At 41.3% G+C, this 412,272-nt stretch overlaps 4 protein-coding genes, 2 long non-coding RNA genes and 1 other non-coding gene across 12 annotated transcripts; 4 read left to right on the top strand and 3 right to left on the bottom strand.

Annotated features, from left to right (window-relative positions):
- The first annotated feature begins 24,773 nt into the window (after positions 1–24,773).
- MAPRE2 (microtubule associated protein RP/EB family member 2) lies at positions 24,774–127,360 on the top strand. Of its 5 annotated transcripts, none has more exons than XM_076329745.1 (8): positions 24,774–24,824; positions 51,464–51,525; positions 87,428–87,555; positions 99,433–99,578; positions 101,603–101,816; positions 113,621–113,760; positions 118,298–118,456; positions 124,388–127,360. In XM_076329745.1, exons 3-8 carry the CDS (start codon positions 87,435–87,437, stop codon positions 124,457–124,459), a joined length of 852 nt encoding a protein of 283 aa, XP_076185860.1. In that variant the 5' UTR covers positions 24,774–24,824; positions 51,464–51,525; positions 87,428–87,434; the 3' UTR covers positions 124,460–127,360. The 5 variants fall into 5 exon arrangements, with proteins under 5 accessions (XP_076185860.1, XP_076185859.1, XP_076185857.1 ...); XM_076329744.1 differs by lacking the exon at positions 24,774–24,824 and adding an exon at positions 32,949–33,044; XM_076329742.1 differs by lacking the exon at positions 24,774–24,824 and adding an exon at positions 34,741–34,880.
- Positions 31,620–31,693, bottom strand: TRNAN-GUU (transfer RNA asparagine (anticodon GUU)). The gene has a single exon. It is a non-coding gene; the product is annotated as a tRNA-Asn (tRNA).
- On the top strand, positions 106,079–107,542 carry LOC143156382 (uncharacterized). Its single transcript, XR_012994617.1, has 2 exons — positions 106,079–106,298; positions 106,976–107,542. It is a non-coding gene; the product is annotated as an uncharacterized LOC143156382 (long non-coding RNA).
- A 1,018-nt stretch (positions 127,361–128,378) lies between the features above and the next one.
- On the bottom strand, positions 128,379–187,037 carry LOC143156380 (ethanolaminephosphotransferase 1-like). 2 transcript variants are annotated; one of them, XM_076329740.1, is made up of 10 exons: positions 186,972–187,037; positions 170,501–170,569; positions 164,276–164,384; positions 162,106–162,180; positions 157,243–157,511; positions 149,030–149,138; positions 138,618–138,666; positions 136,251–136,431; positions 132,213–132,395; positions 128,379–131,034 (listed from the first exon to the last, which is right to left on the bottom strand). In XM_076329740.1, the coding sequence occupies exons 1-10, from the start codon at positions 187,020–187,022 to the stop codon at positions 130,969–130,971; spliced, it is 1,161 nt and encodes a 386-aa protein (XP_076185855.1). In that variant the 5' UTR covers positions 187,023–187,037; the 3' UTR covers positions 128,379–130,968. The 2 variants fall into 2 exon arrangements, with proteins under 2 accessions (XP_076185855.1, XP_076185856.1); XM_076329741.1 differs by lacking the exon at positions 186,972–187,037 and adding an exon at positions 168,628–168,727 and having other exon boundaries at positions 170,501–170,560.
- A 9,280-nt stretch (positions 187,038–196,317) lies between these two features.
- SPIDR (scaffold protein involved in DNA repair) lies at positions 196,318–402,700 on the top strand. Its single transcript, XM_076329738.1, has 20 exons — positions 196,318–196,410; positions 204,858–205,013; positions 206,056–206,134; positions 207,645–207,830; positions 210,576–210,733; positions 251,834–252,090; positions 263,848–263,948; positions 276,417–276,636; positions 330,364–330,574; positions 332,439–332,689; positions 374,774–374,932; positions 384,676–384,763; positions 387,108–387,251; positions 387,346–387,405; positions 390,985–391,183; positions 392,249–392,401; positions 397,206–397,299; positions 398,794–398,908; positions 399,413–399,466; positions 402,064–402,700. Exons 1-20 carry the CDS (start codon positions 196,396–196,398, stop codon positions 402,193–402,195), a joined length of 2,832 nt encoding a protein of 943 aa, XP_076185853.1. The 5' UTR covers positions 196,318–196,395; the 3' UTR covers positions 402,196–402,700.
- LOC143156379 (uncharacterized) lies at positions 229,857–232,468 on the top strand. Its single transcript, XR_012994616.1, has 2 exons — positions 229,857–230,309; positions 230,418–232,468. It is a non-coding gene; the product is annotated as an uncharacterized LOC143156379 (long non-coding RNA).
- A 1,397-nt stretch (positions 402,701–404,097) lies between the features above and the next one.
- Positions 404,098–406,024, bottom strand: CEBPD (CCAAT enhancer binding protein delta). Its single transcript, XM_076329737.1, has one exon. The coding sequence runs from the start codon at positions 405,640–405,642 to the stop codon at positions 404,602–404,604; it is 1,041 nt and encodes a 346-aa protein (XP_076185852.1). The 5' UTR covers positions 405,643–406,024; the 3' UTR covers positions 404,098–404,601.
- Positions 406,025–412,272: the final 6,248 nt, after the last annotated feature.

Here is a 412,272-nt window from a genome sequence, read left to right as displayed (position 1 = left end):
TATGCTCCCACAGCCCCAAAACTGACAGCTGAATTACTGTTCCAGAATACTTGCAGAGCAAAACTTAACCAGAAGCGTTGCAGCTTGATTTGTTGGACCAGCAGTCTGAAAAGAAAGATTGTTATGTAAATTTCATTTGGAAATTATTAGCAAGAGCGATGCCATAGAACAGAACAGAAGCCTTTTATTTTTTAAAGGCATTCCACCTTATTATAACCACATTCTGTTTCTGGTTACATTAGCATAAATAAATTGCAGGTATATGAAGTATTTTTGGTAGAGTAGACAGGTTTTTGAAGATGAAGTCTTTCTCATACAATGCAGTCCTAAAAGAGGTCTTAAGTGTTCTGAAAAATCCAGCATTGATTGAAAGTGTGATTTCTTTCCCCTGTAAAGCTGCAAAATTGTTGTTCTGGAAGCACTTGTTCTCAGCAGAAAGTTGGCAGTGTTCATAAATGAAGTCACACTGCGAAACTTAAAAAAGATACCCACCCCGGCCAGTCCTAGTCGCTACCTTGCTCCCTCCAATGCCTTTCCTTCTATATTTGCTGCCTGAAGTCAAAGTCGGGCAAGGTCTGAAATCTCATAAAACCTACAGTCCATGAAAATCTGTTGCTAAATAGGGGTGATACAACATAATCATGCAAGAAGTAATCTCTGTCATAGTTGAAACTTCATTTGTATGCCTATTTTCACAGTTACAAGAACCGATATACCTTCAAACTATAGAAGGATAGATAAAGAACACTTAAGACCTCTTTTAGGACTGCATTGTATGAGAAAGACTTCATCTTCAACACCTGTCTGTTGGGCCGTAGAGTATGAAGAATTTTTCAGCTTTTCCTTACATTTCTAAAGAATCTAAAAAGTAACATCCAACAGATGTGAAACAGGGAAAAAAATAGTTGATTTTTAAAAAGTACAAACCTACAGCCATGGTAGTTTTAGAGAGCAAATGCAAAACCCATTCAAATAACTATAGAAAATGCAGAAAGACAGGAACGTGTATGTATTTCTTTACGGTAGTCCTCAGCACATCTGTCTTCTAAAAAAGTCTGCCGCATTTCCACCAACAGCTGTATCCTGGCTTTTTCTTGTAGTAAAGCAGAAATTAAGTAGCAAAGTTGTAAAACTAGAAGAATTCAAGAAAAATAAATATGCAGTGAAGTGAACTCAAAAGGCTGGGGTTTATTTATTGCAGATAAGGACTTTTCTGTAGAAAATAATTGCAGGAATGGAAGAGTCGTGTCACATTTTTCATGACAAACAAAAAAGCCAACAAGCACAGATTTTTGGCATGACATTAGGCTTGAGGTTTTGAACAGCCCTTTTCACTGCATGTAGAGACAATAATCCTGGCACGATGCGAGCCAAGTTGCTGGCATGGAGCACGATTTTCAGCCATCCTCTCCTTCCACCCTGCAGCCCCAGCTACTGTACGGCTTGGTGTGAAATCTTGGTCCCATGATTTGCTCTGTGTCCCTTCAGGTCCTCGCTGGAAACAGGGGAACTAATGAGCAGTGGTGAATGAGACCAGGAAAGAATAAAAATCACTTTGGAATGATTTTGAAGCATTTCCCTGAGTTTTTGTGGGCAAACAGTAAATTAAGACATCAGGGATATTTAAAACATTGTCCTTAAGCATAAAGTCATACCTAAAACCCCACTGTTGGCTTATATTTTCAACTTATAGCCAAAAACTATCATTCTTGCTGCCACTGCTGCATCTCCTCTCCTCCTTCATTCTCCTAACCTAACGAGTTTTTTCTTTTCCAACGTCTCCAAGCACGGGCCCATCCCTGCTCCATAGTGTCCTCCTCCAGGCCCCAGTCAATCCACATGACCTGCATTTTGGCCCGGCTCGTCTCACCAGTGAGACATGGTAGAGTCGGAGCTGCGTCCTCACACCCCAGGGACAGAAACCCCAGTCCTGTGTGGCGGGTCCCGCTTCCTCCCAGCAACAAGGAGGCTTGATGTGCTCATGTCTGTGTGCTGTCTTCGGCTTGAGGCTAAATATCTGCCTGAAGCGCACCCCGATGAGCTCTCCAGGAGGACATTCTCCACCCTGGTTCTAGGAAACCTGGTCCTGAGCCACAACTTTCCTCCCCACAGCAGGGTCTACTGCTTTCTCTGTCCCGCAGTTTAACTTAACGTTGAAGTTCAGCAAAGCTCACAAGACGTGGACTGTGACCTCCGAAAAAGAAAAGATTAATTGCTTTTTCCCATGCCTTTTGCTCTTCCTGTGGTTCAGCGAAGGCCTTGACTTCCATGGCTTTGAAGTATTTCTTCCTCAACAGTGTCTTTGTTTTCTGCATGAGAGATTTACCTCTTGCCTAGCCTTGAAAATTCAGGTGGCTGGAAAGTTGGAGAATTTACAACTTCAGAGGAGCCTCAAGACTAAGCAATGAAGAAAGAGAGGAACTTCCAGGCAGCCTGTAAATTCTTGGGGCTGAGAATGTAAACTTGTCCAAGCTTACAGTCCCTTCCAGCACAAAACTGGTGTAAAAGAGCATAGGTGCAAATGTGAAAAAGCCCTTTGTTCATTTGTTTATTTTCTCAAATACCTGCTTTAATGCAGTGATAAATTAACATTTTATGGTGCCTCTGTGTCAGTTTATAGACCGTGGCACTTATTATCACCTGTGACAGCTGAGGTTCCCAGCCCGATCAGCGCCTGCAAAAGCAGAGGAGAACAGATCTGGCTTCACCTCTGTTCTGAGGTCACAAGGAAAAAAATTTTGGAGACAGTTTTTTCTTTTCCAAAAAATTGCATTTGAGCTTTTAAAATGCACCAGACGGAATGATTACAAAGACCCACAACACCACTTTACAACATTTGTCATGGATGGTCACCATTAAAATCTGTTTCAATGGCATGTATAGTAACTCTGTCCAATTATGTACACAGTTTTAATATGAAAAAATCATGGCTTTTTTAAAAATTATTTTTAATTATTTATTTAATTTAATTTTTTATCTATTAAAAATTGGTTCAGATGAAAAACAGTTGTAAGAGAAAATTTCCTTTTCAGAGAGAGACTGGCATAGCTAAAAGGGAAAAAAGAACACACGCGCAATGTTGAAGGAAGTAGCATTAACTAGTTCTGAAGTGAGAGCTTTACAATTACATTATATATTACAGTTTTTTAATAAACTGCATTTAAATACATGCAATCAGTCCAAAACTCCACAGACATCGGACTCAGGCAGGGAAGGGGGAGAGGGCACGTGTGCACGTGCGCACATGGCTGGGGGGACGATGGGGGACACTCATGTGCCTTCTGCATTCCAGATTTATTTCGGCTTTACAGAGAAAACTCTAACTAACAAAATGGAGTTGCAGTCCAATGTGTTCTTATCTGTCGGTTTCTATTTATAATTACCACAGGACAGAAATTAAGCCAAAACATAAATTGTAGGATATAACAGTTGGAATACATTAATTCTAGCAGCTCTGGCTGCTCCACTGAAGAACCCGTGTGAGAGGGCAGGGGAGGCGCCTCCTCCCTCTGCACTTACATCCATCCTTCTCCTGGCTTTCGATTGCTTGGAAAGCAGGGTGTGGAGCTGTACATATGCTGTGCGCCACGGCCTGGAGCAATGTTGTTGCAAAGATTTTCTAATTCCTGGGGGACTGCCCAAGTCAAGCAAACGCCAAACTGTTCAGTGTTGTTCTACAAATATATTGCTGCTGGAGAGGGGGATTTCGGGAGACTGGGCAGTGCTGGAGGATGTTAACAGACACGAGGTAGCATGCTGACAGCATTATCCCAGTCTGTTAACAGCTGTATTAGCCCTGGTGAAGCTGTTGCAGTACACTTGCTAAACCTGCTTATTTTGTTTGGGCATCCATCAGGACTTTCAAAATTACTTTATCCACTGTTTCGGAATAACATACCAACTGGTGAGTAAGTGAGTAAAACTTTAAGCTATGCATAAGTAAATGGTTTCATTTCTGCCGCGGATCCTCTGCACAGGAGGTAATGTGTTGCCGTCACGCTTTGCGAAGCTCAGCCAAAGATCACAGTGCAACTCACTGGCCAGCTATGCCATCCTCTTACTTACTTGGCAAAATTGCTTTTATACATCTGCTCTGGTCATATTTCTCCTTGCTTAGCTCATAAAGAAACCCCATTAAATCTCCCTTGAATCCAAATTCACAATTTCCAGAAATTGGTTCAGTCAGCAACGTCTGTACTCTTCTCTGCTGAGGAGAACATGCCTGAATTATCCACGTGCCTCCCGGCTCTGCCTGTACAGTCAGGAGCCAGGATACTTCATAGCCCCAACAGCTAAATCCCCTTGCATTCTTCACTTAGTCCTTTGCCACAGACATTCCTCATCACTTCCCCTGTGCAGCGTCCTTGTGCAATGTTTCCTAGCAGAAATAGCCGTAAAGCGTGTTGATGAATTGAGGATTGTGGCCCCATTACCTCCAGGAGGCAATAAAGAAGCTTTTTAATAACAACAATTAATAACAACAAGCAAAACTTGATTAATGGGATGGGAAGGCAGTATTAAGAAAATTTCTTGTTCATTAGTTGATTAAGAGCTCCAGGAACCATAGATCATACTGCTCTCACTGAGGCTTAGCCAAAGAATGAGACAAAGATGGTGACATCTCTACTACAAATAATTGATTTCAGTAGTAGTTAGATCATGCTTTATACCAATGATGGAAACTGTTAAAATTGCTTAGTAATAGGTGTAAACGCATGGGCTATCCAGCGATACCAAAATTAATAAGAGTTATCACCATACCATGAAACCAGACTTGTGCCCCACTTTGCATGGTCCTTTCCTGGTGGTGTCATGATAGTCTTTCATAATACACAAAATAAAGTAAATTCATCCTTACTCTTTATCACAAAGATTAAGAGATTTTTCATTCATCCGTGGGGTTGAACGTCACTGCCGTAGGGTACCTGTGGCCAGGCATGCACCAGCCCTGCTGCGAGACGTCTCCCTTTGCCCCACAGACCTGGGGATCTCAGTGGATAAGGCGAGCAGAAAAGCCTTCAGGTCTCACATCAAATTGAATTTAGCCAAACAGCCCCAAAGCCTGATGTTTCTGTCCTCTCTACAGTCTCTTGAGACATGTTCCCAGTGTACTTTCAGCAAGGATAATGCGGTTGCCCTGCACCTACTAATAATTAGTGACGGCCTCAGATCCTGTTTCCCCAGAATAAGGAGTAACAGGCGAAGCCGTTGCAGCAAGGGCAACAAGGGCAACCTCTCCCTTTTGACTGGTTTAAGGGTTAGTCATTTTCTCAGCCAGACTACAATTTTAACTATTCAAAGCAGCGATTTCTGTATTTCTTGTGGAATTACAGTAGAAATGCTTTAGCTACTTGCATGCTTTGCACAGCAATTTTTATCGAATGAGAGCACCGTGCCACACCTTGCTGTATCAGCTGCTGTTAGGACTATTTTAAGGCTTCATTCCCCCGAGTGCTCACAAGGGACCCGAGTTACCACCTGCACCCCATCATTACGGGTCCTAGGAGGAGACGCCCTTGGCCCGAATCCCAGGCTCGGTGTGTACTCCCAGCTTCGCTCTCTTGACATGGCTCCATTTGTTTCGCCCTTTGCACTCAGTCGTCTCTCTGCTGTGGTGACTTGGAGGCAGAAAGGTCAGTTTTGTACAGCCAAAAGCTAATTAATTAGATCAATCTCTTGAGGCCTATTTGTAAGGGGAAAATACCTCCCAGTATTAATTTGCTTCAGTAATGTAAATGATGTATTTCTGGCTCGTGTTCTCAGACACTGTTTCCACTACTTTCACGCTTCTAAAAAGAGAGCGTACAGTGCAGCAAACAGTCCGGGTTTAGCCTAGGAGCCCCTGCTACATCATTGACCTCGGGGCTACAGCTCAGATCTAAACTCTTATCCTTTCCTATCTGCACTAAATACTACTTTAATTTTTATATAAAAGTCCACTAATGCCAGGTAAAATTCCACATCGTGGAGCTGTTCAGGCTAATAGATCGTAAAAATCCTGCCATATCCACCTCTTTTTAGATCCTCCTTCTCTGTGGATCTTCTTTCTGAGGCTACTTGTGCCGCAGTGGGATAATCAAGGCAGCAACCGCAGCCCTGTCTCACGTCCTCCCCCAGGACACTTCTTCTGCCTTGCGTAGCTCCTGGCCCTGTCCCATGCCAGCATCCCAGAGAGCAAGAGAGCTCCACCGTGGCCCCAGGAGCAAGAAGGACCTCCCAGGTGGAGGGAGCACTGGGGGAGATCTTTGCAGAGGCTCTGGGTAAAGGCACTTTTGGAGGCATCACCCAGACAGCCGCTGCCCCATGCACCCTGCTGCAGCAAGCGCCTGCCCGGCACCTCTCGGAGGAGGGACCGACCGGCACAGCTCCCTGCGACAGCACGTTGCCGTGGCTCCACTACCTACTAGGCAAACTAAGTTTAAGGCCACAGGTATCTCACCTTGTGAAAACTTACTTCAAGACAAGACTCTTGAGTAAAACTGAACTGGCAAAGAAGGAAAATGGGAAGGTATGATTTCTGTAGACTACAGATGGCTTTTCGACATCTGCCGGTTTCTGACATGAAAGAAAAGGTGTTTTTACATTCTGGTCATTCCCCTTTTTCTGCTTTCTGTCTCTTGGTCAGCAAATACACTCAGTTTTGAACAGTCTATTTGCAAACTAAAAATGGTATAGAATAGGGCAAGAGCCAAGAGATACTTTTTCTAGCTACTGACTTGTACCTAGTACACGGTCTATGTTGTTTTTAATAACATTAGTACATAAATTTAAAGACTAATGTAGTTCATAACTACAGGGAATAATTTCACTTAAAGGGAACACTTGGATTCTGGGAAAATGTTGGCTTTTTACTGCTTTTTAGCTGCTCTGATCTATCACAATGCAATGTCTGCTGAGAGTATTGAATGGTAAACCCTTACCTACGATTTACAGTTCATTAAGTTCAAAGTCCCACAGAAGGTGTGACGTACAATACTACATGGGACTTGTGCCATGCAGAGCTTTGGTGTCTGCCAATTACCAATGTGCCAAAAAAATTCAAATGCAGTTTTATATCTATAAGACAAGTGTCAAACAGCTGCGCTGCCTCATACACCCTGGTCTCTGGCTGACTGAGCCCCACAGAAAGTCCGTCTCCTGCATCAGTGAGAACAGAAGAGGTCAGTATCGGTACCTCAAACAACTGTTGATATATAGTAGGCGACATCCATCAGATAAAATGATTAAGAGATCAGCTTTCCAAACCATGAACCCGACTGGCCAACAAAGATGCAGAGTGCGAGCACTAGTATGACTGCATCCGTCAGGACGTATTAGCTCTGAGAAATCATTACCCACCCTAGGGAGGAAAATTAGCAAAGAAAACCATCCACTCCCTCCCCCAGCGTTACTCTGAACTGTGTGTAAATGGGACGTTCAGCAAGCAGGAGAAGGAAACAGAGCAGAGTTTTCCCTTACTGCTGGACTTTCCAGATCTATTCCTGGAGAAACAAAAGGCAGATCAGTTTGGGAATAGTGATTTTTTTTTTAAGAGAGCTCCTCCTGGCCTCCCTAGCCTGCCTTTTGTGAGAAATGGTTTTGGCAAGACCTGGGAGTTATTTCTTCCTTTTGGTTTTGAGGTCATGTTCCCTAAGCACTGACAGCTTTACATTCAAATGATACAGCAAAAGATTATTAGTTCATAAACTAAGAAGGGTTTTCCCTTTTTTGGGGTGTTTTTATTGTTGTTGTTTTCATTAATAGTTTAGATTCCTAGTAAAATCACTTATCGTACCAGAGGCTGCCTCTGGAAAGGCTAGCATGTTTTTAAATGAATGCATAGATTAATCTTTAGGAATTGTTATATCTGAGCTAATCCGTGGCACTTACTATTGCATGGTGTGCTCTACAGAGGTGAACCAGCAGCATTAGCTCTGTTTCACAGGTAAAGAAGTAGGGATGCAAAACTTTCACTAATTCTAGGTATTCAATTCAAGGAAATTATGGCCCTGATTTTCAGAGAAGATATCTCACTGAACCTCAACTTCTCATTTTTACCCATTTCAGCTTAAATTACTTTTTGTTCAGCTTACTATACCATAAATATACAGTCCTAACTGTTGCATATGATGCACAGAACAAAGTTGTCTGTGGTGGGGAGGATGGCTTCATTGTGCATTTCTAGGTCTGGTGACATTCCGAGCTCGTGGGAGGTGTAAAGTTTTTGGTAAAAAAGATGGAAGTTTTGGCACATAAAGTTCACAGACAAATATATATCCTCTTTTGAAAGATCGTGTTAATGTCATTTTCTTTTTCTATATTTTTTAAAAAAAATAGTGTGCTGGTTTTGGAATGCTTCTTTTTTTTTTTCAAGTACTACATTAGAATATAAGCAGTAAGGAAAAATCTATCCAGGTCATACAGTACAAAGGAGCATTCCTTCTGCTCGGTGACAGCCAGCCACTGGTGATGGAAATAGGTAAGAAAAGTCTTTGAAGCTAAAACTTTACTTTTCTACCCCAGTTGTGTACCAGACTGAAGGCAGAAGAAACATGTACCTGTGAAAGCAAAGCACTCAAGAAAAACCTTGAGAAAACACCCTGGGAAAAATCTTAGCTCTGCTGAATGAGTTTTGCTATCAACTTGAACAAGAGGAGGCGTTTGCCAGCTTGCCCCAAGCTGCTGTACTGGTCTTGCTGCTGGTTACAGGGTACCCTGGGACCTAACCGGTCAGGAGCGATGGCCAGGACATAAGGGGCTGCTCGCAGACATTTGATAAGGCAGAGAGAAATATTTACGCAGCCCCTTATGTCCTATTTCCTTTCAAACACTTAACACAAATATTAGCATAGCCAGTCCTCTTTGCTTGTTCTCCCTTCCACTACTAACTTAGCCAAGATGCTCAAAGATATTTATACTTTTTAATAGCTTTCAGAATCTTGGCCATACTGATGGACTCTACAGCCCTGGCACAGCCGATCCTGATCGACAGTCATATCCCCAGAGGACTGAGAAGATGTATTAAGCAAGTTAAAAGCATTTGAACAGTCAAGGTACTTACAGGCAAGGGTTATTCCTACATTTGCTGCAGGTTTCCTGGGTGGCTATGGGCATGTCACCAAATCTCCATGTGCACCAACTGCCCATCACTGGGATGGAGCATTTCACTTTGTTTTCTCTTTTTACAATGTAATTCAAGTATAATTAATGCAATGTAGTATCTAAAGGACCTCTGTCATCTTTCTTTTCGTCCTTTCCTCTTCTAATCTTGTTCCTTGTCCTTTTGTCAGCTGTCCTACACTTTAGTCTTTATGTCATGGTGCTCAAACTAGGTTTTAAAAACAAACTGAAAATTTTTGCACATTACCACTGTGTCCTCTGTTTGCAAACTTTTAGAAGTGGTTCTGGGTTCTGCAACAGAAATACAGCCAAATAAGTCCAGCAGGGATTATCAGGAAAGACACTCAGATCAAAAATGATGGGTAAAACAGAAGATCCCCACATGCACACTTGCAAGGTACCTGCTACAGTGGGAATCCAAGCCTTAATGAAAACTGGGGTTAAGTCACAATGTGAATTTGGGGGGATTTTGATGAGAAAGCCAGACTGTGACCAGTTGCCCTCCACACCCCGTTAGTGGCAAAGGAAAGCATATCACTGCACTTTGAATACGGCCATGTGCTAGGATGAGACCATCTTTCCTTCAGAAAGCGGGGATGCTTCTGCTGCTTTTATTTTTAGTTCATGCAGAGTTCCCAGACAATAGTTCTGTAAGTGGAAGAGAATCAATGGAAGCGTTTTGAATAAAAGCAAATCAGAAAATAGGGCTGGCATCGCTTCCTTTGGCCTCTGAGTGCTCTTCTAGTCATTCTTCTGCAAATGAGTAATGCTGGGTGTAGAAGCTCCCGTTTGCCAGTGAAGTTGCGTTGACTGTGAAAAATCAGAACTACAGGTTAATCCGAGGCACGCAGCAAACTGAATAAACACAGCAGTGGTGGTAGATTTCGTGAGAACATAAAGTGAAATTTCAAAGCAAGAGAGAAAAGTTCAGATCAAGGTGACTCAGTTGCTGAGTGTTTACCTTGGCCCAGAGTGCAAGTCTGTAAATAATACAGTGTATTAATACACTGGCATACTTTCAGCCTTCATTTTTTCAGCAAGAAACAATTACAACCTGCCAAACATCCATGTCTTTCCAAAGGCAAGATGCTGTGAGGTAATCTCAGACCTGGTGTCTCTCCAGGCCTGGTTCATAGATGACTGAAGACAGAGGAGGGTCCTCCACTGACTTCCACAAATGTTAGCTCAAGACCTATGGGCGTATGAAACACGGAACAAGCATCTGTCACCTCATAAGCATAGAGCTGACAGAAGCGTCAACCAGATTTCATTAGCTGTGTACAGGCAGGTGTTGGATTAACGCAAGTCTGTGCTTTGGTTTAAAAAATATTCCCTTGGATGCCTCTGCAGCATCCTGGGACTGAAAACGTGCACAATTTTACACCTGTTTTTCAGTGGATCTCTTCCACTGCAGCATTTTTAGCTCTTTACTGTCTCCCACCAAATTGCATATCGGGAGGAACTGACATCTCACTGGCAACAAACGTAAATCATGGGGAGTCTGGTCTTGTAGCTGCAGAGCGGCTGCGAGATCACACACGGGGCCATCCCAGCACAGGCGTGGCTATGGACAAGCCCGCTCGCCGTGTGTTGTTGGCAGGCGTTCCTGTTCTTTAGAGAGAGAAGGGGAAAAACACAACACAAAAATGAAGAGACTTAGGCTGCCTTTTAATCCTGTGGCTGCTAGCTGATTTTCATTGGACGGGAACATGAAAACAAAGGAAGCATCAGCCCAAGGCTGAGATCTTTGGACCAAATTCACCCTGACATGGAGCGGGAGCAGCTCCCTTCGGGAGCTATACCTGCCTACTTGTTGTCTGGAGCCTGCCCGTCCTGGAGGATTTGTTCACACATTCTGCTGTGTGCTGCTTTTCTGCTCTTTTGGCATGACTGTTGGGACTGGGGAGCAAGAAATCTTCTGACCTTCAGTACAAAGGAGCAAAATGAGCAAATGTATGCCTGCAAATCACAGAAAGGGGTGAAGACCGTACCGCCTTCCCCATCGCTGCCTGCCCTCTGGCCACTGTGTCTCACGCTCAGCAGCCTCCAGCGCTGAGGCTGGTGGGGCTGTGCCACGGGCAGTGCCACGGAGGAGCAGCCACGGTGTCCCGTGCTGCACAGCCCCTGCGGCACAGGCCACAGCCTCTGCGTGCGGCCGCGCTGCTGAGCCGGCTGTGGCAGAGACACCGCCGGCTGCTTCTCTGCAGCCTCCGCTTCTGATTTATGACTCTGCGGGGCACAGTTGTGGCTCAGGGACAGCACAAAAATAGGCTGTGCAGACAGACTGACTTTCTGCAGCAGCGATAGTGGATCTATGGAGATAGGGTTTCCTACAGTTTATCATGCTGCTTTCAATTAGAAGTCTGTCAGAAAAATACAGTCATAGAAACCAATCATAGCGAAAACTTGTAAGCATATGTAGATGCTGAAATAGGGGGTAGCGTGGAAAATGGAAATCCCTGGAGATGGCTTAGCAGACCCAAAGGGAACAACAAATATTTTCCTTGCAAAATAATGCATACAAATACCTTGAGCTAGTTGCAATGAAAAATTTATTCTAAACATTTAACCTCTTTTCTCTCCATGATTTCTCTACAACTAAGTTCAGTTGTTTATGATTTCCCTTCTTAAAGTAGTCCATAAATGTTCTATATGAACACGTTTCAGTCTATGCATGCTCTTGAATACTACATGGCTTTAGCCTTGAGTGTTTGCTTATCCTGATTTGCTCCCTGTTCTCTCATTGCTCATCTAAACAGCAGAAGTTATTTTTCTTCCGCACTATACGAGTGAGCCTGCACAGATGGGAAGATCATTTGTTATTACTTTGCTGAGAACATCCAAGTGACCACGTAGGAGATCCACGTATCAGACAAGAGGGAATTATTTATTTCCCCAACATATGTTTATGCTGTTATAAACCTGTTGCCCAAGGAAATCAAAGCACTCCTTGTATTAAATTAATTCTCACAGAATTCTAGTGTACTACTACCCACATTTTACAAATAAAAAACATGGAAGAAAGAGGACATCAGTGGTGTGCCTTGGCTTACACAGACAGAAGTTGAAGGAGAGACAAAGAACTGAAGACATATTTTGCTGCAACAAGGTCTTCTTTAGCAGTGAAGCCACTCGTCATTTTTCCAGAATGCCATCATCTGATAATTAGTGAAAGAACATGATCATAAACTGAGGAGTTTCATTTTTGCTTTTCTATTTCTACAGTTGAATCTCTATAGTGAGATTTAGAGGTAGGTGAAGCAATGAACTCTTTGCTTGGTGAAACCATCCAGTACTTACCCCATCTACTTTTCTGGAGGAAAAAATGATGCCTGTCTGTCTGCTGTCTATCTGTCTGCTTGTGCTGGTATACGCTCTTAATTTTCACTTTCTTCAGAAGTAATTTCTTTGCTCATGTTTCACTAATCGAATATGTTCTATAGATCAATTTTCATTACATTGCATTTCTGCCTCACTGGTTATGAGGAATGAGCCATGAACCGCAGACCATATCTCATCCTGGCCAGGGGAGATAATCAAAGAGATGGTTAAATCTGCTTCCTATACAGTCTGATAATTCTGAGCAATAATCGCTTTTTTTTCTCTCTCTCCCTTCTGACCCCTGTGAATATGACTTATTAATCAGAGCTTCAAATGAAAGAGGAGGGGAAAAATAAAACTACATACAGTATCATGCTGTGGCTCAAATTAACAACTTCATTCAGTGATTCTCTCTTGGATTCAGAACCGCAGTAGAACAAATCACATTCTTAATCTTTTAATTAGAATTTTTTAATTTCAGTCATGTGAAGTTACACTTGATAACATAAAATCACAAATGTGACACTTAGCAGAGTGAGGTCCTGAACAATTTGTAAAAAACTGCCAAGGAGCTTCAGCTGATTTTTGGTGTTTTTTAAGAAAAATACATGTGGAGAAAGAACTACTGTTTTATAATGCTGCCGGAGTCTTATCTGAAAATCAGACATTGCACCAAAACAATGGTGCAATCCATTGTACTTGAAGATTATCAGAGAACAGCTGTGAATATGTTTATTATCTATGCTCTATTTTGGACTCTTTCGGCGTATCAAAGTTCTGGTTTACTATGCAATATAGCTCAGGTATTCAGGAATCCCAAATCACTCGAAAAACATTATATTGATTTAATATCCATAAGATTTAAGTTCTTTTTACTCAACTCTGGGAACTGAACATAGAGGTTTCAAAGTTTAAAAGTCCTGAGTACTAAAATGTCCCCCCTTTTTTCTCTTACTGAAAGTTAATATAAGATGACAAGAACAGATACGTTGGATCAGATTCAAGGTCCAGCCAGCCCAGGATCCTGTCTCTGGTAGTAACAAATATTACCTACTTTGGGAAGAATATAAAAATAGGCAGCAATGCAGTGACATTCTCTTAATACAGTTCCCAACCTTCTGTGACTGCAGCTCAGGGAATGCCTGCACCAGAGATGGCATCTTTGTGTTCGCTCCTGAGGATTTTTCTTCCATTGATGTATTCAATTAATTTTAACCCTTTTAAGCCCTTTAGATGCATAACATCCTGTGGCAATGAGATCCACAGCTTAGGTACCTGTTGTGCGAAGAACACATTTGTTCTTGCGTCTGTTCTCAGTCTGCCACCTAGAACCTGGATGTTTTACCCCAAATTCCTTTGTTCTGGGAAAGAGCAAACAATCACTCCCAAATGACCTTTTCAGTGCCGCTCAGGACTTAATAGAGGTCTCTGTCATATCCTCTCATTGTCCTTTCTCCTGGCTGTAGAGCACTGGTCTATTTGTCAGTCCTTGAACAGAAGTGGTGCCACATCTTTGGTCTGCCTGGTTGCCTTTCTGTGTTACTCTTCCTCTGCTATCATATTCTTTTAGCAGCAACTGGGGGAGAGAAACCAGATCCAGATGCACCATGGATATATATATATAATGGCATAATGACAAATAGCATAATAATGTGAAACACAATAAAGTAGCAAGAGTTAGCAACACTGATAGTGAAAGCAGCACTGCTGACCCATTAGCAATAAAGGAGAACACACAAAATCTAGTTTAGATGGTGCTGTACAAGCATTGTAATCACATTTGCAACTTCACTTCCATGAATTAAAAAAGATGCACTTGGTATTGAATCATTACACCTGCTTTAGAAATTTCAAGTTGTATGGAAATGATGAAAATACTATAAACTCCAGTCTGACATGTCAATTTTAGGTCAACCTGTACTCATCGCCCAACTAGGGTTTCAGGCTCAATTTTTGCTTTCAACTCCTCAAACTTTGGTAATATTTTCAAGCTTCTAAATGAAATATTTCTGGTTCTACCTTGGCGTAGACAATGTCAATTCAAATGTAAGAACTAGGAAAAATGGAAAAATACAGATTCTTTTTTCTGTTTTTAATGACTTTTCAGCATACCTGTACAGCTGAAGTTCTTCCATGCCAAAAGCTGAAATTTATCATGGAATAGGTCCGGTTACTAAAAAGGGCTTTGAGTGCTTTGGTAGAACTGATTGTGTGACTGATTTAAATCAACCTAGAGACCTGTCACTGCATAGGAGTGTTCATTCTGTACAGACGGTGGCAAAGTCGGGGCTAATTTAGCACCACGGAAAGGAGTGCATTGAAGCTACACAGAAGAGAGCCTTGCGGAACCTTGATTGGGTGTCCACAGGTCAGATGCATGCAGGTGTTATCCAGAGCTGTTACCTGCTTTGTAACTCATGGCTGATGTGGGACACACGCTCCATGAGTTATGCTTCTCATATCCAGGAGTAGCGATCAGTCCTCAGGTCACTATGCCAGAGGTGCTCCCCGTGGAAAGCAAGCCACAAACCCCTGAAATTGCACACAATGTTTCCTTCTTCTTCCTCATGTTGGCATAGCTGCCAACTTCCCTTCAGTCGGTTTCCAGTTCTCCTGGGCGTTTGTGGGATGGGTGGAGAATGGCGTTGCATGCACCAGAAGAGAGAGACCCAGAGCTCAGCATTGCAGAGTGAGGTGTGCCTTGCAATATGTGCAAGCTCATGTTGCTCCCTTACATCCCCGTTGGACCACGGAGGCAGTGAGCCAGGGCACTGGCAGGGCTGGCAAGTGACTGTCCTTGGGACATGGGGCCATCTGAGCTGCAGAGGGGAGGACCCCAGCCCCACAATGCAATCCCAGCCCGCTTTTGCCTTCAGGGTCTTGCTGCTGTGTCAGCGACACTTCTTAATCGCGAGGTGCACTGAGCGGCCTGATGACGACGGACATATATGTGACCTATACTTCTCTCTTGGGTTGTTGTCTGTTTGAAACACATAGAGAGCTGGAGGACAAAGGGAGCATGATTGTGTGTGTGCAAAGGACAGATAGCCCGCTCCAGCCCAAATGCAGCGACTCAGGCCGGGACAAATTTTATCTTCCTTACAATATTTACTCTGCAACTCATGAAGCTGAAAGAAGCTTTTTTTTGTGGACAGCTAATTTTTAAAACATAATAGTGTTGGATGGGGAGGAGCATTTGAGAGGGTTTTATTTTATTTTTTTGATATTTACTTCCCCCAAAGCGTATGGAGCAGTAAAAAGCGATAGCTATCCTTATTGTGTATCTTTCCATGGAGCCTCATTAGTATCAGGGCATCTGCAGTGCAAAGAATGCGAGTACTATTTGTGTAACTAAATCATTACAAGCAGCCACTTTCTGGACAATTTGTAACAAAAATATCTGTGTACTTCTCTTCTTTCTTCCTCCTACCACTGCTACTCCTGGCTTTGCTCCCAGACAACTCTCCTCTTCCATGCAGAAAATGTCCTTTATTAGAAGTCAAAAGCAACACATCCCAATAATTAAAAAATGTTTCCTATAGTAATTTTTTTTGTTCCTGCCTAGTTTGAGTCTACGATGTATATTCTGCGTCTACTACAGCAATGCTTGCTTTCAAACTACCAGCCCAACAAGCAATCCCACAAAAGGAGTCATATTTCTTTGCCTGCAAATAAATAATTAAAACCAGAATGATGGTTCTAAGAGACAAGAATAATCTGACTTTCCTTATTATCAACATCAGAAATTGGAGGCTGTTTGAGAATACAGGCCAATACATTTATGTGTGCCAAATACTAACAAAATTCTGGAGTTATTTAGGTGTCTCCTTTGATTTCAGGATGTTAGACAACTAATTATTTCTGAAGTAAGCTTAAGCAAGACTTTGGGAATTAAGTTCTTGGTTCTGGGAACTTAGTTCTCATTGAAACTCTTCAGGTGTGAGGCATGGCGATTCTCCTCGGCTCATTTGAAAAGCTCTGCTCATCTTTTGCTGTCAATAGAAGTTGGGAACTCAGCCCCAGTCAGTAAAAGATGTGTTGCCATGAAGGTTTTAGTTCACATCAGAAGTGGTTTTTTTTCAGGGACTCACCTGATTGTCCCCACTGGGCTTTGTTTCACACTGTGCAGCAGGTGCAGAAGCCACAAACTGGATTCATTTTGGAAGAAACCAAACCAGATGATGCAATGCATTTACAAATACAAATGCATTTAACAAACATCAGGTGCTAAAGCCCTTCAGTCCACAGGACCAGCCCAGAGCGCTGGTCCAGCGTAACCCCTCCCCGGCACACACGTAGTGTGGCCCTCAGATTCACCACCACTTCCCTCTGCAAAGCCACTGCCTGCTCCTGTAAGCAGAGCCAAAGCCGTGCCAAGGATAATGCCCTTTGCTAAACTGCTGCCAAAATATTCAGCTCATTGCAAAATACAATTTAAATATGTTGTTGCCAGAGTTACTGAAGTGCTGTGCTACCCACAGCACTTACTCATAGTGAAGCGCACGCGGTGTGCAGAAGAGAAAGGAGGCAACGGGGCAGGGCAAGGATGCAGGATATATTTTCTTATCATGACTGATAGGGGAAACTGCTCTCTCAGCATCAGCAGGGCACTGCAAGGCCAGAACCACTGGAATCTGCCCTTTGTAACTCTCCAGACTTGTGCTTTTCTGCATTTGTGACAGCATTTCAAAAGAACTTCTTTACATCCCAGATAAACCGATCTGCATTTACCATCTCATACTAATCCATCTTTCTTCAAAGATCTCTACTACCTGTTTAAATACAATCACTTCCTCACTGAAATCACTTTAACTGCACTGGTATGTGTGTTGTCAGTACTTCTACACAAGTTTCTGCCCTATATAAACAGCATGCCTGGGTTTTCAGCCAAACTCTGAAGCTGTAACTCTGATCAGCAGTCATGATACAGACCTCTATTTCACTTCTTTCTTGTGCTATTAGGATGGTATGAATATTTGTATTTTTATGTAAATGACAACCAGGGAGCTTTTTAAGTTCAACAACGACTGCATTTGCTCAGGAGTCTGGTATTCCTCATTTTCTTTTATGAGTGTTCCTCACATATGACATTTAACTTAAAAATTTACTGTCTTTGTGGGAGAGAAAGTGGCTTGTGGAGGTAGGCATTGCTTATGCAAATTGTTCAGTCCTCTGGGAAAAGGTTTAGTCACTCGTCATTAGTTTCCTTATTACCCACTGTAACGGAGGATCAGTTACTGGTTTGAATATACATTTTCAAAAGTAATATTTAATAAAAACTCACCTTTTATATAGCAAAATCATTTGTGAACCACTCATAGAAAATCTACAGCCTGACAGGAAAAATGTGTTAATTTTTGTTCTCTTACTGTTAGTCACTATTACGAGACAAAGCCAAATGTGCGTACACGGGTAGTGCGCAGAATTAATTTCATCGAGAACAAAGAAACACATGGTGGCAGGGTGAACAATGTTAGGGGTTTTCAGTGCTCTGCTGACCGGGATATTCAGTCCCCTGGACTCTTCCACCATTGTTCATTTTATTCCTATAGATTCAATAAGACCTGATCCGGCTCTGTACACACAGTTCATGTACTTCTTACATAGCTTGTTTCTATGGTAATACTAAAACAGGAGATTTCTAATTACTCATGCTTCCTTATTTAGGAAAAACAATGTCAGATGCCATAAACTGAATCACTTTAATCCGTGATACTAGGTAAGTGCACTACTTTGCATCTGGGTATGGCAATGGATCTTGCTGCTATGAATTCCCAAAGTGATCTCGGCTTTACGGGAAGAAAAAAATGTGGTTTTTTTTCAGATGAGATGGTTCCTCACTTTACCCCTCATTTCATTGCTTCTGTTCCTGACAGTCATGGGAAGAATGGCATGGCTCTTTCCAGCATCTGTTGCAGAGAGATGTGCACAATGTTTTCAAAGAAAAATGACCGTCCAGGTTGCAAAGGAAAACTGTAAAGGGAAAGTGTGTTCAACACGGGTTTCAGCTCAGCTTCCTAATTATTCCCTCAGGGAACAGAATTTCTTCCAGTCGTAATCAGGATAGGTCTGGCCCTTCAAAGCAGATTTCCTGAATTTTACATGGTTTGGGGGCCACCTGTAGAGGGTGAGGAGACCTCATACAATGGCACATTGCCATCAGCAATCATTTTGTCAGACCTTTGCTGCTTTCCCTGAGGCTATTCAGGAACGGCACTTCCCACAGTGCCGTAGGGGTACAGGGACAAGCTTCACACTCGGTTAGGTACTATCCGTCTGCTCTGCTAGGTGCCACAGACGGTGTCTCATCAGCCATCTGCTTCTGTCCCACAGACATCACTACGATCCCACCTCCGTGTAGGTGAAGTTTCCAAGGAAAGGAAATCTTCAGCCTCGCTGCTCCTCGCTTTCTTGGTCTATTCCCTCTGATTATCATCTGGCAGGTCCCAGTAGCTGGGGACTGTCCCCATCCTCAGTGGGGCTACAGTCTCCTTTCACTCAAAAAGGAGACCTACCTCCTATAGCTACCTTCAAAACAACAGTCTGTTGCCAGCTCGTTTGGACTGCTAGCTAATATTTCTCTGCTGTTGATGGCAAAGATTAAATTAACCTTGAGGGGTTTGCTTCTTTCCCAACTTGTCCAATCTAGAAATCCCCCTGGCATTGGGAAAGCAGCCACTGGCCTCGCAAACAGCTCTCACGCTTCACAGACCCTGAAAGATTTAACATCACAATTTCAGCAGAAAAGCAACTTAATTAGCCAGGCTCTCACTGATGAAAACTTCTTCCATCTAATGAAAGAGAATACTCCCAAATCCTGAAACTTGAAGGTCAAAGGCAAATCAGAAGAGGTTGTCCAAGATGGACTTGGGCATCCCATTGGAAATTAGGGATTTGGCATACATTCAAGAAAGCATCCTAGTCATAAGAACATTTAGATGTGGGCCTGTTACGAGGTGCATACTTAGGAGATTTCCTGAAAAGGACCTCGGTTAACAGGTACCATTGCATAACCCCTGGTAAAGAACTTGGGTGTAGCATCTATTTTTCTCAAACGTTGCCAATTCCCTTTAAATGAATACATTTCTAACCACTATCTGACTATTTCAGAGTTAGAAAAACTCCCCCCTGGAGAGAACCATTTGAAAAGGCCATACTTGGGTCTAACCTCATAATAGTACCCCTTAAATTAAATGCACTCTTAAAACTCATTCATTCATTCCAGTGATAGGGTGTATCAGGGCCACAGCAAGGTTAGATAAGAGGGATTGCTCTCCAGGGATACTGGTAGAGTGGGCAAATATGTAAATACTGCTAAGAACCTAATTTTTAATGCTGGGACTGGGCTGAGGCAATTACCACTTAACGCTGTCCTTCCCTGAGGCAAGCAAGTTAGGTAAAATGAGCGAGGGGAGGACTGTGCCAAAAAGTCTTGCTTTGGTCTAACTAGAAATAATGTATTAGGACAGCAACAGAAGCAAATGATCGTATCTTGTATGAGCCAGGAATTGCTCTATTCAAGCCTGCCTTTGAGCAACAGAACACAGAAGGCGATGCCCTTGAGTAGGACTTTTCAGACTTACCCCCCTGACAATTTATATACCTCATTATAAAATATTAAGAATGACAGCTGATATATTATATCACTTCTGTTCCACAGACACCATGTAAAATAGGCTGCGTGTATCCAACCAAACAATTTAATAATCCACTAATGAATTTGGGGTTTGTTTTCTCAAGGCTTTGGCAGGGAAAAGACCTGCCGTAAAAATACCGTACAACGTATCTATCAGATTACCGTGTCGACACCACACAAAATACAGCTTTCTCAAGCCTCCTTCCATCCTCGTGCTCTGCTCTGCTCACCGCAGCTACTGTAAGAGAGAGGTAGCAGAGGCGCTGTGTACAAAAATGAGACCCCGTGGTCTTCAACGTACTGCGCCCTGTGGGACACCGCGGCGTGTAAGGCTGCGCACTCGTAACATGATGGTGGACTGTATGTTAAGCTGGAGCTGGTAATTTACCTTATTATTGGGTTCCAGAGTAACTTTTGTGGGTGCTGGGCATAGTCACCTCCTGTTGACTGCACAGTGCCTCCCGGGTGGGAAGGGGTCTGAGGTCAGAGTTCCAGGCACATTGGGGGCACTCGGGTTAAAAGGTAAAAAAAAAATAAATATATCAACAAAGCAAGTAGAGAAATTAGTAACAGTAAGAGATTACGGTTTTCTGAGGATTTCCTCCGATGTTTCTGGATATCAAATTGTAAGGTTTGACCAAATGCAATATTTTGTGGGAAGCCTGTGGTTTGGGAGGACGGTTGGTCAGGAAAGGAAAAAAAAAAAAGACTGAAAAGCTTTATTTCAGCTAAGATGGAAATTGTGTCTAGGGAAAATAAAACAAAACACTTTCTTCCCACAGGTTCTACAAAACAACAGTTTAACCTGTCTAGTTGTGACATTTAGGAAGTGCTATTTCTTATCCTGAGACAAATTCGGTTTTTATATGTTCCGTAAACAAAGGCTGCTGCTATATATTATAATAGGGTCTGTTAGTTTGAACTCTTTCCCTTTGTTTTAATGGGAAATATATTGCACATTTTTGGCTACTGTGAAAAACAGTCACTAGTCAGGAATCCCTTCCTGTAGTTAATGAAGTAGTAAATGAAGAAACAGAGAAGCATCTGCAAGCGGGAATGCTAAGTTTTCTCTTCAGATAGATGTATTTACATGGATGCTTTAGTGTATGTCTTCGCTAGAAGAATCAGCCACACATTTGCTTTTCCTATGGATTTGTGTGATGGACAAGATCCAAACGCTGACAGAAGAGCATCTAAATCAGTTATGCATTAGAGAGATTGATGTCCCTTTTGTTCCTCCTTTCTTTAACTGCACTCACTGATGAAGATGATGCAGATAATTAATTACAGCTATGAAGAATGAAAGTGAAAGGGCCATACTCCCTCCTCAGCCGTGACCCTGCACTGGATTAACATCAAGGAGGTTGCAGGGTCAAAGGAGTTCAGGGAAAAGCCTTTGGTAATAAATTATACTGAGATTATATCCTGTAACCTAACTGCAATTCTTCCATCAACGATTAAAAATCAAGCGTAAAGACCTCTTAAAAAACTAAAAGTCATCGTTTCTCCCTGCAAGGAAAGTGTGGCTGAAGATGGATGCGCTTCCCTAAGGCTCTGCAGGGCAGATTATTCGACAGCCTTTTCTGTGCCAGGGCAGCCCTGACCGGGTCACAGCTGTGTCTGTAGGTACCTCCCTTACTGTGTTTGAGGGAAAGCTAGGACACAACTGTGTTGCTTTGCCCTTTCCTTTGTCAACTCGGAGTCATCTTCTGGTTTTTCACTTGCTAAACAGGAATCCGTATGTGAGCTGCAGAGCAAGTTTTGTTAAGAAATAACCAGCAAGCATCCAGTTTTAGAGATGAGACAAATGTTCATGTTGAAACAGTTTTGGTAGGTAAAGCCAGTTTGCCAGCCCACCCCGCTGCCAGCTGCTACCTCCAGCATCATTGGTGGAACATGGCAAATGAGTCACACAAAACCAAACAGTTTAGTTTAACCGGCCATAAACGGATCATTAGCCTCATCCAGGCACCCTGTGATGCTAGGGACCGTGTGTGACCCAAACTCCTCTCCGTTGGGGGAAAACAAAATCCACTGCAGAGGGACTATAACAGAAAGTGGCTGTTTGCAGCAGTGGTCCTTACGCTGGTGCTGGTGTTGGAGTAGAATGGAAACATGGGAAGTGTCTGAGGGAAGGAAACACATGTCAGGATGTCTACAGAGAGGACAGGCTTCGCGTACTGTAGATGATCAATAGATCCCCAGCCCAGACCTTCCATGGACCTCAGCATGAGTCTCTCTAGTTTTAAAAGACCTCATTTGTGGGCATTCGATACCTGAAGGCTCTGGGAGATGATATCCATCAGATTGGGCTGTTTCAGCTTAGGAAATCACAGCCATGGTGTGCTGTGGTGTACAGGGCACAGGGTGAGCCACGCTTCCCACCACGACCAGTGGTGATGGACGTGGGAGCACCTGGCCATAGCTGAGACCCAACGCACCTCTCACCTACAATGCTGGGAGCCTCAAGCAGGAGAGAGCGACCAGCCAGCGGTGACCTGCAGCTAAATCTCCAGACCACAGGTCTCCTGAGACAGCAGATCGCCTCGTGGGCATTTAGACTGGACATGCTCGAACATGAGGGGATGTTTTTTAGCTGGACTCTGTCTCTCTGCTCTGCAGCCTCCCTTCTGCACAATGAAGATAACAATTCCTGCGCCGCTCAGGCACACACTGGTGGCAAAATCATCTACCAGCACCTCAAACACTGCTGTGCGGCGTTCCAGAGAAGACCATACAAAAATAGCATATCTTCTGATCTTCAAACTCTGTTAAATGCAGCCTGCAGATGCAGTAAAATCCTCAAATTGTTCTGTGGGCACAAAAACACATTCATTGTCACTATGACATGAAGTGACAGGATTAGGATGAATTTTAGGAGTTTTCAGACACTACCAAAAAAGCCAGAAAATTCCTTTGGCTTTGAGTGGCAGGTTTTTGAGGGGTTGGCCACTCTGCATTACATGAGAACACTCATATTTGGAACTTTTTCCCCTTCGAGAGGTGTCTGTGACCTGTGCAAAGCAGCAGGGCTCACGAGCATACTTGACCTCCAGGCCCAGTTTCACAGTTTTAGCACCATCTCATCGGCAGTGCAGCGCGGGGCCAGCAGCATGGCGCTGTCATTGCTCTTATACCATGAAATGTCCAACCGCCATGAGCCCTACTCTGCACCCTTCAGAGCAGCTGGTCCCAACCCACTTGGTGGTGGTGAACACCTCTGCACCTCATCTTCGGCCCTAACCCGCTCCCAAGGCGGGGGGTTGTCTCTCTTCCTAGCAGTGGGAAGGGTTGGAGACCCTATGGGTTTCCCCCATCTCTATCTTCAGGCCACCCTTTCCATCAGTTAATTGGGACAGCAGAGCTGCTGTGCCAGGTCTATATGGGGTCCGTGCATCCCTAGGGACATGGGATCCCATAATCTATGCAGCAGGAGAGGTCCCATAAACATTGGAGAAGAAGCTGGATCTCAGCCCTGCTCCTTCACACAGAGCTGCTCAGAAGGGAACAGCACTATTTCCTCTAACATGCATAATGCTTTCCCATGTCTAAAATAACGGGGTTACAGCAAATTCAAGTTATTTATTTCATAGCTTTGGGGATTTCCGCCCCCCATATTTAATTTGGTCTTCATTTAAACATGCCCTAACATAATGCCCGGGGGGAAATATTGGGTTGCATTAAAAGGGAGGGAAGGCTCTGCACCGTTTCTTTTTTTCTCCAAGCCCTAGTTGATGGTTACCATTACAAAAATAGGAAAAAAACATCCTACGCAGAGATCACCTCACCTCAGCATTTATGGCTACATGACACAGAGCTTAAAAACATAAAGCTCTAGACTCCACGTGGGCAGGACTTGACTAACAGTCCATCTGCGGAGCAAAGAACTAAAGATAGGGCCCCGACAGCTTCCTCGGCTAGCTCAGTTTTCAAGAGCAGGTGGGATGATTTTGATGCAGGGGATGATTTCTGAGAGCCTGTGGAAATCAGCATCTCCTCCTGCAGAGCGGCATCTTGCGCTGTGCCCCTCGGGCGGTTCCAACAGGGCTGCGGAGCCGAGGTGTGGGGATTCGGGGAGGAAGCCGGCCAAGAGGGGCGATGCTGGAGCCGCTTCCCAGCCCCAGCGCCATCCGACAGCCCTCGGGCGCCCGGGGACCGGCGGCTCGGGAGAAGGCGCGGGGGCTGCAGGCCCGCCAGGGGCCTCGCCGCGCCCGGGGCCACCTGCGCTCCCTTAGGGGCCGCCGGGGAAGGAGAAGGGAAGGGAAGGGAAAAGGGAAGGGAAAGGGAAGGGAAGGGAAGGGAAGGGAAGGGAAGGGAAGGGAAGGGAAGGGAAGGGAAGGGAAGGGAAGGGAAGGGAAGGGAAGGGAAGGGAAGGGAAGGGAAGGGAAGGGAAGGGAAGGGAAGGGAGAGGAGAAAAAATAATAAAAATAAAATTAAAAAGGAAAATATAGAAATAAAAAATAAATAAAAATAAAAATAACTTAACAATAACAGTAAATAATAATAAAAACGCAGCCAGGCGTGGGCTGGTGCAGTCGCTGCCCCGTGCGTGGAAGCGCCGCCGAGCAGGATGCTCCCGGCGGGGCAGGGAAGGACACTGCCGGGGCGCCAGCGCCGCGCCGCGCCGTGCCCGGGGCGGTTCACGTGGCGCCTCCCGCGTGGGGCGGAGCGGAGCGGAGCGGAGCGGAGCGGGGCGGGCGGACAAAGCCGGGCTGTCAGCGGGGCGGGCGGGAGAAAGGAAAAGCGGCGGCAGCGGAGAGCGGAGCAGGTGAGGCGGGCAGCGGGGGTTGTGCCACGCTGGCACCGGGAGCGGCCGGCTGGCTCCGGTGCCCGGGTGGCGGCACCCCGGGGGGAGGCCGTGCCGTGCCGTGCCGTGCCACGCGTGGGCAGCCTTGCGGGGCGTGGGCGGCTTTGTGCGCCGCGGGCGAACGGAGGGGGGTTGCCCCTGGGCGGCTCGGGGGGTTGCAGCCGGCGGGTGACGGACGGCGCCGTCTGATGCGGCCGTTGCCTCTGCCTGTGGGTCCGAAAGTAGTTTGGGAAGGGAGCGAAGCGGTTACTGCTCACTCTTCATAAAAAAGGAAGTGAAATTTTAGCGCTGTGACGGTGCTAAAACAACCTCTTGACTCGAACCGAGTCCGCTGTCCTGTGGCGATTGAGCCAGAAAAATCTCAGGAGTATTACAATGAGTAGCATCACCGGAGAGTAATTAGTATTTAGCGGGCTTAAGGACTGAGAAGCATGTTTATGTGTTTGTTTTGTCGACGTGAACAGTTGAGAAACAGAAGAGTTGTTGGCTGGCTCTGCAACGCGTTGTGTCAAAAGCAGGAAGGCGCTTGCTACCGCATGAATTTAAAATCCTTTGATATATAATCCGTTTGCCCATCGCCACTGAGTTGCGAGCATCCGAAACAGCTTCTGGTAACGGAGACTTGAAAGGAGCTTTCGCTGGGCATGCTGCGTGGTAGGGAAGCTGCGTGATGAATACATCCCATTCCAGAGAATGCACCTAAAAGCCTGATGAATCAGCATGCTGCATTCACTGACCGAGCATGCCAGCTCCTGCGAGGAAGGATGCAGCAGTACGGGGGGGGATATTAATGCTACCTGAAGCTGCGAGCTTCCTATGCAGTGGTGGCGCGTGTGAGGTTGGGGGGGGGGGGGGAAATTACCATTAGTTTTTCATTCTAAACAGCTGCTTCTGATAATCCAAACCACCCTCTGGTGCTTTCTATGGTGAGTGAGTTACAGTCCTTTTTGTACTTTACTTGCTTCCCAAAGGGGTATTTGCTTTTTATGTGTCGCCCCAAACTGTGTAGCAAATGAAATGAGGCTAACAGTATAAGCTCATAACTTAACATAGCAAGAAATCTAGAGCGGTAAAGAAGGTGAAAACTTTTTACAAGAAATACTGCAGCAATTTTGCTATGTTTTAAGAGGAGATAAACACTGAGACAGAGATGACGTTTTAGAAGTGGAATAGCAGAACAGTATTTCACACAAAGCATCGTACAGCTTAAAGGTTATTTTGCGAGATGCACTTGCTCTTTTAAATGATGCTGTCTTTTGAAGTCAAGTGAACTATGTAAAAACTTCTACAGGAACAGTGTCACAGGGTAAATCTTTTCGTCAGGGTTCTGATTGCTTCAACAAAGTGCTAAGTATTTAGAAGAACCATCTGAAGGGCATCTTGAGATATTTATTATTCAATGGCTGTACGAGCAACTGTACGCACTGTCATGTCAGGATGCCCAGGTCACGGGCCGAATGCTCTCCAAATCCTTGGTGTACGCACGCTCGCTCCGTCTCTTTTCCCTGAGATACAGGGACTCCTGCTTCAATCCTTGTTGATGTCTTTACTCACATTAACTGGATGTGTGGGGCGGGCCTTCACCCAACCAGTGAGAAGGTACAAAGAGCACAAAATGTCTTTGTCTCACACAGGGGTCGTCCTCTGAGATTCAGTGGCTGCTTGTTAGTAAAGCCCTTGCAGTGAAAATCATCCCCAAGGCGGAGGACAGGAGGGTTATGACCCCTTAACTCACCTACTGCCGTATCCTGTGTGTGCAGTGTTTGAGTTAGGGGAAGCTCCGTAGCTTCCTAAAACACTCAAGATTTATGGTACTGCTGCTGGGAGAGTGAAGTTTCATACTGTCCCTAGTAGAGAAAGCTGACTGAGATGCTATATAATCTATTTAAATACAACCAAGGACTTCAGAAATGACTAGCAGTTAATAAATTTGACTTTTCTTAAGGGCAAGTGTGGTTTCTTTCAGTTTGCCTCCAATTCAGCCTTACAGAATCCATGAGCCTCTTCAGCTTCATAAGGAGAAAAGGATCAGCTTAGTAGGAGAGGCAGGGAGTCGGGGACAGCAGCACACAGGGCAGTTAACGTCTTGGGGGCTTGGTGTCTATGAGATACCTATGCCTTTTGGAGATGTTTCAGAGACAGGAAAATACGGATATTTTTCTGTGACCTCACTTTGTGGGGTGTGCCATGGCAGGTTGGTGTAAGTTGGCCAGGTGCCCTAACAGACTATATCAGAACATCTGGTGCTGAATATGGTTTGGTCATTTGGGGTGTCTTCTGCTTATTTAAAACTTTTGGCAACTGGCCACTTACCAGGTACCTGTTCTTCAAGGTTAAGTCTTCCTGTAGCGTATCTCTTCCCCTGAGAAGGAGCGGGGACTCTCGTGCCGTCGCTTTTGCTCCTCAGGCAGGAGAAGCTTCCTCTCCACAAGGGAAGCTTACTTGGAAGGACATGGAGTCTTTCTAAAGTGCGTTGGAAATAACCTAGGCATTGACAATGCCGACTGGTAGTCTGGCGCTGGAGTAGTTATTTCAGCCCTGCGATTTCATTTGTAATGGCCTGATTTAGTTTTAGTCGTCTGATATTCTAAATCTAAGTCCTCTCTCTGACAATAAAAACCTCAAATCAAGTTTCTTTCAGCTCTTACAAGTACAAGTGTTTTCAACTATTTATTATTGTCTCTTCTGGCTAGTTTGTCATTTTTCTGTGTTATTTTTTGACCATTCATCCAAATGCCAGTGAGATATTTGGAGGAGTTAAAAAACAAACGACACCCCCTCCATCCACCCACCCCACCGCACCCCACCCCTAAATGGATAATCACAAGAATTCATCATTGGTTAATCTTTGAAAAAACATTTGGGGGCCTTCAAAACTACTAAAACTTTTGCTAAAACGTGTCATTCAAATTCACCTTAAAATAGCTTTTATGCTGGCCCTTCTTCTCTTAAACCTTGCAACGCTGAAACCTTAATACAGTCAAGTTTTTAAAAAATAGCTTAATTCCAGAAGAGGGAGAAACATCAGACTAACACAATTAGGTGAGTGGAATGCATTTTTCCCTCAGGCACCTCTGGAGAGTGATACTATATCATGTTAAAAACCGTAAGCTGTTGTCTCAGGCAGACTTGGGCTGGGCCGCTGTTTGCATGAGGCACAGGAGGGAGAACTGCCGCTGGTGCAGGAAGCCTCGGTGGGGAGCGTGTCGATAGCATTGCTCTGAGTCACCGGGGGCCCAAAGACCAACCGTTGCATGATGGCACATGTGTTGTTGTTGGGTGAGGTTTAAATGAGATCCTGAGCCTTTCAGCACCTTTACTTATATAATTTATTTATTTTTATGCATGTATATGTATGTGTCTATGTATATAAAAGTCAGTGTTTTGGCTTAGCTCCTTTGAGGATAGCTACAGCTGCCAATGCGAAATTCTTTCAGCTTCAGCAGGGCTTGATTTCTCACTGATGAAAAGGTGAGGTGATCTGGGGAAATCCACGTACGGCTTTTGCATCCTTTTTGTCATGGGGTGGCTGCGGATCCTCCCCACTGATGGTCTCTACGATGCCCATCCCTAGGAGCAGTGAACTTAAAGACTGAACTCTGACAGAGCAATGGGTGCTCTAAGGGCAGCAAGAGAAACGATGGGGTTTAGTCTGTCTGCAGGAAAGGTGGGTGAGGAAAGAGCCTCAAACAAGGTGTTTTTTTCAAGGGGTTTGAAAGGACATTTCATGGACTGTAAGGAAGCAGTGACTCATCTTCTGCATTTGGGAAAGTCAGGTGAGAGAAAAAGTGACTGGCAGCAGGGCTAAAGAGAGGGGAGAGGAGAATGCAAAACCTGAACTGCAGGGAAAGGATCCAGAAAACAAGAATGCTCTAGGAAAGCTGTCTGGACAAGGATTTATCATATTGTTATCTAAAGATACAGTTGGATCTCAGAACGGTTTCAGGTTGCATTTGTCCCTGATGAGCTGAACCGTAGCCCCGGCGCGCAGTCGCAGGACAGGCAGGATTAAGGCACAGGCCTGTTCTAGGAGCACTGCCCAGTGTCGGCAGCCAGCAGCAGGGCTGCCCTGCACTATTTTTATTATGGCCGTGTCCAAAAAGTGTTTTAAAAAGGCTGAAGGAAAGCAACGCTGCTGTCTAACAGAGTTCCTATGGCAAGAGCAGGGCTTCAGGTGGGGAAAGTATGCTCAAATCTGATCAGCAGCTGCTGCCCTAAAGAGGGGACAGTGCTCCACAGTGGCCTGATAAAGATGCCTGATGGTGGTGAAGAAGAGGAGGAGGGGTGGTAGAGAAGATGAAAACATGGCAAAGTTTGTGCGGAGAGCCTTGATGATCCTGGCTGAACGCCGCCTCAGTCCCAGAAGCTCCTGCTTCTTGTGCTGAGGAGAGTTTTCATTCATCCAGCTTCATTCCAGTGAACCTTGAATGACCCCAGATTCCAAATTTATCCTATTTAAAGTTTAGGAACAGTTCTAAGTCTTTACAGGAATCTAATCTTTAACCCGGTCTCTTCTGAGAATGGCTCACCATGTTACTTTTCCACCTTCTATGAAGAAGCCAGTAGTATTTCTTCAGCAAGGCAATTTCAGATATTGAGTATATCATTTACTCAGATTTACTCTTTTTTTCCTGAAGGGATAAAATTAGTAGGGTCCTAACACTGGGTAATCTACCGTACACATAAATGACAAACTTTCAGGTTGATCTAATTACCAATGCCAAACCACATAAAAATAACAAGTTGCCGGAAAATACAAATCCTGCATAGATTTGACAGGTGAGAAGGGAGGAAGGATATAACATGCAGGTCTATCAGCTGTAAGCTTTGGACACCTAAGTTGTTCTAATCTAGTAAATCTTAATAGAATTGTTGAAGCCAGCAAGGAAAAAATCCATCTCCCATTTCACCGCATGGTTTGGTTGTGCAACATCTAATGTGAAATGGCCAAATATGTTCTCAGGCTACTCCTTCCAGAGGAATTTTATTAAAATAGGCTTTGATCTGGTAACCATTTTATGTTCCAATTAATACTGGGTTGAATATATAGTAGTAACAATCTCTTCAGACATTTTGAATCACACTGCAAGCGAAGCATGTCAAGTTTTATCAAAGGAAAACAATACATTTTGTTTGGCTTTACAATATTCGGACTAAGTAGAAATGCAAGAATGAGTAAACTCATTCTTGAAGCTTCATTGCAATATGGCACTTGAAACTAACCTTGGATCTCATGACTCATCTCTGCTGGGAATGCGGCATCCCTTGACGAGCTTATGATTCTGAATCCAAGAATATTTGCAAGTCAGAGGCAAAGACCCAGAGTAAGAGGCAAAACCGAAGCAATAGATGAATAACTCTCAAGATTTCCATCAGTCTCTTGAGTTCTTCATGTCTGATATTAGCTCAGAAGACATTGTCTTGCAGGGGTACCTGCAAATGCAAATATTGTTTGGCAATGTTTTGGTCTTGTGGATTTGATGGCCAAATAAATACATTTCCAAACATCTGCAAATACTGTCTGCTTTGCTTTGTAAAATTGGAAATAGCTCATTGGCAGATGGCATGAGCACATTGTTAGTGTTAATAGACCTATACACACAAAAGGAGAACAGGTGACTTCTGTTTGTGATTAAGCTAATCACAGATGCAGGAGAGAGCTCCTATCTTATCAGGATTACTGCTTAAACTCAGCTAGTAGGCTACACCAACAGAGCAAATAACTTGCCTTGGCATTTGATGCTCATACAGCATCCTGTGCTTTGGGGTTTCCCTGGAGCGGTTAGTGGCCAGGGCAGGACGTCCCGCTCACGCAGCTCTCTTCCACTTTGTCAGGTTAGTCTGCAGGTCTGCTGTAAAGCTAAATAATTTAGTTATTACCAAACAATCGGATGTTTAAAAACCCTGACATAAATAAAGCGTGCAACATATACAGAATAAGCCTTACAGCTGTTCATTTATTTTTTTCTGCAAACTTCTACATCTTTTTCCTGCAGCTCAAGTTCTCAGCCATTAGTACTTGCAGTAACTGCTTATAGTCGGTTCTATTCTACTTCTTTCAACTCCATTAACCCTTTAACTCCCTCATGAGCTTTGGTGTCAATAATAATCATGAGAAATATTTACAAAAAAAGCAGGAAATTTAGAGATACAAGAGACTAGACATTGGCAATTGGTTGTGAACATCTTTACGCCTCATTAGGAAGCCGCAGGAAATTTGCTAGGAATATACATTTCTGTAGGGGAAGCAGGGGTTGCAAGGTGCAGCTGAAAACAGTCTGGGGAATGTCAGAAGAAAACTGCATTTGCTGAAGCTTTGAACAGCAGCTCTAGGTTGGCTGTCTCTTGGAAGACTTTCGAAGTGCAGATTGAATAATTCCAGATGACAAAAAACTCTGTTAAGAAAACAAAAGGTCTGGGCTTTCAGCCACTTTGGGGTGGTTGTTTTTGTGCCTGGAAAGAACCCTGCACCCATTCACTGCTGCCGCTCCTCTTTCTTTCTCATGCAGTCCCTCTTACGAGGACTTTTTCACATTCTTTATCTCTGGTGCGTGTCCCTTCCCCTTAGCTGCGTTCTGACTTCACCACAAAATTGGCAGCAATTTCATCAGTTTGCTTTTTTCCTTCCTCTGCCTTTGCTCAGGGGAGGATAGCTTCCTCTTTTTATGGAATGGTTTGGGTTGGAAGGGACCTCTTAAAGGTCATTTTCACTCCAACCTCCCTGTCGTAGGGAGGGGGGGAGGTGAGGGAGCAACTCGTCTCTGGGTGGGCTCGAACCACCAACCTTTCGGTTAACAGCCGAACGCGCTAACCGATTGCGCCACAGAGACCGCCTTTCAGCTGTCGCGTGTACCTTGCTGACGTGGGTTTCTGCTTGTGACTGGCCGTGACGCGTTGACACTGACTCTTTAAACCCGGCTTCTACCAGGCAGGGTTTTGGTTGCTGTTTGACAGCTAACTCTCGTTTTCCAGCCTGATCATGGGTTCAGTGGGAAAGGCAAGGCACTGGGGAAGGGGTACAGCGGAGATTTTCAGGTTAGCCTTACCCCAGCCGTGCAGCGGAGCCAGAAAATGCTGTGCCTTACCAAGAGGAGTGAGAAGCAGTTATGCGTTCAGGGGTTGAACACGCTGCTTTATCAAACCAAGAGCTTTTGATCCAGGCGGCCGTGAAGAGGGAGGGGACCGTGGAACAAAATGGGACTAAAACTCAGTCTAAATTTTCCCCTGGACCTGAAGTATCACCAGTCAGGTTAATTCTGCACTTTAAACAAGGATGCCTTGCTAAGTATGAGCGATTTTGAGAAGCTCTTGCACCCGTCCTTGCTCAGGAAAGCAAATGTGTTTTTACGGCTTGCCTTCGCATGGTAGCAGCTGGCAAAAGCAAGATGACATCAATAGAGATGGGTATGACTGAAGTGCCTTCTCAGTGAGGACTAACCTACTCGCCCCTTGCTTGCAGCTGTGCGCTCACCTCTCCTAGTTTTGGCTGCTAAAATATGACCTGGTCAACTAAGCTTTAGCAATTTCCTGTGGATATAATGGCAAAAAGTGTGATTGCTCTTACAGCTGCCTAATGCTGTGTTTGCCGGTAGGACAGTAATAAAGTAGTTCTGGCAGGCAGTGCAGGTGTGCCCTTATAGTTGTAAGAGGTGTTGGTGATATTCAGAAAATAAGATTTGTTTATTTATTTTCCATGTGCAGGGTTTATTAGGAGTGAATCCCAGGCGCTGAGCATTTTCTCTCCTGATTTTATTTGCTAGCTGCTACAGATGAGACCACACTCAGTTTCACCGTTTCATGCTTTAGTATTGGGGTACAGCTACTACCAGCTAAAACAGCAGATCCTTTAAAAGCTAAAGCATCGTCTCTGGTATCTTCCCAGTCCTGTATTTCTAAACAGAGCATGGTTTCAAGCCCCAGCCTAGGAAGTGCATCAGTACAGAGTTGGCTGCGCTGAGCACAACACGCTAGTACTCGTATCCTGATTTCTGGTCTTGCCCACCACCTGTGACATTCCTTCTCCTTTCACCCACACCTGTGGATTCCTAGGGGACATCAGTTCCAAAGAAGTGAGAACTCGGCCAAGGATGTCAGAGCTGGCCTGTTTTGTCAGTCGTCGCTGAAGCGGATAGAGAGGAAGCCTGCCCACGGTACACACCTCTGCTAGAGGACCTCACAGTGGTAGGAAAGAAAATGAGCTTGTCTCTATTTCTCCCAACTCTGCATTTAAATAGAACTGCTTTCTTTACTCTTGCATGCTATGTTTAATTTGTGAACTTGCCAAGATGTTATCTTTTTCCCAGAATCATCGGACTTTCTTTAAAGGGTGAAGTGATTTTATTGCCCTTGGAGAGCGTTGCAGAATTTTTGCATTCACGTACAGTAGAGCATGAGATTACAGACTTTCAGCCACAGAAAGGGACATGGGTATCTGCCCTTTAAATATGGATTTTAAAGTAAAAGATGCTTTATCTTGCCTCAGAGGTACAGAAGCAATGAAAAGTGAATGCTGTGGTTTATTAAGCAAAATTTCTTGTTGCAATGAAGGCGGCTTTTTTCCTCCATCTGACACTCTGAGAGGTGGGGGAAGAGGAGCACAGGCAGCACTAAGCTTATATTCTAATTTTATACTAAAAGTTCCACATGGATACATATATTTTAAAGACCAGTTAGCATTTTCAGACAGAAATGGCCTGGTACTGTGCAAAGGGATGAATGTTCTTCTTGTAATACTTTTTAAAGTTAAGATTTGGCCCAAATCACTAATTCTCAAGGAAATACCTCAACTCTTCATATCAAGATGGAACAATCACTTCAGCTTAAATACAGGAAATGTTGGGCATAATAGCCATTACTTGCACAGATCTTGTTAACAAGAACATAATTTCCTAATCACTCCCTTGAAAGCAAACCCAGATGATAGAAGCATAGTTGAGCTCCTGCCAAACACCTCAAGAACTCCGATTTCACACCCAAGCTCCTGCAGGAGTGCCAGGATAACCTCAACTATTCAGTGAAAAAAAAATCTTAAGCACTATGCTTATAGTTCCTCTTATACTTGCATTCTTAAACACAAAAACTATCAGTTGGGATACTACAAAAACTTGAGTAAGAAACAAGAGTGCGGACATCTAGATGTGTTTGTATTACACACCGAGGCAATACGTAACTCTGCAGGCAATATTGCCGTAGTGGCAACACCCTAGTCCATCTCCCCATCCTCTTGAATGGGACCTCGAGAAAAAAGAAAGTTTCTTTTTTTTTTTTTTTTTAATATGTAGAGTAGTTAGAGGACAAAAGAACAGATTCTAGTTTTTATTGGTGGCAGTCCCTCCACAGTGAGGGCATGTGTGTGATTTAATGAGGCATGCAAAGGGCTTTGATCTTGCATCATCTTCATGATGTAAGTGATGAAAACAGGAGCCTTCGCTGGTGGTGGAGGCTCATCAAGAGGTGATGCAAGTGGCAATTGCTGCAAGTCCATAGATGTGTTGGTTTTCAATATAATGCATCTCTCATACAAATAAACACTAAAGCTGTTAGACTTCCCTCAAGTTGTTACAGCAGCGCTTTTAAAAAGCGAACAACCAAGGAAGCTCACCCACTAAATGTTTGTAGACCATGTTGCAGGAACTGCAAATATTAGAGACAACTTTAATTTTATTTATCTACATATTTCCCATTAGCTTGTGAAACTATCAACTAGTTATCTACTCTTTTTTAAACAGAGCATACGACAAGTTGACAAAATTATTGTCTTGCTCCAGAGAAGTTTTTTGTAGGCTCTCTGGGTTTCTAAATGGCATGAAGGGTGGAGCTAGTCATTTAGCCACACCCATGGTGAGGTTTATAAAAGGAAGTTTTCTAGAGGAAGCTCTTTTCTACCAGTCTGTGACAACTGGTGGTTTTATTTAACAGGGTTTTATCTTTAAAAAAAAAAAAAAAAATCCTACTATGTCAAGGCCTCATAAAGGTGGGGATGCTCCTCTAAATGAATCTTTGAAACATCAAGGTAAGGTAAGTCATGGAGTCTGCTTTACTACTTTAGTTCATTTTTACACATAATATTTCTGTGGGGAGAGCTGAGTATTACTGTAGCTTCAAAGGTCTATATTTTCTCTGCCATGTATAATTGGAGTTCTGTTCTCTGTAGTTTTGTATTGCTGTAACACTAACTGAAATGGAGAAAAAAATCCCCAAACTTTATTAGAGTTTGGAGAGGTTGCCATTTGTCATAGGGTGGTCAGGCTTTCAAGACTGATGACTTTGAGGGCTAATTTGCACCACCTCTCCACAACACTAAGGTTAATGTGGTTGTTGTAATTGTGCTGCTCTTCGTAAGTCACACCAATATTAATTTCTCCAGCATACAAATAAAAGATATGCTATGCTTTATTGCACAATTGCTGTGACTTCGTCATGACTTTTTGATACACCCAGTAATCCTGCCATAATTTTTGGTTTATAGCGTATCACAGTTTCCTTATGTATACAGGCAAATAATTGCTTGTAAGTTAGTCTGTTCAGCAGAGGTCTCGTGAGTTACTGTGGATGTCCCTCAATGAGATTAGGTGCTGTAAAGGTTTGTTTGCTATTGAACACAGGTGTTCACGGTGGTACAATAATTCCGTAGACAGGTCTGTATCAGTTTACAAGATGACCGGGTGAAATCTTTCGTAATCATCAACTGAAGTCAAATGCGTTGTATCAAAAAGTGATCACAACAATGTAGGGTGTGTAGCATGGATGTGTCAAGAATGCTGGTCAGCATGAAAAATACCTATCTTATTACACTGGTTGCCTAGCTCTGGGCTTATTGCTGGTGTGATGGTGAAACAGAATTGTAAGGAATTGGAGAGAGGGGAATGAACCCCGAAAATACTTTTTAGGAGCTCCTTTCAGGCGTCTGGGAAAATGGACGAAAGTCCAGACTTCTTTGAAAACTTAATAAGCAACCAGAGACAAATGCCTTAAAAGTTAACTTTTTCCTCCAATTACATTATCTGTACATAACTAGATTGGAGGAGAGTAATAAGTTTTCCCTTGTGAGCCTTCAATTAAGAGGGAGTAGAAGTCACTAATATTTTTGTTATTCATTGCGCCCAAAATATGGGAAGTATTTGAGGGTCGCTACTCTACTAGTTGTTCTCCAGAGTATACTAGTATAACTACCATGTGCTACAAAAATAACCAAAGTAATGGTTTCCACAAAACTGGTGGTGTTGATGGGTTCTCTTTTTCAAGCTGTAAGCAAAACTGTGAATTAATGTAGCTGGCAAAAAGCTGGCTGATGGCCTCTTGGGCAAAATGGTATGATGTAAGTTGGAGAGGCTGTCAGAGCATTTTGACTTTGTGTGATTAGTAGACATGAGAAAATAAATGCATCTTGCATTTGAATAGACACGTTTTCCACCTTGATAATGCTGTGGTTTTTCTTTGGAGCTTTTCCTGTCAATATTAAACTTGTAGGATGCTTAACTTGAGCAGTGTGGTCATTTCTGCTTTTTACCATGTGTTTTTACTGATATGTAACAAATTGTGGCTGTGCTGGACTGCGGTGAGAGGAGTCTTGTCGGACAGCATAGCCATCTCCTGCAAGGGAGTCCCCTTGGCTTTATCTGCTGCCATTCTTCCGGGTGGTTGACATGCTGCAGTTAGATTGTTCATAAGTATTTTTAAGTGCATTGCATTTATTTTAAGTGCCTGGTGTAGATCAAACTGTGAAAAAACATTTGCTGTTATCTTTTTTTGTATTAGTACAGTAAATGGGAGAGATGAAGGAAGAGGAAAATACTGTCAATACTGGCAGAGAATCTTAGATGTCTCTGCTCTTGGATACTTTTGGATGGGTTTTCTGAATCAGGGAGAAAGTTTGAGCTTTTTCCAGTGGGTAATGTAGAGTTACTTACTTTTTGACATCGCTGCATAGCGTAATGTATTTGTAAATTTGGTCACCCCTCTAAGCAGGGACTGGAGTGACTTCTGTCATTTTGTGACTTGAAAAGCAATATTTATGGAATAAAATACTTATCCAGGGTAATTCTGACACTGACCTGCTATTCAACACAAACGAGTCAAGGGACACCGACTGTCCTATGGCTGATTACTTATTATATTTGATAAATTTAGATAAATCTTCAAAAGGCTACTTTTGAGTAGCCAAACTACAAGCCTTAGGGTGCCATCTTCCTCTCCTGATTTGATTTTTGGAGCCACGTATGTACTAAATGCAGAAAGTCCACAGAGATGACTTCTTGGTGGCGAGCTGAGTAATTAAGAGGCAGATGGCCAATGACAATCTCTTAGTAACTTATTTCTTTGAGGTGGTGTATGAAGACTGACACTGACAGCTGGGTTACTCTGACGTGGTATTCTGTTAGTCCCTTCACATTTCAGTACTTTTGCTATCAGAAGATTCAAGCACAAAACTTCAACTTATTTGGGTGGATGCTAAAATTAAGTCCTGCTCTGGATTCTCCCTCCCTAATTCATGCATGGCAACACAAGTGTGTTCAGAGCTGAGCTGGGGGAGGGACGTGGGGTGGCTTGCAGGTTCAGCTGGGGTGGGTGCAGGGGTGGTCGTGGAGAAGGGGCTGGCGTGGGTGGCCTGAGAGGGTCCAAGGGGAGGAGGGAGGTTCCCAGGAGGATGGGGAGGGCAGAGTGGGAGGAGAGAGGCCCCGTCACAACGGCAGCTTCTGAGTCTTGGCCCAGCCTTTAAACCTTGCTGGCCCTGCAGAGTCTTCGGTGTCTCTCCTTGTTTCCCATCATGTCTTCTGCTACCACCAAGAAGGTGAGTTTTCTGACTCCTGGATGAGGACAGAAATGCATTTTTCTCTACGTTCCTGGGTCAGCCAAAGTCGGTTTTACCTGTACCACTGAGAAGACCCAAGCTGACCCTGCTTAGCTGGATGCCTTACTGCTTTATGAATCAGCACACCACTATGGATTCTCCTGTTCAGCTGTCGTTTATTTAGATTGTGGAATCCTGAAATCAGAATGGTTTTACAGATCCTAAAATAACCGCAGTTTCTTTAACGTGACTGGATTTCCTTAAATAATATTTTTTCTCAGGGCAGTGCTGTCAGAGGAAAGGGTCAGCTGGCTTTTGCTGCCCTAGTTTAGTTTGACTCAAACCAAGTTGCTGAGTTTAAACAATGAGTCTTGTAGACTTGAGTTTTTTCAGTTTTTGTCCACCTGACAATCATGCGTATAGGCAACAATTTCCATCACAAGGAGGAAGCCTGTAGTTCAGCTCCTTTGTGCAACCTGGAAGGGGAGTCGCGAAGGATGCAGTATACAATGAAAACTCTCCTTAGATAACCGAGATCTAAATAACAAACTGAGAAAGAAATATAACTGCCAGTCAGATGTCACTTGGCCTGAGACAATGCTTTTGAGGTGTGTTTGTAAGATGCTTGAAGGCCACATCAGGTAAAGGATGTGATTAGCATCCCGCATATGACTTTAGGATGATGTATCGTCTCTGCTGCAGCAATAATCTTTCACTGGAATGCAGGGACTACAGGCAACGAGGTCATGTTAGAAAACCAGATAGAGAAATCCTACGATGGGCTTGTCAAATGACAGGGAACTTATTATGTAGCTGTGGAATGGACCAACAAGAAACGTTTGTCTGACCGATGGCAGTGATATCTCTTGTCTTCCTTTGAAAGGAACGCGTAGCTACTGGTACAGTTCTGTCCATTAAAACAATGTGGCACAGAGGAGTTGATGCTGCTTTGTTACTGCATTCACTGTGCACTACTGCAAGAAATTCCAAGTGCTGCCTTCTGCTCTTTGACCATGAAGATCTTATTCCAGGTTTTATTGAATTCAGTAATACACAATAAGACATAAATGAAATGTGTATGTTATGCAGTAGCCTAAATGCATCCATTTAAATCAACTAAGATTAGTGGTACGGGGTATAGGGCCTCTGAGTTACTTCCTGTATATGTCCTGCTGTGCAGTATGGTGTTTTTCCATGTATTTTTTTCATGATGACTGTTTACATTTGATAACTCGCTTCCAAAACTTGAAATTGCAGGAAAAAGTTTGCTCAGAGCGATGCCTGAGGTAAAACTGAATGGTATTCTGCCTTTCTCATAGCCCTAAGCATACAGGCTGGTCCTGGAAGGTGCTGGCGAGCCTGCTCAGAAGTAATTGATGGGAGCTGGATATCAGCCTGTGCGCTTGCAGAGTGCTGCAGCGGGGCCTGGAGCTGGCCTGAGCTTCATGGGGGAACCACCCGCTCTTTTCTGTTACAGAGTTAGAGGCTTCCAGCCCACAAAGCTCCTTTTATTAGAACATAAAAATACATGTTAGAAGAAAAAGCACTTACCAACAGGAGAGAGATCTGGTAGGTGAGATTAAAACTTTTTAATAATATATACCTTCTATGCCCGATGTATCCTGTGCAGTAGGGTCCTTCCCTCCTATCTCTTCTAGTTCTCTCATTTTTTGGCTTCTGAAGTTGAAGAAATTCTGTGCTGTCCCCAGGAGAGTTTATTTTCACTTCTTGCTGGGTTTGCCTTTTGGTTCGAGTCCCTGGCACGAGCCCAGTACTTTGCTCGGGCATCTCTTGTTGTCCGCTTGTGCGTCACATTGACCGCAGAGGGGTTTCACTCCCAGCTCGCTCCATGGCATGCACCCACAGCTAAGCCCCACAACAGTCAAATAAATAGCGCTCTGTGTGTGTATAAACATAAAAACTCTTTGAGTTGGATTCTCTCGCCGTGCTACCGGATGCCTTTCCATTGGTATCAAGCAGAGACAGGCCCACCTCTTCTGGGATGTGGACTGCCAAAATGTGTGGCTTTATTCCAAATTAACAAATCGACTCTAAAAGAAGCAGCAACTTGTGTTCCTGAATTTGAGTTCTTAGTGTCAGAAAACTGTTACGCTGGCTTGCATGTCCTGTTTTCCTGCGTGGAATAGTAGGGGAAAGAACACAGCACTTCAAACAAGAAAAGGTTGTAAGCATCTCTACTGACTAAGGAAAGCAGGAGTATTTCTGGGATTAAAAATAGTGCACTTTCCAGCGTAACATCGTGTCACTTGGTTAAAGTTGAGACAGCTTCAGTTGTATTATTCTTTACACATATTGTATGTCAAAATATATTATCTTGATCATTTTCATATTCTGGAAATTAAACTTCAACATCAATTTGTCATCAAAAAGGAGTAGGAAAGCTGAACCCTGACAGTCTTCTCTGGATATAGCAGTTTCTCAAAATGGACACATTGCACTGAGGGAGAACAAAATAACACTGAAGTAAAATGATGTGCTCGTGCTCTCGACAGGCAAAAGGCATTTAGTTTGATAAGGTGCCAAATGGTGTCATTTGAGAGCGTTGCAAAGACTTCCAGCTGTCTTGCGTACGCTAACTAAATATCTGTGTGAATTAGAATTTGTCCCTGTGAATATTTCACCAGAATTGACCTTGCCTGACCTGGTTAATTCAAGCTCAAGTGCAGCTTGTTGCAATCTCCTGATAATATTTTTGACCAAGACTGCATTTCTCTGAGCATCCTGCCCAATGCTGAAGTGAAGGACTGTGTTTGCAGAAGGATAGCAGGGCTCTCCCCTCAGCTGCTTCCCAGCTTGCTGCGGGAGATGCTGCCCTGCTCTGTTGACTCATGTGGAAGGTGTGGCATGTTTTGACCAGGAATGGAAGGGCGTAAGAGAGTCGCAGCGGAGTGCAGCAGAGTCTGAGACAAGCCCTGCAGGGAAATCAATCTTATGGGAAAGCGTAGGTTGAATCTTGCATTTTTGCTACGTGAGTTAACAAGCAAGCTGACTACCAAAAAGGGAGAAAAATTGGACTTACACCACGAGCATACATAAATTGCTCATTGGATTGTGAGAAAGAGACCTGCTTTCAGCTGATGTTGGATGCTTCAGCTGCGGATGCTATCTGGCTGCTCATTTGTTCCACAAGTTACTACCTTGATTCACCTTGGGCATGTTCAGTTCAGTAATATCTTGTCACGGGGACTTCCAATAGCTGACTAGTCTTGCTGAAAAGAGAAGGGCTTTGTTAAATGAGTGTATGCTTGGGAAATAAGAATTTCATTTTCAAAAGCTTTATTTAGAGCCCCAAAATGCATGTTCACCTTTTGCACATGTATTTTATATCTAGCACTGCTCATTAAAGCAGTTGTGCATGAAAATATCTGATAGTTGCCACTGTGGGAGCCCTGGATGCAAAGAGAGCAAGTGAGTTTATGCAAGACAGGAGGTGTGCCAAGCACTCTTTCAGGCTCAGCTGAAGGACACTCCGGTCACTCCAAAGAAAAACAGCTACTAGGAAGCTGCCACTACAGAAAGCACCACAGTTTGAAGAAAGCTTGTCTAGCAACGTTAACAGGGGCTAGGTTGTCTAAGGCAGATTGCACATGCCTGAGAAGAAACAGTAAGACTGGGTCTTCTGCACAGGATTTGCTGTACTGGCAGGTTTATGAAAGAGGGAAACAAAAACAAAAAAACAAACACCAAAATTGCCAGAGTTTTGCATCCCAATCTAAGCTAACAGACTTTGTCTTCTAGATGTGAAAAATTGGCCAGTATAAAAGTTTAGTCAACTATAAGGGAAATAGTGTGCATGTAAATGGCAAATCAATCCAAAGTATCCGTTTCTCCAGTTAAGTGGTGACTTTCCTTGCTTAGTTTGGACAGCAAACAGAAAATGTAAGTGTCTGGGAAAGGCAGTGAAAGAAGTATCTACACTTGAATTGTGTATACTACTGAAATTGGTTTAGTGCTCCTCCAAGTCAGTACTTACAGGCAGTGTGCTGAAGGAAAAACTTTCCAGAGCAGAATGTTGTGGAAGTTTGAATTCAATCTGATACTGTAGAATAACTTGGAAACTTCCCAGTTAGCTTTTTGCTAATGAGCAGCGGTGATGCATGTGCCTTCAAGTTAGTGGACTGGTCCGTTGTGTTCTGTGGCTCTTGTCTGCAGAACAACATAAAGAAACAATAGTTGAGAGAGCTTTGCACTGCAGCCTCTTGGAGGAAACACTGCAGCTCAAAAATGCAGCCCAGAAACTTCTGATTTGATAGACTTCAAATACAAGCTATCCTTTCAGAACAAAGCAATGTTAACTTGAGGGGTTGAAGTTTGACAGCTAACCTTTTGAACCCCCTCCCATATGACTTGCTTTAATTGTGTAGTATCATGGAGTACCTAAATGAGATAACAAGCTGTCACTCTTATCTCGCAGACTGGAATGTTTTCCTTCAACTTGAAGTTCACAAGCTGTGATCAGGTGGCAATGTTATTGTAACTGAAGGAGGAAAAGGTATTTATGCAGTTTTCAAATACAGTCCTGCTCTGACGAACCCTTCAATGACACTCTTCATTTCCCTTAATATAGAGACCCATTTCTAGTTTCCAGCTCTATAAAACCTCAAGATCCTAAAAGCTTAGTTGGCTCTGTGCTTCCTTTGTCAAATATACAGGTTTTGCAATTTTAGCACTAATTACTTGTGCGGGGTCAGTACCACAATGCCAGTGTCCTCAAGCTTCAGTGCATTTTAGCTTTCCAATTTTGCAGGCAGGATGCAAGGTTGCCCCCAGTTTCTGATAGACCTCTTACAAATGCAGGCTTCTGATCCTTACTGAGAATATAGGTAGCATTATATTTGTCAGTGAAGATCTGGTTCTTTTAGTGATCAGAGCTACTGCCACCTGGGTAGGGTAAGCAAATCAGCACTCACTGTTTTGAAACATGAATAAATACCAAATAGCATTTCTCTGCCTACTCTCCCAAGGGATCCAATCCTATCAGCATACCCAGATCACGTTGCCTGTGCCAAACGCAGCAATCGCTGACTGCTTTCAGTCAAAATACGTGCAGAAGAGTGTGAAGCAATTCCTCCACCTTGTAGATGAGGATAGTTGAAGGACTGACTCAAAACTTGAGACACTAAAGGGGATCTGCCCCTCAGCAGCTTGGAGAAGGCTTAAAACGTGCTCCTCCAGAGAGTTTCATGACCACCTGGCTGTGATTATGTCATTGAGACCACCTGACCACTTTTTTCCCACTGATTAAGTAATGTAAAAGATTAACATAGTCCTTTCAGCAGAGACTGGCACCCAGGGATGACTGTCACACTGTGGATCTATGGAAAAGTGACTCTTACATGCCACCTAGGAAAACTGGATGGTTGGGATTGATTAGGTGAAAATGAGGGAGGAAAACAAACTTTTTTGGCTTTTGGTTTATGACTCAGAGCACATGTGGTGATCTGTGCAGTACAAATGAAGTGATGCTACACCCTTCAATGTATCTTCAGCTGTCATGTGAGCACCTTAGCTAATCAGAGGTTCAGAGGACATTTCCACAAACTATATAGCCTTACAGCCTTCGTAGGTTTGTACATCTGTAATTGACTGCAAGTAATCCATTCTGCTAACATGAGAGGAGTCCAAGAACTCTCTATCTGTTTTACCAGTGCTGTAAAGAGCAAAACTTTGGTTTTTAGGTTTATATATTGGATGTTATGTATTATATTTAGGTATTATATATTTAGATTCTTAAGGACTGAAATAAAAATCAAGATACAAGACTTTAACTGTTTTTACCATTGCCATAGATAATGGAATCTATCTTTATATCCTTGAGTTAATCCCATTTTCCTGTTCAGGAACTTGAGGCAGAGAAAGACGTGCCAGAACTGTTAAAAGGGGTGAGATGGCAGTCCAATACCCTAACTAGGGCTCTCTTTCCTGGGTGAGGCAAGCAGGCAACAAGCAGCCTGCAGTTATGATACTTTTACACAGAATCATTGGATGATACAGGTTGAAAGAGATCATCTTGTCCAAACCCTGTTCAAAGCCATCCCAAACAGATCAGGTTGCTCAGGAATTTGTTGAGCTCTGAATGTCTCAAAGACATTCAGACTTCCCAGCCTCACTGAACCCAATGTTCAACCACCCTTATGATGAAAACACTTTTCCTAACATGTAATCAGGATTTGCCCTGTTGAAACTTGTCTGTTGCCTCTTGCAATGTCAATGTGTGCCTTTGAGAAGATCCTGGCTCCATCTTCTTTACACCCTCCCCTTAGGTGGCTGTGGGCTGCAACGATACATCCCCCCACACCCTAAACCTTCTCTTCTTCAGACTGGACAAACCCAACTCTCTCAGCCTCTCCTGCATCATCTGCTCCAGCTCCTTAACCATCTTGGTATAGTAGACTGAGCTCCAGTATGTTTATCACTGGTTTGTGGCTCCCCGGTACACAGGTACTTCACTTTCGCAAGCCCTGAATAAAGGGGAATAATTACTGCCCTCGATCTGCAAACCCAGCCCAGTGTAGGGTTGTCCTTCTCTACTGCAAGGGCGTACTGCTCAGTCTTTTCCAACTTCTTGTCCACCAAGACCCCCAGGTCTTTTTTCTCTGAAGTTGTTCTCCAGCTAGCTGGCACCCAGCAAGGTCATTCCCTCCCAGAGGCAAGAATTTGCCTACTTGCTTTCCAGGCCTGTCCTTGCCTCTTTCCTGGTCTGAAATCATAGAATCATAGGGTTGGAATTAGGACCTTTAAAGGTCATCTAGTCCAACCCCCCTGCTGTGGGCAGGGACATCTTCAAGTAGATCAGGTTGCTCAGAGCCCCGTCCAACCTGACCTTGAATAGGCATAGGTAGTGAATGTTGCACTGTTTCAGAGATTATTTTTACTTTTTAAAGAAAGCTACTGAATTCTGTAACTTGGCAAAGATCACCGGTCAGTAAACTAGACAACTTGCAGGCATGGCTGTATGCTCATAGCAGAGCAGTGTGTTAGAACATAGGGCTGGTAGGAGCATTTACCCCCTCTATGTGGCCACCTAACTGATTTTTGCTGAATACTCTCTGATATGCTTAATTTTCTTCACTCACTGTAAAGAGAGATCTGAAAAACTAATCCCACAATAGAGGGGGATTCAGCCCATCTAATCTCAGGCACCCTAACTGAGCTACCTGCATTTTTCTCAGGCATATCTAGAAGTGTAAGGGTTACAGTGAAGGGTGCCATTTAAATTTAAGTTACTTCTTGAGTTTAAACATCTGTCTTTTAAAGCTCTTAAACCAACTCATTCTTCTAAATATTTTGCTGGCCCTGAAGCTGGTACATTTTAGATCCCTGAAGCAGTTCTGAGTCCTGCAGTTGCTGTAGCTGCCTGTATAACACTTCTATGGAAGTTATCTTTGAGGTCTTCCTACCATGCTTGTTCAGCAGGCTTGTTTTCAAAGAATGTCAACCTGGGTAATTTATCATATTATTATGCCATCAGGGCTTCTCGTGTTAAACTTCAGGTTTTGCTGTCTTGAAAGAACTTCAGAAAATATGTCTCACATCAAAACACAGACACAGGTTTTGGGGTTTTAACATCTGAATGTATACCTTAATGCTTTTTCCTTGAATATTCTTTGTAATTGTAAGTTGCTGATTAGCCTATAAAAATTCAGCCACAAAATGAAGCCTAAAGCTGGGCACAGGAAATGATAAATGTACTGGAAACTTGTGGTGGGTTGACCTGGACTGAAGCAGTTGCTGCTAGCTGACCTCCATGTGCCTTTTACTCCTTTCATATTGAAGAGGGAAAAGCTGATATGTGTTCTCACATAGCTCTGTGTACCTACCAGTCTCCAGGCTATATTTGAAGAGCAGTTCATGTCTGCTTTTAAAGCTTAATATTCCAGCCCACTCAGTGGAGTTGTTCCCTGGACCTGTTTCTGGTCAGCAATACCAGTCAGTGAGTTCCTGCCCTCCCAGTTGTGCCAACCCAGCTGTTCACGGGGCCATGTTGTGTCCTGAAATAGGGAACTGCCCCAGGTTTATTTTTTTAAATCTGCAAAAAAAGGTAACTTTGAAATTAGATCCCTTTCTGCATCTGCTTCAGAGTGGATTGGATTCAGAATTGTTAACTGAGGGGCAGCCCAGAGATATAAATAAGGAGCGAACAGTTAAGGCTGGAATGCCTTAAGGCAATATTATTGCCAAATTCTTCATAATGTGAAACCTTAGTCAGTGCTGGCTTTTCTTGCCTCACTATAAAACATATGCATCACCGCAGCATAACTTCATGTTTATAAAGAGGAAAGTATTAAAAAGAAATGTGTTAAGTGATTCTCATGTATGAAACAAAGCAGACACCCGATCAACTCTAGTTATTCTTAAACCAAGTGCATTCTGTAAGATGGTATAATGCCTACCAGAAAAACACATCAAAATGCATAATACATTAGTACGTACAGAAGTACATCAATAGTAAACTGCAGTCAAATGTGCAAACCACAGACAGGTGCTGAACAAAATTGGTGAATGTATTAGATGTAGAAGCCAACAGATGTTGGCTTCTGACAATACAAGTAGAACAGATTTTTAGTTAGTGTGATAGAAATTGAAATGCAGACATCAGTGACTCTGAACTAAAGTTTAAACAAAAGGATGCCTCAAATAATTGAAGGAAGATTGTTTTCTCAAAAAGGAGCAGAGAGAAACTTTTTTTGATTGAAATGGAGCTAAATGTAATGTGGCAGCCTGCTGCTAAATACAAAGAATGATAAATACACATTCTCATCTGTTCATCCTATTAGGTCTGCCACCTAATGCCAAAAAAAAAGTTTGCCAAATCTGTCACAATAACTAACTAAAATCACATGAACTGAGCTCTGTTGTACCCTTTTCAAGTTGGAAGATAATTACTGCATCTCAAAGTTACTGGGCAGGAAGGCAGGGAAGGTATTCGTTAATAGGAGGAGGGCAGGTAGGCTGCCACACAAAGGTAGGTGTGACACTGCAGCTGGCTGGAGCTTTGAACCCAGCTTTATCTCCAAGGCACTTGCATCTTGGAAACTCCAGTTTACAAAAGGTTGAGGAGGGACAGGAGAGGACAACAGAAATGACAGAAGTTGGTTTGCTGCTCTATGGGGAGAAAAATCTCGTGGCTTCCCAAGCAGGGTTAGAAGAAGTCTTCCTGAGAAAGGATGCATGTTCTTTCCTACTGAGTTGTTAAGTAGGACATGCTTGGATTTACTTTATATGTAAATGACCAAAAAAAGATTGGTTGCTTTGTAAATGAGAGGGAGGGAACAGAGTTTTATAAGAAGTCTCTAGGACCTTTTTCATGCCAATAGATGACTTGAAATCAGAGCACTGGCAGAGAATCAGAAATCACAGGGACAAAGCCGTGTTTGAAATGGCAAGAGCAAAAGAGGTGGGAAGCTCTGTCGTGTGCTTGATAGCATCATAGCGTGTCTTCTGGGACTGCCTTCCTTGTGAAGCACTCTGGGTCAAACTAGGGCATTTCTCACAGGTTTGGAGTTGGAGATAGTATTAAACTCAGCTCTCTTACTTGATTTCTTTGCTTTGAGTCTGTGTCTTTGTGCCTTCCATATACAGCTGCACACACTCAGGGCCGGGCTCTGCATAGGACTTACCCAGGGACAGTGAGACAGCATAGGGTTGGGCTGTTAGTTAACAGTAAGTTGAGAAATCTGCCCAACTGTTAAGTGTATGGGGGTTTTTGTTTTGTTTTTTGTGATTCATGCACAGCTCATAAAAACAGCAGTTCTTTCCTTTGACGCTGGAAGCTTTAATCTTTCAGTTCATCTTTTCAACAGGAAAGCATATGTAAATAGTGATATACACTGTTTTCTGATTTACACTCTGAGTTTGTCCATTTCTGTAATTTTTCAAGCTATTCTCCACTCAGTAAATGCCTGGATAGCAGCCACGACGGGTTTGCTTGAATTCTTTCAGTTGCTAAAAATAAGTTGGTTTTGAAGTTGTTTTCTATAACTGCTGAGGATATTTCAAGCAATAATAGGTGACTGTCAGCCTATATTACAAATTGTTTTCATGCAACATCACGTTCCCAGCCCTTGGCGGGGCGGAGGAAAAAAGATCTGTGCAGTATGGTAGAAAGCATTCAGACCACTGAGACACAGTAGCAGAAGACAGGGCTCTGCGCCCACTCGGGACGTAGAGCTCCCTGCACAAAGTTTTGAAAATATGTTGTCAAATGTACTAGAAGGCATTTGATTTAAATCATCGTAATAACATTCTGTCCTAACTTTTCCTCCTTGGTCCTTCAAACTAACAGCTATGGGTACTACTTTTTGTAGTATGACTATACGATGTGCTTCTAGAAGCTGTTGTATCTTGTTTTCTGCAGATTGCCTTTGCTTTACTGTCTTTTTTCACTTAGTTGCTCGCCTTTCAGCTTGCTTTCTAATATCCCTCTTGCCCAATCTTTGTTTTGTTTGGGTTTTTTCTTTTTTCGGGCAGTATTCATTCAGAATTAAATCAATGTTTTACAGCATTTCAAGGGATATTGTCATAGAAGCCCCTTCTGTGTCACTTTGTGTGAATGGGTTCAACAGGTAACTAAGTTTGTGAATGTAGCAATAGCTACCAGAAAACAAGTTCACGGGGAGGAAAAGCATGCACTGAGAGGGACCAGGTGAAAGCCTCCCAAGACTAGATAAACCCTGAAGAACAGTGGTCCGCTGAACATCCCAAGATCCCATAAACTCCAAACAGCAAGAGTCTGCCAAACCCATCCAAGGCCATCACCAGCACACACTAGGTTCAATGGCAGGTTGTGTAACTCAACCGCATCTGAGAAAGTGGCAAGTGTAGGCTACAGGGCTGTAGCCTGGCGAAGCAAGGAACCCCCTGAGGGACTTTTTGAACACCAAACTGGAAACAGTGGCCCACTGGTCCGACCCCCCCGGCTGGGCTTGGCCTCCTGACTGTTGCTCCGGCAGGGTGACACGAGTTGTTGCAGGAGTGGACTGTAGGAGGGGGATAACTGAATGCACTGTGTGAATAGTCATTGGCTATTAGTAAAATCTGCCCAATCCTGTTAATAACATTTTCTAGTAAATACTGGTCTGCTTCCCCCAACACAATCGCCCCATCAGGGGAACAGATAGTATAATACAGGGAACTTGCAGCTATGTGTAACTTTAAAACATCAAACAAATCATAATTTCCTGTCTTGAAAAATGCATAATCCTTTTTTCTTACCTGTTTCGCTATGTGGGATTTTCTGAGATTCCTCTTTAAATTGTTGTTAAAGAAATATTTTTTTTTCCCTGTTTTAAGGTCTTTTCCATTTTCCAGATCCTCTAGATCCTCATCCTCTTGCTATTTACCCCTTGACCTTTTTCCTATGTTTACCAGCGTGGAAGGAGTGAGTTCTTTAGATGTCTGTGTAGGTGGCTCTTTAGGAGATGGGAACCTATTTTAAAATCAGTGCAGCCTCTGTGTGTTGGGGAATTCTGAGGAATTGAATTGCGCTCGCTGGTTTATGTAGAGCGGTGATATGATGCCGGTGTCTGCAGCTGAGAGCTGTGCATGGCCTGGCATGTAGTGGGAGGAAACATGGCATCCTTTCCTCCCCCTTGTTTTCCTTGCACAGTTTTATCCCTCCACCCTTCCAAAGAGGACTCCAGCTCCCCATTGTTACCTTCCTCACACCCACTAACTAGGACCTCTACTGCATTCCTGTGTCCACCAAAATTAAATTCCACCTTAATGATGCGGTGTTTCCTACCACTCCCTTGCCTAGGTGCTGCTCCAGCATCTCAAGCCAGAAGTACAGGTCGAGGTGTTGGCATGGCTTACGGAGCAGGTGGAGACCTGGCAGTGCTACTGCACACAGCAGCAAGCAAGTGCCAATTATCTCATCTGGCCATAGCCTCGCACTGCTCCCTGTAGCTCAGATAGTACCTGTTTGCAGGCAAAAAGTCAGGAGCTGTTGCTGAGATGTAAGTACAGGTCAAACCAAAGAGGTACATCATCATCATCAGTTTTCGAGTTTTAGGAACCTCTGCTATGAGGACTTCTGTGGTTTTTTTGTTTTGGTTTTTTTTAAGACTATAGGAATGAAGTTCAGTGTGGTGGTGGCTTTCAAATCACTCTCAAACTGAGGTCTACTTAGTGAAGACAATGAAATAGTTCTCTGTCTTCAAATATGCCATAAATATCAGTCTCTTCAGAAAGTATAGTGTAGAAAATGTTCCATGAGCAAATTAATTCTTGCATTTCTAAGGGAATCACTGTGTCTCTCCACTGCTGTTGCCTGTTAGAAGTTCTGGTCAACACCTTCTGATGCGAGATATTACTTCTTCTAACCATAGTCTTTGAGTCCCATCCTTACAAGTTACTGGAGTAGCACTGTTAGATCCCAGCTTAAGTTCAGGGGGGTCTACTTGAGCAAAAGCCAACATACCATGATGGATTTGCTGTTCCTTTGCCAATAGGATGCCTGAGGTTTGTCAGCTGTGCTGGAATCACTTTCCACATTAAACAAATGGAGGGGGGAAAAAAAAAGCACATTGAAAAGCAAAGCTTAAGAGGCTTGGAGAGATTCAAAGAAATGAAACAATAACATGTCTAATAGCTAATTCCCATTCTGGTTTGGCTTTAAGGTAGCTTCAGCCTTCCAGTCTGCTAGCAGCCTTCCTAAGTTCTCTGCCAGGATGAGTCACAGCTCCTGGAGCTGGGATCCAGTCCTTTAGGCAAGCCATCTTTAAAGGTCTGTTTACCTTTCCCAGATGATAATGAATTGGAGTGAGAATTTCTTTGTTTTCCTCCTCTTAAAACAGGGTTTATGATGAATATAAATTCACCTGTGAGAGCTTCTTGCACCCCTCAGTCCTGATTCAATCCAAGCCCCGCTGGGATCCTGTTTCGTGTAGTTTCGTACTGTTATGCAGAGATAGATGCCTTTGGAATACCTCTCCCTACTGGGCTGTCTCAACTATTTGACTAGGAATGCAAACCAAGCAATAATCAGAGCCCTGGTCTGACTGTAAACCATTATTTACCTGCTAGGAATTATATTTCCTGCTGACTGAGAAGGCAAATTAAGAAACTTAGCCACGTAACCCTAGTATGTAATTCATGGCACAAACTGAAACCCATATATGGCTGCTCCTGCTTGTATTTCTGTAGCCTGTAACGTAGCACTTGAGAGAATGGGTGTGAGGACAAATCTAGCAATTGTAGGCAATCACATCTAGGAACACAGAAGGGAACGGGCCTTAATGTGGCTGCTACAAGTGGGCAGCATCATGACTTCATTGCTAAAGTGAGACACTTCAAAGGATTGCCAGTGTTTTTGTGTTGTATTGGCAAAAATGTAGTTGCTGGATATCAGTTCACATGTTTCTCAATGGTAGATTTTTTTTTTTTTTCTCTGAAAAGCTGTTTCGGCAAGTGCAGCAAGGCCCCAGTTGCATGACACAACGGTCATAACTGATTGCCTGTGCTCTGAAGAAGCCTGGTCAGATGAAGAAACAGCCATGTGCCTGGCAATTATGAATAAACTCTGAATGTAGCACTGCATAAGGGACCTCATAGATTTGCTACTATATCAGAGGGACATCTGATTGTTGTGCAGATGTGTTAGACACTGAACCATTGTGAACGCAGCTGAATTAGGGTATTGTAATAAAGGACTTCTCCTCTTGTTTCATTTTTAGCATACGGCTATTGCATCACTGCCCAACCGATACAGACAAAGACCATTCAGTGAGTCTTTTTTTTTTTTTCTTGTTTGCTTGTTGAACTAAAGGTTTTCATGTTTTCTTTCCAGTACCAAATTGCTGCAAGGAATAGTTCAAGCCGGCAACCAGGGAAAGTGTTTGGATGCTCAAAGTAAGTATGTTTGTATGTGTTTGTTACAGTGCTAGCAACTGAGAAAGTACCCAAGAACTTGTGTTTGATGTCTGTAAGGCAGTAGCTGGATAAGTTTGGTATCAATAATAAGTGATATTCCTTTGCAACATCTTTGACTGTGTAATTAATAGATTCAAGTCATCAGGAATTATTCATTCATGAAACAACTGATGAAGCTAAACTAGGTGCCAGAGACTTTTTGGAAATAATTTCTTTTTTTGACTGGAGTAAGAAGGAAATGCTGGCAGAAGGGAATAAAAAAAAAAAAGGAAAACTAAAGGTGGACAATGAATATAACTTCTCTCTCCCCTTGTGTTTGGGAGCTTTGAGAAATTGTATTCTTGCTTTTGTTTTGTTAAATGTTAGCTCTTCTGCACATTATTAGTGCTGCCTTCATAACTTTAAGTGGAAAAAGAGCAAACTACATGAAACACCACTGTACAGGGTTAGTAATTAATGTCAGACAGAATTTGTAAGGTGCTGTCCCTTTTCTAATCCCCAATTACGGGAGTTTAAATCGCATCCCACCAGAGCTGGACGTTAAATTTAAGACATCCAGCCTCCTGCTTGGTATCTGTGAAATCCACGAGGCGAGTCACCTGGGAAGAGCGGAGAGATCAATGATACCAGGAGATAGGAGGCCCACAAGGTGGCAATGTTTAGAAAGCCTTCGGAAAGGATGCGCCTGGAACAGACCTGGTCTTCCTGCGGTTGCCATCGCTTGCTCCCCTTGTATCATTGCTGCTGCATCTGGGCTATTAAACAAGAAATCTTCACTGTTGCCAAAATGGAGCATAGGATACCCGGTAATAAACCTCCTATTTGAACAGATTCGCTATTGACAGTGCTGACCGTGCTGACCGTACTGTGCTGAATACCGTACGTGCCTTTTCCCTTGGCAAGGAATGTGCTGCAGCATTAGTGGTTTGCAATACAGTGTGGGGTTCCTTTCTTCATATCTAGTACTGAAAACGTGTGTAGCACTGAAGTGATGCTAGGGCTGTGTAATGAAGAACTTTCATTTTAAAACATACCACCGCATTTCTGCTAATGCTTGAAAAGCTGTTACAGTGTATACATGCTAACTTTGGATGTAGGAGGTATCTCAGTTTGCAGTGATACTTTTTGTGCTTTGTAGTTAAAAGTAAAAAGGTTTGAGCTATTTTGAAGACTTGTTTCACAGTGAAACTAGGGATTTGCTCAAGTTACTTAATGCCCTGAAAAAAACTTAAATATGTTTGCAGAAAGATTTCTCTAGATGCATGACGACAGGAGAACTTATTCAGAGTAAATTCTATGGGAAATACAAGAATTGCCTGTGTTCGCTGGCACAGGTGCAGGTAAGGAGAAGAGACTGACACTGGGAGAGGGAGAGTTAAACGAGGAGCCACAGAGTTCAGATTCATCAGGTTGCAAGAGAAGAGTTACTTTCACAGCAATTAGAAGATATGCAGGGCTCAAGTGTACCTGGAGATTCTCAGGAGAAGAACAGTCTATAATTTAGAGCTGAAAGAGGCTTGTATGCCTTGAGGATGAAGCAATAGCCCTAGCCTACAGGAGGCATCTGAGAGCAAAACCTAGGAAAATGTAGAGTCCTCCCTCTGCGGACGCGCTCCTTCCTGTGAAGGTGTTGCAGATGGAAGTGCAGCGGGGCCATGCCCTGTGCTGGGCCACGGGTGGGTTTCATCTATCGCTTTCTACTCTTGCACGGAGTAGGTGCCGCTGCTCAAAGTCAAGCTTTGTCACTGTGGTTATACCGGCATTGTCACAAGCACTTTGAAACAACAGGAAATCTGAAGAAGACTGCGAGTATTGAGATAGTGCGCAGCCACCAAATGGACATTTGTAAAAGCAGACTGCATCCTACCTGTCTAATAGAAACTTATCTGACACGTGCAGATTTCCTGCAATGAGTAACCCTCTCCGTGAAGCAACAGCCAGCCTTCCAGCATATTCCCCCCAGATTGCTGCTTACTGTGTAGCCTTTCCTCTCCAAATCCCTTAGTCCTTATGGCCTATTATATGTCAGAATAAAGATCTAGCTATCAGCCTTCTAATACCAGAGATTCATTATATTGCTAGAGAATTAGCTGAGCTATTACAATTGCAAAAGCCAAATCCATGTAACACACTAGTATATACTAGTTTTCGCTTGGGAAACCTTCCAGTCGGGTTTCAGTGCCTTTGAGCCTGACAAATGGGTGTATTTTTTCATGGAGTTAAGTTATATGGACAACAACGTGAGGAATGGATGTTGGAACATCCAAGGAATTTTACAGTTATCACATCAGGCGCTCTCGTGTGCGAGATGTAGATAAGGGGGCTTTTGGCAGTTACAATTCCTTGCTTGATGTATTATCACTAAAACATTTACAATACGCCCTAACGTTAGAAAGCAAGTCCGGTTTCTGCTGGAACATTAGCTCAGGAATTACCTGTTAGATTTCAGTAATTTTGAGATAGGGTAAGAGAAAGCAAATATATTAAAAATATGTATATACACGTATGTAAAGTATGTTTGCATGATGAACTACTAATTCATGACGTGTTCAGGGGAGATCTGAACAAAAAGGCCTGTATGAGCTTTTCTCTTCCCTGCACAGAAACAAATGTTCTCTGATCATTCATGCTAAAGTTACTTAAACCGGGCAGACTAAAGAAGGGTTTCCTCTCCTTTCTCCCTAGCTCCCGGCACCAGCACTGGTGCAGAATAAAATACTACTACTAGATAAGTGCGCTTTGTTTCCCACTCAGTTCCCCACTGCTTGTTTCCCCAAACTGGTCCCCATAATGTCCACCAAAGGAGACCTGACTTCCCTAAGGGCTGCATTGTACCTTCAGCCAAAAGACTGAAGAATTATGAAACAGGTGAACTTCTGGGCTGAGCGGAGTGCTTCGAAAGCATTTTCATTCTATGGAAACACCACGAGGTCCACCAAAATGCAGTGGAGGACATCTGCTTAGGAGTCAGTCCTGCACAGGACACAGCTGCTTTATAGCTGGTTTTGATCCAACATGAGAAAACTGGAGACCTAAATCCTGAACCTAAGAGAGCAAAGTTAACCGAAGTGGAATGTTTGTTTATGGCTGCGCGCTCATCAGCCCCGTTCCCTTCTTAATTTAGGAACTGGGTAGCTTGGATAGCCTTTTATGGTGCTGTCTGAAAATATTCTGAACTTTGGGGTGATATTTATTTTTTCAGTGCCCAATACCAAAAATTATCCCACAGGAGCACAGCAAAGCGGCTGACTCATCAGGAACGTAACTTCGCTTTTCAAAAAGATAGCGTGTGGTTTTGTTCAGAGTTAATAATGAGAGCCTTTCCAACACAGAAGCTGTCAACAGCACTGACATACATTCACAGTTACAAAAACACATAGCCTTGTGGTTGGAGGTTTTATTAAATAGAAACCTCATTTTCTACTGTAATGAGGAAAAGACACTGTTTTCATGCCACTTGTACCTTTTGTGCTCAAAATGTTACAGAAGCCTTTTTTTCATTTTATACACAATATGACTGTTTAGAGGTTACAAAATGTTGCTACTTTGTGCCATGACTGTTGAAGCCATGACAATATACAATAATATAAAAAAAGAATTATATCCTTATTTCTAATCGTCTTTTGTTGCCTTCTGCATTTTGCCTATCAATGGTGCTTCATTTAAAAGTTGGAGAATGTTTATTAAAGGATAATTCAAGTAATGATTTGAGTTTTGCTCCAGCAGCAAAAAAAAAATCCTTTTTTTTTTTTTAAGGACCTTAAAAAATATTAATCTTTGTCAGATATGTCAAGTATTTGTAGTGCATCCAGATGCTATAAAAATAACTCTGTCATTTTTCAAAGCAGTTTCTAGATTTTATAAATATGATCTTGCAAATGTGTGCAGGACCTACATTGATTCTGTGCAGTCATCTTGAGTCTGCTGTCAGGTTGGATCTGTTAGGAAAACAGGATCTTTTTCTAGTAGTCTGTGTCTTGCTAGTCTGTTTGCAATACTGACTGCAAGTGTGATCACTTGCTGATCACTTTAACGTCCAGAAGGTGCTAACAGCAAAGTAGTGAGTAGCTCTAGATTTCATCTAGGGAAGGAAAGGCAAAGGGAGGAGAGGTGGAGAAAGGAAGGCAGATGGAGGAGTGTAAAAGGAAGATGGGAAGAGAAGCTGGGGCTGGCACAGTGGTGACTGCACACAGTGGTGACCCCCAAGTGCTGCTGAGGAACGTGACAAAGAACTGAGCTGCAACCAAAATGCTGTTGTGGGTGTGGTGGGAGGCACGTGGAGCTCAGAGTGCCATGACCGTGTTCCCATCTGTACTTTCTTCTGTGAAGTACACATGTGCCCGTTCTGTGGTGTGGTCAGGCACTGCATGGCTTACCTGGCCTCCTCTCCGATGCTGCTGCTAAAGTCTGTACCTGCACATCAGGCGCTGGGATGCTGCGCTGTGGTGCTCAGGGCCTCTGGCAGCAAGGTAAAATCCAGGGGATGGACAGGCTCCCAGAAACCCACCATGCCTGCGAGGAGCCCAAGAGTAAAGAAAGGCTTAAAAGAGCTAATTCAAATATTGCACTTATTTTTAAGGAGGGTTTTTTGGTTGTTGCTGGCTTTTGTGGTTTTGGGTTTTTTGTTTCAGTTTTTCTTAATCCAAGTATCAGCATTTTCCAATATTTTTCTGCAGTCACTGGGGCTGGAAACTTTGGTTTTCGTTAGCTGACTGCTGAGATTCTTATATAATTAAGTTGCTCCATGATCTGCAGCTTCCAGAAAATCACCCTATATACTGAGTCACAGTAAAGTGTGAGTCGCTGGCAGTGCACAGCATGCTAATGAGGTCAGGTGGAAGCAACATGCATTTAATTTGTCCTTCCAGTAAAAATGTTGCTTATAATGTCTTCTTAGAGACTTGTTTAGCCTTAGGTAGAGTGTAGGAAGGCCACTGTTGTGTGCACTGCTGTTGCGTTACAATACAAGGTGGCAAAATTAGAGGTTTTTAGTGTCTTGGAACCTAGTAGTTTGTTGCCCTTGATACGCTTCCTGTTGTTAACTCAGGGCTTGCACTCAAGCCTAAATGGTGTAATTTGTTTGTTCCTGCCTGAGCCTGGAGTAGGCACAGAAACAGGCATGTGGTGGGAGGCGTTTACACACGGGCAAAGTCGATGGCAGCTGGCTCGAGCCTTAAGAGCCTCAGCTGGAGATCTGCCACCGAAGTGTGCACAGCTGCAGCCCCTGTTAAAAAGTCCTCTCTGAGTGATTAGATAGGCCAGGTACATGTCATGGTTACCGTTTAGTGTGGGGAGCGCCAGTTTTACTTCTCTATGAATACCTGTTCCTCATAGAAGAAAGCTGGCAGTGCCCCCACATTAAGGTTTATGCAGTGGCTTCCATTAGAGCTTCATCCTCTTATACGAGGCCTGGATTTGGCTCACCGCTAATGACGTGAGCAGGCTGCATAGGATAAACACCTTCTGAACAGCGATATAGGAAACACCCTTACGCTATATTGTATGTTTTAAAAAGAATAACTGGTCCTCGTCTTGTGTCTGTATAAAAACACAATATTGACTGCGCTCAAGTATTTTCAGACTCAGTCTGATTTCATAGCTAGGATTTTTTTTGTCTAATATAAGAGGCTTCGTGTAATCGCTCTTTTAAATCTACAGCTTATGTTTGACAAGTGGGTCATTGGTTAATGGAAGCAAGTAAATCCAGCTGTTTATCTTTTCAGTAAGATCATGCGCTTTCTGTATGTTCTTGTCTGCTCAGAATGGAGATGTGTACATTTTTAATGGCACTCCCTGTATTATAGAGTAGGGGCATGAACTTTATATTACATTTCATTTGTTCCCTACATTTAAATAAAATAAAGACACAGTAGTACTCCAGCTGGTACCGCATTTGATCCACAAATTTATGGCAGCAGTTGTGGTACTATAAATTTAATTACTAGATGTGATTTTAAAAAGTCATTAATATGACTTTATAAGGAAAATTTACTGTTGTACATTGCTTGCAAGTTTTCTTGCTTCTCCATTTCTCCTCCCCAAGCCCCAGTATTTGCGTGTGTTGCTGTTAGCAGATGTACCTTCCACTAAAGCAGGCCAGCAGTAGCTTTCTCCCAACTAGCTTTGCCTCTTAACAACCAGGCACGGACACTTTGGCTAATTTGAAATTTCAGGATTTCAGAAAGTGCTTGGTAAGCTTTCTGTAGGGTGCTAGTATCTAAATAAAGCACTTGCAGCACTAAGTTAATAAAGGGCTCAAAGCGTTCATAGAAACTTGGTCTAATATGTCAAGTTCCAAAAGCCCTCTTAGGGAATACCTGTCAGCGAGGTAAGTTTCCTGACACAGTTTGCAAATCTTTTTTTTTTTTATTATTATTTTTTTATTCAGAGTACTAACATAACTGTAACGTGGTTAAAGCTGTCTGTGAAATTTTTTTCCTCTTCATTTGAAGGCTATTTTATTAATAAAGACTTTGGATAAACGCTAAGATGATAATGAACATTGACTTGCCATTGGAAAAAGTCTGTTTTCCATCAATAAATGAGGAAACTAAAACTTTATGATTAGTAATGGTATTGTGTAAAGTAGCAATGAAATTGTACTTAGAAGAATTGTTTCTTGCTCCCAAATGTTCTAGCATTTGCAAATAGTAACTGTTACTTGCAAGCCTGTTAAAGATCTAAATACTTAACAGCAAGTTAAAAAGCATGTGTGTAAGGAATTGTCAGAAAGTAAAGAACAGAATGCCTCAGATGCTTGCATTTGGCCTGTAATGAGCATGAAATAACTAAGAGTAAGTCTATTTGAATGGTAAGACAAGTTTCTGTTAAAAAATTGTGTGTAATATATTTATTTGTTCTAGCCCAAATAGGAACTACTCCTTGATTTCTCTGAGCTACTGATTGCAAGCAAATCCTCTCAACCTAGTTTTTCAGAGGTGCCGAGGTGCCTCAAGGGGTTTCAGCTCTTTAGTATGTTAATGATGGCAATGTGTCACACGAGGTGTGTGCATTCTGGGTGTTATGCAGCCCTTAAATACAGGTGTCACTTCTTGGGTGTGAATGTGCGTGCACCTTAGCAGGCAAGGACTGTAGCCCATTCCTCTCAGCCTGGATGAAATGAGGCGTAATTAGCTAATGACAGTATGTTAGCTGGACAATAGGTATGCTGGGGACTTTGTCTGAGGGAAGGAAACCAGTTTCATCCAGGTTCTTTGCAGGTGGCTGATGAAGGAAAGTGGAAATTGCCAAAGGATTATGCCTGACAAAGGAAGGGTGGGAAAGAATGGGAGAAAGAACAATGGGGAAACCTCAGGTGTGGAAGAAATCCTGAGATAAAAGGGAGGAGCTCATGTAGTTGTAGCAATGGAGAAAAGGGATAGGATTTGCTTAGCTGCAGGGCTGGAAGTACTGCATGGATCAGGAAGCAAACCATGGAGGAAAGGATGGGGGCCCACCACAGTGGTGCTGAGGGTGAAGCAGAGGAAGCTTGCACAGACTTGTGACAGTAAGTGTTTTGAGGAAGCTGGTCATAACAGCGGGGCCTGTTTCTGTACTGATAAAATGTGGAAAGCTGACAGAAATTACTTTCTGTAAAATGCTATGAATGATAAAAAGCAGTTACCAAGAGAAGGGGCAGGCGGCATACAAACAAAAAAGCACACCGCTTTCTGTGTAACTTCTTGGCATTTGCTAATTTGATGGGCGTGTGAGAGACATTCGCTCTGTAAGAGGATGATTTGTAGTACGCTGTAAGGACATGAGGAAACTATTTGTAGAGTATTTTGCAGCAAGACACCGGATTCTTGGGCCAGGGTTTGCAATCACACAAACACTCATACACTACTGAATGATTTGGCAGTGTGATTTTGATCCTGGTCAGGCATGAATGCGCTCTGTATTTCTGTCACGTTAGCTTGAGTATGTAATAATGTTTATGTTGGCTTTTTGCTGGGTGTGGGAGGACAGACATTTAATTAACAGTTTCCTGGGACAAAGTAACCCCTTCAAATCTTGGTGTGTAATGATCCAGCCCTTTCTGTCAGCTGGTTGAAGCATTTTTGATTCAGTAATAGGTACCCAAAACCTCAATTGACCATCTTCTGGAACCATTACTTTCTTGTGCCAGCCTTCTCCCTTCCTCTTTAGCAGTGGTGAGTGTCTTGGACAGTTTGGTAAATGTTGACAAATGTAATGTTCCTTGTGATGGGTTATAAACCCCGTGCAAGCTTCATGTTTTCAGTATCTATAATGGTGATACTGGACAAGGTGCAACACAATGCTGAACAGATCTTAGCCAATAATCATTCCAAAGCTTTTAAACTTCTCCTTACGTTACATGCAAGTATTGGATAGTCATGTGGGGCATTAAATTACTTGGATAACATGCAAATCAAACGGCTATTGGCTTCACAACTCTTGTTGTGCAATGCTAACAGAGAATCATTGATCCCAAGAGCTGTTTTTAACTATTCTTGAATTCTTAGTACGTAATATCAATGCCAAGTCAAGTTTTCAGCACAGTAATGTAACAAGTAATGTTGAAAGTCATCATCTGCCAATAAGGTATCATTTTAGTGTGGGATACAACCGTATCAGATTTTCATGTTAGAAACCTTATCAAATGGTGCTGCAAAGCTTCTCATTTGTCCTCCCCTATGCCCCAATGTTGCTTTTATGAAATATATCATTAGACTGAAATGCCTTCAAAGTATATTGCTGATATTTTCAGTGTAGAATGTAAGAAGGAACATCAGAAAGGTAGATTGTCCACTCCTGCATGGTTTTTTTTTAACTCGTCTGCATTTTTCCAGATACCTCTTTTTAGCCCCAAGAAAGCCAGATTCCTCAATAGCTGACAATATACAAAGAAATGCCAGATTTTTCTTCTACTCTCTCATATTTCCAAACCCTTCCAGGCTCTTACCATTTATAACTTGTTTCATTGGTTTTGTTTAAGATATGGATGTCTGAAGCTCTGACTTTTTCCAGTGGTAACAGTCATAAGCTGTACTGTATGGAAACTTGAAAATCCCAAATCCCTTTCTTCTAGAACATGGATCTCACTTTCATTTAATTAAGGTTTTGTCATTCTCTGAAAAAGTTTAGGAATCCAGACTACCTGAACATTTTGAATGTTTTTGGTTTGGCCCTTCATAGTCTTTACATCTGAACTCTGACAAAACAAGCCTAGAAAAGTAGTTAACACCTCGCTGTAAATGGAAGTGGCAATGGTAAATCTAGGACAGCTCCAGCCAAACAATTCCATGTAAATGCATGTGAATAAGCCATGAGTCGGCCTCCTGCCTCAATTCCTTTCCATCAGTGTTAAAGGCAGAGTGAGAGAGGAGTTGTTTCTTCAAGCATTTATTGATCACAGCCTCTGTTTACAGGTTTTCAGATGAAAGCAGCTGCCCAAGGTGTGCCTGAAACTCTGCTATAGCCCAGTGGATATCACCGAACACAAATGTAACAAACACTAAAGAATTCAAAATTTTGGTTTGGTCTGGAGTTAACGGAAGTAAAAAATTTCTTCTCTCTGGAACCATCCTTCACTGAGTGTTTCCTGCTCTCACTGGAGCTTTTTGTTATGTAGGAAGTGTTGAACAAAAACATTTTGGGTATTCAGTGTGAACTTCTTGTGTTTTAAGTATGGAATCCTTTGATGTATACTGGAGAGTGTTTCCTTCTAAATAGGAATTTTTTTTTCTTTAAAACAGCTGGATTTAGCTAAACCCTGAAAGGGTTGGATTTAATAAATGTCCGCTAAACCTATTTATTAATTTTAATCTAACCATTAATATTAAAAGTATTTAACTAGTCTTAAAACATCTCTTCTATTCAAGGTTTTCTGAAATCCCGTTTCTGTGAACAAAAGAAATCCTGGTTTTGTAGACAGTATTTGAATCTTGAAATAATCCTCTGATTTCTATTTGATTTATACAGTAACTATAAAAGGTAGCTGCTGCCTTTTTAAAGAAAAATACCCACAGGCTGTGGCTCTTCAAGACCTCTCTCTTTAGCGAGGAATTCATACGCTAATGGTCAGATTGGATTTGCAGCTTATTAGGCAAAATTTTCAAGAATGCCTAGCTGACAAAGACCCCAGGTTTTATTTTACTCTTCCTCACAGGCACAGAACACTTCTTAAAATATTAAATGTGACCTCTGAAATATAAACATGTCTGTATATTTAAAAATAGACTTGAATTACCTCATAGGGATGTGGTCCATGCACATTGTGTAATTGGGACAGCCCTCTCTTTCGTTCTCTTTATCTGTCTCTCTCCAGGGAAGGCAAATAATCAAGACTTTGCTTAAAGTGGCAACACTATAATCCCCAAGGGTGGGAAGCTCATTCTTTATCTACAGGATGTCTGGAGTGATAAGTAGCTGTTTTATTAAAACTCATGCAGTGTTTCTTGGTCTTGACAAAATTACCATTTGCTGTTTGGTACGGTGAGTTTAAATGCAACGCACCCTGAAATTTAAGGCATAGAATGAAGTAATGGGATGGAGGTGGGAGAATTTATTCAGTGCTGTGTAAACAAAGAAAGTTATAGTTTTGAATTTTCACTTTTGAATTTTCGCTTGAAGTGATTTTACGCCACAGTGGGAGCTTTCCTTTGGGCTGATCGGTGTGGTTGACAGTATGTCAGTGAAGTGTGAGTTCTACATAACCCAGGTCAGCTTGAAACTTATCATACACCACATCATATCTGATACATGTTCACCGTGTCAGTAACGTTGCTGTTGCTAGTTCCTTTATGGACGTTTCTGTGTAATACATTATAATTACAGGTTAGAACTGTGCACTAATTTAGGCTGGCACAAGCCAGTGCTCTCTAATAGATGTGCAGTTGCAGATACCTCATTTGTACTGCCCACAGATAACATGCAAAAGATGTCCTAAATCTTCTGTTCTTAATTTACCGAATGAAACTTTTATTCATGGTGTATACTATCAGAAATGAGGCTGATTCTGATGCAGCCTAATTAAGTATGCTCATGGTTATATCCATCTTACTGAATCTACTCATGCTGGGAATAAAGTATGTCTATGTACCTTAATGAATGGGGGCTTCCTTGAACAAGCAAGATGTGCCCAAGGCTTAACAGAGTAACTTTTTTTTAGCTCTTCCCAAACTTTCTTCCTGGTTTGTTTTATTCACTTGTTTTCAAATCTAAACACTGTTGGCCAGCTCCTTCAGGGAGAGCCTGTTTGTGCACAGGTTTCTGATAAACACACACATTTGAGTGCTAGAAATAACTTTGATTTTGCTTTACAGTGTGTAGATCTGTTGCTTTGCAGAATTCTGTTAATCTTCATCCTGATAAAGGAAGACTATGAGAATAATTAAATTAGAAAAGCAGACTACATTAATCAGGACTGCTGCTTTACAAAAGCTGTTGCTACCTTCTAACTCTTTGTTTGCCTGAAATCGGTTTTTGTCATTCTCTTTCCCAGTAGAAAAACTACACTCGTGACAGGAGTGTTCATGAAACTCCTCTGAAAAGTGAAGTACATGGGCCAAACCTGTAGCATGGTGTTTGCTACAGTTTGAAGTTGTAGCTGAGGTGTATTCTGAGAGCTGTGCAGGGAATATCACACTGATTCCTTTACGAACTTGAACATGAACAGAGATGTCAGAGATGAGGGATGCTCGTTGGCCACTCTAGGGTTAAATGCGGTTTTCTCGATCTCACCCCCTCCCCCACCCCACCCCCCAAGTTATCCAAGCAGTGGGGAATTTCTGGAATCATTAATTGTATTTATACTTTGGCTATGTCACATACAAAGCTCCCTAAAACTGTGTGGGGTTTTTTTTATCTTCTGACAAATATATCAGCAGAAGTCTCTAGCACGGCCATCACCTCTGTTTTCAGAGGCTGTGCATCGGCCACTTCTTATCAGCGTTGAAATACTCATAACTTATTTCTACATTAGCTGCCTAGTATAAAATTCTGGCTCAAGCGTGCCTGAATTCTTTCTAACACTGCTTTTTGGGCTTTTAGGGGATTTCACTCTCAGGCGTTATAAATTATGCTGCATGGCCTTTTTACTGCAGTAAGTGAGGCCTAGAGCAAGTGAGGAGAGAGGAACTGAAAACGAAAGCTCTGAGGAGGAAGGAGCAACCAGATTTTGGAGAATGACGTTTAGGCCTGTTGCAGTGCTCACTAGTGTTTGCTCTGCCCAGTTCACCACAGCAGAAATCAAAGTACTGGAATGCATGTGCTGGGGTAGGGTGGTGCCTCTTTCATCTTCAGCACACCTGGGACTTGCTGTATGCTCCGGGGGAAGTGTGGGATCACCTTGTAGCCAAAGTCAGGTGGGAAATGGGGAACAGCAGGCTAACGTGGCACAGGAGTGGGTTGCCCTGAGAGGATGTGACATCTCCATCCTTGGAGACTTTCAAGATTTGGCTAGACTATGATCATGTCACCAAACATGACTTGATCTCGTGTTGGTGATGATCCTGCTCTGAGTGGGAGACTGGACTGGATGACCTCCATAGGACCCTTTCAGCCATTGCTTCTGTGGTTCTCAGTGCTTGAAGATCTATTACATCAGGTTTTGTAATTCCACCCTTCAGCATTAATTGCTTTCCTGGCTCTTTGCTTTGCTTAGTCTGCGTATTACTTGTGAGTACTAGATTTCGGTACTTTCAACATACCATAGGTGGGGTTCCTTTATCAACACCATGCTGACCTTTTATTTTTCAAGCTGCTTTTCTGTTTGTATGCCTACTGCATGTAAAATCTATAAAGGCAGCACAGATGCACAGGCACCTAGTAACAGCAACAGGTGCCTCCTTGTTCTGTGTTGCCTGATCCACGTCTGAGACCTCTTTGCTCGGAACGATGAAAGTGGGAAGAAGATGCTGGTGGCTTCCTGCACGTAAAGATAAGAGTCGTGTTTGTGGGCCACGCAGTGCTCAGAAACAGAGATGTAAGTGGAGGGAGTGCCATGCATATGGAATCCATATTGCACCCTGCGCCCCCCCCAGGCTGTGCTAGATCAGCTGAAGAAGCCTGTGCTTTCTGAAAACTAGCACCAAGCTGCTTTTGCCGAGGCCTGACTCAGTCTCTATAAAGGTAAGCTACTGCGTTGAGGCAGCGTGTTTTCTGACCTTGAATCCTAATGCAGAGGCAAGAAGGGGTCTGAAGCGAGGCTGCCATGCTGTCCTTACCTGCACTTCTCTCCTGTAGCTTTGCCAGTACGTTTTAAACAGTTTTGGAGACTTCAATAAAGAAGCTTCTGTTCTTTGCCACTGGTGAAGAAATAAAAATATTTTTACAAGTTAGGGTAGCAGAGTATTTTACTGCTTGCTGCCTAGCAGAGCAGGTAGGGTTATGTCTGGCAGCTAAAGACCCGCTATAGATTATTTTTATATTCTGTCACCATGTAGCATTTCTGGCTTCTCCATGCTCTTGAGTGTTACTAAGACACTTACTGGCCTTTTTAGCAACAAAAGATATTCTGCTTGTTTTCAAAAAGACTCAAAGGCAACTTTCTCCGGTGGGTTTACTGTTGCCAGGTGAATGGAACGTTTTTCAATAAAGTATGTCCACTGCAAATGTCCATAGGTTGCTTACTGAAAGCAAAATTTGAGTATATTTGAAAACCTGGCAGAAAGAATAAATAAAACCTCCTGTCTTGGTGATCAGAGGACCATGGCAAATTGGCAGGCTAATTTGAGTTTTGTTAGAGATTGCTCTGTGCGCGTGTGTGAATGTATACATCTGATTTAAATCCACATAGTTTCTCAGCAGCCCAAGTGCTGTGCAGTTGGTGTTTAGTTACTGATTGTATTCACCTTACAAGCTCTCTGTGAATCCAGAGTCTATATCATGAGCATAATCATGTAAACTAAGCTTTCAGCAGAGTGTCATTTCAGTCTGAAAGGTTAGATAAAGGTTAGTTAAAATCTCATAAAATCACTTTCTTCGTGCAGAAAAAATCTGAGGTATAAACCTGATCAAACTCATACTTCAGTACTTTTGAGTTTTATTAAAATATCAGCATGTGCCTCTGAGAACATATTAGAAATACTCATATTGCTTCCATTTGACCTGCCACCTTAAAACTCAATTTAAAAGAGAGCTGGATTTGGAGGCACACTTTTTTTTTTTTTTAAGATGTTGGTAGATGTGCCCAAATAGATGCAAAAGAGCAAAAAAATAACAGCCTTGAGGTCATACAGAGCTGTTTAGAGACTGTGCCCATAGTCACTCTTGCTGGTTTCTGTTTAGAGAAAACAATTTGTAAACACTTGGATAGTTTGTTTTTTCTAATGTGGTAAATGTGTGAGTTTCGATCCACTGCTGGGACATGAGGGTAGGTTTTACCACAGCAAAGTTCAGATCTGCTTCTGAGGATGACCAGCATTGCTCTGTGGTTAACGTCAAACTTTGAAGGACGTTGCTATTTAGGCAAGGGGAGATACGCAGGAAATCATAGAGAGATGGCAGAGGGAAACGGACTGGGGGGGATAAGAAACCCTTTTAAATGAAGGGGAGGAAGAGACGAGGGGTCGTGTGAATGGCGGTGCTAACAGAGCTAGCAGTGCCAGCAGTTCAGTGCTACTGCCTTGGCAGGTTTTTCCCTTCTTGTTTCTGACCCGAGCAAGATTTTAAAGGGCGTGCCATCAGATGGTTTCTCTGTGTAAGCCTGCGAGCAGGAGAAAGCTGGAAACGTGCAATGCAGCTTGACAGGTGTTTTCCTGTGCTCTTCAGTGAAACTGTAAGCAGGGATATAGAGCTGGGTAACTTGGGCACCCTGGTGCTTGGGGGTGGGAGGGGAGGGTGGGTGGAAATCCAGGCGGAGTAGCGGACACAGGAAAGGAGAAAAATAGCATCAATGAACTTAGACCTTCTTATGCTTTTTTTTATGATTAGGAGTCCATGATTTCTGACACCCTTGTATTCTCATACCATTTAATATTTACGCACATCTTGTTTAATACGGTAGCCACTTTATTAACAAGAAAACCCGTTCGTGTGAGCTGCGGCCAGTGGAGCTGGCAGACAAGGGCAAGCTTTGTGCAGTGGAGATGGCCATTACCCCCGGCACACCAAAGCAGAGGGCCGGTGTTAGGGAGAGCTGGGCGGCGTTTCCCTGTCTGAATTACGCTGCTGCCATCTGGGCATTGTAACAGAGCAGCGTGTCGTGGGGGGGGCTTGTTCCGTCCTCATTGCAAAAGCTTGAGCCCGAAATAGCTCCCTAGTGTCAGGGAAAGGCGGGTGATGTTGAGGTATGGGGGAAAGGAGGGTGACGGCGAGGTATCGGGCTTTAAGGTCTCGGTCGTTCTCATAAAACCAGGGCGAAATCGTAGCTGCCGTTGTCATAGGGAGAGGTGGGCAGAGGGACGGCATGGCTCCCCTCCCCGTTCCTGCGGGGGAGAAGGACGTGTTTCTGCGCCGCCCACGAGTGCAGGGACACGCGCGGAGACGGCGGTGCCGCCTGCGCGGCGGGATAACGGTGTGGCCGCCGGGGGGGCGCGGGGGTGTGCGTGGGGCTGCCCCTAGCGCTTTGTCTGCCTGCAGCCGAGAAGGGCCGCCTAACACCTCGGGCCGTCCCCGCCGATCCCCCCCGCACACGCGGGGCGAGCGGCTCTTTGTGTGGGGGAGCGGGCCCGGCGCGGCCCGGCCCGCCCCCCCCCCCCCCCCCCCCGCCCCTCCCCGCTCCTCTCCCCGGGCGCAGCGGGGCGGCCGCGGCGCGGAGGGAGGCGAGGCGCGGAGTCGGCCGGTTGCCATGGCGAGGGGCGGTCACGTGGGGCGGCGGCGGGGCTGACGTGCGGGGCGGGGCGGCGCGGCGCGGGCGGCGAGAGTCGGCTGCCGCCACCTTCCGCACACCAGCAGCGCGGGGCTCTGCGGAGCCGCGGGAGCGCCAATGCCCGGACCGACCCAAGCCCTGTCCCCAAATGGCGAGAACAATAACGACATCATCCAGGATAACGGGACCATCATCCCCTTCAGGAAGCACACGGTGCGGGGGGAGCGCTCCTACAGGTACTGCGGCGGCTAGCGGGGCGGCGGCGGCGGCCGGGGGCGGGGGGGGGGGGGAAGCTGCAGCGCGGGGGGCGGTTGCATAAGGCGGGCGGGCTGCAGTCCCCCCCCGGCCCCGCCGGGGCGGGCGGACGGGGGCTGCGGCGTGCGGCGGCGCTCGCATTGTCCGGCTGGAAAGCGTTTGGTGAATAGGCGGGATGTCTGCGGGGGGCTCGCCGCTCCCGGGCGGAAGAAAGGCGGTTAAAAATAATAAAATAAAAAAACAAAAGGAAAAAAGGAGGAGGGGGGGGAAAAAAAAAAAGGGGGGAAGGAAAGAAAGGACCCCGCGCAGGCAGCCAGCTCCCCCTGGAAAGAGCCGCAGCACCTCGCTGCGGATCTCGGAGGCGGCGCCGTGCGGGAGGCGGCGGCGGCCGGGGATGGCGGGGCGCGGGCAGCCCCTGCTCGGCCGGCAGCCGGGAGACCGCACCGGGCATCGGGCACTGCCCTGCGGGGCGGCCGGGGGGACGGGCGCCCCCTCCCCCAGCACACCGGTCCGGGGGTGACAGCGATCCCCCGCTCGTCGGGGCGGGGGTGACAGCCCGCCCCGGTGCTTGGGGGGGTGGGGGTGGGGGTGTCCATCCGCCACCCCCGCCCGCCGCGGCGGTCGGAGCCAGCCCCATCTTGTATTTATTTATCGTTTTTCATTTTGGGGGGGCACGTCCTTTGTCGCAGTTGTAGGCATTTTTGATGAATCGCTTGGCATGCGCTGCTGGCAGCGCCTCTGCATTAACATCTCTGACAATATGTTCCGGCAGATAAGCTCATTAAAATTGTTTGCATTGTTTGATAAGGGTCGCGGCGCAGCCCGGAACGCAACTGGTTTTATGTGCTCCTTGCTGCCGACTCGAAGGGTGATAATACGGCCGGTAGCTCCCCTTATGTTAATATACAGTTATTTTAAATACTGCCTGGATGACAGCGAGCAGTGCCTCTGCAGAGAACACGCCCCTTAAAGCTGATTTTCTAGCAGCAGGAAATGATGCTGCTTTCAAATATCTGACTAAAGTGGCGAGTTGTATGCTCGATTAGATGAAAACAAATGTGGATGACTTGGCTTGTTTGTCTGAAGAAAATCACAATATTTTTTTCTTCTGCTGAGGAATAACGGAGCTGCTACCGGCATAGCTGACCATTAATAACCTTAACAGTGAATCTCATTGTTGATCACACACTGACAGGTGATAAGGAAATGCGTTGGAGATCGTGGTTTGTTTGAATACCACAAAATGTAATCAGTCCCTCTCTTGGAATCTATTGGTACTTTGTGTAATGAAGCCCCCGATGCACACAGTTAGCACAAAGTAGCAAAATTGCTTTTGTAAAGACCTATTTCTGTTTGCAGAAAGATTGGCGCTTTCACTTCCTATATCTGAATTTCAGCTGAGTGGTACAAGATTCTGTTTTAGAAGAAGGCTGTATTTCCGTCATGCACCTAAGCAGAAATGTGGAATAGATTTGAAATGAATTATCATGCATCTATCTTTAGCTATTCTGACATGTGTCATAGGTGCTACTGATTGCTGTCTCACTGCTTTCCTTCAGAATGGTTCTTTGGAAAACCTCTGTTGAATAGGGTTCTCCATTTTCCTTTTGCAATATGTTTGTATGTAATTTTCTGCAGCCATCAACAAGTCAGTTTTCTTGTCCTTCTGCCTGTCATATCGTACATTGAACTATGCCTAGAAAAGACATTTTGCGAGGCTGCTGTGTTAAGCCCATGATGACAGAAAGAATTACATCACTTGCCAAATTTTCCAGAAACTGTGAAGTTATTCTGCACCTGAATAGCCTTTCATCCAGAGGAGTATCCTTAGTCTTGTACAGCTTTGTATCCATTTGCATCCATATCTAGAGCAATATAAAGGAATGCAGAGCTACTAATGCTAACGTTGCATGTTATTTTGGGGCAGTAAACAAATAAGCCAATTAATTTTTTTTTTCAGAAATAAACCTTTAATGCACAAATAAAAATCTCCACTGGGGAATCCTATTTAGGTTCTCTCTTCCTTGTGAAACCTCCCCTGATCTACAGAGTCATGGCACCCAAATCTGTTGATTCCCCCTTTCTCCAGTGGGGAGAATGATTTGTTTTAATCTGTAGCTCAGAGTACTTTGTGAAGTAAACGTCAACCATAACAGAAGGAAACCTTAAAGAAAATGTGAAAACTGGTGAAACTTCTCCTTGATACTGGAATATAACGTGCTTTGAACTTCCATAAAAATATTTAATAGCTGGGCTAGTTTGGTCCTTGTGAAGTTTGAGTTGAAGCAGATGACTAAATGTAACAGATTAATACCATCAGTAATATGCCTACTGCCACGCTGGACTGCTGGTTCCGTGCTGACTTTGAAGCAGACTTATGGAGCAGCCTGTACAGCTTCACCATACGACACATCAAGTTGCTATGCCTCTGATTGTCGGGCTGGTTTGTTCCATCTGCATCTAGAAATATGGAATAAATATGTCATTAAACACAGCCTGAAGCATGACATCAGATCAGCAGTTGTACAGTTCTAGAAGTACATACTTTTGCTCGCAATAGGCTTCTGCATACTGCAGCTTTGCTCTTAAGTTAAACTGCGCCTACCATATGTATAGTGGTTCAGTGTTTGCCTTTCACTTCTCTCTCCTGTAATATCAGAAATGTTTTCTCATTTTTACTTTTAATATACTGTGTTTCATAAAAATTAGTGTTTGATGAGAATAAATTTGTGTTTACCTGTTCAGCTGTTCAGACCTAAAAGAAAAAAAAAAAGCTTTACTGTTTCAAATACTAGCTCCTACCAAAGATTTGATATCCAACTCCCAAAGCAGATTTAAAAAGAGGTGAAGTTTATACCATTTTCCAGACTAGGAAGCTGACGTGAAAGGAGTTGCCCTGAGTTATCCACCAAGTTGAGGATGCAGCAGGGAGTTGAACCTGTATGACATGAGTCCCAACCGTGTGCTCCGTACGCAAAGCCACAAATAGTTTTCCCAAGTCTTCCAGAGGACATATTATATTTTGCAGACTGGGACATACAGGCCCGAGGTGTTAAGTTTCTCATCCAGCCTCACTTAGCTGGTAAATGGAAACCAGGCACTTTGGCATAAAATGTAGTCACAGGGAAATGTTACCTTTCAGAGTAAATAACTGTAATCGATCTGTATTTCTCTAGTGAAATGCTGTTTCAGGCGCTCCGGATCAGGAGACTGACTTTAAAATTTGGTTGGAACTGAGGTGTCATTTTGTTGGCCCAAAATAGATTTGGGCTCATTTCTGAGAACGGCATTACATTTAATTATAGTTTTACTTGTATGTTCAAAGATGACTGAAAAAATTCAATGAGAAACCAAATCAACAGCTGTGTAGAGAATTTTTTTTTAAGCAGGGGATGTCTGCAGTGCTTTTTTGCCAGACTCCAGGCATCTTGTGTGGTTGGTCAGCTCCGTTGTGTTTTTAAAAGCTAGCTGCACAAAGAGTTTGAATATTTCCGGGTTTGAATGGCATACCTAGCCTAAACCACTCCGGTCTAAAAGGGACAAACTGTTCTACCCTCCTTTGCAGGATACCACGGCTAACTTTCGGTTTATCTATGTGCTGCTGCAAAAATGGTTTTCTGGTCCTTCGTATACTGGCTACGTTTAGTTTTATAGCCAGAACTTTCAGGAAGAGGGGGGAAGTGGGCTGTTTTCCTGGTTATTTTTCTTCAAATCACTAAGCTAAAAAAATCACTAAGCTAAAAGAAACTAAAACAAAAAACCCCTTTCCTATCTATGAGTACGTACCTTTCTAATGGTATCTGGTTTAAATATTTGGTTTTCCTAAGTGTCACCTTCCTTTTTGGAATCATTAAGCCACCGATGTGCAATGGTGCAGTGCATAATAATGAAAGCTGGATGGAAGCGGTGATTTCCTCACCCGCCGCTGAAATAAACTGTGGGGTGTTACAGAGCGTATCTGGCCGTCTCAGTTTACTGCAGTGGGAGCTGGTAACCTCCACGCCGAAAGTCGAGATTTACGTTGTAGCAAAATCTGTTTCGGTCTTTGCCTTCCCAACTCCGGATGAATAGCCGGACACAGGCTGGCCCCGCGCGGCAGAGAGCATCCTTCCCTCTGCGGGACGCGCCCCTGCCACTGTCTCTGGTGACTCTGTGCCTTCCACATGTGTGCAGCTTTACTCAGGGTGCAAAGGGAGACTTACTGCTTCGCCTTACTCGGGCAGAAGGCGTTTCTTGCTCTAAAATTAGGTTCCGTCGAATATGGTAATCAGGTAATTCCACTGAAGATCATTTGTGTTGTTAAAATTAATAGATTAAGGCCCAGACTTTTCTTGCTGAGAACTGGGGAGAAGATATGGAGTAAAAGCAGTGCATTGTCTTCTCGCTTCATAGTACAGATGGGCATGACTGTCTTCATCCTCTGAAACTGTAAATGCTAGTCAAAGCCAATGCTACTAATTAGCAACTGAAACATTATTTCCAGAGGCATTTGCTCTTGGCCTCACTGCTTCTATTGCAGATTATGAGAATTTTTTCCTAGATTTCACTGCAAGCAGGAGAAAGGCAATAATAAATGTTTAAAAAAACCCAACATAAATCACCCCCCATAAATTTGGCTTGAGCTTTTCTAAAAGTGGTATTTGTGATAACCCCCTTTCCTGTCAAGCATCTGGATTGCAACAAGATAGTTACTAGCTATCCAAGAGAAGACCATCCTGATGACTTACAGCCAGCAGCTACTAGTCAGAATAAGAGATACGATACAGAAATCTTTCCTTGGTTCCTGTGAGCTTAGGTACCCTCTATTTTCTCTTCTTTCACTTTCATAAAGCTGGCTTCCTGCCGCTGCTGCTCTTCTTTAATCTTGTTTTCTGATTAGCGAGTACTCTGCCTAGGGAGAGCTGTTTTGGTGAGTATCTTCTGCTGGGCAGGTCCAGCTCTCAAAAGGTACAGGGTGAAACTGAAGATAACTGGGAATCACATGTGAGTGCATGTAAATGTCTCGGGGGGGTTATGAGGATGACTCTGCTCAATACTGCATCGGTAGTTTGAAGCCTAGATAGTCCATGCCTGCATTATTGGGCTACCTTTCTTGACCTAGATTTAGATCTTCCTTGAAGGAAATATCTTCACAATGTTCTGGGAGTTGAGGGTATTTGTTAAAATCAGGGGCTAAGAGAGAGGTAGCTTGGGGGGGGGGGAGAGGGGAGGGGAGAAAACAATGCTCCACAGACAACCCAGTTTTTGTGAGGAAATGAAAGTAACTTTCAGACAGCACCATCCTTCTCAGCTTGCACCCAAGTGCTCTCACCAAAAAGGTCTGAGTACAGCACCTAATTTGTACCCAGCCTCCGTAGGTTTCGGAAACATCCTGTAGGTGGGAGGCTGCGTTCTGGTTTTTGTTGCATGGTGTGGTTTTTTTTAAACTACCTTGTTGAGCTGCATAGCAACAGCACTGTGTTTCTGGCATACTAACAAAAAAAGGAGTGAGTTTAGGATATGCAAGAACTGAACCTGATGCTGTCACTTTTAGAAGTAGACATTTTGGCTTCTGCCTAGTTTCTTCAATCTAGCCTCCCTGGAAAACAGTCACTGAAAAATATGCTGCGTTGTGAAAGAAAGGTGACTTGGAGGTGGGGCTGTGGACCAAGAGAGCCTCATTAAAGCTATTTCTTTGAGTTTTTCCTTTGCTGCAGGAATGGCTAGTTTGAGGGAGATGCAGCTACCTCATGACAGGCAGGCTGGACTACAGGAATGTTCTCCCAGGTGACATACCTGGTCTAACCTTTTGAGTATAAAACTTGTTTTGGGAGGCAGTAAGAAAAACTAAGTGTAGTAGGTCTGTATTTCAAGCCTTGGCATTTGAATGAGTGACTTTTTAAAAAATATGTTCAGAGGTTTTGGCTTTGGGGCTTGTGGGGGGAGGCTAGTTTAATTTGACAGTCTTTTCTCTTTCCTCATGCCCAAAGCTAATTATAGCAAAGGCTTGGTAAGGAAGAAGATAAATTGTGTGCCAGCTTTTCATTTTGGAGATGCAACTTTCAGCCTTTGTTTGATAATTGAAAACGAGTGGTCTCGCCACATCTGTTCTCAATCACACAAACCACTGAGCGGGATGGCATGAAGGCCGTAGCGCGGTGTAAGCGTGGTGGCGGCGGCAGCAAGACTCACGCTGCACCGGGATGGCATTTGGATACTCGCGTCCTCCTGGCTCCCTGAATCCTGGCCTCCAGCTAGTGGCACGGATCGCTCGCTTCCAGTATCAGTGCGAGGGAATGTAAATGGAAAACATCCGTGTTTCTGCTGTGGATGGTGTTAGCTGAGCACTGCGTAGCTGTTTGGATCTTGCTCAGATCTCTGCTGCCTGACTCACCGATAAAGCATCTTCTTTATATTGTTTCATTATAATTAGGTGGGAGGGGAATATCAGCTATAAAAGTTTACTGAACACGGCATTTAACTGTTGGCGTTTTAAAAGTGGTGGCTTTTTTATTTTTAACACAATTCTCTTGTCTTCATGCTATCACATATTTAATTCAAAATTAAAATCCTGCCTGTGATAACTTTGACAGAAGTTTATCTAGTTTTCTGGTGGTATACTAAGTTATTAAATATTTGATAGAGAAGGCTCTGTATACTGAAAGCACACCATTAAATGGCTCAGCTTAACCACTCTGAAATGATTTCTTGTTTCCCATAGAGCCCCATGCTTAGTGAAGGGCGCTTTTGTGTTAAATCTGTTTTTTTGCTACGCTATCCAAACAGGAAATATAAACATTCATCAGTGAGTCGAGACTTAAGGATGTAGCTTCCGTAGGAAATCCTACAACTGTGCCAAATCGTTCTGCCTGGAGAGGAATATGCCATGCAGGTCGTGGTCTTGGTCTTCTGGCCTTGCATACGGCCGCCTTGCATTGCTTACTCATGTTGACTGGGGGAGGGAAGGGGTTTGAAATATGGGTGAGGTGATGGAAGATGGAGTCTGTGAATCTGGGTCCTGCACAGGTGGAGGGGCAAGGACAGAAACATTGGTGTGAGCTCGTGTGAATTTAAACAGAAACTTAGAGTGGTCTGGAACAATATTTAAACAAGCTATCCAAACTGAAAAATTCTTGGTTTGGAGTTTGGCATTTCTTCTGTGTAAAACGGGCCCTTCTCCAGTGTGGCAGTTGACAGAGTAAAGGAATAGCTTGTTTTGCTAAAATGGTATAGTGTAAAGCAATGCTGTATGTCCTGTTTTTCCATATGGTTGTGTGTATTGTTTCAGAGGTTTAATTTTCAATATTATGTTTCTTGGCAATTTGGAACCCTGAGAGCTAGTTAGCAAGATCCGTGGACTTCAGTTTTATCTTTTAGGAGTAACTCAAGTGAATATCCCCCCTACAGCAGGGTTCCTTAGTACCATACAGATTTCCTACCCAAGCAGCTGTAATTATTCAGAGGTGCACATGAATGCAAATTCTTGCCTGTCACTCTGGAATGCAGTGTTGATGCTCAGAAGGGCTTGCTGGCAATATGTATTAAACAATTTTGGGGGAATGAAAATTCATTTTAGGCAAATTTTACATGGTTGTTATGCTTTGCTTCTTAAGGTTAATCTCCATGAAGCTAGTCTAGTAATATCATGAATAGGAAGCACTGAAATATTTGAAGTAGAATATGCATTTGCTTTACTTATGGATTCAGTGTTATACAAATCATAGCTTATTAAAATAACTATAGAATCTGTGAGTAATTGTTTGTGTGGAAGTGGAGTACGTAACCCAGTAATATGAAAGTCCCGCGGGAGCTTTCGTATACAGAAAGTATGTAGGAGTGCTGAGAACATGGAGGCAGTGAAATGATAATTGGTTGAATAGAAGGGATGCTTTTTCCTAAAAGGACAGCGTTCACATGTAAATAGCCATTCTGTTGGAAACCTTGTTACGCAGAATGGCGTTAATTATATTTTACTGAATTATTGTTTGGGGTCCATATCACTCCGTGCCCATGTTATTGTTTCAAAGTTATGCAAGATGTAGATTCTGAATCAGGATCTGAAAACACTGTTTTCAGTCAACACATTTGTGTTGTGCCAGTTGTCAGACTCAAGGAGGCATGAGTATTTTTTTTTTTCTTTAATATGTATTTCTGCCTGCAGAAGTTTGGCTCTCCAATGTACATTTTTAATTTGTGGTCCCCAAGTGTGAAATGAGTTTCACAGCAACGGGGATGCTGTAGAACTGCCTTGTCTCTTAAGCAGCTCTATTTTTTAGTATGGTGAGGTATTTTTTTCCACTACCACCTTAGGCACCCCCTCTCTAATTGTTCCTGAAGTGCTATACAATATGGACCTGGTGGTGCTGGTGAACAAGATGAACATGAGTCAGCAGTGCGCTCTTGCAGGGAAGAAGGCCAAGCCCATGCTGGGCTGCATTAAGCAGGCGTGTAGCCAACAGCTCCGGGGAAGTGATTATTCCCCTCTGGTGCTTCTGAGACCACATCTCGCATGCTGTGTCCGAATTTGGCCTCTCCAATTTGAGAAAGACAGCGACATACTGAAGTGAGTGGGGCGAAGGGCCACCAGGATGGTCAGGGGGCTGGAGCATGTGAGCTGGGTTTGGTCAGCCTGGAGAAGAGGGAGCTTAGGAGAGGGGAAGATGTCATTGCAGTCTTTAACTGTCTAATGGGGGTGTGTGTAGAGAAGATGGAGCCAGGCTCTTCTCTGAGGTGCAAGGGGAGAGGATGAGAGGCAATGGCAGTCAGCAGCTGCAACAGCAGAAATGGCTTTAAATATTGGGAGAAAAAGTTTTCACAGTGGGGACGGTCAAACACTGGGAGAAGTTACCTGGAGAGGCTGTTCAATATCTGTCCTTGGAGAGACTCAAAACTCAGCTAGATGGGACCATCGGCAACCTTCTTGTGCTGGCTCTGCTGTCAACGGGAGGTTGGAGCAGATATCTCTGGAGTGCCCAACCTACCTGAGTCACTTTATTATCCTATTCTGTAACTCTAATAGGCATAAACAGCTCTTGAGTTCAAAATGCAGCACACAAAGTCATGAAATCAGGTGCTTTAAAAGTGAAAGGAATATCATATGGCAACAAATTTAGTACTGCCACCAAGGTGAAATCATCCTATCATCAAAGGTTTCAAATGGAAAAGAAAAATGTGTGTATGCAGTCTCAGTTCCACTGCATCAATTTCAACTGTTTTCTAGCTGAATTCTTGCAAAAACTATATATCTGCTGCTGCTGCAGTGTATTAATTACTTCATATTGCATTCTCTAAATCACTGAGAGCAACTTCTGTAATTTAGCACCCAGGGACGACCAAAAGGTCGTAGACACAGTACAGCAAAGGGATAGTTTTGCTATGTCATAAAATTAATTATGTACATTGCAATTAAAGATTACGTCTTGAAGTTAAAAGCTGATAAATTACTCCCTTTACTTTTAATGAATTGTGTATTTTTTCATGTAGAAAATATTAACATTAATGATACATATAATCTGCAGAAAATGTTTAACTATAAGCACAGCTCTTAAACTGTCAGACGTGTGCTTAGTTTGACGTGCTTTTGCAGGGAGTGGTGCAGAACTGTCTTGTCACATGACCTACAGCAACATTGAGAGGTTGAAGAAACTAAATATTCACATTGCTGCATGGGTTATTACCTTCTTAACTGCACTTAAATGTAGTCGAAGGTAATTCAAGCAATAAACTTTTTTTTTTTTTGCTTAGTTTATTGTGGGAGTTGAACTTGGTAATGTCACTGTTTGCCAGCTGGAAGCAATACACTTTAGGAATTGACCTCAAGATATTCCACGCAAAGGAGGCCAAATCCTATTAAACAGGACATCTACGCTTCTCTTAGCTTAAGGTACAAGGCTTTACTGGAGCTCGTAGATAAAGACTGTTGTAACTGCCAGTAATTCTGTTCTTACAATCACAGTTGCATCAAAGGACTAAGCACCAACTAAAGAACATTATTTGGGAAAACAAAGCTTTGGGGGTTTCCCCCTTTAGATAGGCAGAAGATTTTAAAAGCTAAAATCTGAAGGTCTGTGAAGTTGGCATTTTCTTTTAAAGACCAACATTGTTGAAAAAATCAGTTTTGGAGAAGCTTTACTTGATTCTGGTAGTCTCAGCAATTGCGTTGGTAGTGCAACAATGGTAAAATAAGTTGTGGTTACTGGCACACAGCAAGAATAATACATTACATAAATCACAGATGGTTGCGCTAGCATGTTTATAAAGGGCAATTTACTCCATAAAGGATTAGTGAATTCTAGTTTTAGTTACTCCAAAATTAATTTAGTAGTTAAGCAATTGCACTTAGAAGTTCAGCCCTATTCTAGATAGTCCTTGGTAGGATTCTTAAATGCAAGTCATTTACTGGTAATGTCTTGAGCATCAGAATAATTTCAGAGTGTCTCCTTGTCTGTTATAGTATTAACTCGTGAGAATGAGGGAAAAGGTCAAGTTATTTTGGTATCCAAACCCAAAATTAAGTGTTGTGGCTGGTAGTGTTAACACTTGAAATCTTTATAATATTAATAATGATCTGTAGGGAGTTTGTACAAGCCGAAGGCAGGTATTTATTTGGGCCTATTTCAGTAAACTTGGCAATGTCAAAACCCCGAGATTTTGTATTATTATTTTTGGTCTAGCTTTCACCAGCGGTGGAGGGAGAAGTGGAAGAGAGGTTGAATGCAGAGCCTAGTAGAAGGCTATATAGTGTGTTGGCCCAGTGGTCTGCAAAGGCAGTGCTGGCAGGGGATCTACACATGGTTCAGGTCGCAGCCGTCTGCTGGAGAGTTTGGTCCTAGAAATCTGCCCACCGAGTGCCCTGCACACCCAGCAGAAAGCCTGACACTTGCCCTTTGAACCCCAAATGGCAGCAGAGCTGTGGTAGCAGTGGGAACCCTGGACAACCATACTAGAGCTTAATATTTTGTGTTACAAAAATACACAACCATATTTTAGAGAGTGATGCACCAGTGAAAGCAGCTAGCACGGCTGCCTGTTGCTTCATCTGTTGTCACATGCTTGTTTACAACTGCAGGGTAAAGGTGGCTTAAAATAAGTGTCGTCTTATACCCCTGCTCAGTGTCGTCATCTTCTTGCCATGATGACCTGTTCAGGGATGGAGCGAGGCTGCCTGCCTGCCTGGCAGCTCGGCGGCTCTGTCATGCAGGCTGTGCTCTGGCACCTTTGCCCACGGGTCCTGGGATGGTTGCACTGGTTGTATGGGCAGTCACTGTACTGTTTCTTGTCCTTTCCCAAGTGTCACACCATGCACCCTCAAAGTGCCTGCTTAGAAGGCCACTTTCAAAGGGCTTTACTCTCTGCGGTAACAGGGGGTCAGACTTGATGATCCTCGTGGGTCCCTTCCGACTCAGGATATTCTGTGATTCTAACGTGTGTATATTAAGGTTAGAATAAATGTTGCAATGCATAAATCAGTGTGTATCAACATTTGTTTTTAATGTAAAAGAGAGAAAAGTTGATGCACGATGAAGTCCTTGTTCTTTGTATCATATTGCATCATTTGCGAGTAGAAAAGGTGTATCGTAGTCCCTCTTTAGCTAGTGCAAGACCTTTCCCATGAGAGTGCTCCCTGGGCTAACTTTGCATGCCTTGGACAACCAGGCTTTAAGTGTACTGTAAGTAACTCCTGTTAGGAAACGGCAGCTATGTGCTAGGAGAAAGGCATTGCATTTCCCCTTGTTTAATCCTCCCGTTTTTCCCTTCTTCCCAGACTTGTCCTCCTCTGAAACCTGTGGATGCTCAGTGCCCGTCTCCTGCTGAGTCACTGTCTCGCTCGCCTGGCTCTGGGCGGGGGGTGTGAGGCGCTTGGAGGTTGCTCAGGCCCCCCGTCAGGAGGGCTGTATAGTATTACAAAATCTCATTTGCCGTTACGTTATGCTTGGAGTAAATTGGCGTGTTACTTTAGCCTTTCACCTCTGAATGTATACATGTCAGGGGGGAGGGGAGGGGGGTGGCAAAACCCCGGATAGGTCAAAACTAAATTCATTTCGTGACTTCATCTGACTCTAGCTAGTTGGATCTCGTCCCTGCTGAAACTCCCAAGCCTGCCCACAGCGTTTTCTGGACTTAAAAGACGGAAATGGCAGGAGTCAGGAGCAGCAGGCTGCCTGCCCTGCCAGAGCTGCCGCCGGGCTGCAGCGTGGCTGCTGCGCCGGAGGGTTATGCCACTGACATAGTGCCTCGGGTGCCTGGCAGCGTTGGTTTTTCTTAATCAGGGTTTCTAATTATTTGTATCCCTTCCTAATTGGGGGCAGATGTTTCCAGGTGCAGGTGACTGCTCAGGTGTGTGGGTGTTTCCACGTCATTTTGCCTGGGAGTTCATGTGCTGCACTCAGGTGGGGCAGTGGCTTTGGGGACAGGCTCTCCTCAGCTGCTGTCTTCATTTTCCAGTAAATCTGCATTTGCTAAAGCACTTGGGAATGTACTGTCTGAAAATACGACTACTCATCCATAATCTAGTGGCAGCAAAAAGATAGGAGGTTCCCCTGTTATTTACAGAACCCAGGTCAGGAACTGAGGCTTGCTAAAACGTGCTGCCTCTCAAGGCATCCTTTCTCCATCATGATGAGTGTACTCAGCACTGCTGTTACCTTGCTTTACAGCATGTTTTTAACCTCTTAGAAATCCTTTAGCGATGTCTGCATGTATGCTTAGTAATCTGTTATTTTCCGTAAGAGAAAAAAAAAATTAATAAAAGGAGAATTAAAGCTCCCATGTTTGTCTTGGTGAATTGACACTTTATTTCACAGAAGATTAGGTGTTGGTTTATTCATCAGCTTTTTCAAGGTTTTCTAGTTACAAAATGGTCATAGATCCTCTTCTGTTTTCTAAAATGTAGGTGTTTCTAATTGACTTGGGTTTACTATATAACATAAACCTGAGAATTATTTTTCTGTGAATCAACCTTTTTTTTTTTTTTTTCTTTCCCCTCACAATCCCCTTGTCTGTTGTGAAAGGTCAGCTAGTTGCCAGTGTCTATTGTGAAAATTTTACAGGTTGAATGTCTTCCTTCAGGGCATCAGAGCAGCAATTCAAGCTTAAGATCTTGGAGTTGAAAGCCTGGGGGGGGGGGAGGGTAATAACTGTAAGTAAAAGCAGGGTTGTTTTTTTTTTTTTAACATTGCAGCCTTGCCACACTTGTGCTTCTCTCATTCAGCCTACTTCAAAGGTTTTTGTGGTTCTCCATTAATAAAATAATGCTTTCTTCATTTGTAGTAATGTTCATTTTATACTGAAATTTGTGCACCCTTTCCCCATGTTAACAAGTGCCTGTTCAGCACCAGGCACTGCTATTGCTTTGCTTGACTAAGGTGCAGTTTGAGGGTGCCGTGCACTGCTGTGGTTCGCTCCTAAGCAGTCAGAGTGAGTATACCTTTGTGGAAATGGTGGGGGCCAAAGAGTCTGAATTGCTTCCATTTTGTGTAAGCTGTTGATGTCTGCCTTTCTTGAACCTCTATCCTTTGTCAAGAGTGTATTTTTTAGTTGAGATTCGTTTACTCATAGAAATTGATGAGGAGCCTTTCAGGATATGCAAATACTTTCAGCTGCAATTAAGATATGCAGTTAAGTGTTATCGCACTGTAGTTTTGGAGGCAAAGGTGAACCCTGAAGAAAAAAGAAAAGTGTTAGTATTGCTGTGGAGACATGACATTATGTATTACTTTGCCATACAGTTTCAGTGGCAGCAGGAGGAATGAAGGAATGAGAAGGTAGCCGGAGAAAAAAAAAAATCTTAACTTATGCTATGCAAATATGACTGGCAGATCAAAAAAATCAAATTCAAGTGAGTCAGTGAATGTGGCTTGTCCTCCTCAGGTGCCCTAAAATATTCCAAGCACTAAATAATTTTCTTGGAATTTGTAACTGTTCTTCTGATTTCAGTGATCTACCCTAATTTCATAACTGGTTAGTGAATAAACTTAAAACTGTTTTGTAAAAAGTATGCAGTAGACAGTGTAATGCATTGCTAGTTATTGGGCCATCTCAGAGGTTTTGGCTCAAACTGTGTATATTGTTTGAATACTTTTGATTGTGTTTTTCAGATTTGGGGGAACTGAATGTCTGGAAAAGAACCAGTATTTTTCTGCCTCACAGATAATACATTTTTGGGTTTTTTAAATTTTTCTAAAGCCGTATGTACCACAAAACAGAATTACCACCAGTCTTTATAAGAATTACTCAGATTTGGGTCTAAACCATTCCTTGAGACCCATCATAAACATTTGTGTAGGTCAGAACATCCCAGCACTGGCAGGCAGCCTCTAATTTAAAAGAACAAAACTTAAAACATGCCCTAATCCAATCAAAGTAAATCTCTAGCACTCTAACCTCACTTGCATTTAAACAGGGAACTGCAATAAGAACAATAGAAAATATGCTGTTTGCTGTGTTAAATGGTAATCCTGCAACATTCAAGCAATCAAACTGTACATGGATTGCCTCAGTCTTGTCTAGACTCTGTAGCGTGCTTCACAAATCATTTTAGGTCTTCGAGTCAGATCCATGTTGTGAAGCTAAAATGGCATTCAGAAGTGAATGAGATACATGGATAATAAAAGATTTTTAACATTTTAGGGCCATTTAGTAACATGAGAACAATGGACAAGAGATTTGACATTCAGCATTTTAAAACGTGTGAATTTCTCCCAATATTACAACCAGAGGATTCTTTTCTCCTTTTCTTCCTTTTTTCCATGGCAATACCTCATTGTGATTAATCTTGAACTGTTTGAGTTTCTGACTAGATAGAGCCTTTATATTGCTTGCTGCAAATATCTGGCGATGGCCATTGAATTTGCTGTGGGAGTACAGCATAAGTCAAAAGGGAGAGTAAGAGCAGTGTTGTCAGAACTGTGCTGGAACGTTTTGTGTTGTTTTTCTGTCCTCGGGACTCCTTTTGGTAAAGACAGCCTCAAGTGTAACCAGCCTCTAATGGCTATGGCTAAGGCTGCATGCAGTGAATGTTCAAGAAGCAGGCAATGTGCAGCTACAAATCAGCTGCCATTTCAGGATGACATGAAAGGATGAATTTTCCTTCTACAGGGATGTGGCCACTGAGACTGGCAGGTTTCTTCCTTCAGGGATTTTTGTTTTGCAGTAGCTTTCATCTAGAAAGCCTTTCTAACAGGAGCTACAGCAGTCTCGCTCAGCTACATCTTAGCCTGTCTGCTGTATCTTCCGCTTCAGTAATTTTTGGTGAGAGATCTTTTGTTTTACTGGCAGTATCTATCCTGATGCTATCAGGTGCCAGCTTCCACAAAGCTCCTCTTTGTATTGTTGCACAGGCTTTCTACTGCGTTTAAAAACTTAACATCATACCGTTGTATAATTGTACAAAGCAGGAAGGCCTTGCAGGTTCAGAGGTGAGGGCATGTGTGATGCATTTTTACACTGCAGATAGATTCATTGCTGTAATCCTTCCAGTCTTGCCATTGTTACTGGTTTGGCATAATACAGCTTCTGCTGTCAACAGCTGTTAGTTTCTCCCCGGAAAAATAAATATGCCTCTTGCAAAACTGTCCTTAAACACAGCTGGATAACACCTTGTAACAGCTGCAGTTATCCATAGCAAGAGCAGTGGAAAATGCCTAATAGCTGAACGTTCAGTGCTGCATGTAATGCCTTAAAAAATTAATACTCCTTTGGGTGTAATGTTTACCATCGGACATGCTGAGCCAGTATATTTCTGGTTGGGGAAACTGCTTAAGCATATACATGATTTTCAGTACCTAACTAATCCTCTGAACTCAGGTCTGTGGTGCTTAGCCGTGCATGTGTGAAGCATTTTTCTGAAATGACCTGGACTAATATGTGAAGACTCTCCTATGGCTTGTTCGTGTTTATTGGGGATTTGAATTTCAGTTTCTTATAAGTAAAACAAGGCAGAGGCCTTTGTGGTTAGGCAGTACTGTAACAGCCAGAGGTTGTTAATCTCCACCTGCGTGCTCGGAAGTGGGGGATGTGATATGCTATCTTCAGTCTGCTCTTAGTTGCCGTAGAATTGCCAGGCATCTCTATGGAAGGTGGAAGCTTGAAGATCTCAGTGAGGTAGATGCTGATTTTCAGGCTTGTATAAGCCTCATTGCAGCCTTATGCTTGAGAGCCTTCAGCCTAAACAAGGGAAAGCCTAACAAGTCGAAAATGTAAATAATGTTATTGGGAAGAAGTAGTGTATTAGGACATACAAACAAGTTGTTAGCTACTTGGCCGTTCAGAGAGTACAGCCTCTGAGTCTCCACCTGTCCAGCTGTTCTCTTGCGTTGCCTTACAGATGTTTATTAATATGACTTTTGAATCTGGATCACGTTTTTCAAAGCAGTTCAGCACATGGGGAAATGAGTCCTGGAGAAAGCCCGGGCCCAGCTGTGGATGTTGAGCGCAGGGGTTCTTGTCTGTCGCCAAGGATGGCAGCTCCACTACCTCTGCCTGGCTGTTCTTTTTTTCTTCTCTTTTTTGTTGTGTTTTTTTTTCTTTTTCCCCAAGGTCTGTCCGTGTGGCAAACAGGATATGTGTGTATCTGAGCACCAAATTAGAACATGCTTACTGTAAAGGAAACCTTTCCCAGCTGAGTTTATTTAAAATGTAACCATTAGGAGGGTGGGGGACCGAGAAGCAAAGATACGGTGAACTCCTTCTAGAGATGCAAAGACATGGTGAACTCTTTTGAGAGAAGAGGCTGTGGAAGATTCAGACGTATGTTAACAAGTCACTGAGAATAAACGGTAATGGCATGTTGTTGATTTTTTTTAACATAGATTCTGATTAATTTTGCATAAATTTGTTTAAAATTGTATCGATACACCCTCATGCTTATCTGTGTGTACGAATGTGAAGCTATTGTCCCTAACAAATAGCTTGAACTTTCGTTTGACACATAGACCATGATTCATTTGCAGACACAGCGTAAGTTATATTACAGATATCCTTCAGGGTATCGTTGTAAAACTCAAGGTTATTCATTTACTCACTGTTTCCTGAAGTAGAGTTCTCCATCCCATGCACTGCAGCAAAGGAGGTTGTTTGCTCTCCTGTTGCTCGCAGAAGGATAGGTATTTGTCTTTGCAGTTGCTTTTGGAAGAGGATGATGAGGGAATTTCTGCTGCCTTCCTGCACGTGGATTTTCTTGATCTTTTTAACAGAGTAGACTTGCTGCTTTCACTACTGGTAGCTGATGGTTGTTCTGAGTTCTGCCTGGTCTCAAGAGGACAATTAAAATTTGGATGAAGTAGTGGCAGTTGCAAATCAGAGTACCTTCCTTTCAAATGTTAGCATCTAAATATCTTTAGCTTCTTTAGAAGTGAGTGGACTGTACTATATTGATCTCTTGGTTTAATATTAAACTCACTATTCTGAATCTTAAGCAAATATTTAAGTCACTACTAAGCTGTTACTTGAAGTGATCTTACAAACAATACTGAACATGTTAGTTTAATAGTGACAGTGGTAGTATCTTTCTGTTAGTTTCCTACCTATATAAAAAGGCTAGGAATAGTAGAGTAAAAACCATGCTAACAGTGACGGTTTAAACTTCAGATGCCATTAGTAACAAAGGTGCTGTTTGCCTTTGTGCTGTGCTCCGTCCCTTCCATCCTGATGTTGAAGCTAAGCTTTCATGGTTAGCCATTATGGTGTGGTTTCAAGAGTAAAAGGGCACTCCCTATTTCTAAAACTTTGTTCCTAGCGCTCGGTTCAATCCAAGTGCTTAGTGTGTGCCGAGAAAACAGCCTTTGCTAACTGTTACAGTGACTACAGTGCTATGTTCATACAGTTAGCTGTGCTGTCTGGGAGCCTGCAGGAAGAACTGAACAGACTGAGGACGGGCTGATTTCTTCCATACTTCGGAGGTGTACCTACAGAAGTGGGTAGAGGGGCAGCCTGGTTCTGAATGAATTGCTGGCAGTAGTAGCCTGACTATTGGAGCATGAATTTTTTGGGCCTGCTTTCTCTTACTGGTCTGTCTTTTCTTCTTCTTTAATTTTTTTCCTTCTCATCAGGCAAACTTGGGGATTTTATGTTTTGGCTCTTCATGTCAGTAGATGGGGACAATTTGAATGATCTTCTGTGTTTGTGAAATTTGTTTTGTAGAAGGTGACCTACATTATGAACTTTGTCATCATGTATTTAAAATACATTCCCTGCTGTATGTACTTACACACTTATATGTTACTGTGTCAAGTTTCATGCTGGTGGGTGTTTTACACTTTTTATCTGGGTTGCTCCAGCACACCTGAAAAATGGATGGAGTTAACCTGCAGTCTTTGGGTTCTCTGCAGAATTGTCTATCAAGCTTCAAACAGTTACATCTTTGCAAATTGTCAATGGAAATAGTCCTCGCAGACCTCGAATCCCACAGAGGAGATCCTGCTCTCTTTCACTGAGGGAGAAGGTTGCGGTCCAAGGCTGAGGTGGCAGGACTGGCACCAAAGCTAGCCAGTTAACTGTTAGCTACAAGGTGTCACTAGAGACAAAGGTGTGCAGTCCCCACCGAACCCTTTCTTTCCAAGAATAATAGTGCAACTTTGACTATTTGATGGTTTCTGAGACACCTCGTACTTGGATTGTTACTAGTGGACTTCCTGAAGTCCACTAGTCTTGGGAACATTTTTTAATCTTTTCATGAATGATCTTGACTCTGCTCTTTGAAACTATTGATGAGATAAACTTGAATGTGCTTGTCTTTTCTCTTGGTAATGTCACGCAACAGAAAGATGTGACTAGTGTAGAATAACAGGGAATAAAATCGAGTAGTATGTGTTTCTAGCCTATGTACCTGGGGACTGATGATAAAAGCTACTGTGAATTAGACCTACTTGCAGGAAAGGACCTTAGCTAACTAGAAGGATCTATTTAAGATGATGTGGCTATGAAAATTTTCAGCACAGAGTGCCATTTTCCAAGGTCTTGGTGAAGCATTATCTGAACACAATCTGAAACTGGCTGTGTTCAAGGAGGACTGCTGGCATGACCAGTAAGTGCAGGTCTGACTTTATAAGAGACTCAGAGGATTGATTTGTTTAATCTAGCCTACCTGGGCACTGGGACAGACTCTTGAGTGCTGTCCCTAATGCATTATGAAATCAGCTCTGGTGAAGAAAAAGCTGTTAGAGCTGGAGGATAATGTTGGTGGAAGATCAAATGGGTTTAAGCTGAGAAGAAGTGTTCCTAACAATTTAGAGGAATCGGGCTCCACAGCAGCTTTCCAACTAGACGGTTGGGAGTGCAAGTCTCAGTTACTTTCAGGATAGAGGTTGGTAAATTGATAAAAAATATTATCTGGTATTCACTTTGTGACTGTTAGGAACTGAATTAATGATCAAAAAGGCCCCTGTCCCAGTAAGAAAGTTGAGTAAGTAGAACAGCTACATCTTCTAGAAGTTATCTGCAAATTAAATACTGGTTTAGGCAGTCTGATCATCCTGCAGTGGCAAAAAACCTGATGGATAGATGTCAGATCACTATGTTTGTGCAGCACTATGTGACAAAATCCCAGGTCTCTGATCCTGTCTGCGTATCTTTGGGCTATGTCTGATTCTTTTTTTTCGTACCTTATTAGCATTAAGCATAGTGCTGTAGGTTTGTATGTTCTTTAAGTTCACAATGACAGCCAGAGAAATATGTTCATAGATTCCAAGAGGACACTGAGGAGGTCATGTATCATCAAAGAATAAAAATTAAGCCTCCCTTCTCAATAAATAAGAGAAGGTTGTGCAGTGATACAGCTTTTCCTTCTTTTTTTTTTTTTAAGAAGTGTAAATTCATTGTATCCAGAAAACAATTACCAAAATGTCAAAAAATTTTTTTTTGTCCTTTTTTTCCTAGTTGGGGAATGGCGGTCAACGTGTACTCTACCTCTATAACCCAAGAGACTATGAGCAGACATGACATCATCGCATGGGTTAATGATATATTAGCTTTAAACTACACAAAAGTTGAACAACTCTGTTCAGGTAAGAAAGTGTGTGGTATGCTCTACAAATGTTTATTTTAAAACCACTTTAAAAGTCTGATTTGTTGAAAATAGATAACTTTTAACTTTGACATAAAACAGTTACTCTGAGAAAAGAGACTAATGTGTGTGCAAAGAAAGCGTTTTTGCGTTCATGTTAATCATGGAAAGATAAAGTGCCTTGAGAAAGCATAAAACAAATGCAGAGGTGAATGGGACGAATGTAGCAGAAGATACACAGAAGTAATAAAAAGGTTGACTAAGCAAGAAAAGAATACAGTGATAAGCTTTTGTGTTGTAAAGCTACCGGGATGGTATCTTTTCAAATGGAGAGTGGACATAGCTGAAAAAGAGACAAATAGAGAACTGACACCCCGGTTGAACAAAATTCTCCAGCACCTTTTCCTTCCTGGTAAGGGTCCTCAAATCCCTGCTGATGTTTGTAGGAAAAGAGAACAAGTGTGACTGTGAAGAAAAACATGTATTTGAGGAAATGAGCCTTTAGCTGCTGTGAGGGCTTTAGAAGTTTGTCAAGAAAATCTGCCTGTTTCTCTTTAAATGTAACTGAACTCTTGCTGTAAGTAAATTTGGTAATGAGCCCTGAAAAAAAGGCTAATGGTTTGAATCTTTGGACATTTTGGTTAATCAGAGTGGCAACTACAAGATACATGTTAAACAACAGAGTCTGTAACTAGATAATGACTAGAAATGACAGACAAAAGCTGATGTTTCAGCCTGAGAATACAGATGCCCCTGGGGAGTGATTCTTTCTGACTTCCTACTGTGATTTTTAAATTTGAAGATGTTTGTGTTGGAGGAGATCTAACTTAGATTGCTACTTCCAGACAACTGACATGCTGGGAATATCTTACTTATGAAGACAATGCTCTTCAATTCGGCTATTTACTGGTCCAGCTGAAATGCATAAATGGGGTCTTATATTCATATACTTGAATTTACCTACCATTCTGGGTAAATTTTCTGTCTCAGAGATGTTCCTTGAAAGGTACGGAAAATCCTTTGAGGATGATAGCCTATTCTTCAAAATTTAAAAGACAAATCTCAGCTGCAGAAGCAGGCTTGCATGCTTGCAGGCTTGCACAATGACTATAAAATTGAGGTTGAAAAAAGTGCAGGTTAAAGTGCATGTAAGTAACTGATATAAACTAAATAACTAAAGAGAGAGAACATGGGGAAATAACCTTTTTAACAGTTATTAAACTTGAAATTGAAATGTTATATTTAGCTGTTGTTATATTTACATGTCTGGAAGTTAGCCTAAGTATTTTCTTTTGGTGAATTATACATAAAGAAAATAATCACATAATAAGGATGTGTGCACACGTGTGAAAATATGGGTGTAGCTATATAGAGAGATATAGATATAGGTATACACAAGCAAACACACTTATAAGGAGATAGAAAGATAGAATGGACATTTTCATCCCAAAATACCCAATGTTTGCCATTGTTTGAAACAGGAAGCAAACTAGACAAGTTATTGACTTGTTCCTGCATAGCTATTTATATGCTCATAAACAGTTGAAAGGAAGCTTTTGAAGTGAATTCTCCATCAAGTTAAATGTATGTGGGCTTACAAAAAAAAACAAAGAAAAAAAACCCCAAACCCCTTTCCCAAAATAAGGGAGAGGTGATCTAAGAAAATTTTAAGTATGCAGAATAAAATGAGTTAAAGATATTTAAGAAGATCAGATTGAGAGACTTCAGCTGGGTGGGGCAGGCAGGAGAAAAGCATGGAAATTGTCACAAACCCACTGTCCCATTTCATTACACAGCTTCTTCTACAACTTCTTCTGTGACCTCCAGTCAGGATTTTGGGCCACACCACAAGGGAAAAACTGAAAAAGGGTTGTCTCATTAGAGCTCTTACTCCATCCCATATAAAATTAAATCTTTTCTTCCTTTAGAACTTCCCGGATTGTATCGATTGCTATTGTTACCAGATGCTTTTACATTCATATCTTAACAGGTCAAAGCTGTAAACTTAAATTTCCCCATTTGGTTTGATAGTTAAGCTTGATACTTACACATTCTTATTTTTGTGCTAATGCTCATTACAATCCCAGAAGGGGCTTTAATAGTTCCTTATCTGAAGAAACACTCTAGTGCAGTCCTTCCTGTGGTCCGGAAGACTTCACTCTCTGAACTGATGAATCTAAACTCCTGCTAGCAGACACTAGAGCATAGTAGTCTTACGGACTAGGTCCTTTCCATTTGAGACTGCACAGTCCATCCTTAACGTGCAAGACATGCATGAGTAAGGACTGAAGATAGATGGACAAGAAGCCTTGGGTATCTTTCTGTATTTAATATAGTTTACCGTGTAAACCCCAAGTAGTTTATTTAATGTACATATAGTTTATTTAGTGTACTTCTAGTGTAGTTTACAGGATGGAAACTAGGGGAACAGTAGCACAAATGACCAGCCAACTAACAGGCAGAGCACCAGCAAGCGTGGTATGGACCGTAGTTTGAGAACGGCCGATCTAACACATTCATTCTGGCGTTCCTTTGGCTGATGTTCCTTGAAGCATTGGCAGCATTCATGCAGCTTAACGTTAGTTTCCATAAAATATGAGCATTTCTCCAGGACTTCAAAGAGAAGGAATATGTGGGAAACTCTTTACAACTATGAAGCATTTCACAGCATTAACAAGGAGCTGCAGAGCCACTGTAACTGAATTTTTATAACCTACTGTAAAATTGTATGGGCATTTTCTTTTTTAGAAAAAAGCATTAAGATTTGTTATGCTGTTATATGACTGTTCAGTTCTTGTTCATTTTTGTTAATAAGGAGCAATCGAAAGGCCAGAAAAAACTAAATGCAAGGCCAAAAAAAGTGTGTGTGTGTGGGATGCTAAGTCTAAATGAAAAGCTTGAAGGCATTACTTTTAGGAGGCATGAGCTACCTAGATGTGGCATACACTCGTGTTCAGTACCTGACTGTTGAGACCTCACAGGTGCCCATGTTTTGCAGCCAACCTAGCAGTAATTTTGGACATTCTGAGCTTAAGCAAGAAGGAATAATGTGACATTCTGCTTTTACTAAAGGCTTTATTCAGAGCATACCTAAAGCTTAATGTGACAGTTTGGAATAAAGACAGAAAAAGCAATCAGACCTTCTTTTTCTCATTGCCGTGGAGAAGTACCTTTGATAATACATATGCTGTAGCAATACCAGCCTATTCCCCAATTGCCAGTTAGAGGAACAGAGCTGCTAGGATGAGGAGCGGCAAAGGAAGAGGCTGGCTTAGTCATAAAGTATTTGTATTCTTTGGGAGTCTTAGATGTGTTTTTGTCTCTGCTAAGTAGGCCGAGCAAAGTGCAGTGTCCCCTGAGCTTTCTGAATGCCTGCTGTAGTAGTGATGTGCCAAAAAGGCCAGGTTATGGATGGATGCAGCCCTGGAGAGTCTAAATTTAGTCTGCAGCTCCTCTGGTAGTTTAGTTTTGACAACTCGAGAGAGAAAATCTCTTTGAGCATCTCAAAGCAATACAATTCTCTTCGCTTTAGGTGAGTGTCAGTTTTTGGTCTCTGGGTTTTACTTCCTGCAAGGTTGTTAACCTGAATGAAATTTATAATCCATGGTTTTAATTGAAGGCATAGTGCATTGCCTTTAGATGGGCATTAGACTTGAGAGCATTCAATTTGATACATGAATGAAAAATAATAGAGAACAACTGAGTGGATTTAATGTAGTAGGATCCCATGTGCAACACCCATAGGCTTGGGGAATAGGAGTTTCAAATGAATTATGACACTAGTTGTTTCTTAGGAGTCATGCTTTTTTGTAATGAATACACAGCGGCTTCTTAAAAAGAATTCTGACTAAACAGCTTATAACTGAATTTTCTTTACTAAGGCTGTTTTTCATCTATAGGGAATACCAAGTGAACGTGTTACAGGGCTTTTCATGAGTGTTTGGTTGCTACATGAGAGTATATTCAAAATAAGAGTCAGGCAGGAGACTATAGAGGGCTTGCATATGAATTAAAAAGAAAACACAGTGTACAAGCTATATAAATTATGAGCAAGGAAGATAGAAATGGTAAATGTATATAGAAAGGAAAATGCAGCCTGAAGTGAGGTATAATTTCTGGCTTAGGTATACTTGTGTGATCCTTTGAGGTTAAGGAGATACAGAATCTCTTCTCCACACACGCACATTTGAAAATTCTCAGTAGAATTATAAACTTGCAAATAGTCTGGCCTCCAGTGCATACAGACCTTCTGTCTTTCAGGATTTGTATGCAAGGATGAAGGACTAAATGCGGGGTGTTTTGTTTTTGTTTTTTTTCCTTGGTTTTAATAAATGACGGTATTATAAAGAGAGCGTGTGGTTTGGCATTTTCAAATTTTAGACTGTGATGCTTTCTCTGCAGATGCCCTGGGCGTTGCTGCAGGGAATTTTTCATGTGGTGACTGCTGTAGCTAGTACCGCATCTCTGCTGGCGTTCCTCCTGTGAAAATATATAGTCCCTTTATACATACATTTTGTTGGTACTCCACTGCCCTGATCTCGGAGGAAGGCAGGCAGTGTGATGATAGGGCAAATGTTGTTCTTTGACTTGTGTTGCCTCTCTGGCTCGGGACTTGGGGGAGAGCTCCGTCACAGCCTCTGCTGGCTGTTGTCCCTCGCGACCGGTGCTGTGCAGGGAGGAGGGTCATTCCTGGCTGGTGGAGGGTGTCCGAGGTGTTCTGCTTCCAGGGACTGCGCGCTGGGGCTCTGCGCCGTGGGGCTCATCACCCGCCCCTAGGCCCGGCAGCATTTGTTTGCAAGGTGGCCCGTCGTGCCTCCGGCACCACCCAGCCTCGCGCCCCTCGGTAGCAGCAGGGAGCGGCGTGCCAGGCACGCTGCCTCCCGAGCAGTGCTCTGTGAGAGCCAGCTCTTCTCTCCTGCACGCAGCAAAGATCTTTCCGAGCAGGGCTGAGGTGACTGGAGAAGAAGGGTACTGGCCAGACAGAGAGATGGTGAGAAGGGCTTTTTCTTCTGCATGTCGTGTATATATACATGCAAACGGGGCGTATTCTGTGGCTTAGCTGCATAGGATTTGTTTTTTCATGTCTCAGAAGGTGTATTTTGCGCAGTGCCTATATTAACCCATAACTTCCTACACGTGTATTACTAAAATCTGCATTATAGGACCCTGTTGGAGCATTTGGTGCCAGCATGATTTCTGTACAACCCGGTGTGCTAGTGCCTGTGAAGCTGAAGCGTGTTTCAACATCCGTGGTTTTGGTGTTTTTCCAGTTTGCAGCCTTGCAAAGGCTGGGTCTCTAGAGCAACTTGGAAACATGATTAAAACATGGCTTGATCCCATTTGCACTCTGTAACCAAGCCATGTTTCAAGGAACTGGCATGTTGTCCTGAGGTCATGCAGCACAGAGGATGCTTAGCGTCAATGACTCTCTAATGTCTTCCATATGATGTTTAGGATTAGAGGGATACAATGGATGTTAATGATTGGATTTAAGATCATTTCCAAAACTTTCTGAGGAAGCTTGCAAAGCAGTATCATGAGATCTTCAGCCAATAATATTTTTTTAAATGTAATTCATTACGAATTCAGGAGGAATAGAACTTAAACAAGGTTTTTACTTGTTTAAATTATTATTTAATTATTCATAGCACTCACTTGCAGTCAGTTGCTTGATCTCCCCCCTTTTGAAAGAGCTTGTTAGATTTTGTGTGCTACTTTTTTTAGGCATGATGAGTTATGCAGCTATTTTAAGTTAAATGGGAACTGTGCTTTCTGAAATTGTTCTGATCTTCCCATTAAAAAATTAATGAATTCCAAAATAAATTATTGCTAAAAATTAAGTATTAAAAATTCTGCTGTGTATAATTTATGAGCAGCTTAACAATTTACATATTTAAGAAAAAGAAAATACAAGTTAACACAGGGGGAACCTCCCTCCCACATGCATTATTTAAAATAAGTGGATATTCTGGATTATGTCATACAAATGCCCCACCTGTGTGGAATAGGACTTTCTGAAGCAGATGTCAATTAGACACCTGTATCTCAATGACCATCGGTAAGGTTGTAGGAGGTACATAGTGCTGTAGGCTGTTCTTTGTGGTGGCAGCATTGCTTTCAGAAGCTCCCATCTGTATGCAGGCACTCACTCTGTCCTCACTGAGGCAGCTGTGCTCATGCAACTATGTGCAGGAGTGCAGGGCTGCACTCTGATCTGCATCAATTTTATTTTTTTTTTTTAAGTGCCCTCCCAAGACTGTTGCTGGGAGGGGTGAAGCTCAGGACAGAAGGGCTTCATTGATGCACAGCCCCATGAACGCTTGCTTCTCTACAACCAAGCAGGCAGTAAATTGATGTGGGCTTGAACGTTCGCCAGGAAATGGGCTGAAACCTCTTAAATCGGGGTTGGTTTTTTTTAATTGGAGAAATAGAATTGTATTGACCTATATCCTAGGTCATATAGGTGCTGCTGGAAATGCAAATAGGAATTTGAAGACTGTGGTCTCCAATGGAGTGCTCAACATGAATTGTGCTATTTCTTAAACGTGTGGCTATATGTAACACAACTTTATGGTCACAGGCATGCCCAGTTTAAAAAAAACCTTGAGTGGCATAACAGAACACCCGTATTTGAAATCTAAATGAAAATCTATACTATGATATCTAAGTCAAAAACCTATCTTAACATCACTCCCACGGAAGCAATTCTAGGAAGCCTGCGGTAAAAGACAAGCCCCAAGTGCTGATGTACTGTAAACAATGATTGCTGGCCTTTGCAGTTTTTTTCCCCCGTTCTTATCAAAACTATTAGGTCACGCATGCTCCTTGCAAGTTGCTGCCTTTTTTTGTTGTTGTTGTCCCAGCAACAGAAATACCAGGTGTGTGCAGTTTCCCATCAGTGTTAGCAACCATCGCTCTAGTGAACTGAAGTGCTGATGACTAATATGCATACAAATCATCCCGTATTTTCCAAACGCGTGGTCAGGTTGCTGCAGCTGTGGAGGGAATGAATAATTTGAAGGAATTTGTATCTAATGTGACTGGACATATGTTTTTAGATTATCTGAAAAATATTTCCTTAAAGCAAACAAACAAAAAATTTGAATTACAGAAAAAGGTATGGTCAGACTTTTTTCCCAAACGGGTTTTTTCAAAAAGGAGTATGTGAAAATCAAACTGAGGCCTGGTTTAAAGGTTTAAACTTGAACTGCATGCCATTTTAGAACAAAATTCTTACTTGGCATTTATAAGAAATTTCTAGTGTAGCACTTAGCTCCTTTTGCTGTGGTTTGGACATCAGAACAAAAAATAAAGCAGCCCCACACACAGACAAGCCCTGTCTTTTCATGGGCCCTTTGTGTTCCCATGTTGGCTGGTGTGGTTTTATGTGACTTTCTGGGATCTTGCTCCCATACACTGCAGGGATGAACGGGGAGGGACGGAGTCTTCTGACATTTGATGTGAAGGATTGACCTGACTCCTCCTATAGGGGACGAATACTAACTTGGGCATACCTGAGCTTATATTATAGTATTTCTGCTAAATACTTTATTAGTATACGAGGTACTAAATACAGTATATTTAAAGAAGTTAGTTTGCAAATAATATTTACATTTTCCTTTATAAATATATATACATAAATGCCAAAAATACCAAGGATCCAATCTTGCTCTCCAGCTGAAGTCTAGGAGGTTTACCAAGCAGTAAAAACTTGCAGGAGAACACTATTCTCTTGTTTCCATTGTTATCTCCTTTAATTTCCTTGTGCTTTAAATAGTCAGAAGCAGAAGTACCTTTGATTATTAAGAAAATACTTGTTTGCTTTTTTGGATTCATCAACCTCCAGACGGAAGAGGAGAAAGGAGGAAAAAAACTGAAAATCTGTAATGACGCAGAGTGCATATGCTTCAGAGCAAACTGTAAGTCAGTATGGACAGTCTGGGAAGGAAACGTAGAAGCAGGGAAAGAAAAGTATAGGACAAAAGCTAGAATGAGTTCAGCGTTGTTTACTGCAGGGGGGGACTAGCGAAAGATTATCTACAACTCTGAAAACGCTGTGAAAATGTTGTGATTTTATAGATTGGGAAGAAGCTTCTAGCTTTACCGCTGCATGTGGCAAAACTCTTCAACTGTAATAGCTTTAAACAACCACCTTTTCAATTCTTGGTTTGTCCTTTTGTGTCTTGACTCTGCCCCCGCATCCCTTCCCCTCCTCTGGCAGCTGCCTGCCTGCCCAGCCCCGTGGGTGCAGCCCCCTCGCTGGCCTTTGCTTTGCTGCCTGCTCTGCCCTGAGCCTGGCGTGGGAAGCCCAGCAAACACCTGCAAGCTCTGCCGTGCTGCTGGGCTCTTTCCGCTCAGTCACTCATCGGGCCAAAAGTAGCGGCTGCTGGGGGTGTAATCCAGCACAGCCATGTTGGCGGGTTGGTTTTGGAGTCTGGCCTGTGAATATCTTCTGTAACTAATGGCTGCATCAATATTCTATATCAGATACACGGAAGGACTTTTAGCCGGTGGTTCTAAATTGCTTGTTAGCTGATAGAGGATAAGAGCTTTTTAACATTGATCCCTCTTCTGCAGTGCTACCAGCTGTAGTTTTCATCTTTCATTTCAGTAGATTTCAAATTATTTCTGTTTGTCTGTGTGTGTGTGTATGTGCATGTTTTCATGCATATAAAAGTTTTTTGGTCATCGAGACTGATTTATTGTGAGAGGCATTCTGGACAGGTAGTATGTTTTCAACTCCTGTGTATAGATTTGTTAGGTTTGGGGGTGGGGTGGCTGGGTGTTGGTATTCAGGGTTTTTTTGCAGAAAATGTAAGGAACTTTTAAAATCTTGAATAAAATATAATGGCATAAAAATTCTATTGTTCATGTAAATTATGCAAGAGGTATGTCACAAGTCATGATGTCATTATCTCTACTGCCATTTTCTTTATGTTCTGTTAAAAATATTCCTTTCCCATGCACCCGCATTGAAGCATCAGTTGTATAGTAAATTGAATAGGCCTAAAGTGCTGTCCAGTATGCAGAGGACCACGTGTCTATATGCTGTGGCTGTGAGGTAAAGGCATTGCAATCTTGCGTGACTCAAGTAGGGCTGCTCTTTCTGCTGCCTCCAGGAAATCTCAGCGATGGGCAGCATAGAAAGTAGTGTTCCCATTCTGCTGCACTGACGTTTGGCATTCGAATGCAATGTGACAGCTACAAGCTTTAGGCGGTAAAATTTTAAATTATAAATAAATACCTTTATAATATTAAATATGTACATAACCTCGATATCCAAAATCAGGTAGTCCCAGTTGACTGTAATGATATTTCTACTTTCTCCTGTTGCTGTGGTAGGCAGGTCTCTGCCTTTTGGGAGTCGAGAAGAGTTTTCTCTCTTTGTAGTTTGCAGTGTTTAGTTCAGTCCATGTTTGTATGTTGGCTCTGTACTTCAGGAAAGAGCATTTTAATGAATTATGTTTGCCGATGTAATAAAATCCTCCTGTTGGGGAAACGGCCTGGCAGCTGGCTTCGGTGTTGTATCAGAGACCAGGCTCGTGCTGTCATGTGGATGTAGTCCAGTGTTTTCTGCCCTCAAGTGTTGTGCAGACCCAGGACCACCTCCCGGCTGGCAAAAACACAGAAACAACTGCCAGCCTGGTGGGAAGGAAACACAAGGAAATACCGCACCTAGAGTCTTAAACGTAGTAAGACTCTATCTAAAGGCATGCAGAAGGAATTTGCATTACCAGCAGAAGGAGAAAATCTCATGTGAACACTTTGGGTTTCTAGTTTTCTAAAAGGATCTAGATGAAAGGTTGCGCGGTGCATTTTCAAGGCCTCCAGGCAATTACTTAGATATCAGAGTAAAGCTTATAACTGGGGTATGGGGAGGATGAAAGGACAGAATTAGGAACAAATCCAATTTATAACATGAAATGATTGCATAATAATCCTTTTGCATGAAATTAAACAGTAATAAATGTAGTCAAGCCATGCATTATCTGTGTATCCATGCTTTTAATTGTAATGTCATTTTTTCCTGTTGCCACGTATTTACCTCTTGCTGAGGATGAGTTTTGAATAACTAATTGTGTTTATATAGCTTTCTATAAGAAGATGCAAATTTGTCATCTGATGTTTGTAACTTGCCAGAAGGCTCCTTTTGCTTTAGGGAATATTTTACTTTGATTCCTAATCATATCAAAACCATTGCAAACAGCTAAGCACAAGGTGTCCTTGGAAAATCAGATACTTTTTTTTTTATAACACTTTTCCCCCACAAAGCTAGGCAACGTGAAGAGAATTTTTTAAAAAATGACAGTGGTTTTCAGTACTAAAGTTTGATCTTGGTAAGCCCCTTAGCAAAACTTGTATCAGTATTTTGGGAAATTTTTTTGGACTGCACTTTTAAACTCTGCTTCTCTTTTTGGGAAGTTATGAGCTGTGTAACCCTTCATGTGATGGTTGAGTGGATACAGAGAATGAGAACTATCTCATGCGTAACGATGGTCCTGTCAAAACACAGGCGTATACCCATGGAGAAAAATGTCTTAAACTTTAAGTTATTGTTGCCCCTCCTGTAAAACTGGGCAAGCCAGGTATGTGCTCTGTTAATTTGGTTTCTGTATGAGCACTCAGCAGAATTATTTTTTGATAAAAATCATTGTCGTTGATACTGCGTTGAACTGTTAGGTGAGATCTGGACACTTGTTTGTCAAAACTGATCTGCACTAAATGCACAAAAGTCCTTTTTGTGGAAGTTAAATTGAACTTGTCATGAGTAATCGGGCGATCGCTTCCCTGCCCTGTATGCTCAAGCGCAGGGGCTGCACACTACAGCTCTCTGCTCCAGAAATGGACTTCACTAAATCTTTGCTGAGTGTAAAGCATTTTGTAGAAAACTCTCTTCTAAAGAAGAACTGAAATTGGTTTTCCTCTGATTTCCTCATTTTCAGCCTTAATTTCCAAACACCTGAGTGTGTCAAGAGTAAAGACTTATTTTGCAAATGACAGTGACATGATGTTGTAGGAGGAAGATCCCTGCATACAAGAAAAGGCTATCCCTGTTAGGTGTACTCAGTACACTGCTTAGAAAATTTTCCATATACTTGCAGCTCTGTGCTGGATTAGTTATACACACACAGAGGCACACACACCCCTACCTACTAATACGTAAGTTCAGATAGCCCTCGAAGTTGAACTTAAACCTTATTGTTTTGAGTGAGAACTAAAGCTGGCAGCCCAGCTTCTGAAATCTATGGGTGGACTATGCTAACGTCTGCTTATTTAAATGCTTTTCTCAGGAGATGAAAATCAGTAAAGATGTTTGTTTTGGAGGGGTGGGAACTGGCTAGTATGTTTTAACAAGCTGGAGCTTTACAATTTATTTTTTTTTAAATCGTGGTTCGATATAATCTTAAATGATTGCCTTGGACTTGATCGGCATTCAGCTACAAGTGCCAGAAGAAAGAAGATCTTGACTTGGCTGAATTCAGGGGGCTGTGAGGATTGAGGGAGCTTATTAAGAGATTTCCATTTTGACTGTGATCTTCCCACTGTATGGACAGTCCTGCTGTGTATAGGGACTCTAAGAACATCAGTTTTAAACAGAAGAAAGATTTACTTGGCATTAGTCATGGTGGTTCTTCAGATGCTACACAGCAGTGCATCGTGCATCCAGACTGAACGGAAAAAACCCCACATTAATATGTCACACTCTTCAGTGTACATTAGACAAGTAGATCTTGGGTGCATAGCGTTACGTTGAATTACAGCAGGGACTTAGTCAGCACAGTTGCTTTCTGCTCATGCTTTCTGCTAATGACATTAAACGCCATTTGGTCTTAGCTGGGTGCATCTGGATTAATGTCAATGCATTCTCTTGTTATAGGAGCAGCTTACTGCCAGTTCATGGACATGTTGTTCCCAGGGTGCATTAGCTTGAAGAAAGTAAAGTTTCAAGCAAAGCTGGAACATGAATACATTCACAACTTCAAACTTCTGCAAGCATCATTTAAAAGAATGAATGTGGATAAGGTAGGCATTCTGTATTTGTATTTCAATCACTACAAGTTTCAAAAGTTGTATAAACTGGGTGAAGTCAAAAAAATAGGGGAAATAAACTTCAAAATACTTAAAGTCCCCTTCTTCAACTTTTGGACTGAGAACTGGAGTACGAGTTGTATGTGAAAACATTCTTCTTGACCTTTCATTATCTGAAAAGGGTATTTAGGCATGAATGAAGAAATTTGGCATGCTCCACTTAGGTACAAAGTGAAAATTGAGTCCATGTGTCCACTGAGGAATTGTGCAGCCTAACTCATTATATCTTAATATCAGAGATCCTTTTGATAAAATACCATGTGTTGGAAATTCCTTGCCATCAGTGAACCTTAATTTTAGATACAGTAAAATTACTGGTGACCTGAATTTCCAACCAAATAACTTGGAAATATGCTGTTCTTATAAGTATTCCATGCTTCTTGTCCAAAATGGGGTTTAAGGAATTTTAAGTATTCAAGAGCTGGAATAATTTATCCAATTATTTGATAGGCTGGCCAGCACATGTGATCTTGTAAAGTTAAGAATGGAGGGCTCTTAGAAAATGGCTTGCTCAGCCATAAGGTACTAGTTTATGCTTGAATGTGTGTTTGATGGGCTCACCAGTATAAACTACTGCGTTGATAAAAATGAATAATGAAAGTTATGTTGTCATACTTTTAGTTTTACACAGATGTACTACCAGTATATCCTTTTAAGGTTCTGCTCTGGCTTTTAGTGTTGTCTTATTCTGAAATTTAAACAGTCTTAATAGAGAGTCCTGTAAGACTTTTTTAAAGCAGTGGAAAACCCTCATTATTTCCTGAAATGCTGTGGATGCTTCTATTTACAGTGCAACTTGTTAGTGAAATGTTGGAAACCCTAATAAAGCTAACATTTGTCAATTTTTCTGTAGGGAGCAAACTTGCTATACTTTCTCAATGCAGAATTAAGATACAAAAGGAACAACCCGAAAGGACATGCAAAATGCTGCATTAATCCTTCTAGGAGTATCATAGACTTACAAAATGCTGCACAGTTGGCTTAATCTTGAAGAAATGAAAATTGCAATCGTTTTAGGTACCCTTTTTCCAGCTGAAAACTGAATGCATTCGGGAGGCATTAAGATCTATTTAACTTGGCTCTTTAATCAGCTGCACGAATTAAGTGAGGCAGGGCAGCCCTCCTTCTGCAGCATTCCCTTCGTAGTCCCTGTCTGCCCACAGCATCTGGGAAGGTTGAGCCTCCTGCAGAGCAATGCTGAACCACCTCCTTACACTAATATTGGCCCAAGGCACCTTTTGAAGGCTTCATTTCTGTGAAAATTTTTGCAGGATATGGATATGGAGACATCCTTATAGCCTTTCTTTTGTTTTCCTAAAACTTCATAGGCATTTTAGTCAACTTCTGCATGTCCATGAACTGTTCTATGTATAGCTATATATAGAATGGAAAAAAAATTACAAGGTTAAAACCTCAGGGTTAGTTCATATGATGAACGTGTACTACCAAAATGTAGGTTGGTTTGAACTTCAGCACGTCTTGGAAAAGCTGCTGGGTTTTTTGTAGTTCAAACAGTAGGACGGAGAGCAAGAAACTCCCCTCTGGACATTTTGAAGAACTGTTCATTTTTAGTATACCCAACTGTAGCACGTCCATTAAAAACAGAAATCCGTAGTTAGTTGAATATAGTGTTACTCCCAGAACAGCTTCATTCATCATGGCTGTCACTGCAATAAGAAAGGAGTAACTCTGTGGAAGAGCAGTTATAAAGGCTTACATACACCCACTGTATAGCCACTTCAAAGGCTGGGTCTTTGTTTTATTTTGGTTTTATTTCTTACTAAGAGCCCTTCCAGATCTACCATAATTTCCTTTCTTTTAGAAAGAAAACAATGGCAGAGGAATATAGGCTGATCCAGTTAGTAGATTTTTTCAAATAAGTGTGTATGTGTATATGTAAATGTTTTTATTTAAAAATGGCAGTGATATATTATTGGAACCTTTATTCTACCTTTCAGGTAATTCCTGTGGAAAAACTGGTCAAAGGGCGCTTCCAAGACAACTTAGATTTCATTCAGTGGTTTAAGAAGTTCTTTGATGCTAACTATGATGGGAAGGAGTATGATCCTGTGGAAGCTCGACAAGGCCAAGATGCTCTTCCCCCACCAGATCCCGGTGAACAAATCTTCAACCTGCCCAAAAAGTCTCACCATGCAAACTCTCCGACTGCAGGTATTTTGCATCTTCAAGAATTCCATTTCTGTCTCTGAAGACTATCATAAACTGTGATCCATTTTACATAAATACTAGTTAAAAATTATTTCCTTGTGTGGGTGGGCCATTCTTTTTGCCTTGTCATAGGCTTAGCATCTGAGACAGCAGAAGTTAACTTCTTGTGGTGCACTCTGGTTTGGCCCAGCCCTATCGGGCGTAGGGTCTCCCCCACTGAACCCTTGATGTAAATGATGTAGATTCTAGTGATGTCTGATGGTGGAGACAAAGGCAGTTAACCTTCTTGTCGATAAATGTGGTGTGTGTAAGTGCATTCAAGAACATTAGGTGAAGTGTGTTTCTCTCACACCTCTATCATTACGGGAAATTGCTAGCACACGCTGATGTCTTTTTTTTTTTTTTTTAAATTAATTTTTACGGTGAGTGAAATGCTTCCAAATCTTAAGGGCTCACCAGAAGGAAAAAATGAACTGATTTGTGGTTTTATATGTGCTTATTGTTCAGGTATGCTAGTCCTCTTAAGTGAGCAACATACAACTATTGCTCTTTCTCAGATACCTCTGTCTTCTAACTTTTTATTTTGTGTTTACACTGGGTTTTGCTAGGATAGAGTTAATTTTCTTCATAGGAGATTGTATGGTGCTATGTTTTGGGTTTGTGATGAAAACAGTGTTGATAACACAGGGATGTCTTAGTTAGCTATTGGTGAACAGTGCTTGCACAGTGTCAAGGCCTTTCTCAGGCTGCCTTGCTAGTGAGTAGGCTGGGGGTGCACAAGACGTTGGGAGGGGACACAGCTGGGACAGCTGACCCCAACTGACCAAAGGGATATTCCACACCATATGACGTCATGCTCAGCACATAAAGCTGGGGGAAGAAGAAGGAAGGGGGACATGTTTGGAGTGATGGCGTTTGTCTTCCCAAGTAACCGTTAGGCGTGACGGAGCCCTGCTTTCCTGGGGATGGCTGAACACCTGCCTGCCCATGGGAAGGAGTGAATGAAGTCCTTGTTTTGCTTTGCTTGCACGCACGGCTTTTGCTTCACATATTACACTGTCTTTATCTCAACCCATGAATTTTCTTACTTCTACTCTTCCAATTCTCTCCCCCATCCCACCGGGGGGGGGTAGGGGGCGGAGAATGAGTGAGCAGCTGCGTGGGGCTCAGCTGCCTGCTGGGGTTAAACCATGACAGTGTTTCTGGAACAGGCCAAAGGACTAAGCCTGATCTTTGGTGTTTATGTAATATGGGCATGACTGGTCACTAAGCGGATGCCATTTTTTGATAAGTGAGAGTTAAGTGAACAGGAGAGCAGCTAACATTTTAAAAAAAAAAAAAAAAAAAAAAATCACCAAACGAATGTTACTGGGGTTGGTTCTGTATGTATATAGGTTTGTGCGTGCAGAAACACACATGCACCCACACTTAATTCCTTTATTGTTCTGTCCTGGGTTTACTTTATTCATGCTAACCCCGTCCTGAAATAATGATTAATTTTCACTTGGCTTAATTCTGTGACCTGTCTTCTCATGGGCTCAGATATGTACCAGTGCTGGCAAAGGGAAGGGGTAGGTATGAGGCACTCTCTGTTTTAGGGTGGCTTATGCTCTGGAATCATATCCAGATTTCAGTGTGCTGCTCTAATCACTTCTGACGTCAAAGTGGGACATACTTGGCCAGCTGCCTTCAGCTCATTAGTGCTTCCAGGAAATTGAGCACCTAATAGCAGGCCAGTGCTGCTCTGGGCTTTTAAAGCTTGTTTACATCTTTGTTTTGCACCATCTTGTGTCTAAACTTTTGAATTTCAGGGCCTGGTATGCTATAATTTCCCATGTGATGTCTTGCACGCCCTTTAAAAACAAGAAAAACCAAGTGCTAATGTCATGGTGTTATCCAATTGAGAAATTAGAAAAGACACTTTTATTAAATACAGACTTTACCATGCTTGTTAATTCTTCTTGCAGATGGTCTGTTTGTACCAAAGTCACAAATGTGTCATCCAAATTAAAGTTGTGGAGGTGACAATCCTAGAGAAATAGAATAGCTACTGGAGTGGAACCAGCCAGCTGATATGGAGGATAATGCAGTGATCTCGTGTCGTGTTGCTGGTTGTATGAGGCACATGTTCCGTGCCTTCTCAGCCCTTGTATGGAATAGGACAACTGAGATATAGTGTAATGATCTTTGGTAAGATTCTGTGGCTGTGGAAATTAGCTTTTTTTGTGGAAAGCTTCCTTCGTTATTAACTTAAATATTGTCCAGAAGTATGACAGGCAGGACACTAGTTTAATTTTTGCTGAGCTGGGAGGGGGGTGTAGACATTACATGATGCTAGGTGAAATGAGAGGTGTCAGTCAATACAGAGCATGTATTGCTGCCTGCGTTTTAGAACAGGACTATTTCATTTAGGTGTCAGTCATTCTTAGGTTTATTCAATTTCTGGGTGAGCACGTTTTCATTTCACCCGTGTATTGTGCCTTTGTGCTTCACCTCACCGTATCATGTAGCCTGATTGCTTGAAAGGATGGGAGCCCTTACTGGGTGCCTGTTGATAGAGGACACTCTGGGAGGAGTGCCATATGCATCTGCAAGCTTGTGTGTGCCTCATCTCCTGCTGTTTGGGAGTAAATTGGGATGATGTGGAAGCAAGTCCTGGGTAGTTGGGAAATTACCATGAAAGATGTGCTTCTGTACCTCTGGGGGGTGTGTGTGTGTCTGTGCATGCTCATGCACACTTAACTGGAAATGAAGGAGTATTCACTACAGTTGTTACAGGAACCATAATGTGCCCACGTGAGTAGAACAAGCTTAGCCATTTATACTAAAAAGGCAAAAAAGATAAGGTCTCATGAATAACGTTATCTCAAGATAAGGTTAAGAATTCCCCACCCCATCTGGAGTTTTGTCTTCCTTGATGATACAAGCACAAAGACGGAATACATGCCCACGAGTAAGTGCAACATCAGGTGGCATAGTTTAAACTGCTATCTATAACTTTTATGTTGATTATTTTGTTATTTGACGTTCTTGGGTCTTCAGTGAAATGGCTGAGGTTTTGGGCACGGCTTATACTTCCACTGACTTTGTTGTGGGAGCAGTAAACAGTGTGGGCTGCTTGATGCAATAACCTTTACACCAGTGCAAGCAAGCAATGCCAGCATCTGTAGTAGTTTGCTACAGTAGCTTGCCTCTTTTTTGTACATTTTCTTTTTTTAATGTCACTTTTAATTTGTGTGATTTGTTGTATGTTAACACTGAAGCACTGAAATTTTAGGACTGTCTTGTTTCAGTTCATTAATGAAACAAAAAGAAGCAATAGTGAGAGAAAATAAAGAACCCAGAGGATCTTTCAACATAATCCAAAAGTTTTTAAACAGTGTGCAGCGGACATACACAAATGTATGCACTTATTGTTTAGTGTCAGGAGCAAGTAGACATATGGGTACTCATTCACACTAGATTTTTGGTTTTGACAGACCTTTAAATCTGCCTATTCTAAATTGATCAAATACATAAATTTCTAAAGTAATAATTTATTTAGCTACTAGTAATTTCGTATGTGTTTCAGATGATTCCTGTTGTTCCACGGAATAACTCTTCCAGTGCCCTTTGCCAGAGTTTTGTTTTTGAGTGATTTAGGAGGTGCCGAGCTCTTTAATTATTCATAACTACTTTATAACACTCTGTTCTAACTCTGTATTTTCAGAGGTAGACTAAGATATGTCTTTCAATTAACAAGAAAGGGGTCAAATCCCTAAAGCCTGCTCTGAAAGCTTACCCAAAAAGATAGTTGCCATGAGTTAGAATTATTTTTGGTATTTTAATCTGACACTAAAGCTTGACAAGACCCATGGTATCGGGTAGTTGCTTTCCATACCTATACGTGGGTATTCACCTATATCTCTGCAAATGCCGAGTGTGGTCTTTATTTCATTTTTAAAAATGCTTTTAAAACAAACCGAAACTCGAGAAATCTGAAAATGCAACAACTGGGGAGCAATCCAACAGCCACGGCCCTACCCCTCCCAAAGGCAATCCGACTGAGGAGTCGGCACAGGTCAAGGATAATGCATCTCAGAAATGGAAGCGTAAATAGGTCCCTACAACTGATCTGCTGTGCCACCCTCGCATTGCCTCGTCGCTTCCTTGAGAGACGGAGCCGATTTGTTGCCGCGCTGATGGCTGTATGGAGGGTGGATGGCTTCGGTAACCCATGTAAAAGGCTTCTTCTAGAAATAGTAGGAGCAGCAAGGATTTGCCAGGTAAATGCAGCTCCCTGCTGGGGGAACGAGTATGTTTTCATCCTTCGAGGAGTGGAGCCAGCAGCACAGACCACCGCTGCAGGCTCTCTGCCAACAGCACCACAGCTGCTTTTAGATACAACGCCATCTGCCAGCCCTGAGCCGCCTTTCGATCTCCTACAGCCTCGGCTCTTCTCTAATGCAGTGGTAAACAGCCTACCGATGTAGAGTCAAAATTATGGTAAGGGATTAAAATATTAGGGCACTGTTGTTTGTGCCAGTTCTAATGCTCCCTGTGGAAAATAGCAGAAAAATCTTCATCTGATCAAATTGAAAATGGTGATCAGGTTGTCAGGATTTTAGCTTAGTGCCCTGTGTAAGTATTCCTGTGTGTCAGAGCAAATCTCCATGGAGCACTGCTTTGTGTATGGGTGTGGGGTGTCAAAAATACACGAGTAAAAGCTTAATAAAATTATTTACATGTAACCTAAAAATGGGAGAGGTTCTTAGATCTGAAGGCTGTTAGACGTTTTAGTTTGAAATATTCAGTGAGAGCAGGATGACTAAAGCAGAGTTGGAAAATACTGGAGGATCACATGAGGGCTAAAAATACTCATGCTATGACAGGGAAAATAACAAGGGCAGAATGAACTGTTTGTGCACGAATGCTTTATATATAATGTGTGTGCCATCGAAGAGCCAATTGCACAATAAAAATACCGATTTTTCTTTAGGGAAATGGTATACCCTACTGTGGCAGATGTGCTGTAAATTAATTTTGAGGGATAAAAATACTCAGCAAAACCAGTCTTTAATTTAGCAGCTAGTGATACGATTAGGACTCCTGAGAGACTAGAGAACTCCTTCTAATGCTTTTTTTCTTTGCTTTCCACCAAAACATGCCACCTTTTTCCCCAGAGGGCGGGCAGTTGGTATTGGCGATGGCAGCCTCTGCTCACGGTAGTTCAGTGCTCCAGGACAATGTGGCAGAGCTGGAGATGGGAAGAGCCGCGGGGCCACAAAATAAAAATGCTTTTGTGCCTAGTTCATACGAGGCCAAGGAATTGTACTAGCCGACGGGAACAGCATGTGCAGTGACAGCGCTGGCCTGGGAGGTAGAGAAGAAAGTGGCTCAGCCTTAATACAGACACACCCTCTCTGCCAGCATGAGAAGAGTTTAATATTTAAACCCACTGAGCCCGAGAATTTAGACGACAAAGCGATGCTGCTTGCCGTGCAGGAGCCAAGGCCTTTTTTCTAAGAAGATTGTGTTTGAAAAAACAGCGGTGAAAATTGCTGTCTTAATTTTTCATGTATTACAGGTGTGGTTTGAATGCCTGCCTTGCTTAAATTTTTGCATGATCTTTTGTACTTCAATGTGCTTTTCTTTACATATTTTCTTTCACATTTAACTTTTGGGACTGCTTTTTCTGTATAGCTAAACAGATAGTTGAATTTTATAATAAAATGCAGTTTTTTAAGAGCATTTTAAATTGTATTCTTCTGTTAAGCCTATGTGGAGTGGTTTCATCCATTGAAGATGAATGCTTGCATGCTTGAAGATGTTTCTAGAGAAAATAGGGGTTTCAGCTGAGAAAAATGAATGGTTGCCATTAAAATGTTGGTTATTTCAAATCTAAAGAAAAGTCTTCATTTATTATGGGGGGGGGGAAACCTGTGGTTAGTTCCCATCTATCAAATCGCCTTCTATTAAAGAGGAACTGAGGGAGTAGTGCCATCAAGAAACCTTTTTCATCTGACAAGAAAACTCCTTTGAATGTTCCTGCTTGGATTGCTCTGTTGACATTTGTAAAAGATGCGTCAGTTTCAAGTATTTGTACTCACTTCACTGCCAGACAGCTGGCAAAGAGATGATCAAGGTAGAGCTCATCAGGCTGTACTGTAGCCAGCAGCAGTGGAGGTGTGGAGAGCTGAGGGGACAGAGGGGTCCTGCTGCCCCCAGGAAGTTAGTACCACAAAATAATTAGGCGGCTGCACCGCAGCATGTTGGGATGCTGGAAGTCGAGTCAGATTTTGTCTGAGGTCATTTCATTCCCATTAAGCATCATTTGTCATCACTTATGCCATTAAGCATCCCTAAATTGAGCAGTTTCCTGCATCCCAGTGTAGCTGCAACAATAAGCATGTGTGAATATTAATTCGTTTACTGTCCTCACTCATTTGTTTTAAGTGGGTGGAGAGTTTTTCTTTAGCTCATGAAGAAATTGCTAGCTCTGTGGCCTCTTGGTGGGTTTGTTTTTTTCTTCTGTGGCATGAGTCAGGAATATTCGCTTTATGCAGTTCTTTAATTTGACTAAAGATATACTGCGAGTGATTCCCAAATTCCACTTAAGCAATGGCTGTGACGGCTTAGCCAAGTCTTGTGCTTGCTCATGGCTTCCATTGCTCTCCACACTGTCCTCGCGCACGTCCACACTGTATTCATGCACGTGTTTTCTTGGAATTTTACATAAATATTTAACAGCATACTAAGTACTCCTATAGCTTCAAGGAAGATTTCTCTCCAAACGTTAAATAGGTCTCTTGTCTGCAAGACAGTACTTGTGATGTAAAGGGACCTGGAATTCGCAGCCTGGCTTTGTTGTATCTAAAACCTGCACAGTGCCAACATCCACTGTTTTAAATTTCGGAAGTGTACATCTGTTTGTAAAACTTATGTGTTTAGCAAAAAGAATAGTAAAGGTGAAACTGGGGGGGGATATATTTAATTACAATGGACTGACTAGTAATTGTTTCTAGAGCACCACAGATAGAAAACTGTAATGCATTTCAAAGCTGGTTCATCTAACTTCTTTCAGTACAAGAACAAAATAATTTGTCTTTCAACCATGAACTTATTTTTCCCATCTCTGCTAGTGTTATATGGGCAGGTACAAAAAAATTATCCAGGTGCTAATTGAAGCAGCTGTGATACTGTTAAAAAAAAAAAAATTCCAGTTGGACCCTGCATTGACCGAAAATCAGAACATGCTGTAATAGACATTCTTACAGAACGGTGGAGGTGGAAAGGCACCTCTGAGATCGTCCAGTCAAACCTCTCTCCTCCAAGCAGTATCACCTAGAGCTGGTTGCCCAGGACCATGTCCAGTCGGGTTTCGAGTATCTCCAAGGATGGATACACTGCAACCTCTCTGGGCAGCTTGTTCCAGTATTTGATCACCCTCACAGTGAAGAGGTTTTTTTCTTATGTTTAAATGGAATTTCCTGTATTTCAATTTGTGCCCATTGCCTCTTGTCCTTTGACTGGGTACCACTGAAAAGAGCCTGGCTCAGCCGTCTTTGCACCTTCCCTTTGGGTATGGATAAGGTCCCCCTGAAGCTTCTCTTCTCCAGGCTGAACAGTCCCAGCTCTCTCAGCATTTCCTCATATGGGAGGCGCTCCAGTCCCTCAGTCATCTTTGTGGCCCTTTGTTGGACTCTTTCCAGTATGCTCATGTCTCTCTTGTACTGGGGAGCCCCGAACTAGACCCAGCGTTCCAGATGTGCCTCACCAGTGCTGAGTAGAGGAGGAGGATCACCTCTGTTGACCTGTTAGCAATGCTTTTCCCAATGCAGCCCAGGAGGCTGCTGGACTTCCTTCCTGCGAGGGTGCGTTGCTGGCTTATGCCTAACTTGGTGTCCACCAGGACCCCCAAGTCCTTTTCTGCCACACTGCTTTCCAGACCGTTGGCCGCCAGCATGTACTGGGTCATGGGGCTGTTCCTCTCCAGGTGCAGGGCTCTGCACTTCTTTCTGAACATTGGCAGTAAGCTTGAAAAGGAGTTGGTAACGGGTAACGCTTATGGCACTGATTACAACGCAGTTCTCTCAGTAGTCAGTGAAAAGAGCTCGTTATCAGATATTTGGTATATGAAATATTTGTATAAAATTTTTGTGCTTTCTCAGAATATGTAAATGGATTACATATAAATATTTTCATAGAAGATATGATGTTGGACGGAATTTAAACTGCTCTGATTGTATAGCCCCTCTGAGCAATGCATCAGGAGTTATTCCACACTTGCACTAATTGACTGCAAAGCCATTGTGATGCTCAATAGCAAAGTCATTAAGTCTAACAAGATCTTCCATCTCCGTTTAGATATCTGGCTGTCTCAAGTACTTTGTACTACTCTACCAACCAGCATCCTTTAATTCTTTTATGAAATTAAGCTTCTGTTAGAAATGGGAGGCTTACCTCTGAGCTGATTCTGAAACTGATGTTTCAGAATAAATGTGCAGTAAAGCTTTTTTTTTTTCCCTTCAGGAAATTTTAAATTAGAAATCCCTAGGCATTATCTGTTGCAATTAAGTTTTATCCAGCTGTCGCTGATACTGTCTGAAATGCCTAGGTTATTTAGCTGGTTTTTATCTGTGTTACTGTAATTGGAATATCGTGTTCATTTAAGAGCAGATCCGGAGCAGCAGAGCAAAATTCGATTTCTTTTGATTTGTCTGGACTTTATAAAGCTTAGTAATACTTTGCTGTAGAAATTCAAAAGGCTTTGTTGTTTTCAAAGGAGGGCAGAATATAATGTGTTGTATTGGTGCTATCCAGCCCTCTGTCCGCAGACAGTGATGATGTGGGCTTGCTCAGCATGCTCTGGGAGGGCGCCTCAGCTGCAAATTAGAGAGAATACCTGGGGATTAAATGTTTGTGCCTGCTCTGTCCTTAACTCTCTCTGCAGGTTAAAAAGAGGTGTGCACTTAACGATTTGGCTTTCTGTGATCAGTAACCCAGTCTACAAAGAACTAGCTCGCTTCGCAGGGCTGTTGAGCATGAAAGGGAGCAATACGCCGTGGCTGCACAACATGCCTTGCTTAAGGTCTTGCACCATGACCCCCCAGGAGAAACGGTGAAGAGCTGACAGGCCAGGGGATGCTGCCCTAGAAAAGCTGAGCAGCTTCTCTTGTGCTTGCGTGCAGGTGCTTGCTGCCTAGAGAAAGTTCAGTGCTGCCCTCAAGTAGAAGAGTAGTTGGTAGAGGGGGGAGCTGCATCGACCGGCCACGGTTTCACATCTGAAGGTCCATAGCTTGTTTTATAGCATTTAATTCTCAGTTGATATCCTGAACTGCTTCTTGCAGGTGTACAATACAATAACAAATAAACATTGATACTTTGGTTTAGTATGTATCTATATCATTTTAAATTCTGTATGGGTAACTTTTGCAGTTGCATGTGATACAAGTATTCATTAAATAACTTCAGGCCCAATGAGAATGCTATAGGCAAAGCGGTTATTTCATGTGTGTTTATCTTGTATATTTTGACACCAGTTTTCTTCTATTTATCTGCTAATCCAAATGAAAATTATTTTCCTCGCTTTGAGAGCACCTTAACAATCCTCCTCTCAAGCAGCTGATTTTTAGTTAGTCGAAATGTGGGGACTGAACCTGGAAAATGTGTAATGAAGGCAGGGTGCTAAAGTTCATGAAAACGTGTAATGAAGGCAGGGTGGTAAAGTTTATGAAATTGCCTAAAGAAAGAAATAGCAGCAAAAGATCTTGGCCTTTTTAATGTTTTCCCACAAATGATTTATTCTTTGCTGATCTAAGTATGATGTGAAAAGAAGTATAATTTCAGTCATGTACGTACACAACATTGAATTTTCCCAGCTTTAGCGAGTCTGTGTACTGTATCTGAAAACTGCTAGAGGTGAGTTTCTGTATGTAATTATAAGGATTTAGACATGAAAGTTATTGGACTGGAGTCACCAATTTCTAAAAAAAAAAAATAAATTATCTGTCTCATTTTAAGGAGCATAGAAAAGGAGGGTGGACGTCTTGCACAGAAATGTTTACACAAGTCAAATGAATTATCAAGTTGTTTGTTTATGTTCTGTTGGCATTAGGTGACCCACTTAATACAGAGTTATCCTTAGAGGCGGGAGGAGATGCTTATTACAGAGGGAGGCCTGTGACTAAATCAGAAAAGCCTAAGCTAGCTTGATTAAATAACCCATTGCTGCTCTCCTTTCCCATCGCTCTTCAGCTCCTCCAAGGGACCACTATACCCAGTTCTAGGTCAGTGAGACCGTGTGAGCTCCATGGTTTGGTCATACGGGCAGCCTCACAAGTCATCTTTCTCCCCCTCCTGCCTTTCCCTGCCTCCTTGCGATTTCTTCCTATAAGACCTTTGTAAAACATGGGGTTTAAAATGAATTGCTTTGTTGAAGTGTTGTCTGATACTGGGGATATGTTGTGGAAATGACAACTTAGAACAATTTGTAGCGTGCCATAAATCAAATAATCTTATGGGAGGAGCGGCTGGGGAGGTGTGGGGTTGGAAGGTGGCTGCTGAGAAAGCTGGGGCAAATCCCTCCGGAATTGGTGAACTGCTAACTCAGAGCTCAGCTGGGATCTGGGTGCTTGCTGGATTCGGGCTTTCTCCTGCTCCCTGTGTGTCCCAGGCTTCAGAGCCAACAGCATTTGATGGTGGAGGATGGCCATGGAGCCCATCCGCATGTCCGGACAACTGTATTTTGCTCTTTTTGTAAGAAACAGTGATAAACATGGGTGCTGCAGAGCTGGACTTCTGATTCACATGCCTGCTTAATAAATCAAATAAAACAGGTCGGAGAGAGGGCTGGGTTTCTGTTCTGTCTTCTTAACCCAAGCAATTTTTGTACCAGGTGTATGCTCACTGCATCTGAAACGTATTCCTAGTCGGTGGGAATAAGGAAAAGGCTATGCGTCAGAGTCCGGTGCTGGTGGGAGCCGAGGCAGGGTGGACTGCCGTGAGCTGGGCACTCGTGTGATGGGGCTGAGCGACTGAATCAAACAGCCAGCGACAAGGAGAGGAAAGATGGGAGAGGCAGAGCAGGGTGTGAGGAGCTGGCTGTGAGGTTCGTATGAAGGCACTGCGAACCCTTTCACGCAAATGTTCCTCTGCTTGGGCATTTGTGTGCCACAGGCGCTGTGAAAAAGAGTACCTGTGTGCACTTGTTACTTACCGTTTTTGCTGGTAAAGATGTTGCTCCGTATTCTGGCAGATTTGCAGTGCAAGTAATGAAAAACAAATAACAAAACCTAAGCAGATCACAGCTCATCTCTTGGCATGATCACTATGGCAACTGTGAGTTCACCGATGGATTTAATTCTGCGTGCACTGTCTGAATTTCAATGCCCTTGTCTCAGGAATGGTTTACATTTGAAAATGAGGAAAGCAGAGTTTAGCTGAGTTTTTTCAAGTCTGTCTTTCTCCAGGGGAATTTAGGATAGATATCAACGCTAAATATTGGGCTGGGGGAATGGTCTGTTAACAGCTTTTTTTTTTAAAAAAGCTGAAAGCTGCTGACAACTAAGGGAACTTTATGCTCTTAGTTTGATGCTTATTTATTTTAGTTTCAGAGTTACTTCATTCTGAGTAGTAAACCCGAAGTAAAACTACTAGGAAATGTAGTTTTTTCCTTCCCAAGGTATAGCAGCACTGGAACTTCTTCCACTGTCATCTTGAAGTAACAGAGAGAATGGCTGTCTGTAAAACGAACACTTTTGTTTCAGTGTCAGGTTAATAGGAATGTATTTATCATGGGGATAAATCTTGATTATTGTACTTTTCAGGTGCTGCTAAATCCAGTCCAGCTTCTAAACCAGGATCAACACCTTCTCGCCCATCTTCAGCAAAAAAAGCTGCACCAAGCAGCTCAGCATCCAAATCAGATAAAGATTTGGAAACTCAAGTCATACAGCTCAGTGAACAGGTAAATTTGCTTTAGGCATAAAATTAGATGCATACATTGTCACAGGCAGGCATGAAATCTAATATTGCCCTCTGTTGAATGATGCTCTCCAGAATTATGAAGGGACCAAAGCTTGAAATAGCTCAGCTAGGAAGAAAAAAAAGTGACTTATTGTTTAAAATAACATCTGACAGAGATGACTACTGTTTGCCAGTATTTTTAAAAGGTGATCTTAGGAATGACAGGTAAGTCTTGCTGAAGTACGATAATTTTATTAGATTTTGAAATGTATCTTTTATTTCACTTGGTTAACAAAAATCCCAATAGTGTCTTTGCTCTTGTGTATTACAAATTTGAAATAAATCATTTTAATGTGTCATTGTGGAGAAAACAAGCCTATTTATAATACCAAGGTGTTAGAGATTTGCAGCTGAACCGAGACTAGATCATTGCACTCTGCTTTCTGGAAGAAAGGCGTTAAGAAGGTAATATGCCTTTTTTAATTTAAAATTGTGAGCTACCTTTGTGAGAATACTTAGTTATATTATAAATAATGTTCTGCAATATAATTAATAAAGCTTCAGAATTTCTTTAATGTTAGGAATGTAAGGGCTTAATTTGCATTTATGCTATGGAGCTTTACACCACTCTGTCATTCCTGGACATGCAAGAGCGTCTGCATTGGACATGAATAAATATCTGCATCTGGCTCAAGACTGTGCTGTCAGAATGGTGTAAATGCCACTAGTATAAAGGAGGCCTGATCCCTGTATTTGTCCTGGACGACGGAAAATGGCAAGGAAAAACCTCGTGTTTTAGAGTCTCAGCTGCCTGGCAGCTGCATTCAGGAAGAAGTCGTTATTCTGGATCAAGTATAATTTTCCACAATTAAGGGCATTTCGGTTTCAGACTTTCATTGACCTGAACAACAATGATTTCGGTTTGTTGGGGCACCGTTTGCAAATTCTTGGTTACTGTTATGCACTTAAAGGTGATGGATGGATAGCCACATCCCAAACACGGCATACTGCGGATTCAGGGTATAATTCTGAGCAGCAGAGAGCACAACAGGGTCCACCAGCCTTCTAAATGGGCTTTTGATTGTTGCTGTAACAGAAGAGTTTTTAAATGTTGCACAAGGAATGGATGTATATATTTTTCGTGGAATCTTTTTTTTTTTTTTTTTTTTTAAATCAATGTAAGAGTGGAGTTCAAATATCAGCTTAATGCAACTTGAACCGTGACATCTGTACTCAGAAGTCAGAATGTGTTCGCTTCAGGAGGAAGAGTTGGTTGGGATCTGAGCAACATAAAAATACTTGATCTTTATTAAAATAGGCAGTCACTATCACACGCACTGCTAATATATTCCTAGCACGTTCCATGTGTAAAAACCTTAAGCTTTATATACAAATAACCCTGAGAGAAAACTGGTGATTTCCCCCATCACCAAAGAAGAGAAGAAATTCTGAGGATTTGGAAAGTTGGTGTTTTAATAGCTAGCTTTTAAGAGACCTCTTCTAGCTAGAATGGTCTGGAAGGCTTTTTTTTTTTTTTAAATGCTGGCAGTGTTTGGTATCTCATTTCCCACTAATGGTTACTTGTGCACCCTGGGCGTATAACATGAGCCAAAAAAGCTACACTGCAAGCAGCTCTGAGCCAGGTTTTTCTGACTCCCAGGCTGAACATGCTGGAAGAGCCAAATTGCCCATTTTTTACCACTCTCCAGCAACCAGGGAGATGAGGGCAGCAGCCACTTTTACCCAGTTGCTGTCTTGATTATGAGTAAGAAATGTTGAATGGTGTCTGTGGATATCAAATTCCTATATGGCTGTAACAGACTTTTTTTCAGCCCTTTAATGGATGGCAGCTAAGGGAGATTGAAACATGTGAATTTCCATGCAATTTGTAGTGGAAAATTTTAAGTAGTGGGGCTTTCCGTACACTATATTTTACCATAGGGTAGCTTAATGAGCTATTTGCAATAATCGCAAGCCGTCCATAACATTTTCTAGTTTAAGATTGTTGAGAGCCGTTCAAGTTTCTCTTAAAATGGTCTTAGCTATTGCCTTGGTCTGTGCTAGTAAATTGAACACGTCCGAGGAATGTCACTGTGCACTGGAACTTGATTACCCATAACATTAAAATACTAAAGTGGTCCCTGCTGTGTTTTTGGTCTGTGCCTACTAGCACTCTCCCAAAGAGTTTCTGAGTGCAGCTGAGGAGACAACACAGACCAGGGACCATTACATATGGAGAAGGGACCTTTACATATGGAGAATGTTCCCAGGAACCATTAACTGTATGCTTGTATACACATAGTTTCTGAAAACAGCACCATCTTGGCTGCATGTCTACAGTACGTGCTTAATCTCCAGCCTGGTTCTGCAGTCCTGTGAGTATTCATACTACCAATAAGTGCCGTCAGAGAAAAGACCAGTTAGTAAGAACTGCTGCCTTTGCACCCGTTAGCTGGATTGCAGAGGGGTACTTCTGGTCCAGAAACAGAGCATGGGAGTTAACGTGCACTGTTCCTCATGCAGGATCAGCCTTTTGGCATGTTCATAAAAGGGAAAAGTAGGATGTTGGATGTGCTAAGTACCTGAAGAAAAACAAATTAATGTGTCACAGACAGGTAGTTGATATGTAACTGAAGAAAAGCGTATCTGGTTTGGTTATAACAACATTTCCTGTATACTATAGTTAATTAACTAAGCGCATATATGCATAGTTTAATGATTCTGTTTCTTAAAACGGAGTGAATGCGATCGAATGAAAAGAGGAGAATGCCTTCATAGTAAATAGGTCAGAAGGGGAGATGGTCTGAGCTATTAGCTGCCAATGTTTCGGCTGAAGTTCCTTGTTTTCCCAAGCTCTAGCAAGCACAGAGCAAGAGATCCGGAAGCAGTTACGTTCTTGTTCTGTCTGGATGCAGGTGTTCCTCTCAAGGAATACGCTGCTGCAGATCCAGAAGACATGTCGTAAGTGTGAGGCCTCTATCTATAGACCAAAATATTGTAAACTCTTGTTCCATTTTGCTATTCCTACTTTCATTAAGAAATAGTTAATTTTAAGGTGATCAGTCATTGTATCAATCGTAGATTCAAACTGTCAAGGGAAGACTTGGGTGTCACATTGAGGCAGCGGGTCAGAAATGGGTTAGTACGTGAATGAGATGCTCTGAGATCCTGCCCTGGTAACAGGTCAGTTCTGCTGTCTGACGCCTCTGAGAGTGCAATCAAAGGTCAGAAAAAGGCATCGCTAGTTCAGCAGTTATGGAAAAATGAACTGATAGGATTTAGTAGGCTGTCAAAGCATTGTTTGAACTTTGCTGGTATTTTTACTAGTGAAGGAAATAAATTAGCTTGCAGTAGAACTGGCAACACAGAACTTTCTGTTAAATTATATCAGTTCACTGAAATGTAGTCTGAAGCGATTTAATTTATTTAGCATGCTTTACTTAGAAAATCATTTGTATAATTGCAGGCCTTAAAACGTGGATGCTAATTTGGCTGTAATTTGGATGTGATTGGGGTCAGTGTGTTTACTGTAGACAGCTTCATCTGTGATTATTTCTGTTGGTTATCACACTGCTGTCCTCCGAATTTGAGAGCCACTTACATGTGTTATCCTGATTGTGTATACCCTGTTGGACAGTAGTTTATCTGTTATGCTCCCACAAAATTGTTCTTTTTTAAATATATATGTGTGTGTGTATATATGAATGTATAAAAATATATTGCAACATCTGTCGTGATTTATATGAAGCCTAATCATTAACAGCTATGTTGCCCATAAATGATTTGCAGCAGTCCTAGTGGTGAAATTGAGACTGACAGTATAGCTTGAAGACTCTTGTGAACAAGGTTGCAAAGAGAAAGATACTTGGCGTTTGAGAGAATTTGTTGATAGAAACAGCACGTCAATCAGAGCAGAAAGTCCATGGTGCAGCTGGTCACGGCATCAGAGTGCCGAAACACAGGTCTCTAACAGTATGGTAAGTGGGGAGGCAGAAAAGGAGAGGTGAAAAAACAATACAGCAGTTCTCACATTTGCAACTAGAGGACCTTTTAATTTCTTAACTAGACCATTTTCCTTTGTGAGCTGTTCTGCTAGATCTACGTATTTTTAGGCAAGGAGATATTGTAGGTTTCCCAACAACTACACATTAATTCAGGCAAAATAATGGAAGTACTGAGCTGAAAGTTTTATTAATTACCATTACATGACACTTCTGGCAGCTTTGTTAGGAGACAAGTCTTAAGTCGCCCTGATTCCTGAACTGCTGCTTTGGGTTTCAGTATAAAAGAGCACTGAGAAAATTGACCTTTAAGGATCAAGGTTAAGATGTATCCAAGAGGCGTAATGGGGGAGCCTGATTTACTATTCTCTATTGTGTAAGGTTCAATCTAGCACTTCAGAAAAAGAAGTGGACTTCATTTTAAGCTATAAAATTGAATATGTATTTAAGATTGTTTAGCATGTATGATTTGAGACTGAGTTGCTTTGTCTGTAGTGCACCTTACAACTGATGCATCACGTCTTGGTTTATATGCAGGTACATTCATTAAAACTTGCACTTGAAGGCGTGGAGAAGGAAAGGGATTTCTACTTTGGCAAATTAAGGGAGATTGAACTTCTCTGCCAAGAACACGGGGGAGAGAATAATGACCTTGTCAATCGGCTAATGGAAATCCTTTATGCTTCAGAAGAACACGTAAGTTCAAGCTTAATGTCTTTTACTTAGACAAAACAGCTTAATTTCGTAAAAAATTATTGGCAGGGTATTGGGTCATGTCCTATATTTAGGTCAGCAGAACTGTAGCAGCTAGGAGTTTCATGCCTCCTACCTCAGAAAGGAAGTTTGCGTTTGCAAACAACAGACTTTTCAGCTTGGGGAAGGGATTCAGGGGGCTGGTTGCTTTTCGCTGCTTCGGTGTAGGTTTTTTTATTCTAGGTTTGCTGAAGTTGATCTGAAAGGGGAAGGGTGTGTGTCACAATTTTAAATTGATTTCATATAGTCCTGAGCCTTAGTTGGGTGGTTTTTGTCTTCCGCCTTTCTGCATAAAGTCTTTTACTTATGTTCTTTAACATGTTGAAAATCACAGAAATGCTGACAGAGGTGCTGTTCAATGTCTATAGCTGTCAACCTTCTCTAGCCCACGTGGCAGTGTTGTAATATGTACGGTGCACGTTGCCAAATACATAATTATATCTGCAGAGATAATGCTCCTTAGTATTTTTTTTATCCTGTTGCTATAGGCAAAATTCCTCCTTGTGCAAACCCAATAATCCTCTACTACCAAAATTTCAGAAATGTATTGTATGCAAGATTAAGCAATCTCATTGCATCTTAGACTTAGCTCTGTAGACACTGAACAAAGCAAGAAGCTGCAAAGGGTGCTGGTTAAATTCCTCTGATATATTAAGGGATAATGATTCAGTGGAGATTTAGCTGAACTACTCCCATTCATGCTAACTAAATCCCTGTATGCACTGTACTGACGATTGACCCTTCAGTCTCCAGCAGATGATGGCTTTGGCTCCAGAGTGGATAAGCATCAACTTAATCTCTCGGCAGCACGGTGGTACCGTAGGCTGTCTTATAGCTGTTCCCAGAAAGCTGTCGCAGCAGTAGTCAGCTGACTTAAAATTTTATATCAAAAGTAGTGCCAAAGCGACTACATGCTTTTCTAAAAAAGATTAGTAGAGCATAAATGGAAGTTAGGTGTGAGAGAGACACAAGCTTGCCGCTGACAGGGGCCACTGCTCAGATGAGAAGTGACAGGGGAAAGAGGATTTGTTCAACAGTGCGGGGCGAGTGCTAGAGAGGAAAAGGAGGAGGAAACCATTATTTTCACAGGAATAAACAATAAGACAAATTTGCCAGGCACGTGATAACAGGCTAAAAGAATTACATGTATATAGCAGTCAGAGAAGATGTCTTCTGGATTCAGGAACAGTGATTTATTTATAAAGCAAAACCAGAAAAATCCCTCTTCTTCCCCATACCCCTACTACATCTGTCTGTCTGTTGGCTTAAGTAGCAAGTGATTTCCCCGCCAAGGAATGCATTCGTTGCTTTTCTTCCTGCAGTTTTCCTTACTGGCAGAACACATTACAAAATGTTCTACTTCAGCCCACATCCCAGTGTTTTATCTGCTTCCTCCCTCCAAGACTTTCTCTGTTGAAAGCATCATGCTGCGCATGAACTACATACGACGACAGTGCCTTTATCTAAAAGGTGTTTGCAGTTGGAGGCTGTGTATGTCACTTCAGTAGGAGCGTGCTGCTCCCCCCGAGAAGAATACAAAGGCCATTCCCCACGCAATTATTTTGTACCTTTCGGTGGGAGACTTGATCCTGACACCATCTTCCGGGGTGCATTTCCTCCTCAGCTTAGCAGGTGGACTGTAATTTGCTGAGGAAAGACCCCAATGCATTAGCACTAATCCAAAGACTGTGGTTCCCTTGCTGATGCAGATTCTGCCTGCTTTTTGTTTTCGGACTTTGCTGTCTCATAGAGTCATAGAATCATTAAGGTTGGAAGAGACCTCTAAGATCATCGAGTCCAACCGTCAGCCCAACACCACCATGCCCACTAAACCATGTCCCTAAGCGCCTTATCTACATGTCATTGCCCTGCTTTGCCCTTCAGTTCTGTTTTTTCTCTCTCTGTAATAAATTTGTCCCAAGTTAAATTCTGTATCTCGCAGCATTTTGCAGGTTAACCCCTCGGTAACAGCGGTTTGTCTTTCCCAATCCCCAGATGGGAAATAGCCTCAATTCCTGAACCACAGGCAACTCCAGCATTCCTAGTTTATTGGTAATGAGTTCATTGTAAATCCAGCTTAGGGTGGTTTTTTTTTTGTAATCTCTGTTTCAGAGTGTCTCAAGCATACAGAGGCAAAGTGGAAAAAACGGATTACATTAATTTTCAGGATTTATGACATTTACAAATGATACTGTGGCCATGAGGCTTTTCTTCAGGAAGAGGATGCGTGGTAATGCAGCACACATAATGCACAAGTGATCCCTGTCCAAAGCCTTGTGCTTGAATATTGTGACTAACTTAAATTTGTTTTCAGTTCATACCTCTAATAACTGTTTGATAGCGGTCTCGAACTCTTCCTTCCTAGTTGTAATTTGACAGGCATCTACTGTATTCGACATGGCATAGAGATCATGTCCTATTTTTCATACCAACTGTTCTTATTCAGAAGGGACAAGTCTCCCTTTAAACTTAATCTTCTGTTACGCTTAAATTAATCCTCCTAAAAGAAAAAATAAGAAAAAAAAAATCTGGACAGCACTTTAAGCGGTCACATCTCCCAGTAGCTCATAGGTCCCCTGTGAGCATTGTAGGCTGTCAGGTGAATTCTGTGTAGAATGATTCAGAATGCAAATAGAGAGTTTAGTCCCTATAAAAAGCATTCTCCAGAGGTTTGATTATCGTAGTATTGCATTGAAGAGGTTTTTATCAGGTTCATGTCGGGGGGGGGGGGGGGGGGTATTAATTATTTTTTCAGAATTCCAAGTCATAATGTGGTTTCAACCATGTCACTTCATAAGCTTCTGTTTTGTTTAATTCAATAAAGGCTAAATTTTTAAGACTGATTTTTTTTTTTTTTTTTTTGGTCTTGACTTTGGTGAGTTTTTGAGTCTTACAGCACAAATATCAATCCATTTGGGTTCCTTGTTTTTAGAGGCTCCCTTTTTTCTTCCTGTTATGGTTCTGTTTTAAACCTCATCGTTATGTCTCTGCTTATGCAAGAGGGATGTTGTATCTGCTAGTGTCACTTAACATTTGGCTGATCAGTCTGTAATCCTTTGTAATTTTTAATTACAAATTTCTCATTTGTAAACCTACTTCTTCATCAAAAACATCAAAGTTAACAGAGAACGGTGTTGTTAAAGGATACATTTGGGCGGTGAGGAGAAGTAGCCCCTAGCACTCATGCTATGACTGCTATGGACAGCATCGAGACCTCGGAGAGTATGTAAAGCATTTGGTCATATGGTCTTACAGCAGGAGGGCTTCAGACTGATGAACCAGAAGAGGCTATGTGTCTAGTTATGAAACCCAGAGCCATGTAGGTCTTGGCATAAAGCAAAAATGTAGGAAAGCTTTCGTTTTCCTACATAGGCTGTTCTGGTTCAGTTCACGCAGAAGTTGGGTGCATTGCTGCCGTTTGATCTATCAGTTGCTCAGCTCAAGTTTCCAAAGCAATTGCTCGAAATGCAGTTGGTTTTGTATCTTTCTGCTCTAGCAGCTACTATATCTGCTGCTGCTTTTGGAAAAGGCACCCACACCCCCAGCAGCTGGTTTTCATAAAGCCTAGCTCTTCAGTCTACAGGCACACCTGAATAGTTTGAGGCAGATGGATCGAAGGGTCAAAAGAGAGCACCTCTCATTGTGGGAGACAGAGATGACCACGGTCGTGTGATCCAAGCCAGAAATAGATGCTCTAAATAGATCTTCCACTACTTTCCTTATTAGGGGATGCTATTCAAGGGGATTCCACAGTCCCAAGGTAATTGGGCATAGTGACTCTTGTCTTTCCCATTTCATGTATTTATACAAGCTGTTCATACTGAGAAGCATGTGTCCAAGTCTCAGAACAACTTCTGAGGTAGTCACATAAGATTTACCATTTCCATCAAAGGTAAGCCTGGCAAGAGGGGAGCCACCACTCTTCTTCAGAGCTGCGGAGTAGGTTCCCAAGCCACTCCCTGTGGTTAGAGGCTTTTCCTATTATATGCATGAAAGGATAGCACGTACGTGACCTATAAAATCTGCATGAGTGGGCTTTCTAATAGGTGTCTCTCATAAATGCTGCATACATAGAGCCTCTGGAAGAGGTGCATTCCAGAGCAGGTCACCTCGACACATAAGGAGGGTCAGGATAGATGGAGTTAAGGGAACATAGCTCACTGCAGCTAAACAAGCTTCAGTTTTCTCACCCCCTAAGGCAGGGTCACGTTCTCACAGCTGTCAGCTTCTCTCTGTGAAACTCCTGTTCTCTGCAAGTCTTGCACCCTTGCAGCCCATCACAGAAGTTGCAATTTTTAGATACTATGCAAAAAGCTGTTTTGACGTGATGTACCTACTGTATGTAATAAGGGCATCGTTCCCCCAGGGGGCCATAAGGTGCTAAACTGCAGTTGTCCTGACTGACATGTGTGGCTTCTACCTGAAAATAGCACCTGAGCGATAGAAAGCTTGCTTCCGATTGGAATCTGGCTGTTTCTGTATGTGGTAAACAGCTGAATATTTCCATTGTATCAGCAAATGTTAGGAACCTTATTCTCCTGTTCTTGCCCTTTAGAAAAATGAATATTTTATTGCCAGAAGGGAATTTTCTTATTGCATAAGCTGCTCTGAACCATTCTGGGAAAACTCAAATTGTGGCCTCCCTTTTCTTTTAATTTTTGCCTCAAATTTGAAAACTTAGCAGTATCAATTTGTTAAAGTTCATTGTTCAAGCCGCTCACTTCTAACAAAAATTGCCGGGAGCCAGGCGAGTTCTGCAGAGGTACCGCATCAGGGATGCTGCGTTTTGAATGGCAGCTCAGGCTCTTGGGAAAAACGTTTTCCTTCGGAGCTGCCTACAGCGGAGCGCTACTGATGCAGGGCAGAGAGTAGATGTGTGGGATCTTTTCAGTGAACTGGGCTCCGGAAAGATGGAAGCCACTTGAGAGAAAAGCTGTAAATGCAGCTGTGCTTATTGGGAATACAGAAGTAATGCCCTAAGAGTCAGCCAGACTGTTTGAGCTCCGATACATCCAGGCCAGCTCAAATATACCAGGTGTGTTGTCTCTAAGTTGGAAGTTGTTTAAAACTGGTATCACCTGCAGTGAGGATCCAGCCTTCCTTTCAGTCAGGGATTCTTCTTGCAATGGCAACGTACATTCAGAGAGACAGCTCTGGAAAATACTGTGCATAGTAACTGTTTGCAAAAGGGAAGCATTTATTAGTAATTGGTGCTTTTAATGGTAGCTCTGTAAATCGGTGAATACTGGGCTCAATTTTTTTTCAGAAAAAGTGTATTTGCAAGTCTTTGGTTATATTTTCTGGATACCGCTAAAAATCACTGTTTTGGTAACCTTTGAACTCTGGTCTAGCATTGGTATATTATTTTGGAAAGTAGTATATCTGACCTCAAAAAGGAGGCTGAGTTTAATTTTTAAGGCAGGTGATAGCAAAAGTGTCTTGTCCATTTAGTGATCTAAACCTGGAGTGAAGATTGTGTGAAAACTATAGGAGACAGGTTCAGAAATCCTTGGACAAGCTGAAAATGGGGGAGTACATCAGGATGCTATGATACAGCATCTAACTGTTGAGCATCTCACTGTCTAGCTATTCAAAATGTTCACTTACCAGAACAGTTAACACTGTGATGTTGAAAACGGTCACTTTTTCTGGAGAAGCATCGGTACTGCATATGCGTGGATTAAAAGCAAAGTAAATACATTTTATTGTAATATTACAAGATGCTGCTTTTCTCGGGTTACAGCTCATTTTGTACTTAAGTGCATGAAAATCGGAAGTTAAGCTTTAGGCTACGGCAAGCACCGTGAGGCGGCAAGATTACATGAGAAATGCTTTCTGCTGAAGAATATTTTTGGGGTCTTTTTCTCCCTGCAGGAGAGCCACACAGAAGAGCATGAAGGTGAAGAGCAAGTCCATGAACAGCCCCAGCAGCAGGAGGAGTACTGACTCACCCAGCGTCTCTGACAATTTTCGTTTTGTGTGAGAACTTTCTTCTGGAGAACGGAACATGTGTGGCCTCAAACTTGAAATCAGTTCACTCCCAGTCTGCCATTAACATTTATGTACCATAGTGAGTGCCAGCCAACCACTGCATTCTGTACCCATACTTTGCCAAGATGCATTTGCAGACGTCTTCTTTCAGTGTATCTTCCCAAGAGGTTGTAGGGCTACATCACCTACTGTACATCACTGCAACTTCACCACTTGGCTGCTTGAGATTTGTTCTGCTCTTTAAAAAAAAAAAAAATATTTATTTTTTTTCTTTTTTGTCTTAAGTATGATACACTTGTAACTTGTTCTAACATATTTATATTGGCATTTTGTGTGGCAAGAAGTACCGTACCACTAGCTGTGTCTCTCACTTTGTGGTGCTTTCACGTTTTCTAGTACATCTGCCTTGGGGCATAAATTCGGTCAGACAATTGGAATAAAGGGATACAGTGGAAGTCATACTCAAGCCATAACGATGAGGTGTGCTGTGGAGGAAAACGCTCGTGTTGCTCACGTTTATTCCTTTCCTGCCTTCACAAAATGGAAGGCAGAGCATCTGTTTTACTAGAAGAGATTTAAACCCCTGTGTTAGAAAGCTTGTTAGAAAGCTGCATGGTATGTTTTTTGGCTTATTTCTGGAGGAACAGACATTCACTTAAGCTTTTTGAAAACCCTCCCAGTTTCCCAACTAGTCAATAGACATTTCCTAGCTTTTCTTCCTTCCTGAGGAATCCAGTCCCAGCCTCCAGCTTCAGCTCTGCCTCCACAGAGCTCAGTGCTCATGGAGGAGAGAAATCTCCTTGACACAAGTGTAGCTGCAGGACACGATCTCTGCCATCGTATTTGGCTTCCCATCCCTCAGAAGAGGACACACTAGGCCAGCCATTTCTTTTTGCTATCCTTCCCCCCTCTGCTGCCCCAGCCATACAAGTATGGAAGACAGAAAATTTCCTCATTAGTGCAAGGCACGGGGAAAAACCGGCAACAGGACTAGCCCTGACCCCCCCCAAACTCCCCTTAAGTGGGTGGTGGACACCTCGTGGGTGTTGAGGCTGCTTCCGAAGCACGGAGAGGCAGTGAGGAGTCCTTCTGGAGACGGAGCACATATCAGAGGGGGACCAGCTGACCGAGGGGCACAGAGCCGGTTCTGCGCTTGGCTGACCTTCCTCTGGCGAGGCTGGCACGGTGCAGAACCACGTCTGCCCTGGAGATGTCTGCAGTGAGAGTGTTCCTTCCAGTGCAGTCCCATCGCCCTGTTCTAAGTGATGGTATTTTATAAACAGAAGCATCTTGAAGTGTATAAAGCATTCCTTATTTTTCTCATAAAACTGTGCATTGTAGTCTCTCTGAATATTTAATGCTTGGTATTCTTGATCTCTCACTTGATTTTCTGAATTCTGGATTGTTATGCTGATTTAGCAGGTACATGGAAGTCCCATCCCAGTCAGCAATCACTGAAAAACTCCAAAGCCTATTGAACAGCTAAATCATCTTAGACCTTCACGTGCTCCTAAAGCGTAAGTTCCCAGCTTATGCTTCCATAGAAAGGTTTTCAATTAATCTACCCCCAGCACACACACACATGCACGCGCAGTTTTCTGTCCTAATCGATCTTTTACAGCTAAGTGGCTCTTAGTTAAATGTGAGATCCCTGCTGTTGTGTTGCACCACAGACAATATATAAAATACTGCTAAGCATTAGAACAGGCATTTCCAGTTCCTTGATTGCTCCCCCTGCTCAGCAGAAGAGTTTCTGGACCCTGCAGGCTGCAGGTTTCCCAGCCCTGCCTCCAGCATCGACCTCGCGTCCTACCCGGGGATGAAGTGAAAGTACTGCAGCCTGCAGGCCAGCGCTTTCCTCTCCCGTTTCGATTGGTTACGAATAAGGTCTGGTTTATAAAAATGTGTATATTCCAGAATGAGTATTTCCAAGAATCACCACAAATGGGGGAATTGTCATTTTCATTGTATTTGTGTTTAGAACATATGTACTTATTACAATTGTCATTGTAATAAACGGTAGTTCTTCATAATACTGTTGAACCGAAGAGCAGTTACTAATTTTTTTCCAGTCTCCAGAATGTCCTTTAACCTGTATGGGATTTCTGATGGGGCAAGGAGTTTGGGATCAGGCTATAAACTTAATTTCATCAGCGCGAGTCTCTGCTTACGGCAGTTCATCCTTCTGCTAATACTCGAGCAGATGCGTGGAGAGCACTTCAAGAGAAAATGTTTTTCTGAAGGTGCAAATGGTTGGGTTGCTGAGCTCCCCGGAGGGTTCATAGCCAGGCTGTTGTGCCTCTCTCCTTTTCTCTCTTTGAAGCACATTCAAAAAAAATGTTTAAAAAAAGCTGAACTTCATTTCCTGAAAATTCCTTATATCCTATTTCTGGTCTGAGGACCATAGCCCTCTCTGCTTGTACCAAGGGGGAAGTGACTGACGTAGGGAGCCGGGGCAGTGAAGTACCTCGTAGGCACTAGAAATTTGGCTGTGCTGAGGGGAGAGCAATGCTCTGAAAGGGGAAAGAGTTGTCCTTCTCCCCCACCCCCTGTGAGTAACCCATTATTCCGTTATGGTTTTAATATGCATTTGTAATTACCTTTACTAAATAGCACACCATAAAGCTTTGGTTATATATTAAATGTAAACTGAAAGGAATGTAAACATATGTATTGTTAATTATAAATAGATAAGTAATGGCATAATAGATACAAAAAGTCTTATTCAGATGTATCAGTCATTTTACATTATCCGCAAATTGTCGCATGGTAGAGTAGATTTTTGTCTGAATATGTGAATAACTTGACTTGCGTTTATCTTTTTACATATTTAATAAAAAAATATATGTTAAAATCTGTCTAGCTCTAGAGACTATTCAAAACATTCTAAAATAATACTTTTCTGGTTTAAATACATATTTTTGTTTCATTAGTGACCGCATATGGGAGCAGGAAGAAAAAGGCAGCTGCTTTAAAAAAAAAAGTTCACTTATTCTGTGTGTGTGGGTAGTATCTGCTTCCCCACGAGCTCAGCAACTGTATCCCCTTCTACAAATCAAAAAAGAAAATGCATGTATGTATGTGCATGTAAACAGAACATTCTTCTTTATGGTAAATGCTCTGCAATTTCAGAGTACCAAATCTCTTGTTGTATCTCAGTTTTGATACAGCAAAAGCAAAACTCGCAGCAGCCAGGAGGTGAAGAGAATACTATAGGAAGGGCACTGAAGCTCCCAGTGGTCTCTTCTTGCAATGGCCAAGTATTCAGGGATGAATCTTCAGTGCAGTACTTAAAAGCCACCTATATTTTACATTAAAATACTAGTTTTTTGGAAGAAAAGGGGGAAACTTCATTGTAATTCTCACAGCTCTGATCTTTTGCAGCATGACCAATGTTGCTGCAGTAGTTGCTGCTAAATCTCCAGGGATTTGAGCCTTGGGTCAGGACCTCTTTCTGCCGTGGGTTGAAGCTACCTGGTTGTGTCCCACCACCAACAGGTCAGCCTGAGCCCTCCCACTGCCTTCAGGTGTCCCCGGGGCTGGGGCTGAGCCGCTGCCCAGCCCCACTTCAGGAAGGCTTCTGATGGAGCAGGGAGGATGAAGCCAGGACCAGAGGAGCCCATTTCCAATCCTTGTGCTCAAACCTGGGAGAACAGTGCTAGTTTAGTTGATTTTCAGAAGGCTAGGGGGGAGGCATGCATTTGGGCTAGTGCGAATGCTCAACAGCATAAAAAAAAAGTAATATATTTTCCAGTTCAAATAGCTGAAAACTTTCTGCCACGATGTTGTGACCAAAAAAAATTGTTGTTAGACTGTTAGGTCATCTTCATGCTGTTATCTGACTTTGCAAAATAAATCTGTGACCACACCGCCCTATGAACAAAGCATTTTTATTCCCGTTCATCGAACCAGTTACCATCTAAGACGGCTAACAATTCAATATATACACTGTGCAATGCATGATCTGTTTTTATACTTGTCTTTATAGAGATTGTAGCGACAAGTTGCTTTAAAAAGGAAAAAGAAAGTTATTTGCCATGTCTTCATATAGAATGTGAAAAAGCTGTCCCGAGCTTAATTTCCTTTAAAAGTGACACTGTATTTCTCTTTAAAAAGTTACAAGTGCAGGCAGGTTGTGGCAGTTCAAGTTTTATAATTCCATTTAATGAAATATTTCAAAATACTCCATTACAGTGCATCAAATTGTGCTGCTTCTGTGACCCTTATTTCCAACTGTTTCATAAATAAGTGCAAGACAGAGAGAGAAGGGAAGCCTGTCCACAGAGTTCCTCCAGTACAACCACATTCAATCCAGAGGTATTTTTGTTTATTTTATTCTAATTCTTTTCTCGTCAGGACTTCCTCCAGATGCTTTTGATGGACGGGTTAAATATAAAGTGTTGAAATAGGTGAGGCTTTTGTGGCAGTGTATCTGGTATCGGATGTAATATTTAACTTCATCAAACAGTGAGATTGCTGGGTGCATGCCTACATCGAACTCATCGTTCCCCTTCAAACACCATCAGAACTGCCTGTTTAGCATCCTTCATTAAATAAACAGCCGTCAGCCTTACTCTAAGAAAAAGAGTCCTTGGGCAGTTAGGGAGCGCCTCGGTGGAGACCCCACGCTCACTGGGCATCGCGCAGGGTAGGGGCACGGCCACCCCACCAGCAGGGAGGAAGGCTGGAAGAAGACTCCTCTCGTTCCAGCTGCAGCCCCGGAGCTGGACCGCAGCGGTGCCGGAGGGCGCGGGAGCCTCCCTTCCCTGCCGGGCTCTCAGCAAAATCTCCAAACCAGCATTAACAGGATGACCTAACTCGAACCTTAAGCTGCTTGAACTGTGACTGTAGTATGATGTTTGTTTGGGGGGGCGGGACCCTCATCATGCTCACTTGGTAGGTGTAACGTGCATACTTTCAAACCGCAAGAAACTTTGCAAGTCGGTGTGGTGTTTCTGCTTTGTGAAGAGGGGAAGCTGACGTGCCATCTTGTCCCCTGGTACCCACGGTAAGGGCTGCCAGGGGAAATCAGCCCTACTGACGTTGTGGCAGGTCAACTACTGTAACAGGCAGTACAAACTTAACTTGAAGCTGTTCACAAAGACATGACTAGTCGGTGCTCAGCTGAAAATATTAATAGGAGCTACTGATGTAAGGGTATGTTAACTGGGGAAAAAATGATGAGGCTGGTGATAAAGCCAGAGAAGAAGGTGAACTTAAGGCTCAGCGTCTCAACAACTGCGCTTCTGCCCTGCTTCTGACAAGTGAGATAGTTAACTAGTTAATAAACATCCCTCTGTGCCAGAAATGTAATTTAATGCTTCCCTTGGGGAAAGTGGACAGATTGTTTCATTAGTGCTTCAAGGCCACAGAGTCCCCCTGGCTAGGGCAGCGTATCAAAAGAGATGAAACTCAAATTCCTACTCCTTCCTCCAAGGCACACAGAAAACCTACATATATTATAGATGAAGTGAGCAGTTTACATCTGCATGCAAATGTGTAATGTCTAAAAAAAGCTTTTCTTGTCTCAGTTCTTTTTCTTTTTTTTGTCATTATCTAAAACCACAAGAATTTGTTTCAAGCGCACAGGCAAATAATTATTTGCTTAGCATTTTGCACTCATAGATGAGGTTTGACTAACTGGTTTTGCAGTGATATATGAGAATCTTCAAAGGTTTGTTGGCCAAATTTATTCTCAGCTGGTTACCTTTGTAGGGTGTATTGCTTGTTGCTACCAAAATATCAACAATGCGCTTGTTACTGCCTAGAAAATAAGTATAAAGGCCAGCTGCTGCTGTACGGAGCCTGCATTTCTGACAGATACAGGTCAGCTGAGACTCATCTTAATGCTGGGGGGAAAAAAATCATACGTTTCAAAAACACTTTACTGTACCCATAGCTTTCTGAGCTTGTTCTCTTTTCTTCAAACACTCATTTGAGGTGAGGAAAAGACTGAACGTACGTAAGCCCTTCAGGAGGTTGTATGGAAGAAATGAGTTGTGAGAAAATAAATACGGAAAATGAAGCAGGCACAGATGTCTGAGTGGGAAGGACATACAGGGAGGGTTTGCGTTGCCGGGGTCCCACTGGTGACTAGGCTGGGCAAAACCAGTGCTGGTTATAAACCATCAAGGATCTCATGTAAACCAGCATGAGTTTATCCAGGACTTGGGACACAGTGGCAAGGAGGAGGAAGACAAAAGCTTCCGAGATGGTAGTAACACGGCATTAGTGAAGAGAATAAATATTAGCAGCAGAACAACTTGGTAAACACTTCTCTGCTGGACGGGAATCTTCCTCTGAGATGAAGCATCTTGCTGCATAGCTCATTGTCGCAGTGGTTCGGATATCTGGACTATTCTATTCTTTGGTTATTTTAATTAGATTAATTGCAACTATTTATCACATCAGAAGAGCTGCGAATCTCCACGTCAAGTGTTACAGTCTGATCATAGTGCAGGTGTTCACTCTTGGACACGTTTCTTCAGGGAAAAGATGTAAATGTTCAAGTGCTCACTCAGCTGCCTTCCCTAAAGAGAAATGATGGAGATTAGCAACCGGTTTTGTATGCGCTTCACAATTCACCGTCTCTCTTCTCCCAGTCGGAGAGGGGAGGACCCAGCCACGGTTCTCGTGTACTTGGGGACCTACGAGTACATGGGGACGTACAAGTATTCAAGCAAGAGAGCTGTGGTCTTTGCATTCTTCTTGCAGCGCACTGATGGGAAGTTAAATCACCACAGACCAGATTCACAGATGATATAAACTGTGCTGGAGGTGGGCCCCCTCGCTCAATAGTGAATTTTGACCAGGTATTTCCATTCTGACCTCCACCGACTGGCCCGTATCAGTGCTGGGGTAAAATCTACTATGATGCCAATGTCTGCTGACAAAAGGCTTCTTTCAAAGAAAAATCCTTACATCCCAATGGTGTATCTGAAATCAAAGAATGCTGACCAGCTCCCTGTGAAATGAGGTCTTTGCCATGCAAGGTGTTTTATCTGAAAGCAAACCCCCATTAAGACACTTTCCTAAGGATTATTTGACAATACTCTTTAGAAAAGAAGGCATTAACTGAGGAAAAATGAATTTAAGCAGAAATTCAGATGACAATAAATGACAAAACTGATATCTAGCAGACACAAAAATGCCCTGGTAAGGCTGGATGAACTGGAAAACCATTCATGTCTCCAGCTTGAGAGATGCTAACAGAGGGCCAAGAAAAGTTTAGAAATTAGAACAGCTATTTTGCTTGCAGATTCAAAGCAAAGTGAACCTTATTTTATGAATTCTATTCATGTCACTTTGCATTTTACCTTCCTATTTTTTCAGTCAAGTAACCCCAGGAAGAAGAAAGGGAAAAAAAGAGGTGGGAGCATTCATGCTACATGGGTCGACTGCTACATAAAACCAGTCCATAAATGTTCTGATTGTGATGGGTTTAAAGCCAAAACCAGTCGGCTACATTGGAATAATTCAAATCAATGAAGTTGCTGCACGTACAAAAAGGGCAGCGCCTGCAGTAAATGGACTTTTTTTTTAACTTTAGACTAAAAAAAACAATACACAGAAAAAAAAAAAACATAACTGAACATTCAGACTCCCAGACACTGCCCCAGCTAGACAGCATAGAAACCGATCCCAGACCCCATCTTCCTTCCCGCCCCAGTGCAGCTCTCCCGTGGCCGCTTTGGAGGCACCCACTCACCACGCAGACCCCGTAGTGCACATGGGCGGCCGTGACCAGGGCGGTGAACACGGCGAGCACCACTTCTTCCGTCCAGCCCAGCAGCCCAGAGATGGCTGCGTAGACCACCAGTGCCAGCGGGAAGAGGAACCAGTGGAAGAGCTCCGGCCGGGTGCTGCTCATCTGGCAGATGATCACCTTGCACTGTCGGAGCAAAAGGCACCAGGTGAGAAGCGCTGGGTCAGCCCGGGGGTCTAGGCAAAAGTACGTCCATTTTCTCTGCGGGTTGCTTTTGAGGAGGGGAAAACAAGGCTAGCGTTCCAAATGGGGCTTGTTTCTGGTGTGAAAACTACTACAGATACACCTTTGTGCCTTATTGTCTGTGAGTCTTAAAGGACTTTATTACAAGTAATTTAAAATACACACTTCTTTTCTGGGGACAGTGTTTTGACATGCTTTGCTTTATGAGCCAAAGCACATCTTTGCAAAAGGGGAGCTGTTTGACACCTCGTGCTTTCACACAGGCTCATGAAGTTGTGATCCCAAATGAAATGTGCAACCACTTAATCACTGGGAGAGCGTACTGGAGTTTTGATCACACGGCATGACAGAAATATATTCTGGTTCATTGTATAGAAGGGAGGGAAGGTAATATATGCCACTTTTCAATCCTGTTTGTCTTTTCTAGCACTCCTTCATGTACTGAAACACCATTTTCTTGGCTCGATCATGGCGGTGGACTCCCTGGAGATGTAGCTTGGGGCCCAGGGAAAGGGATCCCACTCAGAATGGCAGAAAAAATGAATACATGGTGCATGGTTTAACTGAAAGCAATTAGCTTAATTTTACTGAGTTCTTGAAATGTAATGAGTTGAAGTTCAGATTTTTAAAACCAGTTAAGCATGCCTAAGTGTCTTACCTGGTTTAGAGTCCTTAAGAAATGTGTCTCATATACACTATTCTCTTTTTAAAAATAAGGGTTGAAATATTTTTTCAATTTAAGTTTCTATCAAAATTTAAATGTGGTTAAAAATAGATTTTATGTATCCTGAAAACAGTAGAAGAATGAAAAATTCATTCCCTGCACAGTGCCTGAAATCCTATGACAGCAGCAGTATGAGTCTGACCATAGGGAAAGAATACTGGCTTTACTGTCTGTGCTGTGGAAGCTGAAGAATGCAAAAATAAACCGTGAAAAAATAATAAACTTTCAATAATGCAAGAAGTAAGCATTTGTACCTAATGTGAATATTTTTGCTTACAATGCATTATCAGTATTGATTATGAATTTTTTGAATAACACTAGTCTTATGAGTCCTTTGGGAATAATTCCAGAGGGTATCAGAAATTGCTAAAGCAATCTATAGGCTATAATTTTTCTGGCTGAATAATTGCACCTGTCCAGAGGTTGGATTTCACATTGTTTTAAACCGTTATTGCACCGTGTTAAGTATGGTACTCGATTTCTCATAAAGATTGCTTATTAATATTTGGAGCAATTCACCTTCAGTGTATCACAGGACTGCAAAATGGACTATGCTCTGCACTCCTCCCTCAATTCCTTATTCCCCCTGGTCCTGAAGCACTGACTCACACTACAAGCGAGGCAAAAACAACATCAGGAGATGAAAGCGCTGGAGTCTGGAGAGGCAGACTGGAGAGAAAAGTAAGGCTATGGGACTGTGCTTTTCCATCCCCCTCGGCCACACCTTGCAATGCTCTCTGGTCCTCCTGAATTTAAACCTCTAGCAGCTATGGTTTGTACCCCTGGGTAGGTCCTTAGCGTCTTCTCTCTTACCATCTCCCCTGGGAGGTTCCTCATGAAGCATCTCCTGAGTCTGAGCTGCCCCTGCTCGTCAGCCAGCCACCATGTCGGCCACTGCACTCCTGCTATGGTGATGGCTGAAGGTCCCCTCCGTGGGACTTACCCACTCTGTCCCCTCCTCCTGGACTCAAACACGTGCCTCTAAGGGCTTCCTAAGTGGGAGCTGTGACAGTTGTGCTCTGTGGTGATTTCCCCAGACCTGGATATTTCTGAAGAGTTGCCCTACGAGCAAATCTCAAAGCAAGCTCTGAGCCTCTCGGCAGGAGAGGTGGTCAACCCACAGGCAGTCCCACTGCCGGCCGTGGGGACTGGGGAAAGAACTCCTCCTCTCAGGGATAAGCAGCTTTCCTTTTTTAGGCCTCGGAGGCCTTTTTGCCTTAGTTTAGCCAAAAATGCTGGAAATGGCCCGTCTTTCTGCCTGCTCCCAGGAGACCGTCGCCTTCCCTACTCGTCCTGACATTGCACGGCTACGAGGCCAGGTCTGAGACCAGGCGTTTAGCCCAAGGGATCTGCTGGGCAACTAAATATGTTGTCAAAGGCATGAGGCGTTCAAGATACTGGCAGGTAGAGAAACGTGGGCTGCAGTTTGTGGTCTACAGAACAGATAATGGAAACCCAGCGTGTCAGAGTACCATGGAGAAGAAAAGCATTGCCATGTCAAGCCTTACTCTGATGCTGCAGGGAACGTGTTTGTATAAGGGACCAGAGGAGGTGAAAGGAAATACAGGCTTGTTTTTCACTTTTAAAATGTTATAAATTCCAACTAACACACATACATTTTTAATACTTGCTTTTAAAATGTTAATAATTTCCACTAACATGCATACATTTTTAATTCACGCGAACCTCTAACACTGCAGTAGATGTTTCAGTAAAATCAAAAACAAGGCCTGAAGAATATGCATTGCACTCAGTGTCTAATAAACTGTAGTCTACAAAGAAACTTCTGGATTGCCATACTATTTTTCTTCTGCAAGCATCCTGCCACAATTTCTCTCAGTTGGTCAAGACGTATGTGCAGAACCTGCCATCTGCCAAACTCTGAAAGCACTTTCCTCACTGGTATGAAATAACTGTGTTTCTCACTCAGGAATCTACACTGTTCTCTTAAGAAAAAGGGGTAGATTAGGTAATGACAAATGCATACAATAAAACTTATACTTCTGAAAATAACCTAACTGTTGTGAGATTAAGTCCTTAAGATGGAACCATGTGTAGGTTTATCCATTTATAGGATACATCTGACAAGCATCACAATTATGATTTCTTTTCCGTTCCTGAATACAAATTTCTAGAGAGGTTATGCTTTCTCTTTTAAAATCCTACATTTTCAAAGATCTCTCTCATAATGCAAGGCACTTCAAGCCTTTCACTTTTTAAATTGGATATAGTGTTGCTCAGTGACACGATTTTAGATGGTGTTGGAGACTATTTTCCTAAAATTACACTAGTCACTATCCTTTAGGGTATTTTAGCATTAAATGGAGGAACACCTTTCTACTTGGCTGCAGCTCCCTTGCCTCTCTCCTGGCAAGGAGAGAGGCAAAGGGCCTCCTCCAGCGAAGAAAGCCCCGGGTTAACTGCAGTGCTCAGCATTACTGTCTGCCTGCCCTTGTTATTACTTCACCGAGGTTTATGTTGCCTCACAGGCATTAAAAGCGGGAAATTGGTCACAATGATGTGGTATAGGAGAAACTAACCTGTGGGCAGAGAGCCATCGCAAGGCCCCTGCACCTCTTTATGTCTTTCCCTAAAAACAACTTATTCCAAACAGTGATGGGAAAATGCGGGATCAGCTGAGCTGTAGGATACAGGAATGTATGTACCACACTAATGGGCACAACAGCAGGTGAAGGCTACAACGCCCCTACTCTTGCTGGTAAATCGATGCTTGTGTTGAGCTTTCTTTTACGTTAGACAAGTCCCCAGTTCTGCCTATGTGTTGGGGAATATCTGTTATATTTCTGGAAGTAAGGCCTCCCCAGGGCTGTTCATAAACTCCCCAGAAAAAAAAGAACCCTCATAAAAATGTTATGCTGTGGTAGAGTAAGTATCGCAGTACTGTAAGTGTCCAGACAACTGCTGTGGTGTATTTTTATACGAGAGGATAACACAGAGGTAGAAGAGCGGTGTGATTCTGCTGAGTTTGAACTACAGTTTCTGTTCCCTTCTGCTCATTCACATAAACACAGAAAGCTGTCTCTAAATAATACTACCACCACAAACATACTTACAATAACGTTTGAGAAAGCAACCCCAACCATCCATAAAAACAATCTTGGTTGTTTTGCTAATATGTTGCCTGGAGACAAAACCACCCATACTGTAAGAAGAACGAACAGCAACAGAGGTGACACAAGAGGTAGGAGTCCTTCATACAAGGAATCATTCTTCAGTGTTTTCTTTAAATGTGCTCTGTAAATAAATACAATCATTTTATGGAGTAAGAACATTTATCCGTTCTATTTCCGCACGGTAACTTCAAACTCTAGCCTAAACTCAGCCCAAGAATTCATCTTGCAACAGAACTACCTGTGCAAATGTGCTAGATACCCAGACATTTTATGAGAAATTGTAGGATACCCAAGTAACATTTATTTCTGGGATAAAATTATATCGTTTTATTCGCATAGCTTCTGGTCAGCTTCACCAGCTCATCGTTACACATGAAGTGAGCTGCAGTAGCTCTGTTGTTGTAGCAGTCACCCAAATGCACAGCATGCAGGCTTGTGGTGAATTCAAAATATATATTTTTTAGAGGACGAAACTTCTGACATGAGGCATGAAATTACTTCAACCAATACGCCCCACGTTTTTGGTGGCAACACAGTCAAGCACATGGCTGGCAGGCGTTGCTGTTGTTTAGGTCTAGAGGTGATGCTGCTAGACAATCCTGCACCATTGCCAAAGTACAGCCTAAAGGGGAGGCTTTTTTTGCTAATTAGAGTACAGGAAAATTAATGATGCATTGTGTTTTCTCGGATATTTTAAGCTGTCTTTTAAAGGTAGTACTATTAAAGGTAGTAAATGATTCTATTTTCTGTCAGCTAGGAAAAAGGTAACTGTAAGATCAAGAGCTTTTGCGTCTATCTTGCATCTTTCTCACTCAGGCAAAACTCATTAAGAGGTTATAAAATGAGTAGGAGGTTTAATTTATTGAAGTTCACTATCATTAAACCATTTCTTCATACCATAGTTCAGAAGAGCAATTCTGTGTTTGAAGTGTACTGGGAAATGTCCTGTTTAAAATCTCTGAACATTTGTATTTAGAGAAACAGCAAGACAAAAATCCAGTAAATATCTTTCTCATTCCAAAAAAGAACATTCTTCTGACAAAATAACACCTGAGAACAGGTGGCAGGATGAAGAAAGAGAGGAGATGATTGGAAAACTCAAATTCCTCATCACCAAATAGCTTGTGTGTGCATCCTTCAAGCAACCCTGGCTGGATGTTTAGAATTACTGTGCTCTTCTGTTCAGAGGAGTGATAAACGCACCGGAAGGCTTGAGAGACACTATGTCAAACGATGACTTGAAAACGAAAACACTAAACAAAAGTCCTGACGTGAGAGGAAAGAAAGCAAAAATTAAATGTTCATGGGGGCAAATGCTGCTTCTGCCAGGGACTGACATGCCCGAGGTGCTGTCCTCCTTCTCCCAGTCTTCCCCGAACAGGAGTCCCTTGCTCCACTGGTCCCCAGTCCCCTCCTGCTGCTGCTCCCATCACCCTGCCCCAAAGCCCAGCCTTTCTGCGGGTCCTCAGCCTTTCCTGCCCCACATCTCCTGACTCTCCACTCTTCCTGCCCCAAACTCAGGGTTATTCATGCTTTTATTAACTGCACTGAGTAGTACGACAAGAAAAGGGCTGTGTAGGAGCGATGCGTTATTGTCTTACAGTCTCTCCAAAATTTAAATGTTAATATTAATTTCCCCTAATTCCTGAAGACAGGCAGTGACAGTCCCTCCTCCAGGACACTTAGGATCTGAGAGACCTGATGTGACAGATGAGTGAAATGAGCTAGCAAATACTAGAGGAAGGCAGGCAGCATTAATAAAAATAGGCCATCAGAGTATAAACTAACCGTGTATAAAATGCCTAGGTGCAGCAAGCCAACTCCTAGATGTAATCACAGCTTGCCACCTGCCTAGCCTGTACCTGATGGCAATTATCTGCAGACTTCGTACAGAGAAGAGTTTTACAGAAGGATCTGAAAGACAATAAAGTACTTCATGGAGTGCAGGATGATCAGCTACAGAATTTTACCTAGAGCATGTAGAAGTTACAAATCACATTTGACTGCAAATAAAATGCAGTGTTTATAACTACAGAGCTTTCATCAGTTTACTATGCAGGAACAGCGTGAGACTGCCTGGAGAATGGCAAGTGAAAGGAAGAGGAGAGGAGTCATAAACATGGAAAAGAAACCAGTCAGGTTCTCAAAATTGACCAGAAAAACCTTTTACTACATTATCAGGACAGCAGCTGGCTGAAAGAAGCTAGGCTACTTCAAGCATTACATTTATCTCTCAAGCGAGGAAACTGTTAAATATGCAGAATTAAATGGGAAGGGATAGAACTTATTTAATGTTAGTTAACTTACCTGTGAATGTTGTATAGTGTTTGTGGAAATGAAAGAAATAAACTGAAGCCTGGAAGAGAAAAAGATTCATATGTAATGATATACAGTCCTGCTACACTGATGACCTCAGAGTTTTCTCGTATGATAACAGAGCTAGTGTGCTATTTTGAAAATGACTCAGTATTCCTGTACTCATTACAGGATATGAGCTGAGTTTGGAGTCTTTAGGCAATAATAAAACCTTCCTCATCTTTCCAAAAGTTAGCTGCTAGAAATAGTTGCCGATACAGATTTTCTTGCATAATGAGTGACAAGACCAGAATGATTTTTAAAAATTCTGATGCAGTTAGTAGGTAGGATCAGTTATTTGTCATACAGGTTCCTCTGCTGGACCCAAGAAAGATCACGGCCCCATTTTGCATGAGCTGCTCTCTGTTTATGTAGAAAAAACCCAAGTCTGACACCAAAAGCTTTCCAATGGAATATATAAAGACAATTAACCTCAAACAGGGCTGCCCACATTACTGGGGAAATAACAGGTTTATAGTTCAATATACTAAGGTTCAACTAATGATCTGCTTTGCTGATACAATGGCTGAAAGGAATTAACTTTCATGATACGGCCATCATTGGAACGAGTGAGGGGGTTTACTTTTTTTTTTTAAATACAGCTGTGACCTTTCTGGAGCTCAGCTTTAACCCGCAAAGGACAAGGAATTCACCTTTGCTAACGCTGTGTCTACTTGCATCGCTGCCGGTATTACCAACACAGCTGCTAACAGCCCTGGAGCTGCCTGAAGACCCAGTTGTACCCCGTCTGACACCCACATCCCAAATACGTTGGTCCACCCAAGGGTCAAAGAAGACCTCCCAGCAAGAAGTGGAAGTTCAAGGTTTAAACAAAAAAGCAACAGTATTAGTCAGCCTAACTGGTGAAAATATATATAATCCTTTTTTAATCTGTGACACCCATTTTCTACGTGTTTCCCTGCAGAGCTTTTTGGGTTTGGTTAGGTTTTTTTCCCCACTTTCTGTGTATCAAGGGATTTTCCCTGGTCTGTTTGCTGCTCGGAGATTGCTCTGGGTAGCACATTTCTGCCCGGCTTTTATAAGGCATGAGGATTGGTTTTGATGCACTAAATTAATACATAATTCCTATTTTGTTATGGGCAAGAAAAGCACTCTGATGTTGTGAGCCTTCTGTTTTTACCTTAAAAAAAAATCTCATTTAAGAAACACAGTGAACTGTTCGTACAGAAAAGTGGCAAACTTTAATCTCATTATTAGAGATAAGGAAAAATAAGAATGAACAGAGGAAAGAACTGATTTCAGATGACTTTGTACTGGGGTTAATGTGGCATAGCAGGCTCTCAAGAAATGTCAGTGTTTACCATCCCGTCCTCGTCAAAGACGTACCCAAGTGTTTAGCATGCTCTGGCCAGAGTGGCAACTCAAGAGAAGGAAAACTAAAAGAAGCAGGAATAGTAGGGATCAGGAGTGTTGGAAAACAGAAGAAGTAAAAAGGGATGCAATAGATAATATATTTCTCCAGTCTTTCTGGTTATCTTTTAAAGAGGAGAAAACAAATAACTGGAAAAAAATATATTATCCAGCCTGTAAATAATTTCAGGTATTGCATTTTTACGTGTTTACTTCTTGGTTTTGCTTTTTAACACAAGTAAAATGAAGAGCTCTGCTTCTTTACCATGGCAGGAACTCTGTATCAAACAGCTGAAGGATGTGCAGTTGAAGTAATATCCCAAGTATTCTCTAAATATATTTCTAAAATTCGCAAGCTTAGTGCCTTCAAAATGATCTGTGTTTAATGTGCGCTCCGGTTAGCTATGTTTTCTATTAGGCAGGGAGGGCTAGTTCAATAAAATCTTGAATTACGTACAGCAGTTCCAACATCTGTATCACATTAGAGCAGACATGAGACAAAACATTGACTCTTGAGGTTAAATCTAAATTTCCTGCTGCAATCCTGAAATTTGATTTGTTAGGAGAAAAGCAACCGAGAGGAACAGAAATAGAGACTAGAACTAGAAATAGAATTCAAAGAGCAATGGTTGCCAACAATTTGTTATTTTTATGAAGTGCCATTTTAGTTAGAAATAACACACTGACCACAAACAATCCCCCAGCTAGCTAAAAGCCACTTTCCGAATGGGGCAGTTACACCAGTTACTCCTCTGTAGTTTTATACGGCTTCGCTTTTAGCAGAGCGAGAGCTGAGGATGCGGTAGGGAAAGCAAAGGGTGTTCCCCTGTTTCTTATGGGATTTTCAAAATTCCATCATTTCCTACAACGTGTTGCTTTCCCATCTTTTTTTAGCTAAGGAGGCCTGGCTTGGGGGCTGCTTTTGGTACTCATTAAGTCTGCTTTTTAATTGGCATTAAGGATCCCTTTGTGCCCAGGAGCTAAACTGCTGCTTCCGCATTGCTGCCATTCCCTGCTGGTCAGGGGAACAAAAGGTGCAGCCTGGAAAGCAAACCCACTGCTGTCTCTCTGGCGCTCAGCCACCCCGGCACTGGTCAAGTGATGATGATGGAGGTGTTTTTTTTTTTTTTAATGTCCTAAAAGCACATATTTTATTTTAAAATCGTTAAAAAATCAAGTTTAGTGCATTAGATGCTTTTAACACATTACAGAAAATATAACTCCCCAAGTGGTATTAGAAGTATTACTGTTCTTTCAGTATTTTTTAATTTCTCCTTTAATATTTTCCCCCGTTTTCCAGCTGATTTAAATGCTGAGACCCAACTGTAAGAACACAGGCCTGTATTAAAGGCAGAAATACTAAAGCACAGATGGGTGGCACAGATACACACAGGGAATTCTTGTGTTACGCTAAGCTGAAGGTATCAAGCCCAAATCCTCGGATTTAGGTACAATCCTATGGTCAGGCCTCTGCCTTGCACTATCTTGACTCCCTCTTCAGAGAAATAAGCATTTGCAAAGCTCTTTATCAGGAATTATTCTGTCCATATTAAAAAAAAAAACCCCAAACCCAAAACCAAAAAACAATGCATTCAGGAATTCAGGATTAGAGACGTCATAAATAAAGGCATTATCTTGTTTTCCAAATATACATATACGTAAACACAGATACATACACACATACACAGACATGCACATATATATATACACACACACATGTGTAAAAGAGATCAGAAAGATAATTCCCATCGATTTTAGTGACAACCTTAGATTTCATTTGGTGCTTTCAAATTCAATTCCGAAACAGTGAGATGTTGTGTGATATCGCTGAGTGAATTTAAAAAAAAAAAAAAGTGATGGATACTATGGTACATTTGTCCCCTATGTTAGTCTAAACTAACAGTAATGTATTTAAGTTTAGTTATGTGAGGGCATCTTAAACCCTCATGTAACTAAACTTACAGACTACTGAAGACCCGCAGACAGTCAGGTTGCTTCCATGACACACTGCAGTTACGTAGTGTGGCTGCCATACCTGAGTTAATTTAGGCATTTCCGCAAAATACAGACTTGCTTGTTGTAGAGGAAGAGAGGGTACGGCCAGAAACGAACTGCTGACACTACCGTCAGTTCTAGAAAACGCTATTTCAGTAACCAACAGAAGAGCCCCACACTGGCACTCAGACAAAGGTAGAAAGCCCACCGCAGGTAGCCAGGTTCCTGAATACACCAAACTTCACAGACTGTGAACACCACTAAATAAAGAAGCGACTCCAAGTAGGTAGCCAAGACACCTGAACCACTATTTTTAAACAAATTATACTGCTTCAAAGGAAGGACAATGTTTATCTTAGCTCTTTATCTTCTCCGCACCTTTGCTGTTGTAAATCGTGTTCATTGGTAAGTTCCTGACAAGTGAACCATCCTTAAACTGTCCTAAGAAAAGTGTTGAAACATTATTTGTTAAGAATTGGCTCTTCCTGATAGTTAAAAGTTCAAAATTGAGACAGTACAATACAGGGATGTAATTTTAGGTGAACACTGCAATGGAAACAGCAGGAAAGTACCCTTCCATCCGTGCTGTGCTCCCCCAAAAAAAGATTCCCTAGAGCATTCCTCCCATTTGGGAGGCAGTAAAGAGGTCTGTGCAGACCTTCTCCTGAGCGTATTGCAGAAGTGGAGCTCAGTGAAAATCAACTCTTTAACAGTAGGCAGTTGTAGTTGCATTTCAGCCTACAAATGAAATACTATCACCCTCCTCTCCTGTTCTTCCCGCCCATCCACATGGCCGCCTAGAGTATACTGCTTGGCCTTTCTATCTCTAGGTTAGTAATTCATCATGGTCAATACTTGCTTTAAAGAAATGGGATGTTGTTATTTACCTTTCTTAGCCACCAGACAAAAAATTAATTAAGACTAAAAATATTTAGGCCTCAGTATTAGCTTGGAAAAATCTTTAAATACTTTTTCCATGGTTTTTCCAAATTTCTTCCACATTTAGAGCAGCTAGATACATGAAAATATCTTAACACACTGAATGTTTAGCCCACTGATCGGAGCCCGGAAGCAAGCTTCATCAAAAGGTGAACATTTAGGAGCACTTGTAACTGGAACAGCAGCTTTTTATGGAACTGTGATTTTCTCAGGCATGTCTTGAGAAGACAGCTCTTTTAATTGGTTGTGCAAACAGATAATTGCATACTGAGCTGCCCACTAACTATAAAATTACATTTTATTATTATATAAAATGGCAAACTTAGAACCACTTAGTAATTGGGAAAAAAAAAAAGCTTAGAAAATGAGTATATAATTTTCAGACTTAATTGAGCCTGTAAAGTCTGAATACATTAAGCAATTTAAGGACAGATGGAAAATACACCCAAACAGATCTACACAGTATGAAATTATTTTACGGGGATTGAGAGCACGGTGTAAGCATGAGCACACTTTTCATGCACAAAGTTGATGTATGTTTTGGATGTTTAGCATCTAAGGTACTTCTTGAGTATAAAGATTGTAAAAGGATGCATTTACCGTGCTTGTTGATTTTATAGCTTATTTTCAGCATCTAAGGAAGTACACACTGCATTTATCTCTCTTGAACTGAGCTGCAAGCTAACAGTTAGCATTTGGAGGGATTTAGTACAGACTGAGAAATTAGTTTATGGATGTAGATGCTTCTTTGATGTAGTCCTGTTCACACAGCATGTACACATCGTTGTCTCTTTCTGGGCACAGCAAGAATCGAGCACCAGGGGAATGGTGCCTTTATTTGAAAAGATCAGGCTGGCTTCCAGAAGGACTCCGCCAGGTGAGCTCCCTTGTTTGACTTTCTTCTGGGGCTCCCACCGCCCGTGAAATGACTCCTCACAGCTAACACCACCGAACCCATTCCCACTTGTAATTAGCATCCCGTGACACCGCTCTGCCTCTGGCCTCCAGCGCTCTGGTTTTCTGGGTTATTGTTCTGACTGGTTCAGATGAGTTACTCCAAACATGAACTCAACTGCTTTTTATATACATCTTGAGTGACAGGTGAGTATTTCACACCCTTTACTTCAACAAAGTCTCGTACAATCTGTCACAGCAATGCTTTAATAAATGTTAAACAGGTGACAGACACGTAGAAGCCAACTCATGTTAACCACGCTTCTCAAACGAGGCTAGTCAAAGCCTGTCGGAGTGGTAACATTTTGAAAACATATCACTTAACGTTTAATCGTTCAACTATCCATCAGTAAGGCAGACCCATCAGCCACTTTGCAATGGGAACTATAGGAAATCACTACAGTATGACCTATTCATATGAGGCAGCAACAATTTATAATTTGACCGTGGCTTCCTAAACATTTTCTGACACTGAAAAAAGGGCAGGTTGCTGTGTGATTACCCACTGCAAGGGCTTCTGTGTCCTCCTTTCATACATAGGATATAGGACACAGTGTAAGGACAAGGCGCTGTTTTAGATGGCTAACTGCTTTCCCACTATGACAGAATTCAAATACTTGGCATGTTTCAATTGTGCTCATCATTAGTTTTTTGCTGCTATTATGTTTTCATTTATGTATTTACTCCTCGTTTTATATACTTAAGTAGCTCAGAGAAGGAGTGAACCTCAAGGAACACACACTGCAAAAGTCAGCACAGAACCCAATCCAATACACACGACAGGAAAAAATTCTGAATGCTTTGGCCCCATCTCTAAAAGAAAGTTCAAGTTTCAGATCTCTGACAGATGTTAGTACTCCTTTCACATTTCATGTTCAAACCTGTACTTTGAAAATTTGTCTCAGCTTTGCCACAGGCTTTAGTAGCCAGATCTGGGCACTGTTGACCAGATAGAGTGGACTCAGATGTGCCACCGCATCTGGATTACAGAGCTGTCTGCCCCATGTGCCAGACACTGATGAAGTACAACATATCCATGCTTTAGTGGTCCTTTAACCACAAAGCCTGTTCTTGTGATTGCAATTAATAGTGAAGAGGAGCAGGAATCTTTCTGTGCATCCAGGAGTCATTTTTCCAACCTGGCTTCCTAAGGAATGAAGCTGACGTGATAACACTTTGCTTGTTTGTGTGCATCCCACCATAACTTCTGAGCCCTCTGGTCAATTCTGAATAAACTTAACAGACTGAAAGAAATTTGCAGTAAGTAAGTTGCATGGACATGAACAGTCAGGTAGAGGAAAACAGATATATAAATGTCTCCAGTGAGGAGAGGATTGCAGCTTGAACTCAAATTTTGTTAGACAATATAAAATCTATCTCATAGAGAGCAAGTATGAACGTCTCAAGAATGGGAAATACTTCATTCGGAACATGCACCTATTACAGGTCATTTAATTGCAATGTGAGACAGAAACCATCATCAATTAGTAATGCTGCTCCCTGAACTACTGATGTTTACCTGTCAGTGAAAATCTTCTTATCAAGTCTATAGCATCATTTGTGGTACTAGACTTCATGTGGGGAACTGACTGTTTTAAATTGCTTATTGTAAATATTTTATATTGCTCTCAACCTGATAGCACAGTGACAGGGAATGCTAGGCATTCGGGATACCCCGGAGGGGCAAAAATAAATGATAGCTCTCACCCCAGTGCTGCCCTTTGAAGGGACCCTAGTTAGCCAGATAATGCTATGGGACAATTATGGTTAAATCCCGAGGGAGCTTTCGGAGTGTCATCCACAGGAGCCTTGCTGAGAGCAGAAGTAATTAGTTCCAGCTGAGCACACAGGCACATAACTTTAGAAAGGTCTGGCTCCTTTCACGCTAGGAGAGAAAAGGCATTTCTGTCTAGCAGCCAGGACAACACACTCTGGGAACAGGAGAATGGCCTTCTTTGTTTGTTTGGTGTCCAGCTAGGTGTGTGTTTGGGAGCTGCAGGATGGAATTGCATTCACTGCCTGTGAGAATTATGGGTTTCTGTTCACTGGGTAGCTGAAAAATTCTCATAAAATAGTATGCAGAAGTGTCCCTGCTTCACAGGGGAGTCCTCCGAGGTCACTGTTCAGCAGTCCGAGACTTGGCCTTCCTACAGGTCTTCACAGTGTGCTAGACAGTTCCCAGGGACATACGTAAAGCTCTCTCTTGGGAGGCTTTCCTAAAACATCTAATCTAAACACCGGTATTGCTGCACTTTTATGTATATCTTTGTGTGTTCTGGCACCTGATAAAAATTCCATTATTTTCAGCGAGTGAGTGTCACCTGGCGATACCACAGCTTCCTCTGAGGAAGTGCTTTTGCAGAGTTCATCCTTAGGTTATATGTGGGCTATTCTTCCCCCCCCCCAAAAAAAAAAACTCCAGGAAAGACATCTGAAAAACTCCACTCTTGTGCATGTCGTTTGGATTTCTTCCCACTACAGAAGGTACTAGCTAAAGCCCAGCTGTTCTCGGAGAAGTGATGGCTCAGCAGCTGAACTCCTGTTGTGTGGAGAACAGTAAAAGCACGAAACAAATGCCAAGTATTGATGGAGCAGCTACAGGTTCATTGTTAGAAGGACCACTAGTGACTACTAAATGCCATCAGATGGTTAAGGACAGCCAGTTACGGTTTAATGGCGCCTCTCGGGGTCCTGGGAAACTAACTCGTAAAAAGCATCAGAGGCCCACTATGTCGCTTTGTTTTTTAACTAGCCACAAAGGCATTTAACTGAGCATGCCAGAGAGTGGGCTTTCTGATACAAATGGATCTGGCTGAGCAAGACACACTTGCTGCAGCCTCTCTAAGGGAGAGAATAATTTAATCTTCCTGGCTGCTCAGCCCTTGGTGTAGATTAAGACCGATACTTTTTCTGCAGTCACAGTGGGGTCCTGCAATTTACTGCAAGCTTCTAAAAACTTTATATATCTACATTCACTGCACACGGGTTATCCAATGATAACCACCTTAATCACTAGTGCTGCGCTGAGGTTCAAACCTGTGGTGAAATGGCAGTGCTTTCTGGATCAGCGTGATCCTCAGTGGAAGGATTCCACTTTTTTAATATTTAAATTTAGTGTCTGTTCTTAAGAGATTTACTAAGCACTGTGACAATTTTGTAATATAGAGTCAACCAAGATCATTTCTTGCATACTTTAAACCCATATTTAACTATAATTAAGCTGCAAAAGTTGCCTTGTTAATAGCATTGTGGATAGTGTGTGAGAGACACTGTTTTTAAAGAGATCTTTTGGCTCTTACTTATGCCCATTCTGCTTGGGACAATGGTGGAAGAAATACTCAATTCTCTGCTCACGGATCCACTCATGCAAGCGTACCACATGAGACAGAAGTAGTACTTCTTTCTAACGCTAACGGAACAGTCCGTCAAACCTTGCTTTGCAGCTCTTTTTGGTAGAGTATGAAAAAGGCTGCTGGCTTCTGCAGATTTGATGACATTGACATGCTTCCCTACCACAAACCTTTCTAATATGTTGAACAGTTTGAACTAAACCTTCATCCATGGCTTCCCAAGCGCAAGGGAAGCCATCAGCATACTCACTGAGCGGGCTGCCACGTGCCTTAGTGACAGGAACAAAAGCAGCGATGTGCGTAGCACAGACCGAGCGTGTTCAATGGACTAGCCCATGCTAGCACCTAACGCCAGCGCAGGCCTCACCTGCCGCTTCTGGGAGAGCCAGCATCCATCTCTCCTGGACTTGGGGCGCTCCTTCGAGAGCACAAATCACTCCCTATCCCTCAGTGCCCTGCCAGCCACCAGAGGGCATTTTATAGCTACGTCTCTGTTAAGCTGAATAATTCGTTGACTACTGTAAAGGCAACCACTATTTTTTCCTCTTCCTTTCTTTCTTTTCCTCAGAGTGCCTAAAACAGGCCTGACAAAAAAAAAGGACTGTACAATCTTGGTCACAAACGGTCAGTTTTATGCTCTGGGTAAAGCACAAAGGACTCTCAAAACCTTGTCCTTGCACCCGCTGCTCATTAGAAAGCACAGCCTGAACGCAGGGTCCTTTCCAATCTGGGAATTCTGGGAAGCACTGCTGAGGCTGGAGGCAGTACCTGCTGAAGACCTCTCCATGGGAAAGGGTGGTGAGGGCACATGTCAATGCAGTCGACTCAAAAGTGCCCCCCAAAGTGGTCAGATGATAGCTCCTAGTTAGAGTCAGTGTTGGGTGAGCATCTATACCCAAGCTCTCCATTTGGCTCAAGGACTGAAGACGTTTCTTGGGATGTAAGTCTAGACTGTCTGTGTTAAACACTTTTTTGGTGCCCTCTTCTCATCACTTGTATGCTTATATAAAAATCCCTAAAATTTATGTGCTAATTTCTTCACCTTCCAAGCAACACATCAAAGCCATTTCGCATACACACATTTTTAGCTAAGATTACCATGTTTTTAACTCATTAAAATGTAACTGCTCTTGTCCTCAGTCTAGCTATAGCAGTTGAAAAATGTTCTATGCTTATTTCAAACTACACTGACGGTATCAAATAATGAGCAAATAGGCTATTGCTGTATGAAAAATGCATCACTTCTGTTCTTGAAGTAGCTCTAAAGAAGAGCTTAGAAACCACCTGGCTCTTTTTCAGATTTATAGTTGTGCCTCCTAAGATTATTTAAATAATGCCTTTATTCCTTCTATCCATAATGTTTTGGAGCATAGTGTGCTGCTGGCCAAAACGTTAAACTTCTAATATATGTAAATGTGAGCGACACTTTACCTGAGTGACAGGAGGAGTTCCTGAGACTTTGAGAGCCAGCCAGCCAGCCAGCACACTGCACTGCACTGCACGTGCAGATAAGGAACATTTTCTGTATTATTTGTGCGCAACAGATAGTAATTCAGTGAGGAAAATTGTTTCCAAAATTATCTACTTTTTTAAGGTTTTCCAGTATTAGTCCTTTTAATCAGCTCTATTCATGTGTTTTTCGGACTAGCCAACACTTACAAAAGGGAAAAAAAAAAAAAAGAAGGAAATATAAGACGTATCTAATAAAAATAATTAAAAAGCAGTAGCTTTGCATGGATCTGGACACTTACTTACCTATAAGCAAGATTACTAATGCGTCTGTAATGTAATAACCAAACAGGAAAGGCTTCTGCCAGACTTCCACCCCAACAGCACTGGTGAGCAGATATGCTGCTATTAATACCTATAGAAAAAGGATAACGTATTTTCAATCCTTTACTTCTAAAGGCACAGAATTTCGCTTATCGTCTTAATACAAATGCAAGAGTAAAAAAAAAAATCTGTTATTTTCCTCCTGTCTCCGCTTTACAGGACCTTATGCTGCCAAGGTTACTTTTGGAGTTAACTCCAAAACAGTTACTTCTAAGCAGTGAATCAGCTTCCAGGGTCACCAACAAATTATTTAAAACGTATGAAATACAGTAAGCAAGCAACTTCCCTGCTAATGCGTGCATCTGTTTGCATGTGGTAAGTACTACTGACTTACCTTTTTGAAGCACCTAATTTCTAAATCCCTTCTTAATGCCAGGTTTCCCCACTGCACATGCACTTTCTTTTATTTGCATACAGACTTCAGAATTAAGTGTGGTTATTTTTGCAGCTCAACCCCCTGAACTCATCATATCAGAATAACTGAGAGGGGAAAAAAATCTAAGCTCACCTGAAATAATAAAAAAATTCAATTGAATGTGAAGAAATAAAAAGAAGGGGAGGGAGCTGAAGTCTTCCCTGATTTTTAATTTGTTTGACAGATAACATCATTACAGGACACAAAAAGAAACACGTAGTCAAACGCCATTAAGAATGAAAGGACTGATACACGAGTCGCTTGCTGAAGTGCCACCAGTTTCAGTAGAGATGTAAATGTAGTTCCAACTCTCTCTTTAGAATTAATTTTGTGACCCAGCTGAGGTCAGAAATCTTAATGCAGTCAAAATCCTATAGCTCCTATAGCAATACCTTTCAAACCCATTGTATTACCTGTAACAGCACCGCCTACAACTTATGGTGCAAATGGATGAAGTTTTAGGTGTGTAACACGCAAATGCAGTACTGAACGTGATGCAGTGGTTCCCAAGCCCTGGTGCCCTCGATCCCACCTCCTCAAGGGACCCCGCTCTCCCTTGAAACCCGTTTCCTGGCTTAGCCCAGGCCACCCACCCCCTGCAGCCCCTTCTGCTGCCGGCACCCAGCTAGCGGGACCGCTGACCCTCTCTCTAGGCTATTTCGTTCTCAGCTGTTTAGTTTTGCTATAGGACTCATAAAGGGCTGTATGTTTCAGGCTACATGTCTCAACCTCCTGAACTATTCTAGACTTGGATTAAGAAGGAATTGCGAACATTTACTTTAGCTCTAAATTAAAACAACTCTGTTAATTATAATGCCATTTAGAAGACTGCGTATTCATCTATTTGTTTTCAGGTAACATTCAGTAACCCTTATATTTTCCATTCAATTCAGCTTCTCACTCTGGGATGACAAATATTTTCCAGCTTTACCTGTATGACAGATTTTACTTCTTTTTGTTTAGTTTTTTTAAATATAAATTTTTTACTATGTTATGTTTTTTCTTCATTTTTAACTTCAGTAAACACATTTCCAGTTTTCTATTAAATTAATTGCTTTAGTTTAAAGGTACAGTGAAAATCTCTTGTTTAGATAACAGGCTGTTTAAGATCACAGATTAGTAGCAGAACACTGATGTCACTTAAACTCCCTATTACACGTAGATATCACTATATTTGACTTCACTTACTTGTCTGTATCTAAATGCAAGATTCTTGCCCTATCAGTATGCAGCCCTTTAAGAGTTTTGCTTGAATGTGGCATTGCAGAATTGGATGTTTGAATTGCCTCTGCAAGAACAAGCAGCACAACAGATCTGCAACGGAGAAGAGCAGGCACTGGTATGAGAGTTACATCTTGGGCCATTGAAGACAGTGAGTCAAATTTTGGTCTAAATGAAGGACGCGTATAATGGGTTTTGCAACCGACTACAACAGAGCTAACATTTGGCTTTCTGAAGAAGTTGCGTTATGTTATCCGCAAGACATGATGGATGGACTCCTGGCCCCATCAAAGTTGATGGCAAAACTCCAGCTGGCTTTGATGGAGCCTGAATTTACCCTCACACGTTGAATTCTGAACAGACTTTTTTGGCAAGTGATAAAAGAGGAACTTCAGTATTATCCGTTATTACAGTCAGTACTTTTGGCAGTGCAGTCATGAGCATCGCTGTCAGATGTCAGCACACCTCCAGGAACAGGAGCGTCAATGCAACGGGCTCTCTCAGGGGAATCCCCTGCCCTGGGATTTGGTGATGCAGCACTCGCAGGTTGAGTTTGCCTCTTATTAACAAACAGATGTAGTGTATGAAAAAACACTCTTTGGCTTCAAATTTTTGGTGTGCTGTTTTTTAAGGACTTGTAACTTTGACTTCACTGAGGCAGTCTCAAAGACCTCCTTTAGAAAGCTGGAAGGATGAGAAAACGGCTGCGTCCCTTGATCTAAGCTATATTAGCAGAAACTGAAGATTGTCAAAATTATTAGACAAAAGCTAAGTACATTAATCAGCTGTATAAGCTGTTTTTAAATGCACTGCTGGTAAAAAAAAAAAATTAAAATGTAAAGCGGTGTTCCTAAGTGAATAATTCTACTTAAGAAAAGATGGCCAGGTTTTTTACTCATCTCTCTGGCATCAGTCGGCTTTATTACTTTTCAGATATAAATGTAGTCTTTAGCAAGTAAAAATAATTGCAACCTTTTGTAAAATGAGAAGTCCAAATTAAATAACACAAGTAAGGGCAATATAGCAAGTTAGTGTCAGACTCATCCAATCTTGGATTCCAACTCACTGCAGCATCTGACCAGGAAAATTTTTGGCTTGCCAAGGCCTTATCTATGAGGAGGAGGAGTACTTATGCAGACAAAGATCTGGAAATATATGGTGTTAATTTGTAGGCCCTTTGATATGGCTGAACAGCAGGACAGCTGGCTTCTGAGCAGTGGCTCCCTATCTTGTCACAATTTTATAAATCACAGCAACAGTCACCTTCGTCCCTCTGTAAAATCAGAATATTACTTCTTTAATGTGGCATTGAGAAAATTCTATGTAACCATGAGGCAGTGTAACTCCTCAAAACCTCCTAGCTTCTAGCATTTTAACTGTTCTCTAAAGTATTTGATTTTTTAAAATCACCATCTCTTTCATGTCTTTCCACTACTGCAGGTGTAAGTTTTGTGACCAAAATATTCTAGATTGTGTGTGTGTGCACATACATTTTTTTTCTCCCTAATGATTTACCATTTCTGTTTTACACACAGGCACATTGAGTATGCTGTATATGTACTACATGGGAAAAAAAAAATCAATCATTTTCTCATCTTTTTGAAAAAATATACTGGCTATGCTTTTAAATTCTTTATGATTCCACAAAAAAATGACATTATTTTTACTGTAATATTCAATTTCACTAGCATATTCCAATAGCATTAATTGTTCATGTGTTGAAATATTTTCCATTAACACAGTGCTCAAACTGAACATCTGGAGAGCAAAGTCATTTAAAATACAAGGTCACTTTTTTCCTCTGAAAAAAAATGTGACACTTGCCTAAAAAAGGAAGAACTAATGATTTCCTACAAGTGATTTCAATAGGAGGTAGCTTTAGCGTGATGTGTAATTTTTCCATTTTATTTTTTTTCTCAGTATTTTTTCTTTCAATAAATCGTTAAAGGTTGCAAATTTAGCCTATAAAAATAGGTTTTTACATGCCTTAAAAAGGTAATTTTGCATTTAGACATGCAGTATGTGATAGGTAAACAGCTAAAGGCACGTGGAAGATTAATTAACCAAGAAAGGTTTGAGTAGAATCATAATCGAGTGGTTAAGAATGAAGCAATCTGCTGCAGCGAGAGCCTGTGCACCGCAGGTCCTTAGCTGTTTAAATTTCACATGGCTACACCATGGGGTTTCCCTCAGATAACCGAGTACTGAGCTGGGTTTCCAGCTGTGTCAGGAGGCAGCTGGAAGCAGACACCATGGCCTGGCCAGCACTGCTTCCACACCGCTATCGGTTCTTTTACTTCAACAATTCCAGTGCGCTCCTACCTTTGGAACTAAATAATAATCAATATTATTCCTTCACAAGAAAGGCTATGCTTTCCACAGACGCTTCAAATTAGAAAAACTCTGAAAGTGAATATCTTTTTAATTAAATTTAAAAAGATTCTGAATCCTGAAAACGTGACCAAAGAACGACACATTTGCATCTTCATTTTTCTTTTTAATAGAGACTTTTTTTTTGCCCCTCAGAAGAGAGAGAAGTTTTTAAAAGATGTGATGTGCACTTGCATTGCTCGGGATTTCTCTTCCAGTTCCTGAAACACTGGCTGCCACAGTACTTCCCGGGAAAAGGTCATATGAAACATATTTCAGCATGCGTTTTGTAAACCGCTTGTCAAAAGAAATCTTGGTATATGGCATCCAAAAAACCCCTTCTCCTGTTTTGGCTGAAAGGAAGGAGAAAAGTAAGTTCTACAATGTTTCAGTTGCTACCTCCATCGTATAGTTCATTTACTCAGAGTTTCAAGGCAGGCAGAGTGTTCTCCCTGAGAGTCTAGGTGGGACCGTCCAAAGCCATCGGGCAGAACCAGCTGGGAAAGCATCTCAAACCAAAAACCTGGGGCTTATGCTCCAAGCATCCATGCCTTCAGGCATGACTGTATATAGGATTTCTGGTCATCCCCTCCTTACAGGGCTAGGGCAGGGCCAGAGGGAGCTGCCTGTTGCCTTTCACATTTGCTGCTTGTGCTTTTGTGCTTTTTTCCCGCTTGCCCTCTTGGCTGGGGAGAGTGAGGGGAAGGAGAATGGAATCGGCTGGGTCACTCCATCTCTCACGCAGCTCTTATTTTCACTTTTAAACTTTTATTTAAAAATATAAAGGGTACCTCCCTGTTACGCTTAAGGCAGCATCGATGTAAGCACTACATCATATTAAGGAAAAATGAACATTTTGTTCCCCTACTATGAACTCAACTGCAGTAGCTTATGAAAAGCAACAGCAGGACTAGGGGAGTACTTCATTAGGGGAATATTAAAATTTTCAGGAGAAAAATTGATTTTTAAACAATCCAGAGGACGTCTGTGAAAATTAACACATGGCAGGAAGCCTTCCTCAGGAAAGCTTTGTCTTTTTTTTTTCTCCAAGAAACTTAATTTGCAGGCATTAGCTTTCTTTGGTTGGGCTTGTGACAAGACGTATCCAAGAACATAGCAAGGGTTTCTTGTTCAGTCTTCTCTTCAGCCCATGACTTTTGGGGGTTTGTGCTTACTTGAAAGAGCATGAAAATTGTCTAGAAGGTATGGTGTGAAAAGGCTCCCCTCCCTGCATCTTTTTCTGCCCGCAGAGGACTCAGCAGAAGATAGCTCCTTGTGCTGGAGGGAGGATGGGGGAAGAGTTTTCACTGTTGCAGATGCCTCCTCCTTGACTCTGGATCCACAAACGTAACAGCCCTCTGACCACGCATCTCTCAGACACATTACAGCCATTTTTCAAGTTTACACACCACAGCTCCTATAAATGGCTGTCTGCTGTAATCAAAGCTAACTGGAGTGCCAATTACAGCCCAGCTAGTGCAATTAGGTTACCAGTTCTGACGAGTCATCAAGTCGCAGAAAAATGTGATCTGCACAAGTCCCAAAATTTCTCTATTTATAATGGGGTATTTTTTCATGAGGAACAGCAGCTCTTTTTATACCACAGTTAACACAGAGCCAGTGAGCGGGCTGTCTGTGTTTATACAGACACTGTTTATACAGTGGAGCTGACTCAGCAGTAGTGTCCTGGGAGCTACATGCCAGTTCAGCTTTCATTAAGGTCAACAGTTATCTGTTTGCACACTTATACTAATTACTGTATTTCCTGAGCTTTCTGGCGATAACAAAGCCCAAAGTTCCTGGCTACCATAAATTTTAAAAGCAGAAGCAGGGCACTAGACCACCTGAATGTCTGACATGCCAATGCAATAGCATCATGTTGTCGGTGAAATTACTGAAGACAGAGCAGAGAGGCGCATTCGCGCAGCAATTCAGCTAGGAACGCCACAGAGGAAACAGTGAACTAAATGCTGGGAATTAGTCTGAAAGCAGCCTGCGAGTGCTTCCGCCCTCTCTGCCGCTGAATGTGACTGCGGGAATATCTGGCAGAGAAGTGGGGGGGGAAAAACCAGCAAGGGAAACATTACCTTCCATACTCATCATCAGCCATTTGCTAATGTCCTCAGTATCCTCTCCTCCAAGTAGCTGGAGATGAAGAGCTACCTTTAATAGTGCACACATCATACAAAATTGTTGAATGGGTTTACAAAACAAGAGCAAGGCAATGTTTGTAGGGGAATTAAGACCTTTTACTAGACTAATTAGTACAACTAGAAAAAAATACGTTATGTACTTTCTGGTGTGCGTGAAATGTAGTTTGGACAAATGGAAAAAATATTACCTTGATCTACAAATCCTGTCTTATCTTTGTTCATAAGCAATCACAACTACAAAAGCAAATTTTTACAGATGGGAAAACTGACCTACAGACATTTCAAGAGCACAGTCTTCCACCACTGTTGATGATTGCGCTGTATAGCATCAAAAATACCTTTACATTTATATGTTTATCATTTTGACTGTAGGCAAATCATCACAGAAGTTACTAGAAAGAGAGCATGCAGGACAGCAATTCAGCATCAGAGGGGAACAGGAAATAGCACTTGTTAGCACCTTGCATCCAAGTTAATCAAAGCAGTTTACAGACTTTACTGAAATTCAGCCTCACCACAAATCTGTCAGGCAGGGAAATGTTATTACCATTATTTCCCAGATGGGAAAGCAGTGACAGAGGCATAGGTCACTAAAAGGCACTGACAGAGTTAACAGTACTGCTCCGCTAGTACGCTAACAGTACTACTACGCTAGTTGTACCCCACTCCCATATTTAACCACTAATACAGTTTGGATGCTGCAGCAACCCAAAAGAGCTTTCTAAACATTCACGTGTATATCTACAGTAATCATCTGAGCAACAAGTGAAATTGGTTTGAACATAGCTATTCCTCTCCTGCTGGAAGAACTTCACTAAGAAGCCTTACACAGACATGGCTGAAACTTGTAGACCAGCTGGCTGCCTAATGTCTTAGTCCTGAGCCAACTTCTTCTCCCAGACCTATTTTCTAGGGGACAAAACAGATGCACCACAGCTGGACCACCATCTCCGAGTTGTTCTCAAACCACTGGATTCTGATTATGTTTACAGCAATACATCTGCAGCCGTTAATTCAAATACTATATTTCCATTAAAACACATATTTGAATATTTGTAAAACTTCTTTCCAATTATGTATATTTGGCTGTACCTTTCATCTCATGCCTGTGACAGGAAGCTCAGAAGACTGGGACTGGTCTCTTCAGGCTGCAAGAGCCTGGCTGTCTAAGCAATAGATAAGCCAGCCCAGAAATCCCAGCACTGGGCCCTTGGCAGCGCAATGAGCTTGTTACTACTACTGCTGCTACTCATTTGTGCACTGAGGCCACCACTCCCCGTGGTGCCCTGGGCATGTTTCTGAAGAGGTCCACCTCAAGGTAGGGCTGTAAGCCGGTCAAGAACTCAGCTGGGGACTGGCTGTGGGCTGATACGGAATTCATGTTATTGAATGCCATTCCCGGAGAAGAAACCTTTAACGGTATGGCTTTGACTTTTTTTCAAGGGTAAAACTCACTTGACACTGACAACAGTTAATGCTCGCTGTATAGGTACAATGCTATTTCCATTACCACATTCGATGTCAGAGGTGGTAGAATTGGGAAGGTCTAGTATTGTATAACTGTATAATTACTGTTAATAAATACTACTTGGACTAGTTCACATTGTGCCTCAGAACCTAGTGTTGGTGGGAAAATTGCTTATGGCTTCAGATGGCATAATAATTTTTGTTAATACTACAAATCAAATGCAGTTAAATTACGTTCTCATGGGCACTATCTGACTGCTAGGCTTGCTGCAAGCCTTTTTTTTCCTGCAAGGCAATGAATCTCTGATACTGACAATTTGCTCGAGAGCGTCCCTTCTTTGCAAATGCAGGAAATATTTCTGAATTACTTTTAAAGTCATGCTATTTCACATTCAAAATCTTGGCCAAATACATTTGGCCTTGAGCTCTATTTTTCTATTTCTGTAATATTATGGAAACACTAACATAGTTAAAAAAATAAAACCAAAACACGAATGATAAATACTTACCACTTGGCTTATATCGTATCCCCAAGGAAGAAAAAGAACTCCTGTGTTATATTTCTCCCAGTGTGAACACATAAAGTTAAACAAGACAATGCTTAAATATATATACATTGTATATACAGAAACTCCAGTCTTCCCATTGTCACGGGAACAGACAGAAAAAAAAGAAAGCACAAAAATGGAGGTAGCCCAGCTATCCAGCCCATGGTCAAATAATTCTCCCAGAGGACTACTGGACTGAGTCCTTCGAGCGTGTTTCCCATCTATGGAGTCTAGAAGGATTGGGAAAGGAAAAGAAATAAAGAATTAGAGCACAACGAAAGGAGTCACTTTCTTCATATACACTTCACTACCGCCTATATAACATATGGGAAAAATACACCGATGACAGCAAACTGAAGCACAACAGTCCCTTCAATACCAACATGTTAGGATGGCTCATAAAATATTCGCTTCAGTTATCAAGTAATTTTTCTGTCCTTACCTCAGCTCTTAAACTAAATGCCACCTTCCTTTGAAGCTTCAGAAAGACATTCATAATTACTTGTCCTCAGTGGTCTTTAAACACTTTTATATCAGTCCCTGCAACCGGTTTCTCAATGAAAGTGCTGAAAAGTGTCCACAGGGCTTCTCACCCGTCCATTGGTGTTATGGACCCTTTGAGACTTCAGACCGCTTGAGGGGTAGATTCACTAAGGCATTTAGGTTGCCGGATGTTAAACGCTTCAATAACTAACAGTTATGTGGCAGCCTCAAGGAGCAAATTTCACAAAATTTATTTGTGTGTGCCTACATAAGATATTTTAAAGAGTCTTTCAGTTGAAATCTTAGGATACAAGAGTCAACAGTGTTCCCAGGTGGCCAAGAAGGCCAATGGCATCCTGGCTTGTATCAGAAACAGTGTGGCCAGCAGGAGTAGGGAAGTGATCGTGCCCCTGTACTCGGCACTGGTGAGGCCGCACCTCGACTACTGTGTTCAGTTTTGGGCCCCTCACTGCAAGAAGGACGTTGAGGTGCTGGAGCGTGTCCAGAGAAGGGCAACGAGGCTGGTGAAGGGTCTGGAGAACAAGTCTTATGAGGAGCGGCTGAGGGAACTGGGGTTGTTTAGCCTGGAGAAAAGGAGGCTGAAGGGAGACCTCATCGCTCTCTACAACTACCTGAAAGGAGGTTGTAGCGAGGTGGGTGTCGGTCTCTTCTTCCAAGTAACAAGCGATAGGACGAGAGGAAATGGCCTCAAGTTGTGCCAGGGGAGGTTTAGATTGGACATGAGGAAAAATTTCCTCACTGAAAGGGTTGTCGAGCATTGGACCAGGCTGCCCAGGGAAGTGGTTGAGTCCCCATCCCTGGAGGTATTTAAAAGACGTGTAGATGTGGTGCTTAGGGACATGGTTTAGTGGTGGACTTGGCAGTGTTAGGTTTATGGTTGGACTCGATCTTAAAGGTCTTTTCCAACCTAAATGATTCTATGATTCTAAGAATACCTTTCTGTTAAGGTGAGTTATGTGTTGATCACTTTTAATACTTAAGTGCTTGAAAGAAGACCGAACACTGTACTGGATCTCACTCTGAGGATGCAGTTGGACAATATGGTTTCAGTCGATCTGAGAGTTCACTGCTGTTGAACAGGGGAGGACCTGCATCCTGCTCAGCTGGTGGAAAGACAGCAAATATTACGTTTTCTTCCGGGTCACTGAACAGAATTGGCGCTGTGAACGGTACAAAAACCAAGGGAGATGGCACAAGGGAGGGGTGGTGAATGCAGGGCGAAGGAGGAAGGGGGTCTAGCAGCTGTAACCTTTCTTAGTTGTATTGTCAAACCATACCCTTAGTCTCTTTTCTGAGACTGTGCTGGTGAGAAATAGAAATATCTTCTTCTTAAGTGTAAATACGCAGGATGAGCCTCAGGAAAAAGTACACAGAAGAAACTTTACAGATTACTTATTGTTATCCTGAATCTCAAAATAACATGGATAATTTTTTTCTTTTTAATGTTACTTGGAAGGTACTACGGCTAACAATTATTAGCTATTGATAGCATTAGTAACCCAAAACTGACTAGAGATACAAGTCAGCAGAGTAAGACCAAAGACTCCACAGCTGCTATAGATCATATGCTACTTACTTCTCCAGATTATTTGGCAGTACTCTGAGTTTTGTTTAATGTAAATATACTTCAGGGATCTAAACCAGGAAAACATGCAATTTCATTTTGTACAGATTTTAGACAATCTCCCTATTGTAATACCTAAACAGCTGTGAGATATCCTCCGTTCAAATACAAATCTCTTGAGACAGTTCTCACAGCTCTAAAAATTAAAGATCTCATAGAGGATTTCAAACATGGCTTGCCCCCTTCTAGAGCCGCATTCTCTCTCCATTAACATTGCCATTGAATTGTCGGCATCTTACTGAAAAGTGCAGAAAGAAAACTGTGTGTATAAGCTTGAGGTTACTTGAATAGTGTTGTTATAAACGTAGAAATTCTTTAGTCTATTTTAGGGTGCTTCTGAAACTTAACTAGCAAATAGGTATGTAAACATCCCTAAACAGTATATGGTCTTTCCTATTTCAAGAACATCTATCCCAAATCGGAGAGAATTCAGTTACAGGGGTAATACTTTTTTAATGAGAATGATAGTAGATTGGTCTGTTCATAAATTATTTTACATTGTCACAAAATAGTATTCGCATTAGATACTAAAATATGTGTATCAGTGAAAGAGTGGGTTTCATTTTGTAGGAACATTTTACTAAAAAGAGTTAGGCTTATAACGGTGTCATGAAATACTGTACTTCTAATTATAATGGACATGGGGGAAAACACAGGAACTGTATAACACATACGTAGAATTGGATTTTCACAAATCTTTACCCACATTTTCCATGTGGTTTCACTAGCTTTTTAAGAGACTGAAAATATTTTCTGTTTTAGGTTTCAGTTTGACATCATTCATGCCAACAATGGTGTATGTTCAATAGTGGACATACGCTGTCCCACACTTCCACTGCTTTAGAATTATTATATTATGATTTTGTCTCATGAAGGTTCATAACCCTTCAGTTTTATTAAAGTTTATATAACTTTTAAATAGTGGAATTCAAAACAACAGCAAAGAGCATTCCATTTTACGGAAAGGGAAAAGATACCAAACCACCTTAACAAAGCGGAGGAAAAAGAGCAGCATGCTAGCGAATTTGGAGAGAGTAACTCTGTCATTAAGAAGAAGCTGAGAGAGATTAAAGCCGCATATTTGGTTAGTTATTATGGCTCTCTGCAGTCTTCCAAAGGGAAATCTTGGCCATGCAGAATTAAATCTGAGACTAAATATTTCATGAAGTGGCTTGGACAGCACACACAAAAATCTACATATACATCAGTTCATTACAGCTTTGACTGTCAACATCATATTCCTTGTCTTCCAAGTATTAGGAACTATAGGCCTCACTGGCAAATGACATCTACATTAAGAACCTCAGAAGCTGAATTTCCAATGAGCTTTCTGGGGTGTCATACACTAACAGCTCCAATATGTAATTCCTATTTATGAAACAATAGCCACTTCATTAAATTCCCTACAATTACATTGTAGGGAAGAATGGTTTTCACAAAAGAAACTGCTGCTTCTGCTAATGATTATAGAGAGCTGTTAGGGAAATCTGACTGGTAGTCAGCCTCAAGGGACGGTTGTCCCAATGATTTTTATGGTACAAATACAAAGAAATTCTGGACAAAATAATTTTGGCACAAACTCGCCACTTGAATAGAAATGGCAAGGCATTCACAATGCAGAGGGAGGTGTCTGCACAAGGGGATACACCCAGGTTAATCAAGATGGCTCTACATGCATGGGTCTGATACCAAAAGGGGCCAGCATCTTTGCCCAACGCTGCAGTGTACATCTAGAAACATTTATATCTAGCCTGGGTATCTTAGATATAGCACACAAATGTATGGCTACACTCTGCAATGCAGGGCTTTATAAGAACCAACTCCAAAAGAGAGGGTACGTTTACATAGCACAGTGCAGTCCATGTAAATATGCCACCTTGAGTCCCCCCAGAAAATGAGCTCTGTTGCACCACATTGTGGAGAGACTAGTTTGGAATGAGTTAGCTTTGGAAGAGAAAGCAAGAAAGCCATGCTAATGTGGATCTCACTCCCAGATCTGCATCAGTTCAGGTCTATGTCTTCACACCACTGCACAGCAAGATGCAATGTACCTAAAAATACAGTCATGGTATGATATAAAAAGTAAAAATGGAATATGAAACTGAAAATGAGGTATAGGTGTTATGGGAGAAAAACAGCAACAGGAAAGAAAAAAAATGATACTTCATCTCCATAAGAAGCCCAGGCCTGTCACCACATTCATACCATCTCTCCTGACACACACCATAAGCACTGAAGTGCCTAACAGGTTAAAACACAATGTTACATTCATTTTCCTTTTTCTCTGCTTAGCCCTTTGTTTTCCCCGTCCTTGAAAGCACCCTCTGCTAACACAAGTGTCAGGGAGCTTCTCAAAATGTCATCACTGGGGGACAAAGATTTTTATGAAACCCAACAGCAACGACTGCAGCTATATAATGATTTCCGTTGTTTCTCTAAAACAGTTTGAACTTTCAAAAGAGATAAGAGCAACAGTCACAGAACCTCTAATATATCATTAAAAATGGCCTTTTTTTTTTAAGCCTTATGGCTGTTTGTTGTTGTTGGTTTGGTTTTTTCCCCATCTCAGAGAACTCTTTTGGAGAGAGATCAATAATTTATCCACTACCCTCTTCATTTTTATAGTGCTGAGCACTAATGAACTAGTAGATAAAACTATATGAAGACGTCAGACATGTAATTTCATTGTACTTTACCTAAAGCGTAAGCACAAAAGGTGGTAAAAGCACTGAACAGCCACACCCAGGTGGGAACAAGTCCAGGACTGGTACCTGAAATAAATCAGGTAGTGAGTCAGTGTAGCAGTGGTTAACATCAAAGAAGTCCACCGAGATATGCATATACATATGAGCAAGCTGCCACTGATTAGCCCACTACGTCAAACAGATTGAAATATTTGTGTCTGACCTTAAGTCATCAGTGAGCTCTATCAAAGAAGCAATGAGCGGGCTTGAATGTGTTTATACCATAAAGAAGAGAAGATAAGGTAGAGTTTTTTTGGTCCTGAAATGACTCTAGTATTGCACAAAATAATGATAGTAACCAGGCAAAAATTTTAACAGATCATGGGAAGACTATCCATCCACAAATTAGCTAATGTTTATGTAATATCTAAAGACAAAAAGATGTCATTTTCAAGCATGATCTTTATTATTAGCGCCAACGTGGGGTTTGTATAGCACTTCCACCATACAGATCTGAACAGGAAATTTTTGTCCTTCGGCTAGGACAGGTATTAGCACCCTTCTTTTTTCCTTGAAAAAAAGGAAAAGCAAGCTGAATTGGGCAGAACCCAGGGTTCCGTTATTGCTCCGCTGATAGCAATAACCCATGGTTATTGTTGCTCTTTTAAAGAAATCACTCCTTTTTCCAAAGAGCGTTCTATTTAACTTAAACATAATCCAATAAAGACTACACCAGCACTAAACAACTGTAAGTGCAAAGCCCTCTCAGGTTTCTGGCATTCGGCACCGAACACAGGGAATACTTGCACACAGAGGTGTGTCCTTGCTGAACGGGGAGATGCCAGTACCTAAAGCAGTGCCCTGACCATCTTTCTCTCAATGCCTCGTCTTGCCGCTCTGAAAGAAAAGACAGCAATTCCTGACTCCGAGTTGCAAATTTTCAAACTGTAGAATGAAAACCAGCTGCCCAGGAAATTAAGTCTTTTATTTCTGATCCTAGGTATGGGATTGATATACGATACTCAAAAGGCTCATTAGGTTGCATGAACGTTTTCAATCAATTGAGAAATGAGGGGCACTGTTCTTGTGTGAAAGCAAGAATGGGCTTGCACATAGAAATCTCAGCTCTAACAGACTTAATTGCCATTTCAAACGTCTTCAAGTTCAATGTGTATCTACTGGGAATGTGTCAAGATAAAATTATCCCATTAAAAGATCTGTGCTGGATGCTCTTTTATTACAGAACTTAGTAAATATCAGCTGCATTGATAAAAACCCAAGCGTTTAAGGATGAGGCCAGATAACTACATAACATGCTGGTCCTGAAAACTTAATGCTCATGCAGGATTATTTTTGAACAAAAACTGCTTACAAGTACCCCTGCCTCTAGAATTGTTGTGATAACTGTACAAACAGCTCAAGCCAAAGGGTACCTCCTGAACCTAACCACAAGCATAAGAAATTAAAGGCAGCAAAAAAAACCCAAACATAATTGTTTCAGGAAATAAAAGTGTTAAGTCTTCACCAAATTGTCTAGTTTAAAGAAAGGCAAAGATTTTTATATATTAATCACCTGGGAGATGCTTACTACTTTCTGTAGGCTCCAACAGCTGGTCTGAGAAGCCCAGAACTGAACATGCCCTGCACTCAGGAGCAATCAGCTCCAAAAAGCTTTTGACTTGGTCTGCCATGAGGAGCAAATATGGACTTGGACTTTGAAAGTCAACATTTCAAGAGACATTTGTCTAGAAACTATTTCTTCTTTGTCTAGAAGCAGTCTTGAATGGGGGGTTGGAGTAATTAAAGGGAAATTAACTCATCCAGGCATGGATTTAGGTATTGGGAAATGTGAAACCAGTGAAAATTTTATGAAGAACATTAGGGTGTTTTTTGGCTGTCTATGTAAATCCTGGCGTACACTTTAAATGAAATGAGATATTACCATAGACTTCAAGCAGCACGTGCTGAAACCCATATTCAGGGATGAAATTAAATAAGGTTTTTCAATAAAATTATCTAAATTTATAATGCCATGTGTGAGGTCAGATCCTCCTATATGCACATGGAGCCTCATTAAGGGAATGAGTGGATGACTCAAGTATCTGATACGTCCCTGTATCATTCAGAAGTATGAGATAAGCAGCTCACTGATTCTGAAAAATTACAACATGAGGATATTTACCTGAGGCCGTGTAGTCCCAGTCATAAAAAGATATTAGAAAATAATTAACTAAAATCATGACAAATCCAGAGAATGTTAACAGGTTGGGAGCAATCCACAAAGGCACTATCTGTTAAAAAAGAAAGAAAAAAATCTAAGAAAAATTACATTTCAAATTGTAAGTTTTATTTTAATTAAATATTTTTTATTTTTTATCAGGAAAGGAGAAGCCTGTATATGACATCAGCAAGGTTCAGATTTGTGCATATTTTCCCATTTTCAAATTAAAATACAGTTTTCATTTCTGAAATTTATTTTCAGATGTAATCCTTTTGCCTGATATTTTTGACTGCAGTTAAAATATCATTTAAAAATGTCGTATTTCCTATGTTATACACCATCCTTATTTTCCCAGCCACCAAGGAAAGCTTCTCGCGGTTGTGTGTATCACAACTGAAAGAAGACTGCAGCACCCCAGTGGGGTAATTCAGCATCCACGTGGCAGGTTTTTTTAAGCATCCTATTCCCACACTATAACAAGGAAATTTCCTCTTCTAAAATATGTTAATAATTTCCAACTCAAAACATCAACAAAATCAGACACTGAGTGCATTACCCTTTTAGGTCCCCGTTACAAGCAGCTCCCTACTTCTCCAGATAGTAACTTTCTGCAGGGTCTCCCTCTTTAGTCATAAATTATAAACACTCCATCAATTCGTTTGACTTGTAGAGTGCTGAAAAGGAGTCTCCGTCTTCACCTAAGCCTCTAATTCTTTGTCCCATAAGCGTTCTCAGCTATTCATCCCCTGTGGCTTTAAGGTATTCCTTACACTGCAGCAGGGATCCTTTCTGGTAACACTCTCTCCAAGTAACACAGTTTCTCCAAAATACTTTCTGAAACAGCACACACAGCTTTCTACATGATTTTTAGACAGAATACATTTGCAGAAATACTAAGTATCAACCGCTACCGTCACTCAAACACAGTATCAATATATTCAAAATATAAAAATATTGGAGGCTTATAATCAAATTCTTTGGAGTGCCTAAGGACTGAAAATGTATGTAAAATACTTCAACATTATAAAGTATTACAAAACGATATTAAAGAAAAAGAAGCTAAATGATTTCAGATAATAATAATAGTTTTGAAATCAAATGTTTTGTTAATTTCTTTGAAGTAGCTAGATGGACAGACAGATGACTACATATTAATTTATATACATCTTTACATTTCCCCTATCCTATTACTACATGAAAAATTTTCATATAGAAGTTGAATGCTTGGACTGATTAATTATCCCAATTAGATCCTCTTTTTCTACTATAGAACAACTAATAATATTTAGGAGAAATTGTGCAACTGATAATGTACAGTGTAAACTTTCAAAAATCAGATGAAAATTCCTGAATTTTTCAGTTATATTTCTTAGATGTTTTCTTTAATAACGTTAGGAAAAATATTAAATCTGATAGTTGCTTTCCTTATAAGCAGGATTTTATCACTAAGTTTAAAATACTGTATGTCAGCTCTTACAGTCTTTAAAATACATCACAGAATGCATACAGCTACAATAAAAAATCTTAACGTGTCTATCATTCTGAGTCTTCAAAAGCCCAATTCTAAATCCCTAAGAACAAGTGGCAGCAAATGTTCCCTGAAGCTCCTTTGGGAGAACACCTGAGGAGGAACCCTTCACTGCACGGTCCCCTCTTCTTACGTTGCCTGCACGCTCAGCATGCAGCGACAGTGGCACATCTCCTAAATTTGCTACCTGGGGATGCAGAAACCTTGTAAGAGGGAGGCTTGGTATGAATCGCCTGCTGTGGAGTTTGTGTGGTGTCTATGACCTTACACGAAATAAGAAGGACAGATGCTGAAGAAATTCTAGATTGGTCTCTTTTAATCTAAAACATAGATCAAAATAGTGTGTTAAGACAACCTGTGGATGAACCGTGGATACATGGATACACAGGTGTCATACAACGTATTGTTTTAAAATGACTGATTTCTCCTGTATGATTCATAATTGTTGACTATTAAATAAAATGGGGCGCCGTAAATGTCTGCTTTCTGATTAGGCTCATCATTCTAAATAGTCACAATGTCATTATTAAGTTATTACAGGAAATAATTTATGCTTACACTGTGCAAACATGAAGACGTTACTTTAACCCACTTTCTTGCTAACATCATGTATTTTAAGAAGGAAACCATCAAAGCACGTTGCTGTACTTGCAATCCGTTTGGCTAGTAGACACACCATGAAAAACAGTTACAGGAGATCTGTCCTCAAGAAAACAGCCTCTCCTTCAGTTAAACCCCTAAGCATACTGTTTTGATCCTTACCGAACCTAATCTGCCTAGGTATTTGGAAAGTATTCCAGTTGCAAAATCCCTTTTGTTATATTTAATGTCCCTTATTCTTCTGGTTGGCATTACACTACCATCACCCTATTTCACAATTCAAAAATTACAAGGTGTTAAAGATTAACTTCTAACACATGTTGGAAAAATACAGCCTGAATTTACTAGTATCCTATAGAAGGATAGGTTGCAATCTTTATTATCTAATTAACAGACAGTAGAAGTCTCATACATCAATGTGCTACAGGATTAATACAACTGGAGGTGCCACTGGGGAGAATCACGTCTGCTCTCTGGCAGAACCATTGTATGCTTGAACCTTTTAAAAAACCTTCAGTTCCACAAACTACTAACTGATTTCTGTTTTAACGGGTTTACAGCCATTCATGCTAAAAGCCTTAATACAAACAGCAAATGTTTTAATACATCAACTGTCTATTTGGATAATAAATGGTAAAGTACACATATTTATAGAAAGCTCTGTTCAAACTTGAAATATTCCTTAACTAACTCACTTGAAACCACTAAAATTCTACTCATGCCCAATTCTAGTGGTAAAATCAAAGTTCATAAAGGCAACGGGGGTGGGGGGGGGTTAACTGACTTCAGTGAAGCTGGCATACACCTGTGTAACCCAGTGGGATTTCCTCCTTTTCCTCTCATTGTCCTGCACAAATGTGATTTTTCATGAATACAAATAGAGGAGGAATATTCAGTTCGTGTAGTAGCTAAGTAATACTATCAATTATCTGTCAGAGAGCACATGATTGTGCTTTATTATAAAATAAAAATCTTAATTAAAGGCAAAAGGACTGAGCATTGGATTAATTAAAGGTGAAATACCTAGAGTTGCATAATCAGAATAGTTTTAAATAACATGTAGAGAAAGTTAATTGTTACTCTGTAGTTTCATATAGGTGTTACTATAGTTTCATACAACGTGGAAAAGCTGCCACGAACAGGAGTATCTCAGAGTACTTCAAGCCCATTATAGAATTCAGGCATGAAACATTACCCTTCACTTTCTTCTTTAGCACCAGATTCAACAAGTTTCTGAAGCACATACATCCAAAAATCGCACTCAGACTGACACAGGCACATGATACAGTACATAAGAAAGATGTCCTTGGAAGAGGAAAGAGAGGAAGGTAACGCTCAGGATTTCCAGGTGAATTTCTAACTTAAGTGCACAAATTCTTTACTTTCCTAGCATCCCCACCACAGGTCAATGAGCTGGGTTATGACAACATAACGTTCTTACGTATGTCAACATCCCAGCTCATAAATTCCCACAACTTCTCTAACGTCAGGCTCTTCTTAATTTCTCATAAGATAGGAAATACATCTTACAATGAATGATAATGTCTCACAACATAGGAAACATCTTACAATGAATTCTGTGTTAGGGAATAGAGAGAAACTTGTGTTGCAATTAGGATTACATTGACATATGAAAGGCCAGACCCAAATCCCAAGCCTCTGTTCTCACAATTTTTTTCTGCTTGGCTCTGTGAATTTTAGGGGGTTTTTTAACTACTGTAGAATCTGGTAAAAATAGTCCCTGTGGAATGTTTATTTTCACCAGATTAGAAACTAAAACATAATTGATTCATATCTGCAAATGAATGTATTAGGATGTCTGAACTGAGAGAAATTACTTCTCCCAGTCATCAAGAAACACACTTGTACTGCCCAATTTTGAATGAACGTATTAGATGCAATGTTTCTTCTTCTTAAAAAATTATCCCAGCCTTACTATATCTCCCCATTGCAATGCACTGTTCTATTTAAATAGAAATAGGACGATATATTGTAAAATGTAAATTCAATATTATATTCTAGATCACAAAATATTATAGTCTAGAGCACAGTCATAGCGCAGTTATAATGCTTACAACAGGTACAAGCTACAAAAAAAAATCAATGACGAGTAAATGCATTCAAAGCTTCTCCTTCTAAAAATAAGACTTGATCACATTTATTACGATACCACTGTTATACTTACACTTCAAGAGAAGAAAAAGTATTTTTTGGTGAACAGATGAGCAGAATTTTCTTGGACTGAGTTTGGGACAACGGTTACTGCCACACCTTGGTTTCAGTATCTAGCCAGGAACAAAACCATTCTAGCAACTTCCATTCCTACTAATATTTTACAAACAGTTAAATTTTGGCCAATAAGTTTGGTGCTCCCCCGGTTCTCATTTTTATCTCTAGGAGCAACCAAGATGACTCTACTGCAATCTCCATTACATACTACTTTCCCCTCTGCAGCTGTGCATTCCCCAGCTCCTCTGCAGGACTCTGATTTTACCCGGCAGTATCTTTTAACGTTAGGATGACTACTTCTACAAAAGCTGAGAGCAATATCATTTCCCTTTAAATCTTTGTGATACATCGCTGAGAATTATCCTGTAACGCTCTTGCACCCGAAGGCAAAGCAGAACATTCATTGCTGTATCTTCAGGGTTCAAACCAAACCAAATGCCGAAGTACAGACAGCAGCCACTCCAGTCTTTGGTTCTGTACTCAGATCTCCCAGCTTTTGAAATAGGTTTGTGCTCTGGTTTGGGTTCTCCTCCAGCAAGAAGTGAACAAAATCATGCTCACCTAAAATTTAAGGAGGTTTAAAAAAATCTAAGGAGGTCACATTTTTTAGGATCTATCACCCTATGCTACATGGGCACAGTCAAGAATGTCGCTTTTCTTCTGGGAAAACCCTGCAACCATTAGAAGAACTTGTCTCCAAAGGAAGTTTTTCGCTGATAATACTCTCCCTTCAATTTGATAGCAGATGAATACCCAGGATCTCCTAAACCAAAGTGCAAGTGCACAGTAAAGCCTCTGCTCATCTCCCGTGCTGGACTCCAGAGTGCTGGGGAGGCTTTTCTGCCTCATTGTTTTCCTCAATATTACGATGGGAATGAAAACAGAGCCTCTGAACTGAATTATTGACTTCAGTTTCACATCTTTGAATTGTTTTTCTCTCATACCATGTTCGGTTTGCTTTTTAATTCTTAAGTTAGGTCATATAAACACTTTCATGAAATTACATTGAGGTTATGAACGAGAGATTATGATTTTCCTGCTATATCAAGCATAAGCAATACCTGAATTATAGAACCCAAAGATGGCAGATCCAACAGCACTCTGGCAACACACATCCTTTTTTGTTTGTGTAAAGGTTTGTTTTCAAGTCTGCTCCAATCTAAAGATTTCCCCTAAAGAGGCAGATGCAGAAGTCATTGCTTCCTTGGAGATCAATAAAGTTCATATTTATTTGAGATACAGCTTTTTTTCTGCCAACAGCAGCAAAACTAATTGTGAGCGGTTTTATTTTTAAAAACTGCAGATCATAATGCATTCAAGAGATGCCATCTTCCAATCGTTACGGTGATCATGGTAACCGCTCTCATTTTCAGCTTCTTAGAGAAATGCCTAGCTCCCTCGAGCAAGTACCCTTGGGAGAAAATGAGACAGCACTTGCATAAAATCATGTGCACAGCACAGAGATAAAGCCATGCTGTTGTTAGGCGGCATATGCTGCACAAAAATAATTTGTACTAAGTAAACCCTTCAATGTCTGCAAAGCTGTTTAATGAAAGATGTTATAATGAAAGATGTAAAAAAGAAGCAGATGCCTTTTGTATAGCCATCAGAAAAAAAAAACAAACTTGTTTTTCTAAAAAAAACCACCTCAAAATCCAAACATACTCATGTTAAATATAGCTATATATCCTGTAACATTTGGGGGTTTTATACAGATGTCTTAATTTCAGCTTTATTAATCAATATGTATTTTTAAATGAAAATACATGCTGTATTTAAAACAAATTCTTACATTATCATGTGCTATTTCTATTAAATAAAATTCTTACCTTAATAATTTCGTTCCAGATGGGCTGCATAATATACACAGATAAAGGATTTGTATCCACAGCACTGTACTGTGAGGAAAAAAGCAAACATGTTAAACAAAGCACTGAACAATGCATATTTTTCCATCACCGTATACCCTTCAGCATCTAAGAACAATCACTCTGAGTGTGACTGGTGTAAATTTATTTTATTCTGATGACCATTCATACAGTTTTAATTTAATTTAAAAGCACTGGCCTGGTTTACAATTACCTTGTTAGCAACTGTATGTACTAACACAAAGGTTTAGGCTGGTGAAAGGGCAAACAGTTCCGTAGTCACATTTTACTTCTAAATTCCTATTAATTTTACAAGTTATCCTATAAGACTCTGCATTTCTACCGTATTTTGGATTTAATACCTTTATTTGCCCTACTAGTAATGCATAGTCTGAGCAGCAGTTCATTGCTAGTACGTAGAAGAGATAGTGCATATGGAATATGGTTGTAAGTGGAATATCATCTCGCAGAGATACACAGCTTTTGACATAGTATAACAGTTGCTTTTGCACTACGCTAATTAATGTAAGGCAATGTTATTATAAAAATAAGCTCTACAATAGCACAGTTCATTACCACAATAAAATTTCTCTATTGGACAGACTTGTAAAAATATTGTAAGTGTTTTATAAATTCCAATAAGTACATATCTGTATCTTTTTCAAACAAAATATTTCAGAAATCCGAGCCCACCCCGAATTGCTGTTGTCTACCTTCTCCTCAGAGGACCGTATCAAGTTTTATCCTGCCTTGACACTGCAGAACACAGAACAATCTGCAGAAGAACGATCTTAACTGATAATACCACGCACTACGTTCTTGAGCCCTGGTGGGTCCACAGTGGAAGAAGTTAGTCATCACTGAGGTGGCACACGTAATTCTTTCAGAAATTCTTGGACTTTGAAAGTGCACGTATGTTATGTTGTTAGCACGATGCATATGACTCACATAAAGATTCAGATATATCTACATACAGCATTGTCCAAACATTGTGCACGGACACTGGGAATAAGATAGGGATGTGTTAGACCACAATTTGTCGAAGCTGTTCATATGCAGAAGAGCTGATGACAGAGAGGCTTTCACTTCACCTAACTTCAGCTAACAGCTAATTGTTCTCTCTATAGTTAGTAGGGTCGACCTCTCTTAGCCAACTACCCTTTGGATGAGATTGCGCTCTGGAAGTACCCGTTTCAAGTCATTAATTATCAAAGGAGCCTAGACACTTGTCTTAAACTTAGGCACCTTTTAGGTTACTGAAGTCTGGCAAGATTAATCTCAGTCTCAGTATGCCCATTCACCAAGCTTTTACACACACACTTAACCTGCACACGTCTGAGCTAAGAGCGTTCAGTGGACAAGTGCAAGCGGGACAAAAGACTAATGCAGCATGCCTCAGGTTTTGAACGCACAGTCTATGACTTTTCGTCTAACCTTTCTGAGGATATCAGGCTACGGAGTGCTTACGAACTCTTCCACACTTTTCCTTTTTCTATCTGCATACAAAGGATACGTTTTAATTACTTTCTGGACAAAACAAAGCATTTGCTTAGTTATTTTGTAATTTGTGGTTAAGTTTTAACCACAGATAATAAATGTAGTATACTTGTAAAATTATTATAACACAGCTACGTGTTGTGAATGCATATTGGCAAATATCCAAGAAACCACCTATCAGCTACTGGTCAGACCAGGCAGACTAACTTTCCACAGGGAATAAAATGTACAGTTTAGTGAAGTGCACATCACTGATTTTTTTTCTAAAAATATTGGAAGTGTCACTGAACTGTATCATTTTTCTCTGCTTCTGCCACCCAGATTACTTAAAACATGAGACAATTCTGTCATCAACAGCTTTTCTGCCAGAATATGTATTAGAATTCTTAAACGCATTACCTCAGAAAAAATGAATTTGCAGGTAAAACTAAAGTTTTCACTATTCTGTATGTATTTGCAGCTCCAGACGCTGTATTTTATACTGTATCTTTCAAACATTGATTATTACAACTGATTGATCTTTTGATGGTCCAGCTTGCATGCGAATTAACCCAGTCTGAACTGTCCATGGGCTTTGCTTATATTTATGCCAAATACAACAATAATACCAAGCCATACAATACCTATGCCAATAGAACAGTCAGCCAGTACTTAATTCACATGAGAATTATGGAAATCCTCTGAAAATGAAGAAAATTCAAAGTATCCATTAGCACTACTGAGGTTCCAGGTAATCAGGAATCTGCCCAAAGTTTCTCTGTAGCTATTGCCCATTTCCTTACCTCAACTGGTATTCAAAGACTATGTGAGGTACATGATAATTTTCTGACCAACAAATTCAATGAATTCAGCCATACCTGGATAAGAATGCACAAAGGTCAAAATATGTGACCTTCACTCCTGCTCCTGCTTTGGCTTTCTCCTTCTCCCCTCCACCCCAAACCTTCAAAGTCATGAATAAAATCACAAAATCCTAGTTAAATAACAACAGTAAAATGAGGCTTTCCACCCAATGTACTCACTGACTGTCCAGCACTACTTGCTTGCAGGAGAAAAAAAGGAAAACCAATCTGATTTCTTTAGAATTATTTTCTTACACAGAAAATATATATTTCTTAAATGGAAAATATAAGATATTAAGTAGTTTTCCAACATATCTCTATATAATAGACCCAAACGTAACACAGAGTCAGATTTTTGCTAGCTTGACAGTTTCCAAACTCAAGCACCAAAAATCAAAACAGTCCTTATTAAAAAAAAATTAGAATTACAGCCAGCTTCTGCCACCTAAAGACATTTCAAGACCCGTCACACTTCATCCTGTTCATTCCTATGTCTGTGGCTGAACCGTGGCCCTCCATGCGGGGAAGGAACATTCAGCAGATGTGCAGAAGAATGGAAATTTGCTCTTCCCTCGTCAGTAATCTGTTTTAGCCAGACCAAAGGAAACACCCGTGGAAAAAGCACCCTGCTAGTTTTCTGTCATGGCAAAAATAAAACTTGACAAATAAAATCTGCTATACAGTTTAACACTCTGCTTTGCTCTGCTCTCAAGAAGCTACTAACCTCAAGGCCATGAAATCCTCAGAAGTTTAATGTTCATGGCTGCTCAGAAAGGCAAATCACTGAGTAACATGCCGACATTACGATCAATGAACATGAATGCGAGAGTGCAATGAACCTGATGTAAAAAAAGTACTGCCATTTGCTATTGAATAATTCTGTCCTTTTCAGGGCATTTACATTAAAAGACAGAAGTGGAGGATAAACCTGTTGGAGGTTTTTAAGCGCAAGACTGATACAAGTGCTAAGCACTCCCCAGCAAACACTTTCTGCGCTAGAAAAGGGATCTTGATTGTCCTTATACAAAGAAGAAGGGCTTGGATTAATCAGAAAGCTTCTGCTAATTATTTTTTAAAGAAGTTGTAATAGTTGGGAGGGAATGGCAGTAGTGAGGAAATAGGAAAAATGGTATGAACCAACTCCATCTTACTCCCAAGTTCAAAAATGCTTCTGCTGTTTTTTTTTAAATAGCTGATATCTCCTTGAAAGCCATCTGCTTTCCCTCTCTGTGTTTATAACGGCTTCTAGCAGAGCTAGAAATGAGAATACAGACAGCAGACACGTGCACACATACATGTTGACTCAGGCAGCACATGTAAAATGTGCTTTTACTCTGTGTTCCTGCATCTTAATCTCCATCCAGGTGATCCAGCGCAGCATCAAGTCTGTACTGGTCAGCTGTGTTAGAGGGAAGAGGAAAGATGAGAGGATTAAGGTGAAGGGGGGAAAAGGTATAAACAGTAAGAAAAGTAAGAGTGAGGAAAGAAAAGTAATTGAGAAAAACAAGAGAAAGAAAAATGAGCCAAAGCAAAGGTTTGGCTACACAGCAGAGAGACAGCTGTTCTGGAGCGGCAGAGCACAGTCAACCCACCCATGGGTCAAAAGCACTCGCAGTGACCAAGGCCTGCACTGCTAAATACAAGACCAACGGTACCTTCTGGCTCACATCCACACAGCTTAGAAATACCTCCCCTTATTGCAAACTGGTCACACCCACACCTCACAGCGCTTGGTGGAGGGGTTTTGGGCCTCGTTATCTGACCCCGCGCACCCAATACATTATTAGCACTGAGTATGTTTCAGTTCAAAGTATCTAAAACAATCTGGAGATTACGTTGTAACCCAGCAACACTGCATTTTCAGAACATGGAAGTGAGAGTTGTGTGTTGTGCATGTTCAAAGATCCAAATGTCCATGCTGGGAGAGTGCTGTAGGACGGCGAAAGCCAAAAAACAGTGCGTACCGCCTCCAGAGTGGACTATCTCCAAAACAAAGCCTAGCTATTGTCTTGGAGAGACCTTCCGGGAAAGAAAAAAGAACCAGGGAGTGAGCTAACCGTTAATCAGAGCAGACAGCTGGATCTTCACTGGGCTCCCTGGCCTTCTCCAGCCTTGCACTGTGGAGGTGTCCCAAGAATAAAATTTTGGAATGGCTACAACGAAGAGAAGAATATAAAGCATGCCCACACAAACTTCAGAGTCAGGAGAGAAAGCAAGTTGCAAGAAACGTAGTTGCAATTACTGCTGGGAGGCAGTTATTTTAACTCAAGCTGGTCCTTACGCTAACAGACTATTCCTTTTCTGTACTTAAATTAGCTTATTCCAGGTAGCACCGAACTGTGCCATACAGTCATATCCATTCAGAGACACAAACTGTTGTGAATTGTTCACATTTGAATTGTTGGCATCAAAATGACTCCGTAGGTTTTAATTTCATATTAGTAGCAACAAATTTGCAACACTTCACTTTCCTGCCGAGAAATCAGCAAATTTTAATTTTTCATTAACTTCATGAATCAGCACAGCATTTATTATCTCCATTGTATACACTGGAAGACTGAAGCACAGATGGGCTGTGATTCACCCTAAGAGTATATAGCAAAGGGTACAGCCACAATATTTTTAGAGGTGTCATATTTATATACATAATTTAAGTATAAGCAATACCAGTTTATTCAAATAAAGTCTGCCCATATTAGCTCAACTTTATACTTGAGTTCACTTTTACAAAAGGATATAAAGAAGTCTATTAAAAATGTAAAGGCTAAAAAGCTTCTTTCCCAGACAAACTAAATGTTTAAAACAGCTATATATCAGGTAGTAATCATGGTTTAGGTTGCAGTATATTGAATATATGGTTCTGTGATCCCTCTAATATTTCATGTGAAGTTAGATGCCTGTTATGGAAGAATACACTAGCTGTTCCCACATGGAAAAGATGAGAACCATCTAATGATGATGTAAGGACGCAGACGAAGAACATAAATACTGTGATAACTGCCCTTTTCCTGCAAGCAAACTCAGCCAGGTCAGGCACAGGTATGGAAGAGCCCCAGCTGTACGTACGTGCCGATGTTCTAACAACTCAGTGGCCCTGCAGGCTTGGGGAACCTCCTCTTAAGTCAAGCGTTCATTGTATTTGTGTTACCCATGCGAAAAAAATCTCTATCTATTAGTGAACGATACCCGGCAAAAGAACAAATGATGGAAAAGGGTGAGAACACGTAAAGAAGTTACTACAAATAACCAAGTGTTTGCCTCGCGATGCACCACAGCAGATGTACCTGTGCATGTCATTATCTCATGATGTGTATTTGATGAATTGAGGTAACCTCTGCCTAAAGGTAAAAGGATAAGGTACTTCATATTTTCTGTGGGGGAAGCACCAAAATGAGAGCAGCTGAAATGCAGTAAGTTCCCCACACATCTTATTCCACATAAATTATCTTGTTCCCTCACTCTAAAGTTGGTTCAAAGTGTTATCAAACTTTTAAAGTGTTATCAAAGTTTTAAATGAGCTTTGAACCTGTAGTTGTTTACATCTGTTCAAAATGAATGAAAAGGGGAGGGAAGGAAACAATTTTCTCCTCCTCCTAAATTAACTTCTCATGAAGATAGTAGAAGACAGCCTAAACCAGCTGAGAATCAATCCATTAAATTCAAAACAGGCAAAATTATGGTCTTTAAACAGGTGATCTATTGAAAATAATAACTCCACAGAGAGTGGTTTTCCACAATATTTGCATGATGATACATTGCCACAGTGCCACCTGGACTGATCACTCCTCCAGCACGCATAAATGCAAGTTTGTTGTCATTTGGCCTATACTTATATGCAGGGACCTACCTCTAGGATGGAAAATTTTGAGGGATCTGCTGATGGAAAAGCTTTAAAAAATTGATGTTCCACAACTTATCTTTGAAATAAAATAAAAAAAGATTTAAGCAGGTGATGAGGTTTTACTGTCTACCATGTATGACCCAGCAATCCCTCCCAGGGCCAGCACAGTGCGTGTTCCCATGGGCAGAGGCTCCCAGGTGCTGAGGGCAGCGGCCAGGTCCCAGCCCTGGTCCCTGGGAGCTTTCGGCTGAGCCTCTGCCAGTGGGACAGGACGGGCTGCCAGGCCCTGCCCTACCACCCCAGGGCCCCCACCGCCCCCAGCCATCATGGCACCCTGACAGCTACCAGTACTTTCCTACGGCTTCTTTTATCACATCTCCTCTCTGATTACGCAATTTCATGATATGCGTGTTTTGCAGCTGACAGGAAAGAGGATAGGAGGAATGAGGATGGATTGAGCAAGGAATATTCTCTTTTGCATTAGACAAGTTTTTTGTGGTTTTGAAGGCTGCAAGATGACCCTCCCCATCCAGGGCATGAACCAGTCGCTATTTAAGAGAGCTTGGTGGGAACTCTCCCTTCTGGGCAAGTTGAACTTTCGACATGCAACATGTCCTGGTTTCGGCTGGCACAGAGTTAACTTTCTTCCTAGTAGCTGGCATAGTGCTGCGTTTTGCATTTACGATGTTGATAACGCACCGATGTTTTAGTTGTTGCTAGGTAATGCTTACACTAGTCAAGGACTTTTCAGCTTCCCATGCTCTACCGACTGAGAAGGCTGGAGGTGCACCAGAAGCTGGGAGGGGGCACAGCCAGGACAGCTGACCCAAACTGGCCAAAGGGACATTCCATACCATGTGACGTCATGCTCAGTATATAAACTGGGAGGAGTTGACCGGGGGGCAGTGACCGCTGCTCAGGAACTGGCTGGGCATCGGTCAGCGGGTGGTGAGCAATTGCATCGCGCATCACTTATTTTGTATATTTTTTTATCATTATAATTATTATTTTCCCTTCCTTTTCTGTCCTATTAAACTGTATTTATCTCAACCCATTAATTTTACTTTTTTTTCCAATTTTCTCCTCCATCCCACTGCGGGGGTTGGGGGAGGAGTGAGCGAATGGCTGTGTGGTGTTTAGCTGCCTGCTAGGTTAAACCACAACAAACGTGAACTTTCCTTCTGTGGTATCTTACACTTCCGGAACCACACAAAAATTAAAGAATATACCGAATATATAAATATATTATATATAATATATAAATATATATACAAATATATATAAATATATAATAAAAAATATATATATTTATATATAATATATATATACTGAATATATAAAGAATATACTGAAAATACTGAAATACTGACACGTTTGGTAACAATTTTCCATCCACCTTTCAGATTCCTAGAATACATTAAATACATGGGTTTTAATTCTACTTTATATACATTTTTACAGGTTTGTAGATGTTATGGGACACAGTCTTGGGTTTTAACAAAAGCTTCACAAAGGGAAAGAAGAGAAGTACACTATAAAAAAACAACAGAGCTATACAACATTGTGGATGCCAAATGACTTCCATATGTTCAGCAGTTTAAAAGTGTTGATGTATTGCAAAACATAGTCCTGCTATTTCTAATAATAAAACTACTTTACGTTATATCATCATTTAGTTAATTATTCATACATAATGGCTTGGATTTAGTATCTCCTATTGCTTAAATAGTTTGGACTACCCTGCCTTTTTCCCCCATCCATATATATTTTTTTTTTATTAGGTCACCAATACCTAAGTCGAGGAGTTATAAGCCCCTAAGACATCTAGGGCTGAAGCATATAACGTACGAGTAGAAACTAAAGAACAGGGTTTGTAATTTAGCCTGGAAAAAAGTAGGTGGTGGTGGGCATGTAATTGCATCTTCAGATGCAAATGCTTGCCTCTTTGGGGGTCTGAGGTTGTGGACTCTTTATTAGCCGATGGTTGCGCTGTCTGTACTAGGGCTGGATGTAGCTGCACTGTGAGGGAAGAGGCTGCCCGAGTTGGGCTCCTGAGCAGTTCTCTCCCCCCTGACTTTGCCCCCTTCAGTTCCATTAGCTTGTGCATACCTACGGCTAGGAAATAGGGTTAAATTTTCCTTCCATCTTAAACTATGCCTCGTAAAATACTCAAAACCCAATGTGATGGTTTGTGCAATTCAACAATTCTGGTTGATATTACTAAGTCATCAGGAAGTTGTTATTACGTAAACTACTGTCCTGGGGATGCTTCTCTGGAAATGTACACTCATCATTCAGACCTCCCCATTTTCAGGAATCTTGACACACGCATTGGGCCACATGCCACATCCTGTCACTTAATGGAGGTATGTATGAACCCATGTCCATGAGGTCATGGGGCACGTGGAGCAGTGGGTCAGGATAGGCTGCTCTTAGGGAGTCATGCCTGCTGGTGACACATCCCCTTGCCTGAAGAGCAATGTTGTCGCCTCAAGACCACAGAATCATGGGTTGGGATCACAGGATAATTCAGGTGAGAAGGGACCTCAGCAGGTCTCTAGTCCTACCTCCTTCTCAAAGTAGGCTCAGCCAGGAGCTCAAACCAGGTGCTTGGTGCTTTATCCAGCTGGGTCTTGAAAAGCTCCAAGGATGGGGTCTGCACAACCTCACTGGGAAACCTGTGCCACTGCCTCCCTGTGTTCTTGAGGAAAATTTTCTCCTTATATCCAGCGTGAAGATGTCTCGTCTCAGCTTGTGCCTGTGTCTGTTGTCTTCCCAACATGCACTGTTATAAAGAGCCTGGCTTCATCTTCTCGAGGACTTCCGCATAGGTACTGGGGTCTGCTGCTAGATGCCCCTGAAGATGTCTCATCTCCAGGCCAAACAAGCCCCAGTCCCTCAGCCTCTCCTCACAGGACAAGTGCTCCAGCCCCAACTACTCTGGTGGCCTCCACTGAACTTGCTCCAGTTTGTTGACATCTTTCTTGCATTGGGGACCTGAAACTGGACACAGTATTCTAGATGTGGCCTAGTAAAGGAGGAAAATTACTTCCCCCTTACTTAATGGGCTGTGCTCCTGTTAATACAACCCAGGATGCTGTTGATCTTCTTTGCTGCCAGGGCACACTGAGGGCTCATGTTCAGCTTCCTGCCTGCCACAATCCCATTTTGCCGGGAGTAAGGGGCTGACGGATCACAGGTCTGCAGAGTAGCTATGCTTGAAATGTGGGATCTATGAGAGACATCAGAGACACGCTACAGTTGAGAGAGAAGCACTTTTTGGGGCAAGAAGTCATAATGTGCTGGCCCCAAGAGTTAGGTTCTTGCTCACTATGTGAGACTAGATAGATCTGATTCTTTACTGACAGGACCGTAAGCACCCAGACCAGGGAGAGGTGGAGAGGGGATAACACTGGAAGCCAGCAACCATCTTTCAATTAACAGTACTTACATTAAAGCTGCTGACTAACTTGTCTTCAGGAAAAGGCTCTATTTAATGGGACACCTCCAAACACTTAACAGTGAAACCAAAATGATGTAAAAGATCACAGAAACACGATTAAATATTGAGCAAGGGATAACAGAAGGCTGATGCACATTTGTTGCTGTAAAGGGACAAAGCTAGAGGCTGGCCCAGATCGGCAAAAGTACAAATCCCGCTAAAAAGCAAGACCTGCACACCCCCAAGGAACTGCACAAAAAGATCCTTAACCATTCCTATTCAAAGATGCTCTAGCATGGTAAGGAAGTTGATTTCTATGTATTTTTTCTGTAGATTTGTCTTCTACAGTTGGTAAAGGAAAAGACAGTAAGATTCTGTGCCACATCTGTGTGTGCACGTACAAACACGTGTGTTTTCAGAGGTGCCAGCAGCCCTTTAAAGATCAAACAGTAGACTGAATTCCCCCACAGCTGGAGCTCTGCCAGAGTGTATACCTAAATCTCTGGGGAACCCAAAGAAACTGCTCTAGGCACAAAAGGGCAGACAGATTAAAAGTGGGTTGCAGTTTTCATGAGGGATGCTAAACAGGGGTTCTGTACCACATACGCTAAACAGTTGTGTGATCTAGTATCCTGATGCATGAGAGAGGAGATATTTCACAGAAAGATGCAAAAATCCAATTCCTCCCTTTACAAAACCACCCTTATAAGAATGGTTCCCCTAGATTTACAACAAATAATCTACATCCAAATCACAGATACATCTTTGCAATTAGTCTTCTATTAAAACACAGATGAATAAAAAAATAAAAAATATGTATGAGTACATAAACGTTTATATATGCAGATCCTACACATAAAAATCCAATAAGCATTTCAGAACACTAACAGCTCTTGATAAAGCAATAAAATGAAATTATGTGGTTGGTATTTGCACTTTTATGAGACTCAAAAAGGCATACAACTCTTGATATCCAGTGCATTTGTCCCAAAAGTGATCTAATGAACCTTTGTAAATTCATGGGTGTAATGTGGCACTCAAAACCATGTAGAATTACACCATCATTGGGAAAAAAGTCCTGCGGCAAGTAATATCAAATGCAGCATCTCTGTGATGTGATTTCATTATGTTGTTGGCTCATTAGCATATGATATGTAGAAGGAAAATAATGATTACAAAGCTCTTGAAATGCTACATTATGTCAGCTACCATTACAACAGGATGAGGAATAAGAAACGGTGTGGACACGAAGATGGTCTTTCAGAATTATGTAATGCCCATGACTCTTCTACACATGAATACAGTGACAGAAGATGTAAGGGTAATGAATGATTTGTTTTATTTCACATATTATTCAACAACTTTTAATTACACCCCCAGTCTTCCAATCCATCAAAGTAATAAGAAGACGACTGCAAGATTTTATTTGTAGAACAGCGGGCTGTTGACTCACTGGTTTTATGGAAGGTGGAAAATGTTAGTTTTCGCTGTCTCAAATATTCAAGGGCTTTATTAAACTGAGGTGGTTTGCAAAAACTAACTACAGCAGATAAAACTGATTATAACTGTTTTTAAGTAATATTTGGAATTAAATTTTAGGAAAAAAGCCTAAAAATACCATCTGCAAAAACACTATATAATAAACACTGTACTCAGCATGTACCAAATTGTCCATGCACAATCATGAACAGTATTAACTGTCTCCTAAGAAGTTCCAGATAAATACACAAATGAAAGTCTTCTGTCCTAAATTTTCAAAATCATGTAAAATCCTTGTGCTACCGGAGTTGAAAGCAAAACTCCTGTTCAGTCAATGTGAGCAGAACCCATTATGTTTCTAAATCTCATGGTTACACAGGTAGCCTTGGAAATGCATAAAGACTTAATAGAAATCCAGATTTGTATTTTTCCACACTGGACCGATCCTGAACTTCCAGAAAGTAATTCTCTAGATTATACTCAACACACTTTGCTCTTTTGGTATGAGTCAGTATGAGAGATACAATCAAGCCTTGAAACGTAATCATCATACGTCTGATCTTGTTTCTCTAACCTACCAAAACGAGGGCTGGGATGTAACTTGAGAGGTCTTCTAGTCCAGCGCATTCACCTAATGCAGGATCAAGTTTAGGAGACGTTCAGGAAGCAGATCAAGTTACCGTGAGGTAACGAGCCACTGGCTTCCAATTGCTTGCGATAAATGACCATGTCGGCAGATTAAAATAGAACACATTATCCAAAACCTTCAGGATAAAAAAAAGCAGGACACGTTATTCCAGCTGATACCTGATCAGTACATCAGCTACAGCAGTATATGTAACCCTTTGACATATCTGTGACACTTCACACTTGAGAGCCTTTTTCTCTTTATTATAACAGCCACAACATTGCTGACACACTGATCCCCAGGTATCTTTTTTGCAGTCTGTTGTCTCTTATTTTATGTTCGAAATGTTGATTTTCTTTCCCATTGTACCTTGTTTCCTGAATTCCTTCATATTGATTTCTGGCCATTATATCCCTTTTTCAAGAACATTTTAAATCATAAGCCTATTCTTCAGAGTGCTTTAGTATCACATGAAAATTTTACAAGAGTAATCTCCCTTCTGTTAATTAATGAGAGTATTGAACAGCAATGGAGCTGGGACAGAGAAACAGCTCTGTAGGTAGGATCCCATTTGATAGAACCTCCTACTTTGACAGAGAACTTAAAATTACTCTGTAATGTGTTTCCTTTTTACACTGATTTCATCTTACTTACCTCTACCTACTTTAATATGAGAATGTGGGACAGTATCAGAAGTCTCACTGAAATGAAACCGCATAGACCTCATTTACTGCCCCCCCTTCTCCGCACAGGCTTAGAGGATAAAAAATTTCTAAAAAAAATGGCTTGGAGGATAGAAACAGTGTGGACATACCAAGATGAAAATGTGGAACCTTAGACCTTAATTTTTAATGTTATCTCTGATATTTTATATCATATTTTCCAAGGCCTATTCTTTGAGTCAAGCCTCTGTAGTTTGTCCTTTGATCTCTTTTATTCTGAAAGAGGATAAGGTGTCAAAGTTTTCTGGCTTGGAAAAGCCAGAAGGTGGCTTTTCAGCGCATAGGCGCATAGGTGCTGTAGAAAAGCTGATTCAAGGCAGATTTGCAAGGGAAATCCTCAGATCGCAGTGATGAGAAGAGGCAATGGCAACAAGAGCTCATCATTAACATTATTGCATCCTGGTGAGAAGAGGAGGATAAAAGTAAAGAACCAAATTCTGCTTTTATTTGTACTCATCATCTGGCTGCCTCCGAACTGCTTGTTTCCAACAGAAACCCAAACAGGTGGAAAAAGGCAGCTCTGTAATTCCATGGGTGCTCCTCTAGAACTGCAAAGCGGTGGTAACAGAAATCTCAAAGTCAGAACGACATGACTGAAGTGCTACAATTGCAGTTGGTTGTAGCATTTTGGCTGGGTCACTCTATTTCCTAGGGAACAGCACAAAATCCAAGTATCAGCTTATTCAGCTCTACAGTTGCAGCAAATCACCTGAGCGTGCAACTATCCTGAAATCAGTACCTGCCCATCTGCCCCACAGGCAAGAAGGCGGCAGAATTATCACAGCAGCAAGACCCAGGGTCACATCTGAACTGTCTCATCAACACATCTCCACCTGCTCTTTATGTGCTTTTGAGTGGAAAAAGGAAAACTGAATCTCTGAATCCTCATTAACATGCAGAACAAACGGGAATACATTTGTAAAGTGAAATAGCTTGCCCTAAGGATCCGATGTCCATGCTATAAGGATTTCAGAAGGTTTTATATTGAACTGGTTCTCATATGATACCATGGACTGAATGTATTGGGTGTACTTGTGCATTCCTAGTATATTTGGTTTAGCTTCATCCAAAGGGGATGCATTTTGTGTGCTCTGTGGTCACTCTGTGATGTAAACCAAAGCTTGGTAATTGGGGAAAACGTGCTTCAAAAGCGTAATATACATGGACCTGACAATGCTAAAGGGTGCTGAAGTCTTTGCATTCATTAGGTCTGCCATTCCCTTTGCAAAGAACTGCACTGGTTTTGTTGCCAAGGCCCTCCTCCAACTGCGAACAGGAGACACAGTGGCTGAGACATACAATTGCAGCATTCATGGCAGAGAAATGAGTTCAGCTGTGTGAAAATTTTGAAAATTGAACAGTATTTTTTTCAGGCCAAATTTACCTTTATGAAACAGAGTTGATTACACAAATTCTTCTTTTAAGCTGCATTATGATCAGCTCCCGGATCAGCTCAGCGGATAAATTATGCAAAGTGCGGAGCATATTAAGCCACTGATACTAGTGCAAATATAATGCTGCAATGTGATGCACAATGGAGAGATGGATGCCTCTACCTAGTCTCCTAGGCATGCTTCAGGTCTGGAAGCAACACATTGTTTTAGCTCAATATTGAACATGTGCTAATAAATCCTTCCACGGATTACCTAGCTTTTCATAGGGCCAATCCATGTATCCCTCCACTGCACTCTAGAGCTGGGTCCAACAGAAAACACACTACAGAGATAGCCAGCTGGTTGTAAAAAGAGGTAACTCATGTCTGCTGGGCACAGTAATCTGAGTTTAGCGCCAGTCCTGTTGACTTGGCAGCAATCTCGGCAGCAATCTCCTCAGCGGGGCTGGGAAGATGGAAGAGCAGGATGAGGTGAGGCTGAAGGGGAGAACAGAGGAGATGGCAGCCAGAGAGCAATAAGAGGTTGAAGAGCATGTCTCAGGCCTGGGAGGTGGTGAGAACAAAGCTGTGGTTGTGGTAGCAGCCCTGGGCATGGGAGGCTGAGGTGAGGAGGCAGGGAGGAGATTGTGGCAGTGATTAGTGTCTCCTTGCCTCTCCTTACCGCACTCCTTTTGCATTTTTGGAGGACTTTAACCTATTGTGAGCAGCACTTCAGGAATGGGCAGACCTGCCATGTCCTCCTGCAACCTGGAGCACCAGGAAGATGGTGCAGATACCCCACCAGCTTGGCAGCACTGACCTCATGCAGTTGTATTTCTCTGGGTGTAACCTGTGTCATTTGGATTTATTTATTTACTTCCAGGATGTCCCAGTCCCAAGTCACCTCAGATAATAGATAACTGACTATTTGATTTCACCTTTCTAAAACCTGTACTTACCATATTTTTCCAGAACATAGTTGAACAAATACTTCTCAAGTGTGTTGGCTGATTCCTATAGTTAAAAAAACCAACCTACCTAAAATATTTTCTGGCCTTTGCAATGCTCCCAAGAAACCAAAGTAATATTAATATACTCAATTGAAATGTTTCGATATGTGATTCTGTCTTTGGGTAATCATTTGCCCTGTAATTCATAAATAGTACACAATGATTACAAGTTTTAAAAAAATTTTACTTTGATTCTTCCCCATATGCATTTGTTTGCAGCTACTTTCATTCAAGTGATAAGGAAGAACGTAATACAAGTGTTCCTTGTACTTGTACTACAAACTCAAATATTTCAGGAAAGTTACTTAAGTAATAATGTCTGTTTATGCTAAAAATAGCTTTTTCTTTTTCCTCCGGTGATCTCAGTCAAGACTGCGGCTCCACTCTTCAAGCACAGGCCTGTGCAACTTACGCCCAGGGGCCAGATGCAGCTTGCAGCATGTTTTATCCCACACTGGAGACACACAAACAGGTTGGTACATTTTAACAACCTGCTGTGCATAACAAGTGCCTGGTAAGTGACCTGGAGAAGGCTCTTGAAACCACAGTTCCTCCACCATCATTCACCCTGCAATGAGCAGGCAGAACTGCTGGCCCGGGGAAGGGAAGGGCTTGGTAGGAGCCAGGAGAAGCTGAGCGCCCTGGTTGGAGGCCAGGCTGGGAGGGCTCGTGGTAAAAGCAAGGAGGCAAGAAGCATGGGGAGCACGGGGTAGAGGCTGCTTTGGGAAACTGAACATAAAATAAAAGGTTGGGTGGTGTGCTGGTGGAAGCTGGCGTGTCCCCCACGCTCATAACAGGGAGCGGGGTGAGGGTGTGTGAAGAGGGTGGCATGGCCCATCTCAGACACCTGCACCTCAACTATAAAGCACATTTGGATGATCCCCTGCAACACACCTGCAATGTCCTGGGAACAAAACCCAGGTATCTCATAAGGCCGCAACATAATGTTGGTAAATCAAAATACCTAACGATCCACCCATTCCTTTGAATTCTGCTGGCCTGTTATTTGCAAACATGAGGTTTAGTTCAAGTCATTTAAAGTAAGCTTTTTCCCTGGCTTTCTTATTTATTTCTCAAAGCCCTAAAGCATTCCTGCGTATGAAGAATTTGCACAGAGCCAGCCAAGCACCATCAGTGCGCACTTTCTTACAGAAACACTGAACTACACCCAGCCTATGTTTCTTTAAAACGTGCAGGGCTTTTAAAGGTGTTGCTACTCACTTAAAACCCAGTTAACTTTGTTTCCACCGAGACCTGCCGCTTCGTAAACACCCAGTTCCTATCCTCGTACTCGCTTGATGTGAGCAAGACCCCGGCCAGGTAAAGGACACCCTGCGTGCGGGTGCACGCTGACCGAGCGGGCACAGGTAGGAGCCCGGCGGACCCTCCAGAGGCGGAGGGACGGCCGAGCCGGCCGGGGCCGCGGGCAGAGCAGAGCCGGGCGCTCAGCCGCGGCAGAGCGGAGCAAACAGCGCCCGGAGCCCTCAGGAGCCCAGACGCGCCAGACCGGCAGGACCAGCCGCAGCAGGGGCCGCCGCGCCCAGGCGGCCGCCCGCCGCTGCCCCCCGCCCACCCCGACCCCCCGGGTCTGGCCGTTACCTTGTACTGGCGGAAGCCGTCCAGCTGCCGGCCGCTGACATACCGCCACATCGCCCCGCCGTGCGCCGCGCCGCGCCGCGCCGGGAGGGAGGGAGGGAGGCGGCGGGGCCGGGGGCGGGCGGAGGGCGGCTCCCCGGCCGCGCCCCTCGGGCTGGGGCCTGCCCCCCGCTGCCGGGCATCCGCGGGGGCACTCGCGTCCCGGCGCGGCGGGGGTGCGAGGGGCTGGTGTGCCCAGCGGGGCTGGCTGCCCGCCGGCGGTGGCCTCTCCCCGGGCGGCTCCCGCCCGCCCACGCCCGTGGGACCGGGCGTTTCCCCGTGGCCCCAGTCCGTTGCTCCGGCCTCGGTGCCAGCCTGCCATCAGCGTCTTTTACAAACCTGTAATTTCCCCAGGGTGCGCGGTACCGGGGACAGGCTGCAGCAGCCTCCCGTGGTCGCAGCGAGCCGTAATCCAAGTAACCTTGCAGTATCAGGCCCCGAAACTATTTTTCTGGTTAAAGGTGTATTAAAGATGCCGTGTTTATAGTATGCGCGAAGATGTGCCTGTGAAGACAGTACACAAAACAATATTATTCAAGTAACGTGTTTTAGAAACAGGCGATACTGAGGATTAAAGATTTTATTGGCATTCCTTTCCAGCAATAATCTGCCTCTTGCATCTCTTTATTAAAACACCCACACCGGAGCCCTTCATACCACATCAGCCTGCAGTACGTTCTGCACCTTCTGATTTCCAGGGAAGCGAGGCACTGGTGTGGGCAGAAGGCTGGAAAACATCAGGAGTAATGTTTCAGCTGCAAATGCATTTAAGCATATGGCATGACGCCTTGTGTTACCTTCGCTGTGCACTATTAGAGGGAGAGTTGAAATCATGCACATCAGCGTCTGAGATCTTATTGACCAAATGGAATCTATCCAGAAAGGTAATCAATTAAAATCCATTACTTACACCCCACGAGCTCTTCCAGGCACCTAATGCATTGTGAGAGCTGCTGTTATTTTACAAACTGTGCAGGTTTGATTGGAATTATATACAAGTTAAAATCGCTAAGTGCAAACTGTATACAATGGTTCTTGTTCTCTATTACTAATTACACATTAATCACTTGAGATGTGCTTACACCTACATTCTGCTTCCAGCAGCAGCATCTGAACTTCTGCTCTTGAAAACAACCCAGAACTGTAGCACTCAGCTTCAGGTTACTGAGTTAAAGCTCGATTCCAGTTAAGACAACTAAAGTATTTGGAGCTCATATTTTCCAGGAGCCAACTCTAATTTTAATTAGTGTTCATACCCTGGGTTTTGCTTTGGGATCCCCTTCACCTCTCATTGTTACTATCGTGTGTTTAAGTTGTATTAGGCTATTGAATTAATCTACAAGGGTATCTATGAAAAGACTCGTGACTACTACTTGTACTCAGCACAATTTTTCTATGCAAGTAAGTTACTAAAACTGACCAAACCATTTTATAGTTACCACTTTAATTTCCTAACTCCAACACTCATAAGCCTCAAACACAAAAGCAGAAATTTTTCTGAACAACTATTAGCAGTGTGATGGACAGTGGTAGAAAAGGTGCTTGCTTTTCTGAAAGACAGAAGGTCGCAAAGTATTTTTTCTCTTTGCAAGCTTCTAAGCTTATGTTAAAAGAAGATGTGCTGTCACAAAGATATAGATATAGAAGATATATAGATATAGCAGATACAGAACACGAGTTTTATTTCCTGTTCTTCTCTCAAAACTGTCTTGGTGATAAATGAAACACTTTTAAAAAAACCTGTCATAAGTACTCCACTAAACAGAGAATGTAAAAGACTGCATATATGTAAAAATGCGATTTCATGAATTTGTACCTCAGCATGTTCCATGTCTGCTTAACGAGCACATCAGAGGAGGCAGCGTTAGATAAGCTATACTGAAGAGAGGGAAACAGACTGGTGACTGGGTTGATGGAACATCACAGAGCAAGCTATGACAACAAGTAACGCAACGTTTTGAGAATGCTGTGGGAACTATACTGGCATGTGCTAGCCTTTGATTTAAGAAACTTCCTTGATTTAGGCATCACGATTCATACGAATGGTTGGCCCTTAAGACCAAGCACGCAGGCTAGCCAAGCCCAGGTGCGAGCAAAACCCACAGCCATGTGGTTTACTGCCACACCTGATGTTCTCACCGTTTGCATGCGTACCCATGTATATGTTTAGAGGTTATTCTATGGTTATCTTTTTCAATCTGAGATGTTTTAGAGTTCTTCTCCGGACAATTGTTTGAGCTGTGATCCAAGCTGTCTGTCCTACGTGCAGGACTGTGGGAAGAGCAGTGAAAGCAGCCTCGGTGCTGTAGCACATTCTCGTGTCTTTTCTGGAAAACTAATGAGTTGTAACCTGAGCAAAGAGGAGCTCTAACTGGCACCAGCACATGAGTACTATAACCTGAACAAACCCATTTCATGAGCTTGAGTATGGATTAGAGGAGCATTAAGACAGAAGCCCAAATCAGGGCACAGTTAACTTTCACTATAGAAAAAGCTTAAGTTTTTTAACAACTGTGGCTGGGATGTTTGTGACAGTTCAGACTTTACTAAGTAAATGATCCAAACACGGCTTTCTGCAGCACAGGGGGGAATAATTCAAGGCCAGATTTGAATCCAGTGAAATCAGCCAGGGAATTCTCAGGTCTTCAGTGTTGTTTAGTAATTATGTGTAGTACTGAGAGGAAAGCAGCTATTTATTATTTTGAAAGAGCGGGCATATTATACCACTGGTACACGCAAGAAAAAGTTAAAAAGAATAGGTGTTCCACAGATATGAATGGTATTTAAAAAAAAAGAAACCAAACATCAAGACAAGTTATATTCTTAATCCATCAAAATGGTAGGCAAAGAGTTGAGGGCTCAGGATGGCTTAGAATAAATCCTTGGCTTTCAGTTTTCACTCTCTCTGTTACAAGTTATAGTAATAAATTAATAATGATGGCGCTTCTTGCTTAGGGAAAACTGCCTAGTATGGCAACTTTGGCTTTTAATAATTTATGACAGTGTCTTGTTTATTCTTCAACTTAAAGCTGCCTGCTATGCAATAGCCTTTATCTAGAAGGCATCTAATAGTACATTCCTGCCTACTTCAAGAAGTAAGAAAAAGCAGAGAGAAACCATGCAGAGAGCAAACCCAAAATGATTAGCTGCCAAAGCAGCTGAAGAAGGGACGAATGTACTGGGAGGAACAGGTGAAGGGGGAGCAATGTGGGACACCTCAGATTCACCTAGAATGGGTAACACGTAGGACTCAGGCAGTGCTTCCCTCCCCATCACTGCATGGGCTAGCATAAATCTGTTAATATTCAGGATGTCTATGCTGTAAAAGAAGAAAGCTTTTGTAAGGTGGCTAGAATCAGTTTAGAGGCTCAAATTACGTTTCGGGCTCTCTGTAAGCTTATCTTGGTCTGTTAACCTGGTTTATAACTCATGGCTATTTAACCTAGTATTAGTACTGAATGCTAGTAAATGATCACATCTATCCTCAAAAACTGGTGTATCAGTTCCAAAGCCAGTTGTCCATTTGCAGTCTCAGTTTGCCCATGGGCAGATAAGCTCCATGAAGGTGGGCTCCTATGGGGAGTTCACTAAAGGACCTTAAAAATGACCTCCAGTTTTGTTTGAATGAGAGCTACTTTTACTACGTAAAAATTCACAAAAACAGTTTGTGAATTTCAGAATATGGCTAGAATATGGCTAATGGTTAGAAAACAAACAAAACAACTTAAGTAGCGTAACCAGATTATGGCTTGTTAGCTATTACATGGCTTGCAAGCAATGCAAATGCAGTGAGCCACTGCTGCATACCACAGTCCTCTCTCTGTGAGAGAGCATGCCTAGTGCGCTGGGCCTTGGGCGGGGGAAACGGCCACCACGTCAGCGGGCACTTGTCAGTGAGACATGTAGGATTCTGCAGATATGTGACATGTGGCTTGGCCATAGCGGCAGGTCTGGTCCCCACAGTCTGTATTTAGAGTCTTTGCGATGCTGGAGTTAGTTACAAGCCATGGATATTATGGTGTGGAGAATCACACAGCCGAGGGACAAGGGGTGCCGAGTATCGTAGGGTACCGGTTGTGCTGGATGCGCCTGGGTGCCACCCTACAGCAAGGGGACAGGTGATTCTGGGCAGGTACAGGCTCCCGTGTTCCCAGCAGATTCAGTCCGTATGGGGATTCTCATGATGCCTATCCATTTCCTACCTGGAAAGGAAAAGTCGTTTGTTATGAAAAGATTATGTGTCAAAATAGTGTGAGCAGAAGCTGTTGCCTTGCGCAACAGCAGCAAGTGTTTCTGTACTGATGCATGGTAACTTGCTCCTTAGCAAGGCAGCTCTTCCCAGTTCTGGCCTGTTCATAGCACTGAACAGACCGTACAAGCTTACTCTCAGAGTAAAGCAGGCTCATACAGTAAGCATCATGTGTGAAGGGAAACGTTTAAAGAAGATGGAAGGAGTAATAGGAAAAAAGTAGGGTCTTGGTTTGGGGAAATGTAGGTAGTGGCAGGGGTGCACCTTTTGGTTCTTAGCTGCTTTACAGCAAATTTTGGAATTTGAAGGTAGCCACTTCTGAGATTAACCCGTGGGACTCATCATCACAGAGGACCCTTTAAACAGACAGCTTAATCCTTGTTCCCTCTGCTGCAGATCACAGCTCCTTAGAGGTTTGCTCCGTATTGTCATGGTGATGAAAGAAAAAGTCTTAAACAAAATACCACATAAGTGTCACTAGTGAATATACTATACTAATAAATAGCCCCATTCTCGGGCTCTGAGGGCGAGCGGCATGGTACGTCTTGTGACCGTATAATTAAACTCTCTTCTTCCGAGTCAGGGCAGCCTCGTCCATACTGCCTACTGAAAACAAGTCCTGGCTTGTGCCGTCTCCTAAACAGTGCCAGGGGCTGCCCCTGTGCACTGCTGCCAGGGGCGCTGCTTGGGAATACGCCAGCTGGCAGGGCCTGATCCAGGCCAGGGAGCCTGCTGACAACTCAGCAGCAAGGACAACCACAGGGCAGTACTCAAGCCTGTGCTCTGGCTCCCTCCAGTTTGCTAGTGGGAAAGCCTGCCGAGCACTGGTCCCAGCTGCCCACATCGCTTACGTGTTTACCTTCTTCCCAGCTCTGCTGTGGATAACTCCAGCTCCCTTCAGGCTGCGGTGGAGCAGCTAGCCTCGAACAGTATGGATGTGCGCGAATCCATGCCAGCCAGCCTTCTTTCCCTCCGCAGTATAGACATGCTGGGCTTAAGTGATGCTTAAGATGACCTTTTCAAACTGACAAGATCTTCTTGACTGTAGACAGTCAGCAGACCCCATCCACTTTTCAACATATTCTTCTTCCTTGGGCATGGCATTGCTTAAGGTTTTTCAAGAACAGTCTTTGTAAAGTCTTCAACACAAGGGTACACCGTAGTGGTGACAAAACCAATTATGCTAAAGTAGTATTAACACTGAACCTAAAAAAGGAAATTCAGTTTCTGAAGTTACTAAAATATATAAAGTGCAGTGTTATCAGTAGCTCAGTAATTTTAAAACCTTGTTGAATTAAACTAACAGGAAGAACTTTGGTGGCAGTAAACTGGTCTAATGATTGAAGTTTAAGAAGTGCCACTTTTTTCCAGCTCTGAATATGTACCTGCATTTTTTTATTCACCAGTTAGAGGAAAAACAGAGTACTTCGATGACAGGTGTTCAGTTTCAGCTTGGAAAATCTTATTTTATTTGCGTTTATCTCGGTAAACTACAGAGACATGTTATAAAAAGTAGGCAAATATGCTTCCCAAACGTTACCGTCTGTCAGAAAGTTATATACTCATATTTCTTTTATAGCACCGAACACAAAGAAATAGCAGGAGAAGACATAAAAAGGTCAGCCATCGTAAGATGCCATAGGCAGCGCTTGGTGGTGGGATGCTGAGACGACCGGGCTTGGGCCCAGCGCGCAGCCACCCTGTGCCGGTCGGCAGTTGGGAAGCCCCCGAGGCTGGAGCCCCTCGTGGCTTTACGGCCGGGGGCAAAACCTGCTAAAAAGCTGCTTCCTGGGTATATTGATTCATTTAAAACCTATTTTTGCTTTTGATTTTTAAACTATCAGCTATTAATTTTTAATTTGCATGAATTAAGAACCTGACTCCATTTGTTTCACTAAAATCTGGCATCCTCTAAGGGTTTTTTTTCTTTTTTTCCACAAGTCTACAGCTTGCCTCGTCATAGCCATGCATTGTACTATGAAATGGTGCAATCTAATTTATAGCGGAACTGACACTGCAGTTTTGGGATTAAAAAGTCTGAAGTGTTTCATGTTGTTTCCTAGGAAACCTTAGAAAGCTTCAAATTGTAGCAATTCATCAAATTGTAACACAGTCTGCTGAAGAAAATGTTATTTTGCATCTAGACTGGGAATCTGCCCGGGGATCTAGCCTAGGCTTTGGGATCACCTCTTGCTTGACAGATTCATAAAAATCCAGCTGACCCTGGAAGACAGACTCTGAAATACTTCATGAGTTTTTCCTCATCTATCTCACCCCAGTTAAGTGGCTGGGATGTTTGTGACTTTTAAAACTTTACTAAGGAACTGACTCAAACCAAAATCCTTTCTCTATGTTTGAATTTGACATTGTCCCTACCAGGCTTTATACACTGGAAAGCTTTTAGAGCTGTAACTTAATGCTCCGTTAAGAGGAAATGAATCCATAAAGCCATGTTAGAATGAAGGACAGGCACATTCAATCAATATAAACAAGTTCTCCAAACTTCAGTAATTGAAGCCTCCTTATCTTTTGATTCATTTGTATAAAACACATTTTGTTTCTTTGAGAGAGAAGTTCTTTCTACAAGTGGATTGAGAAACATCGGTGCAATCAACAGCACCACCGACAAAGAAATGCTTTTTTCTGGACTTCATTAAAGAAATTCAGTTTTATTGTTAACAGAAATTTTGTATTTTTCACAGAGTTTTTGTGCAATAAAAATACAAAAAGTATAAAATTTCTTAATGTTCCCTGAGCAGCAGCAACTTTGATCTTGAGCACAAACACAGTCAATCAGTATATCAGATAAAACAGCAGACTCAAACTATCATTTAAGCCTGCGAGAACACAATACGCTTGCATATGTACATGAAAAAAAAGTTCTTCAAAAATTACATAGCCAATTGCATTAATTATGACTTCCAAAAGTATAATGCACAGAATTTTTTAACAGACTTGAAGAGTATCATACTGGTATTATGAAACTTAAGCTTTTGTGAAGAAGCTCAGCATCTACTATTCTTTCTCCACAGAAACATTATTTTAAAAAACAATCACAGCTCTATTTTAATTCCTAATCCATAGGGTTGTTTTCTGACCCGTTTCTGCTATTTCCATGTCATTTCAGTACTTCTTTGTGAAGAACCTGAAAACAAATAAAGGAATGTATTGATTGGGTCACCTTCTTGGGATTCTACAGAAGTGTGTTCCTCCCAGGTGTGAGCATCTTGGAATCCTCGGAAGAAGCTTATGTATAAAAAAAAAAATACAGACTCACTAAGCAGACCAGACTTCTGTGGCCCACCAATTTCTCTGTGATTTAGCTCTAACATAGACTATTTAATTGAATGGTGCAATAACACACTTGAAGAAGTATCAAAGAAAACCACTTTGATGATATACAATAGAATTCATTTGTCAGTCTGGTAATTTCAGAAGAAATACTGCAAATTCTTGGAAGGATGAGAACACAGTGCTTTTAACTCTGCTTTGAACATAATCAAAGGCAGTATGGGGTTTGGATGATGATGTTTCTGGCTCTCCACTCTTTGCAAAATCCACTTTTAATTAGTGGCAGTTTTACAAAGGGAATGCGAGACGGGTATTGGCCACAGGGTGCCTTGGAAAAAATACAAACTGTAAACTATAGACATAGATATGTGTAATTGGGTTTTAATAATAAAAAATGCAGTCATACAGTACCTTCTATCAAAACGTAAGTGCTTTACAAATTCTAATTAAGCTATGAGATACAAAGTACAATTATCTCGTTTTACAAAGTTTATTATTCTTACTGTTTCATAACAGCAGCACTGACAGCTTAAGTGACCTTCTCAAGAACATACAAAAAGCAATAAAACAATAACCTAACTGTCCCTTTTCTGCCAGTGTTTCCACTTGCACCAGAAAAACATTGTCAAAGGTCATCAGCCTTTTTTTCCTTTAGCTGCGATTATAATTTTCTGGAAGAGAACGTCAGTTCAAAGCACGTGCAGTTCCAAGTCCCTGTATCTTGGCACTGACATTACCCTTTTTGCCTGCAAATTTATCTGCTTATTTGTTTAGGGAGCTAAAAATCTTAAGTTAATGGCTTAGCAGTGAACAAATTTTTCATAAAGTGTCTTGTCTTTAGACATTACTTGCTTAGGTATCTAGCCAGAATTTAGATCCTACTGCTTTGTTTCTCTCCTTGTGGTGTTAAACAGCATCATTCTTTTTGAGATTTACTGCCGAGTGAACTTGGATATCGTGAAGGATGCGGAGGCAAACACAGGCTGGACAACTTCTCCTTCCACAACAATACACTTCAGACATAGCTCTCCACACCGCCCCCTTAGAAATCAGGGCTGCCAACTCAGGCAGCGCCGGGGCAAGGGCAAAGAGGGTCCAGGCCGCAGGGGCCTCGTTCCCAGCGCCCCCAGCTCCGCCCGAGGCCGCAGGGGCAGCTCGGCGGGGGAAGGGGCCGCAGGCCAAACCCGCCCAGGCCGGAGGGACGCGGTGCCAGCAATGGAGTTTCCCGCCGAGAAAACCCCGACGGCTCCCGGTGCCTGCCACGCCACCCGGCCGAACCCAGCGGCGCCCCTCCACCGCCAGGGCTTCTCCGACGCTCCGGGAGGACCGGTAGGTGGGCGCGCGCGGAGCCCGTTAACGCCTCCTTTACAACTGCCACGCTGTGAGGAGGGCCTGCCCGACGCGGGGGTGCGGCAGCCTGCGACTCGGAGCTCCGCAGGGAGGAAGGGAGGGATGGAAGGGAGCGGCCGAGGCCCCGCACCACCGCGGCCGGGAAATGAGAGCGAGGAAGAGCAGCGCCCGTCCCCACACGGCCGCCAGCGCCGCCCCGCCCCACCCGGCCGCCCACAGCCCTCGGCCCCCGCAGAGCGCATGCGCACCCTGCATCCGTCGCCCCCTCGGGAACCTCCGCCTTCCCCGCGACGTCACCCGCGCTCCGCCACGCCCGCCCAATCAGGAGCCGCGGCTCTCGCGGCGCCAAAGCTGGAAGGAGGGGCGTGGCCTCCGGCTCGCGGGAGGGGAGTGTTCCGCCTTCCCGCGCGGGGAGCGGGCTGGGGGTTCCCCTTCGCCCCTCCCCTCTGGGGCTCCCCCGCCACGTGACGCGGGACGTGGCTGCCTTGTCAGGGGGCGATGCCCAGTAGGAAGGTACCTGCGTGCGCGCGGGAGGGGAGGGGGCTCCGGCGGGTCGGGCGCGGGCGGCCGAGGCGGGTAACGGCCGCCCTGACCTCCCCTCGGCGCCGAGCCGCGGCTCCCGCGGCCCCGCCGGCGGCGCTCCTTGCGCCCTTCGCGGCGGCCTCGCCGGGCGCCCCCCCGGCCGCCGGCCACCCGCCGCGGCTCGCTGTCCCGCTGCGAGGGGTGGGGGCGCGGCGGAGGAGCAGCAGCAGCCCCGCTGCCCCCTCAGACCCAAACCCGAGCCCGCGGCTCGGGCTGGCGCCTCCCCCCCGCCCGAGCCCGGGGAGGCGGTGTAAGAAAGACACCCAGCCAGCGCCCCGGGGGAGGGTGATCCCGGCGGCCGGTGTTGTTCCGCCCGCCCTGACCAGGCGAGCGGTGGCTGGGGCCCGCCGAACTCAGCCTGCGAGTGTCTCCCGGGAAGCGGCCCGGCGGCGCCCGTTGCTGGTCTCGGCCCGCGCCTCGGGCCCCGCGGGCGGCCGGAGAAGGGGGCCCAACTCCGGCCTCTTCCAAGGCGGGACTTGTGTATTGGCGGCTCGCGGCACTGGAGCGGGGGGGCGGGAAACCGGGTCGTTCGCGGTGGTCTCGATTGCGCCACACTGACCTTTTCGTCATGATTACCCAGTGGAAGCACAGCTGTACCGAGGGGAAAGTGCAATTCAGCCTTTTTCATTAGATGACAGCCAGGGAAAAAGTGCAGGGAAAGTAAAACTATGAGAAGAAAAGAGACTTAATCAAAATTGCCAGTCTTAATATTCTCTCGAGTAGCTTAGCTTCTTTGGGCATGAGTGAGAGTAGAGGGAGGAGAAGCGCCCCGTGCTTTTTTTTCGGTCTCCCTTACTTTGGTAATTTGCTTGGTGCATTTGATGGTACTTGCAGGATAGTAATTAGGATGCTGTCTCTGATTTGCAGTGCTCTTGCTAATACTGAGGTATTGCTGAAAGACAGACTACCAGTGTCATTGTTTGCTATATATATACACAAATAGAGTTCCAATGACAGATCTGGATTCTAAAGCATTTCATTTTCCATTTAGCATATGGATAAAATGGCGTGAATATTCTACACCAATTTTTAAATATAACCACATTCAAAATCAATTTTTATGGAAGAAAATGTCAACAACAAGCTTAAAATAACCTGCTATGCTTCATTTAAATTACCTTGTAATACAGATGCTATATGTATTTTCTTCTAAAAGTTTTGAAGTTCTTGACTAGTGAAAAACTGCACACTTCAGCTGCCAAGGTTTAACCAGCTCTTGTTGCAATGTGATGACAGCTTTTGATAATAGTAGGTTTTTTTGCAGACAAAGATGTCTGCAAAACAGACAATGTTCGTCATTACTATATCAATGAAAACTATACTGGTCAAGTGAAAAGACAGCAGTCCTCTCCACTTGCTGACTACTCCATTAATTAAGCCATTTTAAAAAATAAACCAACCTGATACATAACAAAAAGGTATGATACTGTTATTGTATCCTAAACATTGGATAATTTAATCTTGTGAAAGCTTTTTCTAGAATAATTCTGTTTTAACCATTTTGATAGAGTGCAGATTTCTGTCTAACTAACTGCTTGGCACTAGTTATTAATACAAAGTACATTTCAATAGTATTCTTATTCCATGAGGGGTTTTTTTTTGTCTCAATGTAAACATATAGTAATTTATACTCTTGCTTAAATAAGCATGTATAGGTTAAAAAAAATCCTGATGTTCAAATGGTAATATTATATACATATATATATGTCAGTCAATGAGAATAGCCTTTCATTAAGAGTAGTAAAAATCATGAATGCAAAGAAAGGTTTTAAAACAGTGTTGTAAAAATACTGGTTTCACACATCAATATCAATAGGAAAACTATTTTGAGATCGATTCCCCCCCCCCCCCCCCCCCAAATGCATGTTGGCAGCGTGGAAGGAGGTATGCCAGGTCATTGTGACCGTGGTCATACAGTTTAGATTTTTTCATGAATGATTACAACTTGATGAGGTTCTTTCTCAGGATCATATGTATTCTTGCGAATCATCTTTGGAAAATATGCATACTGGTTTTCATGCTGTCCTGTTTTCGGCAGGGATAGAGTTAATTTCCTTCCTAGTAGCTGGTACAGTGTTTTGGATTTAGGATGAGAACAAAGTTGATAACCCACCGATGTTTTAGTTGTTGCTAGGTAATGCTTACACTAGCCAAGGACTTTTCAGTTTTCCATGCTCTACTGACTGAGAAGGCTGGAGGTGCACCAGAAGCTGGGAGGGGGCACAGCCAAACTGGCCAAAGGGACATTCCATACCATGTGACGTCATGCTCAGTACATAAACTGGGGAAAGCTGGCCGGGGGGGTCGCTGCTCGGGGTCTGGCTGGGCATCGGTCGGTGGGTCGTGAGCAATTGTACTGTGCATCACTTGCTTTGTGTATTATTATTATTATCATATTATTATTATTATCATTTTGTTTCAATTATTAAACTGTTTTTATCTCAACCCACGAGTTTTTCTCACTTGTGCTCTTCCAATTCTCTCCCCCATCCCACCGGGGGGGGGGGGGGGGGGGGGGGGGAGTGAGCGAGCAGCTGCGTGGTGCTTAGTTGCTGACTGAGGTTAAACCACGACACATAGGAATAAAAAAAAAAATCTTGGCTTGAAAAAAAATTTGGACTATGGTTTTAATTCTACAACCTTTATTTAAGTCCTTACCTGAGTGTGTAAAATGCAAGGATGTTTTAATATTAAATTAAAACTTCACTTTCTATCCAGGCACTAAAACCAGTAATTACACTTTCAGGAGCTCAGTAGCATGAATACTGAGTTTTGCTGAAAATGAGATGCCTGTTGTCAAATTCAGTTTTGTGCTATCTTAAAATTGGGCTTTTGAAGCCCAAGACTCCTTTCTTTTAGTTTATGAGTACTTTTATGTGAAGTCTATGAGGAAAAGGCAAAAGATGAGGATGGCTGGTGGTCAGTGTTCGATATTTTTGTGTACTTTTATGTGATTGTTCCCTTCAAAAGTTTTTTTTTTTTTAAACAGGAAAAGGCTCTGGAAACTAGAGCTGTGATTTTCAGCACTTTATTGTTTGTTCTGCTCTGTGTTAGGGAAGAATGCAATAGTTGTATTTGAACACTTTCCAGTGATGCTTAAGTGACATGACTAACTTCTGGATTTGCCTGTCAGTAGCAGGAGGAGTTCATGTAGTGAAACATATTATTTTTGCCCTTCAGTTTATATTGCTTTTTGTGTTAGAGAAGGTGAAGTATCAAAGAAATGCCACTTGCATGTGAGCTGGGTAATATGCTGGGTCATGTTTTCCACGGTTTTTGGAGCAGCCCCAAGAAAGTGGGATTGCCTGGAGCGTAAAGGGCTGTGCAGTGACTAGTCTTTGCACATACAGTCTCAGTGACTTCATATAGGGTGCTTCTGGTTAACTAACATTGTTACTTATTTGGCATAAGTAACAGTATAGATTGGTTGAGTTGGAGGTGTTCTAGATAGAACCATCTATTTAAAAATCAAAACCAAACCCCTGGCCCCAGACTTTTAGTCGCCTGGTGCATAATTGTTATGCATATTTATTGAATTTTCAGAGTGTGTCTCCCTTTTCCTCACTGCACACCTGCACCTATGTGGGCTGACTTACCCTTTAACTAAAGGAGTAATGAGGGAAGGATTGCCTGCTGTGCCTTTTACGTGGAGGGCTTGATTCTAATTCCACTGATACCAGCAAGAGTAATTTAACTTTTTTCACTCCCTTAGAAAAAAATGCTCCAGAGACAAAATGCAGTGCTTTTGTGAACAGAGGTCAACAGACAATTTCTGCATGAGGTAGCCATCCTAGCCTCCTCTTTTTTAACTCAGTATTTCAGAGGTCATATTTTATCTACAGACACTCTACGCAATCCCCAAGATTCTTTGCCTGACTCTTTGTTTTCTAATAAATCTTGATTTTTATGAGTCTATATGATGTAGCTCTTTTGAGGCTGATTCAGTGATTTTTTTTTTTTAATACCAATATCTTGTTTCTAGACACTTCATGCATAACATTAATAAATTACACAAGATATTTTTCGTGTGCCCTATTTTTGTGCCAGAGGAAAAAGCTGATGATTAACCTTGTGACTCGAGATTAAGAGAACTCACTGTTGTTGCTGCATTTCTTTGGGAACAGCATGGCCTTCGGATTAGTTTCATTATAAATATTTATTCTTGAGAGAAACAAGTTTCTTGAAATATTAGTTTCTCTGTTGCCTTGAAGCAGGCTGGAGCGGAAGCAAAGAGCCTTTAGAACTTTCCATTTCTGCGTGCCAGCCGGTGTATTTCTGTGGCAGAGGTCCTTGGACACCAGACCTCTGTGCCAGGGTGTCGGGGAGAAGCAGCAGCCCCGCCGGCCCTGCAGGGGAAGGGTGACGGTGCCCTCCCCGGCACGGGCACTGTCCCACCGTGCCCAAAGGCAAAGGGCCGAACAGAGGCCCCGCAGGGCTGCTCCCAGCTCACTCGCACCTGCTCATGGGCCCGTGGCTGCGCCACCTTGCAGCTGGCCTCCCTGCCACTGTAGTGCATTTGTAATTTGAAGCGTGGCGACACTAGCCGCATGTGGAAAGTGTGGTCACTGTGTTTCCCTCCTATTCTTTAGGTTGTAGACTTTGTCCAGAGCGAACCCTCAGGTGTCATTTGTGTCCTTGAGAATTTTTCTTCTGAATTGCGTGTCTCGTAACTTCCTATCTATGTATCTGTAACTCTTTTCTATTGCACACAATGTTCATATTACAGATTTTTAATAAAAGTACATTTGTGTGCTCTACATTTATATTTGCATGTAAACATTACTTTATGCATGTTGAAATGATATACTTTTTACATGGCATATTTTTCTTCAAAACAAATGTTTGGTGTGTGTATGTATGTGTATACACGCACCCATACCTCTGTATGCATGCATGCATGCATGCAGTGCTACTAGGACAAACTCCCCCCTAGTAACTGTGGATTGAAGCTGTAGGTCCAATTTCCAGAGTTCACATCAGATATTTATATGGAGAGATTTAAATTGTCAAGGAGTTTGGGATGAGGGGAGTTGTCTTTAGGGTTTGTTTTTTCAATTTTTTTAAGGTAGTGTAGCATGTGGGTGAAATGGTGAAAAGGTGTCTGCATTAAAGGCACAGAGCTGTAAGTCATTGCTGTCAATATCAACAGTCAAGTTCTTCTCTTTCTCTTCCCTCCAAATGGTGTCTGCCAGAAATTTTCGGTAGCTGAAGAACATCTTATGTAGAGGGTGTATTTCTTTACTTTCTTGTCCTGGGACTTCAGGAGCTGTTTTCAGTTTTTCTCAGTGACTATAGTGGCTATACATTTCTGCATGGTGGTAGCAGAAACTCTCAGATTTTCCTCTATCTGGGGAGCAGGTCATGTGGTGAGACAAAGAGGTAATTAACTAGAGCTGTCAGCTATACTGACGGTTCTTCAGGTGATATGGTGTCAAGCAGCTGCTGGCGTGGTCCCACTGCTCCTTGTATCCTTTCTTCCGCCGCTGTGCCAGCTGTCTGTAGGTAACTAGTGCTTCTTCCCAAAGAAGTTTTCTGCTGGTCACTATGTCTGCACGGAGTCTGGCAAGTGCCGAGTGCTTGGGGAGAAGGAGGGGCAGAGGGGGCTTCGGTTGTTTCTGGTTTGTCATGAGACCACTGGTGCCGAGGCATGCCTGTAGTGCCATTCTGAAAATCTGAGTGGCCCTGCCCTTACCCAGGCTAGCGAAGTGGAGGATTAAATAACACTCTTCTGTCGTTAACAGTCATTAACTATTAAAACTCTCTTTTTGCCTGTCACAGCCATGATTGTCTAGTGCCTCTGAAGGAATATTCCCAGCTGTTTGAAAGTCACTCCCAGTGCCACTTCACATTGCACTCTAACAATCTAAATATAAGCATAACCATCTACACCATCTAAGCATCTATTTGTTCTATTCATATTAGCATTTTTTTAATCTTGTCAACTGTAAGCATACCCTTTCTATATGCACCCTAACCCTTCTTACCTAGGGAGAGGGAGTTAGCACGTAGCTTTTTTTCTGCCTATTTTTATATGGTGTTCCCTTCCCAAATCTTGACGGTTGTGCACCGCTGGCCATACCTCAGCTGCCACGTTCTTGCTGTTCGTCCCCTGCTTCTTATGCCGTGCTCTTTCTCTGCTCCGTTGGTATTGCACAGCATAGGGAAATAGAGGGATTCTGTCTGTCAGGGTATTTAATGATTTTAAGAATAACATGGATGAGAAACTTAATAGCGTAATTCTCTAGTTCTATGTTTATTTGGCTTCCTAACAATAGAAATATATTATGAAGCCTTGTTTTATGTAACACTCTATGTATGCATTTGTGTGGCTTTTTCAGTTGTTTCCAACTGTTTCTGCTTTTAATTGACCATCAAAAGTGGTGTATTGTAAACCCATGTGCAAGTCGTAGTGCTGTTATTGGCACAAATACACATTCTTCAAAACTGGAGTGTCCCATTTAAGAAATAAACTTAGATGAACTGCATTTTACACTGTAAATTTTTATCTGCAAAATGTATCTTGCAAAATCATCTTGAAGCTATGAAAGCATTTGTATAACCAAGACTTCCAGCACTGGCTAAGGTTTAAAAAAAAAAAACAAAAACAAAACCCAAATCAAAAAAGCAAACTAGAGCCATGGCATGGTTTTGAGCTTTGGTGCACTGCTGGTTGTACTGTTAACTCTGAGCCTGGCAGAAGTCATCCACTCTGGGGGATGTAGAGGTGTAGCGAACATCTCCAACTGGAGTGAAACCTTGCTGTGACATTTTGCTGCAGAACCAAAAAATGGGTCTTGACATGTTTCAGTTACTAGTATTTTCCCCGTCCATGCTTTCTTCTGTGCAGAGGCAGGAGTACTTACCAAGAGGATAGCACAATGTAGAGGTTAGTGTCTAAGCTCTCTGGAAATGGAGGCTTGGGCCAGCATCTTCACTGGGAGGAAAGCAGGATTTAAATTCTCTTTGTGTAATAACGTTAACCCTTCTTGTTTAAACTGCCATAGCCTCCTTACTTGACATCATCTGCTTATTAAAGTGCTTTTGATTCCTTATTTAATACCACATCAGGTTCAACGTTGTACTACTTCTCATTTATCGATCGGTGGGAGCAGTTATAGGGACAGTTTGACTTTGGTGATAATGACCTCTCGTAGTAGCTGCTTTGCGGTGTAAATACCCCCAGCGACTTGCGAAGAGGCTCTTAGCAAGGTCAGCTGCTGCCAGAGGAAACTGCAAAGCCCATTTGTTTTGCTTTGTCTTCTCACCATGCGACAATAGGACCAGCTGACCGGAGGGGTGAAGCAAGATGCTGCTCACTGTATGCTTTTGGAAAGTACTTGTTCTATTCTTGCGAACACTCAAAAAATCTAGAGGAAACAAATACACATTATCAGTTACAAAATGGACAAAAGTTGCCAAAGACACTTTTTTTTGCATATGTTTCTTAGTTCAAAGTGTATGTTACAGTCCTGATTGACCAGTTTGACTGAAAATGTATGTGCTGATTAACGTAACTTCGGAGTAATTCTTAAATGTAGGTAGGAATTGTAGTTGCTTGAAAGAAAGTATATGAAAAGAAGACACATATTTGGGCAGATAATATGGTCAACATTTTGTGAGATAAGTTTCAGTAGCAGTGCGCTGTTCATTGTGCTTAAGATCAATTTATATGTATAAACTGGTGTAGAATCTTAAAGATAACTTTGGATGTGATAACAGGCAATTCTCTCAGCTTCAACTACTCTCAGATGTTAAAATCTATTGCATGAAATTAGCACTGGATGCTAATCAGCATCCTGTTTCGTGACTTATCTAATAGTCCAAATGACTTCCAGCATCCCATGTAAGGGGAGTGCAACACTTCGTCTACCATTTTTTGGGAAATGGTTGTGAAAACAAATGTAATTCTTAAAGCTGAAAGAGTCTGGTGGTTTTTGTTTAATTGGTTTTTAATGGAGAGCTGGATAGTGACCAGTTTGACTAGTTTGACCTCCTTCATAACACAGAATTCAATCAAATTAAATGTGAGTTTGAAGGAATTGCTTAGTTAAAATGTATTTTACTGAGCTGTTCCTGTTTAGGATAATATTTTCAGCTTCACTGGGCAGCTAACAGATACTACAAATATAATTTAGATCAACAGAATGTAGTGTGCTTATCAAAAATTAAATTTACTCATGACATTGGGGTGGTTGTTATTACATGGTGTTGCATAAAAAATGGTTGCAAGTATTCAAGACTTTTTTTCCCCAGCTCATGAAAAATTGGAATTTATATTTCTAAGCCTTCAGAAAAAGGGGCGGTCTAGATTAAGTAAAGTTCCCTTGAAAAGAATTATGTGTACACGGTGTTTTTAATGGGTTTGGTTTTCCTCATAGCGGAAGCGATTTTGGAATGCAGAATTCATACCCTTCCCAGATGAGACACCTCTACATCTGAAAAAATCAAATGTCAGGACATCAGTGACTGCTACTTCGATTTCCAAGGCGTGGCTTAGATGCGGGGATGGTTTCCAGAGCACTTCAGTGCTGGAGGTAAAATGCTGGCTTACTTAATGGTGTAAGAAAGAGATGCAAACTGACAGTTAAACCAATTTCCATGCTTGACTGAATAATGAGATGTTGCCCTTTTTTGTGTTGTTTCCCAATTAACAGCATATTGGTATAACTGTCAAAGTAGACAAAAATGGAAAGCAAGGTTACGTAAGGGCATTGTCTTAACTTGTTAGTGTAAGTTTCTGAGCATACGTTAATGTGTTATGTTCTAGATAGTACTTACCATTTGGAAAATTTCAACAATACGCTGAAGGATATAAAAGTAATTTGACATTTGGGATGGAGTACTGCATTTCCTAAAAAATATGGAACAAAAAGACTCTAGTTTGCATCTGAAGATTTTTTGCTAGATCTGAAGGGTATGTTTGCAATAACGAATTCACTGTAGAAAATCCTGCTTTTTGATGACCCTGCAGATGTGGATCTTGGTGCAGATGCTCTTTTGGATGATATATCAAATTGTACTTAATTTTTTTTGTGCGTGTTGGTCTTGTTGGTCATGAACAGAGATGTTCAGCCAGTTCTGAGTGAGAAGTGCTTTGTGCTGAAGATCATCTTCAACCAAGTTGCTTTTCTGTTTCTTCTGGTACTGAGCAGTCACAGTGTCGCATAGCTTGTGGGATTCAATAAAATCAGAGGCGGGGCCACTGAGTGCTGCTTTCTGTAACCTTTGAATAGGGCACATGCTTTATCAGGCGTGCTCTTCCTGCCCACTTTTGACACTTTAATGCTGAAAATTTTGGCGGCTGTTCTTCGCATGGTCAGATGTGATTGCTCTCATTGTCACAGTAAGTTTATATTTTCCAAAACAATGAAAATTCAGCTTTTATATTGCTGTTCTCATGCTTTATTACCTCACTCATTATATTGCAGTCTAGTAGAAGATAGAAAAACTGATTTGAAACTGTGCTACTAAGTTGTGATGGGTGAATAACAACAGTTTTGAGTGTATTACTACATGTTAAAATTGTCTTTAATGCCTTGGTGATTAAATCTCTCTCTCTGTCTCTTTTTAATATAGTCTCTGAGACCTACTGGTAAGAAATCCAGGATTAAGAAGCATCTTGGACCACTGTTAATATCTGCTGAAAATGCAGCAGGTATATTATAACTATTTCATGTTAGTGTTGTCAGAAGATTGTCACTTTGTTTTGCCCTTTATCAAGGTAGAAGCTGGCTCAAAATACTGGTTGCTTTCTTCTTCTGTTACTGTAATCAGAAACTAATTTTGATATGAGACACAGTCGTGATGCTATTGTGATTGAGCTCCTCTATTCACCTAGCGTGCCAGAAATATATCCTGCAAAGCTGCAGGCCCTTCAGCTATTGCTCTGGAACAGATGAAAGAAGCATCACTAATGCTGTATATAGTGCATGTTCTAGTAGGGACAGGATATTTAAATTCTTCACACTTTTAAGAGGAGGGAATGAAAAACAACACTTAGCTGTCTAGATAGAGGGTGAAATAATTCTTCTGCTAGAGACAGACAAACAGGCATGAGAGAAAACATATTTTGTAAGAATGAGCAACAGATAGAAAAACAGAATTTTGTCAACCTCCTGGCTTTCAGAGTCTTCTATATGCACCCGAGTCTGTTTAATATTGTGATAAAAAAGGACTCTAGGCATAGTAAAGAGGAGGAGGAAGACTTATCGACTCCTTGCAGTTCTTTCCCTTTTTGAGTCCAGAGGAAGGGAAAGAAAGAGGGGGCAGTGGCTTCTTCAGTCTTTGTATTTCTACTTGCTCCAGCAGCTGTGCTGCCTCTGTTGGAGTTAAGTGACCTACTAAGCACCTTTTGTCTGCCTTTTGGGGTTCAAAATCATGCTTTTCCAGATTTCTGGAAAGAACCTGTGTGTTGCAGAAGGAGATATGGTTGTGTTTCTCTCTTCTGAGCCCTCCTGCCTAATTCCAAATCCCCAGTAATTGTCTAACTTCCCATTTCCCTAAAAAACTTTAGTAGTTGTAGGAAGTAGAAAATTCTGCCTTCCTATGATTGCTAATTCTGTATGCTCCACTGCTAAGCATTAATCCTTTTCTCCTTGCTTTTGTTATTAAAAATGATGGAGAGAGGTATTTTGAATTTAAATGTCTCACTTCAAAAACACAACAGCTATTCTTCGTTACTCCTGAAAAGTTTAAATTTTTTTTTCTCTCAGGACAAAACTGGAAAGTCATCTCTACTGATGGCATACTTTTATTCATTTGTTATTTATTGTATAAAGTCAGAGAAATCCCAAGCCCAGAATTCTAAGGACGGTCTTTATTTAAACCACTTACTATTTTGAAAGGGCACATGTGGGAGCATTAGGACTGTGTGTAGAGGACTATATGTCAGACAGTCATTACTTGTCCTCACTCTCCTGAGGAACTGATTGATAGCCTCATTGTATAAAATGAAGTGTTAGCATTTATTGTAGAGAACCAAAATGAAAATAATGTGTGTATGTATAAAAAATACGTGTGAGTTAATGCTCCAGTATTAATCTCTGATGACAGAATTGATAATTTTTTTCCAGTTCAAAAATAATGTAGTTTACTTTTTAAGAATTTTAAATTTAACAATATCACATTTATGTAACAATCTAACACTTTACAATTCTTCTTAATAGGACCTGCTGCTGCTGAAAGCTCTAAGGAGGCTGAGGACATAATATGGACCTCTAGTGGCAGTGATTTTTCAGATGATGAAAATAAAACATTGATTGCAAGGTTACACAGCGAAAAAAGTCACACTTCCAAAACAGGGAAATCACCTAGCAGACATGATTTATTGTTAGAGGACAGTAGTAGTGAAGGTAAGTTCAAACACAAGCAGATTTGTCAAGAAACCTTCTGTCAACTTCAAGTGCTGTAATGAAAATTCTTTGAGGTCATTCTGGCAAGATGACATGATCTAATCCTATTTCAGTTAAATCAGTTGGCCTTTTTTCATCAATTTCATCTGAGTACGGAATAAGCTCTTAGTATAAATTATGTAGAAAAATTTTAAAGTATTGGAGTAAAGGAAGGAGCATAGTTGGGCAGGCTATACATAGAGTAAAGCATGTCAGTTCATTTCAATATATTATAGTTTATTTGTACCATTTCCTTCTCTGTGCTGTGGTACAGATACTGGGGTTGTGAACAGCTTTCTCTGCCCACCCTGTTCTACTGGTAATATTGCTGTCTGCATCTACTGACTAGATGTGGCAGACTTTGCAGCTGCAGATAGCATCTTGTTCTGTGGCGTGACTTTTCATTTCGGTACGCAGTATTCCTTGTTTCCCGTTAGCTGTATTGTGGAGACGACCATGAGTTTTGTTCTTAGCACTTGCTTTCTAATTCACGGAGCAGGGGATGACAGAGGGGAGAGAAATTGATTAAAAAGTGCGGCTGAGGACAGAAAAATCTTTACTTGTGTGCTCCATTACATAAGCGTTAATTAGGATAATGTTTAATTTGCATTAGAACTTGTTAGGAAGTATTTTCAACGTGACTACTTCCAGGAAAATAAATCAGGTTAGCTCTGTAATACTTCAGCTAGGTCTGAAGTATTACAGCTAGACTTCACCTCCTGGATGTCTGGCAAAGTGTTCAAACACCACTGTGAGTTGATTCTTTCATCCTTATTTTTGTCATTGATTTAACACTGTCATTGACATATCTGATGGTCATCTTTTGTAATTCCTAGTAATTTTCTTTCCTTATTTTTGAAATGGAAGGACTGCCCATTTTCTAGACTGCAATCTAATACCAGGAATCTTTCTAACCTGCCATTAATATCATTCTGTTGCACTTGTCTCCTGCAAGTATATCCTGCAGGTCTTAATCTTTAATTCTCTTTTTTTAAGAGACAGTACACAGACTTATTGTTACTCTTGTAAGATAGCAAAATTTGGTTTCTCTGTGTAAATGAAGAAACCCTGATGCATTATGTATCTGCTCGAAGTTACTGAGGAAATCCAGTCATTTCCTGTTTTTCTTCTAAACCCAAAAATATATTGAAAGCAGTTATTGAAAGCAGCGGGGAGTAAAAGAACTGTAATTTCCATTGCTTTTTCAAGTAACCATCATATACACTAATTATAGTATTGTACACATGTATCTATGTGTGTGCATATATAGGTACAATTGTAAATACGGGGATAATAGCTGAGAAAGTATTTTTAAGTGACATGCCCTTTCACCTGAAGTTCATCTTCAGAGACAGAGTGTTAGTACTTGAGCGTGACAAGATAAAACTGATTGTCTCATATTTTATTAAGGAATTTATACTGCTGTCACAAGTTGCATGCAGCTTGCCACACAGCTTCGAGAGAGACCTCTTTGTGCTACCTGGTCACTGATGTCTGTGTTTAAAATTTCTGATGAAGCTTTCTCGTAGTTAGAAACAGAAATGCATTCACGCGTGTGAAAAAGCAGGCAACACCAGAGCTGTGTGTTTATTTGTCTGGGTGACTTCAGAGTTCGGAAGTTCCATGAAGAAACTAGTGATTTAGACTGTAGTAGCGCTGCCAAGTCCAGAAGGTGCTGCCACAGTTCCATGGACTGTACAGATGCCTGGAGCGTTCTGCAGGTGCCTCCTTTCTCTGCTGCCTCTCCCCTGTACGTGACTCTTTCAGTGTTAGAAATGTGACACTTGCAAAACCAAAAAAGCTTTCACCCCTCCTCCTCCAAACATGCTCATTTATACCAAATACAATGAGAATTCTTCCTCTCAGTACCTTGTGCCACTTGGACCTGAAGGGTGGTGGGGCTGCTACGGCAGCTGAGGCTTCCGCTGCCTTCAGGAGATCCTCGGAGGTATGGGTGGACTTTTGGAGTTGCATTAAACACCACCTGGTCATGAGGATGGTGGAAGGATTGTTCTGCATCTCCATCTTTGTTTATTGCCATTTTGTTGTAGTTTTTTTTGAAAAAAACCACGTCTTTTCTTGTGCCTGTTTCTATTAATTTATCCTAAACAATCCTCTGTCTGATGTGCTTAGAGGTTTGATTTGCAGACCTGTGTATTTAGCCATGGTGTTTTAGGAGGTGACCATTTCAACTAGCTTTTTCATTTCTCTGTGGGGGTTGCCACTTATAGCAGTATAGCAGATGTTAACTTACACCAAATTTTCAGCTGTTCCAGGTCACTGAGGTATTTGCTTAGAACAGTTAATTCTGAACAAGTGCAGTTGGAAAATCCAATGCAACTGGGCAAAAAAAACCCCCTAACTAAAGCCTAGGAAAACTAATAATAACTAAACTAAAAAACCCCTACCTGCTTAAGCAGTTAAATATACTGCCTCCTTATGGGCAGTACTTTGAAATCTTTTTTTTAATGTAATTTTTATATCTTTCTTCATAGAAGCTTCTATTGTCTGCTAGTAGGACTTAGCTTTTATGAGAGACAGGATCACAAAATAGTTAAATGTGAAGATCAGTTGAACATATGTAAAAAATAACTGCGCTTTTTCCCCAAGTGAGGGATAATTGTAGTATTACTCTGTTTGACTTCATGCTTATGAATAATATATGGTGATTAAGAAAAATTCTTTTTACAAATATTTTTATTTTAGATGAATCAGAGTTCATTGATTGGGAGAAGGATAGTGATTCTACCAATAGGTGTGATGGATCAGAAAAAGATGACAGCTCACTGGAGATATCAGACTCGGACTCCTGCACAAATTTTAAGTCTCTGCCTGTCAAAGAGGAGAATGATGAGCTTTGTAAGGTGAGAAACTGTTTCAGGTTAAAAAAAAAAAAGAAAAGCTTCTACTATAATTATGGAGTGTATTCATATTTGATTGCATTTAATTTGGAGGAACGTGAGGTTTTTGCTTACCTCATCTCTCCAGAAAGAATTCTGTACGCAAGAATTTCAAGGCATTTTCTCTGACTGCCAAACCTCAAAACCAAGCAGTGCCCCACACCTAGAGCTTGGTAGTGTGGTCACTGAATCACGCGATGACTGAGGGGGGAAGGCACCTCTGGAGATCATCTAGTTGAACCCCTCTGCTCAAAGCAGGGTCAGCTGGAGCCGGTTGCTCAGGGACGCGTCCGATTGGGGTTTGAGTATCTCCAAGGATGGAGGCTCCACAACCTCTCTGGGCAACCTGTGCCAGTGCTTGGTCACCCTCGCAGTACGGAAGTTTGTTCTTATATTTAAATGGAATTCCTTGTATTTCAATGTGCGTGCAAAAAGGTGATCAAGTGAGTAGGTTTCTCACCGGAGAGGTGATCTGGATTCTCTACAGCCCCTGGCTGCCTGTTGCAAGTTGACATCCAAATTTCCTGTAATGTGGTGGGTGAGTTAGTGTTAGATGATAGACAGTTACCTATTTCTTTTCAGTACTTTGAGACCTTGACTATATAAAAACCAGGTATCGTGACTCGAGCGTGTTCTGAGAGTGATGATGGGACTAATTACAGGACTCCCTACATCACTGAAAAGTGATGAGGATTGAAGAGCTCAGAAAGCTGGCAGCTACCAGCTAAGATCTGGTAGCATCTTTTTCTTTTTTTTTTTTTTTTTACTGTAGAAAATATAACATTATTTATAAAGAAGGCATACTATATCAAGTATAGAATAGATGGCAGAAATGTTGATCTTTATTTAGTGTCTTAACAGCGAAATGACTTGTATTAAAAGACTCGAGATTTGACACTACCCTAGGCAAAGTTAACATGTAACCTCTGGTGCCGGAGGCTGGCTGCATCCGCAAGCGCCTCACCAGCGAGCCCCCGCACCCGCAGTGTTTCCCAGGATGCGAGGGACAGGCTAACAGCCGGGCTGCCCAGCCGGCCGGGGCTGCTGCAGGCGGGCAGAGTGGAGGGACTGGGTTTGCCTGGCCTGGAGGAGGCCGAGGAGGGTCCGGGCCCTTATCAGAGGAGCCCAGCGAGAGGGCAAGGAGCGCAGCGGTCACCTGGCAGCAGGGGAAACTTCAGCTGGACGAGGGGCGGTGGCGGAGCGCTGGGAGGGGTCCGGGGAGCCAGCCCTGCCGCAGCGAGGTTTGGCTGCCGGCGCCGCCCGAGGCACCGAAGCCGCTGAGGACACACGCTCCCTCCCGCCGGCGGGCCGGGCCGTCCCGAGCCCGCTCCGTCGGGCGGCGCTGCGCTTCCGGGGCCGCGGCGGGGCGCGCCCGGCGGGGCGTCGGCAGAGGGCGCCGCAGGCTCGGGCTGCGCGGCGGCGGGCGCGGCCTCGGGCCCGGGCCCCGGCCCCGGCCCCGCCTGCCCGTCCGGCCGCCGCCTCCCGCGGGCGCGGCCCTCCGGCGGAGCGCCGGGGCCGGCTCTGGCACGCAGGCTGTAGCTGTGCCACCGCCTGCGGACAAGGGAGGGAAACGGGCTGGGCTTCGGCCGGCGGTAGAGATGGGGATGGGGAAGGCTGTTACCGAAGCGGATTAAAGCCTTACTGAAACACATTTAAATTTATGTATCGATTCTTTATTAAAATCACCGTGAGAGGGTATGGATGGAGTATGAAAGCGAATTCTGCTCGCAGAGGAAGAGCAGTCTCCAGTTCCCCCGTGAATCAGTCCCATAGCAGGGTCCTGCTGCCTTTCTGGGGATGCTGCCTTGCTGCGGCCGGAGGGTGAAAAAAGTGGGTCTGGACATAGCGCATGGCAGCATGCCGGCTGCTGTGGCGACACATGTGACCCGGCTTTCAGCTCGCTCACATGGGCGTCCATAGCAGTTTAGCATCGGTACCTCAGAGTTCAGCAAGGGTTAGTCAAGTATTTTTCAGGTTCTTGAAGAATTGATTTAAAATAGATCGAGTCCTGGGCAGCAGCATCGGAAGAGACCTCACCATCTGCATAAACCTGGGAAAACAGAACTGGGATTTGTGCAAGCAGTAAAAGTTGTTCTGCTTTTATTATACCAGCATGACTTACCCTAATGTAGATGGAGAGTTGGATAAATGTTACAAGACACATTCATATTAGTAAATGGTGCTCACGAGAGGGCTTTTTTGGATGCAACCGTAAAAAGTTTTTAACCCTAACCAGGATAGTCGTGCCACCACAAAAGATGTGGGTACACTGGGAATCTGAGGATGCCTCTGTAGATTTCCCCTTCTCCCTTCCCAGTTGGAGTGCCATGCGGTGGTAGTTTTCATGGGTGGTCAGCCTCACCAGTAAACTTTCTTCTGGGAATTTGGTGTATGCACGAGGGTAAATCTCCAGCGATCTCTGTGTCTGTTGCAGTCTTTGTTTTGCTTTACTTGGGGTATGCTGTTTTCCTAGAAAAAATTGCAGGCAAGCTGTTTGAGAGGTTTCCAAGGGAGAATAGAAAAGCAGTGTTCACTATAGGAGGTCATTTGCTGTACAAGTATTCTTTAAAAAGGCCTGTTAATTTTGTGGCCTAGTTCACGGTGGGGGAAGGAAAAAAAGCCAAATGTTGATATATCATTGTTTTTGTGGTATTTACTAAATCTCTGGAACCTAATGGAGTGTGTGGATAATCAAAAGACCATGAAATTTATTTTACCCCACTTCAAAATATGCCAAATACTAAGAGGTTCTGGAGGTTTAGAATTGCTGCCAAAATATCTTTATGGTAGTATTTACCCATGGTAGTAGTGTACTAGGTTTCTAATGTGAAATCTCAAAAGATGAATAATTTTATGGCTTTTTTCCTCTTACATACCAATAGGTCTAATTTGAAAATTAGTTCTATTCAGTGATAATTAACTATGTAGAAAGACTTCATGTATTGTTTTGGTATGAAGATGAAACTCTTGCTTATCTGTAGGGTGTAAAGCTTCAGTCCCGATTCAGTTCATATTCCAAGTCCCTGTGCTGTGTCTTTCCTATCAACTAGCCACCTCTGACGTGTAAAGCTGCTTGATAGAGGATAATGAGGAAGGCAAGCTGAAGCTGGTCTTGTGGTGAGCAGCTGTTAGCTAATATTTTGTTTCGGTTCAATTCAGAATTTTTGAAGAAAACGTGCAAGATATGACATGGTCATGCTTTACTTTCCTTTGTATATTTTTAGGGGATGGGAGAGTTATTTTTTTAATTGCTAACCTTCCTTTGACCTATAACTGGTTGAATTTTTGCTTAAGGTGATGCAGGACAAAGATCTGGCAAGGCCTGATCCCAGATGGTTTTAGTTTGAGAGTTCCTCTGCTTTTGGTTGCCTGTGCTGGATGCCTAGTTGACCTTTTTCTTGGAGACTATGGTGCTAAAATAAAGATTAACCATTAATGTTAATTTTTCAGCATACGTGTTTTTCAGAAGAACACCATGTAATCACCTCAAAATTGATCTGACGTATTTTTATGCATTAGCAATGACTACTTTTTGCCTGACTTGTGCAGAGACCTTTCTCATGAGCTGAAGTTCCATACTTTCTAAGAATTGTTCATCTCTGAATTATTTTCAACTTCTAAATATTTTAATGCTAGGGATTAAATGAAATCTAGTGCTCTTGTACATGAATTCATGTCTCCTGCCATACTGCCTCCTAAACTGGGAACTTTCTCTGGCCCTGTGCAGAGTGACATCATCTTCTACTCAGATCCCTCCTTAAAACACTTTCTGTAACTTAATCCCTTAAAGTAGGCCAGCGTTTTTATGGAGTATTTAATTTTGGTATCCTGCAGAGTATGGTCTTTTCCTTTTGTCCCACTTATTAAATCTACTTACTAGTTTCTGATGGGTAGCCAGATTTGCTTGCTTTATATGCAAGGCAAGTGAGATTTATCCCAGAGTGGTGTGAGGAGAATTTTTCGCCCTTCATATTGGTAATGTGTAGGAATTGGATAGTCTTCTGTACTTGCTATGCAGCATTAATAAAGCTTAACTGGTTATAGCAGACCCTCTTTATTGCAGAGCACACTAATAAGCTTGTCTGCTGATCTTAACTTCTAATTTGGCTGAAAATTCATCAAAAAGCCATATGGTTAAGAGCTTGTTTCCTTTAAATACATATAGAATGGTAATACCCCCGGAGTATCTTGCTGTATGATGATAGACAACTGAAAAAGAGAACTGTCATGTTTTATACGTTTCAAAACTCTGTTAAATGGATCACCACCGTGTGCTCAGCTCTCTACTGTGCTGCGGTCTGTGTATGCTGACAGTGGGCGATCTGATGTGATGTTGTTGAGTCTTGTGCAAAAATTGTTGTAATGTTGTGCAAAAGGTTAATTTTTGGGTTTTCCCTGAGGGAAGAACACATTATTTGAGAAGTCCTTCCTGCGCATGGACATATGTAGGTGTATGTCTTTTATCTGAGGCTTCTCATCTGTCAAAATAAGGTTCACTCAGTTGCTTAGTTCGTGGATTTATTACGTCTTAACTTTGCTTTTAAAAAAAACCCAAACTCTGTCATTCTGTGGTATTACATTGAGGGGGATTCAACATACCTAATGAAATTCTGAAGAGATCACTTAAAAGGTGAGTAGGCCAAGATTTTGCTGCTATTTCTTGGCCTGCTTTTATGTCCTTGCTCTCTTGATCCATTATAATGGTAATTATAACTATCATTGGCTTGGTAATTAGACTTGAGTCTAGAACTATTGTTGTGTAACAGAATTTGAAATAGGTTATCTTAAGGTAGGGAATCATTATTATGGCAAATGGAATTTGTGTCATCCTGTCAGACTGATGACTTAACACTGATAAAGGGTGATGGTACGACCATGTTATTGCAAGCAATTATTTTTGTCAGTCCATTACCAAAGAAAGCTTACTAGAATATATACAAGACTACCCACAAGCTTACTATATTTCTAAATGTGTACTTCATGGAATAATTCAGATTGGAAGGAACTTCAAAAAGTCTCCAGTTCAACCTGCACAAAGCAGGCTGACGTGCAAGGTCAGACAAGGTTGCTTAGGGCTTTATCCAGTTGGATCATGGACAACTCTAAGGATGGAGACAGCATAACCAGTCTGGGCAACATCCTTCTTCCTTCCCTGCCTCTCTCCTCCCCGTCTCCCCAAAAACTGGAACCTTACTTTTCTGGGTAGAACTGGTCTCTTCTAGCAGGGCTCTTCAGGTGGGCTTTTTAGGCAAGACCTGTTAATCAAAAGACTGCAAGTCAGTAGTGGTACAGAAACAGATGCCTTTTGCGTTCATATCAGCAAGGTGGAATGGTTTATACCTGAACTACTAGACAAAACTGAACTTGTGCACCAGCTGCTTTCTACTACATCCCATCTACAGGGATGTCTCTGCATCTTCTGATCCAGAAATGAAGCCTTGAAGCTTTTTTCCTTGGTCACAGACAATAGTTCCCCTCTCAGCTTTCTGTTTCCGTGATTTGCTCAGATTATCAGAATAGGAAACAGCATGTTTCTGGGTGAGCTGTGGCTACCTGTATTATAAATAGCTTCTCTTAAGTCTCCAGTTAAACAATGACCCCATTAATTTTAAATCAGGATCGAAGATATTAGTTCAGCAAATACCTAACTGGCTCAGATGTTCGTTGCTTTGATGGTTTCAAGTATCTTGGGAAGACTTTTCTTTGTAATTCCGAGAGACAGGAGTTCAAATCTCAGTGTAGCTGAATTGGCTCATTATCCTCCTCAAGAATGACGCAGTCAGTCATATGAGTGTCTTGACACTCATTAAGTGTCTTTTCAGTGGTGTAAAAATGTTGAAAGTCTATGGTGCGCATTTTGAAGGAAGTTTCTTTGATCGCAGTTGTCATACTTACAGGTGCTTGCATGCATGTGTGTACACTCTTGTAGGTGATCCAGAGTGTCACTGAGGTAGCTGTACTTCTTTGTGCCTAGTTTGTGAAATTCCCTGGATGTCTTATTAAGTGTAACAGAGACTCCTGTGTGCCACATTCTGGGTCTACAAACTCTGATGGATCGCAGGAGCTATCACAGTGACATAAACAGACTTTAGACCTTGCTGCCTTGTGCTGTCATTCCCAGACTGTATTTTTATGTTGTTTGAAGCACTGGGCTGTTTGTGCATGCTAATCCAGCCCCTCTGCTTTGTTTAATTTAAGGCTTCAGCTGAGCCCTGTAGTCTTTCTTGCACCGCTCTGGAGAGCAACAACTTTAAGTGCAGCTGACAGCATTGCTATCTCAGCATCCACGTATCGAATGCCCCCCGCTTTGCTGTCGTCCCCCCCCCTCTTCCCCACGTTTGCCTGGTGTTTTAAACAAGATTCAAGTGGCCTGTGTTAGTTTTCCTGCGACTGCATGCTGCAGGAGGCATCTGCGTTTCCTCAGGTCTGGCACCTGTCGGCAGCATGGCTCTCTTCACAGCACCGCAGAGGGTCTTCAGGAGTGCTAGGGAGAAGCAAAGCGGTGTATGTTCGCCCTGTCGGGGCCCTGACCTCCATTTCAAGAGGTGAAGCAAAGAAAGAGGTTCTCATCTGTCTCCTGTTGACAGCCTGCCTGGTGCTAGAGCAGAAGAGGCTACGGGAAAGAGCAGAGCATGCACTGCTGGGAGTGCAGTGCTCTCCTCTGAAAGGAGAGAAAGGATAAAGCCAGAGGAGTTAACAACACTAGTAGGAAGTTGAAGGCTTTTGTCTTACTTGTTTCCCCCCCTCTGATGAGGCGCTCTGTTGTTTGCCATTATGGATGATTTGCTAATAGTTTTGCGCTCTGCAAAGAGCCATGAGGACAGTGAGAAAGCTGCTGGGTTTTGATTTGTCTAACTTTGTCTTCCAAACTGTCTCAGGACTCCTCAGGCCAAATTGGAGGAGAGATTGGTTTGAATTTGTTTGAAATCCTTTTTGAAGGAAATGGTGGAAGAGAAGTTTTAGTGGAATACATCGGACCAGTCTTAATCATTTCTTGTTCCGATAAATGTGCTTTCTAAATAATGTGGTTCTGGAGGGAGACCTGAAAAGAGTAGATTGGCTAATGGCTTGAATTTTTGGTTCAATCTTTCTTGTGGGTTGTCACTTTGTTTTAAAAATAGTTTTATGATCTTTTAGTGGCTGGTTCTGTCACCCATCATGCCAGTTCATTGCATCAGGCGAAGGCCCGAATACATCAGGGAAAGTGAAGTGCTCTTTTACTACCAGGCATGTTTGTTGCATCCAGTGGTGAAGAAAACATTTCTTGTCCTTTTAAGGTACCTAGTGCAGTTGCAGCTTGCATCTTTTCACAAGTGAACCTTACTGGTCTAGGGGTTTGTGGCAGCAATACACGAATGACATACACACGGCTATCTTGAAAAAAATGCATGTGTAATACTACTTAGAGAAGGCTATTAAGTGAAAATAAGATATTTAAATGTCCAAGGTCATCCAAGTCCTGGTAGAACAAGTAAAGCATGAGGTGTACCAAAATCATCCAACTATCCTGTATTTAGGCTTCATCTTCCTATGAGTTTCGTGTCACTTTTCACCAAAACAGAACTGTTCCTTTGGTGGTAAAGGTTAGTGTATACCGGCTCTTTGTAGAATCTGTTGAATTGTGAAGATCTGGCAATAAATTTAGAATACTTTAGAAAACACAGGAAGACCAAAGTTTAGAAACTATTCTATACTAATCTTGGGGTTATTAAAAACCTCCGAGGTTTTTCCAGTGTGTTTCTCCCTCTCTTTAATGGATGAAGCTCTTGTATATCTGTGCTTGTTTTTATCTCGCATGGAAGAAGGCAGCTGTGTGGGGTTTTGTTTTGTGGGTTTTTTTAAGTCATGCCACTGTATCTTTTGCTTGGAAAGAATGCAGTTTGGTGGTATGGTATGGGGAACGGGACATTTGTTCCTGGCTCCCGTCGCAATGTGGAAGTGTATTGGATAAATAAGAGAGGAGTAAATGGGGGCAGAACAAATGGAATAAAACTGAGAATGTTTATAATAAAACTTAAGAAATTTGGAGGTGGGAACTTTTGTTGGGTGGAGGGGTTGGCTTACTTGGGGACAATGAGACGGGACTAGGGTGGGGTGAAATCCTAATGTCTCTCATATCCAGTTTGGCAGGGTCTGTGTCATGTTCTGTTGCTCTTGCTTTGTGATAAACAGTTTCTATACAAATGTTTGAATCATCTGTAGATGACAATTCAGATTTATAGTTCTTTTGTTATCGGGACACTTACATTCCAGACTAATAACCCTGGTGACTGATTAACCCTTTCTGTGGAGATGGTCTGTAGCGATGGGCTGTAACTCCATAACTGTAACATGTTAAAGAGGATTTTGCCTGCTCCGCAGGAATCTGTTAGCGCACTCTCATGTATATGCCAGCTGCATACAACCCTGCTCCCATGCTTTTTTTTTTTCCCTTTAGTGTATTGCTATTTGCCTTCAGACCAGGGCAGCAGCCTTGACTACTTGATGGTTTTGTCTTTGTCTGTCCTTGGTCTCTCTGGAAATATGCTCATAAATTGTTACTTCGTATGATCTCTCTCCCACTACTCACAACTTCAGCCCAGCTTTATTATTCCCACTTCCTGGACACATGAAGAAGCTGTTGCACCTGGCTGTTGATTCACTGCTCAGTCCCAGCACAGTGGCATACTTTTTGACTCAGTCCCAGTCATTCTCCTCCCACTCTGTCTCCTCTTCCCAGCACGGTCACTGTTTCACTCACTTGTCCCCATTCACCCTCACCTGGTCGTTGCTTGGTCTCAGTTCACCTGTTCTCTCTTGCCTAATACAACTATTTAGTTCTGTGCCACCAAATACTCCCATCTGGTTGCAACTCTTCAGAAACGGTGGCTGTGGCAGCTCCTCACATCAGGTGTCTCACCTGTGCAGTGCTGTTGTGGCAGCCTCCGGTGCTCTGCACACGATGACTGTTGTTTCTCTGTGTATTTTTCTTGTCGTTACACCGGTGGAGGAAAGCCCTGTTCTCCCTTTGTAGGAATCCCGATGGGGCTGCTGGGAAGTTTGATGCTTCTGAGAGGAAATGACTTGTTGGTATTTTGCAGACACCTTGATACCTTCCTGTGCATGGGAAAGGGACCACTGAAGCTAGGTGAGGAAAGCAGACTGGAACTGTCTGCTTGTGAAGGTAAACATGATGGGCAGAGCAGCTTCATCCTGACATAAAGTAGTCATGGACAAGAAGGGTTGAGGTTTGTGTTGGGGTTTAAATACTCTGAAAAGCTGCTAAAAACACTGCAACTTTAAAAATCCATTAAGGTTGCATATCAACTGTGCTTGTGGATAGTAGTTTTGGTCCTCCCATTCACAAAAAAAAAGGTGAAGTGGAACTAGAAAAGCTTCAGAGCAAGTTGGGAAGAGTGATCTGATATATGGGATGTTTTCGGCATGAGGAAAATTCTGTAGAATAGAAACCTTCAGCCTCAAAAAGAGATTGCTGTGGAGAGGACATGAAAGAAACACATGAATCACAAATAGATAGGAAGAAGTAAATGAAGTGACTAGGTACTGTATAGAGCTAGGAGACATCAAGTGAAACTAGCAGGTTGATTCAACATTAAAAAGGAGTTTATTCATCCGACCATATGAGCTGCAGAGGTCCTTGCCACTGAATGATATGGATGCTGAAAGATTACGTGGGTTCAAAACTAACTGGACAAACTCATGGAAGACAAATCCGTTAAGGATTAAATCAAAGATCTTGCCTCTACTTGAAGCCACAAACTGGAATCGGGGAGACTGTTCGGTGGCAGCATTGCCACATGCTTGTCCTGTTTTAAACTCTTCCCTAAACATCTGACATTAATCATTGCTGGAGACAAAAGTAAGGGGCTAGAATGATCCTTGGTAGATTCCCCTACAGCTATTCCCATGTTTGTGTGCTGTGGGCTTTTCAGCGTGTATGAATTTTGTCCTCTTTCTGTCGCCATCCTCGGTGCTTTCTCTGCAGAGCAATTGAGAAGTCACATACCAAAAGACAACGTTGCAAATGGATCTCCACTTGGTGCAATGCAGTGGTTACCCTTTGTAGCTCTGGTTCTCTACCACCTGCTGCTCTGTGTGGCTTCTGCAGGGTGTTTTTTCACGTAGTCTAGTTTATGCTTACCTCATGTTTTTAATAAAGCTTTCTGAACAGACATAGGGATGGAGAGGAGCCTTTGAGACAACACAGATTTTGTAAAGGGTGATGGCTGTAGCCAGACTTGCCTAGAGAAGCATTTAGCTTCCCTGGAGTGAGCTGGTGACAGGCTTCACAGACTAAGTTTCTTTAACTTGCTTGATTGGGTGAGGGAGACGTGCAAAGGTAAGTTTGGGGTTTTTTGTTTGATTGAAATGATTGAAATCTTTCATTTTTATGACTAATTGGAAAAGCACTATGGTTTTCTTTTTTAAAACATATGCATTTGTTGAAGTACGTTTAAGCATCATGAAATTAAAAAAAGATTGGCGTTGCTGAGTTTCATTGTGAATCTGATATGTTCCAGTAATAAAGTGATTTGTCTAGGATACGAAGCACTTCAGGATCTTTTGAAATGGGAGAACAGTATAACTAGCAGTGTAAAAAGAATAAATAGTATAAATCCACAATACTGAACTTTCTTTTTGGGGTAACAGGGTAATTGCACCTCCCTTTCGGAGCATGTATGTGAATGCATGAGTGTATAATGGTGTGGGCTAAAGTTGGAAATAGGTGCATAATGCTAAAGTAATAAATAATGTGTTATTCATAAACTGATGACACAGGATTATTATATTGAATGTTCATCTAGCTCGGGTCCTGAATTATAATAGTATTGGGAAAAAAGTGTAAGACTATGTTAAACATTGTGCAGTGGGAGAAGGAGGATCTCTATTGGAGTTCAGGTGCTTTCTGAGCCAGAAGTTGCATTGAGATTATTAAGTCTGAGAGACATTGTGAGTTTTATCCTTCAGTAGCTAGCTCAGTCCCTTTCTGAAGCAATTTCAGTTCATGGTCTCCAGACATTTGGCGGGGGTGGATACCCCAATCTAATAATGCATTATGTGTTTAAGACAGAATTAGAAAAAAGACCTTTTAGTTTTGGCAATTGTAGATAAAGCATCATATTTCCTTTCACTCTGTTCTTTGCAGACATGTACAGAGGAAAGAATTAACAATATTACAGACAGTAATGTAATAGCTTTACAGAGCTGCTTGTAAAACCAGATTATATAGTTGTATACCAGGAAACTTCACCAACGGTGAGCTTCGGCTAATGTGTTCCTCCTTTACAGGACTCAACAGGATCATCCTTATCATGTAAGATACTTGTGGTGTGTTGGGAGGATAGAAGAGTTTTTGTATGGAGTTTACTTACTGGTTTAGAAAGGAAGGGTCAAGGCAGCTCTTTGCACTAAGAAGCTTTGTCATTAGCCTCAGCCTGTAGTTACTGGAGGAGGAGTAAGGAGAGAAAGAGATGTATTGTTCGCTTACATAGTTTGTGGGGGAAGGTTGGATTAAAAAATATCAGGTTATGTAGACTTTTCAGAGGGTACAAATGTAGGATGAGGAAATAAAATAGGACATAATTGCTGCTCTCATATGCCTAAAAAGCAATGAGCCAGACAGCAGATAAGGTTGTCAGTTCAAACAACAACAAAATCTATGTTTTTACAAGAAACAAGTCCAAAAAAAATGCAGGAGGGTGATTATTCCTATCTACTTTTTAACCTTTAGATGCACTTGAGTCTCGTTTTCCATATTTTTTTTTTCCCCATGCAAACAGTAGAGCTAGTTTTTTCTTACATTATTTTTGACTTGTGGCTTACATTACTTATAATTTAAAGATTCTGTGATTGCTTTTCTTTTCTGTAAGAGCATTTCATTGTTAAAAACTTAGCACTAACCACAGTTGTGGAGGGGGAAGAAGTAGTTAAGTGGGCATCAGAACAGGGCAGAGAATTCTTTCCTTACATGGCTTTACAATTTTAGATAAATGGTTCCCATACATATTGATGGCTTAAATCTAATGAGCTCAAAGGAGAAACTAGGTCCGGGAAAATATCTGGTTTGGTTTCTTCAATGTTAAAAAAAAAACCCAAACAAAAAAACCAAACCAAAAAAGGTGAATGCATCACTTCTGTTGATAATGAAGATGCTGAGTTGATTCATCATTTTTGTATATGAGTCTAAGTGAAAAATGTTGCACTTATCTTCTCGGTTCCCATCGTGGACGCTGAGTGTAAATATTTAAGTTAGTTAACACCATCATAGTTCATTGTGTTGGGAGCTAAGTGGAAGAAATAATTGGGGAAATGATGGAAAGGAAAATTAGAACATGATTTTATGTAGTATTGGAAGGCAACATAACTTCTATGCCACACTTACGTGGTGCAGGTCACTTTTTGAAGACAAGAATGACAGTGAGATTTAAGAGGGGGGGAGTTGTACTCTATTATTATAAAGTACTCCACATAATTTTTTGTTGTATGTGTAACTTCGCAACTACCTTGAGCATTCTCAGGTTGGCATTTCTGCACGTTTAATGCAACAGTTGCTTGTGGATCATGACTTCAAAGATTTGGTTGTGAAGAAGCAAAACTTTTTAAATTCTCTGCATGCGAATTTCATGGTTTTTTAATGCTACTCAGCTGTTACTTAATTGCCATCAATTAATTGATAAGCATTTTGGAAAGTGGTGGTGGAAGTTTTCTATCTGCCTTGCATGCTCCAGACACTCCGAACAGTCAGAAGTAATAATGTAGACAATAATCATTCGGCTTTGACACAGTCATGATCCTTGTCGTCATCACAGAACTGAAAAAGTAAGACTACTGGTGATGCAACGTGTGGTGGTTTATTTTCACATTTTGAGCAGGGAGGGATGATTTAAGAGGTCACTGAACGCTAATTTCTGTTGCTTTGTTACCATGCATATTTTAAATGGAAGAACAGCAAATGGATTTAATTTTTATGAGATTTGCAGCCAGTAGATCGTAAAAATTCTCCATCTGCTTGTTAGCAGCACTGTGCTCCACTTTTTAAAAGAAGAAGATAATGTAGCTTATGTGTTTTCCTGAACTGGAATGAACTGGAATGAATGAATGAAATGTTCTGAAGGAGATCCCCAAGTGTTGGTAGTATTGTAGGGTTTAACTGCAAGAAAAATATCTTTCAATGTATTTTTTCCTCCACCACTATGACTTTTTTAAAATGCAGTTCATTGCTCAGGCTCTTTAGCTGGCACAAAGTCATTGAACAGAGGTTGCCACTTCTTTTTGCATTTTTTGGTACAGTTCTCAGCATAATACTCCTTAACTTTTCTGAGGCTTTTTTAGGTGTTGCAGCAATAATAAACCACAATGACTGGATCGGAAACCTATGGCTGGTGACCCACCTGTGGTCCCTTCCAGTTACTTTCTTTGCTGACATTAAAAATATTAAGAAGTTGTACAATATTACCAGACTTCTGCAGAGTTTGGTTTAAAAGTGATTGGACGTTTTTTTCTGGAGAAAAATCCATTAAGCTAATAAGTCAAATGATGCTCCCTCGGGAAGTTCTGGAGTTGCAAATCACTTCACTGGGGAGGAGTATATCAGGGAAGAAGTATTCACTTGCTTTGTACTTCTTTGCTTTATGCATCTTATATAGGCCACTGTCCCAGATAGGATGCCGAGTTCAACAAGTCTCTGGCCTGACTTGTTCTTGCTGTTCTTATTTTGTTTCCTTGATCTCCACAATTTTTTAATTGCTGCGTTATTGTGCATTTAAGTCCTCGGCTTCCAGAGTCTGGTTAGCATGTTATCTTATGTGGCATTATGCCAATGTTTATGGGATTAAAGCAGAAGGAAGTTCTGGTTTGCTGTTTACATCTAAAATGCAGAGTGAATCTGATAGGTTACTTGTATTTAGTGAAACTGAAACTTCATACCTGGTGCCTCAATCTCTCTGGCAGGCGTTAGTCCCAGTATGTTCAGCTTCTAAAAAGAATAATGCTTTGATTTTTGCTAGATAAAACTAGACTAATTGCATGCGTAGAAATATAAACAAAAAATGCTGGAAAAAGTTAGAAAGGAATTCTTTTGTTTGGTTTTATGAGCTTAACTATGTAGTGTTTTAAAGAGAGGAAATTGTACTGTGGAAAATCAATAGTTGCTAAAACTCTTAAAAACCACACAGAGGACAAACTAAGGCAAACTAGTGCATAATGAAATGGAAGCATAAAACTAAAGTGAAGAAGGTGATAGTTAACAGATATAAAGGAATTAACAAAAATTGAGAATGAAATTAAGACTGACGAAACCAACTTGAAATTTTATTTAAACAAGATGTGAGTACAAATCTGTTTTAATGTTGTGAAACTCCGTAGAATCCAGAAGCCTGATGGGTTGTATGACATTGTTATTGTGGTTAAAATGTGGTCAGTCCTACAAGTGTGTGCGTTTGTTTTTAGAAAAACGCGTCAACCTGCACTAGCTTTTGATAAAGAAAAAACACCCCCTTCCCCACCCTAAGCTGCAATTGGTAAAAATAAAAACAAATATCTAGAAATATGTTCCCATATGTAGCTGGCAATGAACATCATCTCCTTCACTGCAAACAGTTATAACTTATATTTAATAAATTGAAAAGTCTTGAGTTTTGTATGCACAGTCAGATAGGCGCAATTTGTCTGCCTCCGTCTGCATTTATTGTAACCACAGATCACGTAAATCCTGTTGTGTTGCCCCATAGGTAGCTAGACACTTTTTCCTTCACCTGTTTTCTGTGCTTTTTATCTGGTAATAAGTCATTTCCAGACCAAAGTGTTATGAGGGCTGACAGATCAGGTGTTATAAAACAGCAATAGACTTAAGATGCTTCGACTTTGAAAATTGCAGAAGCTCAAATGCAATGCTAACCTAATTCTGGCATTATCCTGGTTTTACTCACCTGTGGACGTGATTGTCTCTCTCATGCGCTATTGCACTTCCGGCTCCTCTGAAGTCATGTTTTTACATTGCTTCTGTACTTACGACTCACTCTTGTTATGGATCTGTCCTAGATCTTTTCTCTGACCCTCTAACCGGATATTTTAACTATGTTTAAAAATGGGGGAGAAGAAAGTAGGCAAACGTGTTAGATTGTCAGGTTCGGCAACATTACTGACATGTCCAGTAAGTGCTCTTCGCTTTATTAGCAAATGACCCAACTCTGAAATGAATAAATTACCACATTAACGGAGCTACAAGGTATTGCTGTTCTTCTTCAGTATCTGAGTCTTGTTTACACTTGTTTTTAAGGAGGGTGACCCATCTGGTACAATCTTCCTTCTTTTAAATTGACAAACGGTGTTGTATTTAAGAAAATAAAAGTATTCCTCTCACCTAGATTTTTTTCCCTACCTGGCAGGTATGTAACTAGCTGTAGTTGTGTGCTGTTGTGGTTGCTTTCATATGTATATAGTTGAAGATGGTTAGAGATGCATTCATGGCTCAGGATTCAACTGTGCTTTGAAAATGGGGCTTTACCATTAAAATTATTGGTGGATAGGTGGGGTTTTCTTTTGTGTGTTAAATAAAACCATAACGTGCTGCTGCAATTGCAAGTTTTTAATTCAAACAGTATGTACTAAAGCCAGAGAATGTGTTACTCTGGTTTTGGTCCTGGTGCAGCTAATTGCATCCAATCACTTGAGATTCCCTAAACTGCAAATGAAAATATTCCAGGCCTTAACAAACTGAAATACTTCATGTTCCAGAGAGATGAGGTGGTTTAGGAGAAGGGCAGTGGAGCACAGGCCTTGCTGGCTTTTGCGTTCAGCTACAAAAATATGAGGACTCGTTGCTTTATCTTTTAGTTGTAAGAGATCCCAACTCTTTTTTCTTTCTTTTTTTTTTTTTTAAACATCCCATTCACAGTCTTGAAGGGTGTAAGAACAATCTTACTGAATACATACTTTAACAATACAACAAAAAATTAATCTCAGCCTGTTAGAGCTAGTAGTCCTGTGCATTTGCTTAGAAGCTGTAAGCCATGCTATGTGTTAGGAAGACAAGCAGCCTGCAAAGACAAGTAGCCTGCATGATTGTGGTAAGTGTGTCACATCCTGCCCTCAACTTTGCCCTCCTTGGAGGCTCTGGCAGTCTCCCTGTGGTTTGCCCACTAGCCAGCTGGGAGTGGCTCGAGAAAACTTCTCTAACCGGTGGATCTGGTTCTCGAGCAAACTTTCAGACCTAACAGTATCTTGGTGCTCCTTGCCAAGCCCAATTAGGAGAGACGCGAGGGTACTGGGGCAGGCTTTCAAAGTTTGGCGGAGGACTCATATGTAATTTTGTGACAAATTTAATTGTGTGTATTCAAAGCATGTTGTATGGGGATCACTGATGGTTTGTTGGTTTTTTTTTTTTCTCCTTGACAACCCAGTAAACTCCTTTGTAAACATGAGACTACCGAAGAGTATGAAAATCTTCCCCCCATCTCTACTCTAGGAGTAGTGTTTCTGGCTGGGCTTGGAGGGAAATGGGTAGGTAACTGCTTTGGTGATGCATATGGTGTGAATGCCAGCGCATCTTTGTTAAATAAATATGAACTGCTCCTTCCATAGGGATTTTTAAAGATAACCTGTCAAGTCAAAGCATGTCGTTGGAAATTTACGTGTCTTGATATGAATTCCTTGTCATCTGTGTCATCAGCAATCTGTGTATTTGTTATTTGAATGCCTTTCCTTCCTATAACTTACCTAACTCTGAATTCACTTTATCTATGCTACTTATTTAGGTGCCCTCTTTGATCTGGAGCTTGACCTTAGAAAGAAGAGATTAAAAATTATTATCTCCACTGTTGTTTCTCTTGCTCTGTGAAAATTTTCACTTATACTTGGTTCTGCCAAATGATCGTTAATTGTTTATAGAGAGCTTTTAAATTGTTCGTTCTTCAAGTAGCCCCATTCTCTACGTTGTCCTGATCAACACTTGTGGGGTTTTTTCCATATGTGAATATGTCCTTGGTGTGTCCCACGGAGAGGCAAAAGAAACCAGTGTAAGAATTGGATTCTTCGTATCTCTCTAGATTTTTTTTTTTTTTTAACTTTAGGATGCAGTTACTCAGAAAATGGCATTTTGAGCATCAAAAAAATATATCCGCAAAACATCAAACACAGGACTTCTTTCTCATTATTTTTTTTTCATCCTTGGGGTGTTAAAGCAGACTTATTTTCCCCGCTGTTATAGTACTGGAGCTAATACTATTTTAATTTGAAAGGCATAAGCAGGGTTCTGGTTGGAAGAAAAGGACTTTTGAAAGGATTTTCTGTGATACTAAACAGGGGCTACTAAAAGGGCCTAATTGCTTCCTGTACAAGTTTTATTGTCTCTTTGGTTAGCAGATAGTTTATTTCTATAGTCGTAATAGTAGCTTGCAGTGTGTAATAGTCAAGGTGAAAAATAATCAGTGCAACTTTCACATATAACACAGGCTCCTGATGTTGGAACGACTGGCCAGAGACGTGGATCGTCTCCTAGATGCATGTGTTGCGTGTCTCATTAGAGAATCTGTAACTAGACAAAAATGTTTTCTTCTTTAAGCTGATGGTGAAGGGCAGTTGAGTGCTGGATCAGCTATTAACTGATGTAACTTTTCAGGTTTGCTCCCCCTCTACTCCGCTCAGGTAAGACCCCATCTGGAGTACTGTGTCTAGCAGTCCAGCACTGGGGTCCTCAGGACAAGAAAGACACGGGCCTGTGGAGCGGGTCCAGAGGAGGGCCACAAAAACAGTCAGAGGGCTGGAACCGCTCTCCTAAGAAGAAAGGCTGAGAGAGTTGGGGTTACGCAGCCTGGAGAAGAGAAGGCTCCGGGGAGACCTTATTGCAGCCTTTAAAAAGGCTGTCTAAAAAAGACAAGAAACTTTTCACCAGGGCCTGTAGTGACAGGACAAGGGGCAATGGTTTAAACTGAAAGAGGGTAGGTTTAGATTGGATGTAGGAAAGAAATTTTTTACCGTGAGGGTGGTGAGACACTGGCACAGGTTGCCCAGAGAAGTTGTGGATGCCCCATCATTGGAAGTGTTCAAGGTCAGGTCTGACAGGGCTTTGAGCAATCTGATCTAGTGAAAGATGTCCCTGCCCATGGCGGGGAGGTTGGACTGGATGATCTTTAAAGATCCCTTCCAACCCAAACCATTCTGTGATTCTGTGAAATGGTGGAAGCAGCTTCAGTGGGCTGTCCAGGCAGGGAGCACGTTTGCCTTACTGTCTCCTGTATATCCCTCTAGCCGCGTGGACTGCATGCTAGGCTGAGGATGTGTGTGCAGAAGGTAATGAGGATCAAACTGGATCCATCTGCCTGTTGTCGTGGCTGATGGCCTGGCTGGAAGGTGTTGCTGGAGGCTTGCGCCATCAGGACACTGGTGGGGTTGCAGGTGGCAGGTATGGGCCCTGAATAGGTGACTAGGGAAAGCCCTCTCAGCAGGTATCTGTGGGCGGGTTTTGATCCTGCACCTACAGGTGTCAAATGTCTTGATCAGTCACTGAAGAGCAGGATAGGACATCAGAGAGAGAAGGGGTGACAGACAGGAGGAAAAGGGACTTGAGGATAGGCTTTGGAGAGAAAGAGGGAGAGTCCTGGGGGAAGGAAATGCGGGAAAGGGAGATAATAGCCATATGGCATGTGGAGGAAGTACATCGAGTTCATGGTTCATTAAGTTCGTTTTGCCTGTCCTCCTTCTATTTGTTTGCTTTTCATCTCATGAGAGAGCGTTAGCATAATCCATTTGTGAATGACACAACTGTATAACTGATCATCCCCTATAGGAGTATTGCATGAGGTGCCCGCCGTGTCGCCTCTGCGTGAGGGCTGGGCGAGGAAGTGAGTCAGGGGCAGCCCTGGCGCAGCAGCCGGTGTCTGCCCTCGCTGCCTGGCTGAGTGCTGCGCTGGAATTTTCCAGGTAGGGCACGGGGAGAGGTGAGAGGGAGAGCGCGTGGGACGGGATTTGGACAGGGAAGGGCTTGTCCTGGGGAGAACTGCCACTGTGCCGAACTCCTGGTACATGAGGGAACACCAAACGATACGAATAAATTGGGGGGGGGGAAATGCAGCAGCTCCATTTTAAAATATCTAATGCTGCCTTTGCGTTTTATTACCTTTTCATTACCATTTTCCTTTATTAATTTGAAACATACACTGACTTTTTTCTCTCTCTCTCCAGCGTGGATTTCAACACATTTTTGTGCGGGTGCCAAGAACACTGTGTTCTGTTAAGTCACGGGGTGACGTAGGGCGCTGGCCGGCTGCCAACCTGGGTCAAGTTCATTCAAATAAGTTTCAGTGGTGGCTCTTGCTGCCTGAGCCCTGTCAGTCCTGCCTTCGCATGGTAGGTGGCTCTGTTGCATTAGTTTTCCAAAGAGCTTGGGATTTCAGGGCTTTAAATTTTACAGGTTTTTGAATTTTCTTTAATATTTGCGGAAGGATTAAAAAAAAAAAAGCCTGACCTCACATGAATCTGTGAGGAGAGAAAAGGAGATGGCCATGGGTTTACAGAGCAGAACAAGGTCCGCAAGTTGTAGTGTGTAAGTGTTTTCCTTTCTCTGCCCACTGATTTTTTTCTTTTTTTTTTTTTTCCACTCCTGTCCTTGTGATGGCTTTTAATCACGGTGTATACTTTTGTGTCTTTAAAGCAGGAGCTACTCCTGAGGTTCCAGTGACAAAATCCCACTCGTGACAAAAATGGATGAAATGGCACATAGTGCGTGAAAGCTGTGCTAGGTTAATCACTTCCCTTTCCTACAGGATTTTGTGTTTTGCTCTCTTAGCCCTGGAGCTTTGGACTGCTCTTTTAAAAATGCATTAAGTAAAGAAATCTCTTGTTCAGGGTGAGCTTCCCATGTACAGGATTGTCCCATGTCATGGTGTTGAAAAGTCAGACCACTTTTCTTGGTCTCTCTATTCCAGCTTCCCTTTCAGGGGACTGTGTTGTTCCTACTTTGCATAGTAGCATACTTTTCCTTCCTGTAACCCTACCACAAATCACACTAGATCCCCTCCCCTCTCCTTCACTTCCAGTAACTGCTCTGTGAGCAATAATTTTGGAACTACTGGCAAAATAAGAGTCTTTGACAAGCTCATAAAATCCTTACACAGGATAGCAGTTATAACGCCAGAGACATCACTAAGTGGTCTCTAAGACAACTGTTAATATTTTAGTATTTGATGAGAAACCCATTCTTCCCGTTTGCTTCTGGGATATATTTTTTTTAATTAAGAATGAGATCTCTGGGAAAACTTGATGTTTCTAGAGAGAGGTGATTAGTTTTAAAGAGAATGGAGAAGTGAATTTACAGGTCATGATTTAGATCTGGTTTAACCGTCTCTTATTTGGACAGATTAGCCATTTTTCTTTTTAGTTGTGCACCAAGTTTCTAGGTCTTGGCTCACTTGATGTTTGGCTTTTAAGGGAGAGAAACATAGTAGTGTCAGGTTCCCATGATTCAACACCCACTCCTGAGTTACCTGTCGGTGCTTGCTGGCTTATCTTCTCTGTGTGGGAGAGTGGAGGATGATCAGATTTGTGTTCATCACTAGGTGTCACTCACTTGCAATTACTTAAAGTATGTTTCAGGGCAAAATTAAAAGAAACAAAAAACTTCTTGCTTCCTACCTCACCCAAATTGGGTGTGTGTGGGGGAAGGAAATGGTGTGAAATCTGGAAAATAATTTTTTCCCATCCTTCTTTCCCATAAAACTGTTGTATGTGCTGTTTTGTAACTTTATTGCTTTATAGCATATCTTGATCTGTATTTTTGTTATTCTTGTATAGTTCTGTTGATGCAAGATAAAATTTTCTTGTATATTTTCAATGATGTTTTCTTTCTTCTGTTATGAAGTGTGTAAAAACTTAAAGAATAGCAGATAGCATTGTAAAAGATACAGAAATCTAGCTCAAGGGAGGTGCAGCAATGGAACTATGGGATCACTTGAGAGAATGCTTGGAAAAAACCAGAGATGACAGGACCCATAAAATTGTTCTCGGGACTTGACCACTGAGCTATGTTGGGCAAAGGATGGTGATTAAAAACTGTGCGCGTATAAAGATGATTTATACCTCTGTTATCTAACAAATTATGTGGTATGCGGTGCCTCGGCTGGGTCCTGGTCAGCATTCTCCCTTGTCAAGCGATTAGTATGGGGAATGTATGTGCAGTTGTTGAACTATAGAATATTTCAAAATTCTAACACCGATGCTGAAAAAATAAAAGGGGGAGGGGAGGAAGGTTAAGCAGTAAAACTCAATAGATTTGTTCAGAGCTGTTGAATGCACACCAAATGCTCTAAATATTTTATTCCAGAAGGAGAGTTTCCAGAGAGTGTACAAGTGTCCATGCGGATAACTGGAAACTTTATTGGCAAGGATGATGATTTTCTTCTCCTGTATCTCCCACCTTTCCCCTCTCTTTTTCCCTTGAAATGTGATGTGTCTTTTATCCAACCTGGTTCTGTCATTCAGTTTGGGGGCTGGGACTGCTGTGGATCAAGATGTTGCATAGACCCTGCCTTCCCTCCTTCAGGTTCAAGTGAACTGGGTCTGTGTTGTGTCTGAGTTTGTCTCCTCAGGAAACTGAACCTCCTGGAGGGTGTCCAGGCAGCGCTCGCTGGGGAAGGTTGTCTAAATGGCTTCAGCGGTGTTAAACGTGGACTTTGAGTGTCAGTAAAAAACTGGTGGAAAACTAAAGCTTGTCTATTGTGCGTTTTCTTTTTCACCTTCTCCCGTGTAACCAGAAGCGTTAGTTTAAAAAGTATAGCTACATACAGAAATTACCCTCCCTCATCTTTTCTTATACATCAATAGTAGAGGCTATTTGAGATCAACTACTTTTCTGTGAAAGGTGACCTAAGCCAAGGAAGCCCCTCCTAGACAAAAATCATTATTCCTGTGGACCTAGAGTGATGATGTGCTGAAGGTAACAATAATGGAGCAAATCTGTTGCAGGGTTGAAAATAGAGAAGGAAAAGACTTCTGTTTTGTTTATGCTGAATAAGATTCTTAGTGCCAGCCTCCCCCTCTGCGCAACATGTATGTGAATATCCACAGAAGTTATGCGCTAACCATAAACAAGTAAATCTCTTAAGCTCTGTGTCAGACCCTATGTGTTTGCAGTGTCTTTGCTCATATTTAGGTCTTAAAACGAGCATGAATTTCTTATGGCAGTTGAGAAGAAAACACACAGCCTCCACTGATACCTGTACAGATATGACAGAACTCTTAATCATAAGATTTAGTTTCCCTTTGCAAAGATTACAGGTTAAAAGATTCATCTCATGTTCTATCTTGGATTACTAAGTGTTTGTGGCTGTGTGTCACTGTATTTATCTAGTCCACATGTTGTATTTGAATTTAACTGAGAGTGTGTTTGGATGAATAAAGTAGCATAATTTCCTTCCCTTCCCCTGAAGGAGAGGTGGGTTTCTTTTTCAAGTATGGCAGCTATTATGACTAACTATATAATTACACCTTTAATCAGAGTAAAATATTTTAGATACACAGTAGCCCCATTTGGCCCCTCAGTGTTGAACTGAAAAGCCTCTAAAGATACATAGTATGGCCTGTAGTCATCCTTGTCACCTTTAATCACTCAGCATATTAAAGCCACTGTGCAGGAGTGTACATGGCTGCGTGATTTACTTTTGGGGGTGGTGGTGAGGGCAGGGAAGAGAGGGAGATCTTACTGTAAATTCCCTTTTCTGCCTCTAAATTTGCAAGGATGCTATGGTGTTTCTCTTACTGTCTCTGATCATAATTTTGCCAACATTCAGTAGACTTCTTCTACTGTTGTCTTGTGTTTGGAGGTAGATGTGGCTCTGAAGATGTGGGGAGAGGTTTTTAGTACATCTGGGCTGCTGAAGCTTTTGAGAGGCTGATGCACAGTTCAGAGGCATGGCCTCCAGAAAGCCTCTTCTCCTCTAAACAATGAGCTGGGTGAACTTGTCCTCACACCTCTTCAAAGACCCAGCTCAGCTACTGTCTATCCTATTTTATGCAAGCTAAATGTGGGTCTCTAATTTCTGGCATATTGGGATTCATCCTCAAAATAAGAAAAATGTACTGCTACAACTAACATATCGGTTTTGTAATGTATACACTCCACCCCTGGTGTTAATCCTATAATTTTAATAAAGCCTAGTAAGTGCTGTTTCTTGCAGACCTTAATTATGCTAGCAGCTATTTTTAAAATAAATCTTTTGCTCTAGTTGAAATACAGTTACTTCCAGTATTTACTTCTGGTCTGTTTCATGTTTTGCCCGATATGTTTGTTCTGCATCTTTTTTTGTGCAAAGAGGATGAATAGAGGAGGAAAGGAAGGGACAGATGTCACATAGTGAAGAAGAAGGGATGACACCAGAATGGCAGTTCTGTCAAATAGAGCCAGATGCATGGATTTCACAGGGTGGCAGGTATGGTTCATTTTTGTTGTCATCTCTGAAACTAATGTAGGTTAGTTTTGGGCTAAAAGGTTAAATGTTGTTGGGAGAAGAACTAAAAATGGCTGAGAATACTATTTGAGAAGGTTAGAAAGAGCTTAGGGTTGTGCCATAGCAACTGGTCTCACATGGAAAGGCCCAGAGTTCAGAAGTGAGCAGATCTGTGGTTCCAAGAGACATGCGCCTGACAGTTTTCAGGCTTAATTATGCATGGTCTATTTTACTCTAGCAGGAGTGAAACATTTTGAGCATCATGTTTGCAAAACGATCATGACAAGGCTAGAGTTTGTTGCCTGTTACTGTATGTTTTCTCACAACTTACTAGGTATACAAACATTGCATAGGGATGTTGGTACAGCACTAAGATAAGGGCAGGTAAATGAAAACAAACATAATAAATGGGAAAACCTTTGTAAAAATGTGCAGACAACTGCAGTCAGCACAACTGTTCATGGCTTGGCCTTGAGCTCAGTTGGTGGAGCTGCCGCTGCCTGACTGCCAAGATAATGTGTATGATGTAATCATGCCAAGCCCACACTATCATGGTATTACAGCAAAAGCTGTGTCTGTGAACTGGGCACATTCCCAGTTACATTCAGGTACAGTAACAAGGTAATTGGAAAGGTTTTACCAATACTGTACGTGTATAGTCACAGCTTGAAGTGGGTGTTTTGGGGCATGAAAGGCAAAGTCTCTTTTGCTGGCCAAGTACTAGAGAACATAGCCTTTAGTCGGTACCTTTTTTATCTAACTCTTGTATTAAAGGACCCTACAAGCATGCACCTCTTCCCCAGCTGCAGAGGAACATTTTCTGATAAGATATAAGAATGGCTATATAGGACAGACTGAAGATCTGTCTAGCCCATTGCCCTTATGTCTAGCCCTGTGACCAGATGCCCACAATTTGGACACTGGATATAAACGCCAGTTAAGCTAAGTGGATTAATTGGCCAAAAATCATAATACCACTTGCTTTGCTGCTGGCTGAATGTGCATTAAAATAATCCCTGATCTTCAAAGAAGACTAGATATTTGAATGCTAGAAAGTTGTGAGTGATAGGGAAAACTTCAACAAAATATAGCAAGTGTTCTGGTTTTAAATACATTTATTACGTGTTCCATAGCTGAGAAGGTGCATAATATAAATGTCTTTGTGTTGCACAGCCAGTTTTAAGATGTCTACATTTAGTCTGTCTAATCGGTAAATAGGTCCGAATGTAACAACTGCTAGGATATCTGTTACGTCCTTTCAGAAACATGTGCAACTTGATGGGAGATTTTGTTTGTTTGTTTTTGCTTGGGTTTTTTTGTGTTGGTTTTTTAATTTTATTTTAATTGGAGACATATTCTTAAGATATTTACATAGTCGTAAACTGAGCTTGTTTATGTAGTTGCATGCAGTTTCTTCATGCAACCTTCACAAACCCTTCCTGCTTTCTGAAGTTTTTGGAACAGTTAGTTAATTCTACCTCTCCATCTTCCTCTTTGAAATTTGCAATTTCCTTTGGAGAAACAACTTCCTATTGAGTACTAACTTATCTGACCGCTTTGATGTGTTTGAAATTTTTTTTTTGAAGTCCTGAATGCATTGCAAAATCCAGTGTTGTCTTCACAGCTTGAATTTCTGCACTGCCTGAATTGGGGAAGTATAGAAGTAGATAGGAACTCATGTAACTAACAAATGAAAATCCAGTTAAATTGTGCTTCATCATGCAGTGTCACTGTAAAATTCCAAACTGCAGTAATTGAAATCTGGTTAGGCAGCTGAAGAGGACTGAATTGTCGCATATTTGCTGTGATCAGCATTGACTTTGGGAGATTTGCCTTTTGGGAGTTGTGTGGATTTCCAAAAAGTGCTGCAGCGTATTTGGAGGCAGATACAGAAATGGGCTGATTTCTGCGGTGCAGCTGATTGTCGTGCCAGAACTACAGGAATCTAAGTCCTGGCCTGCAAAATAGCCATTAAACTTAGATTTAGATGCCTGTGTTCTGTATACAATGAACAGAAGAGCTTAAGTGCTAAATACCAGGATTCCCAGCTACTGTCTTTCTGACCAAGGAACACTTAAGCTCCCTGGTGTTCCTGTATTTTATCTAATGCCTGTTTGATGTGAAGCAGGGACTGGAGCTCTTAAAGACCCTTTGAATCTTGTGGGTTTTTTTCTGCAGTGGCCCAGTCTTTGAGGGAGAGGTAGAAATGACCTCCTCATTGCTTTGTTTGGCGGGTTGAGTGCTTTCCTGAGAGGGAGGGATTTAAACTCTCTTAAGCTAAAGATTGTCGTGCTAGAATTTGGGTTTCTCGCTGCTTAGGCTGAAACGTCTGGAGTGTTACAGAAGAGTTATGTGTTTACTGTTGTGGATGTGCTTTTCAATGCAAGCAATGCATACAGCATGCTGTGAGTGGAAATCTCTGCAGAGCATAAACCCACACCTACTGAATTAAGGCCCTAACAGGCTTAAGTCCAGAAGTACCAACTTTGTACTCACAGGCTTAAACGTGACATAAACCATGAGCCCGCAGAGTTGCGTTGCATCTGGGTATGTCCAGAAGCAGTGCTTTAAGAAACTCTTGAAATACTAGGTACTGAAAAACCTGGGTTCATCAGGAGACTTTGGGGACAGGAGTGGAAGATTTTGTGACTGACCTCTTGGACTTTGATGTCTAAATGCCATCAAAGTGCCTCTCGGAGTCTGAGTCTTAGCTTTTATAGCTGAAGATAACCTTATGTATTTACATGCATAGGACAATTTTAACAGTTTTTTCTTTTGCGGTCTCCTTGAAGTTATCAAAGCGATCAATAGTCTCCTATTTTGAAGAGTTAAACAATTAAGTGAGGACTTTCAGAAGTCTTTTAAATTTGAATGTCTACTTATGCTAAATTCAAATGTAGATGCTTTGCAGTTCTGCTTCCCTCACCTCTGGACGCTAAGCCTTAGTGGTTCTCAGTGCTTTTACGTGGGAGTCGGTCTCTAGCACCTGTGCAAAATAAGCTTGAGAGCCAAGTTGCCAAATACAGTTGAGAGTCACTTGTGAAAATTTTGTCCTAAACAGCGTCTCCCCAAACCACAGGAACTGGTGTTAGATCCAGTCTTAAATGTCAGGCTTTCTGACTCAGTCCTGTGCTTACACCACTGGATCACATTTTATTGTGAAGGTTCATGTGTTCAGGCAGTACTTCATAAACATCATGTGCTTTTTAAAGTAGATCCTTGTGTTCCTATTATAGCTAGGTTTCCTCTTCTGTAGCTGAAACAGGGAATTCCCCAGATTTCTCCCAAGAGCATTTTTTTGGTAAGTTCTGTGTTGTGCTCTCTCCCTAGAAATCTTCGGGTTCAATTTTACTTCATCAGTCATGAGCAAACGCTTTTGGTGGTGGTTGCCATCTACAGCAAATAACGTTCCTCTGCTTCCACCAAAGTGGTTTTATGTATTGTCTGTCAAACTACTTTAGACATCTTCTGTGCTTCTTTCTGCCAGGGTTGTATCCATAGAGAGGCCACATTTGTGCACCCAGTCTTCACAGTCTTGGCCATGATATGTGGTAATATTATAATATCTAGAAAACCCATGATCATAGATCCAGTGGTGTTGCTTTCATAGAAAACCCGATTTACATGCTTTCTGGATCCTCTCCCTACACTGTGCTTTTTAAATGGTTGTTGCATGAAATACAGGGGCTTTTCTGATTTGCCTCTGTTTTTCTTGGACTTCCATACTTGCTGTTCAGGACATGAATAAGGCATTGGTTTAATGTCGTCAAAGTCCTAGTTTATCAGTATAGCATCACTTGAAACTATAGAACCTCTTGGGATATTGGCCTTAAGTTTTGAGTTTTTGAGTATAAGAAAGCATTGCTGCTTTTGCTCCCTATTTTTGTGCAGTATGTTTCTGTAATCCTTCAAATGTAAAGTTAGCTGCCATGAAAGCCCTGCAAATATTTTTCTATATTTGAAACCAATTTCTAGAGTATGTATGCGTGTGTAGTGGGTTGTGGAGTGATGTGGAGTTCAGTTTTGGGGCGAGGAGGAGTGGATGTGTAGGTGCATGCATCTGCTTTCTATGTATGCTCTTCTTCCTTCTCTGTTTAGTAAAATTTATGTTGAATCATTACAGCCTTACATAGAAAAAGTTAGTGAAGATAACTGAAGTTGCTATTCTGCAAAAAGCAGAGTGAATTCAGGAACCCCTTTATAGCCAGAGTCTTCATGGTTTAGGCAGAACAAGCTAACAGGTTAACATCAGGTGTATAAAAATACACAGACAAACCTAAAACTGGGGAGGAAAGTACGTGATGTTTCCTAAATGGAAAATGACAGATTTGTTTAAATATAAATAAGTAAGTGTAAATGCTTGTGCTTGGGATGTAGTGGGGTGTGTGCATATATGCATGTGTTTTTTCACTGCAGTGTTTGAGAGTGTGGGTGACTTGTTAAATTGAATTTTCAATTTCTTAAGCTTTTTTTCCTTAAGAAGTGGTTGTCTCATCAGGTAGTCTAAATGTAATTGTACGCTTGTGCTACTTTGCATAGGGTAGGCTTTGCATTCCTTCTATAAGTGCATTCCAGGAATACTACTACTTATATTTGGCTGTAGTGGTGCAATTTTCCAGGACTTTTGTTAATAGTAAAATGGAAGAGGGGCAAAAAAAAAAAAAAAATCACTTGTTTGATGGTACTCCTGCAAATTGGCACAAATGGTCAACTTTTGATCTAGAAACTCAGCTCCTCCTCCCTCCTAAGTGATTAGTACGTAACGGAATCCGTTTGCTTTTGGCAATTTGGGGGGAAAATGCATTTAAAATGTCAAAGATTTCCAAGTGTAAATCTGGCTGTAGTAGATGTCAATAAACATGTCAAAAGGATTTTTATCCTGAAGTCTTGGTATGTGTTATATTAATGCTCTGAATTGTAGTAGCTCCAGTGGAAATCTTAAGTCAGCCTTTTGGAAACTAAGGGTTTAAATGATGCACTTGTGAGTGGATTTTTACATTATTTTGACAGAAGAGTTTAAAACTGAGAAACAGTCTTTTCTACAAGAATATTCAAATTCTTGTCTGAATCCTGAAGTTATATTCCCCTTTATGCCTAGACTAAATCATCTTGCACCATTATATGACACAGCTATGTTTGTTTTTATTCTGAATTTTCTTAACTGATGGAATTTTTTGCTTTATTTTGGTAACATTTATGATTAGGGTGTAGTTCTAGAGTTAATGGTTAAAAACATGGTACCTACCATTCTGCCGTTGTCTAAAAACTTGCTTTAACTTTGGCTCTCCTTATTTGAGAAGAGTTATAATACATTGATAATCTGTGTCATTACTGTCCTACGCACTGAATGGAAATACTGTATGAGTTGAAGTTTAAATAATTAAAGCAGCAATATAGATAAACTGATTGGGCTTTTGGCAAGTAGAAAGCAAGATCTTGCTCCACTGTAGTCCTGCCCTATATTGTACCCTGAAAAATGACGCTTGAAGCATGTGAAATTCTTTGGATTTTAAAAGACTAATTTTTTTGTTTGTTTGTTGTGGTTGGTTTTTGTTGTGTGTTTTTTTGTTTTTTTTTTTAAACCAACTCTGCTGCAATGTCTTGCCCATCTTTCTGACCAAAATGAAATTACTGTTGTTGTGAGCTGGGGAATGCAGATCATCCAGACGACAGTTTAGGTTACTATATGCACAGGTATCTCTTTGGTGATTTGGAGTGGGGAATGGAAAATGTTACAGTGTCTTAGGTAGTTATAATAGACTCTGGGGACCATTCATTGCTACTGAAGTAATATGACTGCATGCTACATTGCTGTCTAACCACTATGAAAAAAAATTCCGATTAAAAGTTGCCAATAAGACGAGCACAAAATTGATACAGTGGATGCCAACATTTGTACTTCTGCATTTAGGCAGTAAAGCTGCCTGTATCAGACACTTCCTAAAAATGGTGCATCCGGACACCCAGAACTGCTTGAGCACTTTCTTCAAAGCTGCTGCTACTGTCCCTCTCCTTTCTCAACTCGGCTTTTTCTGCTCCCCCCACGCCAACTTTTCAGTGCTGAGCACAGCTCCCAGAGCGACACCTCCAGCTGCTGGTGTTTGAGAGTTAACTGCTGTTTAATAAAAAATATTTTTCTTCCATTTACTTTTAGAACAAACTTTGGGCCCGGGTTTGTGGCCTCAAACTTTTCAGGAAATTGCAACTTGCACAGTATTTTTCGTTGCTTCATACGTAACATGTAATTTTGATCAGAATGCTAACAGGTCACTTACAAGTTCAAGAAAAAAAGATTTGCAACACTTTTTAAAGATCCTGCTAGCTGCAGAGTTCAGTGTGAAGGACAAATATCACATGAGTATTTTTACTTTGGGAAGGGGAAAATAAGCAGAGAATGTTTAATAGTATCTTGAAGGACACATTTTATTTTTAAATGCTCTTCCTAGAAGCTGAATTAACTTGTGTTATGTTAGCATTATCTTGCCAGCTTTGAGCTTCTCTTATATTTTTAAAAAAGAAAACGGGGGACACACACCACCCTCTGAATCTTGCAGAGGTTGCATTTTCCACATGTAAATACACATTGACATGTGCTAACCTAATAGAAAAGCAAATGACAGTTCTACATTATTTTTCTCCCCCCCTTCCTGAAGTAAAGCGAGCATTGATTTAAGAATGGAAGTGAAATTGAGCCATCACAATCTCTTGATCCGGTTTGAGATAGTGGAGGCATGAAGCCAAAAGACATTGGTGACTGCTGTGGAAACCAGTCAACTATTGCTTTTTAAAGTGTGTTAAAGTGTGCAGACATGCACTGAGGCTCTCTTTTTTCTCTTTGCCTGTAATTGAGAAGTATTATCTTAATTCTTTTTAATCTTCCTACTTTATGAAAGCTTTATAATCCTTATAAGGAATCGCTTAGTACAAATTACTGATGTTTGTATTTCAGGGCCCTTTTCTTTGCAAGTTCAGCATGCCAGTTATTAGCCAGTTCTTAAGATACTTGCAGTCCATTGAGTTTAATTGTTCAAGGATTGTATTTGACTACTGTCTTACTGGGCCATTTCAAGTGTGTTTCTCCCGGTATGTTTATGTGGTATGCTTATTCACTAATAAAAGTTTTAAGTATCTGTGATTGTCTCTGTGTGTCCTGTAATGTATGTTATACCCATATTATGGCAATCATGTCACTCTATGTAATGTAACACACATATATTACAGCACACGTGTTTTTATTCTAATCTAGATCTCAAAGGAGTTTTAATTGGTCTTCACTTTGAAATCTTTTCATGTACTGTGAACAATCAGCGCAACTGAATGTGTCAAACTTAAGACAGTATTGCAGCAGTTAGCACCTCTGAATCTCTCTATAAAATGTGTATTTATAACAACATTACAATTTTCAATTACGGTGCCTTACCCAATTGATGGTTACTTTATTTTCCTTCTGCTCCTCCAAAAAGGAGGCACATGATCTAAAAGAAAATCTGTAAACTTAGTGTTGGGCTCCTTTTTCTTTGTTCTTTCTCCAAACAGAATTAATTTTAGCAGAGTACATTTAATGTATTTTTGTAACCAGTTTTCTTGTTTGGTGTTCTTTGGCTTGCTTGGAAAAGCAATTAAACGGGTCTTCTGTTTCTTCGGTCTGCATGTAGGTGCTCTCATCATTGTTAAAAATCAGCTTAGGTGAAGGTGGTGCTTTTGTATGCGTACATGCACTGTCATCGCTAACACAGTATTTCAGACGTGGTAAGACATTTCCTGCCCTGAAATGTTTGCTGTTTAAAATAGTTTTAACAGTGCAAAAACATGAAACAATGTTCTAGAAAAGGTAGGCTGTGGAAGGACTTCTGGAGAGGAGGGAAAGGGTCGGAAGAAGTTAGAAATGAAGAGGAGAGAAGAAATGAAACGACTATTTTAGGCTTTGGGGGCAGTACCGCAGGCGCTGTGAAGCAATAAATGGGGCAAAGGGGAGAACAGTCAAGTGAGAAGAATGTGAAGTGAGTGGGAGTAGAAGAAAATGAATGTAATGCGCAGCGCTGCCCGGCAGCCCGGTGTCTCCTTAAGCTGCCAGTGCTGTAGCTGTGAATGCCGGCACTGCTGGAGCTGGAAGCTCAGAGTCTGAATTTCAAGACGTGTCTGTGTATCTCTGTGGAAATTATGAACAAAAAAATTTCCACTAAGTGCTGAGCATTATTGCAGAAATGATGCCTGTATTGCATTTGTGTGTTATAGAACACTGCCAGGTGTGTTTCCTCTCTCTCTCATTTTCTTCTTTTTTTCCTTTTTTGATAAGTGCTTTTCTAAGGGGTTTCACAGCAAACTGCAGGCACATCAACCAAAGATGAGAAGTCGGTGTGCATAATTGGTACTTCACTGGATATCTGTGTGCAATCTCTCATTTAGTTAGTTATTCTGGAGTTGCTTCCTTTCATCTCAAAAATAACATGCTTGCAGTTATCACCTACTTTTTGAAAGAGAATACATAATACGAAAGATGTTTTAAAGTCTTTTACTGTTCCCTGTTTGGTCTAAACAGTGACATTATTGTGAGAGGTATTTTCTCATGGTTTCTTTTTTAGAAATAATTTTTAAAAAGCTTGCAGGATCGTTATTCATAACTGTATAGGCTAAAGATATGAGAGAGAAGCAATTTTATAAAGAAAGATTTAATTTATTTAGACCAAATGATCTATTTGGAGTAAAAAAACTTGACAAACTTTTGGGACCTGTAGAGGGGTGTAGTGCTGAAAGCTTGTCTGTTTTCCCACAGTTATATCTGTTTGTCTAGTAAAAGATATTACCTCTCATTACAAGTATGTAACTTCAGTTCTCTCTGAAGACTTGGAACAAAACAAAAGAGTTGCTTGAAGATGGAAATGTATTTCCTCCCTTAACAGTTCCTACTGAATCCTGCAGGTGTTTAGTCTAGGTGCTTTAGGATTTACCTCATAAATAATAATTTGGCTTTTAATCATGCCTTTCAGTTGAGTCCTCTTGTTACAGCCAAGCTTTTTAACCTGGACCATTACCATAGCATCACCTAAAATAGAGACAATAAAACTGAGGTTTCATGGCCTGAATCCACTAACTTTAATAAATGAAACTGAGTGAATAACTATAAACAAAGAATGTGAAAGTAGGTTATCAAACCATGTGATAACATCTGTTCCTTGGAAACATGAAAGTACCTATTTCTGTGTCAAGAACTAAACCCTGTTTAAGTGGTATTATAAGCTGACTACAATTTTCTCGTGTGCCTAAACTTCAGTGCATAATGTTGAGGCTTCTATGCGAAACGATGTAATTATCTGCGTGCCCTATCAGAGTCAGGTATTTATATTTGAAAACCTGGGTCTCTATCATCTGGAGGATCCTTATCAAGATGAGAGCTCAAGTGCGTGGGATAATACACAGTTGCATGAGAGGAGACCTGGTTCTGTCCCTGAATAGTTTGCAAGATGCAACACGTGAAGTGGCGTCTTCCCCCCTCCCCCCCTTTTTTAAGGAAGGAATGGAGAGCAAGGGTTACAGTAATTCACTTGAATGTAATGTTGGCTAACAGTATGCAGAAATTGGTCCAAATTATCTTTAACAGCCAGTCATTTTCTCTGGGAGAAACTGAAGATGTTCTTGTGTGATGGAAAAAAGATTAGACAAGGCAGAAAAAGCACTTGTAGGTTGTCTGTATTGACATTTTTCAGCATTGTTGGGTCTCTCCATCTGATCACAGACTGATGGAGAGATCAGTAGTAATGCAGAAAATTAGGAATTGATAGATTGACTTCTTAATGCTAAAGCTTCATTGAACTACTAAAATGATGCTTTGAAGAGGTGCAGTTGCAGCACAAATGCTACAGATGCCAAGATTGCAGAAGCATTTTCCTTACACTCCATACGGTACAAATCAGTATCCCAATGGGTAAACTTCTGCTTCGTACCCATTTTGTACCTTAATAGCTCCCTGTCCCCTACTATTCTTTCCTGCCCTTGTGCCCAGCAGACAGCAGTTTTGTTCCGTCTTACCCTCAGAATCACTATTTAATTCCACATCTAAAGAGTACGCTTAGAAATAAACACGGTGCTTCTTGCTTTACTGACTTATTTTGTATAAAAATGCACTTGGGCTGAGAAGACAGCCTCACCTGTTTCGGTTGGCTGATCCATGCCTTAGAACAACCTGTTCTGGGAGGGGCAGGCTGGAACAGCTTGTAGATGTATCTCCAGAGGTATAGCCTGCTAAACCTGTTTGCCTTGTAAAAGCTGAGGTTTCTGCTCAGGATTAGAAGTTACAGCTTTGATTTCATCTTCCTTATTACTTGTGTATTCTTTACCTGGCTTTAAAAAAAAACCCAAACAAAAAAACAGTTGGTAAAATACCATCTTTTCATGAGGTCTATAAAAAGTCTGTTTTGTTGTGATTTAAATCACTCCCAAAGTTTTTCTTTCAAAGATCAGATATTCATGTTGATTTTTTGTTGTGTGTGCAAAATCTTATTCTATTATTTTTTCCATTCTTGTTTTCTAAAATGATTAGTGCTGCATGCAGGATACTGCCTGCCAATGGTGTATGTGTACAGGATTATGTGTGAGAGAGCTCAAACCAAACAAAAACATGCACCTCTTCCTTTACGAAAAAGAATGCACAGCCAAACATACTGCATGTAATCCTAATCGTCACCTCATTTTCCACTTCAAGGCAGTATGATCTACACAAGATATGGGAGCTGATAAATGATGATACAAGTTATTTATTTCGTTAATTGTTATTTCATGTGTGATATAAAACACCATTTTGTGGGCTTGTGTACTGTACTTCAACTTCCTCACTCTTTGAAGTGTAAAGAGGGAGTTTTCCTGTCTGTGTTGCCCTCCACACCTTTTCTTGGTTTCAGAAATCGTGCAGGAAGCCCAGTGCCAGCAGCCATATTGTTCCATTAATTTCTGCAGAGTTATATCAAAGTCCTTTCAACTCTTTCAGTCTATGAAAGCATCTCTGAAACTGTCCCATTTGCTTTTCTTTTGATAACAGCTATTGGTATTTTTCCTTTGAATTGAATCATACTTGGGGTAACCTTTTAAGACAGTAGCTAATGCAGCTGTAATTTTTGACAGAGCTTGCAGAATAAATGGGGTCAAACATGGGGAAGACTCCCCCGGGAGCTCTCCAAAGGGAAGCCCAGCAGTGTAAGCAGTGGTGCTTAAGGTTTAGTAGCTGGCCTCCTTCCTCCAGAGATAATCATGAATCCATTTCCTTTATGATAGGAAGCACTGGGCTCCTGGATGCAATGAATCCTTTTTAATTAGTCATAGAAGAGAAGTCTTAACCACTTGTTTAAATGTCTCAAAACACCATTAAGAGGAGATGAGGGTGCAGTCTGTGACCAAATTCTGCTTTGAATAATTACAGTGTTGCTGCCTACACTTCTCCTCCATATTCAAGTAGATACAGCATTCTTCTTTGCTACTTGGCATAAATGATTTTGTGTGCTAATAACTACTGCATTCCAGCCTAGGGGTGGTGGCATCTAGGAGATAGCAAAAATTCATTCTCACGTCCGTGTGAAGGGAGATGTTGCTGAAGTTTAGCGGTGGCCAAGCAGGGAGAAAGAAGCAAACCCTTTGTCAGCTCAGTGGTAGTTGCTCTTGGAGAGTCCCAGAGAGGTGCTCGAGGTGGCCGTTCTCGTGCCCTTGAAAAGCGTACAGCTCTGTTTCCTGTAATGGCAGCCACAAAATGCTAATGTGTGTGGAGCAGGACATGTCATTTCCTAGTGCGCTGAACCAACACCACTGGTAAATATTTAGGACAGATCAGATGGTCTGAGTGCATGTGCTGAGGAGGAATGCTGTGCTTGGCTAAACAACTAGGCATTATCTGAGATCCATTTTAAATATATGCTGTCTCTGTAATAACACTGGGTGGTTGTTCCAGATACAAAATTTCAGTTAATCTGCTGTGTAAGTTTGGGCTTGCAAGTCCAAAAATATCTCATTAGTGATTTATGTCTTTCATTGTTGTTCTTTTTTGTCATACGGTTATCTCTGCCCACGCACTGCTACCTGATCTTGTACGTTTCGCGTGCTGTTCCTGTGGTTATTCCGTGAGAAGAAAGCTTGGTGTCACCCACAGAGTGGCACACACCTAGCTCTGCACTTGATCATTAAGTTTCTTGCATGAAGGTATATCTGAATTTTATCTCTCTAGAGTGAAAGTAGCTAGCTTACCAAGAACCAAATTATTTCTCAAGATACTAGGAAAATATTTGGCGTAGACTTCAGTGCTTCAGTTAAAGCTTCAGAAAACACAAAGCTTTGAAGAGAACTGCGATCTTTAAGTCCTTTATATCTTTAATTATCTTTATAGACCTGAATAATACCCTGTACTATCTGTGCGCACAATGCTTGAATTAATTTTGTGTTGATTAATTAAGGGGCAACTTCTTGTCTTTTACCTTTACCCTACTCCCTATAATCCTGTAAACCAGCTTCTGGTGGAGTTAGCTTCAAGCATTCATTAGCATAGCCTGGGCCCTTGACATACTGCACTGGTGATTTATGCTTGTGAATATTCATTGTAGCAAATCCAGGGGCTTTTCTGCTCGCTCTGTTTTTTGGAGAGTACCATGCAAGATATAAAATCTCCTTGCAACCTGTAACTAACTCCCTGGGGTAGAAGTTTGCTGCATTTGAATCCCTTTGCATACACGACAACAAAGAGTACCAGTAGTGCAAATGTAGCATTGCTTATCGGAAAGGAAGACTGTATAAAAGGAGAGGTGGTAGGATAGTCACTTAAGTTCACTGTGTGTGTTTGTTAATACCAGTCAGCTTCCACCCATCTTGAGAGCTGTCATGAAAGGGCAGAAATGCAAATTAATTCTGAAAAGAGTAAGGGAACTGGAAAAGAGAAAAAGATAGTCCATGAGAGAACAGGCAGGGGATAATAGAAAACGCTTCCAGAGTTAGAGGCAAAGATATGTGAAAGAACAAGTAGGAAAGGAAATGCCACAAGATTAATTTTCCTCTGTATGTACAGCGATCGAAGTCTGAAACTCTCAAATACTATTTCCATTTCTGACATGACTTGGCTCTGTGACCTTGAGAAAGCCTGGTTCCCTAAGGGTGCCATCTGAGAAACCCTATTAATTCTTCTGCCATTTGAGCTAAGCTGTAGTAAGATAACAGGAGGGAAGAAATTTATTATTTTTAGGGAAGGAAATGACAGACTAAGTGGCCTCCATCTGCAAAAAGTTATTTCAGTGTCTATATAGAATTTGATAGTCGTTTTTTGTCAGTAAGAGGAGATTCGGACATACTGCAGCATACTGAAGCATCTTGGTTTCAGCTGATGAACTTGTTCAGAGCATCTGTGAACTTTTATTGAGCATGATATCTGCCAAGTATCTTCATACCAAGTGGAAAAGATTTGCAACATTTTCTGAATGTACGATGACTGAACAAGAGAAAGTGTTTAACCAATACAAAAGTAGGGTGTATATACTAACAGTTTTCCGCAGAAAAGTTTCACTGAGTGATGTATCTTGGGAGGAGAGCCAAGGGGGATGAGAAACTCTCCCAGCTGCTCATCTCCTTGCCTCTAATTAGCAATCACTGTATGAGAGCACCTTTTTTTTAAAAATACAGATTTTTTTTTTTTTAAATAGGATTGATATGTTAGCTTTCTTTTTGTACAGAAAGTTTTGTACAGTTCTGCTTTCTATGCTGATGCTGGAAACTTCAAATGGAAATGTAATACTTCTCATATTAACTCACTGCTATTTTATTGATAAGAAATATCAAGTGCTTATTAAAGTAATCAAATACAGATATTTCTTGCTTCCATCATTATTGAAGTGAAAAGGTAATTTTTTCAGACCTTCTAGAGGCAAATGCTGTGCAGATTGCAAAGGTACTCCCAAAGAACTCACAAGGTGTTCAAGGTGAAGCAACAGGCAGCTGAAGCAAATCTCTTGAGGGGGAGGGAGGGAGTACTTGGTCACAGAAGTAACAGCATGGTATCTTCTGTGCTGCCTGCGTGCAAAATCTACATGCTTATGGAATGCTATCTTCATTTCACTGAAGTCAAGAGTTTTGTCTTTGAACAATTTAGGCCAGGATTTTACCATTTCCGTGGTTAGTTTTTTGGTGATTTTTTTTTTTTTTTAATGACTTCAAATTGACACAGGTAATCATATATTCTTCAGCAATCTTAACTGTTTAGCCAGGGGGGGATATTTACTGTTTCTCATTCTGGTTTCTATTTTTACATTTGTACCATCCTCTACATTAGCTAGTACTGGTGAGTGCTGTCAAAAATACATCATAAATTAATTCATCTTGAGAGCTCTTTTTTGATGCATTTTGTTTTAAACATGCTTATCTTTAAAATATAGAGTCCTGGATGCTCAGCTACAGTACTCACTGACTTCCTTGTTTTCCTGTAGCCAAATCTTATCAGAAAAAATGGCACTATTCTGTGCATTTATACTAAAGTAATTTTTCTTTAAAAGAAAGAGCCATAAAAGAGGAGCATTTAGAACCTTTCAAATGAAACCAGTCACAGAGCAAATCAGTTTATTCTAAAAGTGAACAAAATGAGCCATGTTTGTCGTTTTAGTAAGAGAGAGATTGAAGTCAGCCCCTGCATTTTTTTTCCACTCAGCCCTTGGACATGGAAAAGTGGTTAGTGTGATATAAAAGAGGGTGTTGTGGCAAGGCCATTGCTGGAAATGATAGGTAAATCTTAGTGAACAGTCTACTACCAAGTATTTGGAGTGATTGGGATATATGGGAGACAGTCATGGAAAACCCCAGGATAGGGATGATTAGATTGGGCTCAGGGGTTGGAGGAAGGGATTGAGGTGGGGAAACTGATCCTGTGTGTAGTGGGGAGCATTGTACCTTCAGCCATCATAACCAAAAATGACTGCGTTTCGAAATAATAAGCAATGTGGAAAAGTCAACTACTTCTAATTTGACACTTCTCTGTGCTTAGCAATGACGCACTTCACAAACTCTTAGTGATATTACTGGGGATATTATTTTAAAAAAACCCCTCTTGAAAATTCAGCCTCATGACGTTTAAGATACTGATAATCGATAAACAATTTCTTCACTATTTATCAATGATTGTTTTAAAGTGAACCTAAGAAATTGAATGATTTTTATTTTTTTTTTTGCCAGCTGTCCACCACCATAATGTTGGTAGACATGCCAGCTCGTTTACTGGATACTTGAAAAATCATGTATGTGTGTTTTGAAAATATTTTTCTCCTCAGACTGTGTTTCTGACGGTGGCTACAGTTAAATAATGTACGGAATTGGAAGGCTGAGGTTTTGTTCTTTGTTTTTCTTCTCCGTTTTTATAGCTTCCTCTTTTAAGAAAAATTTCCAACAGACCAATTAAAAAAAACAACAACAACCTCTAACAAGCAAACAAACGAAAAACAAAAACCCCAAAGTACGGTTTCCTTGGGGAAGCTAAGTCTAAACAAGTATACAATAATAAATATTAGCAGAAGAATTAAATGATTTATTAGACAATTTTTACTTAGGAAAGCTTCTTAACTCTTACAACAGTCAGTGGGATTAAAACGTGCTTAACTTGAAGCACATCCCAAGGGCTTTCCTCAATTGCATTTTACTTGCTCAAAGAACTTCAGGTTTGCATCGTTTTTTTAGGTGCAGTGGATATCATAGCAACTTGAGCAAAATTAAAGCATTCCTAAAGCAAAAGAGTGCATCGGAATGGTGTTTTAAGAATGAAGTGCTTGCTTACTGCTTTCATACTGTTTGAAACCTTTTATTTCTGGCTCTTTTCCAATGTGGAAGGAGTTTGTTTTCAGAGAAATATTGTTGCCAAGGGACGAATGTTGACTGTGTTGTGTTTAAAACAGGCTGATATTAATTACATTCTTTTAGCTATTCTCCTTCTCTGGATAACTTTAAAAGGTCCTTCCAATTTCCAGAATACTTAGGTAAACTCTCGGAACATGAACGCAGTGTCTCGTCATTTACGTGAAGAATGTATTAAAGAACTGGCAAGAGCTGAACTCATTTTTGTTCACAGTCGAGAAATGTTGGTTTCAGATGATTACACTAATTAATAACATACAACAGCATTAGTGAATGCAGTGACTTCCCTTCCTTTCCTCTTTTATCTTTAAAGTCTTTATCTGAGCCAGTTTTCAAACAACCTGTATGGAGAGCTGCTTACTGCATTAGACTAGAGGAACAGGCTAATTTTTTTCAGGACCTGTTCTGTGATCGGGGCAGCATGATCTGGAGCGAAGTCAGTCTTTGGGGTTTTCCAGTTCCCCGTTGATAATGTGAACCTAATGTTTGCATTGGGTTTTGGTTCTTTCAAGGATCAGGCTGAGTTACTTAACTTGCCTCTTCTACAGAACGGTTTTGTGCAAGCCTCCTTGAGTTGGGCTAGTGCTGGTGGTCCCAGTGATGGGACTGTTACTATGCTCACCCCAGAACTTGCACAGAGTGTTGGGGTTTTTTTCCAACTAGCTCCTGAAGACTGAACCCAGCTCATGTTTCTTAGTCTCTGCCTATTTCAGAGTTTTAGACCATTTTGTTCTGTACTAGGTAAAATGACACTTTCCAAGTATTTTTGCTTAATACTCAGTACTTTAAGAAATACAGGGTCAAGAGAGCATAATGTATATAACAACTGTGCAGAGCTCACCTTAGGGTGCCAACCCCGCTGCCTTGCCCTGCTTGTGCGGGAGCCCTAGAGGAGAGTAAAACAAGCTGAGCCAAAGCAGGTGAATTTTCCCTGCCAGCCCTCTCCTCAGCCTTCCACGTCTCTTTGCAGACTTGTTTTTGGGCCTTCTCATCCTCTCCTCTCATCCCTCCTTCAGTGAGATGAGTTCAGCGTGTCCTGTGAGTTTCTGGGAGAAGAGCTCCACGGAGGTTTTATGAGTCTGAACTCCAGCCCTGCTTGCTCGTGGCCCTGGCTGCTGACCAGTGATTGATCCTCCCTGGAGCTACCTGGATGCGGCCCGATAGCTTATGCTCAACTTCTGAAACCTTCCTGGGAAGCTAGAGGCCTGCTGGACATGGGTGAAGGCCAGCTTTAGTGGTCAAAATCTTGTGTTAGCAAAAGGTTACATGCTTTTTGCCAGCTACAGTTTCTCAATAGAGGCATGTGTTTCTTCCCTCCATTCAGACTACGGAAGCCAGCCTTCCTACTTCTTGAATCCTGATGAGAAAGCTCCCTTTCTCTCAGCTGTCCTGCCAGTCACGATCCCTGTCACTCATTAGCCTCTTTCTGCTTTCCTGAAAACTCGATTTAATCCTGACACCTGTCTGGAAACTTCTCTTGATAGGGATAAGCATTGGCTTATCATTTTGATAAATTCTCCAGATCTAGTTGTTTGAAAAAATAAATGTTATGCATCCTGGTTGTCCCTCAAGAGATGGTCCTTATATTCAGGAGCTCATGTTGACTTACAAAAGATTAATGTGCATTTACAGTGAAGTTGTCCAAGTTATATTAATAAATAAATTGGCATTCAATTTATGGATTACTAGGGAACATAAATAACTGCCTACATAAACCTGTACTATCTCATAAGCATTCTGCTTAAATAGCTTTATATTTTTATTTGTTTAGACAACTTTGACAGAAATTTCTGAGTATTCATCCGATAACGACAGCGTGGGAGAAGCAGAGACGGGCCTGGTGACCACTACTCCAGGATCCACTAAGAGATTACGGTCGAGGTCAGGAGTGGACACGGGGGATGTTACAGCACGACCGGCCAGCGAGTGGCTGAGGTCTGCGCAGGCCCTTCTCCGCACCCCCGGGAAGCAGGCGGGCAAGGCCCCCCGAGCGCCCGCCGAGTCCGCGAAGAAGAGGAAGCTACTGAGGTAAATGCGCTGTCCGCCTTAAGGATTTTATTTTTTTAATTGTAAGTAAAAGAATACTTACAGAAGAGTAGGAATGCATTTCAAGGATAAACATTTTAGAGATGCAGATTCCAAAAACTTAAAGAATGTTATTTATCTGTAAACAATCAAACAAAGCAAGAAAGAACTCAGTTCAGCTTTAAAATCTGTGGTGAAAGCTCTCGATCTTGAACTCCTGTGTACAAATTGACACGGTTTTTGCACTTCTAATAATGCTTTACAGTGCCTTACAGATGTGTGAGTGGACATACTTCTGTTTTACCTTGTAACCATTTCATTGCTTTGTGCCTCTCCAGATAGTCTGCAAAAATGCTGTACCTCTGATTTTTTTTTCTGGTCCTCTCCAGATTTGTCAGGGTAAAATTATCCAAAATACTGTAGGAAAGGGGTGGATGAGCAATAGTGCTGAATAGTGCAGGACAGAGTGGTATTTAGGCAAAGGTGGGATGTATTTGTTAATCTGAAATTTAAATCTCTGTGACTAAATTAAATACATTAAAAAGATATCTAACTGCTGAAAGAAAACAGCCTGAGCAGTGGAAGCCTGATGTTCACAATTCGCTATTTCTCTAGCTAATTACAGTGCAGAAATGGTCACTCCCAATATTGAATTAATGAAAGTTGCTTTAACTTAAATGGTATATGTGAAGGTATGCCTCAAGCTATGGAGACTACAATTACAAATGGTGCTGCTATAGGTACCTATTGTATTTTTAACAATGTGGTTCTTTCTTACATTTTTGCAGCTGATTCTATGTACAGTAATCAATCAATCAATTACTTAAAAAGTAAATATTCATTTTGGTTAAATAGACATACCTTATTTTTCTCTAAAAGTGTTCTTGGCTCTTTCAAAATGCTGACTAAGGGAACAGATTTGAAAGTCCTAATTACTGAGGATTTCTATACTTAAAAGTGTTTTGCTTGTGCAATCAAGCTTTATTTCTTGTTACTTTAAAAACATAAAGACACAACCATACTAGGTCAGACCAAAGCTGTAACCCCCAAAAATGCCTGTTAGTGGCCAAAAGCAAGTATGTGTGAAGGTAATAGAATCATAGAATCATTAAGGTTGGAAAAGACCTCTAAGATCATCGAGTCCAACCATCAACCCAACACCACCATGCCCACTAAATCATGTCCCTAAGTGCCGCATCTACACGTCTTTTAAATACTTCCAGGGATGGTGACTCAACTACTTCCCTGGGCAGCCTGGTCCAATGTTTAACCACTCTTTCAGTAAAGACGTTTTTAATTTAAAAATTAATTAATTAAATTAATCTTAATTAAAATAAGAACAGGACAAGTGTATAGTGGTATTTTGCCCAGATGCACTTCCAGTTTTCAGCAGTTTACTGCTCAGGAGCTGTTTGTTACCCTCAGTGGGTTTGTCTTTCCATGAGTTTGCCCAGTAGTTTTCTGAAGCCATAAAAACTTCTGGCTGCTGCAATAACATCCCAGGGTTAGGAGTTCTGTAGCTTAAACATGACTTGAATCTGCACCTACCAGCTTCATTTGATGACCTCTATTATCAACAATCTTAGTGCAAAAATATATTTTACAGCAAAGATACTGTGAAACAAGTGTATAAGAGAATAAATAGCTTTAAAAACAAACCAAACCAAACAAACCACAACGATATAGAATGTAATCTGTCCGGAGTGGCCACAGGAGCAGAGCTTGCAGGGTTTTTCACTCTTCCATCCTGTGGTTCCACCTTGGGTTCCTTTTGGAACAGGGAAGCAGGCAGGAAATTCCTCAGTTATGAGTTTTGTTTATCTAGTTATTTTGCTTGTCCGGGTAATTGTCATCTTTTCACTCTTCCTGTTCAGGGCTTTAATTCCATGTGTGTCTCTTTCCCATCCTTCCTTTTGCTGTTGATGGAGAACATTTTCATTGGTGTGCTAACAGTGGATATAAGAGAGTGCATCCTTGATAGGAAAGCTCAGGTTTTCAGTGCTGTTGATTGAAGGCCAGTTTGGGGAAAGGTTTGTCAGCTTCTTGACTGATGAAGTGACAACTTCTTCTTTCTGGTTGTATAGCTAAAAGTTACATAGCAGTTGTTGGCTTGTCCTTTCTCCTTCCTTCCCACCTCTGCTGCAGATTGAGGCCACAGCAGAAAAAGCAACAAGCAGGGGAAATCATCCTGCAAGCTGGATCTGGCCCACGGGCTCCCGCTCCGACCATTTGGAACTGCGCAGTAGGTGGAAAAGAGCCTCTGCTTAGCCACGCTCTCTTTTTCCAGGCTGGTGGCTAGGGAAGCATGGATTGAGTGGAGATGGTGCAGGTGACAGAGCTGCTGTCTTCCTATGTGAATTCCTATGCGAGAGGTTCTACTCCAAATCCAGACCATATTAAGTATGCTTACTTCATAGAAGAGTCCTGATGTAGGTAGAATAGGCCTCCTATGGTTTTTTTTCCACTTTTAAGAAAATAGAAATTATTTCTATTTTCATCTCTCTTTGCTGTTTGAGATGACTAAAGCTATCTTCAGAAGTAGAGAGAATGTTTTCAAAAAATTTTAGCTTATATTTTCTGAAAAAATCTTATACCGCATGTAACAGTCTCTTCCAGATTCTTTAGGCACACTGCAATCTGCATTTGTATTTGCATTACCTGATTGCAGCTATGCTCCTATTACCTCAGTGGCTACATTTTTCTACGCAACCTCAAAGAAAATGCCTTAACATCTCCCCCCCCCCCAACCCCAACCAAAACCAAACAAAAAACCAAAGAAAAGAGCCCTAACGGTCTGTGGAAAAATTCAAATAAGTTACTTTCTACTGTCCTCTCCTCCTGGAATCCTCTTGGTGCTAAAATGGAAATGGGTAGTTGCCTGGATGGGAGGAAAGGGTATTGTTTGTTTGATCCTATTACAGATGTCATTATCATACACTACAAAAATCAAGATGTAACCGAACCAACAGAAATCTTCAGAATTTAGCTGATTATGGATGATTAAAATAAATTCTGCTGATCCTAGTGTTAGAAATTTGAGTGTAAATTCACCACCTTTGAGTGGAAATAAAATGAGAAACCCATCTATGTCCCCAAAAGAACATGCACAATATACGATGTTGCTTATGAGCGAAATTTGAAGGGGCATGTTGCAATCATCCTCTGTTAGGAGTTAAGTGTGGTTTTGAAAAGTGATTACCATCTGCAGACAAGAAAGGCGTGACAGAAGCAATTCCTTGCCCACCATGCCTACTGACTGGTCTATTCTGTGCCCTTTTGCCAAATTCTCGTATGTCTTCACGTATCCCCTGTAATGTTAGTTTTTGTTTTCAAAATTGTTCTAAGTAAAGATTGTTCTTCTTTCTACCACAGTCCACAGGGGAGAGCAGGTAGTCTGTATGGTGGTGGTTGTCTTTCAGGGGTGTTGATAGTCCTGGGCAGGTTCTGAAGCAACCTGAAAGGCAGTGCTGTAGGAGGTGCCAGTCTGTCATGCCAGTAGCAAAGTATCATCTCTTTCATTCACAGCCATCAACACCACTGCTCCCGGACATCCTCACCTTAAACATTGGTTTTATATGCCATCTTGTATAGCCGCCTTCCTTTATTTAAACAAAATTGGCGACGGATGGAGTGGGAGTAGTATAATTTCCCCAGGTACACTGAGAAATAAATGTCATGGTACTGCACTCATGAGCTAGTAAGAGAGTTGATAAGGAAGTGCTAGTAGTGAGGTGATACTGAGGTGAATTGTCTTGGTGGTCAGGTCAAGAGGTGTTGGGTTTAGATGTTCCTGCCCTTTTATTCCACCATAAAGTTTCAGTTTCTCAGCTTGAGTCAACGCTGCATGGGAAAATAATGCAAGTGATTTGCAAACCTGAGGGGAGAGAGTATATACTGCAAATAACAGTTTTCAGGAAGCTCTTCTTTTTAGATTTGGAATTCATGTTAATGCTACAGGGTAAAATGTCTAAACCGCACTAGTTCCAAGTCTCTCAACGTTCCCTTGTGAAAGAAGAGAGAAATGAAGAGTACTGAAAGTCTCAAAGTTTGTTGCATAGGTTAAACGAACAACTGGATTCATTCAGTATTCATAAAGAAGAAAACTCAAAATGCACGCACTCAGCTTTTCTCGTCTACAAGTAAACCTTTCTTAAAGGTTTTATGAATTGTTTGCTTTTTCTAGTAAGATTTTATTTCCATCAGAAAAAAAAAGAAAAGTCTGGGTTTCAGTGCAGGAAATAGATACCTTCTTAACCCTACCTCTAAATCTGTCACGTTGCAAGAGCTTTTAGTTGTGAAGAATAGCTGCTTCAGCTTTTTGTTTGGGTTTTTTAATACTTGAGTGGCCGTTTTTAGTTTAATAGTAAAATAAAATCTTGGGAAATTCTGTTTAATTATCTTATATCTATTTGTATGCAGACCCAGACCACTTACAGATCTGATCTGCTAAAATTAGCTTTTATTAGCAAAAGAGGAGAAAATTATAGAATGTCCTGGTACTACGTGCAGTAAAATGAAACCCGGTTGTCACATGAGGCCAACTGAGGTCCTGAAAATAAAGGAAATTGCCAAGGGAGGAAGAAGCTGGCACAAATGAAGCAGGCTTTTACTCTAAAATTGGGTCTGTTCTTTCTTACATGCATCCACAAGTAGCATGAGGGTGTTACAGCAACAGACTAGCCCTTTTGACCATCATGTTCTTATGGTGATTTTAACTATTCGTTTAAGTTTTCCTTGCTAGTGAATTTCTTGTTGGATTAGGAGAGTATAACTGAAGAATATCATGGCTGCACTACAGATGTACCACTTGTAATCACTGGCAATGTACACGGGCAAATTATTTTGCACTTACTGAAAGTTAAAATGTCTTTTCTTTTTTAGAAAGTGTGGATGGTTTCACTGGGCCAGATATTTGGTGTTAACAGGAAAAAAAGCCACATTTAGTAAAACTCCCCACCACTTTCCTTAAAATGACAGATTTCTCCAATTTCACATGTAATGTATTTTACTGATTGGAATGGTTTAGCAGGGTACAGTTGTTCCTCATCAGAGAGAAGTCATTTTGGTGCCTTTGGTTTGTTTAACCATGGAGCTTGCTTTTCCATGCAAGATCTCTGCTCAGGCAAGCCAAAATCTTCCCAACTGAAGGGAAGGCTCTTCCCTTATCTCATGGGGCATGGCTGTTTCCCCATCAAAACTGGTTCCTGCAGAGTCTTCCTCCTAACTTTGTTACTCTATTCTATGAAAAATTGTGCATGTGAGTCTGGCCCTTGATTTTTTTTTAACATTTTTTTTTATACCGGCCAAAAAAGGGATAACTTATTTCTGGGAAGACTCTTCTTATTAAATCATCTTACTTCTGCTGAGAGCCTCTGCTGTAAGAGAGGTAGGACAATCTGAAATAATTTTTTGCTGTTAAGGAGTCTGAAGAGCCAGAGAGCTGTGGTAAACTTTTCAACTGTGGGGTGGGTTTTTTTTTTTCAGTGGCTGGTAAGAAGGGGTGATCAATGTTTTGAAAACTATGAAAGGAGCAGGCCCCAAAAGCTTACTTATTTCCAAAGATGTTTCTAAATTATTTCAAATATTTTCTGTGAGATAACTTGGCTAAGTAGAGGCATGGGAAAATGAACTGCCTATAAAGTTTTACTTAAAATCTTTCACTGGAGGCCATATGGCATGTAGAAAGTGCTCACCCACCCTGTTCTCAGCAGTTACGACTGTAATTCCTCTTACATCTCTTCCTCTGTACTGTCCGAGGCAACTAGGACCTGGGAACCAAATCTCACTACACAAGAATGATGAAGCTTTGGTGTCTATGACAAAGAACTATTTTTGATTTGCAGGAGTAATTGTGGTATAGTGTCCAGACACTACTTGCAAAAGTTTAATTGTTAAAGGTGGTATTGAGGATGTCTCTAGTATACGCTGGTTGGAATTTACAGCTGAAGACACTGTAAATTCTCTAGAAGGTCACTTCTGTCTAATGCAGTTGCTGAAAGATACCTCTGGCTCTCACTGTGCTATGGGGGCTCACATAAATGGTATCTTTGTTCCACATATGTTTTATGGAGGTGACTTCCTTTGTAGGACGATTGAAAAAAGAGTGGTGAGAGACTACACGGACTCAAAAAGACTTTTGGCTTATTGAACTCTTAAAAGAGAGGCTCCAAATCCTTGAATCCTTAAGACTCTAGAAGAGGCTTTCAGTATGTCTGCCTTGTTGATTTGGCTAGTGTTAAAAAAAAACCTCTCTGGATGGGTACAATAGATCAGAGCATTGAAATGTGAGCAACTAGTGTGCAAGAAAATCCAGCATCCAGTGCAGTTTACTAAATCACTGCATTGCCTGTCTACTCAGCTTGTATTTTTTTCAAATAAATGTGGAAGGTCTTTTCTCTATATTTTTGTGTTGGCAGATGCAACTGTCCCTTGATAACTGTGTGTTAGAAATTATCATTTGTGTTACAGTACAGATCTTCCGTTTTCCTTTCATTTTAGGTGTGTACCTCAAATATGCTGTTGACTTGACATGGAAATTGTGGGTCGGGAGAAACACTGATTCCTTTCCGAGGGAAAGACCCCAGAACTTCTAGCAGAGTGTAATTACTTGGCAAGTTTTATAGGGACTTAAAATTATTGCTGCCTACTTTGGTCTTTGCTTGTTCTATCACATAGGAAAAGAAGCTGTGTTTATGATTTGATTCCAGAAAAGTAGCCCACATTTAACAAAAAGAATAATGCCAGCAGTCATGGTAATGGTGGGTCATCCAAGGTGAAAGTTTATAAATCTAGTTGTTGAGTCAGAGCTTGAGTAGGGCTGATCTGTAAAGCTAAAATTACTCTTTCTGATCCCTTGTTATGTCACAAAGTCAACAGCTTCTCTTCTGTGCTGGAGAGGAGGTGGGCCTCTGTAGAGGACACTTGCACTTGTGTGGCCAACATTCTTCAATCACGTCTTTCATATGTACCCATGCTATTTTGTATGCTAAAGGAGCACTTGGTAGTGACTGTCAGCGTTCAGTGTTGCTTATTATTTTGCAAGTTGTAAACTAGCTAATAATAGCTGATGGGTTTGCAGTGTTGACAAATTAAATGCCAGCATGCTTAGGGGTCCTTTTTAATTCTTTAGCAAGCACCCCATGGAGTGGAAATGGACAGCTGAGTGTTGCAGAAGTCAGTTACTTCACCAGTTAACTTGGAAATATGAGAGGAGTTCTGTCCTTGCTTTGAAAAGAGAGAAGCAAGGAAATTGCCCATTCCTGAGATGGGGATATATATTTGTATAACCTATAGTGTTTTGAAATACATGGAGTCCTGAGTATTGTGTATATGAGGAGACAACTCAATAATAAGATGCTTAAGTGTTCACTGTTCTTAAATTCAAATGAAGTCTAGAAAGGAGTAAACTTGGATGAATGTGGGGTTATTTTTGGTAAGTGCCCCGCTGAATGAAAACCTTAATAAATAAACACAGAGATCTCCAGCACTTGAGAAAGATTGAAAATTACTTTTCAAAACACAGCCTACTCACTAATGCTTGCTTTTTTTTTTCTCCCCCCCCCCCCCCCCATTAGCCTCATTGGAGTTGGAAACTAGGGACCAGCAGGTTGAGAGTCACAGATCAGGCTCAGTGTTACCTTTTGGTGATACTCGTCAGTCTTGCTGTTGAAGTTTGTGGAAAGGGGCAACCACCAGAAACTGAGCTTTTGTACTAGATGCTGAGCTTTCTTATGGTCATCAAAGCTGTCTTTCATTGTTGGACATGGACAGTAATGGCAATGTGTTGTTTTAAATACAGTGTTTCAACAAGCTCAGATTTAGTACAGAAATAGGACATGGATTTCTGCTTGTTAAATCTGTCTGCCTTCAGGGATTTAAAGGAACAAAATAGCTGTACTGAAAGTTTCATGATTAAAAACAAAAAGGTTGTGGGCAGTGGAGATTGTATCTGAGCAGTTTGGCTTCACTGAACAGCCTTTGCATTAACAATTTGCCAAATGTGTCCAATTTGCTCATATTAAAACATTTTGGGGGCAAGTTTGAAGTGCTGGTCAGTAAAGTATGCATCTCAAATTACAGTTTTGTTATTTAAATACAGTTTGTCAGTTCCCTTGATTACAGAAATTGTACATTAGTAATCAAAATATATTTGCCAATTTTATATATATATACATATACACACACACCCCAGATGTTGGGTTCGTCACGGAGGACAATTAAATGCATTGGGCTAGATTTGTGCAAAAGAGGGAACTGAATATCTTTTTCTAAACTTCTTGAAGCGGCTAGATGCGTAAATAAATACAGACTGCAGATTAACCAAGACCTGGTACTGTAGAATCCAGTCTCCACCCTTGATGCCAACAAACCTCTCATCTGGCAAAATTAAGCCAAACTGTTTCTGCAGCCTGAAAAGCCAGGAAAGCTAGCGGATTTTTCAGTGGCATAATGTGTGGACAGTGAAAAGTGAGTATTATTCATCTCTACCTTGTATTACCAAAATAAACAAAAAGTTACTTCCATATCATAGAATCTATGCCAAAAAAAAAAGATTGTTAGTCCCAGTAAACCCAGTTAACTACCAAAGACTGAATATAAAAGCTCATTAGGTATTTAACAATCCACAGATGTGAAATTAGGAATAAAATAATAGTAATTTTAATCATTTAGCTTTTTTCAAAACATGGAGTTAGTTCTTATACTGAAGCCGACATCTGCTTAATACCATGCTTTGCTTTGTGTAAGCTCTGTGTAACTCTGTCTTATCTCTCATCTGCACGGCCAGGAGTGACTCTGTATAGTCCACAGTATCTCACAGCACATACACAAGCGTTTTCAATAGCATGGGCACCTGTTGTATGAGAAGGAATTACTGGTTTTCAAATGCCATTGTCATCAAATCTGTTAGAATATGTAACAGAAAGCACCTTTTTCTTTATTTGTTTTACGTGTTTGAGCTAAAAAGGAGGTTGATTCTCCTGGTTTTGGGGTGGTGTTTAAATTTCTTTGTTTCTACCTTTTAAAAGAAACAAACCATAAACTATCAACTCTCTCGCCATAGAAATTCCTTTTGTGCATGGCATGTCCTTGAATTGTATTTTCCAATTTCACAATGTATGAAACAGACATTATAAAAAAAACATTTCCAATGACCAGCTGAGAACCTCTCATAAATGCATTCTTGGTTATATTTTATATTCTGTGACCAAGCAGATGCAAAATGCTTTATGATGTTTTCTGTTTAAACTATTTTTAACTGCATTTGGAATGTGAATGGAAGGATGATGATTAATAAATATCAGTGACTTTTATTAGCACAGAAGGCTGCTAAGGCAAGGCACAGTTTTACTTTTCATGGACCTTTGTGACAACTATTATCCTAATACAGACATGGTTAGCAAATGAGTAGTGAAGTTGTAAGTGTCAGTGAGACCCTCCCTGGTAGGCATATCAGGCCTGAAACAGGAATGGTGTATTACTGTTGTGTGCAATAGCCACGAAACCAGGAACTTGCTTTCCTTCATGCTACAGGGCATTCCTGCCATAGGTGAAACAGCAGTGGGCTTACAGAAGAGTAGGAACTGATTGATTGGACACAACCATAGCCCTGTTCAGGGAAAGGGGGGGAAATGAGGCTGTGAGCCAGTAATAGCTGCTCTCCTGTGCAGGTACCTTAAGCTTTCTAGCATTATTTGAACAAAGTAAATACATTTCTTTGACTGTTGTCTGTGGAGGGAATGGAGTAGGGTTTTAGAACACTCCTGTTGAAGAGTTTTCTTTCAGCAAAACACGTTTTTGAGTTACTAGCTGTGTATTGCTATAGTCCAACCACAGGGTTCAGTTGCAGACTCATGCATGCAAGATTTAAGCAAGCAAACTCAAAATGTGTTTAACTGCTGCATTTCTAAGCCTAGCTGAGCTGGCATCTACCTGACACAGCCAAGCTGAATTACAACTGCATCTGAGAATGGTTCCCTGGCAAGAAGAGAAACTGTGCGGACAGTTTGCTGGAGTTTGTAGAGTTGTCTTGCCCACAAGTGTTGTGGTGCAGTAATGCTTGAGTGCTCAAGTTTCAGGGGAAATGTGGCTGACCAGAGTGTTATCAGCAGAGTAAATTATCCTGTATGAAGTTCTGTGCTTGACTGTGCTGCTCTTGGTACCAAAGCTTCCATTGCACTTCTCTGTATTAGTTGCCCCTGTGTCTTAAAGTCCATGTTGAAAGCAGGATTAAACAAGGTTGTTAAGCTTACCTGGAAGTTCACTGGAGCCCAAGATTTCCTAAATATTTTTGTTTGTTTTCTTCCATAATATAGCAGGTTTTATAGCTTGTTAAGCGTGGGTTCTTTATTTTGGGGGTTTGGGGATTTTTTCCTCCTCTGAAAGAGTCTGAGTTTCTTTCTTCCGTGCCTGAACCACACCAACCGTAGAAGAGATCCAGTAATGTAAGCTGCAAAACTTTTATGGATCATTCTGGGTCAAATGTGGCTCTTGTTTTTCAGAGTATTCATTCTGTGATCTTTACTACTAAGATGTTTAGCCATGCCATCTAATAATTCTTGTGATAGTTATGATTTTGCAAAGTATGTAGTTGTTCATTAGAAATTCAGCTGAGGCCACTAACTACTTTTCATATAACCTGTTGACTTGTCTGCAAGTGAAATTGCTTAGTAATTGCTAACCAAAGAGAGATTTTTACAGCCTATAAAAAGTGCTGCTTAGCCTTTTTAGCTCCTTCTTGGTTTCCACAGGTTCCTCCCAGTTTCACATTTGCATTGTGAGCTTCACCAAGCTATTTGGCTTTTTTTTTAAACCAAAAAAATTCTATTCACGTGCACAAATAATCATAAGGTCGTTGTGTGTTATCTCTGTTGATTCCTAAACCAGTTTAACCCAAGGACACCTTTCACCTTAGTAGAAATCTTTATTGATATACTGGATAGTACTTGTTGTGGAAAAACTTACACTATAAGGAAAGAACGAAGTAGGTTTTTATGCAAATAATTTCTTTGAAGCCAAAGAAGAATGCTCAAATACTCCCATAGTAGTCCAAAGCTCTTTGTAGTAGCCCAAAGACAGCTTCCAAGACATTTGTCTTTTTGTTCTTAAAGTGAGAAATTACGTCTTCTGACTTTGAATCCAGGGGTAGGAATTGCTTTAGTGTTACCTTAAATGTATTTGTGCTAGATGCCACTCCTCTGCTCCTCACCTTGGGAATGCTAAATTAATTTCAGCTTGGAGAGTGTTCAGACCACTGAAACTGCACACTTGACCCAGCTTGTGAAATGAATCATAGGGTCAAGTATGGGTAAAAGAATATTTTTGTGATAGCTCCTTGCCAACAGACAAACAAATCTGTGAGGAAAAAAACCCCAACCTGTTATAACTGGTGGTTACACTGGTTTGTTTTGAATTCGCAGTTGTCTGTAGTATCTATCAGGATACGTGCATAAGTGCAAAGAAAATTTGGGAACCTTTCATTACAATCCTTGTGTTGGAGACAGGACTGAAAACATGAAGATTTTGGACACCCAGATAGTGAAAATGTTTTATTGTGTGTATTGACCCTAAGTGTATGATTTATTGGGAGTATATCCATTGGAAAATCAAAATTAGGAGAACTAATCTGCAAAATGTAATTTTACTCTATGTTTCTGTCTCTAAGGGTCAAAGCATACATATTCCATCTGTTCTATGGCTTGTCACTTGGCAAAACTGAATACTGATACCTGGCAAAATTGAGCATTCATTTATTCTCTGCAGGGGCGGGCTAGCTGAGAGGTTATGTCGACTGCAGAACAGAGAAAGATCTGCCATTAGCTTTTGGAGGCATCAGTGTATTTCAGATGCTAAAATCCCCTCAGGTAAGAAGCATTATACATATACTACTGTGTGAAAGGATATACTTACACGTGTGTGTATATGGCCCACACAGGGGTACAACTGAAGTTTATATTCTTTGTGGTTTTTTGCCTGACTTGGGTTTAATGGTCTTTTGATTGTCTTCTGAGCTAATACTGCATTTCAGCTAAATATGATGGTTTGTAACGTCTCAGTCATCAAAGTGTTTGAATGTAAGGGGTAAAGAACTTGTTTTAAATAGCCTCCATCTAGACTGTTTACAGCTCTTTGATTTTCACCATCACCGGGGGAAATGGTGTTTCCAGCAGGTTGTAGGACAATTCAGGGTTTAATTTATGGGTGTGCAGATGGATTTTTGTTTCTTGTTGTTTCTCTATAACCACCTTTTCCTCTTTCCTTCTTCATTTTTCTTTGGTTTGAAGTCAGCCATATTCATGGATAAGTGCTGAAATTGTGAATGACAGCAAATATGGACAAACAGAACACAACCATGAAATGAGTGTGAAGCACAACTACAATGGGCACTTCACTTAAAAAGAAATGGTGGGAGTTATGCGAATTAGTTACAAGTGACTGATAGTACCACCTTTCAGTAGTATTTCTTGAGAGATAATGGTTTCATAGAGTTTAAGTGTAAAGAAATGGTTAGGGGTTTTTTATCAACTTGTGTGTGTGTGACTGTAGGCTACAAAATTTCAAACATTTATTCTGTATTAAGCCGACAACTTGTTTCTCAGCACATAGTAACTTCCATTTATTTTTCAGAAAGGCCTCTGGTCTTAATTTGAAAACATGCAGATGAGGGCAAGTGCCTTGAGAGTTTGTCCTTAATTCCACTCCCAAATTTTTGAAAGTGCGTTTTCTTCCAAATCTGAGTTTGTCTGGCTTCAGTTCCCCTCTTTTGTTTCTTGTAAAGCCTTTCTCCATTAGATTAAAGAGCTCTTCAGTATGTGGCCTTTTGCCTCTCTGACACTTGCGTAGCAAAATCATGCTGCCTCACAATTTTCATAAACTAAACAGACTGAGCTCTTTAAGGCTCTCTAAAGCATTTTTACCAGTCTTCAAGAGATTTGCATGGCTTTTTACTGCACCTTCTCAAACTTTTCAGCATGGTCTTAAGAACAAGGACAGCTGCTTTCTATGTATTCTTCCAGTTCTAGTGTCATCAAAACCATTGGCCAGGTCCAGTTCACTACTCAGGCTCCTGTTTGTTCAAGGCCTGTAATAAGTGTTTGAGTCTGGTTTGGCTTTGGTCACAGCGTGATTCTGGGACTTCACGTTGAATTGATTGTCCAATATGATTTCATAACTTCTGTAGCTGTTGTTTTCTGAGATCCAGTTTCCCACTCTCCAGCTACCGTTTTTGTTTCTTCTACCTGAACACAGGGAAGTATTTGTGCTGTATCCAGGTCTGCTTCATTTGAGTATGCCTAGCTAACCATGCAGTTCAGATCATTGTGTATGTCAAGCCTGTCCTCTTTTAGTCACAAATTTGCTTGAATTTGTGATATCCAGGCAGTTTCTTATTTTTTTTAACTTGTTTTTATGTCATTGATGAAACCATTTAATAGCATGAGTGTTTACTTTCAAATCCTGCTGGAACTGCTCTTACGCAGTTATGATTCTCCACTGGTAAAAAGCTCTAACTGTAATTCACAAAGTTAGTTCTCTGAAATATTTTTTTTTTTGCATACCAATTAAAGGGTACATTACTGATAGTGAAAATGGTTGTTTTTTCATAAGAAGGTGATATGATTTTAAGTCACACCCAAACTGTTGGCTAAAGCTAGTCTCACAGTTTCTCACTGGAGCTTTAGAGGGCTTACATCCCATGGCCACTTGCATGCTGTGTGTTCAAAATGCCACCCCTGTGGAATGGCACGTTATATTTCTGACCTTAATTCCTTACTTATTTTTCCAGTCACTTTGCCTAGATCTGATGTCAAGCTAGCTGGTATCCAGTTATTGTAGGTCACTTTGTTTGCCCTTCCTGAATACTAGCACAATATCATCATCCTTTCAGTCTTCTGGAATTTCCCCAGTATTTGAAGACTCACTAGAAAGTAACATCAGGGAACCAGAAATGTCTTTAGCCAACTCTTTTCAGAACTGCTATGTTGAAAATTATACAGGCGTGCTGACTTAAAACCAATCAAGCCTTCTACATGTTGTTTATCCTCTACCTGAGTTACTAATGAATAGGAGGTTACTTTATCATTCTTATGTGGTATGAGGACATCCTCTTGCTTTTTCTGAAATATGGAACAGAAATTGATACTGAATAGGTCTGTCTTTTTAATAAAATGAAATTTTTTAGTTTTCTCTATAGTAATAGACCTGCAACATTGCTAATATTCTTTTTGTCCTAGCTTGACATGTCATTACAAAACCTTGTGTTTGGCTGCGCACCACTTTGCTAGACCTTAACTCCTAGGCTGAAATATTCCATGCTAAACATCTGCCTCTGGCTGAATTCCTTTCTTTGATTATTCTTCTTTCTTTCTTTCAGAAAATGAGTCAGAATTCGTTAGCATTTTATGAGAAAAAGGCTATGGAAAAATACCTTGCTCTATTCTAAAGTACATTTGAAAAATTCTGATGAGTGTCTTCAAGATAATTTAGTTTTGGCAGAAGATGAGCCATTTCTGGGATATGTCTTTTGTCATCATGGTGAAAATCTACAAGAACTTGGGCAAGTTAGAATTCTTTAGGACAAACTACTGTTCCATTTACCCTGTGAGCATTTGCTAAAATTTCTGAAAGATGCTCAACATGCCATAATTTAGGAATACACTTCAACTTCACAGCCTAAATTTCACTTCCAATTCCCAATCTTTATTCCAAAGCATGAGGATGACAAAATAATCATTAAAATAGCTGTGATAATATTTTGAGGATATTTTTTCATCTAGGGCAAAATTTGTTTTTGATAGTTCGGTTCTTAGAATGGCCATACTGTTTCATGTCACCAAAATAAAATTGGTGTTTGGTTTGGGAAATGTCAGTCAGAATGGTTGAAATTTTAGTAATGTAACTAGATAACCTGCTAATAGCTTCTAGTCTGGAAATGTGAAGTGTCAGCACAGCAATTGCATACCACTTTTAGCTTTCATCTTTTTAGGTTCGTACTAAGGGTGTCTCACTAATCTGAGATTCTTCTTGGATTTTGTTTCCCCTCTGTTTTGTCCAGTAATATTTCTAAACCACACTGTTTCCAGGCCTGTTTCTGACTTTAGCAACAGAAGTAGAGGAAAGAACTTCTCAAGTGACAAACTCAAACGAGTTATCAAAGGAGCCTGAAGATTAACGCAGAGGATTGAAGTAACTTAGTTGCTGGGAGAGCTGTCACTCTGTCTATGGATAACCCATAGACATGCAGACCACAAGTTCATTGCTAAAGGCAAAGGGGAGCAATTTCAAATGAGATCAGTTTGAAGTCCTCCTTCCATTTGAGATTTAAGGAAAAACATTTCCAAAAGTGTGGGCTGTTCCCCCCATTAGGCATTTCATGTTACAGAATTCTATGCCTTTGTTTTGCTGTTGTTTACTTTTCTGTTGTGTCAATGTCCATGTTATCCAAAAACCCCTTGTTTTGGGTTTATTTTTTAAAAATTCCTTTCTGTTTGCTCCCCTGATCCCTTTCTGTAAGTAACCATTGTGGTTTGGCTGCCTCTTGGTCACTGGGATGAATCACTACCCCAAAAAAGAGCGCCTCCTTTCAACACGGACTTTCTGGTTTTTATACAGTGCATGGGGGTCTCACTTTTGGCTGACTCACTCCGCAGGGTAGAAGAAACCTCTGTGCTTTTTCTATTTTGACAATTTTGGGTCAAAATTGCATTTGGCAGCCTGTCCCTGTGTTGGGATAGGCACTCGCTAAGGATGTGTGTTTTTGCAAGGTGATTGGCAATTCCACTTCTGTAATCAAGCTAACCATATCAGACAGAGGCCTGAAAGGAGAGAAGACCAAAGCTACATGAGAGAAACCCATGCTACACAGTGTTGGTTGGATGCTTGCTGTGGTTTAGTTCTAACGGAGATGGCTGTCAGGCTCTTCGCCACAAATCCAGAATTTTTTTCTTCACAAGATGTAAAAGGGAGGCTAAGAGGTGTGCGGTCCCCATAACAGCAAGTCTCCGATCAGTCAAGCTGATGGTTTGAGAGTACTATGTGCAAGGGCTTTTAGACCATTTGCAAGCTTTTTTCTGTATGCAGTGCTGCAACTTCCCCGTGAAGTTTCCTGTTTGGGCAAAGAGGAGATCTGGACAGTTGAGAGAGAGAGAAAAAAAAAAACCCAACAAAAAACCAAACCTTTTTCCTGTCAACATCTGCTGGTTATATGGGGATTGCATGATGCAGAAGAAAAAATAGTGCTTTTCTGAGTTACATTCAGACAACTTTCCTGTCTATAGGAGAGGAGACTAATGATATTTGAAGCAAACTCATGTAGATTCCTTCTGTAACTTCTGAAATTTTACTTTCTATACATTTTATTTTCTATTGATTTTCTTTTCCTTGCAGTTATCATCAAAGCAGTTCTTTACCTAAAATGCAGAAACATGTTATTCTCTAGCATTTATAATCTGATACAAGATAGTTGGTATTTGTTGGCCTGAGATTAAGATTTGGGATTGGATTACAATTGAATTTGAGTAATAAACTGATAATAAACCCAAACCATTGATGTTTCCTTCCAAACTGCTCCTTCCTGTCAGGGGGAAGTGACCTTCAAGGGGCAACAATTCTTCAGTTTGCTGAGGCAATTGGAACACACACATGAGGGGAGGAGGGTGAAGCCCTGGAGATGAGGACAGGGTTTCACACGTAACACCACATTTTCAGGAAGGTTGAAAGGCTTACAGAAGAGGACATAAACAATCACTCCCTGCCTTCCAGTTTCAGTGACTAGTTAAGGTGATGGGAAGAAAGGATTTTAGCAGCTTGAATGTCATGAGACTTGCACAAAAATTTATTTCTGTGCATGAAGAAAACAAGGGTAGTCCTTAACAGGGTTTCCTTTTACCATGCAAAATTCTGCTAAAAACACGAAGGTCTGAGCTTTGCCAGTTGTTGCTTATTTTCTTAGTTCTTGATAGTTTGTTTTATTACTTAGGAGTTAATACTATAAATTAGAGACGTGGCAAGTGGCCAAATTCATGTTTGTCTTTTTTTTTTTTTTTTTTTGCTAGCCAACTGTCTGAACTTGTTACAGCATTGGGAAGGAAAAAATCAAATGTAAACTTGTCTTTTTCAAACAAGAATTCTTTGTATTGTTTTTGTTTTCTTATGAGAAACAATAATGGCATGCACAGTCACTTTGAGTAGCTTGCATATGTTCTTATAAAGAATGTGTAATGTTTAAAGCACAGCCATATTCAGCAGCCTTTTTAAAATGAATATAGATGTGGCAAGAAGCCATCATGCCTGCAAGACTTGGTGTGTTTTTGAGAAAAATCTTTTTGAATGGCTTCAGAAGTTACCAGCCCAGGAAGCATAACAACGTGTATAGATCAGAATAGCAACCAGATGTTTTTGTACAGGCTGTAAAAAAGTTGGAATCTCCACCTGGTTTTCAATGCCGATGTTGGATTGCAAGGGTCTGCTTGGTATCTACCTGCTTGCCGAGTTTATGCCTGCACCTGCAACCTTTTACATGAGGGAGGAGGAAGAACAGTAATGGGATGCCAAGCAAAAGAATGTTTTTCTTGTGATTTATGCCTGTGATTTGACATTTTATACTTTTTACACTTGAGAATGAAAGTAAAACTTTGTGGCCTGAACCAGAAAATGTAGGCTTGGCTATTCTTCCACTGCAGACAGTAAGTGCTGTCCCAGGAGGGAGTCTAGCAACTGCAGTTTTGGAACCCACATTAGACAATTAAAAGTTAAATGATGTTGGGATGAAATAATGCCTTTGAAAAAAATAACCGAGGGAGACAAATTTGGAAGTGTGTTGCTAGTTTGCTTTATTAAACAAGGCATAAAATGGGGTTTTCTTTGTTTACTTCATACTTCCATAATGCGTATCTGATCCATCCATGAGAACCAAACGCAGAAATTGACTTTCATTCTTAGTGCAGTAAGCACTATTCCCAACATTAATTGCCCAAGATTCTTTGTACTTTCAGTGGGAAACATTATTTTATAAAAGCTTTTAGCTAGGTTCAGTAGAATTTTTACTTGAGTGTAACACCTGTATTTCTTGTAGTTCATATTTCTAACAAATTTGCCAGTTAAGTAAAATTATAATTTAACTTTTCAGCTATGCTTTAGAAATGTCAAGTATGTCAGGTACAGTACAGATTTGCTTCTAAACTGCAGTTCATATATATGATTTGTTTGATATCTCTTTGAGCAAAAGTAACAGTAATTTGTTTTTCTTAAAAGCATCTGTCCTTCTCCCATATCATTCAGATATCATTAAGATTAAGAATTGTGCATTGTGACTGTTTAGCTGGTAAGAACAAATACAGGTTGTCCTGACTGCCTTTGCACAAAACAAATATTTGTTAGCAGTTTTTCAAAGATTAAGACGACTTCAAGCAATCTCATCTTCCTCCCAATCCCTTGGGTTTTCTTATGAGTTTCTCTTGTTTTTTCAGAAAGCTCTACTTGCATGAGTATCATTTTTTTTTATTGATTTAAAAGGAAGGTGTTGAAGTACTCTTCCTTTTGCCCTTGCCCTGCTTGCTTGGTTTCTTTCATCCATGTGACTTATGGGGTAAGTCTTGTGGCTGAGGAGTTTCTCTGTTATTTTGTCATTCTTGCTTTGTATGATAGTCCACATGTATATTTACTGGTAGGTGTGTGTGTTCTTTATTAGTAGAGACTTTTTACTACCACAATAATAATAATTTCCACTCTGCTCTTCTTCATGCTTGCATATGAGTTTGTTGGGGTTTTTTTTCCCGGAATGCTCAGTAGAGCAGAGCTGTACACTGCTTGGCATTTTACTAAACTCCATTTTTTTTCTGTGTTTGTAAGATCTGTTCTGTGTGCTTGTAGTTCGCTGTTTTCTGCATTGGTACTGTGGCCTTCATCAAAATTTATTTCTACCTTGTGTCATGTATGATTGTTACATTCAGTTGCATTCAGATGGGCATATCGTCCTTCAGCCCTGTGGGTGAGATGCATTCCCTCAACATGGCAAGGTTTTAAAATTCTCATGGAAGAATGGAAAATTGAAAAATTCAGGAGTACCCACTGTCATAGAGCCAGCCTGCCTTTGGTTTGCTCTTGCTGATGTCGTGGTGGTGGTGTTACTGTTGTTACTTCTGCTGAGCTGATCTGCATGGAGGTGCACTGGCTATCCCAGCTAACACATCCAAATCACGCAGAACGTGGTAGATTACCCTCTGCCCCGGCTTCTTTTTCAGGACCTGGGACGTGTCGCATACCCCAGTTTGTTGTCCTGAAGCACTTTTCCTCACCTTGTAGGTCTCGTAGGGACCGCTTTGCTGCGGGAGTTCTATCAACTGATTCTAAAGAGAGTTTGTTCCCTTTGAGAGCTTTCTGTTCAAGGCTACAGGTGCTCTTTTAGAACGCTTGAACAGTAACATTTTAGCAAAATTCACCTGAGTGAGGTGAAACTGCGTGTAGTCTTACTGATGTCGGCATCTGATGCATTTTCATACATCAACTCCCATGGATCCTCTCCCTGCAGTGTGTTCAGCTTCCTGTCACTGTGTAGCAAGAGAAACATAAAATAAGCAGTCCCCAAGAGATCATCATTTCTATATTTTTCTCCTCATTTGTCTTCCTTATTGGTAGTTATGGAGTTATTAAAACAAACTTTAGAGTTGTATTTCAGGCACTGAAGCCAGAATGTCTGAACATTTTTTTTTTTTTTTTAAATTGTGCTCCTCGATGTTTTTCCTTTCCTTCTCTCCAAACTGCTTTTTGGTTGTTAAGAGTCAAAGCAGACTGGCTTTCTTCCTAGCCTCCCTCCTAGGCTGCCCTTGGCATGGCCAGTGCATCATCTGTGACCATGTACATTTGGTGTCGATGTGGGGGTCTGCTGTGAAGCCACTTTGTAAGGTCTGAAGACTAAGGGCCTTTACTCTGCCAGAGACTGTAGAGTCATGCTGAAGTTTTCAAAAGGCTCCAGATCTCAGAGTCCGTGATCTCCAAAGGAATGGGGAACATTTTTTTTCTTTTTTTTTTTTTTTTCTTTTTCTTTTAACCCTCCCGGAATTCAGAGTAATGCAAAACATCTGCAAAGTACTGCGTCAAAACATGTTTTGATGTCATGGTATATGACATGGTATATGACTGAAGGGCAGCATCACTCTGTGTACTGAAATAATAAACAGCAATGAAAGGAACTAACCAGGGAAACTGATGCATTCAGCATGAAATTTGTTTGCTCATCTCCCATGCGCTTGAAATATCTTTGTGGATTAACTGAGCTACTTCATGTCCGGGTTGCAAATTGGAGTGAGAGACCGACATCCCAGAGGTCACCTGGAATTAAATAATTAACTATGGACATAAGAGCAGATCTGCTAGGTGGTCAAACCAAAAGTTCCTCTAGCTTAGGATCCTATTTCTGGCAGTGACAAGAGCTACCAAAATGCCTAGGAACAATTTTAACAGGGCTAACACTTAATGATACTTCCCCAAAGTATTCTCTCAACAATCTCCCGAAGATCTCTGACTCTGGGACTTTCTGAACCAGAACTAGAGTCTGGGTTCTTAGTAGTTCTAAATAATTTTTTTTCTTCTATCAAGAAGTTAGTGGTTGTTTTTCTGAACCCATGCATACAATATAGACCTATTTTGATCACACAGTTGTGAAGCATCAGGCTTTTTTGGAAATTATGCCCAAGGTCTTTGCTAGGTTTGTTCCATTACTACTGTTGCCAAAAAGACCTTTCCCTGTGATTTCAAAGGTTCTGCTAACTGTAGCATTGAGAAGTTGTCCCATTTGCCTAGGTTTGGATCAGGATTTCTTCATCTATATCTGAGGAGCCTGAAGATGTGGCTCCTGTGTATGCTGGTGGGGTGGTGCTGAATCTGCCTGTCCAGCCCCCTCATGGCAGGGATGCTGGATGGCTTTTGTCAGAGGTTCTTGTTTCTTGGCTGGGAGGTGAGGGAGGTTCTTGTCAATCGTAGAGAGGCTTCACCAGAGATACTTCCCTGCTTAAATGGCTTGTTCCTCCCACCAGTCAGTCTCTCTTGCTGGTTTCACTCATTCTGGACAACTTGTGAGGTCTGGAGGAATTAATTTGTTTGATCATGGTCCATCTAGCAATGATTTCTGTCTGTTGCCTTCCCCTTGTCCCCCCTTTCCATCACTTGTTCCTTCGTTTCCTTCCTTTCCCTAGTATCTGCTCGTGTGCTTTGGTGGCTTTGCAATTAGCTGGATTAGCTCGTTGATTTTGTTAAAAACTAACCCTGAAGAAAGAAAATCATGAGTGCTCTAGACAGCAGAATGGGAAATGGAGGAATATGCAGTGTAGGAATGGGCAGGATTGCAGCACAGTTATTACTTGCACCTTTTTTAATACATATTATTGCAAGGTATTCTTCCTTGTTTAAGATTACTAGGTATTGCAGCAATTTCTTGGGCTGTAATTCTGCTTTGCAAGTGAAATTAAGTGAATGAGGACTTCAGCAAGCGAGAAATTCTGTGAATTATCCAAGGGTGAAAGAGAACATTGCAAAACCTTAAAGTAAGCTTTTCACACGGATGAACAAACAAGTAAACTTCTCTGGAAACTGTAGAAATTGCAGTGATCCAGCCCATCTCATCACCCACAAATTCTTCCTTCAATGTGCAGTCACATATGTTTGATTTTTTTTTGATTGACATAACAATACAAGAGCCAAATGAATTAAAAACGAAGCTACGTTCTGAACTTTGGTGTCTCATCACGTGCCAGGATTCTAAAGTGTTTTGCCATGTTGTTCGAGAGAGCATTCTATCATCAGCAGTAATAATAATTTCTGAGTAATTAAATTAAACTATCTCTGTGCATCTAAATAAACAAATAGATTGTGGTTCTGTAGAATGTGCGTGTGTGCCAAGTGTGAGACTTGGCTAGTTGTTGAAATTGTGCTGCTTTTAACGTAGAAGCGTTTGGCTTCATTTAGTATCAGCTCCCAGTGTTTGCACCAACTTTTAAGACTGCCTTGCAAGAGACTCTGGTACCTTGGTAGGGTTTTTTCCTCCAGTGTCTTTTAGAAGCTTTCATATAGGTATTGTTCTTGATTTACCTAGTATTTTTATAGTCAGAGGTATTTAAAAGAAAAGTGTTATTAGGTTGTCATTCATTGTCTTCAACCTGCTTTATCAGCTGAGTAACACATACGCTGCTGACCAGTAAGAATTGTGATAAAATTCTGCACGTAAGAAATGCGTAGTTTGGAAGTGATGAACAGTCTCTCTCACAAGCTGTCTTAATACTTTTTCTTTTTTTTAAATAAACTGTCGGTGTGTTTCAAAATTGAAGTTGATTTTTTTTGTGACTTGGTTTTTAAAGTGGATGAAAATGCAAATTGTGCAGTATGTCTGGAGGGGAGAGGTAAATGCTCAGTTAGTTTGAAGGCTGAGAATTTTTGTGGTTGGGAGAATTTGTTTATGCGTACCAGATGACTTGGGGTTGACAGAGGACCACAACTGCAGCTAGTCAGGCAAAACAGAATTCAAGTGTGAATATTCTAAGTCCTTGCCTTTAGGCATAGCAAACTAGTCCGTGCTCACACTTAGCAGAAGTTTGCACATAAGCAGACCTTAACACAGTGCAATGAGTATTTGGAGTGGCACTGCGATGTTACAGCTTTCCCTGAGAAGGTGACAGCGGTGAGGAGTAACAGCGGTGGCAATCATCTCTCTTCATCAACCAATCTCAAAGGACTTGGCAGAAAGGATCTGTTCTCCTACTCCTGCTTCTCGGATCTGGAAAAGGAGGTCGAGCTGTAATGGCTTGGGCAGAAATGGCTTATGTACATCACATGGGGGACTTTCTGGTGGAACCCTTTATCCTGCTGGAAAATACCAGTTCATGGGAAACAGAACACTTTGCAGAAGCATGTTGCATGTGATGAAAATTTGGTTCACATAAAAGTGGCTTTGAGAACATTTCAGTTTTATATTTCAAAATTACTTTATTTCAGTTTCAGTATAAAATGTAATAAAGACTGGGGAATACAAAACAGGAACAAAATATTTTCCTTTTTTTGTAGAATTTAACTTTATTTAATAAACCTGAAGGGTTTTAGGGCCCAGTTTCTTTGGTTTGGGTTTCTTGAGGGTTGGGTTAATTTTTTTTGAAGTTTCTCATAAACTGAAACTAAAATATTTTGATTTATTTTCCAAAGGAAAGGCATTCACAATTGTGAAATGGGCCTTAAAATAAACAAACAAATAACTAGTACAGCTCTGCCGTTAAATTCCAGTATCACGTTCACAGTTCCTCCCCTGCTTCTTCTTTGCTGTGGGAAGACAATAATTTATATCAGGTGTTTTTCTTGGGATGCTGTGTTTTTTCCCAACGCAACTTGTGAATCAAAATGGGTAGAATTGGGGCTCTGCCGCCCCTGTCCTCTGGCACCCTATCTTTCCCCACTAACTGCTCGTAGCATTTGGCAGGTCGATAACAACAATTCTCCCCTCGGTGACCAGAGTGCAAATCTGAGTGGGGCTAGGTGAGAAAGAGAAGAAATCTTACATAATCTTACAGTACGGACCCAGGTCTGTCTGAGTAGCTGTTGCCCTGTGCAGACTGCAAAGGGAGCTAGAAGTAATTTCATTTCAGTGCAAAGTTGTTTCTTGTTCAGCGTAGACAAAAGTGCTTAGAATCGAACTGTGGGGATGCTGGTATCTGTTCATATTGCTTTAAAACAAGAGCCTTCTGTATCCTGACTGCTTACTGATAAAATGGATGATCAGTTTTGCAATAATTATTTTTAGGCAGTGCATCTGTCTTGCTCCCTATTTCTCCACATTCATCTCTAAATGTGAATCATCAGCTTTTAGATGCTTTGTACCTAACAGGTACTCTTCTAACTTGGTCCCTGACAACTGTTGCTTTGAGAAAGGTCAAGGACGGCAAACACAGCTTCACTTTTAACACAGTGTGATTATTCTGTTTTTAAATAAATTTATTTTGTGCAGTATCTAATAAAAAAGACTGAACAAAGTGCATGAGTTGCAAGATTAAAAAGTTCAAACGTGATGGGAGAGGGCTTCTTGTAAGGAGTTTGTGATTTAATAGGTGTTTGGAGGAAGTGCAGGTAGGCTTTTGTCTCCACAGTTAATAGTATCTATAAAGAAAAGAAAAATGACCAGAAAACCTTAACCTTAAGTCTTTTGGTGGTGCAATGTATTCTACTTGTGGATTTTTTGCGGTCAGACAGATCTGCAGAGAGCAGAGTTGCATCTGCATGGCACATCTTCAGAGTGCCAGAATTTCTTTCTCTTCATCCAGACTTCGCATTTCTATTTTTAATTTTAATTTACTTTCCAGATAAATCTGGTGTCTTAATTGTGAAGATCTTAGAAATGTTTGAGGAGTGTACAATACAAGTTGCCATCTGCCAGCAGCTGGAACAGTCTTCTGCTATGCTTTCATCCGAGGATGCTGTCATCAGTGCAGGAGAACCAATACTCAAAGTCCTCTTTGCAAGAGAGACAGCAGCTCACCTGAAGAGCAGGCCACAGGATGTCATCCACATCTACCCTCCATGGTGAGTAGGGAGAGTTGGCCACGCTTGCTGTAGCACTGCAGAACAAAGTGGGGTTGGTAGAATGCTGTCTGCATTGTTGTAGGAAAGACCTTGGGGGGTAGGGGGGGGAGCAGGGCTCTCTTGTGGTCATCTGTCTCTGGCAGCTGGAGAGACTTTGACAGATATCTTAATGATAGCTCAGATAACAACTAAATGTGTATCAATGCCTCTAGTGTTGCTCAGGGCTTCAGTTTTGTTTTCACTTAATATTTTCATGTTTAGAGCGATAGAAAGGCCTGAGCAATGTCTTATCAATGATAAGGCCAATAAAGTGCATACTTTCTGGTAGCAAAGCAGTTCAGGAATGCTCATCTGTTTCTGTGAGTATGGGTATAATGTTTCAGTGGAAAAGTCTGTATTAACTGTATAGCATTCAGCAAGAACAACATGCAGCTAAAAAAATGGGGGGAAAAAAACAAGAAATGAGAGATTCACACTATTCTTAAGGAATCGGTAGACACCTTTTTGGTAGTTCCACATTGCTGCTGCTGTCACTGTTTTCAGTTCCCCAAATCCCTCTTCAGTGCAACCCTTTCTGGAATTCTTCAAAGTGTTTGGTCTACATTTGTGATTTTTTTCTGAATTGGATTTTTCTCCTGATTTTAAGGAGTAGCAAAAAGTGATGAGATTTCTAGTAAAGCAGCTGGTTGTTGGTGGCTGTAGGTTGGAAGGTCTACTCTTCATAAAAATTCAAGAGAACTTTGAAGTGGGAATACTCTTTTCACTCTTCTCCACCCAAGTTATAAAAGAGGAAATATTTTTTTTCTTATGTATTTCAGCATTCATTACCTGAGTTTTAGCCTCCAGCTGCAGTAGAATCCTGCCTCTAGTGTTTGACCATATCCTTTCGCAAAATACTTTTTCCTGTTTTGCAAAGGTCCATATCTGGTTTTTATCTTTATTGATAGCTGCAGATCTTTTTTGGGTTCCCCAGTTTGTAACCTTTCCCTTCTAAAATGTTGTTTAACTCTTTCTGGAGGCGATTCAAAAATTAAGGGAAGATACTTAATCTGTGTTTTATTATGGCTACAGATACTACTATTGATAGTTTAGATGTAAATAGATCGGTAGCTGAGGGAAATACAGTTGAATATTAATTAAGTCCTAGTCTGATATGACATAAGTCACTGCTTTTTTTTTTTTTTCTTCTACCCCTAAGGTACTAATGTTTGTTCTTGTTTACCTTCTCCTTCAGCAAGCTTCTTTTCATGCTTTACATTTGCTTTGTTTCCCCCTGTTTTCTTCTTGTTTCTCTCTCCTACAAACGTCCATCTTAGTTCCGTTTTTCTCTTCAGGTTTCCTCTGCTGTTTTTAAACCACGAGGCATTGCATTTATGCTGCTGTATCTTTCTGTATAGACCTTAACCTACACAAAGATTTTTGTACCAGCAAAACTGTTTTAGTTAGGGTATGATTCATCTTCTTTTTTTTTTCCCCTCCTTTTTTCTTTTCCTGAACGGTTACTGTCAGTATGCTTAGCATGCGTAAGTCCCAGACTGCTCCAGCTTGTTCCATGTCTGCTCTGGGAAGATGTAACTCTGCACTGATAACGATCCTTTCCAGACTACAAGCGGCTGTAACTGTACTAGTATGGTCTTCTCATTTGTTTAAATTCTAAGATGTTCTGGACATAAAACTCATTCCTATATATATGTGTAAACTGAGATTTCTTGAGAAAACTTCATAGGTGTCTGTCTTCCCAGAAATATCACTTTTTATTTGCTTTTGGCTTTTATTTTAGTAGGATGCACTTCTCATGTAAGCAAAAGGTTATTTCATAAAACCAGAATGTTTGGGCAGGGGATATATCTGCGTTGTCAGAGTTGCTCTCCTTACCTATGTGGCTCTCAAGGCACTTTATAAGGACATTAGTCAATAGTGGCAAAACTGCATTATATCTCCTCTCTAGTCCTGTTTTCTATCGTTTTGGAATTATGTTAATGTCAGTCGTCTCTTTGTTTACTCAACCAGAAGTCAAAAGAAGTTGGGCTGGTTACTGTTAAACTAAACCTACCGGAGGCGGGGAGGGGGGAGGATGAGGGATGGTTTTGTTTTAGATTATTATTTGGCACTTTCAGTTTACATTAATTGGAAATTGGGCTTGTACACTTAATGGAAGTTTCCTCTATCACGTTTCCAAGCTTCTATTCTGTTAAACTCTTACTTGAGAACTCTTGAATGCTGAAATGTAGTTTCTGTTACTCTGCATTGAATTTGTACTTCTGTCATTAAAAACAAATACTGTTTGTGTTAAAATGCTTTCCTGTTGATTCAAATCTAACCCTGACATGGTGAAATAAGCATATTTACCTATCTTATTGATATCACCAGTCAGAAGCAAAAGGGAACAAAAAAATAAGTAGATGCAAGGGGAGACAATCCTTGAATGACCTGCGTGCACTGGGACACACGGCATACTGTGCATCATCATCCTGTATTTTGAGATACTCATATGGTAAGGCGGAATGGGATGAGATGGGGTGATTTTTTAGTGGACTGCTTCTGCTGCTGTAAAGTAACGTCCTGAGAGCAGAATTTCCCGATATCTTTAAAATAACACCCCAGAATTATGTTCTGACTTTGCTTTTTGCTTTCTGACCAGGCAGCTGAGTGAGTAAGTAAGATGCAGACACACAGGCTGCTGGCTTCTGTATGTGACTATTCATGAGCAAAATTTGAATGCATCATCCTGGAGCCTTTGTAAAATTAAGACACTGCTTTTGTAACTGTATTTGTATGTGTTGTGAACTCAGTGCACAGCTTGGTATGCGAAATGTCTCTGGCAGTAGACTTGCATAAATACTTTGGGAAGCTGTGTTTAGAGATGTGTTTGTATTGTTGGTATTTGTTTGCATACAGAATCCCATGATACTTCAGCACTAGAATACAAGCAATTTAATTTAAAAAATAAAATATTGACAGGAGGCTGGTTATAAGAATCTTATCAACTGGACATTGCTCAGGAGAGTGGTCCCACCAACTTTCAGAGGAGCTCTGTGTCACAGTAAGAATTTGCAGGACTGAGCCCTGATTTCTTTATAACTGGATATGGATTTCTTCGGGTCTAGTGTCCTAAGGTACATATTTACAGTCTTGAATGAAAGGGATTTCATGTGAGAATTGTCACTTGCTATAGGGAAAGCAACCCCAATAGGCTGATTAACATTTTCAAACCAGCGTGTCTGGCCTCTGAGCCATCTGATGGGAGCCTGCTCTGATCTTGAGGCTATATAGAAGTATTATTGCAGTGTTGTATCTACATAAAGCCTATTAACTTGGACACATCACATGAAAATGGTTGCGTGTTTTGGGCTGGAGCTAGTTTGTGTGTGGCCAGCTGGGAACACAACAGGCAAAAGAACTCAGCCCTGCCTGCCCCTGCCTGCGTAGGCTTGCCTTTCGTTGTCTTTGCAGTACCTGCGCAATTTCTTGGATTAAGATTTTAAATGAACACCTCATAATTTTTACAAACTGAATCTGAATCATTAAGTGTTTTTAACAGCTGGAAAAGGAAAAGCTTATTACTGAGTGTAATTAAATCGATTACTAAGTCTTTATTCACTTTGCAGAAACACATATCCAGCAAAAAGTGAAGACTTCTTGATACTGCAAAAACGTGATAGAATGGGAACAGAGGCTTCCCAGTTCCACTGGTGGTGGTTTTATGGCTTCAACTTACCTGTTTTTTTGTTTGTTTGTTTAATTGTAAAAATGATAGAAATAATTTACCGTGCATAGCAGAAAGTGGTAAGAGTTGATATTTTTAGAGACTTCAGGATTCATTTTTCGGCTCACAGCAGGGCTTGAGGATAGACAGTTTCCTTCAGATACTCCTGTCTCCTGCTCATAGATATGCCTACTGTTGAATATTCAGGATAAATTAACCTGAAGAAAATGGTGCAGATTAGAATTCTTTTCCTTGCCATTAAATTTAACAACTTTGAAATGTTTTTCATGTATTTCTGAAGTTAAACTACTAGAAGTAAGTTGATATTAATACAGTTGTTGGCAATAGCAATATAAACCACAGATCACATTTGATTTGGACAGGCTCGGAGATCGATCCGTACCTATTGAATGTGATGGTCTGGTATGAAACCTCTAGTTCAGGAGGTTCGCATGCTGCTGGTAACTGGAGGGCTGGGACGGTATGAAAGGGACAGAACCACTTTGTGTTCCGTTCTTACATTGCTTGTAAGCACTGGCCGTTACGCACTGCAGAAGACAGGATCCTTGGCTGGATAGCCGCTATTCCCTATGCAACTTCTCTGTGCTTAAAAAAAAAAAAAAAAAAGAGTTTATTTTAGGAACTCAATATGGTAAGTGTATAAAACACTTAACTCTGTGACATCAACAAGCAACTTCAAAGTTGTTCTTTAGTTTCTCTTAACGTATGAAACCACGGGGAATCATAATTACTCAGCTTTGAAAGTGTTCCAGTGCCTGGTGAAAGTGTTTAATGTGGACTTTTCATTTCTACTTGCATTACACTAGATTCGGTCTCTCCTCAGTGAAAGAGGTTTAGAAGAGTTTGAATTATTTACTGCCAAGAAGAGCTCATACAAAACATTGCTACACATCAGCTGATGTACAGGATGAAACCTTGTATCTCAAGTCCTTTAAGGTGGGCCAGTGATGGAAGTTGCTGTAGAAATATGCAACCAAGCCCTGAACAAGTTTATGTACGGGAAGCAATCTAGCTTTGTGGACTTACGCATTCTTCTACCTTAGAATTATCCTGGATATGCCATAGGCTGTTTTGTTGGCTCAGCAACAAGGACTTACGATAAATGGATATGTTACTGTGATTTTTGCATTGTCTTACTTAATACACTGTCTTACATTGCATGGTCTTACATAATCTTGGTGAGCAATAAGAGTACCAACACAGGGAGCTAACATGAAATATGTGTTTTGAACTAGTGTGACTGGTGTTAAAGAGGGTTTGCCTTCCATTTGATGAAGATAGAGACTTTTTATCACTGTTGCTCTCACCAGTCAAGGGAAGCATTTAAGAACATTGTTACAGAATACCTCCCTATCACAAGAAAGATCATGTGAAGGAAGGATCTTGGGCTTCATATACTAATGAAGTGCAGAAACAACCTACTGCTGCTCTGTAAGAAGGAAAGCATCTGTATCCTTTAAAATTTTCTCGTTCCATAAACGTAAAATACAAATACAAATTAGACATGTATGGAACATCTTTTGCATAAATTCAGTTTCTCTACTTACTCCTCAGAGAGGCAGCTTCTTTGAATGATTGATTGATCAGTTGGACAAAACTGATCTATGTTCACCATCTTCCTTTGATGAAATCTAAGCATTTATAAATATACATATATATACATACACATACAAATATTCAAACGGATGGAAAAGAGGGGGAAAAAAGATCACCAGTCAGATCCCTCCCATCGGAAAGATGTTAGCTCTGCCTTTACATTCTTTCTTTGAAGATGATACAATAGCAGAGTGGGAGAACCCTGATAAGAGGGACGAGGCTCACTCGGAAGATAAAATTCTACAAAACTTCAGAGCTGTAAAGCCAGTGTGGGCACTATTTCTAAAGTACATATGGGAATGGTCTTGGAGCCAAAGATCAGATCATATCATCTGCTTGGAATTGCTTCTCAGAGATCATGCAGTTGTGAAAATTGAAACTCCTTTCAGAAGAAGCTGAAGCAGCTGCAGGTTTCTTGCAAGTGTTTGTATGTTTTTTGTTAGGATATACCTTTCCTAGTGCAATCACTTCAAAAGAGATGAGTTGTCTTTTGAGAATAGTTATATACTATTTGAATATACTTTTTGTGAACTGAAAGTTGTCTCTAACAAGCTTTTAATATAATTTCTTCAGTACTTCTGTTGCTTTATCCATTTTGACAGAGTAGTCCTTAGGATTTTACTCATTTTTCTAGTTTTAAAAGTCTGATTTTTTGTCCATCCCCTCATGTAAAGGGAGAAACTTGTATCTGTAGAGCTGCTCAGGTATATCCTATTTTATGTCCCTAGAACTAAAGAGATTAAGCCATTAGTATTATTTGTGTTTGTTCACCTTGCATGTAGAAAATGGAAATAACACCATTTCTTGGTAGTCAAATCAATAAATAATTATGTTCCTTCATAGGTGGATGACCTAATTGGAAAAATACAGAATTACAAAGCTTTGATTCCAAGAGGAGAGCAAGTTGTTTATGCCATTTCTGTGATTTGTCACAACCACCTGAAGCAACAGATACCTGGTATTTCGGATATGGGCTATGTCTAATAAACGTAGTAACATGATCACACTTTTACAGTGAGATAGACTTGTTTATTTTTATAACTATGGCATAGATAGATGTATTGTATGAATGTCATACATAAAATGTTACTACCCTGAAAAACAAAGATGAAAGAACTGCTCTCTATGAAAGGGGTTTTCCATGGAGAAAAGAATGGAAACACGTTTGGGGAAGATGGGAGCCTCAAGATAGTAAATCCAGGGTTCTGTAGAAGATTCAAACTGGATTTTTAAACATGACTGACTGTCTCTGGGCTAATAGCTGATGGTATCTTGACATGCTGAAAAGGGGGACTTTCCACTGTATTGTAGCAATGAAGTGCTGGGTTTTGTTGATATGTTTGTTTGCTTTCAGCCAAATCGGAGGGGTCAGAAGCAAGTGGTGTTTGCGAAGCAGCAGCTTGGTTTTTAGATCAAGGTTGAAATGCATTGTTGTTGGCACAAAAACCTCCAGCAGGGGTAGAATATGTCTCTGTCCAGATGGATGGCTGCATTGGGTACGTGCAGCCAGTTGCTATGCTCCTGGCTCACGCGAGCAGCGAGGGCTACCCAGGCAGCCTGCACAGAGCTCGCCTAGAAGGAGCACTGTGTGTTGTACTCGGGAGGTAATTCTGTGCTCCGGAGGGAGCCTCCACCAGGATGACTTTCTTCAATATGGGCTGTTTCACTTGTAAGAATAAAGGAAGTGTAGAAAAGAGGCAGTGAATGTAAATAGACTGGTTTATGTTGGGGGGTGGTTTTCTACATTTTTCTTAAATACTAGATACCATCCAACATTGATCCTACTGGAATGATTGTAGTGTCCAGTTAACGGGAAAAACCTTAATCACCTCACTGCGGTGCTTTCGTGTTGAGGAATCAGCATACATTTGAGTCCATGGTTTTTAGGAACAGAAGAGGAAAATTATGTTTTTAAACATCCATTCCTTACAGTCAGTGATGCTGTTTACGTTTGAATTCTTAAGTTACTGGAAAAAATACTCATTGAGAATGAAAATGTCCTATTCTAATAATCACAAAATATTCTCATCCTGAAAATCTAATAGTGTGTACTTTTTTTTTTTTTTAATGAAAGGTCTGTACTTGAAACTTTCCAGCTTTTATAAGTGAGGAAATTCCAAGCATTTTGTAGTGACAGATACTGTTAGTGGGTAGTTGTCCACTGACGTCAAAAACAGGGGATGGCGAACAGCTTTGTTCAAGTCAACGAAAAATGTACGGTCTTGGATAAACTCTGTGTTAGCAACGGAGCTATCAATGATATACGAGCAGCTTCACATGAGTTCCCATGTGCATTCAATCCAATGCTAAATTCCAGATCTTGTTTAATGAGCAACTGATGGAGCCAAGACCTGGCACTGCACAAAATCCTGCAGTCTGCTTTATCCAGTCATGAAGGAAAAACAAGCTAAATAAGTTCAGATGAACAAGTTCAGATTTACTGCAGGGTTATTAAAAAGTTGTGATTTGTATTCCTCTGCTAATGTTTATGACTAACACATTTGGGACGTGTAAAACAATACTTAATTTGTAAAAAGACTGTGTGCCAAAATTCCTGCAGTAGTTTAACCACTAAAGAGCAAGTTTTGACTGTGTGAATGGTTTGTTTAAATGTTTAAGATTATCAGTAATCAGCTAATTCTTTTTTAAAATTTACATTTTGAAAAATGATGATTTCTTCTTGTTGGATTGCTGTTCAGCACTTTCACTTTGTGAAATACAATGTATTTCCGTAGCTCATCACGGAGAAACAATTTTTAAGTCAAGTGCCACTCTCTTTAGCAGGTGTGATTTGCCACTGTAATGCTAGGTGTGTAGTTACATTAAGATGTTTACATGCAGTTCTGTATGCAGTTATGTTGGGCTTTGAATATGCTGGATATTTTATACCACAGTGGGTTTTCACGCTAAGCATGCTTGTGTCCTTACGCAATTTTATATGGGCAAAGAGATGGATAAAGTGTGAGTGTACCAAATTGTCATGTCTGGCGTTTCCCTTCAACATGAAGGTATGCTTTCTCAGACTCCTCCTCCTGAATGTCATATTTAAATGTAGGTAAGCAAAAGTTAATTACTATACTCCTAGCAGAAATAATAATTAAAACCCCAAGTATTTCAAGAGGGGAACATTGCTTTCAAATATTTGAAGAATTTGGAATGTTGCTACCCAAAATGCAGTATTTAAAACATCTCTGCTATCCTGGAGGGCAGGGGCATGGGGGGGAAGGGGAGGACGAATTTTGCTGTTACTTCTACCAGGCAGATTGCTTTCCTTTCAGTAAAAGCTCATGGAAAAAATGCCCATGGTTGTTTTATGTATTTTTGGCAGCAAGAACGTACTTTGGTATATAAAACAGTTCAGCTGTGAAACATTCAGTGCAGCCTTTTGTGTGTTTGATGAAGCTTCTCTTCCTACCAATCTTCTGAGTCAACATTAACCATGCAGATTGCAATGTATTACTTCTCCCTGAGTGGTAAGCTCCTTTGACAGCTTCCTGAGATGTCTTGAAAAAGTATTATTCTTGTTACTGTCCCAGTACGGCCTTCTGGCAGACCAAGTTTCTCCCAGCAGAAGTATAAGAACAGTATCCATGACGTTAGAAGTGGTGTACAACAATTAATTTTACCTTTGAGGGATTCACTGTGTGTTTTGAAAGCCAAATCACTGATGTGGCTCCAAAAAAATCATACTTGGCAGTATGTGGGAAGGGGGTTTTTGTGTATTTTTTTTGTTTTTGGTTTTTTTCCTCTCTTTAACCTCTTTGGACTCCTGAAATGATATCTGCTGTCTCTCTCCTTGATAAAAGAGTTAAGAAGCCTAGTGAACATTTCTGTGGATATTTCTGGTTTTGATGGTTCTTTATCTCCCCCTTTCTTAAGTCTTGGATTTTTATATTTTTAATAAGTGGTGCGAGTTTGTTGTAGAGCCGATCGTGATGATGGGCTTTGCATCGTCTTCCTGGGAATCATTGTCCACAGTCAGTCTCCATGGTCCTTGGCTGGTGTAAAAGAGAGGACTGCATGTCCACCTAGAAGCTGCTGCTGCTGTTCACAGCACATCTATTAGTGCAAACCCAAGTCTGTCAGCATCTTCAGCTAATACCTTGTAATTTGAACTGAGGCTGTGAAGAAATACCCCCTTTTGCTATCCCTGAAGTATTGTTGGGACAGACATTGTAGATCATAACTTAACTAGTCTGAAAAAACCTGGCAGAATATCTACTAGAATGCTGCGTGCTACAAGACACTGAAAGCACTGAACTTGAGAACACTTTAGATACAGTATAAAACCATAAATTGCATTGATTTGGCATGGTGGTGTTGGGTTGACGGTTGGACTCGATGATCTTAGAGGTCTTTTCCAACCTTAATGATTCTATGATTGTATTTGTGTTTTCATTTGTCTTCCCAGCATGGCACAGCACGTCTGCCTTTTGTGTTTCCCAGAAACAAATCACTTCTCTGAGTTGAGGTTCATTTTTGAGAAACGTGGGCAATGCAACTATGTGAGACTTGTACATTGCATTTGTGCCTTAGCAAGTACTGCTTGTCTTCTGGCTCCCTGAGCTTGTCATAAATATTAATTTAATAGGGCTGGTACTATTTTATGCATTGTGAATGTACAGATTGAGGAAGAGATAAATTTTATTGATATGGGCTGTTGCTGGAACTTACAGGGTTTGTAGGCCTAAAGGAGCCCAGATTTACAGTGTATGTATATCATAGTTGTTCTTCAAACTATTTGAAAACTTTTTATATAGAATAGGATAGTTCTTTATTACCTTCCCAAATATTTCTTACTTTCCATCTCTCTCACAAAAATAAACAAGCTGCCCAGTATTTTCTTTGTCTTTTGCAGCCTTCTTTGGCTGACACTCATAGCTTGCAGTTTGAGAAGTTGTGCATGAGGTGATTGTTTAATTTTGCTGGGAGGTATTTGACTCTAAGAGTTCACTTTCCAATCTTGCGGTATAGCAGGGAGCCGTTTGCTGGCTATACTCAAAACCAAACCCATTTTAAAAACAAACATCAACATACCACATTATCAACTTCTAGAACAGTCCACCTAAGCCTTGAGAATTGCCTTTGGTTGCTGGTCACTTCAGATATGGCTGTAATTTCCCAATTTTTGAGGACTGCTGCTCAGGAAGGAATGGAATCCCATTAGGTTTACTGGTTACCCTGAAACTGCCCTTAGCACCAGCTCAGCTTAGAGGAGAAAACAAGGGGGGGAAATTATTTCCACAACCTAAATATAAATGATACCTTTTCAGGGCAAAAAAAACCCCAAACAACTTTTATATCTATTTATTTTTTAGATTAGACTACATATAAAAGTATTGTCTTCATGTGTCTTTCAGTTGTTAATTGGTCAGGATCCTTACCTGTGATCATGAATCTTGTTCTAAGGCAAACCCTACACATTCAAGATTGCCTTCATGGAAGAGGTCTGAGATTTGGAAATGTGTGTAACTCTTACATGTAAAGCCCCTCTATGTCTATTTAGATTAAACTCTCAGCACCCATTTTCTAAATTAATATAGGTATTACTTGGTTGCAGTGTTGATTTTTCTGAAGCTTTTCTTGAAAAGTAATTTCCTATCCCACGCTGTCAGCTGTGTTGATGTACTTTGGCTATGGCTGGGTAGAGCCATTTTCCATCCAGAATGTGGACTAAATCTATTAGTTAATGTATTAATTTTATTATTAGTTGTAGTTTGTTTATTTAACTGCTATCATAATGCTACTGCTTTATTAACTCTACATGTATTGTGGACAATCCGGAGGAAAATGCTCCCTGCAAGCTAGCAAGACAAAATCCAGCCTTACTGTATAACCTCATCAGATGTTAAAACTTACATAAAATGCATATATTGACATGTGTAAATCCTACATTGTGAAAACGTAGAAGCCAGAGTAGCACGTGTGGTTTGTTATTGCTCTTGACTGAAACTGGGCATGATCGTAATCAAATGCGTTAGGGCTGGAGTCTGGAATGAGAGGTCCTCGAGTCTGGGCATCGAGAGAGCGGTACTCTCCTCCCCTTACCGTCTGCTTTGGCTTTCCTCAGCGTCCTAAGCTATTTTGGAAGTGACAGGAGCAGTCACGCTGGCAATGCATTCAATACTATCTTTATTTTACTGTGTGGTGAAGAATGCTTTCCCTTTATTGTATTTCCCTTCTGTGTGCTGCGCTCGTTGTCCCTCCCTTGTACCAGACCAGTTGTTCTTGGGACTGTGCTGTACACTGAATCAATGAAATCATTTGCTTTGAAAATGAAATATTTTAAGTTAGGGGTGTTGAGCAATATGGTTTACAGTGTGGTCTTGCAGTGGCACCGAAGACCCAACTGAACAGGCGTGCAGCGGGGCACGGGCCGGGGCTGAACCTCGCAGGGTGGGAGCGTTTCAGGTAGCGTTGTGAGCATTATATAAAGACATAGGTTTCTCTTCGAGAAATCCCTGCCAACAGGAATCATTTTACACAGCGCAGTGGTGGGAAAACACTTTTCTAAATATCGTTTCCACAGTAATTCCCAGGTGCGGTGGAAGGCTGGCAGAGTCCCTCGGTTGCAGGTACGCCAGCCGGGCTCGGTGCCTCCCGCCGCCGGCAGCGCCCGCGGCCCTGCCCTTCCCGCCGGCTGCGGAAGGTGGCAATGTTGTCAGCAGAAGCCCAGGTAAAACTGGTCTCGGGTGACTGATCTCTCTGAGGCAGCCTCAGCGCTTGTTTGTCCAGAACTTTTTCTGGCGTCAAAGTTTCGTATCTGTGAAGTGAGGGTCTGTAAAAGGGGGATTTGTTTAGTTCTGTGCGCCATTACTTTTGCACTACTTTTAACAACTCGGTACACGATCTGTTCTGAATGTAGCGATGTGCATGAGGCTGTCACCACGCTGTTTACACAACTTGCTCCATCATAATGCTGAAGAAGGCCGTGTGCCATTTAGTTTAACACTCTTAAAGACTTCTCCGTACTGGTTGTCATTGACCTTGTGTACTGGCGAACCATTCTCCACCCGGGGAACAAAACTGATCTCGTTAACTGAAGTTTCATTTCTGCAAAGCACTTGTAAATGTTTCTGAAACTCGCTGTAATTTTCTGGGCTCCCCCCCAAGGTGTTTACAAACTCTGCTTTGAAGTGAGCTTGCCAGGGGAGAAACTGAGAACTTCCCTGCATGCCATGGGTTTTGTTAAGAGCTACCTCCTGACTATGACAGGCTTTTAACCTGTTGAAAGCCTAACAGACCTGTTCGTAGGTTTGGTGGGGATGTTTTTCTTTTCTTTTCATATTTCACCTAACTCCTTGCATCTTTTTAACTACTTCAAATTGTCCCTAAGACTTTTGTGTCTTGTGATTTTTAACATTTTATTCTGTCTAATGCTAATTCTCAACCCTCGAGGGAAAGTACACAAGTTCTTGGTTTCTGTTATCCCATTCCTTTCCTCTTGACTCTCGTCTCTTGATTCTGCTGTGGTAAATCCATCATTGATTTTAACTTATCATAGAACCTTTCAACATATTTAATTACTGGGTTCACCTCTTATTCTGTGTTCCTTACCAAGCCTCTCTGACAAGATGTAATGTATTTCATCCATTTAGGAGGTCAAATGGGGCAAAAAATACAAATTCTTGATGTACGTTACGGTAAGCAGAGAGCAAATAGGATGACATTACCTTGTAATCCCCCACCCTCCCTACTTAACTTTATTTGCAACACAGATGACATTTTTTGTTGGACTTCTTATCTAGTTATTTGTTGTTTTTCATAAGGAAGGCAGGCAGAGTTTAGGTGCCTAATGCTGTCCAATTTCTAGGAGTTTAAATAATCAATCTGTAAAGTTGTGTGTGTGTGTCTCCTTCCTGACCAGTGCATTTCTTGGGGATGCTACTCACTGCATTAAATATACACCGAAGGCTTCTGGTACTGCTTCGGTCTCTGTTAAACAAAGATTGTTTGCTGAGTAGCAAAATCTGTTGCTGTATGGATACTCTGCCTACCACTCTGTTGTGCAAATGGTCCAGCAGTTGTCCACGGGAACCCTGGATAATGGCTTTTTAGTATTACAAAAGAGTAAAGACAGGCTTCAGAAACGGGTTGGGGTTTTGAGCAGTTTGTCTGGCAAAATCTGCTATAGTCTGTCTCTCCAAATCGAATGACAAGCCAGTGAAAGCTTTCTTTTGAGAAATCTGTTTTGCTGAGCTGCGTGGGAGACTTCCTTTTCAAAATTGAAACTGGAAAACCAATAATCTCCAGCTCCAAAGAGGAAACAGTTTAAGATACGGTGGGTTATTACCACCGTACTTTTTATAATTATTTCTTTTTGTAGTAATTGCAGTATCAGTCGTCTTATTGCTTTAAGAATAAAGTGAATATGAAGAAATACTTCGTCTTGAGAGTATCCATTGGACTTTTTTTTCTTTAAACACTGCTAAATAATGTCGTCTCATACTGTTATGATAATAATAATAATATGGCTGTCCAAGAAGTAAAGCTAAACAGATCGAGGCAAAAGCTTCCTGATCATAAAATTTCCACATTAAAGGAAGTAGATGCTACGTGCAAATACAAAATGTGGAAATAAAGACATTTAGAATTTTTGCTTTCTCTTTCCAAACCAAAGGGAAAGAGACTTCCCTGTGATTTCAGAGTATTGCTAACAAGCCCTCATAGCTATTTTGAGCCTGAAACAGTAAACAGCTTAGTAACGGCATAATTACATCAATAAACCTAACATTAAAATACCTCCCAAAATTTATGTACAGATGGTTCCATTTTACATTACAAAAGAAATTTTCTGAAGTCCGTTTGCCCGTTTGCCTAAAACAAAGTTTTTAATGGAACAGCTTAATGATTTGACCTCAGATCTGCATATCCTTTTTTTTGAATGTAAATATGAATACCAAGGCAATTAACTTGGTAATTTACCCAGTCAGGCTGAGTTGAAGTTCTGTAGGTAGGTATTGCTTTAAGCACAGTTGGCATGCTGTCTTCTGCACGCTGATGGGCTCTTGCTCAAGCGTGTATTGGCCCTCAAAGTGTCTTAGTGCTAGGGATAGTTCACCCTCAGGAAGTTTGGTTTAGATAAGTATCTGAATTTTTTTGGGTACCGAAATCTGGAATGCTGCAGCGAAATCTGATGAGCACAGGCTCTCAGATCTGAGTCAGCAACAGGGCTGGACCCACTCCTGTTGTTCAGCACTTCCACTGCCAGGTCCAGCCAGCAGCAGAAAACAGAGACGCATGAAAAGAAAAACCGGAGGGAAGAGGAGGGAGCGTAATTCACAAAAGTATGGACAGACTTGAAAACAGAGTTTGTGTAGGTTGTGCACAGAGGTGAGGAGCTGTGAAGAAATTGCCACCTTCTCCCAGTATGGCCTTCCAAAACCTCAGGGGGAGTTTTGGTTCCCAGGGGACTCTGCTCTTAGCCCTGTGTAAACAGGGCTGTGCATCATTAGCAGCTGCTGTCTGGGCTGTTTTGCTTACCAGATGTAAAAGTGAACCTATGAAATTAAGGGGTTTTTCTCCCTGCTTCTGATCCTTTGCAGTTAAAAGTATTTCAGGTGTTACAGGGCACACTGTTAGCAACTGAAATTTTAGTCTTGGAGAAAAAGAGTTATCCACTCAAACGGCAGTGTGAGCAAGAAAGTTATGGAAAAGTAACCAGGAGAAGAGAGTCGACATATTTTTCTTACTGATCTCTGGGTATTACTCAATTTTCTGATCTCTTCTTCTCTGTGCACCCATTGTTTTCGAAACCTTGTTACTCCTGAATGAATCCCTTTTCTATAAGTTCAAGAAAAGGAAGATGCTTCTCCCTCTAGAAGTCAAGTTAAGCTGCTGTGTTTCTGCCAATTGGTAGCAAATATGTATCACACTGTGTTACTCTTTTGGTGAAAAATAATCTTTTCATTAAAGTATCTGTAGTCTTCTGAGGCTGAATTTCCAATCTAGTGTTTACTTCATCTGTGGAGGTCAATGGATGGAGATCAAATCACTGCCAGGTTTTGCCAGGAGAAAGTTGGCCATAACTGTATGGCAGTGCGTGCTTGGTACAAGGCTCGTGAGCCACAGGTTCTTGAGGCGGCCTCCTGAAACACACCTGAAGCTTAATTCTGTGTACCATGCATAGACGGAAGTTCTCACTGTGACTTCATTCATGCTTTTGGCATTCCAACGTTATTCCTGGTGGTGAAAGAATAATAGAATGAATAAGCAGCTAAAACACAGGCGAGGAGAATGAATTTAAGCTTCGGAGAAGCTGAGAACACACCCAGGTTCTCATCACTTGTGTGCACTGTGCCCATTCTAATCCCCATCCAGACTTCAATACTAGGGATTAAATGGTCAAACATTTAAAAATGTTCATCTTTCAGAAATTCTAAAGTCTGCTTTTCAGAAGTGACCCAGTATGATTTGCACGTATTTACATTTTGATAAGGTGATGTTTATTTTAAAAAAAATAACTTCTGGAGAAAAAAGGGAGAACTTTTAAATCCCTAATATATAGCGGAAAAACCCCTGTGTATATCTCTCTCTGCATATAATATAAAATAGAAAATGGAGAAAAAATGTCAAGAACCAAAAAACGTTTAGTATTCTTCAGTGGCTGCAGGCCACCTTAGCTTGTGCTAACATTTTAGAAGGTACTGAGGACATATTTCAGTTTCTTTGCCTTTTAGCTTAGAAAATCGGCCAGTTCTACCGAGCCACTACTTTTATTTTATTTAGGTAATAGAATATTTGCCTTATTTTTCCTCCTACTTCTGTTTTTCAGTTATAGAAACTTCTTGCCTTTCCTTTTCTCTCATTTTGTTGCAAAACATGAAAAAAAAAAGGTACTATTTTTAATAGTCATGTATACTGATGGCTGTCTGTTGACATCTGTGAACTTCAGTTAAATTTATATATGTATGTATAAAAGCACAGGTCAGCTGTTTTTTTCAGTAGCCACTGGCTGCAGTGGCTGCAGGAAGCTGACTAGTGCTTTTCCGGGTCTCCATCAAGTTTTATAAAATAAAATTAATGAGTCTTCTTGTCACGTTTTCCAACAATGCCAATTTGTTTAGATGATATATCATTTGAATATTTGTGACCTCTAAAGAAGAGGGCAAAAAGGTGGTTTTGGGTTGTCTAGCTGGTCAGATGTGGCCAGCTGGTGTAGCCAACGCTTGCAGGCTTCTTACCAGGAAAGCAATGTGTTTCCTTACCATGCGGTTCTTAAGAGAGACAGTTTCCTTAAAAAAGTCATAGATAGCATGAGGTTGGTCAGAGGGTAGACATATTTGTTTGACCTTTTAGTAACAAGTCCATACATTAGGAGAAAACGCAAACATTTTTTATTTCTTAAATTGCCGTGAATGGAGTGAGAAGCTGGGGAACTGGGACTGACAGACCACCTGCAGGTTTTGGAGCCATCTGGATCTTGATGTGGAGGACTACAGCTGAACAGATAGAATAAACCTAACAGCACATAGCTGATTAATTACGAATAATATTGAAAATGATGCAGCCGTCTTGCATAGTGTTTCCAGATCTTTATTTTTTCATTGTGGTCAGTCAACATTGAGAAATTTGTATTTATTATGTAAATATTTGGGAGGAAAGTGATATATGCGAACACTTTACTATGACCAGTCATACTCCTTAGCTGTTCAAGATGAGTTTTGGCTTCCTTTGTATTCCCTGGAAAATAATGATTAATCTAACATCCACACATTAGGGTTTTGTTGGTTTTGGAGTGATGAAATTATGTATTTTAAACTTTTTGTTATATGATTAGAGACACATGAAATGGAAAAGCGTTTCCTGAAGAGCTCTTTCTTCACGTCCTCTAGAAATGAAGGGTTTTCTATATTCCCTTTTTTTCATATTCCCTAACCTCCCTCCCTGCTCCCTTGGTGTACTCTCCTTCAGCTTCATCATGGATCTGGTAACAACTACTGTTTCTTTTTACACTTCACTGTCTTTGATACAGTTGTTTATTAAAATATGAGGAGATATTTTTTTTCCAGGTAGGATGTTTCATAGAATTTTAAAAATTTATGTCCCAAAAATATCAGACTAACTGGACTAAACATATTGAAAGGAGTAAACTCACTGACTGCAACACAACCGAGAATCTCTCTTGTATAATTTTAGCTAACAGTTAAAGAGTAGAATGAAATAATGCCATTTATTGTTAATGTGTTCTGATAAATGAAATTAGAGAGATGTGCAGAGTTGGAATCCCACCCCATCTGTCTCATTTTGTCATGCGTTAGAAGGTAGATATTGTATGAAAAGAGAACTGAGAAGACCCGTGTTCCAGAGCTGTGTTTGATGGAGGCCGCCTGCCTAGGTATCCTTATCACATCATGATCTCTCGGTAATGTCTTAAAAGTTAAAAAACAAACTGCCCCGCAACAGCGTGTCACCGTTTTCCTTGGTACCCTTCTGCAGTGTGCCTTCGTGTGAAGAAATGAGAAGTAAAATGAAAGAATCATAGAAGTCAGTGTCTAAGCTGATTTAAACCTACCAGGGACCTGAAGTTTATCCAAAGCAGAAACTCCTATTTAAGGGCAAGAAGAAGGGGTACGTGGAGCAGCTCTGCAGTGGCTTGAGCCCACGTAAGGACACCTGGCTGGGGTATTTAAGCTCTGTATTTGTGGGGAAAGCAAGTAAACAGCAGGAACGATATGCAGTCTCTTAAATAAACGCTGTTTTTGCAGGCCCGAAAAGTCGGTGGCTGCCGTTGCCGCCTCTGACTTTAACAGCGAGGAGCTTGGGGGGTGACTCAGGGCAGGCAGCAGCTGCCGGCAGGCCCCGGGCGCTGGGCCGAGGCCTGGACTTTCCGGGCCGGGCGGTGGCGGCGGGCCACGGCGGCCGGGCGGGCCGTGGCAGCCGTGGCGGAGGGCCATGGTGGGGAGGAGGAGGAGGAGGAGGAGGAATGCTGCCGCCCTGACGTCAGGAGCTGCTCCTGGGAATGTTTTGCATTCCTCTTCCTGGCAGTGGTCAGGTGGCTTCCAGCAAGAAGGAAGGAACAGCCACTTCCAAAAAGAAAAAAACCTAAAATGAAAAAAAAGAGGGGGAGAGAGCGCGCGAAGAGGAAAAGAACACTTTATAATAAAAGTATTGTGGGGGAGGCACTTTTATTAAAAGCCAGATTGGGAATTGGAACCAGATGTTCTGCATTCGAAAGCTGCACGAATGTTAAACGCGTCTATTAATGACTGTGATGGCTGAGGTATTTGGCTATCTGCCTCACTTTAATCTCATTGCTCTGTATTTAAAAACAGTTGAGAAAAACAGATTTTTTTTTTTTTTTTTTTTTTTTTTGTACCCGACTTTAGGCAGCTTCCTTTATACAAATGTTAATTTAAAAAAAAAAAATACAAGATTTTTCTGGGAGAATAGCCACATGTATGAAAGCAAGAAACAAGCAGGAAAACAGTCAACATTTGTCTTGTAAGTTCTGTTAGTTTTAACATACGTTTTGTGCTGAAAATTAATGTCTTTAAATTCGGTTTGCTTCTTGATTTGTGGTTGTTGGATAATGCGTATGATGTAAGCTGGAGAGGTTAGAACATGCAATTACTCTTGTTCACAAAGTACTTCCTATTCCCTTAACTCTCTCTCTCTCTCTTTAATGTCCCTGTCACAGTGTGTGTTTAAAGCAAAACAAGAGTAGATGCTCAGTCTGAGCTGGGTAATGTAGGAACTGCGCTCACCACAGGCAGTACTTGTGAAATAACTGCTTTATATCTAAAGACAGACCCGAGTGCATGTTACATCTCAGTTTCAAGAGCAGCGTCTCCACCTCGGTGGTTATACACATTTGGGAGTATCGAGCACTGAGAGCTGCCGTGGGGACTTCTGGTTTGTGCTTCAGTGGGGGCAAGATACCTGACAACACTGTAGCCTGTACAGACGCAGGCAGATTTGGGGTGTCTCCCAGGCAGGCGTGCATCCTTCTCCCATCGTGAGGCTCCATTGTATGCACATTGTAAGATATTCTGTGTAAAGCAAGGACTGCTGGAAGGAGGGAGGGAGCTGCGGTCATGTCTCCCTTCAACTCACTCCCAACTTTAGGGCATGGCAATGCCCTAAACCCGCGGCTTCTTCGTCATCTTGAGAGGGGAAAGCAATTGCTTTCTCTGCACCCTATTGGGGAACCCCCTCTTTACCTGGTGGGGCACGGCTCTGGTTTTTAAGAATTCAGACTTACGCAGGCAGGGGACGTATCCTGCCTGGGGCTGATGGAGCGGAGCTGCCTCTGGGTTCAGGGTAGGAGAGCCCATACGTTTTAAATGGCACTGTAGAGCCTTGCCAGCGTCCTTGTCTGACATGATTTTTTTTTTTTTTTATTAAACTTGTATTTTCCTATTCATCAGCACTGCATGAAGTTGTATTTGTCTGCTGACCGAGGAGTGAGCTGAGCTTATTCCCCAGGCAGTGTATTCTGGGGGCAGGAAGCTGGGGGGACAGGGAGCGTGTGGTAGTTTCGGTGAAGTTTTCTTGAGCTGTGCCCCCAGCTCAGGTGAGGCCCGTGACGGCCCGCCTGTTTCCTGGTACCGGCTAAAGTGGACAGGCAGCTTCCTGCTAAGGGTGGATGCTCTGCTGAGGAATTTCCAGAAATGCTGAGAAGTGCTGACTCACAGCTTACGGCCCCGGCTGGGCTGAGGGGAGGTTTTCGAGTCCTTGGCTGAAGCCAGCAAAAAATGTTGCTGTAATGTACTGTTTTATTTTTAGCAAGGGGGGAGGCTGTGTTGCTTAGGATGAAATGCTTGCGAGTGGTTTCAAAATGACAGACACTTTTAATATTTTTTTTTCTTTTCTATTTTTAGAACTTGGAAGACAGGTTGTTTTGCTAAAATACAGACACTTCTCTGTTTCCCCAGTAAACGGGTTGTTGTAAAGGAGCCTTAAGGAGTTCATGCAAGGAAGGCTTTTACCACCACTGCAGTGCAAAATGTCCTTCAGGGTAGGAGATACTAAAGTATTTGAGACTGAAACTCAGTTGGCACCTACGTGCATGTATTTCTCACTTCTGCTGAGGTGGGACTGCAGCTTCAATTGTTGGACCTGAAGTGTAGCCAGGTATTTGATTGCTGCTATTACGCGATCATTGTAAAAGCTTGGTGCTTAGGTTTCGTCCTCCCTTGGTTTTAGCAGTCACTTCACATGTAATTGCCTGTGCATTTTCTTTCTTTCTTTCTGAACAGAAAGTGCCCTATACTGTTTTCTGCTAGTGTTAGCCAGAAACTAGAGTGAGCGGAGGAGTCATTTTGAGCAGTACCGCCTCTCAAAATATAATTTTGGTGATTAGATTGTAGGGACAAAGTTCAATTTTTTTTTTTTTATATTCAGTACATTTTTTTTGAACATACTCTTGTGTGTGCGTATTGTTTTTCTGTTGAACAAGCACTGAGTACTGTGGGATGATCTCCAATGTATGCACTGTCCCACAGAGTATCATAAATGGAATACAAATTTATAAAAACTCTTTTATACTTGCTTCTAATTTCTAAAATTTTATATCAGCTGTTCTTCATTCACAGCTCTGTACCTCTGCATATAGAATAGTTCGGACCCCTTTTTTACATCTTACTAGTGAACTATGTAACAATGAATGATCTGCAGACTGCTTCTAACCACAATGCCAGTAATTTTTTAATAGCATGAACCAGCACATTTTGCACACAAAAAAACCAAACCAAAATGAAACCCACACCTCTTACAGCAACCCTACAGCATCTGGCTTGAGAATAACTGATGTGCAGCTTCCCTGAGAAAGTACATTTCCCTCTTGTAGTTAACTGCTCTTCTCCGTTTTTGCCCTGGGACTGGGTGATGGTACGTGTCCAGCAGGGTCCTCATCCGACAACAACAAAGAGAAAAAGGATACTTCTATGAAGGAAGTACAGGAACATAAGACAAGGCTGTTTCCACGATGTGCAGCGAGCTCATTTATTAGCTCACCACTGTGAAAAAGTCCCAGTCTTAGTAATTTTAATGGAAATACAGTCCTTGCATGTGAGCTGATGATGATTTTTGCGGACAGAAATAACTGTAGGTTGCACGTATGTCACAATTTCCCAATCAAATCCACTTTTACTAATGACTCTAACCTTGCCAGCCACCCATCTCCAAGAGAAAGCTGTTCTCCTACCCGTATCTGCCAGTTCTCTCCAAGATTTTATAGCAGCTGCATAATCTCTTTTAAGAGTTGCACAAGCATCTTTTCTTTGGTTGTGTCCTGGCACCCACCACTGTACTGGGAAAAATAATATAGGCCTTACATTATTTCTAGCCACCTGTCAGTAAATTCAGGCCAAAAGCCATGAACTAATAGTCTTGCTTGTGCCCCCTTTAGATAGATGTGTCATCCGACCTGGGTCGACATGCCTCAACTAGATTGCCTGACTCCAGATAACCCCTTCTACAATCCGTTGCTGCTTTACCTTTTTCTAGTTTGGATGAGGCACAGAATGTACCTTTTTGCAAAGATTCTGTCCCCAAACTTTAAAAAAAAAAAATTATGCATGAATGTTGTCCAGCTTTCCAGGAAACATGTTGGTACGACATGTATCAGTAAGAACATCTACTCATTTTACGGTCAGCTTTTTGTAATTGAATCTGTCCTAGTAGAATCCAGGAGTCCTTTCTAGTAATATCATACTTCACAGTCTGGTTCCCGTCTTTAATACAGACATGCCCTGCAAAGAGATTTCTGCTTGTGGCAGTGTACGTTTGTGCATTCTCAGATATCTTGGTCTCCTCGTGCTACCTGTTCCTGCATAGCTTTCTGATCTCTCCACTATTTGATATGTTTTGCTACTAGTCTTGGTAGCTGTGTGAAATCTCAGCGATTCATGTCTACGCTTCAGTTGTCATACTACTTTTTGTTATTGTGTCATTGTCTTAAATCATTTTTACCTGAGGAATTTCCTACACCCTTCTTGTACCTTCACTTAGAGTCATCATGACAACCTATTTCTTTGTGATTATAGTGGGTTCCCAAAATGAGCCAGATTAACGGTAAACCTTGAGTATTCAGCTGCTTTATCATTATCATCACTTACGTGATAGCGTTACCATTAATTGTCTCTTGCTCTGTTTGTCCATAGTAGTCTCTGTTGGTGTTCAGAACAACTCATTTCAAGAACTGCATATTACTTTACTGTTTGCTGGGTAGGATGGATCATACATTGATTTCTATGTAAAGATGAGATTACGGTGGTAAAAAATAAGACACTTTAAAAATTAAGTCAGAATTTGAGACTCCTAAGTAGTGCAATTAAGCCAATCCAATTGTTTTAGTAAAGATTAGAGGAACCCTTTATGAGAAATTTTAAAGAATATGCACAGTAGAGACATGTATGTGTGAGTCTGGATATATGAATGATAAATTTCAAGAATGTAGACTGATACTTATAAGCAGTTTGAAGCAGTGACTAGAAATCAGTCACATTTTGTTTGTAGCAATAAATAATCTAAAGAGACTGAGGATAGAAAGATGGAATAGGTGGTTGAAGAAAAAATAGCTTACCTTTATTTCATGAGGGTCTCCAGCTCTCTCAGCCTCATCTCAACTCCTAGTAAGCCTCTTCAGTCATCTTTCCAGTTCTCCTCATTTTAAGTCTTCTCTTTGAGTAATAATTTTTTCCCTTTATTTTCTTTTGATTATCATCATGATTCCACGGTGTAATCAAAATTAGAAGTTGGGTCACAAACTATCATTTAAAACTGAAACTAAATCAAGGTTTGCTTCTTCCAAGGTAGCAGTGAGTCAAATGTGATGTCGGTCTGCTTTGGGATTCCCATATGTCTGTTGTGGCCCTGGTAATCAATATAGAATCATAGAATCATAGAATCATTGAGGTTGGAAAAGACCTCTAAGATCATCGAGTCCAACCGTCAACCCAACACCACCATGCCCACTAAACCATGTCCCTAAGCGCCTCATCTACACGTCTTTTAAATACGTCAAAAAATGAATACATTTGCAGCTGTCAAGAAGACTTTGGGCAACATTGCTGGTTGTAGGCTGATAAGGGCTTCATTATTAACACATATTCACATTGAGAGCCTTGTGAAGCATGCAGCTTCAGTGCATACCAAAATCTGATCATCTGTGTGCCTAGCACTGCTGGGTACCATGAACATCATAGTTTGGTGATTTCCTTCCTGTGCCATTGATTCCAGAGTCCATTTCAAAACGTCTGTGCTGCTGTGTAGCTGGGAAAATTTGTCTGTCTTTCTGTGTTCCTGGCCTTCCACAGTAATACATCCTTCGGAAATAATGAAGCTATCAAAGGATGCAGGTGGGATCGTGTGTATAGAAGACAAACTTGCCAAGGAACAGGAACGTGGTTTTGACACAAAAATGTATGTACTGGCAAGTAATGTGATGCGGTAGGAGCAGCTCTATGGAGTAAAAATTGGTATGGGAGATTCAGTCCTGCTATATGCATTGTGGGTTTTTACTCAAGACAGGCTGTAGGCTGGTCATGGTGGACCAAATGACTTTTAGCAATTGGAGCACATCTTCAGGTTTAGTTTCATCCAAAAAGAATCCGTTTTGTGAGCTCAGAAGGCTGCTCCACAATCCAAACCAAAGTACAGGGAAGATTGAGAGATTTGCTTCAAAAGCACACCACTGATCTGAATTTCAGGACTGGGGTGGACACACCCACGGATGACCAGACATCACACCAATCCATCTTTCTCAGTTTGGCTTGCTCTGAGAATTCCTATTGTCATACATATACACAGTTGCACATCGTAAACAGATAAAGCCCGGACAATAAGCTGCTTTTTTAACACTAAGAAGAAGACGGGGAAAAAAAAGTGGATGTTCAGCTTTTAAATATCTGGATGTTGGCTCAGTCTGGTGATGGTGACTGAGTAGCCATCGTTGCAGTTCACAAAGTTCTGGACCTTGTCCTACTGCATCCTTTCTCTTCTGGAGTCTCTCAACCTGTGCTAAAATACTAATATTGTCCCCTTGTAGCTGGTACATATTAACTTGAAAAGAGGTGAGTTTTCATTCCCATGGCTACCCTGGAAATCGCTGACCGTGTGCCGTACCATATACTTGATGGTACAGCAAACAGCAGTGGGGAAACCAGTCCTAAATGCTGTAACTTTTTATAGAGGAACAAGTTCAGAGCTTACCATGACATGGACACCTAGAAGAAACTTGTATATGTTAGCTAAGGAATACAAGATGGTGGTCCCTTACCCTGTAAATAAAGAATTTCTGGTTCTTTCAGGATTAATTTTGGTGAAGTGATAGGATAGAGGTATCACCTAGATAGAATAAAGTGCACTCACCCAGCAATTGCAGACTCCCCAGCATCCAGCTCAGGTGCCGAGGTTTCCTTCCAGCGGAAGTAAGCAGGCTCGTGCAGACTTCTACCTTGTTCCTTTACAGGGCCAGGTTAGAGCCGGGAGGTATAAGCAGGCCAGAGAAACAGGTCAGTCAGACCCAGTCAGGTTTGGGCATCTTTTAGCACACTGTTACAGCTTGCTCTTCTGAATAGAAGCTGCAAATAGCCAACTTGCAAGTAGCAGGTTTTTACAAACATTTATTGTACACAAATGAAAAACTGAGCGGTCAATATGTATGTCAATATATAAATGCCTGGAGACAGGGTTGCAGTAAGCTTAGGTAATAAAAACTGGGCTGAGAAAACAATTGGTGTACCATGCAGAACGGATGGTTGCTTTACGAATTTTTCCTTTTCCTGTTTTCCTCTTTCCATAGAGAATACGCATTGTGTTGAGGACAGAGATATAGAAAGTCTTGGCAACTTCTAGTATGCCAGAGACTTTGTTCTGCTAAGTGAGGAGGGGTGCAGTTCCCAAGAAAGATGTCAAATACAGTAATTAACGTTCTTCCTTCATGTGATGGATACTGTCTGTATTTGGAAACATCTGAGCTTGAATACAAGTCACGTAGCATTTTTATTGGTATAGTGAAGAACTTGAGTGTTTTTAATCATGATACTTGAGGCCTCGCTCCCAGACATAGTTTAGAAATGCGTGACATTCCTTTTACGTTTCGAAGTGAAAAGTGAGCCAGGGTGAGCAGGAAGGACATTCCGTAGCTCAGTGAATCTTTTAGCAGTTTTTCATTGTGTCATATTTGTTTTTATAGAAGCAACTTCAAACTAGGGCAATATGAGCAGCAAATTAGTTTTTGCCTCATGTAAAAACAAACACGATCAAAATCTGCTCATCTGTAAGGGGGTATTCATGGAGTCAATTATTATCAGGATATACAACTTTCCTCTTCTGACAGCCTTCCCTCAGACTGGTCAAAATATAGTATCTTCAAAACAAACAGTGTTTTTAGTTTTCCTTCCTTCTTCGCTTCCCCTATTTCCCCAACAGTGAAACGCTAGTAACCTCATTTGAAATAATCTCTGTGTTTGTATCCATGTTTCTTATGGCTGGGATGTGGCTCCAGTAATTCTGCTATGTAGCAAGTTACTTCCTATCTTAGTCATGTAATATATCTTCTTGTATTTTTATTTCCCTTTGTTTCAATATATAAACATCAGCAAATATTATCTTGATTAATCCTCTCCCTGTTTTGAGAAAGAGTAATAAAATGCAATTTTATTATTTTCCAACCAAGGACTACTAGTTTCTATCAGGAAGAATGTCCCTTTTGTCTTAAACATACTTGTTTTGTTTTGTTTTGTTTTAACCTGCATGGAAATAATTGCTATCTGAATCGATAACACCTTTTCTGTAACGTCTCTGAACTGGTAAGGAAGAGTTAGTGGCCTGGAACGAAGATTTTGGGCGATAACCTCAAATTTCTTAACAATATAACGTTGCAAATGGACAATTCCATGGTCTAGCAAATATATGTAAAAACTTTTAAGATACTATAAACCTGATTTTGAGGTCAAGAAAGGAGATGCCAGCTGGCCCAGATACCTAACTGTGACAGCATGGGGTCAGAGTTTTCTCTTTAGGCAAACCTAAATTTAAGACAGTGCGTGTAACCTCAAACTCTGCCAAAGCCTTCCTGGGTTCACAGTGCGTCCAGGGACAGAGGAGGATCATATGCCATGACCTCGTATGCTACCACCGTGTCATGGTAGTCTGTGTTGTACAGCTGGACATATGCCAGTCATGTGGTCAAAATCTCATCCCCTTCTCTGCTGGCTTTTGACCCGACACACACTTGAATGTCTTGTAATATAAGGAAGGAGCATAATCAAAGACTACTAGATGAGGAAAAACAGACTTTGTATTCAAAATACTCTTTACGTTCTGATTTCATTTGGCTTATGCCACAGGCTTCCCATAAAACCTCCAGCAAGTTATCTGTTGTGAGCCTTGATTTGACGTAAAAAAAATGAAAATAACGGTGCTTCGCAGTTTCACTGGATTAGTAGTATATAAAATTAATGTTAGTGAAACACTGACCTACTAGGTTTGAGGGAAGGCCAGAAACAGAGGCGGGGAGGAAATCCCCTTTTCTTAGGGAGTTTGGTTGAGCTATGTCAGAGGCTGCTGTAGGTCCCAAGAGCAGCAACACATTGAGAGAGACTTAAAGATGCTTCTGGCTACTTTTTTATGAGCTCTGAATCTTGTGCTTCTTCTTTCTAGAGGCATGTGCAGACTTGTCCTTAAGATGTATTTGTTCATATGGAATGTGAGAATATAGAACACATCTAAATTTATTTACTGCCAACTAGCCAGAGAAATTCGCTTTGGATTTGAGAGGAAAGAGAACTTCAGCTCAGACCAAGTAATTTGTGTTGTAAGCAGCTAAAGAGAGACTAATGAAGGACAGGGTAGGTAGAACATAAAGAAAACTGGAATTTAGCATGTACGGTCTGTGTCAAATGGGATACATTTTAAAGCAGAAAATGAATACACTGTGAACTTTGAGATATTTTCACATGTAAAAGTATGTTTTACTGGCTAATGCTGCATTCATTTTCTTTCTCTATTATTTTCTGAGCATCTGCCATTAACCATGTTTTTACCAAACTCTTCAATGTAAAAGCAAAATACTTAAGACCACATGTAATAATTCAGAATATTACTGCATGAAATCATCATAACAAACCAAAACAACTGGGTTTTTGCTCTTAAGCAATTTTTGAAGCTTCTCTAACAGGAAAGCCTTTCTTGTGGGAGAATAGGTTTAATAGCTAGGTGTGAAAAGTGAATGAGGGGATAGCCCACCCTTGGTTTTGAGCTAGGTTTCCTGTTAAAGTGGTGGTGGAAAGCGTTCTTCCCGGAGGAGGATGTATGCCGTTCTGCTGTGTTTGCCTGAAAAAGCTGAATCCAGTCATTGTGTCTGTATTTTGGCTTCTCTCCCACTGTGAAAGTACAGAGCAAACTCCTGCCTGCTACTCCCTGTGAGCTCGATATCCTCGTTAAAGATCAGGGAAAAGAAAGGGGAAAACCCAAGGAGGTGACTGAGTTCATTTACATACCATGCCAGGGACAGCACATGGTTCAACACGTGATACAATAGTGAACCTTCTTGGTGAACTTGCTAAAGCCATTGAGAAGCATTTCGAACTGCAGAGATCCTAGACTGAAATTTCTTATTCACAAGCAAGAGTGAAAGTGCTTTATAACTTAATTACATAACATAAATAACGTTTTGCGTTTAGTAAAACAGAGAGCTGTGACAGTATTTGATGTTTATTGTTTTGTTCCTGTTCTTGTTATTACTATTAATGCTTGAAGTATTTGATACTTGTTATCATTTCTGTCTTAAAGATCTGTTACGGTCTAACTGGTGACTTAACTAGGGCAACGAGAAGCACCTAAAATGAGCTACATTGATGTTCATCTTGTGCTGTGACATCTGCTTGGACACTTTTTTTTGTCTTTGAAACTGGATTCTTTTACGGTGCTGTTTAACTCCATTCCTGAGTAGAGCCCTGGCTGCTGCCCCGAGGTGGAGCATGTGCTCTTGCCATTTCACCTGTGCTGTCTCCAGCACACATCACACCCTTCTGGGAGCAGCTTCCATTCACGAGCTCTGCGCCAGTGTTCTCCTGGATTGGCGAACTGAACCAGCTCACAGACAAGTAGGGTGCAGGTCTGGGCCCTCCCTCCCCTTTTTAGGTTTAAGTAGCCCTTAGATACGCTTAGCTGAATCATCTAGCCTTATGCTTTTGTCTACACTAAGAAGTTTTTTCTGGATGCAGAAAGGGTTTCAAGAAAACATTTTGTATCTTCTTTTCTGAATTTGCTTGTGTCCTTTTGACTGGAAGTTGCCTGTAATCTGTTACAGCTGGATTACACACAGGTGGAGTAGTAACCTTTTAACATGGCTTAACATCAACCAAGCCAAAAAAGGCGGCCTTGTTATAAAATATGTTGTTTAGTAGTATAGCAGACTTACGCTTGTGAAGACTGTAGCTTGTAGTACACCCTCTTTAAGAATAAATTGCATTAGAATAATAAGCATACTTATACTGATGTAACTGTGTATCGTGAAATACAACGTTGGTAACTGAACTGGTAAAGACAAAGAAGTGCAAGTTCATGTTGACAAATAAGAGGTTGAAAGGCATGCATGAACACAGGCCCCTGTACAAGTATATTGAGCCTCAATATAGATACAGCACTTGTTCACGCACTCAGATCTTAGAAGGTTTGTAGTGGGTTTGAGGGACTTCTGGAGAAAGAGGTTAGTTTTGTTTGGGCTGAGGGAAGATGGAGCTGAGAGGAGAAAATCAGCAGTATGACACACAATGGGAAAAAGTTTCCATATGCAAGTTTGGTGAAGCAAGGTAGTTCCTAATTTCTCTGTCCTCATAATTTTTTTACGTTCAAGGATACCTTCAGGGCACATACATCACTAAAATGATTGGTTTGGGGTAAGAAATCTCCCTGGTTTCCCCGAACAAAAATTAAATTCCAGGTCTTGCATGGCTGCACATAACTATTGTACTGTCTGGTCTACCCTACTCTCAGGTTGTTTTGCATGGTTTTGGTGGTTCTCCATATGCATGGTTAATTTTCAGTATCAGTTCTTTTCTAATTTGGAGTATATATAAGAGCGGGGGGAAGAGTGAAAATTCTAAGTAAATTAAGTCTGTTCTCTTCTTCATGTGTTTTTGGTTACTTTGAATGCTAACTGATTTTATGCATGCTTTAAGAAACTGCATCTCCTGAGACTTTTCAAAGAGCTGTGGGGCTTCTTGCTGCTTGGACTCAACTGAAAATATGAGATGTGTTTATTATGATCTCAGTTGGTCCTTAAAGGTCAGAGCACCAGTTTAATTTATGACTCAGCACTCCGGTTACTAGAGTCTAGGTAAAATGGAGACTGTAAATAATTTTTACCACCGTTTCTTAATTTAGAAGCAACGTGTTCCTTGTGTACACAAAAAAATGCTTGTTTTCTGCCAAAATGTTAAAATTTCAGTGAAGAAATAAATTTCTCCACTTTGTAACAACTAAGTAAAGAAGAAAGGAATTCAATCACCGCTTGTTTTTCTTTGTGGCCATATACTTTTAAATAAGTGATTTAGGAGGTTGTATTCCAACAGACAGATTTTGTTTCTGGTTGTTGGAAAGCTGAATTTTTATCTTGTGTTTGGGAAACTGTATCTGAGTTTAAGTAGAAATAAAAGCACATCACAAAGATCAAGACTTAGAGGGAAAGGTTTAATCACAAAATAGTAAAATATAGTTAAAAAAAGAGTCTGCATAGGCTGATCACAGAATCTCGGAATTTTTGTTTGTTTGATGGTTACCATTAAAGCAAAACATCATCACATTTCTGGGAATCTTGCGTGAGCAAGGATTATAACACTGAATCCATGTTTAAATTAATTTTTCATTTAAATTTTTAAAAGCGAATACTTATCTGTTATACGATTAAAGTTCCTGTTGCCTGCTACCAGCCAAGCACATGCTTGGCAATTTTTGCTCTTGCTGGATTTTTCACTGTTACCGTGAAAGGAGCTCCCTTCCTTAACATCTTTGTTTTGAACAAAGAGGTTCAAAGCTGGTGGCTGGATGACAGTGAAATGAAGAAATAGCTTTAAACCATTGTAATTGACCCAATTCCAAGTAAAGATAAACCTTTCTGATTTACAAAATGTTGCATTTTAGCTTGGTCTGCTCTCTCAGGAGTTTTGTCTGAAAAAATAATACGTGAAGTACATGCTCAGCTTGGTTTTAAGTAGAAAAGCTCAGAAATGACAGTTGTCAAAGCTCGCTTTGGCTGTATGTGTTTTTTGCTGAGGGGAAAAAAAGAATCTGAAATCCTTACCAGCTTTAGCAAGCCCCAATATGGGGCTAATATGTGCCAACCTCAGCAGCATCGAGGGTGCTTGCTCAGAGAGAGGTCGGGGTTTGCCCAGTCCTGATGCTTCTGGCTGACGGTTTGGGGAAACCAGGCTCTTCGTTTCCAGAACAGAAATCCCTCTTGCAACATAGCACTTTCCTATTCTCCCCTGAAAACTTGGACTCTGTGATAGAGGCGTGCTATGTTGCTTGTGAGGTGTGCAGTGCCATGGTTTATTCCTTCACCTTGAAGGCAGCTTGAGAAAAATCTGTTCTTGTATCTTTTCTCCAAGGCTTAAAGCGTCTTTACATTTAGTAAGTCCTTCTGCTAGGAAGCTGATGGAAAGGTTTGTGTAATGAACTGTCAGTAGCCCAAACTGAAACATTTGCAATATGAAGCTACTTGAACGATTTCACTGTTCTGTCTTTTTTTCCCTCATACTAGTGAGAGAGGGATTTTACCTGCTCCCCCCCCCCCCCCCCCCAAACGTTTTGGAGTTTTTTCAGCACTTATTGAACACTTGGCTCCAAAAGGATACCAAACGCTACTGGAGGTGTAAGATCGATTCCAATGATAACTATGTGCTCTCAGACCATTAAAAAATAAAAAAAAGGCATTTTTTTTAATCCAAATATTTTGTAGGTGTCTCACTGCCTGATACTGGAGCTTGAGGCATCGCGTTATCATGAATTATTGTGTTAAACCTTTGAGTGAAAGCTTAGAAGGACAAATGACCATACCTGTATGTGGGGTAATTATCTTAGTGGAAATATATGTGATCACTATATATGGACTTAATGACAACAATGTAAGTTATACTATTGCAACTTTGAATATAAAGCAGAAGTATTTGTCTTGCACCCTTTACTCCCCTGTTTCCACTGGAGTTCACTGATTGCCTTTTGCCTGCCCTTGATTGTTGCTTTGAGGAGCAGTCTGAAGCTTGCTTTGTTTTCCTTGCAACTTCTCCCTTGGGCTGCTGCATCCCTTTGTGCTTTATTTATTGCCAACTTGTTTGATTAGATTAAGGAAGGATTAAGGCATCCAGTACCTTAACAAAAGGCAACCCACCATTTATAAATGTGTAAACATAATGTAATTACCTCTCAATTCCTTGTGTTAAATTAAAAAGGGGATTCTTCAGCAGATAAACCCTGACAGTTTTTTTGAAAATCAAATGAAGGCAATTTGCTGACTCAAAGATGTGTATGCCAAAGATGAATATCCCCCACAAAGCTCAGGTTTTAGCTGATATGAAGAACTCCAGCTACTTTGATCTCCTTACGATCCAGATAATACACCTTGTCAGTCCACACTAATTTCTAACCATTTCTGACTTCCCATAATGAAAGGAGGTTTTGTCTCCGCTTGGACAATTTAGGATTTACCATTAATTGGTAGTTCAGCTCTCTTTACATTAGCAGTGGTAAGGGATATAGTAAGGAGAGGATTCAGCTTTTATTAAAAAAAATAATGTTTAAAAGCCCTAGCACCCATTTTGCTTCTATCTCTACCATTACCAGAGCTGTACTAGTGGTAATTCCGGGTAAAGGACTGTCATAAAAGCTTGGGGGGGGGGGGCGGAAAGGTAACTTCTTGCCCGTAGGCTCAGTTGGCCTCCTTGCATTTGGGGATTTTTGGTTTCACAAATTAAAATATAAAACTTTCAAACAAAAGAGTAAATGGGATTCTGTTAGACATTGAGGTAACATACTGTGTACATCTGTGTGCAGTCTATTCTGTAGGTGATTTAAAGGAGCATCTCCATGATGAGCAGAACCATTTCTATGCAAGTCCTGTCAGTTTCAATTTTATAATATTTTACTATTTGAAACGTAGCATCTCGATTTCTAGATTTCTTGTAAGCAGTTTTTCCTGCCTCTCACGTGGAAGAGGAGTCGAGAAGCATTTCTCTGGACAGCACCATCCCCTTACACTTCTGTAACGCATTAGCAGTAGAATGCTTCACCTACTTCATTCTTTTGTGGTTTGACATGCATCATTTTTCTTCTTTCTTTCTCTGGCTTTGTTTTCTATACTCCGTATTATGATTGGGACTGTTTATTTTTATTATACCTCACAGGTCTGTAACTGGCTAATTCTGAGCTGGCTACCTGCAAGGAGCTGTCTGATGATTAGAGCAAACAGCAGGGATTTGCTTACACATCTCTGCCAGGCTGGTGTCAAAACACTGGTATCAGAAATGATGGCAGTTCTGTGGCAAAGGTTTCTGTTGCCTTTTTTTTTTTTTTTTGTTAACCAAAGACCCTGAACATGATCTGCTTTGAGGCCATCAAGCTCTTGCCATGATTACTCACATTTTACCATAGAATAAATATCTACAACTTCTCTGTCGGTCACAAGGCACTTGAAGGGAGTTGCTGAAAGGTTCGGAGCACTGCCTTGGGTGTAATGACAAGCTTCCTTATAACAAGCTCTATTTTAAAGAAGAGAGAGTGTAAATCCTTGCTGTAAAAAGACTGAAATTAACTCTAGATAAATTGTGAATGACTTACACTGACATGAGATAAGGCAGAACAGTTTGAGAAAAGTATTTAGATTGCAGTTTTAGTGTTTGTGCTACCTTACTTCTTTGACTTTTGCTAGCTTGGGATTGGGGCTGTTTGGTGCTTCATTTTTGACAGGAACTAGGTTACATTAGAAGAACAATGATGGAAGCAGCTATCGCACGCACGGGCAGTTCCTGGCTGTCTACCGCAACTGCAGAGGAACAAATCGCAATTAGCATAAGCCTTGAAGAGCATGTTTCCTTTGGAAGTTGGCTTTTGAATGTATTCATTGGTGTGGGGGTTTTTAAGGCAGTAAAGAGTATGAGGTAGAGGATGATACGTTAGAGGATTTCACTGGGAGCCAGGCGCTCTGACCCTGAGGCCGAGGCCTGTGGTACACCCTTGCCCTGGCTGTTCTGGCCTCCTCTGACTGTTCGGCTTGTTCCTGCTCCTGCACTGTGGCACACCTCACTTCTGCCAGCGTAACAATGACGGGGCTCTGCCGTGACCTGGATCTGACCAAGGGGACTGCTCCAGCTATACGATTTTCTTTTTTTTCTTTCTTTTTTTGAAGGCAGGGGTTTTCATTTACTTTGTTTTTCAAGTTGGATGAGTTCTTGATCTGATTTGCAGCACAACCCACAGACATGTCAGCCTAAATGAGGGGTGGGGGGTGGACCATGGGGTGAGGGTATTGTGAAGCCAGAGCTTCCTTTTCTGTGTTGCTTTAGACAAGTTACCATCCTCTCTACCTTCATTTCTCATTTCATGGGATAAAGGGAGAAATACTTTAATTAAAGCAGGAGTTATAAGACACTTGTTTATTAAAACTGTTGTGTGAGCTTTTTAATTTTTGTGCAATCCTCTAAAATCTTCGAGGAAAAGATACTGTTAAAGAACTAGGTATTGCTTTCAGCTGGCTTACCACCTGCATCTTTAGATGTTGATGCAGTAACAGTTTCAATTTTATAAAATGCCTTTTCAGTAGAGGAGACATCCTGCATTCTTAGACACAGAGCTACCCATGCTGGGTTTCCAGTCGTCATGCCAGTAGCTCATTCTTGTTCTGAGGACTGAAGCTACGTGCTTAGAAGAATGTTCAATTGGTTCAGCAAATCTGTCTGTTTAGCAGAGGCTCAGAGAAGTCACTGATGTTCTCCTTTCTGTTTTGAATCTACACTAAGCATGATTGCCCTCTTAAAATCTGCAGGACTAGCTTGAAACAACCTCTTGTTCCCTGATTTTCTGTGGGATATTAGCTACAGTGGAGCAGTAACACTGGTGAGCAAAAAAAACCAAATTGGTCCATTACCTTCTTAAAACATTGTTGCAAAGTGAATGGCTGCAATACAAGATTATTGCACTTTGGAAATGCAGTTCCTGAGCTGCACTGCAGCATTTTTTATTACAGTGAGTTAAGTGAAAGTGTTGGATCTAGTAAGTGTTTTCAGTCCTAAATGTGAAGGTCTTTATTTCAGTTTAGCTTCACCTCAATTTCCTTACGCACTTTCTTCGTCTGATAGAGGCCAATACACCCACATACATCTACAAACAACAAATCAATGAACTGATGAAGGCGTTTCTCTTGAAGGCTGGGTAGGGAGGGATTGATATCGCAAAGACACACCGATACTAACAGACTCATGGAGCCATATAACTGTGTAATTAGTGAAATGTGAAACTTTATGCTTAACATTTGGCAACTAATATCTCTAGTGTGCATTTCAGTAGACTTTTGTTGAAAATAGGCATTTTAAATTTGTGTGGTTGGTTTCAACGGGGAGGAAAGAGTTGGCATAATGTCTGGGCGATTAAGACTCTTGCTGTGTGACTAATACATAGCAGAGGTAATAGTTTGATAAAGGTGGAGTTAAGATTCTCCTTAAGCTGTATACTGGGCCCTTAAATACTAAAATATGACTTATGTTATACTCACGGTAACTTTCCCTTTGATGTGTCCGGCTGAAGACTTAGACTTAACCCTGTCTTTGTGACTTAGCTCCTTGCTAAGTTGAGCGGGCTCAAGAGCGAACACTGCCAACAGTGCAGGCAGGCCATGGGAAAAGCATTGTGTTTTGGTTTGTGCCTGCATATCTTTCTCAACATTTAATTCTGTGAAAGCTGCAATTTCAAAAATAAGATCGTCTGAACAAATACCGCCAATTACTTTTCTTCTTTGGTGCGTTGTAATGGCATGAACCTAAATAATTCCCCCTCAGTTCAAGAATCAGCCACCCTCGTGTTGAACAGTCAGTGAGAATGTGGAGCCAACCCCTTCGTGAAACAGGCAGCTGTTATTTTCTTCACGTCTTTACGTTTCAGTCATACAAATACAGTAAGATCTAAAATGAAGAGAAATTGCAGAAACAGTCATAATGCAAATCCTGATTTTTGTCAGACGAAAAAGTAAAGAAACCTCTAGTTCACGGTAGCATTCCCGAAAGCAGACAAGGAAAGACCCTGTTCTAGGCAACTAAATGAGGGCAAAAATGTAGTAAACCAAGCAGTCTTCTATTTGCCATCAGCCAGCACAGGGCTTATCTGTGTTAAAAATTTGGGTTTCTTTTCTGCATTGGAGCAGCTAAACTCTGATGCAGCCTCTCTGTTTGGCTTCCCGTGGTTGTAAAAAAGGCAGCGCAGTGGTGGAACCTGGGGCTGAATTAAGGCAAAGCACCCTTACCTGTAATGTGTATAGCCATACTAGTATAAAAATCCCTAGGGATAGCTATGCCTCTAAGACTTAGATTTTACTGCATTTTATTGATTTTGTTGTGTAAAGTAGTAATTTTGTGGCTGACTTACATTTTTTTATAAAGTAAAAATAAATTATTTTTATTTTGTTTCTTAGGCACCAAATAACTCAAACCTAAATCTTGCCAGCATAACTGATTAACCTTGTAATAGCATCTTTGAGATATTAATGTACGCAGTACCTTATCTTTTGCTTTCTCTGACCTTTATCTGTTGATTTTAATATCCTTTGTGGTTGCTAGTGACGTGTTTTTGTTGTAGACAGTGAGGGATTTTGGCTCCTGTTTATTTCTCTGGTTTATACCCATTCACTCTGTTCTGTCCTCTCAAAGAAATAACTGCATTAAGCAGAAAAAAACAAGATGATAAACCGTAGCCCAGAAGCACGACAGGAGTCGTGTCTGCTTGAAGTGTTCAGAAAGCATGCTGCAAGCTGCATGTACAGTTACCACTCTCATGTGGATTGACAGTGAAAAAAACTGACAAATGAATTGCTCATCCTGAACAAATACAGAAGTATCCTTTTTACCCTTTTCCAGTATAATTTATATCTCTATGACTTATGTAAAGTATTGATATAGGGTAAAGTTTAGCCATTGCAGATGCTTGCAGCATCGTATCCTCTTGCAAGGCTTGAGTGCTTGTGATTCATATCACTAAACCAGTGGAAAACTAATCAGAGAATTAAAAAAAAAAAAGATGGGGAGGGGAGAAGAGTATGAGTTTTTGTTGTTCTACTGCATTAAATTGGCTCAGCAGGATCAAGCATATCCTAGAGCAGCAGAGAGGCAGAAGGCAGAAAGAAAGCGAGGCGACCGGTTTCAGCTGCAGCAAGTCTGCACCTGCCGTCTTGCTGGAGATCATTGCCCCATGCCAGCAGATAGTGGAGATGAATGTCTGAAAGTCCTTCATGTTCAGTCGTGTGAGATCTGAGAGCTGAGTGGAAACTGATGATTTAAGGCAGTTTGTGCTAACGTGGCTGGCTTTGCGCTGAAAGGATTAGAGCTCTGCGATAGGGGTGGTAAAGTCCTGGCGGTACCCGGTGCTGAATAGCTGTGAGGGGTAGGTATCCTGGTCAGCCACTGCAGCTGCGTCTAGAAGAGAATGAACTGGTTACAGCACACCATATGTTCGTGGATGTATTACAGTTCTTGGCTGTATGGCCATGACTATAACCTCGCTGTATCTGCTGTGCTGTTAGCTTCTTCAGAGTCACTTGCGCTTTTTCTGCGCGGGGCTGTGCTAAGCACTAATGTTATTCCTGTTTGTGCAACCGTTTGTCAGTTTAGCTCCCACAGTTTGGAGATACGTAGGAGAACGTGGAGTGTAATTCTTCTGCGTGATACCATGCTAGTTTCTCAGTGGGTGTTTTCCTTGATGTGTGACATCTGATTTGGCTTTCAGGGACATGGAAAAACCTGTGTGGTTTCTCTGTGGGTGATTTAGTTCAATTTTCATACAATTCTACTACAGTGTTATCATGGTTAAAAAGTAAAAGAAAGCAGAAATAGGAATGGAGATCTCTTCTCTTAGCTGTATCTCTCTATTCACAGAAGTAGGTGGATGAGAAGACCTCCCTCTTCCCAGCATCAAGGAGACAGAGGTGTGGGAAGATCTCCCTCTTGGGCAAGAGGTCCATTTACTTACAGGAGGCAGGGAACAGTTTGTAGTAAGGTTTCATTATGATTTCTCACAACCGAGTGAAGCCTCCCGTGATATGATGATGGAGCTTGTGGTGCTGAGAGCAGCTGATGCTGTAAGAACCTCTGCAGACCTCACCTCTGCAGAACTCACCTCTCCTGCTTTGGCAAGGGAATTGCCAGGTTACAGATTGCCTCTACGCTGTGCGGGCCCTGTCTGAGCAGCAGGGCAGGCAGCATACAACTCAAGGCACCTGTGGTATGGCGGGGCAAGTATGGGCCCCTAATCCTTCTGTAGGAAACAGAGAGAAGGAAATTGGCGTTTCTGGAGTGCATCTCCTCTCCTCTTAAGGACATCAAATGAACGTCATTCTGAAGTTGTTTGTTTCTGCTCATCAACTGTAAAGAGAGGCTAGGGGACTGGTGCGTAAAGTTAGCTAGACAAATCCCAGTCTTAAATGTCTGATAAATGTTTTAGGCTTGGAACGTCTCCAGCTATTTACTGATATCTTAGTGTCTAATGTAATACTCTACATTTCCCTGCAGACTGTGCCGCTCTGCCCATTCATGTGACATAGTATATTTTAAAGGTTTAATTTTATGAGTATACTGTAGCTGAAGTGAGCAGCAAACATTCTTACCATATACCTAGTACACATGTTGTATTTTATTTTAGATATACAAATAAATTACTGTTTTTATAAGCAACCATTTATCTTTCTTGGCTCAAATTACTTGGGTGAGCAAGGCTTCTAAGGCTGTATTTGGAAAGACTGATGCTTTGTTTATATTACCTCTTTCTGTTTACAGATGCGCCCAGATTCCCAGATTTAAGGTATTATAGCTATAGAGAAAGAAAGGGCTAATTGTAATCCAAAAAACCCGACAGGACAACTGTCATCTTGTACTGCTGACATGTAGTAGATGTGCTGCAGATCACTTTATCATGTGAATGTGAGAAGTGAGATTCCTGTTAGCAAATTCTCCTTAGCACCCAGCCTGAAGAGTTGGCAAACTATAGAATAAACTTATTAACGTAAGCATTTTTTGTTCGGATGCGATGATTATAATTTGTTCTCTTGAAAAATTACATTCATGTTACATCCTGCTCTTAGCAGAGCTCATGGCAGTTGCAATTTGTCAAAATTTGCCTTCTTTATGACCTTGGTTTTGCTGACAAATTAAATTCAAAATTAAAACAAGAAATTGAGTTTACACTCTGCTGCTGCCAGGATCCTTCCCCAAAGATGGTTAGCCTAAGCATAAAGTTCTCAGGAGAGTCCCATATCCTCTTCTTTTATAGGAGGTGTTTTAATGAGCCACCTGAAGGCAGAGAGTAATCAAAATTACTTCCTTTTTTCCAGCAGGATTATCACTTAGGGCAAGTGTTTTCAAACAAACATTGGAAGTCTCTTGCTATGTTTACAGTTTGGGAGGAGGGCATCTGCAGGTACTGTTTTTTCCATGTGTAACTTTTATATCCAGTTTCTGTGAAAAGCATAGAGATATTTCCATAGCATAAAACAAACATGTATATGCCAGTAGATAGAATTGCTTTTATCAAATAATGTGTGCCCTGTAGCAACCGTAACCTGGCAGCAAGGAGCACTGAAAGTAAAACTAGCGGAATTGATTTTTCAAGGTAAATAGGTGACGCTAAGGGACATAGCAGGGGAATTTATTTATTTTATTTATTTACTTTATTTATTGTAAATTATACTGATCTAAATGGTAATAATTATTTCAAAAAACTATTTGAAGAATGTGCTGGCCTCTGGAATATTTTTCATATTGAGCAGGAGATACTGTGGCTACGCGTACCTGCGGTCCTTGTCCTGCAGGTCTCCGTCTGACCTGCATTTCCCGTGCACAGGTTTCCTGTGCATGTATCAGGATAGAGCTGAATTACATCCTTTGACTGGGGAACCGGGCAGTGCTCATAGGTCTCAATGTCGAAACCCTTTTTGTCATCCAAGGGTGACTCTGTGTTCTGTTCTTTCTGGAAGTGCCATCCCTTCCCCTGGCTCAGAGGGGAAGAATGGGAAGATTTCAGCGCTCAGGGGGATCCCGAGTGGGACCGTGAGTTCTCAGCCGCAGAGTTTGGTTTTGTGGCTGCGCCTGTTCAGCTGGTGCTTAATTGTAACGCTGTTAATCATGAATCTGCCTTTGAGATCTGGCACACAGGGTGATGTTCGCTCATTGTTGGAATACCGAGAGACAGCAAAACAGCTGGCAAGAGTCGTTCTGGGAAGAAAGGAAAAAAGCAAGAACAAAACAAAAAAAGAAAGCAGCTTTCAATACTGAGTCTGTGTTTAGATGGATGGGTTTTTTTTAATCTTCTCACCTGCATTGTTCTCTGTATGTCTGAGTCTGTTATGGTAGCGAAAAGATACTATTACCCTTTCTGAAAGTGTAGCATGCTTGATACAGCCCAAGCCTAGGTGAGATGGAAGCGTGGTGAAGGCTCAGCCTCAGAGATGATACAAGTGAGCACAGGGGCAAAGTGTTTATTTAAAATTTTACCAGCCATTCATTCTGCTGCATAAATTACTAATTTTCAATATTCTTTTGCTGTGTTTTCTGGTCTGGCACAGCCTTTTTTCCTGTCTATGCCTACTCAAAAAGTTGGAACTGTTTTTGCCCTTCATGTGGACCTCTTTACCATTACAATGTTATTAAAATGCAAGTGGTCTCTATGAGGCTACATTATATAAGCAGAAGTAACCCAACCTTGCACATATGCACATATTTTGTAATGGACGTGTAATTTTACCACATTTCAAAAATTGTTTGATGGCCTGTTAGACCTTTTGGTGATTTAAGAACCTGAAAAACATAGCTTGGAAAAGTCCGTACAAATGACTGCTAAGCTGCCACAGTTGTGTTTAGTGTGTGTCCTTAAGCCAGATACCCTCTCTGACAGCACGGAAGAGAAACTCCCTGGATGACTTCAAGAGGCTTTCTAAACTAGCCTGTGCTCTCCTGATAAGAAACAGCCAGACCTTCAGGGCACCCTGTAAAGGCCAGCTACCTTCGGAAGTAAAAGGGGGAGGGTTTGGGTTAGGAGGGTTTACATTTATGGAGAGCTATTGTGGGTGGTACGTATTTTGGTGGTCTCTATTGGGCAGAAACTCTTGGGTTTATTAGGGTCTTGAATTTTTTCAAAACTTTTTTTTTAACCTTTACAGAGTAGACTTAAATAAAAGTGGCAGTCCCAGAACAAGTTTAGAGTAAAATAAAGTGAAATCTGCTTGCATCTCAAGCCTTTCATGTGCTCTGTGATGAGTTTATAAAATTAGGGATTTGTGTACTCATATACGTAGCCATGCAGACATACGTGTATTACTGTCATTACGCGATCGGTTGTGGTCATGGTCTGTGGCGGCAAAAGGTATTATACTGAATACTGTCATGACAGGATGAGCTTGAGACATACTAAAAATGCACACAAAGCTTAACTGCTTTTCACGATCTGCTTTTCTGTTAGGCTATGCCTTTATTGGCATGGAGGCAAAATGTGGTGGGTGTGATGACCAGCCCTATCAGATGAGATAGTAGTTCTGCCTATCTAGGTACCCTATCTCCAGGAGTGCACATCGGTGGGAGAATAAAAGGTCTGGGCAAACACAGACAGATTCTTCCCCGGATTAACTTGCCAGCCTTCAGCAAACTTCAGTTCAAGGACTTCCAAGGCCAGAGGTTGCATTTCTGCACTTGGCAACATTTCTTTTAAAATGCACTTAGGCAAGTTTTTTGGGAAGGACAGTAAGTTAGATTCACTTTAAAATGAGTGCTCCTGTAGTTGAATCAGGCTTTGAAATGAGATTCTCTAATGCTGTTTGGTTCTGTATAGCTCGTTACCCAAACAATATCTGAACGATAAAGCTGTGTTTAAATGAGAGTCTTTAAAAGATTTTCAGCCCACATGTACATGTAACCCCAATGTAGAAAACAGATATGAATGTTTTGGCAGATACTTAAAGACAGTGGTGGTGCAGGAATTCAGAGGACAACAATGATAAAGAAGAAATGGAAAGACAAGTGATCTGGGGGTAAGGTTCTCTAAAGAAAAAAATAATCGTCTTCATCCTCTCCCCAAATTTAGGACACTGGTGTTTTTGCTGTGTACCTCAGTATCACAGATGTAAGGCTGTGGAAGGCAAGTCTCCTGTGCATGCCCTGCACCTTCTCAGCAGTTAGCCAGAGGGACTGCTAACAGCATTAGCCAAAGGCTGAGGGATCTGACCCTCTCCTCTGAGATGGCAGCGCTGTTCTCTGGCGGGCGTCCCAGGGGTGCTGGAAAGCAACGCAGTCTGCACAATCTCTGCCTCTTGACCAGAGACAGTCAGGGTCATAGACATGAATATTATCTTTGTGACGCTTCAAGCAAGCAAACAGATAATATTTTTTTTGAAAGGAATGTTGCATGCAGTCAGTTGAATGTAAAAATGCCGTATCAGATCTTTCAAGAGCTGTTCCCTTGAGGGGATGTTGCGCCAGCTCACCCGCCCCGCCGGGGCAGGGGCAAGGCAGGGAAAGGAAGGGAGCACGCACACATGTGCATGCACTTTTGTGTGTATGTGCACGCACATGCTAGAGTCACAGAATGGCCTCTTTTCCCTTGATGAGTCCCTTGTGTCTTCCCTCTGATGTTAACTAAGCCAGGGAACTCCTCTTTTTTCCTGTATCGTAGTCCGGGAATCGTGCCCTGGACATTTTTTCAGCTGAGCACATTTACATACAGGAAATCAGCCCAAAGACTCTTCTTTGAACAGTATTTGTGCTAGGCAGTTTTGCACTGGTTTCAGGTATGCTTTTTTTTTTTTTTAAGCAACTGATAAAGAGGAAAATACAGAACACAAGTAGCTTTGCTTAAAAAAAACCAGGTGTATAAATATGTGTTAAAATACAATATCCTAAATATATTTACTTGCACAACTTAAAGCAAGAATGCGCTAGTATTATTGCATTTATATATGTTTTTTCCACATCCTGTTTAGTGATGCAGTTGACCAAGAGAATAATTTGTATTTAGGTTCATCTTGAATTGCACATGAATACGAGTGTGAAGCGCTCTCCTCCCTTGCAGAGTGCCAGCATCAGGAGGAGCAATGCTAGGCCTAGCAGGGTGGCTGCAGACCAGGGTGTGCTCCTTGGGAAAGGAGACTAAGAGGAGCCAGCCTTTGGCCTGGCTGAACAAGAAGGAGACACTCTTTTAAATAAAAAATAAAATAAATAAGCAAACAGGGAGGGTCTTGCCACCAGAGTGGAAAAAAATGAAGAATTTCGGCTTACATAGGGATGAGAATTAGCTGGCACAAACATATTTCTGTTGGAGTTAGAAGGTGGTTTCTTACCAATAGTACTTCAGTTGTAGTGGGAGTAGTCAGGAAGAATGGCAGGTAGTTTTGCTGGAGCCTGATCGTTTTGTCAAAGATTTTTTTCTCCTGTTTTTGCCTGTGATAGCGTGTGACTCAACTCAAAAACAGGGGCCGGTTTGATCCTGTGTACGTAGTAACAGTGAGCCTGGCATATTGTACAGTGATATTGTATTTGCTGTTATTTTAGTGAAGGTACATATAGAGTGAAAAGTATAGAAAAGCAAAACAAAATGCATGAAGATTCCTTTATAAGAAGTCAGTCAGCAGTCCTCCTTTAGGTTCATATTTCTCAGGTTTTCAAATCTGGCTGCAAAATCCCTGCTTCTGAAACTTGGTATGCAGCTTCCAGGCCTGAGAATAGGGATGCCATCCTTTGTTAAACAGTACGGGATATGTTTAAGCCCCTGATTAGCTTACAGTTGTTTGCTTGGGAAATGTGTGTGTAGGGGAGTTGTTTCACCCTTTATTGTATAAACATTTCTCTGTACTGGCTAATTTTGCTATTGTTCTTGGAATGTCATTCTCACTTTAAACTTCAGGGTTTTTTGCTTTGCCAGGGCCAAGATTTCCATGATGGCACACCTTCCCCCTTCAGTCTCTCTCTGGTTTTCTCCAAAATCTGTGTTTTCACAGGTGTTTTCTCACAACGTCAAAGGCTTTGTTTCTGCTCTTTTTGGCAGGGGAGGGCTGAGTGCAATAGTGAGAGATACCCATACTCCAAAATGTTCCTTTCCCGTGGAAGTGTGTTGCTTCTGCAGAGCTCTTTAGCTGAGGTGGTTTGTCCAAGAACCGGCCCTTCATGCGTGACCATATGTCACAACCTCATTGCTGCCAGCACTCTTCCTGGTTTTTAAAGGTTATTGATGGCCTCCTGTTTTGGTGGGTGTGTTTGTATCAGGCTTGTAGGAGTTGTACTATGTTTATGATAGTGCTTCAAGCAATGAATCAGGTTGCAATTCTGTTTTCTTAGGTCCTCTAGGAAAATAGAGATCTCATTCCGAAAAAGTTGTTCTTAGGTTTTATTTCTGTAATGATTTGCCTGGTATTTTCCCCTTTCTTTCAACTTGGCTTATAATTAGTTTCAAGGAGCTGTATTCATATGACTGTGCAACACAGAGAATTGTGGTAAGTAAACTTGGCTTATTGGGTTGGTAAGTATTTTAAAGAAACATAGAAGCGGAACTGTGTGTACTTTTTTTTTTTAAATAGTAAGGGCTTTCATCTTTCCACTATACCTCTGTAATTTTTTTCTATCTGAAGCAGAAAAGACTGTTTCCTTCTAGAAATAAATATTCTTTGAAATGGAAAAGTAAACCTAGAACGTGCTGAAGCTATGTAGCCTCTGAAGGCTAATGGGATCACAAAAAAGCAATCCAGGGGTTCATCTATCTCATTGCATTATTGAGTCTGCTCTGCTGAGTCACCAGCTCTCTTACATGAATCTGAAAAAGAAATTCTGGCATGTAAGAATAGCGTGATATTCTTAGTATGAAAAGTATGAAAATTTCATTCTAGTATGAAAATTCTCCCAGATGTGATCTGTGGCTAATTGTCATTGCAAATGTTTAGTGAAATAAAGCAAACCAAAAGTTAAGCAATGACCTGGAGACCACCAGTTTAAGATTTCAATATTAGAATTAGAAGTTTTTGCTTGTTCTGTACAATTATGTCTTTAAAGTAATGCAGGAATATTAAGATTGCTCTTGATTCAAAAAAGAAAAAAAAGACAACGTTAAGGAGAATGTTGGATTTAAATGTTATTTCTCAGAGGGCTTTTCCTTGTTTCGACTGTGAGAGAGCAATGCCACAGAATCCATCTATTGCGATTTAATGGAGAAGATATGTACTATTACATAGAAGCAAAATGAAGCTCTGAAGGTAATTCCTGTGAGTGATAACTTTAAAGTACATACACTATTGAGGGCTGTTTTCCACCCTGAAAAGAAGAAAGGGGTTTTGTTTATCACAGAAGAGCAGTGTTTCCATGGCAGGCTGGAAGTTTCACTCAGGCTGTGTCTACACCAGGATGTTTCAGTAAAAAAGTTCCCACTCTGGCCGCTAGCGTTGCTGTCTTTTCACTGATGACTCTGGTGGGTGGATTACTGTAGGCAGGACTTTGCCTAAAACAGATTTCTGTGGTACATGGCTTATCCACACTGCCTTTACCTCTGTTAACACATTTATCAATGGTAGCAGCAAATACAGTGAAAAAATTGATTTTTCTCAGCTCAGTAAAGCTGAAACGGACCACAGTGCAGGTAAACTTGGTCTAAAACCTGCCTAAGGACCTCTGGAGCTCTGGATGGCAGCTCTCTGTGCCAGGGGTCCAGCCACTTCCCTTTGCCTGGCGCTGTTCATTGAGACCTCCAGGCTGCTGCCCACCTTCTTGCTGAAGCAGAGTTTGACCAGCTCACAGGGAGTCTTCTGCTTTGCTGTTGCGCTCTGTGGCACCGAGCAAGCTCTCGCTACCTTTTGTGATCCCCTTTGTGTTACCAGAGAACCCAGAAAGAACCACTGCTACTTTCAGCTACTCTCCCTGTACTAATGTGCCGATAGCACTGGATTTGTCTCTGTAAGAAGTGACCTCACCAGGCCAAACCAGAATTTGGTCTTGCTTCATGTCCTGGCCAAGAAACAATAGGAAATGCCCAGAGATGAGTACCAGAACAAGGAGAGGAGTACAAGAACAAGTCTGGTGGGAGTTTTTTGGTTGTTTTGTGGTTGTGTTGGGTTTTTTTTAATATTAAGTTTAATAATAAAATACTTAAATAAAATCAAGCATATGCATATATTAAGCTGTCTTTCTGAATACTAGGGTTTGCTCAGGGATAGGTATTTGTTCTTGCTACTGTGCATGTGGAGACACTTGTGAACATGTATGCAAGACTCATAAAGAGTCCTTGCCAATAGCAAATGCCAAACCTCTATGGGAGAAAAGGCTAGTGTTCTTAATAGTCTCTACAAAAGGTTGAGCAATGTGTTTTAAAATGGAATTTATTTGTTAAAGTTTCTCCAATAATCCTCCAAACTTGAACCAACCAACCAAATACCCTAACTCTCCATACCTTGGTCAGAAATTTCTGAGATCAAGTTCTTCACTGTAACACGTGGCCCTCAGCTGCTTGGATGGATATTGCAGAGCTCTTCTGGCCTGAGAAGCAGCTTCTCCTGATACCTCAGGAGTGGTGATGCTGTGTAACGGTGGCAGAGTGACCACACTCCTTGCCTTTCCACCACAGGCAGAGGAGTTGTTGGTGTAACCCGTTGCCTCAAATCTCCATTGTGTCAAGGTGCCTAGGAAGGAAATAAAGAATTGGACACCTTCTGTATAACAGAATACTGTGCAGGTTTCCTTCCTCTTCAATGGCAAACTGTGGTCCTCACAATCCTATGGACAGGGGAACATGTTCATCCTCCTATAGAGTGCTCTAGAATTGGGGCTGGAGGAAGGATTTGAACTCTCTTACTAGGAAATGGTAGGTAAATGCAAAGTGCACATATAAAATGATGGACTCTGGATTGTTACTATCCAGGAATGCGATTTTAGTGTTCTCATAGCTTCATTAATGTCTCAGCTTAGTTTTCATCTAATGATCAGAAAAACATATAGCATGGTAAGACTTATTAGAAATGGAGTTGGAAACATCATGATGTCACTGTAGAAACTCATGGTGCATTTTTAGGTTGGAATTTCAGTCCCCCAAATCAAAAATAGGTAGCAGAAGTAGAAAAATATCAGAGTGACAAGGAGAGGTATGGAGCAGCTTCCCTGTGAGAAATGACTACAGTGACTAGGGCTCTTCACCTTGAAAAAACAGTGGCTGGGAGAGGATGTGATGAGGTCTGTATTAGGAAGTGCATCGAGAAGGATGATTGTTCACTGCCTCTTAAAAGCAAGAACTGGGGGGCAGCAATGTAACCACTAGGTGACAGATCAGAACAAATAAAAGGAAGTGGTTTCTCACATGCATGTAGTTAAGACTATAGAGCACTGTGGATGCTGCAGGATGTTGTGGATGCTGTAAATGTACAAATGGTCAAAAAGCAGGCACATAAGTTCCTGGAAGAAAAGTCTACCAAGGACTGTTAACTACGAAGACACTACTTCTGCCTTAGGAAGTCCCTAAGCTGAAAGTTTTTAGAAGTTATTAGAGGAGAGTGTTCTGGAGAACTTTCACTAGATGCTTGCAGTTTTTTTCGTATTTTTCCTCAAACATCTGTTGTTTGCTGCTGTAACCTAGAGTATGGGGTAGGTGGGCCTCTGATCTCACATCAGTACAGCCATTTTTGTTATCTCTAACATTCACCACGAGTTTTAATATGATGTCACTTTGCAGTTTGCTTGCTTCCCTTTTTTCGCCTTTCAGAATCCCTCTGATACATCCCTAGACTTTCTGGTGGCTCCAGCCATCCTCCCTCAGCCACCTCAAACTCTACGTGCAGTTTAGCACTGGGAGCAGAGAGAAGAAATCATCTGAGTAATGAGCTCGTGGCTAGTCAGACACAAGTTGATATATGGGGTAAACACACAGATTGGAATTCTTTCATAACATCTTGATTATGAAAACATAACCACGATATTTATATCTCCCCAGTTACTTGTAACACCCTCATACTGTGTGTGGGGGAGTGTTTTTGTTTTGTTATTAAAGCAACTTTCTCATTTAATGCTTTATTGCATGCAGTTTTTTTACCAATAGAACTTTAAATCTTTTAAAAATTGCTTTGTGCCCAACTTATGCACTAGGTAGTAGAAAAATCCCAGCATCACAGTTGGAGTACATTTTTAGCAAATTCTCTCAAAAGTATTTGCCCAATGATCTCAAGAGATTGTTTTCCTGCCAGTTGGTGCGTAAGCGCAGCCTGTGAGTGGTATTTTGTGTTTGGTGGTGCCAAAGGTTAAGCTCTGTCATGATAAATTGTGGTCCAGAATGCTAGAAATTTCAGGTGCTTTCTTCGTCGCCAAAGCAAGTGGCTGGAGAGCTTTGAGAAACTTCCCTACTTTCCGGTCTTGGTAAAGCCTGGTATTACAGTAATTTCCTGGAGGTGGATGAGATTTGCTTTGATATCCATCTGTGCTTTCCTACATCAGAAGACCTGTACATCCTCTTCAGTTAGCACACGGTGCACCTCCCTGCAGAGGTGAGAGCACTGGGCGTGTGATAGAGTAGTGCATAATGTTAACCACAAACTTTTTATAGCAGAGCTCTTCTTAAATGTGAAAATTTCCATACAACTTTTTTTCATGCTACAGGGTGTCACATTTCAAAAGGCAGTACTGTGGCAAGCCAGTGGTTAGTTTATACGATTACTTTGAAATTAGTAAAGTGATATAGTGATAAAAATGTTGGCTTTGTGTGCAGTAATTTCTTGCTGGAGTGATTTCTCTAGGTTGACAAGTAATTTTGTTGAAAAGTACAATATTATTTTGCAGAAAGAACTTATGCTACAATAGAGAAGATTTTTTTTTTTCTCATTACTTTTGTTGTTTTACTAATTTCCTTAGAGTTTGCTTTTCACTTAAGGTTGAGTGACAAATGGTAACAGATTGGGTTATAACAATATATACATTTAATAGTTATGTATTCTTTTCTCTGTGTGTTATTCATGGAATAAGTCCTCAAACAAAATATTTTTCCAATAGGGAAACAAAACAAATGTCTAGCTGTTCACAAATAAAATGCATCAGATTCTAGAAGTAGACATTTTAGACATAGCTTGAGTAGCTTTTTATTGTTTTATCTTCTGCAGAGCTGCTATTCTGAGGTGCTGAAGCTACACTCCTTTGGAAACCTGCCACAGATGAGAGTTGTATATGTGACATATATGACTCTGGACATTGGTCTAGATGGTTAATACTATTTCTTCATGGAGAAAAGAGTACGGTCAGCCTTGAGAACTTGTCCCACAATAATCTGTTGCTTTGAATAAGATAATTTCAAAGAAAGAGATACCAGCTGATTTTTGTTTTCTATCTTTGAGGTTGAGGCAGGGGGAGAAATTTTGCATTATAGAAGTGTGAGCTCGCAAACACAGTATTCATACAGATCATTCAAGCGATGATAAATGAAGCTGATGGAGGCTCACATGTGAGTGGTGAGATTACTCACTCATGGATGAAAATTCTGTGTTTAGGCAATCTCTAGGCATGGCAGAAGGTAGGTCTGTTCCAAATGGCTTTTCGATTTGGGCTCCATATTGGGAAGATAGTTATTGTTCTTGGGTGGTACGTGGGCAGAGATCTGTCTGGACTTGGGAATTTTGTTTGTTTGTTTTTTAAATTATTATCGTTATTGTGGTGCTCAGGCATTTCTTGGACACGTTACAATTTTTCACGGGTAAAACACTGCAAATGGCACTCAACCCCAAGTAAGAGGCATCATGAGCAACTTCCTCCGCATTGGACAAAATAAGCAATTCCTAGGAAGTTAGGGATGGGCCCTGTATGGTGTTCCTGTGGGGAACGATTCCGTGCGCTCCCGGGCAGCAGAATAAGGCTCTGGCATGCTCTTATCCTGCATGTACTACTGCTGTTCCACTTGGGCATTAAACGTTCTTTATGCAGAAATCATTGTTGTGAGACTTGAAATTAGCCTGTTTCATAATTACAGTGCATGTTGTAGGTCGTTGAAATGTTAAGAGTGTTCAGTTAATGCAGTGTACTCTTCAAAAACCGCTCTAGGCGTTTTATACTTTGTGAAAGACAAGGAAAAAAAGCCCAATAAAATACCCAGGGAGAGCAAACAAAAAAATATGTTCTCTAATTTAAAGTGATCCAGAGTCATCTTGAGTTCATGAACCAGCACTGCCGTTTGATGTCAGCAGAACTGAGCGGAAGCGTGTGGTTTGTGAGCTAGCTGCTGCCATAGAGTCACAACTTGCTGGCTGAGCCTGTGGATGGGCTGCGTGGGGCAGACCACAGTGCAAAGCTGCTGACTATTCAGCAGCAGGATTAAGACCCTGCCTCAAGTTGAAACTTAGGCTACCTTATACCATGCCGTGCTGTAAGTTTCTGCAGCGTTTCGTATCTCGAATGGCGATAGACCACGATTAATGGAGAAATAGGCAAGGACATCTCCTGCTTCTACTCTGCCAGATAGCCATTTCATCATAGGAGGGAGGAAGAGAAGAAGCAAGCTACATCCTTTGAGAGAGAAGCAAGCTGCTGCTGGAAAAGAAAAAAAATAACATTATTGCCTCATGTTCCTTTAGCATGTGACCAGTTACGGCAATTGCTGATTGTCTACATACCAGGAAAAAAATGCCCTGTAGTATAAAAAGTTCACAGTCTCTACTTCAGGTCATTACAAACGACCTTTCCTCTAAAGGCAGTTATTAAGGAAGTCGACTACTAATCCATCATTTAAATATACTTTGCTGAGCAAGAAGAAATCAGAGAGTACAAGAGAGGGCTGGGTTTGTAGTGAACTCTATTTTCTTTCCATTGTCTCTGTGTGATTTGCTGAATGAGATGATGCCTCTCATTCTTTGAAAATAAGCTTTTAAATATAATGAAGCAGATAGAAAAGAATAAATTTAAGAGAGATCACAGAAGACTTGAAACGCCCATTTAACACTTTATCTGTTAAGAGGATGCTACAGAGTGTACTCTGTATCCTGCAGAGTAGGGCTACTCCTGGCTGTAGAGAATCCACAGCTGGAACAGATACAGAAGGTTGAGGTGATCAGTTATGGTGTCTCAGGGTCAATACATGCAGCTCAGGGCTGCAGGGATTGCTTGGGGAAGTGATTCCCCCCCCCTCCCCCCCATTTCAGCTTCATAGTCTCTCTTTGCCCTAGTCTGTATCTTTCAAGCAGACAAAAAGAATTAAGGCATGTGTGTGTTTCTAACATGGTTGCCTTTGTTGCAAAGAGAACAGTATAAGCAATATACAATGGCAGTGCAGAGTTTTCTGCCATGATGATGATCAAAACTGCCATCCTGCAGAGCTTGTTTGAGCTGAGCAATACCAGGAAGAATTTCTGGAAAAGGACAGAGTTTTCATGCAAATAATTAATTTTATATTAATATTCTGTTCTTCATACTGAAGAATATATATTAAAAAAACCTTGGAAATAATATATAAAATATATCTTTATTATATATTATATATAGAAAATATACATTATTTTTTATATTATATATATATTTATATGTATAGATAAATGTAAAATATTTCTATTTAGCCATCCACCTGTATACAAAATAGTGAGCTTACTACAAACTTGTTTCTTATTTCTTTCATTTCAATTTGTTATTATTTCTATTGACTGCTGGTCCTTTTCATTTCCTATTGGGAGGAATCCGTCCATTGAGAAATAGGGAAGATTTAAGTAGACTGCTGTGATTATTCCTCTGACCTAGCTGAAGAGTTACTGCTAAGTCTGTGGATACCTATGCAGTCTAAAATAAATGCTTTGTTAAGGAAAGTGGTTTTAGTGAACTAATTGCAGGTAAGAAATTGGGGGGCTTCTCCTGAAAGTGTATGTATGTCCCTTTTTTGCTCTGTGGAAGTGCCTAGTAGCCATTAATTTATGCATTACCCGTGTAAAGATATGATGAAAACTGAGCTGAGAAAGCTCTTGGTGGTTATAAAAGTACTCGAGGCATGGAATGCATAGGCATAGCAAAATCATGGTACATGTAATTTGGGTATCAGTAAAACCTACCTGCCTTTAGAAAAAAAAACCCAAACTGATCACATATCTGCACAGGAAAATAAAAATAAAACCATAAACCTCAGAGTTCCTGCGAATGATTTGCTACTAACGTCAGTATTTTTTTAGAGAATGAGATGATTTAGATCAAGCAAGCATTCTTCTGACATTAGTGACATAACAGTCTCGTGTTCAGAGAGATTTCCTGTTTACTTTGGGTCTGAACACAGACGTCTCAAGAAAGTAGGTGCTAAAATTTTCATTCCACATCTGCATATAAAGACAGCCCAAACTGTTCTGAGATCTGTAGCAAACTTTATATACATTTTTGTTCTTCAGGAAAAAGGAGGTAGTGACAGTTTAAAAATCTCATAAGATCAGAGATGTTTTGGTTTGCTGACCAAGCTAATTCCTCAGTTTTAATCCTGTAATGCAGAAAATTATCAGGCAATGTCAATTTGGCAGCCTTGTGAGCTACTGTCCTGCTCTTCTTAACTGGGACCTTCGTTAGCAAATTCACCTGCAGGCAAGGGACTGAGTGTCCCTTAGGGATGAACTCTACCGCTCACTTAGATCTGAAGAGTTTACAGATGGCAGTAAGGCATCATGGCGAAGTTCATTACTTAGTTTTATGCTGTAACTTATCACAAAGTTTCTATTTCACATCATAACTTCTGTGAGTGTTCACAGATAGAAGCAATACATCTTTTTTATAATTTATGTGTATGATTCATAGTTTTAAGTTGCAAGCTTAGCTTTAAATGTATACTTTTTTGTAAAAGGCAGAGATCATCTTCCTGTTGCATAATTTTCCTAATTATAAAAAACTGGGGATTATATTTAATAACTTGCTGCAACTCTTCCTATTCTTTTGAAAATATCTACGCATTAATTTCCATTTAGCTATCCACTCTGTAGAGAATGAAGGAATCTGTTATAAAACAAACCATGGTCAAGATCTTGTATCGACCGAGATCAGAAATAAGTATTATGGGCTGTGATCAGAAATAAGTATTTTTTGAGTGGGGTTTGTTTCGATTTGGTTTGTTTTTTTAACTTTGTATGGTAGCATTTTGAGAAATAATGTCATAGATGTGAAAACTTCCTTCATCTCCATAATGGGACTGTTGAGCAGCCTGGAGACTGAAGTCCTGAAGTTGCTTCTGAACTCAGGTCAGCTCAGCTTTGCTGCCAAGGCAGGAGGCCTTGTTTTACTCCCAAGCGATACAAATCTAATAGTAGAAAAACACAGCCTGCAATAAAGTCACTAAGTGAATTTTATTCCTGTTTTGATGGTCTCTAGAAAATGAGATTACTGATTGTTTTTGTTAGCTGACTTCATTAGATTTGTATCCTGTGCGTATAAAAAGCATATTTCTGAATGTATGATTGTGATACTAGCATATGAAAAAATCCCAACATTGAGACATGCTTTGGCATTAAATTACTGTGTGTTTAGAGATTCTGCAACCATTACCTTAATCTGCTGGGTGAGAAATTGTTGCATGTGAAGCTGTTTGGGAATTTACATTGTCACTAGAAACCAAAACCGGGTCTTGGAGAGCACGTTTATGACAGCAGCAAACACACAGGCAAAATAATATGTGGCATATTGTAGGAAAGCATAAGGTTTTGCTTTTGGAAAAAGAGAGGAGAAAGAGCGGAAGGAACAGCTGGCTGCAGTGAGAATGAATTCGAGTCGGTGGGAAGCACTCACCAGAGAGGGATGTCCTGGTCTGCAAGGGCCAGGCTGGGTCCAGCAGAGCCAGCGCTCTGAATTAACACAAAGCAGGATTAATAATCTTTCATTCATGGCTTTTAACTCAGTAACTGTATGCAGGGGTTCCTGGTGCTCTTGGTTCTGCGCTGACAACGTGGAGACACCAAATAGCGTTTGTGTGAAGCCAGATGGGGTTCATGGGGCTTGTCAGCTCAGCCAGCTTCCAGGTGTAAGTTGTCCCTGGATGCAGTGGAGCTCCACTCGCCCAGGGCTATGCCTGAGCTAATAGGGCTGATCCAAGCTGAAGGTATCTATGGGGTCATTTATTTGCAATTTGGGTAACACACCTTTGAGTATTTTAGTGGTAATTATAGAAAAAAGGGGAGAGAAATACAACACAACACACATTTTAAAATCGTGCTTATTGGTAGTTTAACTTGTAATGGATTTGATGCAACTTAAATTATTTTTTTCCAGGCAAAAACTGCTTCTCAAAAATGCAGATGTTCCTGTTATCATGAATACATATTTTAGTCAGAAGGTGCTACTCAGTGAACATTCAGAAACAAGAGAGAAGACATACGGTCTTACAAAGATGCTTATTAGGAAGAATATTATATCTTTGGCACAGATGTTCAGACTAGACGACCTTGATGATGAGTTACACCAGAAATCTTCAGATAATCAGGTAAGGTCTATTTGGTTCACAGTTTAGCACTTGGTAAGAAGTTGGTGAGCAGATGTTTGGAAATCATAACAAAACCAAAAATTCTAAATTACTGACCTGTTCAGTTTCCCCTTTCATTTAGCCAAGGCTGAATAATATGCAGTGTTTATTTTAATAATATTTTTTTAGCGGAGGCTTTTGGCCCATCCAGATGCTGAACTGCTGTGAGGTTATTTTGCTGAAGTCGCACTACTGTGCTAAGTAGTAATTGTAGCTTGGTTTTTCATTGATTTTTCTCTTACACTTTATAGCTGAATAGCTAAGCTTTATTTGGAATAAAATCTGTTTTCTGCTAACTCATTCAAGATACTATTTTAAATAAACATTCCCTTTTCCCACTCCTATTTCTTAACTCGTTTCCTAATCGATCCTACCCTTTCTTTAAAGCATCAATTGGTAACACCACCCCCCTTTCCCACCCCTGCAATTTGTTTGCTTTCCTATTTTGACTTTGTTTATATTAAAATGACTACTGACTGTGCATGTCTCTAGCTGTGGTTGTACAAGCTGAGGTATTTTAAGGGATCTGGTTTTCTGATAGTCTGTGCCAGCACTTTCTGAAAGTAAGGCTCTTGTAAAGGCTTTATATTGGCCACCCAAAATCATTCTTAATATTTGAGAATTTTGGTGCTACAAGTTTGATGAACAGCACTGAGAGTCAACATTTTGTATTTGCTTTATATATAATTCCCATTATAGGCCTGGGAATGAAAAAGTGCCATAAATCCTAATCTCCTTTCTTGCTTCAACTCTACCTTGTAAAAAGCTTCTACTGTGGTATTCAAAAAACCAGAACAATTTACTTGTTCCCCTCATGGTTCCTAACAAACAAAACCACTTCATTTAAAACTCAGTAGACAAGTTTTATTGCAACCACTTTGTAGACAAGGGGTAGTGTTGTACCACAATTTTCTTTTAAATACTGCAAATTCTCCTTCTCTACTGGTGGATGATACTTATGGCACAGTCTGTAATACTCTGAAAACCTTTCTTGGCACCCAGCTTTTTATAAAAACGGGTTTCATTGTGAAAACAGAAATTTGGCCTCGTGCTGGGAAGGAGCCTATATATAATATAGACCATGTTAGTCTATACTTGCATACAATTATTACTAAAAGAAATTTATTTTAAAATTAAAATTAATGAAATTGCTCATTTAGATTAAGGCAAAATGAAGCATAATTTTATTCATAAAATTTATTTTGAAAGTTTGGAAGGTTTTATTTATAAAATATGTTTTGGAAGTAGTGAAAGAATAAATTAAGGTTTGTACTTTTCAAGTTTTATACTTTTCATTAATCACCTAATTCTTTTACATTGAAACATTTTACATTGAAATGCGTAAGTCTGAGGACTAACTTACTGTTCTATAAAACTAGACATGTGTTCATTTTCAACTTAATCTGAAAGTCTGGAAGCATTCAAGATGGATTTTACCCCTTTTTTAGAAGAGGAAGGAAAAGAGGAAGGAAAGAACATCAAAGAAGTAAAAATGAAACTCTATTCAAAGGGAAGAATCATAAATACTAATATCAATTCTGTTTTCCTGCTGGTGTCACCCTCATCTCTCATGGATTGAGTTAGCTCAGCCCAGAGCACCAGTTAAATACAGGAGAGCACTGTGTGCTCAACTCTCTTGAGTGTTCATTAAAAATCCACAGTAAATACTGGCCATTAGTCTGTAAGTTAGTTTAGGTGCAGTAAGTATTTTGAAACTGATTTTGCACTTCTTGCAGTGATTTTTCACGCTAAAGTTTTAGTCTTTAGCATTACATTGTTTCAAGGTCCCATGAAATGCTTCTGTTATTGGGTTTTCCTTCACCAGGTTGCTTGCGCTCCACAAATCCGTAACAACTGTGATTCGAAACAGCATCCCTTAGCACAGAGTGCTGTTAATGATTCTCTCCTTGAAATGGTGGAAAGCCAGGGAGCAGTGGGATGGAGAGAAGCGCAGGTACGAGTCGTTATCCAAAGGGTGTACTGTTTGCCTGCAAGAGAAGGTTACAGAAGCCACGTTCAAGGAAACAAGCCTCTTTGTGCAACACCCATCATAAATTCAGATCCACCAAATGTTAGGTGAGTAGTAAGACGCATGGGAATTTTCCTGTTGAGGCTGTGATATATGAGAAACCGAAGAGGAGGGAGTTCGGAAACGTCAGTCTTAGTCATCAGCTCGCAGGGAATAAGCATGGTCAGCAAGGCGCAGGGCTCTTGATGGAAGTGGTGTAGTTTTTTAATAGGTATAGTGTGACACAGAAGTATTCCTGCCGAGGTTAAACCATGACACCAGAGGAGGGAAGGATCTGTCTATAGTTCATGCCATCAACAGATGACAGGAAGATTGAAAACGAATTAATGGGAAGTTAATTTAAAACCAGTGATGCTCATCGACATCTTATACTGTTCCTTAAGTTTCACAGAATAACTGTTACTTCCCATTTACCTATTTCAGTCTCCAGTATGCTCTGCTAGTAAGTTATGCTCATAGAGTGGTCTTTTCAAACAAGAGAGAAATACATAGAGAGATGGAGAAATGAAAGACTTTTCTAAAATGGGATTTTGCACAGATGCTATTAGACAAACGTAGGTGTACACATGCAAACTTCCATTGTGAAGCCACCAGAAAAAGCTCCTGTTGACTTCTGGAAATCTGGAGGTCACAGCAGTTCAGCTCCTCTGCAGTAAAAAGTGATCCGGTGTCAAAACATTAACACCAATGCAGAAATCTTATACGCAAACCCCATGGAGCATACAGCTTTAGACCAGTGGTTTTAACCTCTTCTGTTTCAGTCTTTGCATCCTAACACTGGTCTGTTTTCAGTGTAGGGAATCAAGATATGCCAGACACAGTTTTACCTTCTGACCAGTACTGAACTGTTGAGTCCTTCTCTTCTCCTTTTATGATCCTCAAGATTTGAGACCAAAGACTGATTTCAAAGTCTTTCTCAGCAACTCTGGGTCTGGGATCACTGTGTCTATTATTGAATTTCCTTCCTTTGGTTTTGCACTAACTTTTGGTTCATGCTGGCTTAAGATTTTAAAAGCTAAGATAAATTCGATTTTGTTTTCACTCAGGAAGCTTATTAAAGTGAGTTACAGTGGCAGAGCTTATATAAAGCTTCTAAGTTCAGCCTTTCGGGACATTAGGAGATCTATCTTCCTGCAGAGTTTAGGACCCGAATGGAGATGTGCAATTAGTTTAAAAGGTCCCATTGAGAACTCTCCAGATGTAATTTGCAGTAGGCTTTGAAGGCATTCTTCAAAGGTTTGAAGAATTTGAGTTCCTCTAAGCCACCCTGCTGGTGGCTAGTAGCATGCTCACAGGTCCTTCTTCCTGAGCTTTTGAAATACTGGAATTCTCCCAATTCTTGCTACTTTGTAAGCCACTGGATAATTTACAGCACTCATTGATCAACAAAATTCCTCCAGGAGGAATTGAAGAAGATCATTCTTTCCTAAAATGCAAGCTCGGTCATCACCCACAGGAAAGTAATTATCAACAGCCTTGTCCCCAGTATTTTTTAAAAGCTACTTTACATAGAATAGTTATATTGACCTTAACTTGCATCATTTTTTGAAAAGTAATTGGTACATCTTGTGTGAACACATTGCTTTATATTTAATTCATTCTTGCTATAATATCTATTTTTTTAAAAGTGAGAGGAAAAGTTCTTTATCAGCCCCCCATCAATATGTGATTTAGAGGACAGTATTCCTCCGTGTAGATTTTCTTCCAGAGGGCTACATTTGATCAAAAGTCAGGGCAGCTGACAGTCTATTATTCAAGCTGATTTTTAACAACATCAGTTCTAGCAGAGTTCAAATGATAACACCGTCTCCATAGTTCCTTTCCAACTTTTAACCAAAAGTATATGTAACTTGCAATCACACAATTTGAGGTAGCTAACCTGCCTGAGCCCACACCCTTCACAGGAATGGGGTGAAAGCAAACAGAAATCTCAGATTGCACTTCTTATGTCAAACTTGAAATAGAAATAAAATTAAAAATGAGAGTCCATTGCTTCTGAGTGCATGCTGTAGCTGGGTATTCTCACATGCAGTTGTTAAACTGGCCTCTTGGAAGTTCCTCAAATTTTATAGATGTCCTGGCTCAGAAAAGAGCTCAGTGATTGTCGTTCACAGCTATCAGACTGTCTTTTGCATCCTGAAGAGAAAAATCAAGCCACTTTCTCGTTTGCAAAGAAGAGAAGGAACACTTTTAAAGACTGAGGAACAGAAAACACCTCTTACTGCTTTATCGGCTGCTATTTCCACGGCTGATAAGCATCCACATGAGACTTTTCTCCTCTATCAAAAATGTTTGTGTCTGTCACCTGATAGTGAGCAAAAGGGTCCAACACCCTCTGGCAGTCCTTTGAACCAACTGATGGCTCATTCTTTTGTAATTAAAAAAAAACTCTTTTTTTCTTTGTAAACGTCTTTTTCTAAAGTAAAACTGCCATGGAAGCAACGTTTGTATTTTATGAGGCAAGATGAGTTAGATAATTCATTGTTTTGTAAACAAAAGTTTCTAATTAGATATCAAGGTAGATGAATAGTTAATTGATTTGTATTTTAGACAGGCTGTTTTATTGTGTGTCTTCCTTTGTAGCACTCCACAATAACCTACATGTTGTTGCCACAGGGAAGCATAAAAAACACAGTAAACTGAAAAGACGCATGAAATTAAATGTGGAGCAGGGGAAGTGATGGATTTTGTTCAAGGCATCCAGTTTCTAGAAAGAGACTGGCAAACTGTGGGAGAAACCTCTATTTTCATTGTAAGGAAATGGTTCATTTAATTGTTTAAAACTAACATGGGTAAAGCATAGAAATTACGGTAATGCATGTATGCACCTAGCTTTTATTGTTCATAAATACTCATATAGAATATGGCTTTTTACTGATAGAAAAATGGATATGTCTGATGGGTATAAGTCTGTTTAGCTGAAGTATCTAAAGCATTTTCTGAGGACGCCGAGAAATCATTACAGAGACTGAGAAGTTCTCCGGCTTCTGTCATACATAAACTGGTCCCACGTTCCCTGCATTATTGTTGAATCATTTGCCTTTCCCCCTGTAATTAACTGCTCTTGCAAATTGACTTTTCATGCTGAAGGAGTTTCGGGGGGGTATGGGGGGTGCGAGAAGAAAATATGACTCGCCGTGACTGTCTGCCCATTTCCAGCATTCGTGGCATACTTTTTGCTGCCTTTTCCCCTCTGATGAGAGAGATACTTTTGCTAAGACACAACACGTGTTTGTTTAAACCCAATTATTCTGACTCTTTTTGAAAAAGGCCTGCCTTACACGTACGAGGATCCCAAAGAGACTCCTGTCAACCTGAGGAGCTCACTGGCGCTGAGGTGTCTGACTCACTGTGTCGGCCTTGTACTTTGTGTTCCTGGGATGAAGCAGCGTATAATTTGGATTTTGCTCTTGCCAGTATCTGTTTGTTTTGAGCGGGCCACGTGAGTTCAGTAAAAAATAGAGCTGGTCAGTTTTATGTCTTAAAGGACAGGGCTGGTTGTGTCGTACTTGGTGAAACTAAAATAGACGCATTTTTAGGACTATTAGGCAGTTAAACTGGCCAGCGCGCTCAAAAGATTTGGGTGAGGAGGCTGGACAGAAAAGGGTGTTGTCTATTAAGAAGGAAAAGCTAACTAGTGCTAATATAAAACAATGCTAGCTATAGCTGTGAATCCGCATTTTTAAATCTTTGTGGGTGACTAGAGAAATTTTCCATTTGCTTCTCTTGGCATATGTTTTGATCTACTTCCTACCTGAACGTTAGCACTCTAGCCTGCTATAACTTTCTATTCCAAGAACAAAAGAAAGACAGTACATTTACTTTAAAAAATAATGTGATCTGCCTCTACACACTAGTCATCAATAGTTCTTGCGGTTTTGCTCTTTATTTTGTTTTCAGTTTGCCAGAGCTTAGAGAAGTGGAAAGGCTTGCTACGATGCAAGCAGGACCCTTGGGGAGCAAAATATTTAGAAGAGCCGAGGATTTGTTTGAGTGGCTGGAAGAAATAGAAGTGTGGGGAAAGTCACATTTCTCTTTCTGAGCAGGCCCCCAGAACCATGATAGTCAGTTGCTGAGATTCATTATGCTCTAGCAAGTTGTTGCAAGTTTCTGAGTAGTCTCTTCCTACGTAATTCTGTGTAAAACAGTGTTATTGGCAAGTGGTAATCCTGTAAAAGTAATTCATTTCAAAGTTGGATTTCCTTTTTTCCTCTTTTTCTTCGTCTAATGCTCTTTGCTGTTTATCTTAACACAAATCTAGTCAATGGGTTAACCTGTCTGGCAGCATGCACAACTAAAAGTTGAGTGTCAAGTGCTGCAACTAGTGTTCCAAGTAGGTGGACTAATATATTGAAAAGTCACCCTTCTGGTATGGAAAACCTAGCTTAAATTTTATAAAGCATATTGAAATAAACAACAACAAAAAAAACCTGGAGGTCTTCTTATTTGAAAAGAGCCCAGATTGGAAAGGACTGTCATGAAAGATCCATGTTCACAGATGCTAACATCTGTCAGAATGTTTTTTGTGGCTGACTTAAATCTGTTTACAGCATTCCATTTGTTTTTTGTGTTTTTTCAACAAAACATTTTAAATGGAATGGTCATAAATGCAAGTTTTTAAAAATTACATTATGTTTCTGGGATGTGATTTTTCAAGTGGGAAATAAACAGGAAATAGGTAACTGAAGTGCAGTAGAGAGTACTCCGTAAGCTAGAAATTTTCTCTGATTTCCCCTTTTCAGATCCTTCTCAGAAGTGAAGATACGTGCTTCTAATATTCTTGCAAAGTAGTCTAATTGCTACTTGACAGACTTGTAATAGTTCTCCTAACAGCTGTGGTTCAAGGTCTAGTAACCTGTTTCTGCTTTGAAGTCTCTCTTTTTTTTTTTCTCTTTTTTTATTCATGGTTAAGACTCCCTGACACTTGGATTATTCCCTTTTGCCTCCACCCTGCTCTATTTGTAATTCTCAAACTGGAGCCACCAAAACAGAGAATAAGGACAAAAGACTGTTAGAAAAACATTAGAAAAACAGTTTTGTTATCACATTGTCCAGTTGAGACATTAAATTGTATTATATATTTAACACTGTAGCTTCCTTGTGCTGTTGCCCAGATAGCCCTGAAAGTCTGTTTTCCCTGCTGCTGATGCTGCAGACGGATAGATGGAACTTGGGCTTCTTCCAGTGCCACTGTAGTACAAAAATTTGTTAATTTGACATTACCGTTTATTTTTCAGTGCTAAATATTTACATAATCTTATTCTGTCCAAGGGCAAGGTGAAAGCACTGTTATCTGATTTACTCTGTACAAAGAAAAAAAAGGACCCCTCGGCATACACCACTGTTCTTTGGCCCTGCACCAGGAATAAGCGATTAAACAATTTGCCATTGTTCTAAAATATGTCAGGGCAGTGGTAAAAGCTGCTGATACAGAAAGGAGTCTCAAGAATACAGTAGCCAGCATAGGCCACAAGTGTGACAGGGATTCAGTCTCTTTGGAAAGCAAACGGGCAGGAACAGAAACCAACTGTCAGATGGCCAACACTGTGTGTGCAGGCTCCTGTATGCGTCTAGCAAAAAGGAGACACTGGTTGCTAGCTTATATTTCCTCCATACTCAAGTGCTTAGACTGATCAGTAAAGTGCCCGTATGTTCACAGACGATAGTACCCCCCCCCCACCCCCCCCCCGCCCGAAGCCTTTTGTTGGTCAAGAAGGAGGAGCAGCTCTACTTACCGATGTATTCCCCATGACAGAGAAATTGCAGAGATACATAAACAACATAGAGAGACAGATAAATGGTATGGAAGCATCATTATGTACTGTTGTGTATTCACCACCACTTACCTTGTGACCATACCTTTTAACATCTCCCACATCTGATGATTGCATACAGGGCTTTAGTAAGCTGCAGAAGCTTTACTGCACCTGAACACCTCATTTCCCGCTACTGTCTGCTTTATGGCTGTATCCACCCAACTGATTGTTTTCAAGGGAATATGTAAATGGGGGGAATGGGAAGAGCGACGTAGTCCCCCATATGTTATCCTATAGTGGAGACCAGTCTAGGGAGTAGAAAGCAAACAATTTGAAAAGGTAATTTTCAGCCCTAGAGCCACAATCAAGGTATGTGCTGTTGTATGTTGTCTGGTTTAAACCAGGAATAGTATTTTTCCAGCACCTGTTATTTGTCAAGAATTATTCTAAGATGGCCTAAGTAAAAGGTATGGAATCTTTCCCTTGGTTTTGACCTCTCTTCCCCTTGAATTTTTGTATCTCTGAAAGCTATGTGGTTGACAGAACTGAGAGCAGAAATCCTCCATGTGTGTTTTACACCTCTACCTTTCACTGACCACATGACTTCAGTCCTGACCTAGAGGAAGTGTTAAAGTTGTGCTGGAGCTCTCCGAAACTTTTATGAAAGCCAGATTGTATCTCTGGGATTTGTTTTCCTGCTACCATGGTACAGAAGGCAAGGACCACGAGCAGTGATAAATGTTATCAATGTCTAGATGGACATATGCCGAGCTAACAGTTGGGAGAGAAATTTAACCACCCAAATGTTGCACGTAATTTCTGTGCAACTTGGGCAGGTAAACACTCTTTGTATGCACAGCCTTAAGAGTCTGCATAGATCAGCGGATGTGCAAAGTAACATCAGCATAGATTTAATACAATAGCAGGTTGCCGGAAAGGAAGATTCTTAGAAATAACTTCTTGTCATCAGCTTTGTAAAAGCTTCTGTTTAGATATAACAAATGAATACTCCTTGGAAAGGTGTTGAGAACATACTCTTACTCTTTTAGGAAGAAGGAGGTCTTTTGTCTCAAAAAGCATAGAGTCAGGAATACACTGCCCTGTGTGGTTTCAAAATTATGGGCACACTCTAGTAATTAAGACAAGACAGACTTTGAAAGGGACAATATTGCTGGGACATAGGCCTGTACGTCTCTATCTTCAGCTTTTATACACTTTCTTTTATAGAATACAAAAGATTAAGATACAGCAAACAATACGAATAAAATAAAGCTCCTCAGAGAAGATAATCTTAATTAGTTCTTTCAGTAAGCATTGTGGTTTAAAATTGGTATGTAACTTATAAATGCACTTAACGAAATTATCTCATGCTCATGTGCCAGTCCTGACTGGCTGCAGTGCCTGCTGGTTTTGTTCCATTTCTCGCAGCCAAAGGCAGTAAGCAACATCACACTGGGTAGGGATCCACTACAGGCTGTGCTGAAATCCTCAAACTCATTTCAGTTAATGCCTCAACCCCCTCTTTGGCTAAAGGCAGCTTCACGGGGTTTGGAGAAGAACATACTCCTCAAACGAGAAAAGTGATGAGTAAAGGCCTGGGATAAACTTACTGTGTATTACACTTCACAGTATAAGGACTCGAGTGGAATGGTAGTTAAGAGATTTAGTTATTTTTGTAATTTTAGTCCTACAGTAAGAAAAAAGGAAATGATTCACCTGATACATACTGCCTGATACATGTTCGAAATGGTTTTGTAACTCACTGAATTTAGATACTTGATTTGAGGCCTGTGTTTGGCTGCAGAGTGAGCTCCTCTGGACAACCTGCTTTAAAAGAGCTTAAGGCTAGGACTGAATGCAAAATGTATTTCAAAGAGTTTTCACATTTAAGTGGACCAAGAATGATGTCATGAAGTTGCAGAGTGTAATTTTTGGTCTTGTTTGTGTTGTGGGCTGTGTTTCATTCAATATCACATGATAACAGGATTTTATATACATATTTTTAAAATTATTTCTCTGTATCAGTGGCTTCCCAACTCCAGCACTCTTACTTTTGGTGGTATGCCAGTTATTGAGAAGGATCTCACAGAAGCAGCTCCAGATCCTGCCCTTCTGGAGGTGCTAACCTGAGCCATCAGGCAGTTACCACCAGCCAACGGTAGGTATCTGTGCAGCTGCTTACTCCAGCTCAGAGGCGCTTACTGGTCCATGCAACTAGAGGTGCAAGGACTACATCTGAAAGCTGACTCATACGGCCACCTGAACGTGGGGTGAGGGTATTGATTGCTCCCAGTAGCCTTCCTTCTGTCTGCAGCAGTGGAAGGAAGGAGGAAAAGATGGAAGTGAGCAGCAGGCAGGCTCTCCCTGACTTTGTGCTGGGTCCTCTGCCCAGGAAGTTGTTGTCCACTGTCTTTCACGTACACATGAATGTAGATAGCAGGTAGGAGCGAAGTTCCAGTGCAAGATGAAGTGAAGTCTCTACAGTGTTTCCACATTCCATGCATTTGTGCTGCAGTTCGACACTTGGAACTTGTGCTGCACTGCATGATCTCGTCTTGTCTTCTCCTGTACAGCACCATCATCCTTACCTAGGAAGATGGCTTTAAGGAAATTATTATAAAAGTATAAAATTATTTCGTGTTTCTCAGTAGTTTCCCAGCTATTCTAGACCAAGGGCAGCCACGTACTTAAAAGTGCCTGCCTGGCAGGTGGGGTACAGTCCCTTCCACAGCTGTGCAGTGGTCCCGAATCAGCACGTGCTGCAGGAACTTCACCAGCAAGGAGACATTCACTTCTGTTTCTGAGTGAGTGAACAGGGGAACTCCACCATTACCAGAGGTGGGATAAGAGATTGCACTGGAGTACCAGCTTCACAGAGGTGGGAAGTGTAGTTGGGATCATGGAAGTAGAGTTCCAGGCAAGGGAGTGCGTGGTAGGTCGTGGGAGAAGGAAGTAATGTGTGGAGCTGAGCTCCTCATATGAGGAATATGAGAGCGGTCATAAGGTCCTAAAATACCATTTTGTGTGAGTTACCTTTCTGTCTGCCCATTAATTTCCCTTGAGCCTGTGTAGTTCTTGCTATGGATTTCCTCTCCGAGGCAGCAACTTTCCCCATTGTTGAACTCAAATATGATCTAGTCGTGACAGCTGCAGATGTTCTTGTCTTTGTCTTGTAACGATGGGATTATGCATTTTCCCCTGCCTCTGAACAAATGCCAAAATTTGTAAATTCTGTTTGACATGAGGAAAAATGTGCAAGGAAATTAATTTGATTGGAACAACAAGTTATGTCACATCTTCAATATAGAGCTATAAATTAACTGACCGTAGCAACATAATGTAAATGGGAAGTGGAAGAGCTTGTCAGCAAAAACATTCAGTGCCTAATCTTTGCAGAAGTGTTTTTAATGTCTTTTTTTCTATTTAATTGTAAGTGCGTATTTCCTTCGCAAGGGAGCTGAAAACTGCCAAAACTTTCTTGCTGCAGCCTGGGCTGTTTAGTCATGATTAAAAATATCTGTGATAGGAGCTCATCTATACCTTGGTGCTTCGGTGTATCTGAGTCATCATCCATATTTGGACTGCCAGGGTTTGGGGGAGAATTGTAGCAATAACATCCTGAGAAAACAGGCATTTGAAGTGGATGCCTCAACAGTCGGGAAAATCAGTGGCTCTCAGACTGCACTTCAACAGTGTAAGTGGGGAGGGACTCTGCTAAGGTCATGGATTTGTAAGAAATGAGTTGGAAATGGGGTTATACGCACCAAGTAGAAGGGGGAGAACTCAAAGCACAAGAGGTGCCACCTCTAATTTGGAGGTTGTAACTTCAGAAAATCAACAAATTGGAATTGGCTAATTTATTTTTAAATGCTTGCAAAGGGTTGTGCCATGTTGGATAACATCTGTGTGTTAAGATTTAGGAAACGCCTGCATAGCCAAATAGATTATATTCTAACCTTCGTTTATTCCCGTTAAATAAATAGAAGCTGGATTTGGGGCTGACCAACATGGCTGCAGTTGCTGTTTGGGTAGTGCAAATCAGAGGAAATTAAAGAAATAATGCATTGGACAAAACCATGAGGATGAAGAATCATGATACTTGGAAATAAGATTTTTTTAAAAATGTACTTTTGAGTGTTTCTAAGCTTTTTGGGTGAAGAACCCAAAATTTCATCATCCTCGTGTAAAGGATTTCCTCTATAAAAATGGAAAAGAAAAAAAGCAGAGTATGATTCTTACTAACTGGTGGGACTTCAGAAGCTGAGGTTTTAAGGTACATGTCTAGTATTTTGAAATGGACAGTAAATCTGAAAACAGGCAGTACTGTTATACGCTTTATGTGCTTCTAAAAGAAGGCTGCCCTTTTTCCTGCAAGGTGGGCTAATGTTCAGAGAACGCTGGCTTGTGACAATTGTTAGGAACCAGCAAACACAGGACTGGAAGGAATTGTGTTTAGCCTAGCGGAGTGGATAGCAAGCCGGTGTGCCTGGCCTCCCAGCAAAGATCTGAAGGGTTTGTCTCTGTCTGAGGTCACCTGCTGAAGAAATGCATAGGAACCAACAGTGATAAAGTAACGGCTTTCAGGACAAAACTAACTATTTTAAAATAGCAGATAAACAGTCCAATAGTCAAAGAATAACGAAGAATGTGTGTGTGTGTGCAGCATGGTTGAATAGAAATCGCTGAGTGGTGTAGCACTTCAGTATCCTCATGTTTCTGTCTGAATTTGTAACCCTGGAGTTGCATGCATCCTCTTTTCCATTAAACAGATTTTTGTTTTCCTTTTCTGTATATGTACTGGATAAATCTGAGTCTCTTCCTTTTTTCTGCAAGTTTGTTTTATATTTGGCACAATGAAAATATAAATGCTGTAGTAAGTTTTGAGAGCGCGCAGAACTCTGAAGGGTGAAGTGTCGTTTCTCTGCTCCGTGTATGTCACTGCATGCATTATTTATTATAACGGAATTCATAACAGCAGTGTAGCAAGGCAAAGTAATATTACAGCAAAACACAGTAATATATTGTAAGAATCGGGCTGTGTTCAGCTTCAGCGCGGACTGACATTTTTATGCCCATAGGTCAGTCCCTTGGTTAATAGATATTTCCTTCCTTTATCCGAGCCGTCACTAAAAGCCCAGGGCTCCGGATTGCGGGAGGATTTGCTGGGCAAGCCGGGCGGCCACGTGGTTTGTCTCTCCCCCTGCGTCCCCCATGCTCAGTGTGTCTCTGCACACGCTGTTCGGTAAACAAACTTTGGAGAACCAGAGCGAGCTGGTTCAGAGCAGCCAGTTCATTCACACAGACCACTTGGAAAGTGATGCCTTTGCGCAGCCTTGACGTACAGGCTGAGGGAAGTGGAGAAGTTAGTATTTATGTTTTCATTAATGCTTTTTATAGCTACGAGCCAGCTGTAGCTAGTTAGCATTAGCCTAGGACATCTATTAGCATGCAGACCTCTTACGCAGGATAAAGGGCTTCTGATGGAAACAGAGTTGTTACTCATGGTACTCATGGCCGTGTGTTTACATGAAGGCTGTTTGTGCTGACATAGGATATATATTAGAACAGCATGCACCTTGTAGATGAACAAATTTCCCAGGATTCAAGAGGATTTTGTGTAAAGGCTTTTAGCATAGCAGATCATAAGATTTGCATCTTTAAATGGCTTGTTGCTTGTTTAAAAGCTATTCTTTTTAAATAATGCTTTGCAGCTACGCAGATACAAAAAGTATTTTCCTAGTTTAGCTCTTAGGATGAGTCGGGAATAAGCAGTGTTCCTGCAAGTCTAGAACACACCAGTTTGGACTGCTAAATTTTTTGCTATGAATGATGTAAGTGGCTGGCAGTAGCACAGGATGAATTGGACCTAAGGGTTTGGCCCAGAGGAATTGATGGCTCAGCTATCCTTCTCTGGTTTCTCCCAGTTCTTGCTTTTTCTTTTTTTTTCCCCTCTTCTTCTGGAAGATAGTTAGTCAGAAGGGTATTTAAAAATAAATAACAAAAGCAACTGCAAAACAGAGAATGAGGAAGGCACAAGAAGTGCTGTTTTTTAGAGCTCCAGTATGACAAGCAGCACGGTCTCTGGTATTTGTGTCAATACAACACTTTCCTTTCCTGGTCAGTCGGTGTTCCCCAAACAATTCTGACAGCTCCGCTCGTCCAGGCAACAACAGAGGCGCCTAAAGAAGTAGGAAATTTTGTCTATCCTCTGCTTTGCATTTCTGTAGAAGGTGTGGAATGAGCTTATTGCTTTCTCACACCTAATTTAGTCATTTTAATAGTTACAGCTTTGGAACGGAAAGTTTCAGGACTGACTTCCCTCTCAAGTTTTCTTCTCCTGAGGAAGGTAAATTGCACTGAAGACCATCATTGCTATTCCTCTTCTTCCCAGGTCTTTTGCCTCTACTTGCAGTGTGTTTTACAGAGACTAGAGAAGATTCCTGAGCCATTGTAAAACTGTCTCAGCATGAATTTCCATTCCTCTTATCTTTGTCACAGTTGCACTGATTGTCAGTGATGAACTCTTCAAGTCAAGGGGAATTCAAAAAGTTCATTGTAAAAAGCTTTAGTTTGCCTTGTTAAGCCTAGCATCCTCATGAAAATGTTGATTACATCAGCCATCATCACGTCAGAATTATACCTTTATGGTTCACAAAGAGAAGCTTTATAATGCTGTTCTTTTTCATCTGCACAACAGTATCTGTATGTGAAACTGCTGAGTAGCCCCAGATGCCAATGTCAACTCACATGGTTGAACTATAGTCTTACCAAGACAAAAAGTCAGGTTATCTCCCAAAATTGAATCGCTTCTAATCTGCTGTTCAGATAAATTTCCTCCACCCATCCATTTAGGTACACCACCCTTAATGATCCACTTGAAAAGAATGTGACAAGCTCTTGAAAGCCCTGTGAGGCTGTGGAAGCACAGCTCATGAATTATGCGTGTTCAGTGCCTACAGCTGTACCTTCGAAATACAGGTGGGAAAACTTGTATCAGCAATATCTAGACTTCCCTACAGAGCATGTTCTGTGATTTGGCTCCGTATTACCTTTACAAATGTGCGTCAAGGCTCAGTTCATTCCAATTTCGAAGTCAGCTAGTCTTCTGAGGGCCAGAAGAATCATTTCTTACTCAGGCAACGTCAAGCTTTGATGCGCTCACATTCTTCCTTTTAATGCAAACCAGCAAAATTGTGCTGGAATGTTTTGCACCATTCGGAAAATCTGCTGGAGACTTTTGTTCATTGTGATCTGATAGAAAACATTTTTGTTCATATTTACTATTCTCCTAAATGCTTCATAAGCGGTTTTTATTACGTACACGGAAATGACCTATGCAGTGTCATCACGTGCTGGCCCTTGGGCTTGTTTTGAGTTGACTGTTCTGCCATTCAGGGTCCTTTCTCATTTGTTCCTCATGCTCTTGTGACTGAAACTAAAACCTCTGTGCAAGAACTTAGCTGGAGGAATACGGAGAATTGGGAAAAGCAGTTTTATCCGACAGAGTTTTCCCAGAAAGATGGCTGGGACGATCAGCATCATGCTGCTAGCTTTGAATATTGTGGACATAGATTGGTGTATCAGATACTGTATTACAGGACTGTGTAGCCGAAAAAGCAATGTCTTTCTCCTCCAAACATTTGGCAAAGGTGGTTTTTGTGTTTTCTCGAAGTCCATCGTTCTGTGTCATCTAATTTAATGTAGCCAAATTTAACATAGCCAGATCTTGACTGACCAGTCCTTTCCCTGAGTCAGTTGTCTGTTCTCTTTAATTTATGGGTCTTGCTAGTTTTTCCAACACACAAAGAAAATGTGTTTGGAGGTAAGGAGGCATTTTTGACCTTCTCAGGGCACCTGGTAACAGCATGGATTTTCCCATTCCTCAAGTGCTGTGATAGTGTAGGATAGCACATAATTATGTCCTGCAACCAAGCAAAATCTATTTGACCAAATCTGGCAGGAGTTTTTCCCTGATTTTTTTGACATTTTTTTCTGATGGCTTGAGGATGGTCTTTTTCTTGTGTGTTCTGTCCATAGCATCCTAATGAGGCACATGATATGTGGGAGGCATGGATAGGAGAGAGATAAAGCTGCAATTTCTGTCATCAGGCAGTACTGGGTTGACAACTACTAATTTTATCTAATCTATTCGCCATATACCTTACTCCTTATGCTGAGTAACTGCCAGAAAACTCCCTTCTCTTGGCCCCTTTGCAAAATAGCTTACTGCATCTTTTCTCTCTTTGTATATGTATGTATTATGTTAGAATATTTCACATCTCAGAAATAATTGTATTGCCTGCTTAAAAAAAAGGAGACGGTTGTCTTGGGGTACAGAAATAGAAATGAAATGGATGCTGAAGAAGAGGGAGCTTTAAGGAGATATTGGAATCGGAGCCCTTGTTGGTGTGGTCGGGAAAGCCATCCATACACACTACAACATTAATAAAGATAAGACACAGGAGAAAAAATTAACACTGATTTCTGTAGATTATTTACGTGGCCTATTGTTCTCTCCCCCCTCCCTCCCTCCATTTGTTTTATCCATCTGTTAAAATTTGCTAAAGCATGTGAGCAGTCTAAGCAAACTGCTGCGTCTCATGTGCCTACTCTGATGGGGCCGGAACCTGATTAAGGTTTCTAGACATTTCTGTGATAATTGGCACGTGTACCTTATGGCAGAAGACTGAAAAAAAAAAAAAAAATCTCTATTCATATGGTGTCATTTACCAATAACAGTTTTTCATTTCTATTTCTATTTGGAAATGCTGAGCTGAGTTAAGCTTCCAGACTAATCTGAATTGATGGTCTCTGCTAAAATGTAAGTTACAGTGTCTATAAGCCAATTGTCACTTCATGTTGAGCACTGAAAACTATCAAATGGAAACAGTCTTTATATACTAGTGACTTTGACAATATCCTAATTACTCCTTTTTTCCCCCAGTTATCAGTGACCTTTAACTACGTTTCCTCCACCAGTCAAGTCCCATTTTCTCAATCCCCCACATTTAAAATCTAAAAAGCCAGATGTTTTGTTGTCAGCAGTACCTCTTCCAGTGTATTTGAGCGTGTTCTTGCAATTAGTCAAACTCACAGGTTTTCTTCATCCTGTTGGCTGACCAGGCTTTTCTAAGTGGGGAAGGAGAAGGGAAGGTAAGATTGGAGGAGTGTTCCCATACTAGGCACTTTAGGTCAAGGATGAATGTACAGAAAGGTGTTGAAATCTTGGGAGAAGCTGCAGGCAGTAAGTGAGAGTGATGGTCTTGTTGGGCAGCTTCCCATGGGAGTTGGCAGGATGGTGATATGTGAAAGATGTGGTAGGGTTAATTCTTTTAATGAGCAAGTGCTCAGCTACGCCTCCAGTCACCAGTTCTGGCTTGTGTCTGCTAAACTATCCAGTAGGGGAGTGGGAAAATAAAAAAAGAAATCCAAAGCAAGCTCTTTTTATTATGAAATTATGACAATGCTGGTTTTCAACATAATGAGTTGCTCTGAAAATTCAGAGCCCTCAACCCATGCCCCCCACTCCCTTCCTCCATTGCCCCAGCAATGCAGAAAAATGCAGATAATCATAGTTTCCCTCTTTGCTGAAGGCTTCCCTATATGCAGAATTCACAGGGAGATGAATGCAAATATCTGGGGTGCACATTTAAACTCTGTTAATTTCCCACAGTAAAATTATTTTGTTATGCACATCTGAAGGGATTTTAGTCTAGCTAAGTGTTAGTGCCAGAAAGTTGTTCAGCGATAGCTTGTCCAGTATTTTTCCCACTAAATGCTTCTTGAGTCACCTTCCATCTTCTGCTCTTGGTCTAGGGACTAAGAGTTCACTCTTCATCTCCATAGCAGCAGCACTCAAACTGGGTATCACAGACTTCCTGCCAGCCCCTCCACTTCTGAGAGGCAGGAGAGAGGAAAGACCACCGGAGCGTGTTTGCGGAGGAGGCAGGGATGCTCATGCCGTAGGGGAGTGGAATGGAGGGTATGTCTGGGCAGCGGAGGCCAGGGTGGCCACGGGGGAACGTGACCCCATGGGAGACTGCTGTGCTTGCAGGGCTGGGCGTACGCACAGGCAGAGAGCAGCAGCCCAGAAAACATGTGGCTCCTGCTGTTGCTGAATCCCATCCTGCCAATTCTCCATGGAGGCCTCTAGTATGGGTTCAGTAGCTCCTGGCAGCCAAGGGCTCTCTGCATTGCTCATTTGTCCTTTGGCTAGAGCTTGCGAAGCATAGCTCCATCAACAGCTTATCACATGCTCTGCTCTTCTCCCTGAAGCTCTCCAGTAGCACATGCCCTTTCTCCTTTCCCCTACTTTGTGCACTGCTGAAGTTGTGAGCTGCTATTTCAGAACACCCTACAGTTTGCCTGGCTTCTTATTGTATGTAAGTGCATTCCCTTCCCAAAGAACTAAAAATGTATTATTTTTAAGACCTGACAATTAAGGTGATTACAAAATGGCTAGAGGGAGGATGAGTTCAAGTTACATCACTGGGACCATGCAGGATCTCAGCAAAGACTAGTTCAGCTCAAAATGAAGTGTATTTGCAAGCCTGTGTAGTGTTGTTTGTGAGCTGGAAGCAACCCCTGCCTGTAGGTAGTCTGATATTTTCCATTATGAAAAATTCTTGTGACCTTTTATTTGCAAAGCTGTTTCAACTCCATTGTTTGCTATAGACTTTTGATGTTCAAAGGGGAATGCCCTCAAGGTAGGAAAATGCCTTGTTTTCTTTGGCAGCAGCTACAGCTGGCTCTACCATGGAAACAGTTGGGGTTGGAAAGGGAGAAGGGGGAGAGAGATAAGAGGTAGACTTTCCTCCTCCAGCCCAAGAGGTTCATGCCACCCGAGGCAGGAAATATTTCAAGATGAGAGACAGAGAGCTGAAGCAAAGCTGTTCACAAACCATCCTCCCAATGAGGGCATAGACCACACTGGTCCAGCTACCTCTGTAGGGGCATCACATGATACTTTACATGTGTGAAGCAGCAGCTTGGGTCGCACTTACCTATAGTCAGACCCAGGGCTGACAGCTTTCCTCTTATGTAGCAGTGGGACTCAAATGTCCCCTAATTCTGGTGCTTAGTTGCCGACTGGGGTTAGACCACGACAAATGGTAACAGGCTGTTCAAACTACAGACCCTGCTAATATAAATAGATATTCTTTAACCATATGTTGAGAAGCACAGGTGCAAAATACTCAAAAGAGATGTAATACCAGATTTCCTACAGTGCTGAATATATATACTAAAAACTGAATGTGTCATCTGTTGATTTCAGAGTACTTAACCTTGCCACCTTCAGATTCCTGAGGCAGGAAGGTTTAATAAATTTTATTTGTATTTGCCTCATGGATAAAAAAACCCAAAACAACGACTAAGAATGTGTGGGTTTTATATGTGGATTTATATGTATGAATGATACATATAAGCTGGGTGTTTATTCTTTCTAGACCCACGTTTTCTCCCAGAGCAGCACAGCCTCTTGCAGTTCTGATTTTTGGATCAGGCTGCTCTTTCCATTTTCTGCTGTTTTGTCAGCCATGGATTTCTGTTCTCACAGCACAAACTTGAGATTTCTATACTAGTTTGCAGTCAGTACACTATTTATCCATGGACTTTAAAGTCTTACCTTTCTCTCTCCCCAGTTCAGTATTATACAATAGAAAGAGATGAATATTGCTAAACAGTCACTATTTGTTTGCAGAATTGATGTGGCATGTAAAGCAAATAATTGCACATACAAATAGTACTGGTGCTTACAGCTATTTCTCTTGCATACGCAAATAAGGGATTTACACACTTGTAAGGTCGTCTTTTGCTTACATAAATGATCTTATCTTCTTGCACCCTGTGTAGTGTGGTATTCCAAACATTGTGGGGAACATAAAAAATGTCGACACCATATACAAATCATTTTGGCATATGGCATACAATATATACCACTTACAGAGCATGTGAAATAGGGCAGTACAGTGATTAGAATTTTATTCAGCAATTTGTATTTCTTTTGACTGTTTCATGTTTAAAGCAGTTTGTTCATTCAGGGTGAATAAAAGTTTTCTCTGAACAAATGAACTGAGCTGGGCTAAGGAGCTGCTTCTCTGAACGGAGCTGAGAGATTAAAAAGAACCCCAAAAAGTAGCATTGGAGGAGTAAGGAGAGTCAAGGGATGTTGGGCAATGTGGGACCACTTGTTGAGGAGTTCTGCTAGAACTGAAACGCTGCAGCAGTCACTGACACTCTTCCGAAGGTGAGAGCAGAATACTCTGTGCAGAGGGTAGACTTGGGACTAGCATCTTCTATTTGCCCTGTATCGAAAAGGTATAGAGGACTCTCTAGTTCTTGGATCTGATACAGGAGAATAAATCCCAGAATGTGTTAATCTGGGGGGAGTGGAAAAGGGAGGAGGGGAAGGAGAATGTGGGAAAAGAAGAGGAGGAGATGAACATTCATTTTTTTTATTGTGGCTTGAAAGCTGTGCCTAGGATTAATTGATGGGAATTGGATTAAGTGGTAATCGAGTAACAATTTATTAGTCAGGTAATCATTAATTCTGACCAGATAATGAGAGAGGGTAAGAGAAACTGTGTTTAAACAAGCGTGGTTTTGGTTGAGAGCAACTATCCTATCACTTAGGGGCCTGGAGGGAGTGGGCTACTGGACATTGCAGTTTTGCTTTGTTTGTCAAGGAATTCTTCAAACCCCGATTGAGCTGTTTTTCACGGTGGATTGACCCAAGATTTGATCTTGCTTCCTTTTTGTTCCCTCATCTACTCTCTCAGAGGTTGTGTGCACCTTTGTTGCTCGTGTCTGTGGGTTGCTGGGATTTCCCCACTTGAAAAACACATCTCTCTGTGTTATTCTCTTAAGTTGATACAAACCACTGGCCAAGTGTGAGTAATTCTTTATGAGTAACTGAAGAAACCCTCTTTAGAATAGAAGAACATTTTTAAGCTTATACAGGTGTGTTATGAGAGAAGGGGAAGGAAAGAAGATACTTTCCTCTTACTGAAAAAAAAACCCAAACCCCTTCATCATGTAGGGCTTTTTAAGTCTTGATTACATTGTCAGGGTCTTTTTACTTTCTTCATCTTCCCACTTCTTGTAATTCCGCTAACAATTCTTGGTGTTACTGATAAGAGTGACAAAATACAAGAATTGAGGTAATTGCATTAAGGGAATACTAAAAAAAATAAATCCTTATAATTCAGTTTTTCCTGTCGTAAAGACTTTATAGCTACCTTCTTGCTTTAAACTAGCATAATGATAGTAATATTAAGCATTTCTGATGGTATTTAAAACTGTCTGGTGAATGTTTTAAACAGGTTGAGAAAAATTTCAGCTTGCCATTAGCTTGTTGGTATAGTCTTAGGTCGGCTACTTAAAAGAGGTCAGGTAAGAAACTGAGGAAAGATCTTGCTATTTGAATACTTGAAGTAATGATTCATTTCACGCTTTAAATAAATAAGGAATTTTAAACTAGCATACATTTGTTTAGGTCCAGATTATCATTTATGACTTGCTTGACATTCCAAACACCAGGGAACAAAAGACTCCTTATACATAATTTTAAAAGGTGTGGCAATCAGGTAGGATTATCTGTTTCACTGTGTCATAATATCTTGATGTTTTGTTAGGGCATTTTACCCTTTTATTGTTTCCTAGAAGAAATATAGTAAGCCACATGCAAATAACCTTTTCATTTTTTTAAAAATACTTCATTTTGGCTATATTAGATATAGCCAAAATAACTGTTAACAACAGGTTTTTTTTAGATAACTGTTAACAACAGTTAACTGAGTTCTGAAACCTCCAATAAACTGAAGTGAAATGCAGCATTTTAACATTCATCAGTAAGAAGCTGCAATTATTGCACCAACTTTTTTGAACAAATATGATTAATGTTTGAAGTCATGTGACTAGTAATACCAGCTAATAAATACTCCCAGTTTCCCTGAGAAACAGGCAACAGTTTGACTAGTGGAATAGTCAAGCAAGTATGGTACTTGAGGCTCTTTGAGAAGGATCAGTCATAGTTCAGTTCCCAGGAAAAAGTAGTTTATTTTCCTCCTGTCAGTTCTGGTTTTGAATTATTTTGTGCTCTCCTCAAAGGCCAAGCTGTATGATATCTTTGCACATAGCTGTGGTGGCACACAGTGCTGTGAAACAAATTCTGCCATATATTTCTTGTCTATTCTTTGGGAAGGTTAAATCTTTGGCATATTATTCCACTGGACATCTGAGGAGCAAAATTTGCTTTATTGTTACTGGCTTTTCCTTTTCAGGTATGACACCATTATGGTGGTACCACAAAGAGAAATCTTCTACATGTTTGCCTAACATTTCAGAAAAACATACGCCTAAGGTTTTGCTATACTTACGGTGCCCCAGAATTACTTTTGAGCTACACTGGGGAGTTTATAGGAAATTGCATCAAATATTGGAAGTACTAATAAAACCTTGGCCCTACCACAATCATGATAAAATTCGGAAAAGCTGCCTTGTCTTTGCAGCCTGACTGGAAGGAGCTACGAGGTTGCTCTCGGAGATTTGACCATTTAGCGCAAACTCTTTTGACTTCAGTCTTGACAAGTGGAGAGGGATCAGGAGAGGAGCACCCTTCCTAAGGAGCCAGAGAAGAGCAGCTTTGGAAAGTATTTGCTGCTGGGGAAAGCAATGTACTCTGTGGTGTACCCATGCACTCTACATTCAGGAACTGCTCCTGGGTTAACTGCATGTTTGGAATAGGTCTGTTTCATGGAGGTCTTACCCTACAGTTTTTGAAGTTAGGAGGTGTAAATGGTGCAGGTTTAATCCTGGAAAAATAATGTGAAAGCCATTAATTTAGTGATAATGCAATCCACCCGCATGCCCAGGAAAGCAGGACATGGCATTCGGTCTCTCTTAGCTCAGGAGCCATTTGGCATGCATAATTTTGTAGATATAAGGAAGAGGAGGAGGGGATCTTCTATTTTTTAATGGTTAAAAATCACATATGGTTTAAAGTGCAGCAGGGGTGGTGTGCGTGCATTTGAATTTTCTGTAGAGAAAGTTTGTATCTTACTTTGGTCAGAAGAAGAAGAGAGCTTTGATATCCCTGATCCACATACAGTCAGGCCAACATGTTCCTGCTTGTAGAGTTAAGAGTAAGGTTCTGCTCTCTGTACACGCTGATCAAAACACATCTGATATATGTTCTTAGGTGTTCCTGTAGATTTCTCAAACTTAACTTAGACAAATAGCTGTAGTGCCGAGGGCTAAAGCTAGGAGAAAAACCTGTATTCTGCCTTTTGTTACAACCGTGCACACTGTCCTCTCGAGCCTCAGACCCATCTGCAGGATTACTTCTTTCACTGGGGTGAATAAACTGTGTTTTGTATTTGTTTAAAATTCTGAAATCTTCTGCAAGCAGAACACGTTTCGTATTTAGAGAGAAAATCTTCAGATGGACTTCATCTTTCGAGAGTCTTTTGGAGTAAGAACATTTAAAACGTTGTGTCATAAACTGAATTGCAACAAACAGTTCTCAAAGGCTACTGGAGTTCAGTGAGAGGTTTGGGAAGTGACCAGTAGTTATGTATTACATCAGGTGTTGTAATAAGTATCATTACCCTTGTAAGTATTTTCACTTCCTCTGTAATGCTAAATCTAAGTGCAAGTGTACATAGGACCCAAATAATTACTATTATCTCCATATGATGGAGCAGCCTATTTGGTATGCATATTCACGTACGGATAATGCTGTGCCTATCTGAAAATAAACATAGTATGAGTTTGTGAAGGATAAACGGTGGAGGGAAGATTAGTCTCCCAATAATAAAAGCTCCGAGTGCCTGTCAGAAAGGAGTATAGGTACCTCATTTGCCTTGCTGAATTTTGGTAGTTAAAGACCACCTTTAGCATTGTGTGGAGGGGTTGGTTTTGTTTTTATTTTGCCTGCTACCTTTGTGAAAGGAAATATTTAATAATTTTTTCCCATAAATGTTTACCCGAAGCTCTCCCGAATTAAGAATGTCTCACTCTACAGGAATGTGAACTAAAAACCAAATAAAGCTTGTAGGCTTCACAACACAGTCATTCGTGCCAATGCTCTGGCCTATGCTTAGTGATGACCCAGAGTCTGACAATTTATATCCATTTAGTTCTTTAAAAACAGCAAGCATGATTTCTTTTCTTTTTTTTCCCCTTTAAATCAGCAAGAAAGAGGTTGCTGGTTTTGTCACTACCTCCTGATTGTAAAATGTTCAAATAGGTAGTATTTTGCTTATTATGAAAAAATAAAATAAAAATTTAACTGTCCGTAATTCTTGCAAGTACGAAGTGATAAACTAAAGGAGACGGTGTTTGCAACAGTCTCATTTACCAGCTGATCTGCCTCAGTCTGAGAAAAGGAAATGCTAAAGTTAATATATTCATTTGAACACAATGATTTTTCACTCTAGCATATTTCAACAGTTGCAGATATCACTAGAGGATTTTTTAAACAAATTTTTTATAAAATTGATTTATAAATAAAACAGAAAGTCAGTAAAGCAGACCATTAAATAGCATCCACATTTGAAGTTTTAGGTAAGTTGAACAAATTCAGTAAACTATACAGAAGATACATCAGAAGAAATATGAGTCAGAAGTATAGTGGCTGGCACTTGGACACAAATTGAAATTTGAGTTTGAAAGCCTGGACTTCACTTTTGAAGACTGTGTTTTAAATATTCAGTGTTAGTGGACTAATTCTGCTAGGGGAAATTAGGTTATGTGTTTGTGTGTTTTTGTAGTGTATAGCTGTAAATGCACATTGGCACACTGAAAAGACTAAATGAACTTTAAAATATGCAAAAAAGGAAACTTTTTGTAGGGTTTTTAACATGTTTTCCATTAGACTGGCTTTCAGTGTTTTTGAAGTGTTTCTGCTGCTCCTTTTAGGTAGCTTACATTTTTAAATTGATCTGTGTCTTCTGCAGTTATAAAATTAAAACATGATATTGTTTCTAATGTTACATTGTATGCTATCATTTATGTAAATATTTTGTGTAAAAATTATTCTTACAAGAGTTATTCTTACAAGGTGGGGGGATTCAGACCAATGTTTCCATCAAAACCAAGCCAAAGGACAAACACTTGAGGCAGGAGGGTAATGATGGATGACCTACAAACAGTGGCAGAAGGCCCATTTGTTTTTCTGCTTCATCCTGGGTATCACCGAAGCTGTGATCTCTCGTTGAGGAAGTCCGTGATAAATTACTCTCTCTCTCTCTCTCTCTCTCAACTGGCTTAAAATTAGTCTCACTTCACATCCATCTCCCCACCTCTCCTCTCCCTGGTGAGCTGTCTTGTCACCACTATATGCCACTACATTCAGTTGAGCTGGAACAGCTGTCTGTGGTGCTAAGTCAGCAAACTGATGCAAAAGAAAAATAGAATCATAGAATGGTTTGGGTCGGAAGGGACCTTTAAAGGTCATCTAGTCCAACCCCCTGCCGTGGGCAGGGACATCTTCAACTAGAGCAGGTTGCTCAGAGCCCCGTCCAACCTGACCTTGAATGTTTCCAGGGATGGGGCATCCACCACCTCTCTGGGCAACCTGTGCCAGTGCTTCACCACCCTCAGCATAAAAAATTTCTTCCTTATAGCTAGTCTAAATGTACCCTCTTTTATTTTAAAACCATTACCCCTTGTCCTATCGCAACAGGCCCTATTACAAAGTTTGTCCCCATCTTTCTTATAAGCCCCCTTTAAGTACTGAAAGGCCATGATAAGGTCTCCCTGGAGCCTTCTCTTCTCCAGGCTCTCACTTCAGAGAGACCCCAACTCTCTCAGCCTGTCGTCATAGGAGAGGTGTTCCAGCCCTCTGATCATTTTTGTGGCCCTCTTCTGGACCCGCTCCAACAGGTCCATGTCTTTCTTGTACTGAGGACACCAGAGCTGGATGTAGTACTCCAGGTAAATAACTTTATTTTTGTGTCTGAGATTTGTTTGTTAAAGGCAGATCAGTTCCCTGTTCTGATTTCTCGTGCTGCCTCAACCTGTTTTGCCATCACAGTTATGAGGGAGGAGGGGGGACAGTGTAATACAGCTTAGGAGTGGGGAATCAGTTGTGTAGGGCAGATACACCTTGATCTGGTATCTCCACTGAATACTTCCTGACATGAAACTGGTTTTTAGTTTGTGGGTGCTAAATTTGTGGAATTTTTAGTTTGTGGATGCTAAATGTTGATACCACCTGACAAATAGTATTTTCAGTCTGCAGGTTTGATACGGAGAGAGAGAGAGACAGAGAGATGCGTGTGGATGTGTATATATATCTACATTTGCATGTGGAAAAAATGTTTAGCTTAAGATTTTGCTGTTCTTGCAGAGCATGAAAAATACAGAACTTTATGATTTGACAGAAAAATCCTTCAGTGGACATGATTTCAAGTCATAGTTAAGAAAACACACTACAGAAAACAAAAATGATCTTGAAATCTACAGTGCACTTAAGTGCATGGCATGAGAAGCTGGACATTTTCCTAGCTGAATCTGCTCATTAAAAAGTTTAGTTTGTGGGGAAGTGTAGGTGGAGATGTTAATATTTCTTTCATTACTCAACTAGAAATTTGAAAACAACGTAAAAAGTTTGCTGTGTCCTGAGATTGCCTATGTTAACATTTCAGTCCAGAACCACTTTTAATATCACAAATCTTATACAAAGCAAGTTGAACATGGAAGGTAATTGTGTCTGTTTCTAGGCAGACCAAGTATTCTGACCCTGAGCATTGCAAATTCTGACTTCTGTTTTCTTTGAGCAGTTTTACTTAGATTAATACAGCCTTACGCCATCAGAGATAGTAGGTGTCTTTATTTCTTTTCACATGGCATTCTTCTGTGTCTTACCCACATACTGCAAACTGGCCTCATCACAGATCGTTGTCTTTTGATTTGATTATACAGAGGTGTTGGAAAGGACTTGGAAAGACAATGGAAAGGCATTCCTTGCCTTCTCCTGCTGGCATGGTTGTATCTTGGGAAAACTTCTGGCTAAAACCCGGTGAAGTGTGAAGCTTGTGTGGAAGTTTCTTGTTGTACATTAAAATGCTGCTGCAGCGCTGAAAGATAATATTCTTGCTTTCTGGGAGCATCACTTTGTGAGCAGCCATGATAAGATTCTAAGTCATTTTTGTGTGATGTGTAACTGTGGTATTTTATCTCTGCCCGGTGTAGGCTTCAGATAAATTATTCTGAAATCTCCGTTTACATGATGTAAGTTACATGAGAGTTGGAACGGTAAGAGGTATTTCTGTAGTGGAACCATCTCTCTACCTGCATACCAACATACAAAGTAAGGAAAACATGAAGCTTGTTGTGATGAATTCTGGAGAAATTACTGATGCTCTGCTGGCAACGCACAGCTTTGTTGGCTACCCAGTAACCATTCTTGTATAATTTTTATAAATCACAATTTACCATTTCTAGTTTTTCCAGCTAGGTTGTACACTTGTAAAACTATGTGATGAGATACTTTAAATATATGCCAAATTATTTCTAGCAGATTTTACTTTGGGTATTCAAAGTATCAAAGGTAACCTTTAATGTCTTTGGAGATTTTATGGCCACTGAAGGAGAAGTACATAGGTAAAGAACATATCTTAAGATTCTAATGTAAATACAGTCTATTTTAATATTGATTATTCCTCCCAAATTGTGCAGTCTGGTCCCCTTTTGCACAGTGAACAGGATGAATGAAATATAGTCTATTGATGCTCTAATTGTTTTCCAATTCAAGTCAACCTGCAGGTAAGAAAACTAGAAAGTGCATAAAATCCAGATAATCCATTCCCCCTTACTCCATTTCACCCACTGTGATACTGAAATCGTGCAACCCATTCCACAACTGCAAATACCCAAAGTTTGAACCACTTCAGAACTCTTAACGCAGTGGTCAAGGTTAGGCAATCTTCTCTGGCAACTTTAATAAACTGAGCCAGTAGAACAAGAAGATCAGTGTGGTAATTATCATAATTTAACAGTTATAACAGTAGTTTCCATTTGTGTGTTTCTAAACCTGAATAAATAACACCTTATAAGCATTGCTGAAGTAGGTGAATTGTCTCTGTTGTTCTTCAGGTAGGCAAAAATACAGGTGGTGAGGACAGTGCTTTTCCCAAGCGTGTGTTCTTCCAGGCCAGCATCAACACCCTCCATCTAGGTGTTGAAGTAGTTGTTCAGCAGTGATAAGCTGTTCCTATGACCTCATTTTGGAATAACTGCAGACAGTGTTTCTCTCTGACACCTGACAGCTGCTCGCGTTCTTACCAAGGTTTATAAGCACTGACGCTATAGAAGTTAACCAGAGTCCCAAGACAAATCTGTATTGATGCTTTAAGATTTCTGTTACTCTGTTGCTGACTCATGCATGTAAAACAGAAATGAATTCTGTTCCCTTTCAGGTTCTTTTCCTACCTTGCTCACCATAATCTTTTGTTAACTGATGTATTTTAGCTAGAAAACAATACTGCCCACTAGGGAAATATAACTGACTTATACAAAACATTCTTGCCACTTAGTCAACTGGATGTTGTTCGTATAGCTGTATTTACAAGGTTGATTTGCCCCAGCTCCCTATCACTTAATAACTTAATAATAAATTATAATATAAAACATAAAAAGAATACACTTTTAAAAGTGCTGTAATACATTAACATCCCAGCTGTAGGATTAAAACTAGTGTTCACGCCGTGGAATGAAAAAATGAGGAATACTCGTGTTGTGGTTTAACCTCAGCTGGCAACTGAGCACCACACAGCCAAAACCAGGACAACCGGGAATGTTTCACTGATAGCTAATATTGAAATTTGGGGTCAGTATGTATACAGAGGTCAGTATGTGCAGCAGTGAAAAACACAGGTAGTATGGCAGATTGGGGAGAAAGGGGAAATGGATGGGGGAAGACAGGGAAAGTTATGAATTCAAATTAAACAACTGTAGCATGAAATTAAATGGTTTCTTGGTGTCTTATCCCAAATCAGATGATATCGCATTTGTTTGCCCTACGAGAACATAAATCTTTGTCTGTGCTGTAGATAAACAACTTTTTGGAGTCTAAAAAGTTAATTATTCAAAAAACATTGAATGTGCGGTATATGATTTTCAGCATTGATTTGGCTGGCAACTGGGAAAGCATTAGCCTTTCTGAAGAAAGTCAGTTCTTCCTACTGCCTTATTCTGCTACTTTTCAATGCTTTCTCAATCTTCAAGCTTTCCCTTGGGCATCCTGTCTTGTCATATCAGGTCAAGCTAAGCTGGGAATGTACCCCTGAAGCAGAATGCTTTTTTGTGCCTTTGCAATTACATATTTGTTTTAACACTATATGAAAAAAAACATATTTTTATACATGTATATTTGTTTACAACTAACTGTGCTTACAGAGATGTCTTTTAGTCAAGAAAGGAAAGTTTGTGGTGAATTAGAATTCTGTACAAATTTTTAAAAATCCAAAATCTAGTTCTATGTGTAGAACATTTTTATCATATTTTGTGGGACTGCCATTAAAATAACCTATTTAGGTAACTGGCTTAAAAAGAGCAGTGAAATACGGTTCATGCCTGTTGCCATTTCGGAATTAAAATTAGTGGTAATGACACATCCAAATGGGGTTAGGGACAGGCTGTAGCTATCACCTTTTCTCCAAGAAAATTCTCATGAGTGTTTCTCCCCCTTTTCATTGGAAATGCACATAAACCACCTTTGAAATCCACAGGTGCAGTTACACTGTAAAATCCGGATCGGATCCTGCAGTTGCTGTTGGGAGTCAGCACTGCTTCATGCCTGGCAGAGAGTCCAGGTAAGGTAAGGCAGCAGAGGAGGTTGGAATAAGCCCCTTTTCTCAGCGAGGTTCAGGATCCTCACTGGGCTTCTCCACTGGCTGTCCCCCAAATACCCAGTCGTTTTCAGGCAGGCTGCTGTTCCCACGTGCAGCCCAGTACCTTCGTTTCAGGTGCATGCGAAGGCAGCAGTCTGTTCTCGCGTTACCTTGTTCAGGATCAGGGCCTGGACCCCACCCCGGTAGCCCCCCAGGAGGACAGCCATAGCCATGTTGGACCTCCAGGGATGGCGCCGGCAGTCTCAACCTCTTGGTTTTCTGTAGAGGACCCAGGCTTTTTTATTTTTGCTTTCTAAATGTAAAAATTACCTTTTTTCCACTAGGTTTCTCCTTTTCCTGAGCTTTAATAGGCTGTTTTTAACAACCAGGAAGAGATGTAAACACAGAAATTCATTTTTATTTTGTGTAAGTTCTGTAACTTAAAATTTGCACACAAGAGTGGTTTTCTTACAGCTTTCCCTACAGGTTTGCTTCTGCTTAAAAAGAAGTTATATGTTCAAATATATTTCTACAGCTATTGTGAGAGAAGGAGAGGGGGAAAAATATATATATTACATTTCCATCTCTCACCGTTCAGCATTGGTTCTACTTACAGGCATACTGCGTAATTATTCTTCGGTATGCTGGATAATTATGTTTTGTCAAAACAAAGCCTTGAAAATTAATGAATAGTTACTGCATTACAGTTTTGAAAAATATTTCTAGGAAAAATGGTTGGGAATTTTTCAAAGAAATAATTTTCTGTGAGATCATCTTGTAAAAAAATGAAAACTTCTTATGAAAAGCTTGTACAAGCAATTGAAAAATTGTGAAATTGCTGAAGTGCTATGTTTTGAAACAATGCCATTTTCCTACTCTGAAACCACTTGTTTAGAAATTCCATTTCAGTTACGATTTTTTAACTTAGGGTTTTTTTTAAATTGGTAAAACCAAATGCTTAGATTGATCCAAGTGGGATTCACTTACTGTGTTTTCATTTATTGTATTTTTGTCTTGATGATATTTTCACACTTCTTGCAGTGGTGGGAGTTAGGAAACGTGTTTGAAAAATGGCTGGTCAGAAAGCACATTTATTAAAAATGTAGGCATTTTGTCTCCTATTCTTGAGAATATCGTTTGGAGGCTTTGTCTGTATTTATTTTAGCATATTCCCATGTTTTAAATTTAGGTTCTCTTTATGCTTCACCTTGGGAGTACGTGAGTTACATAGTGTCACATGATCCAAAATCAAGGGCGTCTGACATTACCTGGCAGTGGAGATAACACCATAAACCGTGTGTCCCATGGCAACAGACAATGCATGAAAACGTAGCCTATATTTATATAAAATATCATTTTTATATGCTGGTGGTTCTCTGCGTCTTATATCACAGGAAGCAGTCCCCTTGAAGCAACCTTCAAACATCCTTCTGATGGTTCCTGAATGCTTTGTCAAATGGGGATGGGGGTGAAGCCAGGCTGGAGGAGCAGTCTAGCAGCCTGGTTTGAGACCCTTCAACGCAAAGAGATCCTACTCAGTGGAGAGCTTGAGAGGGAAAAATGCAACTGCTAAGATGCTGACAGTACTCTGAAAATGCAAATACTAGCCCTATTGCCTGTGGTTAAGAAGGATAAGCAGCAGCAACTGGTGTTTAAATGGCTACGCCAAAGCTTTGATCTGGTTTTGTGACACAGATGCTCCAGTGAGGATCAGGGCTTGTACCCTGTATCAGATGCTCTACAGGCATGTAGAAGAAATTGTCCCTGTCCTAAAGCTTCCTCAGTGCAGTTCAGTGAAGCCTTAATTAGAGAAGGAATGTGTGACAGGAAAAAGAGGACGAGACAACAAGTATGACAATACAGAACACTATCAACAGGAAACTGCATGTTTTTAAAGGCAAAAGGTATTTTGTTATCTTGGCTGTGACGTTGTATCTCCTGCTGGCCTGCAGTGGGTGACAGCTCAGGAAAATCCAAACATGTAGCTGTGCCTCTCCCTTCGAGCCTGTGCTGAATCACATCAGAGGCTGTAACACCAGCATGGTGGTAGGAGAACAATGTGCTATTGTTGATATTCTTTTGGATAAGACACAAAACCAGAATCTTAACCACAGAATATTAAATCACCTCTTTTGGCATGAATAGATAGGTTTACTAAGGGCCCTAATCCAGTTCTAATTTGCATGATTATCTTTTGTCTCTCTAAACTCTTCCTGTAGTTTTGATTACATTTGGTCCTCTTTTTTTCTTTCCCTTGGAATATGAATAATGAGAACAAACTATGCTGTTCAAACTATTTTAACAGATTCTTACTTTCAGGACTGTTTTCTTTTTATAGGGGAAGGGAAAATCAGAATCAAGTATACCATGCATGTAGTTTCTCAGTATTTGACCAGGGTGGTTATATGAAATCCAGTGTAATGACTGATTATGTCATTACAATAAAATAGCATTCCACATGCATGTGGTATAAAATAAAGACTATCATCTGTACAGGGTAATTGTGATTAAGATGCTGTAGTAGAGATTTTTTCTTTTAGGACGCTTCCCAGTAGCACGCATAATATTTCAAATCTCCATATGCATACGAAGATAACCAAAGTGATGAAAGAAGTGAGAGATTCTCTATGCATGTTTTAAGATTACCCAATTAAATGCAAAAAATAAAAAAATCAGGATATGGCAGATTTAAGATGCTTTTTTGTGTACTGTGTGCTGTGCTCCAAGTTCTGATCCTGCTAAAAATGATTCCTTGAAATTATAGGAAATAGTAAGTGTGATGTTTATAAAATTACTTCAGTGTTTGATCCTTGATTGGTGTTCAGTTTAGATAGTTTTAAAAGAGAAATGTGGAATTTGCATGAATGATTGAATGAAATCAAGGTGGGGGAATGTTACTGGTGCTGCCCCAGGTATTTTCTCTGCCTGCTATACGGCAAGAAATGAAGCTCATTGAAATCAATGGAAAGATGTTAATTTGAGTGAGGTTTGGATAATGGCCCAAACCTGCTGCTTATTTAAAAGTAATTTATAAATTACAAGCTTAACTTGACCTGTAACGGAAAATGGGATTTCTCATTTTGAAACGTTCAAATGGAAGCTTAAAAGGGTAACAAAACTTTAATTTTTATTATCAAATTGGAAAACTGCTGCCAACTGCTGCCATCTGCACTTCCCTTTCAGCAGTGCTTCTTGTGTCCATAACTTCTGATGTGAAAAATCCAAACGTGTCCAGAGAAGGTGCTCCATCAGTAATGCTTGTAGGTCATCCAGAGGATTATACTAGTGTTGCCTCAAACCGGCCTTTTTCCCCCTAATCTCTTAACTACCAGAGATATGGAGAACAGTAAGGTATAAGAAAGGAAGTGGAAAAGAGGTAATATCAGAGAGCATTTCCTCCTGATCTTTGTTTTCTTCACCTTCCACATTTTCCTCCTGCTGTTGCTTCATCTCCTAATGATCTCCCATCCATTTACCTCTCATCCGCATTCCTCTCGGCTGATACATTCCCTCCTGATGTAGCACGTGATGGTGGCCAGCCACCATGGGGTCAACATGTGGGGAGCCAAAGGGAGTCCTCTTTTGTACATGGATTATAACTGCACCCTAAATGATTTAGGTTTATTGCTTTCATCTCCTGTGCCAAGGAGTTTCTCCAACAAGCAGAGACTGTAGCACCGCCACATTCTCCTCTGGCTTCCCGAGAGAGAGGTTTTACCAAAGTATGTTGCTGCAGTCCTACAGCTAATAACCGCTCTGCTCAGAGCTGCAGCACCTTGGCATAAGTTGTGTTCTTAACAGATAACGCTGTGGACCATCTGTCAATTTGGGGAGAAATTTGGCCAGCCAAACCCACAATCATGAGAGCAACCATGCTTTTACTGTGCAGGTGCAGCACTGGGAGGGAGGGGGTTAAATGACAGGGTTGCACTTGGAGCAAGATGAAGTGTTCAACAGCAGTCCTGGCCTACCAATACTGGCTCTTCCAGTCTTGGCTGGAGGCCATGGTGGGCGAAGGGGTGGACTTGGGGGGATGGTCCCAAGGCTGCTCCTCTGGGGTTCTGGCCCCGGCTCACTGATAGCTGCCGCCCCAGCCCAGTTTCTGCAGTGGGAAATAGCACTGCTTTGTCCTGCTCTGTCACTTTAGAGCTCATGCGAATGATGTAAATTCAGCAATTGCTGCAAAAGATTTAAAAATAAATGCAAAATAAATTAAGATCTCAAGGCAGAAAAAGCATTAAAAATATAAAAGTTTTATATGTAAAATACTTTTTTAAAAAATCTGAAAATCAGACTTTCATTCCCAGACCTGAATTTATGTTTTTGCACTTGATGACATCGGTTGCACAGAAAACCCAGAATCTTAGAACTTGCAAGATGAGTAAAAATAAAACAGGGAAATATTTTCCTTCTCCTCTTTCAGTTTTGCAAATGATGTATTTTTATGATTATAAATAGCTAAATCAACAAACTTTTACTGACTGGGGATGTTAAGCACACTTTCGCTGTTGACTTTCAGAACTATTTAAACTCCTGAGTGCTAAAAATTAGAATTCCCTTTGGAAAAGCTTGTAGCTTTCAGTGGACTGGGTTGGAGTCCCCAGTAAGAAGTAGTTAATAGGTAGACTGTGGTGACTCCAACAAAACAAGATAATCAATTCCATCTGCTTTTCTAATTAATCACCCTTAATACTGAAAGTCAGGGACATCATGAATTTACACAGTAAGCATATATTTTGAAAAAGAGAATAATAGTTTGTTCCCTCACTTGCAGTTGATTAGACTGACTCCTCTCTCTTCACCCTCCGGAGAAAACCTGGGAACGGCCGCCCCCCTGCTCAGTAGCTAACCTGTACTCCCCAGGCACCCTCTACTCAGGCTGCAAGGACACCACGCATCCTGATTTTTTTTGTTTTAACCAGTTTTGCTTGTTCTTGTCAGAAAAGGAATAGTTAAAAGGGATGAATAGAACGCTCTGTTTGGGACTTCAGTTTTCCAAAATAAAATATGTAAGTGAGGGAAAGGTTTCATTCAGTTTTGGCATCGCTTTGCTGAGTCAGTTTAAGCCAAGAAAGACTGTTATTCCACACTGTTTGCCGATAGTAGAAAGTTTACATATCGAATTGATTTTTTTTCTCTTGAAGGAAGAGAAAATCAGTACAACTTTAAGGGACGGATCTCTTATTTGCTTTGCAGAAGAGATTGTTCTGTTAACAACTCATCAAGAAAGGAGGGGGGGAAAAAAAAAGATAAACAGGATTAACTGTTTACTTTAAGTGAGCCGAAGTCTGGTTGTTTTTCCGAAGAAGAACACAATGTACTGTTGTATCTGGTTTCCAGAGTGGTGTTTATCATAATTCCTCGTGCGGTGGTTGGTAGAGTGCTGGGAAGGCTCTCCGCCCACTCGCAGCTCGCTCCCTTTCCCTCTCCCATTGAGGCCTCCAGCCAGGACTGCGAGATGGAGCGAGCTGTCCTGTGTGATCTTTACTGCCTGACATGAGCTGACATTGACCCAGAATAAAATAACAGGGGCCGTTTCCTAGAACTCTCGGTGGACTGCTGAGAACTGCTACCATAACTCTTGTAAACACACGACATGCACACACAAACACGCTCCCTCTCCCTCATTTAGAAACACACCTAGGAAAAGCAGCCACTACAGGACAGTAAAGACAAACAGCGTGAGTGGAAAACAGAAACAGCAGACCCTGTGAGAAAGAGTGGAACGTTGCCTTTCTGCTGGGGAAGGAACCCCAACGTGATTTCACTTCTGCTTTTCTTCTTTGCTTTTTCTTCTGCCTTTTATTTCAGTGAATACTATATTTTTGTGCTAGTTCGGTGGGATGATTGAAACGGCAGAATGTCTTATTGAATACAGATGCAGCTCTGTAAGAAATCCCACAGTGTTATTATATTTCATTTACCTTTCACATGCACTGAGGAAGCACATATGCAATGCTATACTACCAAGAATGCATTTTAGGATGTTCTGTGCCTGCTGAAATGGGCAGTTTTGTTTTTTTAATACTCACTTCATGGTTGGTTTGGTTTTTTTTTTAAATAAAATCTTCTAGGATCCCATTCATGGTCTGTGTGGTTCAGAAGTAAATCTGGTGAATCCACAAATAATACGGTCCTGAAAGATAAGCGACCCCAGTACTGCTGCTACAATGTTCTTGTGTCATTCCAGATGCTGTAATTCTATGAAGCCCTCACCATGGGTTTTGCAGGGGGAGTTGAGAGTTCTCAAAGCCCTGTAGTGTGGAAGAAATGGGTTGGTACTGCAAGAAAGCCCGCTCTCTCTCTATATATATACACACATACATATATATAGCCTCCTCCCCCAGCTCGAATGGGATCTAGCACACAGAATAGATTTTGTGGACCTGCCCTCCTAGGTACACCGCATTATTCAGCTATTGCTTTCAGATCACCCTTTGAAGACAGGACTTTTATTCTGATTTTTACGTATAAGGAACTGAGGCGTGGAGGAAACATAGCGTGGCGAAGTTGATGTGAAATGTTGCCAGAACCAGCAACTGAATGCTGGTTTTCTTGGAAAGGAGGGTGCTGAGCACCTTGCAAGAGAAGATCTTTTGGCAGCACCTTGCCGACTGTTGGAATTCTTGGATGCCAAAACAATAATTACAAAGTCTTACGATTAAAAAAATAAACAAAGAACCCCTCCTCAGATTCATAGATAAGTACTTTAAATGACTGGGTGGTAATTACACGTTATATTTGGAACATGATTTTTCTATTGGAGATCATCCATAAGAAAGACTTGCAGTTTTCAGCTGAGCCTGTGAGTTTCTTAAATGTACATTTTTACTCTTGATTAAATGATTAAATCATGACGTACAGGAAAATAATATTTTCTCTGAATTGTATACTGAAATAACCAAGGGATCGCAATGGGATTCCATGCTGAAGTAATGGTACACTGAGGAACCTGAGGAGTGTGTGCATCACTATTTTTTTTACCAACTACAATTAACAGCATAGTGAGTCCGAAACAAGCTGGGGTGATCTGATGTGTTTGCTTTTTTGTTACCACCTAAAATTCCTTAGCAGAAGGACCATAAATTACGTGCAGCGTAGTGTTGTACGGGGGAGATGCCTGGGGGATGTGGAGGGAGGAAGGCCTTACTGGTTTCTTGTGGCTGAACCTTTATACAAACTTTTAGGCAGTACTTGGGAAGTTATTTTTCCTTAACTTTCTGTGTCTTCCAAACCAACCGTCACTGTAAATTTTTACTTACGTAGCATAATTACTTTGGATTTAAACTATTAATGTAGAACAACTTAAATATTCATTTATGAATCTGAGATAAGTGAAGCTATTGGATGATACTGAAAATATTTTTCAAATGCAACTCTGTAACTCTTTGAAATTATGTCTTAGGCTCCATATTGTGTTTGAGTGGATGTCCGGAATGTCTTTTTATGGTTTTAAATGTTTTGTTTACTCTTGAGTAAAATTCTGTGTACAAATAAAACACACACATCAGCAGTTTAATCTGAAAGTACGCTTAGAGACAGTGTCAGATGGGGAGTTTAAAAAGTTCATTTGGTGCCGCATAAAAACTTCATAGAAGAAATGGTTTATGCTGAAAAAATTGTCACGTGTGAAGCCGTGGTTGTCATTGCAAGTATGAAAAGCTGTCTGCCTTTTGTGCTACACCCGTTCCTGAGATGTTGTGCGTAGTTCCCATCAGGCAGGTGGTGTTCCACATTTTGAGTGGGAACATTTACAGTGCTGTGGAGCTCCATTCTCTACATGCATGTTGTGCATTAAAAAGGTAGCCCTGCTGATATGTTTGGCTCATACAGGTCTCTTCCTACGCACAAAAGCCATTTCCCACAGAAGTGCTGCTTCTTCAGGTCATAGGCAGAAAATAGGAGGTGGAAGGATTAACCTGAACGAAGAAATGGAAAAAGCAATCAACAGGCAGAGTTCATAAAAAGCCTTGTGAAGTTGCATTTGATTTTCCAGTTTGTATTGAAGTAAGGGACTATTCAAGGAAGTGAATAAAAATAAGCAACAATCATTTTATAACTTCTCTCACTCTTTTTCATTTTTTTTAACATATATATAAGAATCTAAGGAAAAACAAGGAAAATCCCAAATTATGGGCTTGATATAGTTACTGTAGTGAGTTATTTGCAAAGTGTGTTATATAAATAGTCTGTTACACACATGCTAAGAAGTGCCTGCAAAGAAAAGATTCCTGTCCCGAGACTGGGGAGGCCTCTGCTGCATATTTTCTATTTGAGATGCTGAGATAAGACTTGCTCATTTCCCTGGTGATACTCCTGTCACATGTGCAGTTTCCACCAATACTTCTGCAAGGACAGCCTGTCTCTTGCTGGAGGGAACTGGAGTGTCTGGTGTGAATGGTGTGTGCTGTTCCCGCTCTGCCAGGTCCAGCACTCCTGAACTGCCTTCTCCTTTCTTTCCTGCTGGATCCTTCCACAATTACCGAATAAAAACGTGCATGATCACAAACTCCACTTTTCAGTAATTTTAAACCTCCAGTTTTCAAAGCAAATGCTTGCTATTTTGGTCGTCTCAGTGCTTCCAACCAGAGCACCAGCCTAGCACCAGCTAGAAATGGCTATACTTGGAGAGAGTTATGATGAGGATTCTTCTCTGAGCTTGACATTCTCCTTATAAACTGGAAGCAGCGGTGCTTGTGTTTCCCTCTGTACCTGTGTACTTCTGCAACCTACGCATAGAAGGGGCTAGTCATCATCATCATTAGTTTTTATTTGTATCGTTCAAGCCATAGTTACGCTCTGTAGAGCTTCACTCGCTATTTAGTGACAGCAAATGGCATGGATTTTAAGCAGAAAACTCTGAATCTTGTGTCTCCCTACAGAAGGCTACAGTGGGTACGTACTTTTCAAAGGGGAACATGAAGCAGTTTGTGATCTGGTGAATACGGTGCTTTTAAAAGGAAAATCCTGCTGGTGTTATGAGGGGGTAGGGGAGATGGATAGTTGTCCCTGTGTGTTTAGACCTGTGCCCTGAGCTTTGATTTTTCAGAGATAATATGGGTATGGTGAATGCAAGGAGTGCATAAGATAGGGATAAATTAAATCCTGGTAGGGTGGTGTCCTGCAGGTTACAATTTGAATCTGAGCCATATTAGCAGGAGTTAATCAGCTCCACCTTGAGACTTGACCAGACAAGTTGCTGAATTAGAGTTGTGTAGGTAGTGTTGTGCCTCTGGTGATTAAGGGAGAGGGGGTTTTTGTTTATGTGTGTTTATGTACGTGTGCTTTATGCCTCTGCTAGGACCGCACCTCAAAGAGATAAGAAGTCTTTCTGACAAACAAAGCAGCAGCAGCTGTCTCTTGCATGGTTGAGATAAAGAATGAGCAAATATCAGAGCTAATACAATTCAATTCGTTTTCAGGCATTTTCCTCATTCTGCCCTTTCCCTCCCTTCCGAAGAAAGAGTAACTAATGAAGTCCCTGCTGAGCACTGCGAAGGTGGTAGCATTTGCCTGGCTGTCTTGCTCCTCATGCTGTGCTGCACAGCTTAGCTATGCATGGAGAAAAGCTGCTGTGGGCCACATGGTTGTCCTCCTACCCTAGGGTAAAACAATTATTTGTGGGTTAAGATCTGTTCATGACAAATTTCTGCTGCTTGTTTTCAGAAGACTCAGTAAAGGCAATCCCTGTATCATCAGTCAGTTCTGGCCTCCGTGCGCTCTCATCTCCTCTGCAGGCAGATCTTCTTTTTCTTATTCTTTTCCACTAGCCGCTGAGGAGGCTGGAGGTGACCAAAGCTAAGAAGGTTTTCGTCGCCCTTACCTCTCCAGAAAGTCAGCTGCCCGAAACAAGGCAGCAGTATGGAGAGATATGATTTCTCATGCATAAGAAAGTAATAGTAAGAGAAGGTTTTACCCTTTACCCATGAGGAGTGACGAACTAGGAGAAGGGCATGGCAGCGTAATCCTGTAATCCTCTCCAGATTTCTACTGGGAGACATTTTGTCCTAAAGATCAGCACAGTCATACAAATAATGCAGAGTAATCAGTCTCATCTTCCCCCAGCCCCCATCCTTGCTCCTGGCTATTAGCAAATTAACAAAATCTTCCCAAGCTTTTGCATGAGACTTACTGTGTCATTACTTAAAAAAAGAAGAAAAAGAAGGCTAATCTCTGCCTTGCTTCTTATCATTCCCTATCTTTGCCCCCTTTGTTATTACCAATGAGTCATACTTCACCTTTTCCTTAGTCTGCATCTCCCACACTCACTCCTCTACTGCCTTTCCTGCCACCCCTTGCTCCTGGAATGAATTCTCTGCTCCTTTGCATGAGAAATTTCAGTTTCCAAAACCATATTTTAAATTCCGGTCTTACGCAGGGTTGCATCCTGTTGTCCCAATAATAGAGATGGCCCTTATTTTCTCCCTATATGAGCACTGCTGATAAAAATTGAGATGTTCCCCTTCTTTTTTTTAACAGTTCATTACTGTGCATGCTGACAAGGCATTGGTAAAGGTATGTTTTAGCTGATGAACTGATTCAGTAGAAACGCCACATTTTATGGAAAAAAAAGTATTTGCGATAGATATGCACAAAACATAAATACTGAATTCCCGGGGGCAGATACTCATTTTGGATTTGCAGCTTGTCTCATAATTTAGATGTGGGTTTTCATCCTGGTAGTGAGCTTCAAAGGGGGGAAAAATCATGGGACAAACTGTTGCTTTAATCACAGTTAGACTTGCTGCTAAAATTAATTTGCAAGAACATTTGCTGCAATATGAGAGCAACACTGTAACATGGGAAAATAATACAAATGCACTTTTTTGGGAATAAAGTGAAATCAAGGAAAAAAACAATGCTGGAGAGGAAGTTAAGGCCATGAATCAACAGCCTCTGAAAGCAACTGAACTACTGTTAGTGATGCTAACAGTGTGCGCAAAATCCGTAAGAACAGAACCAGTTTCAGAGAATCATAGAATGGTTTGGGTTGGAAGGGACTTTTAAAGGTCATCTAGTCCAAACCCCCTGCCGTGGGCAGGGACATCTTCAGGGACATCTGAGGGTTGCTCAGAGCCCTGTCCAACCTGACCTTGAATGTTTCCAGGGATGGGGCATCCACCACCTCTCTGGGCAACCTGTGCCAGTGCTTCACCACCCTCAGCGTAAAAAATTTCTTCCTTATATTTAGGCTGAATCTACCCTCTTTTAGTTTAAAACCATTGCTCCTTGTCCTATTGCAACAGGCCCTGCTAAAAAGTCTGTCCCCAAACATGAGAACAGTTCTTCAAATGCATCGCTGAGTCTGTTGTGGGATTCAGCTGATTTCATGATAGTCACTAAGTAGGAAAATCAATTGTCACTCATCATTAAATACCTGTAGCATTACCTACTAAGTCAGTGTGACACAGATCAAATGGTGTTGAGAATATTTCAAGTTTTTGTCATCATTCATTCGTACTGTTTTAAAAATGTGCGGAAGCTGGGGGCATGGGTTTGTGAAGTTCTCTTCATAGTGTTAGTTTGGGATATTTCTCATCTTTTAGTCTGAAATTGGGCATCTGAAGGTTATTTGTGAAATTCTGTCTTCCAGGTGAGTGAATATAGACATTTCATTTTAAATGCATGTTGCAGAGAAATCATGACTACCTTTTGGATACTGTTAGAACACGTGTAGTATAGTGGATGTCTGCTCACATGTACGGTCCTAATAGAGCAAAAGTACTTGGGGCCTGGTGCAAGAGGTTCTGCTGCTCTGTGTTTCTTCGTGATGCCAATAATCATGAACACGTTACTAGTGTGAATGGGAACATTAGTGATATAAGCCTCAAGTTACACAGTTCTTCCTTTGCTTCTGTATATCGAGCTTGGTCATATGATGACCGTTCTCCCATCATATGACCTGGGATGTTGTGCTGCATATGCTGGGCAGCTGGAGTGGGAGCTTCAGGCTCCTAATCCTGCCTGGAAAATACATCCTTGTCTAGAAGTAGTACTCCATGCAAATAGGAGTTTACTTCTACAGAGTTAATTTTCAAGGAGCTCATCTGACAATGATGATGATGATTTGGCTACAGTATTTTTTTGGTCAAATCAGTTTCCTATCCTAGCCATTTATGCTGCCACCACAAAGGGGTGGAAATATGTGGCCAGGGATGTGGGGAGTTGAGACTCCCATGTCTGACAGCAGCCATCTCTTTGCTTGGCTTAAAAGGACTGGGAAAATGCACTTTTAGTGACTGATGTCTTCAGCACCAACCAAGCTAATTTTATTTGGGCAATTAACATGTCCCAGAGGACTTAATATAAGCCTGGTGCCAGCTAGTCTGAGACTTATTTGTGTTCAGTTATGTCTCACTAAAGATATGAGAAATTCCAGTGATCAGTTAAGAGACTGCTGAACTGATCAGATCTGAGACGCTAACTCAGTTGGCCCTTGCTTGCTCCAAGAACGGAGGCCTAATTTTTCACAATTAACAGTCACTGAATGTTTTGTTAACATAGGCAAAACTGTTTGCTTTGTTTTTCCTGTTCCCCTCAATCTGATTTTCAGGAATGTCCAGAGCATATTAGCTCTGTTTTTCCAAACAAAACAATAGCATGAGGAGTTTCAGTCCAATCAGTTAAAACTCAGGAGAGTTTTTAACTGACTGCAAGGTCCTAACATGGAAAGTGGCCGGCAACCATAGTTTTTCTGCTTCTGGGCCGTCATGTTCATAGCACATCATCAGCCTTTGTTCTGTTGAGTTGGAGATGATCTTGTGGTACGAATCTAGAAGGCATCTCATGGATTGTTTTACACAGAAAATGAAGAGTGATAGAGCTGTTGAAGGCACAGGTTTGTGGTGTTAGGACAGTCACACGCTTTTCTAGGCTGGGAACACCACTCATCCCAGAGACAAGGATGTGTATCCTTCCAGCCTACACATCACAACAGCATTTGCTTTCCTCCTATTTGTCGTTGCTCAGAGTAGAAGCAGTGTTTCATGGCTCTAAAGGACGACTTAACCTTGGGAGGCTGTGGAGGAATTCTACCTAAGGTTTCTTTGCCTCGTGAAGACTCTGTTTGTGTGGGACCCTTGTAGCTAGAGATAATGGGGAAAATACGGGAGCCTTCATTTGTGTTCAGTCCTACCACTCCCTGCTCCTCAAAACCAGCACCAGAATCTGAAAAATGAGAACTCAGCTGGTGCTTGCACAGCTGCTGATGTCTGAAAGGCTTTGGAGTCGTATCCTATGTTGAATACAGCCCTCTCAAGGGTGTAAGCCAAAGTTAGACAGTTCATAACGAACAAGAAAACTGTGATTAATGGTCTTCCATGTGCCTAAGCTTCCCTGCAAAAAAATACATGGATTTCTTCCAGAGAAATGTGTTTTATAAAGATATAATGACTACTGTTGAATGCTTTCAGGATGCATATAATATGTTATATGATATGCTCCAAAAGCAGTTGGAGTTGGCTTGCTGTGAACAATGGTACTGCTCTGGAGAAGGTAGTTTTGGCAGGTACCTTTGAAATGAACTGAATTCTGTTGGCTAGTGCACCCCTGAGTTTTATTTAGAAATAAAGATGTGTGTGCTACCCTCAAAGGTAATTTTTGTCTCCCTTTGAAAAGTTTCCATGCTTAACTGTCTCTTTCTGGGGCAATTAAACCAATCTTGCAGACAGCAGCCTCCTTCCTCCAGCGCTGCGTGACTCATGCTATCGTGGCTGCTCATCTCAGGTGCAGAATCTTGTGAAATGCATTTTTGACTATCTAAATGTATGACATCCACTGATTTTGCCTTATCTGCTATGACAGTAATATCTTCTCGAAATGCCAGCAAGTTGGTTAAGCAATACTTCCCAGCCCTACAGCCCTTACTTCCGTAGATTACTTTAATCAAATTGTTTGTTTAGCAGGTTCTTTAATTACCTCCTTAAAATAGTTCCTGTGGGCTTCTTCATACCCAATATTGAATATACTAATCTGCAGTTTCATGTTGTTGTTTTTTTAAAAAAGAAAGATTGAAATTTCAGTCTTTATTGCATCCTCAGGACTCTTTTAAAAAAGTTACAGAAATGTAATGCTTGCTTTGTCAGTTTCAGTGTTGGTGATTATTACTTGTGAAATACATTGCTTTGTTTACTTCTGAGCAGAATTTTTATATTTATACACACACACATATACGTTTGCATCATTGCTCTGTCTGCGTTGCAGAATTCACCTCAAGTGAGGCAAAAACTCAACCTTCTTTCTTTGTAAGTACACAAACCACATAGTGCGTAGCAGTTAATTTATCTAATCCCCAGTGCAAGCCCTTTACGCTTCTTTTCAGTCATGCTTCTCTATTTCATGGCCCTGTTACCTCCTGATAATATACATGAGAAAACCTTTAATGATGTTAGTTTTGTTTATTGATACATTATTTGGTAAGAATTCTCCAGATATTGTAGCAGATAAGCCCTGTCCTGAAGCTTGTACTGTAATTTTCAGAAATTTGCTAACTAGCTTGTTATGAACAGAAGCCAGTGAGTAACAGAGGAATGTTTTGCAGGTTATGCCTCCTTGTCCAGGATGCCTATGGTATGTTCAGTGAAGTGCAGTTGCAGTCCCTGAGCTCTGCAGAAGACATTGAGCAGTATTGCAGGAGATGGGAAGGAAAATTCTGCTGCTTAGCTGGAATGAAAATTTTGCAAAGAACTACAAGAGGAAGGTGAGAACAATTCATGGGAGAATGTATTGCATGCTGTGGCAGGCAGAGGTGATCTGCCTTTTTATTTATTTCTGTGATCAATATTCTTTGGAACAACTGAATCTGGCTTTGTTCAATTAAATGTCCTCATTGCCATTTTTGGGGCATCCAATAGTACTTGAGCCAACCATACTCCAAAATGAGCATAAATAAGCTAACACACAAATACACACTTAGCAGAGAAAGGAATAGAGAAGAATTACTGTGTGCAATATTTCATAAAATATGAGTGTTTTCTTCCTCTTCAGTAGATTCAAAGACTTAAAAATATTAGGTCACCTCCCTTTCATTGCAGAACTGTTACTATAGTATGTTTTTCTACAGTGCTGCCCAGTATGGGTTGAAGTTTCAAGCACAGACTTTCCCTTAGTATATGAGAGCTTAATTCAGTTAAGTCTATATAGTTTGGGAAGCAGTTTAAGTTTCCTTTAAAAAAAAAATAATCTTGTAAATCATAAAACCATTCTTATTTTGGAATAAGAATGTCCACAGGTTTACAGAAAAATCCCCCCAGATAAGTAACATATTAACTTATGGTACCTCTCAGATTTTGCTTATTCTGTGATTCCTTTTACATTCTTTGAATAAAATAAAATGTCTTTAATCAAGAAAAAAAAATAAATAGATCAAGTATCTTTCGGAGTATCTTTCTAAGGAAAGTCATACAGTGTTCACATGGGGACCTTTATAAATATAATTAGATTGGTTCAATTCTCAACATAATTTATTCGTACAAGCATCCGCTCTAGATAAGCCCTTGCTATTAGAATGGCTATGATATTTCTGCTGACACTTTTTTTTCCTGTTGAAAAATGCTGTTTCATCAAAAACAGAATGTTTCATGGAAACATTATCTATTTTGGAGACAATTTTGTTGGGAAGATTTTTTCAGGTCCAGAGGGAGTGGACCTCTCATTCTCATTTCATGAAAACTTTCAGAAAGTCTCATTTTTTTTTCATATTGGAACAAAAGCAGATTTCAAAGCCTTGAAATGTTTAGCAAAATGGAATTGTTGTTTTCCAGCCAGCCCTATTCAGTATGCTTTTCTTTTTATGTACTTGCAGTGTTAATTTTCAGATCCTTTGGATTTCAAGCCTACTTGCATTTTTATGGATCTTTAATAACAAACACGTCTTCTTATTTAATTATTTTGTTGGCTTTTTTTTCAAGTTACATTTTTTCCAAACAAATTAAATAATGGCTTTGGAATTCTGGATACAAATGAAGTTTTACAACTGGCTGCTGGTGTTTCCAGTACTCTGCCTAGCTAATAAGAGACAGACATTTTCTAATGTAAATTCTGTTTCAAAGCAGCAGTAACTTACTTCTGGCTATTCTGAGGATGATTAGAAGACACACTGCTGAAAATGCTGGTGGCTCAGCTGGAGCTGTGCTGGTGGTAACCCTGCTAGGAAACATTAAAAGAAAAAGGCTAGCGTAGCTTCGGGGACAGTGCAGTGGTTAAAACGTGATTTCATTGTACAAGATGGGTGGGTGGGGGAATTGTTCAGGGATTTATTTTTTTTTCTTAATTGTTTTACCCTAAGATCTGCTTTATAACTTGTTATTACTTTTAAGTGTTGGGACACGTTTTGTGTCATTCTAGGTGTGATGGAAACCACAGTAAAGCCATAGCTGAAACGAATATAAGGGAGTACTTATTCACACAGAGCATAATTAGACTGTAGAATTCATTGCCACTGGATAAATGGGTTTCCAGAGCCAGTAGTATATCCGAGCACATGATGGGATATGCCTGTGAGTGCCCAACCTTGGTGTGCAGCACATGAGTGAGTAAGAACTATGTGGTCTGCCCTGCAAGAAAGACTGCTGTCTTTTTTTTTTTTGAGAATGCCAATTACTTTTTGGAAGGAGATGGCTTTTAAACTGTTTGTTTCCTGGAGTCTGACAGTGGCTTTTAAAATGGATAAAAGGAAATAAAATGTAGGAAATACAAGGGAAAAGTCATGACTTTTTTTTTGTGCCTTTGAAGCACATGATCTGGAGAAAGCCGGGAATGGCTAATAAGATCCCATACGTGCATGTTGTCCCACAGTCACATGGATTGTAACCTCTCTTATAGAGACAGAGTGCTGCTTCAGTCCCTGTGTGAGACAGAGATTTTCATTTAACAGATACAAGAGGTTCTCAAGCTTTTTGCATCAATGGACCACTGTTATTGTTCAAAAAATTTTCAAGGCCATCATCATCATCAAGTCTTTAATTTAAAGTACTATTTAACATCATTGCAGTAAATGCAATTTTAAAATCACTATTGTAAGCTGAAGTTGCATTTCAAGGACTAAACACCTATGATAAAGGGTATTTTACATCCAGGCCAAAACCTGGCTGTAAACCTGACTTGATCTTTGGAATGGACCTGTACTGTAAGATGTGCTGAAGAAACTAAACCCATTTCTTCTCCTGATAAGAAAACACTTGTGTTCCAAAAGAAAAGTGGAACAAGAACTTATACAACCATGTCCCGTCTTGACCAAGATCTACCCTGTGAAAAATTAGAATTATAGTAATCCTACATTGAGAGAAACACTGTTAACGTTGAATATTGTTTTTGAATACCCAACAAGTGTTTTGTTTAAATAACAAGTGTTTTGTTTGAATAACAAGTACTAGGGTCTTGTACTAGGTCATTTGAAGGTCTTTCATTGATTTAGGTGGTTTTCAGAACAAGTCCCATACCCCACGTAAAACATACTCCCCAAAACCATCCCTGCAAGAAATCCTTCCCTTTGTAGTCCAGTAGAGGAAGTGTCGTTTCCCTTTGCAGTCCAGTTTCTGGCAATCCTGTAAGACAGATGGGCATGGCTGAGTCACGGCAAAGTTGCCATGGCTTGTTCAGTGTCTTATTTCCAGCAGTTCTTCTAGTCTGTTGATGAGGCTGTTGAATAAGGTAGGAACCAGTATTGTAGCAGCTGAATTAACAGCACATACGTGGTTCAGTATCTGTTTCTTGATACTTTTTCTCTTCACCCTCTCATTCATACTTGTCTCCTAGCCTTTCCTACAACTGTTCCCTGAACTTCACACTTAATATCAGCAGAAAAGAAAGATAGGGTGGTCTAAAGAGAGAAGACTGAAAAATGTTCATTGATCTGCCACTGGTAGTGTTGGCTCCTTAGAGGTGTATGTTCTCTCTCTTGTCCCCCCACTACCTCATATGTCAGTCATATAAATTCAGCCCCTTGAGAAAAAAGAAGTGAGATTTTGACGGTGTACTGCTAGAGGCAGGAATTTTGGTTAAGAATCTGTATGCAGTACAACTAACATGTAACCCCCCTATTTTAATAGATGCCAGGCATGTTTCAGGTATGTCCGGTATAAGCAGTAACTAAATGGATGCAATTAGATGCAGGGACTGAGCACCCACTAAAATGCCTCAGGAATAAATAACCTATAAATTGTCATAGGCTGCTGCTTCCTACCAGAAATTAATTTCAATGAGCTGGCATAAATTTTGTAGTTAGATACCTGTCTTTATTGACAAAAATATTAATTTTATGTTTTTAGCCCTGACTGGAGTTCCACACAGAATAATAATTTGGATTTTGACAATTCGTGTCTTTTCACCTGATTTGCCAAGCACCGAGTTTACTGCTGAGTATAGCAGACCTACCAGCTTCTTCTCTTTACGCTTTCTTACAAGATAGAAAGATGAAGAGTTTCTATTCAGCAGAACAGAAAGATGACACCAATTTAAAAATGGAGGGGGGAGGAAGAAATGCTTTAACGTAATACATAATTAACGCAGGGCGTCAGTACCAATTTTGTCCCTAAATTGAAAAAATGCTTAACAAGTTTCAAAAGATGGATAGTGCTAAAATCCACAGTTATGTTGGATAGGGTAAAATACTTTGAAGGATACATCAACTCATAGGCTTTGGCACTTGACCAACCTTTAATTCATGGCAGGTTGTACTATCTGTTGCATTTTCCTCTAAAGTAAGTAGACTCTGAATATTGAGATCATCAACCAGTAGTGTGTTTCTCTGAGAAAATTCTGCGTTTTCAAATAAAGTCGGCTTCTGTTGTTTGTCATTTTAAACTTTCAAATGTTCGGCACTGAAATGTGAAATCTTCCTGTATTTGTCTGTAGCGTTGGTCACTATTGTGCCTGAGGGTTTTCTTCTTTTTTTTTCTTTTTATTTAAGTGCTATATTTCTCTGGCCTCTGTCTCTCTTTTTCTTCTACTCTTCACCGTATACTTTCTCTTCTTTTTGCTTTACACGCAGAAGAGAGGACCACTGCTAACTGCTATAGAAGAAAGTGTTTCAACTGCTAGACGTTGACAGGAAATGTAATAGTAAGAACTCTCCGCAGAGCAAGGAAGTCATAACTTCCTTCCTTTGGTTTTCCCTCCTCCAAAAAGACTGCCATCTAAAATAGCCACCCACGTCTCTGAGGTTTTGAGGTCCTAAAACACTTCAGTAATTGCTGTGGTTAAAAGTTGAGATCCATTTAAAGCATAGTTTAACTAATCGCATTGAAGTTTTGAATATTTGCATTACTTTTTTATTAGTTTTGATGACTGCTTATGTATCAGAAATTAACTTTTTTCCCTGAGTTTTCTTCTCTTTAACAAGCATGGACTGCTGCTTGTATCTTCAGGGCTTCTGCCATGAATCTTTTTAGTAACCAGCATTGGAGAAAAACATAAGCGTATCTATATTGAATCAAAAGTACTTTAAATTATAATTTCAGTGTTTTGATGTAGTATATGTAATTTCTAATGTACTGTAGAAAATTGAGTTATTTAAGTAAATAAATTATTCAACAAAATTATTTCATATATCTGAACAAAACTTAGGGAAAAAAAGCCAGCAACCCTTCCTCCCTGTTTGTATTTTAACTGAGATGCTGGTTTAGTAGGCTCAGATTTTTACTTTATGATTTTATTGCTTTTATTACTCAAGTCTGAGAAAATACGGTGTTGCGTAGCTTGTGCACTGCAAGATCTGAATAGGTCAATTAAAGGGAGAGCTAGCCTACAGTATCAGCTTCTTATTTGGATTGCTTGTCTTTTGATAGTTGAAGCTTATGCAGTCTAGTTGATTATTACTGAATTTCCTTTTAGTCTTGAGCAAGGAGATGTTTCACAGAGGGCTAGGAATTGCTTTATTTTTGAGTTCTTACTAATTGAGACTGATACTGCCAAAAGAAAACTGTTTCATTTTAGACTAAAATTGGGAGAGTAGTAGGAGAGGAGGAAACAGAGAAGTGCCAAGTCTTGAGTCCCCAGGGCAAAGCTGTAGAAGACGTTGGAGGAGAATCCTAGCATCTTCCTTCCTGTCCCCTACTGTAAACCTTAGTCTTTCATCTTTTCCTAGTTATGGGCATTTTTTTCCTTCTACTTTCTTTGATATTGCTGATATTTTCTCCCTGTAGTAATTTTCCCCTGAACCTGTGGTATGATTATTAAAATTGAAAAAAACCCCAAACTATAAGCTATAATGTTAAAAAGTTGAATCAGACATGTCACACACAAAGTTCTTGAACCAGAACTTTAGATGAAACTTCATGCTTGTGAGAGAAATAAACAAAATCTTCTTGTAAGTTATGAAATAAGTTGTTGGATCAGAGTCAGTGAAATACAGTTTTGAAAAATCAAAATTTGAAGTTGTTTGATTTTTGTAGTATAGCTTGTAGTGTGAAATGAGTGAAATTTCCATGGGATCAGAGTAGATGTACTGAGACTGTAGATACTGGTTTATCACTTTACTCAGTCTAAATATAATTACAATGGCTTTTCTCTTTGATTTGTATGTTTTTATCAGAAGTCATAGAGCAAACATATATGCATGTATGCACATATGAATGTATGCCATTTGACTTTGCAGTGAAGGGCTAAACAAGCCAGGAAGGTTAGAAGCAGAAGGTGACTTCTGTCTCCTGCTGAGCTGTGAAACTGAGAAGGAAGGTGGTTAGGTGAGCAAATGAAAGCAGCTTCTTCTGTACAGGGCAGTACACTCATCATCTATGGTGAGAATTATGGGGAGGGAGAAGTAAATGCTATTTTATTAGTAACACTCACTATCTTCCAGTTATTTTTCTATGGAGTAGTTTAAGACAATTTGTTAAATAGATCAGGATTAATTTCTGCACGTGCTGCATGTATATTTTGCATTTTCTCAGCCATGTATTTAGCCTGTTTAAGAGTATGAAATCTTTAAAATTCACTGACTGCTGTCTGGATACGCAGCAGGCAGTTTGCATGTATGGATACACAGAAAAGACGTACCAAAGTTCAGCAAGCAAAATTTAAGTTGAGAGGGATGCCTTTTGAGCATGTTAGATAATAAAAATAATTAAGGATACTAAAAAGAATTATTTTGCATATTATGTATACAAACGTATGTCTCTGTGCGTGTATATAGACACACACATATGTATAAAAGTATCATTATATATAAGTGAAGCTTGAAGATGTGGGTTTGCAGAAGAGAAGACTACCTGTATGTAGAGGACTGCCTGTTGTAAGTCCGTACGTCTATGGAAGTCTATGCTATAATGCTCCATTAGAGCTACTGGTGGCCTTCCTTCATTGATGATAAACAGTGGATATCTGCATATTTAGTATGGGACAAAACAATTTTTACCAGACATAGATTTCAGTTTAGCATGGGAAGTAGGGGGTTGAATCTGTCATTTGGAATCTGATAGATGATTTCTGCCCTCCTGCTATGGATTCAGTCTTTTTTTCTTTTTTTGAAGAAAAGTTATAGAATATTACAATAGAGTCCTTGTCTCTGAAATAAAAAAATGTTATTCAAAATACTTTACATGTTCTTTTTTTTTATCCTTGAGCCTGTTTTTTCTCACTTCTTACTGTACTTTTCCTTTTTTAGAAGTCTGTCCTTTTGTGATCAAAATTTTTCTTTTTTTAAATAGTGACTAGTAATTACATGCACAGAGCAAAAGTTTAAAGTTTTTATTTTGTCTTCTGTAGCCAGAAAGGCTCTTTGTGCACACGGGGGCTAACCATGTCCCTTCACTGTAGCGCAGAGCCAGCTCTTCATCTCTTGTCCTGCCTCTATAGGTGAAGAAGGATACCCATATTGGATAAAATACACCCATTGTGCAAGTCAGATTGAAGTGGGATTTGAGTGTTGCTTGGCCAATGAAGAGAATGAATTTTATTCTTTCTGTAAGGATAATGATTTTCTGCAGAGGCGGACACAATGTCTTGCCATTTCTCCACTGTCGTTGCTCCCACCTCATTTCCCCTTCGAAGTCCGTAAGTGTAAAGAGAGAGTTAACTTTCTTGGAGGCATATAAGTGGGTGGAGCAAGAGGGGAGCTCCTCACCAGGGACACTGACTGATACAGTCCCTGGCACATCAGTGACAGCTCCAGGAGAGAACATCCCCTTCGGTAGAGAAGGATCCCGGCAGGATGTGATTTGGAACTTGCAAATCCTTTGGGTGGCAAATGTCCCTGCCACTGGCCTGGCTGGTGTCAAAGAAAAGGATGGGGCTAAGATGTTCAGGAGACAGTCTCTACACAACGCTGCTCCTCTGCCTGTTTGTAAACAAATGCTATCATTTCCTAATAATTAAGTGCTCCTAGTTGAAGTAGTAGATGACCTTCTCCAAAAGGACACAAGTAATTGAAGAAAATGTACCGTATGTCTTAGATATTCTGATATGGGGTAGCAAGCTGGAAGAGAGCTAAAGAATAAGGGACAGCTTCATGTCCCTTGTGCAAATTTAAAAATACAGATGAGGGATCCCTGTACAGTCTGTGTGGAGATGTGATTATACCTGCACTGCAACAACATAGCTGATTTGCTGTAAGTTGATAAATACGTGATCTCTGTATGCACACACACACGCAGGGTTTGCGGTACGTTCATACTTGTGCTCTGCCCGTGCCCTTGTGCTGCACGTCGTGTGAGGAAGGCCACTTGTGTAACTGCCTGAGTTGTACAGAAGGCTGTGCTCTCTTTCTGTAACTCTCCTTTTTTACGTCCCAGTTAGCAAGACCAGTTTGTTCCGCTGGGCATTGGCCCTTCTGTGACTGTAGAGAGGATATCATTCTGTACGATACAGGACAGAAAATGTCACCCTGATCGAGGATTCAAGAAGTGGTCAATTTGCTGTAAAGTCTCTTTAATACCCAAGAAGTCTTGCTTTGTATGTTGTAATGTTCTCACTGTTAAAAAAAAAAACCACAAAACAACAACAACAAAAAAACCCAGCCTCTGAGCTCAGCCTTCTCCTTTTACAGACTCGGTGATGATGCCCTATAAGTCAGGAAGTTCATTTCTGTAAAAGAGCAGCACATTTGTGTTTCTGGTCTGTTCATTAGTGTGGAGAACACGACCACAGATAGCAACATCATCTCTTTACTCTGCCAGCTTGTTACCTGAATTGTGAACCACAAGCTTTATTCCACAAGATCCAGTTTGAGATTTACGTTCATAAAACTTGTTACAGTGCTGGTCCAAAGGCATCACTATTAACACTGAATCATAGATGATACCTGGCGCTTTACGAAAAAACGTGGGAAGAAGTTCACTGCCTATAGACACACAAAGTCTAGCGCTTAAGGATCCAGGGAAGGACTAGGGAAATACAGAAATAAATAAGCTTAAGCAGAAGTGAGCTAAAAGCAGAACTTTAAAGGAGTTTCCGTGACCCCTTGAAAAGAAGCAGCATATTGCAACGTGCTTCAGCCCCTGTACCAGAGTATGCCTTTTCCTTCTTCTAAACAGTTGAATTTAGAAGCTAATATTACTTTTAGCAAGTTTTGGACTTCATTTTTTAGAGCTATTTCAGAAATAGTGGCTTTCTTAATTGGAGGAACAGACAACTTGTTCTTGGAGGCAGTGTGGGGTTAAAATCCAGATCTCTGTGCTTCGACTACACAGAACAGAGAACTGGGACAAGATAACTGAGAGCTTTAACTCAAAAATGCATGCCTCTTCGAGTTGGTTATCTGTAACTATTTCCCCTCCCTCAGCTGTTTTCTTGGCCTCTCCCTCAGATGTTTCTGCCTGTCCTGCAAGGATGCCATATCAACTGACAAGGCAGCCACTGTACAGCTAAAGAGTCTGTAGCATTTTACCTTAATATGTTCGGCTGTTAATTTTATGTTTGTTTCTATATTAAAAGTGGGAAACTTGCAAAATAAATAAATAAAACCCGTAACTAAATGAGCAGCTGTGTAGGAAGGAGACCGTCTTCTGCACATGTACTTAAGATAACAAAATCTTGCCTTTTTCTCTAGATCTGATACTTTCCTGAAAGCAGTTACAATCAGCTGTTGGAGAAAAGCAAGAAATGAAAATGTTAGAAGCAAAACTTTTTTTTTTTTAAATCTATCCGTTAAAATAGTTAAAAGCTGTTTTTTAAAAGAAGTTTACTGGTATCTGTGTCCTTTCCAAGCTAGCATTTACCCCAGTTCCCCTGAATTTTATCATGTAGCAGGCTGTTCGTGGCAAAGGATTAAATATGACTTGCTTGTCACTGAATGTGATACATCCCTTCCCTCCCTCTCCACCCTGCAGCAGAAATTATGGAGATTTAATTAGACCAAATCAAAACCAGCTTCCAGAAAACAAATATGATTTAAAATTGTTTTCATAATCATGCAATGGTTTAAATTATGTTTCTGAATTAATCTTTTTAATATAACATATAATACTTGAAAACATTTTAAACCTGATTTTATTGGTCTTTTTGAAGGGCATTAGGACTTTTTAGTCTGATAGACAGTCTGTGGCCTCCAGTAGTGCCTGTAAAAGTTCCTGGACAAAGTCAAGACTCTGAAATGGTAAGTCTTGTTATTATGGAAATGTATTTTTTCACTCACAATGCTACTATTTTTGTTGGTAGTGTAATCATGTTTACTTTGGGAATCAGATTCTCTCCCTCTCTTTAGCTACTGAGTTTTGTTTTACTGGTTCCAGCAACGTTCTAGGCTAACCTGAAGCCCTCTGGATCAGCAGCATCTTTCCAAAATTATGCAATTAGCCCCTTATTAATCCTCTAGAGCTAGAATGGTAGTATGTCCAGACAAATTATTCCTCTCTTCTCCTTGCAGGAGGAAAGAGATATTAGGTAGCATGGAGCCAACTGAGAAATCTATGTACAAGGGTATTAACTTCGTTCTTTGAAGCACTTTTCAGCCTTAGATTCAAAAGCACTTTTCTGAAGATTGACTTCTGAGAGGACAGACTGACTGCTGGAATCAGGTCTCTTACTAGTTAGGATGATTTTGACTGATATTTGTCTCATGTGAAGACAGTCAAAGGATGAACACAAAAATAATCTACTAGAAAGTAATGAATGTTTCTGTGATTTTAGGGGGTGGGGAGGTATTAAAATGGATTTAAAGTATGTTACTATACATTTTCAAGTCTAAAATAGCATCTTTAATTTTCCTTTAATTAGCTTTTGTATTTGAAAAGGAGTTCTGTCATATCAAGTGTCATTTTGGTAATATGAGATCATTTGGGAAGCTTCTGGGTAACCAAGTGCTTGTGCTGTCCTGCTGTTCTTGTATAGCTGTTCTTTGGGGAAGAAGTTTGTGGTATTAAAAATCTGTGTTAGAGCCTGAGGGAGTCAATCAGGATGCAAATTCTAGAAAAGAAGAAAAAGCTGGAAATAAACAAGTTTCAAAACCAGGGGACATTAAAGGTGGCTGTTACTAGTTATTTCTAAAGTCTGAGAATCTTTTCTCTGCAGCACAGAGTGTTCTTTGCATTGTGCAGGGGTTTATGTTGAAGAATAAAAAGTTCAGACCTTGGTTATATATAAAACCAAGACTGAAACTGAGTGAAATGGCTGTTCTCTCCTTGACTCTCCCTTTCATCTAGACATTTTGGAAGTCTCAGAGGAATGGATTGTTTCATGCATTAAAATACTGTGGACAACAGAATGGGAATATCCATGGATGGAGCAAAGCTCTTAAATGTTGTTTAGCGTTGTTATGACTCTCATTTGTTCTTAATTTTCTCTATTTTATTAGCAATCTAAAAATGGAGGAAACTTTCCATAATCATGTAATTTGCACTTCTGTCATGGGTTTGAAATACTAATTCATTCCACAGAGGATCAAGACTTGCATTCTACTGCTGCAGGTTTTTGGCTGAGTGGAGTTTTTTCAGTTGAGATACATTTTTCTTGATACAGACAGTATAGTTTATTTCACTTTATGGAAGCAGTTTTATACATAGGTATGTAAGTAATATTGCCAACGCTGATAATATTGTTGGGAAGAGATCTGTGGAACTGATTTCTTTTGAGCCATATGTACGTTCAAATACCTTCTTTAGTGCTGACAGAGGCAAACAGAATTGGAGTTTATGTCTTTTGCTTTTTTTTTCTCCTTATGCAGATTTTTTTTTAATAGGTGGGCAGCTGTCTTTAATAGATTCATATTTCTTTTATTAAATGAAATACTTTATTAACACAAACATTGCTAGAAGAATATTTTACCATATCCGCAATAAAAATTATTTTCTAGCATTGTCTTTTTTTTCCTGAGAAGCTTTTCTAGTTCGGGACCTCTTTAAGTGGTGATTGATAAAGTTGTTACGTCATGGTACTTTTTAAGGGGGAAAGAAAAATCTGGCATAACACAAAGAGAGCAGTTCTTGTAGCTATTGCGTTCCTGTTCTTCATTATCTCCTTGTGCTGTCCTGGATTTAATTTGGCAGCTTTAAAAGTTTGTCAGCTGTTTACTATCACAAAAACCCACCCACATGCAAAAGTCCCCAAATCTCAGAAAAGTTACGGATGTTTGAAAAAAAAAAAGACTAATCAGGGCACTCCTACCACGTAATAAAAAAATGCAAAAAACAACAACAAGCACCTTGAAATAGTCAAAGTGCTTGCCAAGTGTGCCAAATCATGAGATGTTTTTGTGATGAGGATCAATGTCAGATTATGGAAAGAATGATACGCACAAGCTGATTTCACTTATAACTTGTGAATGTCGGTTTATTAACTCAACTTCTACTTCAGAGTCGTTGTTATTAACCGTATAATTTTGTTTTCCCATCCCTCTTAAAATATTAATTGTGTGGTTCGTTTTGGCTATTATTATAAAACCTGACTGGCCAAATTAAAGTGCCTTTTTTAAGGTCACATTTCTTTTCCTTACTTTTTAATAGATGACAACTAATCTTCCTCCTCCCAGCTTCTGTTATATTCTTACTGTTCAGTCTGGTGAAATACATGTGGAAGTGGATGAAGAGGAACAGATTTCTAATTTGTACCAGCCACCAGCTGTTCATGGGCTAAAGGAAATTCTTCAGGTAATCTGCTTTACAAGTCAGATAATAAATACTTTGTACCACTTGATTTCTGGTATCATGTTTGTCTCATTCCCTGTTTTTGTACTATTTTCAGATCGATGGTTGTAATGAACGTTGTAGCTTTTGGGCGCGAGTGCTATATCTAAGGCTGCAGGTAATCTTTTCACTTAGCAATGAATTCAACATAAAATCAACACAATGTTTATGTGAAGAAGCCAGCATTTATCTTGTTTAGGGGCAAACTCAAAACCTTCCTGGATTATCTTCAAGAGTTATATGAGCAGAATTATCACCAGGTCTAAAATGCTTGTGAATGGGTAAAATGAACTGCATCTCCAGCTTCAATACCATCCAGTCTAAAAAGTGAATTATTTCTGAATAAATTGCTATCTAACCAGAGGTAATATTTCACCCTGGTAAGGGAGTTTGCAGGAAGTTCGTTGAGACTCGGTTTATAGCTAAATGCTATCCTTAGATACATAGCAAAAAGTTCCCAGTCAGTTGGGTGTCTGGGGATAGAATTTAACAGATGATGGTTATATAAAAATACGGTTTTGCTCTTTGCATGCAAGTGTGTGGACTATTTTTGTTGACTTCAATAGAAGCCCCTCAGGCAAATTTGGCTTTTATGGTCCAGTTAGTAGAAAGGAGGAACTCTTAGGTAAATACATCTGCCATCCATACTATGTTGGAAAGCTTATGTTTTATTTATTTGTTTCTGAATGGCGCTACAATTTTCTTTCAAAATGTTGCTAACTCCCTCAGTAGTTAAAGGAAATTTTTGTTGCTGATTTATTTATTTTTTCCTGGTGACTGGATCCTCAGTACAGCCAGCACTGAATTCTGGTGGAGAATAATTTGCAATTGTCCATCAGCTCCACAAGAAACAAAGTGTGAATCAAAGCATATGAACCAAAGACAAAGAAATTCCAGAACAGCCAGCAAAATAGCTGGAGATGCTTTGCCCCAGTGTGAGACATAAATTTAATTTAGGTCTTGCCCTTTTGCTTCAAAAGCCAATGAGTTATGATTTGATTTTTAGGCAGGGAGTACTTTTAACTCCCGAGATGAGGGGTATCTCTTGTGTTTTCTCCATGCTAAGTGAGAATTTAACAGAGTGTTTGCAAACTTGAAATTAGGGCTAGCTTGATGGGATCTTTGGGGTGCTAACAGAAAGATGGACACATACATGCGTAAACTTCTATTTCCAAGAAACCTGTTCTGTTAAAAAATAAAATAAAATTACAGACTAGTGGTATCCTAGCCAAACATTTTTGTATTCGGGAATGTCTACATCTGAGATGCTGTGGGTCAGCAGTATTCTTGTGTAGAAGCACTGTATCACTAAATTAGAGAAAAGATGGAGCATGCAGGAACAAGAATGGAAGCTTGTCTAGCAGAAAAAAAGGTCTATGATTTCTTCTTGCTACTAGGAGGTTTATTAGCTGGTTTTTTAATGGCTATTCACTTACTGAACTGTAAGCACTAACTTTTCGTAAGTGAGCAACAGGAGTGCTCATAAATTTTTTCAAATTAACGTTGGAAAAGCAATAGAAGATATTCTTCTTCTGCATAACTTCTGGATAACTGCTCTAGGAATGTAAAGGTATTTACCTGCTGTTAGTGTATCACTTGCCTAATCCTCCCAGAAGAAGGTCACGAACAGCAGCTTGTTTACTGCAGTTGCCTTTGCCTTTGCCAGGAGGACATATCCTTCACATGCAAAATCATCAAGTCATAGTAAGTGAGGAAGGGACTATGATTTGGCTTGTTTTGCACATTTATTATTATTAGATAATCTGCTACATGAGCTAATTCAAATGTACTTTAAAAAATAGTATTAATTCTATGTAGCTACAGTATTCTGAGATACTTCATTTGTGTGAAGGAGGAATGGAAATATGCTTTTATTATTACTCAGAATCCGTACTGTGGTACAGAAGGAATATGAGGAAATATATTCCATCTGTGGTTAAGGAGCTGTCCTTCCTTATAACTCAATCCTGCTGCTATTTGTCTGTTGTGTCCTCTCTGTTCAGAACAAATTGTCACACATAGCTAGATGATGATTTTATACTAACTTGTGATTTTTGCTGTTATTATTATTTACTTTTTGGATGATTCTTCGGAAAGCCAGCTTTTAATGTGTTAGTAATTCTCATGGGACAGCTGTAAAAATTCTTTCTTTGAAGCTGTCCTAATGCTATCTATGCAGAGGAGGTACTCAAATGTATGTAGTTAGTAGGCAAAGAAACGATGTTAATGCAGTAGGCAGCGTATGTTGTATTAAGGCATAACCGTAATATCTGAGTCACGAATTTTCCCAGTCATTATTTACAACTACTGCATTTGTTCTAAGGGCTGCTAGCATGAGTAAAAAGCTCATTTTAGTGTGGTTAACCGTTTCAAGGATTGAATTCAACCAAAGACAAAAAGTTGGGGTTCTCGTTGCATTACCTTATACTAGAGACATGCAACTTTGAGAATAAAATACTTACGTGATATGTGTCTCTCCAATCATTGCAGTATTTTAATTTCATTTAAATGTTTTAAGTATGAATTTTTAATTGGCAGACTAATTAAAAATAGTAACGAAAAATTTTAAATTAAGAAAGTAATTTCATTTCAGTTAAATATTTTAAAGTATTAGAATCTTAAAAATTGCAAGTTGCTTGGACTGAAATGTGAAATATGTTTTGTTACTAAACCCATTTTTTCTAAAGCATGGGAAAATTTACATAAGCAAACAGGTATTATAAAAGTTGTGTTTAAAAAAAAAGAAGAAAAGCATGCATCGTCAAATTGTAACCCACCTGATTTTGTTAGAGACCCTGGAATAAGCACTGATGTGTATGTAATGTCTGTCTAGTCTCTCTTGTTCATCATCCATCCCAGTGTGAAAAATTTTTAAAACTCTACTGATTTTGTGATAATTATTTTCAGATATGAAGCCTGAGGTGAAATATAGGTATTTTGTTTGTGACATCAGCAGTTGTGATAGACCTTGATTTAGGCACACCAGAATATTTTTATACATTTCTTAGGCAGAAAACTTACATTGTCATTGCGGATTCCTATGTTTCTTACTTATGAGTTATCTACTTTCCTCTTTCTATGCATCATTCAAATATTTAGAGATGTTTGTTCAACAGAAAGAAAAACCTCTGGCTTTGTAGCTTACAGTAGCTATTAGCCAAGGACTGGCCAGTAGCTATTAGCGAAGGACTGGTGCTCTTGGGAATCAGATAACAGTACATGGAAAATTTGCTCACACAGGAATAATATTAGTAGCAGTGTTAGCCTTTCTTTTTTTAAGGCAAAAATTATATAAGTCTTTGTTCATAAAAACAGCCAATTAACTTTATATATATATATGTATATATATAAAAGTATATATATGATATAATTTTTAAAATATAAAATATATTTTAAAATCCCTAGTACAGTCCAAGTGTGTTACAATAAGGTGTGATAGTTGATAGAGGTAAAGCCAAGATTCCAGTGGGTCAACCTTGGAAAGTTAATTTAAGGTAGAGATGTTTGTATCTGCAGTAAGGAATAATGAAAAATTCCAATAAAGCTTTGATTCACTGTCCTGTACGAGCCCTAAATGTAATAATTTCTGTCAGTTTTATTAGTTATTTAAATATGAGGATGTTATTTTAGTCTTTCCTTCTACTAAAAACTAACAACTGCGTTCCAAATTGTATCTGTTTTTTTTTTTTAATAACAGACAAAACACAGTGTTCCTATAAATCAAAGAGAGATTGGGTTGTTTGTGACTGACTCCACATTGCAAAATGTGGTTCATATAATTCCAAAAGTTGTTGCTGTGTCAGTTGCTGCATCGTGTGTTCTCAGTACGGAAATCACAGAAGCCCTCAGTGTTGCCTCGCGACTCATCTTCTTCAAGGATGCGCTGTGGGGAAATGGTAAGCTTTACGCGTGGTTTTGAAGCAGTTGGAATCAAACTGAAATAGCATCCTAATCTCTGACACTGCAATACGTGACCTACGGAGAGTTTCATTCTCAGATGAAGATGAGACGTTGCAAGTTTGGGATGAGAAGGTTGAAAGGAGTTGTAATTAGAGCTTTCTCATAAAGTTTCTTTTTTACATTTTTGCTTGATCTCCAAAGTAAATGAGAAATTAAGTGATCTTGCCATACGTCCACCAATATTTCTGTCAGTCTTCCCTGATGGCTGTTGAATCTAATGGCCAGTGTCAATCAAATTTGCTAGCTGACAGAAGACTCAAAAATACTAAGAAACTTGGTTTCATTTGTTTTGATATTCTTGCAGAAACTTGTTTTATTGACATTACCTACCTCTAAAAGGAGCAAGAGGGTGAATCTAGAGACATGTGTGTCCCTAGATACAGAAATTTTACAAACTCTTCTATACCATCTTAGCTGTGAGCCTTCGCCACCATACAGATCATGTAATGATGGTAGTTCACTTTACATTCATTTTTAGTCACGCTTTTTTGAGGTTCAGGTATGGTTCTGTATGGTGCCTGCATGTGTAGTTCACAGCTCACGCCTTCAGTCACTTCCAAAATGTAAGTGGACTGGAAGCACCAACCTGTGTGTCCCAAAGCAAAAATCTCTGTTTTGGAGAATAAAGCATTGCATGCACCTACTCTTTGTAATCTTTGAAACAAAGTAAGACCACCTGAAGGGATGCCCAAGCTTATTACCAGGGACAGTAATGTTGTGTTTGCAGGGAGCGTGGTGCGATGCAGTCAGAGTGGAATCGGACTCTCTTCTGCCATGTTTGAATTTTTGAAACATCTTTTTTTCCCTGGGAGTCGCAAAGTGTAATGAGAGCATGGTGCATGTATCGCTAACAGCAAAACATTTTGTCATTGAGAAAACCTGATGGAGTCTATCCATCTGTTTAGTAGCTGGCAGAGATCGTTGTCTTTATTGGCCATGACAATTAACATGGTCACCTTTTTCCTTGTTACTGTACTGAGTTGAAATGTCTTTGTTGGCAGGTAGGATTATTTGTGTTGAACGTACTGTTCTCTTATTACAAAAGCCTCTTTTGTACTCGGCTGCCGGTGCTGACCTCAGTGAGCTGACTGGCCCTGTCAGACTCGATGAGCTGGATTCTACAACACAGGCCAACTCCGTTTGTGCTGTAAGAGGTTTGTATGGCCTTTCCTGAAATGAATGCTGTTAATTATTTGTGCTCACTTTAATCTTTAAGGTCCTCGTATTGATTTCTCACGCAAACAGCGTGGAGGGATAAAAAAGCACAGTATTGCTGTGAGTCATTAGGATATTTAAGTTTTTATACTTGTCTGTGGGCTCTGTTTGCCTTTTGCTGGCCAAGCTCTGCTCCCACTCACTTATACCCCAGAATTCATGTTTGATGCACAATCTGTTTTATTATATTCCTTCCTTCGCTGTCTTCTTTCAGGAGCCTTCTGTTCACACCAGCCTTGTTGATGTTGGCAACAGTAAGGTATACCAATATTTTTTAGGCAGATGGATAAGATACGTTAGCCAGATCCTGAATGGTAGGGGTTAGTGTCCGATTTCCCTGGAGCTTTGCTGCAATGGGGCAATTTAACATTTCACCATAGTCATCTAGCATAACTTGGCCAATATTTGCTCACCAGCCACTTTGGATCATTGCTTTGTCTAATAGTTCAGTCCTACCACTAACCATGCAGAAACATTTCTTACAATGTATTTTCTAACATTTCCTAATCATGCAGAAACATTTCCTACTGTGTATTTTCTAATGCTTTGTCCAGTCAGCTTCTTAAACCTCCTAGTTGTAGAGTGTCTATAGGGAAAAGTCCTTAAAAGCCCAATAACTCTTGGCTTTTAAAGACAATTTCCTTTCTTAATTTAACTCTTAATGATTCCAGTAGCCCTTGTAGAAAATTCTTGATACTGCTTTACATTTACACCTTCAAGTATTCACTGGAGCATTTTAAATGAGCTTTAAAATAACAGCAAACAATGGTTACAAATGAATCCTTCCAGCTATAACGTGACGCACTGAAAAGACAGTTTGAAACCACGCAAAGCTGTTACTAAACATACCTTCTCTTATGGTAGAGCCACAAGTTAGCAATGCCTCTGTGATTAATAAATGAGCACCTTGCAGTGACAAATCTTGAACTCTAGCAATGCATAATGAAAAACAAGCACAACTAGAGGCACTTCACTCAAAGCCTTGGTTGTTACGTACATCTCACATCGATATTGTGAGTTACTTGAAAGATATTTCTGTCACTGGGTGTGAAAGACTTTTTGGCGTTTTTTTTTAACGTCTCCAATAGTTACGCTAAGAATTATCATTTCTCCACTCTTAATTTTATAACTAAGTATGAGAAGTGCCTGTCTTCTTTTGTCCCATTGACAGTGTACATAGTAGGATAAAGCAAACATTTCTCTGTCCTTTCTTTTTCCAATAGAACGAAGAAAATACACCTTTGTGATCTATTGTGTAAACAAGTACTTACTTTACACACATGGGAGGTGTCACACTTTCCCTGTTCCGTATTACAGATGGAAGAATGACAAAAGGAGAAATTAATCCTACAACCTTGTCTTGCTTCATCTGAAATTTGTCCAGGGTAGTTGTTACCAGTACGTTCCCACACATTTGTACCAATGTAGAATATAAAGTGTCTTCTTTATACCTATGCTAATGCTATATATAGATAATAACTCTCACTTTTATGTGTAACTAAAATTATTTAATTTTAGCATTTAAGATATATATCCGGTGTTTTAGAATTTGGTTAGTTATTGCCTACATCTTTCTACTGAAGAAGTGAAACTAATAGCACTAACCCTACTTTGTTGGTGGGAGCATATGTATTTGATGGAGTAACCCATGAAGAAAAATTTATCACCTCTAAAATTCACTCACTGTCTCTTGTTTCTTAACTCGGAGAGTTGATAGTCTGGCTTTCAATGAGAAGCAGTATTACCTCGTTCATTCTTTTTCTTTGTGCCCTCCTTTCACTTCCTGTACTTTTGGTCACCTACATATGCTGTACGTGGGCCTTCTCTCACCTAACACTCAAAAAGGCTGCAAAAGCTTTTCTCTACCCCTTCTTGAAGTAGTGCTCCTTCCTGCTCCTTTGCAGTCATGGCTGCTCCTCATGGCTCTCAGGCTCAACCTCCCCTAGAAAAACTTCTGGTTTAACCAGTGAAAAATGTAGGTGGTCGTTCAAGTCCCCATCCGCAGATACAGCAATTGGTCACCGTGTCAGAGCTTCCAGGAGTGCCGGGATTGGGGAGGGACACGTGCCATGCTGCCTGATGGGTTTTAGGTAGATCGGTCATTTTTTGGAAAGTGTATAAATACGATAAGTTAGGTTGGAAGGAACCTCTGAAGTTCCTCCAGTCCTAACTCCTGCTCAAAGCTGAGCCCTGAGCAACCTGGTACAACTCTACAGCTGGCCCAGCTTTAAAAAGGACATTGTTGCAATCCAAGCAGATCCAAGTTTGTCAGAAATCCTTGTTTCAGAGAGGTCCAGTCATATCAGCTCTGGGATGGAGTGTGTTGCTCTTCAACAGATGAGTGAAAACCTGTGGTTGCTTTCTACTGGAAAGTTTATTCTTCCTTTAAAGATGAGTCTGTGGTTCTCACCTGTGAGCTCAGGGTTAATAGATTTATTTTCTTATCACTATGCATTGCAAAGTAATTTCTAACCTCTTTTTGCTGTATAGTAGTAGTCAGGATGACTTAAATGTTGGCAGTTCACACTGCACAGAACTGTTTTTCCTCTTAACTATGCTTATGAGCAAATTCTAGTTAGTCCATACCACATATGTTATGTGGGAATATTACTTGATTAATGATATTTGCCTAGTATATGACTCACGGTGATTGAATTGTGACATTGGACATTTTCATATCCAACACCCTGACTCAGAAGTAGGGTTTTTTTTCAGTTTCCCTCTTAACAGTGTGAACAAAATGGGGTCAATCAGCTTACCTAGGTTTTGCTTTTTGTTTGAACTTTTCCCCTTCCTGTCCATTAATCAGGGTAACTGATTGGGAAAAAAAAAACCACACTCATTTTTTTGAACGTTTCAACCAGAGTGTTACTTTTAATCCTCAGCCCTTCTTTGCATTCCTCATCAGAGACCTGTTTTTCCAGGTGTTGTCCTATTATCAGTCTCTTCTTAATGTTGTCAGCCACAACCCATAAAAATAGACTAGAGGTAAAAATCGAATTTTGGCTATGTGTGTTTCCATTTAAAAGAAGGATCTCAGGAAAATATCCAAAAGGTTTGTGAACACCAAGCAAAATCTAGGGTCTTGACAAAGATGTGCAGCAGTTCAGCAGCTTAAACTTGAGAAAACACTTTGCGTGCAGGATGCACAAGACTGACACTAGATTATTAGATCTGTTGCCGCCTTCAGTTGTGTTTGTTCTGCCTTCAGTGATCTCTGGTTGTTTTCTCGAGGGAACTCTATGTGTCATCAAAATAAATATCTCCACTAGACATAATCTCGTCAGTATGATCCTGATTCATTTTCTTCATGTGTACTTGTATTACTCGTGCACTGGCATCCTGCAGTTGCAATATGGCACACAATTGGGAAAAAGTTAAAAGGCTTAGAGAGAAACAGATTTGTCAGAAAAGGGGATTTTGTTTTGTTTTGTTTTTAAAATGATTTTTTAATGAAAAAGCAAACATTCAGCAAACTAATTGGATACTTTTCTTTTCCATGAACAAGGGAAACATGCCCATGCTGTGGCAGAAAGCATCGTACCTTGTAGTAGCAAGTGCTGATGGAAACTCCCAGTTTATCACAAAAACTGAAGAATCAAAATTATTCCTGTAACAGTCCAAGGGGTTAAATGCACAGAATTGCTTATTCTGTCAGTGAAATCCATGTTGTTTCGTTGTATGCATAGAAATTGGGTCATAAATGTTGTATTTGAGAAGTACCTTTCCTGATCTTCAGCCTTGCTGTCCTTTGAATTCCCAAAGAAAATTACAGTTTTGTTATTTATGTGTGGCTCCCTCCTTCCTGTCAGTCCTTGTCCCAGGAGAACCAGGAAAGCAAGGGATTAACGCCCTGTCTTACAGACCAGACAGTCTAAATGCTCCCTGGTCTCCAGGGGTTTCTTTTATTGAATGTGGTATAAAACTCTGAGATTCTTGCTCAGTAGGAGCTGGAATTTTCAGTCTATACTTCTGTTGTACCAGTGAGGGTTTATTTTAGTGTAATTTCATTCTTACAGGTAATCCACTTTGTATGCTTCAAAATACTTAGAAGTATTTTCTCCATAAATAATGCTCATGATTTCAGCATATCGTTACCATAAAACATAATACACTCTTTATTGGCTTCTCATAGAAGTTTGAATATATTTTTTCTTGCCAAAAGTAGCAAGGCCCTTTGTATTAGTCCAAAGTATCTTTGGCATTCCCTTCTTAGGCACACACTTAAATCTGTGGGCCAGATCTAATCTCTGTTAAATCAGTGTAAATGAAGAATAACTCCGTTGTTAATGGAATTTAACCTGCATCGTTGTTTCCGAAAGGGATTGGTCTCCTCATTGGTTTGTGTTTCCTAAATATCGATATCAGGCTATCTGACCTGATGATTTTTATAGCTATTTATTGCCAAGGAAACATCAGAGGACCAGAAAGAAAACAAACAAACAAAAACAAATCAGAAAAACAATAAAACCCAAACCAAAAGAACTGAACCTTTTTGGAAAATTAATTGCCAATTATCTACCTTCTGGTATTTTTAGAATCTAACACACTTTGGCATACTGTCATCCCTTGTTGGAGGGACGAAGGAGAAAGGGAGTGAGATTGTTGGAAGGGCTGATGCTTGCTCCGACAAGTCTTATTCTTAAGCTGAGAGTCAGAAAGGATCAAACCTGCTGTGAAGCCAGAAGTTACTATGTTTGCTAGCTTACCGTTAGTATTTTGTAAGAATTTCATCTTTTGCAGGTACTGTTGTTGGAGTTAATGAGAGCACTGCTTTCTCCTGGCCTACATGCAACAGATGTGGCAACGGAAAGTTGGAACTGTGTCCCCAGGACAGGTGAGAGTCAGCATGCTCCGGAGCACCCCAGGTGTTCTGCAGATGTAGCCATAACAGCAATAGGTGATGCAATGATTCCTGCAGGCACAGGCTGCACTTTGTTCCTTCCTAGAACTAAGTCGTAGTATTTTTACTGCTGATGAACTGATAAAACCTGCAAGGTTAGATTAATTTATTAAGAAAGATACAAGTAGATATGAAATGGTTTGCATTTGCAGTTATCACATTTTTTTTCAAACTAATCTTATTATAAGTATTGCTTATAAAGATTTCATAGCCCACTCCATTATAATATTAGTTTTAATAAACTTCCACATAAATCACAGGTCTGATTTTAAGCTCCTTTAAAAGTAGCTTCTTGTGTTTGTGTACCCTACCTTGCTACCCTGTGTACCACCAATTCACCTCATTTTTATCTTGAACTGTGATCTTTGCTGTAATTTATGTAAGTGTGAAAGAGTTGCATTTCAGACCTATTAAATTTATAACCTTTCTAAAAAGGATGTTGAATAATTCTGGGAGTATGACTGTCCCAAATGTGAAGACTGATCCTACAGGACCTGTTACTACCCGAAATGCTAAACCTGCGTCACACTGGCATGCTCTTGGAAAGCCTCCCCTTCAGCTGCTTAGCCAGCTTGCTCCTGGAGAGTCTGAGATACCTGATGGGATAAAAACACGAGAGGATAAGAGAGTAGTCAGAGTGTAAAAAGAAGGAAAGGGGGGTTCTTTCTACTGGAAAAGCTTACAAAAAGCATAAGGAGAAGTTGGGTGGGTTTCATCCCATTGAAATAGGTAACATTTTCCTAAACATGAGAAGCTTTACCGCTTATGCTTTGTTATGTATAGCCGCCGGGGGGAAAAGGCTGAAAATAAAAAAAGAGTTGTCCTATATTATACTATCATGCAAAAAATAAGGATGTGTGTACGTTCACATAGTAGTGTAGTTCAATAACAAAAAAAATCTCTACTGTGAAGGACACTTTTGCGTCATTTGGAGAACAACATAGCATCAATATTTGTTTAAGATGTTATTCCAACAAGCACTTATAGCTGAGCTTAATTTCATGCATATGACTTAAGCGTGTGCTGAAAACGTTGAACATTTGCTGAACAAGGGCCTAAATCAATAAGTCACTTGGGCCAAATCTATACTGTAAATTTTCTTTTGCCGTAACTTTTAGAAGGTTATGAGATTAATATTTGCTTAAGTGGGGTTACTATAAATAGCAACCTCCCCCCATGTTGCCAAAACTTATAAAAGGAAGATCCTTTTGCTAGAAGAGTTTAGGTCCTCCAAGAGAGTTACTCAGCTCTACCAACAGAAGAGCTCTATTTGCTATTATTAACTGAATCTCTACCAGGGCTTTCCTACTAAAATCTACCAGCAAAGTATTTTAGAAAATAAGCTAGCTGTTTTTTTGTGTGTTTTGATTTATGACTGATAGCTTTTCCATTTCTCTATGTTTTTCCATCATTATTTGTGTGTTTCAGAGGATTGCTATATTGCAGCCAGTGCTCTGAAGTTGTCATTTCACCGGTTTTGAAAATGCAGCTGGAAGTCTTCTTGAGTTGTCCATCCCGATCTCAAAGTACAGTAAAAGTAAAGGTATGGCACAAAATGAGCTTTGGTGTTACTGAGTATAGAGAGGATAGATACATAGAAACATAGGTACTCTAAGCCACACTTTTATAAACAGCTCTGTCAGAAGAAAAATTAAAAGGTGTAAGAGTATCCCATAATTTAATCTGATACTAAACTTGTGTTTCATTGGGCGAAGAACCCAGTTCCCAGATCTTGCTCAAGTAATACAGTATTTGAGCTCACCCTGAGGTCTGCGAACTGTTTTATGGTCCAGCTGAAGGGCTTTGTTGGGTTGGGCCTTGGGAAACCTCAGTCTCCACAGCCTACAAGGAATGTGTGTTTTTAGACTCCCATTCTGAACATCTTTTGTGTCACCTCTCCTCTGCTTTCTTGGCCAGAGAAACAAAACCATTCTATATTAAAATGGTAAACCTTTGTTCAGCGTGACTGTTTTAACCTGCGAACAGAACATCTTTGCATAGATAAGATTTTTGTCATGAACAAAACCTGTTAATTTTCTCATTCCAGCTGTTACAGAGGACAATCTCTTCTCTCCTGATGTCCTCCGCCAATGAGGATGGGGTAGGTATAATGGATGTTGATGAAAGAAGGTTAAACTACATAACTTACTGCAGAGGCAGAGTACAGGAGACGTGAGTCAGGTGGGAAGATACTTGAATCATAGGAATGGAAGGGACTCCTGGAGGTCATCGTCTGACCTACCACTCATACTGGGCTACTGCCAATGCATGGGCAGGTCAGCCGTGACTTTGGCTGGCAGGGTCTTGAAAACCTCCAGGGATGGAGATTCTGCTTTTCCAGGCAGCTCGTTTCAGAACTACACTAGGAGTGGTAGGAGATTTCACTAGAAATAATGATTTTTTTTTTTTTTTGTGTCCAGCCTGGGATTTGAGTGGGCTGGACCCTTTGGCAAGCCCACCTTCTACCTGCTGATGCCCTGCTATTGCACGACTATCATCAGGCTGACACCCTCCTATTTAGAAGAGGGATGCCACAGATGGGATGTGTAGACAGCGTTAGCTCAGCTGCGGATCTGCAGAGCTATCTGCACATAGCACTACGTCCAGACATTCAGAGCTGCGACGAGCAGTGCTGGGCTTTACTCCATTTTCTGGCTGAGGATCCAAAGACAGCAAAGATACAGTCCAAGCATCCCACCTTTTTGGGATGGTCTCCTAAACCGTATAAACCACAACTACTTTCTAATAGCACAACCATGAAATTACTGGCAGGCGGTAATAGTAGAGAAATTTGCAAAACGTGTGCAAGATAATACTTTATAATCGAATGAATGAAACATGCGTAAGCCACGGGGATCCATGGGCTAAAGTACAGTTTATGTAATCGTGAAGTAGTTATTCCTCTAATCTGAGCTATCAGAAGAACCCTGACATTTGGCACAGTGACCCAGATTTATCGCAGGTGAGGGAGGCACCCGGATAGGTGCCTGGCTGGCATTGGCTGCCAGATGGTCAGCAGCGAAGGAGCGGCACCTTCAGAGGGTGATTAAGTCCAGTCAGGATCCCGAGATCCCCCCCTCTCCATTGCACGTGGAAGGGAGCAAAGGTCAGCTCGTTGTCTTGTTTAATCATCCCAGTTAAGTATCTTCAGTTAGGTGACACGTATTGGGGTCATTTTGCTTTCCTTATACAGTCTTCTAGCATTTTGCTATTACGTGCTCCATGGTTTTAATGGGGTTTATGGATAATTTTTAAAGTGGAACATGTCGCTGAAATTGTAAATAATTTTTCTGATGCTGGAGGGTGTATATTTCATTTAAGCAAAGAGATACAAGAAATTTCCAAAATATGTTTGCTCTTTTAATAGCAGTTAAGTCTTGCTTAGTTTTACAGGATGTGTCTGGTTTGGTTACAGACTGACAAAACGTAGTTCTTTTTCGAGTTATTAGAATCCCAACAACCTCTTTTTCATGTTTCAATTTTTATAATGCTAGTATTTAGAAGTCTGGCAACTTAGAAACATTTTTTTCCCTACCTGAAATGCAGGGATAATTTTTTCCTTTTTTTTCATAAGCATCTCCATCCCTGAACCGCTGCATTTTAAAAAGCAGCACATCTCCACAAAGATTAATCACAAGAAATACCACTTGAGGTGGCATTTTTTTGCCAGTGCTGCTGAAGTTTCTAAGGGTGTAGCTTTGTTCTTTTGGCAGGGAGGTTGGTTTCAGCCGTCACTGGCCCTGGCCACTTGTTCCTTACCTTGTGGCAGCCCTCCTGTTACACCAGTATAGCTGTTTGGGCAGCTGCATGGTGAGTTGCACTGCAGAACCGGACTGGGGTAAAAATAATCTAGGAAAAAAAAAGAAAAGGGTTGTTTATACCTTGAACCAGGCGATAGACGTGGGTATCGCATACCTGTACAAATGCACAGCCCAGATGAAAGCCAGGGGCATGGTCAGAGGCTGGTCGTAGGCAAGTCCCACTGAGGAAAGAAATGGATGTAAACCTGCCATGTGAGATACCCTCGCAAGCGAGGTATCGGCTGTCGGTGTTACCAGTTCTTCTGTCAACGTGCTGTCTCCTCTTAGAGAAATCACCCCAGCCTCGCATCCCTCTCCTCCACGCAGAACACAGTCTCTACAAGTTCGCTTCAGGCGCAACTCACGTGGGTAAATTGCCAGTCGGATCATTAAACAGAAGGGACTGCGTAGGTGCTGGTGATCGTAAAGGATGCGTGATACAACACGAAGTTAAAAGAGGGGGGGAGTAAAAACAGTTACAAAATATTTTTTCCTTTAGTGGCTCTGTTAGCTAAGGTAATCGATATATAGTATGTACATACACATTGCTAGCACATGTGAAATCCTACGGGTGTCAGAAAGCTAGATAAAGGGAGCACATGTAGGGTATGCTTCAGCAAAATTTGAGTTCAAAGCCGCAGTAGCTTTTTTTTTTTTAAACAGCTCATTTGTGAAAGCCTGGTAGGGAAGCGGCACTTTAAGCAGGAGTGAGTTCTAATTATTGAAAAACTAATGTATTCATTCTTTCCATCAGTTCCAATGCACCTTTCTTTTTGAGTCCTTAAAAAACCTGTCTGTTGGGAGAGGACCTCACAGCCTGCATCTTCCCAGCCGAATACTGCTTAGAACAGAATGTCCAGGACTGTTTGTTTTAATCAACATGCTTTTATCACTGCAGAGTTATGAGGTGCAGAGCGTGCTGGGAAAGGAGGTGGGGTTATTGAACTGCTACGTCCACTCCGTAACCAGCCACCCCAACTGTGTTGCGCTGGAGGAAATCGTTCTTCTGGAAGCAGCAGCAAGACACTGAGCTGAACTCTAGTCACCTACTGTAGTATCTGTGGACTTTGTAATGTGGTTATCTGTTAACTAGAGCCACAGGTAATGTATAATGCAAGTGTGATAAGTATTAAGATAGTTTATTAAAACTGATTTACGAAGCACGTTGTGCTAATGCTGAAAAAATACCTATATAAAAAAAATCTGCTCAGCTTTTAAACTCTTCTTTTTTGGATCAATTTGGGATTTAAGAATACAGTTCTTTGGCGTGTTTGCTGTTTATGTACGTAAAACATCTTGTTCTGGAAGTTTTGAATGTGAATTTTTTTTATAATACTGTATTTATTCTGTGTCGATGGAAAATGTTTTACTGATATCTTTGAAATAAATACCTTGCTATAGGCAGTGAACATTGGTTTAAGCTGAGTTTTATCAGCGGATTCCAGACGTACCGCCGGCTGCAAAACACCACGTTGTGCACAAATTCTGAGTTGCAATGTTTGTTATCACCTTGCAATAAATGTTATAAAGACGGAGATTTGAACAAAGCTTATATTTTGAAGTGTGAAGCATATATAAAGTTAATGTTTTACAGCTAATTGGTCTCTAAGCATAGAAGTACCGTGTTATCTGTAGCTTCCCACAAAGCGGGTGTTTCACTATACAGATTCTGTTAGGGGTAATGAGCAGAATGCTTTGTAGGCCACGTAACTATCCTCACCCTGACTGTACAGACATGGATTACAGATCAGATAATATCAAAATCTTCCTATGTGTGCATTGGTTGAGATGCAAGAATTAATGGAAGAGTTTAGTCAGGGATTAGATTTTTTTCCCCTTCCCCTTTCACGGTATTTAAAACACCCGTACAGGTCAGAGGAGGAGTGAACGGTTTTGTGCAGGTCCAGTATGTGATTACCCCGCAGAAAAGGAACAGCAAACTTGTTGCTACAGAAATCGTTCCTGCGGCCGAGGCCAATAGTGGAAAGTCTCATATATGTCACAATTACTAAAGGAATGACCCAGCGTTTGATATTCCCCCTTTTCCCCCCTCCTCCAAGTCTTTCAGTCTCTTACCTGCCTCCCTGTAGGGAAGGAAGGGTCACCCCTTCGAAACCGGCAAGATTTCTCTCTCTCGAAAAGCACTGGCTGTTGGAGGCGCTTGTACTGTCTGTTTAGGCCATGTTTCTGCCGGTGCCCTACAGATGCTGTCATCTCTGTGCGTGCGCTATCAGACAAGTAGGCTAACCTTTCGTAATGTATTCACTCAAGAGGCCGGCGTTGTTGCCCGCTCTCGCTTTCACTAGCAGCGATCAGTGACAGTGGCCAGCTCCTGCAGCGCTGCGATAGCCTACAGCGGGCTGAGGTGCGTGCGGGCAACATCTCCTTTGGGACTGCAGCTGGCTCAAACTTAGGAGCGCGTTAGTGTAGGTGCAGCTTTGCGTTGCCTGGAGTGGGAACCGCTTCGAGGTTTTTGAACAACAACTTTAAATAACGGTGTTCTTGTGTTCATGTATATATATATTTTTTTTTTTTTTTTAATAAGACTGTTTCTGTAAGAGGCCTGGCCAGAGAGCAGCCCCTCTTGCTGGGCAACTGCTGCTCGGCCCCAACAGTCGGCTCAGCGGCAACAACTGACTCAGCATCCCGGGACAGCGATGCAGCTCCCGGGGGAGAGCCGACTTCGGAACCGCCACCTGCAAGAGTCCCAGTTATTCCCGCCATCGCATCGCCTTTGGGCCGCTTCAGAAAAAAAAATGCAGTGCACCTCACGCCCCCCCGCCCCCTTGCCCTCACCTCCCCGTTTCGGCCGCTGGAAGCCCCCCCCGTGGCCCCCTCCCCAGCGCTGCGAGTTGGCGGCAGCTCCCGGGACGCGCAACTTCCCCCGCCGCCGCCCCGCTGCTGTCAAGACACGGAGCGAACGAGAGCAGGGTCGATTTAAAATGCTTTTTTTTTTTATTCTTAGAAATGCTGTAAAAATTGATATAAAAGGTCGAGCATGCTCAGTCTTTTTTTTTTTTTTTTCATCCTACTGTCTAAAATACATGGGGGTTTGAATCATTTTAACAGATGTACCATAGCTGCATCGGTATGAGTAAAATGTAGAAAAGACGAAAACTACCATTACAAAAATAATTTAAGGGGAGAGAAAAAAAAAAAGAAGATATTTAGCTTTTTTCCTTTTTTTGCAAGTTTCGTGGTGACAGACCCAGGCATCGCCCCACGTCGCTACAAGGTTCAGACGGCGGCCGCCGGCCGGCAGGTCCCTCCGCGGCTTCGCGCCTCCTCCCCGCGCCCGGCCCGGCCCGGGGCGCCGCGGCCCGGCCCGGCGAAGGCTCGGCACGGCCAGGCAAGGCTCGGCCCGGCCCGGCCCGGCCCTCTGAGGTATTTATCCACGGTCTCCCGGAGTCCGTCTCTCCGTCCCGCTCCCCCCCGGTTACCGGCAGTCGGTGCCCGAGCCGGGCTGCAGGAAGGAGGCGCTGGGCAGCTGCTTGAAGAAGTGCCGGAGGCTGGTCAAGTCCCGGGTGAGCTGCTCGATCTTCTTGTGCAGCTTCTCGTTCTCGGCCGAGAGCTCCAGCAGCTTCTGCTGCATCTCCTGGTTGCGCCGCTTCGCCTTGTCGCGGCTCTTCCGCACGGCGATGTTGTTGCGCTCCCGGCGCTGCCGGTACTCGGGGCTAAACCTGTCCACGCACTTCTTGCCGCCGCGCTCCTTCCCGCCGGGGGCCGGCGGCGGCGGGACGCCCTGCGCCGACCCGGCCCCGGCGGCCCCGGCGGGCCCGGCGGGGCCCGGGGAGCGGGTGCTGCAGCTGGAAGGGGAGCTGCTGCCCGGCGGCTCGGGGGAGGTGGGCGGCGTGGGCTGCCCGCTCAGGTTCATGATGGTCTGGGCGCAGGTGGCGATCTGCGAGGGCAGCAGCGAGGAGGAGAGGTCGCTGTCGCTCCAGTCCGGCTCCTGCTTCAGGGCGCCGCGGGAGGAGGAGGAGGAGGAGGAAGAGGAGGAGGAGGAGGAGGAGGAGGCGGTGCGGGGCTCGGCGCCCAGCAGAGTGGTCATGGCAGCGCCGAGGTCCTTGGCGGGGTCGCGGCCGGCGCCGCCGCCCGGCGGCAGGTACTCGCCGTAGTCCCCGCCCCGCTCGGGCTTGTGGTTGCTGTTGAAGAGGTCGGCGAAGAGCTCGTCGTTGCACAGCTCCAGGTTGGGCACGGCCGACATGGAGTCAATGTAGGAGCTGAAGTCGATGGCGCTCTCGTCCTCGTACATGGCCGGGGCGGCGGCGCTCAGCTCCGCCAGGTTGGTGCCGCTGCCCCCCAGGCCGCCCCCCGCCTCCTCGCCGCTCATCCCGCAGGCGCCGCGGCCCCCCGGCTTGCAGGCGGGACCCGGCCCGCCGCCGCTGCCCACCTTGGCGTCGTAGAAGTTGGCGGGCTCCAGGCACCAGCTCTTATAACATGCCGGGGAGTCCAGGCTGTAGAGAGCGGCGGCGCTCATCGGCGAGCGGGACGCGGCGCCGCACGGCCGCGGCGCAGGGGCTCCGGGCCGCGGGCACCAACCGCCGCTCCGCGACGATCGCAGCTCCAGCCTCCGCCACGGGCAGGTGGGGAGCGGGGCTGCTGCTGCTGCTGGTACTGGTGGTACTGCTGCTCGTGCTGCTGGTACTGCTGCTGTTGCTCGTACTGCTGGTGCTGGTAGTGCTGGTGCTGGTAGTGCTGGTGCTGGTGCTGCTGCTGCTGCTGCTACTGCTGGTAGTGGTCCTGGGTGCTCTTGCTGCCGTCCCGCCGTCGCCTCGCCTCCCCGAGGGGGGCCGATCCGGGCTCGGGTCACGTCGTGCTCGGCGATAGGAGGCGGGGATGGGACAAGGCGTCTCTGGACCTGGGAGCGAAACGCCCGCTCGGTCCCTTCTTATACGGCGCCGGCCCCGCCTCCTGCCCCAATGACGGGGAACGAGTGTTCCCGGCACCCCCGGGGACCCGGGGGCGGGAGCGGGTGGGGTGCGCGACCTCGGAGGCAGGGCTCCCGCCGCGGAGAGCTGCCACCTCCCGGTGAAGGGTGGCCGCGGTCGGGGGCGGCCCCCCCCCCCCCGGGGGGGACGGGACGGTGCGGGGAGGGGGCAGGCGCCCCTTCGGGCGCCTGCCCCCTCCCCGCACCGTCCCGTCCCCCTGGGGAGGGCTGCCCCGACGCCGGTACCGGCTCCCCATTCCCCCCTGCAACACTCCGGTTGAGCGTTAATTTTCCCTTTTCCTCGCTTATTTCCATACGGGCCAGCGGAAAAGCTGGCGGAGAAGGCTCATTTTGCACCCCCACCCACCCCCCCACACGCTTCCCCAGCGGCGCCTTGGATGAGGCGATAGGAGAAAGATGCCGCCTGCCCCACGCGTGTCTCCGTGTGTCACCCTAGCGCCCTCCCGAGGCTCCGCTCCTTCCGCTGGAGCACGGGCAGCTTCACCCGAGGGGGCTGTAAATCTCCCCCCCCCCCGCAGTGACAGGGTGTCTGCTTGGACGTCTTGCAGGACGCTCGGGTGGGAAAGGGGGGGGCTCTGAGGCGTCTTTAGCTGCTTCACGCCGGCTGCGTGAAGTTAAGCCTCTCTTAAAAACTTACGGTAAGTAATTATGCATTTCCCCCCCCCCTCCCTCTTGCATCCAATAAACTACTACTATTGGCAAGTATCAGAGAAACGAAAATATTTTCATTTCAAATATGTGAAATGCTACGTTTTCCAGTTACACAAAATAGTTTTAAAAAACCCTGGCTGCACCCCCAGGTGCTCCACTGACAGTATTACAAAAGAAACACACACACACACACAAAAAAAACCTTTAGAAAAGTCTATTTTTTTTAATTTTTTTTTTTTTTTCCAGAAGACCTGGCTAGATTTATGACGCTTCGCTAGGACTAGCCCGGCCGCTGACTTTTCAGCCCAGCACTCAGATGACACTGCTGGCGTGAAGCGGTGCCTTGCCGAGTGCCGTGCCGCTCGGAGGTGGCTTTCTGGGGACCGTGGGTACGTGCCGGTCATGCCGGGCCTGCTGCCTGGCTCCGGGCAGGGCTCCATCCACCGCTAGCGCAGCTGTTGCAGTAAGGCAGCTGTTTGTCAAAGGGTTTGTGTTTTAACGTAAATAGTTGGGACAGGACCGGTACACGCTCACCTTTTGGCCGTAAACTCCTTGCGGGAAGGCTTGTGGGATGAGGATAAGCATGCTCTGCCTGGCGGGTGAGGTTTTGCATCTGGCAGGTGAGGTTTTGCATGGAGGGGCTTTGCTTTGCTTTCAACTCGAGTGCTGCAGTGAACCCCACAGAGATGTTGTGTTTAAATAAATGTGATTTGCTTTGCTCGTCAGGGGTTTGATCGTGCAACCTCTATCTACATGAGCATTAACCGCTGAACTTGACAGTGACACAAAAGCGGTTGCTTTTTTTTTTGTTTTTCTGGTGAAAAAATTTTCCACATCATCAAAAAATACTGTGCCCAAAGCCAGTTCTGCGTGTTGTTATTTTCTGTCCTCCCGCGCTGGGGTATATTCACGTCGCATGACTCTGCGCCACCTGCCCTTGGCCTGGCTGTCCGGCAGGGAACTGCGACCATCGCGTGGTGCTCCTGGACCTTTTTTCTCTGCATGAAGTGTAGGGAGGTGGGTGCGTGAAGCACGGGAAGGTAGTTCAGAAATGCAAGGCAGTGATACCCGCTCTCTCTCCCCTCCTCACTCTGCGACGGAGTCTGTTGATTGCTGGAAGGCGATACATCTCACCTGTCATAGCCATAAAATTATAATTTGTCTTGGAAAGCATCTCATTTAACTGCTTGTACGTGGAACTGTGTTCTGCTTTCAGCTCACTGAAGTCCTTGGCCCCAAAGGGCAGCTGCTCGTCAGACTGGTACACGCTCACCTTTTGGCCGTAAACTCCTTGCGGGAAGGCTTATGGGATGAGGATAAGCGTGCTCTGCCTGGCAGGTGAGGTTTTGCATCTGGCAGGTGAGGTTGTGTCACCGTCATCAGACGGTCTTGGTGTGCAACTGCGCCAGCCTGAACAGTCTCATCTAATGCCCAGCACGTGTTACCCCCCAAAAAAAGAGACGCGATGCACAGCCAGCCCACCCAGCCGCCGCTGGGCACCCTGCCATACGGCAATTAGATTCTCAAAATCCCTCGGTAAGCAGCGACCTGCTGGGCATGGAAGCCCTGTGTAAGCCCCAGTATCTGCCACCCGTATCACACCTAAGCCCCATCGTGGAGGGTGCGGCTTTGCTTACGGTGTCATCAGGACCTGGAGGCATGTACAGAGCTCATGGTCAGACCTGTCACCACCTGTCCCCCCAAAACCGAGCGGCGAGAGCCTTCCCCTGGAAGGCGAGTTGGTTGCGTTTGTTGCTGACCCCGAGATGTGTGATTTCAGGAGCACGTTTCGGGGGGATCCCCCACGTGCCATGCAGGGGGTGAAGCCCTGGGGTGGTACTACACCTGCAGCGAAGCATCCAGGAGCAGGTAAGTGATACTTGTCGCTTACCAAAGCACTGGGCTGAAGGCAGGACTATATTCACACCATACTGTTTCCTGGGGTGGGTTTGTCTGCCATCTCGGCAGCTGAATCTGTTCACATTTGCATAAATAATTTCATGGAGAGTGAAGCAGAGACAAGCCCTTGATTCCCTCACCCATCCTGCTGAGTACCTGACCCACCGAATCATGGCTTCTCTCCGGACTCCAGTAAGTTTTAAACAGCAGTAAGAAATATTTGAGCACCTGAATTTCAGAAGATTTTCTCCAAAACCTGTTTGAGGTTCCTGCTCCAAATCAAGAAAAGAGGAGCATTTACACCTGGAGAGAAAGGACAATAAACTTTTCGCTGAGAAACCTTCGCAGAGGAAAGACAAAACTTTAAATTACTCTGGAGTGCCGGCTGTGAATCCCAGAGAAGCACCAGGATCCCGAGCCCTCCAGGGACAAGAATTAAATCGCCCTGTATTTCTGCCTGGTTTTTCCTGATAAATGGGGGCCAGGCCACCCAGGGAAGGCGAGGAAACGGGGCAATGCTTCAGCCTGGCTTTAATCCTCCCCGTCCTCCTCCCGGCGTGCTCGCCTCTGGCAGCCCAGCCAGATGTGCAGGACTTTTTGGGGCAGCGGGGCTGGGAGCCCGGCCAGGCTGGGCTGGTCCTGCGGAGCCCTTGGAGCCCTTCTCTGCTCTTGGGGTGCTATGGGGTTGAGGCAGTGCCAGCAGGATGCTGGGGATTCATGGGCTGGGGTAAAGCAGCTCCAGAGCAGGACTGCAGCAGGGACACCTTGTCCAGGGGAAGCACCTCATGGTGCCCCACTGGGTTTCACAGGGAAAGGCTGGCTGCATGGTGACAAAGAGCCAGCGGACAAGGGGGGAAAAGAGGGAGGGGTGGTTTGCCTGGTTTTCTCCTCCTCCCAAGAAGAAGCAGGAGTGCAGTGATTGTTTCGTTCCACAGCTAGAAGCCAGGAATGGCAGTTGGGGACTGACAGGGGAATAGGACATGCAGATGAGGAGGTGCAAGTTGTTTGAGGAGAGTCAGAAAACCTGCCAACACACTCCTAGGGAGGGACAGTACCTCCTTGAGGTTGGCGTTGGCTCTCGTAAGCCAGCGCAGTGACTGCTGGAGGGACCCTCCCTACCCCCTTGTCCCCCCCTCTGCCAGGGCTCGTGCCTCCTCCCGTGTCTTGAATCGCTGTAACAGTATTTTGCTCGTCACTTGTACTCACTTGGGTCAGTTCATTGCACTGATCCAGCCTGCGGCCACCCCACTGTCAGCGGCTGAAGAACTTGCCGGTAAATGAAAGGATTTTTCTTTTTAGCTTTTTTAAACTCTGTGCTCTGACTTCCTGCAGGCGTTTGAGCCCTGGCGGTGCCAGCCCGGGCTGGGTTTGTTCAGCTGCACCTGCGGCTGCTGAACTGCTGAATTAAATCTTCCACGTACCTGGGCTCCAGAAAGGCCAAGTGCGCAGCAGTGAAAGGCCTCAGCCCCTGCGCTCCTCGTTTTCTCACACTCTTTGGTGGATGCTCTGAACCTTTCCCTTACACAGGTTGTGCATGACTTTCCAGCAGGGACCAGATTCATGAGAGCAAATTCACAGCTACGTCTTCTGCCCCACCAAATGAAATCTTGCACAGTATAACTTACTGGGAGTTTAATGGACAGGCAGAGCGAGGGTTACCCTGTCCTGTCCCATCAAAAAGGAAAAAAAAAAACCAACAAGCAAACAACCCCCCCTGTAAATAATGTGGAAACTGTAACCAAATCTTTTCCAGTCCCTTATGGCCACTCCTTCCCAAAACTTTTTCCAAGAAAAAAGACCCCTAACACCCTATTCTGGACACTGTTGGTTTAACGTAAGATGTAGCTCTTTGGTAGCTTTGCTGCAAGACTAGTGACACCATTCGGTGCTGTGGGTGGCTGCCAGGGTGCGGCCTTTCTGCATAGGTGCCATTTCCTACAAGCAGCATAGCTTAAAAAGGAAATTTTTAAACCCCAGGTCATTTCCAAATGAGGCGCACGGTGTTAATGAAGTGACTCGGCAGACCCTCATCTTCAGTACTTGTGAGGGGGGAAAAAAGGGTTTTAAAATAGCAGTAAGAAATCCTTATTTTAACACCTCGATTTTGAAAAACGTGAAGTTTGGGGAGAAGCGTCTCTAAATGTAGACACGTACTTACCCGACTTCAGGAAGCGGCTGGCCAAACCCTTCAGCGTGAGGCCAAAAGAGCTGTAGGAAACTCCTCATTCCGTGGCTGAAGACGAGCCTAATTCATTGTTCTTGTGGAGAGCTGGTAGGCTCCTTCCCGTGCCCAAACACGTGCTGGTGCTGTACCACAGCTCAGCCACCGACACCTAAAGCTAACATTTAAATCGGGGGGGTGGGGTGGGGTGGTGGGGACTAAGGAAAAATCCTGAGCATGACGAGCAGCATGCAGGAACCTCTTTATCAGCTGGGACAGGAGACGACTGCAGGCTGCAGCTGCAGAGCTTTCCTCTGTGTTTAGCAGTATTATTGTTTCTAATCAGAGGGAAATTTTAAGATTGACTGGGATGGGAAGGACTAGCTTAAACGTTAATATCATTCTGCACACTAAGAAAAACCTACTGAGAATATACGCTAATGGTTTACATAGCTTTTTAGATGCAACTAATGAATTTCCAGATATAGTGCACATCTGGTTATCTAATCCGAGAAGGAAATACTCTGCCATACTTGTGGATAGTTACTGAGTTTTGTTTTGCATCATGAGACCTGAAGCAGTCTCCGACTCCGAGCCGCACATCATCTTATTCTTTTCTGGAAGCCGAACAAACCCGCCACGTAAAGCACCGAGCCCAGCGACTTGAGGTTTTCATTGCGTCAGTACTTTCCTTGCTGCTTCACGGGCTGGCTTCAGCCTTTCCATTTAACTGCTGTGTTTTATTGAGAGCAGCATTCTTCAGTCAGGACTGGGGACGGCAGCCGCGATGTACATCTGTTGGAACTTATTTTCAGGCTCATTCAGCTGCACAGGGAAAGCTCCGTTAGGGCAATTCCACTTGCTTTGCACAGGATGCGTTTCTGCTCCTGAAAACCCAGCAGCTTTGTGCTTTGCTCCTTAGCTGACACTTGAGCTTGACAAATACGTCGCTAATAGGACTGATGTAGCTGAGACTTCCAATTATAGCACCTATTTTAGGGCCAAACCGGAGCTTTTAACTATTTTAAGTGTCACGGACATGTTCTCGGTTCTTTTGCACTGTCAGGGCTACTTTCACCTGTCCCCAAGGCTTTCACCCCTGGCCCGAGGGCCTTTCGCTACAGACTAAAGGGAGAGGAGGGCACGGGGCAGGGTTCACCACAGTCCCCTTCCCCTGGAAGAGCCGGGCTGCGTTCCCGCTCCGGCCCCTTCCGAAAGGCCAAGGAAGCCTTGGTTGGTGCTGGAGGGAGGCCTGCCGCGCACAAACATCTATCCTTGCTGAAGGTATCAAAAGTCCTACGAGAAGAGCCTCGTTAAACTATAAACCTAAACTTTGTCCTCCACAGTACAGGTCAAAGTACCCAGAAACTATCTGAGGTATGTGCCAAAAGTGCAATTAAACACCTCGTACGACCAGCCACTTGATTTCCAAATGTCCCCTCGCCTTT

This window comes from Aptenodytes patagonicus, chromosome 2 (assembly GCF_965638725.1).
Source record: "Aptenodytes patagonicus chromosome 2, bAptPat1.pri.cur, whole genome shotgun sequence".
Taxonomy (NCBI): Eukaryota; Metazoa; Chordata; class Aves; order Sphenisciformes; family Spheniscidae; genus Aptenodytes; species Aptenodytes patagonicus.
Note: the sequence above shows the minus strand (reverse complement) of the source record. Positions and strands in the feature narration are given on the sequence as shown.

Excerpts from the sequence above, each read along its gene's own strand:
- MAPRE2 (XM_076329742.1), top strand. The coding sequence starts at position 34,818 with ATGTCAAGGCCTCATAAAGGTGGGGATGCTCCTCTAAATGAATCTTTG. Across the intron at positions 101,817-113,620 it reads TGCAAACTCTCCGACTGCAG|GTGCTGCTAAATCCAGTCCA; the intron begins GTATTTTGCATC and ends TGTACTTTTCAG. Across the intron at positions 118,457-124,387 it reads TTTATGCTTCAGAAGAACAC|GAGAGCCACACAGAAGAGCA; the intron begins GTAAGTTCAAGC and ends TTCTCCCTGCAG.
- LOC143156380 (XM_076329740.1), bottom strand. The coding sequence starts at position 187,022 with ATGTGGCGGTATGTCAGCGGCCGGCAGCTGGACGGCTTCCGCCAGTAC. Across the intron at positions 157,512-162,105 it reads CTTTTGTGCTTACGCTTTAG|ACTCCATAGATGGGAAACAC; the intron begins GTAAAGTACAAT and ends CAATCCTTCTAG. Across the intron at positions 149,139-157,242 it reads GATACGATATAAGCCAAGTG|GTATTAATAGCAGCATATCT; the intron begins GTAAGTATTTAT and ends CTTTTTCTATAG.
- SPIDR (XM_076329738.1), top strand. Across the intron at positions 263,949-276,416 it reads AGATGCTAAAATCCCCTCAG|ATAAATCTGGTGTCTTAATT; the intron begins GTAAGAAGCATT and ends TTTACTTTCCAG. Across the intron at positions 384,764-387,107 it reads AAAGTCAAGACTCTGAAATG|ATGACAACTAATCTTCCTCC; the intron begins GTAAGTCTTGTT and ends ACTTTTTAATAG.
- CEBPD (XM_076329737.1), bottom strand. The coding sequence starts at position 405,642 with ATGAGCGCCGCCGCTCTCTACAGCCTGGACTCCCCGGCATGTTATAAG.